Source organism: Microcaecilia unicolor, chromosome 1, assembly GCF_901765095.1.
Source record: "Microcaecilia unicolor chromosome 1, aMicUni1.1, whole genome shotgun sequence".
NCBI classification, from domain to species: Eukaryota; Metazoa; Chordata; class Amphibia; order Gymnophiona; family Siphonopidae; genus Microcaecilia; species Microcaecilia unicolor.
Genome location: NC_044031.1, coordinates 267,285,414 through 267,831,645, shown reverse-complemented (window position 1 = coordinate 267,831,645; position 546,232 = coordinate 267,285,414). Strand labels below are relative to the sequence as shown.

General features: G+C 44.0%; 2 protein-coding genes across 4 annotated transcripts; one reads left to right on the top strand and one right to left on the bottom strand.

Annotated features, from left to right (window-relative positions):
- The first annotated feature begins 59,286 nt into the window (after window positions 1–59,286).
- Window positions 59,287–169,022, top strand: PIK3R4 (phosphoinositide-3-kinase regulatory subunit 4). Its single transcript, XM_030206352.1, has 19 exons — window positions 59,287–60,572; window positions 66,107–66,240; window positions 72,641–73,223; window positions 76,879–77,013; window positions 89,230–89,451; window positions 89,855–90,028; window positions 102,803–102,948; window positions 112,605–112,808; window positions 114,997–115,198; window positions 118,850–119,046; window positions 125,677–125,887; window positions 128,030–128,195; window positions 141,084–141,248; window positions 141,586–141,797; window positions 142,179–142,310; window positions 150,458–150,558; window positions 151,455–151,543; window positions 151,855–151,966; window positions 168,247–169,022. The coding sequence occupies exons 1-19, from the start codon at window positions 59,813–59,815 to the stop codon at window positions 168,415–168,417; spliced, it is 4,116 nt and encodes a 1,371-aa protein (XP_030062212.1). The 5' UTR covers window positions 59,287–59,812; the 3' UTR covers window positions 168,418–169,022.
- A 26,454-nt stretch (window positions 169,023–195,476) lies between these two features.
- On the bottom strand, window positions 195,477–532,007 carry COL6A6 (collagen type VI alpha 6 chain). Of its 3 annotated transcripts, none has more exons than XM_030206331.1 (42): window positions 531,815–532,007; window positions 531,646–531,700; window positions 514,514–514,578; window positions 479,846–479,934; window positions 468,546–469,154; window positions 436,023–436,610; window positions 415,229–415,831; window positions 410,497–411,117; window positions 400,519–401,079; window positions 387,496–388,053; window positions 384,247–384,822; window positions 379,500–380,075; window positions 373,542–373,894; window positions 366,747–366,825; window positions 352,713–352,858; window positions 352,510–352,602; window positions 338,774–338,827; window positions 334,875–334,946; window positions 333,824–333,850; window positions 332,004–332,048; window positions 331,853–331,906; window positions 328,918–328,980; window positions 316,761–316,826; window positions 299,811–299,864; window positions 298,661–298,696; window positions 298,229–298,291; window positions 286,517–286,579; window positions 283,054–283,116; window positions 280,296–280,358; window positions 274,169–274,219; window positions 268,049–268,084; window positions 267,886–267,948; window positions 262,184–262,246; window positions 260,417–260,452; window positions 259,853–259,889; window positions 254,062–254,073; window positions 246,742–247,232; window positions 243,458–243,548; window positions 235,969–236,640; window positions 215,077–215,161; window positions 205,930–206,126; window positions 195,477–195,896 (listed from the first exon to the last, which is right to left on the bottom strand). In XM_030206331.1, the coding sequence occupies exons 4-42, from the start codon at window positions 479,919–479,921 to the stop codon at window positions 195,724–195,726; spliced, it is 8,169 nt and encodes a 2,722-aa protein (XP_030062191.1). In that variant the 5' UTR covers window positions 479,922–479,934; window positions 514,514–514,578; window positions 531,646–531,700; window positions 531,815–532,007; the 3' UTR covers window positions 195,477–195,723. The 3 variants fall into 3 exon arrangements, with proteins under 3 accessions (XP_030062191.1, XP_030062183.1, XP_030062199.1); XM_030206323.1 differs by having other exon boundaries at window positions 514,514–514,575; XM_030206339.1 differs by lacking the exon at window positions 468,546–469,154 and having other exon boundaries at window positions 514,514–514,575.
- Between the last annotated feature and the right edge of the window lie 14,225 nt (window positions 532,008–546,232).

Genomic DNA, 546,232 nt, shown 5'->3' with positions numbered 1-546,232 from the left:
AATTTCTACATGTGCACAGAAACAATTATTTGTTACTTAGCTTTCTATCCAGATGGTCAGCATGGCTATCAATTTCCAAAATTGTCCAACCGAGGCAAGCCACCAATGTTAACTGTAGCACAATGTTTAAGTCCTCCATTTATAGATAAGGTAACGAAGGCCCCGATAATCAGACCATGAGAGATAGCCAGGCTATCTCCCACCATCAGCGCTGAATCCGGATATTCAATACCAGGCCGTTTCTGGTGAATAGTATTGAATTAGATTGTAAGCTCTTTGAGCAGGGACTGTCCTTCTATGTTTAAATTGTACAGCGCTGCGTAACCCTAGTAGCACTTTAGAAATGCTAGTTAGTAGTAGTAATATCCAGTTTAAATTTGGCTGGTTCCAACTTAACCAATTTTCAGCACTAGCCAGTTAAATTGGAACTGGTCAAAGTTATTCCACCTATTGTGGTGGCCATATAGCCGGCTCCGCGGTGAAAATCACTGGATAGCCAGTTATACCGATATAACCGGCTGTCTTTAAGCTGCTATCTGGTGCTGAATATCACCAGATAGCTGGTTAAGTGCTATTTTGGCAGTCAAACCGTTTTAAATATTGGGTGGAAAGATCTCTGTTCAGATAAGGACTAACCTTCACCCCGGTATTACATACATGGGGTTTCACTTCACTATTCACGCTGTGAAAGACTGAATAAAGGCTGGGAGCATTTCCTAGAGTGTATTATCATTGTTTATAGTATATTGAGAACATTTGGGTAAACAATTATGCTTTGGCAGTTATCCCAGAAAGGGAATCCTTGAAGCTAGAATTTTTAATTCTCGTTTGGTAAACAATCATAGAGACTGCTAAAGCTGAGAGAGTACCTTGTTTTAAACCTCAGGTATATTAGAGATGACATTGAGGGGCATAATCGAAAGGGGCGCCCAAGTTTTCCTGAGGACGTCCTAGCAGGACGTCCCAACAAAAGGGGCGGGGAAACATGTATTATCGGAACAAGATGGGCATCCATCTTTCATTTTGATAATACGGTCGGGGACGCCCAAATCTTGACATTTAGGTCATCCCTAGAGATGGTCGTCCTTAGACTTGGTCGTTTCTGGTTTTCGGCGATAATGGAAACTAAGGACACCCATCTCAGAAAAGACCAAATGCAAGCCCTTTGGTTGTGGGAGGAGCCAGCATTCGTAGTGCACTGGTTCCCCTGACATGCCAGGACACCAACCGGGCACCCTAGGGGGCACTGCAGTGGACTTCAGAAATTGCTCCCAGGTACATAGCTCCCTTACCTTGTGTGCTGAGCCCCCCAAAACCCACTACTCACCACTGTACACCACTACCATAGCCCTTACAGGTGAGGGGGGCACCTAGATGTGGGTACAGTGGGTTTGTGTTGGGTTTTGGAGGGCTCACATTTACCACCACAAGTGTAATGGGTAGGGGGGGATGGGCCTGGATCCGCCTGCCTGAAGTGCACTGCACCCACTAAAACTGCTCCAGGGTCCTGCATATTGCTGTCATGGAGCTGGGTATGATATTTGAGGCTGGCAAAAAATATTTAAAAAATTATTTTTTGAAGGTGGGAGGGGGTTAGTGACTACTGGGGGAGTAAGGGGAGGTCATCCCCGATTCTCTCCGGTGGTCATCTGGTCAGTTCGGGCACCTTTCCATGGTTTGGTCGTAAGAAAAATAGGACCAAGTAAAGTCGTGCAAGTGCTCGTCAGGGATGCCCTTTTTTTTCGATTATGGGTTGAGGACGCCCATGTGTTAGGCACACCCAAGACCCGCCTTCGCTACGCCTCCGACACGCCCCCAGGAACTTTGGTCGTCCCCACGACAGAAAGCAGCTGGGGATGGCCAAAATCGGCTTTCAATTATGCCGATTTGGGTGACCCTGTGAGAAGGACGCCCATCTCCCGATTTGTGTCGAAAGATGGGCGTCCTTCTCTTTCGAAAATAAGCCTGATTGTCTGATGTGTCCATAAGCATGGGTGCCCATTCACAGTATAGGAATTGTAAACAATAATTGCAAGTGGTAGAGCCCCTCCCTGTCAGACCAAATTAATGCTAATAAGTTAGTGCATGAACTAGAAATTACTAAATGATAGCAGGAAAAGCAAATGTATTTAATCTAGCAGAGGAAAAGCATATTAAATCCTTCTATCATTAATGAAACATTACTTCTGGTTCCTTACTGTCCTGCTATAACACTTTCATGATATACAGTTAATTGTAATTTAGTTGAAACAGCAGGAACATTTGGGTAGCCCTGGTAGTTTTCATTAGGGTGCTTGGTGTGTGAGCCATGTTCAGTTCCACTCAGAAGCTCAGTGAGGCACTGTTGGTCACAGAGCCTGTGGAGTTAAAAGCCCAGGCTTTGAGAAGGCTGGTTATTCAGGCTATCGGTAGTGACACACATGAACCAACCATAGCCACAATGAAAGATGCTATCAATGAAGATGGTATATTATCTGGCAGATGTGACCTGAACTCCGCAAATTTGGATGTGATGGAGGGGAGGAGGTTCCCCACTTTGGTAGCCACATGTAAAAATGGAGCAGCCCACATGGTGGCTACCGAGCAGTTAGCAGATGCATCGAATGTGTGTATAAGTGAGTTGCAGAGGGAGTTAGACACTTCATATGCAGACTTGGAAGGGGTGCATAGGTAGTGTGATGCCCTCCATGGTCAAGGGGAGCAGCCAATAGATGCATTGAAGGCAGCAAATGAACATATTGGTGAGCTATAGAGTGAGCTGGATACCGCCCGTGCTGACCTTGCGGAGGCTCAGAAGGAATGTGAGGCTCTCCAGACTTGGTTTTCTAAGGCATAGGGAGAGATACAGGGGCTAAAGAGAGAGACTATGAAGTTGGTAAAGGCTAAGGTAGTTTTAGATACACAGTAGAGCCACCTCCAGAAGTTGCTCGGTGCTGTGAAGGAGAAACATGTGAAATATGAGAAAAATAAAAAAGATTTGTTAAAACTTGGGGGGACTTTTGAGTCAGAGCTCAGCTCTCAGAAGGATCATTAGTTCATGCTCCATGCAGATAAAGGCACTTGAACAAGAGTGTTGGCAGTTGCGTTCATGGAATCAGTCTCTAGAGAGGAGGAATGCCTTGCTTGTGGGAAAACAAGGAGGGACTAAGGAGGTCTTGGAGCAGATACAGATGCTCAATGAGACTGTTGGAATAAAGTGGGTGAACGTGAAGACCAGAATGAGGGTCAGAAGTGTTGTCTTTTTAATTTAGAAGTTAGAATATCCGTCTTGGAGCAACACCAGAAAGGACAGAGGGAGAAAGGGAAGGAAACTCTGCTGCTTAAAAAGATATGGGGCTAGTACCTCCAGATCCAGAGAGATAAGGATCACATCTTCCAAGAGAAATGTACCTTAGAAAGTGCCCAGACCTTGCTAAGTCAAGAGGTGACCACACTGAGGACAGAACTAGAGCGAGTGAGAGGGGACCGAGATTCAGCTATGGGCTCACTAGTGAATCTGATGAAGCAATGACAGGATGCTTGGACTCTTCTCAGGAACAGCTCAAAAGGTGTGAGTGACCAATATCAAGATATTTGGAGTCGGATCACTAAAGCGCAGTCAGGAACCATTGCAGAGATGGTACTCTTGCTCAATGAGCATGACGGCCAGTGCCATCAGGAAGGCAAGTGAGAAGCAGTTGTTTCAGAAAGGCTTACTTTGGCCCCAGAGGATGATCCCATTCCAGAGTTCTGGAACGAGTCAGAGGATGAGGAGAGTGTAAAAGCCCACAGGTTGCTCAGGTCTACATCAGGCATGCAACACAGCTGGGGGAGGCCTGTATTCGGATTCTGGAGTGTGAGAGTGTTGGCCTCACTGGTTGGACCCAGGCAACACCCCATGAGGGCAAACCACTAAACTGTAGGAAGAGGATAACAGCACTTAGGAAAATGGTAGCACCCTTCAGCAGGGGAGGGGCAATCTCCATAAAGGCTCATCTGTGCCAGATTCATGATGCCATAGAGGCCTTAGGATTGTAAAGGGATATGGATATTATCACCCTGGTACCCTGGCCATTCACAGACACCTGCCGACAAGTCATATCCACCATGTCATCATATGAAAAATGAATTTGGCAGCATTCGAACAGGCACTGATTAAGCATTATGGGCAATATAAAGATTCATTTGAGGCTTGACATGAAATGTAAAAAAAAAAATCAGTCACCCAAGAGCTATGCGTTCAAATTAAGACAGATGTATTATTATTTTGAGCCCAATCCCCAGGATATAGAGTATGCGGAGTTCAAGGCCTTATTTTTAAAAACCTTGACACCCAATCTGAAAACCTATCTGGCAGATGAGGAACATGAGCCCATTTCCACCTTGGTGAGTCGAGCCGAGAAATTGTATGAGACTAAGTCCAGTGGCATGGTAAGTCAGGATTGGGGAAGAAAGGACCAGCGAAAGAATAAGGATCGCCAGTTGGGAGTTAACTCAGTCCAAGATATCCTGAAATTAGAAGCAGATGAACCCCCTGTACCGCCACAGAGTAAGAAGAAGTGTCCTGCTAGGCCACCTGCCAGTAAGACATACTAGTCAACCTCGACAGAGCAACCAAAGGAGACTGGTAAATCATTTAGGCATGACTGGAAGAGAAGGTTTTCACAGGATTCCTCCACACAGCCAGGGTCCTAACAGGACATGGGTAAACCCAATGTGGAATCTTTGAAACAGCTGGATAGAATTAGGTATCTCATTTTGCACCTTTCAGTGCAGAAAGACACAAAGCCGAATCAATCTTTCCAGGGGAAGTGGAATAGGTTTACCAACAATTAGTAATATGTAATTTATCTTTAAAATCAAGCATGGTACCGGAAGATTGGCGGGTGGCCAATGTAACACTGATTTTTAAAAAAGGTTCCAGAGCTGATCTGGGAATTATAGACCAGTGAGCCTGATGTCGGTGCCAGGCAAAATGATAGAGACTATTATAAAGAACAAAATTTAGTGAAGGGAAATCTTGCCTCACCAATCTATTACATTTCTTTGATGGGGTGAACAAATGTGAATAAAGGTGAGCTGGTAGATACTGTGCATCTGGATTTTCAAAAGGCATTTGCAAAGTACCTCATGAAAGACTCCAGAGGAAATTGGAGAATCATGGGATTGGAGGTACTGTCCTATTGTGGCTTAAAAACTGTTTAAAAGATAGAGAACAGAGAGTAGGGTTAAATGGTCAGTATTTTCATTAGATAATAGGGTTCCCCAGGGATCTGTGCTGGGACTGTTGTTTTTTAACATATTTAGGGGTGGAGAATAGATATTTTTGCTTACCTTAGTCCTCAGGTCAGGTGGAAAAGGTAAAGAAAACCATTGTTAGTATACTAAAAAATATATGTTTCCACCTCTGGTAGAAACTGGGATGTGACGTTACCATTGCTTATACCTAATACCATGGCTATTAGGGCAACACCTCACAGTTCCACAGAACTGTCACTATTTGAGATTATGACTGGTAGGGAGATGACTCTACCCATTCACCTGCTATACTAAATGCAGGATATAAATCACCTTAGTGCCACCACAGCCCATGAGTACATCACCCATTTACATCAACATTTGCAGAAAGTATATTTCTTCACACAAAGGAATCTTGGTAAAGTGGCCAGAGGACAAAAGGCTTATTATGATCTAAAAGCTACTGCAAAGGAATATCAAATTGGTAATAGGGTCTTTTATTATAATTTTGAGAAGGAAAGGGCTAAGTCTCACAAATTTTTATCTAGCTGGAATGGCCCCTACCAAATTGTTGATAAGCTATCAAATCTGCATTAGGAAGGCCAGTGGCGAGGAAGGTGCCCTCAAGTGGGTCCATATTAATCAACTCAGACCGTATCACCCTAAGAAACTTACTGTTGTCCTGAGTGAGAAAGAGTAAGGAAAACTCTGGTTCTGATGAATAAACTGTTTGTATTTATATTTTCCAGGTGCAGACTATGGGAAAAATCAGCCAGGCATGATAGGTTATCAAGGATCCTCCTGCGCTAAAATGAACTGACTTTCAAATTTTAGGGGCGTGGACCTCATCCCTGTTGTTGTAACTGCTGGGCTTCCGATCCTAACCTATAGGTCGTCAAGAAGAATGGAAGAACTTCGTGGGGGGGGGGGGGGGGGGGAGGTGTCTAACCCACTAAAATCACCAGTGGACATGTGGCTAATCGATTAACCCCTAGGTATCACATACCTTTTAGGGTAGTTTGTGTGTCTTCCCTTATTCAATGTTCTGAGACTTTTTAGTGCTGTCCAGCCAATTGCTAAACAATTTTGAAGCAACATTCTGACCTTGTTTTGAAGGCACAGCTTGTGCTCAGGATCCATGGCATGAATACAAAGATATTTGTGCCTGTGGACACCCCTTTTTACCATTTTAAGTTTCATTTTGCCATAATCCATGGTTCAACACTTTTGCTTTTGCCTATGGCCATAACATTTTGCCTTGTGCATTGATTTTTGGTTTTGTAGTCTTGCTAACAAAACAATCAAGTCATGATTTATTTTGATACCTTAAGGTCCAAAAGCAATAACATAAAATGCTTGTTTACAAATTATGGTGCACCTTTTGAAATTCAAGTTCCAATTTAATTCCAAAACCACATGCATGCATTCTAAATTTCATATCATCCAATAAAATCTGAAGTTTTGGAGATAGATCTGCTTTTACAAATATTTGTATACATACATACCCTTCTAAGTGGAGGAGGGCATAAGGTATCATTTTCCGTTCTACATCGACAATGTATACACCTATTATCATAACAGGTACACAAGCATCTTAACCTCTGTCTTTCTTAGGTATTATACAGTCTTTCTTTTATAACATATGTTTCACCTACACTGACTGAATTAGTTTGGGTCTTTGTTTTCCTGAATAAAGTTTTGTTTTTTCAAGTTTTAGTTGTTGGATCACATATATGTAGTCAATACCAGTTAGTAGAAAAACTTACCTTGTTTTATGCTGTATACATACAAAGTGTTTTCACAGTTGATTGCCTATTCTTGTTAGATTTTTACGTTGGTACCAACATAGGTTTCATAACTATCGTATGCTAACGTGTATACAAAGTTTCACATCAGTTGTGTTATGTTACTGATGATGTATACCTTAAGTAACACATTTATCTTAGGTACTATGCTTGTCTAGAATATAACTGTTGTTTGCTATGATGTCAATTATTGCTAAGCAATAAGTAAGGTTTTTTCCCATTTATGGTTTTACTTACATTATCCTTAGTACAGTACATACACCTAGTATAGCGAATTTTCATTTACACTTTATAGGTTAAACCAAGTGTATTTCCATTACTTTTATGTGTTATTTTTTTTTTATCTTGTTTGTATTGTCACAAAATATATAATAGGTTAAGTTACTGTAATCCAATGATATTTACTGTCATTCTAGTGCAAATAAATTCTGTAGATTTTTTTTGCCACAGATAAGATTTTTCTACACCTGCATTATATTTCTGTTGCTTTGTTTACAATACTTATGCCTTGTTTGTTACTGTACCTATACTGATTTATGACAGATACTATACATTTCCATTATTGCTTGTGTTTATTGCAATATGTATTTGATGTAGTGTACTTTTCCTTCATGAACTTATCAGCTGCATGTATTTCTATGAAGCACTGCAAAAGACTATAAGCGTGAATGTCTACGTTCACTGTGGCATGGATTTTACAACTCATTCAAAGTAGTGTGTTGTATGCCACACCTATGTTTTGTTACAGCATTGTTTGTTCCATTGTTTTATCACTGGATGCAAGTTTCAAGTATAATGCCCAGCATGTTAAGGACTGCATTCAATGGACTGTACTTATATGGACTGTATGCACAGCCATGCACAGCCTGCAGCCCATGCCGAGGACATTAAAGGACAACTAAAGTGGTGCATCAAGAACCTACTTCCAACGCTGTGGTTCATCACTCATATGCTGCAATACTTTGCTACAAAGTGACTTCTCTTCCATGAACTCACAAGTCATTAAGACTGCAACTGCCTGGCTTGCAGAGGGAAAGAGATTTGACTTACATAGAGGGGCATAATCGAACGTGGACGCCCATCTCCGAGGACTGGTCCGCAAAGGGGCGGGACAGACCGTATTTTCGAAAAAGATGGGTGTCCATCTTTTGTTTCGATAATACGGTTGGTGCTGGGCAAATGCATCGGATTTGAGCTGGGCGGTATCGGTTTTCAGCAATAATGGAAACCGAAGCCACCCAGCTCAAAAACGAACAACTTCAAGGCATTTGGTCATGGGAGGGGCCAGGATTCGTAGTGCACTGGTCCCCCTCACATGCCAGGACACCAACCGGGCACCCTAGGGGGCACTTTTAAAAAGTAAAAAAAAAATTAAAATACTTCCCAAGTCCATAGCTCCCTTACCTTGGGTGCTGAGCCCCCCAAATCCCCCACAAAACCCACTCCCCACAACTCTATACCATTACCATAGCACTTATGGGTGAAGGGGGCCACCTAGATGTGGGTACAGTGGGTTTGGGGGGCGGTTTGGAGGGCTCCCATTTACCACCACAAGTGTAACAGGTAGGGGGGGATGGGCCTGGGTCCACCTGCCTGAAGTCCACTGCACGCACTAACAACTGCTCCAGGGACCTACATACTGCTGTGATGGAGCTGGGTATGACATTTGAGGCTGGCATACAGGCTGGGAAAAAAAGTTTTTAAAGTTCTTTTTTTTTTGGTGGGAGGGGGTTAGTGACCACTGGGGGAGTCAGGAGAGGTCATCCCCAGTTCCCTCCAGTGGTCATCTGGGCAGTTGGGGCACTATTGGGGGACTTGTTTGTGAAAAAAAGGGTCCAAAATTCTCGCTACTGCCGCCCTTCTTTTTTCCATTATCAGCCGAGGGCACCTATCTCTCCTCGGCTGATAAACATGCCCCAGTCCCGCCTTCACTACACTTCCGACTCGCCCCCGTCAACTTTGTTTGTTCCCGCGACAGACTGCAGTTTCAGGTGCCCAAAATCAGCTTTCGATTATACCGATTTGGGCACCCATGAGAGAAAGGCGCCCATCTCCCGATTTGGGTCGAAATATGGGTGTCTTTCTCTTTCAAAAATAAGCTGGATAGACTTCTACTTATATTCTTGTCATTTAACTATGTTTATTGATGAATACTATTGCATACCATTTAAAATGCTTTTGCTTCATTGCATGAACATGTATTCATCTATATCTGCATGTTTATCTAGCTATTGTTATTTTAGGCTATGGTTTGAAGCTTACCTACAGTGGGGGAAATAAGTATTTGATCCCTTGCTGATTTTGTAAGTTTGCCCACTGACAAAGACATGAGCAGCCCATAATTGAAGGGTAGGTTATTGGTAACAGTGAGAGATAGCACATCACAAATTAAATCCGGAAAATCACATTGTGGAAAGTATATGAATTTATTTGCATTCTGCAGAGGGAAATAAGTATTTAATCCCTCTGGCAAACAAGACCTAATACTTGGTGGCAAAACCCTTGTTGGCAAGCACAGCGGTCAGACGTCTTCTGTAGTTGATGATGAGGTTTGCACACATGTCAGGAGGAATTTTGGTCCACTCCTCTTTGCAGATCATCTCTAAATCATTAAGAGTTCTGGGCTGTCGCTTGGCAACTCGCAGCTTCAGCTCCCTCCATAAGTTTTCAATGGGATTAAGGTCTGGTGACTGGCTAGGCCACTCCATGACCCTAATGTGCTTCTTCCTGAGCCACTCCTTTGTTGCCTTGGCTGTATGTTTTGGGTCATTGTCGTGCTGGAAGACCCAGCCACGACCCATTTTTAAGGCCCTGGCGGAGGGAAGGAGGTTGTCACTCAGAATTGTACGGTACATGGCCCCATCCATTCTCCCATTGATGCGGTGAAGTAGTCCTGTGCCCTTAGCAGAGAAACACCCCCAAAACATAACATTTCCACCTTCATGCTTGACAGTGGGGACGGTGTTCTTTGGGTCATAGGCAGCATTTCTCTTCCTCCAAACACGGCGAGTTGAGTTCATGCCAAAGAGCTCAATTTTTGTCTCATCTGACCACAGCACCTTCTCCCAATCACTCTCGGCATCATCCAGGTGTTCACTGGCAAACTTCAGACGGGCCGTCACATGTGCCTTCCGGAGCAGGGGGACCTTGCGGGCACTGCAGGATTGCAATCCGTTATGTCGTAATGTGTTACCAATGGTTTTCGTGGTGACAGTGGTCCCAGCTGCCTTGAGATCATTGACAAGTTCCCCCCTTGTAGTTGTAGGCTGATTTCTAACCTTCCTCATGATCAAGGATACCCCACGAGGTGAGATTTTGCGTGGAGCCCCAGATCTTTGTCGATTGACAGTCATTTTGTACTTCTTCCATTTTCTTACTATGGCACCAACAGTTGTCTCCTTCTCGCCCAGCGTCTTACTGATGGTTTTGTAGCCCATTCCAGCCTTGTGCAGGTGTATGATCTTGTCCCTGACATCCTTAGACAGCTCCTTGCTCTTGGCCATTTTGTAGAGGTTAGAGTCTGACTGATTCACTGAGTCTGTGGACAGGTGTCTTTCATACAGGTGACCATTGCCGACAGCTGTCTGTCATGCAGGTAACGAGTTGATTTGGAGCATCTACCTGGTCTGTAGGGGCCAGATCTCTTACTGGTTGGTGGGGGATCAAATACTTATTTCCCTCTGCAGAATGCAAATAAATTCATATACTTTCCACAATGTGATTTTCCGGATTTAATTTGTGATGTGCTATCTCTCACTGTTACCAATAACCTACCCTTCAATTATGGGCTGCTCATGTCTTTGTCAGTGGGCAAACTTACAAAATCAGCAAGGGATCAAATACTTATTTCCCCCACTGTATATTGTCAATCACTATTCACTTATTCTTAAGAATATGTTTCAGTACCTTCTAAGTTCTAAGACATTTTTAGTCACATTTGTTGTGAGCAAGTAAACGCACATTGTTGTGTTCTAGCTAGTGTTTCAAGCTGCTAAGCTCCATTTGCGAGCTAAGCCCCTTGAAAGAAGGGGGGGAGTGGAATATAGGAGCAAAAAGCACTATATGGCATTGTAACATAGCTATATACCATTTCAATACATAGCACAATTCAATTACCAGCCTGATATTAAAACATAGACTTCAGCTAACTTCATCTTTCACTGCTAAGGCCAGTGTGTGTGTGTGAGGTCAGCAAGGTAATTACAAACATCATCAGAAAAACTGCAGGCTATCCAAGGACTACTGGTTATCAATAGAAATCAAACAAAATAAAACATGGAAAAGAAAATAAGATGATACCTTTTTTATTGGACATAACTTAATACATTTCTTGATTAGCTTTCAAAGGTTGCCCTTTGAAAGCTAATCAAGAAATGTATTATGTCCAATAAAAAAAGGTATCATCTTATTTTCTTTTCCATGTTTTATTTTGTTTGATTTCTATTGATAACCTTTAAGAGTGGACTAACACGGCTACCACACCTCTCTACTCAAGGACTACTGGAAATTCCCTTGGTGACTAAGTTGACATAAGGGCTGGAGAAACAGAATATAACAACATGTTGTTTCCTGGGATAATGCACTCCATGGTCAGGCTTCGTTACATCACACACGTGATGTAGTGTTCTGGATCGTAAAACCAATGTGGAAAGTCACAAGCTTGTTGTCCCAGACTTGGTGGCACATTTGCACCACAGGAAAGCATCTTCCTCCCTAAAACACTGACTTTATGTCTAAAGTGCCCTTCATCGTGGTGCCGATGGGACAGCCTTGTGGCCCTTAAGTTATAGCAATCTGAAACAAACAAGGTTGTTTCATAGAAAACATGGAGTCCAGGCCAAGCCTGGAGTGGCATCACCACATCAACTGGATCTGGCCTTTTCCTCTATAAACAGGGGGTGGAGGCCATATGAGGTGCAGCACTACTCTATCATCTGACTGACCTCTATGAGGAATACTCTGCTGCCTACTGAATGCTTGGCTTCATCATCCATTTGATACTCACGTTCAAACCAGATGGGTGCAGGTTCTTTAATTTGAAAAACCATCATTGTTCACAATGCAAAAGTTGCAGTCTTCAATCACCACCCCTAATGTTTTCTCTTATCCAATCCAAGTCAAAACATTCTAAATCCTCTAACTGGTGATTCTCAAGTAATCAATGCTCCACTATTCATTCTAAGTAAAGTATTACAGTGTATTGAATGGATACATTCTTTTTTAATTAAAAGATTTGTTGTTAAGTGTATAGATTTTAGACCTAATCTCTGTGATTCCACCTAGTTGAGATTAACATGTGGTTCGACCTATCAAGCTACTGAGAAATATCTGATTGGCTCATTGATAATTTAAATAAAGGTTGAGAAATGCTAAGATGCCTTTCTGAATTGTGCTTATCAATAGAAATCAAACAAAATAAAACATGGGAAAGAAAATAAGATGATACCTTTTTTATTGGACATAACTTAATACATTTCTTGATTAGCTTTCGAAGGTTGCCCTTCTTCCTCAGATCGGAAATAAGCAAATGTGCTAGCTGACAGTGTATATAAGTGAAACATTCAAACATTACTATGACAGTCTGACAGGGTGGGAGGAGGGGGGTGGGTAGGAAGTATGCATGGGGACATCAAAGCATATCATTGATATTCTAACAGGGTGGGTGTGGATAGGTGAGGGGAGGGTGATCAACAGAGACATACAGCTTTATGGTTTATAATGGGCTAGGAACCCCAGATCCTTGTTAAGTCCTTTCTGTTGGGTGTTAAAATATTCAATCATTCTGACTTCAAAGGTCTTACGTTCTTGTATGGTTTTAAAGTTACCTTTGAGGATTCTCACTGTGAAATCACTGGTACAGTGTCCTGGTCCTGTAAAATGTTGACCAACAGGCGTGGGAACCCTGCTGGCACCAGTATTGTTCATATGATGTCTATGTAAATTGAATCTTGTCTTAAGCATCTGGCCTGTTTCTCCAATATAGCATCCTTCGTTACATTTTTTACACTGAATGATATATACCACATTGGAAGATGAGCAAGTGAAAGATCCCTTTATGTTGAATATCTTTCCTTTGTGGATGACTTTGGGGTCCTGTGAAATATTTTGGCATAGTTTGCAACTGGATAAATTACAGGGAAGTGTGCCCTTCTGTTCCTTTTCAGTCTGTGAAGGAAGTTTACTTCTGATTAACTTGTGTTTTAAATTGGGTGGCTGTCGGAAGGCCAGTACTGGTGGGGATGGGAATATCTCTTTCAGTAATTCATCCTCCTGGAGTATAGGTTGTAGATCTCTTATGATTTTCCTCAGTTTTTCCAGCTCTGGATTGTATGTCACTACAAGCGGGATTCTGTCTGTGGATTTTTTCTTTTTGTACTGTAGCAGATTCTCCCTGGGTGTTTTGAGGGAGGAGGCAATATTCTTGGAGATTATTTTGGGGTTGTAGCCCTTCTGTTTGAAGGATTCAGTCAGGGTTTTAAGGTGTCTGTCTCTGTCCCCTGGGTCAGAGCAGATACGGTGGTATCTTGTGGCTTGGCTGTAAATGATGGATCTTTTTGTATGTGAAGGATGGAAGCTGGAGTTGTGGAGGTAGCTACATCTGTCTGTGGGTTTCTTGTATATAGATGTTTGTATACAGCCATCACTGATTGAGACCGTGGTGTCCAAAAAATTGACTTTTTCTGGGGAGTAGTCAATTTTGAATCTGATTGTAGGATGGTATGTATTGAATGCAGAATAAAATTGTTTCAGAGTTTCTTCACCCTCCGTCCAAATCATAAAAATGTCATCGATGTACCGGTAGTATTTTAGAGGTTTGGTCTGGTGTGTATTCAGAAATGTCTCTTCCAGCTCAGCCATAAAAAGGTTGGCATATTGGGGTGCTGTCCTGGTGCCCATCGCATCTTTCCCATGTTTTATTTTGTTTGATTTCTATTGATAACCTTAAGAGTGGACTAACACGGCTACCACACTCCTCTACTTAAGATGAATTGTGCTTAGAATGTGACCAGAGAACTGAGGAGCAGTAAGTGTTTGTAGGAATTGACTATATAGCTTTTGAGCATATAAGCATTTTTGTATGAGTTACTGTTTACTATTTTTCCAGCACAGCAGAAGGGTCTGTTTCCCCCTGAGGCAGCAGTTGTATTAAGGGCAAGAAATAGGACCTTGTCCCAGCACTATTCAGGATATGTTGGGCATGTTCACATTGGATTTTTGATATCAATAGATCCCTGACACAGGCACTGTGCACTGCAACACAGCCTCTGTTGGGTCATAACATAGTAACATAGTAGATGACGGCAGAAAAAGACCTGCACAGTCCATCCAGTCTGCCCAACAAGATAAACTCATATGTGCTAGTTTTTTGTGTATACCTTACCTTGATTTGTACCTGTCTTTTTCAGGGCACAGACCGTATAAGTCCACCCAGTACTATCCCCGCCTCCCAACCACCAGCCCCGCCTCCCACCACCGGCTCTGGCACAGACCGTATAAGTCTACCCAGCAATATCCCCGCCTCCGAACCACCAGCCCTGGCACAGACCGTATAAGTCTGCCCAGCACTAGCCCCGCCTCCCAACCGTCTCTGCCACCCAATCAAGGCTAAGCTCCTGAGGATCCCTTCCTTCTGAACAGGATTCCTTTATGTTTATCCCACGCATGTTTGAATTCTGTTACCGTTTTCCTCTCCACCACCTCCCGCGGGAGGGCATTCCAAGCATCCACCACCCTCTCCGTGAAAAAATACTTCCTGACATTTTTCTTAAGTCTGCCCCTCTTCAATCTCATTTCATGCTCTCTCGTTCTACCGCCTTCCCATCTCCGGAAAAGGTTCGTTTGCGGATTAATACCTTTCAAATATTTGAATGTCTGTATCATATCACCCCTGTTTCTCCTTTCCTCCAGGGTATACATGTCCAGGTCAGCAAGTCTCTCCTCATACGTCTTGTAACGTAAATCCCATAACATCCTCGTAGCTTTTCTTTGCACCGCTTCAATTCTTTTTACATCCTTAGCAAGATACGGCCTCCAAAACTGAACACAATACTTCAGGTGGGGCCTCACCAACGACTTGTACAGGGGCATCAACACCTCTTTTCTTCTGCTGGTCACGCCTCTCCCTATACAGCCTAGCAACCTTCTAGCTACGGCCACCGCCTTGTCACACTGTTTCATCGCCTTCAGGTCCTCAGATACTATCACCCCAAGATCCCTCTCCCCGTCCGTACCTAGCAGACTCTCCCCGCCTAACACATACGCCTCCCGTAGATTTCTACTCCCTAAGTGCATCACTTTGCATTTCTTCGCATTGAATTTTAATTGCCAAACCTTAGACCATTCTTCTAGCTTTTTCAGATCCTTTTTCATGTTTTCCACTCCCTCCGGGGTGTCCACTCTGTTACAAATCTTAGTATCATCCGCAAATAGGCAAACTTTACCTTCTAACCCTTCGGCAATGTCACTCACAAATATATTGAACAGAATCGGCCCCAGCACCGATCCCTGAGGCACTCCACTACTCACCTTTCCCTCCTCCGAGCGAACTCCATTCACCACCACCCTCTGGCACCGGTCCATCAACCAGTTCCTAATCCAGTTCACCACTTTGGGTCCCATCTTCAGCCCATCCAGTTTATTTAAGAGCCTCCTGTGGGGAGGCTCTTAAATAAACAAGATTTAGTCGTTGATGTAGAAGACTGATCTACACTGTAGAATAAAAAGACTTGACCCGTTTAATGTTCTTGGTACTTCTTTTTGTGCTTTGGATTGTGTTTTGTGCTTTGGACCCTCTCTGTGCAGTATCATAATTCCGATATATCTGTCTGGATTTTAGTCGTAGCTCTGTTTTTAGTGTGGTAGGCTCATCCCTTTGGAATAACCTATCACAATATTTGAGGATGAAGCCATTGTATCGGATATTTCGAAAAGGTCTGAAAGCTTTTCTATTCAGGGATGCCTTTGAATCTCAGTAACAGCATGGCAGCAGGAGTTTGATAAAACCAGCTGGAAACTCTGGGACATATGACATAATTTTTGTACTCTCCCCTACTCTATGAATGAATTGTAATTTTTGTTTCTCTGTTTTCTGTTATTTATTTATTTATTAGGATTTATTTACAACCTTTTTAAAGGAATTCACTCAAGGCGGTGTACATAAGAATAGATCAAACATGAGCAATTGGCAATTACAACAGTAACAATATTCAACTAACAATACAAAGAATGACCACGTATACTACTTGCAATGGAACATTATAATTGATAGTGAAAATTGTAACATATAGATGGGTAAGAAAGTAGGAAGAGTTAGAAAGTAAGGTGATTAATTTGAAGAAAGTTGCACATGAGGTCAGATAGATGGTTAGATATTATCTCAGCTAGGGCAGGAGTGGATAAATATGTCCCGCTGCAGTATATGCAGCCCGAGTCACTCCTTGTGTGAGTGAGACTAACAAGTTAGTTACTTCTTCCATTAAAGGCCTGGTTGAAGAGCCAAGCTTTCACCTGCTTCCTGAAATATAATCTTGTGTTAAGCGAAGCCTTTCAGGCAATGCATCAAATATTGAATAAACTGTAAGCTGAAATATGGATGCAGCTAGGCAGAGAGGGTTGACAGACAGATTAGATTAAGGTGCTGCTACAGAAGAAGGAGTAAGGGAGAGAGGGAGACAAGGGCTAGGGCTGCTGGTGGAGGAGGAAGAGAAAATGAGGGGGCTGCTGAGCTGGGAGGGTCAGAGAGGGCAAGGTCAAGGAGTAAGAGAAGGATGAAAAGAAAATAATAGGAGTGTAGGAGCAAAAGAGAAAATGGAGTGCTGGGCAGTGATGGGGAATGTGATATGTGGAGATTGAAAGGGAATAGTTGTGGGAAGTGGTTGGAGAGAGAGAGAGAGAGAGAGAGAGAGAGAGAGAGAGAGAGAGAGAGAGAGTCAATGTGAGGATGAAAGGGGCATGGATGGGAGTTGATGTGATGAAGGACCAGTAATTTGTTAGTTTGGGAAATATGTATTTCTTCTATCTTTGTACTTTGGTATAGGAAGACATTTATTTCTGTTTCTAGTTATCCCATTTTTCATTGTATATAGAGTAAAATTATTGGGGTTTCTGTTTCAGTTTTGTATTTTTTTTTATAATGCTCTAAGTCGACAGACGTGATACAGCAGCAAAAAAACAAATGCCTTTTACTATATAGTAAACTCCATTCACTTCATATGGTAATCATATCCATCAAAAGAGAGGGGGAATGGGGATTAAAAGGGGGATACTACTCAATGAATGTTATAACCAAACTTTATTGTACACATCAATTTCCCCCCCCAAAGACATTTCTTCTATTGAGGCTATCTCTACCACTTGTACCTTCCAGTAAGCAAGGGACAGAATCTCATTCCAATAGGTTGAAATAGTGTGCTTTGCTGAATGAATTAAATGTCTCACCAGCTCTCAGTCCTTCCCCTTTAATTCTATGTCCCAACAGTATCCAAAAGAAAGGCAAAATCCCCCACACCATGCTGTGAACGAGGCACCAAAAACATGACACCTCCAGGCAGGACCACTATATTGAAAGAAGTCTCCCTGCTCCCCACATCCCTGCCAATATAAAGTGGAGAAGACCCCCCCCCCCCCATACCGGGCATAAATCATAAGAGATCTGTAAGCCCATTGCAACAGCTTGACCATAAGTTCTATCCAATGACTGCACATGGAGATCGAATAGGCCGCAAGTCAAATTACCACTAAATATGAGCATATCACACCTTTACTTAAAATTGCTCACTGGCTTCCCATCTCTCATTGAATAATATATAAAATCCTTCTTTTGGTCTTTAAGATGTTATCTTCTGGAGAGCCACTTTACTTGTATCAGCATTTAATAAAATATATGCCCTCACATTTACTCCATTCTCTTGATCAAAACTGCCTTGTTATTCCCAGCCATAAAGAAATAATTCACAAGCACACTAGGGCAACTATATTCTCAGTCCAAGGTCCCCAACTTTGGAACTCTTTGCCATCTCACTTACGCCTTCAACAATCTCTTGTACATTTTAAAGCTGACCTCAAGACATTTCTTTTTAATACTGCTTTTTGCTAACACACTTTTTACACATCAAAGTCTCTCAGGAGTCCTCTGGAAAGATTTTAGCTTTACCTATTCTGTGTTGCCCCACCCTATCCCTCTGTCCTATCGATAATGGAATTCTACCCCTTTCCTGCACTGTTTTCCTTGTACTATTCTTTGTTGTTCACATTATCTTTTTTTTACTTGTAAGCCGCTAACTGGTTTACCTATTGGCGGGTAAATAAAACTTGGAAACCTGGAAATACCTCCCAATCTGAGTCATCAGGGACTCATGTAGATCATTGTTCTGTTGCTATACTATCTGCTAAAGCAGTAACAGAGACAGAATTGTATCTATTAAAATATAGTACAGCCACAAAATCTATTTGCGATTTGGACCTGGCATGCACAAAAACCTCTCTAAACGTGTAGGCCATCTGTATTGCCAGCTCTATCACCCAGCCTCCTCAAGGCTACAAGAACCTGGCTACAACCAGTCTAAAGCAAAAATGAACAGCATGGTAAGCTCTGTGTAGCGGGGCCTGGGTGTTGATATTTAAGCTACTTTCCCTTCTATATATAGACATGTGATAAATGGGCTAATGTTAGCTGCTAGATTTGTTATAGCAAAGGCATAGAGACATTCTTCCCTGCCGTCTATCACAGAATGGCTTGATAAGGTTTGGATGATTCACAAGATGGAAAAAGTATCATCTGAACTGAAAAATTATAAGGCAAAATTTCATGAGGTCTGGAATCCCTTTCTACTTTGGATTGCTTTGGATGACTTCTTTCTTTTTAGATATGATGTCAATTTCTGTTCTGTTCACAGTTAATGCCATTTAATGCTCTTGATTCTGAGAGTTGCACCTGTTTTTGTTTTTTTTTCTTTTTAGTTCAATAGTTTATTTCATAATAATAGATCAACAAAAAGAAAAATAAAACATGCATTTTATGTTATAACAAACAGAAACCACACAGGAAAAAAGTGTGTAGAGGAAGAAGAGAGGAAGAATATCATGGGTATTTAACAGATTACAGGTACTCAATAACTGAACTTATATTAAGCGCTGAAAAAGAATACTACAACAAACCTTGCCATATGCATATCAAAAGAATACAAATTACAAAAAAGAATAATTTGTTAAGATAATCTTTGATAGGTTTCCATATGTTATTAATTCTCTTTTAGACTGGTTATTTTTGAGAGCTATATTAGATTCATACTTATATATGGTGCAGATATTCTGCCACCAAAAGTGTATATTGAGATCCGAAGCATTCTTCCATTAACTCAGAATATGCTTGATAGGTATGGAAGTCATTATGCCTAAAAAGGTCATATGCACTTCTAGGATATTATTATCAGAAGTGAGTATATTGAGTATGACACCTAGGTATGATAAAGGCTCTGTAATAGTTAAAAATCTCATGGGTTTTCTGCCACACCTCCAACCAGAATTGAGTTACTAGGGGACACCAATATAGCATATGGTCTCAGTGTGCCTATATTTAAGGTGCAATTCCAGCAAGTAGAGCTTGAGATCCTATCAGGGGCATAATCGAAAGAGAAGGGCGCCCATCTTTCAACACAAATCAGGAGATGGGCGTCCTTCTCTCAGGGTCGCCCAAATCGGCATAATCGAAAGCCGATTTTGGGCATCCTCAACTGCTTTCCGTCGCGGGGATGACCAAAGTTCACGGGGGCGTGTCGGCAGCGTAGCTAAGGCGGGATGGGGTGTGGTTAAGAGATGAGCGTCCTCGGCCGATAATGGAAAAAAGAAGGGCATCCCTGATGAGCATTTGGCCGACTTTACTTGGTCCCTTTTTTTTCACGACCAAGCCTCAAAAAGGTGCCCGAACTGACCAGATGACCACTGGAGGGAATTAGGGATGACCTCCCCTTACTCCCCCAGTGGTCACCAACCCCCTCCCACACTAAAAAAAAAAAAAATTTTTTTACATTTTTTGCCAGCCTCTATCCCAGGCTCAAATGTCATACCCAGCTCCATGACAGCAGTATGCAGGTCCCTGGAGCAGTTTCAGTGGGTACAGTGCACTTCAGGCAGGTGGACCCAGGCCCATCCCCACTACCTGTTACACTTGTGGTGGTAAATGTGAGCCCTCCAAAACCCACCTGAAACCCACTGTACCCCACATGTAGGTGCCCCCCTTCATCCCTAAGGGCTATGGTAGTGGTGTACAGTTGTGGGGAGTGGGTTTTGGGGTCAGAGTCAGTCTAAATGTGGCACCATGGTCCAGTTCAGCACATTATTGGCTGCCAAGTTTCACATAAGAAAAATGGCATAGCTGTCTTGATTGATAAATCATCTCAAGTACAGCTTCTTCACTCTGAATGTGATAGTGAAGGAAGATGGATATTACTAGATTTTAAAACAGGTAATCAAGTATAGAGTCTAGCTAATATTTATGCCCCATCCACAGGTAATGGTGCATTTTTTCAATCATTGCAATCTAACCCCCCTGTGGGCTGTGTCGGCATTGCCGCATGGCTTTATAAACAAGGGGTAATTTATTGTCTAAAATCTCTGCCAACTTGATTTTAACTGGAGACTTTAATTGCGTACTGGACCATTTGCTAGACAGGAAACCATGTAGACGTTCTGAATCTATAAATAAAGACCTTAAAAACTTAATAACTGATCTAGGCCTGTTGGATATATGGAGATTATGCCACCCTAAAGAGTTAGATTTTACCTTTGGTTCTCAAATCCACCACTCCTTATCTAGGATAGACTACTTTCTGGTAATTTTGGATCCCATTTACAAAGCAGAGGTAAGCCCAACGCAGGCTTACCGCTCGCTAAAAAGGAAGTACCACTGGGCTACCGCAGCAGCCCAACAGTAGTTCCCACCCCCAGTGTGCCATCATATCCGGTGCTACAAAAATATTTTTCTTTTTGTAGCACTGGTGTGTACCCGGTGGTAATCAGGCAGTGCCACTTGCTGCCCGGTTCCTGCTGGGTTAGCACAGGAGCCCTTACTGCCACCTCAATGGGTGGTGGTAAGGGCTCCCCCTCCCCCAAATTAGCCAAGCTGAAAGTGCTTCACTTGCCACATGGCCATTTCCTGAAAAAAAGGAAAGTCCTACCCAGTGGTGTGCTGGAGCTAGCTCGCAAGAGCTGGTTGTTAAATTTTCTTCCGGCTTGCGAGCCGGTTGTTGAAAATAGCGAGCCGGCTCTGGCTCTCCTCCCTTCCTCCTCCCTCCCTCCGGATCCGCCTCACCGCCCGCTTGTTTCGTGAATTATTCGGGGCAGGCAGTCTTGCCTGCCCGCTTCCAGCGCTGACTGTCCTCCCTTGCCGATTCGCCCTTTAAAAATGGCCGCCGAGACTTCCAGAGGCGGCCTCGCAAGACTTCGGCTGAAGTCTCGGCGGCCATTTTGAAGCGCGAGTCGGCAAGGGAGGACAGTCGGCGCTGGAAGCGGGCAGGCAAGACTGCCTGCCCCGAAGAATTCAAAAAACAAGCGGCCGATGAGGGACCGGATCGGGAGGGAGGGTGGGAGGGAGGAGAAGAATTCACAAAACAACTCGGGAGGGGGTGGCAGGGGGGAAAAGGGAGTCGCTGCTGGGCATGGGTGGATGGAGGGGGTCCCTGGGTATGGCTGCATGCAGGGCAGGGGAGAGGAGGGTCACTGCTGGACATCTGGGTGCATGCAGGGCAGAGGAGGGTCGCTGGGTATGGGTGCATGCAGGGCAGGGGAGTGGAGGATCAGTGCTGGACATGGGTGCATGCAGGGCAGGGGAGAGGAGGGTACACTGCTGGACATAGGTGCATGCAGGGCAGGGGAAAGGAGGGTCACTGCTGGACATGGGTGCATGCAGGGGAGAGAAGGGTTACTGCTGGACATCTGGGTGCATGCAGGGCAGGGCAGAGGAGGGTCGCTGGGTATGGGTGCATGCAGGGCAGGGGAAAGGAGGGTCACTACTGGACATGGGTGCATGCAGGGGAGAGAAGGGTCACTGCTGGACATCTGGGTGCATGCAGGGCAGGGGAAAGGAGGGTCACTGCTGGACATGGGTGCATGCAGGGGAGATGAGGGTCACTGCTGGACATGGGTGCATGCAGGGGAGAGAAGGGTCATTGCTGGACATCTTGGTGCATGCAGGGCAGGGCAGAGGAGGGTCGCTGGGTATGGGTGCATGCAGGGCAGGGGAGAGGAGGGGAGAGAGAAGAAATGCTGGACATGGATGGAGGGGAGAGAAGAGTGAGGAAGGAGATGAGATGAGGGAAAAGGAAGAGAGGAGAAAAACTGCACATGGATGAAGAAAATAGGCAGAAGCTGAGGACCAGAAATGAAGAAGAAAAGAGGAAAGAAATACATGGAAAGGAAGCCCTGGAAATGGAGTTAAGAGGACAGATAGCAGCAGAATCGGATACTGGGCCAGCATGATCAGAAAAACAGTCACCAGACAACAAAGGTAGAAAAAAAATCATTTTATTTTCATTATAGTGTTTGGAATATGTTCACTTTGAGAATCAGGTGCTCAACATTAAAAGTTTTTATTTATTTATTTATGGCATTTTATCCCACATTAAACGTGAATTAGATTGGAACCTGGGATCATTAAAATTTTTTTCCTGGAGAGAGTAATGCATTGCCCCCCCCCCCCCCCCCCCCCCCCCGGCTACAGCCAGCTCTGCAATTTTGTGGGGGCGCCTAGGTGGACGGGGGGCGCAGTGGTGGACGGGGGGGGGGGGGGGCGCCGAGGTGGACTGGGGAGAGAGCCTGTTGTTAAAAATTTACCAGCACACCACTGGTCCTACCTTTTATCCACTGTGGTAAAAGGGGGCCTCGGTGCATGTCAAAAACACGGACTGACACCAGCACAGGCCCCCTTTTGCTGCAGCTTGGTAAAAGGGGCCCTTAGTATCATCCATCAACAAATCTGAAATTAGTACCATTTCCATTAGTGATCAAGCAGGGATATATTTGTAGTTAAATATTCTTTTGGAACCCTCCCTTCTGGAAGTTACGTACTCGATGTTGTAGATCTGCGGTTGTTAGACAATCCATATTCTTTACCACTCACAGAGCATTGTGGACACCTTTGAAATGAAGTGGAGGGGCATAATCGAATGGGGACGACCATCTCTAAGGACGCCCATCTCTGAGGACGTCCTCGCGAATGGGCGGGGCATCCCGTATTATCGAAACAAGATGGGCGTCCATCTTTCGTTTCGATAATATGGTCGGGGACGCTCAAATCTCAACATTTAGGTCAACCTTAGAGATGGTCATCCCCGGTTTTCGGTGATAATGGAAACCAAGGATGTCCATCTCAGAAATGACCAAATGCAAGCCATTTGGTCGTGGGAGGAGCCAGAATTTGTAGTGCACTTGTCCCCCTGCCATGCCAGGACACCAACCAGGCACCCTAGGGGGCACTGCAGTGGACTTCATAATTTGCTCCCAGATACATAGCTCCCTTACTTTGTGTGCTGAGCCCCCAAACCCACTACCCACAACTGTACACCATTACCATAGCCCTTATGGGTGAAGGGGGGCACCTACATGTGGGTACAGTGGGTTTCGGGTGGGTTTTGGAGGGATCGCTGTTTCCTTAATAAATGTAACAGATAGGGGGGCATGGGCCTGGGTCCGCCTGCCTGAAATGCACTGCATCCACTAAAACTACTCCAGGTACCTGCATACTGCTGTGATGGACCTGAGTATGACATCTGAGGCTGGCAATCAATATTTTTAAAGATGTTTTTTGAGGGTGGGAGGGGGTTAGTGACCACTGGGGGAGTAAGGGGAGGTCATCTCCGATTCTCTCCGGTAGTCATCTGGTCATTTTGGGCTCATTTTTGTGCCTTGGTTGTAAGAAAAACACGACCAGGTAAAGTCGTCCAAGTGTTCGTCAGGGATGTTCTTGTTTCTTTCAACTATGGGTTGAGGACGTCCTAGTGTTAGGCACGTCCAGGTCCCACCTTCGCTATGCCTCCGATACGCCCCCTTGAACTTTGGCCGTCCCTGTGACGGAGTGCAGTTGGAGATGTCCAAAATTGGCTTTCGATTATACCGATTTGGATGACCCTGTGAGAAGGATGCCCATCTTCCGATTTATGTCGAAAGATGGGTGTCCTTCTCTTTTGAAAATGAGCCCAATAGTAACAAGGTAGATGACAGAAGATAAAGACCATCCAGTCTGCCCAACATGATAAACATTACATATGGTATGATGTGATACTTCATATATATATACTTGATCTTGATTTGTCCTTCAGGGCATAGACCGTAGAAGACTGCCCGGCACTATTAAATAAATGTCACATAGTGTATGCTGTTTTCCAACTAGTCTGCAAGTTAGACTGCACTACAGCTTCCCCCCCCCCCCCCCCCCCCCAAAAAAAAGAAGAAAAAAATAAGGCATGCTACTTTCCATGGATGCCTGCTCTCAAATGTTATGCTCAAATAAGTGAATATGATGATTAGGAATTCATGCGTAGCTAAATTATGTGTGGAAAATCACACAATGCCATAATTGTCAACAAAATCAATTTTTTTTTGTTTTTGACTTCTGCTTTTTTTTTTTTTTTGCAAAATAGTGTGGGATTTTCCTCGCAGACTGCCTTGATGCCATTTGCATTCTGTTTAAATGAGCCAGCACCATAAGAAAAACTTCCCAAATCCTGGCTCATTTTTGCAAGAGAACTTGCAGTTTAGTACAGTAGAGCCTTTATTAGGAAAACATTTAATATTTCTTCAAAGTTATATCAGAGCCCTTTTCAAAGTACTATAGTGTCTAGTACAGTAAGACCAAAAAAGGAACAGGAAGTATGAAAAGTAAATATAACCCAGGTCTCACCCGGTTCTAGCTCCGGACCTGGGCCACAAAAGAAGTTTACCATCTTTCTCACTTTAAACCTCACAGTCTTCGTTTTCATGTGGGCCACTCTTACCACACACCTCAATTCCAGTCTACTTGCAGTTGAGCTGGGAGTGGGCCAATGGTACGGAACAGCGATGCGGGGGTTTGGAGACACTTTTCCAAGTTCTGGGTTCTACTCAGCTCTCAAGTCCAGGAACCACGCAGCACTCCAAAGGCTTAATAACAAACTCAACTTTTATTATAACTTCTGCAACAAGCAGATGCCAACTTTATTTACTTGCAACACAGTTGACTGTAGCACTCTATTCTAACTTAATCTCCCACTTCTGTCGTTCCGAGGGGAACACCTATACCACTTTCTTCATGGGTGTATGCACAAAGATAGTTCAGAGCTATTTACCTATAGACAACTGCTCCTGTCCATGCCTATCCTGGGAGGCAGTGTTAAATCCCAAAGGCTGGTATCTCAGTCAAATTATCTCCAGCGGGCTCAGACCCTTCACTGTCTGACCCTCCTCCAGCAATGATCCCTCTCTTGATCCACCCTGGACCTGGGACTGATCTCTCCCCAGCTCAGATCCCACTGCACCTGGGTTGGAACCCTTTTCTGCCCATTTATAGCAGTATTAATCCTCTGGTTGCCACTTTGTGTAGTAGCCCCCCTCCTTGTCAGCCAAAGGTTGCATTCATTCCAACAAGACTCCCCTCTCCTCCAGATCTATTGGCCGGGGATTTTTCAGACAACCAAAAGACCATGTGCACTCATACACAACTACTTTTATTAACTCCTAACTCCTCCCAGAGCAGTCACTCACCCCGACCTGGGCACTATCTCTCTGCATTCTATTCTATAAACACTCCCCCTGGGCTGGGCTTTCTCTCACCTAGGGACCTCCACTCCCCCCAGTGACTCTCCACCAGGGCTCATAGTAATCCCAATTTAACCAGGTATTACATAAGCATTAAAGGAAATGAAAGGATGAGATTTGATGATTGGAAAGGATAAGTTTCTAGGATGGTCATATACAAAGATGCCTGACAGCAGCCACCAATCTGCTTCCCTATGCCTATAGCATTGGTAAAGCACAACACAGCCTTGCATTTTTCTTTTTGCTCCTCTAGGTAGCTTCTGGGAGCCTGAAAGAAAAGAATTATCAGCAAATACATTGTCAAAGCCAGACATCTTACATATAGAAGAATTTTTAAGAAAGAAAGACAGACAACTGCTGTTGTCTTTTTTTCTTTCCTGTAAAATGGGCATAAAACAGCTCAATATACAGTACATGTCCTGTTAGAAAATTATCCACCACATGTTCAGATCTCTTACCTTAGTTTCTGAAAAATAATATCAGTCACAAGCAAAGCCCATGCCAGTGTGCCTCCAAAGTAATTCCAGTTATCACTGCTGGTATGCAGCTTTTAAGCTAGTTTTCTACAGGGAAATGGGCCTTATACATGCAGGCATGCCCCTATAACTAAATGAACATGTACCTCTCACACTCCCACCCTGCTGCTTCTGTGAATAATTTGTAAATCATTCGTCACATTTTTGTTGCCCTCATAAAATAGGTACAAAACTTTCACCTATGTGCCTTCCCTGCCTAGATGCCTTGTTCTAAAGTTACTGCAGACATCTGATGCATGCTATATAAATCATAATAAAATCATAAATGTATTGTGAGGAATGGTGGATGCTGGCAATAACCAGTTTGCATTTCATACAGCGCTACTGTATATATGGAGGACAGGTGCTCTTATAGGTCTAGGAGCAAAGAAAATACCAAATGTGCTGCTCTTATATCCGCATGAATATATATCTGTGTCTTTCAGCAAGCATGACATTTCCCTGGGCACCAGTTCATCCAAATATCATTGGGTAACTGTAAGAATAATCCTCTTTCAAAGCCATGCCAGTATCAAGCTAAGTCCACTAGCCGCAGAGACAGATGCATACGTCTCTGAAGTGTTAAGATAGGAAACCACAATATTTCCTGTTTAGATGACGAAACTAAATAATCTTTGCCATAGATACCACATCCTGTTGCTGCTGCTGAGTAAATACGCTTGTAATGCTGCATCACGAGATGCCACCATAGGCACCATTTTCGTGAACTGCAGCACAGTCCTTAGCAAATAATCAGAGCAGAATGAGACTTTCTGTTTCCTAATTAACAGATGCTTGACATCCTCAGCCATCAGATTTTATTAAATATTTATCCAGTTCAGATCAGCAGATTTTATTGGTAGAATTTAGACAACCCTGTCTCATTTGAACCCTCCATTGCCCCATGTAAGCCGCATTGACCCTGCCATGAGTGGGAAAGCGCGGGGTACAAATGTAACAAAAAAAAAGTAGCTTTGCAGTTTGCAGTGCGATTCTACACTGCTCTTATTCTGTCACTGTGATTTTACTGTCTCCTGTGTTTCTCAGCTTCACACATCAGAAAGTTAAGCAGCGATGGAGCCCACAAATGCAAGAGTCTCTTAGAAGTGGGAATTCTGTCTTTGGAGAGGATCTTATGAGTGAAAGGTGTACATAGGAAATCCATTTGTCCTTGTTAACTACTGCTATTATACATTTCTATAGAGCTACAAGGTATGCACAGGGCAGTGTAGATACAGGGGACACAGACCATGGTCTCTGGAGCTTACAATCTAGGCAGTAGATGATAATGAGGAGAGATGGAGACAGAGGTCTTTTTCTAGCACTAAGTTCTAAGCAAGCAATGAATGCTGCGCAAAAAGTGTTCACATGGTTCCCTGGGGGAATTGTGCGCCACTGTACAATGCAGATTTTGCACAGAATCCCTTCTCACACAGAATTTAAATTTTTCTGCAAAATTGGGTGTGGGCTGATGGGAGGGAAAGTGTAAAAGTAGCTGCTGGATTTCTCAGCTGTTGACACCACCTGTTTCCTCCAGTAGTCTGGAATCCCCTCTTTTATTCACTTGCTTATGGCCGAGGCCCTCACAACAGCTATTCTCTGTGACACCATGTGTCCACCAGTCCATTTGAGTTGCACAGTGCCTAGACTCCCCCACTTGTCTGTCAGTCTTCTGGTCTCACAAGAATAGTGCAGAAATTCAGATATGTGTGACACGGGGACTGACAGCCATGCAGTGCCAGATGGAAATAGCTTGTCTGAGGGCTGTTACTGCTAAACAATTGAGAGGGCTGGATAGTGCTCATACAGCATCAGAAAGGTGGGGGTGAAGTCCTGCACTCTGTTCCCATTTAAATTCAGGAATAAGAGGTTGTTGAAAATCATGGAGTGGGGACACTGGTTCAAAATTGAGGAAAATCTCAGAAAATCAGGGATATCTGGTAACTCTATTCTCATGGTATATGTTCATTTCAGCATTTCACGAGCTCCATCAACAGATAAGTGTTTTTGAGTCTGTTCAATGGTATGTTTCGGGCTCATTTGAGTTTTTACTCATAGAGTGCCCTGTTTGGGGTGTGGTTTTGTCATGAATGTAATTATTTATTTATTTGAACTGTAAATTATTACACTGTTCACTTAAACACTGTAGAGACTTTAATTCAATCTGATTTATATACATATATAGTGGAAGCACGTTGATGTTATAGAATACAATGTGAGCAACTGACTGTTGGCTTTAATCATCGATGTTGCTCTAGACTTTCAGTTTGGGTCTATAAATTGAGTGCACCCTTTTACACAAATAATTTAAAAGAAAGAATTAACATAGTATAGCTTTGGGACAGCCAGAGGCAGCTTGTGAGAATGGCTGCCACGCTAGGGTCCCTCTGAGAAGGGAAAGAAAAATTTTAAAGAAGACCGCAAGGTGAGGGGAAGGGAGAGAGATGGACTGTGGTGGGGAAAAGGAGACCAGATGCCTGGACCGTGCAGTAGCAATGCAAGTGGGGAGATCGGGGGAGAAGGGATCAGGGGCCCCCTCCTTAATTACTACTCTGGGCCCAACCATGTCTAAAACTGGCCCTGTGGTTTAGGTGAGGATGAATGCCCCAAATTACTGTGGAAGTGCTTTACCAATGAAGGAAATGCCAGTGAATTGGCCATGATTTACTTTCTCTTTCTCAGCCAGGGGCAGCAGAACGCTTTTGAGAGGCTAAACCAATCACCAGCTGTTATAAACAGCCTCCAGATAACCTGAGAACTTATAAAAAAAAAAAAAAAGAACTCATAAAACCAGATTTGGTGAAACAGATCTTAATTAATTTATTATTTCAAAATACACCTTTGCAAAGATGGTTGTCTCTAGAAGCAAGAGGCACACCCCTTCTTAATGTGTTTACAGGTTTTATACCCTTTCTTTTTAGTTACATTAAGTATCTGCCCCTAAGTTTTTCATTGGATATTGATCACATTTACCAACCCTAATACATCATTGTTAATTATCATATGACAATCCTCTAAAAAATTTCCATCACCCTAGCAGCTGAGCCCCTATCCATCGTTAGTTCTGCTTGGTCTGCATTTTTTTGTATCTTTAAACCGTGAGAGCTTTGCATAGTTCAGCACATGGTATATTCCATCTTCCCCTTTGTCCATAGTCTTACAGCTTCATGGTCTCATGCTTAGATACAGTGTTGTTTCTACTCTTTGGGCTTCTTATCCCTCCTTTCTTCTCTCTCTATCTCAGCACTTTTATCACTTTGCACACATTACTTTAAACTAACAGAGTTTCTTTTGTTAATGATTTTAAAAAGCTATAATATGGTGGTTTCTACTATTACTACTCATCATTTCTATAGCACTACTAGACGTACGCAGCGCTGTACACCTGAACATGAAGAGACAGTCCCTGCTCGACAGAGCTTACAATCTAATTAGGACAAACAGGACAAACAAGAGATAAGGGAATATTAAAGTGAGAATGATGAAATAAGGGTTCTGAACAAGTGAACAAGGGTTAGGAGTTAAAAGCAGCATCAAAAAGGTGGGCTTTTAGCTTAGATTTGAAGATAGCCAAAGATGGAGCTTGACATACCGGCTCAGGAAGTCTATTCTAGGCATATGGTGCAGCAAGATAAAAAGAATGGAGTCTGGAGTTAGCGGTGGAGGAGAAGGGTGCAGATAAGAGAGATTTACCCAGTGAACAGAGTTCCCAGGGAGGAATGTAGGGAGAGATGAGAGTGGAGAGGTACTGAGGAGCTGCAGAGTGGATGCACTTATAGGTCAATAAGAGGAGGTTTCTGTTAGGAAGGGCCTACAGAAGTATAGTCCATCCCTAAAGAGTTCCTTTCTACCAGGGCATAAGTTATTTTGCAATTATGTTAAATGAAAAAGCAATATATTTACATATTTCTCACACCAACCTTAGAATATTGGCAGGACCGTGGTCTCAGTGGCCCACTCCATTCTGCTGTCTATGTTCCCAGCCACCCTCTAAAATTATTCATGAATTATACTGAAACTTTAGAGGCCAAGGACTGACACAATTAATGCAAGTTATGGCATAGAAACGTGACTATGAACTTCCTACATTTTTACAAAAGAGCTAAATGATATCATTTCTCAGAAAAGTTTTAGTAACAAAGGATCCATACTACTAGCCCTTGTAACTATTGAACTCTTTGAAGAATACTGTGATACAGCCTTTGCTTTGCTTGTAGATGTCAAGAGACTATTCTCTATATTGTGGAAAGTGTTATAAGCTCTCCTGAAATGAAAGACTGCCAGACAAGTGAGCAGCAATATTAGAACCTTTTCAGGCAATAACAGATACCTTGCAAGAACATAATCAGTTCCAATATACTGTCAATACTGTGCAGCAGCACTTACCCAGAATGTGTGCTTTCAATGATAACCATAGCATGAAGAAAGGAAAGGAACAGACTAGGGGGCCCTTTCACTAAACCACGTAGGTGCCTACGCATGCCCAATGAGTGTCAATTTGGAATTACTGCTCGGCTACTGTGTGGCCTTGGCGGGAATTTAATTTTTTATTTTCCGGCGCATGGGTAGTAATTGGCATTTGAATGCGCGTGGACCATTACCACCTGGTTAATGTGTAAGATCTTACTGCTAAATGAATGGGTGGTGGTAAGGTCTCAGACACAAAATGGACACTCGCCAGTTTTCATTTTGGCGCACATCCATTTTCGCCCCCCCCCCTTAAAAAAAAAAGGCATTTTTACAGTTGCGCTGAAAAATGGGTCTGTGCGTGTCCAAAACATGTGCCTACTCTACTGCAGGCCATTTTTCAGTGCACCTTAGTAAAAGGACCCTTAGAAGAGGAAGTGTGCACATAAAGCTTCAGACGTGCAGTGATCTTTCAGAAGAATGGATGACATGTGCTTTCACTTCCCGGGGAACAAAATCAGTTCTGAATTATGTCAATAAGGAAGGGAAAAACCAAACACTCATTTCTAGAATTGTGAATAAACATGTAACTCCTTGGTAATCTTTATAGAGATGTTTTTTTGTTTTTTTTACAGATTATGTGGTATAGACACCTCTCAGTTCTAACTGGCTTGCAAACCAATTGAGAAAGTCTTACAACAAAATATTGCTAGGTTTGCTTTCTATATGCACCAATAAAATAATTTTTGTGGTGGAGGAAAGACTTCAGTTTTTTACAGTGCTACTAATACAGTGGTGGAAATAAGTATTTGATCCCTTGCTGATTTTGTAAGTTTGCCCACTGACAAAGACATGAGCAGCCCATAATTGAAGGGTAGGTTATTGGTAACAGTGAGAGATAGCACATCACAAATTAAATCCGGAAAATCACATTGTGGAAAGTATATGAATTTATTTGCATTCTGCAGAGGGAAATAAGTATTTGATCCCCCACCAACCAGTAAGAGATCTGGCCCCTACAGACCAGGTAGATGCTCCAAATCAACTCGTTACCTGCATGACAGACAGCTGTCGGCAATGGTCACCTGTATGAAAGACACCTGTCCACAGACTCAGTGAATCAGTCAGACTCTAACCTCTACAAAATGGCCAAGAGCAAGGAGCTGTCTAAGGATGTCAGGGACAAGATCATACACCTGCACAAGGCTGGAATGGGCTACAAAACCATCAGTAAGACGCTGGGCGAGAAGGAGACAACTGTTGGTGCCATAGTAAGAAAATGGAAGAAGTACAAAATGACTGTCAATCGACAAAGATCTGGGGCTCCACGCAAAATCTCACCTCGTGGGGTATCCTTGATCATGAGGAAGGTTAGAAATCAGCCTACAACTACAAGGGGGGAACTTGTCAATGATCTCAAGGCAGCTGGGACCACTGTCACCACGAAAACCATTGGTAACACATTACGACGTAACGGATTGCAATCCTGCAGTGCCCGCAAGGTCCCCCTGCTCCGGAAGGCACATGTGACGGCCCGTCTGAAGTTTGCCAGTGAACACCTGGATGATGCCGAGAGTGATTGGGAGAAGGTGCTGTGGTTAGATGAGACAAAAATTGAGCTCTTTGGCATGAACTCAACTCGCCGTGTTTGGAGGAAGAGAAATGCTGCCTATGACCCAAAGAACACCGTCCCCACTGTCAAGCATGGAGGTGGAAATGTTATGTTTTGGGGGTGTTTCTCTGCTAAGGGCACAGGACTACTTCACCGCATCAATGGGAGAATGGATGGGGCCATGTACCGTACAATTCTGAGTGACAACCTCCTTCCCTCCGCCAGGGCCTTAAAAATGGGTCGTGGCTGGGTCTTCCAGCACGACAATGACCCAAAACATACAGCCAAGGCAACAAAGGAGTGGCTCAGGAAGAAGCACATTAGGGTCATGGAGTGGCCTAGCCAGTCACCAGACCTTAATCCCATTGAAAACTTATGGAGGGAGCTGAAGCTGCGAGTTGCCAAGCGACAGCCCAGAACTCTTAATGATTTAGAGATGATCTGCAAAGAGGAGTGGACCAAAATTCCTCCTGACATGTGTGCAAACCTCATCATCAACTACAGAAGACGTCTGACCGCTGTGCTTGCCAACAAGGGTTTTGCCACCAAGTATTAGGTCTTGTTTGCCAGAGGGATTAAATACTTATTTCCCTCTGCAGAATGCAAATAAATTCATATACTTTCCACAATGTGATTTTCCGGATTTAATTTGTGATGTGCTATCTCTCACTGTTACCAATAACCTACCCTTCAATTATGGGCTGCTCATGTCTTTGTCAGTGGGCAAACTTACAAAATCAGCAAGGGATCAAATACTTATTTCCACCACTGTATAACTTAGCTCCTTGCTGATACATTATAAGTCAAACCCCTCCCACCATCCTTTTTAATTTCCTTGAATCATTTTGTACTTTTTTTTTATATTTTTCCACTTAAAAAGTCCAAGTTGAAAATGAACCAACAACTTAGCTTATATGAAGTAGCTTTATTCTGCATGGCATAAGCTCTATCTAGCCCCCTCCATTTCACTGCACGTCGCTCCCTCAGGAGCTGCCAGCACCACCATAGCGCTTCCAATATTTATGTTTTGTTTCTTTATGGGCTCACCCTTCTTAACGCTCTCTTCAAGGCTGACATATGCATATAAAAAGTAAACATAGCAATATAGAGGCTTTTCAGAGAGAGAGAAAAAAGACCTTTTACACAAAATTTCTATGGACATAAAGTAGTGCTAGAGCTTTGTTTCCTCTTATAGCTAGTCTGTTAAAATGTTTGCCTACATCTTGAGGAAATCTGAATCCTGCCCGATTCATTGACAGAATTTCCAATTAAAGAAACAAAAAGTTCAGATGGAATTTGGAAGCTCACTACTGTCTGGATTGGAAATAACAAAACAGGTACTGGAGGAACCTGCATCACATGCAGTAAGAGAACTTTTTCTCTTGGATTGTATCCAGGAAGTTTGCAGAGAGGCAGAAAGATATTTTTGGCCAAATGAATGCAAGTACGTGCTTTCTTTATTCCTGCCCCTCCTGGCATGTGATGTCATCTGATGATTTGGCTACAATTAATACATCCTACATAAAATATTAATAACCTTGCCTCATTAAAATGCATAATTTTTTTTTTTTTTTTGGGGGGGGGGGGGGGGGGGGGGGGGGGGGGTAGTTTTGTAACAGCCTGCATACAAAATATGAAGGAATTTGAAATGCATTTTTAAAAAGGAGCTATAAAAATGTAGAATTTTTTTTTAGAAATTATTAAAATCAATTCACAGAAGACAAAATATGAGGAAAAATAGTGAGGTTAAAAAAAGCTATTATGACCTGTTACAGGAAGTTTGGATTAATGTATGGGGGAGGGGAGAGGTGGGGAGAGGATAATAGGGGGAGAATCAGCCATGATGAAGAGTCAACCCTGATTGACTGAAGGTACAATATGTTAAAACAAAATAAGGGAGGTGTGATAATATGGTCCAGGGTTTGGCTTGGATTGGGGCACAAACTCATTCAGACAGAGAGGGTTTGCAAGAAAAAGGGAAAATATTTTATTGTTTCACTCAACATGTGCACCCCTGGTATTTCACAGGTTTTAGTCCTGCAAAATTGCAGTTTCTGTTTTCTCTCAGGTTCCTCAGATATCACTGTCAGCACTCTCTCTCTCTAGGGCTGGCTCCCAGCCTAGCCCAACAGTGTCCATTAACCTCTTCCTGGGTTCCCTCTGGACATGCATCAAAACAAGTACTTTCTGCAGAGAATTCAAGGTTCTCTCCTACCTTGATAGTCTTCCCACATACGATCTGGAGGGTTAAGCTTGAGCCACACTGCTTCCCTGAGCCTCTCCTACGGTACTGCAGTTTAGCTTAAAGTGGAGTCCTCTACTCTCCTGGAGTTCCCTCATGGAAACTTCTGTATTGGGACATCCTTAAACTGTGCAGCCTCATGGTTTTTAGCTTCCTCCTAGCCTGAGCCCTGCCCTACTGACTTAGGCTCAGCCTAGCGCCACCTGCCGAAAGGTGGCTGAACTGAATCAGCCTCAGCCTTGGCAGACTAGCGCCATCTGCTGAAAGGGGGCTGAACTGCACCAGTGAGGGAATGTTTCCTTCCCTTACATCACTCACTCCCTCACAGGAGGTGATAATCAAACAAAAGTATCTGCATTGCAGATTTGTCATATTGGGAAAGCACAGCTCTACAGTATCCCTAGTTTCTATATACGGTGCACAATTTAATTGAGTAATGAGCCAATTAGCACCAATATTGTGCATCTTGCTAAGCACAATTCTATAAAGGCACATCTGTGAATCTTTTAGTGTGCAATGAAAGAGGGGCATGGGAAGGTCTGGGGCATTCACTGAAGATGTGCACAGTATTATAGAATTCTGGGGATCTGTGCCTAATTTACGCACCACAAGTTGAGTGTGAATCCCGGTGCTATGCACTGTTCTATAAATGGTGCCCAAGTCAGAGCATCATTTACAGAATAGTGCCCAGAAGTGCATTTTTTTTTGGGGGGGGGGGGGGGTTGCCCAAATTTGGGTGCCATTTATTGAATCTAGTCCTATTTGTGAGAAGATAGAAGGCTTTGTATATTTTTAACATGTTATCACTGATGTGCATTATAGATTGAGGAGGGAAATTATCAATGTGGGTTACCGGTAAGAGGTGTTATTTTACTGATATTAGTAACTAGGTGATCCTTTTACTAAAGGGAATTAAGCCCTTAACATGCCATCAAAGCGCGGGACAGGATACCATGTGACTGCATTAAGGAGTTTGTCACAGACCAGGGAGGGTGAGTCCTTGGGCTGCAGCTGGGTTTATGCAGCCCAACCAACCCAAAGGTTAGACAGGCCCCAACTGGCAGCAGGCAAGTCATGGCCAGGCAAAGATCAGGATCGGTCTAAAGGACTGAACGAGGCCCAATAGCAAGTGGACTGGAGAAGGTCAGGCAGGATGGAGACAAAGCTGACTAGAGGCTATACTGGCTGAAGACAAGGCAGGCTAGTAACAAGGCATTGTGGAGACAAGGCTGGTGGACAGGCTGAAGGCAGGTCTGGAGACAAGGCTGACTGGAGACAACGTAGGCTGAGACAAGGACCAGGAAGAACTCCAGGAGATCCATTGCAAAGGTAGAGTAGTGAGTTCCGGCCTCCTAAAATATGTCCCTGCACATGATGTCATCAATGGGCATCTGAAGATTCCCACAGTGCTGGCCCTTTAAATCTAGTTATTCAGTGCACACGTGCCTAATAAAACCAGCAAAAGTTGGCGCTGGCAGCAACAATGTAGGCATGGCCTGCCCAGCCTGTGAGGCATCCCAGAGTGCGAGAAGCAATGGCGCAAATGGCCCTCCACCCTGGGGAGTCTGCCTGAAGCCCAAAGGATGATGGAGCCTGCCCCCCACACACCCTGCTTGGTAAAAAGGACCCATGGGACCCATGTTAAAATAGTACAAGCTAATGCTAAAATAACACATCTTAATAGTAGCCCACGTTGATAACTTTCCCCCTTAGTAGTAAGACAACAAATCTTAAAGGCAAAAGCATAGCCAGGTTGAAGGTGAAGGAAGTGTGTAGAACGGACTGCAGACAGCGCTGGCGTGTATTTTAAATGTGACAGATCATGTGAAAAAGAAGTCCATTTGGGGAGCAGTCGCTCCCCTGGCGACCCACCTAGCTATGCCTTTGCTTAATGGTAGCCCATGTTGATAACTATGCCTCTAAGTTGTTAAAGTGTGGTTTACAAATACAATTATTAAAAAGAACTTCACCAAAGCAGAAAGACAACCAGCGTCAACACTGCCAGTACCGCTGGGTAACCCCCTCAGAGACACACGCGGGCCTCCCCCCCCCCGGCTTTGAAAGGCGTTGACATCCTCAACACTGCCACTACCGGCGCTGGCAAAACCCACCTCAGATAACTTACGACGCCCCCCCACCCTCAGTGCGCTTTCCCAATGTCGCTGGCATCAACACTGCCAGTAGTGCCGCTGCTACCACCCCCCTGGAAGCCACTCGCCGCCTCCCTCACAACCCCCCTCCCAGACACACGACGACCTGCCCCCTGGGTCCGCAGCCAACGTCGCCAGCAACAACTGTGCCGGTAGCGCCGCCGCCACCACAAACACGCTCTGAGACATATGGCCCCTCCCCTAGTAAAGGAGGAAGGGTAAAGTCCTGAGCTACTCCCACACGGTCTGCCTCTAACGTGTCTGCTCCACAACACACCCGCGCTTCCAAGACGCACCACCCTCACTCACTTTCTGCCCACCCCCCCTCCAGCATCGCTGACCCCCCTGAGGGCGGGACCAGAGCTGAGAGAGAGAAGGGCCGAGCCTGCACGCCTTTTACCGCTGCTGCCAGCCGCCATAAACCCAACTTGGTAAGTGAAGAGGACTTTTAAAATTCGTGGGGAGGGGGGCTGGAACTGGAAGGGAGGGAGGGAGGAAAGGAGGGACGACGACCCTGGACCTGAGAGGGAGGAGGGACCCTGGAACTGGGAGGGAGGGACGGGGGACCCTGGAACTGGGAGGGACGAACGGGGGACCCTGAAACTCGGAAAGAGGGAGGGAGAGAGGGGACCCTGAAACTCGGAGGGAGGGAGGGGGAACCTGGAACTGGGAGGGAGGGAGGGGATGACCATGGAACTCAGAGGGAGGGAGGGGACGACCCTGGAATTCAGAGGGAGGGGATGACCCTGGAACTTAGAGGGAGGGAGGGGACGACCCTGGAATTCGGAGGGAGGGAGGAAGGACAACCCTGGAACTCGGAGGGAGGGGGGACCCTGGAACTCGGAGGGAGAGAGGGAGGGAGGGAGGGAGGGGGGCCCCTGGCACACACTCTCATTCTCACACACACACTCTCTCACAGACACACTTGCACCCAGTCTCACTCTCTCTCTGTCACACACACACACTCGCACATTCACTCTCTCTCTCTCACACAGTCACTCTCTCACACACACTCTCTCAAACATACACACTCCGAGGAAAACCTTGCTAGTGCCTGTTTCATTTGTGTCAGAAACGGGCCTTTTTTACTAGTATTGAAATAAATAGACTTTCTTTAAAATGTAAAAAAAAAAATCTTTAGAAAACCTAAAAAGCAGTAGAAAATAAGCAAGAAAACCCCTCCACTGCAAATGAATAAAAATAAACAAATTTAAGAAAATGACCTAATATGTTTGTTATTGTTTCCAGCCCAAGGTGTTAGAAAGAGTTATCACATAAGAGGTTGAGATGGTCTGTCTTCTTCTGTCTGGGGGCAAAATAACTCCAAAAACTTCATGGAACAGGACCAAATTTTGCAGATTGGGCTGGGGATTCCAGAGAAATACTTTTCCCAATAAATGACCCAGTGCATTTCAATGAGAAAAGCAGGTTCAGCTTCTGCAGCACAGAAACTTTGAAATAATAAAACATAGCAGTTAGGGGACTGTTCTTTTGAAATGGCCTCCCTTCTCTCATCAGCCCTGGATTAAACCACATTTTCCCCTCTAGCTATCACACCCTTAACTCTTTCACTGCGATCTGCCACACCCATTATCTAACATGAATTGAATTTCAGTGTTTTTCTAATTATTATAAATATATATGAGGTTTTGTTTTGTACAATAATGACATTTCTCAGAACTTATTGATTCTTAATGTCTTTTCAGTTAAGCAATGGAAGGACCGAGGAACACCACTGTTGGGCTCTGCGTAAGGCAGTGGAGTAGCTAGGGTAGTTGACACCCGGGGCTGGTCATTTTTTAACACCCCCTCCAAAATCCAGTACTAGGCATGCCAAGAATACAAAACACTCAGGACCTATAGAGCAATTCTACGAGTCACACAAGGAAAAGGAAAGCATCTTAAACACTACAGTGAGCACTAGAACATCAATTTACCTATTGTAAAATGAAGAATAGTACAGATCGTCGATCCTGCACAGTCAATGCCAACTGAAAGCCATGTCTTTTTCACAAACACAGATACACCCTAATCCATTATAGAATAAGTAATCATAAACTTTCTATGTAGACAAAAATTAAACTGAACCCCAGGATGCCAAACTCTGCATACAATGCAACGCCACAGAAACAGAAAATGTCCCCTAGTACTGTGCAAAATATAAAGACAGCAGGTGTAAATTTGAAAAAACTAACAAGTACCAATCACCACTTTACAAATTAACAAATAGAAATAAAACAAATATAGAAAATAAAATAATACCATTTTATTGGACTAATACATTTAGCTTTCAGAGGCCAAAACATCCTTCCTCAGGTCAATACAGTATAATGCTGTTACAGTATCCTATCCTGACCTGAGGAAGGGGGTTTTGTTCTCTGAAAGTTAGTCAAAATGTATTAATATTAGTCCAATAAAAAGATTACCTTCTTTACATGTTCTATTATATACATTTATTAACACAGCTACAATACTACTTTATCCCCAGCCACTTCTCCCTGTCTCCTTTTCAGCCCCCAGTCCCAGTACTAGTAGCCCCCTTATCCCACCTACCCTCCTTTTCAGCCCCCCGTTCCAGCCCCCTTCATCCACATGCCTTGCATTAGGACCCCCCTTTTCAGCCCCAGACCCATTCTCCCACCTGACCCAGGCATGCCCCATTTTCCCACCAGCCCCAGGCATGGCCCCCATTTTCCCTCATGGCCCCTTCTCAGACCCCAGTTCCAACCCCCTTCTCCCATCTGAGAACCCCCTCCCCACCCCACCGCAGTCCCCTTATCCCATCTGAGAACCTCCTCCCCTCCCCACCCCACCTCACCCCAGTCCCCTTCTCCCATCTAAGCCCCCCCCCGACCCGACCTGCCTACCAGCTCCGTCAACAGCCCTCTTCTCCTGCCTCCACCCTGCCTCATGTCTGCCCTGCTTCTAAAAGAAGAAAATCTCCTTGTCATTGTCGGGCCTTCCCTCACTGTGTCCTGCCCTCTCGGAAATAGGAAGTTACCTCAGAGGAGGGCGGGACACAGTGAGGGAAGGCCCGACAACGACGAGGAGATTTGCTTCTTTTACAAGCAGGGCAGACGCGAGGCACTGCCTGCGATGCCGCTTCACAGATTTTTTTTTTTAAAGGCAGGGTGGTGGCAGGAGAATAGGGCTGTCATCTGTCGACAGCGCTGGTAGGCAGGTGGGGACTGCAGCGCCAGCAGCCTTTTGGGGGGGAGCAGCGGGAGTGAAGCACCCCCGCACCTGCTGACACCCGGGGCGCACCGCCCCGCCCTTGCTAAGCCACTGGGGAGGAGCCAGCATTCATAGTGCACTGGTCCCCCTCACATGCAGGACACCAACCGGGCACACTAGGGGGCACTGCAGTGGACTTCACAAATTGCTCTAGGTGCATAGCTCCCTTACCTTCAGTGCTGAGCCCCCCAACCCCCCCCCCCCCAAAGACCCATTCCCCACAACTGTACACCACTACCATAGCACTAAAGGGTGAAGGGGGCACCTACATATGGGTACAGTGGGTTTCGGGTGGGTTTTGGAGGGCTCACATTTACCAGCCCAAGTGTAACAGGTAGGGGGATGGGCCTGGGTCTGCCTGCCTGAAGTGCACTGCACCCACTAAAACTGCTCCAGGGACCTGCATACTGCTGTCATGGAGCTGGGTATGGCATCTGAGGCTGGCAAAAAATTAAAAAAAATTTTTTTAGTGTGGGAGGGGGTTAGTGACCACTGTGGGAGTAAGGGGAGGTCATCCCCGATTCCCTTCGGTGGTCATCTGGTCAGTTTGGGCACCTTTTTGAGGCTTGGTCGTGAAAAAAAATGGACCAAGTAAAGTCGACCAAATGCTTGTCAGGGACGCCCTTCTTTTTTCCATTATCGGCTGAGGATGCCCATCTCTTAAGCACGCCCCAGTCCCGCCTTCACTACACCTCCGACATGCCCCCGTGAACTTTGGTCGTTCCCATGATGGACTACAGTTGAGGATGCCCAAAATCGGCTTTTGATTATGCCGATTTGGGCGACCCTGAGAGAAGGACGCCCATCTCCCGATTTGTGTCGGAAGATGGGCGCCCTTCTGTTTCGAAAATGCACCTGTAAGGTCCTCCCAAGGACTTTCACTAACCACACCCTCTCCAAAAGACATTATACGATGTGATACCCGTAAGCGAGCCTTCTCTTGAGTAGCCCCACACTCCGGAATGCACTGCCTGAAAGGCTCCGCTTAATACAAGACTATCTCTACTTCAGGAAGCAGCTGAAAGCTTGGCTCTTCAACCAGGCCTTTAATGGAAGAAGTAACTAACATGTTAGTCTCACACAAGGAGTGACTTGGGCTGCACATACTGCAGCAGGACATGTTTATCCACTTCTACCCTAGCTGAGATAATATTTAACCATCACTCTGACCTCATGTGCAACTTTCTTTAAATCAATCACCTTACTTTCTAACTCTTCCTACTTTCTTACCTACTTATGTTACTTCTTTGCTTTACTGTTCACTATCAATTATAATGCTCTATTACTATTGTGTTGGCATTGTAAGTAGTATACCATGCCATACTTTGTATTGTTTTTGAATATTTTTACTGCTGCAATTGCCTATTGCTCATGTTTGATCTATTCTTACTGTACACTGCCTTGAGTGAATTCCTTCAAAAAGGCAGTAAATAAATCCTAATAAATTTAATACACTAACCTATAGGTAGCCAGTTTAGTTCCTTGAGAATGGGGGTTACACTATTGAACTGACCCGAACCAGAAATCAATCTGGCTACCGTATTCTGTAAAAGCTGTAAGCAACTTTTCAATTTACAGGTGGTCTGAGAATATAATGAATTACAATAATCTAGCTGGGCAAGAAGAACTGCCTGTGCCAGTTGTCTAAGCTTTAGAAAAAAATCTCTTAAAGCTCCGACCTGCCTTTCAAAAGAAAAGACTGGAATCTAGAATGACTCCAAGGACTCTAGAATAACCCTTAATTTTCAAAATTTCCCCTGAAGCCAGAGTAACAGAACTAATGGGAACCTTTTCAATGCCACCAAACCACAGTATCTTAGTCTTTTGTTTATTTAACTTTAAAAAATGTCCAGTTGCCCATTTGTCTATAGAGGAAATATAATATTTGATGGAACTCAGGGTATTATCCAGCGTCTCCAACACAGGGCAAAGAAGAAAAATATTGACTGCATATGATAATACAGTAATTCCTACCTCAACAAGATAATTCCCTAAGGAACTAAGATAGACATTAAACAATGACGGAGAAAGTGAAGAGCCCGGAGGCACTCCACAACCAGGGTTCCATCATGAAATGTCTTATTTTCTTAAGTACTGGAGATTGGTGGGTGATTGTGGTGGTAGGGTGCTGTTGGAAACTGACCTGTGAGTGATGGTGGGAGGGCATTTCAATACTGGTGGTGGTTGATGACTAGGTTGGGGCTGGTTGGCTACTGGTTGGAAGGGCATGGCTGAACACTTGCTCTTGTGAATGTAACCCGCGGATTAAATTCATTTTCATAATTTTTTACCTGGGGGTCCAGGGCTTTATTTTTTTTTGGGGGGGGGGGGGGGGGGTGGAGGATCCAGGCTTCCAGAAGGCATTGGTGGCCAGTGCTGTCCTCCGTTTGGGCTCCAGAGATGTTTCAGGGCTTCTGGAGAGGAATCACGTCACCCACGACCTTCTCCAATGCTGACTGGCTGAGGAGTGAGCTTTCCCAGCTGGGTGCGAGCAAGAAAATGGTCAGTTTCGGCCTGTGAAGGAAAGCTCCAAGCATGTGCGATTTTTCACGCATGCACACTAGCTGTTCCAAGCCAGCACTAGGCCCAAATTGAAGCCGGGGCCTAAATTCAAGAGGCGCCCTGGCGAGGCACTGTAGTAAATCATGGTGTTTTCCCGTTACTGCGGAAGGTCCTCTGGAACCCGGATTGGAAGTGGAGGTCATATCCTGACCATATGGGGGACCATGTAAGGGGTCTGGTAGCCCAATATTTTATTTAGTTTGGTTTTACAATGTGTTTTTGGTCCTGTTGGGCTGGCATTTTAAGGTTTAATTTTGGTAAATTCTGGTGATAGTTATGGGTTCCTGAGAACCTCTTTAGGTGAAATGTTTTGCAAATTAAAAAAGATTTTCTAGTACCAGAAATGGCATGCAGCAGACCCAGGACTACCACCTGGCTCCTGGATTGGCCTGGAGGTAGGGCTGATTCGCTGAATGCAAACCTGGCAGTAGCCCTTCTACCAGGTAATAAAAGGGCTCCTTTATCTTTGATCATGCCAGCTTCCTATGGATTTTTTTATTCTTGACCCCCATTTATTGTAGACTATTGACTTTAGAAAATTTTTTATTCTTTATATTCCATGTAAATGGACATTTCTTGTTTATTTCTTTTGTTGCCTATTCACAGAATGATTTTTAAAGGTAATTTGTAAAAGCAATAAAAAGAAGCCCTCTTTATAGGACACTATTGCTGTACACCTGTGGGAATTTTGCACCAAAAATTCTGGATCAGATTTTTGTTTTAATTTTTTTATTTATAAGAATTTTTAAAGCACATTCCTTGAAACACCTCTTGTACAGTGATAGTTGGAGATACACAAAAAATAATACAAGGAAATACAAAAAGAAAAGAACAAAACCCCAGCCAATTATCCATTCCACACAGAAAAGATAATAGGGCAAGGCACAATTTAAAGAAAAATTTTAACCTTTATCAAACAGCTGCACTAGTAAATGGGTTTAGCATGCACCCATGTGCTAAGTCCATTTGTAGCGTGGCCATAAAATATGCATTTTTCTATTTGTTGAGATTCTGGTCATGCGCTAATCTTAGCATTAATGTGCAGTCATTTAAAAAAATGAATGCAAGAATTACCACCTCCTATTTAGGCGGCACTAAAGGCTCCTACATGATAGACACACTAACCAGTTAGCACAACGGTAATATCAGTGCGCTACCTGAATAGTGCTTCCACACTCATTCTCCACCCTTGACATGTCCCCTCCCTAACAAAATGTTAAAAAATAAATCCTGCATGCTTAGCACATGGAAATGGAAAAAGTAACACAGAACGATTTAGCACATCCTGCGTTAGGACATTTTTCCTGTATAAAGCATGTGTTAGTGCTTAACTCAGTTTAGTAAAAGGGCCCCTAAGAAAGGGGGCCTTTTACTAACCAAACCAACCAATTGCCACATATGATGACTATAGGCCTCTTTTACTAAAAGTGCATTAGGATTTGCACTCACTGAAAGTTAACAAAAATTAAAATTAATATGTGTTAACTGCCGAGTCTATGTGGTAAAATAAATCTGTTGGCTGCCTGCTTTGTGAATATTCCATCACTGTTTCATTATTGCTACCAAGTATCGCATACTATGGGCATTTGCTTTAAACTTTGATTGTTTTAATTCGTGTATCCAGACCTTACATAGAAACATGACAGCAGCTAAGGGTCAAATGGCCCATCCAGTCTGCCCATCCTCAGTAACCACTAACTCTTCCTTTCCTAAGGGATCCCATATGCCTGTCCCATGCTTTCTTAAATTCTGACACCATCCTGGTCTCTACACCCTCTACTGGGAGGCTATTCCATGCTTCCACCACTCTTTCGGTGAAAGAGTATTTTCTTAAATTCCTCCTAAGTCTATTTCCTCTTACTTTCATCTTATGTCCCCTCATTCCAGAGTTTTCCTTCATTTGAAAAAGGCTTGCCTCCTGTATATTGATGCCACTGAGGTATTTAAATGTCTCTATTATATCCCCTCTCTCTCGCCTCTCTTCCAATGTATACATGTTGAGTTCCTAAGTCTGTCCCTATATGTTTTATGACAAAGACCACTTACTAATTTTGTAGCCACCCTCTGGGCTGACTCCATCCTGTTTATATCTTTCTGTAGGTGCGGTCTCCAGAATTGCAGGCAGTACTCTAAATGGGGCCTCACCAAAGATTTGTACAAGGGCGCTATCACCTCTTTTTTCCTGCTGGTCATCCCTCTCCTTATGCACCCAAGCATCTTTCTGGCTTTGGCAGTTGCCTTTTCTACCTGTTTGGCCACCTTAAGGTCATCGGACACAATCACCCCTAAGTTCCGCTCTTCTTTCGTACACAGAAGCACTTCACCCCCTATATTGTACTGTGTCCTTGGATTCTTGTACCCCAAGTGCATGACCCTGTATTTCTTAGCATTAAATCTTAGTTGCCAGTTATCAGACCATTCTTATCCTTCTTCATGTCATCCACACCTTCTGGTGTGTCCAACCTATTACAGAGTTTGGTATCATCCGCAAAGAGACAAACCTTACCAGATAGTCCTTCCACAATATCACTCATGAAGATGTTAAAAAGACCCGACCCGAGGACCGAACCCTGCGGTACACCACTGATAACACCCCTTTCCTCAGAGCAAGCTCCATTTACCACTACCCTCTGTCTCCTTCGATACCAAGGGCACTCGGTTTATTTATCAGTCTCTGTGTACGACCGTGTCAAAGGCTTTGCTAATATCCAAGTACAGCACATTCAGCGCCTCTCCCAAGTCCAACTGTTTGGTCACCCAGTCAAAGAAATCAATCAGATTTGTCTGACATGACCTGCCTCTAGTGAAGCCATGCTGCCTCAGGTACTGCAGTCCATTTGATTCCAGAAACCTCATGATCCTCCGCTTAAGAAGCGTCTCCATTAGTTTACTCACCACCGAGATCAGACTGACAGGTCTATAATTCCCTTATTTCCGCTTTTGTGCAGAGGGACCACATCTGCCCTTCTCCAGTCCTCTGGGACCACTCCAGACTCTAAGGAAGCATTGAAAAGGTCAGACAGCGGTGTTACCAGTATATCTCCAAGTTCCCCGAGCACCCTCTACTCTTAGTTTAGCCAGCTCCTCCTGAACAGACTCTTCTGAAAATTGGTCTCGGTCTACCATATATCCACCCCCATTAGCATTTGTTTTCTGTGGTCCTACCCCCAGTCTTTCATCCATGAACACAGAACAGAAATAATTGTTAAGCAGTTCAGCTTTATCCTTATCAGCTTCTACATATTCCTCCCCCTCAGCTTTAAGTCTCACAATGCTATTATGGCACTTCCTCCTGTCATTTATATATCTGTAAAAGTCTTGTCCCCCAATTTTACCATCTTTTCTTCCATTTGCCTCTTCACATTCCTGACAGCTTTTCCAGCATCTCTTTGCTTTTCCAGGTATTTTTGCCTGTCCTCCTCTTTCTGAGTCTGCTTGTAATGAAGACTAACCTTCTTTCCCTTACCTTTTCAGCTACTACATTCGAGAACCAGAGAGGCCTTCTTTTCCTCTTACTTTTATGTAGTTTTCTAACATCAAGGTTTGCACCTCTAAAATAGCTCCTTTCGGTTTCACCCACTGCTGTTCTGCTTCCTTCAGCTGTTCCCATCCAGCTAATTCTTTCCTGAGAAACCCACCCCCCATCTTGGCAAAGTTAGTTCTTTTGAAATCTAGGACCCTCAATCTTGAATAGGCCTTCTCCTCCTCTGTCTTAATATTGAACCACACCATTTGGTGGTCACTAGATGCGAAATGATCTCCCACCGTAACATCAGAAACATTTTCCCTGTTTGTGAGCACCAGGTCTAGGATAGCTCCATCCTGCGTCGGTTCCGTTACCCACTGCTGAAACAATTCTTCCTGTAGAGAATCCACGATTTATTTGCTTCTAGGCGACCGTGCAGCAGGGATGCCTCAATCAACATCCAGCAGGTTGAAATCACTTATCAGTAGTACTTCCCCTTTCCAAGCTATTTTGTGGATGTCTTCAGTTAAGTCTCTGTCCAATACCACATGCACATGTTATTGCTTGTTAAACCCAAAGGCAAAACCTAAGGGTGATTAAACAATTTGGTATAAACTGTGTTGTCCTGTAGAAGTTGTTGTTTACTTGTTGTGTATGGATGCCTGTTCTGGTGTGTGATTGATGATAATGTTAGAATAACTGTCTACACTTATGGCTATGATGAACATGTGGCATCCTTAAAGACTTCTAAATGCCCAGTTGAGTGTATATGCTACATTCAACTCTGTTAAATGTTTCAGACATATCCATCTATTTGATCCCATGATGTTACTGAATTCTATTATTCTGTTTCACCGTATTTTCAAATGTAAGCCACATTGAACCAGAGTTTGCTTGGGATAATGTGAGATATTAATGTCAAATTTAAAAAAAATCCTTTTAAGGCACTGCCTATCCAACTGGATGGTGATGGCACAAGGAAAGCAAGTTTGGTCCAGTGAAGACTAATGTTCCTTAGCTGGGCTCTAGTATTACCATATTGAAAATGCGACCATACCGTGCCTTTGTGGTTATGTTCCACTAATAAGTTAAATGAATAACTGGCTTTCTTGAAAGGATTATATAACCTTTGGATGCATGAGTAGGAACAAAAAAAACACATACATTCATGCAACATCACAACTCCTCATGTACAGCCACAAAACAACTTTTTAGGGTGGATAGTGTTCGCAATGAGCTCCTTTTATTATTGACCAGATAGAAAAGATAAAGAGTTTTCAGTTTTGGCATAGTACAATACATCACAAGAAAAAATATAAGAATACCAATATACTGCAATCACAGACCTGCCAAGTCTCCCGCATTCAGCGGGAGACTCCCACTTTGGTGGGTCATCTCCTGCACTCCCGCCAAAGCGGGAATGAGCAGCCTCAGCAAAAGAAAATGAAGCGCGGGGCCGCAGCAGCCTTCAGGCATGCGCTGTTGGCTCTGCCGTCCTTTGCCCCCACTGACGTCAATTTCCTGTTCCGGGGGCAGAGGACTGGCAGACCGACAGCGCATGCCTGAAGGCTGCTGTGGCCCCGCACTTCATTTTCTTCTTTTGCTGAGGCTGCTCACATTGGCAGCATGTAGAAGGGATGCAGTTGAGCTCCCTGGCTGATCCCAGGAGATAGCAGCTGCTTGAGTGCCTGGGGAACTAAGGTACAGGGAAACAAAAAGTGCTGGGGTAGAGGAGAATAGAAAAAAAGATTTTGTTTAGAAGGGAAGGAGGAAGAAAGAGTGTGTCGGTAGCATGGGGGGGGGGGGGGGAGAGATCAAAGATATTGAATGGGGACAGAAAAAGGGGAGACACTGGATGAAAGGAGGAAGAGAGAGGAGATGGATGAAAGGAGGGAGACACTGGACAGAAGGTGGAGAGCAAGGGGAGATGTTGGATGGGAGAAAGAGAAAGGGGACATGCTGGATGGAGGTGAGCGGGGGAGAAGCTGGATGGAAAGAAAGAAGGAAGAGTGGGGATGCTGGATAGAACAGGGGTACAGAGAGAGAGAAAGATGAATGGAAAGATGGTGGGAGAAAGAGGGGAGATTGAAAAGGGCAAGGGAGAGACAAGCTGTTGAGGAGAAGGGGAGCAAGGGGGAGACCCTGTCTGGTCAGATGGATAGAGAAAGAGGAGAAATGCTGGATGAAAGGAGGGAGAGAAAGAGAAAAAATGCTAGAAGAAGGGGACAGAAAGAGGGAAGACGCTGGATGGAAGAGTAGGAGAGAATGAGGGAAGGTGCTGGATGGAAGGATAGGGAGAGAAAGAGGAGACGCTGGATGGAAGGATGCAGAGAGAAAGAGGTGGGGAGACACTGGAAGGATGGGAAGAGAAAGAGGAGAGTGTCACATCCTTCGCTCCCTCAGGCTGCTCCTCTGCGGGAAGCAAGGGCCGGGAGGAGAGATCTGCAGCCAGAGAGCACTTACCCGACGGTTCCGCGGATGGCCGGCTATCTCGAGTACAGTCGGGGCCGAGCCGGTATTCCTTGCGGCAATGGCCGGCCTTTTTTGAACCGCGGCCAAAAGCCAGGACCCGTCACAGCGATAGCCGCCCTATCCGCGGCCGGGCCCGAAGGCCGGCGATCGCGGCTTCCAGGCTCTCAGTTGCTGGCTACGGAGTCTGCGCTTACACTAGTAGGGAAGATGGCGCTCAGACGCGATGGCCGGCGTCGTCTTCATTTTCGGGCACGGGAACCCGAAGCTCTGCCTCAGAAGAACCAGATTGGGATGCCGGTGCTGTAGGTCCGCCTGAGAGGCCGGACGGAACCAACCAGAGGGATTTCTGTAGTAGCCGTGTTCCGATTGGCCGGCCATGTCGGCTGGGGCTGGGTGGTTGAATGCTGACAGTATTTAAGGAGCGGGGCTGAAACAGGACGTTGCTTCAGGTTCTGTTTCCCGAGGCCAGTCTTTGTGTGCTCCTGTTCTCTGTGCGATCCCTTGTTTTCCTGGTTTGATCTTTGGACTGTTACTGGACTACCCTGATAGCTGCCTGCCCTGACTTATTGCCTGTTTTTGGACGACTCTGTTAGCCACCTACCTTGACCTGCTGCCTGTTCCTGGATTTCTCTGACTTTCCACCTGCTCTCTCCGCTCCCGGTTCCAGTGCTGGGTCAGTCCATCAACCCCGCGGTTCTGGAAGTCCCGTTGGCCGCCTGCAGCTGGGGGCTCAACCCCTGGTGAACGGCGGTCGCTGCGGGTGAAGACTTGGGGTTGCACGGCTGTCCTCTGAGGTCCTTCGGGGCCTTACGGGATCTAAGGGCTCACCTTCTTCCCAGATAAGACAGAGAGATGCTGGATGGAAAGGGGGGGAGGATAGAGTTAGTGAAAGACTGGAGAATAATTGAAAGGGGCATGGGGAGAACAAAAGTGAAGAAAAGATGAAAAGCCATAGATAAAGTAAAAAGAGGGAAATTAAAGAATGGATAGTACAAATGAATTAAATCTGGACAGAGAGAGAGGCAGAAAAATAAATTGAAGAAAACATAGAAAAAGGAGAGAAAAATGACAAATGGACAGGAAACCCTGGCAAGACAGTTAAGAGAAGACGAAGGAAAGCAGAATCAAGAGACTGGGACCAACACAATTAGAAAAAATAAATGACCAGACAGCAAAGGTACAGAAAATAATTTTATTTTTAATTTAGGATAAAGTAGTGTGGTAGTTGTGTTAGTTAAGGTTAATAAATGCAAATAAAACACAAAATATAAAATAAGGTGATACCTTCACTGATTTTAAAACATTTTTGATTAGCCTTCAGAGACCAGCACTTCCTTCCTCAGGTCAGCAGAGGATACCATAACAGCATTCTACTGTCCTGACCTGAGGCAGGAGATTCTGGCCTCTGAAAGCTAATTGAAAAGGGTATTAGGCTATTACATAAAATATTTTCTGAAACGACTGTGGGATTGAGGTGTGTCAGGGGGGTGGAGCCATGTATAGTGGGTGGAGCCAATGCAGAGTGGGGTGGGGCTGGGGCGTGTACTAAAATCTCCCTCTCAAAAATTGGGACCCCTTGGCAGCTCTGCAATCAGGGGCTTATAGTCCATTTAGTTATGTTTAAAAAATGAGAGATCTGCATGAAAACAAAATATTTATTTTTATTATTTTGATTTATAAAACCACTTGTCCCCAAACCATGCTCAAAACAGAATAATCCATTTGTGTATCTAAAATGTAAACTTCTACAAATGAGATGAAGTGAAGATGTGATTCCATGTGTTCCAATGAAAGGAGAGTTTAATTTTACTTCTATTTAATGTCAATATATTCCACCTTTATAACACCAGGCTCTCCAAGGAAGAGTACAATAACAGTTAAGATGAACCCATCAGGAAATAGGGAATCCTCACTCACTTAAATTTGGCCATGTATTACTGTATTCTGTAGAACAGTGTAGAAAAATTAGCACAAAATACAGAGTTTATTACTGTTGTTTATTTATTTATGTATTTGTTGCATTTGTATCCCACATTTTCCCACCTATTTGCAGGCTCAATGTAGGCTGTATAGAGAGAGGTGTGACCAGCAGAAGAAAAGAGGTTTTAATGCCCCTGTATAAGTCGTTGGTGAGGCCCCACCTGGAGTATTGTATTCAGTTTTGGAGGCCATACCTTGCTAAGGATGTAAAAAGAATTGAAGCGGTGCAAAGAAAAGCTACGAGAATGGTATGGGATTTGCGTTACAAGACGTATGAGGAGAGACTTGCTGACCTGAACATGTATACCCTGGAGGAAAGGAGAAACAGGGGTGATATGATACAGACGTTCAAATATTTGAAAGGTATTAATCCGCAAACGAACCTTTTCCGTAGATGGGAAGGCGGTAGAACTAGAGGACATGATATGAGATTGAAGGGGGGTAGACTCAAGAAAAATGTCAGGAAGTATTTTTTCACGGAGAGAGTGGTAGATACTTGGAATGCCCTCCTGCGAGAGGTGGTGGAGATGAAAACGGTAGCGGAATTCAAGCATGCGTGGGATAAACATAAAGGAATCCTGTTCAGAAGGAATGGATCCTCAGAAGCTTAGCCGAGATTGGGAGGCAGGGCTGGTGTTTGGGAGGTGGGGCTAGTGCTGGGCAAGACTTCTACGGTCTGTGCCCTGAAAATGGCAGATACAAATCAAGGTAAGGTATACACAAGAAGTAGCACATATGAGTTTATCTTGTTGGGCAGACTAGATGGACCATGCAGGTCTTTTTCTGCCGTCATCTACTATGTTATGTTAATATCCAGCTCATTTTCGAAAGTGATTGCCGGCCATTTCCCGACATAAATCGGGAGATGGCCGGCGATCTCTCAAAAGCGGCCAAATTGGTATAATCGAAAGCGGCTTTTTTGACAGCATCGCCGCTTTCCCGTCGCCTCGCCGGCGCAAGTTCAAGGGGGCATGTCTGCGGCGTAGCGAAGGCGGGGCATGGGCGTGGCTACCAGATGGTCGGCTTTCGCGGATAATGGGGAAAAAAAGTGGCGTTAAGCAATATTTCGCTGGGTTTACTTGGTCCTTTTATTTTATTGGACCAAGCCTCAAAAAGGTGTCCAACTGACCAGATAACCACCGGAAGGAATGGGGGATGACCTCCCCGTACTCCCCCAGTGGTCACCAACCCCCTCCCACACTAAAAAAATAAAAATAAAACATATTTTGCCAGCCTCAAATGCCGTACCCACCTCCTTGACAGCAGAATGTGTCCTATCCTTTGACAGCCGTTCCCTGGTTGTGATGTGGCTCTGGGGTGAGTGTGACACCTTTTCTGTTAGGTGCAATGCAGAGTCACATCAGCAATGCATTGTGGTGGGTGTAGGGTACTGGGCTCTACTCCCATGGTGCTTTTCCCCCTGCTAACTGGGTCACAGTGTGTCCAGTTTTGTTTCCGGTAGTCCATGAGGTAGTGGCCATTTTTGTAAGCCACTTTTAGATCCCTTTCATGTGTTACCCACGTTAGAGAACTTAGTTATTACCTTGAATGATGCTGAAAGAGGGCATTGTACACCATTCTGCCAGCTCTGACCTACTGCTCATCTCAGTACCAGGGAGACTCTTTGCCAGTGGGGCACAACCTCTGATCTGCAGTTAACTGTGAGAAAACATGCTTATTCCAATAAAGGACTTTTTCAAAGAGATTAGTCTTCAGGTGTCAACTGGTGTGCCAAGGTTATACAGCAGCAAAAAGTCCTAGAGGCCTGCGTGTATGCAGGTCCCTGGAGCACTTTTAGTGGGTACCGCAGTGCACTTACGGCAGGCGGACCCAGGCCCATCCCCCCCTGCCTGTAACACTTGTGCTGGTAAATGGGAGCCCTCCAAAACCCACTGTACCCACATGTAGTTGCCCCCTTCACTACGGTAGTGTTCTACATTTGTGGGTAGTGGGTTTTTTTTGGGGGGGGGGGGGGTTGGGGGCTCAGCACCCAAAGTAAGGGAGCTATGCATGTGGGAGCTTTTTCTGAAGTCCACTGCACTGACCCCTCGGGTGCCCAGTTGGTGGTCCTGACATGTCAGGGGGACCAGTGCATTACAATTGCTGGCTCCTCCCATGACCAAATGCCTTGGATTTCGCCGAGTTTGGGATGGCCGGCATTTTTTTCCATTATCGCTGAAAAACAAAACCGGCCATCTCAAACCCGGTGAACGCTGGCATTTGGCCGGCCTAAACCGTATGAAAAAAAAGATGGCTGGCCATTTTTTCGATAATACGGTTCCGGCCAGCTGTTGCGCTGGCTGCCGCCAAAATAGATTGCCGGCGATCTATTTCGCCGGCAACGTTCGATTATGCCCCTCCACGTTACTGATAACAATAATTTTTTATGTTGTTTTAGTAATATTAAATTTTACTTAATAAAATTAACCTAGTGATTGAGTGACCTACTGATTAAAGCACTGGGCTTGTAATCCAAAGGTGGCCAGTTCAAATCCCACTGCTGCACCTTGTGATCTTGGACTTGGGCAAATCACTTAACCCTCCATTGCCTCAGGAACAAGGTAAAATTATGTATAATCATACCTGATAATTTTCTTTCCATTAATCATAGCTGATCAATCCATAGACTGGTGGGTTGTGTCCATCTACCAGCAGGTGGAGATAGAGAGCAAACTTTTGCCTCCCTATATGTGGTCATGTGCTGCCGGAAACTCCTCAGTATGTCGATATCAAAGCTCCATCCGCAGGACTCAGCACTTAGAGAATTACACCCACAAAGGGACACTCTGCCCAGCTCACCACCGCCGAAACGGGGGAGGGGAATTAACCCAGCTCATCCCCACACAAGTGGGGGAGGGGAATCCGTCCAGCTCATCCCCGCGGAGCGGGGGAGGGACACCACACCCGCCGATGCGGGGGGATCTGGCTTATCCTGCAACCGCAACCGCGGGAGGAGCTGACTGACCCTAACACCGCCGAAGCGGGAGGGGTACAAAGCTGCCCTACAGCCGCACGAAGCGGGAGGGAGTGCCGGCAGAATTTTAAGTCTCAATCCAGCCCCGTAAAACGGAGGGGAGAGGAATGCAGCAGCTCACTGTAACACAAACTCGTCTTAACTCTTGAAGAATCCAAGTGAAAAAAAACTTGAACACGAAGTCTTCCTGAAGTAACTGAAGACTAAACTTGAACCTGAAATGCAACCAGAATAAAAACAGTACAGATATCTGGGAGGGGCTATGGATTGATCAGCTATGATTAATGGAAAGAAAATTATCAGGTATGATTATACATAATTTTACCTTCCATATCATCAAGCTGATCAATCCATAGACTGGTGGGATGTACCGAAGCAGTACTCACCCAGGGCGGGACATTGAAATCCCTGACCTTAATACTGAAGCTCCAAACCGGGCCTCCGCCCGTGCAGCCACAGTCAAACGGTAATGCTTGGAGAATGTATGAGCCGAAGCCCAAGTTGCCGCCTTGCATATCTCTTCCAAGGAGACGGATCCGGCCTCTGCCATCGAAGCCGCCTGAGCTCTCGTGGAGTGAGCCTTCAGCTGGAGAGGCGGCACCTTCCCCGCGGTCACATAAGCCGCTGCAATGGCTTCCTTGACCCATCTTGCCACTGTAGGCTTAGCAGCCTGCAGACCCCTACGAGGACCTGCAAACAGGACAAACAGATGATCCGATTTCCGGAAATCATTGGTCACTTCCAAGTATCTGATGATGACTCGTCTCACATCCAGATATTTAAGAGCAGAGTACTCCTCTGGGTAGTCCTCCCTACGAAAGGAAGGGAGACAGAGCTGCTGATTCACATGGAAGCGAGAAACAATCTTGGGCAGAAAGGAAGGCACTGTGCGAATAGTCACTCCTGCCTCAGTGAACTGCAGAAAAGGCTCTCGACATGAGAGCGCCTGGAGCTCGGAAACTCTTCTGGCTGAAGTGATAGCCACCAAAAAGACTGCTTTCAACGTCAGGTCTTTCAGAGATGCCCTCGACAAGGGTTCAAACGGCGGCTTCTGCAATGCTCTTAGCACCAGGTTGAGATTCCACGCAGGCACCACTGAGTGCAGAGGAGGGCGCAGGTGATTAACTCCCTTGAGAAAGCGCACCACATCTGGCTGCGAAGCCAGGGAAGCACCCTTCAGGCGGCCCCTGAAGCAAGCCAGAGCCGCTACCTGGACTTTAAGGGAACTGAGCGACAGGCCTTTCTCCAGACCTTCTTGCAGGAACGCCAACACTGAAGAAATTGAAGCAGTGAAGGGAGAAAGTGAGCCTGCTTCACACCACGCTGCAAAGATACGCCAAACCCTGGCGTAAGCAGTAGAAGTAGAGCGCTTCCTCGCTCTCAGCATAGTGGCGATGACCTTGTCTGAGAAGCCCTTCTTCCTCAGACGCTGCCGCTCAATAGCCAGGCCGTAAGACCAAAGGGGGAGGGATCCTCCATCACCACGGGACCCTGATGTAACAGGCCGTGCTCCACTGGCAGCCGCAGAGGATCGTCGACTGAGAGCCTGATCAAGTCCGCATACCAGGGACGTCTGGGCCAATCCGGACCCACCAGGATTACCCTGCCGGGATGCTTTGCCACCCGGTCTAGCACCCTGCCCAACATGGGCCAGGGCGGGAACACATAGAGGAGCTCTTGTGTCGGCCACTGTTGGAGAAGAGCATCTACTCCCAGGGATCGAGGGTCCCGTCCTCTGCTGAAAAAGCGCGGCACTTGGCAATTGGCCGATGACGCCATCAGATCTAGGCTCGGCTGGCCCCAGCGCTTCGTGATGTCCAAGAACGCCTGAGCAGATAGCTGCCACTCTCCGGGCTCCAAGGTATGGCGACTGAGAAAGTCCGCCTTGACATTCATGACTCCGGCAATGTGGGCCGCTGAAAGCTGCTCCAGGTTCGCTTCCGCCCACTGGCAAAGATTCATAGCCTCCTTGGCTAGAGGGGCGCTCTTGGTACCTCCCTGGCGGTTGACATAGGCCACAGCCGTGGCATTGTCCGACAGGACCCGTACAGGCTTCAACACCAGTACCGGGATGAACTCCAAAAGCGCCAACCGAATGGCTCTGAGTTCCAGGAGGTTGATAGACCACTTTGCCTCTGCAGGAGACCAGAGCCCCTGCGCTGTCCTTCCCAAGCAGTGGGCTCCCCAGCCCGACAACGAGGCGTCCGTCGTGACGACAATCCACTCTGGGGTCACCAGAGGCATTCCCGCAGACAACTTGTCTGTCTGCATCCACCAGCTCAGCGCCTTGCGCACTGCTGGATCCAAGGGAAGGCGCACAGCATAATCCTCCGACATCGGAGTCCAGCGCTGCAGCAGGGAGTGTTGTAGTGGTCTCATATGAGCCCTGGCCCAGGGCACTACTTCCATCGTGGCCGTCATAGAGCCCAACAGCTGCACATAGTCCCAAGCCCGAAGAGGAGAGGCTACTAGGAACTGGTCCACCTGAGCCTGAAGTTTGACAATCCGATTGTCTGGCAGGAACACTCTGCCCACTTGGGTGTCGAATCGAACTCCCAGATACTCCAGGGACTGAGTCGGGCGCAGCTGGCTCTTCTCCCAGTTGATGATCCATCCCAGGGAGCTCAAAAGAGCAACTACCCGGTCCACAGCTTTGCCGCACTCTGCATAAGAGGGGGCTCGGATCAACCAGTCGTCCAGATAAGGATGGACTTGGACTCCTTCCTTTCGCAGGAAGGCCGCTATGACCACCATTACTTTGGAAAAGGTCCGCGGAGCAGTAGCCAACCCGAACGGGAGGGCTCTGAACTGGAAGTGTCGGCCCAGGACTGCAAAACGCAGAAAGCGTTGATGAGGAGGCCAGATGGGAATATGCAAGTATGCTTCCTTGATGTCCAAGGATGCCAGGTACTCCCCTGCCTTCACTGCCGCTATAACAGAGCGGAGAGTCTCCATGCGAAAGTGCCGCACTTTCAAGGCCCGATTGACCCCTTTGAGGTCGAGGATAGGCCGGACAGAACCTCCTTTCTTTGGTACCACAAAGTAAATGGAGTAACGCCCCTTGCCAAGCTGATTTTCTGGCACCGGGACGACCGCACCCAGGCGGATCAGATTGTCCAAAGTCTGCTGCACTGCCACAGCTTTGACCGGAGACTTGCAGGGAGAGAGTACAAACCCGTCTCTTAAGGGTCGGCAGAACTCTAGCTTGTAGCCGTCTCTGATGACTTCCAGCACCCAAGCGTCTGAAGTTATTGTGGTCCACTCGCCCAGAAACGAGGACAGCCGTCCTCCAATCTGCACTGGGGCGTGGACCAAGACCCCGTCATTGGGTACGAGACCCTGGGGGAGGACCGGAGGGAGCACCTCCGGGACGGCGGTCTCTGCGAAAGGAATGCTGCTTGGGGGAGAAATTCCTCTTAAAGGAAGAGGGGGCAGAAGAACCCGACCTGCCCGGGCGGTACCGACGGGCTTCCTGAAACCGTCCTCTGGAGGTACCGGGACGAGCACTAGCCCGAGCCCTGACCTCTGGTAACTTCTTGCCCTTAGACGTGCCGAGATCGGTCACGATTTTGTCCAGCTCGACCCCAAAGAGCAGCTTGCCTTTAAAAGGCAATCTAGCCAGGCGGGATTTAGAGGCGTGGTCAGCAGACCAATGTTTCAGCCAAAGCCACCGCCGCGCAGAGACTGTCTGAGCCATGCCTTTAGCTGAGGCTCTCAAGACATCATACAGCAAGTCTGCCAAATAGGCTAAGCCCGATTCCAGGGCCGGCCAATCAGCCCTCAAGGAATGATCCGAGGGGGAAGCCCGCTGCACCATAGTCAGGCACGCCCTGGCCACATAGGAGCCGCAAACTGAGGCCTGCAAACTTAAAGCAGCCGCCTCAAAGGACGACCTTAAGGCCGCCTCCAATCTTTTGTCTTGGGCGTCCTTTAGGGCCGTGCCACCTTCCACCGGCAATGCCGTTTTCTTAGTCACCGCAGTGATTAAAGAATCCACGGTAGGCCACAGATAGGCCTCACGTTCACTCACAGCCAAAGGATAGAGGCGGGACATAGCCCTAGCCACTTTAAGGCTCGCTTCCGGGACATCCCATTGAGCCGAAATTAAGGTGTGCATGGCATCATGCACGTGGAAGGTTCTAGGCGGGCGCTTCGTCCCCAGCATAATGGCAGAGCCAACAGGGGCTGAGGGAGAGACGTCCTCCGGAGAGGAAATCTTCAAAGTGTCCATGGCCTGTAACAACAGGTTGGGCAAATCCTCTGGGCGAAAAAGCCGCGCTGCAGAGGGGTCATCCGCTCCATCCGAGCGGGGATCCGTCTCCTCCAAGGAATCCGCAAAGGACCGTTGGGAGACCTCAGACACGCTGCCCTCATCTACATCGGAGGAGACAAATTCCTCCAAGGCCTGGGAATCAACCCGAGGGCGTTTACCTCTGGGAACCTCAACCTCTTTACCAGACGAGGGAGCAGGGGCAGCGTTGTGCATGAGGAAGGCCTGATGCAGCAGCAAAACAAACTCGGGGGAGAAACCCCCCAGACTGTGCACTTCCGCAGCCTGGGCAACAGCCCTAGGCGCACCCTCAACCGGCGCTCGCAATAGCGGGGGAGAGACATGCTGCGCATCCAAAATGGCGTCCGGCGCGAAACTCCGCGAAGGAGCCGCGCGGGAAGAACGGCTCTTAACTTTAGCCGCTTCTGTGTCGTCGCCCAAATTAAGGGCGTTCATGGCATTAATGTCTCCAACCTCAAGGGCGGCCCAAGAAGAAGCCGTCCGAGCCGCGTGGCCGGCCAAGATGGCGGAGGCGAGGAGCGGGGGATGGGCGTTTATGGCGGGAAAAACCGCCACGCCGGAGGAAGGACCGGGACATTCATCGGTCACGAAACTGTCACCCAACAAGGGCGAATCAGGCTTTAAGACCCCCGCATCCCCTCTAGAAGCGCTCGAGCGACCCGGGGAGCGACCCTTTGCGCCCTCGCCCTCCGACGCCATATGCCACGAGGAGAAGAATCGGGGAACCCCCTGCCCGCTATAAAAAGGTAAAAATTACCTGCTGTCCGCTCCGAGTTGTAACGACCTGGTGTCCCAGTGAGTAGCTGCAATAGACGCTTAAATAAACGTCGAAATAAACGCCTTTAAGGACGTTCAAAATTTTTTTTTTTTTTTTTTTTTGTAAACGGAGCCAGCGGGAGGGGGGAGAAAAGGAGGGACCTGGCACCACCAGGTTTGCACTTGCTCAAAAGAGCCCTCAACCCCAGGCACTCAACAAAACCTAAAAATTAGGCTTGGAGGCCTAGCCAGAGCTGCTGCTGTGTGTGACCACCACCTGCTGAGATAGAGAACATACTGAGGAGTTTCCGGCAGCACATGACCACATATAGGGAGGCAAAAGTTTGCTCTCTATCTCCACCTGCTGGTAGATGGACACAACCCACCAGTCTATGGATTGATCAGCTTGATGATATGGAAACTTAGTTTGTGAGCCCTCCTAGGTCAGAGAAATATCCAGAGTACCTGAATGTAACTCACCTTGAGCTACTACTGAAAAAGGTGTGAGCAAAAAAAATATATATATATATATTTATTTATATGTAGATATGGGAAGCTTTCAGACAAATAAAAAAGCTGTCAAATAAGTTTTTAAAAATTCTTTATCCTCCACTTTTTAAGCACTGCTCATCCAACTAGAACAGCTTTAGACTTTTTACAGATGGATCATAGGTAGTCCAGTCCGTTATTTCTAATAATCTTTTGCTATTGTTTTCAATAGGGTTTGCTATTGTTTTGAGTGAACTAAAATGCCAGCAAGCTCCGCCTACTGGCTTCAACCTTTTTATCCAACCTCCTTGGTTCAGCCCATATAATGGACCAGATAGGTTCATGCCGTCTCCTGAATCTAACCTCCATAGTTCCAGTACTGCCTTTACCGTCCCTCACTACAGATAGGGAGGCGCTCCAACACCCGTAAGTTTGCCTATCTAGAGGCCAACTCTATGGTTTTTACAGCTGTCAGTCCGCTGCCACGAGCGCCTATCACGAAGATTTGATCCGCGTACTGCAGCGAGAGCAAGGGGCGCGATCATAAGTACATAAGTGTTGCCATACTGGGACAGACCAAAGGTCCATCATGCCCCGCATCCTGTTTCCAACGTTGGCCAATCCAGATCACAAATATCTAGCAAGATCGGCGCTCTCGATTGTCCAACGCTAGTCTGGCGGTGTTTTTTTTTTTTACGGCTATTTTTGCGGCCACGACTTCGCCGTTGGGAGGAAGACACAGAACCAAAACAAGAAAGCCCCCCTGACTCCCAAAAAGCCCAGGCAGAACGGAGTAGCAGAGAGAACGGCGGCGGAGGGGGAGGTCGTGGGTTCCCGGCTTCTCCCCATCAGCCATGGGGAACCAGCTAGCAGGCATCGCTCCTTCGCAGATCTTGTCCGTGGACAGCTACTTCTCGGACATCCACGACTGCGAGTACGACCGCAGCCTGGGCAGCACGCGCTTCTTCAAAGTGGCGCGCGCGCGGCACCGCGAGGGGCTGGTGGTGGTCAAGGTGTTCGCCATCCAGGACCCGTCGCTGCCGCTCACCGGCTACCGGCAGGAGGTGGAGGAGCTGAAGATCCGCCTGCACTCGGCGCAGCACTGCCTGCCTTTCCAGAAGACCACGCTGAGCGACAAGGCGGCGCTGCTCTTCCGCCAGTACGTCCGGGACAACCTGTACGACCGCATCAGCACGCGGCCCTTCCTCGCGCCCACCGAGAAGCGCTGGGTCGCCTTCCAGATCCTGACGGGCCTGGAGCAGGCGCACCGCTCGGGCGTCCGCCACGGCGACATCAAGACCGAGAACGTCATGGTGACCAGCTGGAGCTGGGTGCTGCTCACGGACTTCGCCAGCTTCAAGCCCACCTACCTGCCCGAGGACAACCCGGCCGACTTCAACTACTTCTTCGACACGTCCCGCCGCCGCACCTGCTACCTGGCGCCTGAGCGCTTCGTGGACGGCAGTGCCCTCGCCTTCTCCTCAGCCGCCGCCGAGCTGGAGGGACCAGGGGGCCGGGATCCGGCGGGGGCGCCGCCGCTTGTCGACCTGCTGGGCGGGGGCGGGCAGCGAGCGAGGGGTGAGCTCAAGAGAGCCATGGATATCTTCTCTGCCGGTAGGTGAGGACCAACTCCCCCTCCCCCCCAGTCCCAGTGTCTTCGGACATAAAATATTTCTGCTCGTTAGAGGGCTTTTACCCAAGAAAAGGAACTCTGGTTGCTATATATATTTTATTTGTTACATTTGTATCCCACATTTTCCACCTTTTTGCAGGCTCAATGTGGCTTACGGTGTGTGCACACACACACACACACACACACACACACACACACACACACACACACACACACACACACACACACACACACACAGCAATTGAGGTGGAAGCTGAAACTGACCCTTCTAGTTCTTTTATTTACAATTCTTTATAACTGTCTTAGGCACTTATGTTTTTCCAAGACTGCAAATATGCATGAAAGAGAATTAGATCCAATGTAGGTAGCGTGCATGCATATGATGGGGTCATCTTTTCATTTTACCTTTAAAGTGCAAAGCTTTTTATGTCTCCAGAAGACTGTAAGTGCCACTAATCTGTGAACTTGTATATAAAAAGGTTAGAGGTGCCATTTTTGCACAAACCAACAGTCTGTTAAGCCCAGCATCCTATTTGACAGTGGATCACTTGGAAGCCTGTTAAAAGTAAAGGTCTTGGCTGCAAAACTCGGATATACAACAAGCCATAACCATGTCCTTAGCTAATTAATTTTGTAGCTTGTGTGTTTAAGAAACTGTGAAATCTGAAGGTGTTAGAGAAACAGAAAGTAATACTTCTGAAGTTTTTTTTTTTCAACATCCTTCTACATTCTTTGGAAGTCACTAGTGGGCAGATGGTCAAAAGCTCCGCGCTGTTCCAAACAGCGCTCTAAATATACCACAGGAACAGCGCGGGGCTTTACTGCACCTAGGATCAGAGATAAATGAATTCAAATTTAAGCATGCAATTCTCTCTGATCATGGGGTAGAAGTGCGTGAGGATTATGCCAGAGCATGCGCTCAACCACAATCCTCCTGCACTTGTTTGAGAGGTCTGGGCTGTCAAAAGTCCAGACCTGTCAAACACAGGGACTGGAGGTTCATGGGACCACCAGACTCCAACTACCTCTGCCCCAAGCAAGATGAAACGGGGGCTGGAGGTTTGGTGGATCTCCGGTCTCCAGACCCTTCCCCCCCCCCCCGACACAGGTTCAGGGAGGGCCGGAGATCTGGTGGGTCTCCAGCCCCCCCAACCCCCCTGCAGCATTGGTAAGAAGTCCCTGGTGGCCCAGTGGGCGACCGATGAACCCCGCACCAAGATGGGGCTGGAGGTCCGGCAGACCTCCGGGCCCCCGACCCCCCCCCCCCAACGCAGGTTCAGGGGGAGCTGGAGATCCGGTGGGTCTCTAGACTCCCCCTATCCCCCCCCCCCCAGCATTGGAAGATGTCCCTGAATCCCCCCCACCCCCTACCTTAGGTTGGAGGAGGGAGGTGGCTTCCCTCCTCTTCATTCGGCGTCGCCTGCAAAATGGATGCGCTCAGCCCTGCTCAGTGTATCCTGGGATGTGCTGGGTGGGGCTTCACATCCAGCGCATTGTAGGATACACTGGTCGCCGCCATTTTGCAGGCAGCGCTGAAGGAAGAGGAGGGAGGCCATCTCCCTCCAACCTAAGGTAGGGGGGTGTGGGGATTGACTGCGGCCCACTGGGCCACCAGGGACCTCGTACCAATGCTGGGGGGGGGGGGGGGGGGGGGGCGGGAGACACCCCCCCCCCCCGGCAACCTGTGTCGCAGGTTGGAACTCGTGGTCTCTCGATTGGGGGGGGGGGGGGTTGTCGGTTAATGCGGGGGGTTGCTGCATTGGGAGCATGCTGGACTGGGCTCACTATGCCTCCCCAATGGTCTGCAAACCCTAACGCCAGCTCAGAGCTAGCGTAGGGTTTGCTGCAGCCAGCGAGCCAGTCTTCTGCATGCTGGTTGCTGATCATCGGGGATGAATAGGTTTAGCATGCATTTGCATGCTGCTTGTGCTAAGAGCCCTGTTTTGCATGCATTTCCATGCTAGTTTTGTTCAGAGCCCACAAGTGTGTTTCATGCGCTCAGGGGCTCTGATCATGGGGTGGTAGAAAACGCAGGCGGTAGTATGACGTTAACAACCTCTAGCGCCTGCGTTTGTTTCTGATCATCGGCCAGTAGTTGATGTGGTCAGCACAAATGTGCTTTCTGAAACTTGGTGGAGGAGGTACTAAAAAAAGTTTAGTTAAAGGAATTGTAGTCTTTTAAAAAAAAAAACAGCCATCTGCCTAGAGAAGTCAAGCAGCTTTATTTCCAGTCAGTGAGATTATCTGAAGAGTTTTTTGTTCTTATAGAAAACTTATAGCTCTATAGAATTTTCAGGTCATAAAGGTATAGGATCGCTCTGCAAGTTTAATACAGTTTGCATTACTTGTTCTTGGCCCATTTGTTGGGGTACACTCGGTTTCAGCCACCTGAGTTTTCAGGATATTAACAATGAATACATATGAGATAGTTGCTTGCAATCTGGCTCGTGCATATTCATTGTGTGCATCCTGAAAACCCAACTGGCTTGAGTGTGTCCCAATGAATGGGTTGAGAACCTCTGATTTAATTAGGATATCCATTTGGGTTTCATTCTGGTTAAATTCAGATCTTGTCTCCAGAAAGTTCCCCCATCAAGTCTGTGTATTTCTAGTCCCATTGGGATAAATCTGAATTTTCTATACCGGGAATTACCAATTTTACTTTTTAAAGAGTAGCTTAAGCCTGATAGAAACTAGGTTCTTAGCTTTATCAAGATTGTCAAGGTAGCTTTGTGATGACTTCATTAGAGCTTTCTGCCTCGTGTCAGATTATCTCACCAGTTGCCTTCAGTTTTTAGGTATACTAGAGGGTAAAATGAACATCTTATGTGTACTTTGTGTGTGTCTCTCTGTGAGCTCTTATCACTATGAAAACTGTAACACCTGGACTCTTCTCCTTTTGTGGCATGCAAGGGTACTAGTGTTGGACTAGAGAATTATTATTGCGATGAATGTGGTGCAGGAAGGTTAGAAAGTTGAAACAGGGAAACTGTGCACTGTCAGAATTGGCAGACAAAAACAATCAGAATAATGACCTTGCAGTAAACAAGCACCCTGCCAATGTCAGAGCAACAGGTACCCTTTAGCATTCTGGGGGACATGTGTGTTAGAGGGTTCATTCTGGTGGTTATATATATAAACCCCCCCCCCCCCCCCCCAAAAAAAAAAAAAAAAAAAAACCTCTCCCATACCAGTATTCTCTGTATATACCTTTTTGTTCTTGATGTAAAAGTATAACCTTAACGGGTTGAATGCTGATTAAAGACACGACTTTACAAGGGTTTTAAAAAGTCACTAGGATATCTTCTTCTTATTTATATAAAGCTTCAAGTGACGTGCATTTTGTGGGAATGGAATGAATGTGTGTTTTCTTGCTAAAATAATCTACAGGTTTTTAATCCTCAGAAAGACTGGACGTCAAGGCCATGATTACCAGTCTGTCTTGCTAGCATTCCCGTTCACCAAGTGGAGACTGTCCGTATTCTTGGAATTCAAATCTTTCATTTCTCCCACAAATTTCCTAGGTACTTAAACGTTTTGTTTACAAATTACATCTCATTCATTCTGTTCATTCTCTTTGCACCAGCACTAAATATATTAGTTCATTCATTGGATTATTGCAATGCTTTGTATAAAGGCCTTCAAGTTACAGATTATCCAAAATACTGCCATCTGTCTCATCTCTAATATGCTTAAACACACTAGGCATGTTATTTTTAGTGTGCAGGGACATTGTCTTTGGAACTCACTCCCTGTCCCGCTCAGTCTAGACATCAATCACTTGATGGATTTAAAACTGACCTTAAAGCATACCTTTTTAAAGATGCGTATGAGTAACTTCATTATCTCCAGCAGGTATATGGGCGATCCCTTGGAAGACGCTTGTAGCATTTCCCTTTTGGTTTTCCCTCCTCCTCTGTCCCATCAATTATTAGTTCTCCCCCTACCCTAATAGTCATGTCTATGTGTTTGACTACAATGTTTATTTGTGCTATATTTTTAAATTGTAAGGCGCCTTAAAACTAAAATAAACTTGAAACTCGATTAGTTCACTAAGGGCTCCTTTTACAAAGCGATATTACTGCTTAGTGGTGCGCTGAATGCAAATAATCCCATTCAAGTCCCATGGACTTCTTTGCATTCAGCGCACACTAATCGGTAGCACCGCTTTGTGAAAGGAGCACTAACTATTCTAATTCTTGGATTCTGGAACGATGATAGACCAAATTGGATGTGACAGTGGAAATGCAAGGAAAGGGCAGAGTAGACGGACTTGGCACTTCTTGTCTGTTTTCCTCTAACAATTTATTTTATGATATTATATTCACTTTTTTCCTTTCATTCATGTACATTAGGAACCATTCTTTGGTAGGATCTTAAGCTGTTTTGCCTCATTGACATGAGTAGAAATGGAATGCCCTATGTTTCAATAGGTATTCAACACGGTCATGTAAAATTCTTTCATGTATTTTGTAAAGACAGTTCAGGGTTGCCTGTTAACTATGCTCCCTGGAAGCAGCCCACTTTGAATGGAGCTATAACAACTATTTGCTCCTAAGCTTCCTACTTAGGTGCCAAAACCTTTTGCTATTACTAAATGTACACTTTCCTATAATTCTTATGTTTCTCTTAAATATCTTTTAATATGTTTACTTGTTATGATACTACCATGTTATTTCACTGTCATGTACCCAAAACACTTCTGCGATTACTAAATGTATACTTCCTCATGTATTCCCACTATTCATGATGTATTGTAAGCCATATTGAGCCTACAAAGAGGTGGGAAAATGTGGGATATAAATGCAATAAATAAATGAAGGCACTGACAATGTGTTAGCTTCTCTCAGACTGTGCAAACAAGGATTAGATAAGTTGCCTATGTAGCACTCTAGGCTCTTTTTATCATAGTTTTGAAGCAAACAGATGGCAAGATCTTAACACTGGGACTTTAGCATCAAATTTAATTAAAAACTGCTAAAAAAGAAAACTAGCTATGCATGAATGCTTCTGGAGTGCCTTTTGCCTTTTCTTTAAAGGCAAAAAGGAAATGCTGCAAGAAGTGCTTTGAGTGTTGAACCTAACTGTGCTGTAGTGTGGTTTGTGGTGAATACTTGTTTTGAAATCAGAATATCTGTTACTGGTAGACTGTGACTGGGAACCAAAAGATGAAAGAAAAATGCCAGACTGATTCACTAAGTTTTTTTTTTCCCCATCGGCATGATGGAAAGGCTTTGGTTATTGGTGTGTTCTTGAAATAGACTCTTTGTAAAGAAGCAGTGATCCTCAGAAGGCCAAATCAATTTATACAGAGGCCATAAACCAGAATGTGAAGGCTGCTTTGCTTTAATGTGTTTCTTTTGGTTCTGCTTTCCTTTGCACTGCTTAGGTAGATCTTGTACAGTATTTACATATTGTTCTCGTGGTGGACATGGGCTTCTGTGCGCTATTTATGGTATACAAAAAATGTTAAGGTTTTATAGCAGCTTGTCTTTTGTATGTATTTATTTTTCAGGTTGTGTAATCGCAGAATTGTTTACTGAAGGAGTGCCACTATTTGACTTGGCTCAGCTTTTGGCCTATAAAAAAGGACATTTTTCCCCTGACCAAGTTTTGAACAAAATTGAAGATCGTTGTATCAAGAATCTGGTAAGTCTGTTCAATGTCTGTATTAGTGACACAAGTGCATTTCCATGGCTGCAAATGTAAGAGGTGGAAATAACATAAGCATCTTCAGTATTTATCTGGGCCTAGGTGCAAGAAGTATCTTCCAAGTGTAGGCGAAAGGGCTGCAGTAGTGGGGGGAGAAGGGAAAAGTGACTTCAGAGCAGGAGAGAAAACGAAGGGAAAGGTAAGAGAGCTGCAGGAATGGAGGGACTGGAGAGGAGAAAGAGGACTGTCTTTAGGTGGGAAGGGATATGATGAAGATGAAGGGCTGAACGTGTGAGATGACAGGATATGGACTCTAGCTACACCCTTTCAAAAAGCAGAAGGAGAGAGGAGATGGTGCCCATGGATGAAGGGAAGGGATAGAAACAAGACAGATATAAGGAGGAAAAAAAATGGCAGAAAGTTGAATGTGAAAGATGTTATAGGTGAAGAAGAGAGGAGGAGAGAAAAGAAATAGTGAGGGGAGAGGAGGCCCTGAAAATAGTTCACGGAGCAGAACCAGAGACAGGGGATAAGATGATTAGAAAAATAAAATCACCGGACAACAAAAGTAAGAGAAAAAAGATTTTTTCATTTTCAGTTTAGTAACTGAAGTACAATATGTCAGTTTTGAGAATTTACATCTGTAGGCTGTATTTTGCACTAAAATGTGAGGGGGGCACTATATGCATTAATCATGCGATTAAAATTTTTAATCAGTGAGCAGTCCTAATAATTGTGTCTTTAAATTCATTCCACAGCTGGTACTTGCTACTGAACGTAATTCAGTTCATACAAACAGCAAGTAAATCTCTCTCAGGTATAGATATAATTTAAAAGGAGGAAAAGACTTCAGATGTTCAGCGTTCACTTGTAAGAATAATTTACTTGATGTAAAAAAGTTACAAAAAAGGCACTTATCTTCACTGTGGCTTAATCAACTGGGAACGCTCTACAGAGAGCCCCTGTTTCGCAAGTGCTTATTAAGGAGCTAAACCCTCGGCCACTGAGAGTACCCTGAGAATAAACAGATACAGATTATTAGAGAGAGAGAGAGGAAAGCTTGTAATGCAATGATGGAACTAACAGCTAAATGTGCTGCCTACCTTTTCTCACGTCCTCCTCCTTTTCCATAGAGGAGTACTGAACACAAAATGGCGGTCAGTATTTAAATGGACGCCTCTGAAGCCCTCTTATCAAAGCGAACCACAATTCTTATAGACATATGGAATTTTAAGCAAAATACATTACCAATGTAGACAATTCCATCAATTCTGTACCTGATGTCTCAAGAATATCTGATACATTTAATGTTATAGCTCCTTTCTCCTCTTCTAGGTCCACCTAAGTACATAAGTATTGCCAAACTGGGAAAGACCAAAGGTCTATCGAGCACAGCATCCTGTTTCCAACAGTGGCCAATCCAGGTCACAAATACCCAGCAAGGTCTCAAAAATGTCCTCAGTCCTTCTCTTTTTAAGTGTTGGCTGATTAATATAATTGTACCATTGGAGGAAGTGACTCTTTTTAGACATTTTCAGAATTTCTGTTAAAGTGTCTTATAAAGAATTCATGCGGAGATCTTAATTACCCTCAAATTTAAAGCTCTCACTTGATTTTTAAGAGATTCAACTTTGAACCTTAAATTAGTGTTATCTGTAATCAAAGCATATTCACCTCTTGTATGGAGGCAATATATACCTTAGAACCTTCCACTGCTGCATGCAAAATGTTAATTTTATCTTTAAGATCTTTATTCTTCAGTTCTTGTTCCTGTGTCTTAATATTCAATGAATCAAACAGTGCATCTTGGGCTTGCCCAGCTGTGTTTCCACATTAGAAATAGCTTCTAAGGAAAAATATTCAGGGTGTTGTGGCTGAAATACAAACTGATGAATAGGAGCTAGCTGACCTGACTCTGTCCCTTACTGTAGTGTTGATGGAGACGAAATTGCCAAAGGAATTCCTAAATCACCTTCCTCCACTTTCAGCATGGTAAGCGCGGTCTCCGGCGCAGTCCTGCTCAACTGCAGTTCTTGTGCTCATTCCGAGGGAAGTGCCCGACTGCTGTGGCAGCAGTAGGCAAACTTGGCTAAGAGATGTTTCAAGAGCCAAGGCGTGTACAGAGTACTCCTCTACCATATCTACGCTAGGTGGCTGAAAGTCCTCAGTTTTTACGGAGAACTCCAAAGGTGGAACAAATTTATCCATTAGTCCAGAAAGGGAAGATTCAGAGGTCTACGAGGGATAGATCCTCGTTTTCCCTTTCCTTTTGCCCATAAGAAAATAGTTAGAGGAAAAGAGACACTGAGCTTAGCATTGGGGCTTCCGCCATCTTGACTCCCGTTTCTTATTGATATGAGAAATTCTTTGAACAACCATTAGTATTAGAATAAAAACTGATGTAGTGTTCACTCATTTTATACAGGCAGCAGAGTTTGTCCTTTATTTTTGTTTCTGAGGAAGTCCGTTAAAGATCTGAATTTTCCACATGTGTCTAGTGTTCCACATGTGGAGGAGTAGCCTAGTGGTTATTGCAATGGACTTTGATCCTGGGGAACTGGGTTTGATTACCACTTTAGCTCCTTGTGACTCTGGATAAGTCACTTAACCCACCATTGCCCCAGGTGCAAATAAGTACTTGTATGTACTATGTAAACCGCTTTGAATGTAGTTGCAAAAACCACGGAAAGGCGGTATATCAAGTCCCATTCCCTTTCCAGTTTGGAGTTGCTTCCTTTACTAATGTAAAATCACCATGTACTCATTGACAGTGTAAGTTCACTTGTTCCTTTGGCTGTTCAGCTTGCAGTAATGTCTTTCACAGGCTTTATGTTAACACTCAGGCTTTTCTGATTTGTTCTGTAGTGAGGTGAGTATCAGTGTCTGTTCTTTTCTACAATCTGTGTAATGGTGGAAACCAGGAAGCAGCACATGAGTAACTGATTCCACTGGTCATGTATCAGAAAGTTGCTGCTGTATTGTGATTCAAAAATGAACACATGTTAATTATTTAAATGAGGGGGGCTGATGAGATTTTACATGGTAACATAGATAACGGCAGATAGAGATTGAAATGGCCCAGTAAGTTGCTTAGGCTTGTAACTGCTTCTCTGCTTTGTTTAGCAATGTATGGTTGTAATTTGTGCAAACCTTGTTTAAATCTAATTAGGCCAGCAGCCTTCACCTTATTATCTGGCAACACTTCCACAGCTTGATTTGTGCCTGGCACAGTCTATCTAGCTGCTGCTTTAACAACTTGCTGCAGAACAGATCCGCTAGGAACAAAACAGTCTAACAGCTAGGGAAGTGATTTGCATTTTGTATTACTGCCCCTGAATTCCTCCATGGTCTGGGCTGTTCTGTAACAGCTGAGTGCACAATCACATCTAAGTCACACCACACTTCTGGATATTTTCAGCCGCCGCTTGGCAGGAAAGGATTGTGCAAGACAGGCAGATCTCTTTTTTGACAAAGAAGCCGCACTCAGAAGCATGCACTATAGTGTTGACTTGAATTAGGTTGGCAGAAACAAGTTGCTCGCGCTCTGCCTTCCCCATCCCCTTCCTGCCACTGTTACCACCATTTCAAGATGATGGCAAAGTTTTTGTTCTACCACTTTCTGTTCATTTTATACAGCTTCCTCTCCAAGCGATAAAACAACACTTTTCATTCCTTACAGCAAGGTAGACCCAAACTCGTATTCTCTTTATGCACAAGTATTAACTTTCTCAGGGTCACATAGCTGTGTAAAAGGTAACACTACTGGGAGAAGTGAAAGACAGTGTGTGCATCACAGCTGTGTCTCTCCATCTGCCTACCTTAGTCTGTAGCTCTCTGTTTCATATTATCTATGGCTGTAGTTTTGTAACGCCCCCATACTACTACTGTAAGCAGTCTGTATCCATGACGTTTCCTCTCCTGTCATTCAAATCAAGTCCAAACCCTGTCAGGAGAAGGAAAGGGAGGGCAGGGCTGCATTGAAACTTTAAAGGAGACGTTTAGTAGTTATATTTCCTCCCTTTGTGATGATTTCAGCTTGCATGGGGAAGAAAAGAATCAGTCCTTGAATTAGCACCTAGCATTCTTCTGTACTTTTAATTTCCAGGGAGAACATAACTCTGCTCCCTAGGCCCTGAGAGCGGAGATTATTTACCAGTTAGGGCTTCTGACAGAGGTGCAGATATAAAGCTAGTACAATGACTTTAAAACAGCTCTATATGAGCCCTAGAGCTATGATGAAGAAGTATCAGATGTAGTGCTTCATTTGTATATTTATTTATTTTATTTATGGGTTACTTATATCCCACATATAAGATGTGAAGCAGTTTAGAAGTGCTGAGGTTCTTTTTATATATAGGGCTGACAGACTTAACGTACCTAAATCTGCACTACCCAAGCTGCAAAGGACTCAAATACAAATCAACTTATGTGTCCAGTTTTTCCTACATAAGCACACAACTGTGGAACGCATTACCAAAAGCCTTGAAAACTATGAATGACCACCTAAACTAACCTGTTTAAAAAGGCATACCCTACCGATCCAACATAAATGCCTGATCTTTGCAACACAACAAAACTAAAGAACGTAATGGACATAACACAACTCTTCCGTTGTACGATTCCATAGTGCGGCTGTGCCATATGAACTTTATCTTACCACAACATCACTTTGTATTTGTTTACACTGGAGTCTGTAACGCCTCTCCGGTACTATGTAAGCCACATTGAGCCTACAAATAGGTGGGAAAATGTGGGATATAAATGTAATAAATAAATAACGGATAGTACATACTCTTCATTGTAGACTAATGACCCTACATTCTTGCTGTAGTGTTTTGATGTCCTGCTGCAATATAACACATTTACACTATACCACTGGGTGGGTGTTAACCAAAATCTCTTGTGCACTAGCTGCAAAACAGGGTTTAATTTGTAGCATGGCAGTGAGCTGGAAACCTTGCCTAATCTTATACAGAAAGTTGGTTGGCATTTGATCACATTCTCAACTGTGTATTGTGTTTATAAGCTAAAGGTTTAGGGGCAGTCCTGTAACTGGCGCAGCAATGTAGGCGCTTTGATGCTAATGGCTAATTCTATAAGAGCATCTGGGTGCCAAGATGGCAGATAAAGACCTGAACGGTCCATCCAGTCTACCCAGTAGTCACATTCATTATCAATTCAAGATTAAAATCAACAATGAATGTGAGGTTACGTACTTGATCATGGTCTTTCTTTGGTGTTTCTGGGACGTAGACCATAGAAGTCCACCTGGCTCTAACCTTACGTTCCAACTACTGAAGTTGCCGTCAAAGCCCACTCCAGTCTATCGGAATCTGTCATGTCATTTGCGGGGCAGCGCTATAGAAATGCTAAATAGTAGTAGTAGTAGACCGTAAAAGTCTGCCCGACACTGTGCTCACATTCCAAATTACTGGTGTGTCTGTCAAAGCCTTCTCCAGCCCCTCATAAACTGGATCGCTATATGCGGGACATAGAACGTACAAGGCAGCCCAGAACCGGCCTTAGTTTTTACAGCCAGAGTTGCCATCTAAGCACCACTTGACATGCTATTCTTTTTCTAATTAGAGATGCTCCGTGTTCATCCCACGCCCTTTTGAACTCCGTCAAGCTCATATATTCTCTTGGTCACAAAAGAGTATTAACTTTGTTAGGGTCATATAATTGTGAAAAAGGTAACAATATATGAAAGACAGTGTGCTCACTGTGCGTCACAGGTGTGTCTCTCCCTCTGTCTACCCTAGTCTGTAGATCTGTTTCATATTCTCTCCTGTCAATGGCGGGTGTAAGTGGGCGTGCCTATGCCCCTCCTGTGTTTGGCCCCTTGCAGTTAAGCACTAAGGCACTTATGTGCTCCATTTCAGAATAGCATGTACTGCACTCACACACTTAAGTGCCAACTTTCTTGGTACGTACAAGCGCTTTACAGGTGCCCAGTTACAGAATTGCCCTGTTCTCATAAATTACCTTTTTCAATTAAGAACCTTATAAAGACTATACAGGGTTGATGAATCCCTTTTTGATTTTCACTTGTTCAAAGAGAGCTGCCGTTCATGGGAAAAGCCTGAACTGGCTAGCTGGATTTAGTCTTTTCAAGTGTGTAACAGACCCTCTAAAGCTTTAAAGGCTTACATCTGTTGTTGGAGGAATGTTAATTTAATTTACCACTAGATGGAGCAGGTGTCCTACTGTATCTTGAGGGGTTTGCCAAAGCAGGAAATCAAGACATACTAACGAGACAAAATCAAGACACACTGAGACATTTTAAGTGTTCCTGTTCTGCTGTCCTTCCTGTCCCCCCCCCCCCCCCCCCCCCCCAATTGTTTGTTCATCAGTGGTTCAGATGTCTTCTTCTCTCATATTTCTCGTTTTGCCACAGGTCACGCAGATGATCTGCAGAGATCCAGAAAAACGTTTAGCTGCGGAAGACTACTTGAAGCAGCAGAGAGGCAATGCCTTCCCGGAAATATTTTACACTTTCCTGCAACCATATATGGCCCAGTTTGCCAAGGAAACTTTCCAGTCAGCTGATGAGCGCATACTTGTTATTCGCAAGGACCTGGACAACATCATTCGCAACCTGTGTGGGGATGACCAGACAGAGAAGGTGGAGGGGGAGATGAAAGAGAATGGCCTGCTCATTTTGGTGTCTCTGATTACATCCTGCTTGCAGACCCTCAAGCACTGTGATTCCAAGCTGGCAGCTTTGGAGCTCATTCTCCATTTGGCACCCCGGTTAAGTGTGGATATTTTACTGGATCGCATTACCCCTTACCTGTTACATTTCAGCAATGACTCTGTGCCCAGAGTGAGAGCAGAAGCTGTCAGGACACTGACAAAGGTTCTTGCTCTTGTGAAAGAGGTGCCACGTAACGATATCAATATCTACCCGGAGTACATTTTACCAGGCATAGCCCATTTGGCCCAGGATGAAGCTACTATTGTAAGACTAGCCTATGCTGGTAAGAATACAATCCCTCCTTACCCTCATTTCATTTCAATTCAATTCATTTTTGCTTTCCTGTTTTCTCATGCCCAGAGTGAATCATGGCATTTAAATAACAAAAAAATAGCCCCTCCCCAAATCGGTCAGCTCAGAATTTTTTAAATGAAATTTTAATCATTATACAATACAAGATTGAAGAAAATAAGAACACATCACCAAGATAATTCTGAAACAAAAATATGCAAGCAAACTTAAGAAACAATATCTCATAATTCCAGTGAAAAAGTAGACTACTAAGGTTATTTTTAGAAGCTCTGTTCTTGTTTTGAATGTCTGAAACTGGCATTGAGACGTATTGCATAGAAATCCATATCCTCCCTTTGTAACATTGGGTTTGGACGTCCATATGGCAAGGGGAAGTAGTCTGGGCATATTTTGGTTGGGACTAGGGAGAGCCCAAAATATGGATGCCCAACAGGGAAAGGGACATACAAGTTGTAAAGGTCTCCTTCCCTCACAGGTCAGGGAATGGTTTCTTGCAGTCCAGTTCTCACCGCCGGATAGGGTAAGCACCACAGTTCTCACTCCCGGATCTAGTTGAACACCACACTGTAATCCAATTCAGTTTTAAAGCAAAACACAAAAAGGAAAAAAAACCTCCAACTTGGTTACCAGCTCCTCCTGAGCAAGGTGCTGGCCTGCTTAGTTTCAACAGAAAAACAAAACCACTCAGTTTATCACTTCAGCTCAGCACAGTTCCACCAGTCAGCTGAAGTGCAATCCACAAAACCTCCAGAGAAAAAAAGGAAAAAATATGCCGAAGAGTTCAGTTCACTTACTTCATCAAAACATTAAAGCAAAAGTTCAAACTAAAGTCTCTCATTCTTTCACCAGAGCACTGTAATGGTCCTGCACACTGCAGGCCTAGCAGAGCACCACCCTCTTCACAGTATTCAAATCTGTGACCACCCACACTCTGCCCCTCAGTGCTAGAAAGGCTACCTTTTAGGTGTTTTCCTCCCAGTCCATGTGTGCCTGGATCCTCTGAGCAGTGCAATTCAGAAGGTACCTCCCTCCCTTCTTCCACATAGTCCATTGGCTCTGCCCTCTCCTTCCAACCTTCACTTCCCTCTTCACTCCTCACCGTTCTCAGGGAATCAGTCTCCTCTACAGCTGGGATGTATCCGGTACTGATTACATACCCAAGGAAATTGGGCTTCATCTTTCATTGGCCCCCTGCTGGTGACTGACTTAAATGGCATCCATTTTCCTGAGCTGCATCCCTTCTAGTTATTCTCGGGAATCCCTACCGGGATTGCCTGTCTGCCCTTTCCGTTAAGCCTCATGGAGAACTCTGGGTAGGGTAGTTCAGGACTTGCTTGCCCTTGGCTGTAATCGGTGTGCTTAGCCTTATCACAAAGTCTGAAAGGATGGATTTCTGTATTTAGACCTGGTACTTGTTACAGAAAGGTGCTCTGATTTGAGCAGCTGCCCACTGGAGGGGTAAAGGCACGACATGTACATTTTTATATAAATTCTTAAATAAATCCCCCAATGGTTGCTGCCCCCCCCCCCCCCCCACTATGAAACCAGCAAGGGATACCAGGCTGTGTAACAGCTTCAAGGAGTGGAGGAATAGCCTAGTGGTTAGGGTAGTGAGCTTTGATCCTGGTGAACTGGGTTCAGTTCCCACTGCAGTTCCTTGTCACTTAATCCTTTATTGCCCCAGGTACAAAAATAAGTACCTGTATATAATATATAAACTGCTTTGATTGTAACCACAGAAAGGTGATATATCAAGTTCCATACCCTTTCCCTTTCAAGTATTATGGACATTATTAACAGAGCAGCAGGCTGGTCTGAGGAGTAGCCTAAGGGTTAGTGCAGTGGACTGGGAACCAAGGGATATAAGAACATAAGAATAGCCATACTAGGGTCGGACCACAATGGTCCATCTAGCCCAGTATCCCATTTCCAACAGTTATCAATCCAGGTAACAAGTACCTGGCAGAAACCCAAATAGTAGCAACATTCCATGCTACCAATCCTGGGGCAAGCAGTGGCTCACTTCAGCTTTTTATTTTTTTTAATTTTTTTTTTAATTTTGAGCTCTCTAGGAACAGAAAAATACCTACTAACCAATGTGTGGTAACAACATCCATCCCCATTAATCTATTTTTCTCTCAAATTTATCCCTTACCTAAGCTTATGCCATCAGTGTCTTCCTCTCCACCCCCCCCCCCCCCCTCCACCAACCAGGTGCAGCATCTCTCCTTTCATTCCCACCCAAACTCATTTCTAAGTAGCGATGCCCAATTACTCCTGCCCCCCCAGTGCTGCCATGTTTCAAAATGGTGTTGCCTGACCCCTAGTGGTGTAGCCCTGTGAACCATTAGGGGTTGGCCTACCAAACAAGGCAGTGCTTTGGGGGAGTATTGGGGTGTTGTCTTGGGGGGGGGGGGGTTGGAGAACTCTCTGAGGGGTGGGGGGAATATGACTGGGGCTACTTGTAGAGTCTTGAGGGCTGACAATGGCTTACACATCTTCCATTGAAGAATGATGGTCAAGTACCATGCAGAAGAACTAGGTTACATGTTGAGCTATTATGTGATCTAAAAAAAAATAATTTCACAGCTGTACCACTAGATGGTGCACAAGCCCTCCTTGCCTGTGGAAAATGCAATAAATTGTTTTACTTATGAAAGCATGAAAAAATTTGTAGCATCTATCTTGGAAGGCTTTACAGCAGATACCAATGACTCCTTTTCCTACTTATATAAAATATGCTGAAAAAAAAAAGGATTACAAATCTGATGTTGTTTCCTAGTGAAGGAAAATAGCCCAATGATTAGTGCAGTGGGCAGAGAACCAGGGGAAGTGGGCTCAATTCCCACTGCAGCTCCTTGTGATCCTAGGAGTCACTTAACCTTCCATTGCTCCCAGGTACAAAAACTTAGCTTGGGAGCCCACTAGAGACAGAGAAAGTATCGACACGTAATGTAAATCACTTGTACATGCAAAGTGGTATATCAAATCCATGACCTTTTAGTCCCTTTACCTGCATATCACAGTCACAAAGTTCACTATCATAGAGTCTGTAAACTTCCTTATCCTTTACTTGGTTCAAATATGACTAACAAAAAAGCATAACATAACATATATAATCAACAAAAAAAATATACAAAATCATCAGTAATAAGATTTTAATTCAAGAAAGGTATCAAAAGATCTTTTAGTACTTCAAATAATTCTGAAATTAAAAAAACAAAAAGAAAAAAAGTCTTTCAAATGTTTGCAAAATAAAGAATGGGTTGGCATGAAGCCATGCTTTAAAAATTACCCCAGAAAAATATGTGCTCACATTTGAACCTGTTGTTTTTCTGGGTAAAAAAAAATGGCTAAGCTTGATTTGCAAGTCCTTTTTAGCAGTGCCTTCAGGAACATCTCTGCCAGTGGATAAGTTTAAACATAGTTGTATGTGCATTGATTGGGCAGACTTGTAACAGGCCATTTTTTTGCATGTAAAGCACTGCTTCACCTATTAAATGCCTTTGAAAATTATTTTTTGAATGTGAAAAGATATAATTAACAGCTGTTCAGATGAATTAAGCTGGAAGTAGTGGGGTGTGTGTGTCTGGTTTAACTTAAGTATTTTCTTTTCTTTGTTACAGAGAACATAGCCCTGTTAGCAGAAACTGCTCTTCGATTTTTGGAACTGGTGCAACTGAAGAACCTTAACATGGAAAATGAGCCCAGCAGCGAGGAAATGGATGAGGCTGCACATCCCAGTGAAAATTATGATACCGGTAAGCTCTTAAATGATGGAGTACAACATTAGCACATCAACTGAAGAAGCTTTCTGAATGAAAACTTGTTCTGGACTGTTTTATTATCATCTGCTAGGGACGGTTCTAGTATGACTACATTAGTGTGCTTGAGTGTTGCTTATTTGCGGAGGTCTTTCCTAAGTGAAAGGCACCTAGTAGTGAAGAGCTCCCTTGTCTGTTTAGTATTGGGAGCTATTGCTGTTGTACCAGTCCTTAGCTTCTGCTCTGTGCAGTGGTCTGGTGCTATAGGTTGCGGTGATTTCATTGTCAGAACATGTATTGTGCACTAGAGAAGGAACAGTGGGTGGCTTCAGTTTTGTGTATTAGGTTCATGTCCTTGGGTCAGTTTAGCCATTTTTTTTTTTTTGTCGTATTTTGATCATGTAGACAGATTTACATCTCTGTAGCTTTTTGGAGCCAGTAAAGCACCTCTGCCTGGGTGATTGGGCAAAATTGGCCCCTAATTTTTCAGTAAATGTTTGCTTGTTTAAATTGACTCCTAGGCATTTCATCTTTGTTTTGATAATGTCTGAGTACAAAATGTGAGAACTCTCTGGAGGGGTTGGTAAGATTATTTTTATTTGCTAGTATTCTTTCCTTGTCTTCTTAACCAGATTCCTTTACAGTGTAGCAGGGGGTCCATAATGATGCTGAGATATGGAATTTGGTTTGTATATAGCCATCTTTTAGAGGCCCAGTACTAAAGTACACTCCACATTTAAAAGCAGCAATTTCTGTTTATAAGTTGGACCTAGGGCATGGTTTTCCCTTGTTTATGCGTGACAAAAACTTTGTGTAACTTTTGTTGTTGAATGTAGTAACCTTTATGTATTCAAAATCAACATTAGTGAGTGGTTGTGATGCAAATTCAGGCAAAGTAGCTCATTAACTATATTTACAGCACTAAAGTACATGCAAAAATACCTTGCAGGCCATATTTTTGGAAAAACAAGAAACTATGCCGCACTGAGGTATAATTTTATATTTTTTTTTACTTACCATCAGCTCACTGTTCTGCACAAATGGGTTGCTATCCCCTCCTACCAGCAGATGGAGGTAGAGAAAACGGAGTTTTACTAGTGACCTCATGGGTATAAGACTGGTGGTACTCCATGGAAAGATTTTTTTCTCTACCTTCCAGCAGGTACCAGTTTATGCTGTTGGTGCTCTGTCCCTGGCCTAGCTCCTTGCTTTGCTGGCTGTGGCCACACAGCGTGGTTGAGCCTAATGACTGCTTTGTCTCTGCAGCCCTCAGTCACATTTCTTAGTGTCTCTGGGTGAGGCTTTGGCTTGATTCTGAAGGATCTTGCCTAAGGGATATGGGTCTCTATCCTCCCACCCCTCTTGCCTGTTCATCCTGTTTGGGTGTCCCCCCCACAAGCTCCCTCTGCAGCTTCCAGATGCTATAATTCCCTCAAATAGCCCATGTAGCTTTATTCCTTGTTTTAGGGAATAATTGTTTTCATTGCTACTGCAGCTTTGAGCTGTCTGCAAAAAAAAAAAAAAAAATTCAGCCCAGTGTAGGGAAATCCGTTATCATGGTTAAGTGATTTCCCTGCTTTAATACCCACAGTGAGCCTGGGACGGTGCAGGAACTGTATCTCCAGCCAAAGCAAGTCTAGGCAGCATGTCAGGTCCATGCCTGTGTAGGGACAAAACAGGCCTTGCATGGTGCTGTTCAACACTATGAACCTGACTTCCTGTTTAACAGACTCGGACACACTCAGTTTTCACTCAGGTTTGTTCTTGAAGCAGGCCTCGGGCACATTGCTGACACATACATCAAGGCTGGAGCCATGCAAAATAACTTGCAATAATAACCCTGTTTACGGAGTTGGGGACTAGAAGCAATTGGCTTGTTGCACCCAAGGCTTGCTTGTTTGGTCCGTCAAAGACATAACACAGAAAACCCCCAGAATTGTTCTTCTAGTCAGCATGGCTCCAAATCAAGGAAAAGGATATAAGAAACCCTCTCTAGGAATAATGAGGTAGATTGGCTGTTATTTTGTCAGTTCACACGAGAGCTTCTGTCAGTCTAGCCTGAGCCAGCCACATGATGAAGGCTCTTTAATTGTGGCATCACCTCTTTTTGTATGCTTTTGCCTGACTGGGGAGAGCTATTACCTGCTGACTGACTGAGGTCGTCTGACTGAGTGAGACCACCTTCTGTTGACCACCTGTTCGCTGCTTGAGCAACCAGAGAAAGAGAGGGACCATCTGCCATACCAGCTGTTTTGCTTGCTCCCTTTAAAGAGGTTCAACAAGTTCCTGATTCTCTGGATTCACAATTCCTGAGTGGGGGAGAGCCTTCCCTATCCGTCAGGGTGAACTGTTCTTTCTTTTCATAGTGCCTTAGGGAGTCAGATGTTCTAGATAGGATTTTAGGTTGTGCTGGGGAGAAGCTGGCTTTCTTGGTACATGTGGGTACCAGTGACATTGGGAAGAATAATCTGAATCATAGTTAACTGATTTTAGGGTCCAGTTTAGGAGTCGGCACTAAAGATAAAGAGCTAGGTGTCATTGTAGACAATACACTGAAATCTTCTGCCCAGTGTGCGGCGGTGGCCAAAAAAGCAAACAGGATGCTAGACCAAAAATATTATAATTTATTTATTTATTGTTCACTTATCCCACATTTTCCCACTCATGCAGGCACAATGTGGCTTACAAACATTAAATAAAATGTATCATCATGGTGCAACCTCACCTTGAGTATTGTGTTCAATTCTGGTGGCTGTACCTCAAAAAATATATAGCGGAATTAGAAAAGGTTAAAAAAAAAAGAGCGACCAAAATGATAGAGGGGATGAAACTGTTCCCATGTGAGGAGGCTAAAGAGGTTAGGGCTTTTCAGCTTGGAAAAGAGATGGCTGAGGGGAGATATGATTGAGGACTACAAGATTTTGAGTGGAATGGCTGGAGGTGAATCGATTTTTTTCTCTTATTCAAAAAGTACAAAGACCAAAGGACACTCAATGAAATTACATGGAAATACTTTTAAAACAAATCGGAGGAAACATTTTTTCACTCAAATAGTTAAGCTCTGGAACTTGTCAGAGGATGTGGTAACAGTGGTTAGTGTATCTATGCTTAAAAAAGGTTTGGAAAAGTTCATAGTGGGCGGATGCTTTTAAATTAAAACTCAATGCTGAGAAAACACAATGAGGCATATTTTCAAAGCACTTAGCCTTCCAAAGTTCCATAGGTTTCTATGGAACTTTGGAAGGCTAAGTGCTTTGAAAATATGCCTCGATGTCTCATTCTTTCATCACAACACAATAAGTACAAACCCACTAAGTTAAACATCCCTAGCTTTACTTTCCCCGTCTCAGATACTTTGAAAATTTTAGGAGTTATAATTGACCACAACCTTATATTAGAAAACCATGCAAAAATCATAACAAAGAAAATGTTCCATTCCATGTGGAAACTTAAAAGAATTAAACCTTTCTTCCCAAGAGAAGCGTTCTGCAGACTGGTGCAATCATTGGTGTTATGCCAACTAGACTACTGCAATGCCATCTATGCTGGGTGCAAAGAACAAATTATTAAAAAACTTCAAACTGCACAGAACACAGCAGCCAGACTCATATTTGGCAAAATGAAATATGAAAGTGCTAGTACCTTACGAGAAAAACTACACTGGCTCCCTTTAAAAGAACGGATCACTTTTAAGGTTTGCACCCTGGTTCATAAGATAATCCACGGTGAGGCTCCAGGATATATGTCAGACCTTATTGACCTACCAACCAGGAACTCTACCAGCTCATCACGAACATTCCTGAATCTCCACTACCCAAACTGTAAGGGACTGAAATATAAATTAATATATGCATCCAGCTTCTCTTACACATGCACGCAAATTAGGAATGAATTACCAAAATCCATAAAAATAACACATGACATCATGACCTTCCGTAAACTATTGAAAACTTATTTAAGAAAGCATACAGTAACAACTCATAAATTCAAATTAACAAAATGCAATTATACAACATGTATTCTCTATATCTCAACTGTTTTGCTAATTATCTTGATTTCCAGTTAATGGTCTTAATTGTTCAAGTTATTTTTTGTCATGATTGAAGTTTAACCTATTACCTTTAGCTCTTATCATAGGACAAACTTTCCTCTTGTAACCTAACCTAATCTGTCCCTTTGCCCCAACTCTGTATTTCTCCTGTCTGGAACTGGTAATCACCACTTGCGGAATTATGTAAGCCACATTGAGCCTGCAAATAGGTGGGAAAATGTGGGATACAAATTATAAATAAATAAATAGTGTGTTTTTGAGATGGATATGGGGGGAATCGACTGCTTGCCCTGGGAGTGGTAACATGGAATGGTGCTACTAATTGGGTTTCTACCAGGTAGTTGTGACCTGGATTGGCCACTACTGGAAGCAGGATACTGAGCTAGATGGACCATTGGTTTGACCCAGTATGGCTGTTCTTATGTTACTGCCTTATAATTCAGGACTACCCTGCGTTGACACTTCACCATCATTTTTGAGTCATTCATAAGTACATTGTGTCTGATTTTTTTTCATTACTGCTGCTAATACAATATGTCTAATAAACCAGCTTTTCTATTTTTCTTATGTTATCTGAGCCTTGTGTCCTTTTCTTTCAGTGTTTATTTTGAGCTATAAAGAACTTGGATTTCGCCATTGGAGGGACAGCCAATTACACCTGATCATCAAATCACATTCCAGAGTGCTACTTTTATAGTTTACTTGTGTATGTGTCCCCTTTTTGGCTATCCTCTATTTAGGGTCAGGTAAATGTGATTAGCCCCCACTTTTGGTTTTATATCGTTAGGTGTGTTAGGTATTACATTACTTAACCCTATGTTCTGAAAGTTTACTGAGCCATGTCAGCCTGAGGCTGTTTCACGGCCAGTCTTTATCTGTTAGGTTCACTTCTCTGGCAGCAAACTACTTGCCTTAGTGTGCTTTTTAACGTTTCACTGATAGGCCAAGGCACTTTAATTTGCTGGTGATATCTTTCAAAGCTGTGTGCTTTGAATAACATTTTGCAGCAGTGTGGAGCCATTTATTTTTTTATTTTTGTTACATTTGTATCCCGCACTTTCCCACTCATGGCAGGCTCAATGCGGTAGGCAATGGAGGGTTAAGTGACTTGCCCAGAGTCACAAGGAGCTGCCTGTGCTGGGAGTCGAACTCAGTTCCTCAGTTCCCCAGCACCAAAGTCCACCACCCTAACCACTAGGCCACTCCTCCACTCCAAAAAAAGCCATAGAGTAACAACTTGCTGGCCTACTGTTAGCTAAGCTTTGCTTATTTTTTTTATTCTCGGAGACATGGTAGAGGAAATCTTGAATGCAGATCATTATAAACCTATATTGGAAAGCCTTGCAATTGTACACTTCAAGAAGGGTCAGTTTATATCTCAGCTAGCTAGGGATCAGCAGGAATTAGAGAATACTCAGGCTTTGTTAGCTCAAGCTCAGAGTGATTATTAGAAGGAATAAGACCTTTACCGGTTTTTTAAGTCAGACAGAAAGGACTGCGTAAGAATATCTTGAGACATTAGAACGTTTGCGTGTTCTGACCCTGGATGCTGAGTCTGAGGAGGATGTTATAGCACAGGCTAATCTTTGGGTAGAGATTCAGTTGTTACCGGATACCTTAATTGCATTATTTACACGGTGCGTAGAGAGCAGACCCCCTACACCCAGTGGGCAGAAATTGTTGTGAGATAACAGTGAGCTTGTCCAAACTTTGTTTAACAAGAGTCATTAACTACAGCAGTTTTGTTGCTCATCAGACAACTCAGCTGTCTGTCTTAAATTTTGAAATTGAAGGCCTGGTGCAGTTACATGAGTAGTTGTCTATTTCAAACCTTGTGTGTAGCAGTTGTGTCTTTCCCAATTGAAAATGATAATTACTCTTAATTTGGCTTTGTCTGTCATGCATAGCGTGACCCCTTAGTTCGAAAATTAATCCCGATTACAAAAGCAGGACTGTGAATATCCAGCACTTGGGCAAACTGTGCAAATCATTACTGCCCCCAAGTGGGGTGACAGAGTGGATGTCTCTTTGAGACAGACAGAAAGAACAAGCTAGTGTGGCCAGCTCTTCAATTGAGGACCCCGCTACTGAGCCGGAACCTGAGAATAATAAAGTTCAGTCAGGCGCCAGAGTAAAACAATTAACATGGCAGTCGGTTTCTTCAGAGGTGAGGGTCCCTTGCAGTCGGGAATGTCTTAAGCATCAACAGAAGACCAAAATTACCCCATGTAGAGGTCCATCACCCTGGGGGGTATGTAAGTAAGTCTGCGAGGAACTTTCACTCACCTGCCCAACCTGATTCTAATTCTTCAGTTTGAATCATTATTACCTCTGTAGTAAATCTTGTTCCCTAGAAGTAAGCCTTGCTTTTAATTGTCAGGAGATTTTATGAAGGTAGTGAGCAACCCCGTGCCTTGTTTATTTGTATAAGATTTCCTTCTGGTCCGACACTTAGAATAGGATTTTCACTGTGTTGACTAGCCATCAGCTAATTACTCAGGCTTTGCCTTTCTTTTTATTAGCAAGCAAATTGTTCAGTAAATGTAGCGCTCTAGAAATGTTAAGTAGTAGTAAATGGAATGGGAATGATTTTAACCTGTTAGCTTGCAATTGCTCCTAATGTTCATCAGAGGGCAGCAGCGCTTTATTTTTAGGCATTTGGTTTTAGTAGTGGTGGAATTTTAAGTTGTTTAAAAAAAAAAAAAAAACCACACGCAAAAAGGGATATTGTCTTTGCTACATATTCAGTTTGATTTATATGATTTAATTTTCATGGTGGTTAAACATCTAAGGTCAAATAAGCTTTTAAAATTCTAGAGTTTGTATATTTTGTATCAGGGCAGTGCTAAAGTAAAAGATTAGACTGAGTAATTTGTAACGTATAGGAGACAGACAGACTCCTAGCATGTTTACAGAGGGAATTAAATTTGCACTCATCCTTGCCTTCATAATGTTTTCCAGTCCAACTGCAGGGCTGGTGTTCTTAGATGGTAAAGTTTTTATTTTTTTATTTTTTTCATTTGTACCCTGCGCTTTTCCCACTCATGGCAGGCTCAATGCAACTTAGGTACTTATTTGTACCTGGGGCAATGGAGGGTTAAGTGACTTGCCCAGAGTCACAAGGAGCTGCCTGTGCCTGAAGTGGGAATTGAACTCAGTTCCCCAGGACGAGAGTCCACCACCCTAACCACTAGGCCACATAGGGGCTCATTTTCAAAGCATTTAGTCTTACAAATTTCCTTTGGTTACTATGGAACTTTGTAAGTCTAAGTGCTTTGAAAATACACCTCATTGTGTAATATGTATGTTCTTGTACCAAACACTCAAAAGATGTGGTGTAGGCTGGCATGTTTCTCCTGGTCTGAAAGTCCCACACTTTAACAGCATAGTATGGTCTCACAGTTAGGCCTAGACTGTATCAGGACAAAGGGCTCTGCCTGTTGTCATCTTGCATGTCTTTTGTCCTCTGGCTGCTCTCTATCCATGTGCACAAAGCAGAGCTCTAATACAGTACTGAATTGTATGTTTTGGGGTTACCTTGTTCAACCATACACACATCTCTGAAACACTGTCTCTTTAGGTATAATTCTGCATATGCAAAACTAAATGTTTTTTTTCACCATTTAGTTTCACATACTTTTTAGTATGACTTGTGCAGAATGGTTTCACTGACTAAAGAAAAGAAAACTATCGGGTAAGGCATCATTTTTCCTTTTTAACCCTAGAACGCATATTGGGGGCCTTTTAGGCCCCCATGCTTACATTTTTGCTATTATCTGCAAAATTACTTTAGTTAGAATTTTGAAACTCAAGGTATTACTCAAGTATGTCATTGTTGATAATATCCAGTTGTTCATATAATTTTTTTTCATAGGCATTATGGTGTAACAATGCTTGTTTGGTGAAAACTACATCTGTATGAATTGGGGGCCTTTTAGGCCCCCGCTGTTTTTATCATGTTCTCAGAAGTGTTTGTGTCTCAAGTTACTTTATTTGTACTCAGTAATGCTGGTGGAGGGGCCAGGGTGTGGATAATAACATGTGAGGATGTCATGTGATTTTTGGAGGGAGTGATAAGGCCATGACATCACCTCAGGTCCTCTGAACACTGAGGACAGTATACACTGTGAGCTAATTGCTGAAGGACCTGTGATAAGATAAGCTGTTGAGAGGAAATCTGTTTCATTTTCTAACATCTAGTCAGCAATGGCACAGTCTTCCTCCAAGTGTCTGACTGACCAAGAGATTGAAGTGATTATGTTTCAAAGCGATGATGAAAGTGAACTATCTTTGTCTGATGAAGAATATCTGCCACCAGCTAATCAAACATCCTCATCCAGTGATTCTTCTGATGATGAAGAAGTGAATCTAGTGGATCCTCAAGAAGTGATAAGTAGAACATCCAAAACGAATGTTTTTTGGGACAGTAATCCTACATTAGTCGGACGTACTCCAATACACAATATTGTGAGACAGGCTCAAGGAGCTGTGGGAAGTCCCAGTTACTTTACCCCTAAAGATGTATTCTGTACTTATTTTTCTGACAATATTGCAGAAGAGGTCCTATTATGTTCAAACCTAGAAGGAAGACGTATCGCTTCAGCAAAAATAAGTCCTGGAAAAATATCTCAAAAGAGGAACTTTATGCATATATTGGACTTTTCCTGCTGGCAGGGAGTCAAAAATCGTATGATGTCCCAATACGAGAATTATTTCTGGACCCACTTTCTGATCCACACTATAAGGCGACAATGTCAGTGGGCAGATATGAGGAAATTAGAAGGATCATTCGCTTTGATGATAAGCGAACTCGTGCAGCGAGGTTTGAAACAGACAAATTAGCCCCTATCAGTTATATCTGGAACATATTTATCAAAAATTGCACAAAACTTTACAATCCTAGTACTAATGTTACTGTAGATGAGCAACTTGTACCGTTCAGAGGACGCTGCAAATTCATACAATACATGCCCAGCAAGCCAGCCAAGTACGGTATAAAAATCTTCTGGATGTGTGATTCTGCAAATTATTATGGCATAAATGGCGTAATCTACTGTGGCAAAGAGGTTGGTGCACCAGTACAGAAGGATCTGGGGTCTGAAATAGTCAAAACTCTTGCTGTTCCAATATTCAATTCAGGTAGAAACATCACCATGGACAATTATTTCACCAATGTTGAACTAGGCAATTTTCTGCTTGCAAAAGCTATTACACTTGTTGGTACTATAAAGCAAAACAGACGAGAAATTCCAGCAGCACTCAAACACAATCGTCAGCGAGCACTTTATGAGAGTGTCTTTGGATTCAATAACAAAGCGACTTTGGTATCTTACAAGGCAAAGAAGGAGAAATCTGTAATTTTACTCAGTACCATGCATCACGATTGCAGTGTTGACAGCAATAACCAAAAATTGAAACCAGAAATCATCCTGCATTACAATGCAACAAAAGGAGGTGTAGATAAAATGGATGAGATGGTGGGAGAATATTCGTGTAAGAGGCAAACAAAACGATGGCCTGTAGTACTATTTTCAAATATGCTTGATGTAGCAGCCCTAAATTCATTCATTATTTATACAGAAACTCATCCTGAATTTCATGCACAGAGGAAGGACAGGAGACGCTTATTCTTGAAGGACCTTTGTCATGAACTTGTAATACCTCACATGATAGAGCGAAGCGACTTGAAATGCTTGCCAAAGAAAACTAAAGAAGCAATGAAACGGTGTGGCGTACAGTTTCAGATTACTCCAGAGCCAGGAGAAAGAAAACGAAAGCGTTGTTTCATGTGTCCAAGAAACATAGAGAGGAAAACTGAGCGATATTGTTCCACTTGTAAGGAAACTGTTTGCAAAGAACACTCTTCTGAAAAAATAACATGTCAGAATTGTTTGGAAGACTAATATAATAGAAAAGAAAGTTAGAATAAAAATGTAGCTGCAGCTAGTTTGCTATAGATTTCTATGCATTTTTGTGTGTTTTCATGTCTCTGCGTAAAATTTGGGGAAAAAAAGATTTTTTGGTGTTTTCTGTGAAAAATTATAATTAAAATGTTGTCCACTATTCATATTTTATTGAGCAATTTTGAAATAAACTTGTGAAAGTTATTTAAGTGTGTTTTTCTACATTATGTGCATGGGGGCCTAAAAGGCCCCCATGACGTTAATATGTATATTTTTAACGTCATGCGTTCTAGGGTTAATAAAGTTGATCACTGGGCTTAGTTTTCTACTAGGACTCCTATGCAAATAAGTTGCAAAATTAGAAAATGTGCAGAGTTTGGTACATTTTAACTTTAAAATCACCTAGATGAGAAAATGAACACTTAAGTCCATGCATTGGAAAAAAAGAAAAATTCCCAAGCCTTTTATAAAAGGCTTGGCAAACATGGACCTTTCCTAAAATATGTCCAGGCCACAGAAGAAGTATGCATGTTTGGTGCTCACATAACAAGAAGAACCATCTTAAAAAAAGAACACTTTCAAACCAGAGTGGCATTACTAGAGGGGTTGATGCTATATGCACACACAAATGGCGCTTCTTACATATGGTGGATTTTGAAAAAGCTGCACACTTGTGGGGTTCAGATTAAAGAGCTGTCCTCCAAAACTCAAAACTGTGGAAATTTGAGGCAGTTCTCCCCTCAGGCTCTCATTTAAACCCCAGGACCAAACAAGAAGTTGGCCAAGCTTTTTGCATGACTCAACAGGTGTAAACGCTGGTGGGGAAATTTAACAAGGTATTCGTGTATTGCTGGTCTAAAACACTGAATACAAATGTATGCTTAAGTGCTGCCTAGTAAATGCCCTCTTTAAATCTTAGTGCGATGCCATCTGTTTATATAAGTAGTATCTGCACTATGCAGTAAAATCACAGGTTTATATCCATGGTTCCCAAACTTTTTCGGTTCACGGCACCCTGGTCTGAGCAATGTTTTGCGGCACCTCCCTCCCACCACACAGGTCTTCACCCCCCCCCCCCCCACCACACAGGTCTCTACCCTCCCCACCACACAGGTCTCTACCCTCCCCACCACACATATCCAATATTTCTCCATGCAGCATCTCCCCTCGACCCCCCATATAGAAGATTTCACCCCTTTGCTGTATCTCTCCCTTCCTCCCCCTCCATCCCGCATCTCTCATTCTCTCTCCTACCCCACCCACAATTCTCCCTCTTCTTCAACCGGGTCATATGCTTTAACTTTTAATTTAATTTAAACTTTTTATTTGTGCTTTCCTTGGCTTACTATCTCTTTTTTTTTCTCTATGTACAAAACCTCACTCTCCGACGGAGGACCACTGTTTTCTGCCATGCATGGCTGGGGCAAGCTACTGATTATAGCTCAGATGTTATTGGTCACGGAGCCTGTCTGGAGCTTAAAAGGGCGATCCTGATTGGGAAGCAATCAGGATTGCCCTTTTAGGAGCCAGGCAGGCTCCATGACAAATCACAGCAGAGCTATGATTAGTAGTTTGCCCCAGCCACATGTAGCTCACATCAGCAGCGTAGACTTGTAGAGGGATTATTGCAGGCGGATGAGTGCATTCTCTGCTACTTGCAACTTGTTCCGGCACTCGACTTGTGAACTCCCATCTTCTCCGCAGCACCCCTGTGAGTTCACCGTAGTGCACTGGGGTGCCACGGTGCACAGTTTGGGAAACGCTGGGTTATATGTATGTATTTGTGTCACACATAAACAAGGGAAAACCGTGCCCTAGGTCCAACTTATAGGCAGAAATTGTTGCTTTTATATGTGGAATGGATCCTCTGAAATGATTTGCACACTTTAGTGTATTTAGTAGGTTATGAGGCTCATTTTCAAAGCACATATATTTACAAAGTTACATAGGTTACTATGGGGCTCGTTTTCAAAGCATTTAGACTTGCAAAGTTCCATAAGTGCTTTGAAAATATGCCTGTATGTAATTTTGTAAGTCTGTGTGCTTTGAAAAGGAGCATCTATATCTATAGTCATATCCTGGGAGACTCGTACTTTCTTCCCAAAATACTATGCCATATCTGTGATTAGAACTCCATTCTTCATACGTGTTAGTGAGTGACTTTGGTGCATGTCATTAACTGTTCATGGTAGGAATAAAAATAGTTTTCCATGGAATTACTCCTTGAGTGTGATTATTTTTTTTCTTTTCTTTTTGCAGAGTTGCAGGCCTTACATGAAATGGTTCAGCAGAAAGTGGTTACTTTGTTGAGTGACCCAGAAAACATTGTTAAGCAGACTTTAATGGAAAATGGCATAACACGCCTTTGCGTTTTCTTTGGGCGTCAAAAAGCCAATGATGTCCTCCTATCTCATATGATCACTTTCCTAAATGACAAGAATGACTGGCATCTCCGTGGAGCATTTTTTGACAGCATAGTAGGTAGGTATCTTGGTCCCTACTCACTAGTAAGTTAGAGGCATGTGGCCTTTGTTCTGTTGTAACTCACTGAAGGAGTTGTCTCGAATACAGCAGACCTTTTTGTGAAAAAATCTTTGCATGAAATTGTCCCTGAAATTTCATTCTTGCAGTGATGCTGTGACTTTGGATAAGGGACTCTGCCTATATTTTTTGATTTATTCAGTTGTAAGAAGGGAGGGTGTTGGTAATATTATTGTTTCTTTGCCCTCTTTCACAAATTGTAGTAAGATGAGGAACCAGAATAGACACACGTTCCATTCTAAAAATTTTTTTTTTTTTTTTTTTACCCAATTCTGAAGCACTGTACGGAATCTGCTTAGTTAATCTGTTTTTTTTTTTTTTCTGTATTGATATGCTGTTACAGGTGTGGCGGCGTACGTGGGGTGGCAGAGCTCATCGATTCTGAAGCCGCTGCTGCAGCAGGGTTTGACAGATGCTGAAGAGTTTGTGATCTTCAAAGCTCTCAATGCCCTTACCTCCATGTGCCAGTTAGGACTGCTGCAGAAACCTCATATTTATGAATTTGCCTGTGATATTGGTGAGTTCTCGTCCTTCATTCTTTATTCTTGGAATAGAAGAAGACTCAGTTTCAAGCTGAGCTTTGGATAGTGTAGGCAAAAAAAAAAAAAAAAAATCAGTCTAGATGAGTGGGTTATGTCCCTCTGCCAGCAGATGGAGCCAGAGGGGGAAAAAAAAAAAGCTTTAAAGTGACTTTGCTCCTGTTGTAGATGGCTGCTGCTTCCTTCCTCAGTATTTTTCTGGGCTACCAGATGGACTAATGGCTGGTGAATCTTGTATGTAAGAGGTAAATGACGCTACGTGCTCCTTTTGGTGCATATTCCACCTTATAATTGAAAGAGAAAAACGCCTAGATTTCGACCCAAATCGGGAAATAAGACGTTTATCTCACAAAAACGAATAAATCGGTATAATGGAAAGCCGATTTTGGACGTTTTCAACTGCACTCCATCGCGGAAGCGTACAAAGTTGACGGGGGCGTGTCGGAGGCGTGGTGAAGGTGGAACTGGGGCGTGGTTATCGGCCGAGGAGAGATGGGCGCCTTTCGCTGATAATGGAAAAAAAGTATGCGTTTGTAGCTAGAATTTAGGGCACTTTTCCTGGACCCTGTTTTTTCACGAATAAGGCCCCAAAAAGTGCCCTAAATGACCAGATTACCCCCAGAAGGAATCGGGGATGACCTCCCCTGGCTCCCCCAGTGGTCACTAACCCCCTCCCACCACAAAAAATGATGTTTCACAACTTTTTATTTTCACCCTCAAATGTCATACCCACCTCCTTGGCAGCAGTATGCAGGTCCCTGTAGCAGTTGACTTCAGGCAGGTGGACCCAGGCCCATCCCCCCCTACCTGTTACAATTGTGCTGCTCAATGCTTAGTCGTCCAACCCCCCCAAACCCACTGTAACCACATGTAGGTGCCCCCCTTCACCCCTTAGGGCTATAGTAATGGTGTAGACTTGTGGGCAGTGGGTTTTGAGGGGGATTTGGGGGGCTCAACACACAAGGGAAAGGTGCTATGCACCTGGGAGCTCTTTTACCTTTTTTTTTTGTTTTTGTAAAAGTGCCCCCTAGGGTGCCCGGTTGGTGTCCTGGCATGTGAGGGGGACCAGTGCACTACGAATCCTGGCCCCTCCCACGAACAAATGCCTTGGATTTATTCGTTTTTGAGCTGGGCGCTTTCATTTTCCATTATCACTGAAAAACAAAAACGCCCAGCTCACAAATTGTCGAATAAAACATGGACGTCTATTTTTTTCGAAAATATGGTTCGGTCCGCCCCTTCACGGACCCGTTCTCGGAGATAAACGCCCATGGAGATAGACGTTTTCGTTCAATTATGCCCCTCGTTGCCTGCTAAGGGCTAGCAGGGCACAGTGTTTACATCCATGCTTCTCAGGAGTTAATGCACAGTGGCAGACATAGCAATTTCAGACTTGTGGTAAAGTTTCACCCATTTAGGGAACAACCCACTGCAGTATCCAAGCAGACAGTACAAAGAGCAGCAGTGATCCAAGGAAGGACAAGACAACAAAAGTTCCCACTCAAATGTAACTTTAGTTTCCATTAAAGTTAAATTTGAGTGAACTTTTGCTGTCTCGTCCTTCCTTGGATCACTGTTGCTGTTTCTATTGTTACCCTTTTAGGAACCAGAATTCAGACACTGTCTGGAAGTATTTAAAGGAAGCCCCTTCTTACCTCTGCTTTCCTCCTCTCCTTCCGTATTGGTCTTGGTTGGTTTAAATTCAGAGGCCATGGGCAATACTACTCGGGCAGCTCCTTCCCTTTCTTTAGGAAGATAGTCCTGGATGTTTGGTTTGAATGGGGTGGTCTTCCCCTTGCTGCAAGCTGCTGTGATCTCTCACGGCAACACTTGGAGTCTTTTTGCTGGGTGGTTGGACACTACTTAGGGGAGCTTCCTTTCACTTTCAATATAGGCTCCAGGATCCAGATTACTAGTTTAGTTGTGGTTTTTGACTGTCAATTGACAATGCAGGATCAGGTGTCGAAATTGGTGCAGTCATGGATTTAAATTTTTTATTTTTTCAGTTGAGAGTGAGTAAACTGAAGCTTCCTTGTCATCAAGCAGATGAAGCTATTACGTATGGGTTGTGTCCATCAACCAGCAGGGGGAGATAGAGAGCACTCAATTTTTTTCACAGTGCCTCATGGCCAGCTAGCTCCAGTGCCTCTTCAGTATTCTGTATCTCCCCAAGCAGGGTGGCTGCAGTTTCTTCGAGCTCCATCAAATATCTGCCTGGGGGTGGTTCCTGGCTTGCCAGTTGTTAGCCGGGGTGTTAGAGGCTATTGCAGCTTCACTTTGAAGGCACATAGGTCAGCCCTTTCCCTGCCTTACCCATGCGCCCGTGGATGTGGACATATTGGCTTGCTTTTCCCTGTCCTTTCCCACTCAGTGGATGCAGGCACATTGGTTCGCCTTTCCCTGCCTTTCCCACTTATCTGAGCCTCCGGAGTGTTTTTATTTACCTCTTTTGCCTCTGCTTTCCTCACAGCGTTAAAAAATAAATAAATAAATAATTAAAGTCGCGTCGCGCTTTAGCACAGCGATCTTGGGAAAGAGGTTTTTTTTCTTGAGATTCTTCTGCAGGACCGGAGCTGTGATACTCGGTCTAGTGAGGTAAGAGTGTTTTGTGACTCCTCCGGGGTGGGCCCGTGATCGGGACGTTTTTGGCGCGAACCGCCATTTTTGAATTTTACCGCCGTTTTCGGCGATGACTGCGGAGAGTGTAAAGCGCTGTTCTAAATGTGGCAAGCGCAAATCAGCAGCGGGGCTCTGTAATTCGTGCTGTACAGACGGTAGAGCCGGCCCGAGCATGGTGAGCAGCGATCTTTTGCGCTCTGAGCTGGCAGCGGACACCATTTTGGATTTTCCACATGGCGTGGCCTCTGTTGCGACGGAGAGCCCTGAATCCGGGGGGGGGGGGGGGGTGTCCCTCTGAGTGAGGCTAATAATAGAGCTGATAGCCCTGGGCAGGATCCGGGCGGTCAGGGAGCAGTTTTCTCCCCTGATTTTGTTTTAATGTTTAAAAGAGCTCTTCCACAGGGTTCTTTGGACCCTCTGCATGCCCCCCCTCCCCCCCCCCCCCCGGTGGATCCTGGCCGTTTGGAGTTGGCTTTGCCTGTTTCTTATCCTCCTGATAAACGCAGAAGGGCTAATTCCCCTTCTAAGTGTCGTGCACCCCCCCCCCCCCCCCCCCCCCCCCCCCCGTGGTCGGGCTATGAGGATTCTGAGGGGTCTGGCAGAACTTCTTGGGCTGAGGAGCCAGAGTCGGGTGCAGAATGCCACAGGAGCTTGATGATCCGTCTGTGGTGAGGATTTTCCACCGCGAGGAGCTGCCAGCGCTTATTTCAGATGCCTTACAAGCCCTCTCGATTGAAGATTCTGGGAGTGGTACAGCCTCCTCTGTTAATCCAAGGATGGCTAGTACCAGAATGCGTGCTCGAGCCTTTCCTTTGCATGACTCCATCCAAGAGCTTATTTCGGCTCAATGGGCTGACCCCGAGGGACCTTTGAAGGTTGCCAGGGCTATGGGGCAATTATACCCTCTGAGTGAGGAACATTTGGCTCGCTTTGCAATGCCTAAAGTGAATGCCCTGGTCACGGCTGTGACAAAGAGAACTACCCTCCCTGTTGAAGGAGGTGTTGCCCTGAAGGATATTCAAGACCGCAGGCTTGATTCAGCTCTGAAGCTGTCCTTTGATTTGGCAGGTCTCACTGTTTGGGCATCTGCATGCAGTTGTTATGCTGCTAGAGCCTACCTGGCTTGGTTACAGCAGGCAGTGGAACAGCCCGGTGATGGAGCGGAGACCTTATCTGAAGTGGCTCCGCGGATGGAGTTGGCCTTGTCCTTTTTGGCTGACGCCCTTTATGATATGGTCAGAGCTTCGGCTAAACAAATGGCTGTAGCAGTGGCGGCTCGCCGCATTCTTTGGCTACGACATTGGGCGGCGGACATGGCCTCTAAGCAAAGGTTGGTGGTTGCCCTTTCAAGGCCTTCTCCTGTTTGGTGAGGAGCTGGAAAACATTGTTAAAGGCCTGGGGGATTCCAAACCTCAGCGCTTGCCCGAAGATAGGCCAAAGCCTTCCTCTAAGGGTCAGGCGGTCCGCTCCTCTTACAGACCTCGCTTCCGTGAAGCTAGAAGGTACCGCCCGGGGCGTGCTGCTGGGTTCACTTCGCGTGCCCGCTTTCAGCAGAGAAACTCCTTTCGCTCAGACAAACGTTCCGCAGCTGCCGGTTCAAGGCCTGGAGTTCAGGGGCGACCCTGTCAATGATGGTGCACCGGCCCCCTCCTCGTTTCCTGTCATCGGAGGAAGACTTTCCCTCTTTTTCGAGTGGGCCAAAATCTCCGCAGATCAGTGGGTCTTGGACCTGATCAGAGACGGATACCGAATAGAATTCGATGCCCCGGTGAGAGACGTGTTTGTGGAGTCCCGATGCGGTTCTGCCGCCAAATGGGCAGCGGTAGAGGAGACTTTGCACAGTCTGTGCCAGATAGGGGCTGTGACCCCGGTGCCTCCCGCCGAACAAGGTCTAGGCCACTACTCCATTTACTTTGTGGTGCCACGAAAAGGCGGGTCTTTTCGCCCGATCCTGGACTTAAAAGAGCTGAACAAGTCCTTAAGAGTGCGGCATTTTCACATGGAAACCCTGCGCTCCATCATTGCGGCGGTACAGCTAGGAGAGTTTCTCACGTCTCTGGACCTGAAAGAAGCTTACTTGCACATACCAATTTGGCCCCCGCACCAGAAGTTTCTGCGGTTTGCGGTTTTGGGAAAACATTTCCAGTTTCGGGCCTTGCCTTTTGGCCTCGCCACAGCTCCCCGAATCTTCTCCAAGGTAATGGTGGTAGTAGCTGCCTTTCTCGGGCGAGAGGGTATCCGGGTTCACCCGTACCTAGACGACTGGCTCATCAGAGCAGACTCAGAAAAAGAGAGTCATCTAGCTACAGCCAGAGTGGTTTCAGTCCTTCAATCTCTGGGCTCGGTCGTCAATATGTCCAAAAGTTACCTGACCCCCTCGCAATCTCTAGAATATTTGGGGGTCAGGTTCGAAACAGCCTCGGGCTATGTGTTTCTTCCCGAGCAAAGGCGGTGCAAGCTTCAGAATCAGGTCCGTCTGCTCCTGAGGATGCCCCGCCCGCGAGCTTGGGACATTGTCCAGCTGTTGGGATCGATGACGACCACCTTGGAAGTGGTGCCATGGGCGAGAGCGCACCTGAGACCTCTACAGTATTCTCTACTTCAACGATGGTCTCCAGTATCTCAGGATTATCAGTGTAGACTTTCTTGGCTCCCTGTGGCCCGCCTCAGTATGGAGTGGTGGCTCTCGGACAGCATATTGTGGCGGGGAATGCCGCTGGCGCTCCCCGATTGGTGCCTAGTGGTGACAGATGCCAGCCTGAAGGGCTGGGGCGCACATTGCCAGGGGAAGCATTTCCAGGGTCTGTGGACGCCCGATGAGTCGGAGTGGTCTATCAACCGCCTGGAGTTGAAAGCGGTGTTTCTGGCTCTTCTGGCCTTTCAAGTGACCCTGGAAGGATTGGCTGTCCGAGTGATGTCAGACAACACGACGGCAGTGGCCTACATAAATCGACAAGGCGGCACTCAGTGCAGAGCTCTAGCCGAGCAGGCTTATGCCAGGATTTGGCGCCAGTTTGAAGTCTGATGTGCTTCTAAAGAGATCACACCCCTGCGGGCTGCTGTCTCGCCGATTCTGGACTGTTTGCAGGATGGTGTACACAAAGGCTTGGCCTATAATTCCCTGCGGGTGCAAGTGGCAGCATTGGCCTCATTGCGTGGCATGGTTGAAGGCGTGTCCTTAGCTGTTCATCCAGATATGGCACGGTTTCTTAGAGGGGTGATTCGGCTCCGTCCTCCCATGTGGGCACCTTGTCCAGCTTGGAACCTGGGGTTAGTATTGAAGGCCCTTCAGGGGTCTCCCTTTGAACCGTTTCGGCGCGCTTCAGAGAAAGATTTGACACTGAAGGCCGATTCTTAGTGGCCATTACCTCGGCGAGACGGGTGTCAGAGCTCCAGGCGCTGTCCTGTAGAGACCCTTTTCTGCAATTCTCAGAGTCAGGGGTCACGGTTCGGACCGTGCCTTCCTTCATGCCTAAGGTGGTTTCAGCATTTCACCTAAACCAGCCTGTTTTTCTTCCCTCCTTTGTTGAGGAGGAGTTTCCAGATTCATTTGGGCAGTTGCACCTTTTGGATGTGCGCAGGACTCTGTTGCAGTATCTGCGAATTACAAATTCTTTCAGGACCTCTGATCATCTTTTTGTGCTGTTTGCAGGTCCTCGCAGAGGGTCTTCAGCGTCTAAAGCCACTATTGCCCGTTGGCTCAAAGAAGCTATCTTTTCAGCATATCTGCTGTCTGGCCGGGCTCCGCCTGAAGCCTTTAAGGCACGTTCCATGAGAGCGATTTCCTCTTCCTGGGCGGAATCTGGAGCACTATCTCTTCATGAGATTTGCAGTGCTGCAGCATGGGCTTCTAAGTTCTCTTTCGCCCGACATTACAGGCTGGATGTGGCTGCCAGGAGGGATGCGCGTTTTGGAGCACAGGTGCTAGCGCGTGGTGTGGCTTGTTCCCATCCTATTTAGGGATTGCTTTGTTACATCCCATACGTATTGGCTTCATCTGCTTGATGACAAGGAAGGGAAAATTAGGTTCTTACCATGGTAATTTTCTTTACTTTAGTCATAGCAGATGAAGCCATGAGCCCTCACTGTATGATTGTCTGTATTGCAGTGATTCTGATTTTAGGTGCTGTTCTTGTTTCCTGAAGTTATATTCCTTCCTTGGGGAGTTGGAAAACAGTCTTCAGGATTCTTGTTATAGGAGGATGAGTTCATTCCCTCCAGTTCATGTTTTGGGAGGATGAGTTTATTCCCTCCAGGAGGATGCAAGTATTCCCGCCGTTTATACAAAGTGGAGGACGAGTTTATTCCCTCTAGGAGGATGAGTTCATTCCCTCCTTTTTTGGAGTTTATGCCCTTGTTAAAGGGCCATTGTTTGCTGTGAAGAAAGTTCATGTTATTCCCATTGCGGTTTGCCATACTTCTTTGGAAGCTTCAAATACTGAAGAGGCAGTGGAGCTAGCTGGCCATGAGGCACTGTGAAAAGTTGAGTGCTCTCTATCTCCCCCTGCTGGTTGATGGACACAACCCATACGTAATGGCTTCATCTGCTATGACTAAAGGAAAGAAAATTACCATGGTAAGAACCTAATTTTCCCTTCTGTTGCTAGTGCTTGATTTTCGGGTTGTAGTTCAGAGTTTGGTACTCTCTAGGATTGACTATTGTAATAGTCTTTATTTAGGCACGTTTGCAGCTAGGGTTGATGCACTGCAGATTATACAGCATGCTGCAGTACGTATGATTTTTGGGTTGAGTTTTTCTGATTCTGTTAGTAGATTTATGAAGGCTTTGCAATGGCTTCCAGTTGTTTTATCAGGTGCATTTTAAATTGTTGGTTTTTAAAGCATTGCATGATGCAGTTCCTGCTTATTTTCTGTGTATTTTAAAAGCATTATATGCCTGCTCATTTTCTTAGATCAACAAATTCTCAACAACTGATTGTACCTTCCCAAAGTCAACTGCATCTTGTGTTAACTGCTAAGGAAGCATTATCTTGTGTATGACCTCTCCAGTGGAATGAATTGCCCCTTGAGATTGCGAATGTTGCATGACCTTGGTAGTTTTAAGAAGCAGTTGTAGGCTTTTTTTTTTATTTGCAAAAGCATATTTTGGCATATAGATACTTTTATGCTTTGCCATATTTTGGTGGATTTATGAAGCAGTTGAAGTCCCCCCCCCCCCCCTTTTTTTTTTTTTAAGAATTATATAATTTTGTTTTGTAATTCTTTTATATGTTTTTAATCATTTGTATGTAACTTTTTTCTTGCCTAGTTAGTAGGCGAGTTTTAAATTTTGAAATAAATAAAATGTTATGCAGCTGTGTTGAGCCATGGGGCTTTGGGCTCAAAAGAGGACCCTTATCTATTCTTGGAGGTCCTCGTGTAAGATGGCAGACTTTCTTAGGTAGTTCCCTGCATGGATACAAAAGGACATTCTTTCCAAGGGTTACCACCAGATACTTTTCAGATTTGGTATCCTCGATCTCTGCTTCATGCTCTGTCTCTTTTGCTAACTGGGGCCCCAGTTACTTTTCGGTTAAGTAGTAGTAAATTCAAGTGTCTGGCTATTTAGGAATGACTTGGTACAGGAACGTTTGACTATAGCTACGGCTCAGCAAACGTGGAACCCCTGTGCTAACGATTGTCCTGAAAAAACAATTTAGTCCTTCCTAGTTTTGGGAGCATAGAGGAGCCCTCTTCTAAAAAGAATGTGGGCTTGTGACCTTGGACATGAGGGGCTGAAGACCTCACTTCCACTGTCCAGATCTCCCCCTCCCCATTTTCACATCATCCCTGAGAATAGTCCTTTCTTCAGGCCCTAGTTTCCAGGATAACAGACTTGTATGTTGCGCCTTGAGCTCAGACCTACGTGTATATTTCCCAGTTATTCCTTTCAGGGTGACACTCATTAGCCCAGTGTCACAAGGTTACTCGTGCAGCTGGAAGAAGCTTGAGCAGATGTTTTTGGCAGGGAATGGATCAGAAGTCCCCTTCATGGTTATTTTGCACCATGAGGAGTGAGCCTTATGGGCTGGAAGGGGGAGCTGTAGTCTGGGGGAGTTGAGGCAGTGACTGTGGTCCTGGGTAGAACCAGTGGGTCTGAGTATAGGCCAAGGGCCAGACCCATCTATCTAACATTCCCAACAGTCCTGACCTCTAGCTTGGGAGAAGACAGTCTAGGTGGCAGTGAGCAAGACAACACTTATCCCCTTAGGGAAAGTAGCAGCCCTCAGGTGACCTGGTAAATGTGTCAGATTTGGTGTGGGATGGAGATCCCCTGCAGGACCTAGCAACAGCACACATGACACACCGTTATTGGTCAGAAGAATTTTCTGAGCCAACTCCTTTTGGGGTCCTGAAGTATAAGGATTGGAAGAAGCAGTCATAGCTCTATTAGGGGTTATGTGGGGATCTTCATATGTAGACCTCATGTCAGCCAAAGAAAGAAAGGCAGGAACCAGGGGGGGCATAAATCCTGATAGAACCAGCACTGATATACAGTCTCCTGCATATGTACTTCTGGGAGCTTAGATATTCTGTGGTCTGATTTCTGAAGGGGTCCAATCAGGGGTGGTTTTCAATCTTTTCCCTAGTCAGATGATTCCTTCCTGGGGGAACCGTTCTGTTCTCTTTTACAACTTGGAAAAGAATTGTCTGAGGGAGGGGGATATGATTGAGGTCTACAAAATCCTGAGTGGTGTAGAATGGGTAGAAGTGAATCAATTTATCACTCTTTCAAAAAGTACAAAGACCAGAAGACACTCAATGAAATTACATGGAAATAATTTAAAACAAATAGGGGGAAATATTTTTTCACTCAAAAGAATAATCTCTGGAACTCGTTGTCGGAGGATGTGGTAACAGCGGTTAGTATATCTGGGTCTAAAAAAGGTTTGAAGAAGTTTTCTGTTCATAGTCTGTTGTTGAGATGGACATGGGTGAAGTAACTGCTTGCCATGGGATTGGTAGCATAGAATGTTGCTACTAATTAGGTTTCTGCCAGGTACTTGTGACTTGGATTGGCCACTATTGGAAGCAGAATACTGGGCTAGATGGACCATTGGTCTTGACCCATAATGGCTATTTATGTTATTATGTGAGAATAAAGCGACCTAGAATATTTAAGAGGTGTATTTTCAAAGTACAGTGCTTTTCTGCTCAGATTCAGTCCTTCAGATCCTCAACCAAGTCTGGGTTTCAGCATATGCAGAACAGATAATCGTGCAATCTCTGCATTATTCTAGTCCAAAAAATAAAGTTGATTTGCATACTTTAGTTTCCCCACAACAAAACGACCTTGTTGAGGGCCTTGAGGACGAAAGCCTTGGAACTGCTAAACTACAGTATTAAACCTACAGCTCATCTCTCTCATTAGGACAGTCACCACCTCGGATAAAATCTGAACTTAACCTGTTATTTTCTTTCCTCGAGTCCTACCAGACCAATCTAGACTAGTAGGTTATGTCCCCCTGCCAGTAGACTGAACCAGAGAAAAAACTAAGAGCTGACTTCACTGCTCAATATCATACATCAAAGCTAAAACAACTGTAGGCAACTTTTTTTTTTTTTTTTTGGGGGGGGGGGGGGGGGGGGGGGGGGGGGAGACAGTTCACCACCAAAGCTGAATCTGATGCAGTCAAACATCTCATGGTCACTAACACAGGAATTAATTTCATATACCACTTACTTTAACAGTGGCCTACACAATACAGCTAGCTTTCAGACAGAGCCCTTCACCACCATGAATTCCAAGGGTTGGTTCTGGACTTGTCTGGTGGGACTGAAAGAAAGGAAAGGATTAACAACTTAGTTCAAATTTCCTGACCAGTCTGTATGAATGGGATGTGCTAAAGCTGTATCCACACATGGCAGGAGGAGTCCATGATAACTCTCAGTACTCCTTCAACTAAAGTCTAGACTCCAGACCTGCATACCCATGCTGAATCAATTAGAGTAGGTGTGCAATGGAGGCAAGGGCAATGCTCTGCCATTATCCTCTGGAAAGACAGATTCTATCTCTGTCTATCAGGACCCTGCCCTGGTATCAAGTGGGCTTAGCAGGTCTCTGGAACTTGATCACCTCGGACTACACCAGCAGTCTGCATTTCCTTGACTTCTCCTGAAATCAATGCCTTAAAGAACTCTGTGCCTTATTAGGACATACCAGTAGATTAAAGACCTATCCAAAATTTCATAAGGAATTGGGCACACAAAAATATCTCAAAAGTGACTGAAAACTGACTGACCTGAGAATTCCTACCCCTGCCCTGACCTTACATCAACTAATTTCTTTACCAATGGACTAGAGAAAACACAATTCTGCCAGAGGTAAAACACTACCCTCAGAAAGGGGATATTATGGGGCACAGAGATGCTCTTTCCCTTAAAAGTACTCAGAAACTAACCTCTTCCCGAGTACCTAGAGAGGTGCTACCTTGTGAGGCTTGAGAAGAAAGAAGAAATGAGCCCTCAAGACTAAATTCAGGTTCCAAATAGTGATTTTGTATTCTCAGCTCCCCAGAAGTATTGAGAACGCTTCTGTGTTCGTGTCCTTGAGCCAGTCCGCTGTTCCTTTTTGTGAGATCTGTTTTCACCCCAATCTGTTGTGAAGGAAGAAAACTGCAAAAATACATCCCTTAAGGGAAATATTGTCTCCCCAAAAGGTCAGATCACAGAAGTTTCAAACTCTTAACATCAGCCCATTATGTGATCCTCTTCCACACCATCAAAGGTTGTGTCACTTAACATTTAGGGGCTCATTTTCACCGCATTTAGACTTACAAAGTTATGCTATTATGTGGGGATAAAATATATAGACACGGGGCATTAGAAAGGTAATAGACAGGAGGCCCAGAAAGATGAGGCACAACAAGAGAATGTTTCACTATTTTTCCACTTTAGCTCTTATATATAGATAAACTTTTTACATTTTAGTTTTTATTTTTGTAACTTTACTATCCTTCTGTTGTACACAAGTATGCAACGTTTATTTTTCTCCAGTGTATAACCATTTGACCAATCGGACTTGTTCTCTTCAGCCTGGAAACTTATAGAAGCAACAATGAGGAAACATCCTGGATCATTCCATTAGCAGCTAATTCAAAAATGCAATAGTCTCTTTTGTTTAGATTTCTTCTTAATTGTTAAAAATAAGACTCTCTTTTTCGAGTTTTTGAATCTTTTCTTTCTGCTCTTGCTATCGTGAACCAAGATGAATTGGAGTACTGTTTTACTGATCCTTTTCAGAGTCCAAAGTACTTTATATACCGCTCTGATACATGTAAAGCATTCGTATAACACAGACAACTGAAGAGCGGGTTGAGGAAGAAGAGTCAAAAAAACACAAATGTTAGCTTTCAGGCTTGCTGGCAATATATAAGAAATTAAATAAAATAAATAAACAATCCTACAGAAGCTGTGACTCTAATAGGTGCATATCCTTTATTCCCCCCAAAATGTAAAGGTATATGACTGAGGTAGCAGGACTTTTGTCATCCCTCAATTAATTTTCAGGCCCCTAACCCATCCACCCCCACCTCCTCTCTCCCCAAACCAAAATTTTGATAAATAAACTCAACAATCATGATCATTGTACAACAATCTTATAAAACAAGGGCCATTTCAAAAAAATCATTTGAAAATTGCCTACCCTTGCTGCAGGTGATGGTTCATTGTGTTTGTGTAGCTGCTAGGACCCATCGTTCTGCTTTGACTAAAGCTTCTCTTTGCTGTCCTTTTGTCAACTGTGTGGTCTTACCTAATGGTTAAACTGACCCTGAGAGTTCAGTCCTGGGGTTGTGGCTTTCCTGGAAACTTCATTGGCATGCACAATTGATATACTTGAGATAAATTTGCATATGCTGCTTCTATTGCAGTGAAATGTATTTCATGTGTATTAATTATGATTATCATAAAAACTAAACTAGCTTGTCAACCTCAAACTGAAGTGCCTACCTCTAGTAGAAGAGCTGATATTTTGAAGAAACTGTTAATGTTGTAATTGTTGAGGCCTTGCCTCTTAACTGTATCCTTGCTTTCACCATTGAGTGTGATTTACCTGTATCAAATGTGTTGTTATTCTTTGCAAGTTAAAGAATGGGAATAAAAGCAAATTGTCTGGTTTATGTGTATTTCAGCTCCCTTTCTGTGCCACCCCAGCCTCTGGATACGCTATGGAGCAGTGGGATTTATCACTGCGGTAGCACAACATTTAAATATTGCTGATGTGTATTGCAAGCTAATGCCCTATCTGCATTCATTCATCACTCAACCAGTAATACAGGTAAGGCCATTATATACAGAATATAATACAATAGAAATTCTTGTGCTACAAGTCAAAAGGTTCTTTGCAGATAACAACAAAAACTAACAAACCGTATCTAGGAAATTGTAAAATCCATTTACATCATTTCAGCTGGTGCCATTTTTAGGTTGGCCGTAAAGGGGGTGAGGGAGACATGCCTTCTTCTGCTTCAGTCTTTGTTTGAAACTTGTTGAAAAGGGTAGGGTACAAGAAGACCTGCTGGAGGAGGGAAAGGGCTCAGTGGTGGTTGGTGAATGGAGATTCCTTGATTCTTGGGAAGTGAATCATAGAAATATAGGAAAATGAAGGCAGATAAAGAGCTGTCTAGTCTGCCCTTCCATGCCATCTACTTTTCCTTAGAGATCCTATGTACCTGTCCCAAGCTTTCTTGAATTCAGGTAGTTTTCATCTCCTCCACCGGAAGGCCGTGCCAAGAATTGACCTCTGTTTCTGCAAAGTATTTCCTCAGGTTACTTCCAAGTCTATACCCTTTCATTTTCTTCCTATGTCCCCTCATTCCAGAGTTTCCTTTCAGTTCATAGACTTGTCTGCTGTGCATATATGCCGTGTAGGTATTTAAAAGTCTCTATCATATCTACCTTCTCTCGCCTATCTTCCAAGGTATACATACTGAGATCTTTGTTTGTCTTCATACACTTTGGGCTAAATTCAGTAAATGCTGCTCAAAAATTGGCACACAAAAAAATAGGCGCTAATGCTATTCTATAATGGGCACTCAAAGATGAACGTCTATTATAGAATAACTAAATTGGCACTCAAGACTTATAACTGTTGAAACCAGGTGAAATTCCCATGCGTGCAAATTTTGAAATGCCCCCTTTTGGGTTGCGAGGGATAGGATTTATTGTTATAGAATAGCATTTAGCAAGATGTGGGTGCAAATTCAAATTGGTGCCAATGCACATCTTGGATTTGTGTCCAAATATCTGTGTTGTATTTTGGGTGCCACAGGCAGAATCAAGGGGTTTGACAAAGACCACTGACCATTTTAGTAGCCGCCTTCTGGACTGACATCATCCTATTTATATCTTTTTGACGATGTGGTCTGTTCTAGGCTGCGCAATTTGGTTTGCTATTTGCTAAAACACATGAAATATCACAAAATAAAACAAATAATTTACAGGAATTAGAGAGAATTAAGTCTTTTTAATTACCCACAAGCACAGCATCAGACATCAGTTTCAAGTTATAACAAACTTACAAAATTAACATCAGTACCTCTGGTAATTATAAGTAATTAGACTAATTAGATAAAGAAGGAAGAAAAGTTTGTTCTACTACTACTATTTAGCATTTCTATAGCGCTCAAAGAGCTTACAATCTAATAGACAAAAAATAACATAAGCAAATCAATTAATGTGTACAGGAAGGAGGAGAGGAGGGTAGGTGGAGGCGAGTGGTTACGAGTCAAAAGCAATGTTAAAGAGGTGGGCTTTCAGTCTAGATTTAAAGGTGGCCAAGGATGGGGCAAGACGTAGGGGCTCAGGAAGTTTATTCCAGGCGTAGGGTGCAGTGAGACAGAAGGCACGAAGTCTGGAGTTGGCAGTAGTGGAGAAGGGAACAGATAAGAAGGATTTATCCATGGAGCGGAGTTCACGGGAAGGGGTGTAGGGAAGGACGAGTGTGGAGAGATACTGGGGAGCAGCAGAGTGAGTACATTTATAGGTTAGTCGAAGAAGTTTGAACAGGATGCGAAAACGGATAGGGAGCCAGTGAAGCAACTTGAGGAGAGGGGGGTAGTATGAGTAAAGCGACCCTGGTGGAAGACGAGACGGGTAGCAGAGTTTTGAACCAATTGGAGAGGGGAAAGGTGACTAAGTGGGAGGCCAACAAGAAGCAGATTGCAGTAGTCTAAACGAGAGGTGACAAGGGTGTGGATGGGGGTTTTGGTAGAGTGCTTGGAAAGAAAGGGGTGGATTTTACGGATGTTGTAAAGAAAGAAACGACAGGTCTTGGCGATCTGCTGGATATGAGCAGAGAGGAGAGTCAAAGATGACCCCAAGGGTTTGAGCTGAGGAGACAGGGAGAATGAGAGAGCCATCAACAGAAATGGAAAACGGGGGGAGTGGGGAGGTGGGTTTGGGGGGAAAAATGAGAAGCTCGGTTTTGGTCATGTTTAATTTCAGGTGGCGTTGAGATATCCAGATAGCAATGTCAGACAAGCACGCTGAAACTTTGGTTTGGATGCAAGGTGAGATATCAGGGGTAGAAAGGTAGATTTGGGAGTCATCAGCATAGAGATGGTAGGAAAAGCCATGGGATGAGATTAATGAACCAAGGGAAGAAGTGTAGATAGAAAAGAGGAGGGGACCAAGAACAGAACCCTGATCTACGCCGACAGGCAGAGGGATAGAAGTAGAAGAGGATCCACCAGAGTGAACACTGAAGGTGCGGAGGGAGAGGTAGGAAGAGAACCAGGGAAGGACAGAGCCCTGGAATCCAAGTGAGGACAGGATATCGAGGAGTATGCTGTGATTGACAGTGTCAAAAGCAGCGGAAATATCAAGAAGAATGAGGATGGAATAGAGACCTCTGGATTTAGCCAGTAATAGGTCATTAGAGACTTTAGCAAGCGCAGTTTCGGTTGAGTGGAGAGGGCGAAAACCAGATTGTAGTGGGTCAAGAATAGCATATGAAGAGAGAAAATCAAGGCAGCGGTGGTGAACAGCATGCTCAAGTAATTTGGAGAGAAAAGGGAGGAGGGAGATGGGTCGGTAATTAGAAGGATAAGTAGGGTCGAGTGAACGCTTCTTAAGGAGAGGTGTGACCACAGCATGTTTAAAGGCAGTAGGGACAGTTGCAGTGGAAAGTGAGAGGTTGAGAATGTGACAGATAAAAGGAATAAGAGCAGGTGAGATGGCATTAAGAAGGTGGGTGGGAATGGGATCAAAAGAACAGGTGGTACATTTTGAGGAAGAAAGGAGAAGTGTAGTTTCCTCTTTAGTAACTTCAGGGAATGAGGGGAAGGAGAGAGAGGAGAACGGACTAGTGGAGGGAGAGGTGGCGAGGTAGAGAATCCAAGGTTTATCTTTTGAACCTTGTCGTGAAAGAATTCAGCAAGGGTCTGAGGAGATAATGAAGGGGGAGTTGGGGGAGGGGGCACCTTGAGGAGAGAGTTCAATGTGGTGAAGAGAAGTCGAGGGTTAGAGCCAAGAGAGTTGGATCAGTTGGATATAATAATCCTGTTTGGCGCATAAAAGAGCAGATTGCAAGGAGGTCAGCATGAACTTGAAGTGTAAGAAATCAACAAGGGCCCGAGATTTCCGCCAGAGGCGTTCGGTGGAGCGTGTACAGGAACGTAGGTAGCGGATGTTAGAAGTCAGCCAAGGTTGGGGTTTTGTACGCCTTATAGGGCGGGTCTTCAAAGGTGCAAGAGTGTCTAAGGCAGAGGATAGAGTATTGTTGTAAGAAGAAACAGCCTCGTTGACAGACGTGGATGGTGCCACAGTAGAGAGGAGGTTTGAAACATGGGAGGATACAGATGAAGGGTCAATATCATGAAGATTCCCAGATAAATTAGATAGGACGAGACTGGGAGGGAGGAGATTTAAGTGTGAAAGTTATAAGATGGTGATCAGAGAGGGGAAGATCAGAGGCAAGGAAACTAGAGGGTGAACAGTTGGAGGAGAAGATGAGATCAAGGCAGTGACCATTTTGATGAGTGGGGGAGGTGGAGCATAGTTGGAGATTAAAGGAGGATGTTAAAGCGAGTAACTTGGAAATATAAGAGTTGGAAGGATCATTAGCAGGAATATTTAAAGTCACCAAGGATGAGAGAGGGGGAGGAAGGATCATGGAAGAAGGCAAGCCAGGCATCAAAGTCACTGAGAGAGGATGAAAGGGACTTATCAGGGGGACGATAAATGACCGCTATTCGAAGAGGCGGATAGAGTGGACTTCAAAGGAGGAAAAACAGTGAGATTGAGGTGGAAGAAGGGGTTGAAATCTGGAGGAGGGAGAGAGTAGTCCAACACTGCCCCCGTGACCAGCAGGCCAAAAAAGGTCTCAGAACAGAGAGAAAGCAGAGAAAAGGCAGAAAAAGAATGAAAGAAAGATTCATAGCTATAGAGAATTAGTTTCTATCAAGGGGGAGAAAGTAAAACCCCCTTGGGAAAAACCTTAGGCCATTGGACGGATCTGAAACTCTCTCTCCAAGCATGCCTGGTTTTTCAGAGTTCCTTTGTCTGCAGCAGGGTTTTATAGGCTGTTGTGAGCATCCATCTCTCCTCAACCTTGGACCAATCATAGGTGCTGCATATGGGCTGGAGACTTGTAATTGGGACTTTCATATGTGCTGGAAGCTTGCAGTTTGTCCTTGCCACACCTCTAACTCACTTTTGTAACAGGATATACCAGTTCTCCGAGGACAAGCAGGCTGACGTCCATGTCGGCCCAGGAAGCAGCAAAATTTTTCCAGGAAGCGCAGACGACTTACCGCCTGTCGCGAGCATGTCTCCTCAGTTCTTTTTTTGTCCGGACGAGGTGACAGCATTTTTTTCTGCTCTCATTTTTTGGCCCAGGAACAAGAGTCTTACTGCTTTTTTGTCTATTTTTTTTTTTTTTTACTTTTTTGGCCTATTTTAAAGTTTATTTTCTTTTTGACGCGACCGGCCTTTAGGCCGCGTGGTCGGTTTTCCCCCTTTTTGTGCCCTTCACTTTTTTGGCACAATCGCGTTGTTTCATTTTGCCGAAGCCATTTTTCATTCCATGTCATCGAGGACACCCAGCGGCTTCAAACGTTGTACTCGGTGCAACCGGACCATCTCAAGTACCAATACCCATGCCTGGTGTATGCAGTGCCCTGGGCCCGACCATAGCCCAGCCGCTTGTAGTCTGTGTCTTCGTATGAAGAAATGGACTCGAGCATCTCGAGAAGCCCAGCAAGACAAGCTTTTTGGGGCTCGGTCCGGTCCCTCGATGTTGACAACGACATCGAGGGGAGCATCGACGTCGGAAGGAGAGGTAATGGCTGCCCCGAGACCAACTCATGCTGGGAGCAGTGAGGCGTCGAGTGTGTCTCCACCTGCCTCGAGGCCTCCTGTTATGCAGGCCCCCCCGAGATCGACCTTCATCGGATCTGGCCCCAAGGAGATGTGACTATTCCACGTCCTCCTCATTGGTACCGAGGAGTCTCGATTACGGTGCTTCTTAGCCTTTGCTCAACTCCTGTCATTGTTCTCCTTCAGCACACGGTGGCAGGAGCTCCGGGGCTTCGAGAAGCATCAGCGTTGAGAGGAGCACTTCCCCTCTATACAGGAGGTGCCGATGCGTCGATCTCTTGGCAGCCAGATACCTCCTTCCGTGCCTGTCACCGGCTGCTCCACCGACCCCTCATCCTTCTCCGATGGCGGCTCGACGAACGCATCCAGGCCCTGCTTCCAGAGCTTCTGGAAGGATTGCTGCATCAGTCTGCTTCGGTGTTGGGGGTGCTTGCGCCTTCCGTGCTGCCGGCTGCAGCAGCGTCTAGCCCTTATTTCTGTGATGAGGTCCCTGGCCTCTGCCTTTGGCATCGATGTTGGCTGCCACCCAGGTTGACTCCTCTTCGACGTCGGTGAAGGAAGCTTCACCGCAGTCTAGGCGGGCGTCGACTTCTCGATATTGCCATTGAGGATGTCGTTCCTTGGCGTCGAGGCAGGCTCAGTCTCGGAGTGCCCTGAGGGAGGTCTTATCTGGTACTGAAGAGGAGCGTTTGTGGGAGCTAGAGGAAGACCCCAGGTACTTTTTCTTCTGAGTCCTTTGGGATTCCCTCTGAACCTTCCCCTCCACCAGAAAGGAGACTATCTCCACCGGAGAGTCTGTCTTTTACATCTTTTGTCCAGGAAATGGCTACGGCTATTCCTTTCCCTATGGAGGTTGAGGATGAGCCCAGGGCTGAGATACTTGAGGTCCTGGATTATCCTTCTCCACCTAGAGAGGCTGTGACAGTTCCTCTACATAAGGTACTGAAGGAAGTCCTTATGCGGAACTGGTCGTTCCCTCTGTCTGGCCCCGTGATCCCGAAGAAAACTGAATCCCAGTATCGGATCCATGGTGAACCAGGATTGATGAGGTCTCAGTTACCCTACAATTCCATGGTGGTGGACTCCATCCTCAAGAGAGCCAAGAGTACTAGGGACTATGCCTTGTGGCCCCCAGGCAGAGAAACTAGGACTCTTGATTCTTTTGGGAGGAAAACGTATCAGGCCGCTATGCTCGATGCCAAAATTCAATCTTACTAGCTCTTCACGAGCATCCACTTGCGGAACTCGGTGAGGCAACTGTCCAGCTTGGTTGATGCACTCCCTCCGGAGCAGGCCGAGCCTTTTCGCCAGGTGGTCAGGCAGCAGAAGGCGTGTCGAACATTCTTGGCCAGGGGGTACGTTCGACACTTTTGATGTAGCATCCAGGATCGCTGCCCAAGGTATAGTGATGTGCAGACTCTCATGGCTGCGTGTCTCTGACCTGGATCATTCGGTCCAGCAGTGGATGGCGGATGTTCCTTGCCCAGGGATAACCTTTTTTGGTGAGAAAGTAGAGGATCTAGTTGACCAGATCAAGAAGCTTAATGATGCTATGGATTCTCTCTCCCGCTGGGCGTTTTCTGCTACTATCTCCTCATCTAGGAGGTTTTTTGGAGGGAAGAGGAGTGCTCCCTATTCCTATGCTAGACGTAGGTATACTCCTGCTTCTCAGCAGCCTGTCCAGGCTCAGTCCCAGCGCGCTCGTTCTCGTCAACAGCTTGCACCTAAGGCCACTGCGGCTCCCCAGCAAAACCAAAGGACGGGCTTTTGACTGGCTCCAGTTCAGCATAGCCTCAGTAAACGTGTCCGTACCGGACGACTTACCGGTTGGCGGGAGGTTAAAGTTTTTTCACCAAAGCCTCTTATAACCTCCGACCGGTGGGTTCTTCAAATAGTCCGGTTATGATACACCCTCAATCTGGAATCCAAGCCTCCAAATTGCCCACCAGGAGCTCAGTCCTACAGCTCCCAGCACAAGCAGGTACTTGCAGATGTCCTCTCCGCCCTTGTAAAGGCCAGTGTGGTCGAACCCGTTCCACCAGGGGAAGAAGGGCTGGGATTCTATTCCGGGTACTTCCTTGGCAAAAGAAAACGGGAGGGATGCGTCCCATCCTAGACCAAAGGGCCTTGAACAAATTTCTTTTCTGAGAAAAGTTCAGGATGGTTTCCCTAGGCACCCTTCTTCCCATGATTCAGGAAAACGATTGGCTATGCTCTCTGGACCTAAAGGATGCTTACGCCCACGTCTCGATACTTCCAGCTCACAGGAAGCTCTGCTTTTTGAATTCCATTCCACTTCTAAATTTAATCATTGAGGTTGTTGTCCTTCTGCTGCTTCCTTGCTCTCCCTGATCTTTTTATCTCCTGTAATTTGTTGCTCTCCTTCCTTCCTTTTTTTTTTTCTATTCCCCTCTATCTTTTTTTTTTTTTTTTTTTGCCCTCTCTTATCTCTTCCTTCTTCTTGAGTCTTTCGTTCGTCAACTTTCCACACACCTCACAGCACTGATGGTGATTTTCATGAGGTATTTAAGTTTTCCGTGATATTTTGCATACTCCTTTAACTTACTACATTTAAAAAAAGACTTTCCAATAGTTATTGTGTTGTGCTTAGTACCACTTGGTAATGTAGTTAAAAACCTGCACAATATTTTTACATCTCATTATCTTTGCACATAGTGTGAAATCAAACTTTATTCTAGGCACTAATTTTGGTAATTTGCCTGTAGTAACTTTCCTGGATTACAGCAATTTAGTGCACTGACCTCTAAGTAGTTCCCTTAAGATTGTACAAGGAATGGTGGATGTGAACATTCAACAAGGATGTCCATGTTTGAAGGCCTATCCTGTAACATTTTTCAAGCCAAGAATTTAATCAGTGTTAATACCGTCTTTTGTAAGACTCCATCAGCCAGATAGCAATAGAGAAACTAGACTCCCACCTAGTTTGATTCTGTCTGATAAGACTGCTACTTCATACTTTAATTAGTCATATTCATTACTGATATGGAAAATTGCAATATGGCAAATCAGCTGTATAGATTCTCCCAAGTGCATTTATAATGGACTTTCAAGGAAGTAAACCACTTGTCTGAGCTAGTGGTAGTAGGATGGTTTCTTGTTTGGGAACTATGCTACCAGGATTAGAACATCTCTTTGAGTAACTGCTAAACAATGGTACAAGCTGTAGGACCCTTGATAAGAAAAAGTTACGTTATCCTGGATGAAGGTAACAGAAAATCAATGACAGAAAATGTGGGCTATTTATTCTGATCTCATACCTGGTTGATATTCAAGGCTCCTGTCTGCTTAAATTGCCAGTGATTGCCTAATCACCAGTATTCAGCAGTACTTAACTGGGCAGTGCCACTAAATATTGACTCTGACCAGCCATGTTTGAAGTGGGCAGGTCAGGAGTAGAGTTGGGGAGGAGCTGGCAGTTATGCAGGTGCTGGCTATATTCACCGGCTAAGCAGGCACATAGGACTGGAGTAGCCTAGACTTTGATCCTAGGGAACGGGGTTCGATTCCCACTGCAGCTCCTTGTGACTCTGAACAAGCCATTTAACCCTCCATTGCCCCAGGTACAAATAAACACTTATATATACTATGTAAACCACTTTGAATTTAGTTGTAAAAACCACAGAAAGGTTGTCTATGAGAATGGGACTTGATATACTGCCTTTCTGTAGTTTTTGCAACTACATTCAAAGCGGCTTACATAGTATGTACAGGTACTTATTTGTACCTGAGGCAATGGAGGGTTAAGTGACTTGCCCAGAGTCACAAAGACTTGCAGTGGGATTTGAACCCAGTTCCTCAGGATCAAAGTCTGCTGTGCTAAGCACTAGGCTGCTCCTCCAGATATCAAGTCCCATTCCCTTTCCCTAAAATTCAGTCCTTAATATGCTGACCTAGCTATGCGGGTGCATCAGGAATGGTGTAAGATGAGGGTATTAGTGTTAGTTCCTCTTCATTTTTGTCCCCCATTGTCTTTGTATTGAGGGGAAGTTGGGTAGAAGACGGCAAGTGTTGGGACCATGAAGCCCTTATCTGTCTGCAGCAGGATTCTGTGTCTAGTCATAGAAGATGAAAAACTGGTACTGGGTGATAAATGATGTGCCATGAAGACTGGCAAGTTCTTAACACCTCAAATTAGAACCTAGACTTTGGAACAGATATGAAAGGCCAGGCCAGTAAAAGGGAATGATTACTAAAAGAATATTGAAAGCAAAAATTCTGGAAAATGAATCTTCCATTCAGATTTTGAATTTCTTAATGGGGTGGTAGTGTAGCATTTTTGACTAGCCATGAAGCAAAATGTAGCATAACTGAATTTTCCCATAAAGATTTCTATGACTGAGCAAGAGTCCTTGTACAAGACCTGCTCTACAAATAGATTGTACTGCATTTTCTTAGTAATAGCATGGATTTTTTTTTTTTTAATGTCGAGCAAATGACCTTGAATGATTTGATAAGGATCACTACTGGACTCCACAATAACACATTTCTGTAACAAAGTAAAGCTAACAAGTGGTCCTTTCCACCTCTGTATACATGACTATGACCAGTGAAGCTGATTTTATTTGCTTCTCTTGATGACTCTTTGAATTGCAGATTGATAAGGAAATTGTGTTGCTGAGTGTCCTAAAAGAGCCTATAAGCCGTTCCATATTTGATTATGCATTACGTTCAAAAGATATTTCAAGTCTCTTCAGGCATCTTCAGATGCGCCAGAAGAAGCGGAATGGCATTCTTCCTGATTGCCCTCCTCCCGAGGATCCAGCTATAGCTCAGCTGTTAAAGAAGCTGTTGTCCCAGGTAATGCTACATTCTGTTGTGACATAGTTCTATAGAATGTCATATGTCCCATTTATAATTTTACTGTATACCTTGTTTACCTGGGCCAATAATAGTGTCTAAAAAGAAGGCAACAACACAAGCAAAAGAAATTACTGGCTGTAACTGTGCCCTTAGCAAATAGGAGGTCTTAATGCACAAGATCCGTGTTAGATGTGTTACGTGGGTGATGCCTAGATGGCTGATTAGAGGCTTGTGGTTTTCGGGTTCCAAAAGGAGCCGAGCTATATGTCCCCTGGCCCAGGATTGCTGTTGAAGTTGGCCAACTTCAGTGTAAATCCTGAGCCAAGGGACGTATAGCTTGTGGGGGTGAGCAATAGGAGGTAAAAATCCTCAGGTAGTGCCATATTCTAGGCTAGAGCTTCCCAAACTGCAGGTCAGGACCCCAAATAGTGCCACCAAATCCATTTTGGGGGGTCACGACCTGGGTGGGCTCTCCACAGGTGCATTATTATTCTGCACCATTGGGAGGGGGGGATCGTCATGCAATTTTTTTTTTTAGCTGTGATTATGGGGTTACAGCCACAAAACGATTGGTAAGCATCCTCCTAGGTAGTAGGAAATGGAAACAGGAGTGAATTACTGGGCCCCCAAAAAGGGGGAGGATAGGAATAGTAATTTTCTAGGTTAAAGCAAAAGGTGTGTTTCATTACAAACAGCATAAAGATTAAGAGGCAGCTTGTGAGGAAAAATTGCCCCTCCTAATGAAATCTGGCCAGATGCTCTGGATTGCTGTTGTAGTGGCTGTTCTCTCAAAGGAACTTTGTAGGCATGCTTGGGATTATACAGGTTTATAGAGGTTCTGAATGGTAGTTTAGTACACACTTGTAAGTCCCCCAAATTGTACTTGTGGGGGAATTGTGCACAAACATTTTGATCTCTTCCCACTTCAGCTTTCTCTCTCTCCCCCACTCAGCCCTCCATTTTGAGACAGGCTCTGTTAATATTTTCCTGTTCCGGAGTGTAATCTACACAAGTGAAGGAAGAAGAAAACAGGTGCATGTCAGACAATGTCTTCCTCCTGCTCTTATACTGCTTGCGACTACCTGCAGAATTTGAGCTTCTCATGACACAGTAGAGCCCTCTGGTTCAAATTCTGGTCTTCCATATATGTAGTAGTATGCCCTGAGTGGGAGGGAAACAGGACATGGCCTAATATGCAGCCACTTTCCTCCTCCTCCTCTTGTGCGGATTGATTAACCTCACTGTAATGATTGGGGTTATGCAATATTAGATCATAAGATATTTTCATGTCATATCTATTTCAATAACTTTCAAGTCTGTCCTTTATTCATCTGTAAAATACTGTTTGCCAGACTTGGCATTGAATATGGCAGTGTGGCCTAGTAGCGGTTAGCATTTTGCATTTGAGAACTTCATCTAGTAGTGTTTTGTTCAATTTTTCTTTCCTAGTATGATTCTCTGACTTGAAAAATCATTTTCTAGTAGTCTCTGTTGAGCTAATTGTATTTGGTGAAAGATATTAGTAATATTTGTGCTTTTCCTTTTGATTAAGTTCTGGTTCCATAAATGTTTGCTAGGGATGACTGCAGTTAGGGATCTAATGTTTATAGAAGGTGCTGTGTAGATCCATTGAAGGGTTTGATGTAAAGTTTAGTTTCCATTTTGGGGTCATTTTATAAAGCATTTTTGTAAGGTATATTTTAAAAGGGCTTTTATAAAATTGCATAGTTGAATGTACACATACGGCTACATTCGCTAACGGCGTATGCATTGTGCCAAGGCATTCCCAGGGATTGTAGTTTTGAGTTGAGCAGGAGCAGAGTTGCAATGTATGCAAGTACTTTATTCATCTACATACATACATTATAAAGTACACACATGCATACTTTTGGGAGCAGGTATAAATTTGTGTGCTAGAGGGGATAGTTCTGATTGCCTGTTCTTATAATAAAGGCATATGGGCCCTTTTTAGAGACTTTGACATAGGCACCCTGTAACGAAATTACCTCGCCCATGTTTATGGGGAAAATGCTTGGTATGTCAGGTTTCTGGACTAGTACTATTAGGACATCTTATAAACAATTGATTATTCAATTATTTATCTCTAGTATATCATTGGTACATAATCTTGCTTGTTTTCTATGTAAAAACTGTAATATATTTTCTGTCCTTCAATCTGTGACAGGGAATGATAGAGGCAGAAGAAGACAAACTTTTAGCTTTGAAAGACTTCATGTTAAAATCCAACAAGGCCAAGGCCAATGTACTAGACCAGAGCCACCTCCAGGATAATGCTCAGAAAGGTGTGATTGACTTGGCAGCTCTTGGAATAAATGGAAGACAAGTCGACCTTGTAAAGCCAAAACAAGAAACTGATGACAAGCGTGGTTAGTGTCTTGTGTTTGAATTATTATTAGTCACATACTAATACTGGGCTGGCTTTGCCACCAGGTAGACTAGTCCATTTAGGGTGGCAACATATTGGGGGCAGCAATAGAGCAGGAGAGCATCATTTCATCTTTTCTCTACCTTAATGGCCAGCAGCTCCTCCCCTAACTCCCCCCCCCCCCCCCACCCACACACACACACACACACCTTCTCTTTGCTGCCACCTTACCTCTTCCTGGGCCAAAGCTCCAAAGGAAGTTGGAGCAGGAACAGGGCCTTTCAGCACAGTCCCATGCTTAAACGTTCCTGCCCTTGCCATTCCCAGACACGGGATTTCTGTGGGAGGGAAGGCAGGGAATAGCAGCATAGGCCTCTGTTGAAAGGCTCCACACTGGCATTGAGCACCTCCTGGAGCTTCAGTTCAGGAAGAGGTTGGGCATCTGCAGGGAGATGGGTTGATGTTGGACATGGGACCAGGGCAGGGAAGAGGATATTGGATGGTGAACTGCTTGGTGGGAGGATGAGGCATGAAGTAAAAGGGGTGGGGGCATGGTTTAAGGTTCACCTAGGGTGTCGGATACTCTTGGGCCAACCTTGTACTGATATGATTGCAGCCATACTTGCTTTGCAAGTACTTTAAAGATGATCATTAACCTATAATAGGAATAGGTGTGTTTCTGTTTCTTGGTTGTTAATCTAATCTGAGACTGGTAGACCTCACTAATCCCAGCATGAGGTTCAAGGCGGTTAACAAAGTAAGAAAGCTCGGAACAGCACAAGGAGCAAAAACACGTTAAAACTTATCAAATAAAAATGTTTTTAGTTTTTTATGCAACAACATGTAATTTACCTCTGATCGAATATATAGAGGAACCGCATTCCAGATTGAAATGGCTCGAGAAGAGAACATAGCTTCAAAATAACGCTTTAGTCGAACACAATTTCATGCAGGTAGTTATAATAATAAAATTATCCCACAACCGAGAAGGAGAAAAAGATTTGAAAAAGATAAAATAAACAACTCCGATGTGCTCCCATACAAAACATTAAAAATTATACAAAGAGATTTAAAAACAATACATGCCCTTAGAGGAAGCCAATGAAGCCTTTTCGCATGGTTGGATATTCTGCCATGTTTTTTTCAAATGGAAAACCAAACATACAACTGTGTTCTGTGTCATCTGTAATTTTAACATCTGTTAGTAAAGGTTTTTTTTTTTAAACTTTATTTGAAAGCATCAGATTACAATTGGTACTACTTTGAAAAGTTAGATGAGGACCACAAAAAGAAGAGGAACGACGTATTAGGCTTCATATGACACTTTGTATGCCCATCAAGTGAAATGGTCAAATCGCAACCAGGTAGACTGGATAGACCATTTTGTTAGCTTTTGTTTGTGACCAGAAGCTCATGTTCAATATATAAAACAAAATAGCTTATTTATGTCTGATACCTGTCTTACAGTCGGCCATAAGTCAGAAAATGTTTCTACTATAGGTTATTTACCTTTGAACTATATGCTTGAAGGTAAAAACAATTAGGGGGTAGTTAAGGTAAATTTTGGCAATTCACATTTTAAATGACAATAACATGCATTATAGTGCTATAATGCATGTTTTATTAATGTAAGTTACCATGGTATTAATAATGAGATTCAAATGTATGTAAAACATCTCCTTATTATGTAAATTGAATAACCACTTGCAGTGATTTCCATTTATTCTTGGGGATAATGGGCTGCCAGGTTACTTTACAGTTTATTCAATTTGTTATATTGCCTGGCTATGAAACAAGTTCTTGGCAGCGCACAATCAATAATTATGAAAACAAATAAGAAGGTAAGAAAGTGAACTGCAATATGTGATAGGAAAGCTGTCACACAAGTCCAGTCAAGTAGCATCTTAAAGGGGCTGGACAGAAGATGCTGCCACTTCTTTTGGAGAGTCCCCCCGCTTCCCCCCCCCCCCCCCCTCCAAGACCTCACACTCCTATAGGCCCTCTTGGGCCTACCTTATGTTTCCCTGGTGGTGAAGAGAAGGCAGGCCTATGCCAACTCTAAGTTCAAAATGGCAGCCACAACCTTGAATGGTAGTCTCGCAGTACTATGGGAGGTTTTTTTTTGGGGGGGGGGAGGGGGAAGGTTCAGGGAAGAAGCCTCTTCAGTTCTGGCACTTTTAAGAAATCCTCCCTGGGTACAGCAGGCTGATTGATATTCTTTCGCTATGGTAGTCATTAACCTGATGTAGGTTAGTGACTCAAGGGTAAAAGGCCAACTTTTTATTGCACCTTAGTAACTGCTTTCCTTTAATTCTGTTTTTGGCAAGTGTTTTTGCAAGCATAGTCACTATTCTGGTCTGGAATTACTGGACAAAAGGTAAAACAAAATTGAGAGACATGACAATTATAGTTTTAGTGGGTATAGTCGCTTTACTATTAACAGTAATTTAATGTTTGTGATGTACATATCTTAGAGGGACTGAAAATTTAGCATTTTAGAATAATGTATGAATAATCGATCGCTCGAAAAAGTCTGATTTTGTGACTAGCAGAGGATGCCCTCCATCCTTTATATTGATCACATAACCTTAGGTGCCCCAGACTCCTTTGGCCTCATTGGATGGCAAACTCAATTTTATTTGGATTTACTTACTTCCCTTTCCAAAAATTTGAGACTAATGCAAATTAAAAGCAACTAGTTATTTCTCTGTCCCTAGGGAAATAACATCTAATTGTATCTGAGGCAATGGAGGTTGGCATGACTTGCCCAAGATCACAGGAAGCATCGGTGGGAGAAGCAAAAATTGAAACCCAGCTTCCCTGGTTCATAGCTTGTTCTGTAACCACTAGGCTACTCCTGACCTAAGTATTTAAACCAACAGGATTTAAGGAACTTTAAGTATCATATGGAGCAGAATAACTTTGTGAATCTGCTTCTCAGGTTACTTACCATAGCAATCTCACTGCCTTTGGCACCAGACGCAGTCACATCAGGCAAGCGTTTAGTTGAAGTATCTGCAGTACAAGTTACATTACATCATAGGTTCTGACCAACATAAATGTACGTGTGTTGGTAGTTGTGTATAGAGATGAAGTTTGGGCAGAATGTGTGTGAAATTCAAAAGTAGATAAAATATGCAACTTTTCACATGTACTTAAAATAGGCACAGACACGTGCACCCCTACCCACTCTGGAGCAGTTGTAGATGTCCGCATCTGCAATGTAGGTATGAATTCTGCTTACACTAACATTTTATAATGGTACATAAACACATATGTATGGAAAGTGCCAAATTAAGCACCTGTTTTCCCTCTCACACTAGGGACCTCCTTATGAAATTACCCTCAGTGTGTAGAAAGGTTTTGTAGTTCAGCCAAATATGAGAACAAATACAGCTATTACAATGTAGGTTTGTAAAAGAAGTACAAGATCTGATTGATTATGAGGTCCCAGCTCAATTTTCTGTCTTTGTGATGTACCTATCTGTAGTTTAGGCAGCGAAAAGATTATCTCTACTCATAAAAAGATTCACCGATGAGTTTCACACTCTGCACACCTACAGTCATTCATGTGGCTGACTTCCCTTCATCTATATTTGCATGTTACACCGATGATTAAGCTGCTTCTGTCCTTGGTTGTTGTTGTATTTAGCCAGAAAACATACAAAACAAGATTCCAATGTGAATGAGGAGTGGAAAAGTATGTTTGGGTCATTGGAACCTGCTAACATCACTCAGTCAGCGGCCAGAATGCAAGGACCTGCTGATCAAGACGGAACTCAGACTGGAAAACCTCATCGTTCAGAGTCATCCGCTGGCATTTCTGTCCCTCTGTCATCCTCTCCTCAGGTACTTCAGAAGCTTAAGTTATTACTCATGTGCCATGTTAAGTAGTAGTAGTAGTTTTCTTTCCTTTTGCTTTTGTAGTTTTAAAATTATTTCTTTGTTCTTTGTCTTTTATTTATGATTTCTCTAAGGGAGAGTTGAAAAATATTTGAGTGCAAGCTGATGGCTGGAGAGAGGGAGAGTGAAGAGATCCCAGGGATAATAGTGATTATCTTGATACCGATTAAGATCTCATTGAAACTGTTTAACTTCCTGAGACCTTCATTTGTAGCCACCTGTGTATTTCCTCTGTTTTATAATCCCCTTGTTTTAGTCTGGTCATTGCAGTGACAGCTTCGACTAGGGGACCTGCAGTCATGGACCTTGAATCCAGCCATTAGGTGTCACTATTGCACAGTGACTGAGACTCCCTCAACCAGGGCTGTGAAAAGTTGCCTCTGTGGCAGCATTGAAGTGGAAGGTGTGATCCAGGAATAGAACCCAGGTCGTAGGCATGATCTGGCATAACACTGGTGCTGAGACTTCTGGCCAGCCCCAGAATTTGGTGCTTAATGCTACCGTATACATATAATATCTGCAGTGAAATCATGAACTAGAATCTTGCTAAAATGTAAATGCCATGTCATAAATTTACCATTTACATGGTTATAAAAATATAGATTAATCATTTTGGAAGTGCAGTTGCACCTCTTGCCACCAGCCCCGGTTGGAAAGAGACACGGGCAATTGCTATTCATGTATTTGTGTATCCACTTCATTTGGAAAGAAGGGACCGATGCCTCTCAGAACGGAGATTGCTTCTGTATGCATCATCTTGAGCAGGGGTTGATACACTGGGTAAAGTATACGAAAAACTGCAGATTGCTAACAGTATTACTCTGTTCTGATTAAAGTTGATTGGTTGCTGTTAACCTTTTTCTCAGAGGAAAAGCAGGTCATTGTATTCTCATAGCTGGGTGATGTCATCCGATGGAGCCCAGTGCAGACGATGGTTAACGAGAATAACTTAGAACTTTCTAGCAGCATCCCACCATGCACATGCTGGTGCCTTCCTTCCCAAGCGTGGGTTCCTCCGTCTTCGTTTTTCCGCAGAGCATGGAGGATGTGTCATCGTTCTCCTCACAGAGCATATTGTTTCTCTCGTTCGTAGTGCCTTCCTGTGTGGGGATTTTTGTCCTTTTTTTTTTTTTTTTTTTGAGTATTTTCATTTTTACACTTGTTTCCCTTTTTCTTAAGTTTTTTTTTTTAGCTCTTAAGGTTTCCTTTCTTTTTCGCAAGTTGCTAGGCCTGATTAGGCTAGAGCACTGATCTCAATTTGAACGCGGCCCCTTTTTACTGTTCACAATTGAGGAGTTTAATTTGGTCGTAGTTATTTTCTTGATGTCCCAGAAGACTCCCAGTGGCTTCAAAAGGTGCACCCAATATAAGCGGGTAATTTCTGTGATGGACCTGCACTCTTGGTGCATTGGGTGCCTTGGGCCTAATCATGAGCATAACTCTTGTTCTCTCTGTTTGAAAATACAGTTGAGGACACAGAGGGTGCGACAGGTCCAACATGAGACTTTTTGGCTCCTCAAAGATCAGTACATCGGTACAGGAAGCATTGAACTTAATGGTTGCCAAGACTTCAACATCCACTAGGAGAACACCGGCATCAAGAAGGTCTCCACCTCTCTCGACATCAGGTGCTGAGAGTAGGCCCTGGGACCGGTCAGCATCAGACTTGACACCAAGGACACATACAGGTTCAACGTCATCCTTGTTGGCATCAAAAAACTGAGATGCTGAGCATCAGGGAAAGCCCAAGGAGCATAAGCATCGGTCCTCATTGATGCACTGTGCCGGGAGCAAAGGGGTATTGTTATCACCCAAAACTGGGAGGAGTGCATCCCTCTTTGGAAGAACTTCCGGTGCACACGTTTCTGGGCAGCCATGTCCCCATTACTGGTTCGGCACAGACACCTCAGGCTGCTTCTCTCCGAGCTTCTCCGCCTTTGCTGATGTTTACCTTCTACAAGCCTTTTACTTGCAGTTTTTGCTTTTGCAGTCTTGCAGATTCTTTCCCACAGGAGCAGGCTGCCAGTTGGCCAGTAGCCACCTGGAGTATAGAAAGTATCTGGCCAGGGGCACATACTACTCTTTTGACATAGTGTCCAGACTCTCCGCCATGGTAGTAGTGATGCATAGATTCTAATGGCTGCATGTCGCTGATCAAGAAACATACTAATACCATCTGGCTTGGAACCCTCTAACTGCAACCTCTTCCTCATGGAGTTTTTCAAATGGGCCTAGGTGGGGACCCTACTATTCTCGGAGGTGTATGTTTCTACTGCCTTCATGTTCTTTCCAGAACCCCCAGGCCAAGCCCCTGGAGTAAGACCCCGGAGGAGCGGAGTGACATGAGAGGCGAGAGGAGGAGCGGCTGCAGAGCCGACAGCCAATGCCTGATGGCTGTCTACGGTGCCGCATTTCAGGTTTAAAAACATTTTTGATCTTTTTATTTTTGTAGCGGCCGCTGCTGCTCAACAGGAGAAGCAGCAGTGGCCGCAAATGGGAGCTGGCGCTGCGTGCTTCGCGGGAGACTTGGCAGGCAGGCAGGCATGTAGGTAGGTGGGTCGGCGGGCCTGGATGGAAAGAAAGGGATAGAGAGAAAGACACTGATGGAAGAATCGGGAGAGGGGGGTAGACAGAAGGATGGGGAGAGAAAGAGGGAAAAAACAGATGGAAAGATGGGGAGAGAAAGTACTACTACTACTTATCATTTCTAAAGTGCTACTAGACGTACGCAGCGCTGTACACTTGAACATGAAGAGACAGTCCCTGCTCGACAGAGCTTACAATCTAATTAGGACAGACAGAACAAACAAGAGATAAGGGAATATTAAAGTGAGGATGATAAAATAAGGGTTCTGAACAAAGTGAATAGGGATTAGGAGTTAAAAGCAGCATCAAAAAGGTGGGCTTTTAGCTTAGATTTGAAGATGGCCAGAGATGGAGCTTAACGTACCGGCTCAGGAAGTCTATTCCAGGCATATGGTGCAGTAAGGTAAAAGGAACGGAGTCTGGAGTTAGTGATGGAGGAGAAGGGTGCAGATAAGAGAGATTTACCCAGTGAACGGACTTCCCGGGGAGGAATGTAGGGAGAGATGAGAGTGGAGAGGTACTGAGGAGTGAATGCATTTGTAAGTCAATAAGAGGAGTTTGAACTGTATGCGGAAACGGATAGGAAGCCATTGAAGTGACTTGAGGAGAGGGCTAATATGAGCATAACGACAGTGGCGGAATATTAGTCGTGCAGCAGAATTTTGAACAGATTGAAGAGGAGAGAGATGGCTAAATGGGAGACCTGTGAGAAGCAAGTTGCAATAGTCTAAGCGAGAGGTGATAAGAGTGTGGATGAGGGTTCTGGTAGTGTGCTCAGAAAGGGAAGGGGGAATTTTGGTGATATTATAGAGAAAGAAATGACAGGTTTTAGCAGTCTGCTGAACATGTGCAGAGAAGGAGAGGGAGGAGTCGAAGATGACCCCAAGGTTACAAGCTGATGAGACAGGAAGGATGAGGGTGTTATCCACAGAAATAGAGAATGGGGGAGGAGGAGAGGTTGGTTTAGGGGGAGAGATAAGAAGCTCAGTCTTGGTCATGTTTAGTTTCAGATGGCGCTGAGACATCCAAGCAACAATGTCAGACAGGCAGGCTGATACTTTGGCATGGATTTCGGCTGAGATTTCTGGTGTGGAGAGAGAGATCTGGGAGGCATCAGCGTAAAGAACATAAGCACTGCCATACTGGGAAAAGACCAATGGTCCATCAAGCCCAGCATCCTGTCTCCGACAGCGGCCAATCCAGGCTTAAAGAACCTGGCAACCCCCCCCCCAATTTTTTTTTTAAATAAATTTAATAATATTCAATGGAATTTTCCCTCAGGAATCTGTCCAAACCCCCTTTAAACTCTGTAAGGCCAGCTGCTGTCACTACATTCTCCGGCAATGAGTTCCATAGTCCAACTACACGCTGAGTAAAGAAAAACTTTCTCCTGTTTGTTTTAAATCTACCATATTCTAGCTTCATCTTGTGTTCCCTGGTTCTATTGTTTGAAAGTGTAAACAAATGCTTCACATCTGTCCGCTCTATTCCGCTCATTATCTTGTAGACTTCTATCATATTACCCCTCAGCCGCATTTTCTTCAAGCTGAAGAGCCCTAACCTTTCCTCATAGGGAAGTTGTTCCATCCCTTTTATCATTTTCGTCGCCCTTCTCTGCACCTTCTCCAATTCCTTTATATCTTTTTTGAGATGCAGTGACCAGAATTGGACACACTATTCGAGGTGCGGTCTCACCATGGAGCGATACAACGGCATTATAATGTCCTCGTGTTTGTTTTCCTTCCCTGCCCTAATAATACCCAACATTCTGTGCGCTTTCTTAGCCGCTGCAGCACACTGAGCAGAAGTTTTTAACGTCTTATCCATGATGACTCCCAGATCCCTTTCTAGGTCTGTGACTCCTAACGCGTAACCTTGCATGACATAGCTGAAATTCGGGTTCCTCTTACCCACATGCATCACTTTGCACTTGTCAACATTGAACTTTATCTGCCACTTGGACGCCCAATCCCCCAGTCTTGCGAGGTCCTCCTGTAATCTTTCACACTCCTCCTGCGACTTGACGACCCTGAATAATTTTGTGTCGTCTGCGAATTTAATCATCTCACTAGTTACTCCCATCTCTAGGTCATTTATAAATATGTTAAAAAGCAGCGGTCCCAGCACAGACCCCTGAGGGACCCCACTAAGTACCCTTCTCCATTGAGACCATTCAATCCTACTCTCTGTATCCTATCTTTCAACCAGTTCTTAATCCATAGTAAAGATGATACTGAAAACCATGGGATGAGATCAGAGTACCAAGGGAAGAAGTATAGATAGAGAAAAGGAGAGGTCCCAGGACAGATCCCTGAGGTACACCAACTGACAGTGGGATAGAAGTAGAGGAGGATCCACTAGAGTATACACTAAAGGTACGCTGGGAGAGATAAGAAGAAAACCAGGAAAGAACAGAGTCCTGAAATCCAAGTGAGGACAGCGTATCAATATAGCAACTTAGCAGGAGAATGGCAAATTAATTTAATTTGAAATTGGCTGCTGCTCTAACACTAATGACTAATTACAGATTGCATTGTGAGGACAGTTATATGTTCTAAAATGGGGTGAACTGGGGCACCTTTCTAAATTAACTGTTCAGTAGTGAAATTTAGCAGATAAAATGATGATTTATCTATTTTATTACAAGCTTAAGAAGAAGTGTAGCTTCTATAATAAGCAGCATAAAATGTATTGCATCGTTTTGGGATCTTGCCAGATACTTGTGACCTGGATTGGCCAATGTTGGAAACAGGATTCTGGGCTTGATGGACCTTCGGTCTGTCCCAGTATGGCAGTACTTATGCATCTATTTTAAATTGATTGCATAAATCACTGTTCTTCATCATTGGGCAATGTGGTGAACCATTAATTCTGTCTGAAAGAAGGTTGAATGTGGATACATTTCCCTTTGTGCATGGGCCTGGCTGCCAGCAAAAGACCTCTTTGCACATGTATCTGTCCATGAATTGCATTCTGCTATTAATATACTCACTCTCATTTTCTCAGTAAAGTAGAAGTTGCACTGTTTATGTAAGATGGCCATGAATCTAGCCAGTCTACTCTTGAGCATAATTGACATTTGTAAAGCTGTTTTCACAAACTATTATTGCTTGGATCAGACTTCCGAAACTGATGGTTCCTTGTTTAGTCAGAGCGTCTTCCCGAACCTATTTTCTTAGACGTGCATCCACCTACTGTAGCAACAGCATCAGGGTTGCAAGAGTAACACCATCAAATCTGAGTATTTTTTGTTTTACATTTGTACTTGGTAGTGGCCTCTGGCACTTGGCATATTTTATTACTGAAATCCCAGTCTGTAAGACCTGTAGAATTTCCTTGGACAGGGTAAGGCGTGGTAAATCATTCCAGCCTTTTCTGTCTTGTGTGAAAAGGTTCCCGTCTTTTGTTCTTTTACAGAAGTCTTATATTAATTTCATTTTTTAATTTTATTAGGAATCTATACTGCAATTTGAACAATAAAAATGGCGGCATTGTGGTTTACAATAAAAGTTTAAAAACTAGGATCATTTCGTAGACTGTCTTTAAAAACAGTCACCAAACAAGGGAATGGGGTGGGGATGAATAGCACAGCAATAACATATCAATAACAAACATATAATCAGAAATGCAAGAATTGTGATTTTTTTTTCACCCTAAGCCTAAAAAGGGGTACCTATTAGTATTTATTTATTTAGTCAGTTTGTTTCACCCAGTCAGAAAAATCAGCTACAGTTTTTGTAACCTTTCCCTTCCTCCCTCCCCTTTATAACTGAAGTTTTAAACACTCATGTCTTTGGTAAGGTCTTAAATTGGTCCAGTGAAATTTTGACAAGCTGCAGAGAATCCAGGCCTGTATCTACAAACTGAGTTTGATTTTTGTTTGTTGTTTTTTTTTTAAACAGAGGAAAAAGTGGTGGTTATCTGGAAATAGATTATAATTGGTCTGCCAGGGTTGGTACATAACTCTTTTTTAAAATTGTGATTTAACAGGCAACTGATGGAACAGCTGTACTGTCTAGAAAGCACACTTCACAGATTTTCACCAGCACAACCTTGCCACCCACCTGTCAAATTCGCATCACTACATGCAAAACAGAACTGCAGCAGTTGGTGCAGCAGAAGCGAGAACAGTGCAGTGCGGAAAGGATAGCTAAGCAGATGATGGAGAATGCTGAATGGGAAAGCAAGCCTCCTCCTCCAGGTAAGCCCAGGAACCAGTAGACTGCAAAGAAACATCCCTATTTCTAGAATATATTTTACATGTGCATTCAAATAAGTATGCAGACTTCAAAGTAGTGAATTCACAGCTTAAACCTCTATATGTCTGTTGACATCAGTGTGCATGTACCATAAGGAAATCCTCAGTAAAAAGAGGAAAGCTTTTTTCATACGTGTAATACATTTAGTAAATCTGCATAATTATGCTGCATTAAAAAAACAACAGCAAATCTCCAGTTAATACAAATGGTCTATGCTGAGGGTGTTTAAACTGAAACAACACACCAAGGACCCAAAGCAATAATAAATATTACTGTGCGCCTCAGCGGTGTAACTCACTGAAAGATTTACAATGGCAACCTCAACATTGGCATCACAGAAAAGATTTATAAATTTTGCTAATATTTGTGGTTCTCCAAAATAACGTAAACATTTATTTGCTTTTTTTATATGTGCAATTTTTAAATTAAATACTCATCTGAGTTAATACTCCACTGCCGGGTCAGGTACATAATCCGACATAACTCATGTTTCGCTTAAAAAGCTGTTTCAAGTAGAGTCCTCTGTTAATAAAACAGAAGGTATAAATATTTAAAACCCTCCTGAATAAACATTCTAAAAATTTTTAAATGTATTTTTATTAAATACCTGCTTAGAGTCAGCGTCCGCTTTAACCAGTCAGTGTTTTACCATGGTAAGATTGTGACCTCATTTTTTTTTTCCTATTTATCTACTTACTAATGTCAGATTACTTGTTCCCCTTAATGCACTCCCCTGCTTAGTCAGCCTATCACATTTTCAAAGCACTTAGCCTTCCAAAGTTCCATAGGTTTCTATGGAACTTTGGAAGGCTAAGTGCATTGAAAATGAACCCCAGCTTCAGCTTAACCAGTCAGTGTTTTACCATGCTAAGATTGTGACCTCATTTTTTTTTCTATATATCTACTTACTAATGTCAGATTATTTGTTCCCCTTAGTGCATCCCTGGGCTTAACCAATGTCATCCACTCAACAACTAAGTTTAAACCCCGCGAAACCACAGTATTTAGTTTATCCATCATTGTTCTCTGTAGTTCAAATGTTTTTCCATAGTCACCCTCCCACCCTTTTTCCTCTTACATAGTAACATAGTAGATGACGGCAGAAAAAGACCTGCACGGTCCATCCAGTCTGCCCAACAAGATAAACTCATATGTGTTAGTTTTTTGTGTATACCTTACCTTGATTTGTACCTGTCTTTTTTTCAGGGTACAGACCGTATAAGTCCGCCCAGTACTATCCCCCGCCTCCCAACCACCAGCCCCGCCTCCCACCACCGGCTCTGGCACAGACCGTATAAGTCTACCCAGCACTATCCCCGCCTCCCAACCACCAGCCCTGGCACAGACCGTATAAGTCTGCCCAGCATGTCAGATGGTGTATGATAAAAAGATGACCAATGTTGTACTAAAGATGTTGTAAATCTCACTGTGCTTGAAAGATGGTTTTCATTGTGCTTGAAAGTTGGTTTTCAGTGAGATACATTGCTGAGGGCACACAGTAATATTTATTATTGCTTTGGGTCCTTGATTTGGTGCATTTAAAAAAATGTCATATTAAATTTTAAAAGTGGAATCAATAAGAAAATAATACAGTAGCACAGTAAATGACAATAGATAAAGACCTACACAGGCCATCCAATCTGCCCAACAAGACAAAGCTGCACCCGTCACTGTATGCAGGTTGTAGTTGGCAATTTACCATCATACCAACCACATGTAGGTAGTTAAATTTGATAAGGTCTTGGGACAATGTTTTATAACCAACAGTATTTCTAATAGAATCTAACTTGCTAATCTCAACATTAAAATGTTTTACCCTCCCTTTTGAGATGCACATCACCCTTCATTCGAAGCATAGGATGATAATGTTATATACAATACACAGACTTGATCTTTATCTGTCTTTTGACATTTTTGGGAGATTCTAGTTATTCTGCAGAAAGGAACTGGACATTACTCCCATTATGCTGTGGCTCCTGTTCTTGAATTTGAAAATAATGTAGACCCAATGTAGTGGTCTGTCAGAACTACCATTTTCCATCGTCAGGGAAAACTTGGATTCTACTTTTTTTTTTTTTCTCTAGGCTGGCGACCTAAAGGTTTGTTGGTAGCACATCTTCATGAACATAAATCTCCAGTGAACCGCATTCGGGTCTCAGATGAGCAATCCATTTTTGCTACTTGCTCAAATGATGGAACTGTGAAAATCTGGAACAGTCAAAAAATGGAAGGAAAAACCACCACAACCAGGTGATGCTACAGTTTTAAGGCATCTCTAATTTATTTATCTAAGACTATGTAATGACTATATCATATTAACACCCTGTAAGCCACATTGAGCCTGCAAAAAGGTGGGATAATGTGGGGTACAAATGCAATAAATAAAATAAATATTTATTTTTATTTATTTGTTGCATTTGTATCTCACATTTTCCCACCTATTTGCAGGCTCAATATGGCTTACATTATGCTGTACTGGCGATCGCTATTTCCGGAATGAGAAATACAAAGTGGTATTGCATTAAAGTTCATAAGTGACAGAGTAAATTAAGCAGTCAAGTATAGAGAGTTCATTTCTGGAATGAGAAATAAAAGTGGTATTGCATTAAAGTTCATTAGTGAGAAAGTAAATGAAGTAGTCAAGTATAGAGAGTTTGGTTTAGTCCAGTTCTGGTATAAGTTTTGTTGTCTGGTATTTACATCTTCTGTGGCAGGGCTGAGCCAAGCAGGACTCTGACTGGCAGCATATACAAACAATAGCGAGGGTAATTGTGAGCCTCTCTATGGAGGTTGCAGGCCCACAGGTACTGGGTATCAGTGGGCCTGTAAACCTGATCTTTAAAACAGAAATACCTCACAAGAGGTTCCATTCAAAATCTGATAGATCTCTGCAGCCCCAGCTGGCTTACTCTAGTTACTTTGCAGGTACAAACAATGTGAGGTGTAAGCATGCAAAAGAGGGAACAGGGTTTTCAGATTGAAATTTCTGTGTGTGCTATTGCCAACAAAGTGAATGGGTGTGCCACAAGACTCTGCACTTCCCCCCTGTTTTGTTCAATATTTACATGCTCTCATGTATAAGACTTAATCCAGTTAATTTACAGTTTTTTTTTCCCCAATCACTAGGTGCCATCTGATGCCCTGGATTTTTTAAAACTCTTTGTGCTCTATAAAATTTTGGATCACAGCTAAAAGATTTAAATTAAATATGACAAAAACACAGATTTTGTGTTTGGATCATCTAATTTGCATCTAAAGATAGTAATGGTGACATAGAGATCCCTATTGTTGGTGGAGTATGCTATTTAAGGGTCCTTTTGGATTCCTCTTTATCCTTTCATGTCCATTTAAGCAGTATGATTCAGAAGGTCTTCTAAAAACTGTGAAGGTCATTAGGAGACTGATTTACTCTCTGCAAGTAATTTTAGAACAGCAGTACAGATTATCGTTATGCCGTATTTGGGCTATTGCAATTCTTTATATTTGGGTCTACTTGCTTATCTGTTGTAACATCATGATTGTAGATTTGGTAATATTTCTCTGATATTGAAAACGTTACATTGGCATGTCCAATTTAAGGTTTTGATACTTATTCACAAAGGAATGAATATTGATGCTTTGCTATTAGTTGGCACTTTTTTTTTTTTTTACATTTCAATTAGTCTTTATTGACGGTTTAAAGAGAATTAACACATTGAAGTCGTATAAAAGGTCATAAACATACAACCATAAACCCCAAGCATGTTCTACAAGTACAGCTCAATGTTACTCAATACACAATACACTTCTAAGTTTTTATTAGGTTATTATATAAACCCCCCTCCCCCACTCATCCCCAAGTAATAAGGATTTCCGAATTCGCCTAACTCTCTATCTCTGACCCTTTCATCCAGCACCTGCCCTCTGACCCCTTTCATCCAGAATATACCTCTCTGCCCCCTTCCATACCAGAGCGTGCACTTAACCGTTGTGACCCAAAGAAGCTTGACATCTGATAAACATATGTACAGTACTGTTATTATATGTACAGTCTCAGTTGACTGACATTAGGCTTACTTGAAGTAATCAGTTATAGTCCTCTGTACACTCTTGGGTCTGTGAGTTCCATAGACTGTCTGCCAGACGGTAAAAACTGTCATAGCACTGACATCCAGTGGCCTCCAGATAGGCCCGCACGGTGGTGAGACTCTCCAGCGCTCTTGCAAAAGTGACAGGAGGAGGTTGAATTTCATCAGCATGTGCCTCACTGCTCATTTCTTTATCTGTTCCATCATCAGCCGTTGTTGCCTGCATGTAGGCGCATATCTCGACATCAGTGCTGTCTTTAGCTGTTTGTAGATCGTAATCAACAGCTACGTAGCGATGGAACTCCTCTTCAGTAACACCGGCTGGGATGTCAATGACGTCTTCATCTGACGCGTTTGCAACAGCTGCATCTGTTTTGTCCCTCTCCACATCCTTAACAAAGCTTGTCCGCTTGTAGCAGTTCACAATGGTTGCCTGTGTAACATGATTCCAGGCTTCTTTCTGCATATGTAGGGAATCCAACAGTGATAGATTACGAGCCAGTTCAACAACACGTTTATCCTTGCCAGTCTGGTCATCCATAACGCTCATCAGACGACGTAGCACAAGAGCCCAATAATGTTGTTTGAAATTGGCTATTATGCCCTGGTCCATAGGTTGGATCAGAGAGGTAGTGTTTGGTGGCAGGAAGACCACCTTGACGTTAGACAGCCTGACATCATCCCTGTGTGCAGCACAATTATCACAAAGCAGCAAAATCTGACGCTTTTGTGCCCGCATTCTAGTGTCTAACTTCTTCAGCCACTGCTTCCAAATTTCCCGTCATCCATGAATTTGCGTTAGCCTCGTATGACACAGGAAGTCGCTTAACTTTCTTGAAGCAACGGGGCTGTTTGCTCCTTCCAATGACAAGGGGTTCCAGCTTCTCACTCCCATTCATATTGCAGAAAAGGACGATTGTCAGTCAGTCCTTCGATGTTTTACCTCCTGTGGTTTCGGCTTGTTTGAATGCAAGTGTTCCATCAGGAATCGCTTGCCAGTAGAGACCATTTTCGTCAGCATTGAAAATGTCACTAGGTGCAAACTTGTTCAAGATGGTAGGAAGAACTGAAACAACCCAATTTTCAGCACCAAAGTCATCAGCGTCTTGTTTCTCACCATGCTGTTTCTTGAATTTTATGCTGTTCCTCTCCTTCCATCTTTCCAACCATCCAACAGTGGCTTTGAATTCAGTTAGTCCAAGACTTTCAGCTAGCTGGTTAGCTTTCTCAATAAGCAGTGGACCACTGACAGGAAACTGTCTGCTCCTGACTCGAGAAAACCACCGAAGAAGAGCATCTTGTACCTCCTCAGCTTTTCCCGCCCGTTTTCATTTCCGTTGTGGATTTGTATTGTTTTGCCAGGCTTCCAGAAGCTGGTCTTTCTGCTTCGAGACATGTGAAATTTGACTGGGATTGACACCATATTCTTTAGCAACAGATGCTTGACTTTTTCTAATTTTTTAAGAACTTCTATTCATTCAGCCAGTGTTTAAAGTCTTACAGTTCCACCGCGATGACAACGACCCCGGTGTACGCTCTAACATTCTTTCGCTTATTCTGCATGTGGCAGTTAGAGGCAGTAAATTTGAAATCTCGTTGGTTGTCAGGCGCCAATCGGCTTCCATATTCCATGCGCGCGCTTATGCGGAGTCTTTCCTGCAGAGGAGCGGTCTTGAACCATGCATATAAGCAAATCTTGCACTTATCAGTGGTGTGCTAAACTGAAGTTTGTCCCCATAGAAATTGATGGTGCCAAAAATGGGACTGAAGTACGGCATGCAGTTAAACAGAGCATGTGCTTATCCAGCGTGCACTTAAATGGAGTGCACTGTATATATTTTATGATAGTTTCTTGGTTTTTATTTTGTAATGTGACACTTTTGTATTTGTACAAAAATTCTTTTATAAATTTGTATTTTATATGTATGACTTTTTATGGTTATTTTTTTTTATACTTATATACTGTTTCATATGTTTCTAGACTCCTGAGGCAGGCCTTTGGCCGAAACATAGAACTGTGTCAAGTTCTTAATAAACTGTTCCTTATTCGACTCAGTTGTCCCAGTCTCTGGAGTTATTGGTCCACTTCCCACTTCTACAAAGGATTATGACACATTTAGGCCTAGTCATTCTGGATTGTTTTAGGACTGTGCTTCTCAACCCAGTCCTTTGAGCACACCCAGCCAGTCAGGTTTCAGGATATCCACAATGAATATGCATGAGATAGATATGCATGCACTGCCTCTTTGGTATGCCTCTAGAAATGGGTTGAAAAGCACTTTCCTAGAAGACTGCAGTACATGGATTTGGTCATACTGAAGGTCAGATGTGCAGGTTCCACAGAACAGAGGTCTGCTACTTGGATTTCTTTACATTATTTTGCTGGGCATTACAGTTTAGATATACATGCCAGAGAGGCATGCCGCCAGGGCATTAAGGTAGGCCTGGGGGAGGATCTAAATTGGGGGGTGGGGTCTTCTGAAGATGAATGGCTGATCTTGGAGGAGTTCTTCATTGGTGATGTGAGGGATCTTCAGGAGGGAAGGGGCTCTTTAGGATGGGGCATGTTCTTGGAAGGGGACTTTGAGGGGAGGGGGGTCAGCAAAATTAGCTGCCCTTCTGTGGGAGTAAGTCAGAAATCACACTGGCCCTACTGGACATTGTAGGTAGAGATGTGCAAATATATATATATTTTTTTATAAAGCACTCTGGAATTAGGGTCTTAGTATCATGTCCCCCTAACTTGGCAGATCCGAGTTCTTACTCATCCCAAATACAAACAACATAACAGAAGAACCAAATACAATAACAGTGAAAGCTTTATTATTTATAAGAAAGTAATGTAACCAAGAATGAAAATGGAAAATAACCACTAATTAAAAGTTTTGTACAACTGCCAGGTAAGCTTAGAATGAAGTTAGAAACATTTTAGAATAAACACATGAGAAACTAGTTTGAGTAACATTCCCTGTGGCACACAATCAGGTTACGTGTTTTATTACCCGATTAGTAATTACAGAGCTGGTCTTATGCAACCTGATGATGAGCCAAGTCTCTCGACCCTCGGGAACGGCTGGATCAGAAGGTGGTATCGAGCCGGCTGGGCATGCTCTGAAATGTTCCAGTAGATGAACTGGAGAAGTTCAGAGGAGTTATAGCTTGGAAAACCACAAGAATATTCTTTTTTTCTTCAAATTCTGGCACCAGGAAGACTGGGTCACCCTGACCAAGCCATGGATGCCCCATTGTTGCAACAGCCAATAGTGGATTACAGGTATTTTCCTTCTGAAGAACATGCATTGTTAAAAGTCAAAGCAAGGTTGATGCTGTATTGAAGCATCAGCAATGCTCATTTGTATGCTAGAGCTCAGGAGACTGTAGATCAAGCTGTGTTTTTGCACTAGTATAGTGGCAGGGGTCTTGTGTCTACACACCCCTACCCACATATTCAGTCCACTATCCTGTTAGCTAACCAGAACAGATAGCGAGCTGAAAATCATTACTATCTGGACAGTGCTGCAGCAGTCAGAAGGGATATTTAGTAGCCCTGTCTAGGCAGCAGTTTTTAAAAATGCAATTTAACTGTGATCAAAATGTTTAATCAGGTGATTAATTGTGATTTAAAAATTTTGATTGAAAACAGCTATAGGTAAGACCAAAATTTTTGTTATGTGCTTTTGGCCATATTTTTATGTCACAAGTCACAAAAACCTTAAATTGGTAATCTCATGGATTGGCAGATGACTGATTCTTTTGAGGTGTTTTGTACAGCATGGGAATATAGATGTACTACTACTACTTATTTCTATAGCACTACTAGATGTATGCAACACTGTACACTAAACATGTAAGAGTCCCTGCTCGACAGAGCTACAATCTAATCAAGACAGACAAACAGGACAAATAAAGGTTTAGAGAATTAATTATGGTGGGAATGATAAAACAGACCATCTAAACTTCCGGAAATTACTAAAAACTAACCTGTTCAAAAAGGCATACCCTAATGATCCAACTTAAACGCTTGAACCCTGCAACATAATGAAACCAAAGCTTGTACTGGACATAACTTAACCTCCTCCTTATGATTCTCCAATGTGTCTGTCACACATTAACTTTTACTCTCCTACTATATCACTTTGTATTTGCTCATACCAAAACTGGCGATCGCCATTAAGGTACTATGTAAGCCACATTGAGCCTGCAAATATGTGGGAAAATGTGGGATACAAATGTAACAAATAAATAAACAAGTGAGTAGGAGTTAGGAGTTAATAGCAGCCTTACAAAAGGTGTGTTTTTAGCTTAGATTTGAATATGGCCAGAAAGGGAACTTGACATACTGACTTGGGAAGTCTATTCTAGGCATATGGTGCAGCAGCATGTCTTCAGTTTCTAGTGTTGTGGTTGGGGGCTTTTTTTTAAAGTAATACCTTTAATATTGTTGATGTTCTACTTAGTTGACTGTGATGTATTTGTACTAAGTTTGGTGTTTGTATAACGGTCTACTATTACGACAATACAATAAAAAAGTTGAAACATAAAGTAATACCTTTGACTAAAGTGAGAGTCCTGAGTTGGGATACATCTGGCTAATCTGTGAAACTTAAGTTGCTGTGATTTGTAATAAACTTATTCTGTGGATAAATAAGGCATATCCCATTCCAGGTTTCTGATTTGGTACATTGCCTTTGTCCCAGAGTATGACATCATTTTTTTTCATAAGAGGTTTTCATTGAAGCTTTTTTTGAATTCTGTTGAAAAGTTTATTTATTTATTTATTTTTGTTACATTTGTACCCCGCACTTTCCCACTCATGGCAGGCTCAATGCGGCAGGCAATGGAGGGTTAAGTGACTTGCCCAGAGTCACAAGGAGCTGCCTGTGCCGGGAATCGAACTCAGTTCCTCAGTTCCCCAGGACCAAAGTCCACCACCCTAACCACTAGGCCACTCCTCCACTCAGTGTATGTGTTCTATCCCTTTTAACAGTTGCAGATAGAAATAAAAGTCTGGCATGTAATCTGAACTTTTTTTTTTCTTTTTTTTTTTTACTTAATGTTTCTTTCCAGAACCTGTGGGACAATTGTGTCCATCAACCAGCAGGTGGAGGTAGTTCTCAACTCAGTTTTTAGTTCTCTGTCTCTCTTGGCATGCAGTCCAGCTCCTCAGTATTTTCTATTTCCAGCAGGTGAATGCACACACTTTTCAACCTCTGGTTCTGAGTGCTTTGCTCCTGGTCCAGTTGGTCAACTGGTCCCCAGTTGAGCTTTGTAAGTGGCTTGAGTCTGCAGAGTCATATCTGGAGGTCTTCAGATTCCTGTCTCTGGTGCCCCACAAATTTACTTCTTCCTTCTCTTCACCTCTCTCCTGTTTACTGTGGACCTCTCATTTTCTAGCATAACAATCTTAAACATAAATAAGTAAAGGAAAAGTAAAAAGAAAGGAGAAGGGTGGAGGTTTACTGGAGAGCATGGGACAGAATATCACAGGACTTTCTCAGCTGGGTAAGACTTAAGGAGACCATGAGCTTGGGGGGAGCAGCCAACATTGATAAGTTTGACTCAGAGCTGCTTGGAGGGCCTCAAGCTCTACTTGGAGCAGTGGAGGGAACGCGACTCAACACTTGGGACTGTGTTGTGCTGCATTTGTGCCAGTCGGAGTGAATGGTGATTCCTGCGGAGGTAGTTAAGCAGTTTTCACGCTGTGGGCTCACCAGTCGGCATTGGGGTATTGCAGTGTGTGCAGCCACGAATACCACAGTAATTGGGGGAAATGGTTGGCGGCAGCACTTCTTCAAATTTGGCACAGCATCTGAATATGCTGGGGACTTTGAGTTCTCCAGTAGGGCCAATGCACAGTTTTATTTAGGAGAGAGCAGGAATAGTTGCCATTTTGTTGGGGCAACTGGCAGTGAGGAACAGCCTCTGATGATACGTGGAGCACAGCCACCATGTTACAACCTCTGGGCCCAACAGAGCTTTCAGCTGCATCAGGATCTTTGTTTTCTCCAGAGTTTATATTGCTCTTACACTAGGCCTATTTACTGAAGCAGGGGCAGAATTGCTGCAAGGTGCTTCAGTTTCTAGCCCCAATGCTCCTCCAGCTCCTAAGAGATCTCGTTTTAGCCTCATCAGTCCACTCCTACACATTTATCTCTGCTTCTCCCCATTTACCTGATGTGGCCTAGGTCTATTCAGAGGAGCTAGAGGAGGGAGATCTCCTAAATGACCTACAGCATAAGAAGCTAGAATGTTCACTGAAACAGGTCTTTGACGTGGTCCTTTTGGGGCCTTCATGTGATAGTGTGCATCTCGTTCGTGGCTAGAGCATGTCTGAAGTGGCATCAGCAGTCGGCAACACAGTTGGCCTACTTGGCAGATGCTATTTATGATAAGTTACGGGTTACAGCCCGCAGTATGTCTTTGGTTGTCACGACACATCAGCAACTCTGTTTATGACACTGGGCAGCAGATGCAGCTTCAAAGTCACGTCTTATGGAGCAAATGGAGAAGATCTCAGTAACTTGGTGAAAGAACTGGGGGAAACTAAGCCACAGTGGTTGCCAGAGGATAAGCCAAAAGCCTCTGGTGGCCCATCTTCAGGAGGCTATTCATCTCGATATCAAGACAGAAGACTGTATCAGCTTGGTCGTCAGCAGTATGGTCAGAAGTCCCGCTTTTAGGCACGCCAATCTTCCTTTTGTGCAGACAGGAAATCCTCGTCTGTCACCTAGAGTACACAATGCTTCCCAAGCTTCGCAGTCATGTGAGGCTGGTCCATTCTTCTCTTCCTCTGGTGGGAGGATGTCTTCAGGAGTTTCAGGAGGAATGTGCTAAAATCATGTTAGACCAGTGGGTTCTAGATACTCTTACAGAAGGTTACAAGTTGGAGTTCTCCCGTCCAGTCCTCTCTTTTTGAAGTCCCCTTGTCAAAAGGGAACCAAGGTGGTTGAGGTTCAAGCCACTGTAGTTTCCTTGTTGGTGCTCCAGGCCATTGTTCCAGTTCCCCAAGCCTAACGGGGACAAGGCAGATAATGCGTCTACTTCATTGTACCAAGGAAGGAAGGCACCTTTCGTCCAGTCTTAGATCTCAAAGTCTAAACTGCCTCAGAGTGTCCCGCTTTCACATGAAAATAAGAGCAGGCATAGCCCTCTCAAGAGGGAGAATTTCTCACCACCCTCAATCTCAGTCTCAAGGAAGCGTACTTGCATATACTCATTTGACTGCTGCATCAGATGTTTCTGCGTTTTGTGGTGGTGAGCTGTCACTAGTTCAGGGTTTTGCCCTTTGGTCTCACGAGAACATTTGCAAAGTTATGGTGGTGGTTGAGGCGGCAGTGGCGGTAACTTTCCTTTGGCATCATGAAATCAGAGTTCACCCATACCTTGATGACCGGACAGTATGGTGGCGATGGACAAAATTGTTTGTCTTGTGCAGTCGTTGGATAGGGTGATCAATTTCAAGAAGAGCAGACTAACTACATAGCAGACGCTGGAGTATCTGGGTGTTCTATTCAGAGCAGCAAGGGAGAGGATTTTCCTCATGGAATGCAGGAAGTTGAAGCTGGTTCAACAGGTTTATCTTCTTAGTCAAAGCAGGCCTGGGGTCTGGGACTACATCTAGGTTCTGGGGTCGGTGGCGGTGGGAGTGCTGTTCAGAAAGGATTGGTGTTGGGTTCTGTAAAACTTCAGGTTGCGGCTTTGGCCTCTTTCAGGGGCTGACTAAAGAAGATGTCTCATGGCTCACCTAGATATCATTTGATTCTTGCGGGGATCAGGCCACTTACGGCCTCCCTTTCATACGCCGTGTCCAGAGTGGAACCTTTTGGGCACCTCAGAAGCTTCCTTTTATGTTACTCCGACAGGCTTCCTCGAAAGATTTTGCACTAAAGACAGCCTTCTTAGTGGCTGTTGCTTCAGCACATAGGGTTTCAAAACTTCAGACTTTCTTGTCAGGATCTATTTCTCCGCTTTTCAGAGGCGGGGTCTCCCTGTGCATGGTTCCTTCCTTTCTTCCGAAAGTATTATCAGCATTTCATCTCAACCAATCTGTGGAGCTTACGTCCTTTTGCAGAGAGGATGAAGAGGCTCAGTATTCTTCCTTAAAGCTTCTTGATGTGCATAGAGTCCTCATTAGATATCTGGAAATCACAAATGAGTTTTGCAAATCAGACAAACTGCTTTTTGGTATGCAGAAACTTAGCCTTATGACTTCCAAGCCCACAATTGCTAGATGGCTGAAGGAGACCATCTCCATTTTATTTGCTTGTGGAGAAGCATGTTTCTCAGGCCTTGCGGGCTCATTCTGTGAGGTGTACAGTGATGTCCTAGTTGGAGACTACCTCACTGTGTTTGGATATTCGCAAGGTGTTGATGTGGTTGATACTGCATACCTTTGCCAAGCACTACAGGGTGGACTTTGCAGATTGCTCGGAAGCAAGTTTTGGGACTTTGGTCCACAGGGTGGTGGTGCATGGATTCCTCACCCCCCAGCCCCACACACTCTAGAGATTGCTTTTGAGCATCCCACAGGTTCTGGAATAGGCTGGGGAAGCTATATAGTGAAAGGAAAAATTAGGTCTTGCTTTATAGATTTGTATATGCTGCACCGTTATTCACAATTTTCATATTTTCATAATTGCAATTTGAGCATTTGCAGTTTGTCAACGTTTCGCATCTTAATTTCTCACTTTTTACTGGACCATTTCTGGTGGGAGTCATTCACTGTCAATGTTACATATAATGAAGTCCTCGTTTTTTGCAATAGCAGTCTCATACCATTGCTCTCTTTTCCTTGCTCTTGCTCATTTAATATATCTTCATTTTATAGCTAAGCATGCTATATTCGACAGTGGTAATGTATTTACTGTGTCAGCAGGTCCATATTATTGTATTTCTTTTTCATCCATAGATGTGTATTACATTGTATCATTCTTCATCGTTACAACACTGTTTCTGTGGTTGTTAAGGTATGTATGTTTAATAGTGTATGACATATTTCTATTGTTTTGTATTGATTGTATTTTTAGTACCTATATTTAGTATTTTTAGCATCCTGTTGCTTTTAGCTTTATCTTTTAATATTCTTTAGCAGTGTTTTATATTTTATTAACTTGTTTTACTTTTGCATCTTATTGGTGTAATGTGTCTTATAGATTTACACATATGGATTTATATCTCTTTTATGTTACATAAGGCTTCTGATGAAGGCACGCCAGCCGAAACATGGTCATGTCGAGTCTTTTGAAAGTTGGCTTACAGTACTTTGGAAGCAATAAAGATTTGATCTAGCTCTTCTTCCGTCCCCTCACTCTTGGTTGTTGGCTTTACAGGCATCTGTGCGTTTGGAGTTTCTCCCTTTGTTCCTGATGATAATTGTCTTTCCATTAGTCCAGGGGTTTTCAACCCAATCTTCGGGGCACACCCAGCTAGTTGGGGTTTTCAGGATATCCCCATTGAATTCAACGGGGATGTCCTGAAAATCCTGACTAGCTGGGTATGCCCTGAGGACTGGGTTGAAAACCTGTGCATTAATCCTTCCCACTATTCCAGAGGCCCACCCAAGATTTCTGAGATGTTTAGTCAGTGCTAAGTAATGGATCAAATATAGAGACCTGCACGAGAACGGGGTTCACGGGAATCCTGCGGAAATCTTTACAGGGCTGTGGGACTGCTGCAGGAATATCCTTCGGGTTCGTGGGACTCTTTGGGATGGAAGCAGTTCCTGCAATGTTCCCGTGGCAGTATATCCCATTGCCATCCTTGCTCTCACCTACCACCAAGTTCTTTGAGGTTTGAGTCCCTCGACTCAAGTTGAGTCGCTGCTGCCTCTTTGCTTGATTCAGTGCAGGCGCACTGGGAAACCCTCTATTTCCCCAGCCCGGGTTGATGCAAGGAGGGCTCTATCCATTCTGCATGAGCCAGCAGCATCCAGAGGTCACCTGACCTCGTAGTGCCAGTGAATCAGAGTGTGAGAGTGAGACTGAGTGTTCATGTGCACACTAGCAACTCTTCCAGAGTCTGGAAGATTCATTGACGCACACGTGAAAGAGACTCTTACTCTTGCTGGTGAGGGAAGTGGTGAAGGAAGGATTCAGTCTCGGAGCAGATTTCCACAACCACAGCAGTCCTCTCAGGGTAAGAATAAAGGAATTACAATTTTAAACCAAGTACTAGTGATTGGCTAGGTTGGATTTCTTGTACGCACTGATTGACTTTGAACCTCCTTTCATCATATTTTTACAAGCACTAGCATATTCTAATTGAAAACCTGAAGGTGGGGATGCAAGGTTTGTATTCTTATTTTTCCTTTTTTGGCTTTCATTGTTTGAAATAAATGATCAACTGCAAATCTTGAAAGGTTGGTTGTTACAATAAAGTGGCAGGATTTCATTCTGTAATGTGAAAGACTTTGGATCGGGTGGGGTGCCTCTCATCCCACACTGGGCAGTTCGGTTGTGAGTGTTATAACAAAATTAAAAGGGGCCACTTGTGCATTTTAATGAGCTCTGAAGTGCTTTTTTCTGCTTTTGGGTCGTGTGACAGGTTATTGTCCAAAGGTTATAGGTATATGTGGGGATGGATTAGATTACTTATGGAAACCGATTAGGTTCTAGCTTGGACGGGTTAGATGTATGTCCTCGTGCAACTCTCTAGTCAAATACTTTCTGTCACCTTGGATGGTGCTTCCTGCAATTGTCTTGTCTCTAAAAGTTGTCCAGCAATGAGAGAGGTCCATACGTTTGCTCCTCTGGTTGGTGTTAACTTAGCATGTTCAAGGTGGTTGTTTTTATTCTGAGTTTCTCCTTACTGCTTGTCTACATAAATCTGAGGAACTGGACTGGATGCCAAGAGAGATATGTCTCAGCTCAGTTTTCAGTTCTCTGTCTCCACCTGCTGGTTGATAGACACACTATTTCACAGGTTCTGGAATAGTGGGAAAGACTAATGCAAAGAAAATGATCAGGTAAGACCTAATTTCTCCTTGCTTATTTTAGTTCTACAATGAAATGCTTGTCCACACAGCAAAAAGTGGTCCAAATTTCTTGTTGACGTTCATCTTTCTTTCATATAGGTCAATTTTGACATACTCTCGTATTGGAGGACATGTCAAGACTCTTTCGTTCTGTCAAGGCTCTCATTGCTTAGCTATAGCTTCGGATAATGGTTCCATCCAGCTCCTAGCAATTGAGGCTTCTAAACCACCAAAATCACCCAAAGTTCATGCTCTTCAAAGCAGGTACTGCATCTCGCAGCAATATTTCAGATTCCAGAATGTATGTACACCAAAAATCTCATGTCTCCAAGATTGTACTAGACCTTGTTCTAAACATTTACTTGTACTCTTCCCAAATTCTCTTGTGTGGTTTGAACTCTGTCTCAAAAACCTAATGTAATCGTGGCCTATAGTATAAACTTTGTTTATTAGTGATGAGTTAGTGGAAAGTATATAACTCACAGAAGTGGAGCCCTTCCACCATATCAAAAGAGATGCCAAAGTAGTAATCTTCTTGAAAACTAATTATAAAAGATTAAAAATTGAACTATGAGTTCCTCATCTACCTTTTTTCATTCAGGTATTTAGACCCAAAGGATGATGGATGTGTAGTTGATATGCATCATTTTAATTCTGGAGCTCAGTCTGTCTTGGCATATGCAACTGTTAACGGTTCGTTAGTTGGCTGGGACCTCAGATCTTCTACGAATGCCTGGACCTTGAAGCATGATTTGAGGTTAGGTCTCATAACCTCATTTGCAGTAGATATACACCAGTGTTGGCTTTGCATTGGTAAGCTTTAATTTTTTTTCTGTTTTCTTTGTTATTCTTCCCCCCGTTCCCCTTAGATAACTTGAAAAGAATCTCTGTTAAGTTCTTCCTTTCAAATTCACCTAGAATTTTTTTTTTTTTATAGCTTTTCTTTTACAGTGTGAAATTGCTTTTCTTTCCTTTTTTTGTTCTGAACTGGGAGGTTGAACAAACTGACAGTCTCTGACACCCTCAATGATAACATTTTCTTGAATTCTATTACTAAAATGTTATTATACAACTATTTCATATAGCTTTTTTCAAATTATTATCTGAGTGTTTATGTTGTTGTGTTATAATTTAAGAATAAGTAAATTGGGTCTTTTCACTTCTGTTTGTCTGATTTCTCCTCTCTCCCCAAAGGTACCAGTAATGGCACCATGGCTTGTTGGGACATGAGGTTCCAGTTACCTATATCCAGCCACTCGCATCCTGCCAGAGCACGAATCAGACGCCTTCTGATGCATCCTCTCTATCAATCCTGGGTAATTGCAGGTAAAGCACTTTAGATGTAAGACTAGTTTTAATGGTGCTGGGAATGTTATACTGATAGCTGCAAGCTAGCAATTGAAATGCATTTGAACCTGAAGCCCTTTTTGTTGCTAATATGTCTATTTTCTGTGGGAGTTTTTTTTAAACTATTGTTTAAATAATTCTATACAAAGCAAAAATATAAAAATATTAAAAGTATGCTAAAGAAAATCCATGTATTTTCTGGTCTAGAACACCTTTTTAAGTCAGGGGTACAAGGGTAGCAGATTGTTCTGATCACTAGGGAACACAACAACGTGTCCCCCTTAGTCTCCTTTTTTTGTAGATTGTAGAAACATCAATTGGAGCTTCCTTTATCGCCCTTAATCACGTCTCCAGATTTTTCCTGGGGGGCAGATAAGGAGGATACCTCCTACTTGTAAGATCTATTCTTTTAGATATAAACTGTTATTCCAAGGGACAGGTGAGGGAGACTACTGGAAAGTTCACCACCCACAGCTGCGGGGTTTTTTTTTTTTTTTTTAATTATTTTTTAAATTACCTTTTGAAAAATACATTCCAATAAAGAAATCGTATTCAGAAATTAAAAAAAAAAAAAAGTCCACATCAAGAAGGGTAAGGAAAAATAACAATGGAAATCAATCACTAGAAATCAGGATACACAAAATCCACAATCAATCTGCCTGGTATACATAGTCCCATTTTACTGTCTACTTGATTGCAATTTGATCCATATTTGAATAATCAAGAAAGTGCTTCTGATTCAATCTGAGAGCATAGTGAATTGGTTTTCCTATAAGGAGTACCTCTTTGAGTAGCGGTCCAAGAGCTTTGGTTTCTTAAACAATGGAGGTATACTCCCCAACCCTGTTTTGGGGCATCTGTTAAAATTAGTTGATCTTGTGGTTTCTAGAACAACCTTCCTCTGAGGAGGTTGGTGTTGTCTGACCACTGATGAAATGCATGGTTTCTGTAATCGTTACAGTGATTGGACATGCTGGTTTGAGTGTGAGTGAAAATGCCATTGTAGGGGACATAGTTTTTCTTTAGTAAATGGCATAACATGTATTCTCAGAGGACAAGCAGGCCAGTTGTATTCTCACAGCTTGTATCATCTGACAGAGCTCGGTGCAGATGCTGACTAGCGAGATGAATGTAGAAATTTCTAGCAGCGTCCCACAATGGCTCTGATGCCTTCCTGTCTGACACGAGTGCAGGTCCCTTGGTCTTCTTTTTTCCACAGAGCAAAGGAGGATGCGTCATTGTATTCGTTTCTCAGTGCATTTTTTTCTCTATTTCAGCAAGTGCCTTCCCTTGTGGGTATTTTTGTCCCTTTTGCATTTATTTTATCATTCCTCTTTATTTTATTCTGTTACCTGTTCATTTTTTTTAAAGCTTTTTGGCTCTTCAACTTTCTTTTCTTTTTTTGCGAGTTGCTAGGCCCACTTAGGCCGGAATACGGGCCTCAATTTGAACGCTACATTTAAAAAAAAAAAAAAAATCATTTATTTATAATTTTTCATTTTACAAGGGTCACTTGCAAACAGTAATACAGAGATGACTGTACATTAATACAATATTAGAAGAAAACAATCTCAACTAGATAAATGGATTATATACAATCTTTCTCTTTCTTAGACCACAAAATAAATAGGGAGAGTGAAACAAGACAAGAAGATCAATTAAACAACAGTAAACAAAGAAAACGTGGTATTGACCTGATTATCCCCAGTTATTATTTATCTGAATCATTATTCCACATTGATCATCTGGTTGACTTCTTCAAACCCAAAACGGTGTATAGTCAATTAATTTCGTTGGAAACATACTTATTGTCCAATATTAGTGGAAATAATACACCTGATTTCATTTTTTTTCTCTTTTAAAACCAGAAATTATTTAACAATACAAACACTTGGAATCTCTAATCCATTTCTCACTGATTAAGGTAATCCCAGTTTCACAGGCTTCACTCCTTTTAAATTAATATACAAAGAGGAATCATTTCAGAGGAAAAAACTTTAGGAGTCATACCCGGAACTCTGGGAAAACAACAATCTCGATATTAATCATCTGTTATAGTATTCATTTTGTTCAAAATTTTCTGGTCTATTATCATTTTCAGAATCTTAACTGTTTCCTACTCCTATAGAACTTCATTTGCTGTATCAATTTTTCATTCTCAAAGGATTCGATTAGATTATCCATGTGGCTCACAAATAAGATTATATCTGAAGCAAAATTATTTACCACCACTGTTAGGTCCTGGAGCGCCTTCCAGATGATATTCAATGTAACCTCCACGGGAGCCAAAAACTCCAAGCTGATAGCTCTTATGGATTTAGGAGTGGCACCGCCGACACGGGTTTAGCTGTAAACGACTTCCGTTTCAGCATACACTCCTAACTCACTCCTCCACTCCTTTGGACATGGTGGTTAATGATTTGGGAGCGATGAAGTTGTTTCCAGGTCCAAGAGCATCGACGCTCCTTCGCTGGTGCTAATCAAAGGACTCATCAACCCAGTCATCTGTGGGCAGCTCGTCGTGCAACGGTCCCACACTTGCTGCACAGGGGACAAAACGCTGGCCATCGGCAGCTGACCCCCCATTGTCCCCTTCCTCTTAGTTAAGGTAACTGCAAATGCAGAGAGGAAATTTCAAGTAAACAAAGACTAGAACTTCAGAGGACAGCTGGGCCGTTGAGTGTACGAACTTCAGGTCACCATCTTTCCACGCTCCCTTGTTTGGGACACTCTTTGTCTGGTTTCTCCTCAGAGGCCTGTCTGATATGGGTAACCCTTCAGCATAGCCCTCTGAGTCATTGAAACACAGAAGCCCCTCCACCACTACAAGGTGGTGTCCCTTCGGAGGGGGAACACTACATTTTTAACTGTTCACAATTGAGGCGTTTAATTTTGCCTCAATTTTTTTTCAGTGTCCAAGAAGACCCCCCCCCCCCCCCACCCCGGTGGCTTCAAAAGGTGTGCCCAATGTAATTGGGCGATTTCTGTGACAGACCTGCAGTCTTGGTGCATCGGGTGCCTTGGGCCTGAGAGTGAGCCTAACTCTTGTTCTTTCTGTTTGAAAACGAAGTTGCGGGCATAGCAGGCCCAGCAGGAAAGACTTTTTTGCTCCTCAAAGGTCAAGCCATCAACCTCGATGGCTGCTAAGACTTCGACTGCAACTGAAAGTGCACCGGCATCAAGGAGGTCTCCACCTCCTGAAAGTAGGCCCTGGGACTGGTCAGCATCAGACCCAACATCGAGGGTGCATACGGATTTGCCGTCCTCTTTGGCACTGAATGACCATAGTGCTGAGCATCAGGGGAAGCCCAAAAAGCATAAGCATCTGTCCTCTTCCATGCATGGTGCAGGAAGCTCTGGGTCGTCGGCATTGCCAGCACCTGAAAAACACCGGCACTGGGAGAAGCACTTCTCCTGTTTGATAGAGGGGCTGGTGCACAATTCTCTGAGCAACCAGGTTCCCACTTCCAGTTTGGCACCGACATCTTCTCAAGCTGCCTCTGTCCCGCCTCCCCCAACTTTTGTTAATGCCTTCGTTTGATGAGTTACCACTCATCAAACCATGTTCCTCCAGTTCTCCTGTGTGCTTATGGCTGAGCTCCTGCACTTTGCTTAATTTGGCATCCAAAGGCTGGAATCATTTCAGCATGGCCTCTGTCAGCGTTGCCACCTCTGCAGCCACCTCAGAGACCCAAGCAGAGCTTGGTGATGTTTGTGCAGGGCTGTATGGCACTGTCATCATGTCATCTGCCATACGCCCCCAATTCTTCTCTTTGCGCATTGCATTCAGTGCCATCATGGCGCCCCGATAACTCTGCAAGACTCATCAAATGCTTCAGTACTTCCTGAGCAACAAGACAGTGAGTTAATGGGCCAATGAGGGGGTCTAAGTCTAATTAAATGAAGAGGTGGCAGGAGATCTTGTTTTCAGCGCCCCTTCATTCCATTTCGTCACGTTGCTCCAGTGCATCTTTAGAAAGTGATTGGTATGTAACGCTGTGGTCTTTGATGACATTAACTATCTCTTTGACCTTTTCTCCAAAAAAGATTCTCGAGGGGAATCTGCCAGACATTTGTGGATATTCTCTCTTAATTCTGATGCTCTGTATTTTGCCATTGTGTATGTGCTAATTACAACCCCTGTAGTTTAAGGTTTCAAAGGCATCTTTAAAGCAGATCTTATAATTTCTGTCACACACTTCAATTCCTGTAGAATGGAAGCAAGGTCCATCTAGAGCTCAGCTGGCAGTGTTTGAAACTGTTGAGAGCTTTAGGGTCTTTTTCCTGGTTGTGCATTGGATTATGAACAAGAACTTCTTGACCTGTTGCCAGTTCAACAGTGAGCAAATGATGAAGGTCCTTTGGCTTATCATGGCCACTTCCTGGTTGCACCTGGTACTTGATTTCTAGGCACTTTGTACCTGGAGGTCCAGAAAAAGAGGTTTGCCATACCTTGGGTTGCATGTCAATCAAAAGTTTATAACTAGTGATGCAAACTACCACTCTAGAGATATACAGGTATTTTACAATACTAAGAATTTTGTTTCTGAGATCTGCTTCATTGTAAGCATTTGAAAAAAATTTGGGATAGGTTATATCTTCAGGAGGTGAATCCTTTTTTTTTTTTTTCTTTTTTTTTCTGGTTGTGGTGGAGATGGCTTTGATTGGATTCTGGGTGAGTTTGATCTGCTTGGGCTTCTATGAGTTGACGAGTGTTCTGGAGCCCATAGTATGTGTCTTTATGAGGGAGTGATATTCTTTTGAGATAGAATTCTGACTTTGGTGAGAGTTAAGGTAGAAGGAGGTGACATAGTTACTATACAGGCAGACACTATTTCCATTGGTTGCATACTGTACTGGGCTGTATCTGGATTGCATAGTGCAACATATGCTGCTTCATATGTTTTCATAGATCTATCAGCTGAGGAGGTGGAGTCTCAGTTGGTGGAAGAGATCATTCCTTCTTCTGACTGTGGGATCAAGTTTGGATGAATGAGCTAGCTGAGTTGACATCAAGCTACTTATTATTATTATTAGCATTTGTATCCCACATTTTCCCACCAATTCGCAGGCTCAATGTGGCTTTCATTTGCCATAATGGCGATTGCCATTTCCGGGTCACAGAATACAAAAGTCGCTGCATTAAGGTGCATGCATATGTGGTAGAGAGGAATACATTGTGGTAGTGCATATTAATTTCTATGTGATAAATAGGAATGTAACATACATTAGGTCATCGACTGTAGAGAAGTTATTTAGCATAAGGGTTAAAGTGAAAGAGGTCAGTCAGTCAAGTGATATGAATGATGGAGTGATCTACTAGCTCTTGAAGGACGTTTAGAGCTGGAATAGTTCTTAGATTTGTGAGATTGGGCGTTGGCGCTATTATTGTACCAGTGAGATCAGCTATTAGCAGCACATTGGCTGTCACACTGTGTGGCAGGGTTTAATCTGTAAAGCGTTCTGTTTCTCCATGGACAAATGGAATGAGTCAGGCACAGGCTGGTGATTTGCCATCTGATGGTGCCATGGATGGACTAGGTCTCCCAGAGTTTAGAAGAACCTAAAAATGGCCTTTCTAATTGTGTGCAGCTCACCCCCACCACCACAGTGCCTGCCCATTTCTTCTCTCTGTGCCACTCTGCCAGATGGTCAGATTTTCCTGCTCTAACCTTCTCCTTTTACTCTTGTTCTTCATTTTGTTCTTGCTACAGCCGTTGGCTCATTTTCTCATGTAATGGGGGTTCTCCTTGAACAACAGCAAGATAAATCAGCCACCCAAACCGTGCCGCCTTCCACTCTCTGGTGAACTTGCATATAGGTGGAGAACACACTGAGGAGGGATATGGATGGGGGCACTTTTCCAGGCGTTTCTGAGCTCTGTGGCACTAGTGTGTGGCTGTCTTATCCTGCTTTCCATAGAGACCCCCTAATATAGGTAAGTAACTTCACTTTGTACTTGGAGGTGTGGCTTCAGTGCCATGAGAATTGGCTGACTTTGGCACAGTGGAAAGGTTTGTGTCATTTATGGGTGTACTGAGAAAGAGTCTGAAGGAGCTTGTTGCGGCAGAAGCTTATAATATCTGCTTGTCATACTACTACCATGTCTTATCATTATCACGTTACCAAAAATTTTCTGTAACACTAAATGCCTATTTTTCTATTATATTTCCACTATCCATGATGTATTGTAAGCCACATTGAGCCTGCAAAGAGGTGGGGAAATGCAGGATACAAATGCAATAAATAAATAAAGCTGCAGTAGAGAGGGTTTTTTTTTCCCAATGGCTGTTCCCTCAGTTGGTGTTAGTTTTGCGGGGTGCTTTATCTTTGGGGGTTTTTTAACCAGAGAGGACATCTGAGAGAGGGAAAGTCCCGCTCTGTTTGGCCTATGGGGACTTTTACTTCACATTTTTCATGAACATTTACCTCATGATCTGAACCAAAGCATCACATGCATCCATGATGGGTGTTGGTAAGATTCTTTTTCATTGAGTATTTTTCATTTTTTTTTAAACCTGGTTTCATGTCTGGCATGACTGCCCACTGAGGATGTGTTCTGACATGAAAATTAAAAAAAAACCAACAACAACAAAAACTGCAGTTCTGAGAGCAAGCGCAGATTTGTTTTCTTTCTGGAGCTTTAATTTTTTTTCTGTTCTGATGAGTGTGTGCTCCCCCCCCCCCCCTGCAGAAGCATTTGTGGAGAGCTGAAAATAGTGTCTTTTAATATCTGGGCAGCTGATAGAGCCCCCAATCTGTGTCTTAACAAGAAGCACAAAGGCAGGAGAGCCCACATATGCTCAGAAAAGCCTTCTAAGGTTTTTCTTCTGAGCATTTGGAAAGCGAATCATCATTCGACATTGTCAGATGTCAGCAGTGTGTGGCTGACACATGCTGTGCATGGAAAACTCTTATCAATTTTTTTTTGTGGGAGGAGGGGTGGTAGAAATATTGCTATTTTAAATTGTGTCCCCTCAAGAGATGTAAAAAAGCTTTCAATGAAAAACGTTACGGTTTAAAAAAAAAAAATTTACACTTAAGGGGGCGGATTCATAATTCCTTGGAATGCCTATCCATGCCCCCCTTTTGTGTAGTGCACAAGAGGATTTGGGTGCAGATCCTTATAGAATTGTTAATAGCCAGATCTGTGTGTAAATTTAAATTAGAGCTAATTATCAACCAATTATTGACAGCTCATTATCAAATTTATTTGCATGTGGATCTCAGAATTGCATTACTTTAACATGGCTGACTTGAAAGTGGCTTATGTTAATGTGTATTCCTGCTGACATAGTATGGTTTTTCAAAGCTATGCACTGTCCCCTGGAATACACATTAATATATGCCACTTTCAAGTCAGCCATGTTGGAGTAATGCTTGATAATATAGACCATATTTTAGAGGTGTCTGTCTAAATCGACTTCATAGGTAATCCCATCTTATCCTTGTAAAATGGTTACTTTATTCATCATAGCAATTTGGGATGGAGGGTCTTACTGAGAAGAAAAGGGTAAGGCAAGGCATGACCTAAATAGTTTGAGGCTTATGGCTCTAATACAAAAGGAAAGATGTAGTTAAAATTTGGAAAAGGGTTAAAATGTGCACCGGTATACTACTGGAATTTTCTGCTATTGTGAGAGGCATATGAAAGTAAAAGAATTGAGTGACTGGATTATATAGCCAGAGGGAGAGACAAATTCTCTGTACATTTCACACAGAATTGACTAAAATTGTTCAAGCACTGCTACTTTAAGCTGACTGATCATTACATCAGCAGGAATTAGGTTTTTCAAAATATAGTGTAACCACTACTGGCTATATTTATGCAAGTATGGTCCTGCACTGATATCTGAAACATTATTGACAGAGACAAACCGAGGAGTTTTCTTGGCTCAGCTTTTTAGCTCAAAATTATTTATCCTTCCTCGGTATGTATTCTTCAGCCTGACCTACTGGGCTGAGTCGAGACAGCTGATTAGTAAACATTTTCTGGGGTTCATTCCCAGTCCTACTTATTGAACTGAGTTTCCAGAGAACGTTGTGTTTTAAGTGGAATCTGTATGAGAAAGGCACAAGAGCCATGTTGTAAGTTCATTGACATTCAATCTTTGAAACCCCTCCAGCTGTTCAAGGCAACAATGAAGTTTCAATGTGGGATATGGAAACCGGTGATAGGCGATTCACTTTGTGGGCCAGCAACGCACCTCCGCTTTCTGAAATGCAGGTTAGATGTACTTCATCTTTAAGCTGTTCAAAACATTTCCCTTTGCTGATCTTATGCAGTACTTATTCCTCCTGTTGACTTTTAAGTAAGGAATTCCCAAGGATATGTTGTATGATGACATTTTGATTTATTATTGTCAGGAGAAGGTTGTAAGACTTTCCTGAAAACATTGCAGGCAGTTTAATTTTCTTGTTAAGTAATTCCTATGAGAAATGCTACATTTAGAAATTATATTTTCAGTCTGAACACTAAAATAAGGCGATCTGTTGGCAAAAATGCAAAGATAAACATTACTAGCTTACATTTGTTTTTCTTTTTCTTTTTTTTTTTTCAAGCCAGGCTCCCTTCCTTTTCCACCTGGCTCTAGTTATGAGCTATGGAGCAATATGTGTGTTCTTTTCTGTCTCTGACATGTCCTTTGACAAATAGGTCAGGTACTTTCATCTTCTCCGAGTGAGCAAGCAAGCAAGCAAAAAATAGCACTTCAGGCTTTGCTTGTTAGCAGGCACCAAGGATTACTTGTATTAGGCATTCACACATTAGATTTTCCTTAGCACAACAGGTCTGGTGTTTCCTATCACAGCATGAAAGCAGCAGTGCAAAATACTCCACTGTACTGCTGGAATCTTTGTTGTAAAAGGTGTGGTTATATAAAGGTAGGGTTCATATATTTGATATACTTTCTGTGGTACAATTAAGTGGTTTACATATTTAAGCAACTTGGAGCAGGGAACTTTCCTGAAAGCCCAATGTGTTTAATAAAATCTCTGTTCCATTAATGCAGTATGAGGTATATATACATAAGGACCTTCAGTGCTATATTAAAAAAAATAAAACAATTACAAACTAGTACACAACATGGTAAAATATAGTAATACTGCTGCATTTCCCTCTAGCCTTCATCTCACAGTGTCCATGGAATATACTGCAGCCCTGCAGATGGGAATCCAATATTACTGACTGCAGGCTCAGACATGAAAATAAGGTAAGCATATTTCTTGGACAAAAACCTTAGAAGACTGATGACATAGCTGCTAAAGGAACTTTCTGCATTGTGTTATCCCAGTACTAATCTTCCTTAGTGGTTCAACCTTCAGGTTTTTAAAGAGAGAGATTTTATTTTTTCTAGTAAGTTCTGTTTCTTCTAAGGGTGAAACGAAGCTAAAATTTTATTTGGCACTAAATTGAGATTATTATACCTTTATCCAAACTGGATTTGTGACATGAAATCATTACTGGTAAAATATAGATTTCTTGAATCTTGATAATGTACTTGAATCTCTATCTTTTCCTTAGATTCTGGGATTTAGCTTACCCTGAGAGGTCCTATATCATTGCAGGAAGTGCTACCAACATGCCATCTGTATCTTACTATCGGAAGATAATTGAAGGCACAGAGGTTGTCCAGGTAACCTGTTTCCCTTTGGTTGTCTTAATATACAGTTATAAGCCTCATTTTACAAAGGGCATCTATTTCTGAAATGAAGCATCCAAGCCAGGATGTTCAGTTTCTATCCTATTTGACAAAAGGCCCATTGAAGGTGAAGTCTTTTGTAAAATACGCATAGGACTGCATGAAACAGACATGAATTTCCCTAAATGTGCAATGGGAGCAAACATTTTTTTTTTAAATACGCATTTACAAAAAAAAAAAAAAATCACTTAGCGACTTTGTATGTGCAAGTACTTAAGGGGCCCTTTTTACAAATGTGCGCAAGGGCCTATGCATGTCCAGCGCGTGCCCAATCAGCATTACAACCTGGTTACCGCGTTCCCTGGGCGGTAATTCTGAATTTGACTCACGCCAAAAACACGCAGTGGAAAATATTTTCTATTTCCTACTGTGTGGTGCTTAAATGGCAGTGGGCGCTCACTGCATGCCTACTGCCCGGCTAGTGTGTGAGACCTGGGTGGTGGTAAGGTCTCAGGCCGAAAATGAATGTGTGCTGGTTTTTATTTTGCTACACGTCTATTTTTCGGCCCCTTAAAAAAGGCCCATTTTCCAGGACACGGTAAAAACTGGCCCAGCGCTCACCCAAAAGATGCACTTGCACTGCCGCAGGCCTTTTTTTTGCTGTGACTTAGTAAAAGGGACCCCTTAATGTATCAGAGCTGTATTCCAGAATATTGTGTATATAAGAGCAGTCAATTAAGGAACCAAGCTTCTAAAAGCAAGCTTTCACATTTTCAAAGTCATTTAAAATACCAGAAGACTAAACATAATTACCTCCTTAATCATTCTTCTAAAGCCCTGGCCAAAATGAGCATTTGATTGTCATTTACGTGTGTGCCTCAGAGGAGGTACAAATGCAGATGGTAAAATGATTCCATGTAAGTTCTGGAGTACATATAAGAATTTTTGGACTTTCCTAACCATGCCTAAAACACCATCACCTTTGAATCTGTACATCATATGGCACCAACACATGTAAGTAGTGGCACTGTAAAACTGAAGCAAGTTTTACAGTGAGCATTAGCAGTAAACTTGGGAGACTGCGATCACATTGCATATGCCCTGGTTTAGGAGTGAGGTTCATTCCTGTCATGGTATGCGCAAAACTAACCCATTTAGAGTTTTTTTTTTGTTTGTTTTTATTAATCAAAATGTATCTATGTATGCCATACATGTGTGTAAATGCCACTTACAAGAGTTTTAAAATGACCTCCTATGTTGATGTTGAACCTCACAAAAAAAGTACTACAAAACCATTGCTTTGTAGTTAGCACATACAAATCAAGAGGTATTTATATTCATAAAACTTAATTAGAAACTGCTAAATGATTAACAGCAGCATTGACAGATTATTCTTTGAACTGTGGAATTTATATAACAGTCCTAGCTGGATCATCCCCAAATTGTACTATAGTAGTTTACCTTGGACAGAATTATAGAAGTGATCTAGTTGCAATACATTAAAGATGTGCATTATTGACTGTTATTACAGTTGAAATAACAAACTCCTTATTCCCCCTTGGAATTACTGCAGATGGTATGTTCAGTCCTATGGTCTATATGCAAGACTCAATGTCAATATAAAAACTGTAAGCTTGTTAAATAAGCATATGGTACAGATACCTCTAATACAGTTCTAGAAAACTGCAGCCATTTAGGGAATAATTTCATAAAGGATTTTCTCCAAGGACAAGCAGGTCTGTACGAATTCTAACTTGGGTGATGTCATCCGGTGGAGCCTGGTGCGGACATTGACTAGTGAGCAGATGTTAGTAGAAGGTTCTAGAAGTGTCTCACCATACATGTATGGGTGTGATTCGCTCAGTCTTCGTTTTTATATGGAGCAGGGAGGACACGTCTTTGTGTTCTTCTCACAGTGTGGTTTTTATCTGCTTTTACAGTGCCTTCCTGTGCGGGTATTTTTGTCCTTTGTGTTATAATTATTTCCTTAATTTTCAATTTACTTTGCTTCCTTTTTAGTTTTTAGTGTTTTTGGCGCTTTAAGTTTTCTTTCTTTTTCGTGAGTAGCTAGGCCCGCTTAGGCCGGAGCACCGACCTCCATTTGAACACTGCCCTTTTTTTTTTTTTACAGTTCACAATTGAGGAGTTTCATTTGATCGTGATTCTTTTTTCAATGTCTAAGATGACCCCTGAAGTGGCTTCATTTATTGCGTGTTTTCCATGACGGACCTGCACTATTGGTGCCTTGGGCCTATCCATGAGCCTTATTTTCTCTGTTTGAAAATGCATTTGAGGACACAGGGCGCAGCAGGAGAAACTGTTTGGCTCTTCGAAGGCCAGTCCATCGACATTGGCACCAGAACCATCGACCTCAGTAGCCACTCAGACTTCCAACTACCACTGGGAGAACACCGGCATCAAGGAGGTCTCCACCTCCCTCCACATCGGGCATTGAAACAGGCCCTGCAGCCAGTCAGCAGAGGCTCCTACCATGCCTGTGGAGTAGTCCTCGATGGCAGTACCTCGAAGGGTGTTAATGTTGACATTCACTCATGCAGTACCATTTTTGACATCGTGGGAAGGAAGCTTCCCTGGAGTCTGAGGGTAGGGCTGTACCTCTGTGCCCTTCAGAGCATGGTCATGGTTCCACTGAGCCAGGGCAGGCACAGACTTATTCTGTTCAATCTGAGTACGGTGAGGAGTCTGATTGGGACTGCTAATAGGAGGAGTCTTATGTGATCCCTTCTGATCCCTCTCCACCTCAAGAGAGACGTAAATCTCCACCTGAGGGTGTCTCATTAACAGTTTTTTGAAAGAGATGGTTTCGGCAATCCCATTTAAGTTAGAGACAGAGGAGGAGCCCAGTGCAGAAATGTCTGTTATGTACTTATGAGTCGCCTCCTAAGAAAGGGGTCACAGTAGCATTACACCCTATCCTAAAAAATTCACTGACAAAGAACTGGGAATCTCCCCTCTCAGTTCAGGTCACGCCTAAGAAGTTATCGTATCCAGAAGGCTGCTGGACTCGAGAGTGCCCAGCTGCCTCACCACCATCTGGTGGTCGAATCCACACTCAAACGAGCTTAGGAGTTCCAGGACTTATGCCTCGACTCCCTCGAATAGAGAGGCTCAGACACTAGACTTGTTTGAGAGGAAGGCTTATCAGGCCTCAATGCGTATTGCCCGCATCCAGTCCTACCAGCTCTACACAAGCATTTACTTGAAGTCTGTGCTGCGCAGTATGCTTAGTGTTGTGGATTCTCTCCCTCAGGAGCAGGCCATAGAGCTTCGCTAGTTGGCAAGCAAGCAGGGACACTTATGAAACGTTTGATGTTGCATCCAGACTCTCTGCTGGCAAATTGGGAAGACAAAACAGTTATGGATTCAAGCATGCATGGTGCAAACAGAAGATCACTATATAGAAAAAGAATGGAATCCGATTAAAAGGAGAAATTAAGTCTTATCTGATTTTCTTTTCATTAGTCCTTCCCACTAATCTACAACTTGTAGGATAGTTGTATCCATCAACCAGCAGGTGGAGATACAGAACTGAAAACTGAGCTGAGACATTTCTCTCTTGGCATCCAGTCCAGCTCCTCAGTATTTACATAGAAAAGCAGTAAGGAGAAACACAGAATAAACATAACAACCAGACTCTCTCTGTGGGGATGCAAACTCTCACATGGCTGCGTGTCTCTGACCTAGAACCAGCAGTTCAAGAGAGACTGGCAGACGTACCTTGCCGAGGAGACAATCTTTTTGGTGACAAGGTAGTGGATGTTGCTGACCTCATAAAGAAACATACTGATACCGTCCAGTCCCTGTCTCTGCAACCTCCTCTTCTAGGAGGTTTTTAAGTGAGTCTAGGCAACATGCCTACTACTTTCAAAGACAAAGGCTTCCGCCGCCTTCTCGCTCTGCCCAGCAGCCCCAGGCCCAATGTTCCTGTCCTCAGAAGTCCCAGCTGACTGACCAGTAAAAACAAGGAACAAGCTTTTGACTGGCTCTAGGAGAGAGCATAGCCACGGTCCAGGTATACCCCAGATGGCCTACCGGTAGAGGGGGGAGGCTGAATTTTTTCCATCATTGTAACCTCCGATCAGTGGGTTCTTCAAATAGCCTATCCTCGCGGGTTGGGATACTGCTCCTCCTGTCATGAATTATGGTGTCATTTGGCAGAACCCTTACTATTATATAAAATGTTGGGCATGCAGCTATCAAAGAATATAGTGGATAATATGACCCTGATCACATCTCTACAATACTGTCAAGAGCTTAATGATTGTTTGGATAAGTTGATCAGTACTCAATACATTTGCCTATATGGAATAGTTACGCTTAAAATTGATAACGATGCTGAATTGGAGGTTGTAGCAATGGCATGGGGTTTGGACATTGGCTCTGTCAAAATGAACAATTTCTGTCCTTTGCTGACTTGCAAAGGATGTATGATCTACTATATACACAATTTTTTCAGTGGCTGTACATAAATCCCAAATACCCCTGGCTGATTTGACATTGCTTGGATTTTAGATGCTACAATTTGAAAGCAGGGATCTTTACCAAATGCTGGAGCATGATTATTTAAATTATTCAAATGGAGTACTCGTCACCATAAACTACGGTGGAACAAGTATGGGAACAAGATCTGGGTCAACAGCTTTCATTTCCTCTGTGGAAGACCATTTGGCACTTGACACAGTATACTTCACAATCAGCCACGATCACCAAACTAGAGGCAAAAATAGACGTTTGGAAAACAGAGCCTGCCGGGCTACATAAGTACATAAGTAATGCCACACTGGGAAAAGACCAAGGGTCCATTGAGCCCAGCATCCTGTCCACGACAGTGGCCAAGCCAAGGGCACCTGACAAGCTTCCCAAACGTACAAACATTCTATACATGTTATTCCTGGAATTGTGGATTTTTCCCAAGTCCATTTAGTAGCAGTTTATGGACTTGTCCTTTAGGAAACCGTCTAACCCCTTTTTAAACTCTGCCAAGCTAACCGCCTTCACCACGTTCTCCGGCAACGAATTCCAGAGTTTAGTTACGTTTGGGTGAAGAAAAATTTTCTCCGATTTGTTTTAAATTTACTACACTGTAGTTTCATTGCATGCCCCCTAGTCCTAGTATTTTTGGAAAGCATGAACAGACGCTTCACATCCACCTGTTCCACTCCACTCATTATTTTATATACCTCTATCATGTCTCCCCTCAGCCGTCTCTTCTCCAAGCTGAAAAGCCCTAGCCTCCATAGTCTTTCTTCATAGGGAAGTCGTCCCATCCCCGCTATCATTTTAGTCGCCCTTCGCTGCACCTTTTCCAATTCTACTATATCTTTCTTGAGATGCGGCGACCAGAATTGAACACACTACTCAAGGTGCGGTCGCACCATGGAGCGATATAACGGCATTATAACATCCTCACACCTGTTTTCCATACCTTTCCTAATAATACCCAACATTCTATTCGCTTTCCGAGCCACAGCAGCACACTGAGCAGAAGGTTTCAGTGTATTATCGACGACGACACCCAGATCCCTTTCTTGGTCCGTAACTCCTAACGTGGAACCTTGCATGACGTAGCTATAATTCGGGTTCTTTTTTCCCCACATGCATCACCTTGCACTTGCTCACATTAAACGTCATCTGCTATTTAGCAGCCCAGTCTCGTAAGGTCCTTCTGTAATTTTTCACAATCCTGTCGCGAGTTAACGACTTTAAATAACTTTGTGTCATCAGCAAATTTAATTACCTCGCTAGTTTACTCCCATCTCTAAATCATTTATAAATATATTAAAAAGTAGTGGTCCTAGCACAGACCCCTGAGGAACCCCACTAACTACCCTTCTCCATTATGAATACTGCCCATTTAACCCTACTCTGTTTCCTATCCTTCAACCAGTTTTTAATCCACAATAGGACTTTTCCTCCTTTCCCATGACCCTCCAATTTCCTCTGTAGCCTTTCATGAAGTACCTTGTCAAACGCCTTTTGAAAATCCAGATATACAATATAAACTGGCTCCCCTTTGTCCACATGTTTGTTTACTCCTTCAAATAATTGAAGTAAATTGGTCAGGCTAATCTCCACCCAGTGGGTCTACTATAAACCATCCACAAAGTGGACCTTAGAGCCCTTTTGGAATGTTGGCTCTCTCAGTCCTTAAAGTTCTCACACGAAATAGGCCCACTGCGCATTGAGAGGGCTTATCGTTTGGGGCCGCCGAGGGAGACAGTCTCCCGTCCTTGCACAGTGATAGTGAAAATCCTCAGTTTTGCCCACAAACTAGAAATCCTGTGGGTGATAGGGAAGAAGCTGGAAACTACAGGCCGGTAAGCCTCACTTCGGTTATTGGAAAAGTAATGGAAGCGATGCTGAAGGAAAGGATAGTGAATTTCCTGGAAGCCAATAAGTTGCAAGATCCGAGACAACATGGTTTTACCAAAGGGAAATTGTGCCAAACGAATCTCATTGAATTCTTTGTTTGGGTGACAGGAGAATTGAATCAGGGACGAGCTATGGACGTAATCTACTTAGATTTCAGCAAAGCTTTTGACACGGTTCCCCACAGGAGGCTCTTAAATAAACTGGATGGGCTGAAGATAGGACCCGAAGTGGTGAACTGGATTAGGAACTGGTTGACGGACAGAAGCCAGAGGGTGGTGGTGAATGGAATTCGCTCGGAGGAGGGAAAGGTGAGTAGTGGTTTGCCTCAAGGATCGGTGCTGGGACAGATTCTGTTCAATATATTTGTGAGTGACATTGCCGAAGGGTTAGAAGGTAACGTTTGCCTATTTGCGGATGATACTAAGATCTGTAATAGAGTGGACACCCGGGAGGGATTGGAAAACGTGAAAAGGGATCTGAGGAAGCTAGAAGAATGGTTTAAGGTTTGGCAATTAAAATTCAACGCGAAGAAATGCAAAGTGATGCACTTAGGGAATAGAAATCCTTGGGAGACGTATGTGTTAGGCGGTGAGAGTCTGATAGGAACGAACGGGGAGAGGGATCTTGGGGTGATAGTATCTGAGGATCTGAAGGTGACGAAGCAGTGTGACAAGGCGGTGGCCATAGCTAGAAGGTTGTTAGGCTGTATAGAGAGAGGTGTGACAAGCAGAAGAAAGGGGGTGTTGATACCCCTGTATAAGTCGTTGGTGAGGCCCCACCTGGAGTATTGTGTTCAGTTTTGGAGGCCGTACCTTGCGAAGGATGTAAAAAAAAATTGAAGCGGTGCAAAGAAAAGCTACGAGAATGGTAAGGGATTTGCGTTACAAGACGTATGAGGAGAGACTTGATGACCTGAACATGTATACTCTGGAAGAAAGGAGAAACAAGGGTGATATGATACAGACGTTCAAATATTTGAAAAGTATTAATCCGCAAACGAACCTTTTCCGGAGATGCGAAGGAGGTAGAACGAGAGGACATGAAATGAGATTGAAGGGGGGCAGACTCAAGAAAAATGACAGGAAGTATTTTTTCACGGAGAGAGTAGTGGATGCTTGGAATGCCCTCCCGCGGGAGGTGGTGGAAATGAAAACGGTAACAGAATTCAAGCACGCATGGGATAAACATAAAGGAGTCCTGTTCAGAAGGAATAGATCCTAAGGAGCTTAGCCGAGATTGGGTGGCACAGCCGGTGGCAGGAGGCGGGGATAGTGCTGGGCAGACTTATATGGTCAGTGCCAGAGCCGGTGGTGGGAGGCGGGGCTGGTGGTTGGGAGGCGGGGATAGTGCTGGGCAGACTTACACGGTCTGTGCCCTGAAAAGGACAGGTACAAATCAAGGTAAGGTATACACAAAAAGTAGCACATATGAATTTATCTTGTTGGGCAGACTGGATGGACCATGCAGGTCTTTTTCTGCCGTCATCTACTATGTTACTATGTAGTTAGATCGGCAGGAGCTCTTCACTGTGACAATCATAAAATCCTGTGTTTCCAGGCTTTTCAGTGGTGGTCTCCGCAAAGCGAAAACCTTTCAACGTGATATGCTCCCTCTTGCATGTGGAAAAGGTACCTTTCTTACTACAGTACCGATTGATCAAAGTTGTGAGTCATGAAGGAGGGTAAACCCCATTTTTTTCTAGCAGTGGGAGAAGCCCTGCCATTTGCTCAGCAATTACCTGATACCTCGGAGGAACCGCAATGATTAAGCAGACACCTACCATGGAACTCTGGAGCTCCAGCGTGCCAAGTGGAACGTTTCTTCTATTCTCCTACAGTGGGGACATGGTACTTCTCTGCTTGATCAGTCATAGCTCCATGGGGGGACTATGATGTTAAGATCACTATTGCTCTCTTGATATCCCATGCAGGTTGCGAATAATTGCCAGTGAGTAATGGGGGAAGTATGGTCTAGAAGTTGGAACTGTTTGAACTGTATGGATTTTTTTCCCTCTTTCTTGGAAGCCAGAGACCACCACAGCATTTTCTGTCTTTTTTCTGGGTTTACTGAACTTTCATATTAGGTCTCAACCACTCATTTTGTATGGTACACATGGATGCTGTAGTGTTAGGGGTGGGTACGCCCACGTCAGGTAATTCTGTGGTTGGATGTGTTTTATTCCTTTCCATATTTGATAGTTGTTCTGCTGTATTGCCAGTTTATAACACTTTTTAGAATGTTCTATTAAGTTTCCTTTGGGTTTGAATATGTGGCTGAATGATTTGTGTGCATGTAGCGCTGGCTGGCTCCCCTTGCTGCAATGATATGACCACAAGTACATTGTGATTTAAGTACCTCGGGTTGATGGGTGAACAGTGTGGGGAGCCCTTACGGTAAACCGCTGGACCTTTGGTTTGGGTGTAATGCCCATATTATAATGATATTGTTGGCGGGTGATGCAAGAGCATGGTGTTCTTAGTTCTGAGACACCCAAGCTATTTTAGGTTGTGCTGAGAAGTTTTCATCATTTTATAAAGATAAGGAACAATTCTATGTACTGCCATGCTCTGGGTCCTTTCAGATTTCATTTGTTGTTGTTATGTTTCCTAGGATAAGTTTGGAATAGAGAATGACAGGGACAGGGACCCACGGTAAATCCACAGTAAAATCTTTTGTTTACTAAGGTTTACTGCAAGTTTGGGAGCAAAACTTTATCACCACGTGAGAGCGGTAAAAAGCCTTGCTCTCGTGGTAAAAAATAAAAACCACAATTACCTTGGGTCCGGCATCTCCTCCCTCCCTCCTTTGCGCTTCCTCCTTGTTGTGAACCAAGGAGATCCTTCATAGGCCTACTCTGGGGCTTTCCCTCCTCTGCTGACACCTTTACCAATAGTGAGATTGAAACCACTGGTCTGTAGTTAGAGACTACATTTAGGCTGGTTTGGGTATTTTTCTGTATGGGAGTCAAAATAATGGTGCCATTTTTAGGGGAGGAATAGACTCTGAGATAGCATTAAAGTTATGTTTGAGTTAAAAAAAACAACTTATGAGTAAATTAGGGGCTGATTTGAAAAGGTAGCTAGAGCAGTTATCAAGTAGGCATTGTGATTTAGCGTAGTTGTGAAGAGTGCATTTGATTTGATCAGTTGTAAGTTGTGAAGAATCATAGAGATTAAGAAAATGATCTATTGATGTTAGGGAGTTATATAGTTCTTGTCTGGTTTTAGTTATTTTCTGCTTAAAATACGATGCCAATTGATCAGTTGTTGGAGTGAGTTTGTTTGTCGTAGTTACAGGTTGAGTATTCAATAGCTTATTTACTAGTGTGTAAAGTTTTCGTGGATTAACTGTTTTTTGGTCTATACATTTTAATAGTAAGTGGTTTTTGCTTTGATAATTATGCTTTTGTATGATTTTAGGAGTTTTTTCTAATTAATGCTCGGATTTGGTTTTGATCCAAATTCTTGTCTTTTACATCAGGGGCGTATCTGAACTGCGGCGGTAGGGGGGGCCAGGGCCAGAGAGGGGGGGCACATTATAGCCCCCCCCCCCCCCCGCCGCCGCCGCCGCCATTGCCGATCCCCCTCCCCCCAGCCGCTGCCATTGCTAACCCTCCCCCTCCGTTGCTCGCCTACCTTCGCTGGCGGGGGACCCCAACCCCCGCCAGCCGAGGTCCGCGTCCTCCTGCCGCTGCCGGCTGCCTTTGGTCCTTTCATTCTTCCATTGAAGCTGGCGCCGACGAAAAAGTTTCTTTTGAATCTGACGTCGCTGCACGTTGCACGTTGTACGTGCAGGATGTCAGACTCAGAAACAATTTCTGAGTCTGACGTCCTGCACGTACAACGTGCAGCGACGTCAGACTCAAAAGAAACTTTCGTCGGCGCCAGCTTCAATGGAAGAATTAAAGGACCAAAGGCAGCCGGCAGCGGCAGGAGGACGCGGACCTCGGCTGGCGGGGGTTGGGGTCCCCCGCCAGCGAAGGTAGGCGAGCAACGGAGGGGGAGGGTTGGCAGCGGTAGGGGGGTCCAGGGCGAAATCTGCGGGGGCCCAGGCCCCTGAGGCCCCACGCAGATACGCCCCTGTTTTACATACATGTTTCATTTGTAGGAGGTCTTCGTTAAACCATGGGGATAACATCATTTTTGGTCTGGATTTATTTGTAATTGGTAGAAGTTCATCTAGAACAGTTTTACAAGTGTTGTTCCATTGTTGGATGAAATTAGTAGATAAATTAGAGGAAAGTAAGTTACCAAGTTGTTCATTTGACCAAAATTTTGAGGGGTCAGTTTTACCTCTGGTTTTGAAGATATGTGATATGCTTATGGACTTAGATGAATGGGTGGATTCTTTCCAGTTTATGTTGAAAGAATGGTTGCTATGATCTTACCAAGGTATCAGGGACCATTGTGGTTCAGATATGTGAAAGTTAATAGGGTCTGTAAATTTGGTTGTTAATAAATCTAGCTGATGTCCTTTGATGTGGGAGGATAATTTGCCAGACATTAAGGAAATCAAGGAATTGTTTAGTATATAGATTAGTAGCATTTTCAAGATGTAAGTTGATAATCTTCAATCATAATGATATTGTCATTATTGACACATATGTTGGATATAAATTCAGTAAGTTTGGCCTCAGTCAGGTTCCAGCTATAGGAAGGACAATATAGTAATAGGAGGCGGATAGATTTGGATAGGGAACTCATCTTTTATAGAGTAGGCAACAATTTCTAGGTTAGGGGATTGCAATTCATTAATAGCTTTTACCTGGAGGAATGATTTATAAATAATAGCTAAGCCATATTTGTGTAATATGGGGACTATATTCTGGCTTTTTGCTGAATTTCAATAAAGTTTTGGCGCTGGCATCCCATGTTCATGTCTCAGATACCTGGCCTGGGTTCTTCCCCCTGAAATGGGCTGAGGGTGCCTTTCGTTATCTAGGCATACAATTGTAGGTTCATACTTCCCAGCTGTACCGTTTCAATATTGATAGGTTGTTATAGTCTACGGCAGAGACCTTGGCTAGATGGCACAATCTTCCTCTTAGCCTGCATGGCAGGATTCAGCTGTTCCGCATGACTGAATTCCCAAATTGGTTATATACTCTACTGATGCTGCCCCTACATCTACTAAAAAGAACCTTTGGACGTTACAAATGATGTTGACCCATTTTGCTGGAACAGGACAAAACCAAAGACCTTTTTTAGGATGCTTTTAGGCTCATGGCACTGAGAGGGATGGGTCTCCCTAACATCAAATAATATAACCAGGCCTGTTTACTTCGCTACTTGATAAATTGGATAGAAGATCGTTCAGACTATATGCCCTTACACATCAAGCGCAATTTCTTTTACTCATTGCACCTCACCTATTTGGTCCTTACCCTGCCCTCTCACTTAACACCAGATGTACAGAGCAGTATTCTCCTTCAACCTCTGAGGATCTTGTGGAGGGCTTCTGCTGAAATTTCAGACTTGCTTCCCATCCAAGGTAATGCATTATTTAGCTCTGGCAGGGACAACCCTGCCTTTAGGTCATGGGGAGACTCTGGAATTCAATTTTTGTAGCAAGTGCTGGGGGAGGGTTGGCGCCTGAAACCATTGGCTCAGCTGGGTGGCGGGAGGCTGACAAGATTATTGGACATTTACGCTCACTGACAGCTTGCTCATTCTGTCGCCTCCCTGGCCTCAGAGGCACTTCAGATTTCGCTAGTACAAAAAGTTCAGGAGTTTTTACCTACAAACAGGGAGGATTGACCAACTGTTTCTGCTCTACACACCCAGTTAATGTGACTTTTTCTTCACCCTGATCTCTCTGCCCTCACTTCCAAGTGTTGCAGAGATCTCCACCACTCAGTGATCCCTCTCACAATTACCTCTCTAACCAAGCATATTCTGAGCAGCACAGTCCATGCGGCTTTATAGGGAATGTCTGTTTTGCGTTTTGCACAGGGCCTACCTAACACAAGCACAACTTTTCCACAAAGAAAAGGTAGATACTCCTTTATGCCCAAAATTCACTTTAGATGTTAATTCTTTCTGCCATGCTTTTTGAGCCTGTCTGAAGGTTTGGCTTTTCTGGAAAGCTGTACTCTTATTTGGGCCAACTTCTCCACACCCCCGATTCCTTTGTCCCTTCTTGGGATTCCTTCTAGATTATTTTGAGGTCTTTTCACTGCATGGCAGGGGTGGATGCCAACTTCTATGTAAAGAGGGGATTGTGGGCAAAAAAATTATCTTGGGAGTCTAACCAGCTTATTTTCGAAGGAGATCGCCGGCCATCTTCTGACACAAATCGGAAAAGGGCCAGCGATCTCAGGAACCCGACCAAATCGGTATAATTGAAAGCCATTTTTGGCCGGCGCCAACTGCTTTCCATCGCGGAGCTGGCCAAACTTCAAGGGGGATGTGTTGGTAGGGTAGCGAAGGCGGGACGGGGGCGTGCTCACGAGATGGCCGGCTTCGCCCGATAATGGAAAAAAGAAAGCCGGCCCTGACGAGCATTTCGCCGGCTTCACTTGGTCCCTTTTTTTTCTTGATCAAGCTTCAAAAAGGTGCCCCAACTGACCACCGGAGGGAATCACGGATGACCTCCCCTTACTCTCCCAGTGGTCACCAACCCCCTCCCACCCCAAAAAAAAAATATATATTTTTTTTTTTGCCAGCCTCTATGCCAGCCTCAAATGTCATACACACCTCCCTGACAGCAGTATGCAGGTCCCTGGAGCAGTATTTATTGGGTGCAGTGCACTTCAGGCAGGTGGACCCAGGCCCACCCCCCCCCCCCCCATCTGTTACACTTGTAGTGATAAATGTTAAGCCCTCCAAAACCCCCCCCAAACCCACTGTACCCACATGTGGGTGCCCCCTTCATCCCTAAGGGCTATGGTAGTGGTGTACAGTTGTGGGGCGTGGGTTTTGGGGAGGATTTGGGGGGCTCAGCGCCCAAGGTAAGGGAGCTATGCACCTGGGAGCTATTTTTGAAGTCCACTGCATTGCCCCCTAGGGTGCCCGGTTGGTGTCCTGGCATGTGAGGAGGACCAGTGCACTACAAATGCTGGCTCCTCCCACGACCAAATGCCTTGGATTTGGCCGGGTTTGAGATCGCCGGCATTAGTTTCCATTATCGGCGAAAACCGATGCCAGCCATCTCAAACCCCGCCATCTCTGACATTTTTATGGCCCCAACCGTATTATCGAAACGAAAGATGGCCGGCCATCTTTTTCGATAATACGGTTTGGGACTGCTCATTGCGGTGCCGGCCAAATAGATGGCCGGCCATCTATTTGGCCGGTGCTGTTCGATTATGCCCCTCCACACCGTGGGTGATACACCTTCTTATTGGGCATGGCAGAATAAATTGCACTTCTTGATGCTATTGGAAAAGCCTGCAGCCACAAAGTCTCCTAGGCAGAGGAGAGACTTCCTCTTGGTCTGGGATACATATATCTAGTCGCTGCCCCCGTAGGCTCATAGTGAGATATGTTGGGATCCCAGTGGGCACCTTTTTATTTTCTCTCTCTCTCTCTCTCTCTCTCTCTTTATACTTCATCCAGGGGCCATAAGAATCCAGGCCCCTGGTGTGTTATTTCTGCAAATTATTATTGGGGGGGGGGGGGGGGGGGTTCATTTGAAAAGTGTATTTCATTGTTGATAGTTCTATTTACTGTGCATTTATCAATAAAAAAAGATTTGAACATAAAATGCATAAACAAAGGCATACAGTTCTCAATTTTCAAAAATTGTTATAAAACAAAGATTTTTATTAGAAATAAATGTGATGACATCACGGGGGGGGGGGGGGGGGGGGGGGGGGGGTTCTGTTGGAAATGCCAGATGGTCGTATAATTGAAACTGTGCTGTATGACTGCTCTTAAACATCGGAGAAATTTCAGGAGATCTAGTAACAAAATTTAAAATGAATTTAAATTTAAAATTTGGTTTAGGATTCACCTGATGGCCCAGCATTGGTATTGTGTGGTACAGAAGGGCCAGATTTGATTCCTGGACTTGGCTTCTTTTCATCTAGCTAGTTGAGAACTTCGAGGCAGTTTTTCATAGAATCTGGGTGGGCAAGTGGAAGTGAGTGAATACAGCAGGCTTGTCCAACCTACAGTCTGTGGTCCACCAAATGCTTTTTTTTTTTTTTCTGGCCCTCGGAAGCTTGGCAGTTCTTGAAACCATGAGACCAACCCAAATTTCGTGCACCATGTGTTTTTTCCTGCACCAAGTATTTTTTCACGGAGAGGGTGGTGGATGCTTGGAATGCCCTCCCGCGGGAGGTGGTGGAGATGAAAATGGTAACGGATTTCAAACATGCATGGGATAAACATAAAGGAATCCTGTGCAGAAGGAAGGGATCCTCAGGAGCTTAGCCTAGAATGGGTGGCAGAGCTGGTGGTTGGGAGGCGGGGATAGTGCTGGGCAGACTTATACGGTCTGAGGCAGGGCTGGTGGCTGGGAGGCAGGGATAGTGCTTGGCAGACTTATACGGTCTGTGGCAGAGCTGGTGGTGGGATGCGGGACTGGTAGTTGGGAGGCGGGGATAGTGCTGGGCAGACTTATACAGTCTGTGCCTTGAAGAGGACAGTACAAATAAAAAAAAGTAGCACATATGAATTTATCTTCTTGGGCAGACTGGATGGACCGTGCAGGTCTTTTTCTGCCGTCATCTACTATGTTACTATGTGGCTCAAGATTGTAAAGTTGCAGTGGGAAAGCAGGAACCCTTCCGTTTCTTCTACAACTGAAGCCAGGTGAGGGGATAGACTGAGTGAAGTAGACACAGGGTGATGACATGGGGGTTTCATGAGATAGACTGGGTGAAGGCTGTGGGGTACACGAGAGCGAGAGAGACTGGGTGAAGCTGGAGGGGAGGGTACTTGGGAGAGAACGGGTGAATGCTAGGGGTGGGGTACCTGAGACAGAGTGGGTGAAGGCTGGGAAGGAGTGCTCGAGAGAGAGCGGGACTGAGTGAAGGTTTGGAAAGGGACAATGCACCATTGTATTTTGCCAATATATGGCAAAATAAAATAGTGCATGATTTGACCCTCTGAATGTTGCAAAATGTAAAATGTGGCCCCCGATAGAAAAAAGGTTGGATAAGCCTGGAATAGTCATTCCACTGATAGACTGGAAACATATTTATACTGTGCTCCCATGGGAGCCCTGTTCCATGTTTCTTAGCCATAGACCATTAATGGGGGGGGGGGGGGGGGGGGATAAAATTGGGAGGAAAATAGGGAACCATGGAGGCTGTGTATGTAGGCTCATGGTACCTTAGCTCATGATAGGCAGAGATTATTAGAGCTGGAAGTCCAACAGTGAACAGTGAAAAAACTGCCAGGCCATAAAAATAATTTTAAAAAGTACTTTTTAAATTAATACATTATGCAGTATAGACCAATGGTTTTCATCCCAGTCCTCAGGACACACATAAGTCAATCAGGTTTTCAGGATACCCACAATGACTATTTGAAACAGATTTGCATACAATAGAGAGAGTTCATGCAGGCTTAACTCGTACCTATTCATTGTGGATATCCTGAAAACCTGACTGGCTGTGTCCTGAGAATTGGGTTGAGAACCCCTGGTGTAGACCAGTAAAATGCACTTTTCTGTGAGGCTCTGCAGATGATGGCTGTGAGTGTCTGTGGAGGGCACACAGATTAGCTCTAGGAATTGAAAGCTTTTGGGACAGAATTATACTATACTGAGACTGCTGCTTTTAATATCCTTGCTCCAATAAATTCATTGCTCCCAGTACAAAGTTAAGAAGCTTTGCACTGGGAACTGTGGTGCCAATAGAAAACTTTTTTTTTTTTTTTTTTAAGATACAGAAAATGTAAATATAATTTGGTTTTTTTTTTTTACTTGTTCAGGAAATCCAGAGTAAACAGAAAGTTGGCCTTACAGATGATACGCCACGCAGGGGCCCAGAGTCTCTACCAGTTGGACACCATGATATCATTACAGACATTGCTACTTTTCAGACAACACAGGGTTTTATAGTGACTGCTTCAAGAGATGGGATTGTCAAAGTTTGGAAGTAAAATGTGCACTAAATATGAAGATGACCAGAACTAAATTGTTATACTGAACTTTCTTTCAAAGGCATTGAGGAGGTAGATGAATCAACCACCACTAGGCTGCTTAAATCATGAAAGGACCTGTTCTGAATCAGTGTATGAAAGCTGCTTTGATGTTGCACTTTTATTTAAACAGAAAATATTGTCCATTTAACACGCACTGGTATCTTAGTGCTGAAAACATTACTTTCTTGTTTCTGCAAGAAAATGAAATGTCTTATAAGAAATTACCTGTACATCACACACACAATATATAAAAGGTCATAGTACATAGAATGATGTGAGACAGTACTTTAGTTTATATATTTACCCAGTGTGTTTGGGAAAGCAGGGCAGAGGAGAGAGTAGATGAAAGGTGTATATATATCTATATCTAGATATAGATATTATTTTGCACTGATAATCAGAGTATATCATGCTAACTTGTACACCCACCATAAATTCATCTTCTATTTCTGTACCATCATATTAGGTATTTGCTTTTGTGTATAGCTGTAAGTAATAAGGATAGCATAAATTGTAAAAAATGATTTCATATTTAACTGAATAAAACTGTTTTTTGATATTTATTTGTAGGAGTGTGGTTAGAATTTATTATTTTGACAAGTGCATGCAGATGGAAAAAAGTTTCTCAAAAGCAGAGGTACACAACTGTAGTACTGTAGTGAATAACCATTGCTATTCTAATCTACATAATGCTGCTTTGTTATGCAGTGGACGAGGTAGATCTTGTAGTAAGAAAAGTCACATAAAATTAAGTTATTATGCTTTGAACAATTTCTCTCTAGTAACCATGAGCCGGTAAATGTACAGTGAAATCTAAATGCTTGTCAGTGTACTGAAAATATTTAAACATTCTAATGTATAAAGATTTGGATGATTGATTTTAATTACTTGCCTTTCTAAACCAGTGCTTAGGGTGAGTTGTATTCAGGTACAGTAGATAAGCCCCTGCAGATGGCTCACAGACTAATCCAGGATGATGTGACTTTTACAAGATCACAAGGAGCATCAGTGGGAGAAGTGAGATTTGAACCCTGTCTTTCCTGGTTCTCAGCCTGCTTCTGTAACCATTAGGTTCCTACTCCTTTAGACAATAATATTTTCTAGATTTTCCATTTTTTTTGAAGCATGATCCTATTTTCCGTCAACATTTTAGCAATTCCACTAACAGCCTCCACCTCATGAGGAAATAAACTTTTATTTTCCTTTTCCCTTTTACAGTTGCCTTCCCAAACCGGTGATCAGTGTGAGCTAATATATTTTGTTTGCTTATCTATATTCTACAGGTTACAAAGCAAATATAATAAACAGATGGAAAAAAGATATCCAAAATCATAGAGCCGGATATTCAAAGGATTTATTTTCCTAATTTGGCCTCTTTGAAAGTTTTCTAGGATTGAGTTCCTAACTTTTATACCCAACATTTCACTAATATAGGAGAATAAAAAGTGGGTGGCAACAGGGGCAGATTTAAGATGGGGAAAAAAGTTAGACATTTAGCACTGATTATCAACACTAAGATCATAAATCTGGGCAAATGAAGGGCAGGCCTAAATTTATAAGCATAATTTCTAAGCGACTAAATTAAGAAGAACTTTCAACTGGAAAGTTATATTCCTGAGATTGGCTGAAAATAGGGCACAAATCGAGGAGCTCAGCTTTTTTTTTTTAAATATCAGGCCCATAAGTTGTACAGTTAAGCTGAGAAGAGTCAATTAAATAATACCCTAACCAATCATGGGGAATGCTTTAGTGAAAAAAATAGGTCTTTTATTTCTTGCAAAATTAAGTTATTCTCAGATTGAAGACCGAGGTAGGATGTTGTAAGAACAGGGACAGCTATAGAATAGGCCTAGTTCCTGGTATCAGTTCTGTGCACACACACACACACGCACACGCATGAAACAGACGGTGATCAAAAAGGAGGATTGGAAAATTCTCTTGAATACTGAGTTTATTGTTCTTCAGTGCTTACATTGGTTTTATGCACACATGTGGATAAAGACATGAGATAAAGTTCTGAGCAGCAGCTTGCTGGTAACAGAGGTACGTAAGAAAGCCTTAAGAGTACCTGGATTCCAACGATGTTAGTCATCTGAATCCCTCGGGGCTCCAAAGTGGTATGATCATGCCCCATTGGGCATCTGCCTGAGACCACACTCCACAGAGAAGCGGATCTCTTTTGCAGCATTTTTGATCCCACTTGAGTGAGACTAAACAAACTAAACAGAAGATGAAAATACCACTGAAATGTAGATGGAAAAAGATGACCATGAATGCTTGCAGTCTAAGCAGCAACGTTCATAATCTGCAAGCCCTGATGTTAGACGCAGATTTAGACGTTGCGATTACGGAGACATGGTTCAATGATTCATCACTGAGACATGGTTCAATTATTCCCATGAATGGGATGCAAACATACCAGGCTATAATCAATTTAGGAAGGATAGAGATGGTTGTAAAGGTGGAGGAGTAGCTCTGTTTTTGAGAAACGATATTGCAACGACTGAAATGACAGGAACCTGGGGAAAGGATGTGGATCACCTTAAAAAGAGATGATGGCTTAGAGAGAGAGCCTGCCCTGAACAGCCAGCAGTACTGCTCTTCTCCTGTGGCTTATCAAATGGGCTTTCTGCTCCAGAACCTGTTGAATCCATTAATTGTTGAACAAAGGTATCAGTTGGACCAAAGGCTGACATTGACCCCATCTCAGAAGGATAGACACAGGTTTTGCCCTTCTGTTTGCCCAAAATGAAACAAGTAGAGGACCTTACACAATGCTGCCACCATCTTGACTCTGCCTGACAAGTCAGATTTTATTTTCTCTTAGTAAGCATCTTTACTCAAAATCCTAAAGAAATTCATTTTTAAAACCACATGAAACCTCCCTTAAGGGAAGGTTTAATGAGAACTTGGGGAGAGAAGAGAACTGGTTACTGAATTTTTAAAGCAGATTTTCTCTGTATTGTAATGAGAAAATAAGAGCAGCTTCCCTGTGAAGTAGAAATATATCAATTTCATGAAATGTTATTTTATTTATCAAATTTATATCCCGCTTATCCAGCTAATTTAAGCAGGTTACAACTAACACTCATAGAACCAAAAAACGTTACATAAAATATGAAAAACATATAACATACAATAACTCTAAAATGACTCTTTAATAAAATACCTCATGAAACAAATATGTTTTAAAACTGCTTTTTAAACATTAGTAATTAAATCATTTGGCGCATTTGCAGAGGAAGGGTGTTAACAGTTGGTTCATCTCTAAAGAATATGCATGAACAGCCTTCCTCAAGATGAACATCTAAAAGACACTGGCCTTGCGATCTCAATTCCCTTGAGGGATGATAAACTTTCAAACTTTGTGCAATAGTTAATGGGGCATCATTATGTAAAACCTTATAGGTTAACATTAAAATTTTAAACTTTATGCACCAAACAATAGGAAGCCAATGCAGCTTGATAGGTTGTGGAATAATATGATCCATCCTACTCATACCTCCAATTATCCAGGCTGCAGAATTTTGGGCCACCTGTAATGCCCTCAAAGACGTCTGAGGAAGACCACAAAAGAGGGCATTACAGTAGTCCAAATGGGCCATGACATAACTCTGCATCACAGAATAAAATTTTTCTGCAGAGATTAAACTTAAAAAAAATGTTATTTATCAATTTTCAAAATATTATAATCACATTATAACAATGCAACTAAGGAAATAAAGGAAAATAACAGAAAAGGAAAAATATATATCATCGTATATCATGAAAACATTATAATCTTTAGTCCACGATTATTAGGTAACTGAACCAACATATTAAGAAATTAAAATAAAGGAAAAAGAATAATTAACAGAATAGATGCCAATAACAGGAACAATCCTCAGCTGGCATAGCAATGCATCTGGAACTGTGGGATTTATGTCTGAACCTTCATTTCCTCTTCAGAAACCACAAATTCTAATAATTGCTTGGGGTCAGTAAAGACAAAGGAATTATTTTGAAAGGTAAAACAGCAAGCACAAGGAAACTGAAACAAAAAACGTTTACCTAGAGCTTGCACATTAGAGCACAAGGCTAAGAATTTCTGGCGTCTCCTCTGGGTATTCCTACATAAATCAAGAAAAATTCTTATCTTTGACCCCAAGAAAACACAATTATATATAAAAAATAGAATTTCAGAACAGAACTTCAGAACAGTATTTCTGTCCAGTTCCAAGGCAAAAGTCACTAGTAAAGTGGTACATTGAGTAACAAGTTCCAAAGATGATGACTCCAGGAAATCTGTTAGATTAGCATTTTGATTATTTTCTCTTTGTTTGGCTCCAGGTATCATCAAGTAGTTAGCTCTCACTAAAGGTGGCAATGTCTCAGATGGAAGTTTTAAAACTTCTAAAATATTTTCTAACCATTTCAACAGGAGTTATCAAAGGTGAGCATGGAAAATTCAAACTGATTTTCCATATACTCAATCTTCCTACTGGTTAAATTCTTATCTTTTGTAAGTGTCCCACATAATCCTTGTAATTCCAATGACTTATTTTCCAGTGTAGTCACATTATCTAGCCACTGATCTAATGGGCAGCTATTGTTCCTGTTACTACTTTAACCTCAGAAGAGAATATAGTAACTACTTGTATTAAAGATGAATTTAGGGCATTCACAGCATCCCACAGTGTGTCCAAAGTGACTACGGCCGGCTGGTCTAACCAGCGTGTCCACCTTTAAACCTGAAGCTCCTTCCACCACATCAGGCTGTGTACGCACGGCAATCAATCCCTGCTGCAATGGGAAAGAGACAAGTTACAACAGGGGAGGAGGTGAAAGCTGGCAAGCCCTCCTGCGGAATCCCAGATGGAGACGCTCCTTCTTCTAGGTCCACCTTAATACCAGCTAGCAGAGAGATTCCAGGTTGCGGTGGGCAGCCTAGAAGCAGTGCTGAGTGAAACCCTGCTTGCATTGCTGCTGGTATCCGCTGGCATTGCCAAAGAAGAAAGTAATCCAGAGCGTGAAGGGACGCCGAAAGAATCCAGCTTTGTTTGCTTCAAAGGCTCGGGTCCACCTAGCAGTGGTGGCAACTGCTCAGTCCTTCCTCTCCTTTTCTCCATCATAAGACAGGTGCCTGCTCAGCAAAGCTAAACGTGGTTCGAGACCGGAGCTCCTGCTCGAGTGTGTGTTCACGACATCATCTTGGCCTTGACTTGAGGACCCAGAGATTAAAGTTTTAAGTCATGTTACTAATCATGTTTTATAGAATACAGTTTTGATGACAGCAGCAATTTATTGCTTAAATAATAGTGAAGAGTCCAAAATGACTCCTAAGCTTCTCACTGACTTCAAGATAGGAAGAGAGACATTTTCAAACTGAAAACTTCATAGTGGACATTTCTCTTCTGAACGAGACAACCATAGAATTTGAGTTTTCTTTATGTTCAGGGAGAGACCATTGGAATTCATTCAAGCTTGTACTGTTCTAAGATAAAGTTCAAGCAGTTTAACTCCTTCAACGTTTGATGTTACAGAAAATTAAAAAACTGAAGATTGTTCACATATAAATGATAGTTAACACCTAAATTAGCTAATAATTTGCAAACTGGAAACATAAGTTAAAAAAAACAGATAAGGAAGAGCTCTGTGATACACCTGACTTCACTGCAATCCAATCTGATTTAGAAAAAATTTGAATCACTTGAAAATAATCTACTAAAAAAGATTTAACCATAACAGAACTTTACCAGAAATCCCAAATGATTTTAAACGCTCAATTAATATAGTATGATTAACAGAATCGAATGCAGCCGCTACATCTAATGATGTTAAAAAAAAACCCCAAAACTTTCACATCTATCAAACTCAATTGAATTTCCTCTAGTATAGAAATTAAAGGTTTCAGTATTATGGCTGAGCTAAGCAGAGAGGGAGGTGAGCAGCACTTTATGTTAATCATTCATTGAAGGAAAGACAGGCAGGCTGATGGAGCCATATTTATACACTTTGGGGGATATTAACCACTAAAAGGGATAAAATTAAAATGGGCTTAATAAGGTAAGCACACAGAAGAAGGATAGCTGAAGCTAATCGGATTGGGGGAGGGGGGTCAGAGAATGTATTTAAGCACAATAAAAAATAATCATACTGACAATGACCTGGTGACTGGGAAGGGGCATCTGGGTTTTCAGGTCTCTGTTATTCAGAGATTCTGTTTTTGGCCTTTTGCCTGAGCCAGGAGGTTGTCCTCTATTGGAGAAACCCTAGAACTGTTGGTGTTGGTCACAGAGCTCTGTTAAGAGCTGGTATTCTGGGCCACAGCAGGGGGAAGTGCACTATGAGCTCCTCCTGAAGACTGATAGTAGGGAGGTTGCTTCCTTTTGGGAAAACCCTGTTACTACTGGTTGCAGAGCCCTGTTAAGGGCTGGTATTCTGGGCCACAGCAGGGGGAAGTGCACTATGAGCGCCTCCTGAAGACTGATAGTAGGGAGGTTGCTTCCTTTTGGGAAAACCCTGTTACTACTGGTTGCAGAGCCCTGTTAAGGGCTGGTATTCTGTGCCATGGCAGTGAAAAGTACTCTATGGACTCCTTCTGAAGACTGGCAGAGAAGAAGTTGTCTTCTATGGAAGTGTCCTGGGACTGTTGGTCATAGAGCTCTGTTAAGAACTGGTATTCTGGGCCACAGCAGGACCCCTAGAAGTACCTTGAGAAGATGATTGGTGACCTTGGGACGTCCTCAGGGCAATATTTCCTTGGGAGCAGCTCAGGGTGAGGCAGAAGGCTTGGGGAGCCATGTGGACCCTAGGTCCAGTGCCAGAGAAGGCCCTTGGAAGTGGGATTGGGGTGTATCAGCCCCTGGACCAACTCAGGGCAAGGCCTTTGGAGGCACAAGGGGGTTCCCAAGGCCCAGCGGTAGAAAGCTCCCAGGGTGCGGTCGGCACCGGGAGTGGAGTTGCAGCTCACGGGGTGCAGGTTGGCACCAGGAGCCCAGTGGAGGAGGCAGCTCCAGGGAGTGCAATTGGTGCAGGGATTAGCCAAAACCAGCCTGGCACAACTTCCTTTGGATGTCTAGTAGCCACCAGCCCTGAGTGCTCCAGCAGGAGGGTGAGACTTAAATGGGGAGAGGACCAGGGAAGGACATAAGGAAGGACTAAGGGGTGGGACATAGGCCACACTGCCACGTCCACACAAAGATTCAGCCTAGAGTGACAAGAAAGAACCAGGAGTTGCTGCTTAGGCAAAAAAGGACTAATGGATTCAAAGAGTGTTGAACTAATTGATTTAAACAGTACTGGCAAGTACCAAGTATTGGTATTAAACTTTGTGATATATGATTTATAGTCTTCTATGCATTTCAGAAGTTATCTCAAAATGAAGCTTTAATCACTGCTAAATCTTTCAACCCTTTTATATTTCTGTATAGTAAAACCTGTACATAGTTCAGTAAAACTTCAACTTTTGGTTGACAGCCTTGTTCGCAGAGGTCATTTTTGGTTTTCCTGAGGAGAAGAGGGCAGGGGCATAGCCTGGGTGGGCCAGGGCCCACCCGGCAGTGTTGTACCTGTAACATAGCTGGCGTGGAGGGGATCAGGCTGTGCTTACGTGGTCCTGCATCTCCCTACCTTGTGTCACTCCCGCATGAATGTGTTCCCTGGCAGTGGCGGCGGCGATTCCCACATGATCCCTGCTGGTGCCGCTAAGCCAGAAGCCTCCTTTCTGCCGCATCCCGGCTCCCTCGGTTGCAACTTCCTGTTCTAACTATGCGGGGGGATTCTGCAGAAAGGAGGATTCCGGCTTAGCGTCAGGCAGTGTGTGCGGATCGCTGCCACTGCTGAAGACCTGTACACACAAGAACAACACTTAAGGGAGGGAGATGCAGGACTGCAGGAGCCCAGCCTGCTTCCCTCCATGCTGCCAGGAACCCGATCATAGAAAGTTGTGAGGTGGGGTAAGGAATGAGAAATGCTGTGCTGGGGGGGGGGGGGTGGATGTCATAGAGGGAGAATTGTTGGACATGACATGGGATGGGAGGGGATAATTGTTGGACATAAGGGTGGAGGGGATGTTGACATGCTGCATGGAGGGTGAGAGGGATGAGAGAGGGAGAAATGCTACATAGCCATGGAAGGTGTTAGGGGTGAGAGAGGGAGAAATGTTGGACATAGGGTTGGAGGGGAGGGAGAGAAGCTGCTTGGGGGGGGGGGTGAGAGGGATGAGAGAATTGTTGGGGAGGGGAGAGGAGAGCTGTTGGAGATAAGGGTGGAGGGGAGGGATGATGTATGGAGGATGAGAGGGATGAGAGAGGGATAAATGGACATAGGGGTGGAGGGATGAGCGAGAGGCCACATGGAGAGTGAGAGGGGTGAGAGAGGGAGGGAGAATTGTTGCATGGAGGGTGAGAGAGAGAGAATTGTTGGAGATGGGGAGGGGAGAATTGTTGGACATGAGAGTGAGATGCTGCATGGAGGGTGAGAGAGGGAGAAATGTTAGACATAGGGGTGGAGAGGAGGAAGAGATGGTGCACAGGGAGAGAGGAGAAGCGTTGGACAAGATAGTGGACAGGAGGAAGGGAAAATGCTGCATTGGGGAGGAGGAAGAGATTTTGGGCACAAGGGAGGGGAAGAGAGGGTGGACAATAGGAGAGAAGGAGAGATTTTGCACATGGAGGACGATGAAAGGGAGGGAGAGGAGAGAAAGAGGGAGATGTTGGATCCAGGAACAGAAGGGAGTGATAGAGGGATGCTGGACAGTCGGAGTGAGGGGAGACAGAGAGGGAGAAATACTGGAGAAATGGGGGAGCAAGCAGGAGGAAAGAGAGAAGGGACAGGGAGATGTCAGGCTACGAGACTGGAGATAGGGAGAAAGAGGGAACAGTTGCTGGGATAGAAGGGTGGAGGGGATGGTAGAATCATGTGGGGGAGCCCAGGAGGCAGTGGCAAGGAAATGAATGAGAGGATAATGATTAGGGAGAGTAGAAATATGGTAATGGAGATTAGATTAAAGATGAAAGAGAATTGAGGGCTGGGGAAGGTTTGAGAAAGGTAATGGGAGAGCTACCCTACTGGGTGAGAGAAGATGGAAATTTGATAGATGGCTGAAAAGTGAAAAGGAGGAGAAGGGTGATAGAGGGTGAAATTTAAGTTGACAGAACAGAAAAGAAAAAAAAGAGGAAAGAGCTAAAAAGGAATGATCAGTATGTTAGAGGCAGGTGTAGTGAGTGAATAGACAGGAGAGAGGAGAAAAGACAAATGAACAGCAGCCACTTGAAGGAGAATTAGCAGATGGCAGACAGGAAAGCAGAAAAGAGAAATCAGAACCAACATGATAGAAAAATAAAATTTCCAGACCACAAAGGTAGAAAAAATAATTTTATTTTGAATTCTTTAAAAGGAATATGTTAGCTTTGGGAAATGTGCATAGTAAATTACTTTGTATTGTGTTCAGTAGAAAAGGAAATACATTTCTGTTTTTCTTTCTCCAGTGTTGTAGTACATGCTAGATTTATCTTCTTGGGGTTCCCAGCTCAATTTTTGTCTAAATATTTTTATTTCTAATTTGTGATCCCTTGTTCTGTATTTGGTGAGGGTCTGTCAGTGTGTTGATCAAGTCTGTACAGTGCTGTAATCTGCATTCTCAGATAAGTGAACTGGTTACTGTTCTGTTGCCTTTTTTTTTTTAAACATTTGTTGCAGAAATGCATTTTTATGTAAAAGATAAAATAAGACATTGGATGCAAATGATTAAGACAAATTGGACAGCTTCGGTTCTAGTATAGCTGTGTGATATAGGAGATCCAGTAGTTTATTTTAGAGCCATATATGATGCCTCGTTGTCTTTAAAAATTAAACAAAAATTATATATGTTGCTGCAATAAATTGATTCATAGTGTGTTTGGTTAGTAAGCATTTTGGTATTGTTGCCACTTAGTGTGTACTCTTGTACCCTTTGTGGTGTGATAGTGATGGCAGGTGGGGAAATTGGAGGGGAGGAAGAGAGGAGAGAGGGGTTCAAGGAGTGGGGGCTCTCCTCTATTTTCTGACCTGGCCTCTAGCATGGCTAACATCGGTCCTGACCCTTGCTGTATAGCTGGTGGGGATCCCCAAGTATCCCCAGCTGTAGAATTCATCCAAAGATAGCCAAAACTCCCTTCTCCCAAGCTCTGCAGTCGACGACAGCATCCTTGAGCCACCGATACCTATACGTGAGTGGGGTGCTGGCATCAGTGGCTTAGGGTCAATGCTGCTGCCTGGCAAGCTTGGTAAAAGGGAATAATGGCTACCTTCAGAGAAAGTGTAATTTATATTTTGAGGTGGGGGTAGAGCGGGGCAGAGAAAATGTTGTGCCCACCCACTTTGGGCTCAGGCCCATCGAAAATTGGCTGACTGGCTACGCCACTGGAAGAGGGTAACCCCACCTGCTAACACATTTTGTTCCCCAGGTGGAGGTACTAGGCGCCAAACGCTCAAGAGACTGACGGAGCCTTCCCCGGATCCAGAGATGCCCACAAGGGGGCATCACACACATGTACAAATACACAGTTGCTGTTTGGCTTGGATCTAAATGGGTAATGAGGTGAAATAGATGACTAAAAAGTTTGCTTGTCCAAAATATTTCTCAACAAGTGCTAATAATTTATTGCTCAGTGCCAAAGAGGGTCAGTGCTTGTGTAGATGTGGTAGATCAGATCTCTGATGCATTTAATTAGCATTTGATGTAGAAGGGAATCATTCTTTGTCCACTAAGAGCACAAACATTGGAACTGAAATTGATAGCAAATTTCTGCTAGGAAAATATTTTTTCCTTGCTGGAGAAAAGGAGCCATATGCTATATATCTTGATGGCAGCACTAAGCACTGCTAGACACAAACAGTGCCAGATTTTTGGCAGAATGCCAAAAATCACTCAAGACAGTGGTAGCTAGGTCTTTTTTTAAAAGCTTTTATGAAAACAAAAAGAGTCAGGAGAGATATCGACCAGCTGGAAAAGGACATTCATTCCAGTGAGGGACAGCTTAAATTTTGCTGCTGACATTTCTGGACTTGTAAGCTATGGCGAGCAGTTGTTTGAACTCAGACATAGAGCAATGATATATTAAGCATGCGAGGTTATGTCTGGAAGAAAGCATGAGAACTGAATGCATCCTGGCTGTCACATAGAGGTCAGTAGTAGATGGGAGTTTCCAGGAAAGCAATAAAAATGCTTTGCTTGCTGCACATCTGGTTTTATAATGTCTAATTTCTAGCAATTTTTTTCAGAAGAAAAAGGCGTTTTTCTGATTAACATTTTCTGACTTGCTCTGATCTGTGACTGGACTTTTGATCTACAGTTAATTTTGTAACTCTCTTCCAGGTCTTGATCTGTCCCTTTCTCCCTCCCATGTCCTTTATCTGTTGCTGCCCAGCCTTTCCTGCTCCAGTCTGTTGCTACAGCCACTTCATGTTCCTTTCCTGGCCCATTTGCATAATTTTTCATTATGTTGGCTACATTCTGATATTTTCACACTTTTTCTTAGTTTATCAGCAGGGATTGGCAACCTACCATCTTCATTGACATCAATCTGCTTAGGTTTTCTTCTGATTCTGAGTTCAAGCATATCTTCTATTTCTTGTGGAACAAGGTTATCAATAGAAATCAAACAAAATAAAACATGGAAAAGAAAATAAGATGATACCTTTTTTATTGGACATAACTTAATACATTTCTTGATTAGCTTTCGAAGGTTGCCCTTCTTCCTCAGATCGGAAATAAGCAAATGTGCTAGCTGACAGTGTATATAAGTGAAAACATTCAAGCATTACTATGACAGTCTGCCAGAGTGGGAGGATGGGGGTGGGTAGGAGGTATGCATGGGGACCTCAAAGCATATCATTGATATTCTAACAGGATGGGTGTGGATATGTGAGGGGTGGGGTGATGGACAGAGACATACATATATGCTTTGATGTCCCCATGCATACCTCCTACCCACCCCCATCCTCCCACCCTGTCAGACTGTCATAGTAATGCTTGAATGTTTTCACTTATATACACTGTCAGCTAGCACATTTGCTTATTTCCGATCTGACGAAGAAGGGAGACCTTCGAAAGCTAATCAAGAAATGTATTAAGTTATGTCCAATAAAAAAGGTATCATCTTATTTTCTTTTCCATGTTTTATTTTGTTTGATTTCTATTGATAACCTTAAGAGTGGACTAACACGGCTACCACACTCCTCTACTTGTGGAACAAGGAAAATTGTTTATAGAATAATGTGTCCTTGCAATTTAGTGTATGTAGGGAGGAGCAGTCATCTGATTAGGATACGTTTAACAGAAAATAAGTCCCGGATAGCCACTCAGCATGTTCAGACCCCTTTAGTTGCTCATTGGTTGACCCAACAACATACTTTGTCCGATAAAAGATGGCGGATAGTGGATTATATTGAAGCAGAGATGGAAGGAAGTTCAGCTGTTACTCTTTTAAATTACAGGGAACAGCAGATATAAATTCTGTGAAAAAAATGCCGCCACCATCTTGGCAGGAAAAATCCTTCAAATAGATGGCTATTTCGTTGTCAAAGGTGAAAGAGTCCATGTGGTGGGAACACCTTGACTTTCATAAGCCCAAAATAAACAAAATAAGTAGAGAAGTGGTATAGGCTGGTAAAATCATAACAGTGTATTTTCTCACCCTGTTTAACCTGATAGTACAGACAGAAGGCATTCGTTCTACCTCTAAAATGAACCTCCCATGAAACTAAAGGTTGAATAAGGCTGCTCTGCAAATTCCCCATCCATTTTAAACAACCTGTCCCATTCATGTTCCCAAATACTTATGACCTTACGAAAGAACTAAGAGATCTACCTGTACCAGAAATGGTTTTCAGGGGTGACGATGCGGAGGAACTGAAGGAAATCTCGGTGAACCTGGAAAACATACTGAGCCAAACTGAGAAGATAAAGAGTGATAAATCACTGGACCGTATGGTATACACCCCAGGGTATTCAAAGAACTCAAACATGAAATTTCTGATCTGCTATTAGTGATCTGTAATCTGTCATTAAAATCATCTGTAGTACCTGAAGATTTAAGGGTGGCCAATGTAACGCCGATATTGTTAAAAGGTTCCAGGGATGATCCAGGAAATTACAGCCGGTAAGCCTGACTTCAGTGCCAGGCAAAATAGTGGAAACTATTATAAAGAATAAAATTACAGAACACGTAGCCAAACATGGTTTAATGGGAAAGACTCAGCATGGATTCAACCAAGGGAGGTCTTGCCTTACCAATTTCCTTCATTTCTTTGAAGGCATGAATAAACATATCAATAAAGGTAACCTAGTGGATGTAGTGTATCTAGATTTTCAGAAAGCTTTTGACAAAATACGTCATGAGAGACTCCTGAGAATATTAAACAGTCATGGGGCAGGAGGCCATCCCAGAGTACTGATAGAATTGAAAAATGAATTGGTGGAACTATTGTTAGTAATATGTAATTTATTTTTAAAATTGAGCTTTGTACCGGAAGATTGGAGGGTGGCCAATGTAACGCTGATTTTTAAAAAAGGTTCCAGAGGAGATCCGGGAAATTATAGACTGACGAGCCTGATGTCAGTGCCAGGCAAAATGGTAGAGACTATTATAAAGAACAAAATTACAGAGCATATTCAAAAGCATGGATTAATGAGACAAAGCCAATATGGATTTAGTGAAGGAAAATCTTGCCTCACCAATCTATTACATTTCTTTGAAGGGGTGAACAAACACATAGATAAAGGTGAGTCGGTTGATATTGTGTATCTGGATTTTCAAAAGGCGTTTGACAAAGTACCTCATGAAAGACTCCAGAGGAAATTGGAGAGTCATGGGATAGGAGGTAGTGTCCTATTGTGGATTAAAAACTGGTTAAAAGATAGAAAATAGAAAGTAGGGTTAAATGGCCAGTATTCTCAATGGAGAAGGGTAGTTAGGGGGGTTCCCAGGGGTCTGTGCTGGGACCGCTGCTTTTTAACATATTTATAAATGACCTAGAGATGAGAGTAACTAGTGAGATTTGCTACTCTTCAGTTTGCTGAATTGCCCCATTACGTCCTCCAGGTTTACCGTGAAGTCAAGTAAGTTTCTCAGACTCGTCCGCTTGAAATACCATTTCTGACACCGGTATCCCACCCAAATCTTCCTCGGTGAAGACTGAAGCAAAGAATTCATTCAATCTCTCCACTACGTCTTTATCTTCCTTGATCACCCCTTTTACCCCTCGGTCATCCAGCAGCCCAACTGATTCTTTTGCCAGCTTCCTGCTTTTAATATATCAAAAAACATTTTTGCTATGTTTTTTTGCCTCTAATGCTATCTTTTTTTCGTAATCCCTCTTGGCCTTCTTCATCTGCGTCTTGCATTTACTTTGACACTCCTTATGCTGCTTCTTGTTATTTTCAGACTGTTCCTTCTTCCACTTTCTGAAGGCGTTTCTTTTAGCCCTAATAGCTTCCTTCACCTCACTTTTCAACCACGCTGGCTGTCTTTTGGACTTCCGTCTTTCTTTTCTAATTCGCAGAATATATTTGGCCTGGGCCTCCAGGATGGTATTTTTGAACAGCGTCAATGCCTGTTGTACAGTTTTTACCCTCTCAGTTGCCCCCCTAAGTTTTTTTTTTTTTTACCGTTCTTCTCATTTTATCATAGTCTCCTTTTTTTTTAAAGTTAAACGCTAACGTATTTCACTTCCTGTGTATAGTTACTTCAAGGTTGATATCAAAACTGATCATATTATGATCACTGTTATCAAGCGGCCCCAGTACCATAACGTCCCTCACCAGATCATGCTCTCCACTAAGGACCAAGTCTGGAATTTTTCCTTCTCTCGTCGGCTCCTGCACCAGCTGCTCCATAAAGCTGTCCTTGATCTCATCAAGGAATTGTACCTCTCTAGCGTGTCCCGATGTTACATTTACCCAGTCTATATTTGGATAATTGAAGTCACCCATTATTATCACATTGCCCATTTTGTTTGCGTCTCTGATTTCTTTTATCATTTCTGTGTCTACTTGCTCATCCTGGCGAGGCGGACGGTAATACACTCCTATCACCATCCTTTCCTCTTTTATACATGGAATTTCAACCCACAATGATTGAAAGGTGTGATTTGTGTCCTGCTGAATTTGTAATCTATCTGAGTCACGGCTCTTGTTAATATACAATGTAACATAGTAACATAGTAGATGACGGCAGAAAAAGACCTGCACGGTCCATCTAGTCTGCCCACGATAAACTCATATGTGTAGAAATGTTAAGTAGTAGTAGTAGTATACCTTACCTTGATTTGTACCTGTCTTTTTCAGGGCACAGACCGTATAAGTCTGTCCAGCAGTATTTCCCGCCTCCCATCACCGGCTCCAGCACAGACCCCGTATAAGTCTGCCCTCCCCTATCCTAGCCTCTCAACCACCAACCCCTCTTCACCCCGCCACCCAATTTCAGCTAAGCTTCTGTGGATCCATTCCTTCTGCACAAGATTCCTTTATGCCTATCCCACGCATGTTTGAATTCCGTTACCGTTTTCATCTCCACCACCTCCCATGGGAGGGCATTCCAAGCGTTCACCACCCTCTCTGTGAAGAAATACTTCCTGACATCTTTCCTGAGTCTGCCCCCCTTCAATCTCATTTCATGTCCTCTCGTTCTACCGCCTTCCCATCTCCGGAAAAGATTTGTTTGCGGATTAATACCTTTCAAATATTTGAACGTCTGTATCATATCACCCCTGTTCCTCCTTTCCTCCAGAGTATACATGTTCAGGTCAGCAAGTCTCTCTTCATACATCTTGGAATGCAACTCCCATACCATCCTCGTAGCTTTTCTTTGTGCCGCTTCCATTTTTTTAACATCCTTCGCAAGGTACAGCCTCCAAAACTGAACACAATACTCCAGGTGGGGCCTCACCAATGTCTTATACAGGGGCATTAAAACCTCCTTTCTTCTGCTGGTCACACCTCTCTCTATACAGCCTAGCAACCTTCTCGCTACGGCCACCGCCTTGTCGCACTGTTTCATCGCCTTCAGGTCCTCAGATACTATCACCCCAAGATCCCTCTCCCCGTCCGTGTCTATCAGGCTCTCCCCAACTAACACATACGCCTCCCTTGGATTTCTACTCCCTAAGTGCATCACTTTGCATTTCTTCGCATTGAATTTTAATTGCCAAACGTTAGACCATTCTTCCAGCTTCTTCAGATCTTTTTTCATGTTTTCCACTCCCTCCGGGTTGTCCACTCTGTTGCAAATCTTGGTGTCATCCGCAAAAAGGCAAACTTTACCTTGTAACCCTTCGGCAATGTCACTCACAAATATATTGAACAAAATGGGCCCCAGCACCGATCCCTGAGGCACTCCACTATGCTACCCCTCCACCAGTCCGGTTCACCCTATCACTACGATATACTTTGTACCTCGGTATGACAGTGTCCCACTGGTTATCCTCCTTCCACCAGGTGTCAGTAATGCCTATTATATCCAATTTTTCATGTAGTGCAATATATTCCAACTCTCCCATCTTATTTCTTAGACTCCTAGCATTTGCATATAGACATTTCAGAGTATGTTTGTTGTTCCTATTTGCATGATGCTTAGTACCTGACACTATTGATTTGCCATCTTTTGTATGATCTTTAGTTGTATTTAAGGGCACCTGGCCTACCACGGTCTGTTGTGGAACCTCACTATCCAGAAACCCTATCTTCCCTGTTTGTGAGGTATCCTTGCAAGATACCTTATCCTGAACCATGCGCTTTTGAGCGACTGTCGGCCTTCCCCCCATTTCTAGTTTAAAAGCTGCTCTATCTCCTTTTTAAATGCCGATGCCAGCAGCCTGGTCCCACTCTGGTTAAGGTGGAGCCCATCCTTTCGGAATAGGCTCCCCCTTCCCCAGAATGTTGCCCAGTTCCTAACAAATCTAAAACCCTCCTCCCTGCACCATCTCATCCACGCATTGAGACTCCGGAGCTCTGCCTGTCTCTTGGGCCCTGCGCGTGGAACAGGTAGCATTTCAGAAAATGCTACCCTAGAGGATCTGGATTTGAGCTTTCTACCTAAGAGCCTAAATTTGGCTTCCAGAACCTCTCTCCCACATTTTCCTATGTTATTGGTACCCACATGTATCAAGACAGCCGACTCCTCCCTAGCACTATCTAAAATCCTATCTAGGTGATGCCTGAGGTCCGCCATTGACTTAGCAGTAAGGTCTCACGCGGTAACCGTGCAGTAATCATCTACATGCATAGATTGGCGGTTTCTGCCTTGTGCCAGAAAATAAAAATTTTTTTCCGGTGCACATAGCAGACATGCGTAAAAAATTAAATTACCGCCCGGGCCATGTAGTAACTGGGTGGTAACTCCAAATTGACGAACGTTGGGCACATGTAGGCACCTACGCGGCTTAGTAAAAGTGCAATCCACTGAAGTCTTGTGAGGCTGCCCTTGTAAGTCTCGGCAGCCATTTTAAAGAGCGATGCAGCAGCGGGAGGGTGAGCGCCGGCAGTGGGCAGGAAAGACTGGGGATCTTTCCTACCCTGAAGAATCCACTAGACCATCAGGGTGGCTGCCTTCAGGTATGTGCTGGGACCCTGCAACTCGGGGTACCAGGGAGGACGACTGGAATAGGTGAGGTGAGGTGGGGTGAGGACCGTGGGGAGGATACTGTTAAAAAAAGTTGTATTTTCAAACATGCTGGCTTGTGCATATGGATGTACACAGAGGAAGTATAATAAGGGAATAACTTTTCATAGGTAGAGTAGTAATTTGTTATAAATTGTAATCGGTGTGTCATTTGGAGGGGCTGGTTGTATTGGTGCGGAGATTTTGTTTTCTCCTGGTAAAGGACTTCTAAAATTGACATGTTATGAGAATCAGGTGCTCAACAGTCAGAGTTTCTATCTATTTATTTACTTATTTATGGCATTTTAGCATACTAGGAGATTGGGCGTTCAAATGGCAGATGAAGTTCAATGTTGACAAGTGCAAAGTGATGCATGTGGGAAAGAGGAACCCGAATGTCAGCTATGTCATGCAAGGTTCCGCTTTAGGAGTTACAGACCTAGAAAGGGATCTGGGAGTCACCGTGGATAAGACGTTGAAAACTTCTGCTTAGTGTGCTGCGACGGCTAAGAAGGCACACAGAATGTTGAGTATTATTAAGAAAGGGATGGAAAACAAACATGCGGATGTTATAATGCCATTGTATCGCTCCATGGTAAGACCGCACCTCCAGTATTGTGTTCAGTTCTGGTCACCGCACCTCAAAACAGATATAAAGGAATTGGAGAAGGTGCAGAGAAGGGCAACGAAAATGGTAAAAGGGATGGGAGGACTTCCCTATGAGGAAAGGCTAAGACGGTTAGTGCTCTTCAGCTTGGAGAAGAGGTGGCTGAGGGGTGATATGATAGAAGTCTACAAGATAATGAGTGGAATGGAGCGGACAGATGTGAAGCGTTAGTTTACACTTTCTAACAACAATACAACCAGGTGACATAAAATGAAGCTAGAATGTGGTAGATTTAAAACAAATAGGAGAAAGTTTTTCTTTACTCAGCGCGTAGTTAGACTCTGGAACTCTTTATGTAAGGAGAGTAAATAAAAGCAAGAGAAAAAGGAAACCGATATGGTTCTCCAAGCAAGTGGCTGACAAAATAAAGGCTAAAGAATTAGCGTTCCAGAATATAGAAAATCTCAAGAACAGGAACACGGGGAGGAATACTGGATGAAACTGAAAGAAGCCAAGAGAGAGGTATGTCTGGCAAAGGCGCAAGCGGAAGAACAAATGGCTAGAAATGTAAGGAGGGGCGACAAAAATTTCTTCAGGTATATTAGTGAAAGGAGAATGACTAAAAAGGGAATTGTGAGACTAAAAGATACTGCAAACCGCTATGTAGATAATGATGAAGAAAAAGCCAATTTGCTAAATAGATACTTTTGTTCTGTTTTCACTGAAGAAAATCCTGGGGAAGGACCGCAAGGGACTGGCAAAAGTACACCTGAGAATGGAATGGATATAGCACCGTTCACGGAAGAGAGTGTGTATCAACAACTTGGAAAGCTAAAGGTGGACAAAGCCATTGGACCGGACGGGATCCACCCCAGAATATTGAGGGAGCTCAGAGAGGTTCTGGCGGGTCCTCTTAAAGATTTGTTTAATAAATCCTTGGAGACGGGAGTGGTTCCGAGGGATTGGAAAACGGCGGAGGTGGTCCCTCTTCACAAAAGTGGTGATAGGGAAGAAGCTGGAAACTACAGGCCGGTAAGCCTCACTTCGGTAATTGGAAAAGTAATGGAAACGATGCTGAAGGAAAGGATAGTGAATTTCCTGGAAGCCAATAAGTTGCAAGATCCAAGACAACATGGTTTTACCAAAGGGAAATCGTGCCAAACGAATCTCATTGAATTCTTTGATTGGGTAACTGGAGAATTGAATCATCGACGTGCTATAGACGTAATCTACTTAGATTTTAGCAAAGCTTTTGACACGGTACCCCACAGGAGGCTCTTAAATAAACTCGATGGGCTGAAGATAGGTCCCGAAGTGGTGAACTGGATTAGGAACTGGTTGAACGACAGACGCCAGAGGGTGGTGGTGAATGGAGTTCGCTCGGAGGAGGGAAAGGTGAGTAGTGGAGTGCCTCAGGGATCGGTGCTGGGGCCGATTCTGTTCAATATATTTGTGAGTGACATTGCCAAAGGGTTAGAAGGTAAAGTTTGCTTATTTGCGGATGATACTAAGATTTGCAACAGAGTGGACACCCGGGAGGGAGTGGAAAGCATGAAACAGGATCTGAGGAAGCTAGAAGAATGGTCTAAGGTTTGGCAATTAAAATTCAATGCGAAGAAATGCAAAGTGATGCATTTAGGGAGTAGAAACCCACGAGAGACTTATGTGTTAGGCGGTGAGAGTCTGATAGGTACTGAGGGGGAGAGGGATCTTGGGGTGATAGTATCCGAGGATCTGAAGGCGACGAAACAGTGTGACAAGGCGGTGGCCGTAGCGAGAAGGTTGCTAGGCTGTATAGAGAGAGGTGTGATCAGCAGAAGAAAGGAAGTGTTGATGCCCCTGTACAAGTCGTTGGTGAGGCCCCACCTGGAGTATTGTGTTCAGTTTTGGAGGCCATACCTTGCGAAGGATGTTTAAAAAAAATGGAAGCGGTGCAAAGAAAAGCTACGAGAATGGTATGGGATTTGCGTTCCAAGACATATGAAGAGAGACTTGCTGACCTGAACATGTATACCCTGGAGGAAAGGAGGAACAGGGGTGATATGATACAGACATTCAAATATTTGAAAGGTATTAATCTGCAAACAAATCTTTTCCGGAAATGGGAAGGCGGTAGAACGAGAGGACATAAAATGAGATTGAAGGGGGGCAGACTCAGGAAAGATGTCAGGAAGTATTTTTTCACAGAGAGGGTGGTGGACGCTTGGAATGCCCTCCTGCGGGAGGTGGTGGAGATGAAAACGGTAACGGAATTCAAACATGCGTGGGATATGCATAAAGGAATCCTGTGCAGTAGGATTGGATCCTCAGCAGCTTAGCCGAAATTGGGTTGTGGAGCAGGTGGGGGAAGAGGGGTTGGTGGTTGGGAGGTGAGGATAGAGGAGGGCAGACTTATACGGTCTGTGCCAGAGCTGGTGATGGGAGGCGGGACTGGTGGTTGGGAGGCGGGAAATACTGCTGGGCAGACTTGTACGGTCTATGCCCTGAAAAAGGCAGGTACAAATCAAGGTAAGGATACACATATGAGTTTATCTTGTTGGGCAGACTGGATGGACTGTGCAGGTCTTTTTCTGCCGTCATCTACTATGTTATATGTTACTCAGCGCGTAGTTAGACTCTGGAACTCGTTGCCGGAAAATGTAGTGACAGCAGTTGGCCTTACTGAGTTTAAAGGGGGTTTGGACAGATTCATGAAGGAAAAGTCCATTGAACATTATTAATTTACATTTTTGTTTTCTTTTTGGGGTTTTGCCAGGTTCTTGAGGCCTGGATTGGCCACTGTCGGAGACAGGATGCTGGGCTTGATGGACCCTTGGTCTTTTCCCAGTATGGCGATGCTTATGTTCTTATGTTCTTAATACCTGTAGGAAATCCCTATTGCTACTAGAATGTTTCAGAATGATTATTAGTCTATAATCTTCTCTCTGACAATGTATTTTCCTAGGTATGCCTTGTTTTCTGTTTTTTAAACCGCATTGAACCCTTCGGAGCTAATTGCGATTTAGAAATATTAAATTGTACTGTATATTCTTCTATTTTTCTGATTGGCTAGAGGAGACACCACCTCCTGGCCAGAAAGTATAATCTGTCTTTTAAGATTTTGCTTATTGGGACATTTGTGGCTCCACTTTAGGTCACCTGCAATAATGTCTGTAGTGACTCTGTTAGAACTTTCATTTAGGACTTTGCTGAAATATCTAGTGCCAACACTGGTGCTGAGACCAGTGTGCAGCCTTGTGATTTCAGAGCTGGTATCTGTAATTTGCTGTTACCCCTGCATTCCCCGGGCAGGGGCAGAGGAAGATCCCCTCTGTTTCTGCATCTCTATGCCTGATGTGATTACCTGTTGATCTAATTGCCTGCTGATGAATCATTGGCTGCACCTATATGATATCACCAGCTGCTGGGGTGTCTGATATGGATTTGTTTACTCCTTGCATAAGAGTCATGCAAAGAACTGTGAGTTGTGATCCTTTCTAGTTCATATGTGGCCCCAGAGGTGTAAACCAGCATTTTCCATTTTAAAAAGGGAATACATGTCTAGTAGAAAAAATTTCCCTGTCAGGTTTTACCCCAGCTCAAAGGTATGCATAGATTTTTAAACAGTGAACATTATGGCCAGCACACTACATGAGGGATTAGGTAAGTAATTCTCCTTAATCTCAAATTGTTTATCTCTGCCTCCAAAATGGGGAAAAATGCTGCCTCATTACTTAATTGGCAGCACTTGCATCTCTATGCTTGTACAATGGGACAGTTATACATAGAATATGTTGAGTTTGAGCTGCTTATTTTTTCTCATGTGTATATTTGTATAATGGTTGCTCCTGCTGCACATGGAGGGAAATACACATATATTCCCGCATGACCTTATACATATTTTACAAAAGACTCCAAATTCTGCAGAGCCTTTTCTATAAAAACTCCAGAATCGAGCACATCCCAACCTGGACTTTTGAATTCTGATTTCAACATTATGTGTTAAATGGTCCTTCACATCTCTCATCTATGGTTTTGTCCTCCCTGACTGCCTCTTTTACCCCAGGACCACCTAATGGTCCAAATGACTTCCTCAAAGACTTATTGCTTGAAATGTACCTGAAGAAGTTTTTATTATGAGTTTGCTTCTAACTTGTCAGTGCTTATGCTCTTTCCTGTTTTCTTCATTCAGATCCTTTTTCCATTTTTTAAATGTTCCATTGATTATAGCTGCTTTCCTCATCTCACCTTTTAACCATGTCAGCAGCTTGGCCTTTCTTCCACCTTTTTTATTGCATGGAATATAGCTAGTCTGAGTGGAGGAGTAGCCTAGTGATTAGTGCAGTGGCCTGAGAACCTGGGGAACTGGTTTCAATTCCCACTGCAGATCCTTGTGACCCCGGGCTAGTCAGTTAACCCTCCATTGCCCCAGGTACAAAATAAGTACCGGTATATAATACATAAACCGCTTTGATTGTAACCACAGAAAGGTAGTATGTCAAATCCCATCCCCTTTCCAAGACAGTATGCCTGATTTAAACAATTAACTTTTGCAGCTGCTCCTTTCCATTTTTTTATCATAGCCTTTCTTTAGTTATTAAGTCCAATTTGATCACGTTATGGTCACTATTGCCAAGCAGCTCCAGCACTGTTACCTTTTGCATCAAATCCTGTGTTCCACTAAGGACTACTACATCTAAAAGAGCTCCCCCTCTTGTTAGTTCCTGAACCAGCTGTCTATGAAGAAGTCATTTATTTAATCTGGAATTTTTGCTCCCTAGAATGTCGCTGGGGTTTGCAACAGTGTTGTGTAGTAACTAAGTAAATGTAACTAGTTATTGTACTTAAGTAAATGTTTGTCACTTTTACTTGAAAAGAAGTAGAGGATAACATTTGTTACTTTGACTTTAACTGAAGTATAAATTTTGTCAATTTTTACTACTTTTACTCAGTTAAATCTGATGCTTGCAGTTAAAAGTAAAAAGGGCCCTGTTTACTAAGCCATGCTGTTGGCATGCTAACCTTTTAGCGTGCTCTAATTTTTAGCGCACACTAATGATAGAGACACCCATTATATTCCTATGGGTGTTTCTAGCACTAACGCGTGCTAAAAAGTCTGCGCACCTACAGCATGGCTTAGTAACAGTAAAAGTGGAACCAAGATGTAAATGATGATTCTTCAATAAACTAAGGAGCCCTTTTACTAAGTGGCGGTAAGCCCAATGCGCTCAGCAATCTGGAACTACCGCTGGCTCAACATGGGCGCCAGCGGTAGTTCTACCCCAGCATGCAGCATTTCCGGTGCAAGCGGAAATATTTAAAAAATATTTCTGCAAGGGGTTACTCAGCGGTAGTCAGCCAAAAAGATCAGTGATGAGTTGGGTCATGAGTTGGGGATGAAGCGGAAGCTTTTAGCAATTTTTGGTGAACGGATATATGTTTCTATCACAACAGACTGCTGGTCATCCCATGGAAAATTTTACATTGGGGTGACTGTCCACTGGATTGAAAGAGTCTTTAGAGAGGAAGAATGCTTGTCTGGCATTAAGACTGAAAGGTTCTCAAATATTTGATGTTCTTGTTTTAATTCTCAAAAATATTCAAACAGTTTGCCATCGAGACAAAAAATTGTTAGAACAACAACAGAAAATGATTCCAACTTTGTGAAAGCCTTCTTTGTAACTGGACAGCATGACGATGATAATGAAGATAAAGATGCAAGAGATGAATTAGAAAGAAGTATGACAATGGTGGTGATAAAGTATTCTTTGCTATATGGAAGTCAAGTGTTTCAGAGATTCCCTTGGTTACAACCCTGCAGACCCAGTCAAAAGACATCATTAATAGTGCAACCTAGCCTGATTTTAAATAACGTTTTTTTATCTGATTGGCCAATCCACTTTTTGCTAGTGCAATTGTTGAGCACCTTTTTAGCTGTGCTAGATTAATGACTCAGAAGTGCACTTGCATGAGTGATAGTCATTTTTAAAAATGTAGTTTTACTAAAAGCAAAGTGGATTGCATTAACAATAATTGCATTCATTGTAGTTGTGGTATTTTTATGTTTTACTCAAAAAAGTATATTAGGCAATAACTTTCTTACTTTCACTTAAGTAAAATTTTTAATGTGTTCTTCACTGTACTTTTACTTTAGTATTAAAATATATATTTGTTTTTATTTATACTTAATTACTTTGACCTAGTACTTTCAACAACATTGGTTTGTAGTGGTCTGTACTTTTGATACTATGTGTGGTGCTTATTGTAGGTCTTGGCAGTGGTGTATTTTGCATAGTTGATCAGTGTTCACTGATAGTCAACAATGTTGTCAATGAACAGATTTCTTTTATAATGACCATGACACCAACTATACAAACATTTTCACACCCCTCAACATATTTGTTAATTATGGTAAATAATGCCATCTCATTCTGTATTCCATAAAGAATTGGTTTATTCACATAGTAAACAGTTTATCAGTAAAACATCTCAGACAAAATGAAATCTGATGGACTGATTTGGAGTTCTATAGTGCACAGTGTCAATGGATCAGCACATTGTCAGGTTTACATTTCAGCACCATTGTTGCAGGATCAATCCATGCAACAAAACAAATTGGAAAAATAAAACTTAACCAGATTTCAGAGAGGATTTTGTTTTTCTTTCTTTTTCTCTATCCACGGAGTGAAAAACAAGACCCTCGACTTCCAAAACATTCTAGGCTTCTGAGGTAATGATTATTTTATTTTTTAGCACATGAATACAAAGAACTAACTGCATTTCAAATACTTTAGTAAAATTGAAAATTTCCAGAAGGAAAACCTTTTATTTTGTCCCAAACCCTATTCATCCTAAGTGCAGTAGACACAATATTGCTTTTAACTATACAGGAAAAAAAAAAAAAAGATAAAGTTGAGCCTTTCATAAATGGCAGAAATGTAAAAAACAAACAAACAAACAAACAAACAAACCTGAAGCTAATTTTAAAAATAATGTACTGGGTTCTTTTCCTGGACCTTGAAAACAGCTAACATACTGTATTAATGCCTTGGCTGTGTAGTCTGACATGGCTGCCATCTCTAGACAGCTCACTGGAGCTGGTGTACATCCTCTTATCATTTTATCTGTGATTTATGAAATTAGGTTGAGGTACCTCCAAGAATAAACGCAGATATCCAGCACTAGAGGTCTCAAGCATTTGGCAGTCAGAGAGCAAAGCTACAGCCGGGGAACAAATTCAGACAAACCCTTATGCTCTTCTGACAGAAGTATCAAGCTAGAAGGGTTTATATCATAGCTGGATTTATAGACGTAGTGTCCCTAGACTTGGATGAGGGGATCCAATGGCAATCCTCTGGTTGGTAGAGGTCGATGGCCTTAGCCCAGGGGCGTAGCTACAGGGGGCCACGGGGGCCTGGGCCCCCACAAATTTCATCCGGGCTCCTGTCAGCATGCACAGGAGAAGAAAGAAGAGCAGGGCAGAGAACGTGGCTGCTCCAGAGAGACTGGCGCTCAAGAAGGCTTCGACTGGAGGCAGGCAGGTGAGGAGGTGGTGTCGTCGGGGGGGGGGGGGGGGGGGGGGGGGGGGGGGCGGGAGCTCGGGCAGTAGGACGGCACTCAAAATGTGCCCCCAACCTCAGGCTCTGGCCCCCTTCCACCGTAAGGTCTGGCTATGCCCCTGCCTTAGCCTCATGCTTACTTATACCTAATTGGAAATCTGGGCCTGGTTTCTCTAATAGGTAAACAACACTGTCTGTACTGTGCTATAAATAAAAGCTGAGCTGAATTCTGTCTGGCTAGAATGGTAAATGTGAATTCACTGTAAAAAGATTACATTGGTTCTAAATAGGATTGCCAACTGCCCTGTATTTGGCCCACTGTACGAAAATGTAGGTGTAGGTGTACAAAAATACAGATCATCAGGACCAGAACTGGGGGCTGTAGTAACCCTAGTTTGAACATACACTTTGAATGTACTGCTTTGCTAATCATTAGTTATAAATATGAAATAGCTGTGCTGAGAAGCTGCAAAAGTTATATTGCAAGTTAAGCATCAGTGGCTGTATAATCTAGTTCAAAGTCTGTGCTAGCCTGTTGCTAACTCAATCAGAGAGCAACATCGGAGCTGGGGAAGAGGCTGAGAATCAGCCCATTTCTGAGAAGCAATAATTCTTTTTGTTTGTATAAAGAAAGGCTGTTCTGTATCCCAAAAACTGGAGGAAAACCAAGTTCCTGAAATGAACACTGACTCATACTCCTTCTGCAGGCTTCAGTTCTGCAGGGTTGCTACTGTCCCTCATACACCATGTGGAGACTGGTGGAAGAGCAGCAGCACCAGGCCTGCCTATCCATACTCACCCCTACTGTTCTGTAAAACATCTATAAAGAAAAGCTGGACTACACTACTTCAAGGAGTGCTATTCCAGCTATATTTTGAAATACCCTGATGGAAAATTATTACCAATATTTCAAGCCCATTTTCTGTGACTGACTTAGGGGCCCTTTTATTAAAGGGTTGCCACGCAGCAATGGGCTTGCTTCTTGGCAACTCAGAACTACTGTCAGCCCAACGTGGCCACTGGCGGTAGTTCCAACCCCCCCCCCCCCCCCCGTGCGGCATTTCTGGCACTTCTGGAATGTTTGAAAAATTAATGCTGCAGGGGGTTACCACCGGGTTAGCGCAGGAGCCCTTACTGCCACCTCAATGGGTGGCGGTAAGTGCTCCCCCGAAATGGCCACGCAGCAAGTGCAAACTTACCGCATGGCCATTTTTTTTTCAGGCTTTCTACCTGCTGTGGTAAAAAGGGCCTTGACGTGGGCAAAAACAGCTGCTGCCTCTAGCACAGGGCCCCCTTTTACTGCAGCTTGGTAAAAAGGACCCGCTATGGATTTACTCTGTGAGGGCCTTAGTGTCATCAAATTGCACCAGCAGGGTTTTATGAACTTGCAGTCCCATTAAAAAATGCAGAACTTCCAGCCAGAATTCAGTCTGAGGAATCGGCTATACTTCCTCAGCCCCGCTCTCTGAGGTAATATTCAGTGGTAGAGGGTGTGCTCCTAGGATGCACCCATGCATAAACCTTCACACGCTTCCTGACTTTCAAATCTGTTGCTGTTGCCACCGCAGCCTCCGTACCAGAAGGGGGTGCAGGCTTTCTGCAGTTTGTTGTAGTACCACTTCAAGATGTACTCGTCACAGTCTCCCTCATCCTGAACCATAGTGCATGCGTCTGAAATACAAACACATTGGAGGCGCGTGACAAACTGGATAGGGCATTCACAGTAATGCTCATGGCACTGCACCACAGGCACCTTTATCATTTCTAACAGCTTATTTGTCTAAAGGAAAGGATGCAACATATTTATTTATCTCTATAACTACAGGTGTGCAATGAAGGTTTTCTTTTATTTAATTGACTTTGTCATTCATTTTCATTTTGCTTTCTATTTGTTTTGTTTTCTTTAATCAAACCAAATACAGGAGGAGACAACTAAACAAAAGTCCCCCAAACTAAATATCCATACATCAGTTGGAGACATTCATAAATTAAAAAAAACACTATAAAAATTAATTATTTTTGTTCAACTTAAAAATCATACACTAGCCAATATACATGAATGAACAAAATTGTGCAAAAAAAGGGGAGGAAAACACCTCAGAAATTATCTGTGGACGGATATCACTCTTCTGCTCCTGGGGAAGGGGTGGAGGGCAGCATTCTTAGTAGACTGGCCACAGAGACATCCCAGCAGAAGGGGGCACTGCAGTGGACTTCACATAAAAGGTATTAGGTCAGTGGTGTGCTGGTAAATTTTTAACAACAGGCTCTCTCCCCCGTCCACCTCTGTTCCCCTCTCCCCCCCCCCCCCCCCCAGTTGCAGAGCTGGCTATTCCCAGGGAGAGAGTTAGCTGGTAAAGTTTTAACAGGCTCTCTCTCCGGCAGTGATGTTCCTAGGGGGGCTGACACCCGGGGCAGATCGCCGATGTGCTCTGCCCCTCGGGTGCAGCGCCCCCACGGATGCAGCGTGACCCCCCCCGGTAAAAGGACACCCCCCCACCTGGGTGCACGCTGCTGGGGGGGGGGGGGGGGGGGCCGCGCGTGCGCTTGTCCATCGTACGCTCCATGCTCCCTCTGCCCCGGAACAGGAACCTATTCTGGGGCAGAGGGAGCATGGAACGAACAACAGAGAGATGCGAATGGCCCCCCCCCAGTGGTGTGCACCCGTGGCGGACCGCCCCCATCGCCCCCCCCCCCCCCTAGGAACGCCACTGCTCTCCGGGCATAGCTTGCCCTGCAATTTAAATAATCTCACCCCAAGCCAGGCCAAGGCTTGGGGTGAGATGATTTAAACTGCCGCAGCAGCAGACAGTGCGATTGTTGCACACGGACTCGTTCAGCAGACACAGGCACAGGACAAGCCTGGTGGTACTAATTATCTAAGACAAGTGCCGGTTTTGTATTTAAGCACATTCTACCAATTGCTTAGCCTGAAGTTTATAGCTCAGCCAATCCTGGAGTTCATCTGATGTTGCATAATTATTGTATGTTTTGCCACATGTTTTCTGTGGTTTATACTCCAGTTTTGAAGGTTTTTTTACGTGCCGATGATGAAGAGAGGATCTGTGTGATCCGATTCAGCGCCATAGATATACCATATCAGTGAGCTCTTTGGGGCCATTTTTCCTTCTAACAAACACACAGTCAGTTCAGGCAGCTTTTGGTTTATGTACACTACCTGGGGACACTCCAGATTTCATTACTATTAAGTTATCACAAGAACAAAATATAAGAAGACCAATATGGGCTGCATTAGGGGCTTATATAGCGCATTTATGTATAAACAAAAGAATCTGTATGAAACAAAATATTTATTTTGACTAATAAAACCACTTGGCCCTGAAACATGTTCAAAACAGAATAATCCATTTGTGTATCTAAAAGTTAAACTTCTACAAAACAGATGATCTGATTCCATGTGTGCCCCAAATGAAAGTTTAATTCTACTTCCATTTAATATATTCCATCAACTTTATAACACCAGGCTTCCCATGGTAGATTACAACAACAACAGAAGATGAACCCATCAGGAAACAGGATATCCTCACTGAAATTTGGCCATCTGTATTGTATACAGTGTATTTATTTATTTTTATAGTGTAGAAAAATGAGCACAAAATACAGAGTTTAAAATTGCTGTTTCTACCAGCTATAATAATATTTTAAGATGTGTTACTGATATTCGATTGTTATTTCATGAAATTTATATATGGGAAGCTTTCAAATAAATTAAAAAGCTGTTCAATAAGTAAAAAAACACAAAAACTTGACCTCTACTTTTTAAGGCACTACCTATCCAATTGAAACAGCTTTAGAGTTGTTACAGAAGATGGGCAATAAAGAACGACAACGTGGATGCAGCAGCTCATACCGTTTGCTTCCTTTGGTTTGAGTGCACGACTGTCTAGAGGAGAAGACAGCTGTGTGGGGCAGTGAAAACAGAGATTTACCAAATTGGCCTCCTTACCATGAAGTAGATAGGCAGCGCAGCAGGCAAGTTTCAAATTCACCTCCTTGGTCCCGACTCCCGACAGTGTCCTTTGACTGCCGTGTCCTGCCTACGCGGAAACAGCAAGTTGAATCAGAGTAGGCAGGATGTGGCAGCAGAAGGACCCCGACGCTGGCATCCTGTTCTAACCACCGCAGTAGGACGACGACGACGACAGGTGGGGGCGGAAAGGTTGAGGGAGGGAGGGAGGGAGGGAGGGAGCAGATGCGAGAGGGAAGAGAGAAATGCAAAGGGAAAAAAAGTTTCAACACATGGCAGCGCCGCGGGAAGGGCAGGGGAGAGAATCAGAACACGACGGTGCAAGTGTTTTTTTTTTTGGGGGGGGGGGCGAGCCGCGGGGGACATTGCTCCCCCAACCACTTGACAGTGACTTGTTGTAGTTGTCCTCCCCCCCCAACAAAGGGGCCCAGCAACAAGTGTGTTGAAATTTCTTACCAGACAGTATGCTGCTTGCTGTGATGGTGGAAGCTACTCGACCAGCTGAGCTGCAGGAGCGCTACTGAGGTGAACCAGTGCAGCACGAGGAGGCAGGGGCTGCCACACATCACACATGCACCAATATCAGGTGACAGCTGGTGTGTTTGGGCATGTGTTCCTCCAGCCTCCCGCTGCAATTTGTGTTTGTGTGTGTGGTGGGGGGGGAGTCCCTGCTGACAGCTGAACAACCGGCTCACAAAATTCTTCAAAAATTAATAACTGGCTCTGCAGAGCCGGTGCGAGCTGGCTCCAGCACACCACTGTACTAGGTACACATCTCATTGTTACCCCCTTATATTGTATGGTGAGCCCTCCAAAACCTGACTGTACACCACTACAATAACCCTTAAGCCTGCAGGTGTCACAGTGCTATATGGGAAAATTTCAAGCAGGCTTTGGGAAAGAAAGAGAGAAAGAGCTCTGGTAGAGAGATTTAACCTTGCTGCTAGGGTAAAAGATGAATTAAATCTGTTTTACAAACAAGCACTTGTGCTGTGGGAAGAAGTCAAGCTGAGGCACTATTGATTTTCAGAGGTTTCAGTCTCCTGAGGAAGAAATCCCACCTTGGATGGTTGCAAGATCCACACCTCACTGCAAGACTATGGCCTTTTCCTCCAGGAACTTGTGCAAATTAGATATGCTAACTGCTGTTATCACATCCTCTGGCAGTGGATTCCAGAACTTAACTATTCTTTGAGTGAAAAAAACATTTCCTCCTCAGCCGTCTCTTTTCCAAGCTGAAGAGCCCTAATCTCTTTAGCCTTTCCTCATATGGGAGTACATGAGAGCACATGGGGGGAAGCCACTGCTTGCCCCTGGATTGGTAGCATGGAATGTTGCTACTAATTGGGTTTTTGCCAGGTACTTGTGACCTGGATTGGCCACTGTTGGAAGCAGGATACTGGGCTAGATGGACTATTGGTTTGACCCAGTATGGCTATTCTTATGTTCTTATGAAATTGATTGAATGTCTTCTTCCTCCAGCTTTAACTGTTGTCTCACATGCTGGTGAGAGTGCCATAGCAGAACAGTGCTTAGAGGAGCTGGATAGGACATATGGCAATGTTGACCAGTGGTGAAGAATTGTTCTTTCAATTTGTTGAAACATACCAGAATACCAACGAAAAGTCTTTAGATTATTTGAAGAGGTTGCAGGTCTTATTGCAAAAGATTTTGGAGCATGGAACTCGCCCCTGATAGGCAATTATTATAACAATTTGTATGGGATTGCTGGGAGGAAGCTATGATTACTTGGTTGCATTGAAGGATTTATTAGAGAATCAGTCTGGGAGGCTCCCATCATACTCTGAACTGCTATTCAAAATAAGAGCAATTGAAGAGAAAAGAAATATAAAAGAATTAAGAAAGGCACGTCATTTGGGGAATATGCAGCTGAAGCCTCCAAGCAGAGCATGTGTACCGAATGATATAAACCACTGGCAGTGCCAGAAGCAAGTGAGTTCCAAGCAGAACTGGAGTCAGGAACATTAAGAAAGGAAGCTGACACCTTACCCACTGCATTAGTCACTCAGCACAGGCCTGCTTTCCCCTGAAGTGGGAAATCACACTGCTGTGAACAATATGATGCAAAAAGGACCTCAAATACAGAGTATATCCCCAAAGAATAGACATTATTCTGTAGTAGTGTCATTCTGTTACAACCAGGGGCGTAGCTAGGTGGGGCCACGAGGGCATGGGCCCCCACAGATTTAGCCCTGGCCCCCTCCACTTTCGACTGCCACCGCCACCACTCCCCGGCTGCCGCCAGGTACCTTTGCTGGCGGGGGTCCTCAAACCCCACCAGCCTTAGTCTTCTTCAGTGCCGGTCTCTGGTGCGTTCACTGATCTGTGCTATGAGTCCTGACGTCCAGCACGTATGCACGTTCCTTTAAGTGAAACTGAGCATGCTATAAGGCTTATACTATAAGGCTTTATATGAGAAGAAGGCATGACCCCAGAGGATCTTGACCATTTTTTTTTCAAGATCTTTCTTTGCCATAGTTTAGTGAGGAGCAATTGAGAGGCTTAAATAATCTGTTAATGGAGGTGGAACTGTTGACAAGTATTAAATCCCTTAAATTGGTGAAAGCCACGGAACCGGACAGTTTCCGCTCTGAATTCCATAGAATCCTCCAGGATTTGGTGGCCAAGCCTTTAAGTGCTATGTGTAATGAGTTGGTGGCAGGGGCTGTTAGAGAACAGGATAATGTAGCCCATGTAGTTCTGCATCCCAAACCATGAAAGGAACCTGAACTGGTGGGATCTTATAGACCTATTTCCCTCCTGAATCAGGATGCCAAGCTGATGGCAGCAACGTTAGTGAGAAGACATAATGCATATTTACCCCTCATCATTCATCCCGACCAGGTGGGATCTGTACATGGTAAGTAGGCTTCCATGAATCAAATGAGAGTTATGGGGGCGTTGCATGACTCCAAAGGGAATGAGGGTACTTCGGTCACAGTGGGGCAGGATATGGAGAAGGCCTTTGATAGCATCTCGTGGGAATAATTATTTTGGGTCCTGGAGTGGTGTGGCATGTGCGTTAGATTTTTGGAGTGGATATGAGCCTTATATACCCTGACTGTCGCTTGCCTACTGATAAATGGAAGATTAACTGATCCATTCATCTTGCAGAGAGGTACTAGACAAGGCTTCCCCTATCCCCGCTTTTGTTCTTGTTAGCTATTGAATCTTTAGCAATTAAGATTAGAACATCAAATGCTGTCAAGGGTATCATGATAGGGGGCAGGGAGAGCAAGGTTAGCCTCTTTGCAGATGATATCTTATTATATTTGGACCAGGCTCCGATACATCTGGACCCTGCACTACAAATAGTGCAGAGTTTTGGGACTATCTCAGGGCTCCAAGTAAACTATGACATTTCTGAACTATTGGTGTTAGCAGGAGGGGCAGTAGCTCCATGGCAGGCTGATTTGACAATAGTACCCACTCGAAGACCCATGAGATATTTGGTCATCTGTTTGGTTTACCAGACCAACATCCTTCGTAATCTTGATACCATAGGCAAGTTGTATCAGGCGTGGCAAGATCTTCCTCTGTCACTGTTGGGGAGGGTAGCACTAGTGAAAATGACAATGGTCCTTAAAATTCTTTACCCAATACAAACCATTCCAATCTGGCTGGAAAAAAAAACAGGAAATTAGATTCCAAACTATGATTTCTAAATTTATCTGGAGGGTCAAAGTGCTCTTGGACAGACCCAAGGGGGGGGGGGGGGGGCTAACATCCGGACCTGAGGGCTTACAATGTGGTTGCACTTATGCGATGGATCCATGAAGGATATATGGGAGTAGATAAATTTTTCGCACCTGGGTGGGTTTCTGGGTGGAGTCATCCATTTCGATTCTTTAATTTGCTTCATTCTCAGGAGGGCCATGCAGTCAAATTCCGCCACAAATTTCAATTTTTGGCCCCAATGAGAAAAGCTTGGAAGTGGCAGAGAAAGACTCAGCTTAGGTACCCAGCTGTTTCCTCATTCTTGCTTTAGGAAGGCAAGTCCAATTTCCTACCGGGGTGGGGCCGCTCAGTTTTCCAGAAATCATCAGCATGGAGTTGGTCCTCCTTGGCACATCTGCTGGACCTGTGTCAGGGCACATTCCCTTCTTTCTCTCAGGTACAAAACAAATGGGGACTTCCCTCTAAATAACTGCTTTCCTATTTTCAAATCAGACATTACTGGGAGACCTTATACACACAATACACAACGGAGTGAGTACTGGGAACCCTTGACGTGCAGTTTGCTAAAACTCCACCCCTACTCAATAAGTTGTCGTACTGGTATGGGCTCATCAAATCTGCCTTACTGGGATCACTAAACTATGTGAGCAATGGCAGAAGGACCTTCATCAAACCTTTACCAAATAGCAGTTTTTAGTGCTGTTTGGCACCGTAGGTGCCTATGACTACATTGGCAAATTTACAGGACACTCGATTTAAAATTATACTTAGATATTATTTAACAGAGTGAGGGGCACAGCTGAGGCGGTGGGACTCTGATTTATGTATGAAACGTAAACATCTGCTGAATCCTACGTACACTCGTTTTTAGAATGTCATACCCTGGATATCTGCATAAAGCATTACCTATGATTGAGAACCCTGGAATGGGATTATAGGATGCTATTACTTGGCTATCAAGAATCTTTAGAGATCCAGGGGGTGTCGGTGCCGCTTTATATACAATGCCTTATTAGTCACAAAGCTCAGTTTGCAGCACTGGGTATCCGAAGTACCGTTGCCAATCCAACAGTGGGTGGCCCAAATCAGAGAGCTCACACAATTTGAACCATCACATACAACCACTTACAACACATTGATAAAAAGCGCTATGTAACCTTGTGGGGACAGTTTCTGGATATCCGTGCTAGAGATACAAACTCCTCTTAAACACATTTCTGCATATTTGAGACATTTAGGGGGTGGGTGGGAGGGGGGAAGGAGGGTAGGGAGAATTGGAGTAGTGTGTTGGAGGGGGTGGCTTGGGGAGTTTGAGGAAGGGATGATTGATGGGATGATAGTGTGTGTGCCAGGGTCTTGACTTAATACAAAACCACAGTGGGGGATGGCGGAGTTTGGTAGTTGTTTTGAAGATCTATCCAGTGTTCCCCTGAATCTTCAGGTTTATGTACTTTTATTATGAGAGATGATGCACATGAAGGAGATGGGAATTTATGCTGGAGACTTATTATTGTTATGGTTCCTGGGTTTCTTACTTACTGTTAATAAAAATATTTAAAAAAAAACCCCAAAAAACAATATTCAAAGATTTTGTCTGTCTAATATGAGGTGTTAGCTGGACAAATCTTGCTGTTTTAATTCTTCTTGGCCCCTTATTCTGTTGACTGGCTAGATTTTGTCTGGGCAGCTCACAGCCCACACAAAAAGAGATTTGCATTAATAACAGCAGGCTGAACATTCACCATACCACCTTATTTGGGCTGAATATTCAAAATTATCTGGCTAACTTTGTCTGCACACAGCTGGCCCCAGGTGGTTTTGAAAATTAATAACTTTGTTTGCTTTGATTTTAAAGTTATGATTTGATAATTACAATTTAGCACATGCTCCCTATCATGCCTTTTCATATTTACATATATATAAATATATACATATATATATATACATACATCTCTCTATATAAAACGCACCTCCAACGTTCGAATGAAGCCTCTGTTAACCAAAAGTGAAGGGGGTGAGATCGCATTGTGTCTGCCCCGCCCACGCGTCAAACGTGATGACGTCGAGGGCGGAGCAATGACACTCATCCAATCGCAACGCTCGGCAGCGAAGCGTCAGGGAAGGAGGCAGCGCTCTCAACGTCTAGCCTTCCCTTCGCTGTGTTCCGCCTTCTTCTGACGTCAAGGATGACGTCAAAAGAAGGCGGAACACAGCGAAGGGAAACCTAGACGTCGGGAGCACCGCCTCCTTCCCTGACGCTTCGCTGCCGGAACCACGGAGGTACATGGAAGGGAGACAGGGGACTTGCTGGAAAAGGATGAATGGAGGCGGCAGGGGACAGAGGAGCATGGATGGGCATGGATTGGGAGGGCAGGGCTCAGGGAGAGAGGGCAATTGCTGGAAAGGGATGAATGGAGGGGGCAGGGGACAGAGGAGCATGGATGGGCATGGATTGGGAGGGCAGGACTCAGGGAGAGAGGGAAATTGCTGGATAGGGATGAATAGAGGGGACAGATGGGCATGGATGGATATGGATTGCAGGGCAGGCCTCAGGGAGACAGGGCAATTGCTGGATAGGGAAAAATGGAGGGGCCAGGTGACACATGAGCATGGATGGGCATGGATTGGAAGGGCAGGACTCAGGGAGACGGGAATTGCTGAATAGGGATGAATGGAGGGGACAGATGGCCATGGATGGATATGGATTGCAGGGCAGGCCTCAGGGAGACAGGGCAATTGCTGGATAGGGAAAAATGGAAGGGCCAGGTGACACATGAGCATGGATGGGCATGGATTGGAAGGGCAGGACTCATGGAGAGGGGAATTGCTGGATAGGGATGAATGGAGGGGACAGGTGAAAGAGGAGCATGGATTGGAAGGGCAGGACTCAGGGAGAGGGGAATTGCTGGATAGGGATGAATGGAGGGGACAGGTGAAAGAGGAGCATGGATTGGAAGGGCAGGACTCAGGGAGAGGGGAATTGCTGGATAGGGATGAATGGAGGGGACAGATGGCCATGGATGGATATGGATTGCAGGGCAGGCCTCAGGCAGAGAGGGGAAATGCTGGATAGGGAAAAATGGAGGGGCCAGGTGACAAAGGAGCATGGAAGGGCATGGATTGGAAGGGCAGGACTCATGGAGAGGGGAATTGCTGGATAGGGATGAATGGAGGGGACAGATGGCCATGGATGCATATGGATTGCAGGGCAGGCCTCAGGGAGACAGCGGAATTGCTGGATAGGGATGAATGGAGGGGCCAGGTGACAGAGGAGCATGGATTGGACTCACACTTTCACTCTGACTCTCAAACACTCACTCTCACATACACTCTCCCAAACACACACACTCCGAGGAAAACCTTGCTAGCGCTCGTTTCATTTGTGTCAGAAACGGGCCTTTTTTACTAGTATTTTACTAATACATCTGTAGGGATAAAATACCATGGCTAGAAAGTGATAGTAAATGGGGACTTAGACATGTAAGTAAATGCAGTGGACCAGAGTTATTTGTATACTTACCTCCAAATTCTGTACATGACACCTTAAGTTGTGCGCATTAATTTGGCCAAAAGGTCAAATTATGCGCACAACTTAATTGATTAACAAGCTAATTGGCACCGATAATTAGTAGTACTTAACCAACTAGCGGCACTATTTGGCATTAATTAGAATTTATACGCATAACTTTTGAGGTGTACACAATGTGGTGTACGCAAATTCTAAAGCGCGCAGTCAAAAAGGGGATGTGGAATGGGTGGGTTGTGGGCATTTCAAAAAACTATGTGCACTATTATAGAATACACCTGATCTGCGCCTAACTTAGGCACAGATATTTAGGCCTGGTTTTAGGTGGCCTAAATGGATACGCCTAAATTTTAGTTGCAAGAACGGCACGTGAGCATATTCTATAAACTACGCCTAAATTTAGACGTAGTTTATAGAATCATGTTAACCACATGGTCTTACGGTGCTCATTTTTAAAGCGCCATATATAGAATTTTCACCTTAGTATTTACCATATTGTGTTGTAGTGTCTTCTGTTCTTTCTGTTGCAGTCTCTTCTGATGGTGGTTCTGTATCATAGCTCTTTGCAGTAGTATCAGCATCTATCTGAGTGGCTTCCCCAGGGACCTTTTCATTCTCCTCTTGCACACTTTCACTTGGGTCTCCTTCTTTGCTGTTCACAGCACTGCTGAATTCTACAGTTGACACCCTAAAAAAACAAAAGACAAGGAAAGATGGAGAAAGTCCAGGTTACTAGGATGGAGGAACCCGTCATTATGGCTCCATAGCAGTGAATACATTTTGCACTGTCAGTGCCAAGTTTTCATTGAGATTATTATTATTATTTTAAACATCTTCCTTTTCTCCATTTTAGAACTCCTCACACTGGTCCAGTGATGCCTCTGGCTTTTTAGGTTATCCATAATGAACTTGCATGAGATAAATGCCCATATATTGGCATCCTAATATATCCAAATTTATCTCGTGTGCCGCTCATGGCTATAGTAACATACAAGATCAAATAACCCAACCCCTAAATACTTCTGTAGTATAAAATAGTGTTAATTGAAGGAGGATTAATTAAGTATTATTGTGAGTGATACAGAAGAGATCCAAGATGGCCGCTGCTTGTTGACTGCCAGCTCTCTAGAGTCTCTAAGGGGAAACAAAAGGGCGGCCAGAAACAGGGTGCAACTTGGCCTCCTGCTCTTGCCGCTTTTGATTCTGGTCCAATTGATTCCTTTTTGCTGAGACCCAAGAGTGCAACATTTGATCCGGTGCGGTCCCCGCTGGAGGTTGCACAGGCAGATGGGGTGTGGACCACTCTGTGGCTTGAAGAAGTCACCCTAAGCCCTGATCATAGATCACCATCTCCCCAGTCAGCAGCCACGAGTTCCCCAGCCCACCAAATGCTTCCCCTTAGTAGAGGATTTGAGAGGGGTAGCAGGATGGGGAAGATGTTCACTCAGGCTTCCCCTTTGTATTTCTAGTGCTGGAGGCATGTTTGGGGGGGCAGAGAGTAGGCGTGCCCAGCACTAATAGGTTAACATAGCTACACTGCCACACGCCAACCGGTTAGTGCATGAGCCCTTTGTACCTATTAAAGAGGAGTCAGTAAGGGCTCATGCACTAATGGCCAAACACTAATTGAGAAATTAGTGCCTGACTATTAATGTAAAAAATGGAATTGTGGCCATTTTACAGCCATGCTAAAAGTGGCCGCAGTACATGGGGAAACCCATGTGCTAATCACAGCACTTGGCGCCCTTTAGAGGGCGAAACACAGCAGTGTCAGGCTTTCAACTATTTATTTGTTTAAGCTTCTAGTGGTGAATAAATCAACTTTTTTTTATGAAGACCTTGTGGCGATTTGCCTTTTCTTTTATTCCATGTTGGTTTTCATCAGGCTTTTGGCTTCTACCATAGGAAGACCACTGGAGACTTTGGCAAGAGCAGTTTCTGTGGAATGGAGAGGGCAAAAACCAAAATGGAGTGAATTTAGAACAATGTGAGATGGAAGAAAGTAACTTTGGCGAATGTGAACAGTGCATTGAAGCAATTTGTATGCTAAAGGGAGCAGGGAGACGAGTGTTTAACTAATAGGGCAAATAGGGTTCAAAAATGTTTTTTGAGGAGTGATAAGATCAACATGTTTGAAAGAAGAACAGCCGCAATGGCAAGTGATTAACTGAGGAAGTAACAGATGGAGGGGATAGAACTTGTCTATAATGTTATACAGGAATTTGGAATGTTTAAATCTGTTTCCTATATCATCTGGCATCCAGAATAAAGTATTTGCCCTTTATTTAAAGGCAATGATAACGTGACTGTCTTAGAATGGACCATATTAATCTAAAAAAGAAAGAAGCATTGATGGTCTCTTGATGAGATAACATATGCCAGTTGGATGAAATACGATTCAATGATATCATTCTTCCTGTAAAGTCTCATCCAATTCAATGATATCATTCTTCCTGTAAAGTCTTAGGTTACATATCTGTAAGTTATTTTTGATTCACAACTTAGTTTGAGACTACGTATTAAGAAGGTGGTCCAGCCAAACTTCTTAATGTGATACATTAGTCAGCAGAATTAGTCACTAACCTCTGATAACTCAGTAAGGCAGCTTAGTGACTCCCAAGGTAATCTTCAGTAATTTATTACAGCAAAATTTACTGCGATAGTCACTACCCTGCTCATGCGAAAATTTCAGTACTGCATTGCAGCAATATTATGATGCTCATTTTCAAAATTAGAAAAGATGTACATTTCCAAGAAAGCAAACATCCATGAGCAGTATGTCCCCCTTTCCTTTCCCTCCCATCCATGAGCAGCATGTCTCCCTCTCCTCTCCTCACCATCCCCTAATATCCATGTGCTGTATTTCCCCCTTTTAAAATGCTTTAAAAAAATGTCCAGCTGCTAAAACCATCCAAATCCTGATTTTGGAAAGTCAGAATTTGGATGTTTTACACTGCAGTTTGTCCAAATGGCAAAGCAGGTGGCTTGTGGGTGTGTTTTGGGCAGGACTAGGGAGGACTCAAGTAGGACACCCAACAGGGATTTTTGAATGGGAAGAAACATCCATGTCTAAAAAAGATGGACATTTTAATCTAGACCTGTTTCAGTCATGTCAAAGTTATAGGAAGTTGCTCTAATAGAGCAGTTGACCACTGGAGAGATTAAGGCATGACCCCTTCTTAATCCCCCAGTATTTACTGTCCCCTTCTCTCTTTCTCCTGAAAGTGAAACTGGAAAGAAAAACCAGGCTCTAGGCCAGCTGCAGGTATTATGGCCATTCTGAACAAAGGAACAAATAGGTCAGAGGTGTAGCCTACTTAGGGTTTTCCCTGGACATGTCCTCCTTTCAAGGGCACTGTCGGGCGTCTGGCTGGTTTTCTTGATTTTAATGGTTTGTCTGGTATCCAGGCAACAAATGCCACGCATTTGCAGACACACATATATGTGCCAGTGAGGTCACAGTCACCTGATTTACTGGCTCTTGTGTGGTGTGGCTGAGGAGTGCCGCGTGAAGATTCTCTAACTCCCTCATACATTGCACACAGCCCGTCCAGTAGCATAGCCACAGTCAAGGACCCTGGTCACTGTGGTCAGGAGGAGCTGTCTCTCTTGACTCGTGGTTGTTGTAAGATTTATCTTACAACCGGTTCTGCGCACCAGCCGCCAGAACTATTTTGCTTATTGGGGGTGATCTGGTGCTCAATGCTACATGGTGGTCCCCTCCCCCAAGTGACACACGCCACCAGGAGTCAGGTCCAGGAGGGAGGCTAGCACAGGCTGGGCCTGAGAGGGAGAAGCAAATGACGCCAAGCCTGACACTGTTGTGAACTGCTGCCAGAGGCGAGGATTAGGAATCTACTGGGGGCTGCTGGCTGGTGCAGGGCCTGGCCCTGGAGGGGGTTGTAAAAAAAGGTGGATGGAGTGTGGGTGCAGGGAGGGGGGCTGGAAAAAAGATTGGTGATGGGGACATACATGGAGGGGGAATGGAAAAGGGGGAAATACAGCACATGGATATTAAGGGATGGTGAGGAGAGGAGAGGGAGACATACTGCTCATGGATGTTTGCTTTCTTGGAAATGTACATCTTTTCTAATTTTGTGTATAGCAATGGAAGAAATCTGTTACTATTACCAGTATTTTCACTGCTTATAGAATCTGGCTTTCTTGGGGGAGGTCAAGGTGACTGCGTGGCAGGCTGCAGAGCAGCAGGAGCAGGGCTGGGGGTGGGCCAAGGTTGGGGGCAGGGTGTCATTTAATTTTTTTTGTCTTTGCAAATATGGTAACCTTACCCCACCCCCAATGACACACACCACGAGGCTAAGGGAAGAAGGGAAGTAAGCCCAAGCCCTGACACTGTACAGCCAGTCCTTCTTGGACTAGTGTGGTCCAGAAACAGGACCATTCCTGTGGCACTCTGTTAGAGTGACTCTGAGACACCCGGCCTGTGCTGCTGCGGCCCTCCTCCTCCTCCTCCTCCCTCCCTCGCAACACCACAGTGACCATGGAGTTCCGGCACAGCCAGCCAAAGTTGGAGAGACTGTGATCCTGCAGTGCACTCAAGGTGAGGAATTGGGAGATTTTTAAGGGTGGGGGGAGAGAAAGGAATTTTGTGTCCTTTTTTTGTCTCCACAAATATGGTAACCCTAAGCTTAGGGATTAGTGCAGTGAACTGTGAACGAAGGGATGCAGGTTCAAGTCCTATTTCATGCCTACTGTACCTAAATATATAAGACACCTGCAAGCCTGAAGACTATTGAAGTAGTGTACATTCAAGCACTAGGTATTTTTCAGGTCCTGGAAAGATCATATTTACAAAAAAAAGAGTTAAAGTAGGGTTTGAATCTGTGTCTCTTGGTTTGTAAGCCCACTGTATTAACCACTAGGCTACTCCACTATTTTGCAGTGAGGTCTGTGTGGCCATATTTTTGAAAATGATGCCAGACAGATGTTCATGTACTTTTTTTTTTGTTGTTATTCAAAAGTTGGATGTTTCACTTTGGAAAATGTCTATTCATTTTGAACGTTCTCAATGCAAAAACGTCCATTTCCACAGCCAAGATCGAACAGGAAATCTAGACATTTTTCCTGTTTGATTATGGTTGTGAAATGGCTGGGGCTTTTTTTTTTACAATATTAGCAAGAAGTCTTTTTTTTTTTTTTTTTAAATACCCTTCTATACGTTCCCTGCCACAGCAACGCAAAGCTAGTGGGCCCCAAATTTGGTTTACTGTCTTTGAAAGGTGCCTGGGCAGGAGCAAACTGCCTGTCCCCAATCCCTGCAACACTAAAATGCATCGCTTCTATCCTCCAACAGAACCCTACCTGATTCGGACCTTCATCCCTCTTTCCCCAGGGACCTACTGGAAGTATCCCTGGGGTCTAGCAGTTGGCGCAGGCTGAATTAAACCCAGATATTCAGTGTTGACTCTTATTTGGATTCTGGCACTGAATATCTATGTGTTTGGCAACTCAGAGATGCCACAGATATTTAGTATCAGTACTTGGATAACCGGGTGTGTATAGTTGGGACAGTTTTTTTATGTGGTCCTACTTGGCTGGTTAGTTATCTGGGCACTGACACTGATTATCAGCTATGACTGGATAATTCCTGGCATCGCCTCAACTTCACCGCTGGGGAGGAAAGAAAAAGCACGAAATGTGGCCTATGTAAAGGGCTGATGCTATACCTGAATGGGCATGAAAGCTCTCACTCAATGATGGAGAAAAAGACTGCAGAGATAGAGCAGAAAAGGTGACCTGAAATGCTCTCACAAGTGTTGACTTTTTTCCTGCAATATTCTCTAGGGCCAGACCACAGAATGGTAATGCGTTTGTTATACTGCCTTTCCATGGTACAACACAGGTACTTTCTCTGTCCCTAATGGGACAGGACTCACAGAAACAGATCAGTGAACACGCCGGAGACCGGTGCTGAAGAAGACTTTGGCTGGCGGGGGTTCCCAACCCCTGCCTGCAAAGGTATCTGGCGGCAGCGATGGGGAAGAGTCAGCAGCTGAAGGGGGGGGGTGGTCAAAAGTGGTGGGGGAGGGTCGGCAGCGGGGGGGGTTGGCGGCGGGCTAAACTGTGCCCCCCCCACCTTGGGATCTGGACCCCCCTCCCGCCGAGGTCTGGCTACACCCCTGATTTGTAATGTGGATGCTCATTTTCAAGACACACAGGCTTTGTAAGTCTATGTGCTTTGAAAATGAGCACCTGCTTAATATGGCAAATGATGCATTCTATACCATCTGTGCTTCAAGAATTCAAGCATTATGAACTTCCAGCTTTACAGTACTTTTTAATATTATTCCAAAATAGAAGCCAGACAACACTAATTGGTCTCTCTTTAATCTCACAAGTGAGTTTTCCATATCATATACTTCCTGGGCTCTATTGATCCACTCTGAATATGAGGAGACTTGTAACATTTTCCATTTATCTGCTGTACAGCACTTAATCACAACTAGAAGGAGACTCACTTCTTTTGTTTTCCTGCTAGGCCTATCTGGAGTGGTCGCGCCCAGGATAAAAACACTTGGCCACGACAGAATATCTACTTTTAATGTGGCTTTAACAGTCTCGTATCTAAGAGGCAAGACCATTATATATGGCCTATGGAACCTCCTACCTCACATTTTCACCAGCACACCTCTCTGCTTTCTGGATTTATTTGCTTAATCTTTAGAAATGGGGAGAGGGGGAGGAGATGTAGGATACCAATACTCCAAGATTTTGTAGCAATTCTCTAATATTCTAGTACACGAAGACATTTTGCTCATAGTCACTTGTATCTCCTGCCATCAATGTTTTTCTATTCTGACTATCCACTCAGTTCGCACCTGGATTAGCTTGCTGCTGACCCTGTAACGTAGACCAGTTCCTCACCTTTTTATTTAACTGTACATATAGAGGCCCTTTTAAAAATACGGGTAAGGGCCTACATGCGTCCAGCTTGCCCAAAATTGGCATTACTGCCCTGCTACCGGATACCCTGGGTAGTAATTCTGAATTTGGAATGCACCAAAAACATGCGTTCGAAAATATTTTCTATTTTCTACCACAGGGCGCTTACCCAGCAGTAAACCGCAGTGGGTGCGCACTGCATACTTACCGCCTGGGTAGCACGTGAGACCTTACCACTAAGTCAATGAGTGGCATTAAGGTCTCAGGAAGAAAATGGACGTGCGCTGGTTTTTGCTTTGGCGCAAGTCCATTTTCCCGCTCATTAAAAAAAGGCCCGTTTTCCAGGACACGGTAAAAAATGGCCCGGTGTGTGGCCAAAAGATATGCTCGCACTGCCGCAGGCCACTTTTTGCCACAGCTTAGTAAAAGGGCCCCATAATGTGCCTTGAGTTCAGCTACCCATCTATTTATCCCAATTAACTTTGTACTACCCATCTTGTCTTTATCTATACATCTGCACTTCGCCCCTCAGCTACATAGTAAGATGTTTCATTGTATTGTATTGGAGTGGAGGAGTCGCCTTATTACATTACTATCTCGCATTATCTGTGAAGTTCAATGTGGCTTACAAAGGTGGACAATAATAAGCTAAAGAGATAGCTATTGAGCAGAAAGTGTCATCCAATGAAAATTATGACAAAACAATGTCACCTCATGATATAGACAAGAACATTCGAAATAAAAATAGCTTTTTCCAAAATGTAGCATAATTGTCCAGGATATGAATCTCAAGAGGTATAGTATTCCACCATTTTGAAGCTATGTAGGGAAAACATACTGAATGAAACAATTTATATACAATATTTCTACAACTGGGAAAATAAAGAGTAAGAAATTTCCTAAACTGCATAATTGCATTTCTATCTGACAAATTAATTAAACCTTGCATGTAATTTGGTGCAATACTATAGATTATAAGAAATATAAACACTCAAATCTTAAAAACTGAATGCGCCTTGACTTGTAGCCAGTGCAGTTTTGCCAATACAGGCAAAGCCCTTTCAAATTTGGATACTTTAGAAATCAGACAAGCAGTGGGATATCGAACTGTCTGCAGTTTTGCCAACAAGGTTTTCTTACAGCACAATAGGCTTCGGTTGAAAAGCAATTTCTTATTCATCTCAATTTCCACATAGTTCTAAAAGCCTTGGTTACCACTGCAGACACCTGCAGATCAAACATCAAATGAGTATCCAATGCAATGCCTAATATTTTAAAATTGTTTTCCAGTTTATAGGTTATAATATCAGTTATGAAACTATGATCAGAGACTGAATGAAATGGGCTACTAACAACTAGAAATTTGGTTTTATCCCGATTTAAGTTTGAATGGTTAGTACAGCAACCTGAGGAGGTGGGTTCAATTCCTACTGCAGCTCCTTTTGACTCTGGGCAAGTCACTTTACCCTCTATTGCCCCAGGTATAAAAATAAGTACCTGTATAATATGTAAACCACTTTGACTGTAACCATAGAAAGGCAGTATATCAAATCCCACCCCCTTTCACTTTCCCCTATTGTAGGAACAGAATTAGCATCATATCTATGTTATTCAAATGTTCTAATGTGTGCTTATTAGGTGTTTCACTGATATTATGCTGACATCATGTTATATCTATCCTATTCCAATGTTCTTCCATGCTGTCTGTTATTTTTATTATTATGTTACATTTGTATCCCACATTTTCCCACCTATTTGCAGGCTCAATGTGGCTTACATAGTATCGTAAAGGCGATCGCCAATACCGGTTTGAACAAATACAGAGTGATGTTGTGGTAGAGTACAGTTCATTTGTGACAGACACATTAGGGAATCGTAAGGAGGAAGAGTTCAGTTATGTCCAGTACGAGCTTTGGTTTCGTTGTGTTGCAGGGTTAAGGCATTTAAGTTGGATCGTTAGGGCATGCCTTTTTGAACAGGTTAGTTTTTAGTAATTTCCGGAAGTTTAGGTGGTTGTATGTTGTTTTCACGGTGCTTGGTAATGCGCTCCATATTTGTGTGCTTATATAGGAAAAGCTGGATGCATAGGTTGATTTGTATTTGAGTTCTTTGCACCTTGGGTGGTGGAGATTTAGGTATGTTCGTGTTGATCTTGATGTGTTTCTGGTTGGTATCATGTATCTCGGGGCATCTCCGTAGATGATTTTATGAACCAGGGTGCAGATTTTGAATTCAATGCGTTCTTTGATTGGCAGCCAGTGCAGTTTTTCTCGTTGGGGTTTGGCGCTTTCGAATCTCGTTTTTCCAAATATAAGCCTGGCTGCTGTGTTATGGTATCATTTGTCATATTTCTGTTATATGATGTTTACAGTGCTGTTGAATGTGTATATTTCTGATAGTTCATGTTAGTCCTATTATTAGGTTGCTTATGTTTGGTCATTTTACTATTGCTATGCTATTCACAAAATTGTAAGTTTTATGCTAAACTGTATCTGCTGTATGCACCTTCATAAAGGCGCTTAATAAATCCAAATAATTAAATACATAAATGTGGAGGGGCCTATGTGTAGTCTTTCATTATATACGCACTACTGGCCTCAAAACTCAGGATAGCGAATTAGATTTTACCTGACCCTGCAGTTCTTCATCTCAGCTGCCATGCTAGTTTGCAAATGACCGAATCAACCCCTTAAAGGTAAACAGCATTGTTTCATGTTCCACTGGATGAGACCTACCTTCCAAGTGCAGATAATGGTCCTCTCCGTGCGTCACCCCGTCCGTCACACGAGATCTCAGCAGGTGGATATGTGTTTATTTCACCTGCAGAAAAGGATCAGTCAGCTAAACTGCTTATGATCTGTGACAATGTGTTGCAATGTGCTACCTCTTTGACAGCGTCTGACTGCAAACCATGGAGATGAACTGAGTACACATTAATAGTTCTCCACACTGGACTCTGCCTTATAATCACTGAACAGGTGCAGTGGAAGGACAGATGTGAAAGGCACAAAGACAGATGTGTTCCATAGGCTCTGATTGGAGAAAAAGTCCTTTCTGCATGAGGCTCAAGAGGCCTCATATAAGGCTGGTTGGTAGCAAACACATAACTCTCCAATCCATGTATTTTCAGCTCTGCACATTTGTCACATATCCCCAAATTCTATAATTTAATGGCTAGATTCTATATATGATGCCTAAAAAAGCCATGCGGTAAAGATTTCCTCCTAAGAGTTTTAGGCACGGTATACAGACTATACTAAGGCGGAAATCCTAGTGCCTAAAATAATGCACGTCCATTTAGGCCAACGAAAATGTGGCCTAAATCCCTTTGCGTAGATTTATGCGTACTGGGCCATGTTCTATAACTGCATGTGTAAATTTTGGAATGCCCATGAAATGCCCATTTCCCCACCCATAGCCATGCCCCTTTTGAACTGCATGCATTAGAATTTAGGCGCGTAGTTCATTACAGTATACGCTTAGTGAGTTGTGCGTGTAAGTTCTAATTATTGCCAATTAGTGCTCATTATTGCTTGTTAAGTGCTGGTATGAATGCTGATTAGCTTGTTAAGTCAATTAAGTTACATGCGTTGTTACAGAATATGCCTAGATTTCAGCACAAATCTCTAGGTGCTGTAGAAAAATGCTACCGCTGGCTTTCAGTACAATACAGGCCAAGAGCTCAGGCCTCTGTAAAATCCTAAAGACTGTCTGTGATGAAGTTGTATTTCACTTCAGCAGAAGCTGCAGTAAGACACAGACTGAGACTAGACAAGGTTAAAGTAATTAATTATATTTAATTGGTAGAAACCCTGTTGCTTCCGCAACCAGAACTATTAGTATTACGGCTTTTATAGCTTCCTAATAGACTCTACAATAAACAGCGCACTATACAGAACCCAGGGGTATGTGCCTAAATGTAAGCACTATTTGCATGCTAAGATTATAGAATACTATGATCTATATACTATATAACACTGCGTTAAGTGTCAATTAGGTGCTATGTGATATTCTACAATATTAAAGCACAATCCACATACGTCCAGATTCTACGTATAGCGCCCAAATTATGCACACATTTTAATTGATTAACGAGTCAATAACTAGCAATAATTGGGTGCTAACAACCAATTATTGCAATTCATTGGCTCCAATTAGGCTTTGCTAAGTGCTAGTCTATAAAGACCTGTGTGCAAATCTTTTAGCGTGCCACTGAAAAGGGGGTGTGGCCAAGGGCCAAGATGCGAGCAGTATTATAGAATACTGGGGATCTGTGCCTAACTTTCGCACAAGGATTTACACCTGGTTTCAGTTGGTATAAATCCTCACACCGATAGTTGAGCACAGATCCCGGTACTATGCGGTACTCTATAAAGAATCCCCATCTTGGGGCGCCCTTTACAGAATACCATTCAGCACTGAATTTGGAGTGCAGTTCACTAAAGCTAGTCCATAATGCACAACTTAAATATATACAAAACACTGCAATACGATTAATAACTCATGCACATAAGTTCGATCATTTATCTCCCTTATTCTAGAAATTTCATTGGCTCCCTATTGGAAAATGGACCATCTTCAAGTTACCCACACTGGCATTCAAAGCCCACAGATTAGGTCTTCCAGATTACCTAGCATCATTGGCCATTCCATATTCCCCGGCTCGCCTTCTGTGGTCGATTAATGATCAATCGCCTTGTTCTCCCAAGTTCAAAAGCTCCCAGTCAGAATTTACTAGACATCATGCCTTTTTCTTTGCTGCTCCTTTTTATTAGAATTCTGTTCTGCTAACCACTTGTGCTGAATTGTCCTTCAAAAATTTCAAGACTGCTATAAAAACCTGGCTTTTTAATTAATGTTCCCAGACACACAACAGGAGGCATCAAATTCAGACTCATGGCTTTTCTTCCTCTCTCCTCCTTCCCTCCCTTTTCATTCCCCCCTCTCCTTTTCCCTTCTTTCACCCTTCCTACTCACTGCTCTATAGCTTGTGCCTCCTTCTTATTCCTTTCCTTTCTATATTGAAGCTCCTTTCTGCTTATTTATGTACCCTTAGTTTTGTAAACCGCTCAGGTCTTCAAGTTAGGTTGAGTGGTATAGTATTCTAATAAGCTATAAACTATAACTATAAGGGAAGTGTACATGTAGAATAGCTTGTGTTTCCGCATGGATCTGAAAAGGGGGCATGGCCATGGGAAGAGCATAGGCAGGCCAGGGGCAGTCCCCTAAAACATGTGTGATGTTATAAAATTCAGGGGATCTGCACCCAACTTGAACGCAGGGATTTATACCTGGTTTCAGTTGGTGCAACTCTTTGTGCTCAAAGCTGAGCATGGATCCCGGCGTTACGTGCTATTCTAAAAAGGGCATTGATCCTGGAATAGCCATTATAGAACACGGTTCAGCGCTGATTTCTGGTGCCGAAATTTGAGCACCATGTATAGAATTTCCCCCTTAGTGTGTGACTAAGGTCAGGCACTCTGTTAACATGGAGTTTGTATGCAGGGATCTGTAGTGATCTGGCTTGTTCAGTTTTTTCAATAGGTGTACTGATCTCTGGGCCCACTGCATTATTTATAGTACAGCCCTTTTCTGGGTAGGCTGCTTGTGGTGTGAGTTTTGGAAGTTAGAGCTATTATGAAAAGGTAGGCTTGTTCTATAAGTCCCGATTGGCTTTTTTGTAAGTTTTTTTTTTTTAAATTACCTCACAATATGCCTGATACTCGAGAGAGTTTATGTTGCTGTCAATGAGATGGCACCTAAATCAGAATTCTTTTTGTATGTTGAGTTCTATGGGAGACACTCATAGTTTCCCATTGTTGGGGGAAGGGTATCAGTGAATGCAGGACATATGTTCAAAAAGAAAAACCAAGAACCATTGTGTGGTTTATAACATATGGCCAGCATTTTTTAAAACGTCAACCACCGCAGTTAAAATAATACCAGATATCCTTTATTGTTCAATATCCAATTCTGGTCACTGCATCTCAAGAAAGATATAGTAGAATTGGAAAAGGTGCAGTGAAGGGCGACTAAAATGATAGCGGGGATGGGACGACTTCCCTATGAAGAAAGACTAAGGAGGCTAGGGCTTTTCAGCTTGGAGAAGAGACGGCTGAGGGGAGACATGATAGAGGTATATAAAATAATGAGTGGAATGGAACAGGTGGATGTGAAGCGTCTGTTCACGCTTTCCAAAAATACTAGGACTAGGGGGCATGCAATGAAACTACAGTGTACTAAATTTAAAACAAATTGGAGAAAAAAAGTTTCTTCACCCAATGCATAATTAAACTCTGGAATTCATTGCCGGAGAACGTGGTGAAGGCGGTTAGCTTAGCAGAATTTAAAAAGGGGTTAGACGGTTTCCTAAAGGACAAGTCCATAAACCACTACTAAATGGACTTGGGAAAATTCCACAATTCCAGGAATAACACGTATAGAGTGTTTTTACATTTGGGAAGCTCGCCAGGTGGACAGGATGCTGGGCTCGATGGACCCTTGGTCTCTTCCCAGTGTGGCATTCCTTATGTACTTATGTTGCCCTGGAGAAACTTTTATTTGCTTAAGGTTGAATGTGATCTTGGAAATATTGTTTACCATTACACAACGAACACCACAAGACTCCTGAGGCAGGCGCTTTAGCGCCGAAACACAGCAGCTGTGTTGAGTCATTTGAATTGTTTCAATAAAGATCACCTCCTTGAACCGTTGTCTCCCTTGGTTTTTTTGGAAGAGCCTATTCACCCTACTCCCTGGATTCTCTCTCACTAACATACGTAGGCAGTGGTGTGCTGGAGCCGGCTCGCACCGGCTCGCAAGAGCCGTTTGTTAAATTTTTAAAGCTCTTGCGAGCCGGTTGTTCCGGCAGGCGAGCCGGCTCCCAGGGGCGGCGCAACCCGCCACTGTGGGGGGTAAATAGTTGATTCCTTCATCGTTATCGTCGCAGCAGCAGCCGCAGTGGTGAATCCCTCCCCAACGCTGCTGGACTGAATGCGTTACTCTCCCTTGTCCCTTCCCTGCTGAAAGCGTTCTAGTATCTCTCTCCCCTTCTTCTTCCCCCGCCCGCTCTCTCCCTTCAGATCTGTCCTAGTACTGCCCTGCAGCTCCTTCACAGTAGAGCCCCGATGAGCAGAAACTAAAACCAGCTGGTTACAGACTCCGTTGTTACAGCGGGGGGGGGGGGGGGGGTTCTGTCTGCCGGATGCACCCTCCCTCGCTCTCACGCACTTCCTGCTGCCAAGAAGGGGGCGGCTCTTCCAACTTGATTCACAACAGCACGAGGCTCCGCATCTGCCGTTTCTACTTCTGGCTGCACTGGGAAAGATCCACGAGACGAGGACAGGTTTGAGGTGAGGGAGCGGGGGGCGGGGGGAAGAGTGCATGAAGGGACAAAGCAGAACAGGGGAGGGGAGAGAAAGAGAGATTGATCCTTCAACACGTTGGGCAGGGGAAGTCCAGCAATGGAATGAGAACAGGCTTGAGGGAAGGGAGTGGATGGGGGGGGGGGGGGGGGTGGATAAAGCTGGACATGGAAGGAGTGAGGGGGATGCTGGAATATGTGGGGCAAGGGAGGGAGAAGAAAGATGGCACACAGTTGTGGGTTGGGATATGCATTGCTGGACACCAGGAAGAAGGGAATAGAGAAGGGAAATGTAGGAATACATGGGAAAGGGGAGGGAGAAGAAAAATGACAGACCTTCTTGGTTTGAGAAAGGGGATATGCTGGACTCTGGGGGAAAAGAATAGGGAAACTGGGCTTAGAGGGCTCAAGTGTAGGGGCACCTAAAGCTTGCTGCACTGGATTGCCCCATCACAGCTGCCACCATGTCCACCTCACCCCGGCATCTAGGATACAAGCATCTAGCACCTCCTTCCCTTCCCTATTCCACCCTCTACCCAAACGGGATAGCGGGTGGAAGGAAACATTGGGGAAATGTTGGTGAGGAGGCGGGTAGACGCTAGAGAGAGGTGGATGGAAGGAGAGATTGGCGGAAGATGCTGGAGAGGAGGCCATGTGAAAAGAGACATCAGGAGAAGATGCTGGAAGCCAACTGGAAGGGGAGATCAGGGGGAGACACTGGGTATTGTGGAAAAGTAGATGGAGGATATACTGGCCACAGAAGAAGGTGGAAGGGGAGATCCTGGAAATGGAGTAACATGGGAAACTGGGGGGGGGGGGGCATGCTGGACATAGTGGAAAGGGAGATGGGAGGACGTACTGAACATGGAGGTAGGTGACAGGGAAGATCAGGGTGACATAACGTCTTGAGGGAAAGGAAGACAGGAGAGATGCCTGATGTGGTTTAAGAAGAAGGGAAAAGAGGAGAGATGTTTGACGAGGGTGAGGGACAGATGAAGAGCTAGATAGAAACAGTAGGAAGAGGGAGCTTGAAGACTGGAGGATGAGAAGGAGACATTTAATTTAAGATGCGGAAAATAAATTGAAGAAAGCTGAGTATGAAAAAAATCAATGAGGACATGAAGAAGATAGGAATACAGAAAAGAAATGGCAAATGGGCAGGAGGCTCTGGACAGACAGCACACTAAGAGGATAGAAGAAAGAAGAAGCAGAAACTAGGAACAATACGATTAGGGGAAAAAACACCAGACCAAAAAAAGGTAGAAAAATAATTTTATTTTGATTTATTGATTGAACTGTGTCAGTTTTGGTAATTGGAGGGGAGGGAAGAGTGAGGAAGGAGATGAGATGAGGGAAAAGGAAGAGAGGAGAAAAACTGCATATGGATGAAGAAAATAGGCAGAAGCTGGATCCGCTGGACAGTCAAGTTTGCGGAGGACCCAGCTTTTACTTACGGATGTAGGACAAGAAATGAAGAAGAAAGGCAGAAAGTAAAGAAATAAATGGAAAGGAAGCCCTGGAAATGGAGTTAAGAGGACAGATAGCAGCAGAATCGGATACTGGGCCAGCATGATCAGAAAAACAAAGTCACCAGACAACAAAGGTAGAAAAAATCATTTTATTTTCATTATAGTGTTTGGAATATGTCCACTTTGAGAATCAGGTGCTGAACGTTAAAAGTTTATATGTATTTACTTATTTATGGCATTTTATCCCATATTAAACATGAATTAGATTGGAACCTGGGATCATTTAATTTTTTTTTCCTGGCGAGAGTAATGCATTGCCCTCCCCCCACCCCCGGCTATAGCCAGCTCTGCAATTTGGGGGGGGGGCGCATAGGTGGACGGGGGGGGGGGGGGTGCAGAGGTGGATGGGGGGCGCAGTGGTGGACGGGGGGCGCCAAGGTGGATGGGGAGCCGCAGTGGTGGATGGGGGGGGGGGGGAGCGCTGAGGTGGACCGGGGAGAGAGCCTGTTAAAAATTTACCAGCACACCACTGTATGTAGGGACTGATTGTTCTTCCACTTTGTGTGGTTGCCCTATTCTGACTGCTGCTGTATATCCAGTTTCAGCACCACCAGCGCTGCTATTTGGTTAGCAGTAAGTGATATTCAGACTGCTAATCGGATAGCTAACCAGATAGGACAGCCTTTTTGTTCTAACTTTATTTTATAATTTTCTGGGGGCCCTTTTGCTAAGCTGTGCTAAAAAGTGGGCAGAACTATACCCAGCATGGGTGTTTCCTACACACTAGGCCACTTTTAGTGTGGCAGTAAAATGGCTCCATGTTCCATTTTCCCCTTAGCAAGTGGCCATTATTGCGTGAGGATTTATTACCGACACCTATTTTCTAGGTGGTATGGGCTCACATGCTAATCATGCATTAATTGGTTAGTGTGCAGCGATGTAGCTGTGCTAACCAATTAGCTCAGTACACGCCTACTCTCCACCCCCCCAGACACGCCCCACCACTAAAAAATAAAATCTATTTTTTAGTGCATGGGAAATGCATACTGATCCTGAAAGTATCATGGGACACCTGAGTACACCCTGCGGTAGTGCTTTTTATCTTGCGGTATGCATGCATTAGTGCTTATTGTAGGGGTGTAGCCAGACATCCAACTTTGGGTGGGCTGGGCCCATGGTGGGTGGGTAGAAGAACCCTGATCCACCCCATACAGTCTCTCAACCCCCCCCTTCAATACCTTTTAAATAGCAGATCTTCACCGGCAGCGAGTACCAACAGATACACACTGCTCACACCAGCCTCACAGCCTTCCCTCTGACACAACTTCCTGTTTCCGCATAGGCGGGAATATGTCAGAGGGAAGGCTGTGGGGCTGGCACAAGCACTACGTATCAGTTGATGCTCGCTGCCAGTGAAAATTTGCTATTTAAAAAGGTACACAGGAGAAAGAGTGGGAGTTTTGGGCTGGCGGGGCTTGGGTATCCCCGTCAGCTGCATCATAGGTGTGCTGCTACTGGGTGGGCCTGATTCCAAAGTGAGTGATTGGGCTTGGGCCCCTTGGGCCCACCCAGTGGCATAGCCAAAGGATGGGTCCCACTTTGGGTTCAGGCCCACCCAGTAGCAGCACACCTATGATGTGGCTGGCAGGGATTCCCAAGTCTCAACAGCTGAAAACTCCCAACTGTCCCTGCTGCATACCTTGTAAAAAGCAGATCTTCGCCTGCAGCAAGCAGCAGCTGATACATACTGCTCGAACCGGCCCCACAGCCTTCACTCTGACGTGTTCTCACCTATGCGGAAACAGGAAGTTGCGTCAGTGGGAAGGCTGTGTGGCCAACATGAGCAGTGCGTATTAGTTGCTGCTCACTGCCAGTGGAAAAATATTATTTAAAAGGCATGCAGGAGAGGGGGAATGTTTGAGAGACCATATGGCATGCAGGTGAAAATCACCTGTGGGATGGGGCAGGGTTCTTCTGCCCACCCATCTTGGGCCCAGGCCCACCCAAAATTTTGTGTCTGGCTACGCCCCTGCCATAGCTACTCCACTGGATAATTGCAGCTTAGTAAGAGGGCTCCCTGGTTAGCCATCTGAACATTGCCGCTAACCTGATAAACCCCAGCTCCTCCCAAACTTTGACCAGGTATTGCACTGTCTGGATAGGGATGAGATAAGGATGTGGAAGCAGTGTGTGTGTGTGTGTGTGGGGGGGGGGGGGGGGGGAGGGGGCATGGTATGAATACCATGGGGGAGGGGGCATGGTATGAAAACCATGCAGAACATGCCTTAAGGAATTATTTCAAATTTGTGTGTGCACATGTTATCAATTTTTCCATACTACAGCAGCTGAAACTGCTTCTGTCATAGAAGTGTATTGGGCTATTTTTGAGGGGACATTTATTTCTCTGGAACCCTAGGTCCACTCTGGCCCATTTTCAAACTTGATGTGCCTTTTCACTGATTTTGGCCCTGTTCTGTTAAGTTTTTGCAGAGTTGTTTTGCACCCAGACAGACATTCTTGACCCTTTATATAATTTCTTTCCAACATTCCATTAGGTTGGAAAGAATCCGAAAGGAAATGCATTTGGCATTGATTGAATGAAGGAACCATAGCTTTCAAAAGCCAACCACAGATGTATCAAGTTAGTGATAAATAAAATGATGTCATCTATGACTTAATTGTCTGATTTTTCTCAGGGAGTAAAAAAGAGGAAAAAAATGAAAAAAAAAAGCATGTGGACATGCTGATATAATTTTCAGATTTATTGCAGACATATTGTATTTTCAAGTGGCCTTGCTGATAAGCTTTGGCAGGCCAGGATTTTGCTCATCTAGTGCAGCACTTCTCAACCTTCCCTGGAGACACAACTAGACAGTCTGACTTAAAGGATTACCACAGTGAATATGCATGAGATGGATTTGGATATGATGGGTTTCCAATATATGGAAATCGGTCTTGTATATTATTTGCAATAATTCTGAAAGCCCGACTGGCTGGGTGTGCCTCCAGGAGAGGGCTGACAAGAACCGACCAAGGGACTGAAGCCAGGATATGGCTCATGGTAGATCCCACAAATGGAAGGTGCCCTTAGATAATGTACCTAGAGTGGACTTATTTTTCTCCTGAGGAAGTCCTTGGGACCAGATAGGTATTTTAGATTAAGATAACTGTAAGATGAGCATTTTCCAGAATAAAAAAAGATAAGACTCTAAAGGGATAATATCCAAAAGCTTGGTTTTATTAAGTGTGGAAGCAGCTGCTTGGAAACAAGGAAAGTCAGAGTTCAAATCTTGCTGACGCTCCCTGTGCCCTTACCGCAGAGTAAAAATCACTACTGTGGGGGTGCGCTTAGGCGCCCCAGAGTAGTTTTGGGATTGGTGGGTTATACTCATGTACCAAAAAAACAAAATATATTTTTTAGCGCTGGGGGCATGTCTGGGGTTGGAGAGTAGGTGTGTTCTGTGCTAATCAGTTAACGGAGATAAATCGCTTCACGCTGATTCGCATGTGGTTAGTGCGTGAACCCTTACCACCTACAAATAGGGAAATTAGTGCGTGGCCACTAATAGGAAAAATGGAAAATGGGGCTATTTTACTGCTACCCAAAAAGTGGCCTCAGTGCATGGGAAAGACCCTCCATGGGGGTAAGGTGGGCCCCTTTTACTACCTTAGGCACATATATTTAGGGCTAGATGTACTAACAGTCATTAATGTGAGTTATTTATAAACAGGACCCATTAACAATAATGTAGAAAAATACATATATATCTAGCCATTAGATAATAAGTACATAAGTATTGCCACTCTGGGACAGACCAAAAGTCCATCAAACCCAGCGTCCTGTTTGCAACAGTGACCAATCCAGGTCACAAATACCTGGCAAGATCCTGAAAAAATTCAACACATTTTATGCTGCTTATCCCAGAAATAAGCAGTGGATTTTCCCAAGTCCATTTAATAATGGTCTATGGACTTTTCCCTTAGGAAGCTGTCCAGACCTTTTTTAAACCCCGCTAAGTTAACTGCCTTTACCACATTCTCTGGCAACAAATTCCAGAGTTTAATTACACGTTGAGTGAAGAAAGATTTTCTCCGATTCGTATTAAATTTACTGCATTGTAGCTTCATCGCATGCCCCCTATTCCTAGTGTTTTTGGAAAGAGTAAACAAACGATTCACGTCTACCCATTCCACTCCACTCATCATTTTATAGATCTCCATCATATCTCCCCTCAGCCATCTTTTCTCCAAGCTGAAGAGCCCTAGCTGCTTCAGCCTTTCCTCATAGGAAAGTTGTTCCATCCCCTTTATCATTTTCGTCGCCCTTCTCTGTACCTTTTCTAACTCCACTATATCTTTTTTGAGATGCGGCGACCAGAATTGAACACAAAATTCGAGGTGCAGTCATACCATGGACTGATACAAGGGCATTATAATGTCCTCACTTTTGTTTTCCATTCCCTTCCTAATAATACCTAACATTCTATTTGCTTTCTTAGCCGCAGCCGCACACTGAGCAGAGGGTTTCAATCTATCATCAACGATGACACCGAGATCCCTTTCTTTGTCAGTGACTCCTAACATGGAACCTTGCATTATGTAGCTATAGTTTGGGTTCCTCTTTCCCACGTGCTTCACTTTGCACTTGCTTACATTAAATGTCATCTGCCATTTGGATGCCCAGCCTCCCAGACCTGTATGGTCCTCTTGTAATTTTTCACAATCCTCTTGCAATTTAACAACTTTGAATAACTTTGTGTTGTTAGCAAATGTAATTTCCTCACTAGTTACTCCCATCTCTACATAATAAATAAGTTAAAAATAATGTTCCCAGCACAGACTCATAGGGAACCCCACTATCTACCCTTCTCCATTGAAAATACTGACCATTTAACCCTACTCTCTGTTTTCTTTTAACCAGTTTTTAATCCACAATACAACACTACCTCCTATCCCATGACTCTCCAATTTCCTCTAGAGTTTTTCATCAGGTACTTTGTCAAACACCTTTTGAAAATCCAGATACACAATATCACCTGGCTCACCTTTGTCCACATGTTTGTTCACCCCTTCAAAAAAAATGTAATAGATTGGTGAGGCAAGATTTCCCTTGACTAAATCCACGTTGGCTTTCAGGCTTATTTTCTAAAGTGATCACCGGCCATTTCCCGACATAAATCGGGAGATGGCCGGCGATCTCTCAAAAGCGGCAAAATCGGTATAATCGAAAGCGGCTTTTTTGACAACATCGCCGCTTTCCTGTCGCCTCGCCGGTAAAAGTTCAAGGGGGCGTGTCAGCGGCGTAGCGAAGGTGGGACATGGGCGGGCATGGGCGTGGCTATCAGATGGACGGCTTTCGTGGATAATGGAAAAAAAGCGTCGTTAAGCAGTATTTCGCCTACTTGGTCCTTTTATTTTCACGACCAAGCCTCAAAAAGGTGCCCCAACTGACCAGATGACCACCGGAGGGAATGGGGGATGACCTCCCCGTACTCCCGCAGTGGTCACCAACCCCCTCCCACATTAAAAAACATACAAATCAAAACCTTTTTTTACCAGCTTGTATGCCAGCCTGAAATGTTATTCCCAGCTCCCTGACAGCAGTACGCAAGTCCCTGGAGCAGTTTTTAATGGGTGCAGTGCACTTCAGGCAGCCCCCCCCACCTGTTACACTTGTGGTGGTAAATGTTAAGCCCTCCAAACCCCCCCCCCCCAAAACCCACTCTACCCACATGTAGGTGCCCCCCTTCACCCATAAGGGCTATGGTAATGGTATAGAGTTGTGGGGAGTGGGTTTGGGGGTGGGGGGATTTGGGGGGGGCTCAGCACCCAAGGTAAGGGAGCTATGCACCTGGGAGCTTTTTTGGTATTTTTGTAAAATTTTTAGAAATGCCCCCTAGGGTGCCCGGTGTGTGTCCTGGCATGTCAGGGGGACCAGTGCACTACAAATGCTGGCTCCTCCCATGACCAAATGCCTTGGATTTCACCGGATTTGAGATGGCCAGCATTTTTTTTCCATTATCGCTGAAAAACAAAACCAGCGATCTCAAACCCGGCGAACTCTGGCATTTGGCCGGGCTAAACCGTATTATTGAAAAAAAAGACAGCCGGCCATCTTTTTCAATAATACAGTTCCGGCCAGCTGTTGCGCTGCCACCAAAATAGATTGCCAGTGATCTATTTTGCTGGCGACGTTCGATTATGCCCCTCCACATCTGATTAATCCATGGTTTGAATATGCTCCGTAATTTTGTTCTTTATAATAGTCTCTACCATTTTGCCCGACACTGACGTCAGGCTCACCAGTCTATAATTTCCCGGATCCCCTCTGGAACCTTTTTAAAATATTGGCTTTACATTGACCACCCTCCAATCTTCCGGTAGCACGCTCGATTTTTAAGATAAATTACTTATTACTAACAATAGTTCTGCAAGTTCATTTTTCAATTCTATCAGTACTCTGGGATGAATACCATCCGGTCCAGGAGATTTGCTACTCTTCAATTTGTCAAATTGCCCCATTACATCCTCTAGGTTTATAGAGATTTCATTCAGTTTCTCCGACTTGTCAGCTTTGAATACCATTTCTGGCACCGGTATCTCTCCCAAATCTTCCTCGGTGAAGACTGAAGCAAAGAATTAATTTAATCTCTGTGCTATGGCTTTGTCTTCCCTAATTGCCCCTTGTACCCCTCGGTCATCTAGCGGTCCAACTGATTCTTTTGTCGGCTTCTTGCTTTTAATATACCTAAAAAACAATTTACAATGTATTTTTGCCTCTACCACAATCTTTTTTTTGAAGTCCCTCTTAGCCTTCCTTATCAGCGCTTTGCATTTGACTTGACATTACTTATGCTGTTTCTTATTATTTTCAGTCAGTTCTTTCTTCCATTTTCTGAAGGATTTTCTTTTAGCTCTAATAGCTTCCTTCACCTCACTTTTTAATCATGCCAGCTGTCGTTTGGTCTTTCTCCCTCCTTTTTAAATATTTGGCCTGGGCTTCCAGGATGGTATTTTTGAACAGCATCGACGCCTGATGTAAATTTTTGACCTTCGCAGCTGCTCCTCTAAGTTTTTTTTTTTACCGTTCTTCTCATTTTATCATAGTCTCCTTTTTGAAAGTTAAACACTAACGTATTTGATTTCCTGTGTATACTTACTCCAAAGCTAATAAGAAATCTGATCATAGTATGATCATTGCTATCAAGCGGCCCCATCACCATTACTTCCTGCACCAGATCATACGCTCCACTAAGGACTAGGTCTAGAACTTTTCCTTCTCTTGTCGGCTCCTGTACCAGCCTCCCCATAAAACAGTCCTTGATTTCGTCAAGGAATTTTACCTCCCTAGAATGCCCTGATGTTACATTTAGCCAATCAATATCGGGGTAATTGAAATCACCCATTATTATCGTGTTGCTCAGTTTGTTAGCCTCCCTAATTTCCGATAGCATTTCTACATCCGTCTGTTCATCCTGGCCAGGTGGACAGTAGTACACTCCTATCACTATCCTTTTCCCCTTTACACATGGAACTTCAATCCATAGGGATTCCAAGATGTGTTTTGTTTCCTGCAGAATTTTCAATCTATTTGATTCAAGGCCCTCCTTAACATACAATGCTACCCCTCCACCAATTCGATCTGCCCTATCACTACGATATAATTTGTACCCTGATATAATGTGTCCCACTGGTTATCCTCCTTCCACCAGGTCTCAGAGATGCCTATTATATCTAATTTTTCATTAAGTGCAATATATTCTAACTCTCCCATCTTATTTCTTAGGCTTCTGGCATTCGCATATAGACATTTCAAACTATGTTTGTTGTCCTATTTACATCATGCTCAGTACTTGACAGTATTAATTTGAAATCTTTTGTCTGATTATTACTTTTATTTAAGGACACCTGGAGGGGCATAATTGAACGAAAACGTCTATCTCCATGGGCGTTTATCTCCGAGAACGGGTCCCTGAAGGGGCGGACCGAACCGTATTTTCGAAAAAAATAGACGTCCATGTTTTATTCGACAATTTGTGAGCTGAGCGTTTTTGTTTTTCAGTGATAATGGAAAATGAAAGCGCCCAGCTCAAAAATGAATAAATGCAAGGCATTTGTTCGTGGGAGGGGCCAGGAGTCGTAGTGCACTGGTCCCCCTCACATGCCAGGACACCAACCGGGCACCCTAGGGGGCACTTTTACAAAAACAAAAAAAAAAGGTAAAAGAGCTCCCAGGTGCATAGCACCCTTCCCTTGTGTGTTGAGCCCCCCAAACCCCCTCAAAACCCACTGCCCACAAGTCTACACCATTACTATAGCCCTAAGGGGTGAAGGGGGGCACCTACATGTGGGTACAGTGGATTTGGGGGGGGTTGGACGATTAAGCATTAAGCAGCACAATTGTAACAGGTAGGGGGGGGGGGATGGGCCTGGGTCCACCTGCCTGAAGTCCACTGCACCCCCTAACAACTGCTCCAGGGACCTGCATACTGCTGCCAGGGAGGTGGGTATGACATTTGAGAGTGAAAATAAAAAGTTGTGAAACATCATTTTTTGTGGTGGGAGGGGGTTAGTGATCACTGGGGGAGTCAGGGGAGGTCATCCCCAATTCCCTCTGGTGGTATTCTGGTCATTTAGGGCACTTTTTGGGGCCTTATTCGTGAAAAAACAGGGTCCAGGAAAAGTGCCCTAAATTCTAGCTACAAACGCATACTTTTTTTCCATTATCGGCGAAAGGCGCCCATCTCTGTTCGGGTGATAACCACGCCCCAGTCCCGCCTTCACCACGCCTCCGACACGCCCCCGTCAACTTTGTACACTTCCGCGATGGAGTGCAGTTGAAAACGTCCAAGTTTGGCTTTCGATTATACCGCGTTATTCGTTTTTGGGAGATAAACGCCTATCTCCCAATTTAGGTCGCAATATAGGCGTTTTTGTCTTTCGATTATAAGCTGGCTGATCTACTATGGTCTCTTTTGCAACCTCACTATCGGGAAACTCTATCTTCCCTGTTTTGGTGATATCTTTGAAAGATACCTTATCCCGAACCATGCGCATTTGAGAGACTGTCGGCCTTCCCCTAAGTTCTAGCTTAAAAGCTGCTCTATCTCTCTTCCAAATGCCGACGCCAGCAGCCCGGTCCCACCCTGACCAAGGTAGAGCCCATCCTTTCGGAACAGGCTCCCCACCTCCCAGAATGCCGCCCAGTTCCCAAGAAATCCAAAACCCTCCTCTCTGCACCTCCAAAAAAGGAAAAATACCCACTCTCACTGGTGTAGATGTGTGTATTGGATGCGCGCAGTCCATTTTTCAGCGCACCTGCAAAAAAGGCCTTTTTTGGTGGAAAATGGACGTGCGGCAAAATTAAAATTGGAACACGTCCATTTTGGGCCTGAAACCTTACCACCACCCATTGACTTAGCAGGAAGGTGTCACACATTAACGTGCGGTAATCGTCAGTGCGTGTACACTGCTGATTACCGCATGTTGAAAACAGAATTACCGCCCAGGGCTTGCGGTAGCTGGGAGGTAGTTCCCAATTGACATTGGACGCACGTAGGCACATACGCACCTTAGTAAAAGGGTCCCTAAATTAAATTCATACATGCTTAAGATTTTCAGACACCCAAACTATACATCTACCTTTATAAATGCATACACATCGGTTGTATAGAGAGGTTTTTTGGGGGCATTGTGAATCCATATGCATGAATTAAAAAAAAAAGTTAGGCATATGACCCTCATGGGAATAGTGCATATAACTTATCCCATCATTTTAAAACAGGTAATGTTATATTTATTCTCAAGACGACCCCATGGCTACTTTGTGTTTGAAAGACGGGTAATCTTGTTTAATATTTCTTCAAATATGTACAGACGTACATCGTTCACGAAACAAAGCTGCTGCACTCTTAAATAGTTACATAAACACAGAGAGGGAAAAGCCTGAGTTGACCCCTGCTGTTTCACATAGTCATAGCCACTTGGGGTTCTATAGTCTATCATTGGCATAAAAAACCTCTGTGTGCTATTTTTAATGCAAAACATAGTATGCTCTACTGCAAATAATTTTTCATAATAGTCATAAGTTATTCAACCACCGCTCAAGTCTGATGGTGGCCAACGTTTCGTTCTCTGCTTCAGGGACTTGCGGCAATCACTAAAGCAGGAGCAAAATCTCTAAAAAAGACAAACAAACTCAAAACACCCCAAAATATAATCTTATAAAAAGCATATTAAAGTGCAGAACTTTCCAAAATTTCAATTAGCATATCATCATACTTAGGGAGCTCTTCACAATTACGCTCTCACCGAATCCATACAACTCCATACAGTTGTCTTCAGCTCTTAATGTCTTACATCAGCCCGTACTGGCCATTCCTAGCTATAAGAACTACTCACGTGAGGATGCTTGGATACCAATCACTACTCAGGGTAATCAAAAAAAGTAGTGCCATTCAGTCTTCACATTTAAACCATCTGGTTCTAATGACTTCAGTTTAAAGATCCAGCGTTGTTCAGCCTGAAGTAATTGATGTCTCCTGACTCCACCCCTGTTCCTCAGTGGCATCTATTCTAAAATAATGCAAAGCTACGTTTAAACTGTATGCAGTGTACTGCTAATTGTGATGCCACCTTGCCGGTTTGAATGGTACCTTTATGTTCCATTAGTCGCAATTTCAAAGGACTCGACATTTGTCTGACATACAATTTTTGACATAGACATGCTCTGTGTCCCTGTGGAGGGTCCCTTGTCCTTAAGATATTCACAAATTCAGAAGGACATAGTAATTCTTTTAAAAAATTCCCTCTACTGAAAGTCACTCTCAATTTTATGTTTTCAAAAATTGGTACTGTAGAAATGACATTCAAATGCATTTTAAAATTTTCACAAGCGCATTCGCTTTAGTGGTACAACGCAATACACACGTTTATTCCATCTTTACAGCTATTAGGATGTAAAAGCCAGTGTATATATCTCAAGGACAAGTGACCCTCCATAGGGACAAAATGCTCTATATGTATGAATATGCTAGAGCAACCTGACTTTACAAATCCGCTAGATGGAAAAAAGTTTCTTTTAAGAACCAATATCAACTGTTTGACTTACGTGGTGTATTGTATATGTTGTCCATCTCAAAAACTGTATGTCGGAGTGGAGCCAACTTTTCAAAATTATTGGGGGTGCTAAGCCCAATGGAAATAGACCCTCCCTGGACCAATACAAGGAATTTTCTCAGTATTGGGGGTGCTCAAGCACCCACAGCACCCACAGAGTCGGCTCCTACGTGTGGGACAAACATCAATACTTTTGAAATTGCAACTAATGGAACATAGAAGTACCATTAGCAGTACACTGCATACAATTTAAACGCAGCTTTGTGTCTTTGAGATGCATTATTTTATTAATTTATTTGTTGCATTTGTATCCCACATTTTCCCACCTCTTTGCAGGCTCAATGTGGCTTACAATACATCATGAGTAGTGGATACAAGAAGAGAATAGACATTTGGTATTACAGAGGATTTTGGGTTACATGTTAATGATAAAGCGTAATAATGATATAACAATAAAAATATTTTAAGGCAGTTTTGGATACATATTTTAGAATTGATACCGCCGAGGAACAGGGGTGGAGTCAGAGACATCAATTACTTCAGGCTGAACAACGCTGGATCTTTAAACTGAAGTCATTAGAACCAGATGGTTTAAATGTGAAGACTGAATGGTAGCAGTTTTTTGATTACCCTGAGTAGTGATTGGTATCCAAGCATCCTCACGTGAGTAGTTCGTATAGCTAGGAATGGCCAGTACGGGCTGATGTAAGACATTAAGAGCTGAAGACAACTGTATGGAGTTGTATGGATTTGGTGAGAGTGTAATGGTGGAGCTCCCTGAGTTACTGAAGTATGACGATTGGCTAATTGAAATTTTGGAGAGTTCTGCACTTTAATATGTTTTTTGTAAGTTTTTTCTTTTTTTTAGATTTTGCTTCTGCTTTATTAATTGCCGCAAGTCCCTGAAGCAGAGAACGAAACGCTGGCCACCACTGGACTTGAGCGATGGTTGAATAACTTGTAAAGAAAAATTATTTGCAGTACAGCATATTATCCACCTGTTTACTAAAACTTAGCTTGATTTATGTGCAGCAGGGCCCATTTTATTCCTATGGGGCCTGCTGCAGATAATGTGAGCAAAGCTTTATTTTATTTTTTTTTACATTTGTACCCTGCACTTTCCCACTCATGGCAAGCTTTATGTGGTGGGCAATGGAGGGTTAAGTGACTTGTCCAGAATCACAAGGAGCTACCTGTGCTGGGAATTGAACTCAGTTCCTCAAGACCAAAGTCCACCACCCTAACCACTAGGCCACTCCTCCACCCCCTATATGTTTTGCATTAAAAATAGCACACAGTGGTTTTTTATGCGATGATAGACAATCGAATCCCAAGTGGCTATGACTATCAGGCTATTTTCGAAAGAGAAGGGCACCCATCTTCCGACACAAATCTGGAGATGGGCGTCCTTCTCTCAGGGTTCCCCAAATTGGCATAATCGAAAGCTGATTTTGGGCGTCCTCAACTGCTTCCCGTCGCGGGGACGACCAAAGTTCACAGGGGGCGTGTCGGCACCGTAGTGAAGGCGGAACTGGGGCGTGATTAGGAGATGGGAGTCCTCGGCCGATAATGGAAAAAAGAAGGGCGTCCCTGACGAGCACTTGGCCGACTTTACTTGGTCCATTTTTTTCTTGCGACCAAGCCGTGAAAAGGTACCCGAACTGACCAGATGACCACCGGAGGGAACCAGTGGTCACCAACCCCCTCCCACACTAAAAAAAAAACAAAAAAAACTTAAATTTTTTTTTTGCCAGCTTCTATGCCAGCCTCAAATGTCATACCCAGCTCCATGACAGCAGTATGCAGGTCCCTGGAGCAGTTTTAGTGGGTGCAGTGCACTTCAGGCAGGCGGACCCAAGCCCATACCCCCCTACCTGTTACACTTGTGGTGGTAAATGTGAGCCCTCCAAAACCCACCCGAAACCCACTGTACCCATATATAGGTGCCCCCCTTCACCCCTTGTGGGGAGTGGATATTGGGTATTGGGGGGGGCTCAGCACCCAAGGTAAGGGAGCTATGCACCTGGGAGCAATTTGTGAAGTCCACTGCAGTGCCCCTTAGGGTGCCCGGTTGGTGTCCTGGCATGTCAGGGGGACCAGTGCACTATGAATTCTGGCTCCTCCCATGACCAAAGGGCTTGGATTTGGTCGTTTTTGAGATGGGCGTCCTCGGTTTCCATTATGGCTGAAAACCGGAGATGAACATCTGTAAGGTCGACTTAAATGTTGAGATTTGGGCGTCCCCGACTGTATTATCGAAATGAAAGATGGACGCCCATCTTGTTTCGATAATACGGGTTTCCCCGCCCCTTCGCCGGGACATCCTTAGAGATGGGCGCCCTTAGAGACAGTCGTCCCCGTTCGATTATGCCCCTCCAAGTGAAACAGCAGGGTTCTACTCAGGCTTTTTCCTCTCTTGTTTATGTAACTATTTAGGAGTACAGCAGCTTTGTTTGAACTGACTACTATTTGGTGAATGGTATACATTTGTATATATTTGAAGATTTATGAGTACTTCATGTCCTTCCAAATTCCACTCTCTCCCTGTATCCCCCATCTCCTTTCTCTATCCAATATGGCCCCTTGTTCTCTTTGCCTCCTATCTCTCTTTCCTCTCCCTGTCTATGCCCTTTCGTTCATTCTTTGCTTCTCTATCCTAGTAGCATAGTCAGGAGGGCCTTGGGGGCCAGGCCCCCCCCCAATTTGGGTTCAGGACCCCAAAGTCTGCTTGTTTGGCTAGTGGGATCCCCAAGCGTGACAGCAGAAGCTTTTCTTAAGCAATATTCACCATTGTGCTGCCTGCCCTGCTTCCCCCTCCTTTACACGCATGCTCAATTTCACTAAAACTGAGCATGTGTGCTGGGGCAGGAAAGTAGGGCAGGCAGTGCGTTACCGAGTACCACAACAGGAAGGCTTCTGCTGGCGGGGCTTCAGGACCTCCACCAGCCCAGGCATGTTAGGTTGCAGCGGGAGGCAAAGAGCGGTGGGAAAGTGGAGCAAAATGTACCTCCCCACTTTGGGTTCAGGCACCCCCTCCCACCAAAATCGAGGTCTGGCTACACCTCTGCTCTGTCTCCTTCCATCTGCTCTGTTTCCTGCCTTTGTAGCTGGCAGCACTGAAAGTAAATAGGAAGGAGAGGGAACAGAAGGGCCATAGCTAGCTGTGTGGATAGTGTGGCCTATCCATTGGCTTTCCTTGCTGACATCACAGAAGTGGGTAGGGCAAGAATGCAATGGGAGCACTTGGGTGCATTGCACAGGGCGTGTATGAGGCCTGTGATGCTCCTAGGGAGGAGCGTTGGTATATGCAGGAAGAGGTGGCTTCTTCCACCCAGCTTAGTCAGTGCCTCCAAACTTTCACAACTTTTTACTAACTCTGGATCCAGAGTTGAGCGTCACCATCAAAATTGGGGGGTGAGGGGAGGGAGAAACAGAGGCAGAACAGAAAATGTGTGTCCAGGGAGTGGGGTAGAGAAGGAGCGGAAAAGGAGCATAGTGGTGGGGGACAGAATGGAGTCGTATATGTTGAGCTACTTAGGGTTGCAAAAATCCTTGTGTCAGCACACTGGAGCACCCCTCCATGTTAGCTATGCCTGGTGGAGATATCCTAGTCACACTTCTCTAATTACATACCTGTTCCCTTCTCTCAGATTTAGCAATTACATTGCACTACTTACTTTTCAGGAGATTCAAGAAGGCTCTGCTAAATCTCTGAGCATATGCCATTTCAGGTTTCAAGGTTCGGGCCAGGTGCAGTAAATGTTGATCTTGTGGAGAACTGGAAAGTTCAGCCATCTCTGTGTAGCTTATCTCGTTTCCAAATGCCAGGGTGACCATGGTAAATCCTTGGCACTCGGCATACTCTGAGACCTCTCTCAGCATTCCTCTGTCCCAGTCTGCTGTCTTACTTCCCAGTATTGTAAATAAGACCTTGTGTTTTCTTGGCCTAGTGGCTTTTGAGAAAATGTTATCAATAGTCCACTGCGTGGCATAGCCAACAGCAGTTGACCCATGCAATTGGTGAACAGATTCCTCAATATAGCTTTTCATCAGATCTTTACTGTTGAAAGCCTCTAAGTCAAATTCCAGTTTAGCTGGCTGGATATTTGTATTGGGAATGAAACCTGGTGGTGTCTGTTGTACCAATGCCACCCTGGCATCCACACTGGAGAGCGAAGGATCTGAAGACACAACAAACTGATCAAGCATGGTGCTCACGAAGCCCTTCATAATCTCATAGTCTTCACTCCTGACGCTGTACGAGCTATCCAAAATAAATGCAATGTCCATAGCCACCTCAACTGGTGGAGGAATGGCAAGCTCACATTCTTCATCTGGATAGCATTTATCTAGGAAGCAAAACATCTCATAAGTTTTGTTGATTTTGGAGACTGAGTACTAAAAATAAACCACATGCCATATTTGTTTGTCGTCTGCATTCTATGAGTTCACAGTCTTTCATTGCAAATATAGAACAGATTCATTCTTTATTACAGAAAATTCAGAGAAATGATTTCATTCTCTTGTCAATGATATTCAGTGCATTTTGTCTAGCAAAAAAGGTGCCGGTACTCAAATGCCAGGCCACCCTTCAGGGGTGGAGTGATCATTGAGGGACTCACCCCACAATAGCCAGGACCCCTGCAACCAGTCACAGAATCTATGACAAGGCAGAATTTGTATGTAGAACCTGAGCTCTTTCATTAAAATATGAGAACCAAGGGTCAAGTTTAGCAGACAGTGGAAAAGGTGCCGGTACTCAGTACCCCCAAGTACCCCCTCAAAAAAAGCCCTGATGATATTCCTCTCCTCTATCTTTTGGGACACTGGAAAATAGCAGGTATTGTACATTTTATTCTGCATAAGAAAAATAGCGATTTGAGGCTCCATTCAAAAAGCATGGCTTCCCAGGGTAGAACAGATCCCTCAAAATGCAAGGAAACATACATCCAAGAGCTTTGGATTACCAACCAGGGACAAAAATGGGTAATGTAAAATGGCCTTATTCTATAATGGCATCTCAACATAAGAACAGTGATACTGGGTCAGACCAATGGTCTAGGTAGCCCAGTATTCTGCACTCTGGAACATTCTCCCTCTGTCCTTACATACAGAGGACACATTGGCCAGGTTTAAGGCCATGTTGAAGACACATCTATTTAGTTTGTTTTTTAAGTCTGACCTGGGTTTATATATGGGCCTGGCCTGCTTCGCCTCTGGTGTCTTATTTGTGAGTTTTTCTGCTACTTCTCTTTTCCTATCAACACTGGATTGTAGTTTCACTTTTACTTTGATTTTAACCTGTATAATCTGCTTTGAAAGTCTGATTTTATGCAGAGGAATGGATGCAAAAGCATTGTCTAAAATTAAATGACAAGAGCAAACTTCTCCTAATAAGAAACAATTATAACCCCTTGCAGGATACTTTGATTACAATTCAGAATAGTGAATATAATTTTATTTTAGAAATTAGAATCCGGATTCTTTTTGATGATACGTTATCACTTTAATGCTTATACCAATCTACTATCAAAAAAACTTTTATAGTAATGAGAAAGCTACGTCGGATATCCAAATATTTGAGAATACTCCTTTGAACTTTTAGTTCAAAGTCATATACTCACTCAAATTGATTATTGTAATTTGATTTTTGATTGTCCTAGCTCCATTTCATAAAAGTTGAGAACTATTCAAAATATAGGGGTTAGATTGATCTTTTCATTAGCTATTACTGATCATGTTTTGCCATATTTGATCTGACTGCATTAGTTTCCTTTTGAAAGTAGAGTGCTGTTCAAATTTTAGGATTCAGCATGGCTTAGCACCTTCTTACATGTATGATATTTATTTTATTTATTTATTGCATTTGTACCCCACATTTTCCCACCTATTTGCAGGTTCAATGTGACTTACATAGTACCGACAAAGGCGCTTCCCCCAAAATACAACTTCTTCCCTGTGTGATACTTATTATTTTAGCTTTCCTAATTCCAGAAGAAGGAAGTCGAAGCGACTAACAAATTCCTCATACGTATATCAAGCTGCTAAATTGTAGAAAGAACTTCCTACTCAGCTTAGACCTATATCTGACTATAAACTCTTCAGGAAAAACCTAAAAACTTTCCTGTTTAGCAAGGCTTATCTCTCTAAACTCTGATTTAATGTTATGCTTTCTATTTTGATATTTTATCATACTTCCTGAATATTCTTTCAGTTTCTTTAGTGCGATCCGCATTGAACTTCTCTGAGGTATAAGCAGAATACAAGAAACATTGCTATGCTATAAATGAAACCTTGAAACCTATCCGTTCCAACAGTGGTCAATCCAGGTCACAAATACCTGGGCACCTAGATTCTGTTATAGAATACTAGTGCCCAATGTGTCTTATATTTATGTGTCCACAGTTACAGTAGCCATAGACCTGGCATAAGTTTGGTTGCTAATGAAAAATGTGAGCCCCACCCATGTGCATGCCCCCCTTGTAATCATGTGCTACAATATGTATCTGTCCTTACAGAATAGTGCTTAGGTGTCCTGCCAGTACACGCCTAACTGTACACTTACCCACAACAGCGATAGCATTCCGTACATTTATGCACGCAAGAGGGTATGTAAATACGGGAGCCCAGCTACAGAATTGCCCTATAAATCTTCAAAAACTTGCACAAAAATTAGATATCTAACCCCTCCCTGTTTACTAGAGCTGTGCTATCGGCTGTCATGTGGCAACGCCAACACAGCTCATTCAAAGTGAATAGGCAGTGTCAACATTAGCGCACGGCAGCTGTTAGCGTGGCTTAGTAAACAGGGGGTAAATCTTTATTTAGGTCCTTATTTACCAGTTTTTTTTTTCAGCTGGTACTGATTCTGTATGGGTACTGGCCCCTTTTTTCCTAGAAAAAAAGCACTGTTATTTACTAACATGTATTAACATGCTAATGCACGTTATTTTCAATTGACCCTATATATGTTTGTTTAATCATGTTTGCTATACCACCCTTCATGACAAGCAACAAAGCAATTTCTATAATAAAAACAGTGACACAGAAATGGAACTCCATCAAATAGACAGGAAAGCAGAAAGTAACCAAACAGAAATCTGTCCAAAAAGAAGATAGACCAGTCAAACTTATAAACTATGGGGCCTGTTTGCTAAGGTGCACTAAGAAGTTAGCATGGTATTTAGCACACACTAACTGTTAGCTGTGCCCATGCCAATGGCTACCAAAATGCCAAAAACAGCCAGTGCAGTTAAAATCCTATGCTACTTGCTTAGGAGGGTATTTATTAAGGTGTGGTAAAAGTTGGGCTTTTACTACACCTTCATTTTCCATGGGACTGACTAACCTGGGGTAGCTCAGTACCATAGGTTAGCCACTCTTATGATATATGAATAACGCTGCTTGTGATCAACCTCACAAACATAGTTATTTACATTGCGTGGGAGCATCGAGCGGCTAAACCATGACTTGAACTCTCAGCCGCATCTTAAAGGGAGCTGAAAACACTTAGCCAAAGTCCCCCCTTCAAATCAAACCCCAATTCATTTTCAACCTGCTTCCAAGACCTTCTCCTCCCAATGTCCCCCCCCCCCCCCACCTGCACTGAGATCCTGGAATGGGGTTGGGGGTAGATATTGGGGGCAAGAAGGCTCTTGGGGAGGAGGAGAAAGGGAGGAGGGATTGGATTTGCCTTGTAGAGGAGGGAGGAGGGATTGGATTCACGGAAGCCTTTGCTCTTGGGGGGGGGGGGGGGAGTTGGATATGGAGGGACCTTTGCTCGTCAGGGAGAAGGGAGTCAGGAGAAAGGGAGACAATAGGTCTTCTCAGGTCACCACTCAGAAGTTATCCAGGCATTGGCTGATATTCAATGCTGATGCCTGGAAAGCTCACTGGCAATGATAGAACTGCTTTTTATATGGTCCTATCTGCCCAGTTAGCAGGGGTGGTCAGTGCTGATATTCATTGGCACTACAATCGCTTTTTTGTGAAGTGTGGTTAGCAGATCGTGTTTTGACCTATTTGTTACATGTCATCAGATTACGCTACTTTCTTAGAATGATGTTTAATGCATTTTTTTGCTATTTCCCGACAACCATACAAGTTGCTACACCGGTTCATCCCTAAGACTCCTGAGGCAGGCGCCTCCTGCTCTGAAACACAGTACTGCGTCAAGGGTATTTCTTGTATAGTGTTGATTTGTAAATAAATATCCCAGATTTGGAATTTCAGTGGTCACTCCCTGTTTTTTGTTGTTTGTCTGTGTTAGTTTTGAGCATACCATGAACCTCACTCCTAAGCCAGAGCATATGGAGTAAGATCTCAGTCTCTCAAATTAAGTACTTGCATTGTGCAAAGAAAGCCTCTCTCTGGAGTTCATAAGATGTAACATGGATATGTAACTTATCCAGGTGCGCTTGGGAGTAATTTCATAACTTGGTACCCTGAGGGTAGGAGTCTTTTCATATCAGAACCTAGGTGCCCAGGTTCCATTATAGAACATTAGTTTAACCCAGTATTGACATGTCTAACAATTAGGTGCCTACAATTACACCAGCCATAGAGCTGGCATATGTTCGACCACCTAAATGCAGCAGTTCCTGCTAACTTGCAATATTCTGTAAGTTATATGTGTAGGGGGAGCCCTGTCCATGCTCCGCTCCTGAGTATGCCCTCATTGCAAATAGAGCTTAAGTGGGTATTTACATAATAGCACTTAGGTGCCATGCTAGCAAGTACATGCAAAGATGCACGCATACACATGTAAATGCTAGAATTCTAAACATTTAACGCATGCGCAAATGTGAGTGCCTAGATAACAGATTTGCCCTTCATGTGTCTTTATCAAATAGCCTCACTTGGACTTTCAACCTTGGCATCCTGTCCTAAAAAATACTCTTCACAAGTCCATCTTAACACTAATTTGGGCAAATGCACTAAAGAGACTGTTTCTGAATTTAAGTGAAAGATGTGTGAATGAACAGTAACCGAGATGAAGTCTTGATGATTGGCACTACTGTCGCGACGTTTCAAACTTGTGCTAATAAAGCATCTTTCTGTGTCTATTGCTATGCATCCATTTTGAGCGTAATTTTCAAAGAGAGTGTACAGGAAAGAATTTTACACAGGTGCATGTAAATGTCTCAGCATATGTACACACAAATGTACATGCTCAGATACCATACAGCCTCTTGTTATGTGATATTCACCGGAAAGAACGCGACGTCCAACATTTTTCCAAACAACCCAAAAACATCCTATTGCAGCAGAAACTTCTGCCTGAAATTCGAGACATTTCTGAGTACTTTATTTTTCAACAGAATGGAGTTCCAGGTACACCAAGCTCACAAAACAGCCGAGCTCTTAATTAGTAAAACCCCAGAATTCATTGAGCCAACAGTTCAGTGGTGACAAAGATTTCGTGAATGTGTCAAGTACACTATGAACGCAAATTATGAATTAAGAAAACCCCCCAGTATCCTAATGTATTTTCAAAAGTCATACTAAATGTTTAAAAATTGCAAAGTATTTTGAAACTATGTAAGGGGTCCTATTTTTTTCCGGACACCATGTATACATAGATTTCCTGGAGGCAGAGAACGGGCAGGAGTTTGGGTGGGCTATGTTTATGTTTGAAGGCACACAGGCACATATGCTGCTTTTATAAAATAAGTTTAACATATGTGTCTATCAGTCTATGGGGCTCATTTTCAAAGCACTTAAACTTACAAAGTTCTCTAAGTTACTTTCAGGCTTATTTTTGAAAGAGAAGGGCACCCATCTTTCAACAGAAATCGCAAGATGGGTGTCCTTCTCCCAGGGTCGCCCAAATCGGCATAATCGAAAGCCGATTTTGGGCACCCTCAACTGCCTTCTGTCGCGGGGACGACCAAAGTCGGAAGCATAGCGAAGGCGGGACTGGGGCGTGCTTAACACATAGGCGTCCTCAGTTGATAATAGAAAAAAGAAGAGTGTCCCTGACGAGCACTTGGCCGACTTTACTTGGTCCATTTTTTGTTATGACCAAGCCTCAAAAAGGTGCCCGAATTGACCAGATGATCACCAGAGGGAATCGGGGATGACCTCCCCTTACTCCCCCAGTGGTCACTAACCCCCTCCCACCCTCAAAAAACCTTTTAAAATATTTTTTCCCAGCCTCTATGTCAGCCTCAAATGTCATACCCAGCTCCCTGACAGCAGTATGTAGGTCCCTGGAGCAGCTTTAGTGGGTGCAGTGCACTTCAGGCAGGTAGACCCAGGCCCATCCCCCCCCCACCTGTTACACTTGTGGTGGTAAATGTGAACCCTTCAAAACCCACCTGAAACCCACTGTACCCACATATAGGTGCCCCCCTTTATCCCTAAGGGCTATGGTAGTGGTGTACAGTTGTGGGGAGTGGGTTTTGGGGGGGCTCAGCACACAAGGTAAGGGAGCTATGCACCTGGGAGCAATTTCTGAAGTCCACTGCACTGCCCCCCTAGGGTGCCCGGTTGGTGTCTTGACATGTCAGGGGGACCAGTGCACTACGAATGCTGGCTCCTCCCACGACCAAATGGCTTGAATTTGGTCGTTTTTGAGATGGGCATCCTCGGTTTCCATTATGGCTGAAAACCGGGGACGACCATCTCAACATTTAGGTCGACCATTTCTAAGGTCGACCTAAATGTTGAGGTTTGGGCGTCCCCGTCCGTATTATTGAAACGAAAGATGGACGCCCATCTTGTTTCGATAATATGGGTTTCACTGCCCCTTCACGAGGACGTCCTGCAAGGACGCCCTCAGGAAAACTTGTGTGCCCCGTTCGATTATGCCCCTCTTTGTAAGTTTAAGTGCTTCAAAAATACGCCTCTGTGTTTCCTAGACATTCTGTTATTGTTACCCTCCTGATAAGCATGTGTTTTTCTAGGTAATTTAGCATAGAAAATATAATGAAATATTGGGCAAGCATAGAAGACATATGTTTTTTTTAATGCATGAGCAAGTCAGTCTATGTTTGTGTTGATGACTAACACAGTGTGCATTGAATATCACACTAAAACCATCTGCACCGAGCTCTACCTATTCTGCAGGTTTAGTGATGAAATGTAAGGCATCCCAAGAAGGTGTAACTCCTGCAACCTCATTTGAAACAGGCACCAGAAAAGATGCTAGAATGCAGATCTCACCATAGCAGAGGGTGCAGGAAAGAATAAACTCCAGCCTCTGGTCATCTATAGTCCTCCAGATAAACACATGAGATCTCCTACTGCCATCAGTCTGGTGGAAGGCAAGTAACAGATTACAGAGCATAGCAATTAGCAAGAAAAGACATTGTTATCAATCTTTAGGCAAAGAATACTGTGCACAGAAAATCGACTAAGAATCACATCAGACTTTGTCCAGAAAATTTTAAACATTTAAAATATAGGATATCCACAGTACTATTATTTTTGGCGCTAGTGTGAGTGAGTTAGTATGGGACTATGAGAGAACAGTTATTTGAGTGTGAAAGTTATTTTTAGAGCACTGGGTGTTTGCTCACTTGAGATCATTTCAAAGTTAAAATCATGGAGTATATCAATGATTGAGAAGCCTATCCACCCTTAGAGGTTTAAATCGCTTTGGCGTTTCCTCGCTTGGGTGAGTTATTTCCTCTGAGATTACTCCAACACTAATATTAATTATTGCTTTAGACGCACTGTTATTAATTTAATTATATCTGTTCTCTCATTTACCCATTACTGACCAGGACCCTGGTTCAGTATTTTGTCCATTCTAAACTACCAGTGGTTTATTCTGGGTTTGTGTATTTTTGATTTTGGTAAATCCAACGTCTAGCACACAGCCACAATCGAGCCTCAAAAACATCTAAATTTCTAGTTCGATTATGACATGGAGCTAGGCATTTTCAGGCTGAACACGTCAATCTAAATCCCAGGAGAAAACGTGGAACAACAAGCCACAGGGATGTCTGTCTGGCAGCATTCCTAGTGAACTGGCCACACAGTGCAGAAGGGAAAGCCTAGTGGACAAGTTCAGTAGACTTCACATACAGGGACCTGGGTACAAATCCCGTCTAAACCCTTCATATTGTATGGTGAGCCCTCCAGGAGCAGAGAAAACCTACTGTACCTAAAGGTCCACCACTACAATAGCCCTCAGGTTTGCAGGTCAGGAGGTATTTCTGCGTTCCAGGAGGGCTCACCATATTTGTACTGAAATTAAAGAGTTAAACTGGGAATTGAACCTGGGTCCCGTTGTTCACCGTCTACTGGCCACTAGGCTACTCCTTCCACTTGCTTGCGCTTTTTTAGGAATGACCATTTATTTATTTATTGCATTTGTATCCCACATTTTCCCACCCATTTGCAGGCTCAATGTGGCTTACAGAGTTTTGTTATGACATAGTCATTCCATGACATCAAATACAGTTGATATTGTACAAAGATTAAGTAAGAGAAGAGAGAAGGAAGGTGTTAGGCAGGATAGTATAGACTGTGAACTTTAATAACCACAATATCTGGAGCTGTTATAGAGCCTGGTATCTACTGTCACTGTCACATCTTTGAGGGGGGGGGAGGGTCATACCTTCATTCCTCTAGTGGGTCAGCTGGTCAGTTAGGGCACCTTTTTCTGACAGTCATGACTGAAACAGGTCTAGATAAAAACATACTTCTTTTCTGCCCTGGACCTTTTTTTCTGTTCTATTATCACAGAAAAATGTCCAGATTGTAAGCCCGCCCAAGTGCTATCCAAAACAAACCTCTAACATGCCTCCTTGCTATTTGGATAAACTCAGTGAAAAAGACCCAATTCTGCCTTTTCAAAAATCACGATTTAGATGTTTCGGTGAGAAAAACGTCCCTCTGGTTGTTTGTGCTGCTTTTGAGACATTTTTCTCTTGAAAATGTGCGTCATAGCCAGACACCCTGGCTCTAGCTGCTACTAATTAGCACTTCTTCCCAAAAAAAACACACAGTAAGCACAAAAGAAAACTCCTAAATACAATATATGGTTAAGTTTGCAACTCAGAATACAAATCATGATTCAAAAAGAAATGGCAGTGGTGCAATGAGAACCAGAAAATGTTCTTTGTTGCTGCCATGGCTCTGCTGCTCAGCCCCCAGTCATGTAGTAAAGAGCTTTCTAATAAATATTTTGCTCCTGGAAAATGCCAGAGTCTTTGTAGACAGTGAGATATTTAACACCACCAGTAAAAAAGGTGTCATATTACTTTGGCCCTTGAAAACACACAGGCCCTTTCTTCATACATTAGGGGGTAAGTCTATAACTTGGTGCCTCAAGTTAGGCATTTTGATGCTGCTGCACCATTATAGAATACTAGTGTGAACCCAAATTGGCCTGGCTAAGTTTAACTGTGACAGCTTACACTAGGTTAATGGCAGGTGTAAAAGGATGCACCAAAGAGCACCATGTGACATGCAGAACTTATAGAATTCTATAAATTAGATGCATATGTTGGAGACACTCCAGCAACTTAGCCAGGAATTTTTTGACAGTGGGTGGATCCCCCTACCCCGTGTGCCACCCCTCCACACTGCTGCCCCTGTATTCCCCCTGTGCCACTGTCACCGTTGCCACTCCCATCTCCCTCCTCATACTGCTGCCGCCATCTTCCTTTACCTTAAAATCCTCTCTGCTTTAGTCTTCACCTGGACAGTGGCAGTGGCACTCATAGGTTGCCTGCGGCCTGCACCAGGATTTCTTCCCTGAACCGTCCTGCCCTTTACAAAACAGGAAGTTGCATCAAAAGGTGCAGGCCGCAGGGAGTCTATGAGTGCCGCTGCCACTGTCCAGGTGAAGACTAAAGCAGAGAGGATTTTAAGGTGGGGGCGTGAGGCCAGGTCTGAAAGGGGGTGCATATGCAACTGACGCACTCAGTTTAAATATGCCACTGAGACACACCCAAGCTCCTCCCATGCTCCACCCATGTGTCCGCCCCCTTGCAATTATGCACTAAGGCACTTATACGCTCTGTTATAGAATAGCATGTATTGCACTTACATGCTTAAGTGCCCATTTTCTTGGTTCTTACACGCCCAAGCTCAAGACCACATTTATCACAACTCCTTTGCAAGACTAACTTTCCCTTTCTCTGTTCCCACAATTAGCACAGAACATACACTGACCAGGTTGTGTGGCAACTGGATAGAATTTACCCTCCTTCAGCTACCCAAGGAGGGATGGTTATTCTAAGAAGAATCTTTCTCTAACTATGTTTTATTGCTTTTATGTTTCTATTTAACAGCTGTGTACCATAAATCTACAGAAATTATGTAAACAGTCAGGACCAGGTCAGATTTAAGTTGAAGTAGACTACCCCAAATATTCATAAGCGCAGCAGACCACTTGTGAACTGAATGATCTGCGGACTAATGAGCCTTGGAGTGTCAGCTACTTTCTGTTTTATTCTTGTTTGATGAAGGGCACACTCTTTTGTGTTGCTTACCTCAAAGGCATCGCTGATGTTGGGTACGTCACTGAAGGCAATTACCACAGGAATGATTTCATGTGCGCTGAACTCCAGCACTGCTGTGTTGATGGCAGAAGTGTCTTGTGATGGGCCTCCGGTGAGAAACATGGCGACTTTTCTCGTCAGAATGCCCTGCCGCACTCGCTTGAAGACATTTCTTGCAACAAATCTCATAGCAGAGCCAATATAACGCCTGCCGGAACGCTTGTAGGGCAAATTCCGCACTGCCTCTATCAGCAGTTTTTTCTTCTTGAAGTCTGAGAATCGGATGTAGTATTGTGTGCTGTCGCTGTATGTCACAATGGCCACCCGAGCTCCAGTGGGGCAGTTACTTTCACTGATCTCCAGCTTCTCCAGGAATGACTCCACAATTCCTTTCATCCTTTCAAAAGCCGCTGAAGTGACATCCTGGGATGTGTCAAGAGCAAATACCAGCTCTGTTGGGTACACTGGGCATTTTGATGCAGCTTGGAAATAAAAATGGCAAATAGCATGAGGGATGATTTAAGCAAGTCAAATACAGTGGGGCAAGTTTTCAAAAAATGCACAGTTCCAAAATTTTAAGGGCCTAACTTTAAGGGGAGTTTCAGCTGAATTTGGAACACAAAGGTGATAGATACTAAGGTGCGTTAAAAGTCACCAACCACAGGTTACTGATTACTCCTGTAAAAGAATAATCGATCTCACATGTAGCATTAGTCTTCTGTCCTTGGAGCATTGGGTCATAGAGCTGTGGCCTGATGCTTCCAGGCTGCTTCTTAAAGAGGCCAGTGTTCAGCAATATGGAGCTACCCTCTCCCCCTTCTCCACAAATGACATACCCCCACCCTGAAGACCTTCCCAACTACTTCCCTTTCACCTTGAAGCCGCTCCCCGTGTACCTCTCCCCCATCCCAAAGACCCTCCCTCCAACAGTACAGCAAAGAACCCCCCATCCTCTGTTAGGCTCCACAGGGCCTACCATTTTAATCCCTAGTGGGTTTGGGGCAGAAGTGATCCCCGTTCATTCATGCCTCTTCTGGTGTTGGGTTCAAAACAGCAATGATGACCCCTAGTGGTAGTCTTGCAGCACTACTGCAAGCTGTCATATAGGGGCAAAAGGCACCAGGGGTTAAGAAGGTAGGACAAGGAAGGAGGTGCTTAAGGGAGGGTGGGGATGCTTTGTCTGAAATTGGGAGGGAAGAGGTCTTCAGAATTGGGTGATGGTATTTGGGGGATCTTCAAACCCCAGGGGAAGTACATGAGTGGTTCAGTTTTGGAAGGGAAGGAAATACTTATGGGGGGCCTTTGGGGTGGGGGCATGTCATTCTGGGGGAAGGGGAGGGCTGAATACCAGCCTCTTTAAGAAGCAGCCTGGTAGCATCAATCCACTGCTTTGTGGCCCAGTGCTCCCAGGACAGAAAAATCCTGCTTGCAGTGTTCACCACAAGCTGTGTTATTGAATTTATCTAGTAATGAGCTGTTTTGCATGCATTTGCATGCTTTGTATCTCATTACTATGTAATCTGTGATAACTTAAACTAACATGTGTTATGGTAATATAACATGCGCTAGTGTCATTTAGCATGTTGTATTGCCATAATGGACCTGATAATTGCCCCCTAAGTGTAACATTTTTCTTCATGTAAAATCAGAATTGCAATTCTTTCTCGTAGATTTAGGGGTCCCTTTACTAAGGTGCACTAATGGATTTAGTGCATGCTAACGAATTAGTGTGTATTAAATGCCATGCAGCCCATAGGTGTACAAAGCAGCATTTAGACCCCGATGCCCAGAAGCAAATGCCATTAGAAACAGACTAGTGCCCGCATATGCCAGCGCAAAATGCTTAGAGCCGATGAGCACGTGAATGAACAAATGAGCTCGCTAGCTCACAGCACAATGAGCATGCAAATGCATGCTAATGAGGTCATTCTCTTTCCTCCCCAATGCTCAGAGGAAAGCACGCCAAACAAGGGCACTCTTCGCGCTCTAAACCCTACGCCAGCTCGGAGCTGACATTAGGGTATCTGGATGAGTATATTAAACATTATCTGCTATTTTCCTGTCCCTTTCTTTGCAATCTGGATCATACCATTTTAGAATGTAAGCATCCGATTACTCTAAGAACTCACCATTCAAATATGCCAGTGTTTTGAGCTGCATTTTTATGGATCAAATTATATCCTCCCATTACAAAGTTTATATTTTCCATTGGGAACAACAGTGTAATTTTTTGTTGCGTTTAGCTCATTTCATGGAAACTGAGGAAAACAATTGTTGGAGGAGGTTATACCTTCCAAATTGGCACCTCTTCCTCCTGCTTCCCTCCTCCTCCTCTGGTATTCTGTGCTTAACTCACAACTCTTGAGCGCATGTGCCAGACACTATCCTCATGTCAAACTCTCTAATTCTGAACACTATGACCACACCAATATTTGCATCTCATTAGCGTTGAGCATTAGGGAGTTGTTCTGGGGGTGCTGTTCTGGCGCCAATTCTCCAACGCTGTTCAGTATATCGCTGGAGTTTTGAAGCTTCGGGGACTTAGGGATCCTTTTACAAAGGCATAGTAAAAAAAGTGGCCTATGGTAGCATAGGCACAGGTTTTGGGCGCGCACAGAATTATTTTTCAGCGCACCTACAAAATAATGGCTTTTAAAAAATTTTGCCAGTAAAAAATTTGGGTGGTAATGACTTACGCACATCAGATGCCACTTGGTGCGCATCCGCTATGTGCGTCCAAAAATAGAGGACATGCGCCAAAAATGAAATTACCACAAAAAGCACACGGCATACCAAAATAACAGAAGGTATGATGACCAAACAACTCACAGATTATCTAAACAAGTTCTCAATATTACACGATTCCCAGTCAGGATTTCGCTCTAATCACAGCACTGAAACCGTACTAGTCATGCTCATGACCAAACTCAAACAATTGATAGCAAACAGCAATAACATTCTACAGTTACAATTCGACATGTCAAGCGCATTTGACATGGTTGACCATGGAATTTTACTACACATCCTCGAATACTTCGGAATCGGAGGTAACGTACTCAATTGGTTCAAGGGGTTCCTAACTACACGCTCATATCAAGTGACATCAAATTCGACTACATCAGCTACATGGATACCTGAATGCGGAGTTCCATAGGGATCCCCCCTCTCACCGACCATATTCAACCTAATGATGACACCCTTGGCCAAACTACTATCGAATCAGAACCTAAATCCATATATATACGCTGATGATGTAACGATCTTCATCCCATTCAAACAAGATCTAAGGGAAATCTCCAATGAAATCAAGCAAAGCCTACATATCATGAATTCCTGGGCAGATGCATTTCAGCTGAAACTTAATGCAGAGAAAACCCAATGCCTGGTACTCACCTCACAATACAACAAGAATAAATTTACCACCATCAACACACCTAAACTAAATCTATCAGTTTCGGACACCCTAAAAATCCTTGGAGTCACCATTGATCGACACCTAAAACTTGAGAACTATGCGAAAAACATAACTAAAAAGATGTTTCATTCAATGTGGAAACTAAAAAGAGTTAGACCATTGGACTGTCTTCCGCAATCTGGTACAATCATTAGTACTCAGTCATCTGGACTATTGTAACTCACTCTACGCTGGCTGCAAAGAGCAAATACTCAAAAAACTCCAGACAGCCCAGAATTCGGCAGCCAGACTAATATTCGGCACATCAAAATACGAAAGCGCGAAACCCTTACGAGAAAAACTACACTGGCTTCCACTAAAAGAACGCATCACGTTCAAACTTTGCACCCTAATCCATAAAATCATCCATGGTAATGCCCCAGCCTACATGTCAGACCTAATAGAACTACCACCCAGGAACGCAAAAAAATCTTCTTTGCACATTCCTTAATCTTCATCCTCCCAAGTGTAAGGGTCTGAAATACAAATTAATGCATGCATCTACCTTTTCCTATACGAGCACGCAGCTCTGGAATGCGTTGCCACGTAACCTGAAAACGGTCTATGAATTGACCAATTTCCGCAAACTATTGAAAACCTATCTCTTTGACAAGGTATATCACAAAGATCAACATCCGTAAAATCCGCCCCTTTCTTTCCGAGCACTCTACCAAAACCCTCATCCACACCCTTGTCACCTCTCGCTTAGACTACTGCAATCTGCTTCTTGCTGGCCTCCCACTTAGTCACCTCTTCCCTCTCCAGTCAGTTCAAAACTCTGCTGCCCGTCTCGTCTTCCGCCAGGGTCACTTTACTCATACTATCCCTCTCCTCAAGTCCCTTCACTGGCTACCTATCCGCTTTCGCATCCTGTTCAAACTTCTTCTACTAACCTATAAATGTACTCACTCTGCTGCTCCCCAGTATCTCTCCACACTCGTCCTTCCCTACACCCCTTCCCGTGCACTCCACTCCATGGATAAATCCTTCTTATCTGTTCCCTTCTCCACTACTGCCAACTCCAGACTTCGTGCCTTCTGTCTCGCTGCACCCTACGCCTGGAATAAATTTCCTCAGCCCCTACGTCTTGCCCCATCCTTGGCCACCTTTAAATCTAGACTGAAAGCCCACCTCTTTAACATTGCTTTTGACTCGTAACCACTCGCCTCCACCTACCCTCCTCTCTTCCTTCCCGTTCACATTAATTGATTTGATTTGCTTACTTTATTTATTTATTTATTTATTTTTTGTCTATTAGATTGTAAGCTCTTTGAGCAGGGACTGTCTTTCTTGTATGTTTGTGCAGCGCTGCGTACGCCTTGTAGCACTATAGAAATGCTAAATAGTAGTAGTAGTAGTAGTAACTGTATAATCTTTAAAACATCCAGAACTGTCTTATAATGTCTTTTGCTTTAACACTATCATGTATTTCACCACCATGTAACACAAAACCCTCTGTAAACCAAATGTATATTCACTTCTATTTCCAGTATCCATGATGAATTGTAAGCCACATTGAGCCTGCAAAGAGGTGAGATAATGTGGGATACAAATACAATAAATAAATAAATAAATACGTAGAGCCTTACGCGGCTTAGTAAAAGGGGCCCTTAGTGCACGCTAAATCTGTTAGTGCACCTTAGGGCCCTGTTTATTAAGGTGTGCAAGCATTTTTAGAGCGTGCTAAAATTTAACGCACGATAATGCTAGAGACACTCATATCTATGGGTGAATCTAGCATTTGCATGTACTAAAAATGATAGCGCACTTACAGTGCGGCTTGGTAAACAGGGCCCTTTGGGGGTATTTTACGAAGCCCCCCAAATAGCCCTTTGGGGGTATTCAATTCCTATGGGCTTCCTCTCATTTGCCGCGCAGGAATCGCTAGCGCGGCTTTGTAAAAGAAGCCCTTAGTTTGCTAAATCAATGTGGGTGCCTAGAGCTGAGAAACAGAGCTGAGTATCTAATCTTAACCTTCTGCCCTAGCTCTGCCTCATAGCCCTCCACAAGTTAAGGACATAAATTTAGCCTAGTGAGAACCAGTGCTTTTTTTGTGCCAGTATGCAACGGTACGGCGTACCGGCACCTTTTTTCACAGGTCCATCCAGCGATTCTCCTCCCTCTCCTGCCCTCCCCTCTCCAGCGATTCTCCTCCCTCCCCTGCCCTCCCCTCGCCAGCGATTCTCCTCCCTCCCCTGCCCTCCCCTCGCCAGCGATTCTCCTCCCTCCCCTCTCCCATGTCAAACTCCCTTCCACTCACTGTCTCTAACCAAGTCGCAGCGGTGAACTGGTGGGCGGCGCTAGTCAAGGCATCAAGCTCCTCCATCGTCCTTCGCTTCCCTGCCTTCTCAGCGTGCGTCCCGCCCGCCCTCGCCGAAAGGCAATAACATTCTGAGAATGCAGGGAAACGAAAGACAACAGAGGAGCTTGATGCCTTGACTAGCGCCGCCCACCAGTTCGCCGCTGCGACTTGGTTAGAGACAGTGAGTGGAAGGGAGTTTGACATGGAAGAGGGGAGGGAGGAGAATCCCTGGAGAGGGGAGGGAGGAGAATTGCTGGCGAGGCGAGGGGAGGGCAGGGGAGGGAGGAGAATCGCTGGAGAGGGGAGGGCAGGGGAGGGAGGAGAATTGCTGGACATGGGTGGATGGCAGGGGAGGGAGGAAAATCGCTGGACATGAGAGAGGGGAGGGAGGAAAATCACTGGACATGGGTGGATGGCAGGGGGGGGGGAAGGAGAACCGCTGGACATGGGAGAGGGGAGGGCAGGGGAGGGAGGAGAATCGCTGGACATGGGAGAGGGGAGGGCAGGGGAGGGAGGAGAATCGCTGGCCATGGGAGAGGGGAGGGAGGAGAATCGCTGGCCATGGGAGAGTGGAGGGAGAATCACTGGACATGGGAGGAAGGAGAATCACTGGACATAGGAGAGGGGAGGGCAGGGGAGTGAGGAGAATGGCTGGACGGCAGGGGAACGGGGGGTCGCTGGACATAGGTGGATGGCAGGGGGACAGGAGGGCCGCTGGACATGGATGGATGGAGCGGAGGGCAGGGAAGAGGAGGGCTGCTAGACATGGGTGGATGGAGGAGAGGGAAGGGAGAGAGAAGAAATGCTGGACATGGATGGAGGCGAGGGAAGAGTGAGGAAAAAGATGAGATGAGGGAAAAGGAAGAGAGGAGAAAAACTGCACATGGATGTTGAAAATAGGCAGAAGCTGGATCCACTGGACAGTCAAGTCTGCGGAGGACCCAGCTTTTACTTACAGATGTAGAGCAAGAAATGAAGAAGAAAGGTGGAAAGTAAAGAAATAAATGAAAAGGAAGCCCTAGAAACGGAGTTAAGAGAACAAATAGAGAGCAGCAGAATCGGAGACTAGGACCAATATGGATAGAAAAACAAAATCACCAGACAACAAAGGTAGAAAAAAATCATTTTATTTTCATTTTAGTGTTTGGAATATGTCCAATTTGAGAATTTACATCTGTTGTTTTATTTTGCACTGGGTATACTGGAGCTGTAACAACTTACAGAAATTATTTATAATGAAAACAAATCACGTTATTTTTTTCACTCATACTAGTATATTTTCAATGATGTCTGTTTATATGCGCTATGGCTGGTATAAGGGGTGTGGTTAATGTGGGTGTGGCTATAATAGGGGTGGAGTCATATGTGTTGACTCCGCCCACAATGAGTACCGGCACCTTTTTTTCTACACAAGAAAAAGCACTGGTGAGAACAGACTGCTACATTTTGTGTTCGTCTCTATTCAGTTTTGAAAAGGGCACACAGACATTTTTGAAATGGACTCGAGCATTCTTACTTTTTCATGAAAGAAAGTGGCATCTGTGAAAGTACTCACCTGATAAGCAAGCTGGAAGGAAAAAGAGGAGGAAAAAACACATTATTTTCTTTTCTGAGTACTGCAGAAATATCCTGTTATTCTGTCATTACTTCGGTTGGGAAATCTGACTCAGAATCAGTTTGTTCTGAGTGCCTTGCTTTGTTTTTGTGTGTGTGTGTCTTTTTAACAGACTGTATACAACATCAGATAACAGGAAACAGTAATTCTGTTAAATACATCATTTTCCTGTGAATCCATGGGTAAACATCTGTGCCAAGAATGGTTCAAATTTATTTGGAAGTTCCAAGGAAAACTGTAACCATGCAAATAAAGGAGCTCTTACACAAGATCTCACCATAAAACTATAAATTTCAAAATATTCTTTTCCGTACTACCTAAAACTGTTCTCTCTTCTCATATTTTTAGTTAGGTTCATATCATGGTTTTTCTTTTTCCACCATTTTTCTCTTTTATTGCCAAGTTAAGACATTATCACTTCTATATAGAGCCTATTGGCTATTTTGCCGTTTTACATATATGCACCACTCTATTTTAAATTGTCTGTGCTCTTGCTCTGATCGACTTTATTTCACTTGTAGTTTAGTTCATATCTATTCATATGCAATAAATGTGCACACATTCGCCTATTCCTGCTCTCCTTTGCAGACTTGTGCCTGGTTATACATTTGACATTGAATCCTAACAACAAACAGGTTAGTCCGATGGCATTGTGTTAATAGTTGAAACTTACCCATTTTTGCTCGGTTTTGTTACCCATTATGTTTTAAACACATACTCCCTGTTTATTTTCTTTTAAAAATTACATATGTGTGTGTGTATATATATATATATATATATATATATATATATATTATTATGTTTTTATCTTTCACACTTACTTATATGCATGCATACTTTTTTATGTATACAAACATTATTATGTATATGTTTTGATCATATGTTTTTATTGTAACCAGAGGTTTTTTTATGTGTATGTATTTATTTGCTGTGATTACATTTTCTAGACTCCTGAGGCAGGCACTATTGCTGAAACATGGTGCCATGTTGAGTCCCATTTTTTACATCATTCTCCCGTCTTCCACGGTTCTTGGAAGAGTCCTGTTGGTCTTGCTACTTCCTCACTCCTATATAACACAGAGGAGGGGAAAATCTAGCCCTCTGCACTGCACTCACCTGCCCCAGCAGCCCATGGCAGTTCTAGCTGCTGCACTCATTCCTTCAGTTTCCCCCAGGGCTGCAAAGTTTTCCTTATTTTATTCTTTCATAGAAAGCCTTTAATTTTTCTCTCTCATCTTTGGGAAATGTGCATCTGTCAGGGTAAAAATTGGATTTGCTGCACTAGGTGGAGGAGTGGCCTAGTGGTTAGGGTGGTGGACTTTGGTCCTGAGGACCTGAGTTTGATTCCCACTTCAGGCACAGGCAGCTCCTTGTGACTCTGGGCAAGTCACTTAACCCTCCATTGCCCCATGTAAGCTGCATTGAGCCTGCCATGAGTGGGAAAGTGCGGGGTACAAATGTAACAAAAAAAAAATAGGTGACCCCACTTTAAATTTGAACTGCAAAGCCCCATGGTTATGCAAATATTTATACAAATGAGTCTTTGCACATTGCCTGTCATTCTCCTTGGGCTACCCCTAAACACGCATATTTTTACCCAGGGCTTTCTTTTCAGGGGGTCCTCAGTGGCATTGAGTAGCAGCACATTTTCTATCACTAAAATTGACCCTTGCTCCTCAAGTATTAGTGAAAGAGCCCAGCTTCTACACACCCCAAATTCAAGGAGGGATATTGAAGGGATACGATCTGGGATGAAAGTATCCCATGTAAGTCAATTCATATCACGTTTGTAGTTTTGTTGAAGGCTGAAATAAAAATGTGATTTTTCATTAAACTTCTAAGTAACATATAGGGAACTTTTTACAAAGCATTGGTAAGCCCAATGTGGGCTTACTAAACGCTAAAACAAAACTACTGCTGGCCCAACATGGCCGCCGGCAGTAGTTCTGCCTCCAGCGCACACCATTTCCAGGGGAATACACCCCTCTCCGAAATAGTTAGCGTGGCGGTAACCCGGCGGTAGTACTGCCTGGTTTGGGAGCCTTTACCGCTACCTCAGTGGGTGGCAGTAAGGGCTCCCAGCCGCATGGACATGCGCTAAGAGTTCTCTTACCGCATGGCCATTTTTTTAGGGCTTTTTACCCACTGCGGTAAAAAGGACCCTGGCATGCGGGAAAAATGCCCCCCCCCCCCCCCCCTCTACAGAAGGGCCTTTTTTCCTGTAACTTAGTAAAAGGACCCCATTAGTGTGTTTGATTAGTTTTGGCAAGGAGCTCCAAGTTTTGGTGCTTTGATACGAGAAGCTAGCATTGTGAATTGTTTTATAGATTACATTTTTACAGGTTGGAAAATGTAAGGTGAGATATTCTCTGGATGATTCTATCGTGTTACATGGTGATAGTTCAATGAGATCATTCATGTAGGATGGACACATACCATACAGGATTTGTTGTACAAATACACATAATTTGAACGACACTCTTTTTTTCATTGGTAGGCAGTGAACATAGTAACATAGTAGATGACGGGAGAAAAAGACCTGCACGGTCCATCCAGTCTGCCCAACAAGATAACTCATATGTGCTACTTTTTGTGTATACCCTACTTTGATTTGTGCCTGTGCTCTTCAGGGCACAGACCGTATAAGTCTGCCCAGCACTTATACAATATTTAGTCTGCTAAATATTGTATAATATAAGGTTGTACAAGAGCGGGAAAGCTTTGGCAAAGTGTGGTGATCTGCAAATAAGTCACACCGCTGTATTTTGAGCAGTTTGTAATTTGTTGAGGAGACCACATTTGATACCTGTGTATGAAATTGCAGTAATCAAGTTTTGTTAAGACCAGCAATTGAAATAGGGTGCGAAAGACTGGTTTAGTAAAAAAGGGTCTTAATCGCTTAAGTTAATATAATAATAGCTCCACCCTTGTACAATGTTGGAGAGATGGACTGCAGAGTCTGAACTGCTAGTGATTTGAATATGCCAGCTCTGGGAGTTTGAAGAGTAACAAAGGAAGAATTTCTTCAAGGGGAGCTTTACCCAACAGAGCTTTCTGTGGAGCACATAGTAATAGGAAGGGTGAGATAGCAGCCAGTGGCCAAGAATTTTTTTTTTTTTTTTTTTGGGGGGGGGGGGGGGGCGCATTGCCTTCCCCATGAATCTGAATGTGCAGCATCTCTGATATGTTTGTACTTTGCACAGTACAGGAGGAAATACCTTTCTGTTTCTCCAATGTCGTACTGTTGGCGGTGTCCACCTTCTTGGGGTTTCCAGTTCAAATTTTGCACATTTCTATTTCTAATATGTTGTTATTTATTGTGTATTTAGTCAGTCTTTAGCCATATTTAAGAACATAAGAACAATATTCAGTGAGACATCCAGGTAGCAGCAGCTCTTAAGCGGAGAAGTCCTCCTTACCAGGCCATACCTGTTTAGTGCCGCTGAAAATCCAGCCAGACTCCATCGGGATCTGGGTGGAGCTGGGAATTACCCAGTTAGTGCCACTATTTAGTCTGCTAACTGGGTAACATCTGGATAGAACTTAGGACAGCACAAAGGCCATCCTAAATTTTCTGGTACTTCTCCAGTACTGGTCTGAATATTGATGGTACTCAGATAAGCGCTGGTGGCTGTATTATACCTGGTTGACCAGCACCGGTATCTGGGTGTGGCTTGGCACTAAATAGCTGGCCATAAAAAGCATTCAATGACCTACTGTTTAAATATGGACCTGATGAATTTTTTCCAAAAATAGATATTTTTTATCTTGAAATAGGAAGATGCATACATTTCAAAAGTATGTACATACATCCTGTGGAAGCCAGGAAAGTATATATCCATCACTACATTAGTGGTATTATATATACCAGGAATGGAGGAGTAGCCTAGTGGTTAGTGCAGTGGACTTTGATCCTGGGGAATGGAGTTTGATTCCCACTGCAGCTCCTTGTGACTCTGGGCAAGTCACTTAACCCTCTATTGCCCCTGGTACAAAATAAGTACCTGAATATGTGTAAACCACTTTGAATGTAGTTGCAAAAAACTCAGAAAGGCAGTATATCAAGTCCCATTTCCCCTTCCCTAAAATCTCCGGCACCCCCCCCCCCCCCCCAAAAAAAAAAACGATCGCTACACTACCCGCCCTCTTCTCCCCAGATCCTTTTCCTTTTTTTTTTGTTTAAATTTACCTCTGTCTGGCGGCAGCGTAGCGTTAGTGAGAAGGAGGCGGCGCTCCCCCGCCCCGACGTGTCAGTCTTCCCTTCGCTCAGTTCCGCCTTCTTCTAACATCAGAAATGACGTCAGAAGAAGGCGGGACACTGAGCGAAGGGAAGACTGACACGTCGGGGTGGGGGAGCGCCGCCTCCTTCTCACTAATGCTACTCTGCCGCTGGACAGAGGTAAATTTAAACAAAAAAAAAAAAAGGAAAAGGATCTGGGGAGAAGAGGGCGAGGTAAGCATGGTGTGGCGGGGCGCCCACCAGAGGATGGCGCCCTCCTGCCATGCTTACCTCGCTTACCGTGTTGGCACGGCCCTGCCTAAAAATCTCCTTCACTTGCAAAATTACCATTTGATGGTAATTTTATAATAGGGCACCTGTTTGAAGAAAGAAAGTAAGCACTTAGAGGGCCCATTTACTAAGCTGTGGTAAAAAAGTGGCCTGTGCTAGTGTGAGTGCATGAAATTGGCATGCGCTGGGCCATTTTTTACCACGGTAGGTAAAAAGGCCTTTTGTAAAACTGGGGCAGTAAATGGCCATGTGCTAATATTAAAAGTAGTGCATGGCTATTTACTGCCTTATTTATTTATTTTATTTATTTGTTACATTTGTATCCCACCTTTTCCCACTTATTAGTAGGCTCAAAGTGGCTTACATAGTTCCAGAAAGGTGGTTACAGACTCCGGTGTGAACAAATACAGTATAGGGGTACTATTACAGTGACAAGTACAGTAAACAAGTATCAGTAAATAGGTTGGGGTGATTCAGACAAAATGTTAGGGTGTGATCATGCGTCGGGGTTGAAAACTGTCCGTTTTCTGATTAAAATGCCATATTTCATTATTCGGTGTTTATGTCAGATAGCCCTTACTGTCACGTAGCCACGTGGCAGTAAGGTCTCATGTACTACTCATGTGGTAATCAGGTAGTGTGTGGCATGTGGCCATGCTGCCGATTACCACTGGGAATGCCCCTCCCCCAAGGTAGAAAATTTTATTTTCTACTGTGGGAAACAGCTTGTGCCAACTTTGGAATTACCGCCAGGCTCCTGCACTACCCCAGTGGTAGTGTTGATTTGGCATGCACTACCCATGTATAAGCCCTACCGCAGCTTAATAAAAGGGGCCCTTACTGTATCAGAATGTGCACCACCTCAGTAGCCCTCAGGCTTGAAGTTGTCTAATATTTAAGTACAGTAGGTATATCTCTGTTTCTGGAAGGCTCCAAATTTAAACATAAACAAAAATAAAAGAGTTGAAGCAGCATTTGGGCCCTCCCTAGTCCCACCTTAAACATGTCCAAAACATGCCCCCTTGATATCTGGATGAACTGCAGTGTCAAATTCTGCCTTTTGAAAATCGTGATTTGGACATTTTTGGCAGACGGATTTTTTTTGGACATTTTGAGATGTCTATCTGCTTTGAAAATGAGCGCCATAGAGATAAAAATAACTCACACATAATATTTCAATGATTGCAGTGCAAGAAGAGAGCAAAATCAAGTCAGACTTACGGCAGTTATGACGTGTAAAGTTAATCAGAACACAAGGCTGGAAAAATTATGAAAAAGAGATATATGTTAAAATGAAACCTGGATGAAATTTAGGTCATGCATGTGGTTTCCCCATGTCAGCCTCCCACCTTTTCTTCACAGTCTTTCTTCCATGCTCACTACCTTCTGTTTTCTTTTCAGTGATCTCAAGCCTTCTCTCTTTATTACATTGTTTTATTTCAAAGTTTTGAAAATCTTTCATGACTTCCTGCCCTTGCTGATCCACCTGCACTGTGCATCCACATCACTTATTGACCGATTTACTAACCCATATTACATTGAACAAGCACTGTAAACTGGAGGAGTGGCCTAGTGGTTAGAGTTGTGGACTTTGGTCCTGGGGAACTGGGTTCAAGTCCCACTGCAGGCACAGGCAGCTCCTTGACTCTAGGTAAGTCACTTAACCCTCCATTGCCCCAGGTACAAATAAGTACCTGTATATAATATGTAAGCCACAGGGTACAAATGTAAGAAAAATTTTTTTTTTGAGTCTGGGCTTAATCTAAAAGTGAGAAAGTGACTTACTGTTAATTCAGTGCAACCAGGTGCTCCTTTTGGGCCCTGAGGATAACAAAAAAAGAAAAAATTATTATCTTCAATTTTGGCTCAAGTTTTTGCTGTTTGCATAGATACACTTGTAGAGGTGGACAGCAGTATTTGAATTAGTTGTATATTAATTATTTATTTATTTGTACATTTATAGCCCACTTTAATCTCAAAGCAGGTTACATAAAAGTATTTATTAAAAATATTTTTTAGTGCGCAGGTAGCATGTGCTGATTTGGAACTTACTGCAGGATGCCTGAGCACGTCCTGTGGGTAACCGCATGTTAGTATTTACCACAGCTTAGAACAGGACCCCTAAACCAGGTATCTTAATTTAAAAAAACAATCCCATATATTGCACAGAAAAAGGTGTGAGCTAAGGGACCCTTTTACTAAGGCATGCCCAAAAGTGGCTTTGCACTGGTGTAGGTGCGTATTTTGAATGCACCCTGGTCCATTTCCTGAGCGTGCCTGGAAAAAAGGGATTTTTAAAAATGTGTCGTAAAATGGACGTGTGGCAAAATGAAAAACCAGCGTGCATCCATTTTCGGCCTGAGGCCTTACCACCCCCCACTGACTTAGTGGTAAGGTCTCACGCTCTAACCGGGCAGTAAGCATCTAGCACGCATCAACTGCCGATTACCGCCAGGGAGGAATGTAGCTACGTGGGGCCACGGGGGCATTGGCCCCTGTAGATTTGGCCCTGGCCCCCCCCCCCCGCCACCAACCCCTTTGACCCCCCTCCCGCTGCCAACCCGCTGCCGTCAGGTACCTTTGCTGGCGGGGGTTGGGGACCTCCACCAGCAAAGGTACCCGATGGCGGCGGGGGAAGAGGGGGGTCGAAAGGGTTGGCGCTGGGGGGGGGGGTCAAAGGTGATGGTGGTGGCAGTGGGGAGGTAAAAAATGGCGGGGGGGGGGGGCGGCGGTGCCAGGGGGGGGGGCTCTGGATCCCCCTCCTGCCGAAGTCTGGCTATGCACCTGCCACCAGGTAAGCACCATATGGTAGAAAATAGAAAATAATTTTCTACCGCGTGTTTTGGGTGCACACCAAAAATGTAATTACCACCTGGATTAGTAGAACACTCATGAGTGATTTTAGCCAAGGAAAGAGTCAACATTTCAGTTTTTTACAAAATTTTGGATCAAGCCTAATTTCATAGGCAATTTCTATGTTTGCGCAGCACTGCGTACGCCTTGTAGCGCTATAGAAATGCTAAATAGTAGTAGTAGTAGTTATTCTATAAATAAGGTTCCGCTTATGAAAAGACATTGCTCAGGTCTTGGCTAGTTGTGCTAACCCGCAAGTAGGTAGTACAAGAAAAGCACCCTGACTTGAGTGCATACTAGCAAGCAGGAACATATCTGTGAAATTCATTCCTCAAATACATAGAATTCCTTTCCAAAATACTCGATACATCAGAGTTAAGATTTTAAATTTGACTTTCTGCTGCATAGGGAGCCAAAGCAACCTTCTAAGCAAAGGGATTATAGGGGTCTTCTTAAGACATCCAAGTACCATTTTGGCTGTCACATTCTGGACAGCCTGAAACCTTCATATTAACCTTTCAGAAAGGCCAACTCTGAGACTATTATAGTATTCCAGATGTGACAACCCCAGGGCTTGAACTACAATTTGAAAGCCTTGAAACAGCACAATCTGTACATGTGCTCAGAAATCCAAAGTCATTCAAAAATATGATCCAAATGTTTTACTAACAAAACTGTAAGAGATAAAAGATGGGTTACCCCTGGTCCCTTTGGTCCTTCGTCTCCATTGTCTCCAGGTGGGCCAGAGGGGCCACTACTGCCCTGAAAATAAATAAAATGGTATTGAAGGTAAGTCTTTATAGTAAGCACAAATAAAAATAAAAATCCTTACAGAACAGAACCCCTCTGATTTACAGATTTTAGATCTCACACTCACACACGCTCTCTCTCTATACTTGTTTCATTGGTGCTCTGATCTCCTCTCATGGTTTTCAGTATTATCTTTACACTGATGACTCCCAGATTTACCTCTCTGTTCCACAAATTTCAAGAGGAATCCAGACCCAGGTCTCATCCTGCTTGTCTGATATTGCTGCCTGGAAATCCCACTGCCATTTCAAACTAAACAGCCAAGGCAGGACTTCATTTTTCCTCTTAATCTGCCTTGCCCCTTCCCCCTTCTCGACTTATGCGAATAACACTGTCATTCTCAGCTCATAACCTTTGGGTCATCTTTGACACTTCTTGCTCTTTCTCTGCTAAAACCTGCCATTTTTCTTTTTTTTTTCCTACCACATCACCAAAATTTGTCCCTTTCTTTACTAACACACTATCAAAACCCTTATCCACACTCTCATCACTGACTGCTTAGGCTACTGCAACCTATTACTCACAGCTCTCCCACTAAACCATCTCTCTCAAAAGAACAGCCATACTGGGTCAGACCAATGGTCCATCTAGCCCAGTATCCAGCTTCCAACAGTGGCCAATTCAGGTCACAAGTACCTGGCAGAAACCCAAATAGTAGCAACATTCCACGCTACCAATCCTGGGGCAAGCAGTGGCTTCCCCCATGTCCATCTCAATAACAGACCATGGACTTTTCCTTCAGAAAATTGTCCAAACTATTTTAAAACCCAGATACGCTAACTGCTGTTACCACATTCTCCGGCAGCGAGTTCCAGAGCTTAACAAATGTTCTTTGAGGGCTTCTTTTAAAAAGTTGTGCTACCGATTCCTGCATGGCAAATGGGAGGAAGTCCATAGGAACTGAATGGGCTTCCTCTCATTTGCCGCACTGGGAATCATCGGTAGTGCAGCTTTGTAAAAGAGGCCCTGAGTGAAAAAAAATATTCCCTTCCATTTGTTTTAAAAGTATTTCCATGTAATTTCATTGAGTGTCCCCTGGTCTTTGTACTTTTGAAAGAGTGAAAAATCAATCCACTTCTACCTATTCTACACCACTCAGGATTTTATAGACCTCAATCATATTCCTCCTCAGCTGTCTCTTTTCCAAGCTGAAGAGCCCTAACCTCTTTAGCCTTTCCTCATATGGTGGAGTTCCATCCCCTTTATCATTTTGGTCACTCTTCTTTGAACCTTTTCTAATTCTGCTATATCTTTTTTGAGATACAGTTGACCAGAATTGAATGTAATAATCAAGGTGAGGTTGCACCATGGAGCGAAACAGAGGCATTATAATATTCTTGGTCTTATTTTGTATCCCTTTGCTAATAATTCCTAACATCATGTTTGCTTGTTTGGCTGTTGCTGCACACTGGGCAGAAGATTTCAGTATGTTGTCTAAAATGACAGTTTCTTGAGTGCTGACACCCAAGGTGGACCCTAGCATCAGGTAACTATGATTCAAATTATTCTCCCCAATGTGCATCACTTAGTATTTGTCCACATTAAATTTCATCTACCATTTGGATGGCCAGTCTTCCAGTTTCCTAAGGTCTTCCTGCAATTTTTCACAATCAGCATGAGTTTTGATGAATAGTTTTGTGTTATCTGCAAATGTAATCACCTCACTCGTCATTCCAATTTCCAAATCATTTATACATATGTTAGATAGTAGCAGTCCCAAGACAGATCCCTGCAGCACTCCACTATTCACTCTCTTCCATTAAGAAAAATGGCCATTTAACCCTACCCTTTGTTTTCTGTTGAATAAGCAATTCCTAACCCACAGAAGGACATTGCCTCCTATCCCACGACTTTTTAATTTTCAACCCATGCTTACTCTGTCCCATTAAACCATGTTTGTCTGCGTGTTCCATAATTTTATTCTTTATAATAGTTTTCACTATTTTGTCCAGCACTGAAGTCAGGCTTACCAGTCCTAGATCACCCCTGGAACCCTTTTAAAAAATCAGTGTTACATTGGACACCCTCTAGGTAGTAAGGATGATTTTAATGACAGGTTACAGATCAGTAACAACAGATCAGCAATTTCATGCTTGAGTTCTTTCAGGTCCCTTGGGTGTATACCATCCGGTCCAGGTGATTTCTCTCTCTTTAACTTGTCAATTTGGTTCAGTATGGTCTTCCAGGTTCACCGAGATTTCTTTCACATCCTCTGCTTCGTCACCCTTGAAAACCATTTCTGGTATAGATAGATCTCTTACAACTCCTGACCTCCCCTTACTCCCCCAGTGTCATGAACTGTAATCTCGTGAGCCCTTGGGTCCCGCTGGAGTGCTGAGGTGAAGGTAGACACCAGCCCCCAGCGGACAGCCGAACAACCCCTCGTCTTCACCTGCGGCGACCGCCGTTCCCCGGGAATTGAGCCCCCAGGTGCTGGCAGCCAACAGGACTTCCAGAACCACGGGGTTGGTGGACTGCGGACTGCAGGAGGCATGGAGGCGGAGATTGATGTGGACACCCATCCGAGAGTAGTCAGGATACCAGCAGAAGTCTGGGCAGGCAGCGAGCAGAGAGTAGTCAGGATACCAGCAGAAGTCTGGACCAGGTAACAATCAGAAGAAACATCAGAAGCACTGCCACTACTCAGGGAACCGAATAGAAGCCGAAGTAAGGAAGGACTGGTGGCAGGGCTTTAAATAGTGCAGGAATTAGGCTCAAGCAAGTGCAGCTATCATAAGATGGCTGCCCCCATCAGAGGAGACGCCCTACGCCCAAATATGGCCTTCCTTCCTGAAGCTGCCCAACTCCAAGATGGCTGCCACAACCTAAGTCACCCAGCTCCAAGATGGCTGCCCTATCCTGGAGATGCCCACATCCAAGATGGCCGCCCTATCCTCAGATGCCCATATCCTGAATAGTCAGGGGACATGACACCCAGTGATCACCAACCCCCTCTCACCCTAAAAAAAACTTAATATTTTTTGCCAGCCTCAAATGTCATACCCAGCTCCATGACAGCAGTATGCAGGTCCCTGGAGCAGTTTTAGTGAGTGCAGTGCACTTCAGGCAGGTGGACCCAGGCCCACCCCCCCCCCCTACCTGTTACACTTGTGGTGGTAACTGTGAGCCCTTCAAAACCCACCAGAAACCCACTGTACCCACATGAAGGTGCCCCCCTTCACCCCTTAGGGCTATGGTAGTGGTGTACAGTTGTGGGGAGTGGGTTTTGGGGGGGGGGGTTGGGGGGCTCAGCACACAAGTTAAGGGAGCAATTTATGAAGTCCATTGCAGTGCCCCCTAGGGTGCCCGGTTGGTGTCCTGGCATGTCAGGGGGACCAGTGCACTATGAATGCTGGCTCCTCCCATAACCAAATGGCTTGCATTTGGTCATTTCTGAGATGAGGGTCCTCGGTTTCCATTATCGCCGAAAATCAGGGATGACCATCTCTAAGGGCAACCTAAATTTCGCGATTTGGGCATCCCTGACCGTATTATTGAAATGAAAGTACATAAGTAATGCCATACTGGGAAAAGACCAAGGGTCCATCGAGCCCAGCATCCTGTCCACGACAGCGGCCAATCCAGGCCAAGGGCACCTGGCAAGCTTCCCAAACGTACAAACATTCTATACATGTTATTCCTGGAATTTTGGATTTTTCCAAGTCCGTTTAGTAGCGGTTTATGGACTTGTCCTTTAGGAAACCGTTCAACCCCTTTTTAAACTCTGCTAAGCTAACTGCCTTCACCACTTTCTCCGGCAACGAATTCCAGAGTTTAATTACACGTTGGGTGAAGAAAAAGTTTCTCTGATTAGTTTTAAATTTACTACACTGTAGTTTCATCGCATGCCCCCTAGTCCTAGTATTTTTGGAAAGCGTGAACAGACGCTTCACATCCACCTGTTCCACTCCACTCATTATTTTATATACCTCTATCATGTCTCCCCTCAGCCGTCTCTTCTCCAAGCTGTATAGCCCTAGCCTCCTTAGTCTTTCTTCATAGGGAAGTCGTCCCATCCCCGCTATCATTTTAGTCGCCCTTCGCTGCACCTTTTCCAATTCTACTATATCTTTCTTGAGATGCGGCGACCAGAATTGAACAGAATACTCAAGGTGCGGTCGCACCATGGAACGATACAACGGCATTATAACATCCTCACACCTGTTTTCCATACCTTTCCTAATAATACCCAACATTCTATTCGCTTTCTTAGCCGCAGCAGCACACTGAGCAGAAGGTTTCAGTGTGTTATTGACGACGACACCCAGATCCCTTTCTTGGTCCATAACACCTAACGTGGAACCTTGCATGACATATCTATAATTCGGGTTCTTTTTTCCCACATGCATCACCTTGCACTTGCTCACATTAAACATCATCTGCCATTTAGCCGTCCAGTCTCCCAGTCTCGTAAGGTCCTCTTGTAATTTTTCACAATCCTGTCGCGATTTAACGACTTTGAATAACTTTGTGTCATCAGCAAATTTAATTACCTCGCTAGTTACTCCAATCTCTAAATCATTTATAAATATATTAAAAAGCAGCGGTCCTAGCACGGACCCCTGAGGAACCCCACTAACTACCCTTCTCCATTGTGAATATTGCCCATTTAACCCCACTCTCTGTTTCCTATCCTTCAACCAGTTTTTAATCCACAATAGGACATTTCCTCCTATCCCATGACCCTCCAATTTCCTCTGTAGCCTTTCATGAGGTACCTTGTCAAACGCCTTTTGAAAATCCAGATACACAATATCAACCGACTCCCCTTTATCCACGTTTGTTCACTCCTTCAAAGAATTGAAGTAAATTGGTCAGGCAAGATTTCCCCACACAAAAGCCATGCTGACTCGGTCTAAGTAATCCATGTCCTCGGATGTGCTCTGTAATTTTGTTTTTAATAATAGCCTCTACCATTTTCCCCGGCACCGACGTCAGACTCACCGGTCTATAATTTCCCGGATCTCCCCTGGAGCCTTTTTTAAAAATGGGCGTTACATTGGCCACCCTCCAGTCTTCCGGTACCATGCTCGATTTTAAGGATAAGTTGCATATCACTAGCAGTAGCTCCGCAAGCTCGTTTTTCAGTTCTATCAGTACTCTAGGATGATACGGGTTTCCCTGCCCCTTCGCCGGGATGTCCTGCAAGGACGTCCTCAGGAAAACCTGGGCACCCCTTTCGATTATGCCCCTCCACGCGATCCTTTACATGAAAAAAATTGGAAACCACCCTTTAATTGGGCTTACAATCTATTTGTGACTAGCTTTCCAGATCTATGCTTCTTTCATTTGGTTTTTGTATCCACCCCTACCCCCCACATACACACTTTACTAATCTCATACCAAAGAGAAGGACAGGGAAAGAGACTGTGTTGTAAAAAAACAAGAGAGATTTATAACCTCGACAAGTCTACCTATAGAAAGGAAAAGACGTGATAATTGTTGGCTTATTTGCGAAACAGCCTGGTGTACTTACTAGATCTATTACCCATTTATATAACCCTGCATGAAAGCTGCTTTTCTGGACTATTACAGTAATACAGTACGGCTTTAAGAGCTTTTTGGCAGACACTCCAGTCTACTGTACTTACCCTTCTTCCCCGAATTCCTTTAGGTCCTTCATTCCCATTGCTGCTGGAGTCACCATCATCTCCCTAGGAAAAGTCATTGGAAATAGAAGTTTGCAGACCAGCACTGCCATGTGTAAATGCAGAATACATATGAAACCAACAGAGAGAAACCTCTGCATTATACCTGTGCCCCAGGGTATCCTGTCAATCCGAGCTGCCCCTGATCATTGGAAAAAGAGGAAAATATATTTTAGTGTGACGTGTATTAAGGCAACAGAGTAAATTCTGAATATGGGCTCTACAAACTAGGGGCCCTTTTACAAAGTGGTAGTAAGCAGTGGCGTAGCTACGTGGGGCCAACGGGGCCTGGGCCCCCACAAATTTCGTCCAGACCCCTGGTTTTGCTGGCGGGGGTCCACAACCCCCATCAGCCGAAGCCTTGTTCAGCACCGGTCTCTGGTGCCGCCACATTGCTTGCCCTGCTCTCTCTTCCTCCTCACATCCTGCATGCTTCTTTAAGTGAAACTGAGCATGCTTAAAGGACTTCTGGACACAGTTTAAATTACTCACTGCTTCCTAGCATGGCATGACTTTTGGGACACAGTTTAAAATCACTCACTGCTTCCCCAGCATGGCATGACTTCTGGACACAGTTTAAATCACTCACTGCCTCCCCAGCATGGCATGACTTCTTGACATAGTTCAAATCACTCACTGCTTCCCCAGCATGGCCAGGTTCCTGGACACAGTTCAAGTCAGTACCTGTTCCTTCAGCCAGGTCTGACTTCTGGCCACAGCTGAAATCATTCACTGCTTTACAGCACGGCACCTCTCTCCCCCTTGAGTGGAACAGCTGCTTAACTTTTCCTCCAAACCTTCCGCAGCCTTGAAGAAGGTTTGTTATAAAGCCTTTCAACTTCTTCCCTTGTGCTAGAGTAGTCATCTTGGGCTTGGATCTCCTCTCCGACCTCTTTCTCCACCCCCCATTTCATGGGCTCCTCTCCCTTTATGGTCCCCAGCTGGTCCTCTCCCTCCTGATTATTCCTCCTCAGCCAATCCCCCTCCTCTCCCTTGGGATCCTAGGAATTGTAGTTCCCTTGCTGCTCCCTTTGCTTGTCCCCAGGGCTTTGCAGAGGTTCTTGGGAACTGTAACCCTCCTCCCTTCTCCGGCTCTTGGGAAACTTATGCCTCCATGGGGGCGTGGCTTCCTAGCCCCTAGGATCCTGGGACTTGTAGCTGGAATCCCAGGTATGAAACCTACCCATCTTGCTCCTCTCCCGGATCCCTTCTTCCCTGACCCTCAGGGGTTCCTCACAATACGCATGAGAGAGACTTGCACACAACGGAGGCAGTGGGAGGACTGGGTTGAGAACCACTGAACTAGGATAACTGCAGGCTCCCAAATATGGCACGGACGCATGTAACTTACTCTATTCTATAAGCTGCATGTGTAAGTGGCAGCCCCTCCCATGGCCCACCCAAGTGAAAACCCCTCTTCGTTTACACACTATGCCATTTATGTGCTCCCTTACAGAATAGTGCTTAGATATTTTGCTGCCACTGGAGCTGATATGCTGTGGAAGTGACAAACATTCTGTACACTTAAGTGCTCAAAAGGCACGTCAGTGCGGGCATCTGTGATAGAATCTCCTTCTTAGAGGCTAGACTCTGGGTCCATGTTAGCTGGGATAGGAAGGAGCTATGCTATATGGTTTCTTGGCTGAGGACCTTTGCTGTCATGACTGGGTTGAAGTGGAGGGGGACAGAAAATGAGTGAAAAAAGCCCAGGTTGTTACAAATGAAAGATTGTGGAACTTTCAATATGGTCTAATCCACCTTATTTTTTTTTAATTACTTATTTATTGGGATTTATTAACCGTCTTTCTGAAGAGATTCACCCAAGGTGCTATATGGTAGGTACAGTTTAACATAAAACTTACAATTTTGTTAACAGCATAACAATAGTAAAAATGACCAAATATAAACATAATGTCGCGTGGTTAAGAGAAAACATCATTTCATTTGTTTGAATCGTAGGGTAAAACAAGATGTATAAATTTGGAAAACCTTTTTGAGGGATTTTAATGGTATTTGCATTTGGCAACTTCCAGTAATCTCTAATGTGGATTTAGAACTCTTTACTGATGCCTTGAGTCGAGTGGGGCTTGATATTTTCTTTAAAGGAGCTTGGAGTGCTGGTAGTTGGCCATTAACAGATCAAAAGAGGCTGGTGTAAGAATATTTGTTTCTTGGAGTTACTTCCAGTTTTCATAGCTTTATGTATTTGGGGTACTCAGTTACAAAATAGACGGGTTCTACTGCATTCAGACAACAGTGTAGTAGTTGAGTGTATAAATAAGCAAACTGCGCATTCTGCTCTATTAGTGGAATGTATCAAAATTTTAGTCTTACGTTGTTTTAGGCAGAATGTTACTTAGGAGCTCATTTTCAAAGTTCCATAGGTTACCACATAACTTTGCAAGTCTAAGGGGTCCTTTTACAAAGGCGTGCTAAACGCTAGAGACGCCCATAGGAATATATGGGCGTCTCTAGCATTTAGTGAACGCATATTTATGCGTGCACTAAAAACGCTAGCATGCCTTTGTAAAAGGACCCCAAGTGCTTTGAAAATACACTTTTTATCTGCTAAACATGTGCCAGGTGTTGATAACAGTAGAGTGGATTCTTTATCTCGCTTTCAGTAGGCGCACTTTCATGCTTTGGCCTTTGGTGCAGAAGAGTATCCAGCAGTTATTCCACCAGACAGTTGGGAAGTGATTCCAGCACAGTTGCCAAATTGTTAAAGAGCTCTTTGTCCAGTAATACCTGGAAGATGTATGAGACAGGATGGAGGCATTTTGGGGAAGTAATGGGAGCAAAAGATTATAGTTCCTTGGAAGCCCATTGGTGTGAATCTTGTGCTGCAATTTATTTCCAAAGCCTGGAAGTTAAGTTTTCTAAAGCTGTCCTGAAGGCTTCTATAGCAAGTATCAGTTTTGTTCAAAAATATTTGGTTTTGATGATCCTGCTAGAGCTTTTATTGTGAACAAAATGATGCACTGTTTTGTTAGAATGGTTAATAATAAACCTAGTAGGTTGCATTCAAGGACAGGATTGTATTGGTTTTGCCATTAGGATGACTCCCCTCATACTAGATTTCAATTCAATGCAAAACTGAATCATTGTTTGGGGGCTCTGGGATTGGATGTGAAATGTTTTGGCACACATTCTTTCAGAACTGGGGTGGCATCTTTTGCTGCTTTTCAAGGTCATTCAGGCCCTCATGATCAAAAGCAAACTCTGGCGCTAGAGGCTGTTAACGCCATACTAGCGCCAGAGTTTGCAGCCAACCATGATCAGAGCCCTCGAGCGCCTGAAACAGCGCACTCGAGGGCTCTCAGCGCAAGTAGCATGCAAATGCATGCTAAACAGGGCTTCTAGCGCAATTAGCTTGCAAATGCATGCTAATTGGCGCTTAACGCATTCTTCCCCACTGATCAGCGACCAGCGCGCCAAAGATTGGGTCGCTGGCCGCAACAAAATCAACGCCAGCTCCAAGCTGGCGTTAGATTTTGCAGATCATTGGGGAGGAATGGTGAGCCCTGTCCAGCATGCAGTTGCATGCTGGCAGGACCCCGTTCCCCCCCAAGGCAACAGCACACGGGACTGGAGGTCCGGTGGACCTCCGTTCCCCCCCCCCCCCGACGATCCGACACCCCCTGAAATCTTCCTGGCCGCCTCCGGCCAAGCGTTGTCCCACCCTCCCACCAGCGCCGGGGGGGGGGGGGCTGGAGGTTCGGTGGGCCTCCAGCCCCCCAAACCCCAAGAAATCCTTGTGGCTGCCTCCGGCCAAGGGCTGTAATCTACCGACGAGGGGGGTGGGGCTGGAGGTCCACCCCAACTCCTCCCCCCCCGCGTTCTCAACAAATCCCTGGTGGTCCGTGGTGACACGTAACCCCACCCTCCTCCCTCCCTCCCGGCCCCCCTACCTTTGTTGGAGGAGGGACGCAGCCTGCATGCCTCCCTCCTCTTCCTTTCGACGCCGCTTCAAAATGGCGGCGCCCAGCCCCGCCCATTGCATCCTGGGATGCACTGGGCGGGGCTTCATACCATGTAAGGGAATCACTCCCTTATATGGTATGTAGCCCCGCCCAGCGCATCCTAGCATGCAATGGGCGGGGCTGGGTGCTGCCATTTTGAAGCGGCGTCGAAAGGAAGCGGAGGGAGGCATGCAGGCTGCGTCCCTCCTCCAACAAAGGTAGGGGGGCCGGGAGGGAGGGAGGAGGGTGGTGTTACGTGTCACCACGGACCACCAGGGATTTGTGGAGAACGCCGGGGGGGGGGGGGAGGAGTTGGGGTGGGCTGGAGGTCCGGTGGACCTCTAGGCCCCACCCCCCGTTGATGGATCACAACGATTTCTGGGGGTTTGGGGGGCTGGAGACCCACCGATCCTCCAGCCCCCCCCCCCCCCCCCGTCGCAGATGGGAGGGTAGGGCAGCGTTTCTGCAACCAAGTCCTCTGGGGGTTCGTGGGGGGGGGGGGGGGGGCTGGAGAACCACCGGATCTCCAGCCCTCCGTGAACATGGGGGGGGGGGTCATCGGGGGGACCGGAGGTCCACTGGACCTCCAGCCCCCCCCCCCATCGCTTGGTGGGAGGGTGGGAGTCGGTTTGGCCGGCGGCGGCGGCAGCGGCCTCTTTGTTGGGGGATCGGCAGGCCACTTTGACAGTTTTGGGCTTTTGACAGCCCAGACCTGTCAAAGAAGTGCGGGAGGATTGCGCTGAGCGCATGTTTGTACGCAATTCTCCCGCACTTCAACATGATAATCAAAGATAATAGCGCTGCTTAGATTTGCATGCATTATCTTTGATCATCGATGCAGAAAAGCCCTGCACTGTCCCGGCGCTATTTTTAGGGCGCTGTTTGGAACAGCGCGGGGGGGCTTTTGATCATGAGGGCCTCAGTTAATAAGATTAAAAGAATTGGGTGGTGGGCTCTGATGCATTTAAATTAAATATTTATTAAATTGTTCTTTGTATGGTTCTTCTTTTTGTTTTTGTTGTATATACATGTTTTTGTTTCTTCTTTCTTTTTGTTGTATATACATGAAACTATAGATGTGTGGACTTTCATTTTCTGGGCAAGGAAAAGAGCAGTTGAATCTAATTGGGGATTGCATTTAGGACTGAGTGTTTACAACTTTTATTTACTTTGGATGGGAATTAAAGGTATGAGATGGGCTCAACTGATGCCTTTGTCATTTTTGAATTGATGTTATGGTATGCCCAAATTTACATTTATTCATTTGGGAGGCAATGATATTTATTAAATTAAAGGAGTTGAGCAAACAAAAAGAGATATACTCTGTATTCAATGTCATTTTCTAGATGTTATAATTATTTGGTCTGAAATTATTCAGCGTAGAGTTTGGAAAGATGTCAAATCTCCAAAAGCAATTGAAAGACTGCGAAAGCGTGTGAATGTTGAAATTTCAGTATTTGTGGTTTTATCTAAAGGTTTGGTAATTATGCATGAATTATTGACTGCTGACTGCGCTGAACTGTACCATTCTGATGGTGTACTTCTGTCTGAGATTGGTCAAGACATATTTCTGAGTAGTATTCAAAATGTTTAGGAAAGTTGTGGCAAATCTCAGCTTGCAGTTCATTAAAGGGGGAGTTGGGGACATGCATTGGCAGTCCCCACTTTTGGCGGGAAGGCATGTGCAATACCGCCATGCTTGCAGGGTAAGGCAAGAGGGGTGGAAAAGGGATTGAAATTAATTTTCAGTAAATTTGAAGGAGTTAATGTGTGATTTGAGTTGACTAGTAGGACACTGTCTAGTCCAAACCAGTCATTGATGATTATTTATTGAAAGAGATTTCATTTGTAACATTTATGATGCTTTATTAATAAACCTATGGCCATAATTTGCCACTTAATTTGATGTATGTAGTGAATTATTACTAATATGAAGATGTTCTATTGCTGATTGCTTTGATTGGGAATGTGCGAATGCCTAAGTTAATAGATGGGTGGCTAAACTCTAGGCGAGTTCTTTGTACAGTTAAACAAGATATAAGGAACTGATCTAAGTTACACTGTGTGTAGCAAGCTAGTCCAGGGTCATCACTCTATGAATTAAAGGCTTGGGAGAAGTGCCGGGTTTTCACCTGCTTCCTGAGCTGGAAGTCAAAAGGTGCCAGACAATACTAGTATCATATCCTTTCTCCACAGGAACACCACTTTAAAGGAAAGCATATGGGAAAGAATAAACTTTATGAAGAGGAACTGTTTCTTCTTACCTTGCTGCCTTTCTTTCCTGGAGGACCATAACCATTGCTGCCGTCAGAGCCCTAGAGAGCATGCAGAATCTAGATTAGTTTACAACCCGTTTTATGCTGCTGGTGTGAGAATAACTGGCTTGCACTGTCCTCAGGGCAGTGGCGTACCAAGGTGGGGGCGGTCCGCCCCGGGTGCACGCCGCTGGGGGGTGCTGCGGCGCGCACCTGCTGCGTGAGTTCGCTAACTTCTCTCGTTCGCTGCAGCTCCCTCTGCCCTGGAACAGGTTACTTCCTGTTCCGGGGCAGAGGGAGCTGCAGTGAATGAGCAAAGTTAGTAAACTCGCAGCAGGCGCGCGCTGCGGCACCCCCCCCCCCAGCAGCATGCACCCGGGGGGGGGGGCGTCTTTCGCTGGGGGGGGGTTCCTCGCTGCATCGTGGGGGGGGGGGGGCGCTGCAACCAGGGGGCGGGGCGCCGCCACGGGTGTCCGCCCCCCTAGGAACGCCACTGCCTCAGGGATTTAGAAATGTGGTGTTGATGGTTAGCAGACCTGGGTGAATGAAGATGATTTCAAATGTATTCAGGGTGGAAAGACCGTGTCTGACTTTCAGTAACAAGATATATTTCAAGAGTGCCTGACTGTAGGTGACTTTCACATGTATAGACTACAAGACAGGTAGAAGATACTGTGAGGAGAAACATTTCTACACGGATAAGTCTCATCTCAAATAATGAAACTATTTTTTGAATACTATATCTACAAAGCATGTACATTCATTTGCACCAATTCAATCAAATTAGGGGCCCTGTTTACTAAGGTGCGTTAGTGTTTTTAGCGCGCCTACACTTAGCATACGCACTAACCATATAGGCGCCTATAGGGATATTGTAGGCACATACATGGTTAACGCGAGTTAAAAACATTAACATGCCTATAATGCTGCTTAGTAAACAGGGCCCTATGTTTAAAGTAGTCAAAGGATTGCAGTTTAGGCACTATTATCGTTGATAGCACTAAAAATAATGGTTGGTGCTGCTGGAATTTGTTTCCACCTCTGCTAACGGAGTGGAGGAGTAGCCTAGTGGTTAGTGCAGTGGACTTTGATCCTGCGGAACTGAGTTCAATTCCCACTGCAGCTCCTTGTGACTCTGGGCAAGTCACTTAACCCTCCATTGTGCCTGGTACAAAATAAGTACCTAAATATATGTAAACCACTTTGAATGTAGCTGCAAAAACCTCAGAAAGGCAGTATATCAAGTCCCATTTCCCTTTTAATGTGGGAAACAGGATTCGTGGCCCCAAAACACAGGTACTTCATTTAGATTACTTTTAGTTTTCAAGAACAGCCTGAAGAGGTATCTACCACTGTTCAATGTTCATCTTTATTTGATATAGCTCCTATCTAAGCAGTTTAGACTCAAAAAATGTAAGGGATAAGGTAATAACAGGAATCTGAGAAAATAGAAAGCAGTTTGAATGAGGATGACCCCTGTAGGGATGACCCTGTGATCCATAGGATCAAAAGGTGCCCAATGATTATGGAGAAAGTCTCTGCATATTTCCTTTGGTTCCTGATTTAAGTATGTCATTGGGTTACTATTCAAAGGGACTTATATTTGGTAATTCTGTTTTAAAAAGTGCTCACATTAAGGTACATAAATGCCCATATTCTGGCCAAATGCCATAGGCGTAGTTTCATTTGGGGGGGGGGGGGGGGAGGGGGGGGGCAAAGGATGGGCGGAGCATATTAGCACATGGGCGGAGCTTATTAGCATATTCATTTGCATATATACATATGCAAATGATATGCTAATATGGAGGAAGGAATTGAAATTTACAGGCAAAATATCACAGATGCACATTTCAAAATGCTGACATATTTCAATTAATAAATTCTGAATAAAATACTTGTATCTACCTTTGTTGTCTGATCATTTAGTTTTTCTATTCGCTTTGGTCCCAGTGTCTTCTGTTTTATGCAGTGTCTTCTTTCCAGTAGGCTTCCCTCTGCTCCCCACCCTCCGAGTCTCATCCATCTCTTGCTCCTTCCCTCTGCTCCCCACCCCTCCCAGTCCCAACCATCTCCTGGTCCTTCCCTCTGCTCCCAACGCTCCCAGTCCCATCCATCTCTTGCTCCTTCCCTCTGCTCCCCACCCCTCCCAGTCCCATCCATCTCTTGTTCCTTCCCTCTGCTCCCCACCCCTCCCAGTCCCATCCATCTTCCATCTGCTGCCCTCCACCCCCCGCGAGGTCCAAGATCATGACTCCATCTACCCCCTCTCTTCCTCCCTCCCTCCCTCCGGCACAGGCAGCAGTCTTTTCCAGCGTTCCTGGCAGTGGTAGTGATGTACACGCTGCCTTCGGTCTGCCCCGGAAGCCTTCTCTTCAAGTTCCTGTTCCCACCTATGCGGGAACAGGAACTTGAAGAGAAGGCTTCGGGGCAGAGCCAAAGGCAGTGTGTACAACGCTACCGCTGCCAGGAACGCTGGAAAAGACTGCTGCCTGCGCCGGAGGGAGGGAGGAAGAGAGAGGGGTAGACGGACATGCTCCTCTCCGTCCGCTTGGCTTCCCTGCCCTCTCTGTCTGCGTCCAGCCTGAAAGGAAATGACGTCAGAGGAAGGCGGGACGCAGACAGAGAGGGCAGGGAAGCCAAGCGGACGGAGAGGAGCGCGTGCCTGCTTGTTTTTTTTTTTTTTTTAACTACTGGCGCGGCGGTGCCTCGTCGTCGTTTGGGGGGGGCATTGCCCCCCCTCGCCCCCCCAGTCTACGCCCATGCCAAATGCTACTCTATAACACAGCGCATAGTTTGCAGGTGGGCATTCACATGGGTAGAGCGCACCTTTTTGCACATAGCACTGAACGTTAAATGCTACAAAAACATTCTAACAGATGCAAAGCACCAAAACCTCAGTGGGTAGTGGTAAGTGCTCCCCCTCGTATGGCCATGTGGTAAGAGCAATCTTACTGCATGGCCATGTTTGTTTTCAGCCTTTTTACCCGTTGTAGTAAAAAGGGCCGCAGAGTGTGGCAAAAACAGCCCCCGCCGCTAGCGCAGGGCCCTTTTTACCACAGCTTAGTAAAAGGTCCCCCTTATAGAATTTCCCCCATAGATTGTAGCGTACTTAATCTACACATGCTCTTTTGTGATTTATAACGACCAGGCAGGGGTGGAGTACAGACAACAAAGAAGGATGTGCAATTCTAAACAGCCTTTATTAATGAGAACCAACACAGTCACCATATTTTGGCTTTAAAGCCTGTGTCAGGAGTCAAAACTTCAGGCTGATATAAGAAAACTTCTGATATATACTAAAACAAAACAACCACCGGAGTGCCTGAGGGAAAGGTTGAAAAACTGGACAAAAACAAACTAGGGCACTGATGAAGTTTCTTCCCCTTGCTCCACAGGACCCTCAAGAAGGAAGTAAGTAGATATCTCCCTCTCTGTAGCCTCTGGAATTGCGAATAGACAGTCCGCTAGGTGACCCACTAGAATCCCTAACTGTATACAGTATAACAGGAGCACGGCCAACTAGGCATTCATGTAGAGCATCAGAGTTTTTTTTGGGGGGGGGGGGGGATGGCAGCATGGCCCTGATCTGCTTCCTTTCTCTCTGCTGGGCCTGCTACTACTGCCACCTTCCCCCTGACGACTAAAAGGGAAAGGGAAGCAGAATGGGATTTGATATACCACCTTTCTGTGGTTGCAAAGTGGTTTACGTATTGTATACAGGTACTTATTTTGTACATGGGGCAATGGAGAGTTAAGTGACTTGCCCACAGTCACAAGGAGCTACAGTGGGAACTGAGCCCAGCGCCCCTGGTCTCAGACTGCTGCACTAACCATTGGGCTATTCCTCCATTCTGTCAGTGCTGTGCAGGTCCTGTAAGCTCACACCTGTGCTGAAGTGCTGCTTTATCATACCCCCCTCCAAGGCAGATTTCCTGTCATCGTGGGAGAAGAGAAAGCAGTGCTTTAGTGTAGGTCTGTGTTTACAGGATCTGTGCAACAGTGGCTTCTTTCATTTTGGGGCTAGCTTAGTAGGAGGTAGGGGGCAGCAGTGGTAGGCCTGCAAGCAAGAAGTGAAGGTAGGAGATGCTGGAAGTGGGGTGGTAGTAGGGGAGATGAGAAGCTGGCCAAGAGGGGAGGGTTGGAAGAGGGAGTTGCTGACCCTCTGAAGGAGAAGTAGCGAGGGGAAGGGTAGATGCTAAACTATGGATATGTGTGTGTGGCACAGCTGAAGGTTGGACCAGTCCTCAACAGGAGGGATATTGTGAAAAAGCAGAGCAAACCATCAGGAAGGCTTTAAAGCAACAGTGACCTCTTCTCAAACCCACTTGGGTGACCTCCCCAGTTCCAGTTGCATTTTCAGGATATCCACTATGAATAGGTGTGGGATAAGTAATGCCACACTGGGAAAAGACCAAGGGTCCATCGAGCCCAGCATCCTGTCCACGACAGCGGCCAATCCAGGTCAAGGGCACCTGGCAAGCTTCCCAAACGTACAAACATTCTATACATGTTATTCCTGGAATTGTGGATTTTTCCCAAGTCCATTTAGTAGTGGTTTATGGACTTGTTCTTTAGGAAACCGTCTAACCCCTTTTAAAACTCTGCCAAGCTAACCGCCTTCACTACGTTCTCCGGCAACGAATTCCAGAGTTTAATTACACGTTGGGTGAAAAAAAATTTTCTCCGATTTGTTTTAAATTTATTAAACTGTAGTTTCATCGTATGCCCCCTAGTCCTAGTATTTTTGGAAAGCGTGAACAGACGCTTCACATCCACCTGTTCCACTCCACTCATTATTTTATATACCTCTATCATGTCTCCCCTCAGCCGTCTCTTCTCCAAGCTGAAAAGCCCTAGCCTCCTTAGTCTTTCTTCATAGGGAAGTCGTCCCATCCCCGCTATCATTTTAGTCGCCCTTCGCTGCACCTTTTCCAATTCCACTATATCTTTCTTGAGATGCGGCGACTAAAATTGAACACAATACTCAAGGTGCGGTCGCACAATGGAGCGATACAACGGCATTATAACATTTTCACACCTGTTTTCCATACCTTTACTAATAATACCCAACATTCTATTTGCTTTCCGAGCCGCAACAGCACACTGAGCGGAAGGTTTCAGTGTATTATCGAAGACGACACCCAGATCCCTTTCTTGGCCCGTAACTCCTAACGTGGAACCTTGCATGACGTAGCTATAATTCGGGTTCTTTTTTCCTACATGCATCACCTTGCACTTGCTCACATTAAACGTCATCTGCCATCTAGCCGCCCAGTCTCCCAGTCTCGTAAGATCCTTTTGTAATTTTTCACAATCCTGTCGCAAGTTAACGACTTTGAATAAATGTGCATGAATTGCCAGCCCCATATCTATAGACTTATTTCATGCTTATTCATGGTGGATATCCCAAAATAGGTATGTAATATGTATGTTTTATTAATTATTGTCATTTTTTATTTTCATTTGTTTATGTGAAAGGTAGGAGGACATATGCTGAAACATGGCCGAGTCGAGTCACCCCTACAAACGTTTCCCTTGATTTTATGATTTGGATTTTATGAGCAAATTAAAGGTTTTTGGCACATTCATTGAATCCTATCTTCTTTGCTGCCTCACTACCTCTTCTGTTGCTTTTGCATACTCAAGAGGCTCAGACCTCCTTCTGCTATTTTGTTTGGTGAGGCTCACCAGGGCAGGATTGGAAAGGCTTGATCTATGGAACTCTCTGGTTTAATAAGTACTCTTCCACCTAGGAGTGCAAAGAGTGGATGCATGTAAGTAAGATTCTTCCATGCATCACCGTGCATCTGAGGAGAATCCATCCTGTGTGGTGCGTTAGCAGCAGGGAATAACCCACGGCAGGATTGGTATCCTAGTTGGCTGTTAGATCAAAAGCAACAGTAGTTTGAAATATTATTTAGCATTTAAAAACATTCAAAACAGATTTGTATTATTACAATGGATCTATGTGCTTGCTCCATCTCATCAGAAATCTGTAAATATTACACATGGGACTGCATGCCAGTATAGTAGAAAGTGAAAAAAACCCCCTAATGATTAGATAAATCATGACTGCACCTCCAACTGTTTTGAGATATTTGAAAAGCAAATCCTAAACCAAGAAAACTAAACTCACAAGCAATCCCCTTCCACCTCGGAGTCCCACCGCACCCTTCTCGCCAGGATCTCCAGGCTCACCCTTTCAGGACATAAAAAAAAATACAGAGTTAAAAACTGTACTCAGACTAATACAACATGATGTTATCAGCAGTGTCTTAAGCCCAGCAAAGCAATCTAGCTCTTAGCAACAGGGCATTCCCTTGTTAACAAAAGGAAATAAATCACTCCTCTTAGTAAAAGAGGAAGGCATCTGTTCCAGCAATGATTACTAAAGAGTGTGTGGGGGGAGGGGGAAGGGGGGCGGGGTGGAGATGAAGGTGGAGCTCAGCTCCAGCAACCTTTAAGAACATCAGATAGTTAGGAGCCTGCTTACAAGGGGCTGGCAAGATTTCATAAGAGTCAATAATATACCTACTAAATCTCTTCCCTTCCCCCTCGCACACTTACCCTCTGTGGCTGCCATGTGGCAATGCTGACATAGCCCAGTCAATGTGTACCAGACAGGTTTGGAGGTACAGGAGGATAGGAACACAGATGGATGATGATGGACATGTTAGAATAGGGGCCGGGACCATGCTGTTTAAATCTATACCCAGAAATTCAGTGCCAGCCAATACCTGGTTATCAGCACTTAATATCTGGGCATTGAGCAGCAGCCGGGAGTTATACGACTACTGCTGATACTCAGTGCTGGTACGCTATTGTGCTGTCCTAACCAGCGCTGACTATCAATGGTACCTGGATAACTGCCAGCTCTATCTTGGCTGCACCCCTGCACTGTCCCGGCACTGTCTGGATAATGCAACTGAAAATCATTTACTGGCTCTGGTGAGTGGCATTTATCCAGGTGGAAGTTATTTCTACATGGATAAGTGCCACTCAATATCGGGACCACAGCTTTCATTCATCTTGCTCTGCCCCCCCTATCCCCAAGGCTCAGAGTTACCTTGCTCTGCCCCCCATCTTCAAGGTACACAGTCACCTTGCTCTGCTCCCCCCCCCCAAATTCCCAAGGCACAGAGTCACCTTCCTCTGTCCCCCCATCCCTAAGGTACACAGTCACCTTCCTCTGTTTCCCCCCCTCCCCCGCATCCTCTAGGTAGTCAATTTAGTCTGCCACCCATCCTCATTGCACATTCCCGTTGCTCTGCCACCTCTTATCCCCATTGCACCTCAGGCACTGGTAGTAGCTGCTCTGTTCACGCTCTCCCTTTGCTCAGTGTTGCCAGGTGGAAAATTTTTTTCCCACCCAATCCAGCATAAAAACCGCCCAAAACCCGCCCAAACTCAAACCCCGCCCCTGACACCCCCACCCCCGCGTCATCACCCCGCCCCCGCTGTCATCAACCCCGCCCCCGCCGTCACCGGCCCCACCTCCCCATCACCGGCCCCGCCTCCTCCTGTCATTGGCCCCGCCTCCCACGTCATCGGCCCCGCCCAAAATGTCACTAACCCCGCCCAAAACATCACTAACCACGCCCAAAAACGTCACTAACCCCACCCCCGCGGCTGAAAAAGCCGCCCAAAAAACCGCCATGAAGCCCAAAAAGCAGCCCAAAAAACCGCAACCCGCCGCGGGCAAAAATTTCCTGCGGCGGGTCGCGGAAAACCGCTCAATTGGGCGGTAAAACCGCCCACCTGGCAACACTGCCTTTGCTACTGAGATCACACAGGAAGAGGAACAGGAAGTGTACAGCTACCTGTTGGGTCACTTCCTCTGCCTGTGTTGTCCTAGGCCTGACTGTTTATTTGAACCACCAGGCTTCTGTACACCCCGCAGTTCAAATAAACAATCAGGTCTAGGCCAGCAGAGGAGCAGGAACTGCAGCTATTCACTTCTTGGGGCTTTTGCTGTTTAATCTCAGTGAGGGAGGGAGAGAGAGAGTGAACAGAATAGCTGGTGCTGGTGCCTGTGCCAAATTCTGCATGACGTATGCAGTATTTTGCACGTTCTGCAGATCTGGGTAATTCTATGCAAATTCTGTGGTGTACAATTGCGCAGAATTCCCCAAGGAGTAATAAACGGACATACGCCCTCTGATTCTATAAATGGCGACTAGTTGCATGCACAAATCAGCATGTGTAGCCCATGTGCAAGCGCAACTTAATGCTTAACAAACCAATCAGCGCCAATAATGGGCTGCTAACCACCAATTATTGGCGTTAATTGGCCTTAATTGGGATTTAAGCATGGATCAAATTCTATAACAATCCGCTTGTAAATTCTAACCTATGTACATTTTTTGGGGGGGGGGGGGAGGGGCATGGCCTGGGGCATTCTGGGGGCATTCCAACATTTTATGTGCGTACATACAGAATTCAGCCAAACCGTGTCTAATTTAGGTGCCAACATTTACACCTGCTTTTAGTGGGCATAATTGTTGGCACCTAAATTTAGGCATGGGTTTGTGCCCTAAGTGCTATTGTATAAAGGGTGCGCATCCTTTATAGAAAAGCACTCAGTGCGTAAAATTTTCAGTGCCGATTTTTAGGCACCACTTATAGAATTTACCCAACTGTGGGTGGGCCAAATATTCCTTTTCTAGCAGTATCTTCTATGTTTCTGTGATACTCTAAAAACTTTCCATTATTTCACCTTTTTTCAATTCTCTTGCCAGATTTTAGCTGCATTAAAAATTTTGCAGCTAAAATGTTTGCAAATTGTAAAAGATGGTAAATTCTTTCAAATGTATTCACAAAGTAGCTACGTTAACTTTTGCAAATGTGTCCAAAAGTGTGGTTCGCACAAAATTTCTCTGAGCTTTGTTACTTACCTTCTGCCCATTTGGTCCTGGATTTCCAGCAGATCCACTCACACCTGGGCTACCTGGATTGCCCTGAAACATAATTATGGACACATGGTGGAAAATTGTGTTAAAGCTGAGCCCAACGTTTGACATTATAGATGTGGATATTTGGCTCTGGGTTCTATCCATTCATTACGAATAACATCAAAGCATCAAATATTGAAAGGATTTATGTTCTTAACTGTGAGAGTAGACTCGTTGAGCCAGTGGTGATGAGCAGTTTTTTTTTTTTTTTAGCCGTCGGCGGTGTTATCCCCAGATATTCAATGCCGGCCCATGTACGGGTACCGGCACTGAATATCCGGGTTTATGAGGCAAGTTATCTCTTAAGCAGTTAAGTGCGATATTCAGCATTTAACCGCCTAAGCGACACTGTATAAAAATAGGACTGTGTTTTATGTGGTACGATTTGGCCACTTAACTTAGGATGTTAAGTGATTAACTGCATAAGTACTGACTCCACTCCAGACCAGCCACAAAATAGCTGGCTTCCAATTTAGTGGTCAGTGCTGATATTCAGCGGCACTGGCTGGTTAAGCGCCTTTGAATATCAGTGGATAGCCCTGCATAGGTGATTTAACCAGCCAGGAACCTCTCCTGGCTGATTAAATATAATCGTTTTGAATATCAACTAGAATATTTCACTAAACTGCTAAATTTAGGATCCTAAAAATGGGTGGTGACAGAGGTGGATTTAGAGTGGAGGATAAAAAGTTAGGAACTTAGCATTAATTTTCAGCACTAGGCCCATAAGTTAGGCTCATAAATCCAGACAATGAATGGCAGGCCTACATTTATAAGCATAACCTTTAAGTTCCTAATTAAGATGAGTTTTCATCTAAAACCTTAGGGGCCCCTTTTACTAAGTGGCGGGAAGCACAAATGTGTGCTTACCACATTCTAAAAGGCAGTGCAGTGGGACGCACTCAGGCATCCCACGGTAGTTCTGGGATCGGTGCATCTACCCATGCGCTAAAAGATAGGTTTTATTTTTTAGCTTGGAAGGAATGTTTGAAGGCACAGGCATGGCCTGGGCTAATCAAGTAGTGCGGGTAAATCACTGTGCGCTGCCCAATTAGTACGGGGTCAACACATGAGCCCTTACCACCTGGTAAATAGGTGGTGGCAGGGGTTCCTGCACTAATGGCCACGTGCTAATTGGGAAATTAGTGCATGGCTATCAATGGGGAAATAGAAATCGCAGTCATTTTACAGCCACGTTAAAAGTGACCTCAGCGCACAGGAAAGCCCCGCACGAATGATACCACAGTCCATTTTGTAGCACAGCTTAGAAAAAGGCCCTTAAATGTGGATCAAAATAGGGTAGAATTTAGGAGGCTAGTTTAGGTGCATAAATTTAGGAGTTCACCTTTTTGGAATATTGGGCTTTACATTTATTACTAAAACAAAGAATGAATGAATGAATGTAATAAGAAATGCACAATCATCTGGTTTGTGACTATGTTGCAGAAACAGGACCTATCTGAGTACACTCCCACAGAACCAAAGAAAGGACTATCATCCAAAAATCTAAGGAGCTCATTTCTGAAAGTTGCTCTATGAACAGGGCACCATGATTAAACATCAGGAACAAATGTAAATGACTAGAATACTCCATACACGCACACATGTGTAAATGTTAATATTCTGGCTACATGCTTCTGAACATGGTACCTAAATGAGAGAGTGCAAACAGGGGCGGGCCAAGACAATCTGCCACCTGAAATGAGGACTGAGCTGCCACCCCGGGTCCTCCTCCACTGTCCCTCGCCACGACCTGACATCTCCCTCCTTCCTTCCCCAACCTCCTTCCTTGAATTTACCTTTCTTTTCTTGTTTTTCAAAAGGCGGTGACGGCGGCAACAGCAATTCCCATAGGCTATTCTACCACCGGTCCCGGACCCTTTTCTCTACTGCGGCCTACCTCCAAGGAAACAGGAAGTTATATCAGAGAGGCGGGCCGCAATAAAGAAAAAAGGGGCTAGGACTGGCAGCAGGCCAGCCTACCTCAGTTAGCCTAATGGTAGCACCGCCACTGTGTGCACAATGTGCAGGTGGGTATTTACATAGAAAGAGCCTGGGCGGGGCACCCATTTATGCACAAAGATTATAGAATGCTTTAATCTATACGCATTCTTTTGTGGTTTAGGCACAATCATTTGCTCCACCTGTGTGGCTGTTTAAATGATTTTGCTTAATTCTTGGTGTTTTTGACATATTACACTGGTATTCTATAAAGAAAATTATGCACCTACTTTTATTACAGAATAAGCTACAAGTAGGAGTGTAGCAGGAAGTGAAATATAGACGCCCTGTGAGGGGACTGGCGGTTGGCTGTAGGATTTCACGGACACAGACAGTTTGCAGTGCAAAAATCAAAGGAAACTTGTTGGTAGAAAATACTTAAAAGCAATACAGTCTGTTTCCCTGACACAGACTCTTTCCAACCCTGGTCAGCAACCCCAATAACATTTAAAGAAAATGAAGGAACTCCTTTATCTTTGCAGTCTTCTGTTCCTTCTCATGCAAACCTCTGAGCTAGGGCCACTCCTTGCTTCCCTGGCACTCCCCCACAGGTACTGCAGCCCGGCCAACACTAGGGAGAATACCTTCACTGAAAACCTCCCTTCAGGAGATCTCTGAACTCAGGATCTCTCTCCTGGACACCTCTTACCTCAGGGTCTCACTAGTTCTACACTCTCTCAGGGCACTGAACCTTCCTTCCCTCTGAGCCCCACCCTTCTGACTGAGGACCTACTTTGGCAGTCTACTGCCACCTGCTTCAGGCAGCTAAATTGCGTCCTCTTAGCGCCACCTGCTGTAAGGTGGCTAACATGTACCTTCAGGCCCTTTTATAGATCTGCCCTGTGATTGCTTTGAATTTAGGTTAAGACAAAAATACTGGACCAACAGAGATGAAAATGAAATCAATCCAATCTTGAGTCAGGCTTAAGATGCAAAATATCCATTTGCCACTGACAGGGCAGCCACACCACACTCTCCGTAAGGCCTGATACTCAACGGCACTTTCTCAAGGTAGACTATTCATTGAAAAAAAACCAGGGCATGTGTCACAGTGCTGATGTTTGTTCTTTGGTCATAACTTGAATACTCAATCATTTTATAAAAGAAAAAAGTTGCATTTTTCCCCCTTATCCCTGTTTTTCCATTTGCATATGCACAAAAGCTTTTTCTTTCTTGATACTCTGGAAGCTGTTACACTCTTGTGTTTTCCTTGGCTGTACCAGTTTGCAGTTGCCTGACATGGACTCTCACTAAGGGCCAGAGTACTTGGCACTTTTTCCCACAGACTCAAAAATGCATAAAATTCTCTAGTACACTTGACCTTAAGTGGAGGCACTTATGATAATGTTAAAAATAAAATTTCAAAGAAACAAAGCATATTGTGCAAAATTCACTTTGAACTTACATGAGAGCCCGGTAAACCTTGCTGCCCAGTTTGGCCGTTTGGTCCTTGCAAGCCTGTAGGGCCCTGGAAAAGAGGAAGGTTTCTAGTACAAGGTACACAGAAGTAAAATGGTCACTGTTCAAAATGTGAGATGGGTGGTTGTCATACTGAGATCTAATGACAAGCAACAGGTTGTTATGATACCAGTGTGTCATTCTGAAAAATCACATGTAATGATCAAAATAAGATTATCACATATCCCAGAGTGATGGATTTCATTGCTGTCATTAAAGAGTGTAAATTATAATTTTTTGAAGAAAACAAATGACAGCAGGGGTCCTCAAACTCAGTCCTTAAAGGGTTTTCAGGATTTCTACAATGAATGTGCATGAGATCTGTTTGCATACAGTGCCTCCACTGTATGCAATATATATTTTACATGTATATTCATTGTGGAAATCCTGAAAACTTGACTGGGTTGTAGCCCGTGAGAATTGAGTCTGGTGATTCCTGATTTATAGCATCAGAGTATTAATATCACTATAACGTAGCTTCTCAACCCAGTCCTCGGGTCACACCCAGCCTGTTTAGTTTTCATGATATCCACAATGAATATAACTGAGCTAAATCTGCATACACTGCCTCTGTTGCACATAGCTCTATTTCATGCATATTCATTGTGGATATCTAGAAAGGGTCATATGCAACTGATGAAAAATTACATCAAACATATTAACATTCTGAAGGTAGCCTTTGTAGACAGAAGGCAGCCATTGAATCATATTAATAGGGAAATGCTATAGTTTATCCTGATAGAGTATGGAGTTACTTAACATCTCATTTAGAGCCCCTGAGTCAGAGTTCTCTTCTGGTGAACAGAGAATGAGGGACCCCTCCCTCTTGTGATTTTCTTGGCACGACACAGGAGTGCTGGTGCCATTTTGGCTGAAACCGAAACTTTGGTCTGTGTCCCTCCCGCCCCTAACAGGAGGAGCCTTGTGTCCCCCCTCTCCCCCCCCAGACCCACCTATAGGCCCCTGGGCCTACTGTAAATCCTTGGGGTCTAGCAGCCTAGTCAGGGCAGGAGCGATCCCCAGTCATTCCTGTCCATGCCGTCTCCTTTGTTAAAATGGTTGTTGCGGCAGCTATTTTGATGGTGGAGACGGCATGTGCGGGAGTGACTGGGGATCACTCCTGCACCAACTAGGCCATTGCACCACCAGGATTTAAGGTAGACCTGGGGTGGGGCCTACAGGTGGGTCTGGGAGGGGGGCTCCTCCTGTTGGGGAGAGGGGGTCGCTTCCTCCTATTTGGGGGGAGAGAGAGGGATGAATGGAGAGTTCCTCCTGTTTGGGGGAGAGGAGGAAGGGACAGAAGGATGGATGGTTCCTTCTATTTTGGGGGGGGGGGGGGGGAAGAGAAGGAGGTTGAGGGAGTGTGTGTCAGGCCTGGACCTAGCACTGATTTGGGTCAGTAGTGGCTGGTTTCAGTTTCAGCCAAAACCAAGCGGTGAATTTCAGCTGCAGATTTGGTATCAGCCCAAATGCAAAAAACGGTTTTGGTTATCCTCTGATAGGAATGGTAATGTGTCATAGAGTTTGATATTTCCACTGTTTAATTATATTATTAGTACTTACCCTAAATCTAGAGTTGATGAAGTTGAGTACATTTTCAAATATTTCTTACAATATTTTTATTGAATGGCAAGGAACAATTCCATATCAATGACGCTTAAAAACAATGAAACAAACACCACTATAAAGGGTATGTAGTAGATGGAACATAATAATGGTTGTAAATATTTTTTGCTAGCCTTGTACGCAGTCATGCCTATTTTGGATTTCTACTGGGGAGAAGGCAGGGAAATCCCACCCTTAGGTGGAGGCATCAGGCGCCATGAATTCAGAGATCAATGGAGTCTGTCCAAGGGGGGCTCCAGCCAAGTCGGTCTCATATGCAAGGATGCCCTCAAGGGGGCACTACATTAACAATTATTCCTAAACAAACAGAAGACAGAACTGACCATACAATAATGCTTTTATATTGATCCATGGCACAATTGTACCTTGAGTACTGCGTGCAGTTCTGGTTGCCACAAAATGCTCTCTGGGAATGTCTAATGCAGGTTGTGTAAAACTCAAGGCTCAGGGTAGCAAGTGGAGGACCGCATAGCAGAGAGCAGCATCCAGCGAGCACTATTCAATAAAGATAAGTGTAATAGTGTCAACCGGATAGCGGGTTATGTTCATGTTATGTTATTCTCCAGTAGTGATCTACGCATAGATGACACATCGTTTCTTTGATAAAAAAGTAATTTAAAAAAATAGGATGTGTATTCAACACAATTTGTGACCGCAGACAATGAAAAAGATTTTAAACTGTGGCACCGGGGTTTTTTGCCTATGATGAAGATAAGACCATTGGGTCTATTTAAGCTCCGTGAGATTTAAGTGTTAATCTTGGAGCTCTTTGAGGCTTTTTCCCTGGAAACAAAGTCATTTTGCATTGTGTGAAATTTTTTGTTTGTTTTAAAACTAGCTGCATGGTTCCCATGCATATACCTTTTACACACATACTGTATGTGGTCACATAATTGTATAAAAGCACTACTCTGATGCAAGCCAAGCTTTATATGTGGAAAAATGTTTACAAAATTACTCCCCAGAAAAGCTATTTCCAGTATCCATTTACCTGAACAAAAGCCTATTTACATAGTAACATAATAACATAGTAGATGACGGCAGATAAAGACCTGTACGGTCCATCCAGTCTGCCCAATAAGATAAACTCATAGTATGTGTTGCAATATAGCATATTTTTCTTGAACTTTATCTGCCTTTTCCATTTTCAGGGCACAGAGTATAGAAGACTGCCCGGCACTGCACATACTCCCCAGCTACTGGAGTTGCTGTCGAAGCCCTCTTCAGCTCATCCAGATCTGTCTAGCCATAATCGGTGCACAGACCGTAGAAGTCTGCTCAGCACCGGCCCTCTTTGAAAATTGCAGTCTCCCTGTGAGTAGAAGTTGGAGATGTACATTCATCTATCTGAAATGATATAAGGAAATGTCAGTGACATTTCTCATATCATTTTATGTTGTTTTGGCCTGAATTTATTTTTTGTCTATTAGATTGTAAGCTCTTTGAGCAGGGACTGTCTTTCTTCTATGTTTGTGCAGCGCTGCGTATGCCTTGTAGCGCTATAGAAATGCTAAATAGTAGTAGTAGTAGTAGTAGAATGCAAGTAGTGGGCACTCCTTGTAGGTAGTGTGCACTAGTTAAGACATTGCCCTTTGAAATGAAATATTTAAAAAAGGAAAAAAAAAAAATCAAAATTTGTATAAATGACATGGGGAACTGAACAAAACAAAATTATTTTGGCCGCAAAACCCTAATAGAAGTTTGCATTAATAGTTCTTTGAGTCTGTGTCTGGACCTACTGTTTTGCTTTGACTACATTTGCTCCTTGCTGCCCCTAGAAGCTGCTGCCCCGGGCAAATACTTGTCAGTCTACTGGTTAAGCAGGTCCAGCTCAGGTAGTAGGTCACTAAATGATGGTGGCTGCAAAGCTAGTGTAGATAGAATGGTATCCATCTTTGCTGATTTCTGAGTATGTTCTCTGAGAATGATTTGAAATTGGTCACCTAGAAGGAGGCGGGCCAGTCAGCATTTGCTCAGTGTGTCTCTCAGCAGCAGGTTTAGAGACTGAGAGGCAGGGGAAAACCAGAGTTAAGCTCATCACCCCTTCCCGATGAGCCAGGCACAGTATCTTGTCATGCTGTGGCCTACTAGCTAAGCAATAAGGGTATTAAATACAGAAACAGAGAAAGAGACGTGGCAGTATTACAAAATACATTAATAACCAGAAAGAGAAAAAAGGCTTAAAACACTTATGGGGGATTTCATCAAGCAGCAACTGGCCCACCACTGGCCTAATCTCTGATTTATAGGCATCAGAACTAATTAGGAGGTTACAAATGTAATTATGGCATCTCTATCAGCCAGTAATTAGCTCTTAGAAATACAGTCTACTTAGGTCCATAGAGGGGAACCTACTAATAGTATTAAAATAATGATAATGATAATAATAATAATAAGAAGAAGAAGAACTAAATATTAGCATAGACTAGTATATAAGTAGCAAATTTAGGGGACGTTAGTTTACATAATCCAATAGGTTACAAGTTCCAAGACAAATCTGATTGACTTCTTTGACTGGGTGACCAGAGAACTGAATCGAGAATATAGGCTAAATGTAACCTACTTGGATTTCAGCAAAGCCTTTGACACAGTTCCTCAAAGGAGGCTCTTGAATAAACTTGACAGGCTGAAGTTAAAACCCAAAGTGGAGCATTGGATTAGGAACTGGTTGACAGACAGACATCAGAGGATGATGGTTAACGGAATTCATGTGGCGAAAGGAAAGGTGAGTAGTGGAGTGTCTCAAGGATTGATGCTGGGGCTGATCCTGTTCAATATATTTGTTCAATTTATTTGTGAATGACATTGCCAAAGAGTTAGAAGGTAAGGTTTGCTGGTTTGCGGATGATACCAAGATTTGTATCAAGGGAGTGGAAAACATTAAAAAAAGATCTGCAAAAGTTAGAAGAGTGGTATAAAAACCAAAACTTTTAAATGGTTGTGTGTTCGCATGTTGTGATAAGTAAGAGGCTGTCCTATCCGGGGTAGGCCACTAGAGGGCGCTAGTAAGGAATAGATGGAGGTCGCTAGGACCGGGGAGAGCTCTGGGATGTCCACAGGTGTAGGAGGTTATGGGCTGGGTCCTGTGTAGCTAATTAACCACTTTATACCCCACCTGAGTTGTGAAGGGAAGAGAAGTGAGCTGGCAGCAGAAGAAGAGAGATCCCCCTGGAAGATACTGGCTAACCTTATGGACTTGTGGGGGACTGGGTGTCCAAAGGAGAGAAGCAGGCTGAAAATCCTGGGGTAAGAAGTCCCTAAAGCATTAGTGTTGGACTGTGTGTCCTCAGTACTTATAGGAACTGTGTGTTCAAAGAAGGAAGGACTGTGTGTCCAAAGAAGGGGGTACTGTGTGTGGCAGTACTGAGAGAAGCAGGCTGCAAAGCCTGGGGTTGGAAGTCCCCAAAGTATTGACGCTAGTACTGAGCCCATGTATCTGTGTGGGGCAGCTCAGTGTGAAGACCTATGAAAGCATAAAGTATTAGGCTAGAAGAAGTGTGCCCAAGGGCTGGAATAAAGAGTTGCCTGAGAAATATGCAGTTGGTGAGACCTGTTTAATTTGCTTAGTGGGAACCAGGTCACCCTGAGCGAGAAGGGGTAGCACACTAATTTGCATATGATCTGCATATTGAGAACCAGGTCACCCTGAGTGAGAAGGGTGATATCACAAACGCATGTCATGTGGCACTCAGTTGGTGACTGGCTGTGAAGAACTAAGGGCAGTGCTTGGTAAGCTTCTATGGTCTGGGTCCTGTATATGGCAGTCCAGTTTAGGATGAGCTGGAGAGGGCTTTGATGGAAACACCGGTAACGTGAGGACAGTGCCAGGAAGACTTTTGCTATGGCCAGATTTAGTCCCTGTACCTTTAAATGGGATAGGACTACAGATTCTATGTAATTTTGTAGTTCTTTCTGATGGTTTCCTTCAGAGCACATGTACTATTCTCTATGGCTTATGGGAAGTTTCCTATTGGCTGCCCACCTTCTGGCATGCTGAGTTTGTTGTGTCCGCCCTACGTCTCTCTCTGTCACCTAAGAGCATGGCAGGAGCAGCCCTCTGACCTAACAAGTTGTGCATGCCTCCAAAATGACTGTAAATCCATCAAGTCTTTTTACCCTTACTATTAAGTCTCTACAACCCACCTTTACTGTTAATCCTGTACTACCTTTACTGTTCAGCATTAACTCTCAGTTCTCAGTTCACATAAGTTTAGGGCATGCTGGTTGAGAGTAGTAGCAGAAGCTACACTGCCTGTCAAGCAAGTTCCTTGTTCAAGTTCCTACATTAACGAAGACTTGCTTAAGATCTCAGACTGCAGCTGGGTGATGTTGTATGCTTACAGTATTGGGTTTAAACTGCTATGTTATTATATTCTACTCCATTAGAAACTTAAGTAAGAAATCACCAATAATAAGATGCAAGCAGCAGTCCAGCAGTGAGATGGGGGCTATCTAGTCCTTTGCACTAAGTGTCACATGTTTGATTATCTCCCAGTTGGTGAGAAGTCATATGTGTGTACTCGGTGCAAAGAGCTCTTAGCACTCAAGAAATGGGTCCGATCTCTGGAGGCTAGAATAACAGATTTGGAGGAGATGAGGCAGACAGAGAGTTTTATAGAGGAGGCCTACAGGGACATAGTAGAAAGGTCCCACTTCCAGTCTGACAACCTCTGTGTTGCCGTGGGGGAGAATAGTTTCCTGAAGTGAGAGCATCACTGTGGGGAGGCAGGAAGTGATCCTGTAGCCAGGACCTGCCTTCCAGGGGATGCAATATCCTCTCGCACCAAGGATGTGTCTCTAGGGGCTTCTGCCCAGGAGGAAAGGGTTAGGACAGCCGTTGTAGTTGGAGATTCGATCATTAGGCATGTAAATATCTGAGTGGCTGGTGGACATGAGGGTTGCTTGGTCACTTGCTTCAGCAAGTTGTAAATAGGAACAACAATCATTGTTTGAAATGTCTGTATGCAAATACCAGAAGCATAAGAAATAAGATGGGAGAGTTAGAATATGTTGCACTAAATGAAAGATAGATATAATAGGCATTTCTGAGACCTGGTGGAAGGAAGATAACCAATGGGACACTGCCCATACCAGGGTACAAATTATATCACAGTGATCAAATTAGTGGAGGAGAAGCATTATACGTTAAGGAGGGCCTTGAACTGAATAGACTATAAATTCTGTAGGACACAAAATGTATCTTGGAATCCTTATGGATAGAAATTCCATGTGTAAAGGGGAAAAGGATAGAGATAGGAGTGTACTACTGTCTACCTGACCAGGATGAACAGACAGATGCAGAAATGTTATCAGAAATCAGAGAGGTAACAAACTGGGGAATATAATGATAGTGGGTGATTTCAATTGCCCCAATATTAACTGGGTAAATGTAACATCAGGGTACGCTAGGGAGGTAAAATTCGTTGATGAAATGAAGGACTACTTTATGGAGCAGCTGGATCAGGAACCTACAAGAGGGGGGACAATTTAGAACAAGTCCTTAGTAAAATGCATGATCTGGTGCAGAAGGTAATGGTGGTGGGGTCACTTGATAACAGTGATGATAACATGACTAGATTTGATATAATCTCTGGAGAAAGTATAACATAGGAAATCCAATATGTTAGCATTTAACTTTCAAAAAGCAGACTATGATAAAATGAGAAGATTGGCCAACAACAACAGAAACAAAAACAAACTTAGAGAAGCAGCTGCAAAAATCCAAACTTTATACCAGGCATGGACGCTATTCAAAAATATCATCCTGGAAGCACAGACCAGATATATTCCATTTATTAAAAAAGGAGGAAGGAAAGCCAAACAACTTACTGGCATGGTTAAAAAGTGAGGTGAAGGAAGCTATTACAACTAAAAGAAAATCCTTCAGAAAATGGAAAAAGGATCTGACTGGAAATAATAGGAAACAGAATAAGGAATGGCAAGTTAAATGCAAAGTGCTGATAAGGAAGGCAAAGAGAGACTTTGAAAAGAAATTTGCGTTGGATACAAACATATATAGTAAAAACATTTTAAGGTATATTAGAAGCAAGAAGGTGGTAAAAGAATCAGCTGGACCAATAGATGACTGAGGGGTAAAAGTGGCATTCAGTGAAGACAAGGCCATAGCGAAGAGATTATATGAATTCTTTGCTTTGGGTTTCACCGAGGAAGAAGTGAGAGAGATGGTATTCAATGCTGATTAGTCAGAGGAACTGAAACAAATCTCTGTAGACCAGGAAGATATAATGGAGCAATTTGACAAACTGAAGAGTAGCAAATCACCTGAGCTGGATGGTATATATCCCAGAGTACTGATAGAATTGAAAAATGAACTTACAGAACTATTGTTAGTAATATGTAATTTATCTTTAAACTCAAGAATGGTACCAGAAGATTGGAGGGTGGCCAATATAAAGCCAATTTTTAAAAAGGGCAAATATAGACCGCTGAGCCTGACATTGGTGCTGGACAAAATGGTAGAGACTATTATAAAAAACAAAATTGCAGAGCATATACATAAGCATGGATTAATGAGACAAAGCCAACATGGATTTAGTGAAGGGAAATTTTGCCTCACCAATTTATTACATTTCTATGAAAGAGTGAATAAACATGTGGATAAAGGTGAGCCTGTCAATATTGTTTATCTGGATTTTCAAAAGGTGTTTGACAAAGTACGTCATGAAAGTCTCCTCTCATCTAAAGAGGTCAAGGCTCTTCAGCTTGGAAAAGAGATGGATGAGGGGGGGATATGATTGAGGTGTACAAAATCCTGAGTAGTGTAGAACAAGTAAAAGTAAATTAATTTTTTACTCGTTCCAAAAGTACAAAGACTAGGGGACACTCGAGGAAGTTACTTGGAAATACTTTTAAAACAAATAGGAGAAAATATTTTTTCAATCAATGAATAGGGGAGCCGGTGGATATTGTATATCTAGATTTTCAGAAGGCGTTTGACAAAGAGCCGCATGAAAGACTCCAAAGGAAACTGGAGAGTCATGGGATCGGAGGCAGTGTATTATTATGTATTAAGAGCTTTTTAAAGGATAGGAAGCAGAGAGTAGGGTTAAATGGCCATTATTCTCGACGGAGAAGGGTGGGTAGTGGGGTCTCTCGGGGGTCTGTGCTGGGACCGCTGCTTTTTAACATATTTATAAATGACCTCGAGATGGGAATAACCAGTGAGGTAATTAAATTCGCAGATGACACAAAATTATCCAGGGTCGTCTCGTCGCGGGAGGAGTGTGAAAAATTACAAGAAGACCTCGTGAGACTGGGGGATTGGGCATCCAAATGGCAGATGACGTTCAACGTTGACAAGTGCAAAGTGATGCATGTGGGAAGAAGGAACCCGAATTACAGCTATGTTATGCAAGGTTCCGCGTTAGGAGTTAAGGACCGAGAAAGCTCAATGTGCTGCGGTGGCTAAGAAGACGAACAGAAAGTTGAGTATTATTAGAAAAGGGATGGAAAACAAGCATGAGGATGTTATAATGCCGTTATATCGCTCCATGGTGCGACCGCACCTGGAATATTGTGTTCAGTTCTGGTCGCCTAATCTCAAAAAAGATATAAAGGAATTGGAGAAGGTGCAGAGAAGGGCGACAAAAATGATAAAAGGGATGGGACGACTACCCTATGAGGAGAGGTTAAGATGGCTAGGACTCTTTAGCCTGGAGAGAAGGCAGCTGAGAGGTGATATGATAGAGGTTTACAAAATAATAAGCGGGATAGAGCGGACAGATGTGAAGCGTTTGTTTATGCTTTCTAACAATAATAGAACCAGGGGACACAAGATGAAATTAGAATGTGGTAGGTTTAAAACAAATCAGAGAGAGTTTTTCTTTACTCAGCGCGTAGTTAGAGTCTGGAACTCACTGCCGAAGAAGGTCGTGATGGCAGCTAGCCTTGCTGAGTTTAAAGGGGGTCTGGACAGATTTCTGAAGGAAAAGTCCATTGATCGTTATTAAATTTTGGGTTTTTTGCCAGGTTCTTGGGGCCTGGATTGGCCGCTGTCGGAGACAGAGTGCTGGGCTTGATGGACCTTTGGTCTTTTCCAAGTGTGGCAGTGCTTATGTGCTTAAGTTAAGCTCTGGAACTCTTTGCCAGAGGAGGTGGTAACAGCGGTTAACGTATCTGGGTTTAAAAAAGGTTTGGACAAATTCGTGCAGGAAAAGTCCATAGTCTGATATTGAGACTGATATGGGAAACAACTGGTTGCACTGGGATTTGTAGTATGGAGTGTTGCCACGATTTGGGTTTCTGCCAGGTACTTGCGATCTGGCTTGGCCGCTGTTTGGAAAGCAGGATACTGGGCTAGATGGACCATAGCTCTGACCCAGTATGGCTACTCTTATGTTCTTAAATTAGAAAGTTATGAGATAGGAGGTAATGTGTTATTGTGGATTAAAAACTGGTTAAAAGGTAGAAAACAAGAGAGTAGGGTTAAATGGTCAGTATTTTTAATGGAGAAGAGTAGATAGTGGGGTTCCCCAGGGTCTGCGCTGGAACCGCTGCTTTTTAACATTTATAAATGATCTAGAGATCGGAATAACTAGTGAAGTAATTAAATTTGCTGATGACACAAAGTTATTCAAAGTTATTAAATCGCAAGAGGATTGTGAAAACTTGCAAGAGGATCTTATGAGACCGGGAGAATGGGCAACCCAGTGGCAGATGACGTTTAATGTGAGCAAGTGCAAAGTGACACATGTGAGAAAGAGGATCCCAAACTATAGCTATGTTATGCAAGGTTCCACATTAGGAGTCACCATCCAGGAAAAGGTTCTAGACTGTCATTGTTGATGATAGATTGAAACCCTCTGCTCAGTGTGTGGCTGCGGCTAAGAAAACAAATAGAATGTTAGGAATTATTAGGAAAGGAATGGAAACCAAAAATGAGAATACTATAATGTCTTTTTTATTGCGCCATAGTGCAAATGCAACTTGAATACTATGTGCAATTCTGGTACGACCGCATCTAAACAAAGATGCAGTGGAATTAGAAAAGGTACAGAGAAGGGCAACAAAAATGATAAAAGGGATGGGATGACTTCCTTACCAGCTAGGGCTCTTCAGCTTGGAGAATAGATGGCTGAGAGGAGATACGATATAGGTCTATACAATACTGAGTGGACTGGAACAGGTAGAGGTAAATTGCTTGTTTACTCTTTCCAAAAACTACTAGGATTAGTGGGCACTCAAGGAAGCTACAAAGTAGCAAATTTAAAACAAACAGAAGAAAATATTTCTTCACTCAACATGTAATTAAACTCTGGAATTCATTTCCAGAGAATGTGGTAAAAGCAGTTAGTTAGCAGGGTTTAAAAAAGGTTTAGGTAAATTTTCTAAAAGAAAGTCTATAAGCCATTATTATTAAATTGGACTTGGGAAAATCCACTGCTTATTTCTAGGATTGGTGGTTGTACAAATAGTTTTCTTCCTACCATTATAAGTGTGTGCTCTAAGTACTTTTTACATGATATTCATCTTTATTACAATTTATCATATTTTGGATGGAGGGGGTAGTCAATGATTAAAGACTGCTACGGCTGCCAGACAAAAATATTTTGTCACAACATACAGCCAAACTATTATCTATGAGACATCCCCAAAAATTCAAGTTATATCATACTACGTGACACACACTTATCTATTTTCTACTTTTCGTTTTTGGTTGTTGAGTTTTGATAACTTAATAAGTAGAACGCCTAATTCTTTTTACAGTATTTCTAGGATAAGCAGCATAAAATTTGTTTTACTGTTCTGGGATCCTGTCAGGTACTTATGATCTGGATTGTCCACTGTTGGAAAAAGGATATTAGGCTTGATGGACCTTCGGACTGTGCCAGTATGGCAAACTTATGTTCTTATGTTATGATAAATGAAAACATCAGCCTAACCTATATGTTAAATACTAGATTCACCCATGTAAATAAACAAAGCTTCTCCACACAAGCTGTGAACTTTATACTTAATATTTCAGCTTATATATAAAATGTTAAAGCCACAGTGGCATATTCTAATATACAACCTGTATGCCTTGAATTCCACGGGCTCCTTTGCTACCTGGTGGACTAGGAATTCCCCGTGGACCCTGCAAAAGTGAAGGGAAAATATTAATAGATAACAAGTCTACATCTACAAATTATTTGGTCAGTGATTTCATTTATAAAGAAGCAGCAGGTATGTCTGCAGGTGACTGCTGAAATTTTAATCATTGTATCCAGAGAAAATACAGAAGAAGATATAATTAAACAAGGTCAACTGGAATCACAGTCAGTCATTGCAACTGAACCACGGTGGGAGGAAAACTTTACCACACTTTATTAAAAGGACAGTGTCTCCCGATAATGCAGATTTGACAAGCTGAACGGGATAATCACAAAAACACGATGCTGAAATTAACTTTCCATCTTCCCAAATTTTCTATTACCAACCCACTAAAACTTAAATGGCTACTGACCTTTGGGCCTGAAGGGCCTCTACGACCTTGTCGACCCTATGTTTAAAAAAAGCAAAAGGTTTAGGATGAAGCACAGTCAACGAACATACATCCTGCCCAAACACACTGACCTCAAAGGCAATGTATTTGCAGATCAGCTGGCTACGTGGATAAGAAATATGTGAAAAGTGGAAGCCATCTTGAATGAGTGCATAAACATAAGTGTTGTGCATATGTTTGAAAAGTGAAAGCACAGGTGTAGTTTTCTCCCTCCAACTAAATGGCGCCCACAGGAACACTTCTTTTTACTGGTGATTAAAGCAGGGGTGTAGCCAGATGGTCAAATTTGGGTGGGCCTGAGCCCAAGGTGGGCGGGCATGGAATTCACATCCCTCCCCAATCCCCCTCTGGTTTGCTCCTCTCTCCACCCTTCCCTGCCCACAGACCCCAAATATTAAGTACTTGAGCAGGCGGGGATCCCCACACCCTGCTTCCTGAAGATTTCCTCCTCCTCCTCGAGCAGCCAGCACTCTTCCAAACGGCAGCTGGCAGCACTTGCCTCAAACTGATGCTGCTACCAGCTTGTCGTGCATGCTCAGTGCTTATGCATATGTGAAAACTGAGCATGTGTAGAAGGGCTGGTCTCCAGGCAAGTGCCGCTGGCTGACATTTGGAAGAGCGCTGGTGCCCAAGGAAAGAAAATCTTCAGCTGGCAAGGTTTGGGGATCCCCACCAGCCACAGCAAGACTGTCAAAATTTTGGGTGGGCCTGAGTCTAAAATGGGTGGGCCCTGGCCCACCCAGGCCCACCTGTGGCTACGCCACTGGATTAAAGTATATGTGTTGTGAAAGCCACTTAGACGATTCAGTCGTTCTACCTGCATAATTCCCATTTTCACCCACGGAGATCCTGAAGAAACATTTGAAAATGTATCTATTATAGCTAGCCAGTGTTGCTAAAAATACAGGAATACATCTGGACACATGCACACAATAATAAATACCCATGCATACACACCAATCACTTTGTTACTGGAATGAGATATCTAATAATAATTCAGTATACACGCATACCTGCAACACTTAACAATAGACAAACCATAAAAATATCAAACTCGCATACAGTGCAAAGAGCAGTTAGCTACAGAGTAACAACTGTTTGTTATTTTTACATCAGTGCCTTTTCCACCAAGCGAGCCTCGCACACCATCTACTCCGGCTTCTCCCTGTAAAGCAAAAGAGACAGTTAAGTGGAGTTTTTTTCCCACTTCTGTTATTTTGGATGTCATATAGACAAGAACTACCTCCTCCAACTATGTGTTGTTTTTTGTAGTATGGAAGTTTTATATGAGAGATTTCAGAAATATGAATAATACTATCTTGTCATAGACAGTTAACAGGATCAGACTGTACAAAGGCAATTAAGCATTCAATCTGCTCTAGTCATGAGTGACCCATAAATTAATCCGAAGGCCGGCAATCTATACTCTGTGTACCTTGTACCTTACTTTGTGTTATCTCTATGATACTCTGTACCATATCCTGTAAGCCGCACTGAGCCTGCTATCAAGCGGGAAAGAGCGGGGTATAAATGCCATAAATAAATAAATATGGAGTCCAAAGATTTACAGCAAATGTAAACACATGAAATGTAAACACATAAACCAGGGGCGTATCTGGGGTTCGGCGGTAGGGGGGGCCAGAGCCAGAGTGGGGGGGCACATTATAGCCCCCCCGCCACCATTGCCACCCCCTGCCACCATTGCCACCCCCCCGCCGCCATTGCCACCCCCCTGCCGCCGTCACCACCACCCCCCTACCGCCGTCACCACCTACCTTTGCTGGCGGGGGACCCCAACCCGCGCCAGCCGAGGTCCGCTTCCTCTAAAAATATTCCTTGAGCTGAGGTCTTTTAAGTTGTTCGTCCTCGCTCCCACTCCGTGCTGCTGTTCAAACTCTGCGGAATCCAGTTTTGGAGTCTGTCTGACGTCGCAGCACATTGTACGTGCAGGACGACGTACAACGTGCTGCAACATCAGACAGACTCCGAAACTGGATTTCACAGAATTTGAACAGCAGCACGGAGTGGGAGCGAGGACGAACAACTTAAAAGACCTCAGCTCAAGGAATATTTTTAGAGGAAGCGGACCTCGGCTGGCGCGGGTTGGGGTCCCCCGCCAGCAAAGGTAGGTGTTGGCGGCGGTAGGGGGGTCCAGGGCAAAATCTGCGGGGGCCCAGGCCCCTGTGGCCCCACGCAGATATGCCCCTGACATAAACACTGGGCTCTGTGCATACTTCCCATCCACTTCTGAAGATATACCCCATGAATGGATGTCAATATCATACCAAAACCAAAGATCCTGATGATGTACACTTTACGGGCTGCAGAAACTTTGAGCCTAGGCCTGGTTGCACTTGACTGTCATGCTGACATGAAGCACAGCTTATGACGTTTTAAGTTACTTAACACTCTCTTTGCAGTGTCAGATTGTAGGTAGCGAATGCTACATACCTGTAGAAGGTATTCTCCGAGGACAGCAGGCTGATTGTTCTCACTGATGGGTGACGTCCACGGCAGCCCCTCCAATCGGAACACTTTCTAGCAAAGTCCTTTGCTAGTCCTCGCGCGCCGATGCGCACCGCGCATGCGCGGCCGTCTTCCCGCCCGAACCGGCTCGTGCCGGCCAGTCTCATATGTAGCAAGACAAAGAGAAGGGAAGACAGAACTCCAAAGGGGAGGCGGGCGAGTTTGTGAGAACAATCAGCCTGCTGTCCTCGGAGAATACCTTCTACAGGTATGTAGCATTCGCTTTCTCCGAGGACAAGCAGGCTGCTTGTTCTCACTGATGGGGTATCCCTAGCCCCCAGGCTCACTCAAAACAACAACCATGGTCAATTGGGCCTCGCAACGGCGAGGACATAACTGAGATTGACCTAAAAAATTTACCAACTAACTGAGAGTGCAGCCTGGAACAGAACAAACATGGGCCTAGGGGGGTGGAGTTGGATTCTAAACCCCGAACAGATTCTGAAGCACTGACTGCCCGAACCGACTGTCGCGTCGGGTATCCTGCTGCAGGCAGTAATGAGATGTGAATGTGTGGACAGATGACCACGTCGCAGCTTTGCAAATCTCTTCAATAGTGGCTGACTTCAAGTGGGCTACCGACGCTGTCATGGCTCTATGAGCCGTGACATGACCCTCAAGAGCCAGCCCAGCCTGGGCGTAAGTGAAGGAAATGCAATCTGCTAGCCAATTGGATATGGTGCGTTTTCCCACAGCCACTCCCCTCCTGTTGGGATCAAAAGAAACAAACAATTGGGCGGACTGTCTGTTGGGCTATGTCCGCTCCAGATAGAAGGCCAATGCTCTCTTGCAGTCCAATGTGTGCAGCTGACGTTCAGCAGGGCAGGAATGAGGACGGGGAAAAAATGTTGGCAAGACAATTGACTGGTTCAGATGGAACTCCGACACAACCTTTGGCAAGAACTTAGGGTGAGTACGGAGGACTACTCTGTTATGATGAAATTTGGTGTAAGGGGCCTGGGCTACCAGGGCCTGAAGCTCACTGACTCTACGAGCTGAAGTAACTGCCACCAAAAAAATGACCTTCCAGGTCAAGTACTTCAGATGGCAAGAATTCAGTGGCTCAAAAGGAGGTTTCATCAGCTGGGTGAGAACGACATTGAGATCCCATGACATTGTAGGAGGCTTGACAGGGGGCTTTGACAAAAGCAAACCTCTCATGAAGCGAACAACTAAAGGCTGTCCTGAGATCGGCTTACCTTCCACACGGTAATGGTATTCACTCATTGCACTAAGGTGAACCCTTACAGAGTTGGTCTTGAGACCAGACTCAGACAAGTGCAGAAGGTATTCAAGCAGGGTCTGTGTAGGACAAGAGCGAGGATCTAGGGCCTTGCTGTCACACCAGACGGCAAACCTCCTCCATAGAAAGAAGTAACTCCTCTTAGTGGAATCTTTCCTGGAAGCAAGCAAGATGCGGGAGACACCCTCTGACAGACCCAAAGAGGCAAAGTCTACGCTCTCAACATCCAGGCCGTGAGAGCCAGGGACCGGAGGTTGGGATGCAGAAGCGCCCCTTCATCCTGTGTGATGAGGGTCGGAAAACACTCCAATCTCCACGGTTCTTCGGAGGACAACTCCAGAAGAAGAGGGAACCAGATCTGACGCGGCCAAAAAGGAGCAATCAGAATCATGGTGCCTCGGTCTTGCTTGAGTTTCAACAAAGTCTTCCCCACTAGAGGTATGGGAGGATAAGCATACAGCAGACCCTCCCCCCAGTCCAGGAGGAAGGCATCCGATGCCAGTCTGCCGTGGGCCTGAAGCCTGGAACAGAACTGAGGGACTTTGTGGTTGGCTCGAGATGCGAAGAGATCTACCAAGGGGGTGCCCCACACCTGGAAGATCTGACGCACTACACGGGAATGGAGCGACCACTCGTGAGGTTGCATAATCCTGCTCAACCTGTCGGCCAGACTGTTGTTTACGCCTGCCAGATATGTGGCTTGGAGCACCATGCCGTGACGGCGAGCCCAGAGCCACATGCTGACGGCTTCCTGACACAGGGGCGAGATCCGGTGCCCCCCTGCTTGTTGACGTAATACATGGCAACCTGGTTGACTGTCTGAATTTGGATAATTTGGTGGGACAGCCGATCTCTGAGAGCCTTCAGAGCGTTCCAGATCGCTCGTAACTCCAGAAGATTGATCTGCAGATCGCGTTCCTGGAGGGACCAGCTTCCTTGAGTGTGAAGCCCATCGACATGAGCTCCCCACCCCAGGAGAGATGCATCCGTGGTCAGCACTTTTTGTGGCTGAGGAATTTGGAAAGGACGTCCCAGAGTCAAATTGGACCAAATCGTCCACCAATACAGGGATTTGAGAAAACTCGTGGACAGGTGGATCACGTCTTCTAGATCCCCAGCAGCCTGAAACCACTGGGAAGCTAGGGTCCATTGAGCAGATCTCATGTGAAGGCGGGCCATGGGAGTCACATGAACTGTGGAGGCCATGTGGCCCAGCAATCTCAACATCTGCCGAGCTGTGATCTGCTGGGACGCTCGCACCCGCGAGACGAGGGACAGCAAGTTGTTGGCTCTCGTCTCTGGGAGATAGGCGCGAGCCGCCCGAGAATCCAGCAGAGCTCCTATGAATTCGAGTTTCTGCACTGGGAGAAGATGGGACTTTGGATAATTTATCACAAACCCCAGTAGCTCCAGGAGGCGAATAGTCATCTGCATGGACTGCAGGGCTCCTGCCTCGGATGTGTTCTTCACCAGCCAATCGTCGAGATATGGGAACACGTGTACCCCCAGTCTGCGAAGTGCCGCTGCTACTACAGCCAAGCACTTCGTGAACACTCTGGGCGCAGAGGCGAGCCCAAAGGGTAGCACACAGTACTGGAAGTGACGTGTGCCCAGCTGAAATCGCAGATACTGTCTGTGAGCTGGCAGTATCAGGATATGCGTGTAGGCGTCCTTCAAGTCCAGAGAGCATAGCCAATCGTTTTGCTGAATCATGGGTAGAAGGGTGCCCAGGGAAAGCATCCTGAACTTTTCTTTGACCAGATATTTGTTCAGGGCCCTTAGGTCTAGGATGGGACGCATCCCCCCTGTTTTCTTTTCCACAAGGAAGTACCTGGAATAGAATCCCAGCCCTTCTTGCCCGGATGGCACGGGCTCGACCGCATTGGCGCTGAGAAGGACGGAGAGTTCCTCTGCAAGTACCTGCTTGTGTTGGAAGCTGTAAGATTGAGCTCCCGGTGGACAATTTGGAGGTTTTGAGGCCAAATTGAGGGTGTATCCTTGCCGGACTATTTGGAGAACCCACTGATCAGAGGTTATGAGAGGCCACCTTAGGTGAAAAGCTTTCAACCTCCCCCCGACTGGTAGGTCGCCCGGCACTGACACGTGGATGTCGGCTATGCTCTGCTGGAGCCAGCCAAAAGCTCGTCCCTTGCTTTTGCTGGGAAGCCGAGGGGCCTTGCTGAGGCGCACGCTGCTGACGAGAGCGAGCGCGCTGGGGCTTAGCCTGGGCCGCAGGCTGTCGAGAAGGAGGATTGTACCTATGCTTGCCAGAAGAGTAGGGAACAGTCTTCCTTCCCCCAAAAAATCTTCTACCTGTAGAGGTAGAGGCTGAAGGCTGCCAGCGGGAGAACTTGTCGAATGCGGTGTCCCGCTGGTGGAGCTGCTCTACCACCTGTTCGACTTTCTCTCCAAAAATATTATCCGCACGGCAAGGCGAGTCCGCAATCCGCTGCTGGATTCTATTCTCCAGGTCGGAGGCACGCAGCCATGAGAGTCTGCGCATCACCACACCTTGAGCAGCGGCCCTGGACGCAACATCAAAGGTGTCATACACCCCTCTGGCCAGGAATTTTCTGCACGCCTTCAGCTGCCTGACCACCTCCTGAAATGGCTTGGCTTGCTCAGGGGGGAGCTTATCCACCAAGCCCGCCAACTGCCGCACATTGTTCCGCATGTGTATGCTCGTGTAGAGCTGGTACGACTGAATTTTGGCCACGAGCATAGAAGAATGGTAGGCCTTCCTCCCAAAGGAGTCCAAGGTTCTAGAGTCCTTGCCCGGGGGCGCCGAAGCATGCTCCCTAGGGCCAAATCCACAACTCCAGAGTCGTGAGGCAACTGAGTGCGCATCAGCTCTGGGTCCCCATGGATTCGGTACTGGGACTCAATCTTCTTGGGGATGTGGGGATTACTTAAAGGCTTGGTCCAGTTCACCAGCAATGTCTTTTTGAGGACATGATGCATGGGTACTGTGGACGCTTCCTTAGGTGGAGAAGGATAGTCCAGGAGCTCAAACATTTCAGCCCTGGGCTTGTCCTACACAACCACCGGGAAGGGGATGGCCGTAGACATCTCCCGGACAAAGGAAGCGAAAGACAGGCTCTCGGGAGGAGAAAGCTGCCTTTCAGGAGAGGGAGAGGGAGTGGGATCAGAAGGAAGACCCTCAGACTCCTCGTCAGAGAAATATCTGATGTCTTCTTCTTCTTCCCACGAGGCCTCACCCTCGGTGTCAGACACAAGTTCACGGACCTGTGTCTGCAACCGTGCCCGGCTCGACTCCGTGGAACCACGGCCATGGTGGGAACGTCGAGAGGTAGACTCCCTCGTCCGCACCGGCGAAGCTCCCTCCGCCGACGTAGTCGGGGAGCCTTCCTGGGAGGCTACCGCAGTCGGTACCGCACGCGGCACCGATGCCGGAGACCTCACCCCGGGCAATGGGCCAGCCGGCGCCTCGCTCGACGGTACCGGCGGTGCAAGCACCCCCGGTACTGGAGGGGTAGGGCGCAACAGCTCTCCCAGGATCTCTGGGAGAACGGCCCGGAGACTCTCATTCAGAGCGGCTGTAGAAAAAGGCATGGAAGCCGATGCAGGCGTCGATGTCAGAGTCTGTTCCGGGTGTGGAGGCTGTTCTGGGCTGTCCAAAGGGGAGCGCATCGACACCGCTTGAACAGAGGGCGAGCGGTCCTCTCGGTGCCGATGCCTACTGGGTGCCGACTGCCTCGGCGACCCAGAGCTCTCGGTGCCGACACGGGAAGGGGACCGGTTTCGATGCTTCTTCGACTTCTTGGGACGAAGCATGTCAACGGAGCTTCCCGGCACCGACGAGGAGGACGTAGAATCCAGCCGTCGCTTCCTCGGGGCCGAGACCGAAGGAGGTCGGTCTCAGGGGGGCTGTACCGCAGGAGCCCTTGGGATGGGGGGAGACCCACCCGAAGGCTCACCGCCACCAGCAGGGGAATGGACAGCCCTCACCTGCACTCCAGACGAAGCACCACCGTCCGATGACATCAGCAGACGAGGAGGTCTCGATACCACCGACGCCGACGCAGCCTTCCGATGTCGCCCCGATGCAGAGGGTCGATGCCTCGATGCACTCGATGCAATCGGGGGCGAAGATGAAGGTCCAGGCGCCGACGACGTCGAAGCAGTCGATACTCCCAGTGCCGATGCCGACGAAGAGCCCGAGAACAAAATGTTCCACTGGGCTAACCTCGCTACCTGAGTCCGCCTTTGTAAAAGGGAACACAGACTACAGGCCTGAGGGCGGTGCCCAGCCCCCAGACACTGAAGACACGACGCGTGCCTGTCAGTGAGCGAGATTACCCGGGCGCACTGGGTGCACTTCTTTAAGCCGCTGGAAGACTTCGATGTCATGGGCGGAAAAATTGCGCCGGCGAGATCAAAACTTGAAATGGCGAAAATGGCACCGCAAAAATAGGGGGAAGAAAAACTTCGACCGAGGCCTAATAGGGCCTACCCCGACGACGAAAGAAAACTTACCGGGGCAAAGACTGGAAGTACGGGAAGGGAGAAAACCATAAAGGTCTCCTTCCGACACCTTTTTTTTTTTTTTTTTTTTTAGAACGAAGTCGATAAACGACACGCGAGGTCAACTTTGGGGCGCGAACGGCGAAACACGACCGTACCGAGCGCGGACAAAAGAAGACTGGCCAGCACGAGCCGGTTCGGGCGGGAAGACGGCCACGCATGCGCGGTGCGCATCGGCGCGCGAGGACTAGCAAAGGACTTTGCTAGAAAGTGTTCCGATTGGAGGGGCTGCCGTGGACGTCACCCATCAGTGAGAACAAGCAGCCTGCTTGTCCTCGGAGAACAGGCACTTTACACAGGCATGGAAATACGGAGCAAGCTGGGTATAAACACTGACAAGGTGTTCAGAAAAAGCTGAGTTACCATGTATTGCAAAGTGGGGCAGTGCCGGAGTCTAGTTTTCCAATCAACAGTACAGTGCTTTGTGCATCCAGGACTTGCAACACACAGGGTGTAATCTTTTAAAGGAGTTTTCACACAAAGTCCTCTTTACACATCTGAAAGGGCTTTTCCGCCCAATATTCAGTGCTATTTAACCAGCCAGGAATGGGTCCTGGCCAGTTAAATAGCGCTTATTATTAGGATTTGTATAGCGCTACCAGATGCACGCAGCGCTGAACACCTGACATAGAGAGACAGTTCCTGCTCAAAAGAGCTTACAATCTAAATAATACAGACAGACAAGACAATTAAGGGCGAGGGAAGTACTGGGTGAGAAGGAACAAGGGGAGGCAAATGAGTAGTGGCTAGGAGTCAAAAGCAGCAGTGAAAAGGTGGGTTTTCAGCATAGATTTGAAGACAGGTAGAGATGGAGCTAGACGTACAGGCTCAGGAAGTTTATTCCAGGCATAAGGTGCTGCAAGAGAAAAGGAACGAAGCCTGGAGTTAGCAGTGGAGGAGAAGGGGGACAACAAGAGAGATTTGTCCAGCGAGCGGAAGTCACGGGAAGGAATGTAGGGAGAGATGAGAGTGGAGAGGTAATGGGGGGCTGCAGAATGGATGCATTAAAAGGTCAGTAAGAGAAATTTGAACTGTATATGAAGCGGACAGGGAGCCAGTGAAGTGACTTGAGGAGTGGGCTAGTGTGGGTATAACAGTTTTGGCGGAAAATAAGCCGTGCTGCAGAATCTTGGACAGACTGGAGAGGAGAGAGGTGACTGAGCGGAAGACCAGTAAGAAGTAAATTGCAATAATCCAAGTGAGAGGTGACAAGGGTGTGGATAAAGGTTTTGGCAGCGTATTCAGAAAGGAAGGGGCGAATTTTGCTAATGTTGTAGATAAAGAAACGACAGGTTTTGGCGATCTGTTGAATATGTGCAGAGAAGGAGAGAGAGGAATCAAAGATGACACCAAGATTACGAGACGAGGAGACAGGGAGGATGTGAGAGCCATTAACAGAGATAGAGAATGGGGGAAGTTTCAGCATGCTTGTCTGACATTGCTGCCTGGATGTCTCAACGCCACCTGAAATTAAATATGACCAAAACCGAGCTTCTCATTTTCCCCCCCAAACCCACCTCCCCGCTCCCCCCGTTTTCTATTTCTGTTGATGGCTCTCTCATTCTCCCTGTCTCCTCAGCTCGAAACCTTGGGATCATCTTTGACTCTTCTCTCTCCTTCTCTGCTCATATCCAGCAGACCGCCAAGACCTGTCGTTTCTTTCTTTACAACATCCGTAAAATCCGCCCTTTCTTTCCGAGCACTCTACCAAAACCCTCATCCACACCCTTGTCACCTCTCGTTTAGACTACTGCAATCTGCTTCTTGCTGGCCTCCCACTTAGTTACCTCTCCCCTCTCCAGTCGGTTCAAAACTCTGCTGCCCGTCTCATCTTCCGCCAGGGTCGCTTTACTCGTACTACCCCTCTCCTCAAGACCCTTCACTGGCTCCCTATCCATTTCCGCATCCTGTTCAAACTTCTTCTACTAACCTATAAATGTATTCACTCTGCTGCTCCCCAGTATCTCTCCACACTCGTCCTTCCCTACACCCCTTCCCGTGCACTTCGCTCCATGGATAAATCCTTCTTATCTGTTCCCTTCTCCACTACTGCCAACTCCAGACTTCGCGCCTTCTGTCTCGCTGCACCCTACGCCTGGAATAAACTTCCTGAGCCCCTACGTCTTGCCCCATCCTTGGCCACCTTTAAATCTAGACTGAAAGCCCTCCTCTTTAACATTGCTTTTGACTTGTAACCACTCGCCTCCACCTACCCTCCTCTCTTCCTTCCCGTTCACATTAATTGATTTGATTGGCTTACTTTATTTATTTTTTGCCTATTAGATTGTAAGCTCTTTGAGCAGGGACTGTCTTTCTTCTATGTTTGTGCAGCGCTGCGTATGCCTTGTAGCGCTATAGAAATGCTAAATAGTAGTAGTAGTAGGAGGAGGGTTTAGGGGGGAAAATGAGAAGTTCAGTTTTAGTCATGTTTAGCTTCAGATGGCGAAGAGACATCCAAGCAGCAATGTCAGATAAGCAGGATGAAATTTTGTCCTGGATTAAGGATGAGATTTCAGGGGTGGAGATGTAGATTTGAGAATCGTCCGCATAAAGATGGTACTGAAAGCCGTGGGATGAAATCAGGGTACCAGGGAAAGAGGTATAGAAGGAGAAGAGGAGGGGTCCAAGGACAGAACCCTGAGGTACACCAACTGTAAGAGGGATGGAAGTTGAAGAGGAACACTGAAAGTGCGAAGTGAGAGATAGGAAGAGAACCAGGAAACAACAGGACCCTGGAATCCAATTGAGGATAGCGTATCTAGGAGTATGGTGTGGTCAACAGTGTCGAAAGCAGCAGATAGGTCAAGAAGGATAAGGATAGAATAGAGACCTCTGGATTTAGCCAGCAGTAAGTCATTAGAGACTTTGGTAAGTGCAGTTTCAGTAGAGTGACGTGGGCGGAAACCAGATTGGAGTGGGTCAAGAATAGGTTGAGAAGAAAGAAAGCCAAGACAGCGGCGCTGAACGATGCGTTCAAGTAATTTGGAGAGGAAAGGGAGATGGGACGATAGTTAGAGGGACAGGTAGGGTCAAGTGAGTGTTTTTTAAGGAGTGGAGTGACAACAGCATGTTTGAAGGCCTTAGGAACAGTTGCAGTGGAGAGTGAAAGATTAAGGATGTGACGGATGACAGGAATGACAGAAGGAGAGATAGTGTTAAGTAGATAAGTGGGGATGGGATCAGAGGAACAGGTAGTACATTTTAGAGGAGGAAAGAAGAAGGGCAGTTTCCTCAGTAGAAACTTCAGAGAAGGAGGAAAAAGAGGGAGAGGAAGGAGAGTAGGGGGTGTGAGCTAAGGGAGAAAGAGGTGGGGAGGGTTTGGATGAAAATTCAAGGTTGATCTTATGGATTTTATCGTGGAATCAGCTTAATCAGCTATCTGCGAATATTCAGCGGGAGATAGCCGGTTATCTCCTGCTGAATATTTGCAATCAGCACTTAGCAGATAACCAGCTATATGGTGCAATGTAGCCGGCTATCCGCTAACATTAAGCACATTGCCAGCTAAGTTTGGTGGTCAAATTGGGCTGCTGAAATAGGCCTATCTTTGGCCAATTTTGACTTAACCGGCCAGCGCTGAATAATTGACTTGCCCGCTTAAGTTGAAACCAGTCAAAAATAAACTGGATATTCAATGCCGGTCACCGGAAATGGCCCGGCACTGAATATTCAGGCTCAGCCCAGCTAACTTCTGCAGTCTGAAGATCGGGCCCTTTATGTTTATGCTTATTCAATACTTGATATACCATCTCTCAGTTTCTCTCAGGCAAGAGAATCAAAGTGGTTTACAATATAAAATCATTACCATAAAATCCTAAAATCAGAAAAGAACTAAAAGCAAGAGAGGAGAGAGAAAAATGAAAAGAGGGAGACTAGAAAACCAGAAAAAGGGAAGGAGATCAAAGTTTATAGTTTATACTGCCATAACTAACTCGCAGATTTGGGTGGTGAACATTAATCCAAAAACAATGCAAGAGAAAACAGAAACTACAAAAATTAATAGGAAAGCATACCAGTCACAGCCAAAACAGCACTCATACCAACTGATAGTGAACAATTGCAGAGAGGATAACTGGGGGAGGGGGGGAATGTAATAAAAAGAATTTTAGAGATTGCTTTTCAACTCTATCTGCCTTGACCATCAAGTGCACTTGGGGTCTGTATTTGTAATTAGAAGTAATTCTGTTTAAAAATGATTGTTTAACTTTGATTGTGTGAAAATAAGTTGGAATGTAGAAGATAAGACACAGTTTTAATTAATTTGTTATGTGAAGGGAAAGATGGAACTTGTTTTTGAGTTCAGATTGGCCACCTGGACTTGGAAACATGTGACCACATTCCCACAGTATGGCTTGTTTACCTAAACAGAGAAACTCTCAAGCATTCTGTAATTTTCCTTGGTTCTGAAAATAAGCTTTAGCTTAATAAAAAGGGGGGCTTGTTGCAGCAGAGCTCTGAGGCTCATCTGTGGATGGACGCATCACGCAGAAAAAGACTGTTCCTGGTCATAAAGAGACTTCGGGCTTTCGCTGCAATGGGCCTCCTGGCTGTTGAGATATAGTGAGTATTCTTTTTCCATATGTCATTTTAGTACAATATAGCTCCACTCGATAGTTATTTGAGACAGTAGAATACCCCCCTTTACACATGGAATTTCTATCCATAAGGATTCCAAGATACATTTTGTGTCCTACAGAATTTATAGTCTATTCAGTTCAAGGCCCTCCTTAACGTATAATGCTACTCCTCCACCAATTCGATCACTGTGATATAATTTGTACCCTGGTATGGGCAGTGTCCCATTGGTTATCTTCCTTCCACCAGGTCTCAGAAATGCCTATTATATCTATCTTTCATTTAGTGCAACATATTCTAACTCTCCCATCTTATTTCTTATGCTTCTGGATTAAGAGCTGGTTAAAGGATAGGAAGCAGAGAGTAGGGTTAAATGGCCATTATTCTCGATGGAGAAGGGTGGTTAGTGGGGTCCCTCAGGGGTCTGTGCTGGGACCGCTGCTTTTTAACATATTTATAAATGACCTCGAGATGGGAGTAACTAGATCCAGCTTATGTGTTTTTTTTTATAAGTATGGCTTTTAATGAGTTACTCATACTCTTTTACCAAGTTGCTCGTTTGGATCGTGTGACGCTGTCAGCGCCCATCACGGAGAACGAGACCAGCGTGTAAATTAGACCTGGTTTGCTCCTGGCTCTCACAACATCGTCTACTGCTTAACCTCGAGATATCACAAGCAGTTCTTTTCTCATCAAAGCCATGCATGTAGACTAACCCAATTTATCTAAAAACTACTGCTATTACATTCACTGATAACATTAAAGTCCTGGGGGTCACCCTTGATAACACTTACCTTCCTCCCTCCCTCATATCACTTCAGTAATGCACTGTACCTTTTTCCACCTTAAACATATCTGTTCAATTAAATCACTTCTTTCCCCTGCTGCCATAAATTCATATTCCTTTGTCATTTCACAACTAGACTACTGTAATTCTCTTTACACAGGTCTTCCAAAATGTGTGCTACAACGTCTACAACTCATTCAAAACACTGCAATTAAACTTATAACTTGACACAAAAAAATTCAACCATGTCACACTGCTTTTGACTGGTGCCCATTGGATACCTATTCACTATCAAATTCAATACAAATTACTCCTGATCATTTTCAAAATTTGAGTAATCCAGGAGCCCTCCTTTCTCTCTATACCCCTCTTACAATACACACTGCCCCGCCTACTGTGATCATCTCAACAAGACCTTCTAGTTGTCCCATACAGTAAAGCCTAGAAGTAAAATTAACAGGCAGCCAGTGTTAGTAGACATTAGCCAACAAATCTTGCGCTCTCACTCTCTCTCTTTCTTTCCTTTGTCCTCTTAATCTCTGATTTTGACTGCAAACACCAGCCATAACTCTAATTCTGGGCACTGAGTTAAATGAGGAAAAATCCAGATGTAAAAAAAAAAAAAAAAACCAACAACAACAACTGTCTAGCTATTTCTAGTAAACCCTGCCTGCAATCATGAGCAGAATTTGATATTTTACTCACACAGCATCACTTATCTGCTCTTCTTTGATGTGTAGACATATTTTTCAAATATTGTACAGTGGATTGGTGAATTTTGCCATGAGAAGTTCTGTTCTACTTTGAAAAAGAAAAGATGTCCTGGGATCTCTCAAAACTTTACATCTTTCCGCTGAGACGTACTGTTGCCAACGGGTTGTGAATAAATCTCATGCTCACCAATGGAGGCCTATACAGCTCAGGAGCCAACAACTTAGTTTGCTGTAAACAAAATTTGCTTATATAGCAAGATACATAGAAACATGACGGCAGATAAAGGCCATATGACCCATCCAATCTGCCCATCTTCTGTAACCCCTAACTCTTCCTTTTCCTAAGCGATCCCAAGTGTTTATCCCATGCCTTCGAATCCACAGTCTCCACCGGGAGGCCATTCCATGCCTCCACCACCCTTCTGTGAAATAGTTCTTCCTTAGATTACTCCTAAGCCTATTCCCTCTTAACTTTGTCATATGCCCCCTCATTCCAGAGCTCTCCTTCAGTTGAAAAAGGCTCTCTTCCTGTACATAAATGCCCTTAAGATATTTAAACGTCTCTATCATGTCTCCTCTCTCCATTCTCTCTTCCATTGTATACATGTTGAGGTTCATTAGCCTGTCCCTATAATTTTTGCATTCAAGATCGCTTACTAATTTTGTAGCCGCCCGCTGGACCGACTCCATCCTGATTATATCTTTCCGTAGATGCGGTCTTCAGAACTGCACGTAGTACTCCAAATGGGGCCTTACTAGAGACTTATACAATGGCATTATCACCTCCTTTTTCCTGCTGGTCATGCCTCTCTTTATGCACCCATGCATCCTTCTGACTTTGACCACCGCTTTTTCTACCTGTTTGGAAGCTTTAAGGTCATCAGACACAATCACCCCCAAGTCCCACTCTTCCTTCATACACTGAAGCACTTCACCCTCTACAATGTACTGTCCCCTCGGATTCTTGTGACCCAAATGCATGACCCTGCATTTTTTGGGATTAAACCTTCGTTGCCAAATATCGGTCCATTCCTCCAGCTTCACTAGGTCCTTCCTCATGTCATTCATGCCCTCTAGGGTGTCCACCCTGTTGCAGAGTTTGATATCATCCACAAAGAGACAAACCTTACCAGATAACCCTTCCACAATATCGCTCACAAAGACATTAAAAAAGAGCCAGCCCTAGGACCGATCCCTGCAGTACTCCACTGATGACATCCTTTTCTTCAGCGCAAGCTCCATTTACCACTACCCTCTGTCTCCTTCCATTCAACCAATTTTTAACCCAATCAGTTACTCTAGGTCCCGTACATAAATGTTCCCTCCATAGTTCAAATGAGGAAAATTCTGGCTGCCCCTAACTGTGACCTGTGAGTGGTGATGTAATGGAAGAAGAGACCTGCTTGTCCACCACTGAGAACATAAGAAAAGGTCCATAGAGTCCAGTATCCTGTCACTGACAGTGACCAGTCTGGAGCGCAAGCCCCTGGCAGATTCCAAAAAACCAGATCTAGTTCTCATAGCCATTTCCAATATGAGCAATGGCTCTCCAAAATCTATCTGGCTAATCATTTTTTATAGATTTTTCTACCAGGAACTTGTCCAAACCTTGATATTTTCAGCCCAGTGTGTCACAACTGTTAAAAAAGCACATAGAATGTTAGAGATTATTCAAAAAGGGATGGAGAACAAAGCCGAGAATATCATTATATCTCTGTGTGGGGTACAGCTCTGGTCATCCCGTCTCCAGAAGGATATAGTGGTACTAGAAAAGGTCCAGAGAATGGTAACAAACATTACAAGAGGATACCACACCTTTGTAATGAAGAAAGGCTAAACAGGTTAGGGTTGGAGAAATTACAGCAGAGAGGAGACATGACGGAAGTTTCAAAATCATGGATAGGGGGAATAGTTAAATAGGGGAATGATTGGTTAACCTGTTGAGCACAACAGCAAGAAACTCCATGAAACTAATGACCACCAATTCGAAAGCAGGTTGTAAAACATTTTTTTTTCATGCAGTGCTCTGGACATAGTGGAACTTGAGGTAGTATTTTCCATAATGACTCTGAGATCTTTTTTGTTTGGTGGTGACTCCTAACTCAAAGCCCAGCATATTGTACCTGTTACAGGGGTTATTCTTCCATGTGCACTTGTCCATATTAAATTTCATCTGTCTCTTAGATACTCAGGAAGGGAGTTATCCTTATAATGAAACATGACCCCTAGTGGTATTTGCTCGAGACTACTGCTAGGGGTGCCATTTTGACTTATGGCACCGGAAGGGTAGAAGTGACTGGGGGTTGCTCCTGCCTGGAGAGCCCTTAGACCACCAGGAATTCTAGGCACTGGCTCAGAGGTGAGGGGGGAACCTTTGGGGGGGGGGGAGATGATTGAGGGGAGGGCCTGGATCAAGGGGTCTTGATCAGGAGGGGACCCAAATCAAGGAGGTGCTCTGGATGGAGGGGTGAGAGGCCTGGAAGTCACAGTTGGAAGCATTGGGTTGCAGCTTGGTGGCCTGATGCTCCAGGCTGCTAGATTAACACTGCTTGCAGGGTGGCTCACAAACAGAATTATTTATTTAACATGGTGGTCAGCAACCAGGGGGGCTGTTATACTACAGGTTGCAGTCTCCTGTGGTAAATCAAGGTGTGTTAAAAGCTTGCCTTTTACCGCACCTTGATAACTTCCCTTAGTTTACAACCTCCATGAAAGATGCCCTGAACTGTTCTTATGGATCTACTGATCAATTCTACACAGTATCATTATGCTTTTGTTTTCTTGCTTTTATATTATTCTTTTGCCCTCGCTCCAATGTTTGGCTCTTATTTATTGTTGTTCTGTGTTGCTTAGTTATTGATATGCTATGATGCCTTGATTCTGCTTTACTATAATACATGATTTTGATTACCTGTAAATCTATCCTTTCGCTTCATTTTATTTCCACTGATATGAAGTTGGTATGCAGTTAATTAAGTCATATCTTGCTCTGAGTGCTCTGATAGAGTGATCCATAAAGCCTGGTGCTAGATAAATTACGAGCCCCATTTCCTAGAGTGCATTAATGTGAGTTATAGGCCCCATCGAGAATAATGGAGCTGGTGTTAAATAATGTACATTAACTTACATTAGTAAATGAGACTCTAGACTCACCTGACTGGTGCTGCCGCTGCCTTTTGGGAACAAACGGAAAAGGGTAGGGTAGGGAGGAGGGCATTGGCAGAGAGAGTGTGGAAGGATACTGGATTCGGGGAGGATGGTGCAATGAAGGGGGCACTGGGGCGCCATCTCATCCCTGCCTCAGGCAGCAGATTGCCTTGGGCCGCCCCTGTTTATAACTGTAATATGTATGTACTAAATTGTCTGGCTTATAAGCCTCATTGAACCTAAACTCTGTTGGGGATAATGCAGGATATGAATGTCATTCTAAATAAGTAATGGAGAATCACTACAATCAGTGGCGTAGCTGGGGGGGGGGGCACCAGGGGAGCGGCCGCGCCCCCAAATGGACTTCCGACAGCGCCTATTTTTTATGCGATCCGTCGTGTTTAAAACATGCGCTGGCACTGTCGGAAGTCCGCTCTCTGCTCCCCCGGAGCCTTCAACCTGGCTACGCTTCTGACTGCAATACATTTAATTTTCAGTAGGAATCAGAATTTAAAATGTTCTTACTTGTCGACCTGATTTTCCTGGCTCTCCGACTGGACCGCGAGTATCATCGTCAGTTCCAGGATATCCCTGAAATATAACCAGCATTATGGTTATGAGCTGGCAACTCAGGTGTTGACAAGATTGAGAAAATAGAGAGAGAGAAATATGAGTGAATGAAAAATTAGCATGAGAAAGGGACAGCCTGGAAGCCATGCAAAATACAACAAAGTACAGAAACAAACTCTGTGAGGAAGCAAACTGAGCCATGTGTGTACAACATAAGAACATTTACTAACAGTTTTACCATTTTCCAAAACAGGAATCAACTAAGAAGCTAACTGTTATATCTAAGGTATGAACTAACATACTACATGGTTTTCAGCAACCTGTTTTCTCATGCTGCTAACACATATTTTAATCTATAACAAAATTACACATAATAATGGTTATTTTAGAAGCTCTATTCACAATTTATATGTGTAAAATACCAGCATTTACATATGCATGTTAAATAAATGTAGGAAACCCAATTTTTGAAAGCTGGGATTTACATATGCAAATTGTGAACATGTGAATATGCAAGGAGGTATGGCCTGGACATGGTTAAGGCAGGACTGGGGTGGAGCCAAAACATACACATTTCAGAAGCGGAATACACATCTTCAGGGTGAGGGGAAAAAAAAGTAACCCTCTACAAGTTTTTTGCTGTTTTCTCAGCAACCACTTAGAATTTCAACATGAAATTTTACAGCTTTATTTGCTGTTACTATCTACATTTATGTGCTAAGTAGAATGAGATTATCTTTAAACACAACAAAGTTACAGACTTTTTAGCATGAGTACCAAGCAATTTTCATGTGTTCAAAAATGTTTACATTGTAAAACTATCACTATTTGGAACCCCCCCCCCCCCCCAGAGTACCAGCTTATTATTAATAACTAGTAAGAGAGGCCCGTTTCTGCAGCAAATGAAATGGGCGCTAGCAAGGTTTTCCTCCCCAACACCCCCCTTCTCCCTCCCTACCTACCGACCCCTTCGTCGTTCTGACGCCATTGCTCCGCACCTCCTGAACGCACTGTATGCCATTGCTCCGCCCTCGGTGTGTGACGCCATTGCTCCGCCCTCGACGTCATCACGTTTGATGTGAGGGCGGGGCCTTGAGTTGGCGATTTCGGTGGCTTCATCACCACGAACCCTTCGAACCCGTTTTGATGACGGAAGTGACGTCAGTGTCCTCAGAACGTTGAGGGTGAATTTTATTATATAAGAAGATGTCACAGTGATGTAGACTTTTGTAAACAAATTCACCGGACCTAAACCCTTTGGTCTACCATGTCTGGGGAGCAATGTTGGAGGCACAGCACAAGCTCCACCCAAAGCTGCAAACAATCGCTGAACTAAAGGAAGCCCTGCAGATGATCTGGGACAGCCTGTCACAGGGACTGATGGACAAGGCTGTTAGGAACTTCCCAAAGGCCTGTGTTAAAACTGAGGGTGGACATTTTGAGCATTCACAATGACTGCAAAATTCTGACACATTGTTAATTGTATCGTTTGAATGATGTTATTTTACTGTGTTTTAGCTCAAACATTTTTAATAAGCAAAAATAGCTAGGTAGTAATGTTAAAATGTTAGTAACAGCAACATAACTTAAAATAATTACATGTTGTTTAATAGTAATATGTAAGTATGAATACTAAATAAGCACATAAAATTTTTTGTTGAAATTCAAAGTGACTGCTGAAAAAAGTGCAAAAAAACTCTAGGGGGTTACTTTTTAAAATTATTATTTAATTATAAAGATTACAAATTTATACTCCAAAGATAACTTTGTGAAGAAAGTTGCCAAAAGTTTACAATGAACATAATTAGGGAAAGCTTCTCTTTAAGCAAACAATGCAGACACTAGTCCACAAGAAGGGGGGGGGGGGGGGGGGCTGTCCAATACACAATAACCTGAGAGGAAGTATATACCAAAAGAAAAAAAATCCAGAATCTGTTTAAACCGCACCTAATTCTTAAAAGTCCAATAGCCATTATGAATCTCGCTTAAGAACTCTTGCATCCAAAAAAGAACAAAGCTGTGACGGCTCAAAGAAATGAAAATGAAAATTATCTAATTGTAATACACCAGTTTCCACACAGTGACCAAAGAAATCAAAAATCAAAATCACAAGGGACGTTTTCAATCAACCACAAAAAATATATATATATTTCGCCCACAATAAAAGTAATGGATCCAAGCATCAAGGAAAAAAGAGAAACATTATAAATAAGTAGTTTTCTAAATAGGCAAACATACATGTCTATATGTCAGCATTTACACATCATCTACATTCTGAAATTATGAGCTTACATGTGTAAGTGCTGACATCTAGACATTTATGTTATAAGATCTTTCCTATCTACAACTGGCATTCTTTTTCATTCTTCCAGTTTTTATTGATTTTATTATAAACCGCTTTAATTTGGTTCATTAAATTTAAACCAATCAGAAACACCCAGATAGTCAATGCCGGTCACTGGAAACGACCTGGCATTGAATATCCGGGCTCAGTGCTGACCATGGGCAGCAACCTGGCTACCTCCTGCAGTCTAAATATCAGCCCCTCTGACTTTAAGGTCATTAAGAGAGAGATCTTCCTTTGAAAAATTCTCACTTACTAAGCTGTCTTTCTGTTTTATTATTATTATTATTATTAGCATTTGTATAGCGCTACCAGATGCACGCAGCGCTGAACACCTGACATAGAGAGACAGTCCCTGCTCAATAGAGCTTACAATCTAAAAGTAATACAGACAGACAAGACAATTAAGGGCGATGTCAATTAAGATAATTAAGACAATTAAGTCAATTAAGACAAGACAATTAAGGGTGAGGGAAGTACTAGGTGAGAAGGAACAAGGGGAGGCAAATGAGTAGTAGCTAGGAGCCAAAAGCAGTGGTGAAAAGGTGGGTTTTCAGCATAGATTTGAAAACAGGTAGAGATGGAGCTAGGCATACAGCCTCAGGAAGTCTATTCCAGGCATAAGGTGCCGCGAGGGAAAAGGAACGAAGTCTGGAGTTAGCAGTGGAGGAGAAGGGGACGACAAGAGAGATTTGTCCAGTGAGCGGAGTTCACGGGGTGGAATGTAGGGAGAGAGTTATTTTCACATTTTCTGCACTATGTATATACCACATAAACAGGGCTCATTTTACAAAGCTGCGCTACCGATTAGTGATGTGCTCAATGCGAAGAAGCCCATGGGAACAGAATAGGCTTTTTTTGCATTCGGCACACTGCTAATCAGTAGCGCAGCTTTGTAAAAGGAGCCCATAGAGGAGTATGAATGTAGACCTTTATTTTTTATGTCTCTCAGGGGTAAAATTTCTCCAAATGGGTTACTTTTGCACATATCATGACAGGAATGAACCTCACTTCTAAACCAGGGTATGTGGAGTATGATCTCAGTCTCTCAAATGTACTGCTAATGCTTGGAGAAGCTGCATTGTGCCAAACAGGGCTTCTTTCTAGAGCTCATAAGATGTAACATGCATAGACAACTTAACCAGGTGCGATTGAAAGTTCTTTTTAATCGAGCCTGTGGCACCCAAAATGAAGTGAAATATTTTTGTATCTTTCTGCCACATTTTCTTGGTCTTGGACCGCCTTTCTGTGGGTAGCAGCAGGGTCTTGCAACATATGTCGGTGCAACTTCTGTTGTGGTATCTTGCAGAGGTTTGTGCTATTTTCTTCGACAGTATTTGGGTTTCTGTTTGGAGCTTCTGCCTTATGAGTATTTTTGTTCCGGGTTAGGTGTTTGCCAGTAGGCTAGAACTAGGGAAGCAAGAACATTTCTTCCAGGAACATCCCTTGCATCCAGACTGGCTTGTACCCCGAGGCAGGGAATTTAGGAAAATCCTTGTAGTTTTGCAAGTGCAATTCTATTTCACCCAGGTTAGATTGGACAGGTTACTTCATATAAAAAATACTTTATATAAAAAATTTCAATCTGTAGGGAGATAGGGCTGAGACCAGCTCACACTGGGAGGTTCACACTGGGAGGCCATTGGCACAATAAATCCACCCATTCCATACTCCTCTGGCACTCAATAACTCAGTCCAGGTCAGAACGTATGTTCTGAACCAAAGGATTTACTCAAACTTAGAGGCTGACCAAAACTGCTTTTTTCAGTTTCAGTGAAAACCAAAACTGCCATTGAAACATACTTCCCAAGATCCGTCTTTCGCAGCCTAGTGCAATCCCTCGTACTCAGCCATCTGGATTACTGCAACTCACTATACGCAGGTTACAAAGAGCAAACACTGAGGAAACTTCAAACAGCCCAGAATACGGCAGCCAGACTCATCTTTGGAAAGCCAAAATATGAAAGTGCAAGACCATTACGAGAGAAACTGCACTGGCTTCCACTCAAGGAACGCGTCACTTTTAAAGTATGCACATTAGTCCACAAAATCATTCATGGCGAAGCCCCAGCCTACATGTCTGAGTTAATAGACTTACCACCCAGAAACGCCAAAAGATCATCCCGAACCTTCCTTAACCTCCACTTCCCCAATTGCAAGGGCTTGAAATACAAGGCGCTACACGCATCAACCTTTTCTCACATGAGCACGCAGTTTTGGAATACACTGCCGCGCAACTTAAGAACGATCCACGAGCAAGCTTCCTTCCGCAGATTATTGAAGACCCATCTTTTTGAAAAAATTTACGGAAAGAACCAAAACACATAAAGTCCATACTTACTGTTCATTAATGCATCATACATCCACTTCTGAACTCTCATTCCCGTAATATCACATCACTCATACCTTTACTCACAGAAAGATATAAACCATATGTCTTCATGCTTTATTATCGCCCTCTAAGCTCCCATTGTCTCCTTCCAACGTTTCAATGTTTGTGTTCCATTGTTACATTCCTTAACGACACCTCGATTGTCTCGCATAACTCTGCACAATGTAATCCATAACCAATCTGTAACAAATTGTATTTCCATCATTTAACTCATATTGTAAGCCACACTGAACCCGCAAAAAGGTGGGAAAATGTGGGATACAAATGCAATAAATAAAATAAAAAAATAAACAGTTTGAAAGCTTTTGGCCGAAACTGAAACTGCAGCCGAAACTCATCAGCTGGTGTCAGCTAAAACCAAAACCAAAATCCCAAGTCTGGTTATGTGAATGTGCACCAGTGAGGGCCGCTGGGGATTGTTTGAGCTTGTAGTTTGCATCCCTCTGTTAAACTCACAGAATCCGAGCCAGAATGCAATAATTTAAAATACTGGGAAAAAAAACGTATTTTACCTTCAAGTAAAATAGTCTCCACACACAAGGTCTGCAGCCAACAAAAACTGAATCTAAAAACCACAGTGCTTTTAGAGTGGCTGATGTTGTGCCATACTTGGAGTGACAGTTAGGGTTACCATACATCCAGGTTTCCCCAGACATGTCCTCCTTTCCAGAACACTGTCGGGTGTCCGGGTGGTTTTCTTAATTTTGATCATTTGTCTGGTTTCTGGCAAAGCAAACGCAGACACACATGCATGCGTCACCACATCTACTAGTGCGTGCGTATGGCTGAGTCGTGTAGCAAGAAGAACTTCCTCGTGCACTGCACACAGCTGGCAGCCAAGGATCCAGAGAAGGTTGGAAAAAGGCCAGAATTTCTTCTCACCACTCTCCAGTGCGGCCTAACTGCCTCAGCCAAGACTGTCAGCGGTGGGAAGCTACCAGCCCTGTGCTCTTCTGCAGCTGACACAAGCTGCACTGCTTGGGAAGGTTGGGCGTGCTGCTCCGTTGCTCCAATCACCTGTGACTGGGCCTGGCTCACTGTCGCAGTGGCCCTCTGCCCCTCACCCCTAACGACATGCACCATGAGGCTGAGGGAAGAAGGGAAGGAAGCCCGAGCCCTGACACTGTACAGCCAATCCTTTTTGGACTAGTGTGATATAGGACCAGGACCATTCCTATGGCACTCTGTTAAAATAACTCTGAGACACTCAGCCTGTGCTGCTGTGGCCCTCCTCCCTCCCCCCCACAACACCACCGTGACCACAGAGTTCTGGCATAGCCAGTCCAATTGCTAAGACTGTGAACCTGTAGTGCACTCAGGGTGAGGAATTGGGACTGGGTCAGGGGGAAGGTGGAGGGGGGATAAGGAAATTTTGTGTCCTCTTTTTTGTCTCCACAAATATGATAACCCTAGTGGCAGCTGACATCATAACTCCACAGAGAGGCTAATTCCTAAGGAGGTTATCATCCTAAATTTATACACAAAATCCTGCTAAAGTTTTGTATCAAAACCTTTAATTTGGAGCACTCTATTACTATATAAACTACTGTGCAAGATCAGAACTGCATTACTTGCAATTGCAATACCAAAAAAAAACCAAAAAAGAAGGAATACAAAAAGTAGCCCACTCCCCCCGGACTACCTTACATTCCCTGGTGGCCTAGTGGTGTACAGAAAAAGAGAGGGGTTCGCCCTCTCCACAGTAATCGAACACAACAAAAAAATGGAGTGGAGAAGGCCAAAGATCAAGAGATCAGTCGCCACACACAAGGGTAAGATGCTCCAGAATAACCTTTATTAGGACCCAACACGGTCCGTGTTTCGGCTATATCAGCCTTCCTCAGGGGTCAATCAATGGATGTTCGATAGTACATCGATTGATGGAGCATTAAATAATCAACTGATTGAAATCACAGGAACCTTGACAAACACTTCGTATAACGCACTGCTGAGTTCTATTTTGCAGCAGTGCGTTATACGAAGTGTTTGTCAAGGTTCCTGTGATTTCAATCAGTTGATTATTTAATGCTCCATCAATCGATGTACTATCGAACATCCATTGATTGACCCCTGAGGAAGGCTGATATAGCCGAAACACGGACCGTGTTGGGTCCTAATAAAGGTTATTCTGGAGCATCTTACCCTTGTGTGTGGCGACTGATCTCTTGATCTTTGGTCCTCTCCACTCCATTTTTTTTGTTGTGGCCTAGTGGTGTAGTCAGGACAATAGCAATGCCCCAGTCTTGGCAGCCATTTTGACAGCAGAGCTGGAATGGGCAGGATTAACTGGGGATTGCTCCTGCCCTAACTACACACCTAGACCACTAGGGGCTGTAAAGTAAACCCAAGGTGCTCCAGGAGGAAGGGAAACCCATGTTAAGGGGGGAGGGGAGGGAGGGACAGAGACAAATGGGAGAAAACACATTTTTGGCTTCCATAAAAAAGCACATGGTCATTTTTGGCCAAAACCAAAAACATTGCCAAAAATTAAAATAACCTTTTGACCAAAACTGAAACTGGGCAGAAAAAGGATTTGGGGTCAGTTTTGGCACTGTAACCGAAACTGAAATTCAGATTGCCTGTACTGAAACTTGAATTTTATAAGGCAACGGTAAAACTATATGCAGTTGGGGTTAGCTCAAAAATACTTCTTTTGCACCTAGAGTCTCTTTTCTTCTGTAGAGCTCTTTGAGCCCTCGGTTACAATGTCCATATCAGCCGATTCATTCCCAGAGGGAACTGTGCAGTGGCGTACCAAGGGGGAGGGCGTGGGGGCGGTCCGCCCCGGGTGCACGCCGCTAGGGGGTGCCGCGGCACGCGCCTGCTCCTCCGAGTTCGCTAAACTTCGTTCGTTCGCTGCAGCTCCCTCTGCCCCCAAACAGGTTACTTCTTGTTCCGGGGCAGAGGGAGCTGCAGCGAACGAACGAAGTTTAGCAAACTCGAAGGAGCAGGCGCGCACCACGGCACCCCCCCCCCCCAGGGGCGTGCACCCGGGGGGGGGGGGTTCATTTCACCGGGGGGGGGGGCGCTGCACCGTGGGGGGGGGGGGCGCATAGGCGCTCCGCCCCGGGTGCCATCCAGGCCAGGAACGTCACTGGAACTGTGATCTAAATCTCTTTATCTTGGTAAATCTTCGGGAACTGTTCTCTTCCTGCTCCTCCAGGTTTGTTTGTTGGATTCTTGACATATGCCTTTCTGTGGTACAACCAAAATGTATCTTCTGTACTGCTTTCTCCTGAATTCTCCCCTACAGGATGCAATGGTGGGCTTGTTTCTCATTCCAGCTTTCATCTAAGAGTTAGGGGCCCTTTTACTAAGCTGGCTACCATGAGGCCCGGGCGATAATTTCATTTTTTACACATGTCCGCTACACATGCCAGAAAATAATTTTTATTTTCTGGCGCGCGGCGGAAACCGGGCGGCAATCATCATTCTACCCACGTAGATGATTACCGCACGGTTACCGCGTGAGACCTTACCGCTAAGTCAGTGGCTGGCGGTAAGGTCTCAGACCCAAAATGGACGCGCACCAATTTTTATTTTGCCGCACGTCCATTTTCGGCAAACATTTTTAAAAGACCTTTTTTACAGGTGAGCTGAAAAATGGATCTGCACGCGCCCAAAACACACGCCTACACTAGCGCAGCCCATTTTTCAGCCCACCTTAGTAAAAGGACCCTATAGTGCAGGAGCCTCCAGCTTTGCCTCTGCCTCCCCCTCCTTGCTTCTCCAGATGTAGTGGTTGTGTTAGTCAGAGACCTTTTTCCTTTTCCTATAGCAGCAGTCATTTGGAGTGGATGTGAGTCATAGCGAGAGGACACGGAGAGGAGAACTGAAGACATTATCTTTTCTGCGGGTCAACCTGAGTCCCTGAGGAAACCGTGCCGAATCAACCAGTTTTTGAAAGGGGCCAAGTGTGGTGCAGCACAGCTGAGGAGCTGGACTGTTTTTTTTTGTCCTAAAACAATGCAGTTTCGTGTTTACAAGAACATTTGACTTTAAGTTCAAGCATCACTTTGGAAGCAGTTGGCAGCTATAGCAAGGTAAGTAATCATTTAATGACTTTATAATTCTTTAAACCTTTTAAATATAGTTTATTATTTTGCATTTATTTTGAATTTTTGTAGCACTAATCTTTGGCACAAGGGGTGCAAATTTATGGAACCTAATGATTGATAAAAATTACTACCCAATATTATCACTATAACAGTTGCAATATTACCGGTAGTTTGTGAATGGGTGAATGTTGCTACTAAGGGTTCTTTCACATACTGTATATTTGATAGATTATTGATAGTTTTTCGTTGATTGGCATTTTTCACAGATTTTTTTTTTAGTTCACTCAGAAAGCTTTTCTTACATAGGCATCCTGTTATAAAATTACTGTCCCCCTCTCCCCTCTCACCATGACTGAAACATGTAGTTTGCTACTGGTTGTTCTGTATATTGCCATCTAGACATGGAAAAGCACAGGTAAACGGTAAGATCCATGCTTTGAAATCTGTTGACAGTGACATCTAATGGCTTGATATGTTATTATACCTGGTTTCATTTTATTTATTTATTTATTTTTATTGAATTTCTTTATTAAGTTTTCAAAATTTACAAGATAATACTTATAAATCGGAAATACAGCAAAGTAATTAGAGAAGTAGCATCATTCATCCATATCCAAAAAGGAAAAAATAAATGTTAATCTCCACAACTATTATGCTTTCTCTAAAAATAGGCAAAATAAACAAAAAAAGAAAAGATAAATCGCTTTCTTAGACCACAATTGTATAGGGAGAGGAGACATCTAGTTAAAGGAGAAACATGAAAGTAATACATTAACGTTTATGGCCTGGCTCGTATACCCCCAGCTTTATATACTATTTCTTAATACTCATCAATCACTATCTGGACAGTTTCTTACTATCTATAAACGTTTTAAGCTGACCTGGTTCAAAAAAGATGTACTTATTTCCCAGGTATTTAATACAACATTTGCATGGATAAGCCAATACAAAGGAAGCTCCCAATGCTTTAACCTCCTCTCTGTAGGCAAGAAATGCTTTTCTACGATCTTGTGTGGATCTAACCACATCTGGAAAGATTCAGATTTTATGACCACAAAATTCTTTATTTGAGTTCTTAAAGTAAAGTCTTAATAAGGCATTCATATCCTGCTCAAAGACGAATGATACCAAAAGCGTCCTTCGCATTGATACTTCTGATATAGATTCCTCTAGTAATGCTGATAAATCTTGTAAATTCAGTTCAGGTGTCTGTATTTTTTCTGTTGGATTCGCCTTAGATTGTTTAGATTCAGGTAAATAATAAATGTTATTTATCGGCGGAATTGCAGATTGAGGATAAGCCAAAACTTCCATCAAATATTTTTTCAAGAAATCAATCGGGGCGATTCCAGGTGAAACAGGAAAATTTAAAATCCGTAGATTCAGACGTCTATTATAGTTTTCAAGGGTTTCTAATTTTAAGGAAACCTTAATTTTATCTTTTATCAGAGTATCTGTTACTGCTTTCAGAGATGAGATTTCAGTTTTTTGATTAGACAAATCTATTTTAACATCCTCATGAGCTAACGTTAAAGCATCTATTTTATTTACCAGCAAAGTCATATCCTGAGAAGTTTTTGTAGCCAGAGTCGTCAATTGTTGAATGGCTGACCAAATGGATTGTAGAGTTACCGCTTGTGGAACCGCTTGTTCCATGGTTGTAACATCTGCTTCCTGGGGCAGAGTACCTCCGTCTGAGGGCCTTCGGTCCCCGACTTCCGGTTCCTTCGCGTCCTCAATACTCGACCGCTGGATTGCAGGACAAAGCGGTGGGGATAGCGATGTCTCTACCCCTAATGGAGATGTCGCTCCTTCCACAAATCCAAATGCGGGGTCCCTCTCACCGGTTCTCGCTGGGGTGCTGGAGACATACCGCAGAAGCGTTTGCTGACCGGGGGCAGGTAATCGGGCTGACGGTAGTAAACCCTTTACCACCCCCTTCCTCTTAGTGTGTGGCATATAGAGAAACGAAATAAGGTTGAACAAACAGAGTTTCAGCTCATGCTGACCGCGGAGTCTCCAGCTCGAGCCGCCATCTTGACTCCTCCCGGTTTCATTTTATTTTTACTCTTCCAAGACAACTGAACGTTTGGGTACCACTCCATTCAAACTGCCCCACACTTTTCCCCTTCAGATCATACAGAAAACATATACACACATATGTACAGAGGAATTGTAAAGATTTCCTTGAGCGCTGCATACGCTTTCCCCACTTGTTTTCTTTAATCGTGCTGCATGGAATAATTTCCAGTCCTCTGTATGTGTGTGAGTGTTTGTGTATGTATGTGTCAGTTTTTTGTTTCTGTGTTTTCATCTTGTTTGCTTATGTGTGTAATTATTTTGCTTGTGTGTATACATCTGTGGTTTTTTGTATCAGTGTGTGTTTTTTTATGTGCTTTGGGATAGATTCTACATAAGGCGTCCAAAATGTAGGCACGTTCAAATAATATGTGTAGCGTTATTCTATAAACTGTGTCTATAGTAAGATGCGGTTTATAGAATAGCGCATAGGCCGGAGGAACTCGTGTACATTTAGGCATAGCCATTTACACCACTGAAAACCTGGAGTAAATACCCGCTCCTAAATGTACGCGTGTTTCCCCGAATTCTATAACAACACGTGTAAATGTGATTGACACCCCTGACATGCCTATACTCTTCCCATGGCCGCACCCTCTTTTCAGGTACGCGCGTTGGAATTTACGCATACCTCTTTTTAGAACATGCTTAAAAATAAGCGTGTGTAAATTCCAATTATTACCAATAAGTGATGATAATTGGTTGTTATCGACCAATTATCACCAGTAATTGGCTTGTTACTCAATTGAGTAGTGCACGTAAATTGGCCATGCACACAATTTAACATGCGCTACTTGCTGTGCCTTATATAGAATCCCAGGGTTTGTGTCCATGTTTCTTTGGATATTATCTAGGCCTCATTCTAAACTAGAGGATGTTTACAGTACTTTTCCTTATAATATCTTATTGTTATATATCATTTGAGGATATGTAAATTCTAGTTTCCTTTTATAACTTGTACTGTTTTCAAAACTGAAAATGAAAAATTTTAAAAAACCTCAATAAAGTTGTGTCTAATTTTAGTTTTAGATTCTCTGGCAAAATCCTTGAGAGGTTCACTTCTGATAAAACTCAAACCTCTGAGATTGAAGGGACTTAATGGGGGCACTTTCCCTTTCCTGTTTTGCCCACCTCTGATCTCTAGGATTATTTCAGCATAAAGTCACAGTAGCAAACGTCAGTATCATAAGTCTCTTTTAGCCAGGCAAGATGTATGAAAATGTGTCAGCAAAGACTTACAGGGTCTCCTCTGAAACCAGTTTCTCCACGTTCTCCTGGCTGTCCTCGGGGTCCTTTCCTTCCCTTAAATCACAAAACCAATACAAAACATGAACTGCATAGAATAGTTACCTATCACTCACAATCACATTGAAATACTTAAAAATAGCACTGACATTAATGAGAACATCAGAGGACATATATAAGCTAAAGAGCAAACCTGGGGCCTGGGTCATTAGGGGTAAATATTCAGCTGGTGGCAGGCAATGGTATTTCGGCTGCAGCCAGCATTATGTGTGGATATTCAGTGACAGGTCATGTTCAGGCACTGAAATTGAGGGACCCTTTTACTAAACCACAGTAGGCTCTATGCACTTGCAGCATGCACCCAAATGAGACTACTGCCAGGCCAGTGTGCCCTCCTGGCGGTAATTTCAGATTTGGCGTGTGCTTTTAATGCGTGGATTATTTATTTATTTCCTCCTACGCACGCCGGTTCTGACAGTATTCGGCACTTGGCGCGTGCCGACTGGTCGCTGAACGTGTAACGCTTGAGCCTTTACTGCTAGATCAATGGGTGGCATTAAGGGCTCAGGCCGGTTTTGGGTGCGCGCTGGTTTAATTTTTACGGCAGACCCCTTTCCCATCCCATTAAAAAAATGCCCTTTTTTATAGATGCGGTAAAAACTGGTCCGGCGTGCACCCAATATACGCACCTACACTACCACAGGCCACTTTTTACCACTGCTTAGTAAAAGGGCCCCTGAATATCCAGGTTTGTGTGACTGGCTATCCCTTATCCGGTTAAGTGCGATATTAAGTGTTCCTCTATCATCATCTTGTTCTCCCTAGCCCTAAACTCGCCTATTATGAATCAAGAAAAGCATTGTGCCTTATTCTTCCTATCTCTTTACATTGGGAACAATCTTCCCCATACCCTTCGCACAGAATCTTCCCTTAAGAACTTCAAAGCCAATCCGAAAGCCTGGCTGTTTAGACAGGCTTTTGAAAGGTGTGATTAAGCGGAACTCACCAACTGGAGGCTCCCTAGTTGTTTTCCCTTGCCGCCCTTTGTTCGCCTTCCTTGCCCCCCCCCCCCCCCCCCACCGTGAGAATATTTTTCTTCCCTATCATTAAATGGTGTGCCTTTCTTGTTTTCTGTTTTATTAGCCTGTACACCACTTTGCTCTGCCGTTGCAGCTATAGCGGTCTAGCAAGTTTGAATAAACCATAAACCGTAAGTGAACCCAGACAAAGATAGAATTGTGTTTTACGTGGTCCGATTTGTCCGCTTAACTTAGGTGGTTGCTGAATATCGGCATTTAACAGTACGTGTTGACTCCACCCCTAGACTGCCCACAAAATAGCTGGCTACGGCTTTAGCAGTGTCGATATTCAGCGGCACTAACTAGTTAAGTGAGAAGTAATATCAGCAGATGAGTGAGTGAGTGGAACGGTTAGACGCGAATCGTTTGTTTACTCTTTCCAAAAATACTAGGACAAGGGGGCATGCAATGAAGCTACAAAGTAGTAAATTTAAAATGAATCTTCACTCAACGTGTAATTAAACTCTGGAATTAACTGCCAGAGAATGTAGTAAAAGTAGTTAGCTAAGTGGGGTTTAAAAAAGGTTTGGATGGCTTCCTAAAGGAAAAATCCATAGACCATTATTAAAATGGACTTGGGGGAAAATCCACTGCTTATTTCTAGGATAAGCAGCATAAAATGTAATGTACTTTTTCGGGATCTTGCCAGGTACTTGTGACCTGGATTAGCCACTGTTGGAAACAGGATGCGGGCTTGATGGACCTTCGGTCTGTCCCAGTATGGCAATACTTATGCACTTATAAGTCTTTATTGAAAGCACCAGCTCAGTGGGACCCAACATGGGCAATGTTTCAGTGGGCACAGCCACCTGCCTCAGGGGTCACAGGTTTATACTCTAAGCCTGATATCTTTCTAAAAAGTCTATTTCTGGTACACAAAGGAAGAGATTGAGCCTTACTATGGGCTCAGTAACTGGAGTATCTAAAGAGCAAGCACTGTAAATGCCCTGTAAACACCAGTCCATCACGATGTAGGGATGAAAGAAGATATAACACTGGTGTCATATAACCATCGTTCCTTCACTTCAGTGTGCCTCATTGTAATGCCAATAGCTATTTGGTTAGGACTGGGGAGAGGAAGGTGAGACCAGACTTGGTTTATACCTGGGAGAAGTGCCATGCTTTTCAGGAAAATGGAATATCCCTTGTCATTAGAAAAAAGGAGGTATGAATTTCTAATTGGTGTTAGCAGTACAGTGATCTGTGTTGATTAGGGATGTTTACGGTCAAAGACTTTTTGTTTTATTCAGAATTTTTAGAAATTTTCTTATTTATTGTGTTTTGATTTTTTTCCACACATTTATTTTAATAATATTCTTAACGCACAATACAACTTTAGAATGCAGGCAAATTGATTGCATGTGCATTGATTTGTAAAGTTAATATATGCTAATTTGATTTTGTGTATACAAACGTTTTTTAACAAGCATTAACAAACTTGATTGCACCCTAAGAAATGCATATTCCAAATGTTAATATAATCTTCACATGCCCAAGTCCTAAGTTATTAAAATGCTTTAACGTTTGCCTGAGTTACAAAGAGTCCAGGGTGCACTGTATTTTTAGCTGTTTCCTAAGATTCATCTTAGTTCTCTGAATGAAAATTCTTTCTAGAAAGTTCAGGAAAGATGTATTTCTTGACATTTGTGTCACATTATACCTCGACTGTTGTGAAGAGTCAGCATTCACATAAGCATTACACAGCAACATTTTGCCTGTAAATTTCCTCTCCAAGCTAGTTGGCGCACTGTATCTACTTCTGGCAGGATGCCATTTCTCTCCCTTATTTTCACATTCTGTTGCAAGTGTAGCACATCATTTTTGAATGTCAACTAACAGTCCTACTTTACCTGGTTTCCTGAGTCGCCTTTTCCTCCAGAACCTCCAGGAAGTCCATTTGTTCCCTATATCCAAAATAAAAGTACAAGTCAACTTAAAAATTTGTCGGGAGTTAAATTATTTTAAACCTTTTTTGCTTCCACATGGTGGACTGAAAATTACCTGTTCTCCATTGACCCCATCGATTCCGTTCTCGCCATCGTCACCCTGGAAGAATAAAACTATTACTATCAGTGTTAATTTGTAGAGAAGTTAGACCTAGGTCTCTGCAAGTATTCACTCATTCATTCAAGTGCACCATCCCCCTGAGCCTTTGCAGTCAGGAAAAATATTGGATCAAGCAGAGAAATAGCGACCACAAATTAGAAATGGCAACATGCATCAGCAAAACCTGGAACAGAAGCTTCCAAAAAGTTTGATTCTGCGTGCAGTGCAACACAGGAGAAGTAAAAGAAGAAAAGCCTTTCCTCCTGCATAAAGGAAGCTGCAAAAATACAGGAGATGCCTTTTCATGAATCAACACAGAAATTCAGAGGTTTCCCACAAAAGACTGAGCAGAAAAATTGCTGTGTGATCCTTAGGGTCACAACTGTTTTGTTGGGTGTATTTTGTAATTTTTATCTGCAGTGCTCAGTATTTTGCTGTTGTGCCTAATAACCATATGTTACGGAGTTAGCAAACAGCCACCAAACATCCTGTTCCAGGAGGGCTCACAATCTAAGTTTGTACCTGAGGCAATGAAGGGTTCAGTGACTTGCCCAAGATCACAAGGAGCAATAGTGGAATTTGAACCAGCCACCTCTGGATTTCAAGACCAGTGCTCTAACCACTAAGCCACTCCAAAGCCAAAGAGCGTTATTATGTAGCATCACCGTGCTGCACTGACATGCAGTGTAACCATGGTGCCCTAAGGCACAGTGGTACCTTATATCACAGACTGGTTCTAGCCAAACAGCGACTGATGTACAAAGGGGAATCCAAGCAGCTCATTTGCATGCAATCCTGTCTGTGCATCAGTCGCTGTTTTCGACTCGCTAAATTTTACCAAAGCAGTCGTATTTTATAGCTGCCTTTGTGCATTAGGGCCTCCAGTCATGACCTGACTAGGAGCAGTGGGGAAAATCCCTGGCTAGTTATGAATGAAGATTTGTGGTACCAGAATCACAGCATAAATTCTGTCCAAGCTGGAAGAAAAAGGGCAAAGGAGGAACTATAGGGTCATAATCCGGAAGGAAAACCTGATGGCGGAGTCAAATTGCTAATACTGGAATTTTGGATGAATTCTAATATAAGCTGTACCATACAACCTGCATAGGCAAAACACCTCTGTCTTTTTGCATGTTTTATGTATCCCTTCCTAAAAATTTGTACAACGTTGCTGTGCTTCCAGCATGGAATTTCACCATGAGTATATTGCATTCCAGCTTTTACTTGCACTATCAAATGTGGAGCAAAAATGCATCTGCAACTGTCATTTCCGTAAATCTGTTTTTCCCTGGTTTAAAAAACTATCAGGGTCAGTTCTGCCTTTCATCTTTTCAATGCATTCCAACTTTGTGTAATAGTGGTTATGCCTTACATCTGTAAAACACTGTGGATAAGCACAGTATATAAGCACAATAAATTATGTGTGTTTAAAGAACATAAATGAAAATGCACAGCTGACATGCTGTTATATCTTTAAGCTAGCAGCTAGACTCACTGCCATGTCCCAATGAATTTGAATGTGTATTGCAGCTAATGACACATCCAGTGATGTCTTTAAATAAAGCCCACATTCCAAAGAGCCTTATTTACTAAGCATTTTCCCATAGACACACAAAAGGAGAAAACCTTTAGTAAATAAGCCCCCAAATAATCTTAGGGTCCCCTGAAGAAAGCTTAAAGGTTGCCAGAAGCTCAAGCTCTAATCAAAGAACCACAGAGGCAGCACATGAGGCCATACTGCAGGCAGATTATTAGGAAGAAAGAACCACACTTACCTTAGCTCCTCGGAAGCCTCTTGTACCCTGGAATTAAAGACAGAAACTGTAATTTATGCAAGAATTGTTGAAATCCCTTTCAGTTGAGTTGTGGCATGTTTGTCACCTCACCTGCTGGCTGATGTGCTAAGCATTGATCCTGAGGAAACATTTGCTACAATAATTTTGCTTTCAAATGGCTTATTTCAATTTACCGATGACATCCCTCTTCGAACTACCATGTGTGCGCGCACACACACACACACAAGTTAAAAAACATATAGTTAATTCTTTACAGGACTTCACCAGCATTGCAAATCAGATTGCAACAGTGAAGCCTTGAAGATCTGATCAAGATTTCAGATCCAAAAATTGATCTTGCAGTCAGTGAATCGAAGGGTAACTGTACTGAAAAGCTGTTTGACCTCTGATGCCAGATGGTCAGGTGATCGTCCAAAGGGAGAGATCACTTTTTTGCAGGCCTAAGCCATGCAATCAAGATATGGATAGAGCGACTGATTGATAATGAAAGAAAAAGGTGACTTCCGCAATTCCCTCAAAGCACTTCCTAGAGCTGGAACTCAGTCAGCTTAACTTGGCAACACTGGATTTTCCATGAAGTTTCATATGAATTTAATTATGTTTATACTAATGGCATAAGGTAATCAATAGAAATAAAATAACATAAAACATAGAAAAGGAAATAAGATGATACCTTTTTTAACGGACTAACTATAAAAAAAGGTATCATCTTTATTTATTTATTTGTTTGTTACATTTGTATCCCACATTTTCCCACCTCTTTGTAGGTTCAATGTGGCTTACATAGTGCCGGAGAGCAGTTGCACACTCCGGTTTAAACAAATACAAGGTGAAGTTGTGATAGGGTAAGGTTCATGTGGTAGGACCACTTAGAGGAATCGTTCGACGGGAGAGTTCTTTTCTTTTCTATGTTTTATTTTATTCTATTCCTATTGATTACCTTTAAAAGTGAACTAACATGGCTACCACATCTCTTTACTAATGGCATAAAAAATGGAAACTTGAACATTGTTTTCATTAATATACTTACCTTTAGGCCCCTGGCACCTGAGCAGCCTTGCTCTCCCTGAGTTCCATTAAGGCCCTGAGGGCCTCTGTCTCCCTAGAAAATTAAAAAATAAAAATGAATGAATTTTACAGTCACTTTAAAGAATTAATGAATTTCATTAATAATCTCAAAGGTACACTAATAAAGAGATAAATAAAGGTCAATAAACGTTTCTACAGTTCCTGTTATATTGATAATAAAGTACCATCAAATCAAAATCAATCAATAAATTATATAAAGGAATATGTTATTTAACATGTTGTTTGACACATAAGGGCCCTTTTACTGAAATGTGGCAAAGTTTGCAGCTATTGCACGTTAAGGGTCAGATTCTATATAAGGCGCGGCAAGCAGCACACGCTAAATTGTGCACGTGGCCACTTTACGCGCACTGTTCGATTGAGTAATGAGCCAATTAGTCATAATTGGCTGATAACAACCAATTATCATTAGTAATTGGCAGTAATTGGAATTTATGTGCCTTCCTTTTTAGGCGTATTCTAAAAGGAGGCGTGTATAAATTCCAACAAGTGTAGCTGAAAAGGGGGCATGACCAAGGAAGGAGTGTAGGCGTGTAGTGGGTATCAATCACATTTACGCACGTTGTTATAGAATTCAGGGGAATTCACATACATTTAAGAGCAGGCATATACACCAGGTTTTCAGTGGCATAAATGGCCACACCTAAATGTATGCAAATTCCCCCAACTTATGCCCTGTTCTATAAATCACATCTTACTGTATATGCAGTTTATAGAATAGTGCTACATGTGTTATTTTGACACACCTACATTTAAGACGCCTTATATAGAATTCAGCCCTACATGCAAGATTAACATGTGTAAATGCAAAGCCTGTGTGCTGTGGGGAGCATTTGCAGGATGTTCCCATATACACTTATGGGCAGATGATCAAAAACCCTGCGCTGTTCCAAACAGTGCTCTAAAAATAGGGCTGGAACAGCGCGGGGCTTTACTGCCCCTATGATCAGTGATAATAGCATGCAAATTTAAGCATGCTATTTTCTCTGATCATAGGGTAAAAGTGCAGGAGGATTGTGCCTGAGCATGCGCTCGGGCACAATCCTCCCACACTTGTTTGAAAGGTCTAGGCTGTCAGAAGCCCAGACCTGTCAAATACAGGGGCTGGAGGTCCATGGGACCACAGGGGGCTGAAGGTCCAGCAGACCTCTAGTTCCCCTGACTCCCCTAACACAAGTTTGTGGGGGCTAGAGATCCGGTGGGTCTCCAGCCCCCCTTACCCCCCTAGCATCCCCCTACTGGTGACCCAGTGGGCCGTGAGTCAAACTCCCCCGGTCCCCCGACCCCCCCCCAAAATCTGGTGGTTCTCCAGCACCCCTAACTCCCCTGGCATCTCCTCATATGGAAACCTGGTGGCCTAGTGGGCCACGAGTCAATCCCCCCCCCCAACCTAGTGGTCTAGCCACCCTTCCCCCTCTCCTACCTTCGTTGGAGGAGGGAGGTGGCCTCCCTCCTCTTCCATCGGCGATGCCTCAAAAATGGCGGCGCCCAGCCCTGCCCCGTGCATTTTGGGATGCGCTGGGTTGGGCTTCACATTATATAAGGGAGTTTTGAATAGGTGCTCACCCTGATGCACTGGGGAACCTAAAAGTAGGAGCTCATTTATAGAATTGCCACCTCAGATTGTAAGCCCTCTAGGGACAGGAAAATACTTACATCTGGATTTGGCACCCAAATTTGGATGCCCTACTGAGATGCAAGTGCAAATTAATTGGTTAACAAGCACTTAACCATCAAGAATTGAGGGCCAACATCCAATTATTGATATTGGTTGGCATTTATTAAACTCTGCATGCACATCTGGAAAGGGCATTCTGAAAAGTTATGCACGTAGTTACAGAATACCTGGTAAGCGCACCTAACTTGGGCGCCTGCATTTATACCAGGTTTCAGCAGGCCTAAGTCTGGTGCTCAAAGTTAGGCATGAGAATCAGAGCTATTCTATACAGGGCACTTAGCACCAGCCATTTTTCAGTGCTATTTATAGAATTCCCCCCTTAATGTAACTGAATGTAACTCACCTTGAACTACTACTGAAAATGTGTAAGCTGAATCCAGACATACAGAAAACCATAAAATAAAACAAAACCTCTTCCTTTTTAGTTGAAATTCTTATGCTGATCCAATACAAAAAGAATCCAGTTTTCTCTCCATGTCCATTCTGGCTATTAGAATTCTATGTGTATTATTGTGTGTGATAGAATGTCCATACTATATGAAAACTATTTGAAGACATATAGACAAATTACTGTGTCCCCCTACTACAAACAATGATGGTAGTGTTTAATAAATCAAGTAGTTGTTTCTATAGAAGGATGTATGCTATAAGTAGATGTATTCATAAGGTTGTGATGACGTCATAATTCACATGCTTAAGTTATAGTCTATTTGGCAAGAAATCTGGACATTCTTAACATGATTTTACCTTTGGGTCCTTTTAACTAAAGCTTACCATGCACTAACAGAATTAGTGTCCTTATTAAGCCATGCTGTAGGCATACTTGCGTTTTTAGCGCACGCTAATTCTCTAGCATTAGCACGTGCTAAAAATGCTAGCGCATCTTAGTAAACAGGTTCTATATATGGCATCTGGACAATCCATGCGGAAATCATTTTTGCCTAAGCGTATTCTATAAGATTTAGGCGTGGTATATAGAATGCGCTTAGTTGATATCCCAGTGCCTAAAACTATGAGCATCCATTTACACCAACGAAAATGTGGTGTAAATCCCTGCACGTAGATTTACGTGAAGTGGGCCACGTAAATTTGGGAATGCCTATGAAATGCCCATTTCCACACCCATAGCCATGCCCCTTTTGAACTGCTCACTTTAGAATTTAGACGCAGTTCATTACGGCATATACAATGAGTTATGCGTGTAAATTATAATTATTGCCAATTAGTGCTCGTTATTGCTTAAGTGCTTGTTAAGCCAATTAAGTTATGCGCATTGTTATGAAATACACTTAGATTTAGGTGCCGAACGCTAGGCATGATATATAGAATCCGGAAGATAATGGGTTTCTTAGCACTTAGCAAATGCTAATGTGCATTAGTGTGCATTAAGTAAAGGGGCCCCTTACTGTAGCACTAAGGGCCCTGTTTACTAATCGGCATTATAGGCGCATTATCATTTTTAGCACGTGTTAACCATGTACGCGCGTTAACCATGTACGTGCCTGCAATATCCCTATAGGTGCCTACATGCGTAGGTGTGCTAAAAACACTAACGCACCATAGTAAACAGGGCCCTAAATTTCTTTCAACAATTTTGGATTATAATTGTTGCCTTTGCTAGTTACTAGTCTCTGTTCACATGAACAAAATTTACCAGGAATAATAAAAAGGTTGTGGACTTTCTACACTGATACTCAACAAGGGGCACATCAACTTGTTTCCCATTAAGGAAGAGAGTCTACATATTTTACGTTCTGCAAACCTTTACAATCAAAAGCTTAAGTCTAAAGAGAATCCACAAAAATATGGAGAACTCAATAGATCCCACGGTGCGTGAAATGTAAAACAATCAAAAGCTTAGGCAAAGGCATGAAGCTAGATGTATTAAGCATTGTCTCCGTAGGCACAACCTTGAGTACCTCTGGACCTATAGATTAACAGCTCTAACAAAGATATTAAAATTCATTTCAATAGTATTCTGAAAATAAAGGACACAAAGGTTTTGGATGATGGGTGGGAGAGTTATAATATGTGTTTTTTTTATTTGATGTGTCTAATTTAAAATTGTATATAATTTTTGTATGACATAATGAATTTTAGCAGTTTTTACCATGTAAGAAATAATAAATAAATGCATGAATGAGTGAAAAAGGGTTACTCACAATTGCCCCTTCTTCACCAGGATGTCCATCAGGTCCTCTCAAACCAACCTTCCCCTGAAAAGTAAAAGTGACAAGGAAAAATAAATTCACAGAAACAGAATAGATAGAGACCCATGGCTCACCTAGTGTACCCATTACCCTCCCCTCTTGTTGTACCACAAATCTTATCACAGGCTTTGCCATAATGTTCTTGCAGCTAGGAATCCTCTGTGCTTATTCTTGAATTCCACTGTTGATTTTGACTTCAAAATCTCCACTGAGAGGCTATGCTATGCATCTACCGTTCTGTGAAGAAATACTTTCCTATGATACTACTTAGCTACTTGCTTTGAGCATCATTATCTTAAGTTTTTGTCCTACAATTTCCTTTTCTTTGGACTCAGAAAATCCGGCTTCTTGTGCATGATTTCTATATTTATGGTATTTACATGTCTCTATCATATCGTTCCCCTGTCACTGCCATCTCTAAGGGGTCCTTTTACTAAGCTGTGGTAAAAGGGGGCCTATGCTAGCGTCAGTGCTTGTTTTCGATGCGCGCTGAGGTAAAAGGCTGTCCAGTTTGGGGAAAAAGAAATGGCCATGCAGTAAGTGAACCACTTACCGCACGGCCATTTCGATGGGGAGCCCTTACTGCCACCCATTGAGATGGTGGTAAGGGCTCCTACGCTAACCCGGCAGGGCTGCCCAATTACCGCCAGCTAAGTTCCGGCACTACATAAATAGGCCATTTTTTGGTAGCGCCGGACATGGCGAGCAGTAGGGATGGGAACTATCGCCGGGCTCTGGCGGTAGTTCTGGATTGGCATGCAGCAAGCCTGCAGTGGGCTTACTGCTGCTTAGTAAAGGGGCCACTAAGTGTACCGATCTTTGATCATCCAGTTAAATGCATTGAACATATTTGTTTGACATGATCTCCTCCTGGTAAAAGCCTTGGATCACGCAATCAGCAAATGCAGGAAACTTCACTAGCATTTCCTTTAGTAACGCATCCACTAATTCACCCATGACTGAAGTCAGCCCAAGTGGCCTGTAATTACCATTCTCCTGTCTACTCCCACTTCTTTGAATAGGGAGGACATTTGCTTATCTCTAATGCACTCTCTGGAACCTCTTCAAACAATGATAAACAAACTAGTTAGTAGAGTTGCCAAAACCTCTTTAAGCAGCTTTAATATCCTGAGAATTATCCCATCTGGTCCCATTACCTTATCCAACATTAGCTAGTTCCACATGGATGTCTTCTGTGAATGGACTGATGACCACTGTACTATTTTTCTGTATTTTTAACTATGTATCTGTGGTACTTCTTCATCCCCTTTCTGTTACCCTTCACATACTCCTGACAGATCTAAAAAGAGCTTTTGTCATTTGGCTCAACTGCCTTATCTTTTCCTCTGTTTGCCCCTTCACTGTATAAACCATTCGGCTGATATTCAAAGAATGTTAAGCAGCCGGAAACAGCTGCCTACTCGCATGGTCATTTTCAGCGGCACTTAACTGGCCATCCTCACTGGAAATGACTGGCTGGCACCGAACTTAAAGCCAACTATGCTGGGGGCTTTCCAGGGGCGAAGTTCGGTTAGGTCCCAAAATTCAGACCTAACTGGCCAGGATTAGTGCATATATAGGACCACATAAACAGCTGTTCTATCTTTAGGGGCTAACCCATGGTAGGTTAAGTACAGTGATGTACTGAGGGAGGGGTGGTGGGGGCGGTCTGCCCCAGGTGCACGCTGCTGGAGGGGTGCAGAGAGCAGCCGCGTGGCTGTCGGCTCCGCTGGTTCCCTGCTCCCTCTGCCCCAGAACAGGTTACTTCCTGTTCCGGGACAGAGGGAGCAGGGAACCAGCGGAACTGACAGCCATGCGGCTGCTCTCAGCAGGTAAGAATGCACCCCGGGGGGGGGGGCACTTGGGTGATACACTGGGGGGGGGGGGGGGCGTTGTGCTGCACCCTGGGGGGGGGGGTGGACGCCACTGTACCCAGTTGGGGGGGTGCGCAGCGGCGATCTGTCCCGGGTGGCAGCCGACCAAGGATCGCCGCTGGTTAAGTCTGAATATTAACTCATCCGGTCATGTGCTAGCTGGCATTAAAGAAAACAGAAATTTTCAATGCTGAAACCCGCACAGGGTCTGACATTGAATATTTGGTTTTAGCAGCAGTAACATAGTAACATAGTAGATGACGGCAGAAAAAGACCTGCACGGTCCATCCAGTCTGCCCAACAAGATAAACTCATAAGTGTATACCTTACCTTGATTTGTACCTGTCTTTTTCAGGGCACAAGTCTGCCCAGCACTATCCCCTCCTCCCAACCACCAGACCCGCCTCCCACCACCGGCTCTAGCACAGACCGTATAATTTGTAAGTTTTCTAGTTGCACCAGTAAATTAGTGAACAAAAAAAGCTGTTCACTGTCAACTGAATATCGCAAACACATTTTTTGTTTCTTTCAGTAACTCTAGCTGTTAGATTGTAAACCCGGCGGGGACAGGGAAACTCCTACAGTATCTGTCTGTAACTCACCCTAAGGTACCAACAACATGGTATGAGCTAAATCCAAATATCAGAAGCTCCTATTTAATTTAGGCCACTGTTATGCTTCAGCTAGATTTTCCCCTCACCTGTCATAGGAGCCAACTTTTCAAAATGACTGGGGGTGCTCAACTCAGTACACATTATCAGGTCTGTAAAAATGGAATCAAAGTATGGCAGTGTCATGGGCACAGCTGGCCAGGCCGTATTTAGATGTAGGGAGAAGCATGTAGTGCACACCCTGGAAGGACTGATGGCTAAAAGAAGAGTTAGGGAAGCACTGAATGTCCCACCAGTCTCTCTTCCTCCTTAACCCCAACTCATACCCACCAATTTACTACACCTCCTCCATGGGTGTAGTTTGACAGTTTCATTTATGTGTGTGGGGGGGGGGGGGGAGGGGGCAAGTGTAGGGGGGCACATTAGCATATTTATTTGCAAACATACATCTTAGGCATATTCATTATAGCTATTCAAAACACACAAACACTCTCACACACAAGCCTAGAACACTGAATATGAAGCCAGCATGCTAGGTATCACTCCCCCCAATCTTCCAATCCCCCGAGCCGCCGGTAGCCTCAGCAAAAGCAGCACTCATGCTGCTTTAGACTTGCCCCGGAAGCCGTTCTCTCTCCTACAGCTTCCCGCCTACGTGGGAACAGGAAGTTGAAGGCGAAAGAAATGCTTCTGGGGGCAGGTATAAAGCAGAGTGTGTGCTGCTTTCTTGCAGAGGCTGCTGGCGGCTCGGGGAATTGGAGGATGGGGTGACAGCTCATTTGGGGGGGCACTGCCCCCTTGCCCCCCCAACTATGCCCATGACCTCTTCCCTACTTCCTTCCTCCTCCTACCCAATCTTCCAGCCCAACCTGGTCTATCCATACCACCCACACTTAGGCAGGATGATTGTTTTATTTTTGTGAAAAAGGAAAATTATGTTTCTCTCCATTTCTCTTTCAGTTCGAGACTTGACTATAAGTCCTCTCCTTTACAAAACTTTTTCAGATCATGGTATCACATACTGTCAAAACTCCCTCTGTTCCCCTTTGTCCCTTCCAGTATAATAACTCATATGTCCTGGTGACCATAGGGCTGGAAGAGAATTACAGAATACCAACTTTCCCTACCCTTGACCTGGCCCAGCTATGTTAAATAGCACTGGTCCCAGTACAGATCCCTGTAGCACTCCACTATTTACCCTCCTCCATTGAGAAAAATGGCCATTTAATACAACCCTCTGTTTTCTGTCCAATAACCATTTCCTAATCAAGGACATTGCCTCCTATCCCATGATTTTTTTTTAGTTTTCTCAGGAATCCCACATGTAGCAGCAGTGCTTAAAAGCAGTGCTGTAGTGAGGGCGGCTGACACCTGGGGCGGTTCGCCTTACCAAAGAGGGCGGGCAGTGATTTCGTGACGAGAAGTCATTTGTCTGTGAGAGTTTTTCTCTACTCGAAAATTGTGCGAAGGGATAGCACGGCGACGCAGCACATTGCTTCTAACCAACAGCCACATGCATTGTGCTACACTTTGCAACCTCTGACGCAGGTGCTGTGCGCCGAAACACGGACCGTGTCGGGTCCATTTTAGGATTGTTTCATCATAATATATGATTAAAGATTTTATTCCCTGTTTTTGAAGGCTCCTGGTACTTTTTGTTTTGCTTTTTGGATTTTTGTTTGTACTTTGCTCCCTCTCTTTGTTATACTACACATCTCCAACAAGACCTTGAGTTGGTAACTGTCAGTTCTATCTTGTTCCTAGTAACACCGTTAAGGGCCACCCCCTCAAAAGGAAAAATACAGAAACGTTATAGCCACCCTTTCATGGCTTCTCTTCTTTCCTCTAGCAGTTAAACTCATTGGAGAGAAACCGCAGGTCCCATTTTATGTAATGGGTCCTTTCTGGTTCTGATGCCTGGAGACGTGTATTATGTACACACTCTAAATTATAGAACTGAACTACTCTTACTTCTAAGCCAAGGAAAGCTTGTCACTCTACGTGACTGGAAGGTGTAGCAGCCTGTATAGTAAGATGAGGAAACAAAGCATTTGGGGATGGAGGAGGAGAAGGAGAAGGAGCACCCAAGCTAAGCGAAAACCTAAAGCAGTGTGCAGGTGGCTAAGAAAGCAAATAGAATGTTAGGTATTATTAGGAAATGAATGGAAAACAAAAATGACATTATAATGCCATTGTATCACTCCATGGTCTGACCACAGCTAGAATACTGTGTACTATTCTGGTCACCGCATCTCAAAAAGATGTGGAGGGGCATATTCGAACGCGAACACCCATGAATAAGGACGTCCATCTCCGAGAATGGGTCCATGAAGGGGCGGGCCAAACTGTATTTTCGAAAAAGATGGACGTCCATCTTTGGTTTCGATAATACGGTCGAAAACGCCCAAATCCCCACATGTAGGACGACATTACAGCTGGGCGAACTCAGTTTTCAGCGATAATGGAAACCGAGAACGCCCTGCTCAAAAATGAGCAAATGCAAGCCCTTTGGTCGTGGGAGGAGCTAGGATTCGTTTTGCACTGGTCCCCCTCACATGCCAGGACACCAACTGGGCACCCCAGGGGGCACTTCTAAAAAGTTTTTAAAAATATCCTAATTGCTCCCAGGTGCATAGCTCCCTTCCCTTGGGTGCTGAGCCCCCCCAAATCCCCCCCCCCCAAACCCACTCCCCACAACTCTACACCATTACTATATCCCTAAGGGGTGAAGGGGGGCACTTACATGGGGTACAGTGGGTTTTGGGGGTGGTTTGGAGGGCTACCATTTACCAGCACAAATGTAACAGGTAGGGGGGGGGGGATGGGCCTGGGTCCACCTGCCTGAAGTCCACTGCACCCACTAACAACTGCTCCAGGGACCTGCATACTGCTGTGATGGAGCTGGGTATGACATTTGAGGCTGGCATATAGGCTGGAAAAAAGGTTTTTAAACTTCATTTTTTTTGGTGAGAGGGGGTTAGTGACCACTGGGGGAGTCCGGGGAGGTCATTCCCGATTCCCTCCGGTGGTCATCTGGGCAGTTGGGGCACTTTTTTGGGACTTGTTCATGAAAAAAAGGGTCTAAACAAAGTGACCCAAAATCACTGTAAAACTGCCTTTTTTCGATTATCGGCCGAAGGCGGCCATTTCTCCTCAGCCGATAACCGCGCCCCAGTCCCGCCTTCACCACCCCTCCGACACACCCCCGTCAACTTTGGTTGTTCCTGCGACGGAGTGCAGTTGAAGACAACCAAAATTGGCTTTCGATTATACCGATTTGGTCACCCATGGGAGATAGATGCCCATCTCCCGATTTGGGTCGAAATATGGGCGTCTTTCACTTTCGATTATGAGGCGGATAGTGGAATTAGAAAAGGTACAGAGAAGGGCGACAAAAATGATAAAGGGGATAGGAGGATTTCCCTATGAGGAAAGGCTAAAGCAGCTAGAGCTCTTCAGCTTGCAGAAAAGACGGCTGAGGGCAGATATGATAGAGGTCTACAAAATAATGAGTGGAGCGGAACGGGTAGACATGAATCACTTGTTTACTCTTTCCAAAAATACTAGGACAATGAAGTTACTAAGTAGTAAATTTAAAACAAATCAGAGAAAATATTTCTTCACTCAACGTGTAATTAAACTCTGGAATTCGTTGCCAGAGAATGTGGTAAAAAAGCAGTTAGCTTAGCGGGGGTTTAAAAAAGGTTTGTATAGCTTCCTAAAAGAAAAGTCCATAAGTCATTATTAAGATGGGCTTGGGGAAAATCCACTACTTCTTTGTAGGATAAGCAGCATAAAATACATTGTACTGTTTTGGGATCTTGCCAGGTACTTCTAACCTGGATTGGCCATTGCTGGAACAGAATGCTGGGCTTGATGGACCTTCAGTCTGACCCAGTATGGCAACGCTTATGTTCTTAACAGCCTAGTGGTTATAGCAATAGGTGGGAATCTAGGGTTTTGATCTTGCTTCTGCCATTGATGCTTGTTGTAACTTTGGACAAGTGAATGCACATGCCCCAATGCCTCTGGTGCAATTTATAAGCCATCTGGTCTCAAAAATAATTACCTGATTAATAACTTGCCCAGAGCTCAGATTTAGAAAGGCAATTAATTAAACTTAAATTAGGAAGCAGATGAGGGCCTTGCTTCTGCCTGCACCTGTGCTGAATCTTAGGTAACCAGTGCATTTGAAACAGATTACAACATCTGGAGAAAATAAGGACTGATAATATTTATTTAACTTGTTGAGACATTTGGATATAGAAGTAAGCAAATACTGTCACTGTGATATACAGAACACAGATGAGTTCCAGAGGTGTTTGGTATTATGAGTACAGAACTACACAAATTTTCTAAAGCCAGACAGCCAACACCTACACACACCTGGATGGGATTCTAAAGAAACATCTGCCATAAGAGAAGCATTCCAGACATTTTTCATCTGAGAACCAGGATGCAGGCTGGAATGTATAGAAGTACGTGACAGAAAGGTCACTCTAAACACATACTGGCAAATTTATAAAACTCTGGGCAGCTCTGTTACAAAGCATCCAGGTCTGACTCATTGAGATCTTTTTTCAAAGAAACAAAATGGAAGAAAAGCCGTAGTGAATCAGGCCCCAACAATATTAAAATTATTGGGGGCAGAGGTGATGAGACTGTTAAAACTTGTCGTCAATGTTGTGATGGTTACCATGATCTTATTACAGCTCATGCGACTGCTCTTATCAAAGTGTTCTGCTCGTGTTACACATAGGGATGGGCAGTTGTTTACAGCTTCCACTTCCCGTAGGCCCCCCTGGCCTACTTCAGTCCCTGGTGGTCCAGTGGGGGATCACTAGGGCAGGAGCAACGGCCATTTGCTGCATCCAATATGGCAGCCACAACCTTTTACCCTGGTTTCATGTATCGCAAGACTTGGATGAAAAGATCTCAGCTACCATAATGGATGTGGACAAGGCCACTGGCAGAAGAGAATGGGCATTGCTCCTGCCCCAACAATCCCACACTAGACTATCAGGGATTGAAGTAGTTCCGGACGGCCTACGAGGATTGGAGGGGTGTCCCGTGGGGAGGGGGGTCTGAAGGTGGGTAGGCTTGGTTCACAGGGGTGGGGCACAGGAAGGGAGCCAGAGAATTTTTGTTTCGTGTCATTTCCCGTACAATACGGGGGGGGGGGGGGGGGGGGAGGTGGACCTCTGAACAAAATGGAAATTCCCCCCAAATGACACGGGAAACAACATGAAATGAAAACTTTCTGGCTTCCCATCCCTAGTTACATAGAGGAAGACTGAAGGACACAGAGCTCTGTGTCAAAGCTCAGAGATGACGCTGACCACACTGTATGGACCACCATCCTTCCTTTCTCCTTTTTTGCCACTTTTCCCACTGAATTTTCTTACCCACCCACTTCACAAATGACCCATCATCCTCTTAACTGTATTTGCAATCATAAGCTTGATTCAGAAGCCATGTAGAATCTCAGCTGGAAATTTGTTTGATTGTCTGAACACCAGACATGACATCAAATAGCATTCATTCACAGCAAAAATGCTTTCATAAATTAAACTGTGGGGATACTATGTTGTAAAACACTAACATAATTTGTTGTTTTATTGTTCTATGACTTATCTATTTTTTATTGCTTTATGATATTTTTTAGATATGTTATTTTATCAGTGATTGTTCTTTCTTTTTCCCCAGACTGGCTCCCCGTCTTTTAGATATGCTGGTGTTCTTCCTGGTAGTTTATTATTCTTTTGGCTATTTATTGTATTAGGGCCTCTTTTATTAAGCCACACGGCTATGCCTACGAAGCCCATTCTAAGTGAATGGGCTTTATCAGCATTTCCACACCGGGGACCACTAGCACGGCTTGATAAAAGAGGCCCTTAGTTATTTATTATGATACTTTAAAGTTACTTTTTATTATATTTTATGTAATCTTTTTTGTTTTATTGACAACTTTTAAATTCTCACGTTTTAGTTATTATTTTACTTTTTTAATATGAAAAGTGTTATATATTTTTGATAAAAGGTATAAAATAGTATTCTCTCTCTTTTTTTTTTTTTTTAAAGAGGGCTTTCATTTTACAATTGTGTTTTTAAACAATCATAAGTGGTTTTAAATGATTATTCTGTGATAAAATCATCATTGTGTTTTTGGCGGAAAAATGCCATTTTAAATAGGACCAGGTCTGTATTACATTTGGTTTGTATCTATATGTTATTTCATGCTTGGGAAGCTGATTAAAATGTCAAAAATACTGGGTTTTTAATCTCATATTTGTTGTTGTTTTGTTTTTGTTTTCATGCATTTTTAAGCTTAAAATACATAGGGCCCTGTTTACCAAGGTGCACTAGCATTTTTAGTGTGTGCTAAAAATTAGCATGCTTTAACCGTGTAGATGCCCATAATTTTGGAATAATTTTGATTGATTCATGCTTCTAGCACTTTGCACTTTTAAGCTTAGTTTCACTTTTAGGGCCCTGTTTACTAAGGTGCGCTAGTGTTTTTAGTGCATGTTAAAATTAGTGTGTGCTAATGCTAGACACTCATAGGAATATATGGGTGTCTCTATTGTTAGCATGCGCTAATTATTAGCGCGTGCTAAAAACACTAGCACGCCTAAAGTGCGGCTTAGTAAACAACGCCCTTAATTTTTACTCATTTTGGAGTTTCTACTTTCACTTTTGCTTTGGTTTTATGTTTATGTATTTTTTTTTAATCTTAAGAGACAGCATTTTTCAATGATTGCTGTTTCATACTGCTAGCACCTTGTACTTTTCTTTTTGAAAAATCTTGAGTGGATAAACAAAACCACCCTCAACTAACAGCCATGGATGGGCATTTTCGATATATGTCTAAGTCGGACTTTAGATGTTTTGTGCTAAATATCTCAAATCTGAATAAAAAAACATAACCATTTTTGAAAGCACAAAACATTTATCTTTTTCTTTTTTTTTGAAAATACCATTTGTAACAAGGTTTTGGGCTCTGTGCATTTATCTTTTCATGCCATTTTCAAAAACAAAATGTACAAGTGAAAAACAGAGAAAATCAAGCCATTGGGATGTAGGAGGGGACAGAATTTTTAGCAGACTGGTCCCACAGACACCCAGGAGAGCAACGGGGCACCCTATGGGGCACTGCTGTGGAGTTCATATAAATACTCCCATGTACATATCTCACAGTTGCTCCCTTATCTTGTCTGCAGAGCCCTCCAAAACCCACTACCCCCAACTGTACACTCCTATAATAGCCCTTAGGAGTGAAGGGGACACCTATATGTGGGTTTAGTAGGTTTCTGGTGAGTTTTGAGGGCTCACAGTTTCCACCACAAGTGTATCAGGTAAGGGGAGGCATTGACCTGGGTCCAGCTGTCTACAGTGCACTGTATTGAACACTATACTACTCTATGGACCTGCAAAACAGGTTTCAAAAATACCAATTTGGATGTTTTGAGAAGAAATCCATCCAGATGGTGCTTTATGACACTTTTTGGATGTTTTTCTCTTTCAAAAATGAGTCCCATGGTATTCAGTTAAAGGAGAAATCACCTTGTACATTTAAGCATGCTCATAGGGTCCCCTTTAACTAAACGGTAATAAAATCTGGGCATTGCACGTTCTAACACGGAACTTTCCCGCGCACTGGCCTTTCTTCAGGCATTTCTTTTTTTGCAGTTAACACGGGAGCACTTACCACCTCCTATTTAGGAGACGCTATATGCTCCCATGTTAATCCAGTGTTAAACAGTTAACATGTGGTAATCCTAACAAGCTAGCTGGTTAATGATTCCATGCTTGTTGACGTGACCTCTGGAAAAATATATTTTAAATGTTCAACCATGCAAAATATCGCAAAACATTTTAACATGTTTTGCAGTAGCCTGTTTTTCCTAAGCTTAATGCCCTTTACTAAAAGGACACCTTAGTTTTGACTTACTTTTTGTGGTTTTACTTTCTCTTTCATTTTGCTTTTATGTTGTCTCAAGCATCAAACACATTGTTTTAGGACAAATTTCATTGTTTTATGCTGCTAGCTCTCTGTACTTTTAGTAGTGACCTTTGGTTTTTAGATTATGCATCTTTGCAGTGTAGAACACAGTTTTTATATTCCCAGCTTCCTGCATGTCTGGAGTATTGTGTTCAGTACTGGTCTCCGTATCTCAAAAAAGATATAGTAGAATTGGAAAAGGTACAGCGAAGGGCGACGAAAATGATAGTGGGGATGGGATGACTTTCCTATGAAGAGAGGCTGAGAAGGCTAGGGCTTTTCAGCTTGGAGAAGAGACGGCTGAGGGGAGATATGATAGAAGTGTATAAAATAATGAGTGGAATGGATCGGGTGGATGTGAAGCGACTGTTCACGCTATCCAAAAATACTAGGACTTGAGGGCATGAGTTGAAGCTACAGTGTGGTAAATTTAAAACGAATCGGAGAAAATTTTTCTTCACCCAACGTGTAATTAGACTCTGGAATTCGTTGCCGGAGAACGTGGTACGGGCGGTTAGCTTGACGGAGTTTAAAAAGGGGTTAGATAGATTCCTAAAGGACAAGTCCATAGACCGCTATTAAATGGACTTGGAAAAATTCCGCATTTTTAGGTATAACTTGTCTGGAATGTTTTTACGTTTGGGGAGCGTGCCAGGTGCCCTTGACCTGGATTGGCCACTGTCGGTGACAGGATGCTGGGCTAGATGGACCTTTGGTCTTTCCCAGTATGGCACTACTTATGTACTTATGTACTTATAATGGCTAGTAATTTTATTTTTAAATTGTCTCACGGGATGTTTTATGTTTCCAAAGCTTATAGATTCTGTTTTATATAAGTGCCTTTGATTAGGGGTGTTTTTATGATGGGACTGTATTTGCCTAGAGACCTGTGCTATTTGGTCCTTTAAAATTCAGATTTGCAATATTGAATTGAGATTGGTATTAAATGATCTTTGGTACAGCTGAATTTTATCTTTTGAGTCCATGTATGCTCCTATTATAGCTCATATATGGTTAGAGACAGACTATTTGGTCCTTTTAAAGTTCACATTCTGGCCATTTATGTCTCCATCTTGACTCATTTTTGGTTAGAGTCTTGTATAATTTGGTGTAAAGTTCACCTTTTGGCCATATGATATTGAGATCACTAGATCAAATTATTGACTTTAATCTTTTTTAATTCTAACTCAAATTTCCATCCTGATCCCATATTTACATTGTACTTCACTTTTACTGTTGCTTTTATTTTACAGGGTTACCTCTTCTGGGCTTGAAATACTCTCATTAGTGAGTTGGTATAATTCACAACATAATGTCACAATTTGTCTTTTTATTTTTTCATTGCATTTCTATTGATGTGTGTCTGATTCGTCTGTTTATATTTTTGCTTTTTAGGTGGATAAGTATGTATGTTGTCCAACTTTATTTATATGGTATATTTACCCCTGATATAGGCAGTTGCATGCTGAAACAAGTTGAGCTGATGAACAAGTTTGGACTCACACGTTTGGAAATTAACTTTTTATACCTATACTTTTAATAAAATTTGGTTGAGCCAACTGGTTTCCCTGCTGTTTTCCTTTTGATTGATCAATATATTTAAATGCTATAGCCAGCATTTAAAAAAAACACTGACCATGGTATTTGACTCACTTGTATAATGTAAAACACTCAGGGGTCCTTTTACTAAGCTACGGTAAAAAGTGGCCTGTGGTAGTGTGGGCACGTGTTTTGGGTATGTGCTGGTGCAAAGGAACCACGGGTGTTGGAATGAACACAAAGATCCCATGAGGTGAGTAGAGTCAAAACACAAGGAGTGGGAACTGGATCAGACTTTTCAAAAACAGACTCAGTATACCAAAGCAAAGGTATAGATGTTTACTAAGTACGACTTGACATAGTACCATGTTTCAGGAGTCTATACAAACAAATATATGTAAAAATTCATGCACAGATAAATGAGCATGGAATAATACAAAATGATAAAAACAAATGTAGTGATAGAATGGATAAATGCATAGATAAATAAACATGAAATAGTACATAATGATAAAGACAAGCATGATGATGAAATAAAAAAACATCTAACAATACAGTCAAATTACAGATGTGGTATGAAAATTGCAAATAATTTCATGGATAATCATAAAATCATGCATAATAGTGAAAATAACCTAAATGATGAAATAAAAAAAACAAATAAAAATACAATCGACAAGTGATAGAAAAATACAAATGGAATAAGCCAACCAGTAAGCTTATTTTCACTATTATGCATGATTTTATAATTTCCATGTAATTATTTGCAATTTTTATACCACATCTGTAATTCGATTGTGTTTTTGTGTTTTTTTAATTTCACCATGCTTGTTTTTATGATAATGTATTATTGCATGTTTATTTATCTATGTATTTATCCATTCTATCACTACACTTGTTTTTTTTATCATTTTGTATTATTCCATGATCATTTATCTATGCATGGATTTTTACATATATTTGTTTTATTTGTATAGACTCCTGAAGCAGGCACGAAGGTGCTGAAACACGGTACCGTGTCGAGTCGTATTTAATAAACATCTATACCTTTGCTTTGGCGTACTGAGTCTGTTTTTGAAGAGCCTGATCCAGTTCCCACGCCTTGTGTTTTGGGTATGTGCTGGGCCATTTTTTACTGTGGCTGGGAAAAAGGCTTTTTTTAAAATGGGGGCAGCAAATAGCCATGGACTAGAATTAAAAGTAGTGTGTGGCTATTTGAAGCCTGAGCCCTTGCCACCACCCACTGACCTAGTGGTAAGGGCTCAAGCGCTACATGCGCTGTAGTCATGCAATGTGTGCCAATGTGGCCATACGCTGATTACTGCAAGGAACGGCCCCCTCCCCCCGTGGTAGAAAATATAAAAGTATTTTCTACTACAGGAAACAGCGTGCGCCAACTTCAAAATTACCGTCAAGTGGGCATGCTAACCCGGCGGTAGTGTCGATGTGACACACTCTACACAAACAGTAGCCATACTGCAGCTTTGTAAAAGGGACCCTGAATCATTTCTAGCTTTGTCCCCTAAAAAACAGCAAGGACATATTTTTATGTACCACACACTTATGTCTTTTTGCTGATGGGCCCCAAAATATCTAGCATGAAACATGGAAAATGACTCTTATTGCATTCATGAAGGAATATGCATTTTTTTGAAAGTTTACCTGTAGTCCACGAGGACCATGAGGTCCAGGACTGCCGTCCTGGCCGAGGCATTTGCAAACCACATTGCAGCATACTCGTTCTGCAATAGTGTCCTGAAAAATATTGCTTGAGAATCAGAAACTAATATTGCAACAGGTACATGTGAATTTATCAAGTAAGCACTTTAGAAATCAACAAAATACTTCATTAGAAAGACACTTACAAGGTTTCTGAGTAATACGCTTGGAAGGTCTTGCATTTTAATGCTGAGAAGCTGCTTATAATCAAATCCCCTGCCAAATTCAATCTCCTGAAGTTCGCTGAATTTGTGAACATCTTCCAAACCAACCAGCAAAAGTGCATAAAGTCCTTGGAAAGTAAATTAGCCAAAAGTCAAAAGTCATGTTGATTTGAAAACAGCACCCATCAAACTTAAAAATTACAGGCAGTGGTCTTTAACAAGTACAGTGGTGTTGACCTTTACAAGTCCACAATAAACTGATTATATAAAGAGATATGCATACAATGGAGACAGTGTATGCACATCAGTCTCATGCATATTCATGGTGGATATCCTGAAAACCTGACTGGCAAGGGGGTACTTCAGGAACGACTTGGGAAACACTGGTGTAAAGCAAATGCTTAAAGAGGGTCATTTTATAACAGAGCGCCTGTGTGTGAAGGGCAAGTAGATCCTATTTTTAGCCTTTTTTATAGACACATAAATGCCTCTGTGTCGTTATAAAATACTAAGGGTAAATTGACAGAAATCATGGCTTGAGTGACACTGTAGACATATATGCCCATTCAAGGAGCACTGGTAAATGCGTGTAACAACATAAGGGGTCCTTTTACTAAGGTGCGCTGAAAAATGGCCTGCGGTAGTGTAGACACTTGTTTTGAATACGCACAAGCCATTCTTCTGCATTTGGATTGCTGTAATTTATTATATGGAGGACTTTCAGTTAGTTTAAGTTTTTTAGGGGCCTTTTTAATAAGCCACGTAAGCGTCTACGCATGCCCAACATGCGCCAATTTGGAGTTACCGCTCAGCTACCGTGTGGCTCTTGCGGAAATTTCATTTTTGGCATGCGCCTGATACATACGTCTGAAAAATAATGTTTATTTTCTGGCGCTTTTCTGCTACACGCGCCAAGTGGCATTTGGCACGCATAGGTCACTATCGCCCGGTTACCGCGTGAGACCTTACTGCTAAGTCAATGGCTGGGGGTAAGGTCTCAGACTCAAAATGGATGTGTGCCAATTTTTATTTTGCCACATGTCAGTTTTTGGCAAAAATTTGAAACAGCCATTTTTTTGCAAAATGTGCTGAAAAATGGATCTGCCTGCGCCAAAATATGCGTCTACACTACCACAGGCCATGTTTTAGTGTACCTTAGTAAAAGGACTCCCCAATATGGGAAAATTAGGTTCTTACCGTGATAATTTTCTTTCCTTTAGTCATAGCAGATGCAGCCATTACAGATGGGTTGTGTCCATCAACCAGCAGAGGGAGATAGAGAGCACACTTTTTTCAGTGCCTCATACCAGCTTGCTCCACTGCCTCTCTTCAGTATTTGAAGCTTCCAAAGCAGTATGGCAAACCGCAATGGGAATAACATGAGCTTTCCTCACAGCGAACGATGGCCCTACAACAAAGGGCATTAACTCAGAATGGAGGGAATGAAACATCCTCCCGGAGGGCATAAACTCATCCTCCACTGAGACATAACTGGAGGGAATAAACTCATCCTCCAAAACATGAAACTGGAGGGAATTAAGTCATCCTCCCTTAATTGAACAAGAATCCTGAAGACTGTTTTCCGACTTTCTCCCAAGGACGGAATCTCCAGGAAACATGAACAGAACCTGAAATAGATTCACAGCAGATAGCATCAGACAGGGAGAGATCATGGCTGCATCTGCTATGACTAAATGAAAGAAAATTATCACGGTAAGAACCTAATTTTCCCTTCCTTGTCATCAAGCAGATGCAGCCATTACAGATGGGATGTATCAAAGCAATCCCTAGATAGGGTGGGAACAAGCCACACCACGCGCCAGCACTTGCGCTCCAAAATGTGCGTCCCTCCTAGCAGCCACATCCAGCCTGTAATGTCGGGCAAAAGAGCTTAGAAGCCCATGTTGCTGCACTACAAATCTCTTGAAGAGAGAGTGCTCCAGTTTCAGCCCAAGAAGAGGTTATCAATAGAAATCAAACAAAATAAAACATGGAAAAGAAAATAAGATGATACCTTTTTTATTGGACATAACTTAATACATTTCTTGATTAGCTTTCGAAGGTTGCCCTTCTTCGTCAGATCGGAAATAAGCAAATGTGCTAGCTGACAGTGTATATAAGTGAAAAACATTCAAGCATTGCTATGACAGTCTGACAGGGTGGGAGGATGGGGGTGGGTAGGAAGTATGCATGGGGACATCAAAGTATACCATTGGTATTCTAACAGGGTGGGTGTGGACAGGTGAGGGGAGGGTGATCAACAGAGACATACAGCTTTATGGTTTATAATGGGCTAGGAACCCCAGGTCCTTGTTAAGTCCTTTCTGTTGGGTGTTAAAATATTCAATCATTCTGACTTCAAAGGTCTTACGTTCTTGTATGGTTTTAAAGTTACCTTTGAGGATTCTCACTGTGAAGTCACTGGTGCAGTGTCCTGGTCTTGTAAAATGTTGCCCAACAGGCGTGGGAACCCTGCTGGCACCAGCATTGTTTATATGATGTCTATGTAAATTGAATCTTGTCTTAAGCATCTGGCCTGTTTCTCCAATATAGCATCCTTCATTACATTTTTTACACTGAATGATATATACCACATTGGAAGATGAGCAAGTGAAAGATCCCTTTATGTTGAATGTCTTTCCTTTGTGGATGACTTTGGGGTCCTGTGAAATATTTTGGCATAGTTTGCAACTGGATAAATTACAGGGAAGTGTGCCCTTCTGTTCCTTTTCAGTCTGTGAAGGAAGTTTACTTCTGATTAGCTTGTGTTTTAAATTGGGTGGCTGTCGGAAGGCCAGTACTGGTGGGGATGGGAATATCTCTTTCAGTAATTCATCCTCCTGGAGTATAGGTTGTAGATCTCTTATGATTTTCCTCAGTTTTTCCAGCTCTGGATTGTATGTCACTACAAGCGGGATTCTGTCTGTGGATTTTTTTCTTTTTGTACTGTAGCAGATTCTCCCTGGGTGTTTTGAGGGAGGAGGCAATATTCTTGGAGATTATTTTGGGGTTGTAGCCCTTCTGTTTGAAGGATTCAGTCAGAGTTTTAAGGTGTCTGTCTCTGTCCCCTGGTATCTTGTGGCTTGGCTGTAAATGATGGATCTTTTTGTATGTGAAGGATGGAAGCTGGAGTTGTGGAGATAGCTACATCTGTCTGTGGGTTTCTTGTATACAGATGTTTGTATACAGCCATCACTGATTGAGACTGTGGTGTCCAAAAAATTGACTTTTTCTGGGGAGTAGTCAATTTTGAATCTGATTGTAGGATGGTATGTATTGAATGCAGAATAAAATTGTTTCAGAGTTTCTTCACCCTCCGTCCAAATCATAAAAATGTCATCGATGTACCGGTAGTATTTTAGAGGTTTGGTCTGGTGTGTATTCAGAAATGTCTCTTCCAGCTCAGCCATAAAAAGGTTGGCATATTGGGGTGCTGTCCTGGTGCCCATCGCAGTGCCCATTATTTGCAGATAGATATCATTGTTAAAGTGGAAGTAGTTGTGAGTTAAAATGAATTTGATTAATTTTGTAATAGTTTCTGGAGAGTATTGATGGTCCAGTGTGGATTTTTTTAGGAGTCTTCCACATGCAGCTATGCCATCCGCATGTGGAATGTTGCTGTATAGTGATTCTACATCCATCGTGACCAGAAGGGTGTTAGGTGGTAGTTGCTTGATATTTTTCAATTTATTCAGAAAGTCTGTGGTGTCTTGTATGAAGCTGTTAGTTTTGTGTACGAGAGGTTTCAGAATTCCCTCTATGAATCCAGATATTTCTTCCGTGAGTGTGCCAATACCTGATATGATTGGTCTGCCAGGGTTTCCCAGTTTGTGGATCTTGGGTAGCATGTAAAATGTGCCTACGGAAGGTTGATTTGGTATGAGTTTCTTCAGGTGAGGTTGCGCTTGTGTAGGAAATGTTTTGATAAGGTCTTTCAGCTGTTTTGTGTAGTCCTGTGTGGGGTCCTCAGTTAGTTTCCTGTAGTATTTATTGTCTGAGAGCTGTTTGTGGCCCTCTTCAATGTATTTTTGTATGTCCATAATTACCACTGCGCCTCCTTTGTCTGCGGGTTTGATGATAATGCGTTCGTTAGTTTGTAGGGTTCTTATGGCCGCTCTTTCTGGTGGGGTAAGATTGTACAGAATTCTTTTTTGTTTGTTGGAGAGTTGCGATTTAACCCTATGTCTGAAACTTTCTATGTAGTTATCCAGTTTGTAGTTTTGTCCCTCCTGTGGGGTGAAATAAGTGTTCTTCTGTTTAAGACTGTATTTCGGATCATTTGATGTCTCTCTATTGTGGAAATGTGCTTTAAGACGCATTTTTCTGAAGAATTCTTCTAGGTCTGAATATAGCTGGATTTTATCTAGGTTATTCGATGGGCAGAATGAGAGTCCTTTGGAAAGCACAGAGATCTCATGTTGTGATAATTGATGGTTCGAGAGGTTTATTATCCCCATTTGGTTTGCATCTGTAAAGGTGTGATCAGTATTCCCTGGTTTGTTTGGGCTCTGATTTTCACATGCCTCAGATGTGTATCCAAGTGTCTCCAAAGTGTCTGGAGCTGTTGGTTCTGCAGAGCTGTAGCTATTCAAGGATAAGCAGTTTCTCTCTCTTTGATTTTGAAGAAGAGAATATAGCTTTATTTCCTTTTTGCGGATAGCAATGTATTGTTTTTCTCCCTGGATGTTATGTAGGTCCTCTTTAAGTTGGTTCACAAGGTGTGGATGTAATTCCTCCATGTTCCTCATGGTTACATCCCTTTGGGTTTGTATTATTCTTTTTTTCTTGTAGAGTTGATGTATAAGTTCATTTCTTAATTTCTGACTAGTGCGTTTGCAGAGTTTCTCTGCATAGTCAGAATTGTAAGTAGTAGCCAAAGGATTTTTGATCCTCAGTCCTTTGGGAATGATGCCATTCTTCTTGCAGATTGTCAGAAAGTAAAGATGACTGTTTACTTTTGTTTCTTTTTCCAAAAGTTTGTTCATTTGCTTTTTCATGCGGCTGTATGCGGTATCTTCCATCTTAAGTAGAGGAGTGTGGTAGCCGTGTTAGTCCACTGTTAAGGTTATCAATAGAAATCAAACAAAATAAAACATGGAAAAGAAAATAAGATGATACCTTTTTTATTGGACATAACTTAATACATTTCTTGATTAGCTTTCGAAGGTTGCCCTTCTTCGTCAGATCGGAAATAAGCAAATGTGCTAGCTGACAGTGTATATAAGTGAAAAACATTCAAGCATTGCTATGACAGTCTGACAGGGTGGGAGGATGGGGGTGGGTAGGAAGTATGCATGGGGACATCAAAGTATACCATTGGTATTCTAACAGGGTGGGTGTGGACAGGTGAGGGGAGGGTGATCAACAGAGACATACAGCTTTATGGTTTATAATGGGCTAGGAACCCCAGGTCCTTGTTAAGTCCTTTCTGTTGGGTGTTAAAATATTCAATCATTCTGACTTCAAAGGTCTTACGTTCTTGTATGGTTTTAAAGTTACCTTTGAGGATTCTCACTGTGAAGTCACTGGTGCAGTGTCCATGTTTTATTTTGTTTGATTTCTATTGATAACCTTAACAGTGGACTAACACGGCTACCACACTCCAGCCCAAGAAGAGGAAATTCCTCTAGTGGAATGCACCTTAAAGGCATCAGGCGGAGGCCGGCCGGCAAGCAAATAAGCTGAAAAGATAGATTCTTTGAGCCAGCGGGCAATAGTGGCTTTAGACGCTGGAGACCCTCTGCGAGGACCTGATAGCAAAACAAACAGATGATCAGAGGTCCTGAAAGAGTAACTCACAGATATTGCAGCAGAGTCCTGCGCACGTCCAACAGGTGCAATTGCCCAAAATATTCTGGAAACTCCTCCTTGACAAAGGAGGGCAAGAAAATAGGTTGGTTTAGGTGAAACGCTGAAACCACCTTAGGCAAGAAGGAAGGCACGGTCCGAACCGTGACTCCGGACTCTGAAAATTGCAGAAAAGGGTCTCTACAGAACAGCGCCTGGAGCTCTGACACCCGTCTCGCTGAAGTAATGGCCACTAAAAAGATGGCCTTCAATGTCAAATCGGTCTCTGTAGCACACCGAAGCAGTTCAAAGGGAGCACCCTGAAGGGCTTTCAGCACTAGCCCCAGGTTCCAAGCTGGACAAGGTGCACACACGGGAGGACGGAGCCGAAGCACCCCTCTAAGAAACCGTGCCACATCTGGATGAGCAGCTAAAGACACGCCTTCAACCTTGCCACGCAGGGAGGCCAACGCTGCCACTTGCACCCGCAGGGAATTATAGGCCAAGCCTTTTTGTACACCATCCTGCAAAAAGTCCAGAATCGGCGAGACAGGAGCCCGCAGGGGTGTGATCTCTTTGGAAGCACACCAGACTTCAAACTGGTGTCAAATCCTGGCATAAGCCACGGAAGTGGAACGCTTGCGGGCTTGCAGGAGAGTGGTAATTACTTTATTGGAATAGCCTTTGTCTCTCAATTGCGCCCTCTCAATCGCCAGGCCATAAGACCAAATCGGCAGGCGTCCTCCAGGTCACCGGACCCTGTGACAACAGGTTGGGAACCAGAGGTAACTGAAGGGGATCCTCTACGAGCATCTGTCGGAGGTCCGCATACCAAGGCCTCCTGGGCCAATCCGGGGCGACAAGAACCACTTCTCTTGGATGAGGCCGAATCCGCAGGAGCCCCTATCAAGGGCCACGGAGGGAGCACATACAGTAGGCCCAGAGGCCAGGGTTGAGCCAAGGCAACCAACCCCGCCGAGCGAGGATCTCTCCGTCTGCTGAAAAAGCACGGGACTTTGGCATTGGTGCTTGTCGCCATTAGATCCATCACGGGCTTGCCCCACTTGGCACATATCTGCAGGAATACTTCGTCTGCAAGTTCCCACTCCGCTGGATCGATCTGATGCCTGCTTAGATAATCGGCTTGCACGTTGCTCTGACCTGCAATGTGAGCTGCCGACAGAAACCGTAGATGCAGCTCAGCCCAGTGGCAAATTTGTTCGGCCTGTGCGGCTAGAGCTCTGCACTGAGTGCCGCCTTGTCGATTTATGTAGGCCACTGCTGTCGTGTTGTCCGACATCACTCTGACAGCCAATCCTTCCAGGGTCACTTGAAAAGCCAGAAATGCCTGAAACACTGCTTTCAACTCTAGGCGGTTGATGGACCACTCCGACTCCTCGGGTGTCCATAGACCCTGGGCATGCTTCCCCTTGCAATGTGCGCCCCAGCCTTTCAGGCTGGCATCTGTCACCACTAGGCACCAATCGGGGAGCGCCAGCGGCATTCCTCGCCACAGCATGCTGTCTGAGAGCCACCACTCCATACTGAGTCGGGCCGCAGGGAGCCAAGAGAGTCTGTATTGATAATCCTGAGATACTGGAGACCATCTTTGGAGTACAGCATACTGTAGAGGTCTCAGGTGCGCTCTCGCCCAGGGCACCAGTTCCATGGTGGCCGTCATCGATCCAAGCAGCTGGACAATGTCCCAAGCTCGCGGGCGGGGCATCCTCAGGAGCAGATGGACCTGATTCTGAAGCTTGCACCGCCTTTGCTCGGGTAGGTACACATACCCCGAGGCTGTGTCGAACCTGGCCCCCAAATATTCTAGAGGCTGCGAGGGGGTCAGGTGACGTTTGGCCAAATTGATGACCCAGCCCAGAGATTGAAGTACTGAGACCAATCTGGCTGTTACATGCTGAGTCTCTGCAGCAGAGTTTGCTCGAATGAGCCAGTCGTCCAGGTACGGGTGAACCCGAATACCCTCTCGCCTTAGAAAGGCAGCCACTACCACCATAACCTTCGAAAAGGTGCGGGGAGCTGTGGCGAGGCCAAAAGGCAAGGCCCGGAACTGGAAATGCTTTCCCATCACCGCAAACCTCAGAAACTTCTGGTGCGGGGGCCAAATTGGTATGTGCAAGTAAGCTTCTTTCAGGTCCAGAGACGTGAGAAACTCTCCTGGCTGTACCGCCGCAATGATGGGGTGCAGGGTTTCCATGTGAAAATGCCGCACTCTCAGGGACTTGTTTAATTCTTTTAAGTCCAGAATAGGGCGAAAAGACCCTACTTTTCACGGCACCACAAAGTAGATGGAGTAGCGGCCGCAGCCATGTTCGGCGGGAGGTACCGGGGACACGGCCCCTATCTGAATCAGACCTAGCAAAGTCTCCTCTACCGCTGCCCGTTTGGCGGCAGAACCGCATCGGGACTCCACAAACACGTCTCTTACAGGGGCGTCGAACTCTATTCTGTAACCGTCTCTGATCAGGTCCAAGACCCACTGATCTGAGGAAATGTTGGCCCACTCCTCGGCAAAGAGGGAAAGACGTCCTCTGATGACAGGACTCGAGGAGAGGGCCGGCGCACCATCATTGAGAGGGTCACCCCTGAACTCCAGGCCTTGAGCCAGTGGCTGTGGAACGTTTGTCCGAGCGAAAGGAGTTCCTCTGCTGAAAACGGGCACGAGAAGTGAACCCAGCAGAATGCCCTGGGCGGTACCTTCGAGCTTCACGGAAGCGAGGTCTGTAAGAGGAGTGGACCGCCGCACCCTTAGAGGAAGGCCGAGGCCTATCTTCGGGCAAGCGCTGGGGTTTAGCTTCACCCAGGCCCTTCACAATTTTCTCCAACTCCTCACCAAACAGGAGAAGGCCTTGAAAGGGCAACTTCACCAACCTTTGCTTAGAGGCTATGTCTGCCGCCCAATGCCGTAGCCAAAGAAGACGGCGAGCCGCCACTGCTACTGCCATGTGTTTAGCCGAAGCTCTGACAATATCATAAAGGGTGTCAGCAAGAAAGGAAAAGGTCGACTCCATCCGCGGAGCCACATCTGAAAAGGGCTCCGCTCCATCACCGGGCTGTTCCACTGCCTATTGCAACCAAGCCAGGCAGGCTCTTGCAGCATAACAACTGCATGCAGTTGCCCGAATAGTGAGACCTGCAATTTCAAATGACCGTTTAAGTGCCGATTCCAGTCTTCGGTCTTGAATATCCTTCAGGGCAACACCTCCTTCAACAGGGAGGGTAGTTCTCTTTGTCACAGCTGTGACTAGGGCATCCACTTTAGGCAGAGCAAAGCGAGCCATATGCTCCTCACTCAGAGGGTATAATTGCCCCATAGCCCTGGAAACTTTCAAAGGTCCCTCGGGGTCAGCCCATTGAGCCGAAATAAGCTCTTGGATGGAGTCATGCAAAGGAAAGGCTCGAGCAGGCTTTTTGGTACTAGCCATCCTAGGATTCACAGAGGAGGCTGTACCACTGGCAGGGTCCTCAATAGAGAGAGCCTGCAGGGCATCAGAAATAAGCGCTGGCAGCTCATCACGGTGGAAAATCCTCACCGCGGAGGGATCATCCAGATCCTGAGTCACTTCTGCACCAGACTCTGGCTCCTCAGACCATGAAGGCCTGCCAGAGTCCTCCGAATCCTCGCAGCCCGACCACGGGGGGGGGGGGGGGGGGGGGGGGGGGGAGGAGGTGCAGCACTCTCTGAAGGGGAATGAGCCCTTCTGCACTTCATATTCTGCCAATTATCAGGGAATAACGCCTCAGAGGGCATACCCAGGCTAGAATCCACTGGGGGGGGGGGGGGGGCATTAGAAGAGGCCCCTGCAGGGCTTTGTGGGAGAGCTCTTTTAAGCATGTATGCTTTATGCATTAATAAGACAAAATCAGGGGAGAAAAACTCACCCTGGGCACCCGGATCTCTGCCGGGGCTAGTAGCTCTCATATCAGCCTCACTCCGAGGCCTCCCCCCGGGCTCAGGACTCTCCATCTCAGTGGAGGACGCGCCATGTGGTAAATTTAAAATGGCGTCCGCTGCCAGCTCAGAGCGCGAAGAATCGTTGCTCGCCATGCTCGGGACGGCTCTAACGTTTGTACAGCACGATTTACAGAGCCCCGCTGCTGATCTGCACTTGCCACACTTGGAACAGTGCTTTACTGTCTCCGCAGCCATCGCCGAAAACGGCGGTAAAATTCAAAATGGCGGTTCGTGCCAAATCGTCCCAATCGCGGGCCCACCCTGGAGGAGTCAGAAAACACTCTTACCTCACTGGACCGAGTATCACAGCTCCGGTCCCACAGAAAAAGGCAAGGAAAAACCTCTGTTCCAGCGTCTAAGCGTTTTTTTTTTTTTTTTTTAAGCTGTGAGGAAAGCAGAGGTATATAGAACTCCAGAGGCTCAGGTGAGTGGGAAAGGCAGGGAAAGGGCGAACCTATGTGCCTGCATCCACTGTTGGTGGGGAAGGACAGGGAAAGCTAAGCAACGTGTCCACATCCACGGAGGTATGGGCAAGGCAGGGAAAGGGCGAACCTATGTGCCTTTAAAGTGAAGCTGCTATAGCCTCCAACACCCCTGCTAACAACTGGCAAAAGCACAGGAGCAACCTCCAGGCAGATTTTAGATGGAGCTCGAAGAAGCTGCAGCCACTCTGCTAGGGGAGATAGAGAATACTGAAGAGAGGCAGTGGAGCAAGCTGGTATGAGGCACTGAAAAAAGTGTGCTCTCTATCTCCCTCTGCTGGTTGATGGACACAACCCATCTGTAATGGATGCATCTGCTTGATGACAAGGAAATGGAGGACTTTAAGTTAGTTAAGATATTGCTGCAGAACATGGCGGCAAGATTGATATTTAGACGGAGTAAATATGAGAGAGCTACTCCATTACTGTATAATTTGCATTGGTTTAATGTTAACTGTAGGATACCATTTAAGTTGGCTAGTCTAATGTATAAATCGTTCTATGGAGATAATTCTAAGAGATTAGTTCATTATTTAGAATTTTCATCATCCTTATGTATAGCTCAGAAACAACAATGTCTGAAGTATAATTATCCATCAGTTAGAAAGATACAGAAAAAAATCTTACCTAGAATCGTCTTTTTAGTAACAGGGTGTGAAAGTCTGCAATAATTTATCCTTAAGGATTCACAAAAATCAGTCATATTTTTTATTTTGGAAATCTTTAAAGAACTCGTTTATTTGAAGATAAGTAATTATTAATGGGATAAAGTATGTGGACGTAATATTTCCATTGTAATTCTTCTGAAATGCAGACTGTCTTTTTTCTCTGTTATTACTACTACTACTACTATTTAACATTTCTAGAGCGCTACAAAGTGTACGCAGCGCTGTACAAACACAGAAGAAAGACAGTCCCTGCTCAAAGAGCTTACAATCTAATAGACAAAAAGTAAAGCATTTAAATTTAAAATATATAAGCAGTCAAGCACAAGAGAACAGTCACAGAAGGACAGAAGATGTTGAAGGGTGGTCAGTGTGATTAGGTGTAACTCTGGTTGGAGTAGTGGGAGAAGGTGATAGAAGAATAGAAATGGGTGAGGTAAAGTAATGAGTGGGTTGATAGGGAGGTTATATAAGACATGTCACTCTAGGGGTGGGTGGGTAGAGGGGTAGGGTGGGTGGAAGCAGGAGAAGGTATTCTCTGCAGCCTATCTGTGAGATGGAAAATGCTCTCTGAAGCTGCTGCTATAAGTTGTTAGTTTTCTCTCCCTGAAAGAGATCCAAGCCACACCCACGAAGTTCAAACTGTCAGTGGAGAGGGTGAGGGGAGGAAATGGCAGTGCTTGATGAAAAAGAGAGCTCAGTTTGATAGGAGATATACTATAGGATGTCATTCTGAGGCCAGGCTAAGTCTAAAGCAGGAGAAGGTATTCTCTGCAGCCTATCTGTGAGATGGAAAATGCTCTCTGAAGCTGCTGCTATAAGTTGTTAGTTTTCTCTCCCTGAAAGAGATCCAAGCCACACCCACGAAGTTCAAACTGTCAGTGGGGAGGGTGAGGGGAGGAAATGGCAGTGCTTGATGAAAAAGAGAGCTCAGTTTGATAGGAGATATACTATAGGATGTCATTCTGAGGCCAGGCTAAGTCTAAAGCAGGAGAAGGTATTCTCTGCAGCCTATCTGTGAGATGGAAAATGCTCTCTGAAGCTGCTGCTATAAGTTGTTAGTTTTCTCTCCCTGAAAGAGATCCAAGCCACACCCACGAAGTTCAAACTGTCAGTGGGGAGGGTGAGGGGAGGAAATGGCAGTGCTTGATGAAAAAGAGAGCTCAGTTTGATAGGAGATATACTATAGGATGTCATTCTGAGGCCAGGCTAAGTCTAAAGCAGGAGAAGGTATTCTCTGCAGCCTATCTGTGAGATGGAAAATGCTCTCTGAAGCTGCTGCTATAAGTTGTTAGTTTTCTCTCCCTGAAAGAGATCCAAGCCACACCCACGAAGTTCAAACTGTCAGTGGGGAGGGTGAGGGGAGGAAATGGCAGTGCTTGATGAAAAAGAGAGCTCAGTTTGATAGGAGATATACTATAGGATGTCATTCTGAGGCCAGGCTAAGTCTAAAGCAGGAGAAGGTATTCTCTGCAGCCTATCTGTGAGATGGAAAATGCTCTCTGAAGCTGCTGCTCAGGGTTGCCAGGTGGAAAATTTTTTTCCAGCCCACTGGAGCCCAAAAAACAGCCCAAAAACCGCCCAAACACAAACCCCGCCCCTGACACCCCCACCCCGCGTCATCACCCCCGCCCCCGCCGTCATAAACCCCGCCCCCGCCGTCACCGGCCCCGCCTCCCACGTCACCGGCCCCGCCTCCCCGTCATCGGCCCCGCCTCTTACGTCATCGGCCCCGCCTCCCCGTCATCGGCCCCGCCTCCCACGTCATCGGCCCCGCCTCCCACGTCACTAACCCCGCCCAAAACGTCATTAACCCCACCCAAAAACGTCACTAACCCCGCCCCCCCGCGGCCGAAAAAACCGCCCGAAGCACAAAAACCAGCCCAAAAAACCGCAACCCGCCGCGGGCAAAAATTTCCCGCGGCGGGTCGCGGAAAACCGCCCAATTGGGCGGTAAAACCGCCCACCTGGCAACACTGCTGCTGCTATAAGTTGTTAGTTTTCTCTCCCTGAAAGAGATCCAAGCCACACCCACGAAGTTCAAACTGTCAGTGGGGAGGGTGAGGGGAGGAAATGGCAGTGCTTGATGAAAAAGAGAGCTCAGTTTGATAGGAGATATACTATAGGATGTCATTCTGAGGCCAGGCTAAGTCTAAAGCAGGAGAAGGTATTCTCTGCAGCCTTTCTGTGAGATGGAAAATGCTCTCTGAAGCTGCTGCTATAAGTTGTTAGTTTTCTCTCCCTGAAAGAGATCCAAGCCACACCCACGAAGTTCAAACTGTCAGTGGGGAGGGTGAGGGGAGGAAATGGCAGTGCTTGATGAAAAAGAGAGCTCAGTTTGATAGGAGATATACTATAGGATGTCATTCTGTTATCCATTTAGGGGCCCTTTCACAAAGGCGCGTTAGGTGCTACATGCACCTCCTAGTGGTAATTTTAGATCTGGCACGTGCCCATAACGCCTGAATGATTTATGTATTTATTTCCTCCCACACATGTTGCTTCCAGCGGTGAAAGGCAGTTGACGCTCACCGACCGGTTAATGTGCGTGTAGCGCACGAGCCCTTACTGCTAGATCAGTAGGTGGCATTAAGACCTCAGGCCGGTTTTGGATGTGCTCTGGTTTCAGTTTTACCACATACTCTTTACCCATCCCATTAAAAAAAGCCCTTTTTACAGATGCGGTAAAAACTGGCCCGGCACACACCCAATACACACACACGCCTACACCACCGCAGGTCACTTTTTACGTGGCTTAGTAAAAGGACCCCTTAGAATCTTAATGGAACTTAGCAGATTATACAAATTGGATACCATAGCATTTTGATGTTCTGGTATGAAAATTAACGCACTAAAAACAACATTAATTTTGAACCCTGTGAAACACATTCAGAGAAAAAGTACTGTTGTATACAGTTCTGCCTTTAATGTTACCCTTCAACTTACTGCACTGCAAAAGTGATACCTCATAGGCATTCACCATCCTGACCACAGCGTGCAACCTCAAAGGCTTCAATGGTTTCATACAGAATCAGAATTACCGAGTTGTAACCAGTGAAAATCACCAACATTCCACTCATTTGAGGCACAGAAGGTAATGAGCTAATACCTTGCATACGGAGAGATTCTGAGCTCTTTTTTAGCCTTTCTGTGGTATCATCCAGTCCATCAGTAAATATCAATAAGATCTGTAAGAATATTACCAAATTAGCACTTCAGCCTTATAAGAAAATTCTGTGTTCAAATTTCTAGGCAGTTTATTGTTCAACTTGATAAAAACAAACCCCTGTCCCAGATTACCCTGCTTTAATGGCTGAACAATCATTGACTCCATTACATGCTCCCTGCCCCATGCATGCCAAACATTACTTTGCTGGTGGGGATGCCAAGGTCCCTCCAGCCCAATAAATGCAGTGCTGCCGCTCCCCTGTGCCTCACGCTGCTTCCTTAAGGGGTCCATTTAATAAGTTGCGATGAAAATGGGCTGTGCTAGTGTAGGCGCATGTTTTGGGTGCGCGCCGATAAAAAGGCCTTTTTAAATTTTTGCAGAAAAAATGGACGCAATCATTTTGGGTCTCAGACCTTACCACAACCCATTCACTTAGCAGTAAGGTCTCACGTGGTAACTGTGTGGTAATTGTCTATGCGCATAGAATGACGATTATCACCCAGTTTCCGCTGTGTGCAGGAAAAATAAAAATTATTTTCCGGTGCGCGTAGCGGAGTCGCATAAAAAATGAAATTACCGCCCAGACCACATGGTAGCCGAGTGGTAACTCCAAACTGACGCACGTAAGACGTGCATACGCGCCTATGCGGCTCAGTAAAAGGGCCCCTAAGGTAGATTCTGGTGCATTTCAGCTGCAAACGCTGGAACTTCTTGCGCATGTGCGAAATGTCCTAGTGTCAGGGGCTGAAGGCACGCCACCAACTTATGCCTTATGGAAGCTGCACGAGGAGGAGGGGAGCAGCGGCACTCTATTTATTTGGTTGACAGGGCTTCAGACAAAGGGGTACTGTAGTTCTGGAGGGGGTCTGAGCCCAAAGTGGGGGGCCTAGGCCCCTCTGTGTCTATGCCACCGCTTAGCACTCCCTTTTCATGAGAAATGATGCAAAATTGCCAAAAAGCGCTCTACTTTAACAGGAAGTAGAAGCACTGATTACTTTCACTTCCTGTTTTGTGGTTAGTGTCCTGGCATAGAGACTCATCTCCATAGAGCCTAAAGACTCTGGCCCTTAACTCAGAAGCATCCCCATTTGTAAACAGCAACATTTACACATTTAGATTAGAATATATGTGGAATGTCATTTTAGAAAAAGGACCATTTACATGTTTGTTTTGCCAGGACTCGAGGAGGGGTATAATCGAATGTGGGCGGCCATCTCTAAGGGCGGCACCACGAAGGGGCAGGGCAAACCGTATTATCGAAAGATGGGCGTCCATATTTTTTTCGATAATATGGTTGGAACCGGCCAAATGCCAGAGGTAGTTGGGTTTGAGATGGCCGTTTTTGTTTTTCAGCGATAATGGAAACTAAAAGCGGCTATCTCAACCCCGGCTAAATTCAAGCCCTTAGGTCATAGGAGGAGCCAGCATTTGTAGTGCACTGGTTCCCCTCACATGCCAGGACACCAACCGGGCACCCTAGGGGGCACTTCTAAAAATAAAAAAATATATATACTGTGATAAACTCAGTGACCGCCCTATCCTGAGGAGACCGCCAGAGGGCGCTCTCAACCTGAAAACCTGGGATATGCCCATTCTGGTCACTAGAGGGAGCCAAAGGGGATATACCAGTGTAGTGACCTGAAGGGACAGCTAGGGGGTACTCGTGGTATAGGACCTGTCCTTCCCTGAAGAGGCCACCAGGGGGAACTCTCAAGAGTAGAAGCTGGAAAGTTGGAGAGAGTTCTGGGTCTGGACCTTTCTGGAAGTAGGGGAGAGAGGCCTATAGAGGTGAGGTGGATTATTGGCCACCCTATATAAAGCACCCTCTAAGCCAAGGAGGAAGAGAGATGGGAGCCTAGTAAACCTGATAGAGAAGAGACGGGATGAGAGCTTGGAAAGCCTGCTGGAGGAGGAGTACCAGGAAGAGAGAGAAAAGGAGACTCTGAAAGTCTAGGAAGGTACTTACCAGACCCTGTTGATGGACTTGTGAACCAGGCCATGTTGTGATGGTCTTGTGACTTATTTAAACTGAACTAACAGCCGTGGGGTGGAGGATAGGACCGTAAGGTTAATGAGAGTAAAGAAGGTCCTATCCAGGGGTGGTGGCTGTTATACACTGAGACCCAGGGTGCCCACAGTAGATGGGCTCAGTGAGTAAATTTGTGAAAAAGTACTAACTAGAAAGAAGTTGTTCCCACAGGGATGGAACTAATAAAGTGAATTTACATATGTTGGACTGCCTAATCTGCATATTTGTGAAGTCTGGAGAATCCGAGTTAGAGGCCCAGGAAAAGTGCAGTGGGTCACTGGCCGTGAACCAGCGGAGTGACCGATACACACTGGACAGAACAGGGAAGGATTCCCAGCAGGAGGAAGGCATGACAGAGCAGTCGCCGTGAGTAAGGAAGGAGCTCAGGATATAGAGGTGGGTGCTTGCCAGCAACTGGGAGAAGACCAGCCAGTGTCTTGCTCAAGAGCCTAGGACAAGTAAGGCCAGGTAGAGAGCAGAAAGGGCACATGTCCTTACTGACTGGCCAGACACCCAGTGCCCAGTAACCTGGCTCCCAATCCACTACCGTATACAGTTCAAGCTTCTTCTATTGACCTTCAAGTGCACTCAATCTGCTGCCCCCCATTACCTCTCTACCCTCCTCTCCCCGTATGTTCCCACCCGTAACCTCCGCTCTCAGGACAAATCACTCCTATCTGTACCCTTCTCCACCACCGCTAACTCCAGACTCCGCCCCTTCTGCCTCGCAGCACCTTATGCCTGGAACAGACTTCCTGAGCCCATACGCCATGCGCCCTCCCTGCCCATCTTCAAGTCCTTACTCAAGGCCCATCTCTTCTCCCTTGCTTTTGGCGCCTAACCACCTTCCCCATTCCTGTTACCTACACTGACTGCGTAGTCTATTACCGTTAGATTGTAAGCTCTCTTGAGCAGGGACTGTCCCTCCCCGTGTTTAAACTTGTACAGCGCTGCGTAACCCTGGCAGCGCTATAGAAATGCTAAGTAGTAGTAGTAGTAGTAGTAGTAACCTCAAGAGGGCTTAGTTCAAGAATACTCTGAGAAGAGAAAGATAAAGGAAACTCCTTTGGCTTGAACTGTTTGTTTCCATGCTGTGTTTGCTGGAGTTACCCAGGCTTTTGGTTGGAACTGTTGGTGGCTGAGCAGTTTGCCTGACCAATTGTAGTATACAGCTTGGCTTGAGAAGCCAAGGGATCTCCGAGGAGTCTGGCAAGTGAGACCCTGACCAGCAGAGGGCTGCATTTCTGAATCACCCAGTGGCCAGGAGCTTCACAATACAAATAGCTCCTAGGTGCATAGCTCCCTTACCCTGGGTGGTGAGCCCCCCAAATCCCCCCAAAACCCACTCCCCACAATTGTACACCATTACCATAGCCCTTATGGGTGAAGGGGGCACCTACATGTGGGTACAGTGGGTTTTGGGGGGGGGGGGGGGTTGAAGGGCTCCCATTTTCCACCACAAGTGTAAGAGGTGGGGGGGGGTATGGGCCTGGGTCCGCCTGCCTGAAGTGCACTGCACCCACTAAAAACTGCTCCAGGGAGCTGCATACTGCTGCGACAGACTGGAGTATGACATTTGAGGGTGGCATAAGAGGCTGGCAAAAAAAGTTTTTAAAGTTTTTTTGAGGGTGGGAGGGGGTTAGTGACCACTGGGGAAGTCATGGGAGGTCATCCTCGATTCCCTCCGGTGGTCATCTGGGCAGTTCAGGCACTGTTTTGTGACTTGGACCTAAACAAAAAGGGACCAAATAAAGCGGACCAAATTCTTGCCAGAGACGCCCTTCTTTTTTTCCATTATGGGCCGAGGACGCCCATCTCTCCTCGGCCGATAAACATGGCCCCATCCTGCCTTTGCTACACCTCCAACACGCCCCCATGAACTTTGTTTGTCCCCGTGATGGACTGCAGTTGGGGGCGCCCAAAATCGCCTTTCGATTATACCGATTTGGGCACACTCAGGAGAAGGACGCCCATCTCCCGAAGATAAGCTGGATAGTATAGTTGTGAATATGGAGTGGTTTGGGTGGGCCTAACATATCAATGTGGATTCTCCATCTTACAAGGAGAATCCATACTGATCATAATAAAAATCTAGATGCTGGCATTTGCACGTGCCCCCAGGCACGACTAAGGGCCTGCTGTAAAATCAGGTGTCAATGGTGAGGTGCAGCTACCTCAGATCACCTCCTCCTCCAGCACTGCCCTCTCTCCCTGCCATCACCCTGTTTAGTAGGAGTAGGAGTAATCCCCATTCACGCCTAGTTTTATGGCACCAGGTTCAAAAATGACCAGTTTGACCTCTAGTGGTAATCTTGCCAAATAAGGACACAGTCTCTTGTAAATTCCTATGGGAATTTTTCCACATCCCAACTTATATGTCTAAATTTCCCTCTCCATGTCTTGTCTAAAATCTGCCTCTTTTAAGGGAAAGAGTTTGGATTTCTCCTTCTTCTGGAACAAGCATGAGGATGCAGGAAAATTGTCTTTAGTAGCAATTTGGATTGATAACTCTGGCTCTTTGAGATGGGAAAATAATAATTATATGAACTAAAGTGCTTCTATTTTAGAACTCCTTGTAAACTGTTATTGTTTTACAGATTTGCTAGCACAACTTGCTAAAGTCCCACTATTATCAAGACATCCTCTAATGGCAGGATGTCTCATCAGTGCAAGGGGCACAAACGGATAATGCTGTGTACGGGGCGAAGCAAAAAAAAAAAAAAAAGTAACCCCCTAGAGTTTTGGGCTGTTTTCTCAACAACTGCTTGGAATTTCAAAGTGAAATATTACAGCCTTATTTGTTGTTACTATCTACGTTTATGTGCCGAGTGGAATGAGATTATCTTTAAACATGGTGAAGTTACAGACTTTTTAACATGACCACCCAGTGATTTTTGTGCATTCAAAAATGTTTGCACTGTGTGATACTGTGTGAGTGAGGGTTGAGGTGAGCCTTCACAATAACACAGCTGGACGGAGTTGTAAACATGAAAATAAGTGCTTTATTAACGTAAACCTGAGGCCTGTTACTTCACAGGCCTAGGAACAAAAGTAAAATCTCTTATCTTCAGAGGAGGAAAAAGTCCTAGCTTGGGTCTGTGGCTAACAAGGTCAAAAACCCACACCCCAAACACAGTGTGTAGTTTTTCTCTTTCTCTCTTGGGATTTCCAGGTCTAGCTCAAGCCAGACCTCAGAACAAGGCTCACAAGTCTTAAAATAAAAGACTGGCTTACCTCAGCCAGGTCACTGCAGTTAAACGTATTCAGTAAAGTTGCAAGCTGGTGCTTCAGTTCTTCCTTTCCTGGGCCTCCTTAGCCCCACTCTAGCCCTGCCTTTTATACTCCTTGGTTCCTATCCTTTTGGTTCCACCCCCTCCCGTCTCACTTCCTCCCTGGGCGAGACTAGTGGGTTTAAGGTGAGTCAGCCTACCTGAGGGATTATTCTCAATAGAGAGGGGCAGTGTTTTATAACTCCTCTTTACATACTGTAAAAAAATGGGGCACCAATTTAGCTGGTGTGTTTCGGTGACAAGGGATGACTGCACTTTGTGCATGAGAAAGCTAAAATTGACTGTGCATATTACATTAGCCATATTCTTCCTAATCTCATGAGGACTGCACTGCCCACACACACAGCATGCATTGTGCAGGACTGACTCTGGGCCAACTGTCCAGATTTTATTACAAAGGACCAATGGCTTCCAAATTCACTAGACCTAGAACCCTTGGACTACCATGTCTGGGGAGCAATATTGGAGGCCGCAAACTCCACCCAAAGCCACAAACAATCACAGAATTCAAGGAAGCACTGCAGATGATCTGGGACAGCCTGCCACAGGGACCAACTGACCTTCCCAAAGCAGCTGATGGCCTGGGTTAAAGCTGAAGGTGGACACTTTCAGCATTCAAAGTGACTGCAAAACTCTGACACATTGTGGTCCTTTTACAAAGGTGCACTGAAAAATGGCCTGCAGTAGTGTAGGCACGTGTTTTGGGTCTGCGCAGATCCATTTTTCAGCAGGCCTGCAAAAAAATGCCTTTTTACATTTTTTGCCAAAAATGGACATGTCATGTGGCAAAATTAAAATTGGCGCGCATCCATTTTGGGTCTGCGATCTTACCATCCATTGAACTAGCAGTAAGGTCTCACGTGTTAACTGGGCGGTAATGACCTACGAACATCAAATGCCACTTGGTGCGCATAGTCGATGAGCGCCAGAAAATAAAATTTATTTGTCAGACACATGTATCGGACGCACACCAAAAAATGAAATTACCCCAAGAGCCACGTGGTAGCTGGGCGGTAATTCCATATTGGCTAGCATTAGGCACGCATAGACGATTATGCGGCTTAGTAAAAGGACCTCATTGTTAATTATATTATTTGAATGACGTTATTTTACTGTGCTTTAGCTCAAACATTTTTGATGTGCAAAAATCGCTAGGTAGTAATGCTAAAATGTCAGTAAAATCAATATGGCTTAAGATAATTACATGTTGTATAAACATAATACATAAGTATGATGACTGAATAAGTACGTAAAATTTCTCATTGAAATTGAAGGCAGTTGCTGAGAAAACTTGAAAAAACTGTAGGGGGCTACTTTTTTTTTGCCTCCCCATGTATATTGGTGATGATCCTAGACAAACATCTGTATGTTTTATTCCAAATAAGCCTATAAACTGACTTCACCAACCCCACTTACCTTCTTCGATTCATCAGAAAGTAAGGTGTTGGCTTTCTTCCAAATGGACTCTAAAAAGTTCACATCCAAAGGGGTGTCCACAGCAGACTGCACGGCTATAAACTTTCTCAGGACGTCTTCACTATAAATTTCAAAGTCAGACTCAAACAAGGTTTTGCCATCTTGTGCAACTGCGAGGTACTTGAACCTGATTCTGACTTGCGAGTCAGAAGCACAGCAGGAGACTCTCAGTGTGGACATGCGAAGCAGCACCTCCGATAGGTGTGTTTTCAGCTGCTGCTCCAGCCGTTGTAAGGACATTTTCTTGATTTGCTTTGAGATGTCAACTGCTACAGAAATATCTAAAATACAGTCTGCGTGGAAGTGAAATTTGAAAAAAAAAAAAACCGTCAGTGTCAGGGGTTCTCCTATAATAGCATCATTGAAGAATGAGATTGCTTTGATTTGGCACAATTTACAAAACACTTGCTTTTCCAGACTTACCAATTTATACAGAACAAATCCCTCGGTTGATATTCAAGCAAATTTATACATTTAGGGGACAATTTTATAAAGGGCACTAAAAGTTAGGCACCAAAAATCTTTACACTAAGATAATATTCTATAATGACATCTGGGTGCCCAGATTCCATTATAGAATAGAGCTAACCAAAATGCAAGATTGACAACAAAACAGCAGATTGATGGTGCAAATAAGGGTCCAAATTTATTCACCACATAAAACCATAAATAATTAAAAGCCTGATATAGCCATGTTTCGCTCTTACCAGGGGCTACGTCAGGGGCTATTAAAAACAGTCAATAAATATGTAAGAAAACACACGTTAGTATAAATAATAAAAGCCATATCACATAATTAATACATTAATTATTAATCGCAATTAAAAAGTTTAATTGCGATTAATAATTTACCTCCCTGCTCCGCCCGAGCATGGTCCAACATCTCTCCCTCCCCTCTTGGACCACCCGTGGTTCTCTCTTCCATCCCCTTCCCAATTTACCTTTTTCAATTTGCAATAAGTCTTAGGCAGTGCAGCAATGGCAACCGTACTGAAGAGCTGCCTGCAGCCTGTACTGACCCCCCTCTCCCCCCCCCCCCGATGAAACTACCTATTTGAGCATGTTTGGGAGAGTGCTGGCATTGGCAGCTGGAGGCACCCCACTGACTTCCTCGCTTCTGAGGCAGCACAAAGAGGACGGGGGCCCGCTTTGGCAGTGGATTTCTTTTACTGGTAAGGCTTCAGCATCCCCACCAGCAAAGGCATGATACCTAATGTGGGGGACGGGGGAGAGGGAGAGGAAATATGTGTGCCCCCAGTCCATCCCTGTGCCCCCTTTCCCCATCTGTGTGTGGAGTGGAGGAGTAGCTTAGTGGTTAACGCAGTGAGCTTTGATCCTGGGAAACTGGGTTCAATTCCCACTGCAGCTCCTTTTGACTCTGGGCAAGTCACTTAACCCTCCATTGCCCCTGGTACAAATAAGTACTTGAATATATGTAAACCACTTTGAATGTAGTTGTAAATACCTCAGAAAGGCGGTATATCAAGTCCCATTTCCCTTCCCTTCTGTGCCCCTCCAATGGACTGCTGGCTATGCTCTACCTTTAATCATGCAGATACATTTTTTAATTGTGTGATTAATTGTGATTAAATTTTTAAATTGAAATGCAGCCCTAGGAAAATCATAATTCACAGTCACAGGGTCCTCGAAGGCCACAACCCAGTCATGTTTTCAGGATTTCCCCAATGAATATACATGAGATCTATTTGCATACAAGCAGTGCATGCAATTAGATTTCATGCATATTCATGGAGGAAATCCTAAAAGCCAGACTGGGCTGCGGCCCTCTAGGACTGAGGTTGCCCGCCCCTGATCTAGATACTGGGAATACCCAGATAACTTCCACTGGATGCCCATGACCTAGGTACTCAGCACCAGTAGCTGGATATGGCCCAGCATTAAATATATGTCCTAAATTGGCCCATAGTAGATAGAATTTACAAACACACTGACTACCGCAAGCTGAATATTGACAAGACAGATAGAAAAATCTGTAGTTTAATTTGACTCCGTACAAACTTGTGACTCTGGGGTCGATATTCAGTGCATCAGCAACAAGGTAAAGTTATCTGGGAAAGTTTATCCAGATAACTTTAACTGGATAGTAAGTGGACTGAAAACAGATAAAACCAGCTGCTGAATATAACCAGTAAATCATTTGGATAAACTGATACTGAATATTAGCACTGTCTGGCTAAATTGAAACTGTACCCCCAGAATACCCATAAGCCACCTTGGATAACTGGATAAATTTGGTCTAGATGACTTGGTGGCGTAGAGGAAGGGAATTTGTACTGTAAAATAAAAGATTTGGCTGATATCCCCTAGAGTGACTCAGATAAATCTTTCAAATTTCAGCTTCTGTGAGCTCTGTGTCCTACTTTCTGCTCCTGACCTATAAGCTGTGAACCATTGCTATGGAAAGAACATGGATTTTTTTTTTTTCAACAACCTAAGGGTAGTAGCAAATTTTGGACACTTTTTGATTTCACAATGATCTCTACTTTTCTAACAGTCAGTGCTGCAAAAATCAATCTGGCCTGTCAAATACAGGAATGGTAAGTGTTCCATTGTTAGTATTTATTTATGTACTAGTAAAAAAAGGCCCGTTTCTGGAGCCAATGAAACGGGCGCTAGCAAGGCTTTCCTGTGGCTCCCTCCCCACCCGTCGTCGATGTGGGTGAATTGCTCTGCCTCCGCCCTCAACGTCATAACGTTTGATGCGAGGGCGGTGAATTGCTCCGCCTCCACCCTCAACGTCATAATGTTTGACGCGAGGGCGGGGCCCAGAGACTGTGATTTTCGAGGCTTCAGAGCTTCGAACATACGAACCTTGGCTTCAGTGACGTCAGCAGCCAATAGAACGTTGAGGGTGAGTTTTATATATATAGATTTACTTTATTTATCACATTTGTATCCCATCTTTTCCCACTGATTGCAGGCTCAAAGTGGCTTACAATAATGTTGTAGTAAGTTACAATGCAAGAAGTATAATATTTTTTGCAAATTGAGCAGAATAGAAATAACAGTTGAACAGTTATGTATCTATGCTATTTGAATGTTCTCCTATGCTATCTATTATAGTACCGTTTGTATTGTACTGACATTTATCATATTTCTGTTATATGATTGTTCTGCAATGCTGTTAAATGTGTATATTTCTGATACTGTATCATGTTTGTTCTATTACTAGGTTTCAATTTGCTGTTTCCAAGTTTACCTCATCAATTGTACCTATGTTTATATTTGGCCCTTTTCTATTGTTATGCAGTGAATAAATTTGTAAGTTTTATGTTAAACTGGACCTCCTGTACGTCGCCTTGGATGAATTTCTTCACAAAGGTGGTTAATAAATCTCAATAAATATATAAATAAAATATCAAGAGTTGTGTTCTAAACTGATATATGGCAACACCATTTTTTTAGTAAAATAACAGTAGCAGCCAAACATTCTGTACATTGATGTTCTGCTGTTGGTAGCAAGTTTACAAAATAAATCAAGACAACTTGCTTTTGGAAGGGAAGGACCAAGAAATAGTTCTTATTACTTTACAGCTAAGGAAAAACAAGTAAATATGGAAGGGCATAATCGAACGCCCATCTCCATGGGCGTCTATCTCCGAGGACGGATATGTGAAGGGGCGGGACAGACCGTATTTTCGAAAAAGATGGGCATCCATCTTTTGTTTCAATAATACGGTTGGTGCTGGGCAAATGCATCGGATTTGGGCGGATTTGAGCTGGGCGGAATCGTTTTTCAGCGATAATGGAAACCGAAGGTGCCCAGCTCAAAAACGAATAACTCCAAGGCATTTGGTCATGGGAGGGGCCAGGATTCGTAGTGCACTGGTCCCACTAACTGAATGGAAAAAGCCCTTCCCTTACTAATCTGGAAAGGAACGGGCATGCATGAAGGAAATTGAATGCAAATGAGCTGCTCGCTGTTAAGCTCATTTGCTCACGATTTCCTTCCTAAGGAGGGTGCCCGAACTGCCCAGATGACCACCGGAGGGAATCGGGGATGACCTCCCCTGACTTCCCCAGTGGTGATTAACCATCTCCCACCCGGAAAAAAACGTTTCAAACTTTTTTTTTTTAAGAGTATGTCCTTTGCTATGCCTCCGTCCCTGTAGCAGTTGAAGACATCCTTCCCTGCAACGGCAGTTGAGCATGTCCAAAATGCTTCCAACACCCTCTTTATTTATTTGGACTGTGGATCACAAGTAGCAACAGTGGGATTTGAACCAGCCACCTCTGGAGTGCTAGACCAGTGCTCTAACCACTAGGCCAGTCTGCCACTCCTCCACTCCACTTCCTTGAAATTTGGCTGTCCCTGTAGGGGGGCAGTTCAAGATGTCCAAAATGTTTGAAAGAAGGACGTTCATGCCTTCGTTATGCCTCTGCTAACACACACATACCTCCCCCGCCCAGGGACCTACATACTGCCCCCCCCCCCCCCAAAGTGATGGCCAAATTTCAAGGAAGTGGAGTGGAGGAGTGACAGACTGGCCTAGTGGTTAGAGCACTGGTCTGGTAATCCAGAGGTGGCTGGTGCAAATCCTACTGCTGCTACTTGCAATCCACAGTCCAAATAAATAAAGAGAGTGTTGGAAGCATTTTGGACGTTCTCAACTGCCATTGCAGGGACAGAAGCGTGAAGGATATACGCTTTAAAAAAAAGTTTGTAAAGTTGTTTTTTTCCTGGTGGGAGGTGGTTAATCACCACTGGGGAAGTCAGGGGAGGCCATCTCCAATTCCCTCCAGTGGTCATCTGGGCAGTTGGGGCACCCTTTGGGGACTTGTTCGTGAGAAAAAAGCGGCCCAAATTCTCGCTTCTGCCGCCCTTCTTTTTTCCATTATCGGCCGAGGGCGCCCATCTCTCCTCAGCCGGTAAACACGCCCCAGTCCCGCCTTCACTACGCCTCCGACACTTCCCTGTCAACTTTGTTTGTTCCCGCAACAGACTGCAGTTGGAGGCGCCCCAAATCGGCTTTCGATTATACTGATTTGGGCGCCCATGAGAGAAAGGCGCCCATCTCCTGATTTGGGTCGAAATATGGGCGTCTTTCTCTTTCGAAAATAAGCTGGATTGTGTGCTAAATTGACAGGTGTTGGGAACATTTGTAGAAGCAGCAAGAGATGAAGAGAGGTGGACATATGCCACACCATAGACTGCAAATACAGGCCTTCAATGGGAACAGCGCAGCAAGAGCTGGTGTAACCATCAAGCAGACTAGGCGGTTGCCTGGTGCAGCAGTTTCTGGGGGCAGAAAACAGCAGTTGCAAAGCAGAACAATATTCCTGACAGCCTCACTAACTCCCACATGTTATATGTACATGAAAGCAAAGTTTAATACTGAAAAGTATGAAGTCTAGTTATGCATTTTGACATGATCATTCTGGGAAGGATGTGTTGGAATGATCAAGATGGTTGAGTTTAATTATCACAAACTTGGGGGGGGGGGGGGGGGGAGGTACAAGGTACAAGGCTGAAGGTTCTCCTAGGGGACTTTAATGCCATTGCACCTGCCCCAAGCATTGGTCAGAAGACACCCTACTACATCTTGCATTTCAGATGAAATTTGTGCAATGCTGCCTTATTAAGCACCAGCAACCTCTGCTAGGAGGGGCTGGAAATGAAGGAAGTGATATAGAAATTCCTGCAAATTAACAATTCAATTGTTACCTATATTTACTAAAGATTCCTTTCAATGATGAAACAATTGTGCTATGGGTAACAGTCCTAGCTTAAAAAGAAAATATAATTCCCCACCAGTCAGTAGGGCCTTCCCTGGTAGGCAACGATTTTCCATGTGGTGTCAGGGCGATTATTCCCGTAAGTACAGTCAACATACAGACAAGATATATAATGAAACACGTTGTATCATTAAAGCTTACCTTGACGTCCAGGCTGACCTGGCTTACAGATTTCACGGACAATCCGTCTCTTTATGGTTTCTAGCATCTCAAAGTTTGTAACGGAGTACACGTTCTCTTTTTTGCCTGCAATCTGAATAAGTTCAAATGGATTCTGATGACCAATGCCAATTGAAATTATATTTATGTTTTCATTACGCAAAGCCGCTGCTTCTTCATCCACTTCGTCATTAGACTGTCCATCTGTTATCACCAACAGGTGCTGTTGGACACCTTGGTGTTTACGGCTACCTTTGTCAGGCTCGAAGAAAAGTTTGACAAAATTCAGCGCTTTGCCGGTATAGGTGGAACTCTGTAGTTGGACAATCTTGTCAATATGTTTTGTTACTCTAGTGTTCGTATTAAATTCATTCAGGTAAAATTCCTTTTGAGGTTCTTCACTGAACTGGGCCACTCCTATCTGGATTTTGTTGGTGGCAACATTAAAACTTTCCACTATTGCTTTCATGAATGTCTTCATAGTGGTAAAGTCTTCTGGACTGATGCTTCCTGATCCATCAATTAGAAATACTATGTCAGCTTCTTCATGTGCACAAACTTGGGGGGAGGGAGGAAAGACGGAAGAAAACATTTTATTAGTCATTAATGCAAATTCAGAAGAGGGTATTCTTAAATTTTCTCTTATTTTAGCTGGTTAAGGAGCTGATTTTCATGCAGTAGCAAATGACAAAAAGTAAAGCAGTTTCTCTGGTTAGCAGGGATGTGCATTCATTGCACACATTCAATCAGCATGTACGATTTGACTGTATACACTGTTAACCTACAAATTAACCCATGTACAATTGAACTGCACATATACAAACATTTTAATGCGTATATAATAAAAATATTAAAATGAATGCATGAACCTGAAAAAAAAACATCTAAGAATTGGGAAAAATTAAAAATTTTTTGGCAATCTTCGTGGTTAGTAGATCTGCTGTAGGTGGGATACGGAGACTGGGGTCCTGAGCCTCATTTCTGCCTGATTGGGTCAGCCAGAACTAAGCACTTGCTTGAGAATGCTGTTTATGGAGCAGCTCAAGAAACATATGTTCACTATGTTCCATATCCCTCATTCTGAAGATTGTCACTTAAAGGAGAGCAAGGGGAACTAAAAAGGGCAAAGTCAAGCAGCCAGAGCTTCAAATCCCATCATAGATGGATGAGAGCTGAGTCAAAATATGTGGGGTTGGAAAGTCAGTGGTTAGAGGAGTCTGGAAAGCCAGATTTAAATGAAAGCTCCCAAATGCATTTGCACATCTGTTTCCCATCTGCAGACAAAAGTACAGAATACAGTGAACTGTCGGACCATAAGCCAAAAGCCAGCTTTCATTGAATCATGACACTGCAGTAAAGACGGTAAAAAAAATGTTACAACAGCAAAACGTAAATACTGTAAATCTGATTTAACTGTCAGGTGCTTTTCATTGTTTGGACATATAGGGTCCTTTTTACTAAATTGCTTTAAGCACTATGGTGGTAATTCTATAGAGAGGGCGCCGATATTTAGGCACCATCAATGCGCATAAATGATCAGAACATTGGCAGATAAAGGGCTAAATTCAATATATGGCACCTAGAAAATCCGCATGGAAATCATTTATGCCTAAGCGTATTCTACAAACTTTCCGTGCGGATTATAGAACACACTGATGGTGGTCTGCACGAATATATATTTAGTCTTGAGGAATTTCGCCAAGTAGAACATGGTGTAAATCTCAACGCCTAAATTAGGCGCAAAGCAGGTATATTCAATATCACTGTGAGTAAATTGTCAGAATGCCCACGACTCGCCCATTCCACGCCCATGGCCATGCCCCTTTTTGGCAATGCGCATTACAATTTACGCGCACCATGTTATAGAATGTGCTTAGTGAGTTCTGCAAGTAAGTTCTAATTAATGCCAACTAGTGCTCCTAATCGCTTGTTAGCATCCAATTAACAGCGCTGATTGGCTTGTTATCCAATTAGGTTATGTGCATTGTTATGGGATCTGCTTGGATTTTCACGCAGAAATCTAGGCACGATACATAGAATCTGGGGGAATATGCGCATCAATGCCAATATTTCATCTAGGTGCTATTCTGTAAAATGGTGCCTCCATGGACTAGCTCATAGTCTGAAGGTGGGCATACAAATGAGCGGAGTCTAGGTGGAGCATGGGCAGGGCACACAGCTCCATATGTAAATTGTAGACTATTATAATTTGCATGTGGTATTTTAGCAATCTAGCCAGCTCTATGGCAAGTATAAGTGCAGGTGCCTAAAATATGCCCACCTAATGGTGCTGCTACCCTAGTATTCTATAAAGAAAAGTAGGCGTCTACTTTCCTATATAGAATAGGCTCCCAACGGGCACCTTCTGAGTGTCTACACATAGATATCCTTTTATAGCAAGGGTGTCTTAACCTTGGCCCTTGCCCAGTTGGGTTTTCAGGATTTCCACAATGAATATGTGTGAGATCTATTTGTATACAATGGAGACAGTGCATGCAAATAAATCTCATATATATTAATTGGAGAAATCCTGAAAACCCAACTAGGTTGCGGCCCCTGAGGATTTTATGATTTATAGCATTTTTCTTGTAAAATGTGAATTGACATTGCTCTTAAGAGCCCTTTTACTAAGCGGCGGTAAGCCTACCGTGGGCATACTGCGTGCCAATCACGAGCTACTGCTGGCTCAACGAGGGTGCTGGCGCTAGTGGAAATATTTAAAAACTATTTCCGCAGGGGGTTACCCGGCAGTAATCAGGCAGTGCTGGGTGCTACCTGACTACCGCCAGGTTAGCACGGGAACCCTTACCGCCACCTCAGTGGGTGGCAGTAAGTGCTCCCTCCCCTCATAGCCAATGTGATAAGAGCAATCTTACTGCGTGGCCATATCTTTTGTCAGTCTTTTTAGCTGATGAAGTAAAAAGGGCCTCAGCACGTGGCAAAAATGGCCCCCGCCACTAACGCAGGACCCTTTTTACCACAGCTTAGTAATAGGGCCCCACAGTATGGGCTCAGACTAATGATTAATGTGGAAGCTTAATAGTATGTGCTAATTTATATGTTGTGCATAGGGCTAGATTCTATACATGGTGCCCCAAAAAAGCACTATTCTATAAGCCACGCTTAAAGTTAGGCACAGTTTAGAGTATAGCGCTAACTTTAGGCACGGCCATTCGCACCAACTGAAATGTGAGCACTTGCACATGCCTACATTAGGTGCATATCCCTGTTATTCTGTAACAATGCATGTAAATTTTAGGAATGCCCACACCCCCTTTTTCAAATCGAGTGTATATTTTAGACATGTAAAGTTCAATTAACTTTAATTAGTGTCAATAATTGCTTGTTAAAAAGTTAAGTTAGGGTTACAAGATGGCTCCAAGTCATGGAGGACAGGCTGAGCCAGTCCTGGCTTTATATTATTTCACTTTGTTGGGATTGAAACCAGGACTGGCTCAGCCTGTCCTCCATGACCTGGAGCCATCTAGTAACCCCAACTTAATTGACTACTTGCTAATGCTCCTAAAGTAGTCACTTTCAACATGAGCACTAACCGGGCATTTTCCGTTGCACTATCAGGTCAAGTAATGTTCCTACTAACTGGGTTTCTGCCAGATACTTGTGACCTGGATTAACCAGTGTTGGAAGCAGGATACTAGGCTAGATGGATCATTGGTCTGACCCTCTATGGCTATTCTTATGCTCTTAAGTGCCACTGAAAATGCCTTTCCTGGCCATTTAAATCATTTTGAATATTGGGCCCATAGAGTGTCTCTTTTTTTTTATATAAGCATTTTAAAGTACATAATATTCAAAACAGAATAATAATACACAATTTGTAATCTATCGCAAGATAATTAATAAAAAGAAAATTGACAAAACTTCCATTGTCCACAAAGAATAAGAAATGATCCAAGAATCAAGAGAAAAAAGAATTATCAAGCTGTAAATACCAAGCTTTCAAACATTTCTATTAAACCAAAGACCGCGCTAAGCCCTGTAGATTCACTCCTGATTGCTATACAGTGTTACATTCAGGTCTAAACTTTCACAATAATACTCTCCTTACTTTTTAGAAAAATATCCAACTGATTGGGTTCAAAAAATTGATATTGTTTAGTGTGAAGTAAAATCCTACACACACAAGGAAATTTCAAAAGAAAGTTTGCTCCCAAGGCAATTGCCCTTGGGCGCCACGCAAGAAATAACTTACGCCGTTTTTGGGTTTCCCTAGACAAATCCAGGAATCCCTTATTTTTGAACCCAAAAATAAAGAATTCAGATGTCTTAAGGAAAGCCTGAGAACTGCATCTCTATCCATCTCTAATGCAAAGGTCACCAACAAAGTAGTCCTTTGCGTGACCACCTCCAAAGAAGATTCCAGAAAGGCCGTTAAGTTCATTGCATTCTGAGGGTCTAAGTTTTCTAGGGCTTGCCCAGTAATTTGAATATAATATGCCCTTGTAATTGGTGGCAATGAGTTCTCGGGCATTCCCAGAATATCAACAAGATATTTCTTAACCATCTGCACTAGAGAAAGAATAGGTGACTTCGGAAAATTAGTGTGTCTCTTTTAAGAACTAGAATAAGCTGAAAATACAGGACAAAACATTTCTTCAGCATATGATGACTGTATTACAGATCATAGATGTAAGGTCAGCTGAGCTGCATGTTACTACTAGTACTGTACTATATATGGTCTGAGCTCAACACCAGACCAAAGACTCACCTGGCTTTGATTCATTGCATATGACGTTAGTGATGTTTTCATGTAAACTTTCTAATCCAGTATAATTCTGCACAAAGAACCATCGATCAGGCTGCCCTGCGATCAGCTCAAGCTCTTCCTTCTTGGCCTCTCCTACTCCAACAGCAAAAACAATAATGTGTTCCTTCTTCAGAGACTGTGTTGCACTCGGGAGCCTGGGTTTATCGTCACGTGTAGTAGCACCATCAGTAATGAGCACAAGGATCTTAGTAACATCAGGACGACCACCATAGTCTGGACCAAACCTCTCCTGGGTATAAATCAGCGCCGTTGCCGTATATGTCAGTCCTTTTACTCGCTTCAAATTAAATATTGCTTGACGAATTTCAGCTTTTGTGGAGTAATTATTCAGCAGGAACTGCTGTTCAGCTCTGGAGCTATAGACAACAGCCCCAAACTGAACACGGTCTCTTCCTACCAGTGAATCATTGACCACAGCCTCCATGAATCTTTGCATAATCAGGAACTGTGCAGGTGTGATGCTAATAGAACCGTCCACTAAAAATATGATATCTGCCTCTTCTGTTCTTTTGCATGCTGTTAAAAATAAAAGCAAGAAAACAAAGTAGTTCACACCTTTTTTAGTTAGTACCTCAAAGTGTATACAAGTAGAGTGGGGATTTCACTGTTCCCAGAGGTTTTAGAATCTCTGGGGTCCTTTTACTAAGGTGCGCTGAAAAATGGCTTGTGGTAGTGTAGGCGCGGGTATTGGGCGCATGCCAATCCATTTTTCAGCGCACCTGTAAAAAAAACCCCTTTTAAAATTTTTGCCGAAAATGGACGTGTGGCAAAATCAAAATTGCCGCGTGTCCATTTTGGGTCTGAGACCTTACCGCCAGCCACTGACCTAGTGGTAAAATCTCACACAGAAATGACCTATGCGTGCCAAATGCCACTTGGCTTGCATAGCTGATGTGTGCCAGAAAACAAAAATATTTTTTCGGCCACGGGTAGTGGACGTGCGCCAAAAATGAAATTACCGCAAGGGCCACATGATAGCCATGCGATAACTCCATTTTGGCGGGCATTGGGTGCGCGTATATGCTTATGTGGCTTAGTAAAAGAGCCCCTCTGTTTGCACCTGAGGTAATGGAGGGTTAAGTGACTTGCCCAAGAACACAAGGAGGAGCAATGCAGTGGGATTTGAATCCTGGCTTCCATGGTTCTTAGCCCACTGCTCTAAACATTAGATTACTGGTACTCCTTCACTCCTATTCCCCTATCCCAAGTACAGGATCAAATAGATTTCGTACTAACTTGTAGCAAAGGTTTGCAGTTGCCATGTGGGAACTGCAAACCTTTACTGCAAGATAGTAAATGGGACCTTCCATCTGAAGAATTTTGTACATTTGTTCCAAACATGGATACTTCCAGAGACTGTGAACTGCAGGCACAGGAAATGCCAGCAATATTGTCTACATTAAAATGCCTCTGGCTCTTTATTGGATGGCGGTTTATGTTTTGAATCGAATTTTTGAAATAATCATTGGCCATAACAGTTTTAATTTCTGTGGAATGTAGAGTTCTAGCAGCCATATCAATTCAGGAGAAAATGAGAGTATTTGTGGCCTGTGAGCATTTTTAATACAGGGGCAGTGGAATATCTTTTTAGTTGAAGGAGCCAGACAAGCCAATCTCTAACCCTGCCCCCTGTGTTCATTTGTTGCTCATGCTGTGCTGGGCCATGGTTAGGCCATGCCCCTGTGGCCTACTCCATTCAGCTGCCTATGATATCTTTTGTTGGTCTTTTAATAAGGTATAACACTCTTGTAAGTGTCTTTGGGGAAAGTTATCAAAGTGCAGTTAAAGGCGATTTCTTACCGCACATTGATTTACACATGAGTCACTAATACGCAGTATTACAACACTGCAGGTTGCTGACTACTGTGGTAAATGAATAACACTGCTTGTGAGCTACTTCACAAGCACTGTTATTCCAGCAGCCCAGAGGTATCGGACCTCAAAGCCATGGCCCAATGTTCTCGGGTTGCATCTTAACGTGGCTGTGGTGTTGTCACCTTAACCCTCCGATCAACGCCCATACTCCCTAATAAGCACCCATTCCCTCCAATCAAGCCCCCACCCCCTATCATGACTCCCACCCCTGATCACATCCTGCCCCCCCTCAATCACAACCCAAACCCCAGATCTCAATACCTTACCTCCAAAGGTTCTCCCCCTTTCACCCAGGGGCCTACGGCACATATCGTGATCTAATGAGTCCCAGGACAGGAATAATCCCCAGACATTCCAGGCAAGAGTGATCCCCAGTCACTGTTGCCCATGCCAGTGCCGTCAACACGGCACCCCTAGCGGTAGTTTCGTGGTACTACTGCCAAGGGTCATGTTTCCATATACGAACACCATACTGGCAGATAACGCCATCAAGGGCAAAAGCACTAGACCACCAGCTATGTGCCCCCTGAAGTGTATGGTGAGGATGTGATTGGAGAGGTGGGGGAGCAGCTCCACGGCCCTTTTAAGATGTGACCAGGAGCAGGAGCCATAGCTTTGAGGCTTCTGGAATGGTAAAATATATTTTTCTTCATATAACATGACTTGCAGTGTTCACCACAAGTTGCATTATAGAATTTATATAGTAATTCTTGGTTATTACTGCATTATGGTATGCTAGTTTGGGTTAGTGCCCTTTAAAATGCATTAAGAGGCAAATAACGTGACTTAGAGTCTTAATGCTTCTTGATAAACCCCCCTCCCCCTCCTTTATCACTAAGGAGTCTTAGTGCTCTGTACATTTTCTGAACATTGTGGAGGTATAGAGCTGCATAGAGTTCATGTAAGATCTATAAGACAAGAGGACAGAGCTGTACTTTCAAAACTGATAGATTTTTTTCTACGACAGACAGATATATTTGACAGAATCAGTCATTTGTTTCTTTCACATTTTGTTTCCATCTCTTTATGGCACTCCCCTTGTATCCATAACAGAAATGTATACCATAAATGGCATTCCATGAATTCAAGATACACTAAACCCCTCACAAAGAGTGAGAGATGGCAAAAGTGTGAGGTTCATTTCTGTCAAAGTATGTGTACAACCTTTTAGAGCCACTACCCCCATAAAAAGCATGCTATTTGCAAATGTACAAAAGGTTGATGCTTACCGGGAAGGAAACCTGTAAATTGTGAAAAGCCGTTTTAAAAAAACTGCAAGAAGGCTTTCTGAATATAATTGAAAAAGTAACTTACGGTCTTTTGGGTTACAGATTTCAAAAAAAAGCTGCTTGTCCAAAAATGAAAGGGAATCAAAAGTTTCCTCAAAAAACACCTTTTCCTGCATGCCTGCAATCTCCAAAAGTTGAGTATAGTTTGCCTGAAGTATTCCGATGGCAAATATGGTGATGCCTTTGTTCCTAAGGGCTCGGGCAGGCTGTGCTACTTCATCTTGTGCTTCTCCATCTGTAATAACAATGAGGTACTGTTTTGTATTGGGTCTCCCCCCCTTTGATGGGTCAAAGTAAGAAGAGGCAAAATGTATGGCTTCCCCAGTCAGGGTTCCCTCATTCATCTGCCTCATATTGGTAATTGCGTACTGTATGTCGCCCTTTCTGTGGTATCTGTTCAGTGGAAACTCTTCTTGTGGATGTGAGCTAAACTGAATCACACCAATTTGAACACTGTTGGCCCCAATATCACTTTTCTTTACTAGCAAGTCCATAAACTGCTTCATCTTCTCAAAGTCATCAGGGTGGATGCTTCCAGAACTGTCAATCAGAAACATGATGTCTGCTTTCATGTTTTTGCAGGCTGAAATGAAAAGAACAAGAACAAGGAAGAGGAGATTAAGATATATTTATACAGCATTTGTTAAGCACTTAAACATGTGCATAAATATAACCAAGAAATTACATTCCAATCATTTCAATCAATGCTTGTATGCCAAAAAATTAGATCAGTATGGCTCACAATCTGGGGTTTGCCCTACTCTTTTGTTTGGAAATCTCTTCTGCCAACACTTTGGGAGGTGAAATTAGTCTTACCTGTTAATTTCCTTTCCTTTAGTCCTTCTAGACCAGTACAGACCAAAGGGTTATGTCCCCTTACCAGCAGATGAGAGGCAGAGAAATTTGAATATTTTGATGACATCATCACTATAAGGAATGGCGTAGCCTGGAACTATTTAATACACCAATGTTAAAGCCAGCAATAAAGAAGGCAACCAGAACAATTAAAGCCATTAAGAAGAAACAAAAAACACAAATGAAAGAAGGAACCCTGGCACCAAGACCAGGGCATTCTTTGATAGTAACCATGCTTTTCCAGTCCTACATATATAGATAAAGCCAGAAAATGAGCTTGGGAATGCTCAGACAGAAAGCTCAGGCAGCAGTGTACTGGGGAAGGGGGGGGGGGGTAGGGTTGGAAGAGTCTGGACTGCTCTAGCATGACTCAAGGCAAGGACATTAACAGGTAAGAATAATTTCACCTTCTTTATCATCCACCTACACCAGACCAATGGAATGTGTCAAAGCTCTATCACTCAGGGCCAGCAGGAAGGCATGGCTCCCTCTATAATTGCCCGGCCAAAGGCACTATCTCTCTCAACTGAAACATCAATCTTCTGGTGTTTCACGAAGGAGTGGAGTGATAACCATGTCACCGGTTTGCAGATATCTTTATAGGGAGGCTGTTTCATCCTCTGTTCATAAATCTGCTAGTGACACTGAATTCAAAGTCCTTCTGGGACCACCTTGTGGCTGGGATTGTATGGAGACTCAACTGCAGCATTGATCCATTGAGCAATGGTTGATTTAGCAGCTGCTTGCCCCTTACATAGGCTCCCAAACAGAACCAACAAATGGTCTGATTTTCTGAAACTGTTGGCAACTTCCAAGTAATAAAGAAGAAATCAATGGACAACTAACTTATAAAACACTCTTCCTGAACCTTCCTTCTTGTGCATTCTGAATGCTGAAAGAAGAACAAATTGATTCAAGTGAAAAGATAATAACACCTTGGGTATGAAGGGAGACCAAATCATTAAAGAAATGTAAGAAAGGATTCCAACACAAAAGGGCCTGCAAATCTCAGACCCATTGAGCTGAACACATTGCCACCAGGAAAAACTGTTTTCAGGGAAAGATCTTGCATTCAGGGGCGTCAAACTGAAAAAAGAGCAGGCTGACCCCGGAGGAGTGAGAGAGAGCTTTTTCATCTGCCAGATTTCTGTGCCTCTGTACTCCTGTGACTTGTATTGCCTCAGCTTTCCCTCTGTGTTATTACTAGCTACCTACCTTGGGACCATTGCTGGATCCACCCCCGGGTGACCTCACTCGAGGGCATCAAGCTGAAAAGGAGCAGACTGACACCGAAGGAGCAGACGCCTCCTCTGTTGCGAAAAAGAAGCATGACTAAGGAGCTCATTTGTGCACTCCTTAGTGTGCCGAGGATTGGACTGTCTGAATACTCTTGGTAGTGACTAGTTTTTTGTTTTGGTTTTTAATCTACATGGCTGGAGTTCCCATTCAAGTAGTGGCTGGTCATGGCAGATATGAACAATTGTACATAAGTACATAAGTAATGCCATACTGGGAAAAGACCAAGGGTCCATTGAGCCCAGCATCCTGTCCACGACAGCGGCCAATCCAGGCCAAGGGCACCTGGCAAGCTTCCCAAAAGTACAAACATTCTATACATGTTATTCCTGGAATTGTGGATTTTCCCCCAAGTCCATTTAGTATGGACTTGTCCTTTAGGATGCCGTCTAACCCCTTTTTAAACTCTGCCAAGCTAACCGCCTTCACCACATTCTCCGGCAATGAATTCCAGAATTTAATTATGCGTTGGGTGAAGAAATATTTTCTCTGATTTGTTTTAAATTTACCACACTGTAGTTTCATCGCATTCCCCCTAGTCCTAGTATTTTTGGAAAGCATGAACAGACGCTTCACATCCACCTGTTCCACTCCACTCATTATTTTATATGCCTCTATCATGTCTCCCCTCAGCCGTCTCTTCTCCAAGCTGAAAAGCCCTAGCCTCCTTAGTCTTTCTTCATAGGGAAGTCATCCCATCCTCGCTATCATTTTAGTCACCCTTCGCTGCACCTTTTCCAATTCTACTATATCTTTCTTGAGATGCGGCAACCAGAATTGAACACAATACTCAAGGTGCGGTCGCACCATGGAGCAGTACAACAGCATTATAACATCCTCTCACCTGTTTTCCATACCTTTCCTAATAATACCCAACATTCTATTCGCTTTCCTAGCCGCAGCAGCACACTGAGCAGAAGGTTTCAGTGTATTATCGACGACGACACCCAGATCCCTTTCTTGGTCCGTAACTCCTAACGTGGAACCTTGCATGACGTAGCTATAATTCGGGTTCTTTTTTCCCACATGCATCACCTTGCACTTGCTCACATTAAACGTCATCTGCCATTTAGCCACCCAGTCTCCCAGTCTTGTAAGGTCCTTCTGTAATTTTTCACAATCCTGTCGCAAGTTAACGACTTTGAATAGCTTTGTGTCATCAGCAAATTTAATTACCTCGCTAGTTACTCCCATCTCTAAATCATTTATAAATATATTAAAAAGCAGCGGTCCTAGCACAGACCCCTGAGGAACCCCACTAACTACCCTTCTCCATTGTGAATACTGCCCATTTAATCCCACTCTCTCTGTTTCCTATCCTTCAGCCAGTTTTTAATCCACAATAGGACATTTCCTCCTATCCCATAACCCTCCAATTTCCTCTGTAGCCTTTCATGAGGTACCTTGTCAAACACCTTTTGAAAATCCAGATACACAATATCAATCTTTCCCCTTTGTTCACATGTTTGTTTACTCCTTCAAAGAATTGAAGTAAATTGGTCCCCACACAAAAGCTGTGCTAACTTGGTCTCAGTAATCCATGTCCTGGCCGCTCGTATAGCTACTGGAGCATTTGCTTGGTCATTATTCTCGATGGAGAAGGATAGTTAGTGGGGTCCCTCAGGGGTCTGTGCTGGGACCGCTGCTTTTTAACATATTTATAAATGACCTTGAGATGGGAGTAACTAGTGAGGTAATTAAATTCACAGATGACACAAAGTTATCCAGGGTCGTCTCGTCGCAGGAGGAGTGTGAAAGATTGCAAGAAGACCTCATGAGACTGTTTAAAATTTATTGTGAACGGGAGATCTCGCGATGCTGTGAGCTGGAAGGACGCCTTGTGCTGTAGCTCCGGGAACCTCACTCCCGATCGCCCTTATATCGGCATTTCACAAGGTTGGGAAGATCGCCTTTCACCTCAGGAATTGACATAAACTATATGGACAGATATCTGAGACGCTCACCGGGTACGATGGCGCATAAAGCAATAAAAAAAGAGAAAAACAAAACCAGGAGCGAGAACAAGATGGCGGACACTGAGCTAGAACCAGAAGTGGGGTTTACAGAGGCGCAGTTAGCGCAAATCACCACAGCTTAATTCTGTATTTCTGTACTGTATATGTAGTTCATAAATATGGTTTCCCTTGCTCGGTCCTACACCTGTACAATATTTCCTGCTGTACAATTGCTGTGCTGTGTATACTGCTCTGTATTTGTGCTCAAATTGCCTGCTAATTAGCGTTAATAAACAATATTTTAAACTTAAATATATCCTATGTCTGTTCTTCATGCATAAATTATATATTTTCCGTGCATTTTGTGAGGGGTTGCCTTTGTTTACCATATTGTCATGCCCCTCACCTATTTTCCGTGGTCTCCAGCAGCATTCTGTGCTAGAAGAGTCTGATTTACTTCCTGGAAACTCTGCACTTCTTTTATAGCCCTGAAAGAGTGTGCTGACTGATGTCATCACTTCCTGTCTTGTGGTATATATGGAAGTTCCTGACTCTCTACCAGTGCCTTTGCAACGGGTCGCCTAGCCTGGTCTAGAGTGAGTTGCAGTGTTGTTTCAGTCAGTGTCCTCAGCCTTGTTCCAGTCCATGCCTTCTGCCTTGATCTAGCCTTGTTCCAGTCCGTGTCTTCAGTCTTATTCCAGCCTTGTTCCAGTCCGTGTCTTCAGTTTTGTTCCAGCCTTATTCCAGTTTGTGACTTCAAGCCTACTCCCTGGCCTTGATTCTGTCGGGCCAGTCCTAAAGCTCTCTTAAGAGCTACCCTCCTCCCTGACTTGTCAGGGCGCTCCGAAGGGCCATTTCAAGAGCTATTTCCTGGCCTAGTTCATCTCTGGCCAGCCCCCAAGGGCTCTTTTAAGAGCCATTCTCCGGTCTAGTATTTGCCAGGGCATGATTCGACTGCCGTCAGACGGGGCCCGACTAGGCTTGAGGTTAGGTAGGCAGCGTAAACCCATCTACAGCCCAAGGGCTCACCTACCTTGAGTCATGACACATGTTATCCGACTTTTCACTTATCTGACAATGGGCTGGTCCCGGTTACATCAAATAATCGAGACTCTACTGTACCTTACAATTTGTAAAATGTTGAACGATTACTTGCTTAAAACTCATTTAATAGACTAGATTTTTCTATTTAACTTCCCAGAAATGTTCTGGCATCTTGGAACTCTAGAGGATATAGCAGAATATAAGAACATATGACAGACATGCATTGACATACCATTGTAAGTAGCATACTATGCCATACTTTTTATTGTTATTTTAATATTTTTACTGCTGTAATTGCCTATTGCTCATGTTTGATTTATTCTTACTGTACACCACCTTGAGTGAATTCCCTCAAAAAGATGGTAAATAAACCCTAATAAATAAACAAACAAACAAACAAACAAACAAACAAACATGTGATTCCTATACGACTGATGATCTGAAGAATTTATGATTACCAACAGTTAACTCATATTGATTCCACTGAACATTGGAATTCCATATTATTGGATTCTTTGGACTGTGTGGCTCCTGTTAGGGAAGTAATCAGTAGATGTAAGAATGTGGCTCCTTGGTTTACCATACAACTAAAGGAACAGAAGAGTTTGTTGTGTAAATTTGAGCACCTAAGGCGTAAAATTTGGGTATTGATGAAAAGAAGCAATATTTGAATGCCTTGAATGAATATCAGAAAGCCAATTTTTGGATAGAAAAATACAATCTGCACCTTCTAGATCTCAAGAATTATTTTCCATTGTTGAAAAGTTAGTTCTACTGCCTCAACTTTTACCTCCGACTCTTCCATCATGCCTGGGGTTTGCTGATAAGTTTATGAGTAAAGTAGACACTATTGTTTTGTCATTAGATCATATTGAACTGCTGAAGATAGAATCCTCTGTTGATGACTCCTTAGAATGGGCAGAAGTTGTAGATGTCATCCCAAGTAAAGTAATTGAGATAGTTTAATGCACCCATCACTTTCAAATTATGTATATTTGCTTATCAAATCATATATTGCCTATCTCCATCTTATATGCAGAACTTCACCAAGCTGCCAAAACACAACACATCAAAATCTGCTGCAGACTTCCTCGTTCTCCACTTCCCAAATTGCAGTAAACTTCAATATAAAATAATTCATAATGCTGCATTCTCTTACCAATGTAGTAAGAGATAGAAGTCCCCAAGTGATTATGTCAAACAACTGACTATTTCATATTTCGTAAATTGCTAAAACTTCATTGACAAAAATAACTGATTCACTGCATAGACTTCAAGATGTACTGTTCTTGTTGATTCTACTGCATTCTATTTTGTCAATTACATTGCATTCATACAAGTTTCTGACAGTATATTTAATGTAACTTGAATATGTTGTCAATTGTTCTATTTGATTGTGAGCCACATTGAACCCGAACTTGTTTGGGATAATGTGGAGTACAAATGTCATAAATAAATAAATAAATCTATCTCTAAATAGTTCATCTAATAGCTTGAACATTTGCTGTACTGCTGTGATGAAATGTGCAATGACACTGCACTTTTGTGGCCTCTACTCAGAATAATTTTTTTTCATGAAAGACTGGTTCCCAAATGCCCTAAGCAGGAGGTAGTATGGCCCTTGTTAAAGGGTCCTTCATTAAATCCATCTAATACAGACAATTAAAGAACAGTATGTTTTTTTTTATCTCTTTTAGCTAAGGTTTTAGAGAAGCTTGTCCTTGAACAATTGCAAATTTTTCTTGACAATCTGTGGACGTCTGGATCAATTCCAGTTAGGCTTTACATACACATAACACCAAAACTTCTACAGTCTGTGCCATTCTCAGGGCACAGACCGTAGAAGTCTGCCCAGCATTGTTCTTGTACTAAACGTTCTGAAGCTAAAGTCAAAGCTCATTAAAATTTAAACTTCAGCCCATCCATATCTATTCAGTCACGAACTGGGCTTCCCAGCACTGGTTTTGTTTCCCAATTACCGGTGTTGCCACCCAATCTCTGCTAACATTCTGTGGATCCATTCCTTCTAAAAAGGATTCCTTTGTGTTTATCCCACGCATGTTTGAATTCCATTACTGATTTAATCTCCACCACCTCCTGAAGAAGGGCATTCCATGTATCCACCACCCTTTCCATGAAAAAAATACTTCCTGGCATTACTCCTTAGTCTGCCTCCCTTCAACCTCAATTCATGACATAGCCACTGCAAGCTAACCATCACCTCTCAAGAGCCAAGCCATAAGCCAAAAGGAGTCTGGATCATCCAGGATTACCAGTCCTGGTGCCATGGGAAGAAGGAAGGGTGGCACCATGAGAATATTGACTAGCTCTGCATACCAAGGGCTGTGCAGCCAGTCTGGAGCTATCAAAACCACTGGAAAGGGGTTCTTCATAACTCTGTGTACCACACAACAGATCAGCGGCCTTGGAGGAAAGCTATACAGCAGTTTCTGCCGATTCCAAAACTGGATCAATGCATCAATCCCCACTGCTCCTTTCCCTTTCCATCAACTGAAGAAGGTGGGGCATTTGGAATTTCAATATGCAACCATGAAATCAAGCAGGGCTACCTCGCAAGCAACCCCCACACTCCTGAAACCCCTTGCCTGTTAACATAAGCCACTGCCATGGCGTAGGCTGACAACACTTGCACCACCTTCTCTTCCAGCAGGTGAAGAAAATGAAGGAGATCCAAATGAATCACTCTTGCCTCTAGCTAATTGATCAACAAAGATACTTCTAGCTGAGACCAGTGCCTCTCAGCAACTTGATTCAGGCAATGACCCCCCCCCCCCCCAACAGGCTGGCATCTGTCATTACAACTACCCACTCTGGCGGGTCCAGGGAGACTCCCCATAGCAGGTGAGTCAACTGAGCCCAACAGAACATCTGGTGTTTGAGATGACTTGGGAAACAAAGCCTCACCATGAATTCCTGTAACTTGGGGTACCAAAGAGAGCATGTTGGACAGGTCTCATATGAGCCTTCACTCAGGGAACTACCTTTATGGTCACCACTATAGAGCCCAACAGTTACAAGTAATCTCAGGCCCACAGAGCTGGGAGAGAGAAGAACTGAGATGATTGATCTTGAAGCCTGACCCTTCTGTCTGGTGTGAGAAAGACCTTTCCAAATCTTGTGTTGAACAGGTGCTACAAAACCTGAGAAAGAACCAATTGACTCTTGACATAGTTCACCACCCAGCCAAATCTCTCTAGAAGCTAGATTACCCTTGCTGTTGCCAACCAAGAGTCCATTTCCTAGTCTGCTTGGACTAGCCAGTCATCTAAGTAAGTATGGATGCATCCAGATCCCTTCTTTGAGGAGGAAGGCTACCATGATGACCACGATGTTGGTCCAAGGCACCATAGTTAGCCCAAAGGTGAGAGCCCTGATTGAAAGTGGTGGCCCAGCACATAAAACCTTAGGAATCTTCTGTGCTGCTCTTGGATTGCTATGTGTAAGTATGCCCCTGAGAGACCTAGAGAAATAAGAATCTCCCCTGGTCTCACCAAGGCAATCACTACCTGAATGGTCTCTATGTAGAAATGGTGCACCCACAAAGAGACACTGACCCCCTTGAGGTCAAGAATGGGCCTGAAAGGTTTTCCTTTTTTGGGAACCCCAATGTAAATGGAGTAGTGGCCTTTTCCTTTTCCAAGGTGTATCCAGAGTTGATGACCTCCAGGATTCACTGATCCAAGGTCACCCAGGCCCACTCCTGGTGAAAGAGGCAGAATTGTCCACCCATGCATCTCTGGGGATCAGGTTCACATCCCCTCCTTGGACACCTCTACCGAAGTTGGCAACAAAGGGAAAATGACCACCATCCCTGTTTCTCTTCGCCCTCAAACTGCTGACTCCATTGAAACATCACCTCCACTGCCAAAGAGGAATCCTTATAGCTTCTGCCATCAACAGCTCCAGTTAATAACCACAGATCTAGACCCAGTAGACAGATGGCTGTAACTTGTCCTCCAGCAGCCACTGAGGATGAGTCTTACTGAGATCCTTAACCAACTTCTCCAATTCCTCACTAAACAGGGGCTGCCCCATAAAAGGGAGCTTGCTGAGGTGCATCTTAGACACTGCATCTTCAGACCAATTCTGTAGCCTCAATCAGTGCCAGGTCACCACCACTGCAGTGACAGAGACATCTGAAATCCTAATCAGGTCATAGAAAGAAGTGAAGGAGTAGCCTAACAGTTAGTGCTGAACTGTTAGTGCTGTGCCCTGAGAGCCAGAGGGACTGGGTTCAATCCTCACTACAGCTCCTTGTGACCATGGGCAAGTCATTTAACCCTCCATTGCCCTAGGTACAAAAAAAAATACCAGTATCTAATATATGTAAACCACTTTGATTGTACCAGAGATACTGGAAGGTGCTGCAGCCAGCAAAAAGGAGGGCTCTCACCACAAGCTGCCACCTGGATCCCTAATGAAAACGAAGGTTTGCTTGAGCAACTGCCCCACCTTCCTATCATGCATCTCCTTCAATGCCACCTCACCCTCCACAGGGACAGTGGTCTTTTTTATCACCTTGGAAATCAAGACATCTATCTAAGGAAATGCCAGGACCTTATCTAAGTCCTCCCACTTGCTTCATTAATACACACATATACTCCAAATAGGGAATTACATTCACAGGATTTGTCTAATTTAGTGATTCTGGGAGTTAGAGAAGCTCATTTAAATGCCATCCATCAGCAGACTTTTTTTGTGGTTGCCCTTGTTCTTTGGAATCAAATTCCTGTAACACTGAGAGCTGAACATTGTTTACAGCATTTTAAACACGTGTTAAAAGCTCACCTGTTTACATTAGCTTTACCTTCTACCTCTTTTGGGGTTAAAGAAAGGGGATGGGACTTGATATAACACCTTTCTGTGGTTACAATCAAAGTGGTTTACATATATACAGGTACTTATTTTGTACCTGGGGCAGTGGAGGGTTAAGTGACTTGTCTGGAGTCACAAGGAGCTGTAGTGGGACTCAAACCCAGTTCCCCAGGACCAGAGCCCACTACACTAACCATTAGGCTACTCCTCCACTCCATATTGTGTATTGGGAGCGAGCCTTGTGTGTTGTGTGCTTTCCTAGCTTATTGTAGTTTTTTTACCTGCTCTTGTTTTATTATTATGATTGTATTGTAAACTGCTTTGATATTGTAATATATAATACAGTCTATCAAGTTCAATATACTATAAACTCCCAGGGCAGCAAATATTGCCTGCCCATCATTTTGATTCCCTTGAGCATCAAATCAGAGGCTTCTCACTCCACAACGGCAATCTTAGACAAGGCCACATGGAGGAGAAAGGTGGTGGAAGAGATAGAACCGTCCACCTACCTGCAGCTGGAGGGGGGGAGTGGGCCCACATTTCCTCATTGGGGATCTCTACCCAAAGGTGTCAAAATGACTTCTAGGATCAGGTCCCCATTGGTAACTTCTGGTGGGGATGCTCCTGGAGTATTTATCTCTACCTACAACATTTGTTCAGTGAGAGAAGGAAGCTCCTCTCTACGGAAGAATCTAACCGCAAGGAACTCATCCTCTTCCTCCTCAGAAGAAAGCTCCCCTAGCTCAGGGGAACTTCCTTCCAAATAATGAGAACCAGCATTCTCAAGGGCCTTCCTAGCCTCCTCCCATGTGGAGGTAAATAATATAGGGCCCTGACCCTCAGGCATTGTGTCACTGCAGTGCATGGCCTGCTGAAGGCCACTAGCCCCTAGGAAAAGGGAACTCAACCCCTTAACTGACTGCATAAAAATCTGCAGAGACTGCTGGCTCCATCAAAACCCTTGAAGCCCTTCCAGGGCTGCCAGGATGCCCTTGGAGAGGGCCTGGACCAAAGAGAAACCCAGCTTCACTTGGGGGTACCCCAGCTACTGAAAGATGCTGAACATCTTAGACCAAATTCTAACCTACTGAAGGCAAATATTTCTTCTTCCTCAGCTTATTTTCTGCATCCTAACAGACTTACACATACAAATAAAGTTTCTTACCTAGTTCTCTGAAAATGTTCCAAAGGGAGCCAAGTGAAGCATACTAGTTTCTCCATTTCAAAATAAAATCCAATTTCATTTGGCCAAAATAAAAATGTCTACAGAGCAAACTAAAATTTAAAATGCAGTTATGATGTATGTGCTACTAATTAGGTTTCTACCAGTTACTTGTGACCTGGATTGGCCACTGTTGGAAGCAGGATACTGGGCTAGATATTCTTATGTTATATCATTTACTCAGATTCCCCAAGCTTTATTTCTGATCCCTTCTATCAGCTTTTCAAATACCAGAGACTGAATATCCAAAGAGATCTAACAAGGTATCTTGAATTTAAAAAAATACAAAAGTGGTTATTTTAGATACTAATACAAAACTTGCAGAGGAAATCTTTAGGAGAGCCAGGGATTATAGAGCTGAGCAGTTGGTTTGGATGGATAGACTGGATAGGCCGTATGGTCTTTCTTGCCATCACATTCTGCTTCTATCTAAAAATAAACTGCTAAACCCACAGGAAATGCCAGCAATATCATGTATACTAAAATGGCTCCAACTCTTTTATCAGATTATGGTTTATGTTTTGCCTGGCAAACATCCGAGTTTATGATTCATAGGTCTTGGAAACTTGAAAGCAGTTCAGTGTTGATAACAATTAGGAGAAATCCTTGACTCTTCCACTATTTATCTCTACCTCAGTCTTCCCAAATTGTAACAACCTCAATATTTGTATTTATGTATTTATTTATTGCATTTGTATCCCGCATTTTCCCACCTTATGGTAGGTTCAGTGTGGCTTACAAGGAAGCAAAGTTAACAGTTACAGGATACTAGACAGGTTCACATTTAGAATAGACCAGAGCAAGTCAGAGGGATTGTGTCTCGGAGAGGTAGGGGTTAGGTTACTTCCTAGGGGATTCAGAGGGATTGTAGGACTATTGTTGATGCATTACAGAAGAGAGTTCAGTAGGAACACAACCAGCAGAGCTACAAAAGAGCCCTTGGGTTTCTGGAGAAATCTAGAGATGACTTTATGTAGATCATCTTTATTGTTTATTGTACTGTTTTTCTTATCGATGAATGTAAGTCACATTGAACTGAAGCTATTTCATATAACGTGGGATATAAGTGTCAATAAATGAAAATGAAATGACATGTAGATAGGGTCTCACCCCACATTACCAGAGTGCTTAAATGGAGACGCCCTGTTGTAGAATTGACCCATAGGATTAGATTCTACATATAATGCCTAAAGAATTAGAGTTGAAACGAAATACGCCTAGGCATGGTTTATAGTCCGCGTGACTAAATTTAGTCACAGGCAGTTATGCCAAGTAAAGCTTGGTGTAAATGCCAATGCCTAAATTATGTATTCTATAACCACGTGCATAGATTTTAGAAATGCATACAACCTGCCCATTCCACACCCCCATTTCAAGTATGCAACTTAGAATTTACACACATCACGTTACAGAACACGCTTAGACAATTCTGCGTGTAAATTCTAATGAATGCCAATTAGTGTCAATAATTGCTTGTTAAGTGGCAAATATCAGCACTGACTGGCTTGTTAACTAATTGAGTGCGCAAATTCAGAATATGACTGAATTTGTGTGTGCAACTTAAGTCACACTATATAGAATCCGGGGGATATTGGCTCCTGTTCCTTTTATGAGCTCTAAATCCAACCACCAGATGTCACCTTTATTGATGACCATAATTCTGCAGCTTCCCCAACCCCAACTGACCTGGGTGCAGCATTCTTATTTTAACATTATTCCTTTTCTCCTTTAAACAGGCAGTTCATTGCAGCACATAAAGCAACATTTCTTCTTAAGAAAGGGACTGCTGAAATATTTTATAGATACTGATATAATTAATATAGCAAAAATCTCATACCCTCTGGTAAGCAAATATCCTGAGCTAATTCATGTTTGATCAGCTTCAGGGAATCAAAGTTATCCACAAAAAAAGTTCTGGCATCGGAACCTGCCATCTCTCTTAGCTCCTTTTCAACTGCATTGTGGACACCAATAGCATATATAGTGATGCCTTCGTCTCTCAGTTCTGCTGCTGGCTCAGCTACTTGGTCGTGAGAGTCGCCATCTGTAATCACCACCAGGGACTGGGGAACTTTACTGGGACGATCACTGGCAGCTTTAGCAAAAAGATTTTTCATGGACCTTAAAGCATCTCCAGTATAGGTATCACCTATCAATTGCTTAATGTTGCTAATTGCTAGCAGTAATTGTTTTTCAGTGTTGTATTCTCCAATGGTGAACTCAATTCGAGGTGCATTTGAGTACTGGACCACCCCAAAACGAACTCTATCGGCACCAATTTGGAACACCTTGATCATTTCATCCATGAATGTTTTCATTTCCTTGAAATCGTTTGCGTGTATGCTGCTCGATCCATCAATTAGAAAATAAATATCTGCTTCTTCTGTGTTTACACAACCTGGGGAAGAAAGAATAAGCACAATTCATTATCATAAAAAAGCTACAGGGATCTATTTACTATGTTTATATTTATGTTTATTGCAAGAGTAGAGACAGGGTTCCACTCTATGAAGATAGCAGAGACTTCAAGTGGACTTTAACTTGTCAATATACCACAGTTTCTGGAACAAGAGGAGAATTCTACTGATCAGTGATGTAATGGTGGGAGGAGACCCCACTCGGAGCGAGAATGTATCTAAAACCCCAGTCCTGTTTGAATTACATTGTCTTTGGCTCCTGCTCTTCAGTCATTGTACCATATATTAAAAGGGACTCTGGCTAGCCAAGCCATTGTACTTGGAGAAGCAAGGAGTGGAGAACAGAGGATGTGGCACTAGCCTTCAGATGTGGGCTAGAAAAGGGAACCAGCCCACCACCATTTTTCAGAGGAGGATAAAGGAAGAATGTGCAGAAGTTCCAATTCTGAGGAGCCAGAAGGGAACAGGAAGAAATCCCTAGGATCTACAGAACTGCTACTAACCATTTCTATAACACTGCTAGGTGTAGCAGCACTGTACACATTATATGCAGGTACTTCCTCTGTCTCTAGAGGGCTCACAATCTAAGTTTTTGTACCTGGGGAAATGGAGGTTTAAGTGGCTTGCCCAAGATTACAAGGAGCTGCAGTGGGAATTGAACCCAGGTCACCAGGATCTAAGTCCATTGCACTAACCATTAAGCTACTCCTCTCAACTAGGAAGCACTGCCCAAGCAAAGAGAAATGCCTGAAGTCCAGATTTAAACTTAGTAAAGGAGGATTAAGCTTGAAGATACCTAGGAAGTGAATTCCACTAAAGAAGAGCAAGTAATAAAATGCTGAGTTCCGAGTGTAACAACACAGAGAGGGTCCAAAGTACAGAACAAAGTCCTGTTTCTGAAGGCTCTTGGTGCTTTTTGCTGTATCTTGAGTTTCGAGTGTAATCAAGGCATGTACTGTCAGGAGGTGGAATGTAAAGAAATATGTCATTCTGAGATCACAATGATTGTGAGGGAGAGTGGGGAATAGGAACAATAAAAAAGTAGTGCTGGTAAACCAGTATGCATGGCCTTAAAGGCAAGGATCAAGATTTTGAAGTTGATTTTGAAATTGGTCAGTATATTTTCAATAACATAACAACCTGGTAGTGGTGTTTTGAATAATCTGAAGTCATCTGAGGGCAAGTTGGCAAATTCTATTATAAAGAGAGCTTTAATAGTTTAGAGGGCTGATAATAAGTGTGTGAATAAGGATAAATATGGTATCTCTATCTAACAAGGGTCTGATCGTATTTTGCGAAGGGTGTATAAGCAGGATTTTAACACTGCAGAAATCTGAGACTCAGAAGACAGTTCATTGTCCAAAATCATGCCCATGATCTTACGTTATGTGGCAAGGTGATCAACTGGATGTCTAACTGGGGAAAGAAATGGTGAGAAGAGAATCATGGTGCAAAATCCACATTGCCTGGCACTTTTGGAGATTGAGCTTAACATGGCCAAGTTGGGACAAACAATGATCTAAAGGTGCAAGATCAGGCATGTTTGGTTTAACATAAAGTAAGAGCTGAACATCATCAGTGAACAGAAATGGGCTACCACCAAAAGACTGAACTAATGTGGCCAAAAGGCTAAGAAGCAGATTGAAAAAGATTAGTGCTAGGATCAAGACTCTCTCATTCTCCCTGTCTCCTCAGCTCGAAACCTTGGGGTCATCTTTGACTCTTCTCTCTCCTTCTCTGCTCATATCCAGCAGACCGCCAAGACCTGTCGTTTCTTTCTTTACAACATCCGTAAAATCCGCCCCTTTCTTTCCGAGCACTCTACCAAAACCCTCGTCCACACCCTTGTCACCTCTCGTTTAGACTACTGCAATCTGCTTCTTGCTGGCCTCCCACTTAGTCACCTCTCCCCTCTCCAGTCGGTTCAAAACTCTGCTGCCCGTCTCATCTTCCGCCAGGGTCGCTTTACTCATACTACCCCTCTCCTCAAGACCCTTCACTGGCTCCCTATCCGTTTTCGCATCCTGTTCAAACTTCTTCTACTAACCTATAAATGTATTCACTCTGGTGCTCCACAGTATCTCTCCACACTCGTCCTTCCCTACACCCCTTCCCGTGCACTCCGCTCCATGAATAAATCCTTCTTATCTGTTCCCTTCTCCACTACTGCCAACTCCAGACTTCGATCCTTCTGTCTCGCTGCACCCTACGCCTGGAATAAACTTCCTGAGCCCCTACGTCTTGCCCCATCCTTGGCCACCTTTAAATCTAGACTGAAAGCCCACCTCTTTAACATTGCTTTTGACTCGTAACCACTTGTAACCACTCGCCTCCACCTACCCTCCTCTCTTCCTTCCCGTTCACATTAATTGATTTGATTACTTTATTTTTTGTCTATTAGATTGTAAGCTCTTTGAGCAGGGACTGTCTTTCTTCTATGTTTGTGCAGCGCTGCGTATGCCTTGTAGCGCTATAGAAATGCTAAATAGTAGTAGTAGTAGGGATACCAAGAGTGAGTGGGTAGGAAGAAGAGAAATAGGTATTAACACTGACTATGAATGATCAGGAAGTCAGAAACGGCATAAGTCAACTAAGTACAGTGCTGTTTAACCTCAATCTGCCTGTCTAGAGAGTAACAACTGATGGTTTACCATATCAAAATGTGAGATAAGTGAGACAATAAGAGAAGACATATCTGAGCCAAGATGTTGTCTAATCTTGCTAGGTAGCCATAAAGGTATCAGTGCTGTAGTGTTATCAAAAACCAAATCAATCAGGATGAAGAGCATTAGTTTTATCAAGAAAAAAACAAAACTGAAGCATACTACCTTCTCCAAGATTTTAGAAATGAAGGGAGTATTGGATACTGAAAGATAGGTACTAACAGTAAACTTGGATGCTGGTTTAACAGCTCATGGGCACCTACCAGTCAGCACAGATTAAAAATCTAATGTGTAAGCAGGGGCATAGCCAGACCTGACATTTTGGGGGGACCCAGAGTTAACATGGGGAGGCACTAGGCATCTAGGTGTAAGCAGTGCTTGGTATACTCCTAAATAATGCCCTAGAGTGCACTTGATAATGGATTTCTAAGTAAACAGTATGTCCTGCATCAACATAAGCCAAATGCACACATATGGAAACCTAGGAAGCACTGACATTTTTAAATAAATTATCTGGGTACCCAAGAAAAGTTAAAAACTTGTGGAACAACAGTGAACTGTATTTTCAAAGTACTTAGACTAACAAAGTTGCATTTTCAAAGCACTTAAACTTAAAAAGTTAGGTATATTTTCGAAGCATTTAGATTTACAAAGTTCCATAAGTTATTATGTAACTTTATAAGTCTAAGTGCTTTGAAAATGAGCTCCACTATAGCAACCTATGGAACTTTGTAAATCTAAGTGCTGTGGAGGGGCATTTTCGATAAGACATCTAAGTCTGAATTTGGACGTTTAAAAAAAAGTCCAAATTCAGAACAGGAAAGAAGGTCATTTACAACAAAAAAAGATCTATCTTTCCCTTTTGAAAATACTGTTTAGAAAAATGTTTTGTGAGTTGGACGTTTTTTATTTTTTGGTCCATTTTCAAACAAAAAACGTCCAAATGCAAAACATCCAAAATAGAGGCGGAAGGCTTAATGGTTAGTGCAGTGAGCTTTGAGCCTGGCAACATGGGTTTGATTCCCACTGCAGCTCCTTGTGACTTTGGGCAAGTTAAGTTCACAAGGGGCATTTTTGGATATGACTTCTAAGTCTGAATTTGAGCGTTCTTTGTAAAACGTCCAAAATCAGAACAGGAAAGAAGGTCATTGTCTACAAAAAAATATATATATATCTTTTCCTTTTGAAAATGCTGTTTGGAAAAACGTTTTGTGATTTGCACATTGTATTTTTTGGTCCATTTTCAACCAAAATAATGTCCAAATGCAAAACGTGCAAAATACACAAGAAAATTCACAATACAGTGAAATCTATTCACATGTTCTAAGTGTGGTAAAAGCTTTGGTTGTAATGTAAATCTCAAAGTGCATCAGAGAGTCCACACGGGAGAGAAACCATTTGCATAAATAGAGTGAGGTAAAAGCTTTGGTCAGAAGGTAAATCTCACAATGCACCAGAGAATACACACAGGGATGAAACCATTTATATGCACTGAGGAGGTAAAAGCTTCAGTTGCATTGGGACAGATAATTAGGGAATGTACACTCTTGCTATGAAGTATGGAGAAATAGTACTCTGGTATTTAGATATATGTAATGAAACCTCCTTTTTATCTATAGATCTGAGTTCAAAAACTAACCAGCTTATAATCGAAAGAGAAAAACGCCTATATTTCGACCCAAATCGGGAGATGGGCGTTTTTCTCGCAAAGGCGCCCAAATCAGTATAATCGAAAGCCGATTTTGGGCGTTTCCAACTGCACTCCGTCGCGGAAACAAATAGAGTTGACGGGGGTGTGTCGGAGGTGTGGTGGAGGCGGGACTGGGGCGTGGTTATCAGCCGAGGAGAGATGGGCGTCTCTAGCTGATAATCGAAAAAAAGGCGTTTTTACCGCAATTTTGCGTCACTTTTTTGGACCCTTTCTTTCCAAGAACAAGTCCCAAAAAAGTGCCTCAACTGACCAGATGACCACTGGAGGGAATCGGGGATGACCTCCCCGGACTCCCCCAGTGGTCACTAACCCCCTCCCACCAAAAAAAAACCACTTTAAAAACTTTTTTCCAGCCTGTATGCCAGCCTCACATTCCGTACCCACCTCCATGACAGCAGAATGTGTTCTATCCTCTGACAGCCTTTCCCTGGTTCTGATGTGGCTCTCGGGTGAGTGGGACACCTTTTCTGGTATGCGCACTACAGAGTCACATCAGCAATGCATTGTGGTGGGGGTAGGGTATTGGGCTCCGTGATTCCACTAGCTTGTGGCAAATGCTCACGATGTTGGTAGTTGGTAGGCTCTACTCCCATAGTGCTTTTCCCCCTGCTTACTGGGTCAGAGTGTGCCCTGTTTTGTTTCCGGTAGTCCATGAGGTAGTGGCCATTTTTGTACCAGTTTTAGCTCCCTTTCACGTGTTAGCCACGTTACAGAACTTAGTTCTTACCTTGAATGTGGCTGAAAGTGGGCATTGTACACCATTCTGCCAGCTCTGACCTACTGCTCATCTCAGTACCATGGAGACTGTTTGCCAGTGGGGCACAACCTCTGATCTGCAGTTAACTGTGAGTAAACGTGCTTATTCCAATAAAGGACGTTTTCGGAGAGATTAGTCTTCAGGTGTCAACTGGTGTGCCAAGGTTATTTAGCAGCAACAAGTCCTAGAGGCCTGCATGTATGCAGGTCCCTGGAGCACTTTTAGTGGGTACCGCAGTGCACTTCAGCCAGGTGGACCCAGGCCCATCCCCTCCCTACCTATAACACTTGTGCTGGTAAATGGGAGGTCTCCAAAACCCACTGTACCCCCATGTAGGTGCCCCCTTCACCCCTAAGAGCTATGGTAGTGTTGTACATTTGTGGTTGGTGGGTTTTGGGGGAGGGGGTTGGGGGCTCAGCACCCGTGGTAAGGGAGCTATGCATGTGGGAGCTGTTTCTGAAGTCCACCACACTGACCTCTAGGGTGCCCAGTTGGTGTCCTGGCATATCAGGGGGGCGAGTGTACTACGAATCGTGGCCCCTCCCACGACCAAATGGCTCGGATTAGGACATTTTTGAGCTGGGCGTTTTTTTCCCATTATCGCTAAAAAAAACAAACGCCCAGCTCAAAAACGTCCATTTTTTAAAAAATACGGTCTGTCCCATCTCTTCACATACCCGTTTCCGGACATAGACGCCCATGGAGATGGGCGTTCGCGTTCGATTATGCCCCTCTAAATCTACTAATAAACAATAGTCACAAGGCCCAGATGTTATAAAAAAAAATAGAAAGCTTGGCATCAGGTAGAATAGTGAAAAAGTGACATCCCAGGAAAACAACAGGGCATCCTTGGGGGCACTAAGGTGGACTTTATAAAATGCTCCCAGGTGCACATCTCACCATTGCTCCCTTACTTTGTCTGCTGAGCCCACCCAAACCCACCACCCTCAACTGTACACCACTACCATAGCCCTTACAGGTGAAAGGAGCACCAATATGTGGGTACAGTGGGTTTCTGGTAGGTTTTGGAGGGCTCACAGTTTCATCCACAAGTGTAACAAGTAAGGGGAGGTAGAAGCCTGGGTCCACCTGTCTGCAGTGTACTGTACCCACCACTAGACTACTTCAGGGACCTGCATGCTATTCTAATGGACCTGAGTATAACGTCAGATGCTGGCATAGAGGTTGGCAAGTAATATTTTTAATCACATTTTGGGGGGGGGGGCGTTAGTGACCACTGGGGGAGTAAGAGCACCTTTTTGTGTGGCGTGGAGGAGTAGCCTAGTGGTTAGTGCAGTGGACTTTGATCCTGGGTTAGTGGGTTAATTCCTACTACAGCTATCTATATATATAAAACTCACCCTCAACGTTCTATTTGCACTGACGTCACTGAAGCCAGGTTCGTAAGTTCGAAGCTCTGAAGCCACAGAAAATCACAGTCTGTGGGCCCCACCCTCGCGTCAAACGTTATGACGTTGAGGGCGGAGCACATTCTCAGCTCCAACGTTGTACTGCACTGTACCTCTGCTCCGCCCTCGCGTCAAAACGCGATGACGTCGAGGGCGGAGCACACGGGGGGCGTGCCAAAAGGGCCAGGGTCACACATTTGCACGGAGGCTGCAGGGGGGCCGGCGACACACGGAAACACAAAGGGACGGAGGAGAGCCTTGCTAGCGCCCGTTTCATTGCGATTTGAAATGGGCCTTCTTTACTAGTTTGTTATAAAAACAGGTCTAGCTCAAAACATCTAAGCTTTAGTCCTGGACATTTTTGTTTTGTTCCATTATGGCTGAAAAATGTGTAAGTCTTAAGTCCCGCCTTGAACACACCCCTAGCACACCCCCTTGAGATTTAGATGCACTTCTGATGGACTTCAGAGAAAAATGTCTACTAAGAGTTTTTGAAAATACTTATTTGGACGTTTTTGTGAGAAAAACCTCCAAATGCAGACTTATGTCATTTTTTGGACGTTTTTCTCTTTTGAAAATGAGTCTGTTAGTAACCTATGGAACTTTAAGTGCTTTGAAAATGAGCCCCAGTGACTCCAATCAACTTATCAGTGGAACATAACCACAGAGGCTTGGTATGGTCGCATTTTCAATATAGTAATACTAGAGCCCAGCTAAGGAACAGGTTATTTTGAGTTAGTCTTCACTGGACCAAACTTGCTTTCCTTGTGCCATCACCTTCCAGCTGGATAGGCAGTGTCTTAAAAAGTGGAGAATAAAGGATTTTTTTTTTTACATTTATATCCCACATTGTCCTAAGCAACCTTAGGTTCAATGTGGCTTACATTTGAAAATATGGAGAGATATCATGGGAGCATTATATGCAAATCTCTTTCATACATATTCATTGTGGATATCCTGAAAACCTGACTGGCAAGGGGTACTCCAGGACCGGACTTGGGAAACAATGCCCTAAGGCATTGCTGGTGGGCTGAAGTGTTTCAGAGCCTGTGCAACCCTAGCACTGCCCTGTGGTAGGGGACGGCTAAAGCTGGGTATTATGGCCATTAACACTGGTGTTTTCCAGAGATGCCATCTCCTAAGTGGCATCTCTGTGCTAACTATGGCCTAACAGGTGTTGCCTACATTCATGACCTTTTTATCTCTCATACTCTTCATCTTCTTGCTCTAAATCAGACTTGGCTTTTCCCTGAAGACTCTGCTTCAGTTTCTGCCCTCTGTCATGAAGGTAACCTTTTCTCCCATACACCTTGCCCTGTTGGCTGCAATGGTGTTGTTGGGCTGCTACTCTCCCCTTCTTGTATGTTTCAACCTCTTCCTCTAGCTCAGTCTCACTGATTTTCTTTCTTTGAAATCCATTCCATCCACTCTAAGACTGGACGGAAAACACTGCATTAGGGGACTATGTGGTGAGGGAACCAGGAACACGGAGGTGACACACATATGCTGACAAATTCTCAAGTCTATAGACATGACTACATATGGTACCAAAGCTGCCAACTGGCATCTACCCAGGCCCCTCCCCCTCCATAAATACATTATGTAGATGGAGATGCCATGACACATGGCAGCAACATGATTGTCTTCAATGATCCTGGACCCAGCCCTTGTAGTATGGACCCACAGCTTTGTAGATACTTCAGTAGTATCGCAGGACTGTCACTAGAGGTCATGGCAGCCATTTTGAAGTGGGATCTACGATGACAGGAGCAAATGGGCATCACTCCTGTCTTTTCTCCGCTAGATCACTAGGAATTGGAAAGTAGGCCCGGGGAGGAGAGCCTGCAAAGAGTGGGGGATCCTTGTTAGAGGGCCAGATACTGTTCTGGGGAGTGGGAGGGAGGAGAATCAGAATTGGGGGGATGGGAGGGAAGGAGAGGGCTTCAGAACTGGGTGGAGGGTCAGATGCTCTTCTGTGCAGGGGAGGGGGGAAGGAGGGGATAGGAGTCGAGAAGGAGGTCAGATACTCTTTTGAGGAGGTGAGAAGGGGAAAGCAATGCTCTTTTGGGGGGATTGGGTGGAAGCAGTGGTGTAGCCACAGGTGGACTTGGGTGGGCCATGGCCCACCCATTTATGGCTCAGGCCCACCCAACAGTAGCGCATGTTTAGTGGTAACTGGTGGAAATCCCAAGCTCTGCCAGCTGAAGATTTCCCCCTGATGGTAACAAAAACGCTACTCTCCACGACACCAGCACCTGCGCATGCTTAGTTTTCAGTGCAATACTGCTGCCAAGGTGAAAAGAAGCGTTTTCCCACCAGCTGAGATTTTTTTTTTTTTGGAGGGGGGGAGAACACTTGGTGCCCACCCAATTCTTGCCTAGGCCCGCCCAAAATCTGTTGTCTGGCTACGCCCCTGGGTGGAAGGGGAGATCATAGCATTTCAGGCTGCTACCTGAGCTATGCAAGTGCTGGCCAATATTCAGTGCCAGCACCTGCATAGCTAACCAACTCCTCCCTGACTTTGCACTCGGAATGTCTCTCTTGTGCCCGGAGTTTGGATGGCTGGTTAGTGCCGATATTCAGCAGCACTGCCTGGTTAAGTGCCACTGAATATTGGCAGGTGGCTGGCTGAGCACTGAAGGGGCAGGAATTATTCCTGCTCACTTAAATTGCTTTGAATATGAGGCCCATAGTATAAAGGCAACATATCCATTCCTATGCCTTCACAAAATAGCACATCTGAAAGCTTCTGCACACAGTTACACCAGTTAATTCTATCATTGCAAGTTCAAGCTGTCTGTGATGGATTCACTTTTCTGTTACTTGCCAAGAAAAGGCCTCCAGAACATGGTTCTTACCTTCTTCAAGTGCACGTGCCATAATAGGCTCTACAAAAGCATTTGCCACAATTTCATGGCAAAGCCGCTTCTTTAGTCTCAAATCAAGGTTAGACAGCTGCAGGAAAGACTCCACATTGGTGACATGTGTTCTTGAAGGGTGCGAGGCAATCCTTTTCAGTTCCTTCTCCGTGGCATTAAGGAATCCCACAGCAAAGACTTCAACGCCACCCCGTCTGAGCTTAGCAGCCGGCTTGGTGAAGTTATCCATAGACTGCCCATTAGTCAGGACCACAGCAATCTGCTGTACTCCGTTTCTTGCTCTGCTACCTCGTTTCCTTGTGAACACTTTCTGTCCGAGGAAATTAATGGCAGCACCAGTGTTTGCTCTCCCACCCCTGTAGGGAAGTTTGGTGATGTAGTCCAGGATTTCATATTTTTCGTAGAAAGAATTTAGAGCGAATTCCAGTCTTGGCTCATCACTATACAGCACCAAACCAACTCTCACTTTTCTCTGGCCTATGTCCAGGGCACTGACAACGTTGTGCAAGAAGACCCTGGTCTGCTGAAAGTTACTCATGCCAATGCTACTGGATTCATCAATAAGAAACACTATGTCAGCCACAGAAGCACTGGAACATACTAAAGAAAAGAGAAAGGAAGTTGATTATTTCAGCACAGGCACTTCTAGAACAGCATAATAATGTTGCAGAATAAAATAACCGCATGAAAGATTATCCTTAAATGCCAATTCTGAGTGCAAAATAACGTATTCTGTAGACAATATACAATACAATACAACATATATACTTCTACCCCTCAAAGCCCCATTAGAGTTCCATGCAGTTTACAAGTCTCATGAAGCCAGGCAAGCACTGGAAAAATACAAAATAAAAAGATCAAAGTAAAAGGTACAAATGACAGATGAAAATGCCTAGCTGGCAGGCTGGTCAATTATTTTAATACACCAAGCAGTTCGTCAGAAACATTCTCTCTCTGGGATTGCCCATTTGTTGTCAGCATTTCATTTCACTTATTAAACTTGTGTCTTGCCTGTACAACAGAGCTCCAAATGAGTTATGTGATTAAGGAGCAGTCAGTAATGTCAGCTTATCCTTTATTTCTCACTAGGGCAGGCGTTCTCAAATTTGTCCTGGAGAACCCAGCCAGTCAGGTTTTCAGGATATCTACAATGAATATTCATGAGATAAATTTGCATACCGTGCCTCCATGGTGGGCACATTTTTCTCATACATATTTATTGTTGATATCTTGAAAACCCCACTGGCTGAGGGTCCCGCAGGACAGGTTTGGGAACTACTGACCAAGAGGATAGTGTGAGTCAACCAGTGATTTTATTTATTTTGACATTTATACCCCACAATGTCCCGAACATACTCAAGTTCAATGTGGCTTACAATAAATAAAACAACAGGCTAGGTTTACAAAGCCATAAATAAAATATCAAGTAAGAGCAGAGTAGCACAAATAAGATACAAATAAGAACTAAATAATAAACCATTGATGACCAGTTACAATCTAACACACTCCATCAATGGGTAGAAACTTCTCAAAGAGGAAAGTTTTCAGTCTTTTGCGAAATACCAAGTAAATAGTAGTAGTAGTAGTAATCAGGCTGACCCTTGATTACCATTGGCAGTGAGTTCCACCACTTAGCACCTTAGGGGTATGTTTACTAAGGCGCTTTAGCATTCTTAACATGCCTTTAAATTTAAGGCGTGTTAAACGCTAACGTGCCCATACATTCCTATGGGCGCATTTGTGTTAAATGCTAATCAACCATTAAAGCGCGTTAAAAACGCTAGCACGCCTTAGTAAACATACACCTTAGTGCCTAAAGTCTGCGGAGTGAACCGACTTATAACTCACTCTCTTGCAATCTGGAAGATGAAGTCTAAGGTAGTCCCTGGAACCAGAGTTTGTATTGCATAGGGAAATAATTACTAAGGGCTGCATGTAATCCGGTGTCATGCCATATAATATCTGAAAGACGAAAACACATAACTTATATTTAATTCTGGCTTTAATGGGCAAACAGTGCACCTTGCATAATAATGGAGTGGCTCTATCAAATCATGATACCTTGAGGAAAAGCCTAGCTGCTGTATTTTGAGATGTTTGCAGCCATTTTAGGACATCCTCCATACATCCAACATAGATGCTGTAGCCAAGTATTGTATACCAAGAGGTTTTCAGCCAACTTACATCCTGTGTATGGATGATGAATGAGCCTCTCTGTTACAGAAAATGAGGACTCCAGCAACTCTGATATTGCTGAACATCTGGCTGAATCCTTAGATGCAGCCAGAAGTGCCCGATGGAAGGACTCCATTGCAATTAGAGATGGGGGTCTAGTTTGACATCTAGGGAAAGGCCAATGCCTCTCAAGGATACACCACTACCCAGTCAGACAAATGCTGTGGCTGCACATTTGATTCAAATTGATTCAGATAGGCTTCTCACTAGCTTTCAGATAGTTTCAAGCCTCTACTGTTTAACATGTGCGTACTCAAACACCAAATACACCACACTTGAGTATTAATTCCCAAATGACCGTCAACTCACTGAACATTTATGACTTGTCTGGAAAAGTTGAAGCCATGACAAGAAGCTAAAGACCTTCAACCCAGAGCGTCAATAAATGACAAAAAATATCCAATTTGTACAGGATTACTGTTATTAGAAGATACAAGTACTTTTTAACTTTTAGCTTTTTTTCCATTATGTTGTCAACGAGGAACAGATGGCACTAACTTTCAGAATAACTGAGTCAGTGCACCAAATTATTTCTATGCTCGAGCCAACCAGATGTTTTCCATTGGTGCAAAGTATTTTTGCAACTCTTTGTGCCAAAGAAAAAGAGCGATACATCAGTTCCCAGTTGTGCACCTCATGAAGTCGTTTTCTACAGCTCATTTGGGGAAGTTAGCATGCAGAGGAGTAGGAAGGATGGCTATGGTGTATTCTGTTTATAAGCAGTGATGTTAAAAGTATGTTTGCCTTAACTATACTAACATGTCAAGCTTTATGTTGCCGTTAACTCACCTTTTATAAATGATGTGTTTTCAATACCTTTATAGTGTTTGACACTTACCAGCATAGTGAACTGCCAACAAACTTAGAGAAATTAGGTGGAGAGGGCAAAATGACACCTATTTGTAACCTATTTTATAAAATACCAGCACAAATCCTGCAAAAATTACCACTAACATGAAGTCATAGGTGTTTACGCATACTCGCAAGGTGTAAATTGTCATGCGCAAAGTACATATAAACACACGTATGTTATAAAGTAGTACATAAATTGTGACTACACCTATGCTCTGCATAAAACAAGCTTCCAAACATAAACAGGTTACATAAACATATGTCCCCCAGATATTTAGCACTATTTAACCGGCCAGGAACAGCTCCTGGCCGATTAAACAGCGTTTAACCAACTATCTGGGAATATTCAGTGAGAGAGATAGCTGCTCATCTCCCGTTGAATATTGCCGGTCAGCGTTTAGTGGCTAACTGGTTATATCGCGTGATATAACTGGCTATCTGCCAATATTTAGCACGTTGCCAACTAAGTTTGATGGCCAAATCGGGCTGTCAAAACAACAGGCCTATCTTTGGTCAGTTTAAACTTAACCGGTCAATGCTTAATATTAGCTTGGCTGGTTAAGTTTGAACTGGCCAAAAACCAGGCCCGAGAGTGGGGGGGGGGGGGGGGGGGCAAGATTCCCCAGGTCAGGCCTCGAAGGGGGAACCAGCTGATCCAGTGGCATGGGGGCCTGGGCCCCTCTACTTTGGGCTTGGGCCTGCCCAGTACCTTAAATGGCTGGCGGGGATACCCAAGCCCCATTAGCCAAATAGCTTGGAAGCCCGAATCACCCCTGGTATAAGGAAGTCAGCAGCATGCTTTCTAGCAGCCAACGCCGGCACTCCGTGCATGTTCAATTCGCTTGCATGAATTGAGCATGTGTGAAGACTGCTGGTGTTGGTGGTTAGAAATCATGCTGTTGACTTCCTTATACCAGGGGAGGTTCAGGCCATGGAGCTATTTGGCTGGCGGGGCTTGGGCATCCCCAAGGGAATGAGAGGGGGAGGGAATGGAGTTGGGGAGAGAGCAAAAAGGAATGGGTGGGCAAAGAATCTCCTCCCCCCACAGACTGCTGGCTACACCCCTGTATTTGGTGTGGTGGGGTGGAGGGCCCACTAAGAGTGTTTGCCCCAGGCCTGATTTTGTCTTTTCATGGCCCTGGTCAAAAATAAATCGGATATTCAGTACCAGTCACTGGAAACTCTGACCGCAGGAGTTAGCAGGGCTGCCTGCCACAGTTTGAATATCAGCCCCTTGGTGATATGTTATTGCATGTACTTTTATGTGGGGGTGATTTTATTAGCACCTTTTTACATATGTGTTCTTTTATAAAATTACCCCATCTATATATTTCTCTGTCAGTACCAAACTATGCTGATTAATTTTGAAAGTCATTAAATTGTGAGTGAAAAGTATTCTCCCTGGTTTCTAACATAGAGAACTACACAAGAAACATGGAAAAATCTGCCCTCTCTGGCCTCATCCACATGTTTCAAAAGCGAATGTGAGTCGTGTGATATGCACCTTTGACCTTCACAAAATCATGTCCCTGGCCAAATGACTGATCAATGCATGGAAAAATCTTGGAATTTCTATTATTATAAGCCTACAACAAATAGCTTGATGCCACAAGCTATACTGTACCTGCTGGTGCTTCTTCTGGAGTGTCGAACTGTTCCTGAATTGGGGCCTGAAGAATTTCAAGTACATCTTTGGGCCGCTGATTGATGCCTTGCAGGCCCATGTGCTGGAAAGTATAAGGGTGAGTGGCAATGGTGCGCAGTTCATCTATATCTGAATTCTGTACTCCAACAGCAATGGCTGTAACACCCTTGTTTTTCAGTTCTCGGGCAACCCTCTTCACAGTATCCTCCGATTTACCGGATGTTATGATCACTGCAAACTGGGGGGTGCCTTGTGTGATCCGGCTTCCCCTAGCATTGGCTGTAAAAAATGTGAGGTGCAGCTGCTCCAAGGCACTTCCAGTCAGCAAGCGGCCTCCATCGAATTTAAAGTGCTTCTTGATGTAGCTCAACACCTGTTCCTTAGTCCGATAGGTGTCCAGTAAAAATTCAACATTAAAATTGGCACTATACTTCGCCAGTCCAACTCTGTACTTGTCAATTCCTATGTCCAGCTGTTGAACAATTTTGGAGAGGAAATTCCTTACTTGCTGGAAGGCAGCAGCCCCCATACTTGAAGAGGCGTCAACAAGGAAAACAATGTCTGCATACGTCCTTGCATATGCTAGATGAAACAAACACATGAAAACAATTTATCAATAGGGTATACGTTCATCTTAAATTCATTATGACTGTCATGTTCTACAGTGTCAGGAAAAAAGACAGTACATAGTCAGGGGAAATGCTCACAGAAAGGTAATTTATGTGCGGATAAAAGGCTGAGTAGACTAACAACTGATTCAGCACTTCATGGAGAGATACTTTCCTAGCTTGGCAGAGAATTTATGACCCATCAAGAATATCTCCCAAAAGAATGAGTTTGAGTTACTCCAGGTCATTTAGGGCTCTGGTGGGTGAATATCATAGACATGGTGAGCAATTATTATGTTCCAAGAAAGGTTGGTTAAGGTGGAAATTGGAAAGAAGATCAGAGGTTCATTGAGACCTGCTCTCTTTCAATGTTCTACCGATTTTCTCTGGGCCAGGTGCAGTAAATGGGTTTCACATTTTGCCTCTGTGAGAAAAATACATAGTACATCTCACCTTTGGTAATCTAGGGGAAGGTAGGAAAGAAACCCTAGCACAATGCAGTGAAAAAGTTTCCTTCCTGCCCTCAAATATGTCGAGCAGCTCAGAATTGCACTTTTCCAGGCATGTTGCTATGCTATCGTGCTCACAATTATCATTTGCCTCTCAGAACTTGTACAATTTGCTTTTTTATACATTTTAAATCTTAAAACCCTGGCTTCATTGATATTAACCACATTTTCCCTAATAAATGCACTTTGTCTTGTATGAATGTCTTGACTAGAAGTGCCACAGAGCATGGACTATCTATTAAGTACATCTGTCCAGTGCTGTGTACATCTAGAAGTGCTCTAGGAATAACTATTCCATTACATTTATCAATCTTTAGTTTAAAAATCCTTGCCTTTGATGGTGGTAAAATTTATTATCCTTCAATCTTAGATCCTAGGTTAGAAGGTGAACCAAACTGTCTGTTTTTCAGGTTTTATGCAGAAGGATGTCAACATGTGGAAGGGTAGTTTTTAAAATACAGGCCATGGTGCTTAGAAAAATATATATTGCTACACTTGTAATCAGTAGTGGCTGAATATAGGAATAATATGCCAACTGCTGGCTATATATGTATAACAGTGTAATTAAAGTAAACCTACTAGGCTATCCCCCTAATTCAGGGGTCCTTTTACTAAGCTGCTTTTGACACATGCTGAGGCACCCTTTTACTGCAGTGGGTAAAAGGCTGCCTCTTTTTTTCTCTACAATAAATGGCTGTGCGGAAAGTGAACCACTTACCGTGCATCCATTTCAGGGGGGAGCACTTATCGCCACCTACTAAGGTAGTGGAAAGGACTCCTACACCAACCTGGCGGTAACTGCCAGGTAAGCACCGGCGCTACAAAAATAGAAAATATTTTTGTAGAGCCGGGAATGGCGCGCGTTAGGGGTGAGAACTACCGCCAGGCTCCTGCAATAGTTATGGATTGGCACGCAGCAAGCCCAATGACGCACACCAACCCTTTAGTAAAAGGGGCCCTCAGTAAAAGTCACCAAAAATTGTGTACACAAATTGGGGCATGCATCCGATTTGCACATGCAATTTAATTAAACAACAAGCGAATTACTGCCAATAGTTGGCTTTTTAACAAGCAATTATTTGCACTAATTAAATGTAGTTGAACGTTACATGCACAAATCTAGGTGCAAGATCCACGCCTAAATTTTACACATGGTCTGAAAAAGGGGGTGCGGAAACGGGAGGGTCATGGGCAGAATGAGGTCGTTCCTAAAATTAGCACACATTGTTATAGAATAACAGGGATACGTGTTTAATGTAGATGCCGACATTTGCACCATGTTGCAGTTGGTACAAACGGCCGCACCTAAAGTTATACGCGATTCCCAGGTGTAAGCGCTATTCTTTAAACTGCACCTAACTTTAACGTGGTTTACAGAATAGCATTTTATTCAGCGCTGATTATTTGGGCACCATATATAGAATCTAGCCCTAGATGTACAGAGCCTGAATAGTGCTGCTATGTGTACAATTTTGTGTCTCTGCCCTTTATCTGTCTTAAATCTGGGGCCCTTTTACTAAGCAGTGGTAGGGCTAATGCCTGGGTAGCGCGTGCCAAATTGACACTACTGCAGGGGTAGTATGGGGACCTGACAGTAAGTTTGAAGTTGGCACCCACTGTTTCCTGCAGTAGAAAATATTTTTCGATTTTCTACCGCAGGGGCATTCCTGGTGGTAATCGGCAGTGCGACCACATTGGCGCGAGATGCATGATTACCATGTGAGTAGAGTGTGAACCCTTACCGTTATGTCAATGGTTGGCAATAAGGGCTCAGGCAGAAAATAGCTGCATGCTACTTTTAATTTTAGTGCACGGCCATTTACTGCCCCATTAAAAAAAAGCCTTTTTTCCAGCCACGGTAAAAAATGGCCCAGCATACACCAATTTCTTTTTTTTTTTCCCACTTAATTTTTTTTTATTATAATAATTTTGTAACAGTCAACTTTCATAAAGAGCACATCCTGCTCACTCGAGCCCACACAGGGGCTAACAATTTCTAGACTAATACAGCACACTCAAGCTTATCGGCTAGTTAAACTCCTCTACATTAGTTGTTATATAACTAGTCCCTTAAAAAACTTCCACACCCCAAATAGACTGTGCACCAATAATATGCGCCACCCCCCTCCCCACCCTCCAACCTAGCGTACACCAATTTCATGCATCCACACTACCGCAGGCCACTTTTTACTGCAGCTTAGTAAAATGACCCCTCTGTGCAGGCACTTTGAGGGCAGTTCTTTAAAGAGATGCCTATATTTAGGTGCCTAGAGCTATTCTATAAAGGAAAGTAGGCATATGCACATAACTTATAGAATTCTGTAACATATGCATGTAAGTGTGATCCCACTTAGGCTCCACCCAGATTCCACACATGTTGTGAACATCTACCTATAAAATACACACTGTCAACTATCTACACATGTTTACAGAATTGCATACAACTGTTTTTTGCCATTTAAGCACATCTGTGCATACACACACACATAAAGGTAAGAGACTTCTTTATAGAATTACCCCCTAAAAGACAATTCTATCAGGAGAGTGCCAAGATAGAATGCACATAAATAAACTGAAACCCGGCACTTATGCCCTTACTAGTAAAAAAGCCCCGTTTCTGATGCAAATGAAACGGGGGCTAGCAAGGTTTTCTTCAGAGTGTGCATGTGGGAGTGTGTGTGTCCCTGCCCTTTGCCCTCTCTCCCTTCCCCTGTGCTGTCTGTCCCCTCTGCTCTCTGTCCCCTCCCCCCTCTGAGTCAAGTCCTTCAGTGTTAAGTTTCCTGCTGTGCTGTGTTTGTGTTATAGAGATAGTGAGGGCTTCTGCCCTCTTTCCCCTCCCCCTCTGAGTCCTTCACTGTTACAGAGAGAGCGATTTGATTTCGTGCTGTGCTGTGTTTTCCTTCACTGTTTGTGTTACAGAGAGAGTGAGGGCGGGGCAGACACTCATGGGGAAACCGGATATCTCTGCCGCTTCACACTTCCGGCTGCCCCCCTTGCATTTATGTACTAAGGCATTTGCATGCTTAAATTATACAATACCGCTGAGTGCTCTGCTAGCACTGACATGTAAGTGAGCATTCACCCGTGTAAGTGCTAGTATTCTATAAATTTAAGCGTGCATATGGCATTTAAATTTAGACACTCTACTACAGAAGAAGGGGAACAGTAATGGCCTTTCATATCTACGCTGGGTAAACATATATCCCCAAACTCTATATAGAGTGCTCAAAAGTTTGTGCTGTTGGTGTGGGAAGGTGTAGGAGATGTGGAAAAACAGTGGTCCAAGCTAAAGGCTGCTATAAATATGGCAACTGATCTTTATGCGAGGAAAGTCAACAAAAACAAGAGAAGCAGGAAACCTATATGGTTTCAAGTAGCTGAAAAAATAAGAGCAAAAGAGTCTTTGTTCAAGAAATACAAAAACATGCAATGAGAGGATCTGTAGGAGTATTTACCCGAGATTTCACCTCTGCTGGTCTTGGCCTATACAGCCATTGTTATAATAATATGGATTTTACAGCCTGTGGCCTGTATGTATCAGTAACCTTCAGAAACCAGCTTTGTTACAAAGGAACATTACTGCTGAGTATACCAAGATGACTTCATCTAAGGACATATTCTTTGTTGCAAACTAGCCCAGTTATCTCTTGGGAAGATTGGAGGAGAAAGACACACATGGCTCCAGTAGTATGGGATCAGACAGGGAGGTTTGCATGCCATTGGTAAGCTACAACAAAGGCTCGCTTCATGACCATGAAGCTGGCTGGACATTATTACACCATCTGTGATTGGTCCACAGGTATCATCTGACTGATGGATGCCAAGGTTTGGACTGAAGAGGAGGAGGAGAGGGGAAATGACCGGAAGACTTGCAGGTGGATAGAAGGCTCGGAATGAGCAAGAGACTGATTTTCCTAAACACCAATGAACTGCATACCTTGTAACAAACTCACAAGGCTCAGCTATAATATACGGCCTTACCTAAAGACTATGCCATCTGCATCCAGAATACAGATCTCGGACTTTATTCCTGGACTGAGAGACTCGCTGAGGCTTCAGCTTGAGTCTAAGAGGAGGAATCCGCTTCTTTACCATTGGAAGTCTGCCACAGACTGCAGGGTGAGATAACAGGATTTACTACCTATGGTCATGGGGATAATTAGTCCTTGGCTTTTGTCTGTGACAGATGGGGTTTATGTCATGACTTATGGTCTGTGAATTTAGCTGCTAACTGTATTTTGCATAAGACGTGTGGTGTAAGTTCTCATAATAATCATTAGGATATCAGAATTGTGATTGGTTGTGTAATCACTCATTTAGTCAGTCCATTAGGATAATCATATTTTATTATCTATATTTTGGTGATAATCTATTTTCATAGCAAGTTATTTTGTATTTTGCTTGGCCTTTTGTTTCAGAACTATTTATATATATATTTCTTTACTTAATAAATAATATATATTCCATCTGTGGCATTGTTCCTTTTTCCAACACAGCTAGCTTAATTCTCAAACTTAATTCCACACCACCAACACTACCCATACTCCAATCCTCTCCCCCACATCTCTCCCCTTGTTCTGCTCGTTTAACTTAAACATCTCTTGATACTTTGTATCAAACTTTGTGTATCTATGTAACACTCTGTACCTTATCTTGTATCATACTTTATGTTATCTCTGTGAAACTCTGCACCATAGCTTGTAAGCCGCACTGAGCCTGCTATCGAGCGGGAAAGAGCGGGGTATAAATGCTATAAAAATTAAATAAATAAATAAATAAATAAATAAAAATTGGGCCAAAGGGGTACGCTTTCCCTAGACACCAGTCCAGAATAAATGCTATTTAGTAGTGTTCTGTCAGCTAAGTACCTCTGGATATATATTAGGCGTTGTCCTCCTGTATATAGCATACCTACATATTAGTGGCCCGCCCTTTCTTACAGATCATGGAAAAGATTATCAGATTAAACTCAAAGAAGTGAAGAGGGAAATACGGCTAGCGAAAGCGCAAATGGAAGAAAAATGGCTAAAGATGTAAAGAGAGGTGACAAGACCTTTTTCAGATATATTGGAGAAAAGAGAAAAGATAGGAATGGAATTGCGAGACTGAAAGATAATGAAAATAGCTGTGTGGAGAGTGATGAAGATAAAGCGAATGTGCTAAACAATTATCTCTCTTTGGTGTTCACGAGGAAAATCCTGGAGAAGGACCGCAGTTGGCTGCCGAGGGAACATTTGGGAATGGAGTGGATACTACGCTGTTTACGGTAGAAAGAGTTTATAAACAGCTTGAGAATCTGAAGGTGGACAAAGCTATGGGGCCAGATGCGTGGGATAAACACAAAGGAATCCTGTTTAGAAGGAATGGATCTGCGGAATCTTAGCGGAGATTAGGTGGTGACGCCAGTAATTGGGAAGCAAAACTGGTGCTGGGCAGACTTCTACGGTCTACACCTTGATTGTGACTGAATAGATATGGATGGGCTGCAGTGTAAATTTTAAGGGGTTTCGCCGTTAGCTTCAGAACAGTGCTGGGAAGACTTCTATGGTCTGTGCCCTGAGAATGGCAAGGACAAATCAAACTCGGGTATAAAATATCACATACCATGTAAAATGAGTTTATCTTGTTGAGCAGACTGGAAGACTGTACAGGTCTTTATCTGCCGTCATTTACTATGTTACTATGTGTGTGCAAATTAATTGAGCAACAAGACAATTAGTGTCAATAGTTGGGTGCACAGGCAGCTCGTTGTGACTCTGGGCAAGTCATTTAACCCTCCATTGCCCCATGCATTGAGCCTGCCCTGAGTGGGAAAGCGCGGGGTACAAATGTAACACACACAAAAACAAATAATAATTGACAATTAGAATTTACATGCCCATCTTCGTAATCAGGATTCTATAAAGATGTGTGTGTAAATGTTTCCACATGGATCCAAAAATGGGGTGTGGCCATGGGAGGGGCTTGGGCAGATCATGGGCATTCCTAGAAGTTGCACGTAGTGTTATAAAATATGGTAGATCTGGGCTTAAGTTAGGCGCAAGGATTTACAACAATCCTCACTCTGAAAATTGGGTGCGAATCCTGGTGCCGAGTGCCTAACTCGGAGCGCTGTTTATAGAATAGTACTTAGTGCAAATTTTTTCAGCGTCCAAACGTGGGCGCCATTTACAGACTCTAGTCCATAATTCCTTTCAAAAATTGGCCTGATTGAAGAAACTTCAGATGTGTCTTCAGGAACAAGGTTGGGAAACATTACCTTGGAGCAGGAGCTCTCAGCCCAGTCCTCGGGACACACCCAGCCAATCAGATTTCCACAATGAATATGCATGAGATAAATTTGCAAAGAATTAAGCGCTATCGTCTTCACTGGTCTTTATTATGATTTGTAATTCCTAAGGGATTGAACGCAGAGATAGAGTGGGCGTCTTTCCTTTGACAGCCTTCTGTGATTGGTAGATAGTGAGATCAGCTGATGGTTTAAATATTTGGAGTTCAAACACTGGCACCATCTTGACTCTGAAGTTTAGGTCCGCAAGATGGATCTGGCTTAGCAGCGGGTAATGGGGTTCTTAAACTTTTATGGCTCCTGTTTAGTGTGTGGAGACTTTGTTAAGACATTTTTACATGCAATTTTAGTTTTCTTTCAGGCTTACCACTAGCTAACAAGGAAGTACTGCTGGGCTACTGCAGCAGCCCGGCAGTAGTTCCCATCCCCAGTGCTACAAAATGTTTTTATTTTTATAGCGCCAGTGTGTACTCAGTGGTAATCAGGCAGTGCCATGTGACCAGAGGGGTGCCGCAGAGACCCATGTGGCTGTGGCTGTGTGTGTGTGTGTGTGTGTGGGGGGGGGGGGGATGTTTGCTGTGGAGACCCATGTGGCCCGGGTGTGGGGGGGTTCGAACCCAAAAAGTTTGGGAACCCCTGGTTCAGTAGTTAAAATGGGACCTGAAGTGGTGATCATGCTGATACCCTCATTCCATGCTTCTACTCTTCTTTGAGTTGATTTGATTTATTCATTTTATAATTTGCTTCCCACAAATAAATGCATCAAAACAGTTTAATTTAATGCATGCCAATCATCAAAGCTTTAGATTCTGCTGCTTAGCTTTGAACATAGAAACATAGAAACATGACTGCAGATTAAGGCCAGATGACCCATCCAGTCTGCCAATCCTCTGCAACCCCTAATTCTTCCTGTTCCTAAGCGATCCCACATGCTTATCCCATGCATTTTAAATTCTGGAACAGTCCTAGACTCCACCCAGGGCCGGTCTTAGGCCAAGGCGGCCGCATAGGGCCTCACGCCTAAGGGGGCCCCGCGCAGCGCGCCTCAGCCTCCTCCACTCTATCCCGCTCCAGTATTTAAATTTACATCTGACGTCGCAGCAGCTGCGCAGCGTCAGTGAAAGTGCTGCCCGATGTCTCTAACCAGCCTTCCCTTCGCTCGTTCATTCCCTCTCAGTGTCCTGCCCTCACAAGGAAATGACGTCAGAAGAAGGCGGGGCACTGAGGGAATGAACAAGCGAAGGGAAGGCTGGTGGAGAGACGTCAGACATCGCTTTCATTGATGCTGCACAGCTGCTGCAACAGAGGTAAATTTAAATACTAGAAGATTAAACCAGAGAAGAGGGCGGGCAGGTGGACATGGGAGCGGGAGGGATGGGGAGAGAGGAGCATTGATCAATGGAAATGGATGGGAGGGCAGGGCCCAGGGAGAGAGGAGAAATTGCTGGACATTGAGAGGAGGGAGAAGAATTGCTGGATATGGATAGATGGGGGGAAGGGGAGAGAGGAGCATCGATGGACATGGATGGGAGAGCAGGGCCCAGGGAGAGAGGAGAAATTGCTGGACATGGAGGGGAGGGCAGGGGAGAGAGGAGAATTGCTGGAAATGGATGGATGGATGAGGGAAGGGGAGAGAGGAGCATCGAAGGACAAGGATGGACATGGATGGGAGGACAGGGCCCAGGGAGAGAGGAGAAATTGCTGGACATGGAGGGGAGGGCAGGGGAGAGAGGAGACTTGCTGGATATGGATGGATGGAGGAGGGAAGGGGAGAGAGGAGCATCGATGGACACGGATGGACATGGATGGGAGGGCAGGGCCCAGGGAGAGAGGATAAATTGCTGGACATGGAGGGGAGGGGAGAGAGGAGAATTGCTGGATATGGATGGATGGAGGAGGGAAGGGGAGAGGAGATTTGCTAGATATGGATGGAGGAGAGGGCAGAGGAGAGAGGAAAGTTGCTGGACATGGATGGATGGATGGAGGGGAAGCCAGGGGAGAGAGGAGAGTTGCTGGACATGGATGGATGGAAGGAAGGGAGGGAAGACTGGAAGGAGATGCACATGGATGGAGGGGAGGGAAGAGAGAAGAAATCTGGACATAGATGGAGTGGAGGGCAGGGAAGAGAGGAGAAATGTTGGGCAGGAATGAAGGGAAGGAAAGACAAAGGAAGGAGATGCACATGGATGGAGAGGAAGGGAGAGAGGAGAATGCTGGACATGGATGTAGGGGAGGGGAGGAAAGTAGATGCACATGGATGGAGGAAAGTGAGGAGAAATGCTGGATATGGATGAAGGGAAAATTGCTGAATTTAAGGGCTAGATCGGAACACTTTGAAGGCAGATGCTGAAACTGGAGAAAGGATAGGGACAGGGCTACAGAAGGTAGACAGGACACATAAGGACACAGGAGGATGATGGACATGGTGAGAGAAAAAATATCAAATGGAAAGAAGACACTGCATAAAACAGAAGACACTGGGACCAAAGCAAATAGAAAAACTAAATGATCAGACAACAAAGGTAGAAAAAAGTATTTTATTCAGAATTTATTAATTGGAATATGTCAGCTTTTGGAAATGTGCATCTGTGATATTTTGCATGTACGTTTCAATTTTTCTAGTATTGCTGCAAGCTGAGTCTGACTTCTTGAGGTAACTTTCCAGTTCAGTATTTTGCCTTCATATCTGTTGTGTCATGTGTTTTTCATGTGTGATCAAAGTGCAGTATCCTGCTAGAGTGTAGTGTTTGCAGCCCTTTTTGTTTTGTTTTGGTTTTTTCACGAGGTAGTGTATTGGTGTTTTAGAGCCTGGTGTAATTACAGTTCTGCCTTTCCACGCATAAGGTTGTAGCTCGTCCTGTCCTTGGAACTAGTGCTGTTATGGTTTAGTAAGGTTATGAGTGTGTTTTTGCAAAAGTTTGTGTATAGTGTTTTGCAGTGGAGAGATTGTGTGTCCGCACCTCTGACCCCCCGGGGTTATGAGAATTGGAACTACTAATTGTAGTGGACTTGAACTGAATACTTTCTGGGGAGGGGGGGTTTCATGATAGCATTGTGCTTATTATTTCAATCAGTTTTTCTGTACAAGTTTAGCTTCATTTGTCTTTATTTGAGATTTCATAACTTAAAAATCTTCTAAAAATTGAATAATCTTATCAATGGGGTGGAGCTGGAGCGGGTGTGGGGCTAGGGCGGGGGCAGGGCTAGGGCAGGGCGGGGCTAGGATGGGGCCCCACCAAATTAATCTGCACAGGGCCCCGCACTTGCTAAGACCGGCCCTGACTCCACCACCTCCACTGGGAGGCTATTCCAAGCCTCCACCACCCTTTCTGTGAAATAGTACTTCCTTAGATTACTCCTAAGCCTATTCTCTCTTAACTTTGTCATATGCCTCCTCATTCCAGAGCTCTCCTTCATTTGAAAAAGGCTCTCTTCCTGTACGTAAATGCCCTTGAGATATTTAAACGTCTCTATCATGTCTCCTCTCTCCCTCCTCTCTTCCAGCATATACATGTTGAGGTTCATAAGCCTGTCTCTATAATTTTGCGTTCAAGATCGCTTACTAATTTCGTAGCCGCCCTCTGTACTGACTCCATCCTGTTTATATCTTTCCGTAGGTGCGGTCTCCAGAACTGTAAGCAGTACTCCAAATGGGGCCTCACCAGAGACTTATACAACGGCACTATCACCTCCTTTTTCCTGTTGGTCATGCCTATCTTTATGCACCCAAGCTTCCTTCTGGCTTTGACCGTCGCTTTTTCTACCTGTTTGGAAGCTTTAAGGTCATCAGACACAATCACCCCCAAGTCCCGCTCTTCCTTCATACACTGAAGCACTTCACCCCCTATACTGTACCAATCCCTCGGATTCTTGCGACCCAAGTGCATGACCCTGCATTTTTTGGGATTAAACCTTAGTTGCCAAATATTGGTCCATTCCTCCAACTTCGCTAGGTCCTTCCTCATGTCATTCACACCCTCCAGGGTGTCCACCCTGTTGCAGAGTTTAGTATCATCAACAAAGAGACAAACCTTACCAGACAGCCCTTCCGCAATATCGCTCACAAAGACGTTAAAAAGAGCCGGCCCTAGGACCGATCCCTGCGGTACTCCACTGACGACATCCTTTTCTTCAGAGCAAGCTCCATTTACCACTACCCTCTGTCTCCTACCATTCAACCAATTTTTAACCCAATCAGTTACTCTAGGTCCCATACCGAGGGCACTCAATTTATTTATCAGTCACCTGTGCGGAACTGTGTCAAGGGCTTTGCTGAAATCCAAGTATACCACATCAAGCGCCCCTCCCACATCCAACTCTTTGGTCACCCAGTCTAAGAAGACAGTCAGATTCGTCTGACATGACCTGCCACTAGTGAAGCCATACTGCCTCGGGTCCTGCATTCCATTTAGTTCAAGAAAGCTCACAATCCTCCTCTTTAGAAGCGTTTCCATTAGCTTACTCACCACTGAGGTCAGACTGACAGGTCTTGGTCTGCCAGACATCCATCCCCTTTAGCCTTTGTTTTCTGTAGCCCTACCCCTGGTCTTTCATTCGTGAACACAGAGCTAAAATAATTGTTAAGCAGTTCAGCTTTATCCTTATCATCTTCCACATATTTCTCTCCCTCAGCTTTGAGCCTCACAATGCTAATATGGCACTTCCTCTTGTCATTTACATATCTGAAAAAGGTCTTAACCCCCAATTTTACTGTATTTGCTATCTTTTCCTCCATTTGCTGCTTTGCTTTCCTGATAGCTTTTCCAGCTTCTTTTCGCTTATTTAGGTATTCTCGCCTGTCTTCATCTTTCTGAGTCATCTTATAACGTGCAAAGGCTAGCCTCCTTACCCTTATCTTTTCAGCTACTACGTTTGAATACCAGAGAGGCCTTCTTTTCCTCTTACTTTTATGTAATTTTCTAACGTAAAGGTTAGTTGCCTTTAATATAGCTCCTTTCAGTCTTGCCCATTGCTGTTCTACATCCTTCAGCTGTTCCCACTCCGCTAACTGTTCCTTGAGAAATTCCCCATCTCGACAAAGTTAGTTCCTTTGAAATCCAGGACCTTCAATCTCGAATGAGCCGTCTCTTCTGTTTTAATATTGTACCATACCATACGATGATCACTAGATGCCAAATGGTCTGCCACCTTGACGTCAGAAACGTACTCTCCATTCATAAGCACCAGGTCCAGAACAGCTCCATCCCGCGTTGGTTCCGTTACCCACTGCTGGAACAATTCCTCCTGTAGGGAATCTAAGATCTCTTTGCTTCTAGAAGACCCCGCAGCCGGGGCACACCAATCAACATCCGGCATATTGGTCACCTATCAGTAGTACTTCCCCTTTCCTAGCTATCTTACGGATGTCTTCAATTAAGTCCCTGTCCATTTCCTTCGACTGTGAGGGTGGTCTGTATATCACTCAGATATAGATACATTTCCCTTTCCCTCTTTCCAGTTTAACCCACAGCGCATCTTCCATGCCCCACATGTCCTGCAGTTCTGTCACTTGGATATCATTCTTAGCATATAAAGCCACACCTCCACCCTTTTTTCCTACTCTGTCCTTCCTGAATAGATTATAGCCAGGTATAGCAACATCCCAGTCATGGTTCTTTGTGACCCACGTCTCCGTGACCGCCACTAAATCCAAGTCCGCTTCCATCATTGTAGCCTCAAGATCTAGAAGTTTATTTCCCATACTACAGGCATTGGTATACAAGGCTCTCCAGATTTTACTCTTTTTATTCTCTTCTATAGAGGCATTAGATGTCCTACCTTCCTTGGGGTTAATTATGACTTCGTGACCTTTTATACCCATCCCATCAATTTTAGTTTAAAGCCCTCTTTAGTACTTTAGCCAGCCTGTTGCTGAAACACTCCTTCCTTCCTTCCTTGACAGAAGGACAGCATCACCGCTCAGTACCTCTTGGAAAATCATCCCATGGTCTACGAAACCAAAGCACTCTCGTCGGCACCAACCACGCAGCCACGCATTTATCTCCAAGATGCGAGCTTCTCTCATTCAACCTTTACCTTCGACAGGGAGGATCGATGAGAACACCACCTGCGCACCTAGATGCTTAACCTTCTGACCCAAAGCCATGAAGTCTCGTATGATATGTTCAGTAGGATATTTAGCTGTATCATTTGTGCCAACATGGATGAGTAACATAGGATCGTGGTCTGTAGGCTTGATGAGTCTAGGCAATCTTTCCACAATATCACGAATCTTGGCACCAGGCAGACAGCACACCTCTCTGGACAACATATCTGGCTGGCAGATGGGTGCTTCGGTACCCCTGAGAAGTGAATCTCCAACCACCACTACCTTTCACTTTTTCTGGGCCAATTGTCTGGCTGTGATGGCATTTTTGGTCATTGTTTCTTCCTGCTTTTTAGATGTTTCTAGCTCTTCTACCTCCAGGGCTGTGAACCGATTCTTTAGTTGAATAGAAGGTGGAGTTGGAGTATTGATCTTGTGGGTCTTGGTGACCTGCTTCCAGCTGTGCTCTGTCTGCCCAAGATCTTCTCTCCCTTTGCTGGAAGTCCTCAATGTTTTGACCTGCGTCTCCGGGACAAATTTCTGGTTGTCCCAGATGTTTCTTAGTCTTGCCACTTTATTATAAAATAGTATACTTGTTTTTTTTCTGCTTATTGATGGTAAGTATTACCCCAGCGAAAGCAGATTGAACCTGATTATTTTTATGTGCCAGATTCATTACTCTACACTTATCCACATCAAACTCATCTTCCAGCTTTTTGCCCATTTGTCAAATGTATCTAAGCCAGGGGTTCCAAATCTGTCATGGGGGATCTTTTCAGCATACCCATAGTGAATATACATGAGAGAAATTTGCATGGAAATCTAATTGGCTGGGAGTCACCCAAGACAGATTTGGGAACCCCTATCTAAGCCCGTCTGTAAAGTCAGTACATCCTGTTGCGAATCTGAAGTGTAAAGGTTTGGTGTCACCTGAAATAAAGCAATACTGCTAGTTTCCTATTGCCAAATCATTGCTAGGAATATTGAATTGCAGTAAAAAAAACAAAACAGAAGCCTGTAGAGTTCTTCTTTGCACATTATTGCATTAGAGCATGTGGCTTTTCTAGTTACACATTCATCTATTTTGCAGCACACTTAAATTATTATCCTTAAACACTGTCTCTCTGAAATTGAAAATGACCTTTCATTTGAGTCCCAGATTGAAAACCTTTAAAGACCCATTTCGCACAGAACACTGAAGTAGGAAGTGGGACATCCAGGTTGGGATTTTCAGAATTCTCCCATTATTTCACAAAAAGATCTTAATGTAATTCTTGCTAAACTATATCAATCATGTTTTCTGTATCAGGTGTCCTCCCAGTAGCAAAGCAAGAAGGTAATTTGTGGGTGGGCCAACAGGTAGGATGAGTGGTGCATCAGTGGGTATGCATTTCCTCTTCCCTCTTTCCCCCACCAAATTTCAACATTTAGGCCTAGATGCACTAAACGTTTTTCATCGTTAAATGAGCCCTCAGGGAAGAATTTCCTATCCTTTCCATGCACTTAAGCCTATTTTCCGACGACAGTAGCAGCTAACGAAAACGGAATGGAGATGAGCAATTAGTGTGAAAACCCCATTGAAACGACATGCACTAACCTTTTCCGATTGCCTTTACGCAGGAAAAAGGCAGGAAATCTAACGAGAGGTCTGGACCTCTCGTTAGGACAGCTCCGTGCCAGGAAAAATCATTAAGTGAAAAAATAAACAAACTTTGAGCCAATCCCAGCGCATTAGCAGAGCTAAAAGCGCTGTGATTGGTCCAAAGGACGTCAGAAAACACATAAAAAAATAAAAATAAAAAAAGGATCGGGAGGGGGCAAGGGCGCTCATCAGGAGCGTCCTGTACGGATGGCCTTGCCCAACCCCCCGCTGCTCCCCACTTTCCGCCGCTCCCCCAACCCCGAAAAAGCAAAATTCAAGCAGCCCCTGCCCCCCTCCCTTCCTCACTACTCTCTCACCTCAGCTCCGCCTCCCGACATCCTCCGCCCTGTGCACCGCCCCCTTTTGGGGTCGTCGCCGCCATTCCCCTCCTCCATCGGGCCCCCCTCCCTCTTACCGGGCCCGTGCAGCGCCTCTCTCCTCTGTCCGAAGGCGCTGCACGGGCAAGAAGAAAGCTGATGCCTGCCTTCGGTCGCGCGTCTTTCTCCTGCTGCGCCCGCCCCTGTCTGACGTCAGTAACCTACGTAGGTTACTGACGTCAGACAGGGGCGGGCGCAGTAACCTACGTAGGTTACTGACGTCAGACAGGGGCGGGCGCAGCAGGAGAAAGACGCGCGACCGAAGGCAGGCATCAGCTTTCTTCTTGCCCATGCAGCGCCTTCGGACAGAGGAGAGAGGCGCTGCACGGGCCCGGTAAGAGGGAGGGGGGCCCGATGGAGGAGGGGAATGGCGGCGACGACCCCAAAAGGGGGCGGTGCACAGGGCGGAGGATGTCGGGAGGCGGAGCTGAGGTGAGAGAGTAGTGAGGAAGGGAGGGGGGCAGGGGCTGCTTGAATTTTGCTTTTTCGGGGTGGGGGAGCGGCGGAAAGTGGGGAGCAGCGGGGGGGGGGGGGGGGGAGGGGGCAAGGCCATCCGTACAGGACGCTCCTGATGAGCGCCCTTGCCCCCTCCCGATCCTTTTTTTTTATTTTTGTTTTGATTTGGGAGCCATGTGCTTGTGATTTGACTGTGTTTTGACTGTTTGTGGCATGCGCAGAGCAGCTAACATAACGCTTGGCTGCTCTGCGCATGATTTGGGGGCCGATTAACAATGTGTATTGTGATTCTTTGATACATTGTACGTTTCAAGACCGATCTCAGCATGTGTGACTTTTTTTTTTGGTGCATTTTTCGTTATTTTAAAATCGTTAGGGACTTTAACGTTTGTAATTTTTTTACGTATGGTTGGTGCATCTGGGCCTAAATGCATGAGTGACTTCCATATCCAAAACTGGATAATGAGGGTCGTGTAAGGACAATGTTACTGCTAACTCCAGACTCCGTTCCTTTTATCTTGCTGCACCATATGCCTGGAATAGACTTCCTGAGCCGGTACATCAAGCTCCATCTCTGGCCGTCTTCAAATCTAAGTTAAAAGCCCACCTTTTTGATGCTGCTTTTAACTCCTAACCCTTGTTCACTTGTTCAGAACCCTTATTTTATCATCCTCACTTTAACATTCTCTTATCTCTTGTTTGTCTTGTTTGTCTGTCCTAATTAGATTGTAAGCTCTGTGAGCAGGGACTGTCTCTTCATGTTCAAGTGTACAGCACTGCTTACGTCTAGTAGCGCTATAGAAATGATAAGTAGTAGTAGTAGTAGACAATGTACTGCAGGTTTTTCAGTGGGTGGATTTAATGAGGAGTGTAAATAGGGTTTACATAGCTTTTACAGAACACACAGGGCCTCTGAGTCATATGTTTAAAGACAGGATGTAATTAAGCAAGTCATTTTCTAAGTGCATGAATTAATTAAAAGTTTCCTCATGCTTTTTTTCTATCTGAACACTGATGGATTTTGAAAGAAATACATACATTCATTTACACTTGCCCTTTGGGCACACAGTATTGCTAGGTTAGTTTACACATATTTGCTTGAATTTTCAAAAGATGTCTATCAATACAAACTCTGCCTTAACCCATCCCTGACTGCACTCATTGGAACAGTCCTAAATTGGTTCACTTCTTTCTTGAAGGATTGGACATTCTTGGTCACACTACTGTCCTCAGAGTTCATGACCTTTTTTCTTTGGAGCCCCTCAAGGCTTCAGTGTTGGCACCACTGTTGTTTAATATCTTTATAAGCCCTCTCACTATGCTAATAAAAGACTGAAGGATTAAGGCTTTCTATGACGTGGATAATATTGTTTTACTCGATTTCTTTGATCCTGCACACATAGATCTCACCAAGATTCAAAAGTGCCTGGACGTCACCTCTGGCTGGTTATGCAGAAGAAGTGCTGTGAAAGGACTTCCAGAGAGGGAGAAATTTTCTCTGCTAAGACTTTGCTTGGAAATTGTTTTTAAACTCGGGGAAAGTTAGACTCAGGGCTTTTTTTGAGGGGGTACTTGGGGGTACTGAGTACCGGCACCTTTTTCATTGTCTGCTAAAATTGACCCATGGCCCCAAGTTTTAATTGAAAGAGTTCAGTCTCTACACACCAATTCTGCCTTGTCATAGGTTCTGTGACTGGTTGCAGGAGGCCTGGCTATTGTGGAATGGGTCCCTCAGTGATCACTCACCCCTGAAGGGTGGCCTGGCATTTGAGTACCGGCACCTATTTTGCTAGAAAAAATGCACTGGGTAGACTTATTGGGTAACCTCAAAGACTTTATTTTAAGTTACTCTGCTCACTTAGATAAGGAGTTTAAGAAATAGCTTTTCTTAGTATAACCCTGGCTTACACCTCAGTCACGACCATTGGCTGAGCTCCCCGGGTCAGGTACCCGAGACCAGGGTTCACAAAAACAAAAGTTGTACTTCGATTGAGCTGGGCACAGGCTGGTGCCAGACTAACTTCGGTAGGCCGAAGGGTACTATTTCTCCAGGTACACTTTATCTCACTCACTCAGAAATATATTCAGCATCCTCAGTGATAAACTTCAACTTGCTTTACTAACAATAACTTGGGAAAAACAGTTCATGGAACACATCAACGTAGTCTGAACATTTCAGGACATCAGATGGTCACAGAACAGCTTTAGATATTTATACCAACGATTTCAGGGCATGCGAAATCACAATCATAAGAACATAAGTGTTGCCATTCTGAGGCAGACCAAAGGTCCATCAAGCCCAGCATCCTGTTTCCAAAAGTGGCCAATCCAGGTTACAAATACCTGGCAAGATTCCAAAACAGTATAATACATTTTATTCTGCTTGTCCTAGAAATAAGCAGTGGATTTTCCCCAAGTCCATCTTAATAATGGTTTATGGACTTTTTTGGGATCTTGTCAGGTTCTTGGGAACTTGATTGGCCGCTATTGGAACCAGGACACTGAGCTTGATGGCACCTCAGTCTGTCCCAGTATGGCAACGCTTGTGTTCATATGTTCTTATGGATCTAAGGAGGGAGTCCAGAGGGATGAGCATCCCTACAATGTTTTGAGAAAAGATTCTATGTTTCTCCCATACAAGTTTTTGGTCTTTTTATCTGAAGGAGCATCTCAATAAATTGTGTTTTGTTGAGAGACTCACCTGGACCCTGAACTATGCAGTAGAGAAGCAAGTAGAGGTGGAGGACAGCATCCTAAAAAAGGTAGGGATTTGTGGGTTATCTCTCTTCACACCAATAAGTCCCTAGGGGTCAGGAGATTGGAGTTTGCCCCTGTCCTTTTCTGTAGGCTTGGACTGTAAAACTTAGTTACCCAAGTGTTACATATGGAAGCTAAATTCCACTTGCAAATCTCATTGTTCTATCCACGGATAAGCTTTTAAAAATTACCCCTCCCTCAAGGCTATATTTTTCTACTGAAGTCAAGTTGGCTACATCTGTTTCTAAGTAATAAATCTGGGTGAAAGCAACCCACAAAAAATTAATATAACAAGATAAAAGTAATATTGCAATTATAAATTCAGCCAAGACAGACTGATTAGGTTTGGCCTTTCACTGAGACCAACTCAGAGAGATTGATCCAGTCCTGATTTTACTCCATGATGTTCTGATCTCTCTAAGAAAAGTTAGACTAAAACCCCATGCAAGACCAAGGCTGGATTAGACTGTCCGTTATTCTATCATTTTTAGCTATAATGCTATAATGTTCTACTTTAGGTATGCTGAACTATTCCCCATCCCCCCATCTTTGCTTTCTGTGTGTTTCTGTTAGCCTCTACTATCAGTTACATGCAGGAATGTTTCATCTGACTTTTAGACCAAGTGGTATTTCCTGTCATTGGTCCCTTCCTTTTTTCTTTTCAGCTATTCTTTATATAATTAGCCTGACTTTTTATAATTACTAAAGCTACTGATGTTAGATTTTGTAAGTTTGCTATTATTTTTCCACAACTTGCTGCAGATACAGGATCCTGTGCTGGTGAGTAATAAAAGACATTTTCTCTTTCTGATTCCTGTCTAACCTTTTTCTGTGGTCAGAGAATAGCATAGCCAAACACACACAGCATAACACCGTGCTGACCTGGATGAGCTGGCAACCTTATCACTAGTTTTAGTTTTTTGTTCTAGTTTTGCAAGCCACAATGGTTCTGAAATGGTTATGAAATATTAGGATCTTTGTATACAGGATTGTATCTAAATAGGGCTGAAACATTGAGGGGTCCTTTTACCAAGCTGCGGTAACAACATATGTTTTTGACATGCACTGAGGCCCCCTTTTATCACAGTGGGTAAAAAGATGTCTTTTATTTTTAAAGAAATAGCCATATGGCAAGTGAACCACTTGCCCAGTGACCATTTTCAGGGGTAGCACTTGAGGTGGTGGTAAGGGCTCCTGCACTAACCCAGCAGTAACTGGGAATTGATTACCGCTGGGTAAACACTGGCACTACAAAAATTAAAATATTTTTGTAGCACCGGAAGTAGCATGCGCTGGGGGTGGGAACTACCGCCGGGCTGCAGCGGTAACCTGGCAGTAGTTCCAGATTTTCGAGCGGTAAGCCCACGTTGGGCTTCCCGCCACTTTGTAAAAGACCCCTTAAGTGCTGTTCTGTAAGGGTCACCCTGGAAGCAGACCTCCTCCCTGTTTCATAGGGCCTGAATATATCAGCTTTGCAACACACCTGTATGGACCCCAATGACTATGATAGATACGAGATTCAGTGTAGAGAGACCACACAAAGGTGGAGGTGCACTTGATCCCCACGAAGAAACAGTCCAATGTGGAGCAAAAAGGGAGTAGGGAAGGTAGGCTCTTTCCAATCAGTGAGGGAGACGTATGAATGGTAAAACAATTTATTGGATAATATCAAAAAATGACTCTACACAGCTGTGTTTTGGCGCCGAGGCGCCTTCCTCAGGAGTCTTATGATAGGATGTCATGTATAAAGCTGTATATGGCTTAGGTGGAACTAAGGTCCACAATCAGAAATGAAACAACTTCTGCGGACAGTCAAAACGGTCTCAGTCAAGCCTATGGGCGTCTACACAGTTAACACATGCTAAAAATGCTAGCTTGCCTTTGTAAACAGGGCCCTTAGTGATCAAACCCATGACCAACCCTGCACACTTATGCTTTGCACAGAAAAGGAGGTTATTATCTTTTATGAGGCACTTTAATGGAATTTTAACCAAACATGAGGGTCCTTACTTTTGTGGAAGCTGCCCAGTAGTCCCTTAATTAGATAATTAGATGTAAATACGGGTTACAAGAAAATTAATTATTTTACCTTGAATATGGGTCTCCACTGAAGAGCACATAGTTTCCAGAAACTGGCTGGATATATCCGTCAGGTCATCAAAATCTTCAAGGTTGAACATAAATTTTTCTATGGGTTTGCTTGCAATTTTCTGAAGTTCGTCAATAACATACGAAGTGATTCCAATCGTGTAGATAGAGATTCCCTTGGCTTTCAGCAGTCTGGCTGGTTCTTCAATTTCATCTTCAGATTGGCCATCTGTGATGAATATAACCACCTGAGGTACATTCTCTTTTGCTCTACTACCAGCCAACTCTGTAAAGTATGTTGTCCTAACAAAATCTAAGGCATTCCCTGCATTTGTGCCACCTTGATGGTAAGTCAATTTCTGTATTCTTTCTAAAATTTCACTCTTAAGAGAGTACTGATTGAGAAGAAACTCTTGGAAGTTCGTGGACGAGAACTGTGCAACCCCAACTTGGACTGCATCTCTACCAATGTCAAGACTCGAAACCACCGTGTACAGGAAGTTCCTCACGTGCTGAAAGTTGATTTTCCCAATGCTTGTTGAGCTGTCCACAAGAAAGACAATGTCGGCAACGGTGGCTTTCCTGCAATCTGGAGGAGAGAGAAGATGTGAGAAATGCTTTGTTTTAAAGATCCCAAACAGGGATCAAAGGATATTCAGAGACTTGATGGCTGAACATCGATGCCAGGGAATGTTGAAAGAATTAAATCAAAAGGGAAAAACAGTTCAGTGACAATATTTTTAGGGGCCCTTTTACTAAGCCGTGCTAAAAAGTGGCTAGCGTTGTGTTTAGCACTTGAGTTTCCCATGCAATGTGGCCATTTTGAATGCGGTGGTAAAATGGCTGCATTTCCAATCTTTTTCTTTAATGCCCACGTGCTAATTTCCCAATTAGTGTGTGGCCATTAAAGCGGAAACCCTTACCGCCATCTATTTAGAAGGCACGAAGGGCTCCCACGCTAACCCCATGCTAATTGGGCAGCGAACAGCAATGTACCTGTGCTACCTGATTAGCAAAGAGCACGCCTACTCTTCATCCATAGATAGGCCTATTTTTAGCACGGGCTTAGCGCGCTGATGATGGGCACACTACTGCGGGATGCCTTGGCGCACCCCACGGCAGTCCTTTTTGCCGCGTGGTAGGCACTTGCTACTGCCTACCACAGCTTAGTTATGGGGCCCCTAAGCCTCTACAAAATGCAGATTTTTCTTTTTGCAAATATTTTCATTATTATTGTGTAAAATCTGTACATTTACAATAATAGAAATTATTGGGGATTACTTATCAGAAAAAATATCAAAAGCTGGCACATTTTACAATGTTTTTTTTACAAAGCTGCTGGTTAATTTAAAGAAGAATGAGTAGAAGTCATTATTGCTAACACAGAGGTCCTTTTGCTAAGCTAAGCTATGGTACAAAATGGCTTTAGTGAACCCTTGTGTGAGTTTTTATCCCGTGCACTAAGGCCATTTTTACAACAAAATATCTGCCTTTTCTATTTTTTGCATTAATGGCTATGTGCTATGTTGCCATTACAAAAAATAACCGAGCAAACACTTACCACCACCTGTTTTGTAGGTGGTAAGAGCGTCCGTGGTAATCCTGCGCTAATTAGTTAATAAGCGTTAATGTAATGTCAACTCTCTCTCTCAAAAAAAAAGAAAAATATTTTTTTACCGCACAAACATTTTGGCAGTTACCGCAGGACGCCTCAGTGCATCCCATGGTACGCCATTTTAAGTTGAATTAGGTGCTTATTACAGTAGCTCCTAATGCAGCTTAGTAAAAGGGCCCAACAGTCTTTATCCGCCATTTTCTATATTTCTATGGGCCCTTTTACTAAGCTGCCTTAGGCGCCAATGTGCACGCTGTGGGATGTGCGCAGGTGTCCTGCGGTAACTGCTAAATGTGCATGTGCTAACTGCCCACTAAAAAATAGTTTTTGAGAGGGCGTGTCATGGGGGGCAGAGAGTGAGCCTTCCTGAGCTAAACAGCTACCCCCAGATTCTATATAGCACGCCTACAGTTACGTGCGATTCTGCACGTAAGTCTAGGCATATTCTATACAGTGGTGTAGCCAAGGGTGGGCTTGGGTGGGTCCAGGCTCACCCACTTTGGGCTTAGGCCCACCCAGTAGCAGCAGACCTATGATGTGGCTGGCAGGGATTCCCAAGTCCCACCAGCTGAAAACTCCCAACAACTGTCATAGTAACAGTAACATAGTAGATGACGGCAGAAAAAGACCTGCACAGTCCATCCAGTCTGCCCAACAAGATAAACTCATATGTGTATCCTTACCTTGATTTGTACCTGCCTTATTCAGGGCACAGACCGTACAAGTCTGCGCAGCAGTACTTCCCGCCTCCCAACCACCAGTCCCGCCTCCCATCACCGGCTCTGGCACAGACCGTATAAGTCTGCCCTCCACTATCCTCGCCTCCCAACCACCAACCCCTCTTCTCCCCACCTGCTCCGCCACCCAATTTTGGCTAAGCTTCTGTCCCTCCTGTATACCTTGTAAATAGCAGATCTTCGCCTGCAGCGAGCAGCAGCTGATACATACTACTCACACCGGCCCCACAGCCTTCCCTCTGACATATTCCTACCTATGCGGAAACAGGAAGTTGTGTCAGTGGGAAGGCTGTGGGGCCAACATGAACAGTGTGTATTAGTTGCTGCTCACTGCTGGTGAAAATCTGTTATTTAAAAGGTATGCGGGACAAGGGGGATGTTTTGAGAGACCGTATAGCATGCAGGTGAGAGAAGGAGAGACCAAGGGCCAGAAGCATCAACCAAACGTTAAAAAAATCTAAAACGTTAAAGTCCCTAATGAATTTTAAAAAACGAAAGATGCACCAAAAAAACAAGTCACACATGTTTGGTGCGGTACTGTAAAGTACAATGCATCAAACCTGTGTAATCCCCGTCGGTAATCGGCCCCTAAAGCATGCGCAGAGCAGCCAAGCATTATGCTGGCTGCTCTGCGCATGCCACAAACGTCAAAACTACCAAAAAAAAACCCCAAAACACAAACACGTTGCACGGATCAGGAGGGGGCAAAGGCGCTCATCAGGAGTGTCCTTCACGGATGGCCTTGTCCCCACCCCGCCCGAGTTTGCCGCTGCTTCCTGCTTCCCCCCGCTTCCCCCTGCATCAAAACCAAAATTAAAATAAAAATCAAAACTTTTAAGGCTGCCCCGGCCCCTCTCCCTTCCTCTCTTTCTCAGCCCCGCCCCCTCCCCCCCTGAGGTCGTCGCCGCCACTCCCCCCCTTCACCGGGCCCCCTCCTTCTTACCGGGCCCGCACAGCGCCTCTCACCTCTGTGTGAAGGCGCTGCATGGGCAAGAAGAACAGCTCAGCTGATGCCTCTTCCAGTCTTCACGTTCCTCCTTTGCTCCTGGGCCCGCCTTCGTCTGACATAAGTAACCTACGTAGGTTACCTACATCAGACGGGGGCGGGCCCAGGAGCAAAGGAGAGACGCGAAGACTGTGGGCGAAGACGAAGCAGCATCAGCTGAGCTGTTCTTCTTGCCCGTGCAGTGTCTTCACACAGAGGTGAGAGGCGCTGCGCGGGCCCGGTAAGAAGGAGGGGGGCCCGGTGGAGGGGGGGAACGGCGGTGACGACCTCAGGGGGGCGGGGCACAGGTGCGGAGAATGGCGGGAGGCGGAGCTGGGAAACAGAGGAAGGGAGAGGGGCCGGGGCAGCCTTAAAAGTTTTGATTTTTATTTTGGTTTTGATGCGGGGGGAAGTGGGGAGCAGTGGCGAACTCGGGTGAGGTGGGGCGGGGGCAAGGCCATCCGTGAAGGACACTCCTGACGAGCGCCTTTGCCCCCTCCCGAGCTTACCATCCTATAAGGTTTGTTTGGTTTTTTTTTTCCCAGACCTCTCATTAGATTTCACGGTGTTTCATTCGTTTTTTCTGCGTTAAACCATTCGGAAAAGGTTTGTGCATCTCGTTAGAATAGGGTTTCTACACAAATTGCTCATCTGCATTCCGTTTTCGTTAACTGCTAGCGTCGTCGGAAAATGGCCTTTAATGAATGCCACGGTTTAAATTTTGGTCGTTAAAGGGTCATTTTTGTTTAGTGCATCTGGTCCCAAATCACCTGTGGGATGGGGCTGGATTCTTCGGCCCACCCATCTTGGGCCCAGGCCCACCTAAAATTGGGTGTCTAGCTACGCCCTTGATTCTATAACTACGTGCCTAGATGAATTGTTTTAACAAGCTGTTAAGCGTTGTTAACAGCTCTTAACAAGCAATAACAAGCACTAATTGGCAAAAATTACAATTTACACACATGCATTGCTAAGCGTAATCTGTAATGTACTGCGCGTAAATTCTAACGCACGCAAGCAAAAAGGGGCTTGCTTAGGGGTGTGGAAATGAGCATTTCATGGACGTTCCAAAATCTACGTGCGTTGCTATAAAATATGGGCCAGTGCATGTAAATCTATGTGCAAGGGATTTACACCAGCTTTTCGTTGGTGTAAATGGATGCGTGTAGATTTAGATGTGAATTACGCCTAAGCATATTCTAAATACTGCACATAGATTTACGTACAGTATTCAAAATACGCTTAAGAACAATTGCTTAACGCGCGTTAACTTTAGGCGCCATAAATATAGAATTGGGCCCTTAGCGCATCTACATTAGATGTGCAAACTGGTTAGCAAAGGAATACTGTATGAGCCTTTACTGCCTTCAAAATGGGTGGTGGTAAGTGCTCACTTGGAAATTTTTTTTAATGGCCGCACGCTGATGGCAAATATAGCACATGTGAACTAAATAGTATTTATAGAGGAGGAGACACCCAGATTCATAAACATGTACAATATATAATAGATGGTTCTCTTTTACAACTTGCACATGCACAGAGGTTATAGGAGGAAAAGCCTCGAGAAGCTCCTAGAATTTTTCAACAATCCTACAGGAGCGGGACTTCTTTATCATCGGTCCAAACCTCCTTCTGGCCTGTGATCCTGAAGCAGTTAATCGAAACGCTGGCCACCGTTAAATTAAGTTCTGCTTTATTGATTATTGTGCTGTGAGATTTCTGAAAAAAAGTAGAGACCTTACAGCCAAAGCCAGATTGTGTCTTAAAGATTTACAGGCTGTTCTAACCAACTAAGAAGGTTTTTGCCGATGATGAAGAAGTCCTGCTCCTGTAAGACTGTTGAAAAATTCTAGGAGCTTCTCGAGGCTTTTCCTCCTATAACCTCTGTGCTTGCGCAAGTTGTAAAAGAGAACCCTTTATTATATATTGTAAATATAGCACATGGCCAACCACAAACCGCGAGCTTACATACAATCTCTATGTGCAGAAAATATCTTGAAAAAAATTATTTTAAAGGACCTCAGTGGAAAGATCTGATGGAAATAACTGCTTTTATCCACCAGAATAGGTTTCTCCAATATCATCACTAGTTCTAATTTTTTAACACTTATATATTAAGTTTCTAAATCAATCCAAATCATTTATTTTTTAATACTGTGCAAGCTTTCAAAGGTAATATGAGTGAATGACTTATCTTAAAGTGTCGGCTTTGGGGGTTCTTTTGGGCCAGGGCAATTTTGGGGGTGGACCAACAGGTTGGATGGGTGGGCACTAGAGAAAAAACTGCCACCTCATCCATCCATGCCCCATCCCCACCCACTCACTGGCTTCCCTGCCACATGTCCGGGATTGCTGTAGCTTCGGCTTCCTTCTCCTGCCACTGCTGCAGTGCACTGCTTGTAGCTTACACTTTTGGGACACCTAGCAGCGAATCACAGAGGCACTCCAGATCCTTCCCTTTGCTGTGTCTGGCCCTATCTGATGAAACCCTGTTTAGGGAGGGCCAGACATGGCAGTGAGAAGGATGGATCCGGAGTGTGTCTGTGAATCGCTGCTGCTGTGCATCCCGATAGTGTAAGCTACAAGCAGTGCACTCTGCAGCGGTGGCGGGGGAAGGAGAAGGAAGCCGAACATGAATCGATGCTGGCCATCCCACGGTGGGGGAAGAATTTCAGCCCAGATTCTGGGTGGGCCTTGGGCAAAAGTGGGTGGGCCTGGGTCCACCCAGGCCCACCTATGACTACACCCCTGTTTTTGGTCCAATATGAGCCATGTTTTGCCTATTGGCTGTGTCAAGGATCAATCCCCTATATAAAAAGAAGTTACTCAGTTACACAGTTCAAAATTATAAATGAATGAAGCAACGGATACAATTTTGAACTGTTTAACTGAGTAACATCTCTTTATACAGGGAGTTGATCCTTGATACAGCCAGTAGACGAAACATGATTCATATTGGACCAAAAGAACCCCCGGAGCCAACACTAAGTTATTGACTCATATTACCTACCTGCCTGCATCAGCTTCTACCGTATCCTTTAAACAGTGTTATAGTAACATAGTAGATGACGGCAGAAAAAGACCTGCACGGTCCATCCAGTCTGCCCAACAAGATAAACTCATATGTGCTAGTTTTTGTGTATACCTTACCTTGATTTGTACCTGTCTTTTTCAGGACACAGACCGTATAAGTCCGCCCAGTACTATCCCCGCCTCCCAACCACCAGCCCCGCCTCCCACCACCGGCTCTGGCACAGACCGTATAAGTCTGCCCAGCACTATCCCCGCCTCCCACCCACCAGCCCCGGCACAGACCGTATAAGTCTGCCCAGCACTAGCCCCGCCTCCCAACCTCCGGCTCTGCCACCCATTCTAGGCTAAGCTCCTGAGGATCCCTTCCTTCTGAACAGGATTCCTTTATATTTATCCCACGCATGTTTGAATTCCGTTACCGTTTTCATCTCCACCACCTCCCGCAGGAGGGCATTCCAGTTCAGTTGCAGACCAGACTCTGACGGAGGAGGAAGTGCTGCCGGAGGCTCTATCGGTTCCAGGAGGGAAGGGAGCTAGGTCTGGCCCCTTCCCCAGCCCGGAGAGGGGTTCCTGGGGAGTATTCCTCAGGCAAACCCCAGGATACCGGGCCCAAACACCAAATGACCCGGAGGAGCAGCTCTCAGCCCAGCCCTGCTCCGGGGAGGAGAGAGAGGAGCCCCGTGGACCGGAGGATGCCCAGAGCGAGTGCATATGACGCCGGAACCCCTGCCATATTGAGGCAGCCATGGGCATAATATATATAAGAAATCATATTAAGGGTTAATTCTGTTTAAAGGTGCTCAAATACTATTTTAAATTCTCAGTCCTGCAAATGAAAGAATGCAAGCTGGAGTTAATTACTCAATGTCTAGCTTGCCGAGCAAAAGGTTAGAAAGGTCAGTGAGAAATGAAACTCTGTCCCTTGTGAATGATGAATGCTAGCTCAACATCTGTATACTGTTAGGCATACTGTAGTTTTGTAAGCAGGCATGAGCCAGACATATGACATATTGTAGTTTAAAGAATAGGCTGAAATACTATTTAGAAGTGCTTAATATGTAGATTTTGTTATAAGGAGATAGCTTAGATATAGATATAGAGACCATTATAAGTATGTAGAATATGTCTTATAAGGATGCTTATTTTAGAATATGCTGTATTCTGTGTAAATTAATAAGTTTTGTGTCTGTGTAGAATGTCTGTTAAATTCTGTATTACTCTTTGTCTGCTGTTTGAGAGGTCAAGCAAGGACTGCAGTGAAGAGGTCAAACATGTGTTTTGACTTATCTGCAGTTCTGGCTGGTTTAATGTATAAGCTGATAGGTGAAAGAGGTCAGGACTAGTCAGCTCTCTTCTCCTTGATTAATTATAGGTAAAATGTAGGAATGGTCTTGAAAGTAATAACCCGATATGTATGCCATTAAGTAAGATTGGCCCTTGACCCCTTTAATGAATGCCAGAGTTTAGTTAGCAGTTAGTACTAGGAATATGAGAAATCAATCATAATAACATGTAAGAGACTGGAGCCCAAATGTCTGGTGTAAGGGGCCCCAGGTCATAGGTCAGTTTAGGATGTCTGGAACCTATGTAACTGATATTTGTATAGAGCTGATTGGTTGAGGCAAGGTAATCAATCTATTCCTTAACCAATTGGAGAGTAAGGGGGCTAGGCTAGGCTAGATAGAACTGTATTTAAGTGGGAGAAGAAGCAGTTTACGTCAGAAGGAGCTCAGAAGAGAAAGAAGGACAGAAGGAACAGACAGAAGAAGGAGAAGACAGCATAAGAAGAGAAGCAGCTGAGACAGAAGCCACAAAGACACAGAGAGCTGAGAGAAAGACACAGAGAGCTGAGACAAAGACACAGAGAGCTGAGAGAGAGACAAAGAGAGCTGAGAAAGAGAAGAAGAGACTTAATGCTGATGTTCTACTTTGTTTGCTGGCAAATAAAGAAGATTTCTCTCTCATTCTGGTGAGCTGTCTGACTCCTGAAGTATCATAAATTCATGCATCAATTCCTGCAACAATTCTTGGTGGCAGCGGTGGGATCCTGAATCCTGCATTAATCCCAGCACCCAACTGACTGGAGAACATTCGCCGGGTATGTATTTTGTATTCTGTATTATAATTCTAGCTAGAAAGTTGTAAACCAGCCCCTCAAAAATTGGGGGAAGGAGAGCCTGATCAACTCTCAGCGAAGGCCCTAGTACCTTCTAGTCGTGGGGACTAGAAGCGAAACCGCTTGAGCTTATCTGTATCTGAGAAACCTGAAATTGTTGGGTGGGATTTTTTGTGCGGAATGTGTGATGCGTGAATGATTAACTGAGTGCGGACTTCTTATAGCTGCGTTTCCAATTAACGCGAGTTCAATTGGCCAGCAACGGAAGGAAGCGATTGCTGTCTGTCTACCTAGTGTCTCGAGAGTGCGGACCCCTTACTGCACTTTCAAAAATTCCCTCCCCCTTTGTGTGTTGTAACTGTAAGCATTATGGGTGGGAAATCGTCTAGACAAATTGATACTCCCCTAGATTGTATGCTTAAGAATTTCAAAAAAGGATTTTTAATTAATGACTATGGACAGACTTTAAGCTCAAGTACTTTAAGAACCTTGTGTGAAGTTGAGTGGCCATCTATGGGAGTGGGGTGGCCCCCTAGTGGCAGCTTAGATATTGAAGTAATCCGGAAGGTCTACAGCATAGTTGTAGGAGAACCAGAATATTCTGAACAACTCCCTTATATAGATTCCTGGGATAGCCTTGTGACTGACCCTCCCTCTTGGTTGAAAACTTATATGGGATCCCCAGTAAAATTCATGTTAGGCCGTGCTCAAAGAAAGATTAGAAAATCTAAACTAGAAGAGGGAAAGAGCCCCAGGAAGCCTACCACCCAATCGGTGGCTTCCGCCCCTACCCTGCCTGAGAAACCCATACTCTCTGATGACCCCTCAGATCTTGAGCCACCACCTTATGGCCCATTGTTGGGGTTCCGTGCCGCCCCTAGAGATCCACGCCGCCCAGCCCAAGCTTCTCCAGTACAGGCTTCTCCGGATAGTTCCTCCCCCACTGTGCGAACCCCACCACATCCTAGGTTGGACTTTTCAGCCAGTCTCTACCCTCCTCTGCCACATCCTTCCCTGTTAACCTCCGAAGACCCGCTTTGGGCTCCACTCCCTGACTCCTCAACTCCTGACAGCCCAGCCTCTCCCTCTAGTACCCCTACCCACTCATCAGGGGCCCGGCATCCCTTTCAATGGACTGACTCACCTGTGACCACCTCTCAGTCTATGAGTACCCCTCCCCATCCCTCAGGGTTTCAACACACCTCCCCTGAATGGGTTAGACCTGCTGCAATCACCTTTGAGCATGATAGGAGGGTAGCTCCTAGCTCTACCTCAGATTCCATTCCCACCTCCTCGAGAGTTCTGCCACTCCGTCAGGTAACTACCACTCGACCGGATCCTAATAATCAGGGTCAGGTTATACAGGCACAGGCCTATCAGTATGTACCCTTCACAACCACCGATCTCCTGAATTGGAAGACGCATTACCCCTCTTATACTGAAAAGCCTCAGGCAGTGGTGGACCTAGTGGCTAGCATTATGGCCACCCATAACCCAACCTGGACTGATTGTCAACAACTTCTCCTGACCCTCTTCACAACTGAGGAGAGGCGGAAGATTTTGCAAATGCTGAGGCCATAACGCGAGCGCGTGCCCCCGAGGGGACACAGAACCTAGAGGAATGGGTTAGAGCTCGGTTTCCTCGCGCAGCTCCAGTTTGGGATCCAAATAATGGGCAGCACTATGAACTGTTGTCTGGCTATTGCCGGGACTTGCTGGAAGGTATGAGGAAAGGCATAAAGAGGCCCATTAATCTGGCAAAGGTCTCTGAAATTCTCCAAGGGGCAACTGAATCCCCTGGGGCCTTTTTAGAGCGACTAATTGAAGCCTACAGAACATACACCCCATTTGATCCTGAAGCACTAGAAAACCAGAGAATGGTGAATAGTGCATTGGTGGCCCAGAGTATGCCAGATATCCGGAAGAAGTTGCAGCGTCAAGAGGGATTCGCAGGGATGAATACCACCCAGCTAATTGAGATCGCAACCAAGGTTTTCATTAATAGAGATCAGGAGGTGCGCCGAGAGGCTGACCGGAAGATGCAGAAGAAGGCCGACCTTTTAGCGGCAGCCATTACTAATTCCACCCTTAATCGAGGTCGACCTCTAGCTAATGGGAAGCCAAAGTGGGACCCCGGACCACCAGCCAGGCCCCGAGATTCCTTCAATCAATCCCGGCCAAGGGGGGAGAATCCCAGACCAAGATTGGAGAGGGATCAGTGTGCCTACTGTAAGGAAAGAGGGCACTGGAAAGATGAATGCCCCCAGAGGCGCCAGGGATTGAGAAGGGGACCAGGAGATCGAGGAAGCCGAGGCCGAGTTCGAGAGGGAAGATATGAGCCTCCTGAATCTGACATCATCGGGATAGCCGAGATGGCAGAATGGGACGAATAGGACAGACCGGGTTCCTACAAACTGGGCTCCCAGGAACCTATGGTCAAGTTAACTATAGGGAGCCGCTCAATTCCATTCATGATTGATACAGGAGCTGAACATTCTGTTGTGACGGAGCGATTAGCGCCTGTGTCTGGAAAAACTGTCCGAGTGGTGGGAGCCATGGGGGTGCAGAACCGGAGGCCTTTCCTGACAACCCGTAGATGCCAATTAGGCTCACACACAGTCACTCATGAATTCCTGTATATGCCAGACTGTCCAATCCCTTTGTTAGGTCGAGACCTGCTGTCCAAGCTTAGGGCCCAAATTTCCTTTGACTCTGATGGCCAGACTTCGGTCTCCTTTCGGCCCCCGATATCCAGCCCTAAGGGTATATTGAGTTTCTGCTGCCCTCTTGAAGAAGAATGGCGGCTGCATCAGCCACAGGGCCAAGTTGACCTACCCCTGGCAGATAGCTTTCAGGTCAGTGGGGTATGGGCAGAAAATAATCCCCCAGGGTTGGCCCGAAATATTCCTCCTGTCCATGTAGACTTACTTCCAAATGCCCGGCCAATCCATCTTCGCCAATACCCAATTCCCAGAAAGGCTCTGGAAGGGATCCAAGCACACCTGAATCGTTTGTTATCCCATGGAATTATTCGACCTTGTCAGTCTCCATGGAATACGCCACTGTTGCCAGTTCAGAAGCCAGGGACTGAGGACTACCGGCCAGTCCAAGACTTACGAGTGGTCAACAAATCTACTATCTCATTACACCCTGTAGTGCCTAATCCATATGTCCTGTTAGGATTGATACCTTCTGGAGCTACCCATTTCACGACACTAGATCTAAAAGATGCCTTCTTTTGTATTCGGGTGGCCCCCGCCAGTCAACTGCTTTTTGCCTTTCAATGGGAAAACCCAGTAACAGGAAGGAAGCTTCAGTATACATGGACCCGCCTGCCACAGGGGTTCAAGAATTCCCCCACTATTTTTGGGACTGCCCTAGGACAAGACCTTAAGACTTTTAAATCTGAGCCTTCCAGGCGAGTTTTACTCCAGTATGTAGATGACCTCCTGATTGCAGCAGTGACTCAGGAAGAGTGTTTTGAGGCTACCAGAGAATTGCTGGAGCTACTCTTGGATGCAGGCTATAAGGTCTCACGCTCAAAGGCCCAACTTTGTCAGTCAGAAGTGAAGTATCTGGGCTTTTGTATTTCCCAGGGAAGTCGGAGACTGGATGTCAGTAGGAAGCAAGCAGTTGCTGCAATTCCTCAACCCAAGTCCAGAAGAGAAGTTAGGGAATTTCTGGGAGCAGCCGGATTCTGCAGAATTTGGATTCCAAATTTTGCACTGATGGCGAAACCCCTTTACCAAGCCACAAAGGGGGGTGAAAAGGAACCATTTGAATGGGGACCTACTGCTCAACAATCCTTCATTGCCATAAAGAAAGCCCTACTCCAAGCCCCTGCGTTAGGCCTTCCTGATGTGGAGAAACCTTTCTCACTGTATGTCCATGAGCGACAGGGGGTTGCTCTGGGTGTGCTGACCCAGATGATGGGATCCTGGCAGAGGCCTGTTGCATACCTGTCTAAACAGCTGGATGGAGTGGCTAAAGGATGGCCAGCCTGCATGAGGGCCATTGCAGCAACAGCCTTACTGGTCCAGGAAGCTGATAAGCTGACCTTGGGGCAAGAACTGGTTGTTAAAGTCCCCCACGCAGTTCTTACCCTCATGGAGTATAAGGGCAACCACTGGTTTACAAATAACCGCATGGTTAAGTACCAAGCTAGCTTGTGTGAGAATCCACGGATACACCTGGAAACAGTGGCTACATTCAATCCCGCCACTCTTTTGCCAGCATCTGAGGGACCACCGGATCATGACTGTATCCAAACCATGGATGAAGTGTATTCCAGTCGACCAGATCTTAAAGATGTTCCGTGGAGGGACCCAGATGTAATTTATTTTACAGATGGAAGCAGTTACGTGGAGAACTCCAAGCGATTGGCAGGCTATGCTGTGGTGACAGAAGACAAGGTGATAGAAGCAAGAGCCCTGCCCCAAGGAACTTCAGCCCAGAAAGCAGAACTTGTGGCCCTCATACGAGCTCTGGAGCTAGCAGCAGGACTGGTAACCAACATTTATACTGATTCCAAGTATGCCTTCACAACTTTACACGCTCATGGAGCTTTGTATAAGGAAAAGGGACTCATAAATGCTGCAGGCCAACCTGTTAAGTATGGACCTGAAATACTTCAGCTGTTAGAGGCTGTGTGGGCCCCTAAGAAGGTAGCTGTCATTCACTGCAGGGGACACCAAAGAATAGATACTCCAGTGGCCCGAGGGAACCGCCATGCTGATCGGGTGGCCAAGGAAGCTGCTCGAGGACCCCCAGCAAGTACTGTGACTCCCCTGTTCCAAATTCGACTGCAAGAATGGACGCCTATGTACACCCAAATGGAAGAGAAATGGGCTCAAGAGGAAGGTGCAGTAAGGAGACCTGATGGCTGGTTACATCTCCCTGATACCAGAGTTCTGGTGCCACGCCACCTAGCTTGGCCTGTAGTGTCTCAAGCTCATGACCTATCACACTTAGGGAAAACAGCACTAGCCCGCCTACTCAGTCGAGTAGTGGTGCTGGAAGGATTGGATAGTCTGGTTGCCACTGCCTCAGCCCGATGTACTCTCTGTGCCCAGAATAATGCTCGTCAGGGACCCCGTATTCCACCAGGAGTTCAGTCTAGAGGACTAACACCCTTTGAGTCCCTAGTTATAGACTTCACAGAAATGCCCAGGAGTGGTAGGCTCCGATACCTCTTGGTCATGGTCTGTACCTTTTCTGGGTGGGTGGAAGCATATCCTACAGTCACTGAGAAAGCCACAGAAGTAGCTCGAGCCCTCCTTAGGGATGTCATTCCCAGGTATGGACTGCCCCTTGCCATAGGTTCAGATAATGGTCCCGCCTTTGTTGAAGCTACACTTCAGGCCCTGTCCCGCGCATTGCGCATTACCTGGAAATTGCATTGTGCCTATCGTCCCCAGAGTTCAGGGCAGGTTGAGTGGGCAAACAGAACCTTGAAAAATAGCCTAGCAAAGATTTGTCAGGAAACCCAACTGAAATGGCCACAGGCACTGCCACTAGCCCTCTTCCGCCTCCGATGCACTCCAACTAAAGGAACAGCCCTCTCTCCCTTTGAAATTGTGTATGGGAAGCCCCCAGCCATTTTGCAGGGAATTAAGGGAGACATAGGGATTTTAGGGTCTGCCCAGGTGCAGGAGCAGGTAGCCCTCTTGGGCAAGATAATTTCTGAGCTTCAGTCTTATGTGAGAGAAATAAACCCTGTCCCCTTCCAGGCTCAGGTACATTCCTTCCTGCCAGGGGATAGAGTTTGGGTGAAAGACTGGAGGCTCCAGCCTTTGGGGCCCCGATGGAAAGGACCTTTTACTGTTTTGCTTTCTACCCCTACAGCTGTGAAGGTCGCAGGGATAACTCCATGGGTCCATTGGTCTCGAATTAAGTCTGCTGACCAGACTGAGCCCAGCACGGATCAGACGGAGCCTAGACAGTGGAGAGCAGAAAGAGATCCAGCGGAGCCATTGAAGTTGCGCTTGACCCGAACCAAAGAATCTACTAGCTGAAAAGAAGGGTCAACTGCATACTGCAGGAGCTGCTGAACTTCGGCTTCACACTGAGACTCTTTCTTGCCTAGATTCTGGCTTTCTTGGAATTTGAGAGCTTGATCCTTGTCAGTTGAGGGTCTATCCCAACTGGTATAAGAACTCAAAGACTGAGAACACTATATTAGAGTAATCTGTGATTAGCACAGACTGTTGAAATATTATTGCTTAATTAGTTTGCTGTATTTGTTTTAGATTAGGAAGAAAGAAAATGTTAGTAGTTTGGATGCTTTTGTTGTTTTCTACTCCTTGCCTCCTTGTTCCTAAAACCCCAACTCGTTCCAACCTTTGGTTACACTCTGTCCAGGAACTAATTAGCCAGGCAAAGATTACTTCCCCTTGTATTGTGTGTTCCCGATTTTCTCCTTATACTACAGATGTCCCAGCTGTTCCTGTCCCTGTGCAGCTCCCAGCTCTTATACCTCCCTACTTTTCGAGTTCAGGCCCTTGGAGCCAGGATTATACTTGGTGGTCCTTTTATAATGCTACTTCCCCCTCTGACTCTTCTCTAAGGCCGGTTTTTACGTCTCCCTATCCAGCTTCTGGAGTGTTTTGTTTAACAAGAGACATCTCAACTGTTCTTCCCATTCCCTGTAACTATACTAATGTTCTCCCAGAGAAGGAGGAACCTGTGTGGGTAGTTTCTCCAGGTACTCCTATGTGCCCTACTACCATACCTGCAGATTATGACCAAGGTGATTATCTGGCTCCTAACTATACTACTGAGAAGACTATAGTGTCCCATCCTATTTTCTACTTTCATAAATCCCCGGGGTATGAAGGGGTTGCATCATATGAGCGGTCTGTTACAATTGGGGATTGGCACCTATGGTGTACAAAGTCTCCATTTCTTCTTCGTTCCCCCTGGGATAGGGGCTCGCATTATGGGCATCCTAATCTCCATCCTGTGCCTACATTTATTGGGAACTTTCGTCGCCCTCTCCTTGGTCATTACTGGCTCTGTGATAATGTCCTCCACATGATTCTTCCCCCCACATATGATTTTTGTGTATTGGTAACCTTGAATTATTTTCCTAAAGTTATTCCTCTTCTCAAACCACCATCCCCGCACCGCTCTAAGCGAGAAGCCTTGTCCTTACCCTCCTCCGTTGCCACAGAGGATGAGGCGATTGAATTAGCCCTCCAGTATATTAACTCTACTTATCCTCTGACTAAAAAGAGACTTGTAGCCCTTTCTGCTACGGCCTGGATTCCAATTGGGGGCCCGGTAGCGGGTATTACTGAACTAGGTATGGCCACCCGGAGACTTCAATCCCTACTTCATGTTCTAGTTCATGAGCTGAACGTGGTAGTCAATGCATTGCAGGATCAAATTAATGAATTAAGTATAGTTTCTCGGTATAACCGTATGGGTCTTGACTATCTCTTTGCAGCCCAGGGTGGCCTCTGCACAGTGCTAAATTCTTCAGAGTGCTGTACTATTGTCATAAATAGGACGCATGTAGTTAGGCATGCCATGGATAAAGTCCTACAGTTGGCCAGCCTTAATGTGGAAGATTACCGAGGAGGATTAGACCTTACCTCCTGGTGGTGGTCATTGACCTCCTGGATACGTCCCTTGTTCATTTCCCTAATAGTCTTAGTTTTAGCAGGGTTGTTGTTTTGTTTCCTGGCCTCATGTGCTTCGGCAGTATGCCGTCGGACCTTAACAAGTAGGGTAATGGTGGTTCATAAGTCTATTCCTAGTTAGGATCACTATAATCTCCAGAGTTTGAGTAGTGAGACTTATCTCTGCATAAGCTGATTTTAGTCTCAAAGGGGGGAATGAGGCAGCCATGGGCATAATATATATAAGAAATCATATTAAGGGTTAATTCTGTTTAAAGGTGCTCAAATACTATTTTAAATTCTCAGTCCTGCAAATGAAGGAATGCAAGCTGGAGTTAATTACTCAATGTCTAGCTTGCCGAGCAAAAGGTTAGAAAGGTCAGTGAGAAATGAAACTCTGTCCCTTGTGAATGATGAATGCTAGCTCAACATCTGTATACTGTTAGGCATACTGTAGTTTTGTAAGCAGGCATGAGCCAGACATATGACATATTGTAGTTTAAAGAATAGGCTGAAATACTATTTAGAAGTGCTTAATATGTAGATTTTGTTATAAGGAGATAGCTTAGATATAGATATAGAGACCATTATAAGTATGTAGAATATGTCTTATAAGGATGCTTATTTTAGAATATGCTGTATTCTGTGTAAATTAATAAGTTTTGTGTCTGTGTAGAATGTCTGTTAAATTCTGTATTACTCTTTGTCTGCTGTTTGAGAGGTCAAGCAAGGACTGCAGTGAAGAGGTCAAACATGTGTTTTGACTTATCTGCAGTTCTGGCTGGTTTAATGTATAAGCTGATAGGTGAAAGAGGTCAGGACTAGTCAGCTCTCTTCTCCTTGATTAATTATAGGTAAAATGTAGGAATGGTCTTGAAAGTAATAACCCGATATGTATGCCATTAAGTAAGATTGGCCCTTGACCCCTTTAATGAATGCCAGAGTTTAGTTAGCAGTTAGTACTAGGAATATGAGAAATCAATCATAATAACATGTAAGAGACTGGAGCCCAAATGTCTGGTGTAAGGGGCCCCAGGTCATAGGTCAGTTTAGGATGTCTGGAACCTATGTAACTGATATTTGTATAGAGCTGATTGGTTGAGGCAAGGTAATCAATCTATTCCTTAACCAATTGGAGAGTAAGGGGGCTAGGCTAGGCTAGATAGAACTGTATTTAAGTGGGAGAAGAAGCAGTTTACGTCAGAAGGAGCTCAGAAGAGAAAGAAGGACAGAAGGAACAGACAGAAGAAGGAGAAGACAGCATAAGAAGAGAAGCAGCTGAGACAGAAGCCACAAAGACACAGAGAGCTGAGAGAAAGACACAGAGAGCTGAGACAAAGACACAGAGAGCTGAGAGAGAGACAAAGAGAGCTGAGAAAGAGAAGAAGAGACTTAATGCTGATGTTCTACTTTGTTTGCTGGCAAATAAAGAAGATTTCTCTCTCATTCTGGTGTGCTGTCTGACTCCTGAAGTATCATAAATTCATGCATCAATTCCTGCAACAATATTACACAGGTCCCAGGAAGGTGGGTGTGCAGACAAGGAACGGGGGAGACAGCCGGGGAAGGCCTCCAAGCCGCAGCCTAAGAGGCAGGCAAAAGAGGAAGCTATGGAGCTGGGCAGTGAATTGCAGCCAGTCCAAGGCCAGCTAGAAGAAGAGGCAGAATGGACGGAGGAGGAGGAGGAGGAAGAGGAGGACGCACAAGGGGTGAGCTGGGATCCGGAGAATCCAGGGAGAGGAGTGGTGGAGCAAGTGAGGAAGATTAAGGCCCTGGAAAAGGAGCTAGCAGAACTGGGGAAGAGATTAAAGATGGCAAAAGCCATGAGCAAGCTGGCCCCAGTAGAGCACAGGAGGTCATACCAGAAGGAGGAAGGGCGTTTGGAGGTGCTGATCCAAAAGAAGGAGAAATTGTTGATAGCAAAAAAAAAAAAAAAGGCAGAGACAATCCCTTGAGAGAACTTTATTTAAACAGGGAGAGAATGGCAGCTGCACAGTGCAAGCAATCTGAAGGATTTGCCTCAGCAGAGCTGGTGAAACACCAGCCAGTAAGAGAAGAGGTACCAGGGACCAGCAGTCAACAGAGAACTATATAATTCATGAAAGACTTGGCAAGTCAGTCTGGAGTACTCACAGAGCAGGAAGGTTCCAGAAACAAGGGTTGTGAGCCGGAAGCTGATGGCTCCTTAGAGTCTGCTCCACAACCAGGGAGAAAAGAAACAGGAAAAAAAGCATCAGTTAAATCCTTTCATATCATGGAAACTGAGAAAGGAGACTCAGGGTACAGTCTGTTTTCCAAACATATTGTGGCAGAAGCTGAGAGTGAGGAGGGCAGCTTACCCGTGGAAAGGAAAAAGGAAAGGACAGAGGAACCCGACAATGCAGAGCTCATTGGGAGACAGAACTCAGAAAGGCTGACTCAGGTGCCTGCAGTGAGCTTGATTGGAAAAACCGTTTGTTCTCATCAAGGAGGGAGTGCAGTGGTGCAGCTGGAACCTGAGGACTCGTGCCTTGGAGAGAAAGAGGGACAGGAGTATCAGTCCAGAGTTTAAAAAGGGGTTGGACGGTTTCCTAAAGGACAAGTCCATAAACCGCTACTAAACGGAAAAATCCACAATTCCAGAAATAACATGTATAGAAATGTATAGAATGTTTGTACATTTGGGAAGCTTGCCAGGTGCCCTTGGCCTGGATTGGCCGCTGTCGTGGACAGGATGCTGGGCTCGATGGACCCTTGGTCTTTTCCCAGTATGGCATTACTTATGTACTTGTGAAGCAGAGAAAGGAGGAGCTGGTTTAAAGCCTGGTTTGAGCCACGCGCGGGACCTGCCTTCTTCCAGAGAACAGAGTACAGAGAGTCAGGAGGAGGTGCAGGACATTTGGCAGAAGCAGCAGACCACTACTTCTTCAGCCTTGGCACAGATGGACAATGAGACTTTTGTAACAGATAAGGAGAACTCTGGGGAAGGGGTAGGGCTGGATGTGCAGAGGAAGGTTTTGTTGATGAATAATGTTGTGCAAAAGGAAGGTTTAGGAATCTCTGCAGAGCAGAGGGATATAAATGCAGGGAAAGGGAAGTGGGAGCGAGGGGGTAAATCCTTTGCAGCAGTTACAGGAGAAGGAGGGAGAGGGAAATGGGGGGGATTCTCGGGTAATGTGCCCAGGGAGGGGTTTTGGGGGGGTGGAGAGGCTGGGGGCAGGTGCCAAGGAGACGAAACATGGTACAAATTAGATGGGTGGGGGAGGGGGCAATGCCATCCAGAGAGGTAGTTTTGAGATTGGTATTGGGGTTGGGCTTTATCCCAGAAGACCTCTATGCGTGTATCCATCCAGTCAATATCCCTGAATATGATGCAAGTTTTTTCATGCAAAGAGGAATGGAGGTCTTCTGGGAAAAGTATGAAGGGGTATGGGGGAGGGGGAAGTGGAGAAATTATAAGGTTGTGCCCATTAGCAGACCTGACCTGGTGCAGGTGACCCTGCTAGTTAGAAATGAGTCCATTTCGGGGGTGGACCTAGCATTCTGGCTCCAGCGATACGCGGAATTACGAACCCCACTGGCGAAACTCCCAGACCCCAGTAAAGTATGGGCAGGGGGGTGGGGGGCTTTGGTCAGGCTTAAGCAAGTAGGGCAGATGGTCCAGCACATCCCTTCAGCAGCATTTATAGGAAGGGACTGTATCCTGGGTTTCTATAAGGGGCAGCCACGACAGTGTTTTAAATGTGGATCCTTTAGGCATTTTAGCATGTCCTGCCCGGTACTGCAGTGTGCCAAATGTGGTAGCAAGGACCATGCCACAGAGAATTGTGCCTCCATACGATGTAATCTTTGTGGGGGTTTGGGGCACGCGTTTAGGGATTGCCTGGAGGCTTTCCATAATGGAGGAGAGGGAGGTATTTCAGCTCAGGAGAAGAGGGGAGGAGGGGAGGGTTGCCAGAATCAGAATCAGGGCGCAGAGGTACTGAGTAAGGAAAGTGGGAAGGAGGGGAGAGGGGGAGAAGTAGGAGATAGAGGGAGAGAGGGAGCACAGGAGGGAGGGAAGGGGCAGGATGAGGAGGAAGAAGGGGGATGGGTGCGGGTCTCCAAAAGGCAGAGGGGAGCACAGGGGAAGGGGGGGGGGAAACAAGTCTGTTTGGGGAGGGAGGTAGTCCAAGGGCTAGAGGTAGGGAATCGGTTTCAAGGTTTAGAAGTGGAAGAGAGGGGGGAGGATGTAGAAGAAGAAAGAGGAAAGGAGGGGGGAGGGCAGCAGGAGGAGGGTGGGGTAAAAGGAGATTAGAGGGAGAGCCTAAGGGGAGGTGAGGGGGAAGAAGAAGGGGGGAGGATTTGGAATGAAGGGGGTTATTAGGAGGGAAGAGGGGGGAGGAAGTGGAGAAGGGGTGGGGGAGGGTAAGGAAGATAGGGGGACGCAGACATCGGACAGGAGCGAGGGTTTCCAGGAACAAGAGCAGGGGGAGGAAGGGGAGGCTGTAGAGGAAGTAGAGGAAAGGGAGGTGGAGGGGATGCAGGGAGAAGGGGAGGGGGTTCAAAGGGTTGCAGGGGAAAGGGAGGGGGGAGGTGAAGAAGAAGAAGGGGAGGAAGAAAGGAAAGGGGGAGGGGGGAGGACAGGGGGAGGGGAATTTGAATTTGGAGTTCGAGATTGGGCAGAGGAAGAAATGGAAATGGACGATGGGGGGCAGGCGGCGGAGTATGGGTTGGGACGGAGGGAAGAGGGCCAGGATGGGGTGGTACAGAGGAGCCATAACCTTGAATGATGGCAGGAATTCTGTTGTTCTTCGCCACACTAAATGTGGCAAGTGTTGCCTCCCAGAGGGCTCAAGTAGTGGCCTTTGATGGCCTCTCTGATTGCTGCAGATTGTTTTTTGCTGCAAGAAACAAGGCTGCAGACGATGGATGCAGTCAGGCGTGTACAGTGGGCCTGGAGATGGGAGGCCCTCCATTTGGGGATTAGCAGGGGAAAGATATGGGGGAGTTGGTATCTTTTCAAAACACATAGGGTAGTCATACAGAGGGTGGTAGAATTAGGCATAGGGAGGTGTTTGGTGGTGGATGCATTGTTACACGGGGTGGCGGTACGGATAGTTAACATTTATGGGCCACAGAGTAAAAGAGGGCGCACCTTGTTGTTTGGGAAAATTAAGCCATATTTGTACACGTCTCAGAAGGTGATATGGGGGGGAGATTTTAATACGATCTTGCGGAAGCAGGATAGTGGGGGGAAGGCGGCACAGGTAAGATATGATGGGGTACGGTTGGGGGGTATGATGAAGGGAGCAGGATTGGTGGATGTGCATATAGAACACTTAGCGGACAGGGAAGGGTTTACATTCACTAGGGGGTTTGCAGGTGTAGGATAGATAGGTTCTTAGTATGGAAGGGGGCCTGTGGGCAGGGGCCCCGTTTGGTGGAGGTGGAATTTTCTGACCACAAGTTAGTCTTGATAGCAGTTGGAGGGCTAGGGGCTCACAGGCCGGGACGGGGTCTCTGGAGACTCAACCTGAGATGGTTAGAGGAGGAAACAGTACATAAAGAGTATCAAGAATTTATTGAAGATCAAATATCGATCCAAGGTCTCTTCTCCTCGCCAGGGGAATGGTGGGAGGTGGTAAAACGGCGCACCAGGTTTTTCTTCATACAGCAAGCCAGAAGGAAGGGAAGGGAGATGACCCGGCTGGGGGTGGCGATTAAAAAACAGAGAGACTATTTGATCTCTCAGGGAGGGAGAAGGGAGGACATTGACACCCTACAAGCAGAGTTAGAAAAGGTGCAGTACAATAGGTATTCCTCGCTGAAGTACGAGAGGGATTTCGGAAAGTTGGTAAGCCCAGATCCCTTCGAATGCTGCAAAGAGAGAAGGGAGCGAAGGATGGTGAGTAGTCTGCAGGACATAACAGGAGTGGTGAGGGATTCAAGGGAAGAGATTCTGAGGGTGGTGGGAGAGCACTTTGAGGATTTTTTTTCAGATAGGCATTTAGATAAGGATAGAATGGGGACATATATCAAGGACACTCCGGGGGTGGGGAAAAGGGGGGCCCATCTTCAGGTCCTAGAACAACCATGGACCTTACAGGAGGTAGAAGAGGCCATAGGGGCCTTGAGGAGAAAGACCGCGCCGGGGCCAGATGGGCTCCCAGCGGAGTTTTACCAGAAGTTCAAAAACTTGGTAGCTCCGATTTTGTTAGATATTTGGGAGGTGGCATGGCAACAGGGTTCTTTGCCAGCATCCCTGGGAGAGGCAGCTTTAACTCTCCTCAGTAAAGGGAAAGATCCAGGGCTCCTGACAAACTGGAGGCCCATAGCACTGTTATACAGTGACCGCAAAGTCTTTGCCCATATGCTTTTAAAAAGAATGAGGCAGGTGGCGGGGGAGGTGTTGGCTCCCTCGCAAGGTTGCGGGGTGCCGGGAAGGGGGGGGGTACTTGAGGCAGCAGCATGGGTTCGGGAGGGCTTTGAGCCTAGCCGGGTAGATGGGGAGGGGAGGTTGATGGTCACCCTGGATCAGGAAAAAGCTTTTGACAGGGTCCAGTGGGAATTCCTATGGGGCGGGACCAGAGCTTGAGAGAACAGAAGGGAAGGCCGAAGGCGCGCGAGCGAAGAACACGCGCTTCGCTGCCGATGCACGCCGCCTTAACCCCGAGGATGGTACGCTTTTTAAATTTCAGAGGAGGGGGGTTCCTGGTGCTGGGAGGGAGGGAGGACAGGCTGGCGGCCTGATGCGTCTTTGGTTGGAGGGAGGGCGGGAGGCAGGCCTGGTGCTGGGAGGGAGGGAGGCAGGCCTGGTGCTGGGTGGATGGGTGGGTGGGAGGCTTCGTGCTGTGTGGTGCTGGGTGGGTGGGAGGGAGGGCTGATGCTGGGAGGGAGGGAGGCCTGCTACTGGGTGCTGCTGCTGCTGCTGGGTGCTGGGAGGGATCCCTGATGTTGGGTGCTGGGTGGGAGGGAGGGAGGCCTGATGTTGGGTGCTGGGAGAGAGCCCTGATGTTGGGTGCTGGGTGGGAGGGAGGGAGCCCTGATGTTGGGTGCTGGGAGGCATAGGCGGTTGGTGGCCCAACTGTTTGAGGAGGCTAAAGGGGGTGGGGTTAGGGGTGGGGCCAGGGGTGGAGCTTAAATCCATAATTGGCTGATAACACGCAGAAAAAATAAATAAATAAAAATAAAAGTCACAATTAATACCTTTTATTAAATTTAGATATTAGACATGTATCATATGTCAAAGAATAAAGTGGTTGCTCAAAGCATATTCTAACCACAATCGCTCAACTGCAAAACATTTGCACAACTTTGTCCAAAAACACACTCAGAACCTTACTGTACCAGAAATATTACACTGGGCAGACCTAATACACCAATATACCACCCATACGGAAAATGCAGACCGTCAACAATATGAAACAAGGGATCATATCATCACAATTCTCATGTAGAGCCACAAAACACCCTAATTCATGTTTAATGTGGGATAAAATGCCATAAATAAGTAAATAAATATAAACTTTTAATGTTGAGCACCTGATTTTCAAAGTGGACATATTCCAAACACTATAATGAAAATAAAATGATCTTTTCTATCTTTGTTGTCTGGTGACTTTTTCTGATCATGGTGGCCCAGTATCCGTTCTGCTGCTATCTGTCCTCAGTGCAGGTCAGGAAGTCATCCTCCTTAAATATCTCCCTGGCAACCCAGGACACCTCCAGCCAACCCCCCCTGCTTTCCCAGCAGTAAGGTAAACAAACAATAAACCAATTTTTACAACTGCTAGAGGGCTTTCACTGCAGCTCCTGCTGTGAGGATGGAGGTAAATCAACAATTTAATCCCCTCAGAGCAGCTGGACTCCACAGCTGATCCATTCTGTTGCAGCAGGGGGGAGGCTTAGCCTCTCTAAGCCTCTTATACCGGGCGCCTTTGCTGGGAGGGAGCCCTGATTTTGGGTGCTGGGGGGGAGGGAGCCCTGATGTTGGGTGCTGGGAGGGAGGGCTGCCTGGTGCTGGGAGGGAGGGCAGGGGAGAGAGGAGGGTGGCTGGACATGGGTGGCTGGAGGGGGAGGGTGGCTGGAGGGGAGAGGAGGGTGGCTGGACATTTGTGGCTGGAGGGGAGCGGAGGGTTGCTGGATATGGATGGAGGACAAGAAATGAAGAAGAAAGGAGGAAAGTAAAGAAACAAATGGAAAGGAAGCCCTGGAAACGGAGTTAAGAGGACAGATAGCAGCAGAATCGGATACTGGGCCAGCATGATCAGAAAAACAAAGTCACCAGACAACAAAGGTAGAAAAAGTCATTTTATTTTCATTTTAGTGTTTGGAATATGTCCAATTTGACAATTTACATCTGCTGTCTTATTTTGCACTGGGTATACTGGAGCTGTAACAGCTTACAGAAATGATTTATAATGAAAGAAAATCATGTTATTTTTTTCTCCTATACTAGTATAATATTTTCAATGATGCCTGTTTATATGCGCCATGGCTGGTGTAAGGGGTGTGGCTATCATAGGGGTAGGGTCATATGTGGTGACCCCGCCCATAATGAGTACCGGCACTTTGCGATAAATAATTCGATTTTGGGTTGCTGTTTGGCAGTGGCGTACCAAGGGGGGGGCGGTCCGCCCCGGGTGCCAGTGGGTGGGGGGTGCTCCGCTCCCGCCGCCTCCCGTGGCCATTCCCGCGGCGCCGCACATTTAAAAAACCGGCAAAGCAGCGTCGCAGGCAGCGCCTCGTGCCCTGCTTGTAAAAAAAAAAAAATCAAATCTCCTTCCTCCTTCTCCTCCTCGTCTTGACGTCTTGACGTCGACTCGGGCCTTCCAATCAATTTGATTGGAAGGCCCGAGTCGACGTCAAGACGTCAAGACGAGGAGAAGGAAGGAGATTTGATTTTTTTTTACAAGCAGGGCACGAGGCGCTGCCTGCGACGCTGCTTCACCGGTTTTAACGGGACTGAGGTGGGGAAGGAGAGGGGCGAAAGGGACTCGGGTAGGGGTGTTCAGAGGGGAGAAGGGGACTGGGGTGGGGGTCTCAGACAGGGGAGGGGAGAAGGGGACTGGGGTGGGGATCTCAGAGGGAAGAAGGGAAGGGGAGGGGAGAAGGGGACTGGGGTGGGGGTCTCAGAGGGGAAAAGGGGAGAGGAGAAGGGGACTGTGGTGGGGGTCTCAGACAGGAGAAGGGGAGGGGAGAAGGGGACTGGGGTGGGGATCTCAGACAGGGGAGGGGAGCAGGGGACTGGGGTGGGGATCTCAGAGGGAAGAAGGGAAGGGGAGAAGGGGACTGGGATGGGGGTGTTCAGAGGAGAGAAGGGGACTGGGGTGGGGGTCTCAGACAGGGGAGGGTAGAAGGGGACTGTGGTGGGGGTCTCAGACAGGAGAAGTGGAGGGGAGAAGGGGACCGGGGTGGGGGTCTCAGAGGGGAAAAGGGGAGGGGAGAAGGGGACTGGGGTGGGGATCTCAGACTGGGGAGGGGGAGGGGAGAAGGGGACTGGGGTAGGGATCTCAGACTGGGGAGGGGGAGGGGAGAAGGGGACTGGGGTGGGGATCTCAGAGGAGAGAAGGGGACTGGGGTGGGGGTCTCAGACAGGAGAAGGGGAGGGGAGAAGGGGACTGGGGTGGGGGTGTTCAGAGGGAAGAAGGGGGCTGGAACTGGGGGCTGAAAAAAGGGGCAGAGAGAGAGAGAGGGGACAGATCCTAGATGGAAGGGGGAGCGAGAGGGAGGGCAGACCCTGGATGGATGGGAGAGGGAGGGCAAATGGTGGATTGAAGGGGCAGAGAGAAAGGGCAGGCAGTGGATGGAAGGGACGGCAGAGAGGGCAGACACTGGATGGCAGAGAGAGAGAGAGAGAGAGAGTGAAGACAGATGCTGGATGGAAGGAAGACGGTGAAAAGAAGATGAGGAAAGCAGAAACCACAGACAACAAACTGTAAATAAAATATATTTTTTAATTTTTTTTGCTTTAGGATAAAGTATTGTAGATGTGTTAAATGTTTATAATAGAACATGTAGATAAGGTAATCTTTTTATTGGACTAATTTTAATACATTTTGACTAACTTTCGGAGAACAAAACCCCCTTCCTCAGGTCAGGATAGGATACTGTAACAGCACTATACTGTACTGACCCGAGGACGGAGGTTTTGGCCTCTGAAAGCTAAATGTATTAGTCCAATAAAATTGTATTATTTTACTTTCTATATTTGTTTTATTTCTATTTGTTAATTTGTAAAGTGGTGATTGGTACTTGTTAGGTTTTTTTTTCAAATTTACATCTGCTGTCTTTATATTTTGCACAGTACTAGGGGACAGTTTCTGTTTCTGTGGTGTTGCATTGCATGCAGAGTCTGGCATTGGGGGTTCAGTTTAATTTTTGTCTAAATAGAAAGTTTATGATTACTTATTCTATAGTGGATTAGGGTGTATCTGTGTTTGTGAAAAAGACATGGCTTTCAGTTGGCATTGACTGTGCAGGATCTACAATCTGTACTATTTTGTCTGGTTTCGTTTTACAATAGGTGAATTGATGTTCTAGTGCTCACTGTAGTGTTTAAGATGCTTTCCTTTTCCTTGTGTGACTCGTAGAAATGACTGCTTATGGTATGGTAGAATTGCTCTATAGGTCCTGAGTGTTTTGTATTCTCGGCATGCCTAGTACTGGATTTGGGGGGGGGGGGCGGTGTTCAAAAATGACCGGCCCCGGGTGTCAACTACCCTAGGTACGCCACTGCTGTTTGGCCACTCAGTCTCTGAAAGGTTCGCCATCACTGGCCTAACACATACGCCTCTCGTGGATTTCTACTCCCTAAGTGCTTTGCTGCTTCACTATTGCCTCTGTCCCCTATGCTGCTGCCAGCACTACTGCAAGTTCAAATGCAAGAACACGATAAGGAGTGTGCATGACTTGATATACGATTAGAAATTTGAAGGCAATGGGTGTCCTCCCACACAGCCTTCAAATTTCTAATCATTGTACATGAAGTCATGCACAGTGGCTCACTTCCTTTCTCTTTAGTCTTCTTATTCCATATGTTCCTTCTTGTACCCTTCGCTCAGCATCTCCTTACAGTGCCTTCATTTTGCCACATCTGGTTTGACACTATTCATCACTCCTGCTGTAGCATTGTTGTCCCATCCCTTTGGAACTCACTCTCAGCCAGGGGTGGACTGACAGTGCTCTGGGCCCCTGGGCAGTAAGGGTTATTGGGTCCCCCTGGGCACTGCCTGGGTCACCCATCCACAAACAACCGCCGCCCTCCCCCCCACACTAATGTGCCCTTCCTGGTCTTACCTTGAAGGACCATGGTGTCTAGTGGCGTCTTTGAGGGCAGGAAAGATCCCCACTCTTTCCTGCCCACTGCTGCTGCTCTACCCGACACCACCAAGTTTTCAAAATGGCTGCTGAGACCTCCTGCGGTTATCTCACGGGTCTCAGCAGTCACAAAGAAGTCTCAGGAGCCATTTTGAAAATGCAGCAGCGCTGGACAGTAGCAGCAAAGGGCATGAAAGGGTGGGGATCTTTCCTGCCCCTGAAGAGGCCACCAGGGCCCTTTAAGGTGGGACTGGGGGGCTGTAGTTTACAGAGGGGGGAGAGATCCTCTTGGCCTTCGGGCACTGCCCAGTTGCCCATATGGTCAGTCTGCCCCTGCTCTCAGCCCCCCTCAGGGCTGAATTTTCTTACTAGAAATGTAATACTGCCCTTAAGACTCACCTCTTTAAAAATGCATTTCCTATAACCTGATTTATTCTTTTCTCTTTCCAAAATGACTGTATCGCTTGTTACGACACACCTTTATGTGTTTGTCTACACCCACATTCCCTTTATATGTTTATCAATGGCTTTGTAATTTGAATTTGATTCTTATTCCTTTTGTGTGTTCCTGTTGTTTTGTATTTTATTATTTCTATTCCCTTTTATAATATTCTGTTAACTACTTAGACCCACATTTATATAATTTGTAGCATATTAAAAATACACTGAACCTTGAAACAGATACTTCCTGTTTCTCACAATAACAGGAAGTGCATGTTCTTGCATTTAAACCTGTAATAGTGCAGGGGGACGGCAGAGTACCACACTCTCACTGCTATTAAGAGTGAGCCAATGAAGCAGATTATTGGCACCACTGAGCTTTGGTGAGCTCAGCCAGTGCCTCATCTAGCTCATGTCTTATGCCAGCCCTGTCTCCTTTCACTCTCATCCTATAATCAATCATCACAAAGTCTCCCTTTCATTTCATGTATTTATAAACGGTCTATCTATGTATATCAAGGTCAAATACATCTGAAATATAAATAACTAATTTATCAACTAACAATACAAAGAGGGGTATAATCAAAAGGGATGCCCAAGTTTTCTTGGGGATGTCCTCACTGGATGGCTCCAGCAAGGGGCGTGGAAACCCGTATTATCGAAACAAGATGGGCGGCCATCTTTCATTTCGATAATATGGTCAGGGACGCCCAAATCAGCAAATTTAGCTTGTGTTTTAAGTTGGGTGGCTGTTGGAAATCAAGTACTGGTGGGGATGGGAACATCTTTCAGTAATTCATCCTCCTGGAGTAGAGGCTGAAGATCTTTTATGATTTTTCTTAATTTTTCCAGCTCTGGGTTGTATGTCACTATAAGGGGGATTCTGTCTGTGGCTTTTTTTTTTGTACTGTAGCAGATTCTCCCTGGGTGTTTTGAGGGAGGAGGCAATATTTTTGGAGATTATTTTGGGGTTGTAGCCTTTCCGTTCAAAGGATGCAGTCAGGATTTCAAGATGTCTGTCTCTGTCCCCTGGGTCAGAGCAAATACGGTGGTATCTTGTGGCTTGGCTGTAAATAATGGATCTCTTTGTATGTGAAGGGTGGAAGCTGGAGTTGTGGAGGTAGCTGCACCTGTCTGTGGGTTTCTTGTATATAGATGTTTGTATATAGTCATCGCTGATTGAGACCGTGGTGTCCAGAAAATTGACTTTTTCTGGGGAGTTGTCAATTTTGAATCTGATTGTAGGATGGTATGTATTGAAGGAATAGTAAAATTGTTTCAGAGTTTCTTCCCCCTCAGTCCAAATCATAAAAATGTCATTGATGTAGTATTTTAGAGGTTTGGTCTGGAATGCTTTGATGTTCCCATGCATATCTCCTATCCACCCCCACCCTGTTAGACTGTCACTGAAATGCTTTGATGTTTCACTTATATATACTGTCATCTACCACATTTGCTTATATCCGATCTGATGAAGAAGGTCAACCTTCGAAAGCTAATCAAGAAATGTATTAAGTTATGTCCAATAAAAAAGGTATCATCTTATTTTCTTTTCCATGGTTTATTTTGTTTTATTTCTATTGATTACCTTCCTAAGGAGGGGAAGCCAGTGCAGAGCAGCCAAGCGTTATGTGTGGCTGCTCTGTGCATGCCAAAGATGGCTTCATACATGCAGACAAGCTGCGTGTATAATAGCTGTCTACAACCTTAGAAAAACACAAGTCCAGGTGAAAACGTCCAAGTGCTCGTCAGGGATGTCTTTTTTTTTTTTAAGAGTATGGGTGAAGGCAGTCCTTCACTATGCCTCTGTCCCTGTGACGGCAGTTGAGGACGTCCAAAATGTGGATGTTTCTGTGAGAAGGATGTCCATGCCTTTGCTATGCCTCTGACACCCCCTTTATTTATTTGGATTTTGGATCACAAGTAGCAGCAATGGATGTACAATTCTAATAGTATTTTAGAAAAGAAACTGCTGATGTAGATCCTTTTTTAAAAATACACGGAGAAGGTGATTCTATGGGGACTTCGTGTAAAAACGAGATTTCTTAAACTTTGGGTCCCATTTCTGGACACATTAACTGTCTGGGTTTGTTCTGATGTTCTTAATGATTTAGAGGTCTAATTTGTGGCCCTGAGTTCCAGACCCCAACCATGCTGTTTTATCACATCCTTGTTGCCTGAGGTTGTTGAAGAGGGGTACGAGGATGGAGAGATGGGGGTGGGGGGGGAGAGAACTATATAGTTTAAGATTTTTGGCCATGTTGTTCTTGTAAATATTCAGCTTGTTGTACGCTTGGGATTTTGATATACCAATAAAGATATTCTAAAATAAAATACATGGAAGAATGCACATGTATGTTGAGGCTATGTATAGCAGGAGCAACCATTTTCCAACTGTCAATGCAGAAAATATCAGCATAGGGAACACCGCAACATACTTCAATTTTGAGGGGGATAAAAAAAACAATGGGGGATTAAACAGTAGACCTCCCTTAATCCCTCCTGCAAAAGATGCCCAAAATGAGCCTTCTAGAAAACCTATATGTGACCAGGAGCAGATGTAAATACTGATGTTCACAAATTAAGGCATTCAAGTGCATTCTCTTTCTGAAATGGGGAACATACCTGTAAATTTTGGCCCCTCCCAAGCCCCACCCCTTTCCATCTGCACGTAAGGCAGCTTTATGAGTGTAAACACCAGCTTTCTAAAATCGAAGATTCCATGTGTATCTAAGATGCATGTGTATATGGCAGTATTTACACATGCACACTGCAAGCAGGACATTTAAAATAACCACCATAATTATGCCAAAACCTAATATGCACCAGAAGATACTAAATTATACATTAAAATCCGAGGACTAAAATTAAACATAAGACATTACAAATAGGCATATCTGCAAACCTTTTCTAAAAGAAAGTAAATCGCTTTCCTGCCACAAGAATTGTGGACATGAGTTCTATATATATGACATATTAATAGGCCATTTTGAAGAATACAGAGGTGATCGATGGAACAGTACCATTTCCCCTGAAGCAGCAATAGCGAAACAGGGATTCCCTGTCTGCCTGCTATGCAAATGACTGATTTTGTCTGCAGATTTGAGATAGGTACATTGTATTTTATCATTGATTGGAACTGATGACTGTTTGCATCAGCAACATAGCTGATGAGTAATTGAGATTCTGTTCCAGTAATGCTAGAGCAGTTTCTACTTGATTGATAAGCCTTTTTTTTAAGTGGAGTTTTTTTTCTGACCGATAGCATTTTTTTGATGTCCCACCTTGGTGGAGTTGGCTGACGTGTAGTATTTGATTGCAGAGTCTTTTCTCTCCATATTTTATTTTATGATTGACTTTTTACCAAGCAAAGTAGAACTACATAGCTTGTGTTTTGAAACATTTGATGTGAGGTTCTATATTAATAGAAAAAACATGTGAACTTGTTATCTTTCCATTGAAAGAGAGTTGTCTCCTGTGTATTTAAGCCACAGAGTTATTTAAATGTCTTTATTGTGTCTCCCCTACTCCACCTTTCTTCCAAAGTATACCTATATAGACATTTAAGTCTCTCCCCATAATGTTCATAGACCCTAAAGTTACTTAGAACACAATCTGGATTTCAGTATGAAAAATATTTCGATTCTCTCCACATTTGGAAACATTCCCTTTAGTTTGGAAGTAAGACTGACAATGGGTTCCAATTTTTTAACAAATAATTTTAGTAAACAAATTACAACATGAGATCTAGAATAACTTTGGAACCTGCTTTGCTATAGTAGAAAGAAGAAGGTACTCTGCTGCATTTATCAATAAACCTCCATAATTTTGTTTTCTAACAAGGAGATACAATGTATCTCTACAATATCCGGCATGAGAAGAAATTGCATAATGGCAATTTAGCATGACCCCAAATCTCAGGAAAATACTACAGTACAGTCTCGATTAATCAACCTTTGGTAATCCGACAATCTGGCATATCTGACAGACAACCCCCCCCCCCCCCCCCCCCGGTGATGTCATTGCATTTATTTCTACTAAAAATCTTTGTTTTAGAAAAAGCACATGTACAGTAACTATGTTTTAGCGCTCCAAGTGGGAACTCTATGCCTTTGTTTATGCATTGTTTGAGGGGGTTACCCTTGTTTTCGATATTAGCCGACTTTTTACTTATCCAACGAGCCGGTCCCATTTACATCGGATAATCGAGACTGTACTGTAATTATTGGTGGCTCGCTTCAGTTCTGAAGACAGAGCCCATGTCTTTCTTACAGCGCCCCTGATAAGACATTGATTCTCTGAGGCTTTCACCGAATCAGGGCACTGGGAACAAAATCGGTTTCACAGAATTAGGGATCTGACAAATTTGGGCAAAACTGTGAAGAAAGCCAAAAGGTCAGGCTTCTTACATAATTTGAAATACTGCATATTTGCCCAACTTCACTTCCTGCAACTTGTAGAAGAGAAACGATTTCGCAGAAAACTTAGTTCGAACAAAAACTTGTGGAAATCACTGAAAGACTATTTCCCCTAACAGTCGAATTTAAAGATCAAGGAAACGTTCTGTGATGCTTTTTGTCTTTTTCTGGGTCACCCGTTCGCCTTCCTCAAACTGAAACTAGGCAGTGAGTGCTCATGGGTGCATTACAATGAACATGGCATGGGGACCGTAGATGGAAGGATGAAAGCACGCACCTTGAGACACCTGGTTGGTATGCCGCACTGCTTCTTCCACTGTGGTACAAAGCACCTGTACCATGCTTTGGGAGATGTCCTCCAGAGCTGTAAAGTCTGATACATTATATACATGCTTGTCAACAGGCTCACTTGCAATCTCCATCAGTTCGGATAAAACAGCATCTTTGATGCCCACGGCATACGTGGTGATGCCTGCCTGCTTCACCATGATAGTTGCCTCGAGGATGTTATCCTGCGTCTGACCATCAGTTATCACCACTGCTAGCTGAGGGATACCTTCCTTGGCTCGACTCCCTGCACCTTCTGTAAAGTGATTCTCCAACATGTACTGCAAGCTGAGTCCGGTTCTGGTGCCCCCTCCTTTATAGTTCAGAGCCTGTATAGACTTCAGAACTTCATCCTTGCTGCTGTAAGTATTCAGGAAAAACTCGGTCCGTGGTGAGTCGCTGTACTGGATCAGACCGATGCGGATTTTCTCTCTGCCCACATCAAAACTGCTCACCAATGTATACAGGAAGTCTTGCATCTTTTTAAAGTTTTCCGTTCCGATGCTCCAGGATCCGTCAACTAAAAAGACAAGATCGGCAACAGTGGCCTCTCTGCAAACTGGGGGAAAACATACAGAGATAAGTAAAATAGTTGTACGTAGGAACTTGGGGAAATGTTTTCTTCATTTGACTTTTTAAAAAATGTTCCTGTTCCACGGGATATTCCAATGCCAGTCAAATATCAACTGATGAAAGAAAGTGCCTAATACTAGTAAGAGAAAAGAAATTGGGTTTCAGATTATACAATATGATATGAGGGTGCAAGATTTGGTGTGAAATAATACTTCATTTAAATGTGTGTGAGTATGGGACCTATTCAAAGAGAGAAATCCACATTTCAAAAGTCTGATTGACCCTGAACTAATACTGAATCACACAGGATGAAAAACCCCAAAACATGCCAACAAATCATTTTGGAAGAAACCCAAAAGGAACAAACTGGCACACTGTGGAGGAATAGCCTACTGGTTAGTGCAATGGCCTGCAATCCAGGGGAACTGGGTTCAATTCCTATTGCAGTTCCTTGTGACTCTGGGCATCACTTAATCCTCCATCATCCCAGGTACAAAATAAGTAGCTGAATAAAATATGTAAACCGCTTTGATTGCAACTACAGAAAATTGGTATATCAAATCCCCTTTCACTTACTTTCTCCCTTCTGTTGTATTGGTTTTCCACTGAGGAAGATAATAATAGTAATTAAGGGGCCATGGGAAATTGCATATATGCGCTGCAGGCTCTCTTGCCGCGTGATAGTGACCACTAGGAGTGCAGGTTGGGCCAGATGAGCAAAAGCGTAATCTTCAAAATATTTGCATGGCTGCAGATTCCGTGGGCGGTTTTACGAGAGCTCTTTCAAAGAGAAACTGTCTGCACTGTTTCTGCTCAAAAACCAGCAAATGCAAAGGGACAATTCTATAACTGGGCATTTGGGAGGATCCTACCCCTATGATAGCCATACCCACATTAGTCACACCCCTTGTACCAGCCATGGCGCATATAAAGACATCACTGAAAATATTATACTAGTATAGGAGAAAAAAATAACGTGATTTTTTTCATTATACATAATTTCTGTAAGCTGTTACAGCTCCAGTATACGCAGTGCAAAATAAGACAGCAGATGTAAATTCTCAAATTGGACATATTCCAAACACTAAAATGAAAATAAAATGATTGTTTCTACTTTATTGTCTGGTGACTTGTTTTTCTATCCATATTGGTCCCAGTCTCTGATTCTGCTGCTCTCTATCTGTTCCCTTAACTCCATTTCCAGGGCTTCCTTTCCATTTATTTCTTTACTTTCCTCCTTTCTTCTTCATTTCTTGCCATTCATCCATAAGTAAAAGCTGGGTCCACCTCCATGGAATTGACTGGAGGAAGTATAACGTGGATCCAGCTTTTGCCTATTTTCTCCATCCATGTGCAGTTTTTCTCCTCTCGTCCCTTTCCCTCATTTCCATCCATGTGCATGTTCTTCTTTTTTCTTTCCTCCCCTCCATCCATGTCCAGCACTTCTCCTCTCTCCTTCCCTCCATCCATGTCCAGCATTTCTTCTCTCTTCCCTCCCCTGTATCCATATAAAGCAATAATTCTCTCTCCCCTCTCCTCCATCCAAGTCCAGCATTTCTCCTCTCTCCCCGCCAACCCATCCATCCATCCATGTCCAGCAATTCTCCTCTATCTCCTGCTCTCCTCTCCATCCATTTCCAGCATTTCTTCTCTCTTCCCTGCCCTCCCATCCATGTACATCTCCTTCCTCTATTCCCTCCCCTCCATCCATGTCCAGCATGCCTCCTCTCTCCACTGCCCTCCCCTCCCCTCCTATGTCCAGCAATTCTCCTCTGTCCCCTGTCCTCCCCTGCCATCCATGTCCAGCGATTCTCCTCTCTCCCCTTCCCTCCCCTCTCATCCATGTCCAATGATTCTCCTCTTTCCCCTGCCCTCCCCTTCCATCCATGTCCAGCGAATCTCTCTTCCCTGACCTCCCCTCCCATCCATGTCCAGTAATGTCTCTTTCTTCCTCTGCCCTCCTATCCATGTCCAGTGATTCTTCTCTGCCCCCTGTCCTCCCCTGCCATCCATGTCCAGCAATTCTTCTCTGCCCCCTGTCCTCCCCTGCTATCCATGTTCAGCGATTCTCCTCTCTCCCCTGCCCTCTCCTCCCATCCATGTCCAGCGATTCTCCTCTCTCCCCTGCCATGCCCTCCCATCCATGTCCAGCAATTCTCTCTTCCTTGCCCTCCCCTCCCATCCATGTCCAGCGATTCTCCTCTCTCCCCTGCCATGCCCTCCCATCCATGTCCAGCAATTCTCTCTTCCTTGCCCTCCCCTCCCATCCATGTCCAGCGATTCTCCTCTCTCCCCTGCCCTGCCCTCCCATCCATGTCCAGTGATTCTCCTCTTTCCCCTGCTCTCTCCTCCCATCCATGTCCAGCAATTCTCCTCTCTCCCCTGCCCTCCCCTCTCATCCATATCCAGCAATTCTTCTTCCCCCAGCCCTTCCTCCTTCCCTCAGCCCATCCTCCTTCTCCACTGCCTGCCTGCCAGCCAGTGAAGCAATAAAGGCTGCCAACGTCGGACTCAGCAGCGCGAATGGTGCAGGCAGCGATTGAGAGAGGCTGGCAGTGCTGGAGCGTCCCTCTGCGAGTCCCGCCTATGCAGAAACAGGAACTTGAAACAAAGTAGGCGGGATTCGCAGAGGGAAGCTCCGATGCTACCAGCCTCTCTCAATCGCTGCCTGCACCGTTCGCACTGCTGAGTCTGACGTAGTAGTAAGTAGAGGAGTGAGAGGAAGGGTGCAGGACTCGCCAGGGGGAAAAAGGTGCCAGTAAGCCAAACTGGTGCATACTGGCACAAAAAAAGCACTAGTGATAACAACCAATTATCAGCACTAATTGGCAATAATTATGGCCAAACAGCACCTAACTGTAGGCACCAGCATTTAAGCCTGCTCTTAGCAGACCTAATTACAGGCACCTGCAGTTGGGCACAGTTTATGCCTAAGTGTGATTCTATGAAGGATGCATACTCTTGGTAGAATTGCGCTAAGTGTGTTAAATTTTCGCACTGATTTTTAGGCGCTACTTATAGAATATACCTTTATGTGCATAAGTGTCAGTCACACCCATACACTGCACATGTATACACCTACCTGTTAAATACACACACACACGTAAGATATATGCATACTTACAGAATAGCGCCCAGGCAAAAATTTTGGTATTTACACATGTAGGCAGAATTTTGTATATGCATATGTGCACATATGCCACATTCTAATAAGTTCATATGCAGTCGGTGCATAAGAAGCCTGGCTCTTCCCCCAAGCCTTTAATACATAATGTGACTGATTAGTATGCACCACTCTGTACCTGAACTAGCTTGCAGCACACCCTGTAACGTAGACCAGTTCCTTATTTCTTGTTTAACTGTGCAAGGAACTTGTCTTGAGTTTAGCCACCCATCTATTTATCCCAACTGACTCAGTACCTCTGTTATTTGAATTTCAGTACTGTCAAATGTGTATATTTTTTATCCTGTTTCAAGGTAGTCCTGTTATTAGGTTTCAATTTTCTGTTTTCAAGTTTACCTAATTTACTGCATTTATGTTTATAATTGGTCGTTTTTACTATTGTTAAGCCGTTGACAAAACTGTAAGTTTTATGTTAAACTGTACCTGCTGTACACCACCTTGGGTGAACATAAAGGCGACTAATAAATCCCAATAAATAAATACATACATAAATGTTCATGAATACTTGATAGAATTAGTCTGCAAGAATGTCTATATACAATGCATCTGCTATTTGTGCCGGGGTGATGGATGCGTAATAACACACATACATTTGGATACTGGATGTACGCACGCTATGTTCCTCAACTGGCCTAAACACATCCACAAGAATTTCTCTGTTTCCTGTGACTAAAAGTAGGGGTGCTATGGAAATCACAGGTACTATTAGCTGTATTAGAATAGGCCTTATTTCAGTCAGGCCATTTGACCTGATAAAGGTAAACGCCTTAGTTTGCAATTGCCCTCTTTCTGCCTAGAATTGAAACACACTCAGTACACAGACTCCTACATTTATGAGTTTTTCCCACCACTTAGCCCACATAATTCAGCAGCTGCAAGTGTTTTAAGGCTCGTGTTGAGAACACAAATTTCAAACAGTTTTAACAGAGTCTTTATTTCTGTTTCAATTACTCACATTCAAGACTCAGCTGTTTTAATGCTTTTATTGTGAAATGTTTGCACATGGGATCCTTACACAAAAGTGTGCAACAGCGGCCAAAATAGCAAATAGGATGGTGAATAAGACCGGAAACACTATAATGCCTTTGTATCGCACCTTGAGTATTGTGTTCAGTTCTGGTTGCCGTATCTCAAAAAAAGATATAGCGGAATTAGAAAAGGTTCAAAGAAGTGCGACCAAAATGATAAAGGGGATGGAACTCCTCTTGTATGAGGAAAAGCTAAAGAGGTTAGGGCTCTTCAGCTTGGATAAGAGACGGATGAGGGGAGATATGATTGAGGTCTACAAAATACTGAGTGGTGTAGAACGAGTAGAAGTAAATCGAGTTTTTACTCGTTCCAAAAGTACAAAGACTAGGGGACACTCGAGGAAGTTATATGGAAATACTTTTAAAACAAATAGAAGGGAATATTTTTTCACTCAACAAATAGTTAAACTCTGAAACTCATTGCCAGAAGATGTGGTAACAATGGTTAGCGTAACTGGGTTTAAATAAGGTTTAGACAAATTCCTTGAGGAAAAGTCCACAGTCTGCTATTAAGGCAGACATGGGAAGCAACTGCTTGCCCTGGGATTTGTAGTATGGAGTGTTGCCAGGATTTGGGTTTCTGCCAGGTACTTGTGACTGGCTTGGCCACTGTTGGAAAACAGGATACTGGGCTAGATGGACCATTGATCTGACCCAGTATGGCTACTCTTATGTTCTTTTGTAAGCAAGAAGGTACAACAGAGCACCTCATTTTGGGGGGGGGGACGGGACTATATTGCATTGAAGATGCAAAGATGAAGATTATATTCCCTCTCTGTAGAGAGAATGTGTATTTCAATTCTTCCTCTCAGTGGTTCCAATTTGTGGTCCATGAGACCATCATAGGAGGTTTCCAAGATTCAGAAAACAGAAAAAAAATGTCTCTGCTTAAAGCTGTAACTTGCTAGATGGAAGCAGGAGCAGTAGTGTTGGAGGCAGGAACAATGGATCATGGGCATCACTATGGGGTACAAAGGGGTGCAAATGCACCCCCTTTGCAAACACAGTGAATGCCGCACGCAAAGCCCCGAGACCATCAACCTACTCGAACAGTTGTAGGTCTGGGGACTTGGAGCTTTCCCCAATTCTTGGAGGGGGCTTTGGTGTTGGTCAGGCAGCAGCGATCCGCCAATCACTGCTTCCCATGCCAGCTCTGCGGTTCTAAATGGTGGCTGTGAACTCTTGCAAGACTACTGAGAATCAAAATGGTGGCTGTGACCTCTCACAGTAGTCTTGCAACTCAGAACCTGCACAAGCAGCAGGGACTGGGGGCCACTGCTGCCCGAGGGAGAGAGGTGCTGCATCGGGGGCAAGAATGGAGAGGTGCTACACAATGGAAGGGGAAAGGCTGAATTTGGATAGGAAGGAAGGGAGAGGGGGAAAGGCTGCATATGAATGGAAGGGAAGAGAAGGGGGAATTGCTGCACTTGAATAGGAAGGCAGTGAAGGGGGAAGGCTGCATATGAATGGAAGGGAGGGGGAAATGTACATGCATGGAAGGCAAGGAAGGGGGAAAGACTGCACTTGGATAGGGGAGCAGGAAGAGGGGGAAATGCATATAAATGGAAAGAAGAAGGGGAAAAGCTGCACATGAATGGAATGGAAGGAAGAGGGGGGAAATGCTGCACTTGGAGGGCAGGGAATGGAGAGGGGGAAAGGCTACATATTAATGGAAGGAAAAGAAGGGAACTGCACATGGATGGGATGAGACGGAAGGGAAGGAAATGAAGGGGGAATGGCTGCACATAAATGGCATAGAAGTGAGAGGGGGAAAATGCTTCATAAGAATGGAAGGGAAAGGAGGAAAATGCACATGGATGGTATGGGATGGGATGGAAGAGAGGGGGGAAAGGCTGCACATAAATGGAAGGGAGGGAGAAATGCACATTGATGAAAAGGAAGGGAGAGGGGAAAATGACGCACTTGGATAGGAGGGAAGGGAGAGGGGGAAATGCTATACTAGGATAGGAGGGCAGAGAGAGGGGGTAATGCACATGGGTGGAATGGAAGGGAAAAGAGAAGATGAAAGGCTGCATATGAAGGGAAGAGGGGAGACGTGCAGCACATGAAAGGAAGGGAAGAGGGAAAGCTAGACAGATTTGAGAAGGAGGCAGAAAAATTGAAGAAAGCTGAATTTGAAAGATCAATGCCAAACAGACATAAGGCAGGAAGTGAAGAAGAAAGGAGGTGAGAAAAGAAATAACAAATGGAATGGAAAGGAGGCTCTAGAAACAGAGTTAAGAGCACAGACAGAGGAAAGCAGAACCAGAGATTGGGAACAAGATGATTAGAATAATAAAATCACCAGACAACAAAGGTAGGCAAAATGATTTTATTTTCAGTTTAGTGATTGAATTACATCTGTCGGCTTTATTTTGCACTGTACAGAAGGACATACATTTCTTTCTATATCTCTGGTGTTGCACAGCATGTAGTCTGGTATCTCTGTTTTCAGTTTTTGTCTGCATGCTTTTTTGTGATTCCCTATTTTGTATCAAGTGAGAGTCATGTTCTGCATTTGCAACTGAGGTGAAGGATTCTGCTGGAATGTGGTGTCTGTGTAGGATTATGTAATAGTCCATCTTGTTCCAGTTTCCCAGTAGCAGGTTATTGTGGTGCTCTAGGGCCTATCTATATAGGTGAGTTAGGGCTATTATGATTTGGCAAGTTTTTTTTATATAGGTTTTGAGTAATTTTTTGCAGGGTTTTATGTTATTTTTCAAACAGGCCAGATACTTTGAAAAATGAAAGTGCTCAGGACTAATGTGGTCTCCACTTCTGGTAGGGTCCAAGAAAACAGCAGGGTAATCGATCTGCAAACTCCAAGATGGAAACCAAACAAAGCAGATATGTATTTCATACAATGCCTCATTGGTATATGAACTTATCTCATGCGTCATCACTGTAGATATCCCGAAAACCTGACTGGCCAGGTGTGGCCCTAGGACTGGGTTGAGAAGCACTGTGGTAGAGTCTCGATACAAACAAAAACCCATGTACTTTAAACAAATTATCTGGCAGTGGAAGGAGCATGTGCTTTCCTGAGTTGATTGTCAAAGAACGTATCGAGTTCAAGATCTGCACAATTGTTCATAAAATCATTTATGGAGATGCCCCGACCTACATGCTAGATCTCGTGGACCTGCCACCCAGAAACGCAAAAAGATCCTCTCGCACCTTTCTTAACCTACACTTCCCCAGCTGTAGAGGATTAAAATACAAACTAACACATGCGACCAGCTTTTCCTACATGAGCACACAGCTGTGGAATGCACTACCAACACACTTGAAAACAGCCAACGAATTAACTAACTTCCGCAAATCACTAAAAGCATATCTCTTTAACAAGGCTTACCACGATAACCCATAACTAACTACAACATAACACCTACCACCTTTATTCAGAATGTCGCGTTCTATAACTGCTTGACCAAACCTTCTTGTTTCACTTGATCTCTTTGTAACAATTGTATTCTTTACCCTGGTATGGCGATGCCATAACAGATCTTTGTAAGCCACATTGAGCCTGCAAATAGGTGGGAAAATGTGGGATACAAGTACAATAAATAATAATTTTAATATTTGTTGTGTGGCCAGCTGCAAGGGCATAGCTTCATCACCTCCTTTTTTCCACTGGCCATTTCTCTCCCTATGTACCCAAGCATCTTTCTAGCTTTGGCCGTTGCCTTTTCTACCTGTTTGGCCACCTTAAGATCACTACATAGGATCACACCCAAGTCAGTAATTCTATAAGGGAAAGTAAGGACATACTTATCATTATAGAATTGGCTTTAAATATAGGAACCCCTTTATAGAATTGCTTGTGACTTGCTAGTCAGCCCAACGGTTAAGCTGGCCCAGCCCTTGGAATCGTAAATCACCTTCCCTGATGTCCACCCCACAACACAAGTAGAGCAGGGTTGGATTTCAACAAAGCACTTGACAGTCCTGTATGCACAATAGTTAAAAGAGAATGGATCAGAGAAGAAAAATAGAGAAATGTAAAGAAAACCAAAAGCATAAATAGTTGAGCCAGTTATGGAATCTGTCTCTCAAATCGGCATCATGCATGATGCTATGGTTTTCATTCTAGTATGGTTGAGGCAGGTCCGAATTGCTTATCTAATGAGCAAATTATAATTTATGAAGCCCAAGAAGGCAATGAAACACAGAGAGATTCCATAGTACAGACCTGATTTTTGAAAGGTTTCTTAGAGAAGGAATACAATGATGAGGACTGGATCAATCAGACTCTTTGTCACTAAACAAGGCTTGCATAATTTCCAAAAAGACTGTGTATCAGATTTATAGAGAAACAAGGATAAGCCCCTACTTGCTCATGTTTATCACTGAAAGAAAGTCCCGGCATCCTGGTGGCTATTTTTTTCTTTTTAATGTAAAAGATTCTTAAAATGGAAGTTTTGGGGGGAATAGTCGGAAACTGCCATGGATGAACTGGTCTAACACACTCATGTACAAGCACATTTACACCTACTTTGAAAAAGGTGCTGATGTGTCCATGGACATTGCTCATGGTGCTCTCAGAATGAAAGTTTCTCACATACATTTCCTCCCCCCAGTCTCTCTCTTTGTTGTCATGAATGAAAGTATTCATGCTATTTACAACACAGATATATTTAGGAGTACTGAAGGGAGGGACAGTTCTCTGTGGGATATTTTATGCAAGTAGACAGTTGTTGATCTACATAGAATGCCTCCGAAATGTCCAACTCTTCTTCACATGATTGGCACTGGCTATTGCAGAAAGAGAGTGGAGGAGTAGCCTAGTGGTTAGTACAGTGGATTTTAATCCTGGGGAACTGAGTTCAATTCCCACTGCAGCTCCTTGTGACTCTGGGCAAGTCACTTAACCCTCCATTGCCCCTGGTACAAAATAAGTACCTGAATATATGTAAACCGCTTTGAATGTAGTTGCAAAAAAACCTCAGAAAGGCAGTATATCAAGTCACATTTCCTTTCCCTAATTTAAACCAACACAATCAGCAACTTGTTTTATGATGTGTACACAAAGAGAGCAGAGCAATACTGTGAGGTAAATATTCAGCTGGCTATGATCAGTGTTTCATGGCCACTGGGCATGTCCAGGCACCAGCAATTAATATTTATTATTTATTTGGCTTTTGCTCACACCTTGTTCAGTAGTAGCTCAAGGTGAGTTACATTCAGGTACACTTGGTATTGAAATGTTGCACATTTTTTGTCTGTATACTATATTCATAACGAGGGCATTTTCTAAAAGCTATTAACCTGGGAAAATGGACTATTTGAAAGTTGCTGGTCCTCCCTGACAGTAAAAGCATGCACAAATGGTTCTTTGAATTTGTTTGGCATCAGGCTGTTGCTTTTCTTTGACTGCAGTTGCTCTTTGCCAAACCCCCCCCCCCCCCCCCCACCTTCCCGGAAGCTGCAGCCCTGAGAGGTTATTTCTATAAAGAGGGTGACAACACTTAGGCACCAAGAGCGCATGTACATGACCAGAATATGAGCATATACATGCATATGTAGGCACATATATGTGTAAATGCCAATGTTCAAGCTATGCACTATTCTAGAGAATGGTGTGTAGTTTGATGGAGAGCATATCCATGGACGGAGTCTGGACAGACTGTGAATGGGGCACACAGTTATACATACGCAACACTTAACTGGGTTTAAAAAGGTTTGGACAAATTCCTGAAGGAAAAGTCCATAGTCTGCCATTGAGACAGACATGGGAAGCAACTGCTCGCCCTGGGATTTGTAGTATGGAGTGTTGCCACGATTTGGATTTCCGCCACGTTCTTGTGACCTGGCTTTGCCATAGTTTGGAAAACAGGATACTGGGCTAGATGGACCATTGGTCTGACCCAGTATGGCTACTCTTATGTTCTTATGACTGTGTTTTTTGAGGTCCGATTTGTCCAGTTAACTGAGGGGTATGTTTACTAAGGCACTCTGTAGGCGCATTAGCAATTTTAACACGCATTAATGGTTGACACAAGTTAAACGCAAATGCACCCATACGAATGTATTGATGCGTTAGCATTTAATGTGCCTTAGTAAACATATCCCCTAGACAGTTAAGTGCTGAATACTGGCACTTAACTATATAATGCCGACTCCGTCCTGGACCACCCACAAAATTGTTGCCTTTGCGTTTGGCTTTTACCGCGGCATTATCTGGTTAAGTGCTGCTGAATTTCAATGGCTAGCCCCACACAATTTAATTGGCCAAAGGCCTCTCCTGCCTGGTCAAATCACTTTGAATAACAATCCCTATGTGTTCTTTTGTCCCCCTTTAAAAAATATATTTTGTACCTTTTTTCATTGGTATAGGTTTCTCATCATCATTAAATCTGTATAACTTTGCTGTTTAAATAAATGCTAAGCACATTTGTTAGCAGGACAAAGGTCTGCAAGGGGCATTCTTTTGAGTGGGTAAGAAACATGCAAACAATTCCTCACCCGTAGTCTGGGAATCAGTAGGGCACCAGGTTACTGCACAGAAGAGAACAAGCAGAAATGCCTTCCAGGTATCCATTGTAATGATGTCCCTAGAAAGTGGAAACAGAGAAATAATGAGAAAAAGCCCTTACATTGGCTGATGTGCATACTGTACTTTTTCATGTAGAAAATACTCTGTCCACCAGGGCCAGTGGAAGGGTATTAGGTGCTCTAAATAAACTTTCAACCCCGAGCCCTTTTAGATCTATAAGTTCTTTCCACCCTTCTCCCCCAGTCCTAAAATGATCTTGTAAATTGTATAACATTATAAGGAACCCTGATGATTCTTTGTGTGTGTGACTGTCACGAGCTTGTGTTTTCCTGTGACTATCCCTGTCTTTGCTGTCCCCCAGAGGCTGCTAACCTAGGCAATGCCCTAGTCTGTGTAATGGTTAAGCTGGCCCTGCGGCCCACTTCCACATCTTTTACAAATGACGTACACTCAGTGATATAGTTCTGAAGTACTGAAGAAAGATTTCAGAGTGGTGACCAAGTGGTAAGATTGAGTAAATTATTTTGGATTCAATTCACCCCTTATTCTCAGGAACATTGAAGCCAAACCTTAAGTAGCAACTGCCCTTCAAATTGATGCTCAGGAGACATTTGGTTAAAAAAATGGTCATGAGCTGACAAAACTATTTGAGGCATGCAGGAGAAAGAGCTTCCATAGATGGTCCATTATTGCTTCCGTTTCATCCACAGACATGGCCACAGCCATATATTCACTCAAATAGATCTGTGCAGGGATTTTTTTCCAGGGGTACTTGGTGGTTTTGAGTATCCACCTTTTCTATTCCCTACTAAAATTGACCCATGATCCCAAGAATTAACAAAAGAGCCCAGGCTCTGCACACCCCAAATACACACATAGATGGGTTAATTCTCAAAAGGTCATCTAAAGTCAGGCACTGGGATGATGCACCTAAGTGCGAATTCTATAATGGCAGTTATGAATGTAACTGTCATTACAGAATACTAGCATAACAGCTTGTGTAAATGTTTGTGCCTAGATGTGAAACTGCTAGTATTTTAGAAGATATGCGTGTGAGTGCTGGGCATGCCCCTCCCAGATCCATGCCCTTATGCAGTTGTGCGCTATGGATTTTGTGCACATAATTTGCAGAATCCCGACTAAGGGCAGTTATGTGAGTGCTGATTAGTGCTAACTGGCACCAATTAACACCAATTATAGCCAATAATTGATTGTTAATGCCAATTAGCCTCTAATTATTATATTAAACAATACAGGTAACTGACAACATTCTACAACTTGCCTGCGAGGCTTTGCATGCTAAGGGCCAGAGTCTATATATGGCGCTTAAAACAATCAGTGCAGAAAACATTTCCACTTAAGCGTATTCTATAAGCGGTGCCTAGGTTTAGGCACAGTATATAGAATATGCTTAGTCGATATCCAGTGCCAAAAAATACACACATCCGTTTACATCAATGATAACATGGCGTAAATTCCAGCATATAGATTTAGGCGCAGAAGGACATATTCTAAAATAACGCATGTAATTTTGGAATGCCCATGAAATGCCCATTTCCACACCCATAACCATGCCTTTTTTTGCCTGTGCGCATTAGAATTTAGGTGCACTGTGTTACAGAATATGCTTAGGGAGTTCTGCACATAAATTCTAATTATTGCCAATTAGTGCTCATTATTGCTTGTTAAAGTGCTGTTTAGAATGCTGATTGGCTTATTAAGCCAATTAAGTTACACACATTGTTATAGAATACACTTGGATTTTGGTGCAGAGCGCTAGGCGCGCTATATAGAATCCGGGGGTAAGAGTAAAATTACGTGCACAAGTTTATAGAATTAGAGGGAGAGAGTGCCCCCATGGGAGAAGCGCTGTCTTCAGTCAATCCCCGCAGGCCCATGGGAAAATGTGGAAGCATATGCTACAGCCAGCACAAATAGTTCAGCCCCTACAAAATGTGGGAGACACAAGCTGTTGGCCTTCAATTTCACTTATTGGCAGGAGCAGACAGACCATTCGAGCAACTGGGCAGTGCCTGAGGGCCCAGAGACTCTAGGGGGCCCAGAGGCTCTGCCCGGGTGCCTGCTGCACACTACAGCCCTCCCCGGTCCTACTTTTAAAGATGTGCTGCTGGTGATCTAGTGGCCTCTGCTGGAGGGAATGTGTTCTTTCCTGCCCATTAGGCTGCAGCTATTCCCCTGCCCAGCACCGCCGTACTTTAAAATGGTAGCCAAGACTCCCTACAGAAGTCTCGCGAGACTGTAGAGACCTGCGAGGCTATCATGGGAAGTCTCGGGCCACCATTTTGAAAACATGGCGGTGCTGGCAGGTGGGGGAATAGCGGCAGCGCAGCAGGCAGGAAAGAACATGCTCCCTCCCTGCAGAGACCACTAGACCACCAGGGCCCTTCAGGTAGGACCGGGGCATCGGGGACGTTGGCTGCGGCAGTAGGGGAGGCAGCAGCATGGCAGTAGGGGGTGGCTTGGGCAGCAGCCGGGCGGAGGGCCCAGACCACTCTCAGTCCAGCCCTGCTTATTGGGGAAATAAATCTCATTCATTGGGATTGCATCTCTGCACTCATTGATTCACACCTCACACACTCACATTTGTACTCAATTGCTTTCTGTATATTTGTAAACCATTTTCAAACAGCTTCTCATCTACTCAAGCACAGTGGGACCGCTAGCTCCCGCAGTTGGTGGCGACCCTGGAAATTCAATGCTGGGCTCTATCTGGTGACAGACATTGAATTTCTTGGGGTTTTGAACCGCTATGAACATAGCCGGTTAAGTTGATATTCATCAGCTGACTGGCTATTTATGTGGATCTATCTGGCCACTAAACTTAGCCAGTCAGCTGATGAATATTGGCGCTAGCCGGCTATGTGGCACAACATAGCCAGTGACTGAGCTAGCCACTACGAACCCAATTCTATATATGGTGCCTAAAACTAACACGTGGTAGGCAAGTACACCTAAGTGTATTCTAAATACCGTGCGTAAATCTACACACAGTATTTAGAATATGCTTGGGTGTAGTTTATGTGACTGAGTCTACGTGTGTCTACTTACGCCAGTGGTCGGCAACTTATTAGTCAATAGAGCCAAATATCAACAGTACAATGACTGAAATTTCTTTTGAGAGCCAAATTTTTTAAACTTAAACTATATAGGTAGGTACATTGTTATTAACTTAATTAGGGTACTCCTAAGCTGGCCTTTGCTAAAAACTCAGTCCTGGCCAGCATTGTGCAGTAGGACTGAACTCACTTAGTTGTCTTGGCTATTTCAAAGTGCAAGGAACTTGTGCAAACAGTATCTACCATTCACTACTTTTAATAGAATTACAGTATTAAAACCAACCATTCAAGGAAACTGTATAACTCCATCCCCACCCCATGCAGCATGAGTTTGAGGTGCACTGCTACCCAGCCCCGCCCCCACCTGCCCACCACCCTCAGCTCCCCAACAGCCCTCCTCTCTCCATTCCTGCCGGCCGTGGCCACCCAGGGTTTAAACCTTACCTTTTTATTTTAAGTCGCAGCGACCGATGGCTCACTTCCAGGCTCCAGCTTTTCCTTTCCCGCTCAGTGACTCCCGTCCGCCCTCGCGGAAACAGGAAATACCTCATCAGGAAGGCGGGGCATTGAGCAGGAAGTGAAAGGCTGGAGGAGGTGAGCCGTCGGCCCGTTGCTGCAACTTAAAATAAAGAAGTTTAAACGCTGGGTGGCCACCGGCAGGAACGGAAAAAAGGACGGAGTGTTGTTGGGGAGCTGAGGGCGGGTGCCTATGGACTGATTGTGAGCGCCGGACAGTGGCGGGGAGCAGACTTGCGGGAAGAGCCACACTCAAGGGGCCAAAGAGCTGCATGTGGCTCGTGAGCCGCGGTTTGCAGACCACTGACTTACGCCAACAAAAAGCAGGGTGTAAATCCCTGTGTATAGATTGACGTGCACTGGCCCATATTCTATCACAATGCATGTAGATTTTGGAACGCCAATGAAACGCCCATTTCCATGCTCTTAACCATGCCCCTTTTGCCTGTTTGTGTTAGAATTTATGCGCAGTACATTACAGAATACTCTTAGCAATGTACGCACATAAGTTCAAACTTTTGCCAATTTTTGCTCGTTATTGCTTTTTAGGAGCTGTTAACAATGCTTCGCAGCTTGTTAAAACAATTAATCTGCGCGCGTAGTTATAAAATACACCTAGAATTACACGCAGAACTGCGTGTAAATCTAGGCACGCTATATGGAATCTGGGGGTAAGTGTACATAAGTACATAAGTAATACCACACTGGGAAAAGACCAAAGGCCCATCGAGCCCAGCATCCTGTCCCCGACAGCGGCCAATCCAGGTCAAGGGCACCTGGCAAGCTTCCCAAACGTACAAACATTCTATACATGTTATTCCCGAAATTGTGGATTTTTCCCAAGTCCATTTAGTAGCGATCTATGGATGTCCTTTAGGAAACCGTCCAACCCCTTTTTAAACTCTGCCAAGCTAACCGCCTTCACCACTTTCCTCCGGCAATGAATTCCAGAGTTTAATTATGTGTTGGGTGAAGAAATATTTTCTCTGATTTGTTTTAAATTACTACACTGTAGTTTCATCGCATACCCCCTAGTCCTAGTATTTTGGAAAGCGTGAACAGACGCTTCACATCCACCTGTTCCACTCCACTCATTATTATATACCTAATATTCAGCAGAGATAGCCAGCTATCTTGCACTGAATATTAGAGCTTAGCTGGCTTACTGGCGCGTTAGCGTTTTAATGCGCCTTCCTGGCCAGTTAAATAGCACTGAATATCGAGGGACAATGTATATGTTTATTTAAAAGATTTGATATATTGCTATTTCTGATTAGAGGTCACAGCAATTTACAAAACAACTAAAAACAGAAAAAACAGAAAGGAAAAAGAACTCCAGTTAAACTAGGAAAGAACACAATCATGCCAAGGATAAAACAGGAAACAGCGAAGATGACTCAAAATGAATAGACGATGCTTCAAAAAAGTTTATGAATTTATTATACAACAACCAAGACTTGACACTGCTGTGTTTCAGCCAATAAGGCCTGCCTCAGGAGTCTCTTGGATTGTTGGAAGTAAAATTCTCACAGAGACTAGACTGTATTATCCAATTAAAGTAATGTCTGCTGCCAAAGGAAAAAAACAAAGAAAGCACACTATGCACCAGAGCAATTTCTTCCTTATCTCACAGTCCGCTTTTGCAAAACTGAACAGCAATAGACTTTTTGAAGCATCGTCTATTCATTTTGGAGACATCTTCACTGTTTTTCTGAGTGCTGTCTAGAATGTATGCATATGAGTCCTGGGTATCTAATCTTGGGTTAATACAAATATGGAATAGTAGTTATCTCTCAGGAATTACTCATATAACGTGCATATTGTCTTCATATTTAGATGTAGGTAGAATGCCTCAAGCTGAGAAATGTAGCAGTATTAGACCAAACAACTAGTCTGTGGCCATGTTCAAGAAGAAGACAAATGCTTCTGGGATCTAGATTTTTTTTTTACAATGAAGATATTCAATGAAGAAATGCAGAAGATCCATTTAAACATTTTACACTAAGTTGCTTGTATGTATATGGGGACTTTTTACAAGTTACAGTAGGCATTAATGCATGCCTACCATGCACCAAAAAGCACTGCCATGGGATGTGTTGAGGCAACCCACACTAGTTTGCCAATCGGCAATGTGCCAATCCTGTGCTAATTAATAAGATTTTTAGTGCGGGCGGCGTGTTTGTGGGCGGAGAGTAGGCATTCCCTGTGCTCTTTGATTAGCAGGGGCATTGCTGCATGCCAAAAGATTAGCGTCAGATTAGCACGGGAGCCCTCAGCGCCTACAGAATAGATGGCGGTAATGGATCCCAGGGGCGATCAAGGCGATCAAGGAAGACAAAGATGTAGTGGAGAGATTGAATGAATTCTTTGCTTCGGTCTTCACCGAGGAAGATTTGGGTGGGATACCAGTGTCGGAAACAATATTTCAAGCGCACGAGTCAGAGAAACTTATTGACTTCACGGTAAACCTGGAGGATGTAATGGGGCAGTTCAGCAAACTGAAGAGTAGCAAATCTCCTGGACCGGATGGTATTCATCCTAGAGTACTGATAGAACTGAAAAATGAGCTTGTGGAGCTACTGCTAGTGATGTGCAATTATCCTTAAAATCGAGCGTGGTACGGAAGATTGGAGGGTGGCCAATGTAACGCTCATTTTTAAAAAAGGTTCCAGGGGAGATCTGGGAAATTATAGACCGGTGAGTCTGACGTCGGTGCCGGGGAAAATGGTAGAGAGGCTATTATTAAAAACAAAATTACAGAGCACATCCAAGGACATGGATTACTGAGACCGAGTCAGCATGGCTTTTGTGTGGGGAAATCTTGCCTGACCAATTTACTTCAATTCTTTGAAGGAGTGAACAAACATGTGGACAAAGGGGAGACGGTTGATATTGTGTATCTGGATTTTCAAAAGGCGTTTGACAAGGTACCTCATGAAAGGCTACAGAGGAAATTGGAGGGTCATGGGATAGGAGGAAATGTCCTATTGTGGATTAAAAACTGGTTGAAGGATAGGAAACAGAGTGGGGTTAAATGGGCAGTATTCACAATGGAGAAGGGTAATTAGTGGGGTTCCTCAGGGGTCCGTGCTAGGACCGCTGCTTTTTAATATATTTATAAATGATTTAGAGATGGGAGTAACTAGCGAGGTAAGTAAGTCCTTAACTCGCGACAGGATTGTGAAAAATTACAGAAGGACCTTACAAGACTGGGAGACTGGGCGGCTAGATGGCAGATGACGTTTAATGTGAGCAAGTGCAAGGTGATGCATGTGGGAAAAAAGAACCCGAATTATAGCTATGTCATGCAAGGTTCCACGTTAGGAGTTACGGACCAAAAAAGAGATCTGGGTGTCGTCGTCGATAATACACTGAAACCTTCTGCTCAGTGTGCTGCTGCGGCTCGGAAAGCGAATAGAATGTTGGGTATTATTAGGAAAGGTATGGAAAACAGGTGTGAGGATGTTATAATGCCGTTATATCGCTCCATGGTGCGACCGCACCTTGAGTATTGTGTTCAATTCTGGTCGCTGCATCTCAAGAAAGATATAGTGGAATTGGAAAAGGTGCAGCGAAGGGCGACTAAAATGATAGCGGTGATGGGACAACTTCCCTATGAAGAAAGATTAAGGAGGCTAGGGCTTTTCAGCTTGGAAAAGAGATGGCTGAGGGGAGACATGATAGAGGTATATAAAATAATGAGTGGAGTGGAACAGGTGGATGTGAAGCGTCTGTTCACGCTTTCCAAAAATACTAGGACTAGGGGGCATGTGATGAAACTACAGTGTAGTAAATTTAAAACAAATCGGAGAAATGTTTCTTCACCCAACGCGTAATTAAACTCTGGAATTTGTTGCCGGAGAACGTGGTGAAGGCGGTTAGCTTGGCAGAGTTTAAAAAGGGGTTAGACAGTTTCCTAAAGAACAAGTCCATAAACCGCTACTAAATGGACTTGGGAAAAATCCACAATTCCAGGAATAACATGTGTAGAATGTTTGTATGTTTGGGAAGCTTGCCAGGTGCCCTTGGCCTGGATTGGCTGCTGTCGTGGACAGGATGCTGGGCTTGATGGACCCTTGGTCTTTTCCCAGTGTGGCATTGCTTATGTACTTATGACATGTGCTGAGAAATTAGTGCATGGTCATTAATGTGACTTTTTTCCTCCACACAAAAAAGTGGCCTTGGGGCACAGGAAAGCCATGAGCTAAAACTACTGCAGGCCACGTTTTAGCATGACTTAGTAAAAGAGCCCCTATATTTTTTCATATTTCTGACCTTGAGGTGAAACAAACCTTATGAAAGAAAAGACAGTGAGTAGAAAACATTCAGCGCATTTGAGATCCCCAGAAACCAGAGTGGGGATCCTCCTCGCCATTCATACTACAAAGCCTCGGGTGAATTTCTTCAAAAATGCAACAAATAAATAAATAAAGCAGAAAAAAAGACAAATAAAAAACAAATCAAGCTATAATATATATATTTTTATTCTGGTCTATTAAAGATACACTTTATGCCAAAACTGAAATTCCAGACTATGCCTTTTTAGTCATTTAATTGTATCCTTCCAAATAGTTCTTCCTTTTCTGTCTGTCTTGTGCCAATATTTTACTTTTACAAAACCAAAACTTAAGTATTTAAAAAGCTGTCATATGCCATAAAACATCAAATGCTACAGAAATGCTAAGTAGTAGTAGTAGTACTGTCTTTCCCTCTTGCAGCATTGCACAAATACTGGCAAAAAGGTCCCATATCCTCTGAGCATGGGTCATAGAAGCACCATGAGAGTTAGGACAGTCAGAGTTTTGTGGTAAAATGAACTGAGGGGCACATGTAGAAGTATCCAAGTGTCTCCATAAGCAGGTTTGCCCAGGAGAATTTGATGGGAAGTCTGTGCTTTCTGTAACACTGCCAAAAAGATCACATGAAAGGAGTTAGGGCCCCTTCTTTAAAGGAAGATTGGAATGCAGCCTAAACTTTCATCTGTACTGTTCCCCAGATGGTTAAAAAGAAAATTCCTGAACACAGATTGTAACATGTGAAATCAACAAACAGTGGAATGAGGATCCCAAGGCACTGAGAAAGTGGCAAAGAAGCACCAACACTGGCAAAGAACCCAAAGGGAAGAAGGTAAAGTGGCATCAAGATTGGCATAGATACCCAAGGGCACTAGGAGTGGAGTAAAACATTATTAACTTTGGCAGGGATACCCCAAGGCACCAGAGAGAGATAAAGTTACACCAATGTTGACAGAAAGATCCCAAGGCGATGAAGATCAAATGCTTGGGTACTGGTGTTCAGTGGGGGAGGGGTGATCCCCAAAAGTTTGGCAATTGAGGTCCAATGAGCAGGTCAGCATTCTTAGTGGCTTTGATACTCAAGGTCTTCTGAAGTACTTGGGCACAAAAAAATTGTTTGACTATCATGGGGGAGCATTTGGTAATTGGGGACTAGGAAGTTTAGCAATAGTTCCCTCTCTGTACTATGAAGGCAACAAAATCCCCCAGGCACCATAGAAGGAGTAAAGCAGCACCAGCAACACTGGAATATAGACCCATGGTAAAAGAGGCAGAGGTGGTAGCCTGATTCTACGTACAAACGAGACCCTGATTGCAAAAGATGCAAACTAATAGAATGGTTGTTAAGATCAGAATGGCAGATCACTTGAGTCATGCTTAAGAAATATTAGGAGAGGAAGTGATGTTAAAGAATAAAAAAAAAAAGATGGAAATTATTATAAGAATAAAATTACAGATTACATAGATATCTTTTAATAGGACAGAGCCAGCATGGGTTCAGCCAAGGGAAGTCTTAATTTATATCTAATTTGCTTCATTTCTTTGAAAACGTGAATAAATATGTGGATAAAGGTGAGCTGGTCAATGTAGTGTATCTAGATTTTCAAAACGCTTTTTGACAGAGTTCCTCATGAGAAACTCCTGAGAAAATTAAAGACTCATGGGATAGGAGGCAATGTCCTTCTGTGGATTAAGCATTGGTTATGGACAGAAAGCAGAAGGAAGGGTTAAATGGCTATTTTTCTCAATGGAGGAGGGTGAATAGTGGAGTGCCGCAGGGACCAGTGCTTGTCCATCTTGAGAATACTTATGTAAAATAAGCCAGCCTATTGTACTTATATGGGATACCACATTCTTACAGGGATCTAGAGTTTTTTGCATTAGCTATTGAAATAGAGTCAGTTCAAAGGTTATAGTTGCACCAGGTGAACATTCGACTTTGTGGCCCCTTCATCTGTGCTGCAGCCCCTAGCCCCCAACTGATAATTTGAACATTAAACAGAACAATCATAATAATCACCACAACAGCACCCATCTCATAATGAGCAAATCACCCCAGAGAGTACAAGGGGGTGGCACAGCAGGTGATCATGTCAGGCAGCATAAAGAACATGCCACAGAACCAACAGTAAGACAAAACAAAACGAACAGTGACATGAACAGTCTAACACATTAACCCCCCCCCCCCCATTTACAAAGCCGCATTAGTGAATGGACTGGGTCAGCATTAGCGCGGCTTTGTACACAAGTGGGGGGGGGGGGGATACAGAAAACAAAATAAGAATTAAAAAAAATAAAAGAATTCCTCTTCTACTTATTTTGTTTTCTGATTTTGGGGGACAAAACATGTCTAGAGAGTGACCAAAATTGCCCTTTTTTGTTGTTTCAGCCACAACTGAATCTGTGACCGAAATCGTCAGAACACTTTCATCTGACACTGAAAGTTCTGCCGAAACTCATTGCACTGGTTTTAGCAAAAATGAAGCCGAAAATGAAACTGTTGTTATGTGAACCAATGGGGGCTTAGTAAATTTAAACAATACTTTGACACTCACAGCTATACTTTTTGGAATAACCAGCTTACACATCTGAACACATATTCATGGATAATGTTTCAGTGACTACAGTCTACTAGACTACAGTGTCCTAACATACATTCAAACTTTCAGAGTACCCTACTGCTGCTGTAAGAAATATTCATTATCCCTGGTGTATTACACATGAGATACAGATGGCTGTGACTCAAAGGTAATGAGAATCACAGTGTGTCTAGAATCTTATGCCCTGGGAAAAACCTCAAAATTAAGAACAATAATAACAGTGTCGAGAAACTGCAGCCCTTCGGAATTTACACAATGTCTCTTTCTATCACTGCAGAGTTTACAGTTTTGCCAAGCAGCTTCCACCAAATACACAGGCAGTTTGGCCAAAACCGAAAATAGGCTGAAACTTTAAGTGACTTTTTGCTGAAACCAACATTACACCAAAAATGGATTTTGAGCCAGTTTCTGCACTGAAATGGACTCTATTTGGTCATCTTCAAAACCTGGTTATGGAAACAAGTGTTATCGGGTAGCTATCCCACTGGGCTGAAGTGACAGAATTAACACTGAACTAAGAGAGAGGGTTAAACAGCACAAGGCCTGGAGGACACTGGGCAGGCAGTGACACAGACAGCAGCAGCAGAAGCACAGAAGGACAGGGATAGAGGAGGATTTTCTCGTTTTTGTGTGTTTTTGTATGTAGAGCAAAAAAAATGAACAGAAGCAGTGACTGGAGTGGCAACTGGTAAAACCACAGCAAGGTGGTGTATCACCCCTCTCCTCAAGTCACTTCACTGGCTTCCAATCAAATACCGCATACAGTTCAAGCTTCTCCTTCTTACCTACAAATGCACTCAGTCTGCAGCCCCTCATTACCTCTCTACCCTCATTTCCTCTTACGTTCCCGCCTGTAACCTCTGCTCACAGGACAAATCCCTCCTTTCAGTACCCTTCTCCACCACCGCCAACTCCAGGCTCCGCTCATTCTGCCTCGCCTCACCCTATGCTTGGAATAAACTTCCTGAGCCCTTACGCCAAGCCCCCTCCCTACCCATCTTCAAATCTTTGCTCAAAGCCCACCTCTTCATGTTGCTTTCGGCACCTAACCTTTATACCTTTCAGGAAATCTAGACTGCCCCAATTTGACTGCCCCTATTTGACTGACTGTACATTTGTGCTTTAGATTGTAAGCTCCTTTGAGCAGGGACTGTCCTTCTATGTTAAATTGTACAGCGCTGCGTAACCCTAGTAGCTCTTTAGAAATGTCAAGTAGTAGCAGGGGCGTAGCCACGGGTGGGCCTGGACGGGCCCTAGGCCCACCTATTTTCCCTCCAGGGCCCGCCCATCCGCATTGCTGTCTCTATCCCTTTGTCCCCACGGAGGCAGCGCTTCCTTCCTGCCCTGTCTTCTCCCGAAGCTCCGCTGCATCGGTCCCTCCCTGCAAGTAGAATCCTCCTTCGCCGGTCGCACTGCGCTGCCATGCAATTGCACACGCAGCTACGCTCCTCCCCCTGCCGCGTCTATCTGGCCCTCTGTGATGCACTTCCTGTTTAGGGCCGGATGAACGCGGCAGGGGGAGGAGCGAAGCTCCATGTGCATGGCAGCGCAGCGCAACCGGCGAAGGAGGATTCTACTTGCAGGGAGGGACCGATGCAGCGGAGCTTCGGGAGAAAACAGGGCAGAAAGGAAGCGCTGCCTCCGTGGGACAAAAGGGATAGAGACAGCGCGAAGGATGCGGATGGGCGGACCAGGAGGAAAAATGGCTGAGCTGCTGGACATGAGAGGGAGAGAGGAAGGGGCGGGAGGAAGGGAGAGAGCTACTGGATATGGGAGGGAGAGGAAGAAGGGACTGGAAGAAAGGGAGAGAGTTGCTGGGACATGGGAGGGAGAGGAAGAAGGGACTGGAAGGAAGGGAGAGAGCTACTGGATATGGGAGGGAGAGGAAGAAGGGACTGGAGGAAGGGAGAGAGCTACTGGATATGGGAGGGAGAGGAAGAAGGGACTGGAGGGAAGGGAGAGAGCTACTGGATATGGGAGGGAGAGGAAGAAGGGACTGGAGGGAAGGGGGAGAGCTACTGGATATGGGAGGGAGAGGAAGAAGGGACTGGAGGGAAGGGAGAGAGCTACTGGATATGGGAGGGAGAGGAAGAAGGGACTGGAGGAAGGGAGAGAGCCACTGGGACATGGAGGGAGAGGAAGAAGGGACAGGAGGGAAGGGAGAGAGCCGCTGGACATGGGAGGATAGGGAGAGAAAGAGGGGAGATGGATGGAAGGATGCAGAGAGAAAGGGGAGAGACTGGAAGGATGTGGAGAGAGAGAGAGAGGGAGACTGAACAGAAAAGGGTAGAGAGATAGAGACACTAGATGGAAGGATCAGGAGAGAGGGTAGATGGGTGGAAGGATGAGGAGAGAAAGAGGGAAGACACTGGATGGAAGGGTAGGGAGAAAAAGGAGACGCTGGATGCAAAAGAAAGAGGGGAGCTGCTGGATGGAAAGAGGGAGAGGACAGAGTAGGGAAAGACTGGAGAATAAGAGGAAGGGGCATGTGGAGAACAATGGTGAGGAAAAGATGAAAAGCCATAGGTGGTGAATGGACAGGAACCCTGGCAAGAGAAAGACGAAGGAAAGCAGAATCTAGAGACTGGGAGCAACACAATGAGAAAAAGTAATGGCCATACAACAAAGGTAAGAAAATAATTTTATTTTAATTTAGGATAAAGTAATATGGTACCTGTGTTAATAAAGTTTCAGAGACCAATACTTCCTTCCTTAGGTCAGGAGAGGATACCATAACAGCGTTATGCTGACCTGAGGCAGGAGGTTTTGGCCTCTAAAGCTCATTGAAAAGGGTGTTAGGCTTTTAAATAAATTTTCTGAAACCTGATGCACTGAAAAGCAGCACTTTACCCCTATGTGACAAATGCATCTGATTAGTGTGACTAAATTTTGCTGGGGAAGGGGGAATAGAGAGAAAATTTTGTGCCCACCCACTAAGGTTCAGGCCCAATCCAAAATTGGCAGTCTGGCTACGCCACTGAGTATTAGTAGTAGTAGTAGTAGTAGTAGTAGTAAGGTGGTGAGGGCAAAGTCCTCATTCCAGTGTCATGGAAAATGAGGGTGATCAATCAGACAGAGAATTGTTTTTGTAAACACCAGCTTTTCCACAAAATCTGAGCCTAACCATGGGCGATATGGTCTCACAGTATGCAAATGAGAAAGCTCCATTCAATGGTCAGCTACTTGGTGGGCAGGAAAGGAAATCTTGGACAACTTGACTAGGCTGCCAGACTGCAGGCCTGTGTGCCCAGTGCACCCCAATTTTATATCTCCTCCCAGTTTCACATAGCCCAGTTATTACAGTGGCAGTCCTTGACCCAGGGACCATGCACCAAAGCTTTTTCCAGAATTCTGCAAGCCCAGATCCTAATTCAGTGACTAGTATGATTGTTGTCTCATACCTGGGGCTGCCTACCCCCAGAGACTGTGAATATTGCCACTACAGCACTTGAGCTCGAGCTAATCAAGGGGGCATAAGGCCCAACCAAAAATGTTTTGCATTTGAATGTGTGAGGGTGGGGAGGTTTATTAGCAGCAGTGTTTCTGTGCCTGAAACATGCATCAGGAATTTGTGAGTTTTCGATAATATGCCTATTATGTTTTGAGAATAACCAAAAACATATTATGTATTTTTTTAATCTGATGCTAAGAGGTAAATGATTAGTGTCCTTCTACATATTCTGATGTTCTAGCGAACCATGTACAATGAATATCCCTTATGACAATTTGACACATATGAACTCAAATTTTGTATAGGTTGTCTAATTCATAAATGGGTCCAGACTCACACACAATACTTGAGATGTGATTGCATTATAGAGTGATACAAAGGCATTATAATATTCTCAGTTTGCTCTCCATTCCTTTCCTACTATTTCCTAATATTCTGTTTGCTTTCTTAACTGCCAGTGCACACTGAGCAGAGGATTTCAATGCATCATCAATGATGATACTAGATCCTTTTCTGGGCAGAGGCTCCTAACATGAGACTTTGTATCAAGTAGCTATAGTTTGGAATTCTCTTCCCTATTTTGTACTTGCTCACAGTACATTTCATCTGCCTTTGGGATGCCCAATCTCCCAACACCCTCACTTATCACCCCTACCACTGCAATTTCCCCACCCCTAGCTGTCTGTTTGTCTGTCCAATTTAGATTGTAAGCTCTGTTGAGCAGGGACTGTCTTTTTCGTGTTGATTTGTACAGCGCTGCGTAAGTCTAGTAGCGCTATAGAAATGTTTAATAGTAGTAGTAGTCTTATAAGGTCCTCTTGCAATTTTTCACAATCCTCTTGTGAATTAACTACTTTAATAAGTTTGTGTCAGAAGCAATTTGTTGACTTCACTCATTATTCCTGCTTCCAGGTCTTTTATAAATATATTAAAAAGCAGTGGTCCCAGGAAAATCCCACTATTTATACCTACCTATGGATAGACTCAGATACTCCTTCATGCACAATATGCATAAAGACAGTTAATAAATTCCAAATTCCAAGAAATAATAAGCTGTTTAGAAACTCCAACCCTAAGCTATCCAATTCATGCTTCTTCATCCAAACCTCATAGGCTTTTGAGTATTCCTACCAATGTTGGTACCACTTTACCTCTCTCCCAATACTTTGGGTCTTCCTATCAATGTTGGTGCTGTTTTATCCCTCTCCCAATGCCTTGGAGTCAACCTGCCGATGTTGGTGCAATGTTGCCCCTCTCATGGTGGCACAGAATTTTCATGCCACTGTTAATTCTCTCAGTTTTGGTGCTATGGGGTCCTGATAGCACTCTTGATATGTGTGTGTGTGTTGGGGTGAGGGGGGGGGGGTAATTCTATACCTGGGCACTTGGTGGGAGCCTATTCTATAAAGGAACATAGGCTTCTACTTTCCTTTACAGAATATATAGCATACTAGCGTAACCACAGAAATATGAGCCTATAAGTTAGGCACTTAAATCAACCATAGAGCTGGTGTAGTGTCCTGATCCTAAGTTCCTGTGACTTACAGAACTGTAAGTTGTGCAACTTACAGTATTCTATGAGTTACATGTGTGAATGCGAGTCATGTTCAGACTCCACTTATTTCTATGCCTACCTCTAAGATATGCTGCATATAAGATATGAATAAATTCTACTAAATTCCCAACGCGCATTAAAAATGACTAAGATACATTTAATGTTTAGTGGTTAGAGCACCAGTCGACATCCAGAGGTGCCCATTTCAAATCCCACTGCTGCTCCTTGTGATCTTGGGCAAGTCACTTAAACTTCCATTGCCTCAGGTACAAACTTATGGCCCTAAGCCATGCTAGAGACATGCTAGCAATTTTACCACACGCTAGCCATGTAGATGCTCATAATATTCCTATGGGCATCTACACGGTTAGCTCACGCTAATTTTTAGCATGTGCTACAAACACAAGCGCACCTTAGTAAACAGGGCCCTTAGATTGTGAGCCTTCCAGAGATAGGGAAATACCCAGTATACCTAAATGTAACACACCTTGAGCTACTATTTGAAAAAAGGTGTGAGCGAAATCCAAATTATAATAAATATATTTGGGGAATATCCCACTTTAGAGCACACAACTGCTGCAACAGATAATACAAATTATTTGGAATCCTAAAATGAACAAATAGGTGTTTGATCTGAATATGAACCAAACAAAAATTATGTCTGTGCACATCCCAGCTCCAGATCTGCCTAACAAATCAAGGAAAGCTGGAAAAAAAAAACTATTCCATTATATATTTATACATCCCTTCTCTTTGCCTATGCTGATTTGGACTAAGATGGTAAAAACAGCTGCGATCTGATGTGCCTCTAATGAGCTTGCAATATCATTTAGCGAGGTCTGTTTGATGAATATCAAGACAAGAACCCCAGCCAGAATCAAGTTGTGGTTAGCAAGGCATGCTCACTGATCTGTGTTTTAAATCAGTGAGTTGGCCTAGATTTAACTAAAGTCTTAATTCTAGTTATGAACGGTCAGTGCCACTAAATGTGATTCAGGCGAAGCCCAGTTGTGCAATGCATGAATTATACATCTGTAACAGGCTGATGTCATAGGTTTATATCATGTGGGGGCATTTAAATTTCAAGAGAAGTAGTAAATTAAGATCAAAGTGATTCATTTGCTAAGATAAGCACAGACTGCTGGATTCTCTCTCACTGTAAATGATTTGAGGTTCAATAAACTTGTACTTCTGAAACTGAGCTTCTTTGAAAAGACAAGAATTTTTCTTGTTTGGAAAGTCAAATTCATGTGATATAGTTTATCCTTGGTGACACATACTAAAAACTGTAAAGCTGTTCTGTTGTACTCTTTCACCTTGATATTCAAAGTGATCTAACTGGGCAAGAGAGGCTCCTTGTCTGTTAAATCACTTGTGCCTGGCTATCCAATGGCATTCAGTGGTACGTAACCGGGTTGTGCCACTCAATATCACTATCTGGGTAGTGCTGGGGCAGTTTGGGGGCAGAGTCTACATAGAGTTGGTCTTTATTCAGGCTCTGACCACCTCCTTTTTTAAAAAAAAATCTTTATTTATTAGTTTTTAACAAACATAATATTATTTTATGAGTGTTAATACACAAAAAGAAAAAATTATTCAAAGAATAGAAATACAGCTTATTCCTCAATTTCCACATACTATCGTCCACAACATTACTCAAGGAAAATGATCCAAGAAAGGAAAAAATATTCTTACTTACAATTAAGCAATCTTAAAACAATAAATCAAAAGAAGCGTCTGTCTCGGGTGGTTGCCTCTAGCCTGCTCTTACAGTGTTGCATATGAGACTAAACTTATACTCTAATCTCTTCTTTGCTTATTAGAAATTCTTCCAACTGTTTTGGGTCAAGAATTGATATTGTTTAGATTGAAACTTCACTCTACAAATACAGGGAAATCTCAGAAGAAAGTCAGCCCCTACTGCTATTGTTCTAGACCGCAGCAGTAGGAACCTCTTACATCTCCTCTGTGTTTCCCTGGAGAAATCTGGAAAGACTCTTATCTTTGAACCCAAAAAGTCTGAATCCAAGTGCCTTAACAAAAGTTTAAGTACTGCGTCTCTATCAATTTCTAAAGCAAATGTTACAAGTAAAGTTGTTCTCTGTGTAATAACTTCAAGAGATGTTTCCAGGAATGCAGTCAAATTCATTGCCCCCTGTACAGGTAAATTTTCAGATGATTTAACATCCAGCTGAAGATAAAAAGCTCTAGTTATTGGTGGCAATGATGTCTCTTGCATTCCTATGATCTCAACTAAAAATTTTTTAACCATTTGAATGGGAGGAATCAAAGGCGACCTAGGAAAATTTATATATCGGAGGGTCAATCTTTTTGATTGATTCTCCAAATACTCTAGACGTCATGAAGTAAAGATTTTCTCCTTAATTGAAATCTGTTCAAAAAGTTCAAGTTTTCCAGTTCTTTCAGTCAGCCTTTTGACTTTCAAAGCCCGAGAGTCATTAATTTGAAATTGATTCAACGCAGTCTCAGATAAAGCTCTGATTGTCTCTGTATTTTGAGAAATCAAAGTTTATAAAGCAGTTTGAGTGGTAAAAGTCAAATCCCAAAGTGACTCAAGCGTCACTACAGCAGGTTTCACTATCTTCCCCAATAGGGGCTTTCACAGCCTGCTCCAAAGTACTCACTGTTTTTGACAAAACTCCGTGAGTTGTTGGTTGTTCCGGCTCTCCCAGGCTGTCAGCTCCAGTTCTTCTCTCCTGTATGCTTCCTCCCTGAACACTCTATATAACACTTCGGTCCGAGACGTCAGGGCTCACAGGAAGAGTTTCCCTTCTGGATTGGGGGTGGCGCTACACGCTCGACGGGGCTCAGAGAAGCCCCTCTACACTGCTGTTCAGCATCGAAGTGCTGACTCCGGCAGAAGGAGATGAAGCCACAATGGGACCGGGCACAACATGAAAACTGGTCCAACATTGTCTGTTGGAGACGGAGCACTCCGCTCGGACAGGGGGAGCCTCCAGAACCTTGCCTCTCCTTTTCCCCATCGCTCAGATGGGTAAGGTGCTCGTTTCAGCATAGGTCGGTTTAGCCTCGCAAACGTGTCCGTTGACGCTTCTTACACCGCTGCCATCTTGGATCACCGACTCTGACCACCTCCAACGAAGGTAGGGGTGGGGATGGGCTGCTAGACCACCAGGTGGGGGGGATTGACTCACAGCCCACTAGGCCACCAGGGCTCTATTTGAGGGGATGCTGGGGGGGTTAAGGGGGCTAGAGATCCACTGGATCTCTAGCCCCCCGAACTTGTGTCAGGGGGAGTCGGGGGGGGGGTACTGGGGGTTCACCAGACCTCCAGCTCCCGTATCACGTGGCTTGGGGTGGGGGTACTTGGGGTCTGGTGGTCCCATGGACCTCTGGCCTCTGTGTTTGACAGGTCTGGGCTTTTGACGGCTAACTTGTGGGCAATCTGGGGGCGAAGTCGGGTTAAGTGCCAATATTAAGCCCCTCACTGCTTAAATCGGGCTGTATAAATAACAGTCATATCTTTAAGCGGTTTGGCTTATGTGGTCGAGGACTGAATATTAACTTAACCGGCTATGTGTTAAGTGGCTCAACCCCCCCCCCCCCCCCCCCCCCCCCCAGATATGCAATGCCAAAGCCCGGACAGGGCCTAGCATTGAATATCTGGGAATAGTGCCGAATGGCTGAATATCGAGGGAGCATTTCTTGTATAGCAAATAAGATTTAAAATGTGAAGACAAGAAGTGACAACATATTTTCTAATGTAGAGTATCCCAGCCACCGAATGGTATTTAACAGACAGACTATAAAATGTTCTTCTTTGGAGTTGTTTAAACTCTGGTAAAGCTATGCTACTGCTATGAGTTATGAAGTTATGATTAATGATTAAACACTGGTGCAGGGCTTCACTTGTTTTTAGTTCAGCAAAGTGAAAGAACACTTCCATAAACTCCAAATTTGGAAATATTCGCTGGAACATTTTCTTTTTCTACATAGGCACAGATGAACCCATTCCAGTTTAATCTGAACTGCATCTGAACCAGAGGGTCCAAATAATTGGAACTGAAACAGATCAGAGCACAAAATGGCTCAGAGACATCAGAGCCTTTCACAGCTTCGCTGAGATTGCCGTGGAGGGTCATAATCGAACAGGGGCGCCCATCTATAAGGGCGTCCATCTCTAATGATGGCCCCGTAAAGCGGCGTACCCGACCGTATTATCGAAACAAGATGGGTGGCCAAATCTCAACATTTGGGCCGCCCTTAGAGATGGCCGACATTGGTTTTCGCCAATAATGGAAACTAATGGCAGCCATCTCAAAACCGGCCAAATCCAAGCCATTTGGTTGTCGGAGGAGCCAGCATTTGTAGTGCACTGGTCCCTCTCATATGCCAGGACACCAACCGGGCACCCTTGGGGGCACTGCAGTGGACTTCAGAAATTGCTCCCAGGTACATAGCTTCCTTACTTTGTGTGCTGAGCCCACCAAAACCCACTACCCACAACTGTACACCACTACCATAGCCCTAAGGGGTGAAGGGGGCACCTAGATGTGGGTACAGTGGGTTTGTGGTGGGTTTTGGAGGGCGCCCATTTACCACCACAAATGTAACAGGTAGGGGGGGATGGGCCTGAGTCCGCCTGCCTGAAGTGCACTGCATTACCCACTGAAAACTGCTCCAGGGACCTGCATAGTGCTGTGATGGAGCTGGGTATGACATTTGAGGCTGGCATAGAGGCTGGCAAAAAATGTTTTTTATTTTTTTTGGGGGTGGGAGGGGGTTGGTGACCACTGGGGGAGTAAGGGGAGGTGATCCCCGATTCCCTCCGGTGATCATCTGGTCAGTTCGGGCACCTTTTCAAGGCTTGGTCATGAACAAAAAGGGACCAAGTAAAGTCGGCCAAATGCTCGTCAGGGCCGGCCTTTTTTTCCATTATCGGCCGAGGACGGCCATCTCTTAACCATGCCCCCATCCCGCCTTTGGTACACTGCTGACACGGCCCCTTGAACTTTGGCCTGCCCTGCGACGGAAAGCAGTTGAAGCCGGCCAAAATCGGCTTTCGATTTGGCCGGCCATCTCCCGATTTGTGTTGAAGATGGCTGCCCTTCTCCTTCGAAAATAAGCTGGATAATCACCCAGGCTGAAATTTATGACTTGCTTGGATCTGGATTTTTAAACCAATACAAGAAAATACAAATTTTAAAACAAGATCAGAGTCTATGGAGAATTAGGTTGAAGAGTGACTCTGATTATTTAAGGAACGTTTTCTGAATTATTCTCAGAGCCTAATCAGGATTTGAACCAAGATACAGAAGATTGCCATTTCCCTAATTTTACTAGCAAGAGTAATGTTGCTCAGTGTACCATCATAAAATGCAATGTTTGAATCTCACCCGTTATCTCTGACGATATTGAAATTTCTTTACCTGTACTTGGGAATTGTTAAACTTCTAGAAGATCTGAGAAGTTCTAAATGTTTTACAAAGCAGTTCTAAACTTATTGAACATTTTCAAATGAAGCTTTCAAGTGCTATATTAAGGAGAAAGTAATGCAAAGTGCATATAAGAAATGGAAGTTCCTCATACAAAGAAACACCAGAAGCCCATCCCTGATATTATTTCTCACCCCATTTGATCTATTATCAGAGCAAGCCAACCTATCTTCTCATCTGAAAATGTTACTGGGGGTGCTGAAAAGATCTTCAGCCAAACACTGTATGTGGAAAGAAGCATAGGTAGTTTGAAAATTCTTCCATTGGTCAGACATACCCTTGCTTTGGATTTCAGATGTAATACCCCACCTTTCCACATCTAGGCTCAAGGTAAATTATAGTCAGATATAGTAGGTAGTTAATTCCATGCCGAAGATGGCTCATAATCTTAAGTGTGTACCTCAGGCAAAGAGAGAACTAGGTGATTTGTAGCAATAAAACACCCTAACACTAGACCACTATCAGGCTTATTTTCGAAAGTGATCGCCGGCGATCTTCCGACACAAATCGGGAGATCGCCAGCGATCTCCTGATCCCGGCCAAATCGATATTATCAAAAGCCGATTTTGGCCGGCCACAACTGCTTTTTCGTTGCGGCGCCGGCCAACCTTCAAGGGGGCGTGTTGGTAGGGTACTGAAGGCAGGACGGGGCAGGGCAGGGCGGGGCGTAGGTACGAGATGGCCGGCTTCGCCTTATAATAGAAAAAAAGTAGCCGGTTTGAACGAGCATTTCGCTGGCTGGACTTGGTCCTTTTATTTTTAGGACCAAGTCTCAAAAAAGTGCCCCAATTGACCAGATGACCACCGGAGGGAAGCGGGGATCACCTCCCCATACTCCCCCAGGGGTCACCAACCCCCTCCCACCCAAAAAAAAAGTAAAACATTTTTTTGCCAGCCTGTATGCCAGCCTGAAATGTCATACCCAGCTCCTTGACAGCTCCAAAACCCACTACCCACAACTATACACCACTACCATAGCCCTAAGGGGTGAAGGGGGGCACCTACATGTGGGTACATTGGGTTTCGGGTGGGTTTTGGAGGGCTCACATTTACCAGCACAAGTGGAACAGGTAGGGGGGGGTGGGCTTGGGTCTGCCTGCCTGAAGTGCACTGCACCCACTAAAAACTGCTCCAGGGACCTGCATACTGCTGTCATGGAGCTGGGTATGATATTTGAGGCTGGCACAGAGGCTGGAAAAATGTTTTTTAATTTTTGGGGGGTGGGAGGGTGGGAGGGGGTTGATGACCACTGGGGGAGTAAGGGGAGGTCATACCCCATTCCCTCCGGTGGTCATCTGGTCAGTTCGGGCACCTTTTCGAGGCTTGGTCGTGAAAAAAATGGACCAAGTAAAGTCGGCCAAATGCTCAACCACGCCCCCGTCCCACCTTCGGTACACTGCCGACACGCCCCCGTGAACTTTGGTCGTCCCTGTGACAAAAAGCAGTTGAGGATGCCCAAAATCGGCTTTTGATTATGCCGATTTGGGCGACCCTGAGAGAAGGACGCCTATCTCCCGTTTTGTGTCAGAAGATGGGCGTCCTTCTCTTTTGATTATGCCGCTGATAGTGTGAAAAAGTACTCTCAAAAAGCAAATAATAGAGGTAAAATCTGCATTCATCTCATTAAGAATTCTGCACAACCATTTTGAACCCTGATGCAGGTGATTTATCACTGAAAACAGCTCGTGTCGGGTCCTTTGATTAAAGAATTTTCCGTTGTCCTGCTCCTGAAGGCCCTTTGTGCTTTTTTGCTTTGCTGTTGTTTTGGTGTACTTTGAACCCTCTCTTTTCTCCGTATAAGTTAGAGGTACACTGCAAATATTAAATCTTACATTTTCAATTATGTAATAAAAACCTGGATCTAAGGGAATAAGAGAATAAGCCCACCTCTACACCTACCCTAATCACTCCCTTCCTTCTTCTCTCTGCCCTTACTTAATCTCTACACCATACTAACTGTATCTGATATCCTGGATTGACAATGCTAACAAAAATATATAAGCCACATTGAGCCTGCAAATAGGTGGTAAAATGTGGGATACAAATGCAATAAGTAATAATAATAAATTGATTTCATTATTGATATTCCAAATGTATACACTCAAGAATCAGATTAAATTAAATTAAAGAAAACTGTAAGTAGTACCAGTTGATGTCTGGAAACAGCTGTGGTATTCTAAAGTACTTACAAAGTTTGATTTATACATCTGTAACAGAGAAGTGTATACATTCCCCTCTGTCTAAATAACTTTATATCCACCACGAATCCTTGGACTCAACTCTTTCATTCATGTTGCTTGCAGATGGTCCTCTAAACCTCTGTTACATTAATTAAACTGTAAACATCTGGTTTTTTTTAATTCAGCTGTTCTATTAAACAAAAAGAGCTTTCAGGTTTTAATGCATAATGTGGCACACTTTGCAGTTCACATGGTTGAATGCAAGGACTTGGGTATGAAGATATGAAGGCCAACTTTATCACACTTCCTTAGGTGGGAAAAGATCCACTCTGGTAAAATAATTCCATATACCACAGCGTATACTACAGCGTATACTACAGCGGGCGGTTCTATAAAGGGGTGACTCCTATATTTAGGTGCTCAGAACAGCCTACTGGGAAACTGGATGCCGATATTCATACTGCGGGAGTTAGACTGGCTAACTCTCGTGGTCAACGCTAAGCCTGGATATTTAATGCTGGGCCGTGAACATTCAGATTTAGCTGGCTATCTTTAAACCAGTAAACTATTACAGAAACCACATTCAAAAACCAATAAATATCATACAAAGAAAATCATAATACACAGTGTGTAGAATTAATATTTAAAATAATTGTTTGTTCGTGCTCAGTTTTTTTGGTGTGCAGCAATGAACAAGCAGTTCAAGTTATGCATTAGCACCACATTAATACATCATTGCACATCCTCCTTCCTAACCATAGTGCTATATAGATAAGTAATGTATAAACATTCAATACTGTTATCTATAAAAAAATGTTATTGAAAGAAATTCCATCAGTTACTTAGCTTAGGTCAAGTGTGTACAAGTCCAAATTTCTTCTTCCCGCCAGTTCTTAGTCACTGCTGCACTTTTTACATATCCATTGTGAAACACTTAATCAAAAATAGTCCAAATTCCTACAATTTATGCGCAGAAATCAGTAAGCATATTCTATAAAGAACTGCGCCTAAATTGCAAAGCACACAGTTCAAAATAGTTGAAAAGGGGCATGTTTATGGGCATTCCGTGGGCGCTCCAATAATTACATGCACAATTACAGAATACGCCTCAGTGCGCCTAAATAGTTGAGAGGGGATATGATAGGGGATTAAAAAGGTCTACGTGGAGTGGAACAGAGTGGTTGTTTTAACCTTTCAAACACCACAAAAACAAGAGGACACGCCTTGAAACTACTAATATGCAGATAGAAAACACATCATAAAAACTAATAAGCTGTGGAATCTGTTACTGGAAAACATGGTCAAGGTAACTAATAGTGGGGTTCAAAAGAGGTTTGGACAAATTCTTGAGAAAAAAAAGTCCATACAAAATTATTAGCCAGGTAGATTTAGGAGAGTCCTGCTCATCCCTGGAGTTATGAGAAATTGATCTACTTTTTGGGGATCTACCAGGCACGTGTAACGCAGGCTAGCCATTTTCAGAAACAACATGCTTGGCTCGATAGGTCTTGGTCCAACTCAGCATAGTTTCCTTACATCCCTAGCTGCTAACACTGGGAACTGTGTGATCACCCAGGCTACAGCCAAATAACTCCCTGGTCTCTCATACCTGTGATAACCTCCTCTTCAGTTCCATACTGGAAAACAATTCATTAGAAAACATTTATTATACATATAAGATACAGTTATCTCTTTAACCAGAGTATGGTTAAGCGTTTTAAACCTGACCAAGAACTTCAGCTCCTGCAGACTAAACTTAGACACAGTTACAACACACGTTTTTCCTTACTTCCTCCACTCCCCCCTGTGCTCCTCTGCTATAAATACAGGAGATGGATGGGGTTCCAGGGCTTTGGCATATTTTTCTCAAATCCTCTCAATACAGCATCTCAGTCAATCACCCTCAGAATACCATCATCAGAATAAGCCCCCAACATGGTTTTCCCTTAGAATAGGTTAAACAACTATTTAGTACACGGTAAAGCATTCATCAGTCCTGGGATCTGCAGCCACAGCGTGCACCAGTCACTTCAAGCTTCTTACTAGCAGCACAGTAGGAAAATCGGGACACTGTTTAGCGCAAAGACTTGTTAGAGTATACTAATATCTGTGCCTTCAGGACATCTTGCAGAGTGAAAGAAAAGTCAGTTGCATTCTTCTGGAACCTTTTTCTTATGTATTACTGTGAACAAATTGCTACAATTGCCACTTTCAGTCAAGATTGAATGTATTTACATGCAGTTGAGTTGTGCAGCTTCATGACTGATGCTGACAAAGGCATATTTAGGGTAGGTTCATCATTGCATATGCACCCCCTGTCAGACCCAGTCCCCACCTTAAAATCCTCTTGGCGTCTTCACCCAGCAGCGGCGGCACTCATAGGCTGTCTGCAGCCTGCTCTGGGACTTCCTTCCTACATCCCGCCCCTTCAGAGAGGAAGTCCTGGAGCAAGTGGCAGGCAGCCTATGAGTGCTGCTGCAGCTGCCGGGTGAAGATGCTAGGAGGATTTTAAGGTGGGGGTGGGGTGCAGGGTGGCAGCGGCATAGGGGGACAATGGGGTGGTGGCACAGGACTGGGGGAGATGCACCCCCTGTACAAAATTCCTGGCTATGCTACTTGATGCTGATAGCCAAAAATACACCACCATCTTGAGCAAATTTCTTCAGGCGTAAATAAATCCTAATAAATAAATAAAAAAAAGAAAAATAAGAGGGCAAAGGCTACAGACTCAGCAGTATGGAATCAGACCCTTTACTCTAATATTTGCTTATTGGATTGCAAAGAATTATAGATTTCAAAGGGTACACAGACAGATGCTGAGAGTACAGAGAAGGAAGGATGGCAATGGGCAAGTGGTTAGCTGAGGACCCAGCAATGCAAGGATGAATAGATACGTTTTGAGAGTGGATCTGAACTTAAGGTAGGATGGCTCTGACCTCAATGGTTATGGAAGCAAATTCCACAGGTATAGAGCAGCAAATTAAAAAAAAAAAGACACAGTGCCTTGTCAATTCAAGGTGGACTCATGTTATGGGTGGGATTATAAGACGATATTGTCTAGTGAGCAGAGGGACCTGGGATGGTGAGGAATTAATATTGCAGAAGAAGTCTAGGGGGTATATCAGTATGTAAGGTCTGCTGGCATACAGGCTTTTCTAGAATACATGCAGGAAAGTGAATGAGTAATTGCAGGTGCAGTGGGAGCTGCCATTTTACAAAAATACACTTTGAAAAACTGAACAAAGGAATGCAGCAAATCATACACTTAAGGACAAGGTGCACATGATAGCAGGTATTTTACAACATATACATGTAGGTTTGCAAGGTAGGCATACACATGTAACGTAGAAATGTAAACTGTGCAACATCAACTTACACGTGAACCTTAAAAATGCAAGTTGGTTCACAGCTCACATGTGTAAGTTACACCTGTATGCCTGCCATTTTGCAAACTTACATGTGTACATGCCGCTAATTAACAACATAGGCTGCCATTCTGTTTTTCTGTAATTTTAGAGGGTGAAATAATCCCTCAGTGCTTGAGGGATTAAGGGGCAAACTCCCTTAATCCCTCCTCTAAAGGGCTGACCCAAATCACCACTTTTTTCAAATCTACACGTGCAAGGGAGCACCTGGAAATCCTAATTTGGATACATTGGCACATACATGAGCTTTCCCTTTCTGAAATGGGGAATACACTTGTAGATTTTGATTCTACCCAAGATCTGCTAAACCATGCTCAAATCATACTTCCTGGCAATCTATGAGGAAAGGCTAAGGAGGTTGGGGCTCTTCAGCTTGGAAAAGAGGTGGATGAGGGGAGATATGTTTTAGGTCTACAAAATCCTGAGTGGTGTAGAACGAGTAGAAGTGAATCGATTTTTCACTCATTCCAAAAGTACTAAGACTAGGTGACTCTCAAGGAAGTTACATGGAAATACTTTTACAACAAATAGGAAGAAAGTTTTTTTTCACTCAAAGAATAGTTAAGCTCTGGAACTCGCTGCGGTTAGCGTATCTGGGTTTAAAAATGGTTTAGACAAGTTCCTGATGGAAAAGCCCATTGTCTGTTATTGAGATGGACATGGGAGAAGCCACTGCTTGCCCTGGGGTTGGTAGCATGAAACACTGCCTAGCAAGTTGCGCGTATAAATTATAATTAATGCCAATTAGTGTCAAAAATTGCTTGCTAAGAGGCAATTATCGGCACTAATTGGCTTGTTAAGTAATTACATTGCACATGCAAACCCAGAATACATCCTGAATACAATTGGATTTGGACATGCAATTTTGGTTGCACTGTACAGAAACCAGGGGGGGGGGGGGGGAATGGCTGAAAATGTGTGGATAGGCGTGTTCAGTGCCCACCATCTGCAAACAAACTTCCAACTTGCTTTGAATATCAGCTCCAATGTTACTAATTGTGTGCAGTGAAGCAGTCAAGGAAAACTATAAAACTATCAAATCCAACCTTCTGATTGTCTGGCAGCTCTTGGAGAAAGTCAACAGAAGAGTCATATCATCATTATATCTAACTACTACCAGAAACTAACAAGACAGATGTTTGCAAGCTTCTTCAATAAATATTTTATCCAGCTGTACTATAAGGGCTCAGCTTCCTTTTAATGTAAACATCTGGACAGCACTATTAAGCCAACCACTGCAAGGAAAAGAATTGGTGGGGGGAAGGGGGGGAGAGGATTATAAATGTATCTGTGTACTGTATACAACAACTGTGGACCACACAAGAATGTTTACTGAGGTTTTAAAAACAGACTTATTCACGTTAACATTTCTTGTTAAATTTATTAGACTTATTTAAGCACTACCAGCCTTCATTTATTTCTGGATCAATGCTGCGGAAATTGACCAACCACACACATCACAGAACTATTATTGTAAAATACATAATTCGGCTTATAAACACTTGAGGGGACAGATGTCCCTTATCCTTGCGTTTATCATTCATTGCAGTGCTCAATTTAGTTCAATGTGTTGTGCATACTGTCACTATTAAATAAAATGGAGTAGGGATGTGTATTTGTTGGCATACTTTGGTTCTATAGTACCTTAAAATATTTAGTGCATGCAAAATCAATTTAATGCATGTTAACCTATAAATTAATGCATGTACATTCAATCTGATGTATTAAAACTTTTATCCCCCTGTTTACTGAGCCACGTTAGCGACCGCCACGCGGCAATGCCGACACAGCCCGTTCAAAGTGGGCATGTGGGTAAGAGGAACTCGAATTACAGTTATGTCATGCAAGGTTCCACATTAGGAGTCACAGACCTAGAAAGGGATCTGGGAGTCATCGTTGATAAGACGTTGAAAACTTCTGGTCAGTGTGCTGCGGCGGCTAAGAAAGTGCACAGAATGTTGAGTATTATTAGGAAAGGGATGGAAAACAAACACGAGAATGTTATAATGCCGTTGTATCGCTCCATGGTGTGACCACATGTCGAATACTGTGTCCAATTCTGGTCACCGCATCTCAAAAAGATATAAAAGAATTGGAGAAGGGCGACGAAAATGATAAAAGGGATGGAACGATTTCCCTATGAAGAAAGGCTAAGACGGTTAGGACTCTTCAGCTTGGAGAAAAGGCAGCTGAGGGGTGATATGATAGAAGTCTACAAGATAATGAGTGGAGTAAAGCGGACAGATGTGAAGCGTTTGTTTACACTTTCAAAAAATAATAGAACCAGGGGACACAAGATGAACTAGAATATGCCAGATTTTAAAACAAACAGGAGAAAGTTTTTCTTTACTCAGCGTGTAGTTGGACTCTGGAACTCGTTGCCGGAAAATGTAGTGACAGCAGCTGGTCTTACGAAGTTTAAGGGGGGTTTGGACAGATTCCTGAAGGAAAAGTCCATTGAACATTATTAAATATATATATTTTTTTTTTTGGGGGGGGGGGGGGGTTGCCGGGTTCTTGAGGCCTGGATTGGCCGCTGTCGGAGACAGGATGCTAGGCTTGATGGACCCTTGGTCTTTTCCTAGTATGGACGTGCTTATGTGCTTATGTTGGCATTAGTGCAGGACAATCACTAGTGCAGCTTAGTAAACGGGGGTTAGTTTGCATTAACTAATGTTTTAGCTAAAAACAATCTTAGAGAAGTGGCCAAAAATTACCAAAAATTGTAAAAAAAATCTAATAAATCTGAAAGCAAACTGGAAATATGATGGGATTTTATTTGCTGGAATGGGATTTTTAAAAATTGCTCGGCACAACATATGTTTACATGCCTATTTGTGAGACATTCATTGATATGGGATTGGAGGGCACAGAGCACATACAGCATGTGCATGATTTTGTGTTTCCAAAAACATGCGCATACATTTTCATGGATAAAATGCCTGCAGAAATAGTAGGAGCAGATTGATGTGTGTGTGTACTTTTCAAGAGTCAACTTTCAAAGGGATACACCAACCAGGTTTCAGCTGGTTTAAGTTCTCACGGCCAAAGTTGGGCACAAGAATACATGCTAAGCACTATTCTATACAGAGTGCTCACCCTGGACCACCCTTTATAGAATAGCTCTGAGCACAAATTTTTCCCAGCACCTATTTTTTGGTGCCTTTTACTGATCCAGCCCTTTATATTTGTGGACACTTTTTGAAGGTTATCTCCATATGGCTTGCAACATAACCTTGCTTAAGCTAAGGACACAGAATAGGAGGACAGGCATCCAGGTATAAGGAGGAGACTCTGGAGACAACAAAGAAATTTTGGAATGCCATGAGTTACCAAATCCCAAAACTAGAAGATGTACTTGGAGAAGCTAAACTCCAGCAGTACACCAACAGCGCAGAACCCATACCACTGGAACAGCTCTGACACCTAGCTCGCCAATGCTCAACGGAAATGATATGCACGCTGTAAAAGTGAAAGCAAGGGGGGAATGTGCTTGGCGCATGTGCAGAAGAGTTTTGTGGTAAGCTCAGCTCTTGTGTGCACACGCCTGGCAAACCCAAAAGTGAAGCACATATTGGGGTCTGTTTTCTGCACCTTTAAATATAAGTGTATCTATTTTTTTTTAACTTGGAATGCTTATATTTAAACGCAGTAAACAGGTGCCAATGTGTGCTTTCACTTTTGGGTTTGCTCTGACTCGCATACATTTGTTTCTCACTACCAGTGCTTAGGGGCTTGCATGGGCTTCTTTCTACTTCCAAACTGTATAAAAAATGGAAGAGTTTAAAGAAAGAATCATGAGAAATCCTCTCTTAAAACACCCTCCGAGCTGGCGTTATTTTTTCAGTGGATTGTTTTGTGGGCTGTTCTCTGATCATTGAAAACAGAACTTTTCAAGAAGGCATACCTTAAACATCCATCTTAAATACTAAACAATCTACACAAAACCGAAATCTTACCACATGACTGATTACCCTCTTCTCTATTAATTATCAAGCACATTAAACCTTAGGTCAAATAGGGTCACTCTACAGTCGTTGACCCAATGTATGTTACAATCCAATGTATTACTCAAGAACCTTCATGCAATACCTTAATGTATTCTGCTTTACCATATATGTATGCACATGATAAACATATATACCATGATTTGTTCCATATATGTAATGTTCCATGTATGTCCCATGTATGTATGCACCTAACGCAACACCATTTGTAATTCTGTTACCCGGAAATGGCAACCGCCGTTACGGTAAATGTAAGCCACATTGAGCCTGCAAATTGGTGGGAAAATGTGGGATACAAATGCTACAAATAAATAAATAAATAAATAAATAAATAAATAAATAAAATAAATCATTGGGAGGGAATAGGAAATGACCTCATTAACATCCTTTTGACTGCATTAGCATGCTATTTGCGCTAATCTTTGGCATGCATATTGTGTCCTGTGCTAGAGCCCTCTGAGCATTCTGCGCTAGCTATTGCAGGCGCTAGTTTGGAGCTAATTCCCACATTTGGTTCTGAGCAATAGCCCTCCAGTTTGTGGTTTATGTTTAAATCATGTTTATTGATGATCCATATGGAAGAAAACATTACAAATTGAGCAACATAGCAATATTGATCATCAAGTAAATTTCCAGTTACTAAAATAACCCTCCCCCCAACCTCCGTACCCTACAAAAAAAAACCAGCAGGAAGAGGAGCACTAATCCTAAACAGAATTTATAACAAAGCTACGAGCCCTTGGGGATAAATGTTGTATGTACAGTTCCCAGATGGCCAGAAAAAGCCACCTCCTTCCAGTTTGTGGTTTAATGGAGACATCAGGATGTTGAATAGAGAAGGGGGTATAATATCACCAAAATTCATCCTTTCCTTTCTGAGCACACTACCAGCACAGTGCAATAAGAATCATTATTGTCATAGAGCCAGGGAGCTAAAAGAGAAAGGAATAGCCTAGTGGTTAGTGCAGCAGGCTTTGATCCTGGGGAACTGAGTTTGAGTCCCACTGCAGCTCATTGTGACTTTGGGCAAGTCACTTAACTCTCTGTTGCCCCAGGAACAGATAAGTACCTATATGTACACTGCTTTGATTTTTAACCACAGAAACATAGTATATCAAGTCCCATCTCCCTCCCTTCCTTAGCATGTGAGCAAAAAAGAGCTACAATTATATAAGCAGGACTGCCGAGAGACATAGCCGGGCCTCAGGCAAAACTGGAACACCGCAAGCCGCCCTCCCCTACAATCGCGCTGCCCCCCCCCCACCCCCACCATTTGCACCATCCCCTTACCCTTCTGTCTTTGCCTCCAAGGGGGGGGGGGGGCTTGGGCCCGGCACCTGGTGCACCACTTCCTGCTTGCCTGCTCCTCCCATGGTCTGTCCTCTCCTGCTCCTGTCCATGCCAGGAGTCAGGACCCAGGTGATTGTATTAACGCAATATTGCACTAATGCAATCATCTGGGTCCTAGGCAGAAGCAGGGGAGGATAGACCCGGATAGGCAGCAAGAAGAAGCTTGTCAGGCCCAGGCCCCCTCTTGGAGGCCAGGCCTGTGGAATTTTACCCCCCCCTCCCCCCGAATATATGCAGAGGAAGATACACTGTAGTTAATCCTATAAATTTTTGTGAGCATCCTCCAAAGATTGCTGGCCTCCCACTTAGTCACCTCTCCCCTCTCCAATCGGTTCAAAACTCTGCTGCCCATCTCGTCTTCCGCCAGGGTCGCTTTACTCATACTACCCCTCTCCTCAAGTCGCTTCACTGGCTCCCTATCCGTTTTCGCATCCTGTTCAAACTTCTTCTACTAACCTATAAATGTACTCACTCTGCTGCTCCCCAGTATCTCTCCACACTCATCCTTCCCTACACCCCTTCCCGTGCACTCCACTCCATGGATAAATCCTTCTTATCTGTTCCCTACTCCACTACTGCCAACTCCAGACTTCGTGCCTTCTGTCTCGCTGCACCCTATGCCTGGAATAAACTTCCTGAGCCCCTACGTCTTGCCCCATCCTTGGCCACCTTTAAATCTAGACTGAAAGTCCATCTCTTTAACATTGCTTTTGACTCGTAACCACTTGTAACCACTCGCTTCCACCTACCCTCCTCTCCTCCTTCCTGTACACATTAATTGATTTGATTTGCTTACTTTATTTTTTGTCTATTAGATTGTAAGCTCTTTGAGCAGGGACTGTCTTTCTTCTACAGGCCGTGTTACATTAGTGAGTAACTAGGTAATTGTACCACACTAGAGAGAACTGCATGGGGGCAGGAGATGCAAAGGCTGACTTTCACAATTGTGAAGAAACCCACATGCCACTTTTATTAACACACATTTACATTTACATTTTACATCTACTGGATTTGTACCCCACAAATTTCCAAGTCTGGACTCAGTTCTATGTGGCTTACATGTATCTGTCGGGGATGGGGTGTATCGTAGGGTGAATGATCAGGGGGCCAAGGTCATGGGCAATTGAAGGGTCGGGGGTGAAGGTAGGGACCCAGGAGAAGGTCTCATGGTAGGAGGAGAAGGTAAGAGATCAGGAACAAACCATCAGAGGAGGTTATACTGGCCAATTAATTTGTGTCTGTCTGTAGGAATTTCTTGTATAGAAATGTTTTCAGTTTTCATCTAAACTTGTCATACAATAGATCATGACAAACTTCTTTATGCAGTGTATTCCAGCATTTAGCTGCGTTGTATTGAAAACTGGTGGTGTGGATTGATTTGAAGATCACACCTTTGCAGCAGGGTGGGTGAAGTAGTAAGTGGTCTCTCTGACTGTATGTGCTGTTCTCAGATGGTAGAAAGTGAAAGTGCCTTGGTGCTTTGTAGCTTTTACTACATGAGACGTGGGGACCCCTGACGCAGGTGCTAGTCACCGAAACACGGCCCGTGTCGGGTCTTTTTGTCAAGGCTCATTCATTAAAGAACTGTGTTCCATTTTTAAAGGCCCGTGGTGCTGTTTTTTTTGTTTGGACTTTAGTTTGTACTTTGTTCCCTCTCTTTTGTTATATCCAGCTCTAGTAGAGGTGTCATATAGCTTGGTACCAAGCCATATAGAATTTGGCTACCTGACATTTACACAGATGCAATTACACCAGCCAAGACCTGGCAATAACTGTGGGTGCCTAAATATGGAAAAGGCACACATAACTTGCAGTATTCTGTAAGTGGCACATGTAAATGGGAGCCCCGCCCATGCCCCTCCCATGCTCCACCCATGTGAACACCCCCTTGCATTTAGGTATACCTGTTCAGCAGGGTCAGTGTTAGGGGAGTCAAAACAGGGCAGCTACCCTAGGCCCCACAGCTCCAGGGTCCCGCGGTCCAGGTATCTCTTCTCCTTCGCCCCACCACAGCCCATCTCCTCCTCCCTTCCCGATCTTCTTTAAAAGTTTATTTCCCTTCTCAGAGGAGCCCCGGTGCAGCAGTCATTCTCACAAACTGCCTGTGGTGGCCCTAAAAACTTTCCCTCTCTGTCGTAATCCGCCCCCTCTGATGCAATTTCCTGTTTCTGCCTGGGTGGATCGCGGAAGAGGGAAAGCTTCGGGGCAGTCGGAGGCAGCTTTTAAGAATGGCTGCTGCGTCAGGGGCCCCTCTGAGAAGGGAAATAAACATTTTAAAGAAGACCTCAAGGTGAGGGGAAGGGAGGTAGGTGGACTGTGGTGGGGAGAAGGGGAAGAGATGCCTGGACCACATAGTAGCAATGCAGGTGGGGAGATCAGGGGAAGGGAGATCAGGGGCCCCCTCCTTAATTTCTGCCCTGGGCCCTACTATGTCTAAAACCGGTCCTGCCCTACAGAATAGTGCTTTTTCTGCCACTGATGTACTTAAGTGTATTCTAGCGTACAACAGTGCTTGTATCTATACATTAAATGTGCAAGTGGCATTGTTATAGCTATACAATTGCTGCTTTAGTGTTTTCACTGGAAAAAGAAACCAAGGAGACGAGGAAGAAGAAGTATATGGAAAAACTTAAAAAGACTTTTTTTCCTCCAAAATCCCTTAAAGGTTCCCATAAAAATCAGCCACAGCAATAATATGACTTACCTGAACTCAGCTCTGTTTCACAGCAATGATCTAACGTTAAGCAAAGGGTGGTCTTCCAATTTCTGCTGAAGACAGAACCAAAGTCAGTTTGACAGTTATTACTTTCAATAAGCTCAATAGCTGAGGAATCAAAAGTTTTCCTAAATTCCTATCTGAGCAGCAAGCTTGGAGATTTGTTTTATTAGTTAGTCAAACATGAACAAGGAATTGAAAATAAGTATAACAGAACCTTGCTGAAGTTCTGTAAATGGAGGATGATAAGGGCTTCTGGTTCTGGTTCAATACAACACAATGAAGGAAAAGGTGTGAGCTAAATCCAAACAAATAAAGAAATAAAAAGAATATTGCCGTTGGCATGATACACCACATGAAAATGCCATGATCGTGCTTAATGAACCATATACTGTATTGCTGAAATTGAAAAACCTTAAATTGATGAGTTTTACTAACATCTAGCTTCTCTTATACTTGTACGCAACTATGGAACAAACTACCTAACACCATAAAGTCAACGCATGATCTGGCAACCTTCCAAAAATTACTAAAAACCTATCTGTTCAAAGAGACTTACAAAGAGAATCCTTCCTATTGTCTTGACTAATCTACATCAGTACTAGCCAATATTGAACTCTCTTAATTTAGACACTTTAACCCACACTATCATTACTGAACATTATACCTTGTCTTAGCCCCACTCACATATTTTGAACTACTTACTTATTACTTCTAATTTACCTGTTATTCTTTGTACCTTATTTACAACAATATTTTGTATTCTGTTAATGGTGTCCGCCCTTGCGACATAATGTAAGCCATATTGAGCCTGCAAATAGGTGGGAAAATGTGGGATACAAATGCAGCAAATAAATAAACAAACAAACAAAAAAAAAAAAAAACAAACAGGACAATTCTGTGAAGACAGGATTATAATAAAGCAGGAGAGAGAGCTGATCCGGTGGACCAGTGGCAGAGTTGGGTGTGATTCCCAGTTAATTTCTACTGCTTCTTGGGCTAGCCAGAGCTGGTGATGCCCATGGAGGTAGTGCTTCCAGGCTAATGGGGAGGGGGAGGAGGACAAGGGGTGACTGAAGAAAAGGAACACATAGGAGCCTGGTTACTAAAGCACACAAATGTTTGCACTTACCACACTTTAACTGCAAAAATTAATGCATGGTAAGTGAAAAGGCTGTTCACTGACTGGTGGGGGTGTGCCCAACAGGTCCCCTGCAGTTACTGTGCAGAGAATTTCTTTATTCGCCATTAGCCCTGATGTACTTAGGGGGTAATTCTATAAAGTGGGTGCTAATTAAGCACATAAATGGTTTGAATAATGGTATATATGGGCATAAATGCCAAAATTCTGTCATTGATATTCTGTAAATTCACACATATCTTATGCAGTGCGTATCTGACAGATAGGCATACGTATAGATGAGCAAGGGCAGGACTCTCACAGAGCACTAAAGTTACACATATCCAGCATTAAAGCGTGCACTCACACCAGCTCTATGGTGTGGTGTGAGTGATCACCCCTAAAGTATAAGGCACGTATTTCACCTGTTATGCTATTATTTAATAGAGGAAAGGAGACACTTTCCTTTAAAGAACAGGCACTGTTATAATGTTACCCCCTTAGGACTAGATTCTATATATTGCTTTAATTTAGATGTACATTATAGAATACGCCGAGTGCTGCTCCATGTGACTAAATTTAGTCGCAGACAATTACACCAACTAAAACCTGGTGTAAATCCCAACACCTAAATTAGGCGCAGAGCAGGTGCATTCTATGACAATGCACATAGATTTTAGAAATGCCCACAACCCACTCATTCCACTCCCATGACCATGACCACTTTTCAACTAAGCAACTTAGAATATGCATAGCATGTAGTGTGTATAAATTCTAATTAATGCCAATTAGTGTTGATGATTGCTTGTTAACATCCAACTATCAGCGCTGATTAGCTTGCTAACTAATTAAGTTATGCGCATTGTTATGGAATACACTTTGATTTCCGTGCGAAAATTGAGATGTGACATATAGAATCCTGGGGTTAATGCCTCCTATTAAGGAAGTACTAAGAGTCCACACTAACCCCCTAATTCTATAAAAATTACAAAAAGTTGCACACACAATTTAATTGAATAACGCAGGGGCGTAGCTATGGGTAGGCCTGGATAGGCCCAGGCCCACCCAGTTTAGCCTCAGGCCCGCCCAGAAGCAGATCCTTACCCTCTCCCACCCCTGCCGCAATGCTTCTTTTAATGCTGTCGGCGCTGCTGTGCACAGTCTCCCACCCCCGCGGCGGCGCTTACACTTCGTTATGGCGCTGCTTGCCTGATAGCAACTCTACAGATGCATCACCGACGTCCGATGTCCTGCTCTGGGGCCTTCCGCGTCCCGCCTCCGTAAACAGGAAGTTACATCAGCGTGGCAGAGGGAAGGCCCCGGAGCAGGACATCGGACATCGGTGCCGCATCTGTAGAGTTGCTGTCAGGCAGGCAGCGCCATAGCGAAGTGTAAGCGCTGCCGCGGGGGTGGGAGACTGTGCACAGCAGCGCCGACAGCATTAAAAGAAGCGCTGCAGGGGTGGGAGATGGTGAGGAAGTCAGTGGGGTGCTGGCCCGGGGAGGGGAGGGAACAGAAGGGTGAAGGGTGCTGGACTTGCCAGTGGCAGAGGGTTGGAGGGAAGGGAGAGAGGTTTGGGATTTGCAGAGGGGAGGTTGGAAGGAAGGGGAGAGGTTTGGGATTTGCAGAGGGAAGCTTGGAGGGAAGGGGAGAGGTTTGGGATTTGCAGAGGGGAAGTTGGAAGGAAGGGGAGAGGTTTGGGATTTGCAGAGGGGAAGTTGGAGGGAAGGGGAGAGGTTTGGGATTTGCAGAGGGGAGGTTGGAAGGAAGGGGAGAGGCTTGGGATTTGCAGAGGGGAAGTTGGAAGGAAGGGGAGAGGCTTGGGATTTGCAGAGGGGAAGTTGGAGGAAGGGGAGAGGTTTTGTATTTGCAGAGGGGAGGTTGGAGGGAAGGGCAGAGGTTTGGGATTTGCAGAGGGGAAGTTGGAAGGAAGGGGAGAGGTTTGGGATTTGCAGAGGGGAGGTTGGAGGGTAGGGGAGAGGTTTTGGATTTGCAGGGGGAGGTGGAGAGAAGGGGAGAGGTGCTGGATATGCAGGGGGTGGAGGGAAAAGGGAGATGTGCTGGATACGCAGAGGGTTGAAGTGAAGGGGAGAGGTGCTGGACATGTAGGGGGGCTGGATGAAAGGGAAAGAGGTGCTGAACATGTGGGGGGGGGGGGGCTGAAGGAGAGGTGCTGGATATGCAGATGATGGCTGAAAGGAAAGGAGACAGACTGGACCTGCAAGGAGGGCTGGAGCATAGGGAGAAAGGTGCTGGACCTATGGGAGGGGTTAGAGGGAAGGGAGAGAGGTGCAGTGAGAAAGAGCCAGATGCATAAGGGGAAGGAAAGAGAGGAAGAGAAGCTGGTTGGGGGGTGGGATCAGAGAGGAGAGGGACACATTGGTGTGGCGGAGGGAGAAAGGGGACATAGGGAAGTATACAGATACAGAAGGGAGATGATGGGCATTAGGTGGGAGCATTGGGACAGGGACACAAATGTGAGATGCTGTATGGGGATGGCACATGGGCACAGAAAGGTAATGCCTGACAAGGGGGGGGGGACAGGGCTATGGAATAGAGATAAAATGCTGGACACTGGAGAGGGGGGTATATGGACACAGAGGGGGGGGGGGAAAATACCAGACAAGGGGGAGAATAGGAACACAGAAGGGATATGCTGGGTATGGGGTGCATAGGTGCACAGAGGAATGATGATGGATGAGGGGATATGAACACAGGGGAGATACTGGACAAGGAAATATAGGAAAACAGAGATGGGAGATGGATGATGGACATGAAGAAAGAAGAAATGTCAAATAGGAGACACTGGCAAGTGAGTTAAGAGAAGACAGAGGGAAGCAGAAACCAGAGACTGGGACCAATATGATTTGAAAAAAAATGACCAGACAACAAAAAGGTATAAAAAAATATTTTATTTTCAATGTTGTGAATATAACATGTTGGATTTGAAATGTACATCTTGCCAAAGTTGATGTTAAACATGGCTGGGGTCCAGGACAGAAATCTAGGAAAGGACCCCAAAGTCCATTACCAGGCTGCGCCTTCAGCTTCCAGCATGCAGGCTTTCTCTGGCCAAGGAACCAAGCACAATCGCCCTAGTTCCATCCCCTAACACCATCCCTGGCATGTGCCATCTTTATATTTTGCACAGGAGCAAATGCCTTTCTTTCTTGTTTCTGTGGTGTTGGGGTTTCCATTTAATTTATATTTCTAGAGTTTGTGGTCACTTATTCTGTATTTGGCATTTGTGTCTTGTGTGTGTGACTGAGGTATTCTGTTAGCATGAAGTTTCCATGTAGCATTCTGTAATAATTTGGCTTATTCAGCTTTCCTGATAAATGTATTTGTATTTTAGGGCCCTACTATAATATTTAAGGCACTTCTTTTTCATAGTTAGGATCTTTGTTTTTGGAAGTTAGTGTTGGCATGGTAGATTTGCTCTAGGTTCTGAGTGACTTTTGTTTTATAGATTTTTTTAAAGTTAATTTATAATATGTCTGTAATTGAGATTACACTAGAAAACAAAATTTCTTTATATGATGAGTTTTATGGAGAATTGTCTTTGCTGTGCTCTGTATCCATTGTTGGTGGACGGCCAGGAGGTCCTCTGGATGCAGAATGTGTGGCTCAATGGGGCTGAATAGTGCAGTCTATTGTACTTCCCTTAGCTCTCAATTGGCCTGCAGCCACTGAAGCCTGCACTGCAACCCTCATTGAAGTTATGGGGAGTGGGGTAGGGACAGAGTATGAGTGCATCAGGTTGCTGTTTTTTCTCTTTCAAAAAAGTTGGCAACTCTAGTGCCCACCCGTCCAACCTGTTGGCCCACCCAAAAATTGCCTTCTGGCTACGCCACTGGAATAACGAGCTAATTAGCGCTACTAATTGGCTTATTAACAATTAATGGTACTAATTAGATTTAATTGGAATTTTATATGCAAGTTTAAAAAGGGGTGCAGAAATGGGCAGATCATGGGCAGAACAGGGGCATTCCTAACATTTACATGCTTTGTTATAGAATGAGGGGGATATGTGAACACATTTATTAATAATAAAATAATAAAATCCATATATATAAAGCAGATGTTTGTGTTTGTTTGTTTGTCTGTCCGTATCTGAACTCCTAAGTGGATGAGATTTCACACACACAGCATATAAGACAAACAAAACAAATGAATTCATATCCTATATAATAATTTGCACCTCCAACGTTCTACGTCTGGATGCCTAGGTTTGTAACATCCATAACCACTCATTGCCCTGCCCTCGCGTCAAAACGTAATGATGTCAGAGGGCGGAACAGTGAGAGGGAAGGGAAGCCAGCACCAGCCAGCCAGAGAACGTTCAGGTACAAATCGAGGGGAGGACAGAATCGCGAGGGGATGGAGGGAGGGAGGAAGGGAAGGGGAGGGGAGGGCAGGGCAGATGTGAATGGATGGGATGGGAGGACAGTAGAGGACAGAATCGCGGGACATCGAGGGGAGGGAGGAAGGGGAGGGGAGGGCAGGGCAGAGGAGAATTGATGGGCATGGATAGGATGGCAAGACAGTAGAGGAGAGAATCGCGGGACATCAAGGGGAGGAAGGAAGGGAAGGGGAGGGCAGAGGAGAATTGATGGACATGGATGGGATGGGTGGACAGTAGAGGAGAGAATCTCTGGACCCAGATGGGAGGGCAGGGAAGAGGAGAATCGCTGGACATGGAGGGGAGGGCAGGGGAGAGAGAAAAAAAAGCTTACATGACAGCCTTCCTAGGGCCCGTTTCATTGTTGAGGAAATGGGCATGGTTCCACTAGTAATCAAATAATGTAGTAAAATAGCATTCAAACTTCTCACCTTACAATATAACTGATATACTAAATTCATGGCTCCTCTGATCCATATATATTTTAATTTTGACATTTTTCCTTAAAGGTGGCATCTTGCACAATCCTAGATGTCAGCACGTAGAATATGGCGGCCTGCTGATTTACAGTTCTTTATGGGCTCCCCTGAAGAAGCTTGATACAAGTGAAATGGAGATCCCCATTGGGACCTTTATATTTAAGTGAACTGCCTGCTTTTTTGTACACATTATAAAATAAATGAAATGATGTTTTGAAATTTTCATGATTTTTGGTGCACATTGATTATTAAAAATATTAAGGAGGTTTTTTATGTCCAGTAATAGAAATGGAGTCAAGCTAATGCTGACACGTTGCTGACACAGTGCTATAAATAAAGTGTCATGGCAGACTCTTGAGGTCTTTTTCTCCTTCTTTATATTTTTAAATATTTTATACATTTTGTTGTCAGATATAATTACAACTTTCAGCTTATTTGGTATTGATTGCCATTATCCTTTTGCTGAAATTTGTTTTTGAGCATGACTACAGTTAGGCATGATTCCTGGGCATGAGTGTTATTCTATAAACCACGCCTAACTTAAAGCACGGCTTATAGAATAGCATTTTTTTCAGTTCACCCCTAATTGCGAAACTGCATGGTAAATGTTTCTATATTAATACCAAAAATGGTATGGTGCTTTCGCCAAAAGATGTATGAGATGAGACTGGAAGACCTGAATATGTATACTCTAGAGGAAAAGAGAGATGGGGAGATATGATACAGATGTTTAAATACTTGAAAGGTATTAATATAGAAACATTTTCCAGAGAAGGGAAAATGGTAAAACTAGGACATGAATTGAGGTTGCAGTGTGATAGGCTTGGGAGTAATGTTAGGAAATTTCTTTTTCTTGGAGAGGGTGGTTGATGCCTGGAATGCCCTCCCGGGGGAGGTGGTGGAGAAGAAAATGCATGACTGAATTCAAAAAGGCATGGGATGAACATAGAGGATCTCTAATTAGAAAATTAGTGGTATTTAAAAAAAAACAAAAACAAAGCTTAAATGTTTGCATGTGTGTTTACATGTCGAGTGGCACTTGATATAGCAACTGTGGCTGTGAAGAACTAAAGCCGGTGCTGGGCAAGCTTGTATGGTCTGAGTCCCATAGCAGTTTGTTTTAGGATGGACTTGAGAGGACTTTGATGGAAACTCAGTAATCTGGAACATGAGGACAGTGTCGGGCAGACTTTTATGATCTGCGTCCCACAGTTGACAAGATGGATTTGGATATAGACTGAAGTGGGTTTTGGCAACTTCACTAGTTGGAAGCAAGGTTGGTTGGACCTCAAAGTCCTGTATCCCAGAAATGCCAGAGACACCATGATCAAGTATTTTGTATCACATTCATTGCTGGTTTAATCTTGAGTTGATAATGAGTGTGACTGTTGGGCAGACTGGATGGACCATTCAGGTCTTTATCTGCCATCATTTACTATGTTACTATGTAAACTGCCCACTTCTTGCCCATATTTTGCCCAGTTCCTGCCCTCTAACAGAGCATGCAGTTAACACATGGATTAGAATGTGGTAACAGTAAAGCCAGGGGGCAGTAACCTAGTTATCAGGCTTTTGTACTAACACTGTATACTAATTCATGCATTAATTGCTTAGTGCACTTTAGCAAACAGTGCTCATAATCACTGTAGAATTTATCAAAATTTATAAAGATAATAACCCAGAAGTTAGGTGAAAAAATCTAAATTAAACTTGAGAAGGTTTTTATAAAAGGTTTATTCAGAACTAATTTTACTTAGGAGCCCCTTTTATTAAAACTTAGCACATTCTAACGGTCATTAGCATGTGCTATGTGTCATGTGGCCCATAACTGTAAAACAGGATGTACAGCATTTAGCACATGCTTAGCGTTAGTAAAAGGGCCTCTTTAAGTGTTATTGTAATGTCAGGACCTGGGAGGGAGCACTGGGTGATGCTAGCAGATGGAATGAAAGGAAGAAAAACCTATCCTGGGAAATATGAAAAGACTGATTAGAGAGATAAGAAGAGAAGTGACTTAAAACTGTATTAAAGCCAAGAGTCAGAGATGAAAGGAGGTTGAAAATAACAGAATGATCTTCAGGCTAAAAACAGCTACTTAGCCAAAACATAAATAAGGTTCAATGGCTTTTAGGCACTAAAAGATCATTATAGTGTCTTGGAGGAGGATAGCTTCAGAAAAATGGGCCAGGAGTGATTGAAAAGATACAGCAGTAAAGGAGAGAGAAGTAAAGCTGAGACTCTGGAAAAGAATTGTAGTAACCAGACTGGTCCTGCAGAATGCTGAAATCTTTGTAGGTTGTTAGATCTTTTGAAGAATCAACAAAAACAGATATTTTAGTTCATGAGCTTCTGAGATTTCATAGGTTCCTCCTGAAGCTCTAAGGAAGAGGTATGTGAAGTCTTGATAAGGCACATAACATGATGTCCTTGTGGTGAGACTTAGTTAAGAGAGATAGATCATTTTATTTATTTATTATTTATTTGTTACATTTGTACCCCACATTTTCCCACCTATTTGCAGGCTCAATGTGGCTTACATAAGGCGATAGTCGCCTTCAATGAAAAACAGATACAAAGTGATGTTATTATCAAAGAGGATCATGTGTTACAGATACATTAGGAGACTCGAAGAGAAGAAGAGTTATATAGTGTTCGTTACGGGCTTTGATTTCGTTGTGTTGCTGGATTCGTAACTAGTTAATTTTTAATTGTTAAAACAGCAACATGAAGCTAAAAAAAGAACATTCAGTGAAAATGTTTATTGTATTTAAAATATGTACTTCTTCCTCTCTGTCTGTGATTCACATCTACCTGTTCTACTCCACTCAGTATTTTATAGACCTCTATCATATCTCCTCTCAGCCGTCTCTTCTCCAAGCTGAAGAGCCCTAGGTGCTTTAGCCTTTCCTCATAGGGAAGTCGTCCTATCCCCTTTATCATTTTTGTCACCCTTCTCTGTACCTTTTCTAATTCCACTATATCTTTTTTTAGATTCGTTGACCAGAATTGAACACAGTATTTGAGGTGCGGTCGCCCATGGAGTAATACAAAGACATTATAATATTCTCAGTTTTGTTTTACATTCCTTTCCTAATAATTCCTAACATGCTATTTGCTTTCTTAGCCTCCACTGTGCACTAAGAAGAGGGTTTCAACATATCATCAACAATGACACCTTGGTCTTTTTCCTGGGCGATGACTCCTAGTGTGGAACCTTGTATCACGTAGCTAGGGTTCCTCTTTCCCACATGTATCACTTTGCACTTGTAAACGTCATCTTCCATTTGGATGCCCAGTCTCCCAGTTTTGTAAAGTCCTCTTGCAACTTTTCACAACTTTAAATAACTTTGTTTCATCGGCAAATATAATTAACTCACTAGTTATTCCCATCTCAAGGTCATTTATAAATATGCTAAAAAACAGTGGTCCCAGCACAGACCCCTGGGGAGCCCCACTACCCTGGTGGATCCACCCTTCTCCATTGAGAATACTGACCATTTAATCCTACTCTCTGTTTTCTATTATTTAGCCAGTTCTTAATCCACAATAGAACACTACCTCCTATCCTATGTCTTTCTGATTTCCTCAGTTGTTTACGAGGTACTCTATGTTTTTTGAAAATCCAGATACACAATACCGACCAGCTCACCTTTATCCACATGTTTATTCACTCCTTCAAAAAAATGTAAAAGATTAGTGAAGTAGGATTTCACTTGACTAAATATGATGCCGAGGATTTTCAGGGTGTCTGAGATAGGGAGGGTGTGGTCTGGGGTGTTGATAGTTGTGGAGTTGTATGTGTTGTATTGGGATGAGAGGATAAGACAGTGTGTTTCATCTTTGTTGAGTTTTAGTTGAAATGCGTTAGCCCATGAGTCCATGATGTTCAGGCTGAGCTTGATTTTGTTGTTGATTTCTGTTAGGTCATGTGTGTATGGAATGTATATTGTGACATGATCTGCATAGATAAAAGGGTTAAGGCCTTGGATGGATAATGCTTTGGCTAGTGGGGTCATCATAAGGTTGAAGAGGATCGGTGATAGTGGTGATCCTTGGGGTACTCCACAGTCTGCTTTCCACAGTGGTGATATGTTTGATTTCACTTGGTATGTTCTTGTGGTTAGGAAACCCTTGATCCAGCTAAGTGTATTTCCACCTATTCAGAAGTAATCTAGTAATCTTAGTAATATGTTATGGTTTACCATGTCGAATATGCTGGACATGTCGAATTGGAGGAGAAGGATGCTTTTGCCTGTTGCTATTTCCTGCTTGAATTTGGCTAGGAGCGTTCCCGTTCCTATAGGCTATATACAGGTAAATGCAAGGTCAGCAGTCAATAAACCAGCCATAATCAGAGACTAGATTGAAACAGAACAGCTAGGTCTTATATTTATAACTGAAACATGACTGTACTTCAAAGATGACCCAATCATACTAGACCTATGCACATCAGGCTATAAAATAATACACATCAACAGAACCAAAAAGAAGGGAGACAGGGTTGCACTAATTTAGAAATCCTTCATCAAGGTGGAGCCTGTTGCCGAACACAGATCCTCTATAATTGAAACGTTGGCATGCAAAATCACTGGCACAACACTAACTAGTCCATTATATTGCATACTGTTCTACCGTTCTCCAGGAAGGTGGTCTGACATCCAAGATGACTAAACATCATGACTATAACACCAGAAACTTAACAACATTCCTAGACCAATAGAACCTCAAAACACAGCAAGCTACATCATCCCATGTAAAAGGTCATCTGTTGGACAAACTAGCCTACAGGTTCTCAGCACATGACAACTATATACTAGAAAATCACAACTGGGAAGAAGTGTTATGGTCAGATCCTAGCAAACTCACATTTACACTTCAATGGAAAGAAAACGGTAGGAACTGGGAACCAAGAATACCACACAACTTCATAACTAGAGGAAAGATGGACAATCAAAGCTTCTGGACAACAGCACAGAATGAACAAACAATCATATCACCCAACAACATCAACTTTTTGATAAACAGGGATGACGTGAGCAAAAACATGCTGAACAAAATAGCACCACTAAAAATGAAGACAAGAAGTAAAAAAAACACCTACGACCACCTACTAGAGATGAAAAAACTGTGCAGAAAACTGGAAAGAAATTGGTCCAAAAACAAGTCATACATAAACAAACTTACCTAGAGGAAAGCTCTAAGATCATACAAACACAAAATAAAAAGAGCAAGAGCAGAATATTACAACATGTATGTGAGCTCAGAACAGATTAACATGAAAAAAATATATGAACTTATAAATAGCTTTTCAAACAATCACAAGTTAATAGAATCAAATAAAACACCACCATCAGACGAGCTCGCACAATTTTTTGAACGTAAAATAATGCAAATAAAATCAACACTTACTGCACCACAAACGTCCCTCACAGACTTCTTACATGAAAATGAAACCAACGATGATCACAACACGGCAGATAGAATCTGGTCCTCCTTTAAAATACCTACAACAAGCACAGTCAAAAAAATGCTGACAAAATACACACATGCTAACTGTATACTAGATAGATGCCCAAATTACATGATGAAAACCCCACCAGATTAGTTCATTAAAAGCTTCACTGAACACATAGAATATATGTTCTCAAATGGTCATTTCCCTTTGGTCAAAGGCAAAATTATACTCACTCCAATCTCTAAAAATGCCACAAATAAGATCAATGACCTCACAAATTATAGACCAGTAGCTTCAATACCATTATTGACCAAAAATATGGTGAGCCTAGTAGCACAAAAACTAATGAAATATCTGATGGACTTCTCAATCCTACATAATTCTCAATCAGGTTTCAGACCACAATGTAATTACGCTGATAACAAGATTCAGAAAATTGATATGCCAAGGTCAGAAAATTCTACTACTACAATTTAATATGTCTAGTGCTTTCAATGTCATAGAGCACCCAATACTAATGACCCTATTAGACAACATGGGAATTAGTGGTGTAGTGGCTTCTTGAGAACAAGATCACATCTAGTAAAGATGTCCAACCAGTTCTCAGCCTCTTGAACCCTGAATGCGGGATGCCGCACAGCTCCCCAATATCACCTATACTATTTAATGTCAAGATGGCACCACTTAGAAAGAAGTTGGAAAACAAATATATATACCGATGATGTTACTATTTATGTACCTTATAAAAATGATATCACAGAAACAATGGAGAAAGTTAAAAAAAAGGTCTTAACTTCATGGAAAATTGGGCCTTTTCAAACTGAAATTAAACAAAGACAAAACCAAATTCTTGGTACTATCAAGCTCGCATAATCCCTCTTCTTAGCAATACTTCACAATCAACCAAATAACTTATCCAATTGAACCACAGCTAAAAATATTAGGAATTATGCTTGATAAACATGTCTCTTGAAAGTCAGGTCTCAGCAGTCACATCAAAGAGTTTCAAAACTCTATGGAAATTGATTAGAATCAGAGACTATTTTCCCAGGAAATCATTTTTTCTTATAGTACAATCTTTGATACTGCCCCAACTAGATTATTGCAATGCAGCATACGTAGTATGCAAAGAAAACACAATAAAAGCACTGCAGACTGTTCAAAACATGACAGCAAGACTTATGCACAAAAAATCAAAATACGAAAGAGTAACCCCAATGCCTGTAATGCTGCACTGGCTACCAATTAAAGCCAGACTAATTTTCAAAATTAGAACTCTAATATTCAAAATACTATTTGAAATGTCTCCAGACATGCTAGACCTGATTGACCTATCGCCAACAAATGCAAATCCAGGAACTAGAAGTTATCTGCTACTCTACCCACCCAACTGCAGAAACACAATCTACAAATCCATCTACATGGCTGGATTTAGTTGCCTGGGATCCAAATGGTTGAATTCAATACCCAAGTTCATAAATAGCATTACAAACTATCTTCAATTCAGAAAAGACTTAAAAACCTTTCTCTTCAAGAAATTCTATGAGTAAATAACTTGCCTTTGCTACAAATGCCCAAATGTTTCCTATATTCCACATTGCCTGCAACTGTAACATAACAATGTAACTCCTCCAAAACTAATAATTATAAGCCACATTGAACAGAAACCTTGTTTTTGGTTAATTAATTAATTTGCATTTGTATCCCACATTTTCCCACCGTATAGCAAGTTCAATGTGGCTTACATATAGCTAAAAAGGCAGTTACAAAATATAGATTTGAATTAAAATTAAATACATTAGTGATTTTCTCTAGTGTTCTCTTTCCAGTGATTGACAAATTTCATCGCATTGTAATCACCATTTATCCAATATCCCAACTACTGTAACCTGTTGCACCAAGTCCTGTATTCCATAAGGACTAAACATCAAAGATGTTTCCCATAAGGTGCTCCATGAAGAAGTGTTTTACAGCATCATGGGCCTCTTTTACAAAGCTGTTTTACTGATTCTCGGTGTGGCAAATGAGAGGAAGCCCATTCAGTTCATATGGGCTTCCTCTCATTTGCCACGCAGCTTTGTAAAAGAAGCCCCTAGAAACTTTACTTCCCTAACATGGTCCAATGAGATGTTTATCGAAGCTATTATGAAGTAACCGAAGTAAAAACACCAATTTGAATGATTTGCCGTGTAATCTGATGTATGGACTGTTGTGGAAAAAGAATCAAAGGGTCACAGTAAATGTGGCCAGTGTTCTATTTGTGCCATAACACTGGATGGGAGTCAGCTACAAGATTTTAATACTGGGAAGGTTTTTTCTTTAAAATACTCCATTACCACTCAAGTGACATACCTTATTCAATACTCATGTCCATGTTTCTACATAGGTCAAACTTTCAATGTCTTTAAAACTTGAATGACAGTTGTGGGATATAAGAATGAATGAATGAATAAATAAATAAATAAATAAATAAATAAATAAATAAAAGTGTCATATATATTCATTGTGCATATTCAACAACCAGACTGGTAGAGGGGTCAGCAGGATAAATTTGGGGAGCCTTTCCCTAGGGAGAAGGGGTAAATAGAAAAAAAAAACAGGAGGTTGCCAATTCAGAATGTAATGTCTTGCTATTTTTTTAACTTATATATTTTGAATATTTGTTTGGAAAATATTTATGTCATTCTGCTCTTCTGCCAGATACAGTCTGTTGGATTTTATGTCATGGCATTTGTCATGACATCATCAGAAAACTGCTGCTCTGTCAATGGGTCATTTTACTGTGCTATGGCTTCATAGTTGACATTGAGGTAGTGCATTAAATGCATTAAATGGCATTTTCTGAATTACTACTGACTAGCTTAGATCTTGGGAATTTTCTTTGTGTTTTTGAACTGTGTTGTCTTTCTGAGGGTAATCCTAGAACAAGGAGCCCTAGATAAGAGGTTAAGCAGATGCCTATTTGAAGCTTTTTTCATTCTGTAAACCTCTTTGATGCTTAATATGAAAGATGGCCAGTCAAATGAAGAGAACTAAACTATCCAATTCCTGGCTCCCATTCCTAGTACCATACTAAATATTCATTTTAAAGAATCTTAGTATCATTGAATGAATTTTCAATAAGAGCTTGTGTTTAGCAGTGTTCTGAATTTTTTACATCACTATTCGAAATGGAACATGTCCTGACAGGATTCATACCGTACTGTTTGACAGGAGAAGCTTCCTGAATCTCACTGCTAATTATTATTATTAGCATTTGTATAGCGCTACCAGACGCACGCAGCGCTGAACACCTGATACAAAGAGACAGTCCCTGCTCTAAAGAGCTTACAATCTAAATAACACAGACAGACAAGACAGTTACGGATGAGGGAAGTAATGGGTGAGAAGGAAGGAAGGGACAAGGTGAGGGCAATGGAGTAGTGGCTAGGAGCTAAAAAGCAGCAGTGAAAAGGTGGGTTTTCAGCATAGATTTGAAAACAGGTAGAGATGGAACTAGACGTATAGGTTCAGGAAGTTTATTCCAGGCATAAGGTGCCACGAGAGAAAAGGAGCGAAGCCTGGAGTTAGCAGTGGAGGAGAAGGGGGACGACAAGAGAGATTTGATCAGCTAATGCTATGCATTAAGTGGAACCAGCTTTGAAATAAATATAAACTATATTTTCATCAGCTTATCAGCAGGTTCCAGCACCAGGTAACAGTACTTAGTCTGTAGTAATTCCCTAATTCCTTATTTGTCCTGTTTGTTTGATTAGATTGTAAACTCTGTTGAGCAGGGACTGTCTCTTATGTGTTTGAAGCCAGACTCTACACATGGCACCTAAAAATACCACGCAGTAAACATTTCTGCCTATGCATATTCTATAAGTGGTGCTTAGATTTAGGCGCAGTATATAGAATATGTTTTGCTGATATTGTAGTGCCTAAATCTACATGTTTCCATTCACACCAATGAAAATGTGGTGTGTAAATCTCAGCGCATAGATTTAGGCACAGAGGGCCATATTCTATAGCAGTGCATGTAAATTTTGGAACGCCCACGAAATGCCCATCTCCTCGTCTATAATCATGTCCCTATAATCATGTCCCTTTTTGGCTGCGCACATTAGAATTTAGGCGCAGTGCATTACAGAATACGCTTAGTGAGTTATGTGTGTAAATTCTAATTGTTTTCAATTAGTGCTCATATTGCATGTTAAGTGCTGTTAACAATGCTGATTAGCTTATTAAGTCAATTAAGTTACACGAATTGTGATAGAATACGCTTAGATTTTGGCACAGATCACTAGTTGCACTATATAGAATCCGGGGGTCAGTGTACAGTGCTGTGTACATCTACTACTACTACTACTATAAATCACTTCTATAGCGCTACCAGTCGTACGCAGCGCTTTACAATTGAACATGAAGAAAGACAGTCCCTGCTCAAAACAGCTTATAATCTAAATCAGGACAAACAGACAGGATCAATAAGGATAAGGGAAGGACAGACAGAAGGACACAAGGATAAGATAAAAGTACATCTAGTAGCCTATAGAATCAAAAGCACTAGTAGTAATAGTAGTGTTTGTTATATGCTGTTCCCTTCTGCAGGTATTCACTTCCACCAATTTGGACAGCAGTCTTCTTGCTGATGTACCCGGAAGTGCCCGGTTTGCTTATTGTGAGCACTGCAATTAGCTTTATGTGCTACCAAATACCTTTAAATCTCTTCTTTCAGGCAGTTCTGCACCTAAGTGTGCCATCCATGCCGTCCCCTGTGTCTCTGCACTGTTCTTTCACTGTGACACATGAACTTAAGAATGGGAAGATGAGCAGGGTCTCCCCAGAAAGGTACACAATGATCTGATTTACTGACTGATAATAATTAAAGCCTAATTTAAATCATATTTGCACACTCAATAGCAGCAAATGTTGTTTCTCTGCAATACATTTTGTCTTCTACTTGAGTAGAGGAGTGTGGTAGCCGTGTTAGTCCACTCTTAAGGTTATCAATAGAAATCAAACAAAATAATGCATGGAAAAGAAAATAAGATGATACCTTTTTTTATTGGACATAACTTAATACATTTCTTGATTAGCTTTCGAAGGTTGCCCTTCTTCGAGAAGGGCAACCTTCGAAAGCTAATCAAGAAATGTATTAAGTTATGTCCAATAAAAAAGGTATCATCTTATTTTCTTTTCCATGTTTTATTTTGTTTGATGTCTTCTACTTGGAAACTTGATCTCAGAACTATATAATTATGGTGCCGCATAATTAACCCTGGACTTGTCCAACATAAATCAAGTGGGTTGCTGTTGCCGGCTTGATTTCTGATCACAGCACAGCATTCCTTTCCTTTCCTTTTCCTTGAAACACTGTTGAGAGTCCAGTTCAGACACTGGAGCATGCACAAGGGGCACTGCTATTTCCTTTCCCGATAGTTCATGCTGCCTGTTGAGCGCTCACTGCTATAGTGTGTTGGCTCAGAATGGCCCACTTTCACCCTGCTTCACATGAAACATTAACTTTACTGTACAGCACAGTGCAGAAAAAAAAAAAGCGAGGAAGCCTTAATTGCCTGGTCAGCTGGGTCACACATCCTTCAGCATATGAACTTTTTCTTTTTCCTTACATGCAAGGGCACAGATTTCATCCGCTCCACCTCCACCCCTTGAACTTACCAGGTGAAACTCTTCAGAAAGTCATCTTTAAGCACACTTGGAAAAGCTGCAGCCACTGCACGGGCAGGAGGACAGGAAGAGACAGAATAAAAATCACCTTTCAATACAGGCAATGGTTTTTAAGCTGCATTACAACAAATTCACTGAAACAAACAAAAAAAACCCATACCTGTTCCTTGTCTCTTGGGGAGGGGTGTACTTGTTTCTTTCTGTCCTCTAATACATGTTATTTCTGAAACCTTTGCAGTTCTTGAAGCGATGTCCCTCCCCCTTCAAAGCTGATCACAACTTTAGTTTTCACAGATCTCCCCACATCCACTGATGGCCATACTTTACGTGCATCAGTGTAATGCCCGCCTGAGATTCTGCTAAGGATCTGCACAGAAGTGCTTCAGTCTACTCAAATCCTTAACGGTGGGTGTGACTAAGCTGGGGCAGGGGCGAGGGGGAGGTTTTCAATTCTAAAACTTTAGCATGTTAAACTCCCAACAGAAACGAAATATAAGTTAGAACAGTACAGCCAGAACAGAAGCTAGAATTGCACTTTACACACAGCTAAGTGGAAATTATTTGATAAGCACATTTAAATTGAAGCATTCTTGGAAGGTTTTTTATGCCTATGAGGTGATTCCCCGATATTGTTTAAACATTAAGAGGCTGGACTCTGAGGCTTTTTCCTTCCAGTTGTTCTGATCGTTGAAGAAATCTATTGTAAATCAATGTAAAAGGTATTTATTATTTTGGAGAGTGTTCGATTTGGCTATCATTGGATCTTTCCAATCCTTTTATTTGTAATAGTACATTTATTGGCAGGACCTCCCCTACTTCCTCTCACAGAGCACTGCACAAAACGAGCACCTTTAAATAACCTAGATATCCCCATCTGATGTCGTATTTCCATGTTTCTAAATCTCAATGTCAATCTTGGAGGACACAGACCTGCATTCCCCTTCTGATATAGGGAATGCACATATATTTTTAGCTCCACCCTAGTCCCACCTAAAACACGCTCAGCCCACACCCCCTTGCCATATGCATGTAGTTGTGATTTGGAGCTATACTGTATATCCCACCTTTCTAAAATTGGGATTTGCACATATACGTGATATGCACATTTAAATGCTGGTTTTTGCATGTCCAAATCTCAAATAAGGGCTTCCACAAAAATTGCCTTAGGGTGGGGAAAAGAGGTTAGGAGCTTAATACTAATTTTCAGCATTAGGCATTTAAAGTCTTATGTCTGGGCAAATGAATGCCAAGAGAACAACTTTTAAGTCCTTCATTTTGTTGAAAACAGGGGACAGATTTAGGTGCCTAACTTACTCCTCATTGTTTCTTTCCTTACTTCTATGGCACTTGGGGGCCAAGCTCCAGTACAAATTCTACTACATGTTTAGTGTCTTGTCATCCTCCTTTCTTTGTCCTGGCAGGGTACCTTGGTCTGAGTTATCAAACATTGCTGAGCAGCTTAGTAGATTTTTCTGTGCATAGCATATATGAGACTCTTATGTGTTTCGCTACTTGATGTCACTTACTGGCTGACACAGTGACTCTGTACCTCGATCACCTCCCTGCCGCCACCTATAGGAAAAAGCCTGTGTGCCCAAGGACCTAACCAAGGCAGGAACATCCACTTCATTGGGCCACAGGGACGCTAGGTAGATGTGACATGGTAGCCAGGTGACACCAGTGCGGGCATCCAGAGTTGATGTCCAGGAAGCCATCAACATCTCAGCAACCAGCTTCAATTCAATAATGAGCAGCTGCCTATGAAGGTCAGGAAGAATATAGATTCAGGCCTCTCTGTGTTAAAGACTCTTTTTGATAATGTACACCTGGCAGTGGGACAACTAACCAAGACTTTCTCCTTGGGGATCTCCTTGGACTGTAGCATCTCCAGTCCTAAACTTGAGAAGATCTTGTCAAAATATATTAGCTCGATAGATGGAGGGAGCAGTGGCTTTGGATCTCATCCACCAAGCCCAGCCTTGTTTCCTGAAAGGCTTGACTGTAGCACCAATACCACCTGAACTGGAATCAGAACCCATGGATTGAGCCATGGAGAAGACCATTTGCCAAAATGGAACTGCACCAAGCACACCATTCAGAAATCAGTGTGGACTTGTGGAACATTTGCTACCCCTAGATGAACTTAGTAGTAATGAGAGTGATACCATTAAAGCCGGATATAACCTGATCCTACCTTCCCAGCATTCAGCACTGATGACTCTATCAACTAGGTACCATCGATCAACAATTCAAGAGATGGCAAATGGAGAAACTGATTAGAAAGCACTCTATCCAGGTAATAGATTGAGAGCTAAACATTATTCTGTGACCCATATCTTCCCTGAAGGACATGTAAAAAGAACCAGATCTGAAGTGGTACAGCCTCTAACCTAGCCAGCCAAAGAACCAGTTGATATGTGTTGTGTCTCTATAGGTAGTAACATAGTAAATGACAACAGAAAAAGATCTGAATAGTCCATCCAATCTATCCAACAGTCACACTCATTATCAATTCATGATTAAACCAACAATTTATGTATTTATTTAAAATATGTAGTAGCTGCACAATCCCAACGTACTTGGCAGTGAACAAATCAACATTCATAATAAATAAAAACACAACAAAAAAAAAATCTACATACTTAACAGTATACAAAATACACCATAAGTATAATGCTACTTTGAAAAAAAACACTGTTCATAATATGATAATGGTACATATCTTAGTTCAATTCATTTGCCCCTTAAACCAGCATCCAAAAGCCTGTTGAAACAAAAAAGTTTTCAGATTCTGTTTAAACTCTGCACAATTCTGCAATGCTCTCAGTGAGGATGGTAACCCATTCCAGAGCTTTGGCCCAATAACCTTAAACACTGAGGACCAATATTCTTCAAGTTTAATCACTTCAAAAGATGGCACTTCCAATAGATTCAAGTTAGATGACCTTAATGTCCGAGAAGGTTGATAAAGTTGTAATGTCAAAATAATAGTTGAGGCTAGATTGTTTTGAAACCATGAACACCAATAATAAGTTCTTAAATATAATTCTTTGTTCTATCGGAAGCCAAGTTAGCTCCTTCAGTACAGAACCATGAAAAACCTGAAATAACTTTTGCTGCAGCATTTTGTGCTATTTGTAAGGCTTTTAACTGATTCTATTTCAGACCTACCAATAAACCATTACAATAATCAAAACATGGCATCACCACACTTTGAACAACCAATCTAAAACTGGAAGAACTAAGAAGATCACTTGGAGGGGCATAATCGAACGCGAACGCCTATCTCCATGGGCGTCTATGGTCACGAAATGGGTACGTGAAGAGGTGGGACAGACCGTATTTTTGAAAAAAATAGACGTCTTGTTTTGTTTTGGAAATACGGTTTGTACGGACCAAATGCCATGATTTGTTCGGTTCTGAGCTGGGCGGGTTTTTTTTAGCGATAATGGAAACTAAAACCGGCCAGCTCAAAACGTCGTATCCGAGCCATTTGGTTGTGGGAGGGGCCAGGATTTGTAGTACACTGGCCCCCCCCCGACATGCCAGGACCCAACTGGGGCACCCTAGAGGTCAGTGGCGGGTGGACTTCAGAACAGCTCCCACATGCATAGCTCCGTTACCACGGGTGCTGAGCCCCAACCCCCCAACCCCCTCCCCCAAAACCCCTACCCACAAATGTACAACACTACCATAGCTCTTAGGGGTGAAGGGGGCACCTACATTGGGGTACAGTGGGTTTGTAGGCCTCCCATTTAACCAGCACAAGTGTTACAGGTAGGGGGGATGGGCCTGGGTCCGCCTGCCTGAAGTGCACTGCGGTACCTACTAAAAGTGTTCCAGGCCTCAGGACTTGTTGCTGCTGTAGAAACCTTGGCACACCAGTTGACACCTGAAGACTACTGTCTCTGAAAACGCCTTATTGGAATAAGCACATTTACTCACAGTTAACTGCAGATCAGGGGTTGTGCCCCACTGGCAAAGAGTCTCCCTGGTACTGAGATTAGCAGTAGGTCAGAGCTGGCAGAATGCTGTACAATGCCCACTTTCAGTAACGTGGGTAACACATGAAAGGGAGCTAAAACTGGCTTTAAAAAATGGCCACTACCTCATGGACTACCGGAAACAAAACAGGGCACACTCTGACCCAGTAAGAGCAGGGAAAAGCCACCATGGGAGTAGAGCCTACCAACTACCAACATCATGAGCATTAACACAAGCTAGTGGAATCACGGAGCCCAATACCCTACACCCACCACAATGCATTGCTGATGTGACTCTGCAGTGCGCATAACAGAAAGGGTGGCACACTCACCCGAGACCCACATCAGAACCAGGGAAAGGCTGTCGAGGATAGAACACATTCTGCTGTCATGGAGGTGGGTACGGCATTTGAGGCTGGCATACAGGCTGGGAAAAAGTTTGTAAAGTGGGTTTTGTTTGGTGGGAGGTGGTTAGGTGACCACTGGGGGAGTCAGGGGAGGTGATCCCCATTCCCTCCGGTGGTCATCTGGTCATTTGGGGCACTTTTTTAGGACTTGGACCTGAAATAAAGGGTTCATATAAAGCGGACCCAAATTCTCATCAAAAACGCCCTTCTTGTTTCGATTATCAGCTAAAGACGCCCATCTCTCCTCGGCCGATAACCACCCCCAGTCCCGCCTTCACCACGCTCCAACATGCCCCTGTCCACTTTGTTTCGTTCCTTGCGGCAGAGTGCAGTTGAAGACGACCAAAATCGGCTTTCGATTATACCGATTTGTTTGCCCACGGGAGAAAGATGCCCATCTCCCGATTTGGGTCGAAATATGGGCGTCTTTCTCTTTCGAAAATAGCTGGATAATCTTCTCACCAATTTCAATTTAAGGAATACCTGCCTAACCATTTTAGTAACTTGTGGCTTCAAGGACAAAGAAGAATCCAAAAGATCTTCTAAATTCCAAATAGTATTCATAAGAGGGACTTTATGCCATTAATCACATACTCCTCAGGGCACTTCTTCACCTGGATAACTAGAAAATAACAGAATTTGAGTTTTTGCAGTATAAAGTTTTAGGTAATTATTATACAGCCATTGGTTCACTTTATTTAAACAAGACCTAACATCTGCAAAGCATCTTCTACTGTGATATAAAATACTTCTATACAGAAATCTAGAGCTAATAGAGTATCACCCTGTTTTCAGCAACTCATCAATAATGTAGATCTCTATTTTAGAACCGTCTTGTGTGGTGTATTCGTGTTGATAGGAGGAAAAGCCTCAAACACAGATAGAAACTCCTTTGTTGATTACTTATTCAACCTAAGGGAGCTCTATCCAATCATCACTGGCTGAAAAACCTCCTAGATTCTAAGTGATCCTCATAATACCATTAAATAAATAGAACTAAGTGATTTGGGGGTCACAGATTTAGAATCTAGGAGGGTTTTCAGCCGGTGATGATTGGATAGAGCTCCCTTAGGTTGAATAAGTAATCAACAAAGGAGTTTCTATCTGTGTTTGAGGCTTTTCCTCCTATCAATACGAATACACCACACAAAGACGTTCTAAAATAGAGATCTACATTATTGATGAGGTGATATAAATACTTGATCATGGTCTTTCTTTGGCCTATAGACCGTAGAAGTCCTCCCGGCACTGTCCTTATCTTCCAACTACTGCAGTTGTCATCGAAGCCCACACCAGCCTATTCGAATCCGTCTTGTCATTTTCAGGACACAGACTGTAAAAGTCTTCCTGGCACTGTCCTCCTCACGTTCCAGCTACTGAAGTTACTGTCAAAGCCCTTGCTAGCCCATCCTAACCTAGCTTGCCATATACAGGACACAGACCAGTTCTTCATAGCCGGAGTCGCCATCTAAGCATTACTCAACGGCCACACACATACAGCCATAAGTTGGGGGAGGGGTTGGTTTGTACCATCCATTTTCTAATTAGAGATCCTCTGTGCTCATCCCATGTCTTTTGAATTCTGTCACTGTTTTTGTCTCTACCACCTCATTCGGTTGTGTGTGCTGTCTTGTAGGTACTGCACAGATCCAGTGAAGGGCACTAGCGGAATCCAGGCTACATAAGAGTGCATTAGTGGAGTTTGATTTCTGCTAACTTCATCCACTGAATGCTGTAATAAAAGAATGGGGCGCGGGGATTAGCCCTGAGACTAGAATGGTTAAAGTGGAGAAAAAAAAACTCATGCTGTTTTCAAAAATTGTTATTGGTTGCTGTGACTAATGAAGTGTGCTGCATAATCACGTTGTATGATAGAGGGTATTAGGGATGGGCTGTCATTAGAAATGACATGGGAATTGTCCATGATATAACCCATGTTGTTTCATGCCATTAAAGCCCCAAAACAGCCAAGAGAATCCAAAACTGTCTTGTGTCATCTTTGGAAAATAGTGTGGATGTGTGATAACAGTATGCACTATGCGATAAGAGTGCACATGTATGAAATAGTGCTTACCACCAGAACTTTGCTTTTTCCCTCCCCCCACTCCTGACAACTTTATTCCTCCCCCACGTTTCCCTGACAATCTAACACTTGCCAGGTTATTCCTCCTGCACCTTGCTTTCTTTGCATGCCTGATTGTTTGCAGTTGTTCAATTATGACTTGTTTTCTGTTACATTGTGTGAAAGGGGGTCGGGGGGGGGGGGGGGATGAAATATTGGCAATTCTGTGCTGTGTGAGGATTAGGAATGGGTCATGCAAGCATGCTGATGCTGGAAATCCCTGTTTTCTGAGCTGTTTTTAAGGGAATGGTTTCACAGTGCATGCATATTCTTGCAAGCTAAATCTGCCAATCATTTTGTAGGATTTTTTTGTTTTGTGAACTGACATGCACACTGTGTAAGAGCAGGCAGTTCTGCCAGCAACTTTTGTTGGGGATTCTGGGGAAAGTAAGAACATAGGAGACTGGAGACAGAGAAATATTTCTTGTCTGTGTGTGTGTGTGTGTGGGTTACTACTACTACTATTTAGCAATTTCTATAGCGCTACAAGGCGTACGCAGCGCTGCACAAACATAGAAGAAAGACAGTCCCTGCTCAAAGAGCTTACAAATCTAATAGACAAAAAAAAAAAAAACGTAAACGAATCAATCAATTAATGTGAATGGAGGAAGAGAGGAGGGTAGGTGGAGGTTGAGTGGTGACAAGTGGTTACGAGTCAAAAGCAATGTTAAAGAGGTGGGCTTTCAGTCTAGATTAAAGGTGGCCAAGGATGGGCAAGACGTAGGGCTCAGGAAGTTTATTCCAGGCATCGGGTGCAGCGAGACAGAAGGCGCAAAGTCTGGAGTTGGCAGTAGTTGGAGAAGGGAACAGATAGAAGTATTTATCCCTGGAGCTGAGTGCACGGAATGGGTGTAGGGACGGACGAGTGTGGAGAGATACTGGTGAGCAGCAGAGTGAGTACATTTATAGGTTAGTAGAAGAAGTTGACAGGATGTGAAAATGGATAGGGAGCCAGTGAAGGGTCTTGAGGAGAGGGGTAGTATGAGTAAAGCGACCTGGCGGAAGACGAGACGGGCAAGCAGAGGTTTGACCCGACTGGAGAGGGAGAGGTGACTAAGTGGGAGGCCAGCAAGAAGCAGATTGCAGTATATAAACGAGAGGTGACAAGGGTGTGGATGAGGGTTTTGGTAGAGTGCTCGGAAAGAAAGGGGCGGATTTTACGGATGTTGTAAAGAAAGAAACGACAGGTCTTGGCAGTCTGCTGGATATGAGCAGAGAAGGAGAGAGAAGAGTTAAAGATGACCCCAAGGTTTCGAGCTGAGGAGACAGGGAGAATGAGAGAGCCATCAACAGAAATAGAAAACGGGGGAGCGGGGAGGTGGGTTTGGGGGGGAAAATGAGAAGCTCGGTTTTGGTCATATTTAATTTCAGGTGGCGTTGAGACATCCAGACAGCAATGTCAGACAAGCACGCTGAAACTTGGTTTGGATGTAAGGTGAGATATCAGGGGTAGAAAGGTAGATTTGGGAGTCATCAGCATAGAGATGGTAGGAAAAGCCATGGGATGAGATTAATGAACCAAGGGAAGAAGTGTAGATAGAAAAGAGGAGGGGACCAAGAACAGAACCCTGAGGTGCGCTGACAGGCAGAGGGATAGAAGTAGAAGAGGATCCACCAGAGTGAACACTAAAGGTGCGGAGGGAGAGGTAGGAAGAGAACCAGGAAAGGACAGAGACCTGGAATCCAAGTGAGGACAGGGTATCGAGAAGTATGCTGTGATCGACAGTGTCAAAAGCAGCGGAAAGATCAAGAAGAATGAGGATGGAATATTGACCTCTGGATTTAGCCAGTAATAGGTCATTGGAGACTTTAGTAAGCGCAGTTTCGGTTGAGTGGAGAGGGCGAAAACCAGATTGTAGTGGGTCAAGAATAGCATGTGAGGACAGAAAATCAAGGCAGCGGCGGTGAACAACACACTCAAGTAATTTGGAGAGAAAAGGAAGGAGGGAGATGGGTCGGTAATTAGAGGGACAAGTAGGGTCGAGTGAAGGCGTCTTGAGGAGAGGTGTGACCACAGCATGTTTAAAGGCAGCAGGGACAGTCGCAGTGGAAAGTGAGAGGTTGAGAATGTGGCAGATAAAAGGAATAAGAGCAGGAGAGATGGCATTAAGAAGGTGGGTGGGAATGGGATCAGAGGAACAGGTGGTACATTTTGAGGAAGAAAGGAGAAGTGTAGTTTCCTCAATAGTAACTTCAGGTAAGGAGGAAAGGGAATGAGGGGAAGGAGAGAGAGGGGAACGGACTAGTGGAGGGAGAGGTGGTGAGGTAGAGAAAGCAGGTTTATCTTTTGAACCTTGTTGTGAAAGAATTCAGCAAGGGTCTGAGGAGATAATGAAGGGGGAGTTGGGGGAGGGGCACCTTGAGGAGAGAGTTCAATGTGGTGAAGAGAAGTCGAGGATTAGAGCCACTCACTCACAGGGGCAAGCACTCAGAGCCACATACAGAAGGCATCAGGCACAGCACTAGTACTCGTGAGTGGCAGCATTGTGAAGGAAGAGAGCTACAGATACCCCAAAAGTCTATAAATGGCTCTTAAACTTTTCATTTAAGAAATGAACTAAGACATGTCTTCTCAAGAAACCCAGGGGCCCTTTTACTAAGTCGCATAGGTGCCAACGCATGCTCAACACACATCAATTTTGAGTTACCATGTGGCCCTTGCGGTAATTTCATCTTTGACGTGCATCCGCTAAGCGTGCCGGAAAATATTTTTATTTTCTAGTGCGGGGGCAGTAATCAACATTCTACGCGCATAGACCATTACCGCCCAGTTACCGTGTGAGACTTTACTGCTAGGTCAATGGCTGGCGGTAAGGTCTCAGACCCAAAATGGACGTGCGGCAATTTTCATTTTGCCGCACGTCCATTTTCAGCAAAAAATGTTTTTAAAAAAGGCATTTTTTACAGGTGCACTGAAAAATGATATCTATGTACACCAAAACATGTGTCTACAGTACTGCAGGCCATTTTTCAGCTTGCCTTTGTAAAAGGTCCTTCAATGACTATTCCATACGCACTAACAGTTACCTTGTCAACCACTGTAAAACACATCATCATACAACCTTGTAATGTAATTGAATCAATGTAATCTCTAACAACTGTTAAACATAAGCCACATTGAACCAAAACTCATTTTTGGATAATTGTGGGATACAAGTATGAATAAATAAAATTACACGTGCAAATTTGTGCATACAATTTAATTGAATAACAAGCCGATCAGCTCCAATAATTGGGTACTAATAATCAATTATCGGTACTAAATGGCATTCATTTAAATTTTTAGTCACGGAGATTTGTGTATAAGTTTTCCGAAAGGGCACGGCCATAGGAGGGTTATGGGCGGATCAGGGAGTTCTTACAATCTATGCGAGCTGTTATCAGAAGCGTAGCGAGGGCAGCTGACACCCGGGGCGGTTCGCTGCTGCGCCCCCCCCCCCCCCCTGGGTGCAGCATGGTGGCACCCCCCCGGAGCGCGAACATACACCCCCCCGGAGCGCGCAACCCCCCCCCCCCGGAGCGCAGTCTTACCAAGGGGGGTGGGCGGGAGGACCGCTCCGCCCCGAGTGCAGTTGCTGGGAGCTGCGTCGGCTCCGTTGGTTCCCCTGCTCTCTCTGCCCCGGAACAGGAAGTAACCTGTTCCGGGGCAGAGAGAGCAGTGAACAAGCGGAGACAACACCCCCCCAGCGGCGTGCACCTGGGGCGGACTGCCCCACCGCCCCCCTTCCTACGCCACTGGCTGTTATAGAATAAGGGAGATCCATACTTAATTAGATGCAGGATTTACACCCTTGCATCTAAAGTTAGGCACTGATCCCGGCACTAAGCGTATTCTATAACTGGTGTCAAACTTTCAGCACTGTTTTTAGAATAGCGCATAGCACGTTTTTTTCAGTGCTGATTTTTCGCTGCTATTTATAGAATTTGGTCCATAGTGTTCTTGTTCTTACGCTTATCTTGAACACAAATGCATCATCATGTCCTTGTCAAGAGGAAGGAAACATGCAGGTGAGAGAGGGTGAGAGAAGGAGGGAAGGAAAACTAGGGCTGTACTGGGTAGCTCTAGTAGTACCACTATTAGTCCACCAACCAGAAATAAGCATATGTTATAAGATAGAGAAGTTGGAAAACGGTTTGAGGTTCAGCCTGTCAGTAACAATATTCAAAAAGTCGAAATAACGGAAAGAGTAACCCCATTGCTCGTAATGCTACATTGGCTCCCAATTAAGGCCAGATTATTCTTTAAAGCTAGCACTCTCATTTTCAAAATATTGTTTGGAATGTATCCTGATTACATGCTAGACTTGATTGAACTATCACCAAGAAATGGAAGTCCAGGAACCAGAGGTTACTTATTACTTCACTTACTCAACTGCAGAAACATAATTTATAAATCCATCTGTTCAGCTGGATTTAGTTATCTGGGTTCTAAATGGTGGAATTCAATTCCCAAGGGCACAAGAAGCATTATAAACTATCTTCAGTTCAGTAAATAATTAAAACCTACCTTTTCAAGAAATATTATGGTTGATTATACATGTTACTCATGTTCTATACTGCTTTGAAATTGTAAAACATTACTGTAATTTCTCCAGTTAACTGTAAGCCATATCAAGTGGAGGAGTGGCCTACTGGTTAGAGTGCCGGTCTTGCAATCCAGAGGTGGCCCGTTCAAATCCTGCTGTTGCTCCTTGTGATCTTGGGCAAATCAGTTAACTCTCCATTGCCTCAGGTACAAGATTGTGAGCCCTCCTGGGACAGAGAAATATCCAGTGTACCTGAATGTAACTCACCTTGAGTTACTACTAAAAAAAAGTGTGAGCAAAATCTAAATAAATTGAACCAAAACTTGTTTTTGAATAATTGCGGGATATACCTTGGACACAGAGATAGGCTACAGTGCAGCAAATGGGATGATATCCTACCATCCTGTCCTATGCCAAGAAACAGGCTGCAAAGTAGTTACACGGTACACAAGTGAAATGAGTGCTTTAGATGACCAGTCCCAGCAGATTGTGGAGGATGTAGGGTTTAAGCAGCTATTCCATCTGTTAGCCCCAAATTAGCAAAGTGTCTAACAGGAGAACATTTAATAGAGATGTGATTCCTACTCTCTTCACTGGGTGGGCACCAGCACAAGCAGCCAGGGTACTGCCGGCAGACAGACACTGGCAGCAGTCAACAGGTAGGGCCGGGGCGTAGCCAGACCTTGTGGTGGGAGGGGGCCAGAGACCAAGGTGGGGGGGCACATTTTGGTCTGCTGCCCCGCCGATGCCCCCCGCTGCCTCACTGCCACCCTCTGCCACCGCCTCCACCTCGCCGCTCCCTGCCGCCACAAATACCTTGGCTGGCAGGGGTCCCCAACCCCCGCCAGCTGAAGCCTTCATTCAGTGCCAGTCTCAGCGCCACCGCATTGCCTGCCCTGCTCGCTCTTCCCCTCACATCCTGCACGCTCCTTATAGTGAAATTGAGCATGCCGGACATGAGTGGAAGAGTGAGTAGGGCAGGCAATGCGGCGGTGCCAAGACCAGTGCAGGATGAAGGCTTCACCTGGTGGGGGTTGGGGGACCCCCGCCAGCAAAACCAAGTACCCAGAAGAAATTTGGGGGGGCTCGGGGTAGGGCACTGTGGCAATGGAAGACAAAGTTCCACAAACTTCTTCCATGAATTTACAGTAGTCTGGCATGCATAGTGTGCATGTGTGGAGAGTGTGTGCTCTTCTGAAAGTGTGCATTCTCCAAAAGAGTGTGGACTCTTCGTCTTCTCCAAAAGAGTGCACACTCTAGCCAGTGTTCCACCTACATTGCTGCCAATAGAGGGTGCTGTTTCAATATCACATTTTCAATAGCAAGGGATAGACAAGCTCTGCAGGAATTCAGGGAACCTGCTTGGCCCCAGTGATTGAAACAGGGGCGTAGCCACGGGCAGGCCTGGATGGGTCCAGGCCCAGCCACTTTCCCTCCAGGCCCACCCAACCAACGTCTGCCCCGCCCCAGGTGTCAGCAGGTGGGGGGTGGGGTGCTCCGCTGGCGCCGCAGTCCCCACCTGCCTACCAGCTCCATCGACGGACAGACGACCCTCTTCTCCTGCCACCCGGCACCCAGCCTTAAAAAAAACAGTGAAGCGCCTCACGTCTGCTCTGCTCTGCGCTGCTGTAAATCAAGCAAATCGCCTCGTCGCGTCGGCCCTTCAATCACTGTGTCCCACCCTCGCGGAAATAGGAAGTTACATCAGAGGGCGGGACACAATGATTGAAGGCCGACGTGATGAGGTGATTTGCTTGATTTACAGCAGCGCAGAGCAGAGCAGACACGAGGTGCTTCACTGTTTTTTTTTTTAAGGCTAGGTGCCGGGTGGCAGGAGAAGAGGGTCGTCTGTCTGTCAATGGAGCTGGTAGGCAGTAGGGACTGGGTCAGGGAGGGGGGCTCAGATGGGAGAAGGGGACGGGGACTGGGTCTGGGTGGGGTGGGGCTCAGATGGGAGAAGGGGACTGGGTCTGGGGTCTGAGAAAGGGGCAGGAGAGAGAATGGGGCCATGCCTGGGGCAGGTGGGAGAATGGGTCTGGGGCTGAAAAGGGGGGCCCTAATGCAAGGCATGTGGATGAAGGGAACGGGAGCTGAAAAGGAGGGTAGGTGGGATAAGCGGACTAGTACTGGAACTGGGGGCTGAAAAGGGGCAGGGGCTGAAACTGTGCGGACTGGGGGCTGAAAAGGGGACAGGGAGAAGTGCATAGGCACCCTGTATAAGAGGCTTGCGGAGGCTAAGCCTCCCCAGTCAAATCATGGCCTTCCCCTGGCTGCTGCTGCCCTCACAAACGCAGCGCTGCAGCCAGGCAGCTCTCCCTCCTTCCTTCCCGCTCTTGGCTCCCCGACCAGCAGCCCTTCTCCTTCCCCCCCAGCGCTCGCGTTTTAACCTTTTATTTTCCATGGCAGCGACATCAGTGACGAAGAAGGTACTGCAGTGTTTGACGTCCCTTTTCTGCCTTTGCAAAATTGGGGATTTGGATGTTTCAAGCACCTGGATGTCCATTTGGGCATTTTAAGACATCCACGTGCTTCAAAAATAAGTGCCTTAGGGCCTCTTTTACAAAGCCGCGCTACCGATTCCTGATGCGGCAATTGAGGGGAAGCCCTTTAAATTCCTATGGGCTTCCTTTCATTTGCTCAGCAGGAATTGCTAGCGTGTCTTTGTAACAGAAGCCCTTAGTGTCCTATGTGAAGTGTATGTGAATATCAGAGGTTTTGCACATCCCTCTGCCTGACTGATGATGCATAGGAATGAACTCAGGAACCCAAGCCAAAAGCAAAAGGAATGAGAGAGAGAAAGAAGCACCAACCAGGAGCCAACTACAGAAGAAGGGCATCACTAGCCTAATAGTTTAGTGCAGCAGCCTGGGGAACTGTTTTCAATTCTTGCTGCAGCTCCTTGTGACTCTAGGCAAGTCAGTTAACCCTCCATTGCCCCAGGTATAAGATAAGTACTTAATAGAAACATGACGGCAGATAAAGGCCAGCTTTGATTGTAACCACATCAATAGAAATCAAACAAAATAAAACATGGAAAAGAAAATAAGATGATACCTTTTTTATTGGACATAACTTAATACATTTCTTGATTAGCTTTCGAAGGTTGCCCTTCTTCCTCAGATCGGAAATAAGCAAATGTGCTAGCTGACAGTGTATATTGTAACCACAGAAAGGTGATATACCAAATCCTATCCCCTTTCCCTTTCCCATTGTGGGGCCATATTCTTCTTTTTGAAAGAGTCTGTGTGGAAGAGGATCCCAGAAGAGAGAATGTGAATTTTCAATCAGAAGGGAATAGGTCTGCCGAGTGTCCAGACAAGCTTGATCTAAAAAAAACCTGGTAGCTGTTTGAAAGTGATGATGGAAACAAAAGGGAGATTACTACTACTACTACTATTTAGCATTTCTATAGCGCTACAAAGCGTACGCAGCGCTGCACAAACATAGAAGAAAGACAGTCCCTGCTCAAAGAGCTTACAATCTAGTAGACAAAAAATAAAGCAAACAAATCAATTAATGTGTAGAGGAGAGGAGGGTAGG

Coding starts and splice junctions, on each gene's coding strand:
- PIK3R4 (XM_030206352.1), top strand. CDS start 59,813: ATGGGGAACCAGCTAGCAGGCATCGCTCCTTCGCAGATCTTGTCCGTG. Junction 73,224..76,878: donor TGTAAGACTAGCCTATGCTG/GTAAGAATACAA, acceptor TCTTTGTTACAG/AGAACATAGCCCTGTTAGCA. Junction 142,311..150,457: donor TCAATCCTGGGTAATTGCAG/GTAAAGCACTTT, acceptor AAACCCCTCCAG/CTGTTCAAGGCAACAATGAA.
- COL6A6 (XM_030206331.1), bottom strand. CDS start 479,921: ATGGATACCTGGAAGGCATTTCTGCTTGTTCTCTTCTGTGCAGTAACC. Junction 436,611..468,545: donor TACCAACCAGGTGTCTCAAG/GTGCGTGCTTTC, acceptor TCTCTCCTCCAG/ATTGCAGGAAAGCCACCGTT. Junction 338,828..352,509: donor ATGGTCCTCGTGGACTACAG/GTAAACTTTCAA, acceptor TTTACTTTTCAG/GGGAAGGTTGGTTTGAGAGG.